Source organism: Ovis aries, chromosome 15 (genome assembly GCF_016772045.2).
Source record: "Ovis aries strain OAR_USU_Benz2616 breed Rambouillet chromosome 15, ARS-UI_Ramb_v3.0, whole genome shotgun sequence".
Taxonomy (NCBI): domain Eukaryota; kingdom Metazoa; phylum Chordata; class Mammalia; order Artiodactyla; family Bovidae; genus Ovis; species Ovis aries.
The window spans coordinates 3,796,730-4,373,445 of NC_056068.1; the positions used below are offsets into that span (position 1 = coordinate 3,796,730).

Here is a 576,716-nt window from a genome sequence, read left to right on the forward strand (position 1 = left end):
CAAATTGAAGAAAGCAGGGAAAACCGCTAGACCATTCAGGTATGACCTAAGATACTGATGAAAGAAACCAAAAATGACATAAACAGATGGAGAGATATTCTATGTTCCTCTGTTAGAAGAATTCATATTGTGAAAATGATTACACTACACTACAAAATGTAATCTACAGATTCAATGCAATCCCTATCAAATTACCAATGACATTTTTCACAAAACTAGAACAAAAAGTCTCACAGTTCATATGGAAAATACCCAGAAGAGACAAAGCAGTATTGAGAAAAAAGAATGGAGCTGGAAAAATCAATTTTCCTGACTTCACACTATACTACAAAGCTATAGACATCAAGACAACGTGGTACTGATACAAAAACAGAAATATAGACCAATGGAACAAAATAGAAAGCCTAGAAATAAACCCACACACCTATGGGTACCTTATTTTTGACAAAGGAGGCAAAAATATATAATAGAGCAAAGACAATCTCTTCAATAAGTACTGTTGGGAAAACTGGACAGCTATGTGTAAAAGAATGAAGTTAGAATACTTCTTAACACAATACACAAAGATAAACTCAAAATGCATTAAAGACCTAAATGTAAGACCAAAAACTATACAACTCTTAGAGGAAAACATAGGCAGAACACTCTCTGACATAAATCACAGCAAGTTTCTCTATGACCCACCTTCTAAAGTAATAGAATTAAAAACAAAAATAACCAAATGGGACCTAATTAAGCGTCAAATATTTTGCACAGCAAAGGAAACTCAAAAGAAGGTAAAAAGACAGCCCATGGACTTCTCTAGGCAGAATACTAGAGCGGGTAGCCTTTCCTTTCTCCACGGAATCTTCCCAACACAAGGATCAAACCCAGGTCTCCTGCATGCTGACAGATTCTTTACCAGCTGAACCACAAGGAAAGTCCAAGAATACTGGAGTGGGTAGCCTATCCTTTCTCCAGAGTATCTTCTTGACCCAGGAATTGAACCAGCGTCTCATGCATTGCAGGCAGATTCTTTACTAAGTGAGCTTATCAGGAAGCCCTCAGAATGGGAGAAAATAATAGCAAATGCCACAACTGACAAAGGATAAATTTCCAAAATATACAAGTAGCGCATACAAGTCAATACCAGAAAAACAAACACCAAAAAAATGGGCAAAAGACCTAAATAAACAGTTGTCCTAAGAAGACATACAGATGGCTAATAAACACAGGAAAAGATGCTCAACGTTGCTCATCACTAGAGAAATGCAAATCAAAGCTACAGTGAGGTGTCACCTCACACATGTCAAAATGGCCATCTTCAAAAATCTACAAACAATAAATTCTGGGAGGGTGAGGAGAAAAGAAACCCTCTTGCATTGTTGGTGGGAATGTAAATTGTTACAGTCTTTATGGAGATTCCTTAAAAAAAATAAAATAAAATAAATAAAACTAGGAATAAAACCACCTATTGACCTGGGGAGCTCATCTTTCAGTATCATATCTTTTCGCCTTCATGGGTCTCTCAAGGCAAGAATGCTGATGTGACCCAGCAACCCCACTACTAGGATATACCCTGAGGAAAGCAAAATTGGAAAAGATAAATGCACTCCAATTTTAACTGCAGCCCTATTTACAATACCTAGGATATGGAAGCACCCTAGATGTCCATCAACAGATGAATGGATAAAGAATTTGTACTAGATATACACAACGGAATATTGCTCAACCATATGAAAGAACACATTTTTGTCAGTTCTAATGAGGCGGAAAACTAGCCAAACTGACCACTGAAAATATCAACCATACTGTGTAGGGCCACCCAAGATGGATAGGTCATGGTGAAGAGTTCTGACAAAACATGGTCCACTGGAGAGGGAAAAGGCAAACCACTTGAGCATTCTTAACCTGAGAACCTCATGAATAGTATGAAAAGGCAAAAGATATGACACTGAAAAATGAACTCCCCAGGTCAGTACGTGCCCAATATACTACAGGAGAAGAGCAAAGAAATAGCTCCAGAAGGAGTGAAGAGGCTGAGCCGAAGTGGAAACAGTGACCAGTTTTGGATGTGTCTAGCAGTCAAAGTGTAAGGAACAATACTGCTTAAGAAACTACAATGTTAGGTCGATGAATCAAGGTAAATTGGAAGTGGACAAGCAGGAAATGGCAAGAGTGAACATGGATATTTTAGGAATCAGTGAACTAAAATGGACTGGAATGGGCAAATTTAATTCAGATGACCATTATATCTACTGCTGTGATCAAGAATCCCTTAGAAGAAATGGAGTAGCCATCATAGTAAACAAAAAAGTCCAAAATGCAGTATTTGGGTTCAATCTCAGAAACAACAGAATAATCTCTATTCAGTTCCAAGGCAAACCATTCAATATCACAGTAATCCAAGTTGATGCCCAAACCACTAATGCCAAAGAAACTGATTTTGAACAGTTCTAATATGACCTACAAGACCTTCTAGAACTAACACCAAAAACGATGTCCTTTTCATCATAGGGGACTGGAATGGAAAAGTAGGAAATCAGAGATACCTGGAGAAACAGGCAAGTTTGACCTTGTTGCCAAGAAAACACACTGGTCATAGCAAACACCTTCTTCCAGCAACACAAGAGATGACTCTATACGTGGAGATCACCAGATGGTCAATAGTGGAATCAGATTGATTATATTCTTTGCAGCCAAAGATGGAGAAGCTCCATACAGTCAGCAAAAACAAGACCAGGAGCTGACTGTGGCTCAGATCATGAACTCCTTATTTTGCCAAATTGATATTTAAATTGAAGAAAGTAGGGAACAAGACCATTCAGGTATGACCTAAATCAAATCCCTTAGGACTATATAGCAGAAGTACAAATAGATTCAAGGGATTAGATCTAAAAATACTGTGCCTGAAGAACTATGGACTGACGTTTGTAACATTGTGTAGGAGGCAGTGGGCAAAACCACCCCCAAGAATGAGTAATGCAAAAAGGCCAAATGGCTTTCTGAGGACGCCTATACAAATAGCTGAGAAATGAAGAGAAGTAAAAAGCAAAGGAGAAAAGGAAAGATATATCCATCTGAATGCAGAGTTCTAAAGAAAAGAAAGGAGAGATAAGAAAGCCTTCCTAAGTGAACAATGTGAAGAAACAAAGGAAAACAACAGGATGGGAAAGACCAGAGAATTCTTCAAGAAAATTAGAGATACCAAGGAAATTTTTCATGCAAAGATGGGTACAATAAAGGACAAAAACATCAAGGACATAACAGAAGCAGAAGATATTAACAAGAGGTGGCACAGAAGAACTATACAAAAAATAACTTAATGACTCAAATAACCATGATGATGTGATCACTCATCTAGAGCCAGGCACCTTGGAATGCAAAGTCAAGTGGGCCTTAGGAAGTATCACTAAGAACAAAGCTAGTGGAGGTGGATGCATTTAAACTGAGCTATTTCAAATGCTATAGATGATTCTGTTAAAAAGTCACACTCAATATACCAGCAAATTTGAAAAACCCATCAGTGGCCACAAGACTGGAAAAGGTCAATTTTCATTCCAGTCCCAAAGAAAGACAACACCAAAGAATGTTCAAACCACCACACAGATGCAGTCATTTCACATGCTAGCAAAGTAATGCTCAAAATTCTGCAAATTAGGCTTCAATAGTATATGATCTGAGAAATTCCAGATTTTCAAGATGGATTTAGAAAAGACAGAGGAAACAGAAATCAAATCATCACCATCCATTGGATCATAGAAAAAGCAAGAGAATTCCAGAAAAAAAAAAAAAAACAAATCTATTTCTGCTTCATTGGCTAAGCTAAAGTCTTTGTCTGTGTGAATCATAACAAATTGTGGAAAATTCTTAAAGAGACACAAATACTAGACCACCTTATCTGCCTCCTGCAAAATCTGTATGCAGGTCAAGAAGCAACAGTTTGAATCAGACATGGAATGATGGACCAGTTCCAAATTGGGAAAGGAGTACGTCAAGGCTGTATATTACCCTAATTATTTAGCTTGTATGTGACAGTACCTCATGTGAAATGCTGGGCTGGATAAAGCACAAGCTGGAATTAAAATTGCCTGGAGAAATACCAATAAACTCAGATATGCAGATCGCACCAACCTTATGTCAGAAAGCGAAGAGAAACTAAAGGGGAAATTGAAAATGCTGACTTAAAATGCAACATTCAAAAAATGAAGATCATAGCATCAGGTCCCATCACTTTATGGCAAATAGATGGGGAAACAATGGAAACAGTGAAAGACTTTATTTTCTTGGGCTCCAGTATCACTGTAGATGTTGACTCCAGCCATGAAACTGAGAGCCTTGCTTCTTGGAAGAAAAGCTATGACAAACCTAGACAGAATTAAAAGGCAGAGACATTACTTTGCCAACAAAGGTCCATAAAATCAAAGCTATGGTTTTTCCACTAGTCATGTATGGATGTGAGAGTTGGCCCATAAAGAAGGTTGATTGCCAAAGGACTATCCTTTGAACTGTGGTGTTGGGAGAAGACTCCTGAGTGTCCCTTGGGCTGCAAGAAGATCCCAACCAGTCAATCCTAAAAGAAATCGTCCTGAATATTTGTTGGAAGGACTGATGCTGAAGTGCCAATCCTTTGCCCATCTGATGTGATGAACTGACTCATTAAAAAAGATCCTGATCCTGGGAAAGATTGAAGGCAAGAGAAGGGGATGACAGAGGATGAGATGGTTGGATGGCATCAGTGACTCAATGGACATGAGTTTGAGCAAGCTCTGGGAGACAGTGAATGACAGGGAAGTCTGGTGTGCTGCAGTCCATGTGTCACAAAGAGTCGGAGACGACTGAATGACAGAATATCATCAACACTGAAGTGGATGAACCTAGAGCCTATTGTACAGAGTGAAGTAAGTCAGAAAGAGAAAAAAGTATCATATACCAACACATATATATGGAATCTAGAAAGATGGTACTGATGAATGTATCTGCAGAGCAGCAATGGAGACACAGACAGTGAGGATAAACTTATGGGCACAGCTTGAGGGGGAGGAAGGAGTGGGTGGGGTGCATGGAGAGAGTCACATGGAAACATATATTACCATATGTAAAATAGACAGTCAATGGGAATTTGCTGTATGACACAGGGAACTGAAACCAGGGCTCAATAACAACATTGAGGGGTGGGATGGGGAGGAAATTGGGGGGATGTTCAAGTGGGAGGGGACATGGGTAAACCTATGGTTGATTCATGTTGACATTGGGTAGAAGCCCACACAATATTGTAAAGCAATTATCCTTCAATTAATACCAAATAAAGTTTAAAAAACTCTGTCTCAATTTTACAGTTATCATTTGTCAAAGTCATCTAATTATGTCATGAAAAGGGCACATATTTTTTAAGTTTGCACAGGACACCATATGAGTTAGCATGTTTCCATGTTATTCATGTTTCCAGTAGCATGCTACAGAACTTTTTAATTAACATTTTGTTTAAAATATTAATAACAGTATTCACAGGTGAAAAGAGCTGGTAGAAGGAGGTAAATACTTTCAACCTGAGAAGACTTGGCAGGGTGGAACAGCCTATTAAGACTTAACCTAAGATGTACATAAAGTACGATTCTTTTTGAGAATTCAACCTCACATAAAAGATGGGTATGAGATAACATAACAGAAGTGAATGTTAAAGAGAGGTTTTAGTTGAGAATAAGTTTGGAGTTTACATATGGAGTTTAGAGTGGGAACTCTGTAAATGTATGATATGCCATCATTTAGAAAAGAGATTAGATTAGCCTTTAGAGTAACCAAGAAAAGAAACAAGGCCAAAGGACTGAAGTGAAAGGAAATCAAATTTCAGCTCAGCATGTTTTAATGATTATAAGTCCCTGAAGTCTTAGATGATATAAAATGAGCTCTGAGATATTTTTAAAACCCCATTCAACATCTGTTATTGTATAATTCTATGACAGTGAATGGTATAGTAACTCAAGTTGCTAATCACTCAGATCAAAATTCACAAGTTAAAATCTGTTTTTTCTACTTTAAACTCATTGTAGATCATTCCTTAGTTAAGGGGATTTGTCTAAGTATGTAATTGATATTGGACATTTTCTTTTTTCTCTCTTATGCTTCTTTCCTAGTATTCTATTCCACCCGTAAAAAAGGAGGAGGAATTGAGGAATCAACAGCCAAATACATCAGTTAGGCAGTTGCTGTTCCTGCCCAGTTAGTCAGCCACAAGGTGTATGGGGTCATTGCCTCTCCATGTCCAAGAAAAAGGAGGCATTTTTAATGCATTCTTTCTGAATTACCCATATTTCTTCTAAGCATAAACAATACAATGAAAGCTGATGAAGATTTAACATATGTATGTATATACACTTATCCATATACAACAAAATTTCATTATTTGTATTTGTAAAGTCAATTACTCCTTAATATTTATTTGTAGCCCCAAAGTCAACATGTATGATGTTTTCATGGTTATTTGTGGATATGCACAGAGTCACCTGATGTGTATGTAATCAGAAATTGAGGTTGAACAGCACTCAGCCTTCCTTTTTCAGCTTTCTTACTGTAAATAGGTATCCTTTATATTTTTCACATTTTTGTGATTTTTTTAGTGAACTTACTTTTTAAAATTGCCACCAAGCATAGTGCTGAAGTGCTGTTCAACGTCCCTAAGTGCAAGAAGGCTGTGATGTGCTTTACGGAGAAGATCTGTGTGCTAGACAACCTCATCAAGTCATGAATGATGGTGCTGCTGACTTTGATGTCAATGTTAGTGAGTCAGGAATATATATTAAATAAGGTGTCCTTGATCAGAAACACATAAATCTAGGACATGTACTGATCAGTTGATGAAATATTGTGAGCAGAAGTGTACGGGATCATAACTCTATTTTTCCTAGGATCAATGGTTCAGTATCAGTATTCACTAATTCAGGCTTCATAGCCACTTTGCAGAATAAACTACTATGAATAATGAGAAGCAAGTGGTTGCTCATGTGGGTGTGTCCGTATGTGTAGAAAGAGAGAGACAAAGACAGAGTGGTTCTTTAAAAGTAAGCTGGGAGTGGGAGAAATGGAAGGGTAGTGTACACTGAGAGAAATGTCTGTGATAGAATATAAGGGGTGACAGAAAATGAGATGGTTAGATGGCATCACTAACTCAATAGACATGAGTTTGAGCAGATTCCCCAGGGATAGTGAAAGATGGGAAAGTCTGGTGTACTATATAGTTCATGGGGTCGCAAGGGATCAAACACAACTTAGCAACTGAGCAACACAGCATGCTTGATGAGGAAGCTGATGTTTATAGGAGTTAAAATAATGAGGAATACTGTTAGTAACAAATTCTCTAAAAATAGAATTCCTTATCTGGCATATAAAAGTATGATTCTAACATGCTGCTGCTGCGGCGGCGAAGTTGTTTCAATAGTGTCTGACTCCGTGTGACCCCATAGACGGCAGCCCACCAGGCTCCCCCATCCCTGGGATTCTCCAGGCAAGAACACTGGAGTGGGTATTACTAATTCTAAACTAATCTTACTTCTTCTTCTATGCTCCCGTGTTTCCAGTTACTTGACACTAAATTCGCTGAAAGTTTCACTAAACAGTCAAGCTTGTTTCTAGCCAGATCTAGGGACAGCCTGCACCAATTGTTCAGACTTAATGACAAGATGGGCTTCCCCGTTGCCTCAGCAGTAAAGAATCCAACTGAGAAGCAGAAGAGGCAGGAGATGTGGGTTCAATTGTCAAATCAGGAAGATCCCCTGGAGGAGGAAATGGCAACCCACTGCAATACTCTTGCCTAAAGAATCCCATGGACAGAGGAGCCTGGCAGGCTGTAGTCCACAGGGTCACAAAGAGTTGGACATGACTGAGCAGGCAGGCACATGTACCATAATAAGAAGACAATATGTACACCTTAATTTAGTTTATGAGTCTATTTAATGAAGAAAATGTTATTGCTTATAACTTTGATTTTCTAGTCAATGGGTATCTTAGAACCACAGAAAATATAGTGTTTTAAAGATCACATGCATGAAGAAATTTTTCTTTTAATAAATAAGTGAAAGTGAAAGTCCCACTGTTGTGTCCAACTCTTTGCAATTCCATGTACTGTAACTTGCCTCACTCCTCTATCTATGGAATTCTCCAGTCAAGTACTAGAGTGGGTTGCCATTTCCTTCTGCAGGAGATATTCCCCACCCAGGGATCAAATCCAGGTCTCTTGCATTGCAAGCAGATTCTTTAAAAGCTGAGCCCACTAGGAAAGTCTTAGTGGGCTCAGTTTAATAAGTACACTGATGTGTAAATTGTTCAGAATTCTTTTCTGAGGTTGCTTAGTGGCAGAACATTTTCTGCGAATATATACCTTCTAAGAATCAATGTTTTATGAAAACTGTCTGGGAAAATAGTTTATATGAGTGAAAGCATCTCATATTAATGAAGGGATTTAAAGCATAACAAGACAACACAGTGTGGGGAGAGAGCAAATTGTGCAGGGTGGCGTGTTCAGGCTCTCGTGCCCAACGTTGTGTAAATAGTGACTATGTAATACCTGAGATCATTTGTAGCACTGTGCATGCACGTCACGAGGCACTTGCTTGGTCATGGGCTTCTTTGTGTGGTACACATATAAGAGCTCTCCCTAGGAAACAGTGACATCACTGCTGAGCCATGGCTGTGTCTGTTGGATCAGCCACAAGAGGGGCTACTGCTGTGGCTGCTGCATCAGCCAGGAGAGAATAAACACACCTGCAGTTCCTACAGCTCCTCGAGTCTCCTTCCAGCCTCATAGCTCACATCTTGCCTATTCTAGGTTCAGTGAAGGGTACAAACAGTGTGAACAGCAAGACAACTGCTGTCACAAACAGGATGAGCGATACACATGATTATCAGCTTATTGTCAACTGGATGCAAAAAGCTTCCTAAATCACACTCAGCACCCTTTCAAAAAAACCATTACCTAATATTCTGTGCATATAACATTTATCATGAGGAATTATAGATCTCAGGAAAAGGTGAGCTAAAACCGAAGTTCAGTTCAGTCGCTCAGTCGTGTCCGACTCTTTGCGACCCCATGAATCCCAGCACGCCGGACCTCCCTGTCCATCACCATCTCCCGGAGTTCAGACTCATGTCCATCGAGTCCGTGATGCCATCCAGCCATCTTATCCTCTGTCGTCCACTTCTCCTCCTGCCCCCCAATCCCTCCCAGCATCAGAGTCTTTTCCAATTAGTCAACTCATCGCAGGAGGTGGCCAAATTACTGGAGTTTCAGCTTTAGCATCATTCCTTCCAAAGAAATCCCAGGGCTGATCTCCTTCAGAATGGACTGGTTGGATCTCCTTGGAGTCCAAGGGACTCTCAAGAGTCTTCTCCAACATCACGCTTCAGAAGTATCAATTCTTCAGCGCTCAGCTTTCTTCACAGTCCAACTCTCACATCCATACATGACTACTGGAAAAACCATAGCCTTGACTAGATGGGCTTTAGTCGAGAAAGTAATGTCTCTGCTTTTGAATATGCTATCTAGATTGATCATAACTTTTCTTCCAAGGAGTAAGCGTCTTTTAATTTCATGGCTGCAGTCAAAATCTGCAGTGATTTTGGAACCCAAAAAAATAAAGTCTGACACTGTTTCCACTGTTTCCCCATCTATTTGCCATGAAGTGATGGGACCAGATGCCATGATCTTCGTTTTCTGAATGTTGAGCTTTAAGCCCACTTTTCACTCTCCTCTTTCACTTTTATCAAGAGGCTTTTTAGTTCCTCTTCACTTTCGGCCATAACGGTGGTGTCATCTGCATATCTGAGGTTATTGATATTTCTCCCAGCAGTCTTGATTCCAGCTTGTGTTTCTTGCAGCCCAGCGTTTCTCATGATGTACTCTGCATATAAGTTAAATAAGCAGGGTGGCAATATACAGCCTTGACGACTCCCTTTCCTATTTAGAACCAGTCTGTTGTTCCATGTCCAGGTCTAACTCTTGCTTCCTGACCTGCATACAGGTCAGGTGGTCTGGTATTCCCATCTCTCTCAGAATTTTCCACAGTTTATTGTGATCCACACAGTCAGAGGCTTTGGCATAGTCAAGAAAGTAGAAATAGATGTTTTTCTGGAACTCTCTTGCTTTTTCCATGATCCAGAGGATGTTGGCAATTTGATCTCTGTTTCCTCTGCCTTTTCCAAAACCAGCTTGAACATCAAAAAGTTCACGTTTCATGTATTGCTGAAGCCTGGCTGGGAGAATTTTGAGCATTACTTTACTAGCATGTGAGATGAGTGAAATTGTGTGGTACTTTGAGCATTCTTTTGCATTGTCTTTCTTTGGGATTGGAATGAAAACTGACCTTTTCCAGTCCTGTGGCCACTGCTGAGTTTTCCAAATTTGCTGGCATATTGAGTGCAGCACTTTGACAGCACCATCTTTCAGGATTTGAAATAGCTCAACTGGAATGCCATCACCTCTGCTAGCTTTGTTCGTAGTGATGCTTTCTAAGGTCCACTTGACTTCACATTCCAGGATGTCTGGCTCTAGATGAGTGATCACACCATTGTGATTATCCAGGTCTTGAAGATCTTTTTTGTACAGTTCTTCTGTGTATTCTTGCCACCTCTTCTTAATATGTTCTGCTTCTGTTAGGTCCATACCATTTCTGTCGTTTATCAAGCCCATCTTTGCATGAAATGTTCCCTTGGTATCTCTATTTTTCTTGAAGAGATCTCTAGCCTTTCCCTTTCTGTTCTTCCAGGAGGAGCTACCCCACCTCCGAGGCCAGGGACAGCAGCCTGGAGGAGCCACCCCGCATCTGAGGCCAGGGGTGGCACCCGAGGCCAGGGACAGTGGCCAGGAGGAGCAACCTCACGTCCAAGGAAGAGTGGCTGCACATGCACAGGAGAGCCTAGAGGAGCCGTCCCACGTTGAAGGTCAGGAAGGGCAGTGGTGAGGAGATACCCCTCATACAAGGTAAGGAGGAGCGGCTGCGCTTTGCTGGAGCAGCTGTGAAGAGATACCCCACGCCCAAGGTAAGAGAAACCCAAGTAAGATGGTAGGTGTTGCAAGAGGGCATCAGAAAACATACTCACAGAAAACTAGTTAATCTAATCACACTAGGACCACAGCCTTGTCTAACTCAATGAAACTAAGCCATGCCCGCTGGGCAATGCAAGATAGGCAGATCATGGTAGACAGGTCTGACAGAATGTGGTCCACTGGAGAAGGGAATGGCAAGCCACTTCAGTATTCTTGCCTTGGAAACCCCATGAACAGTAGGAAAAGGCAAAATGATAGGATACTGAAAGAGGAGCTCCCCAGGTCAGTAGGTGCCCAATATGTTACTGGAGATCAGGGGAGAAATAACTCCAGAAAGAAGGAAGGGATGGAGCCAAAGCAAAAACAATACCCAGTTGTGGATGTGACTGGCAATAGAAGCAAGGTCCGACACTGTAAAATGTTCCAATATTGCATAGGAACCTGGAATGTCAGGTCCATGAGTCAAGGCAAATTGGACGTGGTCAAACAAGAGATGGCAAGAGTGAACGTCAACATTCTAGGAATCAGCCAACTAAAATGGACTGGAATGGGTGAATTTAACTCAGATGACCATTATACCTACTACTGTGGGCAGGAATCCCTCAGAAGAAATGGAGTAGCCATCATGGTCAACAAAAGAGTCCAAAATGCAGTACTTGGATGCAATCTCAAAAATGACAGAATTATCTCTGTTCGTCTCTGAGGCAAACCATTCAATATCACAGTAATCCAAGTCTATGCCCCAGCCAGTAAGGCTGAAGAAGCTGAAGTTGAATGGTTCTATGAAGACCTACAAGATGTTTTAGAACTAACACCCAAAAAAGATGTCCTTTTCATTATAGGGGACTGGAATGCAAAAGTAGGAAGTCAAGAAACACCTGGAGTAACAGGCAAATTTGGCCTTGGAATGCGGAATGAAGCAGGGCAAAGACTAATAGAGTTTTGTCAAGAAAAATGCACTGGTCATAGCAAACACCCTTTTCCAACAACACAAGAGAAGACTCTACACATGGACATCACCAGATGGTCAACACCAAAATCAGATTGATTATATTCTTTGTAGCCAAAGATGGAGAAGCTCTATACAGTCAACAAAAACAAGACCGGGAGTTGACTGTGGCTCAGATCATGAACTCCTTATTGCCAAATTCAGACTCAAATTGAAGAAAGTAGGGAAAACCGCTAGACCATTCAGGTATGACCTAAATCAAATCCCTTATGATTATACAGGGGAAATCAGAAATAGATTTAAGGAAATGGATCTGATAGATAGAGTGCCTGATGAACTATGGAATGAGGTTCGTGACATTGTACAGGAGACAGGGATCAAGACCATCCCCATGGAAAAGAAATGCAAAAAAGCAAAATGGCTGTCTGAGGAGGCCTTACAAATAGCTGTGAAAAGAAGAGAAGTGAAAAGCAAAGGAGAAAAGGAAAGATATAAGCATCTGAATGCAGAATTTCAAAGAATAGCAAGAAGAGAAAAGAAAGCCTTCTTCAGCGATCAATGCTAAAACTGATGGAGGTCCTTAAATATCATTGCATTAATTTTAAGGACTCAGTATAGTTATGCCACCAGAGATCACATAAAGTATTTTGCCTCATCTGCATTGACGCCAGTGAAACAAAATGCTCACTTAACATTTTTTAAGTTATTCAATATTTCACTTAGTTGTTAGTTACACATAGACCTGAAATATACTCTTCCAATCTGGAGAATTTCTTTATATTACTGTAGGTGAAACTTCACAATTCATAAATTAACTCACAGTTGACTGAAGGCCGCTTTTATAAAGGCCTAGGATATTCAAACTAGACATTTGGTGCTTTTTTTTTTTTTTTTCCCCGCTAGTCATCCTAACAATCAGACTGAGCCAGAAAATTGCAGCTTTATTTATTGATTAACTTCTATGTGCCAAGAACAGTCCTACATTTCATATTCACTATCTCATATAATTTCTGTCAGGTATTATTTTCCCCAATTTTACAGATGAGAACACAGGCTCATAAAAATTAAATAACTAGGCCAAGGTCATATAACCAATATCTAACAGGGCCAGAATTCAAGATAAAGCTTGCTCTTTCAGTTCAGTTCGGTCGCTCAGTCGTGTCTGACTCTTTGCGACCCCATGAATCGCAGCACGCCAGGCTTCCCTGCCCATCTCCAACTCCCAGAGTCCACCAAAATCCATGTCCATTGAGTCGGTGATGACATCCAATCATCTCATGTTCTGTCGTCCCCTTCTCCTCCCACCCTCAATCTTTCCCAGCATCAGAGTCTTTTCAAATGAGTCAGCTCTTCACATCAGGGGGTCAAAGTATTGGAGTTTCAGGCTCAGCATCAGTCATTCCAATGAGCACCCAGGACTGATCTCCTTTAGGATGTACTGGTTGGATCTCCTTGCAGTCCAAGGCACTCTCATGATTATTCTCCAACACCACAGTTCAAAAGCATCAATTCTTCAGTGCTCAGCTTTCTTTTTTTTTTTTTTACTTTATTTTACTTTTCAATACTGTATTGGTTTTGCCATACATTGACATGAATCCACCGCGGGTATACATGCGTTCCCAAACATGAACCCCCTCCCACCTCCCTCCCCATAACATCTCTCTGGGTCATCCCCGTATCCCCAAGCTTGCTGTATCCTGCATTGGACATAGACTGGTGATTCGATTCTTACACGATAGTATACATGTTAGAATGCCATTCTCCCAAATCATGCCACCCTCTCCCTCTCCCTCTGAGTCCAAAAGTCTGCTATACACATCTGTGTCTTTTTTGCTGTCTTGCATACAGGGTCATCATTGCCATCTTTCTAAATTCCATATATATGTGTTAGTATACTGTATTGGTGTTTTTCTTTCTGGCTTACTTCACTCTGTATAATCAGCTCCAGTTTCATCCATCTCATCAGAACTGATTCAAATGTATTCTTTTTAATGGCTGAGTAATACTCCATTGTGCATATGTACCACAGCTTTCTTATCCATTCATCTGCTGATGGACATCTAGGTTGTTTCCATGTCCTGGCTATGATAAACAGTGCTGTGATGAACATTGGGGTACATGTGTCTTTTTCTATTCTGGTTTCCTCGGTGTGTATGCCCAGCAGTGGGATTGCTGGGTCATAAGGCAGTTCTATTTGCAATTTTTTAAGGAATCTCTAAATAGACATTTCTCCAAAGAAGACATATGGATGGCTAACACATGAAAAGATGCTCAACATCACTCATTATTAGAGAAATGCAAATCAAAACCACAGTGAGGTACCACTTCACACCAGTCAGAATGTCTGTGATCCAAAAATCTGCAAGCAATAAATGCTGGAGAGGGTGTGGAGAAAAGGGAACCCTCCTACACTGTTGGTGGGAATGCAAACTAGTACAACCTCTATGGAGATCAGCTTTCTTTATAGTCCAGCTCTCACATCCATACATGTCCACTGGTAAAACCATAGCCTTGACTAGACAGACCTTTGTTGACAAAGTAATGTTTCTGCTTTTTAATATGCTGTCTAGTTTGGTCATAACTTTACTTCCAAGGAGTAAGCATCTTTTAATTTCATGGCTGCAGTCACCATCTTCAGTGATTTTGGAGCCCAGAAAAATAAATTTAGGCACTGTTTCCATTGTTTACCCATCTGTTTGCCATGAAGTGATGGGACCAGATGCCATGATCTTCGTTTTCTGAATGTTGAGCTTTAAGCCAACTTTTTCACTCTCTTCTTTCACTTTCATCAAGAAGCTCTTTGGTTCCTGTTCACTTTCTGCCATAAGGGTGGTGTCATCTGCATATCTGAGGTTACTGATATTTTTCCAGCAATCTTGATTCCAGCTTGTGCCTCCTCTAGCTTACATTTTAGAGCAGCAGCAATATGATGACTCCATCTTTGGCCTCAAAGAGAAGTTAAATCAACAAAGTAGCTGGACTTGAGCTTGGGTTCAGCCTGTCATTAGTATTTGATATAGCCTTTCATAGAATCATTGTGACATTGAATGGAAAGAAGGAAAGTAAAAATGTCTGTCTAGTCAAGGCTATGGTTTTCCCTGTGGTCATGTATGGATGTGAAAGTTGGACTGTGAAGAAGGCTGAGTGCCAAAGAAGTGATGCTTTTAAACTGTGGTGTTGGAGAAGGCTCTTGAGAGTCCCTTGGACTGCAAGGAGATCCAACCAGTCCATTCTGAAGGAGATCAGCCCTGCGATTTCTTTGGAAGGAATGATACTAAAGCTGAAACTCCAGTACTTTGGCCACCTCATGTGAAGAGTTGACTCATTGGAAAAGACTTTGATGCTGGGAGGGATTGGGGGCAGGAGAAGAAGGGGACGACCGAGGATGAGATGGCTGGATGGCATCACTGACTTGATGGGTGTGAGTCTGAGTGAACTCCAGGAGTTGGTGATGGATAGGGAGGCCTGGCGCGCTGTGGTTCATGGGGTTGCAACGAGTTAGACACGACTGAGCGACTGAACTGAATGAATAGACAAAAGTTACTATATATTTCTTAACTTTTTAAAATTGTTTTAAAAAGTCACATAATATAAAACATACTGTTTTAACCATATTCTACTGTACTGTTTGGGCTTTCTAGGCGGTACCAGTGGTAAAGAATCAACTGCCAATGCAGGAGACACAAGAGACATGGATTCGATCCCTAGGTTGGGAAAAACCTCTGGAGTAGGAAATGGCAACCCACTCCAGTATTCTTGTCTGGAAAATTCCATCGACCGAGGAACCTAGTGGGCCAAAGTCCATGGGGTCACAAAGAGTTGAATATGACTAAAGGACTTAGCACAGCAACTGTACAGTTCAGTGGCACCAAGCACATTCACACTGTTTTGCAACTCTTGCCATCATCCGTGTCCTGAACTTTTTACCTTCTTAAACTGAAACTCTGTCACCACGAAACACTGATTCCCCACCCTCACTCCCCATTTCCCACGTCTCCCCCCGGCCCCTGGCACCTACCAATGTAGCTTCTGACTCTCTGAATTTGACTATTCTATTCTAGGTACCTCATATAAGTAAAATTGAACAGTATTTAAAAAACATCTAAATAATGTACCATATTCATGCAGGTCATCAGCTTCAAACAGCCCTACATCAGTGACAACCCAGAGAAGAGAACCAGCTGCCTCACCCAAGTTGGTGACACTGAGTGAAGGTTCTGAAAGCTAAGGCTCCCCTCCTGTTTCCCATCTTTTTTTTTCAATTTCCTTCCAGATGCTTTCATCTAAATAGTCCAAAGCAACAGTCTTTTACATAATTTATTAATTCCATAAACACTGTTTTAGGACTAGTCCATACAAATCCATGTATGCCTCATATTGGAGCAAGTGCATGTTTATACCAACTACCATAAATAGGATGTTCATAAAAATATTAAATCCTTAAAGTAACCTTTATCATGACTTACCTGTTTTCATCAAAAGTTAAAAATACATGCATTTCTGGATATACATCTTGTATTTAAGTGTCAAATCTGACTCTTCCCTCCTGTACAACAATGACTGCAATGCCATTCCCACTGCCCATGTTCTTTTATAATCTTATTATACCCCTCGGGGTGGAGCATAATTTCCCTCCTCTTAAATATGGGAAAGTTTAGAACTCACGTGTAATGAGCAGAAGGCAGCAAAAGGGATTCCGAGTGTACTTTGGCAAGATTAGAAAAGGTGGTACAGGTTATATGTTGTTTACGAAACATGGTTTTGGAGCCCTATGCCACCATGGAAGCAGTGAACTGCCCTGAAGCTGCCATTCTGTGAGGAGGCCCAAACTAACCTGCCACAAAGGAACAGCAGGTGGTTTATAGAAGCAATATATAGAAACTGTAGAGAAGTTTAGTTCCTGCAACCACAAGGAACAAGACTCTGCCAACAAACCAAATGAGCTTGGATGTGGGTTCTTCCCCAGGACAGCCTCCAGATGAGACTGCCACCCAGCTGGCACACAGGTAAGCTATGTCCAGATTTCTAACCCTCAGAATCTGTGAAATAAATGTGTGTGGATTTAAGCCAGTAAATTTGTGATAGTTTGTTACCTGGTAATAAAAAACTAATACAGGAACCAAGAAGGGGATTAGTTTACAAACCTCATGCCATGAAGTGCTGTAGTGGTACAGCAGGATTTTGGATCTAAGCAATTAGTATTAGGATTAGAAAGATCATGTGTGAGACCTATAAGCTCCATGAAGTTAAAAGGAAATCATGAAAAACACGATTCTTCTGACTTGCAGTTGGAGGAGCAAGTACCTATTAGAGGCCACCCTCTCTCAGGATCTTATTTCAGGCAATCTCTTAAGGCTCTGGCTTCGGGCTTCAGTCTTAGCCTCTTCCCTGTTCCTTGTCTTAGATTCTCTCTGTTGCATTTGGCCTCAGCTTTACTATCAGCACCCCCCCCCCCGCCCCCACACACACAAACCCTCTGGAGTCTCAGAGTTGGCCACAACTGAGCGACTAACATACATACACACACACCCTTCTGTAACCCCATTTCAACTGCACCTCTGAGTTTTCCCTGACTTCCTGGTCTCAGGTTTTATTATTATTATTATTTTACTGGGTGTAGTCCTGCCGTGTCTTTGTCAACACCTAGCACTATTTAGCAGTCCCTGGCCAAGTTCTGTCCTCCCAGACAGGAGACCAATATAGCTAAAGTGTCTGAATTGGTCTTTTCGTCTCCTGCTTGATAGAACTATAATTTTCTAAAGGCATACATTGTGCTAACATGAGGGGGAAGAAAATGATAGCATTGATTCAATTCACCACTGAGCTGTGCAAGTGTTCAGACCCTTTGCTATGGAGCCAGAGTCATGGTCAGGATGGAAAGTGTCCCCCCAGAACTCATCCAGGCCTTCTTGTAGGCTAATTTTGCTTTATATTAAATTGTTCAGTCACTTTATGATGGGATCAAATGGCTTCTTTAAAAAGTGGACAGGTGCTATATTACAAGCCAGTGAAATCCATCCCCATGAATTATGGTAATAGACAAGCTTCAATGTCATTCCAAAACTAGTAATATAATAAAGCTTGCAGGGAAATAGGCTTTTCTTGTCTCTCAAAGCTAGATGAATAGGTAAAATAAATTAGTCTGTACCACCCCTACATCCGCAAGAATAGAGAGTGCCTCTGTGCCTGCAAATAGATCAGACATTAGGGTCAAAGTAGAAAATTAGCTTGAGTACTTTAGAGCAATGCATATCTATTGAAACATACATTTTTTAAAGTGTGACTTTCTTTATAGATGAGAAACAAAAAATCCTTGGGCAGAACCCCAAACAGGCCATATGCCATGAACAGAAAGTTTATATTTTTGTAAAAGCTACATTTTACATCTTTATTTCCTATGATTTTAAATGCCTGCTTCCATTATTATTTAGGAAAGCATTTCTAGTGCAGTCTTTTCATAAATCTCCCCTGACTTATTTCCAGTCATCTTCATGAGCAGGGGAATCTCAATTAGCTAATACAAGTAATCCAATTTGCATATTTTAATACATACCAGTAAATTAAGGGTACATCATTTCTGTGCTAAACCCTTAGGATACAAAGATGAGTCAACATTTCTGGTCCACAATGAGTAATAGCCTCATGGAAAGGACAACTAAAAATGCCAGTGTGTTAAATGCCTTTAAGTGCTGGCTCTCATCCTTAAATTCACACTTGAGCAAACTGAGGAACTTTTAAGTAATACTTTTGCTCTGTCACGCCTCTTAAATAGTCAGTCTAGAACAAGAGGCAGATAATAGAAATGTTTAAAAGTTCTCCACATGACTTGAATATGTATCTAGGATTGAAATTCACTGTCTTAAAGGATTCACTTGCCAGGTGCTACAATAATAATCCACCAACCCTGCCTGTGGGAGAAAAATCATCAAAATGCACATAGCACTTGAGTTTAAAGAATGCAGAAAATCTCTCCAGGGCTTTGGATTCAGGAGGTTTGGGGGGCTTTTGAAGTAGGATAAGCCTGCTGGGCACAATCCTGTTGAGACTAACTTTTAACTACCTTCCTATTTTATCTAAGTGTTCATCTCCACTGCCACCACCCTAATGCAAATCAAGGCTATAACAGCCTTGCATGAATCTACCAGTTTCTTAGCTTTTTCTGCATGAGCACTCTTTCCTCTTCAAACATATTCGTCCCACATGAGGAGAAAAAGATTTTCTTACACTACAAATCAGTTGCATTGCAATAATTCAAAATTTTCAGTGATTTCATTTTTCTCCAAAAATTAAAAATATTTAACATAGCAGATTAGATCCTATGTTATTTAATTCTGGTCTCCATTCAGCCTCATCTTAAATGTCCTGTCCACCTTCTCTCCACCTTCTCCACCATTTCATGAACTAAATTTCACTCATGTCTGCTCTGTTTCAGTCTGTGTAAATAAACCAAATGAATGAATACTACATACATCAAAAATACAATCTTACCTACTTTTTCTCTCCAATAGTTTGTATTTCCACCCAGATTTGGGCCATGAAATGTGTCTTACCTATCTTTATTGTATTTTTTTTCCTCTCTGCTGTCTCTTTGTATGGACCTCTGCATTTAAACAGAGAAACAAATAAACAATTATCATTAATAAGAAAATTATTACCTTAGTATATGCATGTATGGATTGCCATGATGAAAAGGGAAAGGGAAGCTAAGTAATATTTTATGAGCAGCTACAATGTTTATCATATTCAGTTAACATTCAGTTAAATATTCTTCCATGAATAATATTTTTCAGATGAAGGAACTGATATTAGGGAAGTCATTCTTTCCCAATAATCTCACAGCTAATAATAGAACTACCAGGCTAATGACCAGTGCCTATACAATTCCTTATCCTTTCCTCTCTCCACTACTCCAATGAAACTATAACAAGAGGTAAATCATTACCAGGGATTCAAGCACTACATGGGAAGCTATCTAACATATCTTAACTTTATATAGCTTCTTACACTATAGATTTCAGGTGTCTGTATTATGTTTCACTCTATTATGTTTATAAGGCTACAAGATTATACACATTACCAATTCCTGCCTCATCTCATAACCTTTTTAAAATTGCATTCATTCATCCATTCAATAACGTATGGTACTGAGAATATAATTCTGATTTACTTTCAGAAAATGTATATTATTAATCATAAAGACTTTTTTTTAAGATTCTGAATTTGGTTCTACTCCATTTCTTTCTAAGCTTTAAAGTTAAATTCCATTATGCAATACCTACAATATAGTTGATAATTCTTGCATGTGTATGAAGTGAAAAAAAAAAAAAAAACCTGCTGGCATCTGGGCTATGTGGAATGAAGAAATAAACTTGCAAAGTGTTTCCTGACTCTTAAAACACATATGCTGTTTCAGACCACATCATGATGGAAATCCCAGGCTAAGTGCAAACTCCTTTAATAATCAGTTCAATTAAATCCATGTGGCCCAAGATAATATTACAAGCAAACTGATCTAACATTAACTACATGCAGATTCATAAATTTTACAGATAAGATCATTAAATATTCCAGAAATTTCGTGGTTTACAATTTCCTATCAATCCCTGCCAAGACCATCCTATGACTAACTCTAGCCCACCTCTCCCCTCTTTCCTAGCCCTCCCTGAAAATCCCATAAATGGGTCTAATAATAGTTCTTAAGACCATCCCAAATTGGACTACTTATTATCTCTTACCATGACAAGGTCTTATCTAGAAAGGAAAGGCTGCAAAGACAATATCTATCTGAATGACCATGTCTATCTGAAAGGTAACATCTTTCAAAGACAGTATCTAACTAGACAAATTTACCTGACATCAGTTTTCATCTGTTACATTCTAGGCCCTAACCTGATGGGGGTGTCACCTGTAGAAATTGCTTAAACAAAAGTAAAAAATTTAAAAAAAAAAAGATTTATTCAGGGTAGCTATTGGCCACATAGCAACTTGATTAAAGAGAAATGAAATAAATAGTCAAATTCATAAAATAACTATACTAGGATTGAAAAAAATACTGTAAGAAGAGGGTAATAGGGAACAGAATAGATGAGACAAGTGAAAGGATACTCAGAGAATTTGGTTTAAGATAGAAGAAACCAAGCAATTTGATTGTTTTAAAACTTGATTTTTACCTGCTGTTAGCCACAATGAAGTTGTGGCTCCCCCAACTGTAAACAGCTGTAAAATGGACCAAATATGTGAAGTAAATATTTCTAGAGGTTTTAAAGCATGGCGCATAGAATGGCAAATCTGGACAGAAGAAATAAAGACTTAAATTTCATTAACCCCTGCTTTCTTCCTGAAGCCACTTTCCAGGCTAAAGTGCAAGGAAGTTCATATATAGCATAGTTGTCTCACTGAGTTCAGTAGATAGAAATTAGAGTTCTGTTCTTCTGGAGAGGCTGGCATTTATGGAACAGAGAACCACAGAGAAGCGAATTGTGCAGAAAATGAGTTCCAGACTCTTCATAGAATGTCTCCTTGAATTTTCAGCTAAACACTAAAATACACATACTTAGGGCAGGTCTCAGTAAGGATGAGCAAGACATAACTACCAGGGAAAGAATACAACAGAGGCTATACGTGGGAGTCTGCACAAGATAGGAATAAGAGGCTTCATTAAATAATCCAAGATTTAGTAAAGATCACAAAAAGCCCCTATGGTAGAAGAGCTAATCTAGACTTACAGCAAATTCTGCTCTAGATCCATCCCACCAAAAGATATGAACAACTTATCTGCAAATAAATGAAAAAGCCAGAACCTTGTCAATAAAACAACAAAGTCCCAAAATAGAAGTAAGAAAACTTCAAAGGCTGCACTATAATACTGCAAGATAAAATATTTAAGATAAATGAGAAAGAAATAGATATCTCTGTGTTAAAAATAAAAGTCAATTCATAACTCACATCATGTAGGAACTAATGCAAAATGGATCATAGATTCAATTTTAAATAAAAGTTAAATTTCATATAAAATTATTTAAATTCTAGAATGAATTATAGGAGATTATGTTTATGACCTAGATCTTACCTACAACAGCAAAACCATGATCCAAAAGAGAAAAATAATTGATAAATTTTGATTAATTAAAATCAAAAATTTCTGCTCTTTAAAGACACTAGTGAGGAAAGTCATACACTGAGAGAAAATACTTGGGAGTCACATATTGATACACTATTTGTATCCAGAATATGTAAAGAGCTCTTAAAAGTCAATAATTAGAGAAACAAACACTCCAGTAAAAAATGGGGAAAAGAAATTAAAATCACTTCACCAGATAGTGTAAATAGAAAGTTATCACAGTCTGACTTCATCAGCAAAGAAACCTGAACACATTTCTAAGACAAAAGTTAGTTACTTTACACTTATGAGTGACTCGCATTGTTTTATGGCAGAAACAAATTAAGCATTGTAAAGCAATTATCCTCCAAGCAAAAGCAAAAAATAAATAAATAAAAGACATTTATAACATTAAATAATTTAAATACATAAATTATTGAAGAAATAATGAAAATATTTCAAACTGAAGGACAGTGAATATTGTTGTTATTGTTTATTCTCAGTCACGTCTGACTCTTCTGCAAATCCATGGACTGTAGCCTGCCAGACTTCTCTGTCCGTGGAATTTCCCAGGCAAGAAGACTGGAATGATTTACCATTTCCTTCTCCAGAGAATCTTTGTGATCTACATATCAAGCCCTTGTCTCCTGCACTGGCAGACTAGCTCTTTATCATTGAGCCGTCAGGGAAGCCCAACAGTGACTATACAGCATATCAACATATCTTTTCAATGCAGTACTTAGAATGGAGTTTAGAGTTCCATGCTTACTGTAGGTTGAATTCTGCTTCTCCAAATTTGTATGTGGAAGTCCTAAGCTGCAGTACTTAGAATGTGACTTTATTTAGAAATAAAGTCTCTGCATATGGAATTAAGATCATACTGGAAGAGGGTGAACTCCTAATCAAATTTAACTGGTGACTTTACAGAAAAAAAAAAAAAAAGGAATGTTGGACACAAGCACACACACAGGAAGAAAGCCACATGAAGACAAAGGCAGAGACTGGGATAATGTTGGTACAAGAAACGGAATATCAAAATTTGCCAGAAAACCACCAGAAGCTAGGAGAGAGACCTAAAACAGATTATACCTCATAGCTCTCCGAAAGAATTCATTTTGCCAAAACATTGATCTCAGATTTCTAGACTCCACTAAAAACCGTAAGACAAAATTTCTGTTCTTTAAGCTGCCCAGTTTCGGGTACATTTTTTATGGTAGCGATAGAAAATTAATGCAATGTTTCTAATAAAACAAGAAGAATGGTTTAATATCAATGATCCTTGCATCTACATTAAGATACTAGAAAAAGAGCAAATGAAAAAATAAAAATAAACAAAATGAAAGAAAGTCAAAAGAATAGTGAAAATTAATTTTTAAAAATGAATAAACAAATGAGGAAAAACAATGAAATCTAATTGACAAAACTCTGGATAGACTAATCAAGAAATAAAGACAGAAAAGTGAAAATACCAACACAGAAATATAACACGCCAATGAATTACAATAATATCATTCCAATGTTAATTCTCTCTTTATATGTATGCATTGTACTCTTTGTGTGAATAATATATGTACTGTTCTTGTTCAGTCTCTGAGTCATGTCTGACTCTTTGCAAACCCTTGGATACCAGTTGCCCTTCACTATCTCCTGGAGTTTGCTCAAAGTTACATCCATTGAGTTGATGATGCCATCCAAGTGTCTAAACCTCTTTCGACCTCCATCTCCTCTTGCCCTCAATCGTTCCTAGAATCAGCATCTTTTCCAATGACTCAGCTCTTCACATCAGGTGGCCAAAGTATTGGAGCTTCAGCTTCAGCATCAGTCCTTCCAATGAATATTCAAGGTTGATTTCTTCAGGATTGACTGGTTTGATCTCACTGCTGTCCAAGGATTCTTAAGAGTCTTCTCTAGCACCACAGTTCAAAAGGGTCAATTCATCAGTGCTCAGCCTTCTTCATGGGCCAACTCTCACATCCATACAATACTGGAAAAATCATACCTTTGACTAAACAGACCACTGTTAGCAAAGTAATGTCTCTGCTTTTTAATACTCTGTCTAAGTTTGTCATAGCATTTCTTACAAGGAGCAAGCATCTTTGAATTACAAGGCTGCAATCATCCTCTGCAGTGATTTTGCAGCCCAAGAAAATTGTATCACTGTTTCCATTTTTTCTCCATTTATTTGCTGTAAAGTGATGGGACCAAATGCCACTATCTTCACTTTTTGAATGTTGAGATTTAAGCCAGATCTTTCATTCTGCTCTTTCACCTTCATGAAGAGGCTCTTTAATTCCTCTCTGCTTTCTGCCATAAGGGTGGTGTCATCTGCATATCTGAGGTTATTGATATTTCTCCTGTCCATCTTGACTCCAGTTTAAGCTTTATCCAGCCTGGCATTTCGCATGATGTACTCTGCATATAATTTAAATAAGCAGGGTGACAATATACTGCCTTGATGTACTCCTTTCACAGTTTTTAAACAATCCACTGTTCCTTGTCTGATTCTGCTGTTTCTTGACCTTTATACATGTCTCTCAGGAGGCAGGTCATGTGGCCTGGTATTCCCATCTCTTTAAGAATTTTCCACAGTTTGTTGTGATCACACAAGTGCTTTAGCATAGTCAATAAAACAGAAGGCTTTCTGGAATTTTCTAGAGTGCTACATTAATCAAGAAAATGCATTATTCAACTTAATGAAATAAAGAATTTAATTAAAAAGACTAACACGGTTGCAAACCATTCATTTTCAATAAGATATCAAAGCAGTAAAGTGGAGAAAGGCCATTCTTTGTAATAAATTTTGGAACAAATTGTGCTGGAAGACTGGTACTACATATGAGAAAAAGATAGACCTTAACCCATATCTCACACCATCATAGAAAGTTCAACATGAGATAGAGTAAAGATCTAAATGAAAAACCTTGCATTGTAAAGCTTATATTTTTCATTGAAGTGGACAAAAATGTTTATAAATAAGACATAAAAAACTCTAAATAAACAAAAAAGAATGTTATCTAAATTAAAACATTTTGTTCACATTGCTAAAAATATGAACATACAAACTGCAGACTGGGTAAAATAAGCCATAAATATAAGTTGCAAAATACTTTAATCAAGAATATATAAACAACTTCTAGAGCTGTATGGTAAAAAAGAAAAGCAATCCAAATAAAAAATGGGTATTTCACCAAGGTTTATATACCAGCAACAGGGCTAGTAAGCCATAAGGGTATTCCATATCATTAGTCATCAGTAAAATGTCAATTAAAGCCACAATGTGATGATGCTGCTATCATCTATCCAACTATAATGGCTAAATGTAGAAAAAAATAACACCAAGTTACAACAAATGTGTGGAGTGACTGAAACTCCCTCCTACAGCTGCTGGTAAGAATGTGAAAGTGATGAAATAAATTTGGAAATCAGTCTAGTAGCTTCTCACAAATGTCATTGTTTATCCAACAGCATGGATGAATCTCAAAAGCATTTTTACATTTAATTATGGTGAAATATTTTGAAGTAATGGCTGTCTCTGGCTGAGGTAGGATTGACTGAGATAGGGCACATGTGTTCTTTCTGGGGTAATGGAAATTACATACCATTTTTTAAATAAATTCTCTGATGTGTGCCATTTTTAAAGTCTTCATTGAATTTGTTACAATAGTACTTATGCTTTATGTTTTGGTATTTTGGTCTCCAGGCATGAGGGATTTTAATTCTTTAACCAGGATTGAACTTGTAACCCCTACATTAGAAGATAAAATTTTAACCACTGAACCACCAGAAAAGTCCCTGAAATCACCTATATCTTAACATATGGGTGACAAATTCATGCAGTTGTCAAAATTCATCAAATATGAACTTAATATTTGTGCATTTCCTTGAATGGAAGTTATGATTCAAATTTTTTTTAATTGAAAAAGAAGCCTTTTTTATGTCATACTAACCCTATGATGCAGAACTGTCTGCTCAGCAAATTAGTCCAACTATATAATCAGTATATAAACCATTCTACGTTTTGAATATAATTGGTTTCTCATTCTGGAAGATACACTTATTCATCATCATTTATCATGTAAGTGGTGATAAGAAAGTCTGCTTCCAGAAGAATTTTCAGTTTTCCAGAAGTATATCCAGTTTTCTAGGTTTGGTCTGGTATGTTCATCTTCCAGGAAGATTAAGAGTATTCTGTTAAGCACATTACTTTCTAATTTCAAACTTATGTAGTAGTGAAAATCTAATGCAGATTAATCTAATTCCTCTCAAATTTATTAATGTTTTCTGTTCTCTTCATTTCTATCTCTCACTTCACGGTTTTTCTTCTGTGAAACAGATCATCACATTGAACAATAGAGGAATACCTTCTATAAACCTGCAAATGGAAATGCAACAGTTTTGTTAAGATGTAATTCATATCCCATGTAATTCACCCATCTAAAGTATATAACTCAGGGCTCTTAAAAATACTCATGCAGTTGTGTACCATCACCATGAGCCATTTTAGAACACTTTTATCACCATCATATCACCTTGTTATAGTTTCCATTTCTTTAATTTTGTATTTGTTTTGTTTTAATATTGTGCCAGGTTAATTATTATTTCTCTTGTCTTACACATACTCTTAAATTCCTCTTTTACTTATAATATTAAATATATGATTATATAGTCTATCCAAACATTCCACAATCTCAAGTATTTGTAGATCTCATTTTAGCTGTTTTCTTTTTTCCTAATTCTTTCAGGTCTCAAGTCAGCAAAAGGACCAGCTTGTGGTTGAACATTTTCAGGGATAGTTTTATGGTATTAACGTGTGCCATCACCATCTCCTGGAGCTTGCACAAACTCACAGAGTTGGTGATGCCATCCAACCACCTCATCCTGTCATTCCCTTCTCCTCCTGCCCTCAATCTTTCCCCACATCAGAGTCTTTTCCAATGAGTCAGTACTTGACATCAGGTAACCAAAGTATTGGAGTTTTAGCTTCAGCATCAGTCCTTCCAACGAACATTCAGGACCTATTTCCTTTAGGATTGACTGGTTTGATCTCCTTGCTGTTGAAAGGACTCTCAAAACTCTTCTCCAACACCACAGTTCAAAAGCATCAATTTTTCAGCACTCAGCTTTCTTTATGGACCAACTCTCACATCTGTACATGACTACTGGCAAAACCATAGCATTGACTAGATAGACCTTTGTCACCAAAATGATGTTTCTGCTTTTTAATATACTGTCTAGGATTGTCATAGCTTTTCTTCCAAGAAGCAAGCATCTTTTAATTTCATGGCTTCAGTCAGCATCTTCAGTGATTTTGGAGCTCTTCAAGAAAATAAAGTCTCTCACTGTTTCCACTGTTTCCCTATCTATTTTTCATGAAGTGGTGGGACTGGATGCCATAGTCTTCGTTTTCTGAAAGTTGAGTTTTAAGCCAACTGTTTCACTCTCCTCTTTCACTTTCATCAAGAGTCTCTTTAGTTCTTCTCTGCTTTCTGCCATTAGGGTGGTGTCATCTGTATATCTGAGGTTATTGATATTTCTCCTGGCAGTCTTGATTCCTGCTTGTGCTTCATCCAGCCCAGCATTTTGCATGATATACTCTGCATTTAAGTTAAATAAGCAGGGTGGTGTACTCCTTTCCCAATTTGGAACCAGTTCGTTGTTCCATGTCCAATTCTAACTTTTATTTCTTGGCCTGCATACAGGTTTCTCAGGAGGCAGGTAAGGAGGCCTGGGATTCTCATCTCTTTAAGAATTTTCCATAGTTTGTTTTGATCCACGTAGTCAAAGGTTTTAGCGTATTCAATGAAGCAGGAGTAGATGTTTTCCTGGAATTCTCTTTATTTTTCTATGATTCAGTGGGTGTTGAAAAGTTGATCTCTAATTCCTCTGCCTTTTCTAAATCCACCTTGAACGTTTTGGATTTATCTGTTCACATAGTGTTGAAGTCTAGTTTGGAGAATTTTGATGATTACTTTGGCAGCATGTGAAATGAGTGCAATTGTGCAGTAGTTTGAACATTCTTTGACATTGCCTTTCTTTGGGATTGGAATGAAAACTGACCTTTTTCAGCTGAGTTTTTCATATTTGCTGATATATTGAGTGTGGCACTTTAACAGCATCACCTTCTAGGATTTGAAACAGCCCAGCTAGGATTCCATCAACTCTACTAGCCTTGTTTATAGTGATGCTCCTTAAGGCCCACTTACTTGACTTCACACTCCAAAATGTCTGGCTCCAGGTGAATAAAAGTAGATAGTATAAACAAAATGTATAATATGGAGGAAAATTCACACATAGTCATTCTCCAAATGCAAAACATTAAAAAACAAGTAGATTATTATAAATATGAGCCTGAAAATCCATGTCAAGTCCTTTCTATTAATAGCCCCAAAGAGGGTTCACAGATCTTTGTTACCCATGAATCTTTTCAATTTCATTGATCATTTTCTAAGCATTAAGAACTGTCCTTATGTTCTATGTGTATTTCATGGTATTTACTCTACAGCAAGAAAGACACATATCAATTGCTAATCATTGTTTATTGTTGTATTATGGTAGTATACAAAAGGAGTAGATAAAAGTACCTTCTGGTATCTATCTGGACAAAAAAATTACTTGATAGAGAAGCTGATGTTTCAATAGGTGTTTAATGAATTAATGATTAAGAGTGAGAATCCAGGCAGTAGTGCTTGAAGGTTTTTTGCCTCTTTCAAAGCCACTGGAGAAGCATTAGTTGGTGAGGTTGATGATTTTCATATTCTGCTTTTTGTTTGTACCTCTGATTTCTTTAAATTCACCTTCTAAAAAAAATCTTCATAGAAATCATAAGAAAAAAGTTTTAATCCCATAGACTCGGAGAAGAATGTACATTTAGAAAAATAAAATTTGCTAGGAAGTTTCTTCCAACAACATGGGAACATTCATATTGAAAATACTCCATGACTATGGAGTTTGTGTGTGTGTGTGTGTGTGGTTTTTTTTTTTTTTTTGGTTTGTTTGTTTGTTTTGCCACTTCACACTACAGATGAACGTTTTCCAAATTCTGTAATCCTCTAAATTTTTGCAATTCACATAACCTCCCACTTACCCTCTGTCTCCATTCTCTGTTTCTGATTTTTATCTTAAATGTTTGCTGACTTCCATTGAAATGTATGGAGTCTCAGAATGATCCCGAAAGAGATTATTTAGTCTACCAGAAACCGAGAAAGATGATGAATACGATGATCGGAATGGAAAGAGAATGGCCTGTGATCTGCCCAGTACTTGCTACATGGTGTTACTTGCACAGATAAAGTAACAGGACAGTTTTCTTAGTTTAAATCTCAAATTAAAATTCCCCAGTGATGTGGTTAATTATTTCACTCCAATAAATTCTGATTGATAGATTATGTTTTCTGTATACTCACATGCGCTATATATCTTATGGCTGACTAAGAGATGGAAGACAAATTAAAAGCTATCTCCTAAATGCAATTTTCTTATTGAAGAAAGTATTTGAAAAAATGGAATATGTATATGGAAAGTATAAAAATATACATGAACTGTTAGTCTAGTCTATAATATTTATTTTCTTAACTAAAAGCTTGAGATACAAAAGGGCAAAATTAGTGCCTCAGGATCCAACAAGTTAACACCAACATCCACTGGATCACAGACAAAGGAAGAAAATTCCAGAAAAACATTTACTTCTGCTTCATTGACTATGACAAAGTCTTTGAATGTGGATCATGACAAACTGAAAAATTCTTAGAGATGAGAATATCAGACCAGCTTGCCCACCTCCTGAGAAACCTGTATGCAGTGCAAGAACTGGACGTGGGACGTGAATGGTTTACTCATGGAATGAGAGAAAAATGGAAGCAAGCAGTTTATGCAAGGAACTGAAGTTCAGCTTTGAATTATTTTAATTCCAAAATTGATTTAGCATGATCTTGGAGTGTGTGGGGGAGAGAGTAAATTACAAAAGATGATGTGTTCAGGCTCTCTTACATCATGTTTTGCAAATAATAACTAGCTAACAGCTGAGATCATTTATAACACTGCACATGTGCCTCTGGAGATACTGGCTTGATTGTGTATGGTATGGCACATACGTATGTGGTACGGCTTCTCTTGTGGTTCAGCTGGTAAAGAATCTGCCTGTAGTGCAGGATATCTAGATTCAATCCTTGGGTTGGGAAGGTTCCCTGGAGAAGGAAAAGGCTACCCACCCCAGTATTCTGGCCTGGAGAATTCCATGGACTGTATAGTCCATGGGGTCGCAAAGAGTCGGACAGGACTGAGTGACTTACACTTTCATCTAAAAATCGGTGGCATTGCTGCTGTGTCACGGCTGTGTCTGTTGGGTCAGCCACGAATGAAGAGAAGATAGCGTGTCTACTGCTATGGCTGCTGAGGAGTGAATAAAACGAGTCTGCAGTTCCTACAGCTCCTTGAGTCTCCTTCCAGCCTCTTAGCTTGCACCTTGCCTATTCTCGCTTCAAGGAACAATGCGTACAGTGAGATACAGTGAGGCAATTCATGTCAGGAGCAGGATTAGCAACATAGTTAATGTTTCCAGGCACAGTTCAAGAAAAATAGACAGACAGAGATAGAGACAGACATAAAGAGAGCCATTCCATACTTCAGGTTAATTTTATAAGTAACCTTCAAAATACATTTGACACAATAAAAAAAAAGAATGGAAACCATGAAACAATATGAAAAATAACCAAAGGTGTTAAAGTAGTGTTCAAACAAAGAAGGACATGTAATTGTGGGGACAGTATAAAGAGTCTTGGCAAGATGGTTATCTTTGTGACTGTTGTTGAAACTTGAAATGCATAGGTCTGGCAATAGGGAAGAAAAGATAGATATAAAGTAGGGGAGAACAAAACAATCTGGAAACCACAATAGAAAGGAAATCAACAGCTTATTGAAAAAACACTATCAATCAATCTGATCAAATTGACATCTATAGACCACTCTGCACATTAATAGAAATGTACATATTACTTTCAAGTATACATAAATAAAACAGCCAAGTAGAAAATACATTATATGCTATAACCAAGTTTAAATAAATTTTAAAAGATTGAAGTCATACATATTTCTCTAACCACAAAAGAATTGAATCTGAAACTGATACACAAAGATATCTGGAAAAACTTAAACAGTAGGACAATAAATATAAACTTAGGTTTGAATTACCCTTATGTCAAAGTGGAGTACACAAAGAACATTTTGAACTGAATAAAAATAGATAATATATCAAAATTTGCAGCATGCAGATAGAGCCATAATTGGAGGAAAATTTATAGCTAAAATATTTGTATTCAGATAATTAAATGTTCCAAAGGCAATGAACCACTTAAGTATGCACCTTAAGGACCTATAAAAAGAAAAACAACGTAAGCTCACTGTAGGGAGAACAAGGAAGTGAAAAAGATATGGGCATAAAATTCTTAAATAAAAAATTATAGAAACATATAGAGAAAATTAAGCCAGAAGTTTTCTTTTAGCTAATAAAAAAAGTCTAGTTAGAGGGATCAATAAAAAGATAAAGAACAGATTATCAATATCATTAATTTAAAAAAAGATTGTCATTAGAAATCAAACAATTGAAGAACAATGAGTGAATGGTATGAATGCTGCTGCTGCTGCTGCTAAGTTGCTTAGTCGTGTCTGATTCTGTGCAACCCCATAGAGAGCAGCCCACCAGGCTCCTCCCTCTCTGGAATTCCCCAGGCAAGAACACTGGAGTGAGTTGCCATTTGTGAATATTTGTTATGAATACTCTACACCAACAAATTGAATAACTAAGACAAATTTCTTGAATAATAAAATCTACCAAAATGTACTCAAGAAGAAATGAATAATTACAGTAAATGTAAGAAAAAAGAAATATCAACTATATGTCCACATGCACTAAATTGAATTTAGACTCCTAACTCACACATACACACAGATTAACTCAAAGTGGAACAAAAGCCTAAAGATATAAGTTGAAACTGTAAATTTCTTAAAAGAAAATACAGGATAAATCTCTGTGACCCTGGATTAGTCAATGATTTCTCAGATAAAACACATAAAGCACAATTGATATAAGAGAAGACTGTGAAACTGGACTTTGTCAAATTTAAAACTTTCATATTTTAACAAACATCATCAAGAAACTGCAAAGATAAACTCACAAAGAAAATAATTTCAAATCATATAACCAGTAAAAATTTTGTATACAAATATCTGTGAAGTATTCTTCTGACTCAATAACATTTTAAACAATCCTATTTTAGAATGAGTAGAGGATTTGGATACTTACACAAAGATATTTAATAAGAGCACAATTTTTATTATTTAATATTCTATTTAAGTATTTAAATTAATATTTATTTTTGTATTTAATTATTTATAAAACATTTAATAAACACACAAAAAGTTGGTCAATGTTATCAGTCTTTATAGAAATACAAAGCAAAGCCACAATGAGTTGCCACTGCAAACCCACTAAGATGGATATAGTAAAACAATAGTCACTAACAAGAATTGGTGGAGAAATTGGAATCTCATATGTTGCTGCTGGAAATGTAAGTGAACACAACACTTTGGAAAACAATCTAGATGTACTTCAAAAGATTAAGCATAAAATTAACAAATGACCTAGCAATTTTACACTTAGGTATCTACCAAAGATGAATGGAAAAATAGTTTCACCCAAAAGTTGCATAAATGTCAAAGTGGCATTATTCATAACAGTTGGAAGACTGAGGCAACACAATATCCAACCGATGAATGAAAGAAATAAAAGGTGGTATTTGATGGAACAGCATTTTGCATCCTGATACATGCTGCAACATGGATGAACCTCAAAAACACCATGTTAAGTGCAAGCAGTCAAAAACAGACCACATTTTATGAAATGTCCAAAGGAGACAAGTCTACATAGAAGGTAAGTAGGTTACTGGTTTCCTGGAACTGAAAGTGGAGAAGGGAAGTGGGTAGTGACTGCGAAAGATTTCATTGAGACATGGTGAGATTGTTCTCAGTTCAGTCACTTTGTCATATCACTCACACACTTTGCGACTCCATGGACTGCAGCAACCAGGCTTTGCTGTCCATCACCAATTCACAGAGCTTACTTAAACTCATGTCGATATAGTCAGTGATGCCATCCAACCATCTCATCCTACCTTGTCCCTTTTTTCTCCTGTCTTTAATCCTTCCCTGCATCAGGGTCTTTTCCAATGAGTGAGTTCTTCGCATCAGGTGGCCAAAGTACTGGAGCTTCAGCTTCTGCATCAGACTTTCCAATGAATATTCAGGACTGATTTCCTTTAGGATTGATTGGTTTGATCTCTTTGTAGTCCAAGAGACTCTCCAGAGTCTTCTCCAACACCACAGTTCAAAAGCATAATCCTTTGGCGATCAACCTTCTTTATGGTTCAACTCTCACATCTACACATGACTACTGCAAAAACCATAGCTTTGATTTTATGGATCTTTGTTGGCAAAGCAATGTCTCTGTTTTTTAATATGCTGTTTAGGATTGTCATAGCTTTTCTTCCAAGGAGCAAGCATCTTTTAATTTCATGGCTGCAGTCACCATCTGCAGTGATTTTGGAGCCCAAGAAAATAAAGACTGTCACTGCTTCCATTGTTTCCCCATCTACTTGCCATGAAGTGATGGGACTGGATGCCATGATCTTAGTTTTCTGAATGTTGGGTTCTAAGCCAACTTTTTCACTCTCCTCTTTCACTTTCATCAAGAGGCTCTTTAGTTCTTCTTCTTCATTTTCTGCCATAAGGGTGGTATCATCTGCACATCTGAGGTTATTGATATTTCTCCAGCAATCTTGATTCCAGCTTGTGCTTCATCTGCATATAAGTTAAATAAGCAGGGCAACAATATATAGCCTTGACTTACTCTTTTCCCAACTTGGAACCAGTCTGTTGTTCCATGTCCAGTTTTAACTGTTGTTCCTTGACCTGCATACATATTTCTCAGGAGGCAGGTAGGGTGGTCTGGTATTCCCATCTCTTTAAGAATTTTCCACAGTTTGTTGTGATCCACACAGTCAAAGGCATTGGCATAGTCAATAAAGCAGAAATAGATGCTTCTCTGGAACTCTTTTGCTTTTTCTATGATCCAACAGATCATGAAATTGTTCTAAAATTATACAATGGTGATGTTGCACATTATGTTAACATGCTAAAAACCATGGAATTGTATATTTTATAAATAGATGAACTCTATGCCATGTAAATTACAACTCAATGAGAAAAAAGTAAATCATATAACTGAGAAATTAAAATCAAAATATTTAATTTGAAACTTCCCACAAACAAAATGCCAGGCTGTGATTGCATTAATAGAGACATATGTACAATATTTAAGGAAGAAATAGTATCAATTTTACTTAATTTCTTGTAGAAAATGGACGAGAAATGTGGAAGACAATTTTCTCTTATTTCTTAGTAAAGGATCCCAACATCCTGAATAATGGAAATTGACAAATTATAAAAGGAGACTGCTTCCTTTTTCTCCCAGAAACACTATCATTTTAAGAGTATTAAGTCTAAAACTAAGCACTTAACTTAGGTTGAAAACTACCTAAACTAAAGTTTCAGAGGGAAATGAGATGCCGAGGTACTCTTTTATATTCAAACTACTGGTAAAGAAGGAAATGTTTCATTAGTTTTCCAGGGATTTGTTTACATTATGTAAATTAGTTGTCTCTAGTTCTCATAGGAGGAGCAGGTAAACTGTGCAGTATATATATATTTAAACTCAAAGATTCAAAATTCAGAGTTTCTCTCTTGTAGTGTAAAATATCCCTTTCTGTGTATTCAGGTCTAGTCATCTGTTATAAGCAATTTGCTTTCAGAACAATAAAAATACCTTTAGATATTAAATTGCAAGAAAGTTTCTCAAATCATTTTATGTGACCATGGGACTGGAAGATGTCAGTTTTTATTCCAATCCCAGGAAAGGCAATGCTCAAACTACTGCACAATTGCACACATCTCACATGCTAGAAAAGTAATGTTCAAAATTCTCCAAATAAGATTTCAAGAGTACATGAGCAGAGAACTTCCAGATTTTAAAGCTGAACTTAGAGAAGGCAGAGTAAACAGAAATCAAATTGCCAACATCTGTTGGATCACTGAAAAAGCAATAGAGGTAAAGAAAATTTTCTACTCTGTTTTATGGACTGTGCCATAGCCTTTGACTCTGGATCACAACAAACTGTGGAAAATTCTTAAAGATGAGAATACCATACCACCTTCCCTGCCTCCTGAAAAAACTGTACACACGTCAAGAAGCAATAGTTATAACCAGATATGAAACAACAGACTGGTTCCAAATTGGGAAGGGAGTACATCAAGGCTTTATATTGTTACCATGCTTATTTAACTTATACACAGAAATACAAAATCATGCAAAATTCTGGGCTTGATGAAGCACAAGATGGAATCAGATAGCCAAGAGAAATATCAATAACCTCAGATATAAAGATGAGCAGTCATGAAATTAAAAGACACTTGCTCCTTGAAAGAAAAGCTATGACAAACCTAGACAGCATATTAAAAAGCAGAGACAATACTTGGCCTACAACGGTCCATCTTGTCAAAGTTATGGTTTTTCCAGTATTCGTGTATGGATGTGAGAGTTGGTCCATAAAGAAAGCTGAGTGGTGAATAATTGATGCTTTGAAACTGTGGTGTTGGAGAACGCTCTTGAGAGTCCCTTGGTCAGCAAGGAGATCCAACCAGTCCAGCCTAAAGGAGATCAGTCCTGAATATACATTGGAAGGACTGATGCTGAAGCTGAAACGCCAATACTTTGGCCACCTGATGCGAAGAACTGACTCATTGGAAAAGATCCTGATGCTGGGAAAGATTGAATGCAGGAGGAGATGGAGACAATAGAGGATAAAATCATGAGATGCTGTGAACGCTCACATACTATTAGTATAAATATTGACAGTTTTTCTCTTGGCTAAATTGCAAGCCCAAGGAAGAGCCTGTTGGACTGAAGCAGCCATAGGTAAAGATGCTGCCTCAACAACATCAAAAGGAGCTGCAATATCGTACCAACACAATACTTCCTATTGTCTTCTTTTAAACAAGAGCCATCATTGAACCAAGAGAAATCACTGTTTTCCACAGGAATTTCTTGTAGATCATTACAATGAGTTGAGATGCTCCATTAGTCTTAAGCAGTTATGAAGGCCTGGTGATGTAGTGGAGGAAAGTAGCAAAGTTAAGGCTCTTACAACATAAAAGAGCCATTTGAAGAGCCATTAACAAAAAGAATTTATAGTAGGTGAGATAGTGGGCTGAGAAGTGTTGAGTGTGATAAGAATTCAGAAGAGTTTCTACTGCATGAGGTACAAAACATGATTAAAGGAGATTTCACAATATTTTCTTGGGGTCCTTAACGAAAAGGGCTGTGGGCGTAATGTCTCTAAGGCAAGGGGGTACCCACACATAGTCCAGTCTCTGGCTATAATATCCTAGTTGATGGCTGTCCCCATGTTTTGGGATGTTTGGGGGTGAGAAGCCCAACAGTATTCCCTTCCTTTTCATACACAAAAAGGAAAAAAGTATCTGACAGTTAAGATACCCAAAGGCAAGTGGTTTCATCAAACTCTCCTTTGTTTTTCTCTGTAAAATTGGGTTAAGCTTGTTATTTTTAAGCAAAACTTATAGAGATTTGGCCATGAGAGAGATATTGGCAATCTGGTTTTGGCAATAACCAAAAAGAAAACCTCAACAGCTGACACTTAAGTTTGGATTTGGGGAAACTTATGACACTTTGAAGCCTATCTGAATGTAGGATATCTGAATCCCCTTGTTTGGATATTAGATGTTCTAAGTGTCCAACCTGGGTTTACTGTAATTTGTTTTTGGAGACTTTATGTCCCTTTAAGGCTAAAAGCTTTAGCAAATGGATGGTGTCTTTCTGTGAGGAAGCTTGAGAAGGAAAGCAAAAAAGCAAATAATCCACGTACTGCAGGAAAGTAGAACCTCTAGGGATCTTTATGTCCTCCCAGATCAGCCTTCAGGATTTTTGAAAAATAAGGACTCTCATTAAAACCCTCAGATGCTATTGTCCAGGTGAATTGTTTTTCTTCCCAAGTGAAAGCAAATGGATATTAACTAGCTTCACCAACTGGAATACTAAAGACTCTACTGCATAAACAAATTACAATAAACAATTTACTTCCAGTTGATAAAAAATGAGGGTCAAGAGCAACACAGAGTCCACTGGGAACAATAGAGTTTACTGCTTAGAGGTGCTAAACAAACCTCCACATTTGTCCCTTAGATTTTCTCACGTTTAAATTCAAGTGTCACAGGGCTAGTACAAGAGATAATGGGTCTTGAGGCTTGTAATAATCTATTGTATGTTTCATGCTTTGAGTGTCTTCTTTAGTATTGATTAATTCTAGGAAGAGGTTTTGAGGAGTCTATCTGAATCTTGATGGAAAGTGCACTGTGAATTTTGCCATCTTAAGTTGCAGATCATGTCTGTAAGGAAAGTGATAGCTGATTCAACAGAGACAAATTATTGGTGTTTCTGAAATCAGCTCTAGCACCATCAGAGATGGAACAAATAAAAGATGTCAAATGGTCATTTAATTCAACTGGTGGGTTACTTTGATAATTATTGTCAGTTTCTAGGATTATCCCTCCCCCTTTTTGGGAGAAGTAAATTCTTCCAAGATACTTCTCTAAAAATCTTGGCCAAAGAACTGGATGGGCCTAAACTAAAGGGAATACATTTAGAAATAGGAATTTTTTTAGATTCATTAGAGAGCACCACTGTTTGATCTCTTTTAGTACTCCAAGGCAGAACCGTTTTACAGTAGTGAGGTTAAGTACCAGGAGTGATGCTCCAGACTCAAGAGGGCTAGAAAATATTCATTCCCAATCCAAAGAACGTTTATCTAAGCATAGAAACTACAAGAGGGCAGCTTGAAAAGAGCCTCTGTAGCTCCTTGTTGCTCTATCATCAACAATTGAGATGACAATGGAAAGGCTGGTGAGAGGGTGAATTCACCTAAAGCTCTAGTTTTAAAAGTCTATTCCTTGGGTCTTTGCAATAATAGAAGAAACTAGGAGGGAGTTGAAGTTTAAAGATTTTGGTGCTTTTTTTTTTTTTTTTCCTTTGGAGATAACTCATCTAGAATGCAAGAGAGCTGGTGTGCCAGAATAACTGAATCTGGAATGGACATATTTTCTAATTCCATCCTGGTCTTTTTTTTTTTTTCCTGGAAGGGAAAGTTTCTGGTTCAGTCTACCAAAAAGCATAGTGTCAAAAGCTACTTGGATGAAATCAACATTTGAAGAACAAAATTTTCTTTAAAACAAATCTGAAATCTACTATAGTAGTCTTGAACAGATCTGTCAGATTTTTGTGTACAAGCCTGAATTTTGTCCCAATTATCAGACTCTGGAAAATCCTAGATATTGCTTGATGAAGCAACCTAACAATTAGCTGAGCCTGATTGTATAGTAAGTTAGTAGGCTGGATTTCTTCTTGTAATTCTAGATATCTTTCAGGATTTTCCCAATTAGTATTTTTCTTCTAATTGTTGGCCTGATCTTCACTGATCAACACATGAACTGGCTAATATATCAGAGACACCATGTTGTTAAGTTTAAATGTTTATATTTTGTTAAGTAAAATAAAAAATAAAAATAAATACATAATAAAAAAATCTATAAGGAAGATATTTGGTTACTTTATGGAAATCTTTGACTGTGGTTCATAGTTAAGCCTTAGTCCAGGGAGTATAAGAAATTAAGGGGTTAACCTCTGAATCCTCAGAAAGTTTAATTTTAGAGGGACAGGTTCTGACAAGTTCTAAGGAAGGGAATGAGAGAGTTTCAGGAAAAAAAAAAAATTAAGTTTGATGATAGATTTAGTACAGAGGATCTGAGGGTACAGAGGAGGCATAGGAGGTTTAGAAGAGAAGGAAGAACATAGCATCAGAGGCAGAGTCTATTCACAAGATGCTGAGGGAGAGAGAGACAAGATAATGTCAGAGGTGAACCTGAGACAAAGAAGCCAGTTTGGAAGCCACTTTATCTTTCTGCATTGCATGAGACCCAGGTTTAATCCCCAGGTTGGGAAGATCCCCTGAAGAAGATAATGGCCATCCGCTCCAGTATTCTTGCCTGGAGAATCCCATGGACAGAGGAGCTTGGTGGACTACAGTCCATGAGGTCACGAAAGTCAGACACTACTGAGTGGCTAACACTTTCACTTACCTTTTTGCTTTCAGTTCAGTTCAGTTCAGTCGCTCAGTCGCGTCCGACTCTTTGCAGCCCCATGTATTGCAGCATGCCAGGCCTCCCGGTCCATCATCAACTCCCAGAGTTCACTCAAACTCACGTCCATGGAGTCGGTGATGCCATCCAGCCATCTCATCCTCTGTCGTCCCCTTCTCCTCCTGTCCCCAATCCCTCCCAGTATCAGAGTCTTTTCCAGTGAGTCAACTCTTCGCATGAGGTGACCAAAGTACTAGAGTTAGAAGAAAAAAAACAGCTTTAGCATCCTTCCTTCCAAAGAACACCCAGGACTGATCTCCTTTAGAATGGACTGGTTGGATCTCCTTGCAGTCCGAGGGATGCTCATGAGTCTTCAACACCACAGTTCAAAAGCATCAATTCTTTGGCACTCAGCTTTCTTCACAGTCCGGCTCTCACATCCATACACGACCACTGGAAAAAACATAGCCTTGACTAGACGGACCTTTGTTGTCAAAGTAATATCTCTGGTTTTGAATATGTTATCTAGGTTGGTCATAACTTTCCTTCCAAGGAGTAAGCGTCTTTTAATTTCATGGCTGCAATCACCATCTGCAGTGATTTTGGAGCCCCCCCAAAATAAAGTCTTACACTGTTTCCACTGTTTCCCCATCTATTTCCCATGAAGTGATGGGACCAGATGCCATGATCTTAGTTTTCTGAATGTAAATCTTATTTTGCAGAGAGGCAAGTTTAGATTCCTGATAATGCTGGGGAGCCTCAAAATACCAATCAAAATAAGCATTTCACTTGGTTCTGTGTCAGGGAACATTTAAGGAATCCTATATGTGGTTTTCTGTTTCTCAAGGGCCCTCTGCTCCTTATCAGTTCCTGGAAAACAGGAACAAGCAGAGCTGCTCTCAGTTCTCAAGACTAAGGTCATGAGGCGCAATGCATACAGGGATTCCTTTCAGTAACCTTTTTCACTTTTCTTTTAAACTACTTAGTCATGTTCCTATTTCCAATACATGGATTGTCTTCTGGCCCTGTGACAATTGTTATTCCCCTAGTTACTGTTGTTATAGACCTATGACTATTGTTATTCCCTTAGTTACTGTTGTTATGAGACTGGTTTTGGTGTTTCTTACCCAACTTTCTTTTTCTGCCTGAAGCTTCATTGTATAACAAAATATAAGCACACACTGCCAAGAATAAACCACCCTTGTTCCACTAGAAACTTGGGTTCCCCGTGTCCTTTCTCACTTCCTTTTCGTCGACTCTTGTCCCCAGGTCCTGGTTTGTCAAGAAGACCATAACAGTTCTAAAATTTTTTGAGCTATTGTAGGCCAATTAGGTTTTAAGAAAATGAAGGTTGGTAATTTCAGACGTTTCCCATAATGATCACTGATAATCTAAACGACCTTTGCTCAATTTGGTTCATTTAGTTGGAAATGAACTTGAGGACGAACTAAGATTTTTAAAGATAAAATCAGTCAGAATCTCTGTAGGGTGGGGACATCCTCAAAATGCTGAAATAACTGTAATCCTATTTCCTAGAGGTTTTTCTTCTAGAGTTAAAAAAAAATTTTTTTTTTTCAAATAGCTTAAGCAGCTTATAGTACAAACAGCTCAATTCAAACAGCTTTCAAACCAATCCCAGCCTGCCATAAGAAGACAGCTTAGTTCCAGAGGATCTGCCCTGACATTTTACTCAGGATCAGCTGAGAATTACAATTTGGGATCTTCAATCATAGAGCCATGTTCAAGTTCCTGCACTGCAAGGGAAGGAGAATATTTTTTAAGTATTGAGTCCTTGCCAGCAAAGAAGAGGAGTTTTTCTTCTTCTCCCTGGGCTCTATTGTCACAGGCTATGAGCGCTCTCCCATCTGGTCTCCCAATTCTATTTAATGAAGTTGCTGCTTATTAATTTTTTACATATATGTTACAGAAAAGGGGACACCTTCCAGGACCTGAAAGGGGGCACTTGTCTAACACTCAGCAGTGAATTATCTGAGGAGATCCATGGGCTGACAAAGCAAGAGATTGTACTGGGAAAGGGCACCGAGGTGAAGAGCAGCAGGGTGAGGGACCCAGGAGAACCCCTCTGCCACGTGGCTTGCAGTCCTAGGCTTTATGGTGATGGAGTTAGTTTCCTGGTTGTCTCTGGTCAATCATTCTGACACCGGGTCATTCCTGGTAGTGCTTACACTGCTCAGCCAGGATGGATTCCATTGAGCAGGATTCTGGGAGGTTAGTAGGACATATGGCTGGCATTTCCTTTATCCTTTTGACCCTTCCCAAATTCTTCTGGTTGGTGGTAGCTTGTTAATTCCACATTCCAGTGTAACCTCCTGTTGCAAGATAACTCTTGCAAGTGGTTATTATTTTGCCTGGCCAGGGTGGGCAGTTTTGGTCAGCATTTCCCCTAACACATGCATACTCTCAAAGTTTAATTATCATCTTATCTTCTCTTTTTTTTAACAGTTTTTCTTTAATAATCTGAAAGGCTGCGGTGAATTTAGTCAATTATTCTGTACTGAAGACCCCTCCTCCAACCTTACTGACTGCTCCCCAAGCCCCGGATATAAATTTCTAGCCTCTTGTTAAAATTTCTACAATAGTGTTTCAAATTTAATGTGTCACTAACAAAGCTCATCAACTTCTCTCTCTCAATATGTTCCTCCATCTCTTTAAATAGATGTTCTTTTTAAAACTTTCCTGTTATTTAAGTCAGTCTGCTCTTAATTACACAACTCAAGAATCCTGTAGGTATCTTCCCTAAATATCAGGGTACATTTTTTATTTGCTATCCATGTTTGTTTAACCTTCCTCAGTCTACAAAGAATTTTCTATACATTACTACATGTTCATTTAGTGAATAGAATATGGGTTGAAGCCAGATAGAACTACATACTAATATCTTCTCCAATGAGTGGGTGTACCCTTGAGTATAGAAGAGAAAATCTCAGTTAAAGGGAAGCATACAGATCAAACTTTAGTCCCATGAATATTCATGCAGTTCTGTTTCCACCACATTTCAATAGCTTTATCTCATCCTTTTTCCTCCACTGCAGACTCTTACTCGAATCATGTACAACTGAAACTTACAAATAGCTGAAATTTTAAATAAAAATAAAAATTTATTTTGATACTGGGAAATGGCTACCTTAAATGAAGTTCTTTAAACATTCTTTTGATAATATGCTCAAGAACATGGACCTGAGAACCTACTTGAGAAGGCAGTTTTTGTATGATTCCCTAAAATGGGTTTAAATACATTTGCATTTGGATACCATTAGGCCAAGACTATGCACTCTATGCATAGTCCTATCTTATTCACATCTCCCAGTCACTCTGGTTTATTCCCAGCCTCTTTCAGCCATTTATCTGCCCTGGCCCAATGGTCATGTTGTCTTTTAATGTTTGATCTATATTAAAGTTAAAAAAAAAATCAAAGAGAATGCCAGAAAAATAAATAAAACAAGTTCATAAATTTGAAGAAAAGGATAACAAGGCTGGTTTCAAATAAGTTTTCAATTTCTTAGAAGAATATATTCAAGAGCTTAAAAATATCAGCACTCCAGTTTCAGAGCCATCTTCCTCATAAAGGACTTTCTCTCTTCCTAATTTGTACCCTGACAACACTCTGTGTGCTTCTTTAATGTGAAAAATTGATCTCTGAGCTTCAGTTTCCTTATCCATAAGTGTTTTTAATAATTTGACCTACCTCATTTTAGTTTTCAAGACTAAAGTGAAATCGTTCAGTCATGTCTGACTCTTTGTGACCTCATGGACTGTGGCCTACCAGGCTCCTCCATTCTTGGGATTCTCCAGGCAATAGTACTGGAGTGGGTTGCCATTTCCTTCTCCAGGGGATCTTCCCAACCCAGGGATTGAAACCAGGTTTCCTGCCAAATGGAGATATATAAGTAAAATGCATAGCTCAATGTCTTACAAAGAGTTGAAGGAGTTTTATATTAGTTAATCAGTTTGTATTAGCTATTTCTTTGTTTTCCAGCGAACAACAAATTCCTTCAGCATAAGCTTTTGTTTGTGCAAGTTTGGTTCACCCTTCAGTGGCACCATACTAGGATGAGGAGGTATATAAGGAAATCATAGGCCAATTCCCAACCCCAGACATATTGATTCATTCAAACAGGGTTAAGATTTGGACAAAGTTCTTATTCAAATATTCACCAGATAATAAATTCAACTACCATGGTTTGGGAACTATCAATCTAAATCAATTGGCCTGATTCCCAAGCAAAATAGACTTTGCTCTAAGCTCATACATCTCAGTTTTTAAATTCATTTCTGTCTGTTCTTCCCTTGGGTCTTGGGTCACATTACTCCCTTTAATACAACAAAAATAACCTATATGTGCAGCAGGTATTGACTTCCTGAGGAATATGCATAAGGCACACTTCTCTAAGGGGGAAAAAAAAATGGGGTATATTCCACTAAATTTCATCAAGTGTCAGAGCTAAAAATAGAACAACATAGTAGACCCATTCCAGTCCCCTTCTTAAGGTTAGAGTCCAGACAACATTGGAAAGACTACACCGTGCTCTTTTGATAGTTGGGATATTTGCAGAGGTGTTTCACTGGTGAATTTTCCTGATGATATGCCCTCTGGAGTCCAGGATATCTTCTACTGGAAGATTTCCTATACTCTACCCTCAAGGAGCCTGCTAACAGGAAACACACCCCAGAAACAGAAAAAATATTGATTCCCTTCCTATTCCAATGTCCTTCTAGTACTCTGTACTAGATCTTGTTTATAGGACAATCAAGGGTAAATGTAGAAATTCTTTTCAACTTTGGCAAAATAAAGCATATGTGTGACTGGTTAAAGTCATCATTGAATGCATTTCTCTCAGTATTTCCCATGATTTGAAACTAATAATGAATGCATTGATTCATGTTCTCTTAATAAAATGAATTATTAAAATATTAATACTGACTAGAATGTTAAAAGAAACTGAAATCTAGAACTTTTTAACAGTCAAATGCAAAGTGCTGAGCACTCCGTTGGGAATGTAGGGACCATACAGTGGCTATAGTCTGCATCATTAAGCCTGGACCTGAGCTAATAGTGCATAAGAATGTATCATTTCTATGTCACTGGTCCCTCATGTATCCAGGATGAACACTGTACCATTAATGGCTGGTTTAAATGAATTCAGCAAGATTTGTAATGGCACAGGATTATGTATTTAAGCTGTCTCTCACGTGGTTTAACTTATATGAAGCAATTTGACCTGTAAAAAAGAAAATTATATCTTAAAATAGAGAATGCTAATTCTCTCCAAATTTGAGTGCTCATATAAAGGAAGGAATCCACTCAATACTTTAAGATGTTGAGGATGCTTTAAACTCTCCATGAAACCTTCAGTGATTAAACCAGCCATCATTGATTTCTCTTTCCCTGAACTCTCTCTTAAACTTAAGAGACCTCTGCATCTCCATAACTCAAGTACCTGGAATGTACTCAATAAATACCACTAATGTTTGATTTGCTTCTTTCAGAGGATAGAAAGGTATATATACTCCCAAATGGCAATTATAAGTTATCATATTCATTCATTTTATAACTCTTGATTCATTTCTGTCCCTTGCACTAGTGAAACTGTATGCTGACAGATAAAAAATAATTAACAAGTAATGAAAGAGAGATTACCTGGGGTGGGATAGGAGGGACATTTGGAATAGTGCAATTCAGTAAAGGCTTCTAAGAGAAAACACATTTGAATAAAAAACTGAAGGAAGAGAATGAGCCCATCAACTGAAGGGCTGAGGGAAGAATATCCCAGGCAGGCAGGACAGTGCAAAGGTCAGAAAGCAGAAGGGCTGGTGTAGAAAAATGCTTTAAAATATACGACTTGAAATATCTGTGGAATCTCACTATTTCATGGCTGATAGTCATGTTGTCAGAAATTTTCTATTTTATATTCTGTCACATAACTTAAAATTGCAGTTCCAGAACACACATGCAAATGTACAGTGGAAGTAATTTTTGAGCTCAAGTATCATCATCTAATGTTCAAACTTTGCTCTTTGTTTATAGTTGCTGATTCTGTTATTAATATTAATAGATATTTGAATATTCCAATTTCAAAGATACTGTATATTTCTTTAAATTTATTTTAAATTAGATGAATTAATCACACTAAGTATGTTAATAGCTGGGAAATAGTCAGCAAGCATTTATTGAGATCATAATAATATAAGCAAAGGATGTTACTTATTTTTCCTAACATCTTTGATTTCACATGAGCGATAATAACAAATGTAAGGAGACATTTCATTGGCCCAAAGGTTTCCTTATTTCATGATCAACTCCTTGTTTGCTATGACTCAAAATAAAGTTTCTAAACGTTTGGAAACAAATTAAACTGTGCTTATTATTTTACTTTATTTTTAAAGCGTAATTGCATCACTAAAAAAAATTGGTTTTTTACTCTGCTCAAGTTAAATTAAGTGTGCTTGACTGGTTATATTTTCAGAAAAGCAAAACAAACTTGAAAATTGTTGCCATGGTGATGAGAAAACTTCCTAATTTGTTTTGTCAGAGCTTTCAACATTGTCTTAAAAATATGGAGTATAATTAGCCTTCAGTTCTCTGATAATTGTTGCCAATTTCCTGTCCAATTCACTTTCAATTTCCTGTATTATAAGAATATCAATTTAGATAATTAAATTTTAGAAATGGGAAAATGATTGTCAGAACAGGATTAGATTAAATAATAAATGTATTTGTACTTTGTCCAAATTGCCTTAAGTAATAGCTAAGTTTTTAAATTTATATTACTACTAATAATAGAATAATCTTTATTTTATAATTTGCAAAGTGTTTCTATTGTTAGATTCAACACCTCATCCACACAAGAATTCTAAAACATAATACTTATTATTTTTATTTCACAGAAGCTAATATGAACCAACAAGAAACATACATGGATAGGTCTTTCATTCCATGATCATCCATGAATTTCACAGTATTTTCCAGCAACATTTTTATCAACAAGATCATTCAAAGGTATAAATCTGATAGTATAACTTATTTTGAAAATCAAGATTATTTCTAACTTCCTTGTTATGGGTAAAGAAAGCAAATTAAAAATTCAAGATATTAATAAATTTTCATTCAATTATTTTAGAATATTTACTGAGACTGATATGGTGATACAGAATTAATGTATATATACATGTATATATACATAATACATTTTCTCAGCAATATAGTTGCAATAAGAGCAATCACATACATAATGACAATATAGGGGTAAGTGCTGTGATAGATGTATGCCTGGTTAGTATGAGACAATCAGGATTGAATCAGTCCAATTCAGCATTCTGGGACAAATTGAGTATGTTCTTCCTTCATAGGTTGATAATGTAAGCACAACCTTGAATGACTATTAGTAGTTATATAGGTAAAGACAAGGAGAAGGAATTCCTAAGATATTATACTGAAGTAGCAAAAGCAAAAAGGCATGGGATTATAGGATTTGTTCCAGTATTTGCAAGTATCCTAGATGCCTGGAAAGTCAGATTCAAGTGAGGATTTGGCAGGACGCGATTAAGGTCATATCATTAGGTCCAAGGTACCAGACTCTAGAGTATGAATTTTAATCTGGCCACTTCTTGAAGTTTTATGATTAAATATAATATAGTCTGGGGTTTCCAAGGTGGCACTAGTGGTTAACAAAGAAAAAAAAAAAGGTAAGGAAGATCCCCTGAAGGAGGGTGTGGTGACCCTCTCCAGTATTCTTGCCTGGAGAACTTCATGGACAGAGGAACCTGGCAGGCAACAGTCCATGGAGTTGCAGTCAGACATGACTGGAGCAATTTAGCATGCACACACAGAGTATAGTTTCAGAATTTGAGAGTCACATTTTTAATTGGTTATTGACAATGTTTTTGTTTAAAAACGTATAACATTTACATTGTAAATTCTAACCACACACATTTTAATGATAAAAGTGAAATATTTCACCACACTTCCATTTCCCACAGCTAACTGCTAAAGTTGTCTCTTCTCCAATTTTTCTGTACATGGAAAATTCTATTTATCCACCTATCTATCATCAGCGTAAATGAAAGGGATCATGTGTATTTTGGGTTCCACATTTTTAAACTAAATTGATCGTAGATACTTTTGTCATTCTACTCTAAAAAGTGCTAGAATTACATAATATGACTATATTACAATAATTTAGTTCAGTTCAGTCGCTCAGTCTGTCCGACTCTTTGCGACCCCACGAATCGCAGCACCCCAGGCCTCCCTGTCCATCACCATCTTCCGGAGTTCACTCAGACTCACGTCCATCGAGTCAGTGATGCCATCCAGCCATCTCATCCTCTGGCGTCCCCTTCTCCTCCTGCCCTCAATCCCTCCCAGCATCAGAGTATTTTCCAATGAGTCAATTCTTCGCATGAGGTGGCCAAAGTACTGGAGTTTCAGCTTTAGCATCATTCCTTCCAAAGAAATCCCAGGGTTGATCTCCTTCAGAATGGACTGGTTGGATCTCCTTGCAGTCCAAGGCACTTTCAAGAGTCTTCTCCAACACTCTAAACCTGAACACTTGATGGTTTCCATCTTTGCTATTATAGAAATTATTTCAATAAACAGTCACATATGTTGACATGATCTATACATGTTACATTTTATGTAGAATAAGTTCCTAACTTTTGCAGTGCTACACTGAAAGTTCTATGCATTATTAGTTTTGATTTAAATAACTGAATCACTTTCTAATTCTTTGTGTGAATTTTTACTCTTTATTGGCATTTTAAATTATAAATAAATTTATTCAAACCCAGATCTAATTCAAACCATCAAATATTTCATAATAAATATAATAAAATAGATGGAATTTATAGCACTTTTCTGCTTTCAGATGTTTTTATACATATTAATAATATGTATTTATATTCAAACAAAAAAAAACGAAGCAAAAGATATTTGCAAGTTTTTACCTCTTCCATTTTTCTTTTGACAGAGTAGACAATAGGCCTTCTCAATTGAAATAAAGTCTGGCTACTAGTCTACAATATTATTTCCATGATACCCCCTCAAATACAAATATGATTGTCACATTTATTTTGCTCTTTTATAGCATTATGGAAAAATTGCTGTGAATCACTATTTAAAACTACTCTGTAAGTATAGACTCAAAATGTTGAATATTATAAAAGGAAAAAAATAAAAGCTAGATTTAAATATCAACTTTCAGCCGGTAAAAGTTTAATCTGATCTTGAAGCAGTGACTTATAAAACCTCATGCATAGCTGTGTTGTTTTAGGAAAAGATCATTATTTCTATTGTAAGTGAAAGTGTTAGTTAGTCATGTGTGACTCTCTATAACCCCATGGACTGTAGCCTGCCAGGCTCCTCTGTCCATGGGATTCTCTAGGCAAGAATACTGGGGTGGGTAGCCATTTCCTTGTCCAGGGGATCTTCCTGACCCAGGGATCGAGCCTTGGTCTCCTGCTTTGCAGGCAGATTCTTTACTGTCCGAGCTACTAGGGAAGCAAAAGTAACAATTATTAAATAGCAAGTCGGAGAGTAGACTTTCTAATGAGTGCCACTGTGCTGTGCTTAGTCGCCCAGTCTTGTCCGACTCTTTGTGACCCCATGGACTGTAGCCTGCCAGGCTCCTCTGTCCATGGGATTCTCCAGGCAAGAATACTGGAGTGGGTGCCCATGCCCTCCTCCAGGAGATCCTCCCAACCCAGGGATCAAACTGAGGACTTCTGTGGATTCTTTACTGTCTGAGCCACCAGGGGAGTCCAAGAATACTGAAGCTGATACCCTAACCATTCTCCAGGGGAGCTTGCCAGCCCAGGAATTGAACCAGGGTCTCCTGCTTTGCAGGCAGGAGCTACCCAGGAAATCCCCTTTCTAATGAGTACATTCAACTAAAGAAATTTTGCTTTCAATTAGTCATAAAGTATCTAGTAAGTAGAGTGAGATGCCTGCTGCCAAGTTCTATGAAGCTCAGGGGAAAGAAGAATGGGAGATGAGATCAAGTGTCAGAAACACTTCTCAGCAAATGATTTGTTTTCAGTCTATGAATAAACTCAGAGTCCTTAGTGAAATTAGTGCCCAGAACCAGGTAAGTTTCCCAGGTGGCTCAGTGGTAAGGAATCTGCCTGCCAATGCAAAAAATGGAAGTTCAAACTCTAGATCGAGAAGATCCCCTGGAGAAGGAAATGGCAACCCATTCCTATATTCTTGTCTGGGAAATCCCTCAGACAGAGGAGACTGATGGGCTACAGTTCCGTGGGGATCACAAGGAATTAGACATGACCTAATGACTGAACACCAAGTAAGCAATTAAAAGTGTAAACGTGGTGATAGGTAAGTGCACCTGGCAACAGTGTCAATTGAATCATGTTCGATATGCAGACCCAGACACCAAGGAACTTAAAGGATCTCAAGTGTTACTTTTAAGAGTTTCTTGATTCTAAAGTTGGAGGTTAGTGTTAGAAAAAGGGAAGTAGAGATACCTGCAGGGATAAAGAGGTGTTGAAAATCTAGAATTGCAGTTCAAAGGAAATTCTCTAAGGATAAAAGGGCTTTATTATTTGGACCAGTCTGTACTCCAAAATTAAAATACTAGGTCAGGAATCATCCACAGATCAAGGAAAGGTTTTCAGTGTAGTTTTTTTCCAGTGTCTGCAACAAGTGGGGGGAGCTGAGATATGAGACTAATGGGAGCAAGGTGAGGACCAAATTCAAGAACTGATGCTGAGAGATAAAACAAAAATTAAGACAAAGCATAACAAGACAGGAGCAAGTCCAGAAGCAGAGTGCAAAGTTGCAATCTAAGGAGAAGAGTTTATCTGATAGCAAATATAATGGATTTCAATTGAGTTATATAAACTATCACTATTTATATTTCACACATGAGGGAGTAAAACTTAGATTAAAACTGTAAATGAGACTTTACTTTTATTTTCCTAAGGGAAAACAGGACATCTATAGGAAAACTGGGAAAGTCTCTGACCCCAGGAGGTTATTACTGAAACTTAAGACAATTCAAGAACTTAAAAATGGGGGGTGAAGATTAAAAGAAAAACAAAATGTGTGCCTAGGCATAGTATTTTATACCATCAGACTTCATCTGTGTTTATTCTGAAGGATAGGTTATTTCTCTCTCCCAGTCTCTTTATCTTTTTTTATATTTTTAAGTTCTCCAAAAGAACAATGAATATGTATAAATTATATAACAAAAATAGTTGCTAGTATGGTTTGAAATAAGCTTTATTGAGGTACAATATGTATATAATAAAATGCATCTATTTTATCTGAGCATTTCAGTAACTTTGATGAATTCATTATACAGTCTTATGATCACCACCACAGTTCAAATATAGAACATTTCCATCACCCCAAAAGTTCCCTTGTGCCTCTTTCCAGACAATAACTCTACCCTCAACCTCAAGCAACCTTCACATTACTTTTCATCATTAGAGACTGTTCTCCTAACAGTCTCCTTACAATTGTTCTCCTGTAAGTTTCAAAGGTTTTTCTTTTCTAAGTTGCTGGTTGGTTGATTGGTTGGTTTCACTCAGCATGTCTGTAAAGTTCGTTTATGCCATTATGGCTCTCAATAGTTCATTTATTCTTATTTCTGAAGAGTACTTCACTATGAGAATAAACCATATTGAGTTCATCCATCCTCCTTTGCTGTTGTTGTTGTTCAGTCACTGCCATGTCCAACTCTATGCAACCCCATGGACTGCAGCATGCCAGGCTTCCGTGTCCTTCATGCCTCCTGTAATTTGCTCAAACTCATGTCCATTGATTCGGTGATGCCATCCAACCATCTCATCCTCTGTTGGCCCTTTCTCTTCCCACCTTCAATCTTTCCCAGCATCAGGGTCTTTTCAACTGAGTCAGCTCTTCACATCAGGTGGCCAAACTATTGGATTTTCAGCTGCAACATCAGTCCTTCCAATGCATATTCAGGACTGATTTCCTTTAGGATGGACTGGTTGGGTCTCCTTGCAGGCCAAGGGACTATCAAGTGTCTTCTCCAACACCTCAGTTCAAAAGCATCAATTCTTCAGTGCTCAGCTTTCTTCACAGTTCAACTCTCACATCCATACATGACCACTGGAAAAACCATAGCCTTGACTAGACGGACCTTTGTTGGTAAAGTAATGTCTCTGCTTTTTAATATGCTGTCAAGGTTGGTCATAACTTTTCTTCCAAGGAGCAAGCGTCTTTTAATTTCATAGCTAGAGTCACAATCTGCAGTGATTTTGGAGCCCAAAAAAATAATGTCGGACACTGTTTCCACTGTTTCCCCATCTATTTGCCATGAAATGATGGGACCAGATGCCATGATCTTAGTTTACTGAATGTTGAGCTTTAAGCCAACTTTTTCACTCTCCTCTTTCATTTTAATCAAGAGGTTCTTCAGTTCTTCTTCACCTTCTGTAATAAGGGTGGTGTCATCTGTGTAGCAGACATTATTGATGTTTCTCCTGGAAATCTTGATTGCAGCATGTGCTTCTCCCAGTCCAGCGTTTCCCATGATGTACTCTGCACATAAGTTAAACAAGCATGGTAACAATATACAGCCTTGACGTGTTCCTTTCCTGATTTGAAACCAGTCAATTGTTCCACATCCAGTTCCAACTATTGCTTTCTGACCTGCAAACAGATTTCTCAAGATACAGATCAGGTGACCTGGTTTTCCCATCTCTTTAAGAATTTACCACAGTTTGTGGTGATGCACACAGTCAAAGGCTTTAGCATAGTCAATAAAGCAGAAATTGATGCTTTTTTCTGGAACTCTCCTGATTTTTCCATGATCCAGCGAATTTTGGCAATTTGATCTCTGGTTCCTCTGCCTTTTCTAAAGCCACTTTGAACATCTGGAAGTTCACGGTTTACCTACTGTTGAAGCATGGCTTGGATAATTATGAACATTACTGTACTAGTGTGGGAGATGAGTGCAATTGTGTGGTAGTTTTGTCACCCTGCTTATTTAACTTATATGCAGAGTACATCATGAGAAACGCTGGGATGGATGAAGCACAAGCTGGAATCAAGATTCCCAGGAGAAATATCAGTAACCCCAGATATGCAGATCACACCACCCTTATGGCAGAAAGTGAAGAAGAGCGAAAGAGCTTCTTGATGACAGTGAAAGAGGAGAGTGAAAAAACTGACTTAAAACTAAGCACTCAAAAAGCTAAGATCATGGCATCTGATCCCATCACTTCACAGGAAATAGATGGGGAAACAATGAAAACAGTGACAGACTTTATTTTCCTGGGCTCCAAAATCATTGCAGATGGTGAGTGCAGCCATGAAATTATAAGACACTTGCTCCTGGGATGAAAGTCTATGACCAACCTAGACAGCACCTTAAAAAGCAGAGATATTACTTTGCCAACAAAAGTCCATCTAGTTGAAGCTATGGTTTTTTCAGTAGTCATGTATGGATGTGAGAGTTGGACCATAAAGAAGGCTGAGTGCTGAACAATTGATGCTTTGAACTATGGTGTTGGAGAAGACTCTTGCAAGTCCCTTGGACTGCAAGGAGATCAAACTATTCATTCTAAAGGAAATCAGTCCTGAATATCTATTGGAAGGACTCATGCTGAAGCTGAAGCTCCAATAATTAGGCCACCTGATGGGAAGAATTGACTAACTGGAAAAGACACTGATGTTGGGAAAGATTGAAGGCAGGAGGAGAAGGGGATGACAGAGGATGTAGTGGTTGGATGGCATCATGACTCAATAGATATAAGTTTGAGTAATTCTGGGAGTTGGTGATGGACAGGGAGGCCTGGCGTTCTGCAGTCCATGGGGTCACAGAGAGTGGGACACGACTGAGTGACTGAACTGGACTGAACTGAACTGAACTAAGATGAGTAGAATTGTGTGATAGTTTGAGAATTCTTTGTCATTGCCTTTCTTTGGGATTGGAATGAAAACTGACATTTTCCAGTCCTGTGGCCACCGCTGAGTTTTCCAAATTTGCTGGCATATTGAGTGTGACACTTTCACAGCATCATCTTTTAGGATCTGAAATAGCTCACTAGGAATTCCATCACCTCCATTAGCTTTATTTGTAGTGATGCTTCCTAAGTCCCACTTGACTTTTCATTCCAGGATGTCTGGCTCTAGGTGAATGATCACACCATCATGATTATCTGGGTCGTGAAGATTTTTTTTGTACCGTTCTTCTGTGTATTCTTGCCACCTCTTAGTATCTTCTGCTTCTGTTAGGTCCATACCATTTCTCTCTTTTATTGAGCCCATCTTTGTATGAAATATTCGCTTGGTATCTTTAGTTTTCTTGAAGAGATCTCTAGTCTTTCCCATTCTATTGTTTTCCTCTATTTCTTTGCACTGATCACTGAAGAAGGCTTTCTAATCTCTCCTTGCTACTTTTTTGAACTCTGCATTCAAATGGCTATATCTTTCCTTTTCTCCTTTGCTTTTCAATTCTCTTATTTTAACAGATATTTGTGAGGTCTCCTCAGACAGCTATTTTGCTTTTTTGCATTTCTTTCTCTTTGGGATGGTCTACAATGTCATGAACCTCCGTCCATGGTTCTTTGTGCACTCTGTCTATCAGATCTAGTCCCTTGAATCTATTTCTCACTTTCCCTGTATAATCAATGGATTTGATTTAGGTCGTACCTGAATGGTCTAGTGCTTTTCCCTACTTTCTTCAATTTAAATGTGTATTTGGCAATAAGGAGTTCATGGTCTGAGCCACAGTCAGCTACCAGTCTTGTTTTTGTTGACTGTATAGAGATTCTCCATCTTTGGCTGCAAAGAATATGATCAATCGGATTTCACTATTGAGCATCTGGTGATGTCCATGTGTAGGGTGGTCTCTTGTGTTTGGAAGAGGGTGTTTGCTATGACAGGTGTGTTCTTTTGGCAAAACTATTAGCCTTTGCCCTGCTTCATTCTGCACTCCAAGGCCAAATTTGCCTGTTATTCCAGGTGTTTCTTGACTTCCTACTTTTGCATTATAGTCCCCTATAATAAAAAGGACTTCTTTTTTGTGTGTTACCTCTAGAAAGTCTTAAAGGCCTTCATAGACTCATTCAACTTTAGCTTCTTCAGCAATACTGGTCTGGGCATAGGCTTGAATTATGGTGATATTTAATGGTTTGCCTTGGCAATGAAGAGATAATTCTGTAGTTTTTGAGACTGCATCCAAGGACTGCATTTCAGACTCTTTTGTTGACCATGATGGCTACTCCATTTCTTCTAAGGGATTCCTTCCCACAGTAGTAGATATAATGGTCATTTAATTTAAATTCACCCATTCTAGTCCGTTTTAGTTTGCTGATTCCTAAAATGTCTATGTTCACTCTTGCCATGTCCTGTTTGACCACTTCCAATTTGCCTTGATTCATGGACCTAATATTCCAGGTTCCTATGCAATGTTGCTGTTTATAGCACTGGACTTTGCTTCTATCGCCAGTCACATCCACAACTGGGTATTATTTTTGCTTTGGCTTTTTCTCTTCATTGTTTCTGGAGTTATTTCTGCACTGATCACCTAGAGCCAGTCAGTAGCATTTTGGGAACCTACCCACCTGGGGTGTTTATCTTTCAGTGTCCTATTTTTTCCCTTTTTCGTACTGTTCTTGGGGTTCTCAAGGCAAGAATAGTGAAACGGTTTGCCATTCCCTTCTCTAATGGACTACATTTTGTCAGAACTCTCCACCATAACCCATCTGTCTTGGGAGTCCTTACATGGCATGGCTCATTGTTTCACTGAGTTAGACAAGGTTGTGGTCCATGTGATAAGATTGGTTAGTTTTCTGTGATTGTGGTTTTCAGTCTGTCTACCCTCTGATGGAGAAGGATAAGAGGCTTATGGAAGCTCCCTGATGGGAGAGACTGACTGAGCCGGAAACTGGATCTTGTTCTCCTGGTCAGGACCTTGCTCAGTAAATCTTTAATCCAATTTTCTCTTGATGGGTGGAGCTGTGTTCCCTCTCTGCTCTTTACCTGAGGCCAAACTGTGGTTTCATTATAGGGGACTGGAATGCAAACGTAGGAAGTCAAGAAACACCTGGAATAACAGGCAAATTTGGCCTTGGAATACAGAATAAAGCAGGGCAAAGACTAATAGAGTTTTGCCAAGAAAATGCACTGGTCATACATAGCAAACACCCTCTTCCAACAACACAAGAGAAGACTCTACACATGGACATCACCAGATGGTCAACACTGAAATCAGATTGATTATATTCTTTACAGCCAAAGATGGAGAAGCTCTATACAGTCAACAAAAACAAGACCAAGAGCCGACTGTGGTTCAGATCATGAACTCCTTATTGCCAAATTCAGACTTAAATTGAAGAAAGTAGGGAAAACCACTAGACCATTCAGGTATGACTTAAATCAAATCACTTATGACCATAGAGTGGAAGTGAGAAATAGATTTAAGGGCCTAGATCTGATCGAATGCCTGATGAACTATGGAATGAAGTTCATGACATTGTACAGGAGACAGGTATCAAGACCACCCCCATGGAAAAGAAATGCAAAATGGCTGTCTGGAGAGGCTTTACAAATAGGTGTGAAAAGAAGAGAGGCGAAAAGCAAAGGAGAAAAGGAAAGATATAAGTATCTGAATGCAGAGTTCCAAAGAATAGCAAGAATGGATAAGAAAGCCTTCTTCAGCGATTAGTGCAAAGAAGTAGAGAAAGACAACAGAATGGGAAAGACTAGAGATCTCTTCAAGAAAATTAGAGATACCTAGGGAACATTTCATGCAAAGATGGGCTCGATAAAGGACAGAAATGGTATGGGCCTAACAGAAGCAGAAGATATTAAGAATGTTGGCAAGAATACACAGAAAAACTGTACAAAAAATATCTTCAAATCCAAGATAATCACGATGGTGTGATCACTCACCTAGAGCCAGGCATCCTGGAATGTGAAGTCAAGTGGGCCTTAGAAAGTATCACTACGAACAAAGCTAGTGGAGGTGATGGAATTCCAAGTGAGCTATTTCAGATCCTAAAAGATGATGCTGTGAAAGTGTTGCACTCAATATGCCAGCAAATTTGGAAAACTCAGCAGTGGCCACAGGACTGGAAAATGTGTTTTCATTTCAATCCCAAAGAAAGGCAATCCCAAAGAATGCTCAAACTCCATATATATGCGTTAGTGTACTGTATTGGTGTTTTCCTTTCTGGCTTACTTCATTCTGTATAATAAACTCCAGTTTCATCCACCTCATTAGAACTACAAGACAGCAAAAGAGACACAGATGTATAGAAACAGTCTTTTGAACTCTGTGGGAGAGGGAGAAGGTGGGATGATTTGGGAGAATGGCACTGAAACTTGTATAATATCATATATGAAATTAATCTCCAGTCCAGCTTCGATGCATGATACTGGATGTTTGTGGCTGGTACACTGAGACGACCCAGATGGATGGTACGGGGCGGGGGGGTGAGGGGAGGGGGGGTTCAGGATGGGGAGCACGTGTATACCTGTGGAGGATTCATGTTGATGTGTGGCAGAACCAATCCAATATTGTAAAGTAATTAAGCTCTAATTAAAATAAATAAATTTATATTTTTAAAAAAAGAACACTCAAAGTACCACACAACTGCACTCATCTCACACTCTAGTAAAGTAATGCTCAAAGTTCTCAAAGCCAGGTTTCAGCAATACGTGAACCGTGAACTTCCAGATGTTCCAGCTGGTTTTAGAAAAGGCAGAGGAACCAGAGATCAAATTGCCAACATCTGCTGGATCATGGAAAAAGCAAGAGAGTTCCAGAAAAACATCTATTTCTGCTTTATTGACTATGCCAAAGCCTTTGACTATGTGGATCACAATAAACTGTGGAAAATTCTGAAATAGATGGGAAATACCAGACCACCTGACCTGCCTCTTGAGAAACCTATATGCAGGTCAGAGAGCAACAGTTAGAACTGGACATGGAACAACAGACTGATTCCAAATAGGAAAATGAGTATGTCAAGGCTGTATATCATGTCCCTGCTTATTAAAATTATATGCAGAGTACATCATGAGAAACGCTGGACTGGAAGAAGCACAAGCTGGAATCAGGATTGCTGGGAGAAATATCAATAACCTCAGATATGCAGATGACACCAACCTTATGGCAGAAAGTGAAGAGGAACGACAAAGCCTCTTGATGAAAGTGAAAGAGGAGAGTGAAAAAGTTGGCTTAAAGCTCAACATTCAGAAAATGAAGATCATGGCATCTGGCCCTATCACTTCATGGGAAATAGATGGGGAAACAGTGGAAAGTGTCAGACTTTATTTTGGGGGGCTCCAAAATCACTGCAGGTGGTGACTGCAGCCATGAAATTAAAAGATGCTTACTCCTTGGAAGAAAAGTTATGAACAACCTAGATAGCATATTCAAAAACAGAGACATTACTTTGCTAACAAAGGTCCATCTAGTCAAGGCTATGGTTTTCCAGTAGTCATGTATGGATGTGAGATTTGGACTGTGAAGAAGGCTAAAGCCGAAGAATTGATGCTTTTGAACTATGGTGTTGGAGAAGACTCTTGAGAGTCCCTTGGACTGCAGGGAGATCCAACCAGTCCATTCTGAAGGAGATCAGCCCTGGGATTTCTTTGGAGGAAATGATTCTAAAGCTGAAACTCCAGTACTTTGGCCACCTCATGCAAAGAGTTGACTCACTGGAAAACACTCTGATGCTGGGAGGGATTGGGGGCAGGAGGAGAAGGGGATGACAGAGGATGAGATGGCTGGATGGCATCACTGACTCGATGGACGTGAGTCTGCATGAATTCCTGGAGTTGGTTATGGACAGGGAGGCCTGGCGTGCTGCGATTCATGGGGTCGCAAAGAGTTGGACACAATGAGAGACTGTACTGAACGGAACTGAACTGAAACTAAGGTGGAGGTAATGAAGATAACGGCGAATTCCTTCAGAAGACCTTGTGCATGCGCTGTTTCACACACTGTCCCCATCCCTGCGTCAGGCCACCGCCTACCCACGCCTCCACTGGAAACTCCTTGACACTCCAGGGCAAGTGTGGGTCAGTCTCTTATGGGGTCACTGCTCCTTTCTCCTGGGTCCTGGTGCACACAAGGTTCTGTTTGTGCCCTCTAAGTGTCTATTTCCCAGTTCTGTGTAAGTTATGGCAGTTCTATGGTGGGGTTAATGGCAACCTCCTCCGAGAGGGCTCAGGCCATACGCAAGTCTGCTGCACCTAGAGCACCTGTCCTTGTCGCAGGCTATTGCTGACCTGTACCTCCACAGGAGATGCTCAAACACAGTTCTGTGTGGTCCCTCGGTCCTGGTGGGTGCAAGGTTTGCTTGTGCCCTCTGAGCATCTTTGGCAGGAATAAGCTTTGATTCTAAACGTGAATTCGCCCCCTCCTACCATCTTGCTGGGACTTCTCCTTTGCCACTCCAGTGCCTACCATCTTGCTGGGGTTTCTCTGACCTTGGACATGGAGTATCTGTTCACGGCCGCTGCAGCAAAGTGCAGCCGCCATTTCTGACCTTGGACATGGGGTATATACTAACAGGTGTTAGCTCTTCCCTAAATTTTTGGTAGTATTTACCTGTGAAGAAATATGTTCCTGGGCTCTTGTTTGTTGGAAGATTTTTGCTTAGAGCTTCGATTTCTGTGCTTGTAATGGGTCTATTAAGATTTTCAGTTTATTCCTGGTTCAGTTTTGGAAAGTTATACTTTTCTAAGAATTTGTCCATTTCTTCCAAGTTTTCCATTTTATTAGCATATAATTGTCCATAGTAGTCTCTTATGATCTTTTGTATTTTTATGTTGTCTCTTGTGATTTTTTCATTTCTAGTTTTATTGATTTGATTCTTCTCCCTTTTTTCCTTGATGAGTTTGGTTGTTTGTCTATTTTATTTATTTTCTCAAAGAGCCAGCTTTTAATTTTGTTGGTTTTTTCCATAGAATCTCCTTCATTTTTTAAATTTACAGTTAGTCCTTTAAAAATATCATGCAATTATTCCTTGCTAAGTATGCCAAAGAACAAAGAATGAGAGAGCAAAATGTTTTTTCTAATCATATTCCTTCTTGCCACCAATGATTACAGTGATTAGAGTCTTTGGAGATAAGGCACCTATATAATTTGTCTACTACTGTCCTGGTGTAAGTTTATTATCCTATAATAATTATCAAGGTTTCCTCTTTAACTCTTAAAACTATCCTGTTTTGGATGGTAAAGATAGATAATCTTCCCTGGCTTTTCTGCCTTTAATATGTTTCATGAAAATGATACCAAATAGCCCCTTGGAAAAATGTACTGAGTACCATCTAAAGATCTGAACACAGATTTTTGGAAGTAAGTATTCCTAACTTTCGAAATAAGAACGGATCATGTCAAGGGCATCTTAAATATGATTTTAAGGGTTTTCTTAAAGGGACTGTGTTGGAATATTCTGCCACACTTTTCAGAGATAGGCCTATCTTTGTGTCATTTCAAAGTCAGCTCAGCTGAGTTTGTATTTAAAAGAATAAGAGAAGATATGAAAAGACTGTTCACAATAGATTAGACAATGACCCAGAAAAGATTCATCCTAAAACACAGTTACCACAAATGTTACTTGTGCAGCAAAGGGGACTTTGATGATGTGATTAAGTTAAGGATCATAAGATGAGAATATTATCAAGTCCTACTTGTGTTGATCTTAAATATAATCGCAATTACTCTTGTAAGAGAAAAGTGGAAGGAGATTTGACTATAGAACAGAAAGTAAAAGATGCGAAAATGGTAGCAAAATGTTGGATTGGTACAAAGAAGGAGTAACAAGTCAAGGAATGCAGGTGACCCCCATAAACTAAAAAGGACAAGGAAATATACTGAACTCTGGAGCCTCCAGAAGGAACCAACCCTGCTGATGATCTGCACAGTGAAACTGATTTTTGACTTCTGCCCTCCAGAAGAGAGTTAATTTGTGTTTTTTTAGGCCTTTGCATCTGAGGTAATTGTTACAGTTTCCACAGGCAACTAACACACTGATGTAGCATTGTCTTATTTATAGCGAATATTTTAAATATTGGATCAAACAAATCTTGCAGAAGCTCTATGAAGTAAATGGGATTATCTTTCATAAAGGAAGAGTCAGAAGTTCAAAATTAAAACTATTTTAATAACCCTCAGTTCCTTTTTGGGATGCTGCTGCTGCTGCTAAGTTGCTTTAGTCATGTCTGACTCTGTGTGACCCCATAGACGGCAGCCCACCAGGCTCCCCCATCCCTGGGAGTCTCCAGGCAAGAACACTGGAGTGGGTTGCCATTTCCTTCTCCAATGCATGAAAGTGAAAAGTGAAAGTGAAGTCACTCAGTCGTGTCCAACTCTTAGTGACCCCATGGACTGCAGCCTACCAGGCTCCTCCATCCATGGGATTTTCCAGGCAAGAGTACTGGAGTGGGGTGCCATTTCCTTCTCCACTTTTTTGGCATACAATAGCCAAAAAAAAAAAAAAAAATCAAAGGAGGTGAAAAAAAAAAAAAACCCTAAAACCAAAAGGACTAGAAATAACTAAATAATCAAAATAAAATTGGCATGCTACAGGATATTTGACCTTAAATAATCAAAATAAAGTTGGCATGCTACAGGATATTTGACCTAAAATGAGATATGATTCTAGAGCTAAAGGCTTAGAAAAAAAAAAGCTGAGTGAAAACCTGAAAACTAGTAAGGACTAGTATGCTTCTGAAAGAACACTGATAGAAGTGCATTATTTAACAATTAATAAAGATGCTTTGATGAGGATATATAATCAAAGCATATGAGCCACAAAATTTGATCAGGAAAGGTAATTCCTTTGGTCATGTTGCTGTTTAGTCGCTAAATCATGTCTAACTCTTCATGACCCCATGGACTGCAGCCAAGCTTCTCTATCCTACCCTATTTCCTGGAGTTTGCTCAAACTCATGCCCATTGCATTAGTGATGGCATTGAATTATCTCGTTTTCTATCTCCCTCTTCTCCTTTTGCCTTCAATCTTTCCAGCATCAGGGTCTTTTCTAATGAGTGGGCTCTTTCCATCAAGTGGCCAAAGTTTCAGCTTCAGCATCAGCCTTTCTGATGGATATTCAGGGTTGATTACCTTTAGGATTGACAGGCTTGATCTCCTTCCAGTCTAACGGACTCTCAAGAGTCTTCTCCAGCACCACAGTTCATAAGCATCAATTTTTCAACACCCAGAATTCTTTATGTTCCAACTCTCACACTGAACATGACCACTGAAAAAATCAAAGCTTTGACTACCTGGATGTTTTTCAGCTAAGTGAGGACTCTGCTTTTTAATCACTGTCTAGGTTTGTCATAGATTTTTTCCAAGGATCAAGTGTCTTTAATTCCATGTCTGTAATCACCATTCACAGTGATTTTGGAACCCAAGAAAATAAAATCTGTCACTATTTCCACTTTTCCCCTTCTATTTGCCATGAGGTGATGGGACTGAATGCCATGGTCTTAGTTTTTTAACTATTGAGTTTTAAGCCAGAATTTTCACTCTCCTCTTTCACCCTTATCAAGAGGTTCTTTAGTTCCTCTTTTTCCTCTGTCACTAGAGTGGTATCATCTGCTTATCTGAGGTTATTGATACTTCTCCCAGAAATCTTGATTCCAGCTTGTGCTTCATCCAGACTGGCATTTCACATTATGTACACTGCATATAAGTTAAATAAACAGGTGACAATATACAGGCTTGAGGTACTCCTTTCCCAATTTGGAGCCAGTCATTTTTCCATATTAGGTTCTAACTGTTGCTTTTTAACCTGCATACAGATTTCTCAGGAGGCAGGCAAGGGGGTCTGGTATTCCCATCTCTTTAAGAATTTTCCTGTTTGTTGTGTTCCACACAGTCAAAACTTTAACTTAGCTAATGAAGCAGAAGTGGATTTTCTTTTTCTGGATTTTCCTTGTTTTCTCTATGATCTAATGAATGTTGGCATTTTGATCTCTGGTTCCTTTGCCTTTTCTAAGTCCTGCTTGTACATCTGGAATTTCTTGGTTTATGTACTGCTGAAGCCCAGCTTAAAGGATTTTGAGCATTACCTGGCTAGCATGTGAAAAGTGCTCAACTGTATGGTAGTTTGTTCATTCTTTGGTATTTCTTTGGTATTGTAAAGAAAACTGACCTTTTCTAGTTCTATGGCCACTGCTGAGTTTTCTAAATGCGCCACAATATTGAGTGCAGTACTTTAACAACATCGTCTTTTAGGATTTCAATCAGGTCAGCTGGAATTACCTCCTTGTTCATTGTAATGCTTTCTAATGCCCACTTGACTTCACACTCCAGGATATATGGCTCTAGGTGAGTGACCACACAATCATGGTTATCCAAGTCATTAAAACCTTTTCATATACTTATGTGTATTCTTGTCACTTATTCTTCTTTTAGGTCATTCATTTTTGTTTGTTCATATACTTTTCCCAAAACAATACAGTAATGCCTAGGTTCATAAGAGGATAATTGAATTTCAGAGGTGAGTCTTTTCCTTTCTATGTGAAACCTATATTGAAAAGTAAATCATAATCATTTTCTAAACAACAGCAATAATATATATTCTGTGTGGAATATAAAAGGAACACATTTCCTTTAAAAATATTCTTAAAAATATTTGATACTCTAGGTCATACTTGAAAGTGTGTACAAGTTGACAGTTTGAAGAAATCTACACCATAATTTGAAAGTCAGCTCGATTATTTATAGTCATATCCTGTGCATGTCACCAAATAACTGCGTTTCCTCATGTCAGACACTTTGGGGGTGGAAATTATTTGTTATTTATAAGAAAAATTGGGAAGTCTGATGTGGGTCCTAGAACCTTTGCAGAGAACTTCTTTAGTATAATTGTTTTCCAGTTTGTGAGTCACCCACCCAGCAGCTCTATGTTAAGGTTACAGGTTTCATGGTGGAGCTAGTGGCAACCTTCTCCAAAAGGACTTATGTCAACATGCCATGCCTTCCAGAACTGCTACTGTCAGTGTCCCTGTCCCTGCAGTAGGCCATTGCTGGCCCATGCCTCCACAGGAGACTCTCAAAAACACACAGGCAGATCTGACTCAGTATCATGAAGAGGTCATTTTTCCTTTCTTTTTCCCTGGGTTTGGGTGTGCATGAAGAAGGTCCCATCACTTCATGGCATATGAATGAGGGAAAAATGGAAGGAATGGGAGATTTCATTTTCTTGGGTTCCAAAATCATTGCAGACAGTGATTGCAGCTGTGAAATTAAAAGATCCTTGCTCCTTGGAAGAAAAGCTCTGACAAACCTAGATAGCATATTAAAAAGTAGAGACATCACTTTGATGACAAAGGTCTGTATAGTCAAAGCTATGTTTTTCCAGTAGTCATGTACAGATGTGAGAGTTGGACCATGAAGAAGGCTGAGCACTAAAGACTTAATGCTTTCATTAATTCTGGAGAAAATTCTTAAGAGTCCCATGGACTGCAAGGATATCAAGTCAATCCTAAAGGGAATCAGTCTTGAATATTCGTTGAAAGGACTGATGCTGAAGCTGAACCTTCAATACTCTGGGTGCCAGATGTGAAGAGCTGACTCACTGAAAGCACCCTGATGTTAGAAAAGTTTGAGGTAAGGAGGAGAAAGGGCCAACAGAAGATGAGATGGTTGGATGGCATCCCTGACTCAATGGACATGAGTTTGAGCAAACCATGGGATCTAGGAAAGGACAGGGGAGCCTGGCATGCTGCAGTCTATAGGGTCGCAAAGAGTAGGACACAACTTAGTGACTGAACAACAACAAGAAAACTTTTGAGATATCAAATAAATTTTGGAGGCTTGTCCCATAATGTTTTTAAAAGTAATATGCTATAAGCAGTAATTTCATTGATTTTCAACTATTGACAAATCATTCATAAAAGGCAGCCTAATGTACATGTTAAAAGCATGTAATTTGAATTTTGTGTCCAGTGTTTCCATATTACTATTGGCCCCTACTTCTGTCTGGTGCAGTCTATGCCACCCTATATTGTAGCCCTTTGCCTGGTTCCTCTTAAGCAAAGTATGAAAACTCTCTGTGTCATAGATTCCTCCATAAAATGGGGATAAAGATAGCACCTCCATCATAGGGATGCAATACAAAAAATAAATTATTTATCTATTTAAGCACTTAAAACAGTATCTGGAACACAGTAAGCATTCAGTTCAGTTCAGTCACTCAGTTGTGTCTGACTCTTTGCGACCCCATGAACCGCAACACATCAGGCCTCCCTGTCCATCACCAATTCCCGGAGTCCACCCAAACCCATGTCCATGTGTCACTGATGCCATCCAACCATCTCATCCTCTGTCGTCCCCTTCTCTTCCTGCCCTCAATCTTTCCCAGCATCAGCGTCTTTTCAAATGAGTCAGCTCTTCACAAAAGGTGACCAAAGTATTGCAGTTTCAGCTTCGACCTCAGTTCTTCCAATAAACACTCAGGGCTGATCTCCTTCAGAATGGACTGGTTGGATTTCCTTGCAGTCCAAGGGACTCTCCAGAGTCTTCTCCAACACCACAGTTCAAAAGCACCAATTCTTCTGTGTTCAGCTTTCTTTATAGTCCAACTCTCACATCCATACATAACTACTGGAAAAACCATAGCCTTGACTAGACGGACCTTTGTTGGCAAAGTAAGCCTTAGGTATGTGTTTTCTATTATTAGGGGCTTCACTGATAGCTCAGTTGGTAAAGAATCCTCCTGCAATGTGTGAGTCCTGGGTTCTATCCCTGGATTAGAAAGATCCCCTGGAGAAGGAAAAGGGTACCCACTCCAGTATTCTGGCCTAGAGAATTCTTTGGACTGTATAGTCCACAGGGTTGCAAAGAGTCAGACACGAAGGAGCAACTTTCACTTCATTTCACTTTCTGTTATTTGGTTGAATGAAATAATATCAAACAACATATTTAATATTCTATAAATTGCAGCTTCCAACTTTCCTGAATTCTGAAATGTTAATATTAAATCCTCTACAACTTCAACTTAAATGGTATTTAACTCTTAAAACCTTATAGGCTTTCATTGCCTTTTTAAAATAATGTGTTTCTTTCATACTCAATATATTAATATATCTTAAGTATTTGATGTTTTATTAACACTATTTCATTATAAAACTCATTTCATATTAAACTACTTATAACTAGGGCTAAATAGCTGTAATTTATTGAACTAGGACACCATATGTATATATATGTGGTGAGGGTGAGAGTGATTTATTTTCTTTATTTCAAAGTGTTAAATGGGAAAAAAAAGATTTTATTCTTCTTTTGGGGATTATTCTCCTCTTAAAAATAGCAAATATCTATTTTAGATTGATAGTATCAGATCAATTGAATTTTTAGAATAAAATGAGTTTGATTCTTTTCACACCTACATATTTCAATGTTAATCAAAGCTACACAGGATGATTGGTCTGGGAGTGAAATATAATATTTGAAGAATTCAAATAAGTATTCTTAGAAATTTTTAGGAATGTTCATATACTGAAAGTCATTTTTTAAATAGAGACCTAACAAAAACAAAAGGGAAAAACCTTAGGAATGAAATTGTAACATTAATAAAATTGAACTGTTTGCTCCTGCTATTGAACTCAGTCAAGCATTTCTGGTTCAGATCACTTGTCAGTAGGCCAATTTTCTCATGGAACCTACTCCTTAAGTCCAAAATTATTTCCTGAGGGGAACAGTTAAAGTTAGCTTTTACTATAAATGTATCACATGTGCAAGCGCCTTACGAAAGAAAATAAAAGGTGAAACAGAAGAATACACACAAAAATGAAATGAAAAGTTAAAACCTATTGTTGACTCCCATTTCCTACTAACCTAACTCTTCTGACCCATAAAGATTAACATAGAAAAACAAGAATATCCACTTGACATTTTACCTCCTGACTGTTACATGTGTTATGCTAATTATTCTAATCCTTGCTATTCTTCACTGCTCTAACAATATATTGGCTCATAAGAATAGAAAACGTATTACTTGAATACTATAACTTTGTCTAAAGAACTATAAAGTGTATTCTGGGAATATTAAGAAAATTTCAATATGCATTATTGCTTAAATTTTTGGCAAAGAACAACACATCAAAAAGAAAAAAAGATTGCATTTCAGTAAAATGTTTACGTATACTCTAGGCAAAAACGCAATTTTCTCTATAACTCCTTAATATGCAAAATAGTGTGTTCATATTTATACTTTCTAAAAACAACTCAAGGAAGTAGTTCTTTTTTTATTTTTAAATAAATAAGAAGGCTCATGATTTTGAGTTTTATTTATTTATCAGTAGGAAACAATAGCTTTAAGTACCCTTCCAATAAATGCAATCACAATACCAAATGTTTTCCGATTTGTTCTACTTCTGGAAAAAACTACAATATAAACTTAGTCACAAACACACACACACACACATATGGCCTTTTAATAAAAGAGCAAGTGATGGAGTCCTCCACCTGACCTAAAATCAAAATATCAACTATGTAAGCTATCAGTTATTTACTTCTATATGAAAATGAAGGAAAAGATTCAGTAAATTAAGCCCCTCTAGGTCAAAAATAGATATGACTGAAATGACTTTGCACACACACTCAAATTTCTAGAAATGTCAGTCTTCATAATATTCACATATGTATGTCTTTCCAGAACACAAACAATGTAAAGATGTGACGTCAAAAGAATTTTAATTGTTTTCTTCTTCATCATATTAAATACTATCAAAGAAGAAAATATATGATTAAATCAAGGCACATTTTGGGTATAAGCACAAAAGAGTGTAGTAAAGCTTATATAAATGAAATAATTTTCCTTTTAATAATTTTATCTTAGAAAAACACTTTAGCAACAAAAATTGATAAAAAATAAATTAAAATATATAAAAATTAATGATATAGTTTAAAGTAAAGTTGGACTATATAAAAGTTTTTTAAATTTGTCATTACAGAACACTATTAACAGAATGAGAAGACAACCATTGAAATCAGAAATAAGATAATATTACAAAACATATATCTGAGAAGGGATTAATATCTAAAATATATAAACATTGCCTACGAGTCAATAATATAAACACCAATAACTCAATTTATAAATGGCAAAGAACTTTAACAGAAATTTCTCAAAAAAAGTTTACAAATGACTAAATAATCACATTAAAAGGTGATCAACCTTATTGATCAGTAGGGAAATACAAATCAAAACAACAATCAGAAACCACTTTTACTGATTTAGATAGCTATTATAAAAAATATTAAGTGTTTTTGAGGATGGGAAGAGATTGATATCCTTGTCAGTTGCTAGTGGGAATGTAAGATAGTGCAGCTACTATGGGGAACAGTGTGGAGTTTCCTTAACAGAATTACAAATAGAATTATCATGTGATCTAGCAATTCTACTTACCAAAGGGTTGAGAGCAGAGACTGGAATAGCTATTTGTAAACCTATTTTCACAACAGCCGTATTCACAATAATCAAAAGGTAAAGGCAGCTCAATTCAAGCAACAGTAATTTATCTGTCATCAGATGAAAGGATAAACAAAACGTGGGATATATATATATATATATATATATATATATATAATATTCATTATGTATTATATGTATATATAATTACATTATATATAAATAAAAATATAATATATTTTTGTATAAATAAAATATATACATTGTATTATATATATTATATACATATATAATACATAATGGAATATTATTCAGCCTTTAAAAAGAACACATTTTTTACACATGCTACAGCATAGATCACCCTTGAAGACATTTTGATAGGTGAAACAAGTATCTCAAAAGGACAAATATTATGGGTATTCATTTATATAATTTACATATGTTTATATTATTTATATGATTCCACTTATATGAGATACTTAGGGTGCTCAAATTCAGAAATGAGAATGGCCTAGCAAAAGAGGAGTTACTGTTTAATGTGTTCATAGATTCAGTTTTGCAAGATGAAAAATACTCTGAAAATGGAAGGTGATGATAGGTGAACAGTAATGTCAATATAACCAAGGCACTTACCTGTACACTTAAAATGGCTAAAATGTTAAACTGTATACCATTTATATTTTACCACAAATTTTAAAACTATCTAGAGTGATAAAATCACTATTTTTTTTTTTCTTTTGAGTAATATGACAAATTTGGCTGTTTGGACCAGATCTGCTTTTGAATCAACAGCAAATGTTAAATTAAAAAAAAAAAAAACATAATAATAGTTCTAGAAAAGTGTCACAAAGTGATAGTGTTAACATTAACCAATTCTCCATGTGAGGTTACACTAAGCCTTGCTATCTTAATGATAGGCAAATCCATTTGACTTGATTTGGCCAATGAAAGATGATCAGAAGTGGACAAATTTGAATAGTTCTTCTATCTCTTCTATAGCTCTTTTACTAGAATTCCAATTTCTATATAAGAGCCCCACCTTAATTATCTGCTTCAGAATGCAGAATACATTTGAAACAGCAGTGTAGTTTATCTGCAGCTGATCTGTAATATAAATGAAAACTAAAACTGTTATCAATGTAAGATAAGAACATGTGGGTTCGTTTGTTACTTTAGGATAAATTAATAAAAGTTGACTTGCTGAGTAACTCACTACACACTATAAAGAAAATCCAAAATTCAGAGGAATTTCCAGTATGGGAGTTCTAACAAGATAACCTCTTCCCTTACATCTCAGACTATAAAGAGATACAAATTAAGATAAATCAAAATCAAACTACCCAATCATCATCTCCATTCACTACAAGAAGAGTTGCCTTAAAACTGAGAAAAGCAAGACCTCAGGGACCCGCTCGTGGGGCCTCAGGGAGGTCCAGTCTCCACGCGAGTTGCAAGGGGCCCCTCAGGATTTCTCTGCAGTTGCTGCTGGGGCCGAGGTCCTCATCTGGAGTTGAGGCTGGAACCTCAGGGTTCCTATCCAGGGCTGACATGGATCTCGGGGTTCCTCTGGGGCATCCACAGGGGAGTCAGGCCTCGTCTCGTTTGGAGCCATGCAAGTCCGCTCTCCTCTCAAGCCGGAAAAGCAGTGTCAGGTTTCCTGTCGGGTTGACCATAGGGATCGGTGGCTTTCTCTCGAGGGGCCACAGGGCTGTCGCACCTGCCATCGTGTTTTGAGTCAGCCCTCGGGGTGACCGTCAAGTCAGTGCAGGGGAGTCAAGTGTGTCTGGAGTGCACTGGGACATTGGGGGTCTTTTGAAATGGTGGCATGACAATTGAAACTGTAATTTTTTAAAAAAATCTTCCAACAAACAGAAGCCCTGGCTTCACAGGCGATTTCTACCTAAAGTTGTGGTTGTTGTTCAGTTGCCAAGTCTTGTCCAATTCTCAATGAATCCATGGACTACAGCACTCCAGGCTTCCCTGTCCTTTATTATCTCCCACAGATTGCTCAAACTCATGTCCATTGAGTCAGTGATGCTATCCAACCAGTGATCTCACCCAAAGTTTACAGAAGAGCTAACATCTATCCTTCTTAAAATCTTCCAGAAAATTGCAGAGAAGGAAAAACTCCAAAACTCGTTCTAGAAGGCCACCACCACCTTGATACCAAAACCAGTCGAAGATACCACAAAAAAAGAAAATGACAGTCCAGTATCACTGACAGAAATATATGAAAAAAATCCTCAATGAGATTCTAGCAAACAAAATCCAACAAAACATTGAAAAGATCATATATATTTATCAAGTGGTCTTTATCCCAGGGATGTAAGGATTATTCAATGTATGCAATTCAATCAATGTGACACACTGTATTAACAAACTGAAAGATAAAAACAATATGATCATCTCAATAGATGTAGAGAAAGCTTTTAACAAAATTCAATACCCATTTATGATAAAAACTTTCCAGAAAATAAGCATAGAAGGAAATGACTTCAAGGTATTAAAGGCCATATACAACAAACCCACAGTGGACATTTTTGTCAATGGTGTTAACTGAAATCATTTCCTCTAAGTTCAGGAACAAGTCAAGCATGCACATTATCACAAATAATATTCAACATAATTTTGGAAGACTAAGCCACAGCAATCAGAGAGGTGAGAGAAATAAAAGAATCCAGATTGGAGAAGAAGTAAAACTCTCACTGTTTGCAGATGATATAACTCTCTACATAGAAAATCATAACAATGCCACCAGAAAATTACTAGAGATAATCAATGAATATAGTAAAAATCCAAGATATCAAATTAATACATAGGAATCCTTTTCATTCCTATACATTAGCAATGAAAAATCAGAAAGGGAAATTAAGGAAATAATCCCATTCACCATTGCAACAAAAAGAACAAAATGCCTAGGAATAAGTCAACTTAAAGAGACAAAAGACATGTATGCACAAAACTGTAAGACACCAATGAAAGAAATAAAGGGTCAAAAAAAAAAAAAAAATGAAGGGATACACCATGTTCTTGGATTGGGAGAATCAATACTGGGAAAATGACTACTGTACCCAAAGCAAACCGTAGACTCACTGCAATCCTTACCAAACTACCAGTGGTATTCTTCACACAACTGCTGCTGCTGCTAAGTCACTTCAGTCATGTCCGACTTTATATAACCCCATAGATGGCAGTCCATCATGCTCCCCTGTCTCTGGAATTCTCTAGGCAAGAACACTGGAGTGGGTTGCCATTTCCTTCTCCAATGCATGAAAGTGAAACATGAAAGTGAAGTCACTCAGTTGTGTCCAACTCTTCACGACCCCATGGACCACAGCCTACCAGGCTCCTCCATCCATGGGATTTTCCAGGCAAGAGTACTGGAGTGAGTTGCCATTGCCTTCCCTTTCTTCACAGAACTAGAACAAAACAATTCACAGTTTTTATGGAAACATAAAAGATAAGACATAAAAACCAAACAAAACATAATAGCCAAATCAATCTTGAGAAAGAAGAGCAGAACTGGAAGAATCAACGTGCCTGACTTCAGACTATACTACAAAGCTACAGCCATCAAGATAACATGGCACTGGCACAAAAGCAGAAATATAGACCAATGGAACAAGGTAGAAATCCTCAAGATAAACCCATGCAACTATGGGCACTTTATGTTTAATAAAGGAGACAAGCATATACAATGGATAAAAGACAATCTCTTCAATAAGTGGGCTGTGAAAACTGATAGATACATGTAAAAAATGAAACTGGGATACTTCCTAATACCATATACAAAAATAAAATCAAAATGGATTAAAGGCAAATATAAGGCCAGAAACTACAAAACTATTAGAGGAAAACACAGGCAGAACACTCTTTGACATAAATGAGAGAAGATCATCTTTGACCCACCTCCTAGAGAAGTAGAAATAAAACCAAAAATAAACAAATGGACCGAATTAAAATTAAGAGTTTTTGCACAACAAAGTAAACAAAAATAGGTGAAACTGAGCAGTCGTGTCTGACTTTTCGAAACCTCAAGGATTATAGTACACCAGGCTCCTCCAGTCATGGGATTTTCCAGGCAAGAATGCTGGAGTGTGTTACCATTTCCTTCTCCAGGGAATCTTTCTGAGCCAGGGACCAAACCCTGGTCTCCCACATTGCAGGCAGACTCTTTGCCATCTGAGCCACCAGAGAATCCCAAAGTAAACAACAAACAAGATTAAAAGACAACCTTCATAATGGGAAAAAAAAAAACCACAAATGAAATAACAGACAAAGAATTGATCCCCAAAGTATATAAGCATCTCATACAGCTCAATATAGAAAAACAAACAGCCCAATCAAAAAATGGGCTGAAGACCTAAACAGATACTTCTCCAAAGAAGACATGCAGATGGTCAATAAACACATGAAAAGATACTCAACATTGCTATTTCTTATAGAAATGCCAGTCAAAACTACAATGAGGTATCACCTCACACAATCACAATGGCCATCATGAAAAAAGTCTACAAACAATAAATGCTGAAGAAGATGTAAAGAAAAGGGAACCCTCTTGCAATGTTGGTAAGAAATGTAAATTAATTCAACCACTATACAGAACAGTATGGAAATTTCTTAACAAGCTAGGAATAAAATTATATGACTCAGCAATATCACTACTACCCTGAGAAAACCATAATTGAAAAAGACATACATACCCCCAATGTTCATAGCAGCATTATTTATAATAGGGACATGAAAGCAACCTAAATGCCCATGTACAGATGAATGGATAAAGAAGATGTGATACATATATACAATGGAATATTAGCCATAAAAGGACAAATTTGAGTCAGTTGTAATGAGGTGGATGAACTTCTTACAGAGAGGAGCCTGTTATAAAGACTGAAGTAAGTCAGAAAAAGAGAAGCAAATTTTATATATTAATGCATCAGAGCAACCCACTCCAGTATTCTTGCCTGGAGAATCCTATGGGCAGAGGAGCCTGGTGGGCTAGAGCTGACAGGGTGGCAAAGAGCTGGAAACATCTGAAGCTACTGAAGTGAAATGATAGAATCTAGAAAAATGATATTAATAAACCTTATTTGCTGGAAAGGAATGGAGACGCTGATAGAGAAAGATGGACTTTTGGACAGCAGGGGTAGGAAAGAGGGAGACGAAGGGAGAACGTAGCATCAGACTACGTAGTATACGTAGTATACGTAGGCAGTATATACACTCTGCGTGTGTGTATGTGCTCAGTTGTGTCTGCCTCTGAGCCCATGGACTGCAGTCTGCCAGGATTCTCTGTCCATGGGATGTTCTAGATAAGATTATTGGAATGGGTTGCCACTTCCTCATCAAGGGGATAGTCCCAACCCAGGGACAGAACACTAGTCTCTTAAGCCTGCTGCATTGCAGGCAGATTCTTTACCACTGCACAACCTGGGAACCATATATGCATATATATATATATATATATATATATATATGTGTGTGTGTGTGTGTGTGTGTGTGTGTGTGTGTGTGTGTGTGTATACACTACCCTAGTGTACATATATACATAGAACTGTACAAAAAAGATCTTCAAGACCAAGATAATCATGATGGTGTGATCACTTACCTAGAGCCAGACATCCTGGAATGTGAAGTCAAGTGGGCCTTAGAAAGCATCACTATGAACAAAGCTAGTGGAGGTGATGGAATTCCAGTTGAGCTCTTTCAAATCCTGAAAGATGATGCTGTGAAAGTGCCGTATTCAATATGCCAGCAAATTTGGAAAACTCAGCAGTGGCCACAGGACTGGATAAGGTCAGTTTTCATTCCAATCCCAAACAAAGGCAATGCCAAAGAATGCTCAAACTACCGCACAATTGCACTCATCTCACATGTTACTATAGTAATGCTCAAAATGCTCCAAGCCAGGCTTCAGCAATACGTGAATTTCCAGATGTTCAAGCTTGTTTTAGAAAAGGCAGAGGAACCAGAGATCAAATTGCCAATATCCACTGGACCATCAAAAAGGCAAGAAAGTTCCAGAAAAACATCTATTTCTGCTTTATTGACTATGCCAAAGCATTTGACTATATGGATCACAATAAACTGTGGAAAATTCTGAAAGAGATGGGAATACCAGACCACCTGACCTGCCTCTTGAGAAACCTATATGCAGGTCAGAGAGCAACAGTGAGAACTGGACATGGAACTACAGACTGGTTCCAAACAGGAAATGGAGTACATCAAGGCTGTATATTGTCACCCAGCTTATTTAACTTATATGCAGACTAAATCATGAGAAACACTGAACTGAAAGAAACACAAGCTGGAATCAAGATTGCTGGGAGAAATATCAATAACCTTAGATATGCAGATGACACCACCCTTATGGCAGAAAGTGAAGAGGAGCTAAAAAGCCTCTTGATGCAAGTGAAAGAGGAGAGTGAAAAAGTTGGCTTAAAGCTCAACATTCAGATAACGAAGATCATGGCATCTGGTCCCATCACTTCATGGGAAATAGATGGGAAAACAGTGGAAACAGTGTCAGACTTTATTTTGGGGGGCTCCAAAATCACTGCAGATGGTGACTGCAGCCATGAAATTAAAAGATTCTTACTCCTTGGAAGAAAAGTTATGACCAACCTAGATAGCATATTCAGAAGCAGAGACATTACTTTGCCAATAAAGGTCTCTCTAGTCAAGGCTATGGTTTTTCCGGTGATCATGTATAGATATGAGAGTCAAACTGTGAAGAAAGCTGAGCGCTGAAGAATTGATGTTTTTGAACTGTGGTGTTGGAGAAGACTCTTGTAAGTCCCTTGGACTGCAAGGAGATCCAACCAATCCATTCTGAAGGAGATCAGCCCTGGGATTTCTTTGGAGGGAATGATGCTGAAGCTGAAACTCCAGTACTTTGGCCACCTCATGCAAAGAGTTGACTCATTGGAAAAGACTCTGATGCTGCGAAGGATTGGGAGCAGGAGGAGAAGGGGACGACAGAGGGTGAGATGGCTGGATGGCATCACTGACTCGATGGATGTGAGTCTGAGAGAACTCTGGGAGTGGTGATGGACAGGGAGGCCTGGCGTGCTGCGTTTCATGGAGTTGCAAAGAGCCAGACACGACTGAGCGACTGAACTGAACTGTGATATATATACACACTACTATGTGTAAAATAGAGCTGGTGAGGCGTTGCTGTGTCACACAGGGTTCCCAGCCTGGGACTTTGTGATGACCTAGAGGGGTGGGATGATGGGAAGGGAATGAAGCTGATAAACCTATGTTGTTTAGTTGCTGAATCTGATTCTTTGGCAGTCCCGTGAACTATATCCTGCCAAACAGAATCATCCAAGCAGGAATACTGGTATGGATTATTACCTCCTTCTCCAGGGGATCTTTCTGCTCCAGGGGTCAAACCTGTGTCTTCTCCTTGACAGGAGGATTATTTATCAGTGAGCCATCTGGAAAGCCCTTCATAAATGTTTGGACAACTTAAAATATATAAATATATTTCTAATTGGAATCCCTTAAGGTTTGACCTTGTAGGATAGGGAAAAAATATTTGAATAAATAATATACAAAGTAATTTTGATAAAACTATAAACATACAGATCCAAGAAACTCAGCAAGCCCTAGGATCAGAAACATAAAGAAAACAACACTAAGATTCATAATGAAAAGGCTTAAAACCAGGGTAAGAAACTATAAAACTCCTAAAGAGAAACATAGGCTGCACACTCCTTGACTTAAATCACAAGACTCTCGATAACCTATCTCCTAGAATAAAGAAAATAAAAACAATAACATGTGGGACCTAATTAAACTTAAAAACTTTTGCACAACAAAGGAAACTACAAACAAGGTGAAAAGATAACCCTCAGAATGGGAGAAAAATAATAGCAAATGAAGCAACTGGCAAAGGATTAATCTTCAAAATATACAAGCAACACTTGCAGCTCAATATCAGAGAAATAACCCAATGAAAAAGCAGGCAGAAGACCTGAACAGACTTTTTTTTCCAAAGAAGACACACAGATGGGCAATAAATACATGAAAAGATGCTCAACATAGCTCATTATTAGAGAAATGCAAATCAAACTACAATGAGGTATCACCTCACACCAGTCAGGATGGCCATCATAAAACAGTCTACCAATACTAGAAACAAGAGTGAAGTAAGTCAGAGAAATGCAGTATTTGTATATTAATGCATGTACCAATAAACTGATTTGCAGGGCAACAATTGAGATGCAGACATAGAGAACAGACTGTGGACATGGTGAGAGAAGGAGATGGAGGGATGATTTAAAAGAGTCTCATTGAAACATATATACTACCATATGTGAAATAAATAGCCAGTGGGAATTTGCTGTAAAATGCAGGAAGTTCAAACCCGGTGCTCTGTGACAACCTAGAGGGATAGGATGGGATGAGAGGTGGGAGGAAGGTCAACAGGAAGGGGACAAATGTACACCTATGGCTGATTCATGTTGATGTATGGCAGAAACAAGTACAATATTGTAAAACAATTATTCTACAATGAAAAATAAAATTTAAAATGTCAACTGACCCTTTGTGATATTATACTGTCGTTTTGAAAATGTTACTCTTGAATCATCCCACCCTCTCCCTCTCCCTCTGAGTCCAAAAGTCCGTTATACACATGCCATTCTAACATGTATACTATCATGTGAATTGAATCGCCAGTCTATGTCTGACGCAGGATGCAGCATGCTTGGGGCTGGTGCATGGGGATGACCCAGAAAGATGTTATGGGGAGGGAGGTGGGAGGGGGGTTCATGTTTGGGAATGCATGTAAGAATTAAAGATTTTAAAATTTAAAAAAAAAATATATATATATAAATGCAAAAAAAAAAGATAATGAATGGTTGACAATAAAGCAAAACACAGGAAAATGCCAATCAAATGTCAAGGATATGATGGAACCAAATGTGGAACATTATATGAATAAAAAGTACAACTTATGAAGAAAAAAAAAAAAGAAAATGTTACTCTTGAAGGAAACTGGGTAGAGAGTACAAAGGATGATTAGTATTACTTAAAAATTCGTGCAAATTTACAATTATCCCAGTAAGAAATTTCACTTAAAGGGGAAAAAAAAAATACAGACAAGAGAAAATCTGAAAAGCAACCATGGAAAGAAGATACATTACATAAAGAGTAGCAAAGATAATACCTCAACCAAGATGACGGAATAGAAGGATATGTGCTCATCTTCTCTTGCAATAACTCCAAAATTACAACTAACTTCTAAACAACCATCCATGGGCGAAGGTTGCATCCCATCAAAAAAAGATACCCCATGTCCAAAGACAAAGGAAAGCCAAGGAAGTTGGTAGGAGGAGTGAAATCGTGTTTAGAATCAAACCTCATATCTACTGGAGACACTCAGAGAAATCAAACAAAACCTTGTGTGCACTAGGAGCCAGGAGAAAGGAGGAGTGACCCCACAAGAGACTGACCACACTTGCCTGTGAGTGTGTTCAGGAGTCTCCGGTGGAGACATGGGTTGGTGGTGACCTGCTGCAGGGTTGGGGGCACTGAGAGTGGCCATGTGTGCACAGGATCTTTTGAAAGAGGTTGCCACTATTTACATTATCTCCACCATAGTTTTGTCTCAGGTCAAACAACAGGGAGGGAACACAGCACTGCCCACCAAGAGAAAAACAGATTAAAGATTTACTGAGCATTGTCTTGCGCATTAGAACAAGATCCAGTTTCCCCCACAGACATTCTCTCCCATCAAGAAGATTTCATAAGCCACTTATTCTTATCCATCAGAGGGCAGATAGAATGAAAACCACAATCACAGAAAACTAATCAAATGTGGTACTTGGACCACAGCCTTGTATAACTCAATGAAACTATGAGCCACGCTGTGTAGGGCCACCCAAGAAGGACAGGTCATGGTGGAGAGTTCTGACAAAACATGGCCCACTGGAGAAGGGAATGGCAAACCACTTCAGTATTCTTGCCTTGAGAACCCCATAAACAGTATGAAAAGGCAAAAAATACGACATTGAAAGATGAACTTCCCAGGTTGGTAGGTGCCCAATATGAATAGAGAAATAACCCCAGAAAGAATGAAGAGACAGAGTCAAAGCAAAAACAACACTCAGTTGTGGATACGACTGGTGATGGAAGTAAAGTCTAATGCTGTAAGTAACAATATTGCATAGGAACCTGAAAAGTTAGGTCCATGAATCAAGGTAAATTGGAAGTGGTCAAGCAGGAGAGGCAAGAGTGAACATCAACATTTTAGGAATCAGTGAACTAAAATGGACTGGGATGGGTGAATTTAATTCAGATGACTGTTATATCTACTACTGTGGGCAAGAATCCCATTGAAGAAATGGAGTGGCCATCATAGTCAACAAAAGTCTCTGAAATCCAGTTCTTGGGGGCAATCTCAAAAATGACAGAATGATCTCTATCTGTTTCCAAGGCAAACCATTCAAAAGCAAAGTAATCCAAGTCTATATCCCAATTAGTAATGCTGAAGAAGCTGAAGTTGAACAGTTCTATGAAGACCTGAAAGACCTTCTAGAACTAACACACAGAAAAGATGTCTTTTTCATCATAGGGGACTCGAATGTGAAAATAGAAAGTCAAGAGATACCAGGAGTAACAGGCAAATTTGGTCTTGGAGTAAAAAAATGAAGCAGGACAAAGGCTGACAGAGTTTTGCCAAGCAAACGCACTAGTCATAGCAAGCACTCTCTCCCAACAACACAAGAGAAGATGCTACACATAGACATCGCCAGCTGGTCAATACCAAAATCAGACTGATTATATTATTTGCAGCCAAAGATGGAGAAGCTCTATACAGTCAGCAAAAACAAGACAGGAAGCTGACTGTAGCACAGATCATGAACTCCTTATTGCCAAATTCAGATTTAAATTGAAGAAAGTGGGAAAAATCAGTAGACCATTCAGGTATAACCTAAATCAAATCCCTTACCACTGAGCAGTGGAAGTGACAAATAGATTCAAAGGATTGGATCTGATAGACAGAGTGCCTGAAGAACCATGGAGAGAGGTTCATGATATTGTACACAGGCAATAATCAAGACCATCCCCAAGAAAAAGAAATGCAAAAAAGGCAAAATGGTTGTCTGAGGAGGCCTTAAAAATAGCTGAGAAAAGAAGAGAAACTAAGGGCAAAGGAGAAAAGGAAATATATATCTATCTGAATGCAGTTTCAAAGACTAGCAAGGAGAGACAAGAAAGCATTCCTCAGTGTTTAGTGCAAAGAAATAGAGGAAATCAGTAGAATGGGAAAGACTAGAGATCTTATCAAGAAAATTACAGATACCAAGAGAACATTTCATGCAAAGATGGGCACATTAAAGGATATAAATGGTATGAACCTAACAGAAGCAGAAGATACTAAGAAGAGGTGGCAAGAATACACAGAAAAACTATATCAAAAAATCAAGACCCAGAAAGCACGATGTTATGCTCACCTAGAGTCAAACATCCTGGAATGCAAAGTCAGTCGGCCCTTAGGAAGCATCACTATGAGCAAAGCTAATGGAGGTGATGGATTTCCAGTTCAGCTGTTCAAATCCTAAAAGGTGTTGTTGTTAAAGTGCTGCACTCAATATGCCAGCAAATTGAGAAAACTCAGCTGTGGCCACAGAACTGAAAAAGATCAGTTTTCATTCTAATCCCAAAGAAAGACAATGCCAAAGATATGTTCAAACTACTGAACATTTGCACTCATCTCTCACGCTTACTCCTTGGAAGGAAAGTTATGATCAACCTAGATAGCATATTCAAAAGCAGAGACATTACTTTGCCAACAAAGGTCCGTCTAGTCAAGGCTATGGTTTCTCCAGTAGTCATGTATGGATGTGAGAGTTGGACTGTGAAGAAATCTGAGCGCCGAAGAATTGATGCTTTTGAACTGTGGTGTTGGAGAAGACTCTTGAGAGTCCTTTGGACTGCAAGGAGATCCTACCTGTCCATCCTAAAGGAGATCAGCCCTGGGTGTTCATTGGAAGGACTGATGCTAAAGCTGAAACTCCAATATTTTGTCCACCTCATGTGAAGAGTTGACTCATTGGAAAAGACCCTGATGCTGGGAGGGATTGGGGGCAGGAGGAGAAGGGGATGAGAGAGGATGAGATGGCTGGATGGCATCACTGACTCGATGGACCTGAGTTTGAGTGAACTCGGGGAGTTGGTGATGGACAGGGAGGCCTGGCCTGCCATGACTCATGGGATCACAGAGTCAGACACGACTGAGTGACTGAACTGACTGACTGACTCATGCTAGCAAAGTAATGCTCAAAATTCTCCAAATCAGGCTTCAACAGTACATGAACCATGAAATTCCAAATGTTCAGGCTGGATTTAGAAAAGGCAGTGGAATAAGAGATCAAATTGTCAACATACATTGAATCACTGAAAAAGCAAGGGAGTTCCAGAAAAACATCTACTTTTGCTTTATTGACAAAGCCTGATTATTTTACTGTGGTCACAACCAACTGGAAAATTCTTAAAGAGATGGGAGTACCAGACCACCTTACTAGCCTCCTGAGAAATCTCTATGTAAGTCAAGGAACAACAGTTAAAACCAGACATGGAACTATGGATTGGTTCGAAATTGGGAAAGGAGTACATCAAGACTGTATATTCACCTTGCTTATTTAATTTATATGCAAAGTATATCATACAAAATACCAGGCTGGATGAAGCACAAGCTGGAATCAAGATTGCCAGGAGAAATATCAATAGCCTCAGATATACAGATGACACTACCCTTATGGCAGAAAGTGAAGAAGAACTGAAGCGCTCTTGATGAAAATAAAAGAGGAAAGTGAAAAGGTTGACTTAAAAATCAACATTCAGAAAACTAAGATCATGGCATTTGGTCCCACCATTTCATCGCAAATAAATGGGAAAACAATGGAAACAGTGAGAGACTATTTTTTTTTTGGCTCCAAAATCACTGCAGATGTTGACTGCAGCCATGAAATTAAAAGATGCTTGCTCCTTGGAAGAAAAGCTATAACCAACCTAGACAGCACATTAAAAAGCAGAGACATTACTTTGCCAACAAAGTTCTGTATAGTCAAAGCTATGGTTTTTCCAGTAGTCATGCATGGATGTGAGACTTGGAACATTGAGAAAGCTGAGCTTGGAAGAATCGATGCTTTTGACCTGTGTTGTTGGAGAAGGCTCTTGAGAGTCCCTGCACTGCAAGGAGAGCAAGCCAGTCAATCCCAAAACAAATCAGTCCTAAATATTTATTGGAAGGACTTTTGGTGAAGCTGAAACTTTAATGCTTTAGGCACCTAATGTGAAGAACTCACTCATTGGGAAAGACCTTGATTCTGGGAACGATTGAAGGCAGGAGGAGAAGGGGATGATAGAAGATGAGATGGTTGGATGGTATCATTGACTCAATGGACAAGACTTTGAGTAAACCTTGGGAGTAGGTGATGGACAGGGAAGCCTGGTGTACTGCAGTCTGTGGGGACACAAAACGTCAGACACAACTTAGCGACTGTACTGAACTGAACTGAATGATAAGCAGTTTTTAACATCTTTTTGTGTACCTCTTGGTCATCTGTATGTCTTCTTTGGAGAAATGTCTATTTAAATTTTCTACCTATTTGTCGATTAGTTTGTTTATTTTGATGCTGTTAAGCGTCATGAGCTGTTTGTAAATTTTAGAGATTATTCCTTTGTGGGTCACATCATTTGCAAATATTTTCTCCCAATCTGTGAGTTGCTTTTAGTTTTGTTTATTGTTTCCTTTGCTGTGAGAAAAACTTTTCAGTTTAAGTGAGTCCCATTTGTGCATTTTTGTTTTTATTTCTATTATTCTAGGAGAGAGATCAAAAAAGATTGCTGTGGTTTATGCCAAAGAATGTTCTGTCTATGTTTTCTTCTAGGAGTTTTATAGTGCCCAGTCACACATGCAGGTCTTTAATCCATTTTCACCTATTTTACATGTGTGTGCTCAGTCACTCAGCTGTGTCTGATCCTTTGCAGCCATATGGACTGTAGCCCACTAGGCTCCTATGTTCATAGGATATTTTTAAGCAAGAATACTGGAGTGGGTTACCATTTCCTCTTCCAAGGAATCTTCCTGACCCAGGGATAGTATCCACATCTCTTGCTCCTCCTGCATTGCAGGCAGATTATTTTTATCACTGCCCACACAGCTGGGACATCTATCCAATTTTCCCAGCACGATTTGTTGACTGTTTCTCCAATATTTGGTAGTCTTGCCTCCTTTGTCATAGAATAATTAGCCATAGGGCTTCCCTGGTGGTTCAGATGGTAAAGAATTCGTTTGCAATGCAGAAGACCTGGGTTCAATCCAGGGATAACATCCCCCGAAGAAGAGAGCATTTTATTTCCCTTCCCTTCACCTGGGGAACAGAGAGGTGCATGGGTTTATTTCTGGGTTTTCTGTCTTGTTCCATGGACCTATATTTCTGTTTTTGTGACAATATCATACTGTTTGATGACTCTAACTTTGTGGTATAGTCTGAACCTGATTCTTCCAGCTCTGTTTTTTTCTTTCTCAAGATTGCTTTGAATATCCAGAGTCTTTTGTGTCTCCATACAAATTTGAGAGTATTTTGTTCTAGTTCTATTAAAAATGCCATTGGTGATAGGGTTTGTGTCGCATCTGTAGATTGCCTTAGGCTGTTATTGTCATTCAGTCACTCAGTCGTGTCCAATGGCTGACTCTTTGTGACCTCATGGACTGCTGCATGCAAGGCTTCCCTGTCCTTCACCATATCCCAGAGCTTGCTCAAAGTCTTATAGTCATTTTGACATGCTGGTTTTCTATAGTAATTAATGAATATAAGATTCTCTATTATTTCAAGGATATTGTATCTGTTTACTATAGCCTGCCTTCAGTTTTTATGCAGATGGGATGGAATCGGAAAAGGAAATTGTAATCCTCTCCAATACTGTTGCCTGGAGAATCCCATGGACAGATGAGCCTCATGGGCTACAGTCCATAGGGTCACAAAGAGTCAGACACGACTGAAGTGACTGAGCAATCATGCCCTGCAACTAGCTTATCTTCCCTAAGGATTTCTCATTCTTCCTTCAGTGCCAAGAATTATGCCACTGTTTCTGTATGAATGTAAATGAAGCTCACCATTTGACTCAAGCATGGAAGGTGACATTGGTGATTCAGAAAAAGAGATAAAAAGGCCCAGTGGTACCATCAACTCTGAATTGAATTCTTCAATAAGTCATCATATAGATTGTTGCTGGACCTTCTTCTTTCCTTTTTTTTTTTTTTTTTTTTGCCTTTGAACAGAATCTCCCTGCCTTTTTCAACAATTCACTAGTTATCATTCTGTAAATTTCAAGCTATCCGCCTAGAGTCTTTCAACAATTTCTCAAATAGTATTGATGCCTCTGTTTTCTTATTTTTCCACATTAATATAGATCCATTCTGTTTTAAAATGCCTCTTTGTTATTTCTAAGAAGGAAAGGTAAGAGAGGCAAATGTGTTCAATTCACATAAAGGAAATATAGAGTAACACTAGCCAATGAAATATTCTGATTTTGAGAGATTCCTGGCATAGATCCAGACATTTTGGCATCATCAAAATATAAATGGAAACTAATTAATGAGAACTCATTAAATAAATTATATACAGGAAGAAGAATATGAGACACTGAACCTGAATATTAATGTTTCATGTGTGGATAGAGAGAGAAAGGACTGAAGACTTAAAAGGAAACCATCTAAGAGATGAGTAGTCCTTGGGAAGAGTGGGTCTACACAAGCTAAATTTTAAAATTTTATTATCCTTTTTGCCTTCCAGCACCACTTCAATTTGTACCTATTAAAATAAATTATCTCCAAAGTTTACATTTTAATTATCTTTCTGTAAACTAATATTGGATTTTCAGATAATAGGTCTATTAGCATAACAAAGAACAACAACATATTGCTTCAATTATTAGATGCTAATTAATTATGATAATGATAATGATGATCATGGTCATAATACTGGACAATTATTAACATATATTTTGACCAATATTGCTAATATGTTGCTCTCTGAAACTATCTTACAGCCAACTGACCTCTGTAATTTTGAGAGTGAGTAGATAACCAGACTTACATTTTATGTTTCACATCAAAAGTATTTAAAACTTTAGCTCAGATTGATAAAAGCTGGTTTTCACAAATGACCTAGCACAGATTATTGCAGAACTAAACAAAGCTTATCCCGCTCATTTTACCGGTAGAGTTGCATTTTGAGGGGTTCATTACTGAATAATATCTGAAATTTATCCATGGTATGCATAGCACATCATATGCATGAACACTTAAAAGTGTTTTGTTTTGTTTTGTTTTGGAAAATGAGGACAGTGAGGAATAACAAATATTTGCATTGATTTGTCTGTATTTAAGGCTGTCTTGAGAGTTCGCTGTGCCTAATTGCTTCATTTTTTTGTTGTTGCTCAGCTAACTGAAAAATCAATAGCTTCTTTTGTACTTCGTATTAGATTTCCTGTGGCTCTATAGTGTTGCAACTTTAAACTTGTTCTGCCTTTCATGAAAGATGCTTATTAATTTCCTATTGTATACTCAGTGCTATCCTTACGATACTAAAGTCAAATCTTTGTACTAGCAGACTTTGAATTCTCTTTCTTCTATCTTCTCTGTTTCAATTGCAAGAGACTAATTTGAATATTAATCCACATGAAAACTTTTAAATTTAACCAGACTAAAAAGTATTTCCATGTCAACTTCCTTATCGGGACCTGTGCATGAACTACTTCAGACAATTTTATCTGTATAAACATGACTCCTAAATATGGGAAATTCTCATTATACAGACGGGTTGTTTTCTCAAGTTTATTTGCATAAATGCTATTTAGAACTTGGAAGCCTTTCCCCCACAAAAACAATGGTATGTATAATAATAATCCCTTAAGTTTGTCCAACATGTCAGTTTTCAGAGTATCTTTGCAACTATTTTCCCACCCATCTTGGAAGAACTTCTTTAGGAATTTATGTGGGTGTTGTGCTTCCCTTTATATAAATTATCAAAACCAGGCTCAAAGATTAAAAAGAAATGTCTGTTTTCCTCTACCCACAGAGCACTTCTGACACCAAAAGTGGGAATTTTCCCATTCTGACTAGTTCTGCAACCTTACCAACAACAACTGGATGGCTTATAATTACATTTTGACATTATGTGAAATTAGCACAAACTCCACAGATTAAGGGCATAATCCAATAATACTACCCTTCCCTCCTGGCACCCTCTTTATTTCAGACACCACCAGCAAGTCCCAGGTATCAGCTGTACATCTCACCAACTGGCTACAAATCTGAAGTTCCCATAATTCATCCTCAGATTTAAGTCTTTGCTATAATAGCTCACAGAATTTAGAGAAAAAAGTTTATTATGAAGAATATAGATGAACAGCCAGGTGAAGACTGACATATTTGAGGTCCAAAAGGGTCTTGAAGGCAAGAATTTCTGGCAAGAGCACATGGTTATGTTTGCCAACCCAGAAGATCTCCAAACCTCATAGTTTAGGGGTTTTCTTATGAATGCTTCTTCACAGACAAGATAGATTTCAAACTCAATCTCATGTTCCTCTGCTCTCCCCAGGGGATGTATGATGGGGCTGAAAGTTTCAAACTCTAATCTTGGCTTTGTCTTTCTGCTGACCAGCCACCATCTGAAGTTCTCTAAAGCCATCAGACACCACTGACCTCATTAGCATGTGAAAATACACTCATCACTCTGGAAACTCCAAAGTTCTTAAAAGCTCCTACAGCAGAAATCAGCTTCAGAGAATGCATATTAGAAAAAAAGATTAAAAAAAAGATTTAAAAAAAAAAGAAAAAGAAAAAAAGATGTTTTTAGCACCCTATCACTCAGGAAACTACAAGCATTTTAGGAAGTCTATGTCAGGAAACAGGGGCAACCACTCTATCTAATACGTAATATTGTGTATATCATATTTTTGTTATATATATAATTATAGTGTTGTTGTTTAGTCACTAAGTCATGTCCAACTCTCACAACCCCATTGACCCACCAGAATCCTCTGTCCATGGGATTTCCCAAGCAGGATGCGGGAGTGAGTATCTATTTCCTTCCACAGGGGATCTTCCCAACCCAGAGATCAAACCTGTGTCTCCTGCATTGCAGGCAGGTTCTTTTAACACTGAACCACCAGGGAAGTCCATATATAATAATAATATACATTATGCTTAACACCACAAAACTTCATGTCTTGCTCAAGGTAACATGACCAGTGAGTGAATCAGCAATAAGAAGCATTGGAGTAGAACTCTAGATTTTGGCTGATAGTGTAGTACTTATTCCACCACAATATATCTCATCTGTGTTTATTAAGTTACTCAGGAAATCCAAAGTTCTTTTCAAAAGAGCTTTAAAAAAAAAAAACAAAGCTTTTTAAAAGAGCTCTCAAGGAAAATATCACACATTTTCCTTGAAAGATTTGATGAAATATTGAAATAGCAGCAACTAAGCAGAACAAATAAAACATAAATGAAATGTTGATATCTATTTCTTTTCTAAAATTGATTTATTTTTTAATGAAAGGATAATTACTTTACAGAATTTTGTTGTTTTCTGTCAAACTTCAGCAGGAATCAGCCATAGGTATACATATGTCCCTTCCCTCTTGAACCTCCCTCTCATCTCCCTCCCCATCCCACCCCTCTAAGTTGATACAGAGCCCCTGATTGAGTTTCCTGAGTCATACAGCAAATTCCTGTTGGCTATCTATTTTACATATGGCAATGTAAATTTCCAAGTTACTCTTTCCATACATCTCACCCGTTCCTCCCTTCTCCCATGATATTCTTGTCTCTCCATGATATTCATAAGTCTGTTCTCTGTGTCCGCTTCTCCATTGCTACACTGCAAATAAACTCATTGGTACCACCTTTCTAGATTCCATATATATGTATTAGTATATGATATTTATCTTTCTCTTTATGACTTAGTTTGCTATGTCATAGTAGGCTCTAGGTTCATCCACCTCATTCAAACTGACTCAAATGAGTTCCTTTCTATGGTTGAGTAATATTCCATTGCATATATGTACCATAGCTTCTTTATTCATCATCTGTTGAAGGACATCTAGGTTGCTTCCATGTGCTAACAATTGTAAATAATGCTGCAAAGAAAATTGGGATACATGGATATTTTTCAATTTTGGTTTCCTCAGGTTAATGTCTAGGAGTAGGATTGCAGGATCATATGGTGGGTTTATTCCTAGTTTTTTAAGGAATCTCCATATTGTCTTTCACAGTGGCTGTATCAATTTATATTCCCATCATCAGTGCAAGAGGGTTCCCTTTTCTCCACATCCTTTCCAGCGTTTATTGTTTGTAGACATTTTGATGATAGCCATTCTGGCCACCCTTATGACAGAAAGTGAAGAAGAACTAAAAGCCTATTGTGGAAAGTGAAAGAGGAGAGTGAGAAAGTTGTCTTAAAACTAAACATTCAGAAAACAGATCATGACATCTGGTCCTATCACTTCATGGCAAATAGGTAAACAATGGAAACAGTGACAGATTTTATTTGGGGGGCTCCAAAATCACTCCAGATGGTGACTGCAGCCATGAAATTAAGATGCTTGCTCCTTGGAAGAAAAGTTATGACCAATCTAGACAGCATATTAAGAAGCAGAGACATTACTTTGCCAACAAAGTTCTGTCTAGTCAAAGCTATGGTTTTCCAGTAGTCATGTATGGATATGAGAGTTGGACTAAAGAAAGCTGAGTGCCAAAGAATTGATGCTTTTGAACTGTGGTGTTGGAGAAGACTCTTGAGAGTCCCTTGGATTGCAAGGAGATCCAACCAGCCAATCCTAAAGGAAATCAGTCCTGAATGTTCATTGGAAGGACTGATGCTGAAGCTGAAACTCCAATAGTTTGGTCATTTGATATGAAGAACTGACTCATTGGAAAAGACCCTGATGTTGGCAAGATTGAAGGCAGGAGGTGGAGGGGAAAACAGAGGATGAGGTGGTTGGATGGCATCACCAATTTGATGAACATGAATTTGAGCAGGCTCTGGGAGTTGGTGATGGACAAGGAAGCCTGGCATGCTGTAGTCCTTGGGGGTGCGAAGAGTCAGATACAACTGAGCAATTGAACTGAACTGATTTTGAGTAGTGTGAGGTGATATCTCATTGCAGTTTCCATCTTTCCCACTTGATTGAGTTGTTTGTTTTTCTGGTATGGGGTGCTTGTATGTTTTGGAAACTAATATATTGGTAAGTTGTTTCCTTTGTTATTATTTTCACCCATTTTGAAGTTTGTGTTTTTACCTTGTTTATGGTTTCCTTTGCTGTACAAAAAAACCTTTTAAGCTTAACTAGGTCCCATTTTGTTATTTTTGTTTTTGTTTCTATTATTCTGGAAGTGGGTTATAGAGGATCTTTCTGTGATTTATGTCATCGAGTGTTCTGCCTATGCTTTCCTCCTAAGAGTTTTATTGTTTCTGGTCTTAGATTTAGGCCTTTAATCCATTTTAAGTTTATATTTTGGTATGGTGTTAAGAAGTATTCTAACTTCATTCTTTTACATGTAGCTGTCCAGTTTTCCTAGCACCACTTTTTGAAGACACTATCTTTGGCCCATTGTATATTATTTCCTCCTTTCATAAAAATAAGTTACCCAAAGGTGCATGGGTATATTTCTGGGCACTTTATCTTGTTCCATTTGTCTATATTTCTATTTTTGTGCCAGTACCATGGAAAAGAAATGCAAAAAAGCAAAATGGCTGTCCAGAAAGGCCTTACAAATAGCTGTGAAGAGAGGTGAAAAATAAAGGAGAAAAGGAAAAATATAAGCATCTATAAGTTTCAAAGAATGGCAAGAAGAGATAGGAAAGCCTTCTTCAGTGATCAATGCAAAGAAATAGAGGAAAAGAACAGAATGGGAAAGACTAGAGATCACTTCAAGAAAATTAGAGATCCCAAGGGAATATTTCATACAAAGATGGGCTCGATAAAGGACAGAAATGGTATGGACCTAACAGAAGCAGAACATATTAAGAACAGGTGGCAAGAATACACAGAGGAACTGTACAAAAAAGATTTTCATGACCCAGATAATCATGATGGTGTGATCACTCATCTAGAGTCAGACATCCTGGAATGTGAAGTCAAGTGGGCCTTAGAAAGCATCATTACGAACAAAGCTAGTGGAGGTGATGGAATTCCAGCTGAGCTATTTCAAATACTGAAAGATGATGCTGTGAAAGTGCTGCACTCAATATGCCAGCAAATTTGGAAAACTCAGCAGTGGCCACAGGACTGGAAAAGGTCAGTTTTCATTCCAATCCCAAAGAAGTTCAGTTCAGTTCAGTCGCTCAGTCGTGTCCGACTCTTTGCGACCTCATGAATCGCAGCACACCAGGCCTCCCTGTCCATCACCAACTCCCAGAGTTCACTCAGACTCATGTCCATCGAGTCAGTGATGCCATCCAGCCATCTCATCCTCTGTCGAACCCTTCTCCTCCTGCCCCCAATCCCTCCCAGCAACAGAGTCTTTTCCAATGAGTCAACTCTTCACATGAGGTGGCCAAAGTACTGGAGTTTCAGCTTTAGCATCATTCCTCCCAAAGAAAGGCAATGCCAAAGAATGCTCAAACTACCGCACAACTGCACTCATCTCATATGCTAGTAAAATAATGCTCAAATTTCTCCAAGCCAGGCTTCAGCAATACCTTAACCATGAACTTCCTGATCTTCAAGATGGTTTTAGAAAAGGCAAAGGAACCAGAGATCAAATTGCCAGCATCCGCTGGATCATGGAAAAAGCAAGAGAGTTCCAGAAAAACATCTATTTCTGCTTTATTGACTATGCCAAAGCTTTTGACTGTGTGGATCACAATAAACTGTGGAAAATTCTAAAATAGATGGGAATACCAGATCACCTGACCTGCCTCTTGAGAAACCTATATGCAGGTCAGAAAGCAACAGTTAGAACTGGACATGGAGTTACAGACTGGTTTCAAATAGGAAAAGGAGTACGTCAAGGCTGTATATTGTCACCCTGCCTATTTAACTTCAATGCAGAGTACATCATGGGAAAAGCTGGAATGGAAGAAACACAAGCTGGAATCAAGATTGCTGGGAGAAATATCAATAACCTCAGATATGCAGATGACACCACCCTTACGGCAGAAAGTGAAGAGGAGCTAAAAGCCTCTTGATGAAAGTGAAAGAGGAGAGTGAAAAAGTTGGCTTAAAGTTCAACATTCAGAAAATGAAGATCATGGCATCTGGTCCCATCACTTCATGGGAAATAGATGGGGAAACAGTGGAAACAGTGCCAGAGTTTATTTTGGGGGGTTCCAAAATCACTGCAGATGGTGACTGCAGCCATGAAATTAAAAGACACTTACTGCTTGGAGGGAAAGTTATGACCAACCTAGATAGCATATTCAAAAGCAGAGACATTACTTTGCTGACTAAGGTCTGTCTAGTCAAGGCTATGGATTTTCCAGTAGTCATGTATGGATGTGATAGTTGCACTGTGAAGAAGGCTGAGCACCGAAGAATTGATGCTTTTGAAGTGTGGTGTTGGAGAAGACTCTTGAGAGTCCCTTGGACTGCAAGGAGATCCAACAAATCCATTCTGAAGGAGATCAGCCCTGGGATTTCTTTGGAAGGAATGATGCTAAAGCTGACACTCCAGTATTTTGGCCACCTCATGTGAAGACTTGACTCATTGGAAAAGACTCTGATGCTGGGAGGGATTGGGGGCAGAACAGAAGGGGACACCAGAGGGTGAGATTGTTGGATGGCATCACCGACTTAATGGACACGATTTTGGGTAAGCTCTAAGAGTTGATGATGGACAGGTAGGCCTGGCGTGCTGTGGTTCATGGGGTCGAAAAGAGTCGGACAGGACTGAGTGACTGAACTGAACTGAATTGGGAAAAGTGCCATTGGTAATTTGATAGGAATTGTATTGAATCTGTTGATTGCCTTTAGTAGTACAGTCATTTTCACAATGTTGAATCTTCCAACCCAGGAACATGGAATATCTTTCCATCTGTTCAGTTCATTTTGATTTCTTTCATCAATGTCTTAAAATTTTCTGTATACAGTTCTTTTGTCTCCTTGGGTAGGTTTATTCCTAGATATTTTATCTTTATGTTGCAATGGTGAATGGGATTGTTTCCTTAATTTTTCTTTCTGATTTTTCATTGTTAGTATATAGGAATACAAGTGATTTCTGTGTATGGATTTTGTATCTGCGACTTTGCTATATTCACTGATTAGCTCTAGTAATTTTCTGATAGTATCTTTATGGCTTTCTATGTACAGTATCATGTAATCTGCAAACAGTGAAAGCTTTATTTTTTTCTTTTCCAATCTGGATTCCTTTATTTTTTTCTTCTTCTTCTTTGATTGCCATATCTAGGACTTCCAAAACTATGTTGAATAATAGTAGTGAGAATAGAAATCATTGTCTTGTTCCTGATCTTTGATGGAATGGTTTCAGTTTTTCATCATTGAGAATAATGTTTTCTCTGGGCTTATCATATATGGATTTTCTATGTTGAGATAGGTTCCTTCTGTGGCCATTTTTAATGGTTTTAATCATAAATGTGTGCTGAAATTTGTCAAAGGCTTTTTCTGCATCTATTGAGATTATCATATTGATTTTATCTTTTAGTTTGCTACTGTGGTGTACCACATTGGTTGATTTGCCTATACTGAAGAATCCTTGCATCCCTGAAGTAAACCCAAGTTAATCACGGTGTATGAATTTTTAATAGGTTGTTGAATTCTCTTTGCTAGAATTTTTTTTTGAAGATTTTTGCATCTATGTTCATCAGTGATATTGGCCTGTGTTTTCTTTTTGTGCGTTGTGTTTGTCTGGTTTTGGTGTCAGGGTGATGGTGACCTCATAGAGTGAGTTTGAAGTGTTCCTTCCTCTGCAATTTTTGAAAGAGCCTTGGAAGGATAGGTATTAGCTCCTCTCCGAATGTTTGAAAGATTTCACCTGTGAAGACATTTGGTACTGGGTTTTTGTTTTGGGGGAGATATTTTTTTACCATAGTTTCAATTTCAGTGCCTGTAAATTGTCTTGTTCATAATTTCTATTTCTCCCTGCTTCAGTCTTCGGAGATTGAACTTTACTATAAATCTGTCCATTTCTTCCAAGTTATGCTTTTTATTTATTTATTTATTTTGTCAAATAGTTGCTCATAATGATCCCTTATAATCTTTTGTATTTCTGCATTGTCTGATGTCATCTCTGTTTTTTCATTTTTAATTCTGCTGATTTGATTCTTCTCTATTTTTTCTTTTTTTTTTTTTAGTTTTTATTTTTTAAATTTTAAAATCTTTTTTTTTTTTTTAGTTTTTTATTTTTTAAATTTTAAAATCTTTAATTCTTACATGCATTCCCAAACATGAACCCCCCTCCCACCTCCCTTCCCATAACATCTTTCTGGGTCATCCCCATGCACCAGCCCCAAGCATGCTGCATCCTGCGTCAGACATAGACTGGCGATTCAATCCACATGATAGTACACATGTTAGAATGTCATTCTCCCAAATCATCCCACCCCTCCCTCTCCCTCTGAGTCCAAAAGTCCGTTATACACATCTGTGTCTCCTTCCCTGTCTTGCATACAGGGTCGTCATTGCCATCTTCCTAAATTCCATATATATGTGTTAGTATACTGTATTGGTGTTTTTCTTTCTGGCTTACTTCACTCTGTATAATCGGCTCCAGTTTCACCCATCTCATCAGAACTGATTCAAATGAATTCTTTTTAACAGCTGAGTAATACTCCATTGTGTATATGTACCACAGCTTTCTTATCCATTCATCTGCTGATGGACATCTAGGTTGTTTCCATGTCCTGGCTATTATAAACAGTGCTGCGATGAACATTGGGGTACATGTGTCTCTTTCAATTCTGGTTTCCTCGGTGTGTATGCCCAGAAGTGGGATTGCTGGGTCATAAGGTAGTTCTATTTGCAATTTTTAAGGAATCTCCACACTGTTCTCCATAGTGGCTGTACTAGTTTGCATTCCCACCAACAGTGTAGAAGGGTTCCCTTTTCTCCACACCCTCTCCAGCATTTATTGCTTGCAGATTTTTGGATCGCAGCCATTCTGACTGGTGTGAAGTGGTACCTCATTGTGGTTTTGATTTGCATTTCTCTAATAATGAGTGATGTTGAGCATCTTTTCATGTGTTTGTTAGCCATCTGTATGTCTTCTTTGGAGAAATGTCTATTTAGTTCTTTGGCCCATTTTTTGATAGGGTCGTTTATTTTTCTGGAGTTGAGCTGCAGAAGTTGCTTGTATATTTTTGAGATTAGTTGTTTGTCAGTTGCTTCATTTGCTATTATTTTCTCCCATTCAGAAGGCTGTCTTTTCACCTTGCTTATATTTTCCTTTGTTGTGCAGAAGCTTTTAATTTTAATTAGATCCCATTTGTTTATTTTTGCTTTTATTTCCAGCATTCTGGGAGGTGGATCATAGAGGATCCTGCTGTGATTTATGTCTGAGAGTGTTTTGCCTATGTTCTCCTCTAGGAGTTTTATAGTTTCTGATCTTACATTTAGATCTTTAATCCATTTTGAGTTTATTTTTGTGTGCGGTGTTAGAAAGTGATCTAGTTTCATTCTTTTACAAGTGGTTGACCAGTTTTCCCAGCACCACTTGTTAAAGAGATTGTCTTTACTCCAGCTAACAAAAGCCCAGGTCCAGATGGCTTCACAGCTGAATTCTACCAAAAATTTCGAGAAGAGCTAACACCTATCCTCCTCAAACTCTTCCAGAAAATTGCAGAGGAAGGTAAACTTCCAAACTCATTCTATGAGGCCACCATCACCCTAATACCAAAACCTGACAAAGATGTCACAAAAAAAGAAAACTACAGGCCAATATCTCTGATAAACATAGATGCAAAAATCCTCAACAAAATTCTAGCAATCAGAATCCAACAACACATTAAAAAGATCATACACCATGACCAAGTGGGCTTTATCCCAGGGATGCAAGGATTCTTCAATATCCGCAAATCAATCAATGTAATTCACCACATTAACAAATTGAAAAATAAAAACCATATGATTATCTCAATAGATGCAGAGAAGGCCCTTGACAAAATTCAACATCCATTTATGATAAAAACTCTCCAGAAAGCAGGAATAGAAGGAACATACCTCAACATAATAAAAGCTATCTATGACAAACCCACAGCAAACATTATCCTCAATGGTGAAAAATTGAAAGCATTTCCCTAAAGTCAGGAACAAGACAAGGGTGTCCACTTTCACCGCTACTATTCAACATAGTTCTGGAAGTTTTGGCCACAGCAATCAGAGCAGAAAAAGAAATAAAAGGAATCCAAATTGGAAAAGAAGAAGTAAAACTCTCACTGTTTGCAGATGACATGATCCTCTACATGGAAAACCCTAAAGACTCCACCAGAAAATTACTAGAGCTCATCAATGAATATAGTAAAGTTGCAGGATATAAAATCAACACACAGAAATCCCTTGCATTCCTATACACGAATAATGAGAAAGTAGAAAAAGAAATTAAGGAAACAATTCCATTCACCATTGCAACAAAAAGAATAAAATACTTAGGAATATATCTACCTAAAGAAACTAAAGACCTATATATAGAAAACTATAAAACACTGATGAAAGAAATCAAAGAGGACACTAATAGATGGAGAAATATACCATGTTCATGGATCAGAAGAATCAATATAGTGAAAATGAGTATACTACCCAAAGCAATTTACAAATTCAATGCAATCCCTATCAAGCTACCAGCCACATTTTTCACAGAACTAGAACAAATAATTTCAAGATTTGTATGGAAATACAAAAAAACTCAAATAGCCAAAGCAATCTTGAGAAAGAAGAATGGAACTGGAGGAATCAACTTGCCTGACTTCAGGCTCTACTACAAAGCCACAGTCATCAAGACAGTATGGTACTGGCACAAAGACAGACATATAGATCAATGGAACAAAATAGAAAGCCCAGAGATAAATCCACACACATATGGATACCTTATCTTTGACAAAGGAGGCAAGAATATACAATGGAGTAAAGACAATCTCTATTTTTTCTTGATGAGTCTGGCTAAAAGTTTGTCATTTTTGCTTGTCTCCTCAAAGAAACAGCTTTTAGTTTTGTTAACCTTTACTAATATTTCTTTCCTTTCTTTTCCATTTATTTCTGCTCTGATTTTTATGATTTATTTCCTTCTGCTAACTTTCATAATTTTTGTTCTTCTTTTCCAGTTCTTTTAGGTGTAAAACTATATGGTCTATTCGATGGTTTTATTATTTCTTGATGTAGGATTGTATTGCTATAAAGTTCCCTCTTAGAACTGTTTTTGTTGCATCCCATAGGTTTGAGTTGTCAAGTTTTCATTGTCATTTGTTTCTAGAAAAATTTTTTTTTATTTCCCTTTTGATTTCTTCAGTAAACCTGTTCATTATTTAGAAATGCAGTATTTAATTTCCGTGTGTTTTTGGTTTTTCAGCTTAGTTCAGTTCAGTTCAGTCACTCAGTTGTGTCTGGCTCTTTGTGACCCCATGAACCCCAGCACACCTGGCCTCCCTGTCCATCGCCAACTCCCGGAGTTCACCCAGACTCACGTCCATCAAGTTGGTGATACCATCCAGCCATCTCATCCTCTGTTGTACGCTTCTCCTCCTGCCCCCAATCCCTCCCAGCATCAGAGTCTTTTCCAATGAGTCAACTCTCTGCATGAGGTGGCCAAAGTACTGGAGTTTCAGCTTCAACATCATCCCTTCCAATGAACACCCAGGACTGGTCTCCTTTAGAATGGACTGGTTGGATCTCCTTGCAGTCCAAGTGACCCTCAAGAGTCTTCTCCAACACCACGGTTCAAAAACATCAATTTTTCGGTGCTCAGCTTTCTTCACAGTCCAACTCTCACATCCATACCTGAACACTGGAAAAACCATAGCCTTGACTAGACGGATCTTTGTTGGCAATATGCTACCCAGGTTGGTCATAACTTTCCTTCCAAGGAATAAGAGTCTTTTAATTTCATGGCTGCAATCACCATCTGCAGTGATTTTGGAGCCCCCAAAAAAGTCTGACACTGTTTCCACTGTTTCCCATCTATTTCCCATGAAGCGATGGGACCAGATGCCATGATCTTCGTTTTCTGCATGTTGAGCTTTAAGCCAACTTTTTCACTCTCCACTTTCACTTTCATCAAGAGGCTTTTAGTTCCTCTTCACTTTCTGCCATAAGGGTGATTTCATCTGCATATTTGAGGTTATTGATATTTCTCCCAGCAATCTTGATTCCAGCTTGTGCTTCTTCCAGCCCAGCGTTTCTCATGATGTACTCTGCATAGAAGTTAAATAAGCAGGGTGACAATATACAGCCTTGACAAACTCCTTTTCCTATTTGGAACCAGTCTGTTGTTCCATGTCCAGTTTTAATTGTTGCTTCCTGACCTGCATACAGTTTTCTCAAGAGGCAGGTCAGGTGGTCTGGTATTCCCACCTCTTTCAGAATTTTCCACAGTGATCCACACAGTCCTTTTATTGTGATCCACACAGTCAAAGGCTTTGGCATAGTCAATAAAACAGAAATAGATGTTTTTCTGGAACTCTCTTGCTTTTTCGATGATCCAGCAGATGTTGGCAATTTGATCTGTGGTTCCTCTGCCTTTTCCAAAACCAGCTTGAACATCTGGAAGTTCACCAGGTTTGGTTTTGTTTTGTTTTTTCTTGCAATTGATATCTAAGACTCATGGCTTTGTCATCAGAGAAGATGCTTGATACAATTTCAATTTTATTAAATTTATTGAGGTTTGATTTGTGACCCAAGATGTGGTCTATCCTGGAGAATGTTCCATGTACACTTGAAATGAAGATGTATTCTTCTGAATTTGAATAGAATATCCTGAGGATATCAGCGAGATCCATCTGATCTAATGCATCATTTAAGACTTGTGCTTCCTTATTAACTCTCTGTTTAGATGATCTCTCCAGTGGTGTGGTGGGGTGTTAAGTCTCCTACTATTATTGCGTTACTGTAAATTTCTCCTTTTATGCCCGTTAGTGTTTGTCTTATGTGTTTAGGGGCTCCTGTGTTGGGTGCACAGATATTTACAATTGTTGCATCTTCCTCTTGGACTGACACCTTGCTCATTATGTAATGTCCTTCCTTTATCCTGTAATATTCTTTATTTTATGGTCTATTTTGTCTGATATAAGGATTGCCATTCCAGCCTTCTTTTGATTTCCCACTTGATGGAATATATTTTTCAACCTCTCACTTTCAGTCTTTATGTGTCTTTAGGTCTGAAGCAGGTGTCTTGTAGACAGCATACATATGGGTTTTGTTTTTGTATCCATTCAGCCAGTCTGTATCTTTTGGTTGTAGCATTTAATCCATTTGGATTTAAAGTAATTATTAATATATATATATATATTCCTATTGCCATTTTATTAATTGTTTGGGGTCTGCTTTTGTAGATCTTTTTCTTCTCTTGTATTTCCTGGCTATATAAGTCCCATGAACGTTTGTGATAAAGCTGGTTTGATGGTATTCTATTCTCTTTTGCTTCTCTGTAAAGCTTTCAATTTTTCCATCAATTCTGAATGATATTCTTGCTGGGTAGAGTAATCTTGGTTGTAGAATTTTCCCTTTAAGTACTTTAAATATATCCTGTCATTCCCGTTTGGCCTGCAGAGTTTCTGCTGAAAGATCAGCGGTTAAACATATGGCATTTCCCTTGTATTTTACTTGCTTTTCTTTGCTGCTTTTAAATCTTTGTTAGTTTGATTAGTATGTGCTTTGGTCTGTTTCTCCTTGGGTTTGTCTTGTATGGGACTCTGTACTTCTTGGATGTGATTGACTATTTCCTTTCCCATATTAGGGAAATTTTCAACTATAATCTCTTCAAAAAATTGCAAATATATTTTCTTTTTCTCTTCTTCATCTAGGACCCCTGGAATTTGAATATTGATGCATTTAATATTGTCCCAGAGGGCTCTGGGACTGTCTTCAGTTATTTTCATTCTTTTTACTTTATTCTGCTCTTCAGCAATTATTTCTACCATTTTATCTTCCAGCTCACTGATCTATTCTGCTTCAGATATTCTTGTATTGATTTCTTCTAGAGTATTTTTTATTTCAGTAATTGTGTTGATTGTCTCTGTATGTTTATTCTTTAATACTTCTAGGTCTTTTTAAATTGATCTTGCTTTTTCTCCATTCTGTTTTCAAGCTATTAGATAATCTTTACTGTCATTATTCTGAATTCCTTTTCCAGATAGTTTGCCTATATCCTTTTCATGTATTTGGACTTGTGTGTTTCTAAATTTTTCCTTCATTTTTACAGTATGTCTCTCCCCTTTCATTATTTACTATTTTAACTTGTGTTTGAGATCTTCTTTTCCTGGGCTTCAGGGTTGAACTCTTTCTTCATTTAGGTTTGTGCCCTCATAAGGTTTGTCCATTGGTTTGTGTAAGCTTCATGTACAGTGTGACTTGTGCTTGTGTTCTGGTGGAAGAAGGTGAAGTTTGCTTGTTTGTTTTCTTCTGATTGGCTTGGCTGAGTGAGGTGGCAATCCTGTATGCTGAATATTGGGTTTGCATTTTTACCTTCTTTGCTGTTTGTATGAGGCATCTTGTACAGGGTGCTTCTGGCAGTTAGGTGATGCCCGATCTTGTATATAAGTGGTTGCCTTTGTGGGGGTTCTCACCCTTTGATACTCCATAGGGTTAGGAGTTCTCTGGTAGTTTAGGGTCTTGGAGTCAGCATTCCCACTCCAAATTCTCAGGACTTTATTTTGGGCCAGAAACAGAGATTACACAGATGGTTTGTTGGGCATTAAATAGGATTAAAGCAAATACCCAAAAACAAGAAGCAAAAGACACACTCCCAGACAAATGGCAATTACAAAATCAGGCAATAACCAAAATAATGAAATATACATGCATACATATATATCCATAAGTAAAACTCAAAACAGTTGAAAAATGAACAAATAAATAAAGAATAATAGATTAGATTGACCTGGTGAACAAAGGAAACCAAAAATGACATCCAGCAGTTAAGAACAAAACTAACTAAATCAGAGACTGGAAAACAAAACTAAAACAAGGTGACAGCTTGTTTTTGTTTAGAAAAAAGCAAAGAAAACATGACAAACTAACAAATTCAGTGAGAAAAACAAAGAAAAGAAAGAACAGAAGTGCAGAGTTAAATAGACATAGATAAAGAAGATTTATATATATTAAAGATTTACTGAAAGAGGAAAAGGACAGAAGGAAAAGCACAGAAAATAATTAATGTAGAAAAATTCTTAATGACTTTAAAAATTTTAAATTAAAAAAAAAGAGAGAAAAAAGGAAAATAAATATGAAAGAAATCACCAGAAGTATAAAAAGGTCAAAATAGAGGCCGTAGTTTATAAAAAAAAATAAAAACTGTAATTGAAAAGAATTTTCTCCAAAGCTTAAATAGATTTCCATCCCCTCCACTAGCTTTGTTTGTGCTAATGCTTCCTAAGGCCCACTTGACTTTGTATTCCAAGATGTCTGGCTCTAGGTGAGCGATCATAACATCGTGGTTATCTGGGTTATGATGATCATTTTTGTAGTTATTCTGTGTATTCTTACCACCTCTTTTTAATGCCTTCTGCATCTATTAGGTCTATATATTTTCTGCCCTTTATTGTGCCCATTTTGCATAAAATGTTCCCTTGGTATCTCTAACTTTTTGAAGAGATCTCTAATCTTTCTGTTCTATTGTTTTCCTCTTTTTTTTTTTTTTTTTTTTCACTGATCACTGAGGAAGGCTTTCTTACCTCTCTATGCTATTCTTTGGAACTCTGAATTCAGATAGGTATATCTTTCCTTTTCTCCTTTACCTTTGGCTTCTCTTCTTTTCTCAGCTGTTTGTAAGGACTCCTAAGGAAGGAAGAGGATCATCTGTTGGACCATCAAAAAAGCAAGAGAATTCAGAAAAAACTTCTACTTTTGCTTTGTTGAGTACACCAAAGCCTTTGACTTTATAGATCACAGTAAACTGTGGAAATTTCTTAAATAGATGGAAATACCAGATCACCTTACCTACCTCCTGAGAAATTTCTATTCAGGTCAAGAAGCAATGGTTAGAACTGGACATGGATCAACAGACTGGCTGTAAATATGGAAAGGAGTATGTCAAGTTTGTATATTGTCACCTTACTAATTTAAATTGTCTGCAGAATATATCATGTGAAATGCCAGGCTGGATGAAGCACAAGCTGGAATCAAGATTTCTGGGAGAAGTATCAGTAACCTCAAATATGCATATGACACTGCCCTTATGGCAGAAAGCAAAGAGGAACTAAAGAGCCTCTTGTTGAAAGTGAAAGAGGAGAGTGAAAAAGTTGGCTTAAAACTTTAACATTCAGAAAACAAAGATCATGGCATGTGGTCCCATCACTTCATGGCAAATAGATGGGGAAACAATGAAAACAGTGACAGACTTTAATTTGGGGGGCTCCAAAATCACTGAAGATGGTCACTGCAGCCATGAAATAAAGTAAAAGATGCTTGCTCCTTGGAAGAAAAGCTATGATCAAACTGGACAGCATATTAAAAAGCAAAGGCATTATTTTTCCAACAAAGATCCATCTAGTCAAACCTATGGTTTCTCCAGTGGTCATGTACGGATGTGAGAGTTGGACTAAAAAAAAAGAAAGAAATCTGAATGCCAAAGCATTGATCCTTTTGAATCGTGGTGTTGGAGAAGACTCTTGAGAATCCCTTGGACTGCAAGGAGATCCAGCCCTAAAGGAAATCAGTCCTGAATATTCATTGGAAGGATGGATGTTGAAGCTGAAACTCCAATACTTTGGCCACCCAATGTGAAGAACTAACTCATTTTAAAAGACCCTGATGCTGGGAAAGATTGAAAGCAGGAGGAGAAGGGGTGACAGAGGATAAAATGGTTGGATGGCATCACTGTCTCGATGGACGTGAGACTGAGTAAACTCTAGGAGTTGGTGATGGACAGGGAGGCCTGGTGTGCTGCAGTCCACGAGGTTGCAAAGACTCAGACACTACTGAGTGACTGAACTGAACTGAACTGAAAATGCCTGAATGTGTGACTTCAAAAGCAGATTGCTGCAGTCTCATTGCCTTCTCAAATACTATGAGTAATATTTTCACTGGTGGTGTAATTTTCTGAAATAAGGTAAAACACAAACTTTATTTTTTAATATAAATTTATTTATTTTAATTGGAGGTTAATTACTTTACAATATTGTACTTTCTTTAAAATCCAGGAATTTATGTGTATATCATTATATTGTTTTGAAAATGTTGCTTGTAGATAGGTTATTATTTATTAATTACATTTCACAATTTTAAAGCAGAAATAAAAAGTAATTATTATTAAAAGAGAACATTAAGTTTAATAGTAATGAGTGCTAGTGTAGAGAATTTTTATTAAAAAAGAGAACATTAAGTCCAATTGGACTGATCAGTGGTCTAGAAATAAAAACAAATTTAGTGAGAATGTTGAATCAACTTGGTAGCAAATGAAAAATTGTCTTGGTAATTCACTGTTAAAAGTGGTAATTTTTTTGTCTGTAACTCAAAGGATTTCTGGACAACAATTTATGGCTCCTCCTAGTATATTCATCATAAACATGTACCTTTTAAGATATTGATTCACTGTACTCTTTGCCATTACAACTTCTACTATTGTTCTTTACTGTCTTTCTCTACTACTTCTTTTATTAGTCTAGCTCTACTTCATTTTACAATAAATTTTCTTCTTACATTCTTTCTTTTCATGTCAACCAGATAATTTGATAATCCGTATCAAAAAAAAAAAAAAAACCAGCAAACTGCATGACATTATCCTTAAGAAATTCTGGATTATTTCTAAAGTGTGCCAAACACAGAAACAGCATTAAATTTAGACTGTCCTTTGATGAAAACATAGCAATGTTCACAATCACAATAAGATTGGCTTGATACTGTCATGTATACTTCTGTACTTTAATATATGCCTTGCTTTTCCTTCAATTTTTATTTTATGATTTTTTATGGTTTATGAATATTGCTGTCTGGAGATAGTATTTAATATCCAGAAGTGAAGCCATGTGAGTATTTTGTGATAGTAAAATAATCCTGTAAGCATTACCAAATTGAGAAATTATAACCTCCACAATAGTGACCACAGCATAACAAAAATGTATAAAGAATCTTATATTAGCAGCAGCAAAAAGACAGTTAGGAAGGATAAATGAAAGAAACTGGCAAAAGAAGAAGATGTGGTATTTAATGCAAAGGAAATTGCTCTTATACTGTGATGACTCCAGTGGTTTTTACCTAGTCAATAGTGCTGAGTATTGGAAACTCTGGGGCATCTGTAAAAAAAAAAATCCTAGTTTTCAGAACCACATAATGTTGATATAAAACTTCACAATTCAAATCTATAAAACCTACACTCGATATTCAGAAGCAGAAAAGTCAAAGCCATCCCCTCTTACACACCATTGACTCTCCAAAGTGATAAAACATTATATTATTTTTGCTTCTAAGTTACTTTCCCTTTGCCTGCAGCTCTTTAGAACGATAAAAATATTTCCTTGCCTAACCACCCCATGCTTCTGCACATACTAACAAGTCATCAGGTTTTGTTTTCTTTCAATTATCTTTGTAGTCCATGTGGTATTCAGGAAACTTTGTGTGAGTTCTTCATATCTGCCCTTAGTTGTGAAGCTGGGCCCAAAATAAGTCTCAGCGGTTAATTCTATCATAATTTACTGAGACCCTATTTCAGCCTCCAGAGCAATTATTATAAAGTCTCCTCAGACTCTGATTCTATCCCTTCATTTTACAGTTTCAGCAAATGAGCTAACTTCTTTTGTAAATAAATAAATACACACAAAACAACAAAATGCAGCAAAATTTCTCATATCCTTAAGCGTAATTTTACTGTCTTTACCATCTTCATCTCCAACTCAGTAAAGGAATTCCCTTACCTTGTTCCAAAGTGAAACATTCTATCTGTTCAATCCTAAATGTTAAATCTGCAATCTTATATTTATTCATTGCTATCTCCTATAAAAGTGTCCTCTGAGTCATTCTCATCTTATTTATTCAGTTTCTGTCATCTACACTTCTCTTATTTCTCAGTCTTTTTCCTCTTACAAACACACTCAAAATCCTTATGCCTCTCCATTCTTTCCCTTTAGTCTGTTCAATCTGCTGTCCTGACACTATAATTTCCATCATTACTGATTTTTAAAGAAAACATCATGTCATTGTCTCCGTTTAGTCTCTTTAGTCTTCTAAAATTTTGTTTTTGTTCTTAACAATTGAAATAAAGTTACTCCAATAAAGTCTCCCCTTGCTTAACAGTTTTATTCACTAATTCATTCTTAATGTCTTATACTTATCAGATGCTCAATAAAACGCTCCTGTATGATCAAGAATAAAATTACTTTTAGAATTCTTATCTAACAACTCAAAGGCCTCAAAAATAAATCTCAAAAGTGTTTTTAATTTCATCTCTTGTTATTTCAAATCATCTCATTCATATCCATCAAATTGCACATACTCTGTGATTTGTGTATGTGTCTTCATTGATCTGTTCTGTTCCTGGAGGAAATTGCTCTTCCCTTCTGCCTATTAAATAATACACAGAGACATTCGAAAATAGTGGTTAAGAGCTTGGCATAGGATGTCAGGTCATCTGAATTCAAATATCACTGCATTACATACCATCTACATTAACTATTGCTCTTACCTACTTAATTTTCAAAGACCATTTAAAATATCTTCCTTCATAATTACCACTGAAGGAGAAAGGAATACTTTCCTCTTTACCCCATCAAATATTTCAGAATATTTTGTCCTCTTAGGTTTTCATTAAATTGAAAGATCCTTGGTGTTGGGACTGTGACACATGGATCTTTATCTTTCCCCCTCTCCTTTGTCAAGGACAAAGCTTTCTATTTTAAAAGTATTTGCTTATTTATTCATGTATTTGTGTTTGTTCTGGCTCTTCCTTGCTATGTGTGGGCTTTCTCTGTGGCAAGGAGGACTACGCTTTGTTGCAGTGTATGCTTTCTCATTGCAGTGGCTTCTCTCATTGTGGTGCACAGGATCTAGATGCCTAAGTTTCAGCAGCTGCAGCATGCAGGATCAGTAGTTATGACATGACGCTCTAGGGTGAGTTGGCTTCTGTAGTTAAGGGACAGTGTGCTCAGGAGCTTTGGCACGTGGGCTTTAGTTGCTCTATGACATGTGGGAGCCCTCCCTGACCAAGGATCATCCCCTATATTGGCAGGCAGATTCTTTTCCCACTGTACTACCAGGAAATTCCACAACATTTCCCATTGACAGTCACCAAAGTCTTCCCTAAAGCACATTAGCTTAGTCTCAGCTGGATACTAGCCCAGCAGATGGAGGAAAGATCAGAGGCTAGAGGTTGATATCAAACTAGTGAAAGCGGTAGTCACTCAGTTGTGTCAGACTCTGCAACCCCATGGACTCTAGCCTGCCATGTTCCTCTGTTCATGAAATGCACAGATAAGAATACTCAAGTGAGTAGCTCTTCCCTTCTCCAGGAGATCTTCCTGACCCAGGGATCCAACCCAAGTCTCTTGAATTACAGGCAGTCTCCTGCATTACAGGTGGATTCTTTACCATCTAAGTCACCAAGGAAGCTGGTAGAGGTTGATATGGTTCCTTTCAATTCTAGAGAAGAATAGAGAAAAACTGTAAGCAATGATCTGGATCAAATATAATACTTTGGGAAGTATCATTTGCTCTTCAAATGCATACCGTGATTGGTTGATTAGATGAAACAAAGTATGTATCTGCCTCAAGTAGGGGGAGAAGGGGTTAGAGAAACTGTAACTAAATGATACCATTAGCGTGTGAGGAAATTTTAAAAGTCCAAGTCATCTGATCTAAGAGGTTAATTGGATATCAGAATACAGCAGAAGGAGAGTAGGGAACCTAACATCTAGTTGCCAAATTCATGGCTTATATCGAGTAATAAGAGTCAAGGAACTAAGGCAAAAACGAATGAAGAGCTAGAGAGGTTACTGAGTGAGGGGTGTTGATAAAAGCAAAAACCAGATTTGTGGACTGAATAACTAGACCAGTTCATGATGCACAGTCGTATATAATAATAGCAACAACAGTGATAGTTGTTATTATCCTGGAAGTCTGGATTGCAATAGTGGATAAAATTTGGGAGGCTGATAGGGGAGCAGCAGTTTACTTGAGATATGCACAAAAAATGCAAGCATTCAGTCCAAACAAGAAGTTAATATGAAAGCCTTTGGGGCTTAAAATAAAAGGACCGAGAGGGGCAACCAGATGAAAACAAAGACCAAACTTTCTAAGTTAAGCCTTAGAGAAACACCCTAAGGCAAAGAAAACATAGCTGTCTTAATTTTGTATGTGATTCTTATGACTATTGCTTGGGGTGTGTCCAGAAATTGACTGTGTTCTGTTCAGTTCAGTCACTCAATTGTGTCTGACTCTGCGACTCCATGAATTGCAACACGCCAGGCCTCCCTGTCCATCACCAACTCCCGGAGTTCACACAAACTCACATCCATCGAGTCGGTGATGCCATCCAGCAATCTCATCCTTTGTTGTCCCCTTCTCCTCCTGCCCCCAATCCTTCCCAGCATCAGAGTCTTTTCCAATGAGTAAACTCTTCTCATGAGGTGGCCAAAGTACTGGAGTTTCAGCTTCAACATCATCCCTTCCAAATAACACCCAGGACTGAACTCCTTTATATGGACTGGATGGATCTCCTTGCAGTCCAAGGGACTCTCAAGAGTCTTCTCCAACACCACACTTCAAAAGCATCAATTCTTCAGCACTCAGCTTTCTTCACAGTCCAACTCTCGCATCCATACATGACCACTGGAAAAACCATAGCCTTGACTAGACGGACCTTTGTTGGCAAAGTAATGTCTCTGCTTTTGAATATGCTACCTAGGTTGGTCATAACTTTTCTTCCAAGGAGTAAGCGTCTTTTAATTTCATGGCTGCAATCACCATCTGTAGTGATTTTGGAGCCCCCCAAAATAAAGTCTGATGCTGTTTCCACTGTTTCCCCGTCTATTTCCCATGAAGTGATGGGACCAGATGCCATGATCTTCGTTTCCTGAATGGTGAGCTTTAAGCCAACTTTTTCACTCTCTTCTTTCACTTTAATCAAAAGGCTTATTAGTTCCTCTTCACTTTCTGCCATAAGGATGGTGTCATCTGCATATTTGAGGTTATTGATATTTCTCCTGGCAGTCTTGATTCTAGCTTGTGCTTCTTCCAGTCCAGCGTTTCTCATGATGTAGTCTGCATATAAGTTAAACAAGCAGCGTGACAATATACAGCCTTGATGTACTCCTTTTCCTATTTGGAACCAGTCTGTTGTTCCATGTCCAGTTCTAGCTGTTGCTTCCTGACCTGCATATAGGTTTCTCTAAGATTAAAGATTCCAGATTTTGTAAGAATTTCTACCTTAAATAGAAACAGATTCTAGTGTCTAAGGACTTCCCTGATAGCTCAGTCTTAGAAAAATTCTCCTGCAATACAGGAGACCTGGTTTTGATCCCTGGGTAGGGAAGATCCCATGGAGGAGAAAACGGAACCCACTCCAGAATTCTTGCCTGGAGAATACTATGGACAGAGAAGAATTGCAGATTATAAGCCATGGGATTGCAAGAGCTGGGCACAACTTAGCAATTAAACTACCACCTTATCCTAGGATTCACTTTGGCTTCTGGAGAGTTCTGGAGTCCTGGGTCATGTTCTTTTTGAATCTAATATTTAATCTTGGGAAGCATCATCATCATTATAAGGAAATGTAGAATCAATGTATGCAACAAATAGCTTAGAGAAAGGGGGATGTATGTAAAGACTGAAAATCAGTATAGAAGAGAATTGTTACTCTAATCTGAATAGTGTCAAGAGAACACAGAAACAGTAAGGACCCAGCAGAAGCTGAATAGATAAGAAGAGGTGGCAAGAATGCAAAAAACTGTACAAAAACTGTCTTAAAGTTACAGATAACCATGAAGGTGTGATCACTCACCTAGAGCCAGACATTTTAGAGTGTGAAGTCAAGTGGGCCTTAGGAAGCATTACTATGAACAACTGGCAGAGGTGATGGAATTCTAGCCGCGCTATTTCAAATCCTAAAGTGTGATGCTGTTAAAGTGCTGCACTCAAATGCCAGCAAATTTGGAAAACTCAACAGTAGCCACAGGATTGGAAAAGGTCAGTTTTCATTCCAATTCCAAAGAAAGGCAATGCTAAAGAACATTCAACCACCACACAATTGTGCTCATTTCACATACTAGCAAGGTAATGCTCAAAATCCTTCAAGCAAGGCTTCAACAATATGTGAACCAAGAAGTAGAAGCTGGATTTAGAAAAGGCCAAGGAACCGGTTACCAAATTGCCAAAATCAGTGGGATCATAGGAAAAGCAAAAGAACTCCAGAAAAAACATCTACTTCTGCTTCACTGATTACCCTAAAGCTTTTGACTATGTGGTCACAACAAACTGGGAAATTCTTAAGACAGATGGGACTACCAGACCACCTTACCTGCCTCTTGAGAAACCTATATGCAGGTCAAGAAGCAACAGTTAGAACCAGACATGGAACTATGGCTTAGTTCAAAATTGGGAAAGGAGTATGTCAAGGCTGTATATCACCATGCTGTTTATTTAACTTATACGGGGAGTACATCATGTGAAATGCCAGGCTGGAATCATGAGCTGGAATCAAGATTGGCAGCAGAAATATCAACAACCTCAGATATGTGGTGATACCACCCTAATGGGAAAAAGTGAAGAGGAACTAAAAAGCCATTGTTGAAGGTCAAGTAGAGAGTGAAAAGGCTAGCTTAAAGCTCAGTATTCAAAAAAGTAAGATTATGACATCCAGTTCCATCATTTCATGGCAATTAGATGGGGAAAACATGGAAATAATGACAAACTATATTTTTTTGGACTCCAAAATCACTGCGGATGGTGACAGCAGCCATGAAACTAAAAGACACTTGCTCCTTACTTAGCGAGTAAATTACCAACACCACCTTGGAAGGAAAAGTATAACAAACCTAGACAGCATATTAAAAAGCAGACATCACTTTGCTGACAAAGGTCCATCTAGCTAAAGCTATGGTTTTTCCAGTTGTCATGTACGGATGTGAAAATTGGACCATAAAGAAGACTGAGGGCTGAAAAAAAAATATGCTTTCAAGCTGTGGTGCTGGAGAACACTATTGGCAGTCGCTTCCTTGGACAGTAAGAGAACAAACCAGTCCATCCCAAAGGAAATCAACCTTGAATATTCATTGGAAGTACTGATACTGAAGCACCAATATTTTGGCCACTTGATGCAAAGAGCCAATTCATTGGAAAAGACCCTGATTCTAGGAAAGATTGAGGCCCTTAGGAGTAGAAGACAGCAGAGGATGAAATGGTTGGATGGCACGGTTTTGAGAAAATGGGCATTGGTTTGAGCAAACTCTGGGAAATAACCAAGGATGGGGAAGCCTTGCATGCTGCAGTTCATGTGGCGGCAAAGAATAAACACAACAGAGTGGCTGAGCAACAACAAAAACAAAGAGAAGATATTGCTGGAAAGAACAGGAGCACAGCAGAAGAAGTGGCTTGATTTGAGAGTAGGAGTCTAGCATGGCTAACAGAAACTGGGTCTTAGAGGGAATAAACAGAGTCTCTGAGGTGAGTCTTTACATTATGTTGCTGGAGGTAAGTCCTGCATCATTACAACTGTCAAGCAGGTGGTGTTGAGAGACGAGAGTTCTGATTCTATGAGTCATACTGGACTTTGAATCCTGGCTCTGCCACATTTGATTGTTATATAAAAGGAGTTAGGAAGTGTGATTTTGGAGAAATGAGTGGGAGTGGCAGTAATGGATGGTATATATAGACCCATGATGTTGGACCTCTATTAACCATGCCAACTCGAGAGAAGAAGAGTTCTTTACATTCTCACGGTGACTGTCATTTTCTGAGCACTTAGGAATATTATCAGATTTACAGAGTATCTGATAGATACTCAGAGTATCTGAGGTCAGAGGTAGCTGTGCAAGCACTCTGATTACTCATGCCACAGAGCTCATTTTCTCCACAGCCTCCATGTTGATACATGCCATACAATCGTCTTACTCAAGTTTTCAAGTTAATACAGAAGCTCTCGTCAGGTGTCATCGAGCAAGTGGTCATACACATTAGAAAAATGCACATACCTTATAGTTATATCTGATTTTGAATCCTTATTTTCAAGGTTCAAGGCTCAGTGACCTCAGGCAAACCAATGGCTGTCTAAATTCCAACTTCTTTATCTGCATAATATTTATTGTTGCTGTTCAGTCAGTAAATCATGTCCAACTCTTTGTGACCCATGGACTGCAGCATGCCAGGCACTTTTGTCTTTCACTATCTTCTGGAGTTGGCTCAAATTCATATCTATTGAGTCTGTGATGACATCTAGCCATCTTATCCTCTGCCAGCCCTTTTTTCTTTTGATTTCAATCTTTCCCAGCACTTGGGCCTTTTCCAATGAGTCAGCTCTTTGTATCAGTTGGCCAAATTATCAGGGCTTCAGCTTCAGCATCAGTCCTTCCAATGAACTTTTGGGCTTGATTTCCTTGTAGATTAACTGGATTGATCTCCTTACTGTCCAAGAGACTCTCAAGAGTCTTCTCCAGCACCTCAATTTGAAAGCATCAATTCTTTGTCCCTCAGCCTTTGTTATGGTCCAATTTTCATATCCGTACATACTAATACCTGTCTCATAGGGTGATTGTGAGGGCTAAGAGATATACAATTCCCATCCAGAGGAAAGTATTTAAAATGTCCCTCTTCCCTATCCCTTCAGACAGAGTCATCAATCACCATAAAGGACTTCTTGACAAAAATATTCCCTTCTACTGACCTGAAATTCTAAAGACAGAAAAGTCTGGAGGGAAGACAATACATTAAATCATACCATTTGTTACACCTTAGTCGGAATGAATTTGTCCAAACATTTTTGCTATGACAAATAACCTGAAAGTACCTCCCTATAAAATAAACCATATATGTGTTTTGATAGAAGGAACAGTAGACATTTGTGTTGGCCTCTGGGCTTCCCTGGTGGCTCAGACGGTAAAGCGTCTGTCTGCAGTGCTGGAGACAGGGGTTAGATCCCTGGGTGAGGAAGATCCCCTCAAGAAGGAAATGGCAACCTACTCCAGTACTCTTGCCTGGAAAATCCCATGGACAGAGGAGCATGGTGGGTTACAGTCCATGGGGTTGCAAAGAGTTGGACACAACTGAGCGACTTTACTTTTAGAATAACAGAGAGAATCTAGCAAAAGGACAAATAAAGGGACAATCAACTTAGGAGAGGAGAAATATGAGAGTCAGGGATCATTTCCTTGCTAAGTGAGGGCACAAGGGAGGATCTTAAGAATAACAGCAGATTAAACAGAAAAACATCCATTTCTATTTATTGACTATGCCAAAGCCTTTGACTGTGTGGATCACAGTAACCTGGAAAATTCTGAAAGAGATGGGAATACCAGACCACCTGACCTGCCTCTTGAGAAACCTGTATGCAGGTCAGGAAGCAACAGTTAGAACTGGACATGGAACAACAGACTGATTCTAAATAGGAAAAGGAGTACGTCAAGGCTGTATATTGTCACCCTGCTTATTTAACTTATATGCAGACTACATCATGAGAAACGCTGGGCTGGGAAAAGCACAAGCTGGAATCAAGATGCTGGGAGAAATATCAATAACCTCAGATATGCAGATGACACCACCCTTATGGCAGAAAGTGAAGAGGAACTAAAAAGCTTCTTGATGAAAGTGAAAGTGGAGAGTGAAAAAGTTGGCTTAAAGCTCACCATTCAGAGAACGAAGATCATGGCATCTGGTCCCATCACTTCATGGGCTAAATGGGGAAACAGTGGAAACAGTTTCAGACTTTATCTTTTTGGGCTCCAAAATCACTACAGATGGTGATTGCAGCCATGAAATTAAAAGATGCTTACTCCTTGGAAGAAAAGTTATGAGCAACCTAGATAGCATATTCAAAAGCAGAGACATTACTTTGCCAACAAAGGTTTGTTTAGTCAAGGCTATGGTTTTTCCATTGGTCATGTATGGATGTGAGAGTTGGACTGTGAAGAAGGCTGAGCACCGAAGAATTGATGCTTTTGAACTGTGGTATTGGAGCAGACTCTTGGACTGCAAGGAGATTCAACCAGTCCTTTCTGAAGGAGATCAGCCCAGGGTGTTCTTTGGAAGGAATGATGCTAAAGCTGCAACTCCAGTACTTTGGCCACCTCATGCGAAGAGTTAACTCATTGGAAAAGACTCTGATGCTGGGAGGGATTGGGGGCAGGAGGAAAAGGGGATGACAGAGGATGAGAGGGCTGAATGGCATCATGGACTCGATGAACGTGAGTTTGAGTGAACTCCAAGAGTTGGTGATGGACAGGGAGGCCTGGGGTGCTGCGATTCATGGGGCTGCAAAGAGTCGGATACGACTGAGCGACTAAACTGAACTGAAAACACTTCTGTGTGTTTATTCGTTAGGTCTCTCCTGATAGAACATAGCTATAGGAGCTGTTACATTTGCTTTATTCATCTCTATGTCTCTCATCTACCGCAGGTTGGCACATAGTACATACTTAATAAACATTTACTGAATGAATAAATAAACAACAAATTTCTAGTCATTAGGCACTAATAAGTGCCTAACTCTATGTGAACTTTTATATCTTTAGTCCCATTTAATCTTTATGCTTAGTCGCTTCAGTCATGTGTGACTGTCTGCGACCCTATTGACCACGGCTCTTTTGGGATACTCCAGGCAAGAATACTGGAGTAGGTTGCCTTTTCCTTCTCCATCAATGCTTATATCTGCTCTTTAATATAGATGTTGTCTATGTTTACAAATAGACGCACTGAGTCCACAAAATTTTAAGAATTTTCACCGAGGTCACATAGCTGATTACCAAATAAATAAAGATTTAAACCCAGCTCTATCCAGCTCTAATCCATCCTTTTCCTGTTATACTTTACCAGACAAAAATATTTCAGCTCTGTGCATTCATAGTAACTACTGTGATATCACTGCTCAAATCCCTCAGAAATCACCTCAAAATGAAGATGTTTTCTTGCTGCAGTTACTAAAGTCCTATTTTTATTTGTTGGCCAAGGGAGTTGGCTTCGTCTATATGCAGAGTAGGCCAGAAGGGCCAGAAAATTAATTAAGTCCTAGCAAGCAGCCATCAAATCAATGACAAATGGGAAGTTGGAAAAACTTTTTCACCCCTTTCACCCTTTAGTTGGATGATTCTGATGCATATTCTGTAATGCTGCCTATGAATCCCCAGTGGGATTGAACCTAGGTGCTCACAGGAGCACGTACAAAAGAATAGATGCTTTTCTGATTTTGTCCCCTTATCTGATGCTCTAGCCCGCTCTCCTTCTTGTACTTACTAGAATCACCTCTCAAACTTCTTGTTTTCAAACTCTTTTTTCAGGGAAACCTCAGGAAAGCTATTCTTCCAAACAGTTCCCTCACCTAACTCAGGGGTTCCAAGGACTTCTCCTGGTCTTAATTCTGTAACAGGCTCTTGGGGGATAGCTGAGCTTAGGCCATTCACAGTCCAAAATATGAAATAAGGTTAACAGGCTTATACCACTCTACATGTCCCATCTGGATACACCCATCTCTTCATTGTCTCAGTCTGAATATCCCATTTATATGTGGAGAGCTCTTTGATGCTTTGGGTATTTTTTAGGACCTATCTATTCTTAGGATGCAACAATGGTATTCAGTTAAAGGCAAAAGTATGCTTGTGCTTGATGATTGTGTCTATATATTCTGTTTGGTAACAGTAAATAGGCTGGCAGAATATTTCTAAGTGAACTGATGTTGAATGCTATCTGACAACACCTGGAATTTATAATGATAACTCAAAGATGCAATCTATCAGTTCCTCTCACTGATGTTTCACGACAAAATATGTTGCTTTTATTCACATATACAACATTACTGAGGTTTCCAGAATGAGGTTTCAGCTTCATTAATGTCCCTCTTTTTTGAACTTTGTTACTGATCCATAAGTAAGTTATTCTGCCTTTGAGCAGAGCTTATATATTAGCCTGAGAAATAAACTGAGGAATACAATTTAGGGGATATTCAGTTTAATTTTCCTTTGATGTTTGGAAAATGCAACCATACCTATGAGTTTTGTTTTATGAGTAGTCTGTGTGTTTTCCTAAAGAAAAAATGTTAAGCAAATTTGTTGACTGACAAGCAACAGTAAAATAGATTATATAAAGTTCAGATTTACTTGGAGAGAACTTTAACTTGATGGAGAGAAAATAGATGTACATTATGGTCCTGGGAGTAACACAAGATAAGAATGCTTAATCAAGATTCATTAGCTGACTTGAGTTCCAGGAGAATGGCCTTGCCCACACCCAATTTCAAGGACCCTTCAACTCCTGTCTCAGAGAAGGCACTGAAGTATTTGTTAAACTAACTAATGGAGAATGAGAAAACATACATTTTTAATTTAAAACCGTTGGCCCATTCTCAAGGTGTTCAAGGTTCAAAGGAAATTCACTGTTAATGTCGGACTACCTAAATTTCATTTCTGAAAAGATTTCAGGAAGAAACACGTTACCACCAATTTCAGCACAAGATATTCATAGGGAAAAGTAGCAATACAGGGTCCAATTGTCTTTAAATGAGGCCTGGACTTCTGAAACACTAAAAGGAAGATCCACTATAAGATTAAATTCATTAAATTCAGGTTCCAGGGTAATTAACTTGAACCACCTTTTTTGCCCTATTTTTGTGTTTTGTTTCCCATTCATTTCTATCAGGCTTTTAACCTTCTTGACTTGTCCACTAGTCATTGCAATGGAGTCATCCGGATTTTCAATACCTACTAATGCAACAAAGTGCATCCTAAACCACAAACATAATGCTCCAGCAAAGAGATTGTATTAACTAATGAGAGAAAGAAAGTGGTTTATACCAGGGCATTTTGTTTCAATGACAGACTCAATATCCTTTAAGATTTTGTGTTTCTTTGATGCATAAATATTCAGGTGAGTTTACCAAGTCTACAGTAATTAGTTTCATAAGAATAAAATACTATATCACTAACAAGTTCCAATTTATATCATTCTTATTGTCATCATCATCATTTCTATTATATTTTTTCTGTTATTTGGTATAGTTGTTCACAATTATTTTGAGTTTCTCCATTACTTTAAACAGTAAATTCAGCCTCTCCACATCTCTTCTGCTTTTGTAAGGCTGTGGAGAAGTTTAAAACCAAACCATCTAAGTAAAGGACAGATAAAAATACTGACATGAGCTCAGTGCTGAGCACATAACACATAATTAACATATCATTTAAATTCAGTTGGATTAATGTATTTAAAGTTCTGTCCTCTGGATTTGCATTTTTTGAAACTTCTTTGACTTGAAAGATAATAACTCTTAACAACTGCAGCTAAATCATTTATATATTCTTATTTCTGGAAAAAATTGTTTTGACACTCTTATACTTTAGATGGGTCTGCTTTGCATACATGACTTTTGGTCATTTTTTAAAGAAATATCATTTAGAAATAAATTTTCTCTTGTTTAATTATAAGACCAAGATTATTAGAGCTTATGATTCATGTATAAACACTGGTATAATCATTTGAATATTTTGTACCATTTGCCCATTATTAATGAGTTATGCAGCATTACAAATAATTAGGGTACAAAAGCAAAATAGCTTTGCATGCATTACTGGTATCTGATATTTCTTATTACTATAAACAACTTGACTGGAACAAATAATAATGTTGCTTTCATGATATTTATTTTTATTCTTGCATTTTCTGTTTCATATTGTCTCTTTTCAAGACCAAGAACTAATTTTTAAGCAGAGTAGTATGTGTTTCTCTGACATATGGATTGATTACTATATGTGATAGCAATCAAATGTGATATGTAATTCTTATCTGCTACAACTTCAAATTCATAAATACTGTTCTGTGGACAATGTATACAGACAAAATATAGACCAATTTAGTGTAAGCAGTGGTTCACCAATGTTTGTGTTATAATTCCTGCGTGTTTTCATGTTCTTGTCATGCTCCATATTGTTACTACAAAAATTCAAACTAAATCACAACTCAGGTGAAGAATACAGAAGGAAGAGGAAAAGTGAGAAGCAGCAGGTAAGGATCTTTCCAGCTCACCTGTAGCTCACCGCTGTCCACAGCTCCTCGCGGCAGAACTTAAAGATCTTCTAAGGATGTGCAAAGGCAGTAGGTTGCCTTCTGCTTCAAACTGGTGACATGCTGGTCAGAAAAATAAGGCTATTATTAACTCATGAATACACAGATTTCTCTATTTCCATACAAAGGTATCAAAAATGATAGCTTATTTTTCTACCCAAAGCATCCAATTCTTATCACATTGATCCTAAAATATCCTTGTCTCCCATGTCCATTCCATCTGCTCGGAGTTAGATGCCTTACTTGTGCTGGATGTCCAACTTATATGTTGACTTTTCTGTTTCCTTATCCATATTTCTTGGTATGCAGTAAACCCTGAGACCAAAACCTGTGTCTTTCTCACAATTGTATTTACTAAAACTTTAAAATCATGGAAGTTCTAAGTTTCTATACTTCTAGAAAGAAGCAAATGTATTTTAAAAATGCCATGTGTGTTCCTACATAAGTACCTACTAACCTCTGAGGCTGTATAAGGTTATTAAGATGTTATCAAGGAATAATTATTTTCTATTAAGCAAATATTGCAATAGTTGCCATACTAGAAAAATACCAGAATGCTTTAAGGGAAATACGACTAACAAGTTTATCCACTTAAGTAACAACGTTTTGTGGTAGTGCATTTATATTTGCAAACATGTAAAAACACTTCTTTATAAATATTGTAGTATTGTGCAAACACATAAAAAACTTTATTTAATTATTGCATATGAGAAAGTTATATTGTATGTTAGTATAGTACTGCATATTCAGTAATATTTTATTTAAAACTGTTTCAAGGTATGGAATATTATTTTCCAGGGCATTTCTACCAGGTCTGTGTTTTTCTTCAGCTTCAGATCTCATATGAAATTAAAGTTGAACTCATTGTTCTCTTAAACAGTTATTAGCTCAGCTAAATAATATTGCAGTACACAAATGGGCTAGTATTTCCCTCATTTACTTTGAAATCTGCTGTGATGTAGAATTTTTGATGTTCTGATTATTGTTCTGCTGCCAGACTGACTTCAGACTCTAAAATATTTTCCTAATGACAAATTTCCCTTAAAAAAAGTTCTTTTCTGAATCATGTTGTCCTTAAAGCCTTTACACTCTTTCAAATTGGTCAGAAATGGTGGAGTCCTGAGTGCACTGTTTTATTTTTTTAATATAAATTTATTTATTTTAATTAGAGGTTAATTACTTTAAAATATTGTATTGGTTTGCCATACATCAACATGAATCCGCCACAGGTATACATGTGTTCCCCATCCTGAACCCCCCTCCCTCCTCCCTCCCCGTAACATCCCTCTGAGTGCACTGTTTTAAATTGCTTTGCTATATAGAACCATCATACTACATGATGTCCAGGCAAATGGAACTTAGGAAATAGCACAAGAGAAGTGTTCACCGAATGAGCTTCCTTTGCACACACAACCAGGTTGCCATGATTCAGCAAGCCTGGGAGTCCAGGTTGTCCATCTCCTAGCTCAGGCTCTTGAGTCTATCCTGCTGGACTCTGCTCTATCCCAAGCCACAGCTGTCCTTTTAGTATGACCGTGGTGACTCAGTGTGCTATCTTCCAATGTGTCATTATTAGTATCCTCTTACTAATTAAGCAGTTCTACAATTTGGAAAGCTGTTGCTTCAGACCCACAGAAACAGAGAGCAGAATTTTAAAACCCCCATCTTGCTAGGCTCTACCGGCTTCTGACGACTGCTGTTTTCCCAGCATTCCGTTGCTATCTCATCTCCATGTTCACTGTGCCCCTCCTCTCAGACCTCACATTTCACCTTGCTGACATCACTCTGTTTCAGAGTGTCATACAATTGCTGTTGTGGAATTCCACTAGAATACTGTACTTTGCTCCCATCCAGGCCATCAGTTTATTTGATTTACTGTGGCTTCTTTTATTTGATGAGTTCTAAATTCTCAAAGCTTCATGGCCGTAAAGACAGCCAGCCTATTTAGGTCCCCCTCTCAAGAGATACTGAATCTAGATTGAATGACTGTAGAAGTTAATAAGTCTTATGCCTATAAGGGGAGCCTGAAGAGGGACTTAAATAAGTGAGTGGAACTTTGAACAGCATCTTAACTCATGAAAGCAGGATATTGTCAGTATCAGCATTTGGTTTCATTACCTGGGGTTGAGCACCAGTGTAACTCTATCTTAGTTATATGACCCTGGTAAACACATTTGAACTACCTGGGCCTCAATACCCTCTGTAAAATGAGCGCGATCACAGTATTTATCTCACCTGCCTGAGGTCAGAAGTGAATATGTTTGTGGGTGTCAAACTCTCTGGAGAGTGCTGGTACATAGAAACACTACCAAAAGGTGCCAGTTATGATTACCTGAAGATGCTCTGTGCTCCAATCATCAGCTCTGCACTGAGCACCGTTGAGTTAACCCCTGCATAGTTCTCCAGGCCACTGATACTGACTTTATAGAACAGAAACAAATAGAAGACTACCTTATCTAAAGAAATAAATGCAACATTGATAGGGACTTAAAACAAAAAGAAGGACAAGTATACAAAAATGGAAAAACCCCTCACACCATGGAAATTATGAGATTATGGTGAACAACTAACTTTGTTTGTTAGTAAATCCTGATATGTCAGTGACAATTTAGGGGCAAAGGAGCTGGATTTTCTTTCTTTCTTTCTTTCTTTATTTATTTATTTTAATTTTTTTTAAATTTTAAAATCTTTCATTCTTACATGCGTTCCCAGACATGACCCCCCCTCCCACCTCGCTCCCCACAACATCTCTCTGGGTCATCCCCATGCACCAGCCCCAAGCATGCTGCACCCTACGTCAGACATGGACTGGCGATTCAATTCTTACATAATAGTATACATGTTAGAATTCCCATTCTCCCAAATCATCCCACCCTCTCCCTCTCCCTCTGAGTCCAAAAGTCCGTTATACACATCTGTGTCTTTTTTCCTGTCTTGCATACAGGGTCGTCCTTGCCATCTTCCTAAATTCCATATATATGTGTTAGTATACTGTATTGGTGTTTTTCTTTCTGGCTTACTTCACTCTGTATAATTGGCTCCAGTTTCATCCATCTCATCAGAACTGATTCAAATGAATTCTTTTTAACGGCTGAGTAATACTCCATTGTGTATATGTACCACAGCTTTCTTATCCATTCATCTGCTGATGGACATCTAGGTTGTTTCCATGTCCTGGCTATTATAAACAGTGCTGCGATGAACATTGGGGTACATGTGTCTCTTTCAATTCTGGTTTCCTCGGTGTGTATGCCCAGCAGTGGGATTGCTGGGTCATAAGGTAGTTCTATTTGCAATTTTTTAAGGAATCTCCACACTGTTCTCCATAGTGGCTGTACTAGTTTGCATTCCCACCAACAGTGTAGGAGGGTTCCCTTTCTCCACACCCTCTCCAACATTTATTGCTTGCAGATTTTTGGATCGCAGCCATTCTGACTGGTGTGAAGTGATACCTCATTGTGGTTTTGATTTGCATTTCTCTGGAACATGTGCTGTCTTGAGGGATGACTTTTTTGATATTAGCATCCCTTAAAGTGCCAGACCATCAGAGAATACCGTCACTTATCCTATACTTATTTGTCAAGTATGGACACTGAGCTTTTGAGGAATTTGTGCATTTTGAGTCAAACATTTTTTATTAGAATTATATCCAGTTCCATTTTAATTATCTCCCTGCATTTGTCCACATGAGTGCGTTAGAAAGAAGCTACTCCAGTTATTTCTGGAAGCACAGTCCATCTCATCCTTCAGGATCCACATCCAATGCCTTCAACTTCATGAATTCCTCCTTGATTTCCCCAAAGTCTCCAGTTGATATAACCATTTCCTCAGTTATAATTCCATAGCACTTGCCATATTCATACCTCTGGATAAATAATAATTTTAACTTTATAAACCACTGATTCATATACTTGCTATAATTGCCTGTCATATGTTATCTGAAGACTGTTATGTATATGTGCTAGATTCAATTTTAGATTTTCAAGCATTTAGAAACATATCTAGAAGCTCATCAAATATTTGTTGAAAACATAAATTTACCACTATATATCCTTTACATTCTGTACTCCATTTGGGAAAGATCATGCTAATTTTGTCAATGATAGGGTCTTGTGCAAGATAGCACTCAAAGTAGGTACTCAATAGATATTTGCTTGGTGAATAAATGGGTAGGACATCCACTGACCCTTGGAGATGCTTAAATTAGACAAAGTCTCATTTAGATTTAGAGAGAAGGACAAGAAGCAGCTCTGTGATGCATCATAACAGGATTTTAAATATCAGGAGAACCAGCTGCAAGCATCCATGTGCTGAAGTCTCATAACAACACTGAAACATAAAGAAATGTGTAATAAAAATGTTTCTTTCTTAATTCAACAACTTTGATTTTTCCTCTCTGCTCATTAGGCATTTCCCATCTTAATGAACTATAATTTGTGTGTATATACTACTGAAGTTTTAGATAAAAGTGATTATTCAAAATCATTTCAAATTTTACATGCCTTAAAATGCACCATAAATGTTTATAAGACAGTGCATCTAATTTATAAGGAAGTGGATATCTCAGAGAACACATGTGAGATGTTCACAAGTCTGACCTAATTATGTGAAGGTGTTTATGGTTAGTGTGCCTGAGGGCCTTCAATAATCAAAAAGGAATATACGGTATGATAAATGTGATGTATATGCACAATAAAACTGCAATTACTCCATTGCTTAGAAAATGTGTTATTCTCATTAGCTGAATTAATGGGAAACTAAGAATTAAGCATTTTCCCCTCTAGAATCATTGAGTGTTGCATTAGAACTTACTACATCAGTAGCCTCCTAACTGGACCACTAATCTTTCACTCTTGCCCCTCTACCATCTACATACCTCACAACAACAACCTATCGTTTTAAGACATGAAAATCATGTTGATTCCCATTTCATTAGAGTTAAAATTCACACTTTTTACCATGAAAAATAACTAGGGGTGAAAACCTTAACTATAGTTCATGTTCTGTGATTCTCAACCTGGGCTATATATTGGAATCACCTAAGGAGAGTCAAACTATTCTGATGCTTCTCTTCTCCTCCCAGAGATCTTGATTTGATTGGTCCAGATTGGAACCCAAGCATGGGCATCTTGTAATGGCTCCCTAATTTATACCAATGTGCAGCCTTTTGAGAATCTCTGTTGAGAACCTTGGTGCTAAAAGGTCTGATTCTCATTTGGTGAGAGAATGAAAAACCATTGATGGAATCTAAGCAATGAATGAAGCAACAGAATTTGAATTGGATTAGAAAATTATTTTTTGTTGTTCAGTCACTCAGTCATGTCCAACTCTTTGCAACTGCACGGACTGCAGCACGCCAGGCTTCCCTGTCCTTCAACATCTCCAGGAGCTTGCTCAAACTCATGTCCATTAAGTCTGTGATGCCATCCAACCATCTCATCCTCTGTTATCTCCTTCTCCTCTTGCCTTCAATTTTTCCCAGCATCAGGGTCTTTTCTAATGAGTTGGCTTTTCACATCAGGTGGTCAAAGTATTGGAGCTTAATCTTCAGCATCAGTCCTTCCAATGAATATTTCAGGAGTGATTTCCTTTAGGAGTGACTGGTTTGTTCTCCTTGCAGTCCAAGGGACTCTTAAGAGTCTTCAACACCACAATTCAAAAGCATCAATTCTTCAGAACTTAGCCTTTTTAATGGTTCAACTTTCACATCAGTACATGACTACTGGAAAAACAATAGCTTTGACTATAACAACTTTTGTCAGCAAAGTAATGTCTCTTCTTTTAATTATGCTGTCTAGGTTTGTCATAGCTTTTCTTCCAAGAAGCAAACATCTGTTAATTCCATGGCTACAGTCACCATCTGCAATGATTATGTTCAAAATTTATCCTTTTTGTGTAACTTTTCTTTGCAAACAGAAAGAGAGTAGTGTTCATCTATTAATTTTTGAGTCACTTTAACTCCTTTTAGTAGAAAATAACAGCACATCTAGAATTCATAAGATCGATGAAGTTGTTTAACAAGTGTTTATCAATTACCTCTGCATCTATGTCACTAAGACATCACAGTCTATTGCTAAGTATGATCATTTATTTTTCCATAGCATATGCTGTGTTTTCACTATATGCCAGGTATTGTCCTAGATGTAAGGGACATGAAAATGAACAATCACAGCTCTGCTTGTCAAGATGCCACTCTTCATCAGAAGGACAGAAAAATGTAGAGCTAATTCACTGATAGGGTAAGAATCCGTAGGAGTAAAGAAAAGGAAAACATAATCTGTTGAAGGTAGAAGGAGGAACAATCACAGAAGTTTCAAAGAGGAGGTATCATCATTTCCCCCAGACCTTAATGATGAATAGGGATTGATCAAGGAGAGAAGAGAGAAAGAATATCCTAATTGGGAGCCATGATGGTAGCAGTGGCCAGGAGGAAGTGTGAGACATTAGTCTGCTGAAGACCTATTGGGCAATCGAGCACACTATGTGAGCTGAGAAGGATGGTGCCCATAAAAAGAGAAAGTAATTCACATTATCTCAGTCTCTTAGTAGGCTTAATTTCTTACAGTAATTTATTGATATTTACAGGTTTTACTTGATAATGTTTCAAATATAGAAATTAAGTTTAAAATTTGGGAGTCAAACTCTTCTGTACAAAGTAGAATGGCTCAGGGCAACAGCTTTGATGCCAGCCTGCAGCTCCTATTTCCCTATGAGTTAGCAGTAAATCCATATGGTGGTACATGTAGATAAAAGTCATTCTCATTGTACACAAGAAGTGCCCAAAATAGCCTGCTCTAATTCATTCTGCATTGGCCTACAATTTCTATCTAATCTTTGGATTATAAACCATATTTCCTGTGAGTCAACTTTGGTCCAGTGCCTGCTGTTGAAAATAAAGTTTTACTGGAATACAGCCATTCTCATTCATTTACATGTTGTCTATGGATGTTTTCACACTATAATGATAGAGTTGGGTATCTGTGACAGAGACCATATGGGCTGCAAATCTAAAATATTTACTATCCAGACCTTTATAGAAAAAAATTGCCAACCACTGATCTAAACTTTGAGTGAGAATTTTCTTCTAACAAAGCCTAAATAAAATGAAAATCAGTTAGCTGACAGGGGTGAGGCATTCAGTCATTGTCACTACCTAACAAGCTAACATACAGTTTTGTGAGGCAAGTAAGGGCGCAAGATCTGGAGCCATCCATGCACTTTCAAATCTCACTTCTGCCACTTACCAGCTGTGTAAATAACTTGGGAAGGTTCGTAAACTTCCCTAAGTCCTAGACAGGGCCACAGGGCTCATCTGTGATGACCATTCATTACATAACTCCAGAGGCGACATTCATTCCACAGTCTGTAGAATAGATAACCATGAAATTACACTGTATGCAAATTGAGTGCCCCTATATGTTTTACTCATCCTTTAGATATGATCAAAATCACATCTTTCTCATAGAAGAGTTGGGAGGAATAAATGAGTAATATAATAAAACAATTAATACAGGGCGTAGTGTAGAGAATGCACTCAAAAAATAAAGTTATTGTGCAGATGACTAGTTGTCTTGCCAAATCCCACTTCAAGTTCTTTCTTTCTTTCTATTACAGTTTAAGTCAGACACAAAGCCATATGACAGGGGTCCATATTTCCTAGTTTCTTTGCAGATAGATGTGGCTATATGATTAAATTTGGGGAAAGAAGTATGTGTACAAGGGTTAAGTGCAAATTCCATATAATCTCTCATTTAAGATTACTCACTTTCTCTGGAGTGTTGTCTTTTATTCTTCTCATGATGTACATCAGAAGATATAGCAGAAAACCAACACTGACCATACAGATGAAGACAACACCCTAAGGAGATGAAGAAACAGGAAGATGAAATGAATCTGGGGCTTCGATGATCTGAGAAGTAGAATTCCCCTGATAGTCTATACAGAGCAAACATATGTGAGAGGGAAATAAATATGTATTTATGCTACAAGCTTTAACAGTTTTATTGACATAAAATTGACATACAAAAATGTATACATAAACTATACAGTTTGGTATGTTTCAATCTATGTATATGCCTGTGAAACTGTCACTGCAGTCACAATAATGAATAAACTCATAATCCTAGAGTTTCCTTGTGCCCCTGGGAATCTTTCCCTGCTGTCCCTCCCCTAAGCCTCCCACTCATAACTAAGCAGCCACTATACTTTATAGCATTTTTGTCGGATTACCTTAGCCTTTATCTAAACAAATGCACATGTTATTACCATGTGCTCTAATCAGTCCCCATGGAAAGTTTTGGCAAATGTTTCAGGTGATGGATATATATGTGTGTGTAAAGCATAAAGCTGGCGCAGAATAAAGAAGCATTTTAGGGTGAGTGATATAAGTGGTCAAGCACAATTTTGTTTGATCATAAACTCATTGCTGGTAGGGTTTATGTCTCATTCATCTCTGAATTCCTAGCACCTACAACAGTGTTTTGCCTTCAAGAGTCAATGCAAGTTAGAGTGAATGAGCATATGGTAGCACAAAAAAAGAGGGGGGAACTTCAACATTTTAAGTAATTTCATGATTACTCACTGAGCTTGGCATGGTTGTCAATGCATTAGGAGACCAAGAACAGCAGCATATTTTTAGACAATTTTGCTTCAAAGCAAAGAAAGTAATAATAATAATAATAAAAAGTTAGACACAGCAGTTTGGGGAGAAATATCTTTGATCTTCTAAAATATTTGGCAAAGGAGAACAATAAAATATGAAAATAAAACATTCGGTGTTATGAAAACTCTCAAGAGAGAAATATTTTAATTTGACATTTAAGAGCTATTTCTGACTATCTCTTTCAACTTCTGGCCTCCAGCTTAAGAGAAAACAACAAAAAATGGAATGATGCAGAATGAATAGGATGAGTCATGTGTCAGAGTAGAGGTGAAGGGCAAGAAAATGGATAGGCAGAAACAGAAAATTTCATCAGCCTGATTCACAGTATGCTTGGGCCCTGTACTTCCTTTTCCTTTGATTGTGTTTACAGACTCAACCTTCATTTAATTGTGCACTCAACTGACAGGGACTAGATGCCAGGTTCTACACTAGGAATTGGGGGAAAAATATAAATATGGAGCTGTCAATGAGGGTCTTGGTAGGAGAAGACCACACATGCCAATTTTCTCAGCACAGTCTCAATTTAACCCGGAATAATGTACCTTTTGCAAGTATTCTTTTACTTTCCAAAGTGTCCCAGGTTGGATGATAAATTCAGTGCTATGATAAAAATGTTAATAGCTTCTCAAAGGAGAGAACAATTAAGTCTACTTTAGGAGGTCAGAAAATATGTCATAAATAGGAAACATTTAAAGTGAACATGAAATGAAAGTGGCTAAGAGTCGGAGAAGGAAGAACAGGGCTGCATATCTTAGGCAGAGGGAGCATTAGTCTGAGTTTCAGGGTTACAAGCAAGCATAGCACTTTTAGCAAACAAGAAGATAGCAGAGAGGAGTTGTCTTTAAGAGGCTAGAAATGCTTTGAATTAAAAATTACTGGAGCCGAGTAGGTTAAGGATGCAAATTTTTTTTTTTTTTCTGATAATACATCTTCATTGGTGAGCATGGTTTATTAGTGAGTTCTATTCTCCCAACTGGCAATTTCTCAAACAAAATCCATGAGATCAGGTGACTGAGCAAGGCAAGGCTGCTGATATTGGTATAACACTTATTGTAGGATGAAACAGAAGGACAAAGGACAAAATGTTGAATGCATGTAGTGGCAAGAGAGCTTTTAATACAAAAAAAAAATCTCTTTAAAGCTGGGTAAAGTGGGAAGTAGAGTCAGGCTGAATGGGATTGGGAAAGGTAGGGAAAAATAAAATAAGAGACTAGAGACTCAAATTATAGGATCTCAAATTATAGTGTAAGAACCATGTAATGTGTTTACTGAAATTACATTCTCGGGTGCTTCAGTTCTAACGTTCTGATATAGAAAATCTGGCATGAGTCTCAAGAATCATCTGCAAGGATGAGTATGGACAAAGTGAAGTGAAGATAGGGAGTTTAGACAGTTATTGAACTCCATGCAGATAGATGCTCTGCCTTTCTTTGAAAATTCACTTTCATCAACTGCTGTCCTTAAAGTAAGTTCTTTATTTAGTCGGTTTCTTCCTTGCTATCATTTCTCATTCATTTTTTCTCATTCTAAACCATATATTCTATTTAACCAAGGAGGTGAAAGATCTGTATACTGAAAATTATGACAGTGTTTTAAAAAACTAAAGACACAAATAAATGGAAAAACAGCAGATGCTTTTTAACTGGAAGAACTAATATTGTTTAAATGCTCATATTGACCAAAGTAATCTACAGATTGATGCAATCCCTATTAAAAGTTCCATGGCATTTTTTATAGAAACAGAAAAAGAATCCTAATAATTGTACAGAAAACAAATACTTTTAGAGAAATCTTAAGAATAAAAGGGCTTGAATCAAGGCAAATTGGAAGTGGTCAAACAAGAGATGGCAAGAGTGAACATTGACATTTTAGGAATCAGTGAACTAAAATGAACTGGAATGGCTGAATTTAACTCAGATGACCATTATATCCACTACTGTGGGCAACAATCCCTTAGAAGAAATGGAGTAGCCATCATAGTCAACAAAAGAGTCTGAAATGCAGTATGTGGATACAATCTCAAAAAAGACAGAATGAGCTCTGTTCATTTCCAAGTCAAATAATTCAATATCATGGTAATACACGGCTATGCCCCGACCAGTAATGCTGAAGAAGTTGAAGTGAACGGTTCTATGAAGAACTACAAGACCTTCTAGAACTAACACCCCCAAAACGATGTCCTTTTCATTAGAGAAGATTAGAATGCAAAAGTAGGAAGTCAAGAAACACCTGGAGTAATAGGCAAATTGGGTCTTGCAGTACAGAATGAAGCAGGGCAAAGGCTAATTGAGTTTTCCCGAGAGAACACACTGGTCAGAGAAAACACCCTCTTCCAACAACACAAAAGAAGACTCTGCACATGGACCTCACCAGATGCTCAATACCAAAATCAGATTGATTGTATTGTTTGCAGCCAAAGATGGAGAAGCTCTAACAGTCAGCAAAAACAAGACCAGGAGCAGACAAACAAGACCAGGAGCTGACTATGACTCAATTCAGATTTAAATTGAAGAAAGTAGGGAAAACCACCAGGCCATTCAGGTATGACCTAAATTAAATCCCTTATGATTATACAGTGGAAGAGAGAAATAGATTGAAGGGATTAGATCTGATAGACAGAGTGCTTGATGAACTATGGATAGATATTTGGAGACAGGAATCAAGACCATCCCCAAGAAAAAGAAATGCAAAAAAAGCAAAATGGCTATCTGAAGAGGCCTTACAAATAGCTGTGGAAAGAAGAGAAGTGAAAAGCAAAGGACAAAAGGAAAGATATATCCATTTGAATGCAGAGCTTCAAAGAATAGCAAGGAGAGATAAGGAAAATCTAAAAAATAAAAAAAAGAAATAGGAAACCTTCCTTAGTGATAAGTGCAAAGAAATAGAGAAAAACAATAGAATGGGAAAGACTAGAGATCTCTTCAAGAAAATTAGAGATACGATGGGAACATTTTATGCAATGATGTGCTGAATAAAGGACAGAAATGGTATGGAATTAACAGAAGCAGATGATATTAAGAAGAGGTGGCAAAATACACAGAAGAACTATACATAAAGATCTTCATGATCTGGATAATCACGATGGTGTGATCACTCACCTAGAGCCAGACATCCTGGAATGAGAAGTCAACTGGGCCTTAGAAAGCATCACTAAGAACAAAGCTAGAGGAGGTAATGGAATTCCAGTTGAGTTATTTCATATCTTGAAAGATGATGCTGTGAAAGTGCTGCACTCAACATGCCAGCAAATTTGGAAAACTCAGCAGTGGCCACAGGACTGGAAAAGGTCAGTTTTCACTCCAATCCCAAAGAAAGGCAATGCCAAAGAATACTCAAACTACCACACAATTTCACTCATCTCACACACTAGTAAAGTAATGTTCAAAGATGTTTGTATTTTTGCAATTTAATTTATAAATATACCATGTGAACTTATAATTTAATGTCAATTTTAATGCTATAATAAAAACTAAAAACAATTAGTATGGAAGAATATTAGGGTGATTATTATTATTATTATCCCCAACTTACAGATGAAGAAACTGAGGCCAGAAGAATTTAAAAAACTTTCCTGAGATCACATGTCTGGTACATGATAAAACTAGGATTTGAATCTAACCAGCACTATTAACTACTACACTGTACAACCTCTCAGAGGGAAAAAACATGCAACAAAGTAGGAAAACAAATAGTGAATGTGAATAGTGACAGTGCTATCATATGCAGAGGACACCACCCTTATGGCAGAAAGTGAAGAGGAACTAAAAAGCCTTTTTATGAAAGTGAAAGTGGAGAGTGAAAAAGTTAGCTTACAGCTCAACATTCAGAACATGAAGATCATGGCATCCAGTCCCATCACTTCATGGGAAATAGATGGGGAAACAGTGGAAACAGTGTCAGACTTCATTTTGGGGGGCTCCAAAATCACTGCAGATGGTGACTGCAGCCATGAAATTAAAAGACGCTTACTCCTTGGAAGGAAAGTTATGACCAACCTAGATAGCATATTCAAAAGCAGAGACATTACTTTGCCAACTAAGGTCCATCTAGTCAAGGCTATGGTTTTTCCTGTGGTCATGTATGGATGTGAGAGTTGGACTGTGAAGAAAGCTGAGTGCCGAAGAATTGATGCTTTTGAACTGTGGTGTTGGAGAAGACTCTTGAGGGTCCCTTGGACTGCAAGGAGATTCATCCAGTCCATTCTGAAGGAGATCAACCCTGGGATTTCTTTGGAAGGAATGCTGCTAAAGCTGAAACTCCAGTACTTTGGCCACCTCATGCAAAGAGTTGACTTATTGGAAAAGACTCTGATGCTGGGAGGGATTGGGGGCAGGAGGAGAAGGGGACGACCGAGGATGAGATGGCTGGATGGCATCACTGACTTGATGGACATGAGTCTGAGTGAACTCCGGGAGATGGTGATGGACAGGGAGGCCTGGCGTGCTGCAAATCATGGGGTCGCAAAGAGTCGGACACGACTGAGAGACTGAACTCACCTGAAGAGAAAAGGAAAGAGTTGGAATCTTTTCAGATTCTGGTCAGGGAACTTTTTCATATTACAGTAAGGCTAAGATGAAAAAGATTAGAAGCCAGATAAACAAAGAGCAGGGAAATAATGGTCCACACAAAACAAACAGCATGTGAGAAGCCCTAGGTGTATAAGAGACTGGCATGCTTGTGCAAAGAAAAGGCGGCCAGTGCAACTGAAGTGTTGAGAGCATGAAAGAGAAGAGATGTCACTGGAGAGAAAGGTTGGGTCCGGATGGTGCAGGGCCTTGGGCCACATTAAGAAATTTTGATTTGAAGTGCAAAGGGAAGTCACTGAAGCATTTTAAACTGAGAGTGGTTTAAGGGGTTTCTGTTCTTTTTATATCTTCTCTTCAGCCTTTTTCAAAAGCTATTGCACTATACACATTGGATTGTGAATAAAGGTTAGAGTCTTACATTACCAATAGAAAAGGCAGGGTTTCTTTTTTTTTTTTTCCCCACTTCTTTATTGTTACAGAGGGGACCCAGGCTACATAGAAATAATAAGCAGCAACATAGAGTTAAACATATCTCAGAAGTTTGTCAGTTTTCAAGCCAATAAAAATATTACCCTATCGCCCACATAATCCACATATTTGAATAAATAAGTAACAAAGACACTATTCAAAAGGAAAAGGTCAGCCACGGGTCCATATTTTTAGAAATTCTCAGCTTAAATGAAGTAAAGTATCCCGATAATTTCTTTCTCAGCCCATAGTTTCCTTGATCATGCTTTACAAAACTGAATTATGTCTGCCTTTAAGAAAAATATGTTCTTTAAAAAAATACATACTTTGTTCATGACCCATTTGAACCAGAAAATGTATATCATAATAAAAACAAAAAATATAAATTTGCCTGGGACATGTAGAATAGCTGAGAGCAGGAGAGGGATGGGAATCGGGGAAAATATTTCCAGGAATTCTTCCTCTGCCTCCTTTATAGGAATACACTCAAAATATTTAAAAACTGTAGTAGACAAAATCAGAATGTGATTTCAGGACCAAAAAAGAGTAAAAATCACAACTTGAGCTCAGTTCAGTTTACTCCCAATGAGGCTATTAACTTACAGAAAGGAAAGTAATGATACCCTAACAAGGGTGGGAGAATGTGGTCTCTGTTGCCTTGTATCTTTCAGACCAGCACCCCAAGCTCAGGGTCTATGGCAGCTCTCACAGAGAAGATGCCCACCAACACAAAGACCGACAGGAGACTGAGCTTTCTATCGGACACATCCGCAAGTAGCATTAGTACCAGAGACTGTCTCTTGAAATGAATGAGACCTTATATTTACAACTCAAAAAGCCATTTCCCTATTGGCTAAATGTTTGAATCATAGGTCTCACATTTTTTTTAAATTTAAAAACCACTTCATAGCAATCAGAATGGCTGCGATCCAAAAGTCTGCAAGCAATAAATGCTGGAGAGGGTGTGGAGAAAAAGGAACTCTCTTGCACTGTTGGTGGGAATGCAAACTAGTACAGCCACTACGGAGAACAGTGTGGAGATTCCTTAAAAAACTGCAAATAGAACTGCCTTATGACCCAGCAATCCCACTGCTGGGCATACACACCGAGGAAACCAGAATTGAAAGAGACACATGTACCCCAATGCTCATCGCAGCACTGTTTATAATAGCCAGGACATGGAAACAACCTCGATGTCCATCAGCAGATGAATGGATAAGAAAGCTGTGGTACATATACACAATGGAGTATTACTCAGCCATTAAAAAGAATTCATTTGAATCAGTTCTAATGAGATGGATGAACCTGGAGCCGATTATAGAGTGAAGTAAGCCAGAAAGAAAAACACCAATACAGTATACTAACACATATATATGGAATTTAGAAAGATGGTAATGATGACTCTGTATGTGAGACAGCAAAAAAGACACAGATGTGTAGAGTGGACTTTTGGCTCTGAGGAAGAGGGTGAGATGATTTGGGAGAATGGCATTGAAACATGTATACTATCATGTAAGAAACGAATCACCAGTCTATGTTTGATGCAGGTTACAGGATGCTTGGGGCTGGTGCACAGGGATGATCCAGAGAGATGATATGGGGTGGGAGGTGGGAGGGGGTTCATGTTTGGGAACTCATGTACACCCGTGGTAGATTCATGTCAATGTATGGCAAAACCAATACAGTATTGTAAAGTAAAATAAAGTAAAAATAAAAATTAAAAAAATAAATAAATAAATTTATTATTTTAATTGGAGTCTTTTTAATTGACTTTATTTTATTATTTACTATTTTAATTTACTTTACAATATTGTATTGGTTTTGCCATACATCAACATGAATCTACCACGGGTGTACACGTGTTCCTCATCCTGAAACCCCCTCCCACCTCCCTCCCCGTACCATCCCTCTGGGTCATCCCAGTACACCAGCCCCAAGCATCCTGTATCCTGCATCGAACTTGTTGGAGGATAATTGCTTTACTGTGTTATGTTGGTTTCTGTCATACAACATGAATCAGCCATAATTACACATAGGCTCCTCTTTCTGGGAACTCTCTCCCACCTCCCACCAAATCCCACTCCTCTAGGTTGTTCCAGAGTACCAAGTAGAGCTTCCTATGTTATACTGCAGCTTCCCACTATATATCTGTTTTGCATATGGTAATATATGTTTCAACACTACTCTTTCAGTTCGTCCCACCCTCTCCTTCCGTCACTGTGTCTACAAGTCTGTTCTCTGGGTCTGCATTTCTATTCCTGCCCTGCAAATAGGCTCAGCAGTACCATTCTTCTAGATGCCATATATATGAATTAATAAATGATTTTTGTCTTTCTCTTTCTAACTTACTTCACTCTGTATAACAGGCTCTAGGTTCATCCACCTCACTAGAATGGACTCAAACTCACTCTTTTTTATGGTTGACTAATATCCCGTTGTATGCATATGCAACTTCTTTAGCCATTCACCTGTCAATAGACATCTTGGTTGCTTCTATGTCCTGGATATTGTAAAGAGTGCTGCAAAGAACATTGGGGTATAATTTAGAATTATGGTTTTCTTAGGGTATATAACCTGTAGTGGGATTGCTGAGTCATATGGTAGTTTGATTCCTAGTTTTTTAAGGAAACTCAATGCTGTTCTCCATAGTGGCTGTATCAATTTACATCCCCACCAATAGTACAAGAGAGTTCTCTTTTCTCCATAACCCCTCCAGTATTCACTCTTTGTAGGTTTTTTTGATGATGTCCATTCTGACCAGTGTGAGGTGATACCTCATTGTAGTTTTGATTTGCATGAGTGATGTTGAGCATCTTTTCATGTGTTTATAGGCCATCTGTATGTCTTCCTTGGAAAAATGTCTGTTTAGGTGTTCTGCCATTTTGTGACAAGGTCTTAACATTTTTACCCTCCTCTGAACGAGGCAATCTCTCTATCTAAGCTTTCACTGCAAAATCTAAGAATTCCACTATGTTTGTTTAGAGAGTTACCATGGCCAACTAGGCATAGCCCACCACAGTAGCTCATACTAAGTTAAAACAGTGATTAATTCCTCACACCTGGCACCCTATGTTTTATTGTTCACAGAAATGACATTTTAAACAAATCATGAAGAATGAACTAGCACTTGTATAGTCTTATGTCATGAATTACATCCTTAAAAATAACAAATGATGGTTATCTCAACTAGTAAAACAAAGGGAAAGTAATAGTGTTAAGACAGGAATATTATACTCTCTAGTATTAGTTAAAATAGAATTCTAGAATTCTGAAAAGTGTTCTCATAATCATTTTATAAATGATGGTTTTCATGTATATATGTGAAATTTATGAATAAAGCCATGTATTTGAACAATTTCAGTTTCTGTAGAAACAAGATTAAATCTGGGCTAATCAAGCAAAGCACTGTGTGTCTAACAGTTACCTGATCCCCCTAATCTAGCAAGGAACACTGCTGCCTTTTAGAGCATGAGGTGCTAGACATTTTTTTTTTTCTCTCCCTGTTAGATGCTCTTTTTTCTCAAAAAACTTTGTGGGAACAATTGCATCAACTTTGGAAAATTACCTCAAGATACCTTAAATCCCTCTGCTGAGCAAAACAAGATTAAATAAGTGCTACAATAACTGAGTTCACAACAACTCACAGGTATAATTATGGTATTTGACCTCTAACAACTTTACGCCATTAAGTTATCCATTTGCAGATGATGTCTATACAAGAACATTGAAACTGACCTAGACAGAAAGAGGCTCTTTCGCCACTATCCCTCCGTATACAACCTGGAAAGGAGTAAAAGTATTTCATATTTAAGTAGTGCTTTATAGTTTATACACCAATTTATTTAACAAATTATTTGAAACATTTTGTAAATATAGAAGCTTATGTCCGGAATACTTAATTGATTGTCCAACATCATACTGCTGGTAAGTTAAAAATCAAAACTCAACCTTGAATTTTTTTACAATTCCAAGTATAAGCCATTATTTGCATACCTAAGATATATAGGAGTCAATTGCATTCTGTGGGCTGGTGCAGCATGCTAGTACTTGAATTAGTACAGACCTTGACATTGTTTTTTTCAAAGCAATGTTGGTACATGTTATCAAATAAATATTTAATTTCATCCTGCCTTGACTGCCTTCTTATGCTCTATCATCAAGATATATAAAATATATGTTTTTCAAGATTAGCAAGCATAGGAATAGATTTTATCTTATTATTTTTTCAGACAGATACCAGTTGATCTATGTATTATATTTTTGTAAATATTGGCAAATGCTCTGACATCATGTGCCCAGATCAACATTATTCTTGATGAAAACTAGGGAAAATTGTAGTTTTCCATTACCACTTCCCAAAAATATATTCATGGATATGGATTAGGCTTACCCCATGAATGAGGACATCAAGAGATGAATTTAAATTTATATTATGAAATATAAAAAATGTCAAAATTGTCATAAGATGCATTTTTGAGTGCATAAGATTTAAAACTTAAATTTAGTTATAAATGCCACCTATTACTTGTTCTGACCTCATCTTTCTGAAATATTCCAGACCACTGTCCCAGGGGAGCAAACAAGAGGCCAAATATCCACATCACTCCTCAACCCCACACTCACCGTACTCCCCACCAGCACCCCCCAGTACCTCTTCTGCGGCTGACTAGACCAATACAGGGGCTTTAACAATAGGTCTCATCTAAATAGGCCCCACCTGTAACCTGTAAGATATTCAGTTCCAAAAGGTAAAGTGCACCAATCAGACTGTCACTGAGCAAACTTTGATGAGAAGGGAAAATCTAGTCAGTGATGAATATTTGCTCTGAAAAGTTTATAGAACTGAGTCTAGGGGGACAATGAAAAGACTGCAATCCTTAGAAAGCTATATAAGAGGAGTATCTCAGAGGGAGATGATTGGGACGTGAGGGCGGGAACCTGACACCCAGGCAGATGCAGGCTGGTGGCCTCAGGCCCCAGGTCAGGCAGCCTCAGGCCTCACTCCCGAGGTCCAGCCTCTGTCTAGGGAGGCCCTACCACAATTCACTTTCAACTTTATATAGGCGTGGGACTCTCTAGATGCTTTCTAAAAAATCTCCTTTTCCATGAGCAAGCCTGAATGAGTCTCTAGAACTTGAAACTGAAAATAATACCTTAACTAGGACATGACAGTTACCTAAGAGTTGAGATCTGTATATGTGGATAGGAGCGGGTATTTTCTCTGGTTATCTTTTACTTCCATTAAAAAAAAAAAAAAGGCAAATGGTTTTAATTTTGTAAATAGCAGTTCATCACAATTTCTAAAGATGAGAGGGCAACGTTAGGAAATAAGAGAAGTGTGAGACGTTATTTACTGTCTGTTAAGATGTCAGCAATTTATTTTAACCAAAATATCATGACCATGAAGTCTGTATACTCAATCAGGAGAAATATGTGCCCTAAAATGTGAACAAGGATAATGTAGTCTAACCCCATGTGCACATTCAGTTCATGGGGGGACTGAGAAGTCAGGACATGGCATGCTGTTTCCTCTGGTAGATGTTGTCCACTGTTAATACTCCTGCTGAGCTTGAGAAAAAGTAGAAAGACACACCAAATCCAAAACAGCATATTATTGATGACAGGAGAAAAATACCAAGAGGAGCAGGAAAACTGGGACTGCCAGTTTTGTATTTCAATCAGAAAACTGCAGTTTTTCTTATCAAGCCATCTGTGGGAGGATGTCCACAGAAATTTCCCTGAAGCAGGCATTTATATTCACACCAGGAATGATTGCATAAATTGCAGGCCTCCTCCTACATTAGGCAGGTCTAGAATTGCCAGTTCTACTCTCAACTTTAGAACTGTCATGATAAATTACTTTGCCCAGCGCTGATGTTTTCTTAGTCACATCAGCCTAGAATGAGATGAGGACAATTCTGAGAATGCTTTCACTTGTTATGAAATTGATTCTGTTGAATATACTAATCATCAACTGTAGTTTATTTTTCTAATTTTAAAATATCTTTATTTATTTATTTTTATGTTTTTAATTTTTATTTTATTATTATGATTTTTTTTTACTTTATAATATTGTATTGGTTTTGCCATACATCAACATGAATCCGCCATGGGTGTAAACGTGTTCCCAATCCTGAATCCCCCTCCTCTCTCCTTCCCTGTACCATCCCTCTGGGTCATCCCAGTGCACCAGCCCCAAGCATCCTGTATCCTGCATTGAACCTAGACTAGCAACTGTAATTTTAATTGTTGTCTTCTGGGACCCTATTGGAAAAGGCAATGGCACCCCACTCCAGTACTGTTGCCTGGAAAATCCCATGGACGGAGGAGCCTGGTGGGCTGCAGTCCATGGGGTCGCGAAGAGTCAGACACGACTGAGCGACTTCACTTTCACATTTCACTTTCATGCATTGGAGAAGGAAATGGCAACCCACTCCAGTGTTCTTGCCTGGAGAATCCAGGGGATGGGGGAGCCTGTTGGGCTGCCGTCTGTGGGGTCACGCAGAATTGGACACGACTAAAGCGACATAGCAGCAGCAGGGACCCTACTAGCAAGAAGTATTTCACACACACATCCCAGGGATTCCTAGGACTTCACAAGTGGTACAGTGATAAAGAATCTGCCTACTATTGCAGGAAACACAAGAGATGCGGGTTCAATCTCTGAGTCCAGAAGATCCCCTGGAGAAGGAAATGGCAACCCACTCCAATATTTGCCTGGAAAATTTCATTGACAGAGGGGCTCATGGGCTACAGGCCATGAGACCACAGAGAATCTGACACAACTGAGCGAATGAGCACACAGGGACTCTTAGGTGCTTTTATGGGACATTGTTGATTCTGCAACCCTGGATCTGTTCACCCCCAAATCTTCCTAATTTGAAAAGAAATTTAAGCAAAAGAATAAAATCACAGGAAAGCATTTGCTATTATATTTAGATAATATCCTTTATGATAATCCATGTAGATATTTTATGAACTTTAGTTAGTTAATTCAGTTGCTCAGTCATATCCAACTCTTTGTGATCCTGTGAATTGCAGCACGCCAGGCCTCCCTGTCCATCACCAACTCCCAGAGTTCACTCAGACTCACATCCATCGAGTCAGTGATGCCATCCAGCAATCTCATCCTCTGTCGTCCCCTTTTCCTCCTGCCCCCAATCCCTCCCAGCCTCAGAGTCTTTACCAATGAGTCAACTCTTTGCATGAGGCGGCCAAAGTACTGGAGTTGCAGCTTTAGCATCATTCTTTCCAAAGAAATCCCAGGGCTGATCTCTTTCAGAATGGACTGGTTGGATCTCCTTGCAGTCCAAGGGACTCTCAAGAGTCTTCTACAACATCACAGTTCAAAAGCATCAATCCCTTGGTGCTCAGCTTTCTTCACAGTCCAACTCTCATATCCATACATGGTCACTGGAAAAACCATAGCCTTGACTAGATGGACCTTTGTTGACAAAGTAATGTCTCTGCTTTTGAATATGCTATCTAGGTTGCTCATAACTTTTCTTCCAAGGAGTAAGCGTCTTTTAATTTCATGGCTGTAGTGATTTTGGAGCCCCTCAAAATAAAGTCTGACACTGTTTCCACTGTTTCCCCATCTATTCCGCATGAAGTGATGGGACCAGATGCCATGATCTTCGTTTTCTGAACTTTAATGGTTTATATTTATGATAGATTCTAAACTTACTAAAAGTAAGATAGTTACTTAATAGTATCATTACTCCCAAGAGAAGCACTTGAGTTTACAATTTGATATAGAATAAACTTTTCTGAAATAAATAGCAATTGCCAAGCTTCATGGCTAGAAACCTAATAGTAAATCTGGAAAACCAAAGAGTTACCCGAGGGTAAAAACTTTCACTGCTTATAGAAAACGAAGACATGGAAGTCTATTCAAACACATTAAGAGCTGCATAGCTTTGAAGCCAACGCATTTTTTCCCCCCACTAAGAAACTACAGTTTTAAAGATGAAGCCTGTAGTGGGAAGACTGTAACTGAGTTAGGCATAAATGATTTATTTTCATCTAAATTGAATGCTTGATTCTCTGGCATGTTAAGTGCTACAATTATCTGGACCAGACAAATGCTTTGTTTTCATTTTCTGAGGTGATTTTTTTTATGGTTGAATATATCTGGCTATTTTTGCATAGTCACTTACAATGGGCTTTCTCATTTCCCATTTAAAATTGCTAAAATAAGTTAGTTTGATGTTTTGCTATGTTTAAATTTATATTAATCCTGAAGGGTCAAATTGAATAATGTTAGTGTGCTTAAGATTGTTTTTCCATAGTAGGGAGGAGAATTCAGGTCACAGGGAAATTCTATTCCATATAAGTAAGTACATTTTGTTCCCTTTTGCCCACTCATACTCAATTATCATTGTATTTATTTGAGCACTGAAACATTTCTTTTAAGAGGGGGAAATCTTAGCATATGAATTTGTTTTGAGGAAAACAGCATGCCCACAAATATGCAGCAAAAGGCAAGGATTCTACTTTTCAAGTTTTGTGGGACTTGAATGTTCTTCATTTAAAGCCACTTTTCTTCTTTTGACAAATGTGGAATCATATGGAAAACTGGTAGAATGCGAAAATCATGAACACTTGCAATTATTTTTCCCTGTATATTTCTTCATCATATATTCAGAGGAGTTCTTTTTCTCCTTCAATAGTGTAATATCAAAAAGATGGCGGGGAAAGAATTTTGCTAGAATAGCATAATCTTTTAGGTTTTGACACAGACTTAGAGTTAGAAGCATAATTTTTAAGTCAGAGCAAATCTGAGAACTACTGCATTTTTACCTTCTGTATTTTTAACTTCAGGTGAAGAGGGTTGATGAATTCACACTCCACTGTACCTGGCACTGACATTATTATCTTTAGAAGGGCCCATCCTTTTTTTTCTTAAATCCCTTTTATATCCTTTATATTTATTGCCCAGTGTCCTCATTCTTCACAGGAAACAGAAGGGGAAGAAAAATCAAACATTTGACCCCAGAAGCTTCTAAGGATGCTTAATAGGTAAGGGGAAATAAAAGGGAAGAGCAGAAGGGGAATTACTCAGAAAAGAAAAACAACCATCAGATTAATCAGGTCTTCATTTATGAGAAAACAGTTTTAATATATGATTTTGATGTAACTACCTCTTAAAATGTACTATCTACTATAATTTCACATTGATCAAGTAAAAAGGCTAGTAGACATCCTTGACTTATCTCTTTCTTTCAGCTCTCACATGCAATAGCCCCCAAACATGTTCCTATAACAACATCTCCTCTTGCCTGGACTGGAAGAGCCGTCTCTTTTCTCATCTCTCTGCTTCCACGCTGGTAAATACGTTTCTACCACATCAGCATTTTCCTTCCAACCTCAACATCACAGTGACTCTTTTTCCTGCCTGGAGAACCCTTCCTCTGAATTTCACTTACTTTAATCCTTTACATCATTCAGCTTTCAGATCAAATGTCTCTTCCTTAAAGGTGATTTCTATCACTTTCCTATGGAAAGTAGCTCTAGTCTACCCCAAGGCATTCTTCCTTTTATTGCTTGGTTTATTTTCTTGTCATTACTAACTGCTAATGTGTCTTATAAAAAGTTTATTATTTATTTGTTTGTATATTTGCTTATTTTTCTATATTCCAGCTTCTCTCAATTACGAATAGGAGGTAAACGCCATGAAAGACAAGGACATTATGCTTCAGTATTTTCACCCAAACACCCAGAACAGTAGTCACATCACAGACAATTGATGATTATTTATTAAATGGGTGAAAGCACCAGGCTCATTATTAGGTGACATACCTCCATCCTAAGAATAAGTATAACATAAGTCACTACAGACAGTGACTGCAGCCTTGAAATTAAAAGATGCTTGCTCCTTGGAAGAAAAGCTATGGCAAACCTAGGCAACACATTAAAAAACAGAGATATCACTTTGCTGAAAAAAGTCCATATAGTCAAAGCTATGGTTTGTAGTACAGTACAGTACATGTACAGATGTGAAAGTTGGACCATAAACAAAGTTAAAATGCTGAAGAGTTGATATTTTTCAACTGCGGCACTGGAGAAGACTCTTGAGAGTCCCTTAGACTGCAAGGAGATCAAACCATTCAATCCTAAAGGAAATCAATCCTGAATATTCATTGGAAGAACTGATGCTGAAGCTGAAGCTCTAAGACTTTGGCCACCTGATGCAAAGAGCCAAACCACTGGTAAAGACCGTGATGCTGGGAAAATTTGAGGGCAGGAGGAGAAGGGATGACAGAAAATGGGATGTTTGGATGGCATCAGTGACTCAAGAGACCTGAGTATGAACAAATTCCGGGAGACAGTGAAGAAGCCTATGGGATCACTAAGAGTCAGACACAACTGATCGACTGAACAACAGCAAAGAATAGGTATACCATATTGTTGTTATTTCTGTTTTGTAATCATGAAACTGAAATTCTATTAGAAAGATTAGACAATTCTTCCAAGACTGTATGCAATATAAATGGTACATCCAGCATGAAGACCTTCATTTATTCTAATTCCAAAATTCTTGGTCTTTTTATTGAGTTTAAAATTAATAAAAGTGACTTCCTTTAATTTATACGACAGTCCTATGAGGTAAGTATTATTATCTCCATTTGTATAGATGATGAAGTTTAGGCTCAAGATAATCACTTTGCCCAAATCACACAGGTGAAACATGGTGGAGTCAGAACTTGAGTACTATTTTCTATGACCTAACCTCATGTTCTTTCTATCATGTCACATTGTTTCCCAAATCATAGTATTAAGGTGAAGGTCCATCTAGTCAAAGCTATGGTTCTTCCAGTAGTCATGTATGGACGTGAGAGCTGAAAGAAAGCTGAGAACTGAAGAATTGATGCTTTTGAACTGTGGTATTTGAGAAGACTCTTGAGAGTCCCTTGGACTGCAAGGAGATCCAACCAGTCCATCCTAAAGGAAAGCAGTCCTGACTATTCCTCTAAAATTCTAGTAGCCACTAACATGTCTACTGTTGCTACAGTTTTTCCCTTTCAGGATGTCATATGGCTGGAAACACATCTTTTTGAAAGTACTAGAATTTTTCTTGATCTTTTAGGGTTCTGGTTTAGAAAGCTTCATGGGTTTGAAAGGTCTTCCCCAACTCTATTGTTTGAGAAGTTCTGTTACTCTTGGAGTTCAATTTTGTAGAAAGAGTGATATATATATTTAAATGGATACACTGAGTTTTCATAGAGACAACTTTAGTTTGAGCCACTATAAATTTGGAGGCCTCAATGTTGCAAGAATTAGCCTACTCTGGTTTATATAGATATTTAACTAAAAATCACTTTTATAGGGCATTTTGAAAAAGTACTATTAGAAGAAGTGCAGCATAGTGGCTGAGTGAACTTGAGAAAGTCTCTAAATGTTAATCACCTTATCTGTCAAATAGATGTAGTAGGTTTCTGTGAGTATCGAACAAAACAATTTGAGTAATACATTTAGTTCAGTACTGACTCACAGTAGGAATTCACACATATCAGTCACAATTTGTACCATTGGCTTTGATGTCAGATATATCACAATTCTGCCATATACTATCTGTATAGCCTTAACAATACTAGTTAAACTTGTAAAGCATCAATTTCTTTATTTGTAAAATGAAATTAATAACTTATTGTTCCTGGGAAAGTGTTTGAATATTATTCTGTCTGCTTATATGTAATCCAATATGTGTTATTAGTTTTGCATATATTAGCTTACCTAGAAAAAATGATATTCAAACACTTTCACAGGAATAGCAGACACATTAAAAACAAAATAGGCTTTGGCTTGTCTTAGAGATTTAAATTGGAGAAGGCAATGGCAACCCACTCCAATACTCTTGCCTGGAAAATCCCATGGGCAGAAGAGCCTGGTAGGCTACAGTCCCTGGGGTCGCTAAGAGTCAGACACGATTGAGTGACTTCACTTTCACTTTTCACTTTCATGCATTGGAGAAGGAAACGGCATCCCACTCCAGTGTTTTTGCCTGGAGAATCCCAGGGACTAGGGAGCCTGGTGGGCGGCCATCTATGGGGTCGCACAGGGTCGGACATGACTGAAGCAACTTAGCAGCAGCAGCAGCAGAGATTTAAATTATGTCTTATAGGTAAATCTATGCTTGCATATATATCAGCGTGGTTCCAGAGGTTACTAATGAGAAGGGGATATGTCTGTAATCAATAGCAGATATGCTAAGGTTAAGAAAAATAACATTCCCAACTGCAGTGCTTCCCTCTAATTTTTGCAGCAATATATTCACAGTGAGAAACTCTAGATTGGTAAATGGTTTATTAAAATATTTTTTCTTAATTTCACTGTATTCAATATAATGTTAGTGTCAGATGTATAGCAAAATGATCCATAGATAGATAGATAGATTATTCTCCATTATAATTTCCTCACAAATGTTTAATTCATCCACTCATCACCCTCCACCAAAGATGAATAACTAGAAAATTATGACTATCAGAGGTATTAGACAAAGGAGTGACAAGCCTGGTGGTCTTACTCTAATGCCATCATTCTCTAAGGAAAAGAGAAACATCCAAAGAGAAAAATAGTGTAAAAATGATTTGTTTTTGTGCCCCTGAAAATTCATATGTTGAGATCCTAAGACCCAATGTGATGGTATTAAGAGGTGAAGCCTTTAGGAGGTGACTAAGGAGCACTCAAGGATGGGATTAGTGTCTTTATAAAAGAGACCCCAGAGTGCTCACTCACCTCCTGGCATGTGCAGATGCAATGAGGACAAGATGACTGTATGAGAACCATAAAAGTACTCTGAATAGACACTGAATCTGCCTGAGATTTGATCTTGGAATTCCCAATCTCTGGAGCTGTAAGAAGTAGGTCTCTGTTGTTTGTAAGCCACCCAGTCTATGGCATTTCCATTATAGCAACCCTAACAGACTAAGACAGATGGGTAAGTGTAAAATTCAGGTAACTCATTGCCTAAGTATTCATTAACTAATATATACTAGATAAGGCTCTGAGTCATAGGAATTAATAATGAATGAATGATAGCCACACTCTCACCCCTCAGAAAGCTTTTATCTAATGAGAAGATGAGCACTAAAAACGTAAATAGGAGGCAATTCCATAAACAAACAACATAAGGGCTTCCCTGGTGGCTCAGTGGTAAAGAACCCACCTGCCAAAGCAGAAGACGTGGTTTCAATACCTGAGTCAGGAAGATTCTGTATAGAAGGAAATGGCAACCCAATCCAGTAGTCTTCCCTTGAACAGAGGAACAGAGGAACCTGGTGACCTACAGTCCAGGAAGTCACAAAGAGTCAGACATGACTTGGCAACTGAGCATGCATGCATCCAAAAAAAAAAAAAATACATGAATCTAAGGGAAGTAGCCATAAAATAATGTGAGGAGAGGCTATTTTGGATGTTGGCACATAACAGCCTTCTCTGAGGAGGTGGCCTTTGAACAGAACAGAATGGATGGAGACAGGTGAGACTTGGAAGGGTTTAGGTACAAGGATGCATTGCAGGTAGAGAAAATCAAGTCCAAGTTCAAGGTTCCAAGATGGAAACAAACATGGCATAGTCTAAGAATGGCAAGATCAGTGTAGCTAGACAGAGTAATACAGGGAAATGTGGTTGGAAGAAATAAGACCAAGTGTGATCTCAAGGCAATTGAAGCAACAAATATATTTTCAATATAAACTCATGAATAATAATGTATGTAAGTTAAAATATAGTAAAAACAAGTTTACTATCAAATAAGTGGTTATTTAATGATGATGCACATTGCTGGAGAGGAAAATGGAGAACTGAAGGATAGGATTCTCTATTCTCCTAGCAAGAATGAAAATGCCTATCATCTTTCTGGAGAGCAATTTGATAACTGTATCTAGATACTTAATACATACTTACAATTTTGACCAGATAATTAATTCTAGGAATTTAAGTTGGTGAACATACATACATACACAGTTATTCTTACATTATTATTCAAGATAATGCAATATTGAAAATACACTGGTATATAAGATATAATAATAATAAGGAATGTTATGCAGAAATAAAAAATTTCCAAAGACTATTTAGTGAAACATGACTCAGGATGATATGTTGATAGGGGAAAAGTAGTGCACTGAAATATAAGACTCCAATTTTAGTGAAAAAAAAAAAAAACAAAATAGAATCAAGCAAGCAAGAACATTGAAATATAAGCAGTGATAGTTATTGTGTTGAAGAACTATGTGTGATTTCGATCTTCCTTTTTATATACTCTCTTTTCCAATTTTTGTTCAATGGTAATATACAAATTTTATAATTAGAAAAACAGACAGATGTTATTAAGAAAGTTTCCCTCCAACATGCCTTGCATTTATGAAATATCCTAAGATGGGTTATCCTCACAGTGAAGTGTTTGGCGATACATAGAAGAAGACCAAAGAAAATGCATGGTTTTTTGAAAAGAATGATCATAATTTGATGAGGTATTATATTTAAAAAGAACCATGAAGATAACTTAGTTAAAATACATTGCATCACTGATAAGCAAATTCAGGAAAGATATGCTATCTGCTAAGGACTCAGAACTGAGTTAATGGTGGGAATTAGACTAAAATCTTTTTTCATGTTTAAAAATTGATTTTCATGCATGGAAGAATGGAGGGGTTTGTTTTTCATATATTTTAAACTAATAGCTCTTATATATGTTTATTACAGTGTATATGTATAAAATATATGTAATTTATTAATCTTTAAAATACAGGTGGGAGGGAGGTTCCAGAGGGAGGTGATATACATGTAATTATGACTGATTCACATTGATGTATGTGGAGACCACCACGACTGTGTAAAGGAATTATCCTCCAATTAAAAAAAATAAAATTCACAGACTATTCTAGCAATTTTTCATGATACAAACTATGTAGCATATTATATATTAATATTTCACTACAATGTAAAGCATTGATGAGCACTTTGTTATAAATAATTGATTTTTCTTCCCCTCAGGTACTCTTTTTTTTTTTTTACTCCCTTTGGCTTTTATATATATATATATATATATATATATATATATATATATATATATATATATAAAACACAAAACCAAGGAAAATGCATAGCTGAATAATCACAGTGTGATAAGATATTCTATCTAAAAAGAACCATGAAGATAACTTAGTTAAAATGCAGTGTTTCACTGATAAGGATAAGGATAAGGATAGTGAAAGTCAGGAAAGATATGTTGTCTGCCAAGGACTTAGGAAATATATATATATTTTGCTTCTCAGTCCATTTTCCTGTATCCCGGAACACCTCTTCAAACCTAACAGCAGCATTTCCCATGTTCCCAGTAAAGAAGGTATATCAGAAAAATAGGGAACCTATGGCTGAGGAAACCTCTAATGTGTAGGCAAAAAGCTACCTATAGTGAGTGAGCAATGAGGAGGACAAAATGACCCCTTTTAACAACTCAACCTTTTGTAGATAGAATTAAGAGCAGAGAAGAAAGAAAATAGTCACTGGGAGTGGAGAGACAGTGACCAGTGAGCAGACTAGTAATCTGTCAGAGTATCTATTTTTATGCCAACAATTCAGCCAGGTTTGTCACCTGGAGCAACTTAACTAGGGATTATCTACTCTTCAGAAAAGCAAGACTGTACAACCTAGAACCTGGAGGCAAGGATAGTGGTCAGACAATGTGCCTAGAGGTGGTAAGCTGAAGAAAGTCTATCCGTAAGGACACTGCCCTTCATTTCCTTGTGGTTTTATAAACTGAAATTCCTTACACGGGTAAGTTATTCTTATACCTTAAGGCTCTATAGATTGGTAGCTCACCATAGTTACTTACTTACTCTGTGATATACCTCATAGATATTTCCTACATGCTTGGGATCTAAACAGTGCGCTAAGTGTCATGCATAATCCAGTAGTGACATTAAATTCCAAAAGATGGCACGCGGAAATACCAGAGATACCATCTGACAGACCCACGTACAATTCTAATTTTTTCACTTATTAACTTGAGGTAAGTAAGCTTCAGTTTCTTAATCTATTTTACCAAATAGAACTGAAAGGATAAAATGAGACAATGAATGTAAAACACAGGGAGAATATTTGGACAGTAAAAGGCACAAGGTAAATATTAGAGGCTCTTCCACAGTTTTTGCTTCTGTCTGTGTACCCTCCTCCCCTTCACCCCTTCCACTCTCTCCAAGCATAAGAGTTCACTGAGCTGTAAGCCCAGTTTATGTTTTTAATGATGTTTCTGCAAAGCTGTTCCTCTCATGGACATTTAGTACTTGCTGGCCAAGTCTATAATAGTTTGAGATCTTCCATGACCCTAAAGGGACTTCCCAAGTGGCTCAGTGGTAAAACAAAATCCACGTTCCAAAGCAGGAGATGCAAGAGACTTGGGTTCGATTCCTGGGTCAGGGAGATTCCCCTGGAGAAGAAAATGGCAACCCACTTCAGTATTCTGGCCTAGGAAATCCCGTGGACAGAGGAGCTTGGTGAACTATCGTCCATGTAGTCACAAAGAGTCAGACATGACAGAGCAACTGAGCATGCACATTTGCATAATCCTAAAAATGAGGGTAAAAGCTTGATCTGACATTGGGAGAAACTGAAATTGCCCAGGAAGCTCTGAAATGAATTTTCACAAACTCAACATAAAATTCTCTCACAGGATTTTGCAGCATATCTGCTTGTATATCAGATGTGTGTGTGTGTGTGTGTGTGTGTGTGTGTGTGTGTGTGTGTGTGTGTGAGTGATGTGCTTATGTATGAAAAGCAGAATCCTTTTGGACATGCAAAAAGACTGAATCAAAGAAATAATGAGCAATGTAATGGTGAGTTCTATTGCACACATTGTAGAGTGTGCCTTAGAGGCAGAGGCAAACCCATGGGAAGCCTTGCAAATTTCAATTTTCGATTCCTCCCATGAGCATGAAGTGGAGCATGAAGTGAAATGAAAAAATAAATGTTGTTGATTTGAACTTTCTAAGACATTTGGTGAAAAGGGAATATTAACTGTAAAAGCAAGGCAATATATTTCTTCTCCGGGTAGCTATCAGCTAATTCTATTCCTGGATGAAAATATACGTCATGAATGTGGAAGCCACAGACTGGGGACCACATTTCTGTATTCAAAACCATACGTGCACTTACCTGTAGTTTTGACTCTTAATGGAAATCTATTTCTCCATTTTAATGTTTTAATCTTAGTTATGTGTTAAGTGTATATAAGAAACACAGGTAGGACTTGTTGAAAATGCCTCATCAGTTATGAAAAATTTTAATTCGGGAATCTGCATGTCTTAACGAAGATCTCAGGGGATCTGGTGCAGATGGTTATCCCAAGTACGTTATGAAAAACTTCTACAGGTCCCCTGCTCTTTCTTCTTAATTCTTTCTGATGGGGCCCTCAGCCAGTGCTTTATCCTTCCCGCTATTATTTTCTATGGAGGGACACACCTTTTTCCTTCAATTTTTTCCAAAAGCTCTGATATGTCTTATCTACTTTTACCACTGTTTTGCTTTTCTAATTCATAGAGTTAATATGAAATATCTTCTTCACTTGGCTTCTAGAGCACTTATTTATCTGCTTTTTCTCTAACACTCTTGGCCACTCCTTCTCAGTAGCCTTTTTTGGGAAGTCCCTACTTTGTTTCCCAGCCCCTTAATGTCAATATTCACAGGGCTCAGTCCTTGAATATATTCTTTCCTTTGTTTTTTTCAAAATCACTCCCTGAGTGATCTTATCCTTCTTGTGGCTTGTGTATTCAATTGTCTTTTGATATTTTCACTTGGATGTCTAAAACAAACTCAAAAACATGACCATCATGTCTCTTCAAACCTGATTCTCCTTCAGTCTCCTCCATCTTTCCAGTTGCCAGAATTCTTGAAATCATGTTTGACTCTTCCCTTTCTCTCATACTAGAAACTAATTTCATTAACAAACCCCATTGGTTCTATATAAAAATTTACTATCTGAACAATTCCTGAAACCCCCATCTTTACCACTCTAGTCTGAGTCCTTGCCATTTCTCACCTGTATGACTCATAGCTTCCCCACTGATCTTCCTTTCACATATATCTCCCTTTGTTGAACTGTTCTTATGAAGCTAGAAGGGCCTTGTTAAAATATAACTTGAGCATGTCACTCCTCAAAATCCAAACATTTCTCATCTCACTAAAGTAAAGCCCAAAATCTACTCTATGTCTCAAAGGCCCTACAATAATCTGGACATAAGACTGCTAATTCACTTTCAACCATCTTATTTATTCCTTCTGGCCTCCTCACTGTGCTTGGAATAGGTCGCCACACTCCTACCATAGGGTCTTTGCAACTGCTGTTTCCTGTCTGGAAAGTGCTTTTCTCAGGTATGTGCTTGGCTTGCTCTCTCTTTTCCTTTAGCTTCTTACAAAGTCACTTTCTAGACAACCCTCAGAATGGAAGGAAACAATGGATAACAAAACAATTGACAAAAGATTAATCTCCAAAGTAGATAAGCAGCTCATACAACTCAATACCAGAAAAACAAACAGCCCAGCCAAAAAGTGGACAGAAGACCCAAAACAGATATTTTTTTAGACATACAAATGGCCAATAAACACATGAAAAGAGGCTCAGCATTGCTCACTATTAGGGAAATGCAGATCAAAACTACAATGTGGTATCACCTCACACCAGTCAGAATGACCATCATCAAAAAAAGTTACAAAACAATAAATGCTGAAGAGGATGTGGAGAAAAGGGAACCTTACTTCACTGTTGGTGAGAGTAAATTGATACAGCCACTATAGATACAGTATGGAGATTCCTTTAAAATTAGGAATAAAACGATCATATGACCCAGCATTTGGGATTTCTGGGATTTCAATTCCAACCATAATTGAAAAAGACACATATATCCCAATATTCATTGCAGCACTATTTACAATAGCCAGCGGATGGATGCAATCTAGACGTCCATCAACAGTAGAAAGGATAAAGAAGATGGTATACGTACATACAATGGAATATTACTAGAATATGCCGTAAAAAGGAATGGATTTGAGTCGGTTTTAGTGAGGTGAGTGAACTTAGAGCCTGTTATACAGAGCGAACTAATTTAGAAAGAGAAAAATAAATATTTTATATTAATGTATACATATATGGAATCTAGAAAAATGGTACAGATGAACCTACTTATAGGGAAGGAATGGAAACGTAGATATAGAGAACAGACTTATGGAGGCATTGAGGGGAAGGATGAATCGAGACAGTAGCATTGACATATGCACACTCTCATGTGTAAAATAATTAGTGGGAAGTTGCTGTATAAGACAGGAAGCTCAGCCTGGTGCTCTGTGATGACCTAAAGGGTGGGTTGGGTGGGGGGCAGGGAGGCTCAATGGGGAGGGGATATACATATCATGTTGCTGTATGGCAGAAACAAAGACAAAAGCGTAAAGCAATTATCTTCCAATTAAAAAAAAAAACATCACTTTCTCAGATAAAACTTTCTTGGCTAGTAATCTATCTAAAGGTTGACACTCCCCTACCCCTCTGCTGTTTTACTTGCTAAGTCATGTCCAGCTCTTTTGTGACTCCATAGACCATAGCCTGCTAGGCTCCTCTGTTTATCGAAATTCCCAGACAAGAAAAATGGAGTGGTTACCATTTCCTTTTCCAGGAGATCTTCCCAATCTAGGGATCGAACCCCCGTGTCTTCTGCATTGGCAGGCAGTTTCTTTACTATTGAGCCACCTAGGAAGCTCTCCCTCACCTATTAACACATCATAATTCCATTTTCTCCTTTATCTTTTACTCTTAGCTTTTACTATAACTTATTAGATAGATTACTTGAAAAGAGTGAAAGTGTTATTCACTCTGTTTTCTCCAACTCTTTGCAATCCCATGGACTGTAGCCTGCCAGGCTTCTCTCTCCATGGAATTCTCCAAGCAAGAATAACAGAGTAGGTAGCCATTCTCTTCTCCAGAGGATCTTGCCAACCTAGGAATTGAACCTGGGTCTCTTGCATTACAGGCACCAGGGAAGCCCAGATAGATTACTTATATCCCCTATATTTAGATGCTTCTTCTTTGAGTATTTGTTTATTGCTATAGCCCTAGTACCTACAGTGACTAATATACAGGAGGCATTCAGTAAATACTGGTTGAATGATTTAATGAATACATGTTTAATTCCTTGGGCCCTGCAATCCTTCCAATCCACTTTTAAAATTTTCTCTAGTTCTCTAAAGAACATATTCCAAATACACTTATGTGACCAAAATAAAACGCTCTGTATGCTACACTGTATTGTTTAACTTATTTTACTTTTAAAATGGTAGCCTTAATTTCTATAGTGCTTATAGTGTGAAATTATAATCAACTAACATATAATGCTATTCTCCCATTTTACAGATGAGGATACCATACTTTGAGTAAATAGCCTGAGATCACAGTTAGTGATCTTAGGATTTTTCCATAAATCATGTTCTTCCCTCTCACACCAAGGTCATATCATATCGTTCCATGTAAATATTCCACTTCTGAAACATTCCCAATTCTTTTTTTTTTTATGATGCACTATCCTCCCCAAATTTATTTCATAAACATCCAACTTGCAGTTGTAGCTTAAAACTGACCCTACCTTTGCAATTAATTCTCCTAAAGCTTTCCTGATGCAGGGAAGATTTTATCTACCTATATAGTTTTCATGCCATTTGATTTAAAAAGTCTCTTCCTTTTTCATTCATTCTATATATATTTTCTTTCCTCAGCTCTCTCAATAGTTAAACAAATCTCAAATTTCAACCCCAATTTTAAAATGTGGCATTATGCCAGTGTTAATAATTGTAGCCAATGTCAGCAAAAAAATTGGATAACTCATTGTTTCAAAATGGAATTATTGGCTCATTAATCTGGCAAAGTTATTTGCAAAGTGAAATTAGCATACGTGCCAAGCATCTCTTCTTAAATTTTGCTGGGTAAGAGTACCCATGCAAATGATAACAATTAAGATAAAATTTTATTTTATTTTATTTTATTTTATTTTATTTTTATTTTTACTTTATTTTACTTTACAATACTGTAAACAATGCAAATTTTAGATGACACTGACATCTGTATTTGTATAATGATAACTGTCTCATTTTTAATCATAAAGGCTTAAGATAAGGTACCTGATATTAATGGAAAAACTGCCAGAAAAAAAAAAAATAAAAGATTTTTTTAAACAAATTAATCACGTTCTTTCTGCTAAAACTGACTTTATTCGGACATTGCTCATGAAGACAGTAGCACCTCAGCAAAACAAAATTCTAATATTTTAATTAAGATTTAATCTTCTTATTTTAATGATCATGATTCTCAAAATGAATGCTTTCATTCCTTCCTAATGCACCAATAGTCTGTTGAGGTTATATTCTGTAAAGCCCTACTTTCTATAGAGCAAGCTTGAACTTTACAATATCCCCTGTGCATTTTTATTAAAAAGGTGGGGAGAGTGAAAGACTGGATTATGAAGGCATTTATATTAATTCATTTACCTTCTCCAGGGATGAAGATGGATTTGTATAGTCATATTGCACTGAAATGTAACTGCTTTAATATATGGTAGGTTTTACATTTTTTAAGAACTCCTTGCAAAAAGGAAAAAGGTTAGAAATGCTAATTTATGAGAAGAAAATATATATAATAAATAAGAATGTATACAATTTTGAGATCATAATTTTTCTACTATTGAATATCAAATCTACTAAACTGTAACAAAAATGATAGTAGATAAAGAGAAATAATGACAAAATAAAAAATCTGGAAGCAGATGCAGTCATTCAACACTTCAGTGTAGACAAAAATCTCTTCCCAGGTTTTAGGAAGGAAACTCATGCAGCAGATTTTAAGCCAAGATCTTATCAGTTAATTGCAGATTCATATGACAATAATTAATTAATGCATTTTTGGTCAACTTTATTATTTTTGTGATCATCATACATGTCAAACAAAATATTGTAAAAAAATCAATAGTTTATACAAAGTATCGTCACTTTAGCCATTGTGTAGACATCTTTCAGGGTGATTAGTTTTCTATGACTTCCTGAAAACAGTTTGAGAACATGTAGAAGTTCAACTTGTGCGGGAAAAAAAAAAAAAAACAACTAATCTGGTAGAAAATAAGAACTATTTAGTAAAACATAGTATTGAAAGAGTTTGAGAAATTTTATACCAATATGAAGATTTTAAAGTTCTAGCAACCAGTGGAGAATTAACATAGTTAAACATAGCTATGTTAGAGTCTTAAGACATCATTATTTGTGTCCTGTTGAAAAAAGAACAAGAAAATCTGCCCAATACTACTAATTGAATTAATCAATGCTTTGGTAGCTTTAGAAATGTTTATTCAAAGAACTCTTTTGAACTGATTAATGTGTATATATTTTTACAATGAATATATTAGCAAAACACATTGGTTTAAGTATACCTGAAACAACTTCCAACCAGAGTTATTAAACTCTGTGTTTAATGTTATTTTCTGGGCAATCAAGAGTGTTGATGATACAGCATTTATTAAAAGAGGGCTCCACAGATATCTTCGAGGTTTTCTCTTTATCCATCAACAATCATTCTGTAACATTTGATGCCTGGGCTTTCTTACTCTTACCAGAGGTACCAAGTGATGTCAACCATGTTATGACTGCCACTAGGCCAAGAATGTTTGAGAGAAGCAAACGATTTATCCTGATGTTAGATCTGTTTAAAATGAGAAAAGGAAATGCATCTTAGAGCTGATGATATACTGTATGTATGTGTGTGTGTCCTCAGTAGGTCAGACATGTCCAACTCTCTGTGACCACACAGACTGTAGCCCACCAGGCTCCTCTGTCCATGGCATTTTCCAATCAAGAATACTGGAGTGGATTGCCATTTCCTCCTGAGGGGATCTTCCTGACCCCTGAGATCAAACCCACACCTCCTCATTGGCAGGTGGATTTTTTACGATCACCTATGAAACCCAGGATATATTGTATGCTATTGTTGTTCAGTTGCTAAGTGTGTGTGACTCTTTGTGACCCCATGGACTGCAGCACTCCAGGCACCATTGTCTTCCACTGTCTCTTGGAGTTTACTCAAACTTATGTCCATTGTGTCAATGATGCTATCTAATCATCTCATTCTCTGCCACCCCTTTCTCCTTTTGCCTTCAATCTTTCCTAATATCAGGATATTTTCCATGAGTCAGCTCTTTGCATCAGGTGGCCAATGGATTTTCAACTTCACCATCAGTCCTTCCAAAGAATCAGTATCAGTTCATTCAGTATTAGTTCATTCACTCAGTTGTGTCCGACTCTTTGCAACCCCATGGACTGCAGTACACCAGGCTTCCCTGTCCAGAACCAATGCCTGGAGCCTGCCCAAACTCATGTCCATTGAGTTGGTGATGCCATCCAACCATCTCATTCTCTGTCATCCCCTTCTCCTCCCACCTGCAATCTTCCCCAGCATCACGGTCCTTTCCAATAAGTCAGTTCTTCACATACTTCACGAGGTTTTGGAGCTTCAATGAATATTGAAGCCGTCAATAAATATTCAGGACTGATCTCTTTTAGGATGGACTGGTTGGATCTCCTTGCAGTCCAAGGGATTCTAGAGTCTTTTCCAATCAATTCTTAACTGCTCAGCTTTCTTTATGTCCAACTTTCACATCCATACATGACTACTGGAAAAACCATAGCTTTGACTAGAAGGACTTTTGTTGGCAAAGTAATGTCTCTGCTTTTAAATATGCTGTCTAGGTAGGTCATAATTTTTCTTCCAAGGAGCAAATGTCTTTTAATTTCATGGCTGTAGTCACCATCTTCACTGATTTTGGAGCCCCCAAAATAAAGTTTCCATTATATCCCTATCTATTTGCCATGAAATGATGGGACCAGATACCATGATCTTAGTTTTTTGAATGTTGAGTTTCAAGCCATTTTTTTCACCCTCCTCTTTCACTTTCATCAAGAGGTTCTTTAGCTCTTCTTCACTTTCTGCCATAAGGGTGATGTCATCTGCATATCTGAGGTTATTCATATTTCGCCCAGAAATCTTAATTCCAGCTTGTGTTTCATACAGTGCAGCATTTCTCATGATGTACTCTGCATATAATTTAAACAAGCAGGGTAACAATATACAGCCTTGACATACCCCTTTCCCAATTTGGAAGTAGTTCCATGTCCAGTTCTAACTGTTGCTTCTTGACATGCATACAGATTTCTCAGGAGGCAGGTAAAATGGTCTGGTATTCCCATCTCATTAAGAATTTTCCACAGTTTATTGTGATTCACAGTCATAGGCTTTGGCATAGTCAATAAAGCAAAAGTAGATATCTTTTCTGGAACTCTTTTGCTTTTTCTATGATCCAAAGAATGTTGGCAATTTGATCTCTGGCTCCTCTGCCTTTTCTAAATACAGCTTGAACATCTGAAAGCTCATGGTTCACATACTGTTAAGCCTCATGTAGAGAATTTTGGGCATTGTTTTGCGGACGTGTGAGATGAGTGCAATTGTGCAGTAGCTTGAACATTCTTTGGCATTGCCTTTCTTTGGGATTGGATTGAAAAGTGACCTTTTCCAGTCCTGTGGCCACTGATGAATTTTCCAAATTTGCTGGCATATTGAGTGCAGCACTTTCACAGCATCATCTTTAAGGATTTGAAATAGTTTAACTGGAATTCCATCACCTCCACTACCTTTGTTTGTAGTGAAGCTTCCTAAGGCCCACTTGACTTCACATTCCAGGATGTCTGGCTCTAGGTGTGTTATCACACCATCATGGTTATCTGGGTCATGAAACCTTTTTTGTATAGTTTTTCTGTGTATTTTTGCCACCTCTATTCCAATGAATATTCAGGGTTAATTTCCTTTAGGATCAACTAGTTTGATCTCTTTGCTGTCCAGGAGCGTCTCAAGAGTTCTCCAACACCTCAACTCAAAAACATCAATTCTCACGGCTCAATCTTCTTTATGGTCCAGCTCTCACATCTGTACATGAATACTTGAAAAACTTTAGCTTTGCCTATATGGACCTTTGTCAGCAAGATGTCTCTGTTTCTTAAAATGCCATTTATATTTGTCATAGCTTTCCTTACAAGGTGCAAGCATCTTTCAATTACATGGCTGCAGTCATCATCTGCAGTGATTTTGGAGCCCAAGAAGATAAAACCTGTCACTGCTTCTACTTTTCCCCCTTCTATTTGCCATGAAGTGACTGGAGTGGCTTACTATAATCTCAGTTTTTTGAATGTTGAATTTCAAGCCAGCTTTTTCACTCTCTTTCACCCTCAGTGATATCATCTGCATAGCTAATGTTGTTGATATTTCTCCTGGCAATCCTGAATCTTGAATCTTGGCAAGCACAATTCAGCTTGTGCTTCATCCAGCCTAGCATTTCACATAATGTAGTCTGTATATAAGTTAAATAAGCACGGTAACTGGCTTCCCAGGTGGTGCCAGTGGTAAAGAACCCACGTCGGTTTGATCTCTGGGTTGAGAAGATCCCCTGGAGGAGGGCCTGGCAACCCACTCCAGTATTCTTGCCTGAAGAATCCCATGGACAGAGGACTCTAGTGGGCTATGGTCCTAAGGGTGAAAAGAGTTGGACACAACTGAAGCAACTTAGCACACATGCCAGCAGGGTGACAATATACAGACTTGTGCTCCTTTTTCAATTTTGAACCAATCAGTTGTTGGATGTCTGGTTCTAACTGTTGCTTCTTGACCTGCATACAGGTTTCTCAGGAGGGACTCTCAAGAGTCTTCTCCAACATCACAGTTCAAAATCCACCAATTCTTCAGCGCTCAGCTTTCTTATAGTCCAACTCTCATACCCACCCCACTCCAGTACTCTTGCCTGGAAAATCCCATGGACTGAGGAGCCTGGTGGGCTGCAGTCCATTGGGTCCCTAAGAACTGGACACGACCAAGCAACTTCACTTTCACTTTTCACTTTCATGCATTGGAGAAGGAAATGGCAACCCACTCCAGTGTTCTTGCCTGGAGAATCCCAGGGAAGGGGAGCCTGGTGGGCTGCTGTCTATGGGGTCACATAGAGTAGGACATGACTGAAGCGACTTAGCAGCAGCAGCAGCAGCAGCAGCAGCACCCTCACCCCACCTTAATTCTTCCTACACTCCCACTTGTTTCAAGTCTTTATTTTTATAATTCTTAAGAAATGATTTCTACATAGATACTTCACTATTCTTGTACCTTCATCAGTACAAATATTAATTTTTCTGCACTTACGTAATATATAGCACACAGATTATAATTGGACAGACTCTTTTTTCACTTTCACTTCTTTCCTCATTTCCCACATCCTTTTTTGTCACATTTTTATTTTTCTTCATTTTATCCGGTCCATTCTTGAAACTGCCTCTCATTGATTATTGTACATGAATACACTGAGCTTCCTTGTTTCTTCAAAGATTCCTGAAAGGTTTTAAACTTTCAATATGGGCACCCCACTCCAGCACTCTTGCCTGGAAAATCCCATGGACGGAGGAGCCTGGTGGGCTGCAGTCCATGGGGTCGCTAAGAGTCGGACACGGCTGATGACTTCACTTTCACTTTTTGCTTTCATGCATTGGAGAAGGAAATGGCAACCCATTCCAGTGTTCTTGCCTGGAGAATCCCAGGGACGGGGGAGCCTGGTGGGGTGCCGTCTATGGGGTCGCACAGAGTTGGACGTGACTGAAGCAACTTAGCAGCAGCAGCAGCAGTAGCCTACTTAAAACAGGAAAATACAATATATATTTTGGACCACAGATAACTTTTCATTACTTTCAAAATGGCCTATGCTCAAGCAAATATAATCATGGAACATACGGCATGACTTTTCAAAGATGCCATATTATATTACACTTTAGGGTAACTTGAGGATTCTTTAATTAGTCAGTCAGTATACAGTACTGAAATACAAGATTATGCTGATGAAACTAGAGAATATTGTCTATCCTTTATCAAAACAGTCTCTTTTTGTAGAAGTTTAAATTTTTCAAATGAGGGAGTCTGCCAGTCTTTCTTCAGGAAACAAATCTCTTGTGCCTGCAAAAAAAAAGGAACAATCATGGTCAGTGTCTAGTGATATGATTTATTTCACTATAAGTTATTTATTCAAAGTATTCATTTTGCACAGCACTTTCAACACTTATTTCTCTTCTACTGTGCAATTTATTTTCTTTGGTAGACTAAACATAAGGAGGGGATTCTGATAGCTAAGATTTTAGGAAACAAAAGTTGAAGTTGGGAATTCCCTAGTGGTCTGGTGGTTGGAACTCTGTGCTTCCAGTGCAGACAGCCTGGGTTCAGTTCCTGGTGAGGGAACTAAGATCCTACAAGCAAGTCAGGTGGCAGGACCAATAAATAAACAAATGCAGATGGAGCTTAAACAAAGAAGCAAATACTAGCTGAAATTTAAAGGCTTTAAAAAAGAAAAAAAAGGGTGACCTTGATCTCAAACTCTTAAAAGCAATTTCATCAGATAAATTAAAGTAGTTGAAAAGAAAAAAAAAGAAAGAAAGAAACAGAAAGAAAAGAATCTCATCATTAATAAGAGCTAAATAGTTATTCAAATTTTAAATATCATCTTATTAATAAATTCAATATTGCATCCACTGAAAAGAAGAAGAAATGTATAATATGGAATCCCAAGAGACATAAATATTAAAAAAATATATATTTTTCTTGATTGAATTAAGCTCTCAGTCAACCAAGGGAACATTTAAAGACCTGAATGCCAATTTCTTGCTCAAGAATAACAAGGTAAGAGGAAAACTTAAAGAATAACAATGCACTGGCTATAAGCCAATCTCATAAAGATAAAAGCGCAGGATTCTGAAGGCGACTGGCAGACATCCCAGATCAATTAAGGAAGAAATCCTGCTGTATAGATAACATATTTATCTTTGAAAACTTAAATTTAGATAATGTAGCCCAAGAAAGGATAAATGGACATAAAAATATAACTAAACTGAAAAAGAATTATAGATTTGTGGGGACTCTTTCATATGATAAATGTGTAACTGAGTGACTCATTCTATTAAACTGTATCTCTGGTTAATTCACTGAAGTAAAGGTAAACTAATATTTGGCAGAACAGAACACCAACCCTACCTGACTGAATGAATGGTTTTCAAAAAGTCAAGTTGACAGTCTGACCAACCACTAATGTTAAAATATCAAACCTGGAAACTAGTGCTCAAAATGTATCAGCCTTATGTCAAATGACATTGTTATTTAGAAAACTAGAACAATATGTAGTTCATATATATATATATAGTAAATTATAAAGTGTAGTGTAAAATGAGCACGTCTGAGGATTGAATCACCATGTCTTGATACCATGATTTTCCTAACTTAGGATGCAGAAAATGGAAACAGGCCAACAGTTGAGTCTATCTAGTAGAAAGAAATATGGCTACCGGTTGCCATGTGTTTTTATGGTATACAGTTAGTATGTGTCATTGAAGTCAGAGCTGTAAAGATGAATAGTTAACAAAAAGCATCTCAGTGCCATGGCCTGTTGTGGAAAGACTGTGTTCAGGACACGGGATCCCTCATCAGTAATTAGGAAGAGTAGCTTAATGCTGCTTTGAAGCAAATTAAATAAACCCACAAGTTTCAGTCCTCCAAACAGCCCTTTATTTCCTCTTTAATCCTTATTTAAAGGAAATACACTTAAATGTCTATATATAAGTTATTTCTCATAACAATGGGAATAAAAAGATAAACGTGATACACATGACAAATAAGTTGGTTAAGAATATGAGTTTAACAGATAACTTTATTGTTAAGAGAATCGTTCAATTAGTTTAAAATGGTGTTCTATTTGTTGATGAGTCAATAAAATTTAACAATATAATTTGCACACACTTGGTATAAAATATTACATAACCATCCCTGTATTCCAGATCTTTAAAAACAGCAGAACTATTTTAAAATGTACCAAAATTTGGATCGCAGACATTCTGACTGGTGTGAAGTGCCATATGACCCAGCACTGCTGGGCTTACACACTGAGGAAACCAGAATTGAAAGAGACACATGTACCCCAATGTTCATCGCAGCACTGTTTATAATAGCCAGGACATGGAAACAACCTAGATGTCCATCAGCAGATGAATGGATAAGAAAGCTGTGGTACATATACGCAATGGAGTATTACTCAGCCGTTAAAAAGAATACATTTGAATCAGTTCTGATGAGATGGATGAAACTGGAGCCGATTATACAGAGTGAAGTAAGCCAGAAAGAAAAACACCAATACAGTATACTAACACATATATATGGAATTTAGAAAGATGGCAATGATGACCCTGTATGCAAGACAGCAAAAAAGACACAGATGTGTATAGTGGACTTTTGGACTCAGAGGGAGAGGGAGAGGGTGGGATGATTTGGAAGAATGGCATTGAAACATGTATACTATCATGTAAGAATTGAATCTCCAGTCTATGTCCGATGCAGGATACAGCATGCTTGGGGCTGGTGCCCGGGGATGACCCAGAGGGATGTTGTGGGGAGGGAGGTGGGAGGGGGGTTCATGTATGGGAATGCATGTACACCCATGGTGGATTCATGTCAATGTATGGCAAAACCAATACAGTATTGTAAAATAAAATAAAGCAAAAATAAAAATTAAAAAAAATAAAAATAAAATGTACCAAAATTTATCAACTTATAAATATTTAATTTCATTGTTTGGCACCTAAAATATTCACTTTTTTTTTTTGAATAGAGAGTTTGACCCGTTACTTTGAGGCAAATCATAGGTCAAAGTCATTCTGTTATATATCTTAAAGTGTCAGGGTTAATTACATCTGTTTTCTAAATTTGTCATAATTTTAGTCAACGGTATTTCTTCTATTTTGTTCCTTCTACCATTAAAACATTTTATCCTTACCTATGCTTTTATAGAACTGAACCATTGATTTCCTTAATGAAAGTAAAATTTTGAAAATAAACGTAAGCATTCATGATAGATAATGAACCAAACTTTGAGTTATCCTTTTATTATAGTTACTGAAATATCAAAACATGAGCTTATTTAAAATTTATAGAAAACTTCTATTCTTGTATATAACAAAATTTTCTACAACTATTTAAAATTCATTTGAGCTTGACAAAGCTACATATATATACCACGTGGTGAAAAATTATAAGAGAAGGCAAAATTTTAAAAATAAAACAAAACATTCAGATTTCTGAAAGTTGCATTTAATAACCTAGTATAATACTCTCATTTCATAGGAAAGGATATAATCCCTTAAAATTCAATATTGACCAAGTTCAGTAGTCTAGGAGCAGAGGAGAAATTAGGATGCTATGTTGAACTGTTTCACTTTTTCTGAGATTTAGTGAATAGAAGATAAACAACAAAAGGATATGCTCTTTGAATAAAGTAGGCTTCATCTAAAGTCGGTAGATGTTTTGTTTTTAAAGGCAGCACTGGTGTGATTCACTTGAAATGAAAGGCTTCAGAAAGGTCATACCGCTTTTCATAACTTTTCCACCATGGTTTGTTATGAGTTAGTGAAAGCAGCCAAGAGTATTTGAAAATGTAATAGGAAACACCATTCTTGTGTCTGTTAATCAAAGGAAGAGTAGATGATAAAAATAGTGTCATATTCTAACCTACCCTTTTAGCAAATCATCACTGCCAGAATATTTGAGATAAATGTCACTTTATAGTGAAAGGTAAATACATTTTACCTATCACTAGTTGGTTTTCCCTGGTGGCTCAGCGGTAAAGAATCTGCCTGCCAATGCAGGAGACACAGGTTCAATCCCTGAATTGTGAAGAAGCCCTGGGAAGGAAATGGCAACCCACTCCAGCGTTCTTATCTGGGAAATTCCATGGGCAGAGGAGCCTGGTGGGCTACAGTTCATGGGATCACAACGAATCAGACACGACTTAGCAACTAAAACAATAACATTGTTAGCTGCCTTCATTTGAAAAATTTTTCGAAATAATATAGGTTTATTTTATACTTAAATGCCATCCAAAGTCAAATAAACATAAAAAATAGATGATTTATATTATTATAAACACTATAGGAGTAAATTTTATAAATCTGTTTTCCCTGAGGGGCCTCGTATTCTTCCAATTGACCCATAGACATTTGAAACATGGTGACATTCAATATTTTGGTAAGTTAGTTTAGGATACCTGTGAAAAGTAAGTTGGTACAATTTTAATCTTGATGCCAGACCTTCCCCATTCTCTCAATACATTTTTATTCAGTTCTATTCTGTGTACAGTGATACCTTAGTTGATATAATCAACATAATTTATAAGGGTTTTTAAAATGTATTTGTTTATTTTTGGCTGCCTCGTCTTAGCTGGGACTGCCAGGATCTTTTTGTTACTGTTGCAGCTTGCAGGCTTCTCTCTAGCTGTGGCGCACGCCCATGTGAGTTCCAGAACACATGGGCTCAGCAGCTGTGGTTCCTGGGTCTAGATGCCCAGGGCACTTGTGATCTTAGTTCCCTGATCAGGGATTGAACCTTCATCCCCTGCATCAGAAAACAGATTCTCAACCACTGGACCACCAAGGAAGAATTAATTGCTATGTAATACTGAAAACCAGATTCAGAATAATTGGTTCGTCTCCAGTGCCTAATTTTTGGTTTTATATTTGATTGGGGGTATTTATCGACATTAGAAATGAAGAATATGTTAATCATGCGTGATGTCCTTTACTATTCTCAGGTAATTATCTGACATTATAAATTAATAATGCCTTGAGACAGCACAGTATTAGTATCTTGGAAAAAACTACTTTGAATATTTTAAATTCAATGTTTCATATAAGATATTTAGATAAGTAAACACTTTTTACACTTGTCATAAAAATATAAGCCACTTGTACATTTTCTCATGTTTCCTATATTCTCATGTCAGGAGCTACAGGTGAAATTTAATGAGTATTTCCAACCACATTTTAAAAGTAGTATCATATGTTTTAATTACCCCCAGCCTATCAATCTCCAATCCTCTTCTCTTATTAATACACATATGTATCTGTTTATGATCTGTCATCCATTAGAATGTACGCTCAAAGAAAGCAGACAGTTTCTCTCTCATGATCACTATTTTATCCCAAGAGTTTTTAGACTAGAGCATGGAAAAATGGAATAGCTAATGCTTAAACAAAACTTGCTGGGTGAATAAATGACTGAATGCCAGCCTAGGTTTTAAGTCCCTCCTTGGTCCCTCTTCCAGGGGTTGTTTATATTTTGAGACCTCTTTTCCCAGTGACTTATTAAATACAAACTTTTTGATTATGCCCCACAGAAATGCCTTTTATATCCCTATATGTTTGTGTATCTATAAAGCAACAGTCATGAAACAACGCAACATTAATATCTGTAATGAACCTTGATAATTAAATTTCTACACTGTTGTATGCCATTCTATTTATTAAAAAAAATAATGCTGTAGCAGAGGCTTTTCAGAGCAGTGAAAATACTCTGTATGATACCATAATGATGAATGTGGTATGAACATTGGCAAATACGCAATATTTAATGGCAAATATTCTATGATGTATCTGCCCAAACCCACAGAATGTGCAACACCAAATGTGAGCCATGATGTAAACTTATGTGTACCATATGTAACCAACCAAGAACACACCAAGTTCATTAATTGTAGCAGATGTGCCTCTCTGGTGGGTAGATCTGCTGGTCTGGGAGGCTATGCTTCTGTGGTGGCACAGGGGAAATCTCTGTCTCATCCTCTCAATTTTGCTGTGAACCTAAAATTCCTCTTTAAAAAAAAGAAATGTCAATTAAAAAAAATAATGCTGGTCTTGAAATTTATTTCACAATGCACAAACCCACAGTTTGGAACACTGTTTAGAAAAAATGCAAAGAGATGAACCCGCATTAATTTCTGAGTATGTAGAAAGAACACATATGTTCTAGTCAGCCTTGGATGGTGTAATCTCGAGTTTAATTTTCCTGAACTTCCTAGGCGTTTTAGTGCTTCTGGCTCTCTCTATACACGAATGTCATATATAGAGATATTTTCATATCCCAAACTTTCAGGAGCTGAAAGGCCAGAAAGAGAATGGAAAATGTCTCTTCTAGATCTCATCCTTGAGCAGCAGAGAAATTAAGCAAATTTGGATTTGGATTCAGTTACAGCAAAGCAAAATACTAAAGTTCTTTCATATAACTATCACCACAACCATGACTACTCTCCTTTTGTGTTTTTGTTTGTTTGTTTGTTTTTTAATAGGAGCATAGTGATTTTTAAAATTTTATTATTGTTATTATTTTTTTTTTACTATGGTGTTGGGGGTGGGGGAGGCGGGAGGGGGGTTCGGGGTGGGGAACATGTGTACACTCGGGGCGGATTCATGTTGATGCGTGGCAAAACCAATACAATATTGTTCGTTTGTTTTTAAAGTAAAGAAACTGAGGTTCAGGAGCTCAAATGACTTAAGGTGACAAACCCAGTGACCAGCGGAGTCTTGATTCGCTGTTCCTTTTCCAAATATAGTCCCCTACCCCTGGGCTATAGATATGATTTACAAGTTCCTGGACTCTAAGGGCTTTTCCTCTGCACCTCTGAGCTTCCACATACTCAGAGTAGGGGGGCCCCAAGGCCTGGATGTCCCCGCTTCTCTGTGTGGACCATGAAGACAATGCCCCCTCAACTTCTTCACCTTGCCAGTCTCAACTGGCCAAACCCCATCCAATTTCTAGATCCTTCTACAGTGCAGGAGGTGGGCGGTGGGACACACACCCTTGACGGTTTACCGTTACACTTCATCGCATGCAACCCTCACACCGAGGACACGCTGAGCCTCACTCTGAAAATTCACCTTGACCTGGATAAGGCCACACCTATTGGAGCTGAAGGGCTTCCTTTGTGGCTCGGTTGGTAAAGAATCCTCCTGCAATGCGGGAGACCTAGGTTTGATCCCTGGGTTGGGAAGATTGCCTGGAGAAGGGAAAGGCTGCCCACTCCAGTATTCTGGCCTGGAGAATTCATGGACTGTATGGTCCATGGGCTCTCAAAGAGTCGGATACGACTGAGTGACTTTCACCGCACTGGGGTTCAAAGTAAAGATCAGAATCAAGTTCCTTGCTATTGAGTTTTTCCTTTTTTTTCCACTTAGCAAAATCTTGACTGAGCAGAATCTGACCTTGGTTATTGTAAACGACAACTTTCGAACTGCAGCGGTTCTCCTCAGATCGCGCCCCACGCCCCACGCTCGCCCCCGTCACTAGGCGGGAGCCACGTCTTGGGGTGGCTGAGCCCGTCCCCTCCGGAGAAGTTTGGGGATTCCGCGGTCTCGCACTTCTCCCAGCCCCCCACTCCCCGGTGCCCCTCGCCCGTCTGGTCTGATGTCTAGGGCTGAGGCCCGAGAGGTGGGGGAGTCGCGTCCCAGGTCGCCCGGCCAGGCCCGGCGGCGGCGCGGGGCTCGGCCCGGGAGCCTGGCGCGCCGCGGGGGGAGCCCGAGTGCGCGCAGCCCGGGGCGCCGCCGCCGGGCGGGGGCCGCTGCTGCTCCGCTCGGCGCCCGGGCGCCTGTGCTGCAGCTGTCGGCCACCGGAGGGGGCGAACAAACGTCAACCTGTTGTTTGTCCCGTCACCATTGATCAACTCTCCGCGCCACGAGGAAGTGCGGCCGCCCCCCGCGCGGAGAGCGCGGCATGCAGGAAGTTTGCGGAGAGCTCGGCGACTAGCGCGGAGGCCAGGGCCAGCGAGTGCGGGCTCGCGTCCCGGGAGCCTGTCCCGGCTTTTTCTTGGAGTGACGCTGTCCCCGGGTCTCTGATCCCAATGCACCGGCTCATCCTTGTCTACACGCTAGTCTGCGCAAACTTTTGCAGCTACCGGGACACCTCTGCCACCCCGCAGAGCGCATCTATCAAAGCTTTGCGTAACGCCAACCTCAGGCGAGATGGTAAGAGACTCAGATTTTATTTTATTTTTTTCAATTAAATACTTACTTTTTTGATTGTCATCACTGTGGTTCCCCCTACCCCCCGCCCCTTCGGTTTCTTTCCTAAGAACCTTGGTGGTGTGTGTGTGGGAGAGGGTGCAGAAAAAGAAGAGGGGTCCGGTGCCTGCCTCCATCCCTGAGAGCCCCTTCCTGGGAATGGGACTGAGGGTGTGGAAAGCGATGTGCGGGAGAGGACCGGAGAGCCCCGGTGACTCATCTCCTGAACCCCAGAGAAGTCATTTCGGTGTCCATCCGTCCACTGATAGCAGGACCTCGGAGCTGGAGAAAGTCGCAGGCTGCGCCTCCCCATGCTCAGGTTCTTAATCTTGTGGACTTGAAACAGATGGGGCATTTATCATAGGTGGCTAGACTCAAGAGTGGCCTTCTCTGGGTGATTTATTTTTATTTTTTAAGTGGGAGGAGAGGGAATGATTAGTTTCAGAGGCAATGGTAGCTGGAGCATAGGGACAGTTTATTTATATATTATTTATCTTGAGGCCCGGTGTGCAGCCTGTTGCCCTGTTCATCCCCAGAGTGACTTCCCCAGTGGAGTTCAAGAGCATGGCTCAGAAACTCAGAATTTGGGAGAAAATGTTTTTTGGAGTTTCATCTGTATTCCAGGGAGACCTGACTCCTGCTATTAGCTTTCTTTCACAGAAGTCTTTCCAACTGTTTGCAAGAAGCAAATCTCCTTCAACAGCCAAGTCTTAAGCAAAGTCCCAGAAAAGCTTGTTTGTTTTCCTTTTATGGAAGACACCTGGGCCAGTGGATGCCAGTGATTTTAATTGAGTTTGTTTGCTATCTGGGCCTCCACCAAGATCTGAAGTTAATGCATTTCTCAGTTCTCAACTACAGTTTATGTTGCCAATAATTTGCAGCTGCTTCCACCACCTACCTGAACTGACCCATAGGGTTTTTGTTTTGTTTTGTTATCCCTTCCTCAGATATATCTTTCCTTCTGCTTACTGAAAGTTCTGACACATCCCCTGAGGAGCTTACCAAGCTATTCTTAAAGGTTTCACTCTTTGAGCTGGCAACATTTGACTGCTGCTAAATTCATATTAGCTTTGTTATTATCAGCTTCTCTCTTGGCTTGTCCTTAGTTTGGATATCACTGAAAAGCTTCTGAGCTTTGAAACAAGCAAAGAAAAACTTTGTTATATTTCCTGATGGCAAGGAGACTGTGGATTTCAGTGTGCTGAAGTCATCTGAAGTGGAGGGAATATAGGGAAACCACAGAGTCATCTCCAGGCAGAAGGTCACCCTGTATTTCAGTTACCTTATTATAGTATTTTATGTAAAATATGCTAGCAGTGCACTTTTGATAAGCCTTCATTTTGAACACGTTTTTTTAATAAAAAATTTTAAATGTTTAGGCTCAAGACTAAATTTTTATAGTTTTGTTTCACTCATTAATGTTTCCCCCAGGGACACTCTTCTACTCATTGAGTTTTTAGATTTGTTAATGTTTGCGCTTTATGTGCCCTTTCAGCTTCATAGAGTAAAATGCCATTTATAATTTGCATGACTTCATAGCCATAGTTTTGTAATCCTTAACTTCCCAAGTATCAGTTACAAGAAGTCAAGGACAGAAAATGAAAAATATGTAACCGTTGCCCATTAACCCAAGATTCTGACTTTTAAAACCAAGTCTCACAGCTCATGTCTCTTTGTTTTTATTGTTGTTGTTGTTAAAACTCTGTACATCTATCTTGTCTATATGAAAAGTGCTAATGCTTTAATTTATTAAAGTTTGAAAACTACTCTGGATTTATTCCATCATATTTGAGCTAGAACTGTTGTGTAGTTACAACAGACACACACATACACACACATTTTGATTAGTTCAGACTGCTCAATACTTTTCTCACTGTCAATCTCATTTATAAAGAAGGCTAGGAAAGGGGGAAAGATAGTTGGGTTAGAAAAATGTTGTGTACAGAGTAAAAATAATTAACACTATAATGGGCTCTTAGATCGGGGAATTTTCAAAAGGCAGCTTAAGTGTTATAGACCCACATTCTCAGAAAATGATAATAATGATAATATTGCCCCAAGGGAATGTAATTGGATTTTAGATGGTGAAAAAAGTTTTATATGTTACAGTGGTTTGTGGCCAAAGGCCAGTGCATATAAACAGATATACAGTATATGTGTAGTATTAACAATTCATAGAGAGTATATGTGGAAACATGTCTAAAAAGACTCATTAATGAAGGGAGGGGCAGTAATGAAGAAAAGGTTGACAGACACTTCGTAGTATTTTGGTGAGAGCAATAATGAAGGGTTTTGATATAGTCTAGATGGGCTGCTGTCTAAGGGGTCGCACAAAGTCGGACACGACTGAAGCAACTTAGCAGCAGACATCATCTGAGAGATTTTATGTGGTAACAGCTGAGCTGACCAGAGAAGTTAATAACTGATTTAATTAAATCCTTATTCTGATCTGAGACATTTTAAACTTGCTCTCTCAAAGTTCCCTAGTGGCTCATTACAGAGGACAGTGTTCTTGATCCAGTTCAAACAGGGTGTAAGTTTGGGGAGGACACACAAAGGATACAATAAGGGGAAAGATGAAGATAAGTGTTTCCAAGTATTAATTTAGGGCCCGGAGAATATTTGACCCTCAGATTACAAGTAGGAAATCACAAAAAAGATTAGATATGGTCTTTGATAGGGGTTTGAAACCACTGTCCAATGATGAAACTGTCTTTATACTTGGGCGCCGTGGTTTTGTCCCTGCTGACCCTGTCAACTGCCACCTAATGTTGGGACTAAGAAGGGAATCAAGAGGACAGGTCTCCCCAGTCCTTGGCATGAGGCGTGTTGGATGCTGTCCAGCCTGATACAAAAATCTTGTTTTTTGGTCTCCCTGTACCTAGTAGCTCCAGATAACTGGAGTAGTTAATAAATGAATTGGAGATACAGTGTGAAGGTTGGTAAGTGGTCATCTCCATCTACTCAGTGTAGGAGACCTCTCTGCTGAAGTAGCCTGGCCTCCCAGAACTCTTTATCACTCTATATTCTTGCTCTAAAAGGGGTGTCTGGAGAGCCCTTGCCAGTGCTTCCAGAATGACTAAAGGTAACCCAAGGAGGCCGGTGGTTGAATTTGGTCTCTGTCCCTAGGAGAAAACTAGGTTCTGCGGCTGGAAAGAATTAAACTGTAATAGTTGGCAGTGCTTGATTGAATATCTATGCTTCTTTATATCATATTTGTTATTCTTTCTCAAAATGACTTACTTTTGATACCCATTCCTGATCCACCTCTTGGCACAAAGAAAACCTGCCTTTAGCAATAGCACCCACATATTCTTATTTTAGTGTCTGTGCAGTTGGTGCTTTTGTTATAATAACTGGCCACAACTGGTGCTTCTCAGAGCGTGAACCAAGAAGTGTGAAGGTAGCAATTAACTGACAGTATTGCTTACTTATTTTTAAATCTAACTAGATAGAGCTTCCTGCTTAGGCAGTTAAGATTACAGATGTAGTCTTCATTTTCTTGACCTTGTTTTCCTTTCAGAAAGTACAGATGTTGGTGGCACATGATTCTGCTTGGTTAGTTCTGCTTGGTTAATATGCCAGGTCTTGAATTGTGTATTATCTATTATCATTATCCAGCGAGAAGCCTACAATTTTAGCAGTTGTAGTCTTAGATTATTTTTTTTAAGTAGTCAAGCTTATTTCTTAAATAATATCAGTTTCTGTTGTCCTCATTAATGATAGCACATTGACTTTGATTCAAAGATCAGAGCTTAAAGGAAAGGTGAAAAAACAGAGGATAATATAAACAAATTGGGCTTCCCAGGTGGCATGGGGTAAAGACTCTGCCTGCCAATGCAGGAGAAGCAAGAAATGAAGGTTCAGTCTTTGGGTTGGGAAAATCTCCTGGAGTAGGCCATGGCAACCCATTCTAGTATTCTTGCTTGGAATATTCCAGGGACAGAGGAGCCTGGCAGGCTACCATCCATGGAGTAGCAAAGAGTGGGACACAACTGAGCAACTGAGCACAAGCATGAGAATATAACCAAATTACTTTTAAAGCTGAGAATTGGATTAGTGATAAATCTGATATTCTTCTGTATTTATATCTTCACTCTAAGTATATTAAAAACTCATAATTTTACAGAAAATAATGGAGATTACATATTTTAAATGCAACACGACTTTGACTTGTCACCATAGGTCATATTACTTAATAGAGTTTTTTTTTTTTAAAGGTGAGTTTAGCCAGATATATATATATATATATATATATATATATATATATATATATATATATATATATAGAGAGAGAGAGAGAGAGAGAGAGAGAGAGAGAAATGAAAGATGCCATTAGGCTGTGAGTTATAGTAATTCATTAAATGACAGTGATTTTGGAATACAGGGTTTTTCCCTTTTAGCAAATGAAAGCAAGATGTTATTGTTTTAGTGCAATAGGGTCAAACAGTGAAGCAATGTCCCCAGAGTCACTTACATGGGATTCCTGAGTACATGTGGTCTCAGAGAATCCCCTCATTCTGAGGGTCTGGAGGATGTGGAAATTTGTGTGTCTGTCCTTGAGAGCTGAGTCACAATGACAATCATCTTCCTTCTAGAACTTACTCTTGAGCTTTCTTTGCTGAAGTGATATGATTAGTGTAAAAAGGCATTAGCTGAACATTTAAATAAAATTCCGCCCATATTAAAATAGGAGTCTAGTCTGAAATTTCTAAATTTATAGTTCCCAGAACCTGAGTATCACTGAGGTCTCATCACCCTGGAAGCCCCTCTGTAGCTAAGCACACTAGATATTAGATTTTATTAACTGGATCTGAGATCTCATTGCTGCTGCTGCTATTGCTGCTAAGTTGCTTCAGTTGTGTCCAACTCTGTATGACCCCATAGACGGCAGCCCACCAGGTTTCCCCGTCCCTGGGATTCTCCACGCAAGAACACTGGAGTGGGTTGCCATTTCCTCCTCCAATGCATGAAAGTAAAAAGTGAAAGTGAAGTCTGACTCTTAGCGACCCCACGGACTGCAGCCTACCCGGCTCCTCCATCCATGGATTTTCCAGGCAAGAGTACTGGGGTGGGGTGCCATTGCCTTCTCTGGAGGTCTCATTAGGGTAATGTAAATCACAAAAGTGACCTGGTTAGTGTTTGACAACATTTTAAGTTACTTCCAACTTCTACATTTCAGAATTTATGCAATTTTATAAGGGAAAATTTTATATAACTTTTACGTGAAGGACCATTTCAACAAAATGCTGCAAGAGGATGATACATAATAGTAAAAGCAAAGAATCCAAGACAAATGCTGCAGCAGAAATATTCTGGCTCCCTGTACAGTATTTCAGGACCAAATGTAAGTCCTAAATAAAGAAATAAGCCCATGAGACACTGAAGTGCACAAGTGCACAGACGGGAAGAAATATTTTCTTCCAAGAATTTCTTTTTCAGGAAAAGAATGAAGCATGCCTTATTTCTTATAAGCATTGATGATGCATATAGTAATATATCTTTGCTGTTCACCCAGATATGCTGACATTCATATATTCACTTTAATTTTGATGGATTAATACTGTTTTTCTGTGATTGTGCCATGTGCAGACCGGGAGGTCATAGCACATGAACTGTCTTTCGTTATGAAAAGTGATCTTTTACCAAGTTTGGAAGTTTTTACTTGAACACTTTTTGTGAAGTGCAGTGCTTTCCTTATAAATATAAGCCAAACATGATTTGAAACCTTGTATATTAGGACTCTTGATTTTTTTAATTTAGCAGGCCTCCTTTAGACTAAAGGAGCTCAATGACACAGTGCCTAAGTGTGGGCTCTGAGAATGGGTTGAAGTGCCATGTTAGTTTTAAGCGAGTCATTTCAGACCCAGTGTGAGAAGCTGCTGATAAGTTCAGCATTTTTGCTGAGACATTTAATAAGCAATACAGCAACAGCTTGCTTTTACAGAATTCACTATTCAGCAGCTTCAGCTATATAAAATGAAACCAAATGAACTAACAAATGTGCAACAAATCCACTTAAAAACCAAATTCATGTTGATGTTTGGTAGAAACTGACACAATTCTGTAAAGCAGTCATCCTTCAATTAAAAAAAAAAAGTTAAAAAGAATCCTAATCTGTATCACAACGTGTGTAAATGAGCTCACAAAGTTCCATGGTGGAAACTTAAATGCTCTTTTCCTTTGCTTCTGTGCAGCGTGCAGCTCTATCTCTACTTTTCCTGTGTGGCTTCCATGTCCACAGCACAGCCAGAGTGTAGAGTTAGGAGAGGGAACAGGACTGGCTCAAACTACTCATACTGTTAGCATTGAGAAGGGACAGCTAGTAGCTTTCCTGCCTCCTCTTACTTTTTTCGGGCTTTGAAAAGCGTTCATAAGACGTGAGCTTGCACAGCTGGCTTAGGTTTCTAACAAGTCAGATAAGAGCAGTTCCAGCCTGAACAGGACTGAAGGTATGTGTCTCCTCCAAATTTGTATATTGAAAGCCCAGCCCTCAATATGATGATATCAGGAGGTGGAGTCCTTGGGATTTGATTAAATTACAAGAGCAGAGTCCTCATGAATGAGATTAGTACACTGATAAAAGAGATCCCGGACACATCCTTTCCCTTTATGCCACATGAGGAGGCAGCAAAAAGACATGGAATCTGCTGGACTTTCCAGCTTCTCAAACTGTAAGAAAAATATTTCTGTAGTTTTAAGTCACTCAGTCTGTAGAAAATGTTTATAGCAGCCCAAATGGTCTCTAACCTATCTCTGTATGTCACCAGGGATATACTATATTATAACCTAGTAACGCTGATGAATTTTAGAGAATGTTTTTGAATCACAAAGGAAATTTTAGATTGTATGTTTGGTAGGTTTATCAGATTCATAAACTGGACATGGTATTAGCTGAGGTATATATGGATTTCATCCAGAAGATTGACAACACTCACTATGACAGCTTTGTGGAAAAGAATAATTGTCGTCTGGGTAATAATGAACTGTTCTTATTCTTTTAGTGATAACTAATAGATTTGTGTTAAACAAGAGGAAGGTGAACAAGAATTTTTAATCTGCATTGTGGATTAGACCCTGTTGCATTCGGAATTCTTAATAACTTGAATGAAGACACAGAAAACACATCTACTTGCATATTTTACTTGGAAAAAATAGTTTATAGATTGGATTAGAAGCAGAGTTTGGCTGATCCTTTTCTACAAAGGGCCAGATAGTAAATATTTTAGGCTTTCCTAAAGTCATGCGGTTTCTGTTGCAACTACTCAACAACTCTGCCATTATGAGCAGCCATAGGAATTGCATAAATGAATGTGTGTGGCTGTGTTCCAGTAAAACTTTATTTACAAGGATAGGCAGTGAGCCTTCAGGCTGTAGTTTCCTGAATTAGAGAATCTACATGCCTCTTAGGTTGAAATGATGAACTAATCGTATAGAAACACAATTTAGGGATAAATGCAAAATTTAGCTCTTTGGCTGAAAAATAAAAACAACTGCATTATTATGGGTTGGAATACCTTGAATTAACTTCAGTTTATTCTAGATAGATAGAGATATGTCTATATCTTTGTCTTCTTACTGATTTAGTTGAACACAGCTGATGCTTCAGCAAATGGTGTAGTTGCTAAGCAACAGCAGTGTGAACCTGGGAATAGTGCTGACACCCTGTTGGGGTCAGGGAGGCAGCAGAGCTCTTACAAGGCAGACTCTGTCCAGCTGGGTTTGAGGGTGTTGTGCTCTTGTCCTCTGTAGGATTCTGCCTCCTTCTGACTCCTTCAAACTCATGCCCTAAACTCAGAATTGGCTGCTCTCCTGTATTTAAACTTTCCGTTCTTACTGGCTTCCTCCTGTTAGCCAGCACACATGTTTAAGTGTCTTTGCATTCTCCCACAGCATATAAAAGCTATTTTAATATTCCTTATGTAAAAAAGTTTTTTTTTTTTCATTTTATCACCATATAAACTTCTTCAGCCTCACCATGCCTCATTGTGTCTACTTCATGTCTCCCTTACTCACTGCAATTTGAAGTCATCCCTACCCCTCTGGGTGAGGTCACTATGATCTGTACTCTCCTCTGTGATTGGCAGGTCTCTTCTAGAAATGATTTCTTCCTTTGGTTTCACACACGAGCCCCTTTTGCCTTAACTACTCCTAAATGTAAGTTTGAAATAATGATAGAAATACAGCCAAAATTGACACAGTACTTATTTTGGATTCTTTGGAGAAGCAAGATTAGAGAAGGTTTTCAAAGTGTATCTTATGTTTTGTCACTGTAACTATTATGAACAGTAAAAGAAGTGGGAACAATCTTAGACTAAAATAGGGATCTTATTAATAAAAAAAGAACATTTAAAATTAAAAAATAATTTCATAGTACAACCTATCTAGCTCTACAGTTGCAGTTTTTGGAGGTAGATATGCAAATATATGGGAGAAGGAAATGGCGCCCCACTCCAGAACTCTTGCCTGGAGAATCCCATGGACAGACAAGCCTGGTGAGCTACAGTCCATGGGGACACAACTGAGCGACTAACACACAGACACACACACACACGTGCACATATACATGTGATAAACATAATATCTTAAAAGGCAAAATACTTCTAACTATAGAAATATGACATTGAATAACCACATAGATACTTTCCTTCATATCCCTGAGTGCTCTTTACGTACTTATGTTTTTTTGTCTCCTTGGCTTGGTCTTCATCTACCTGTCTGCCCTTTAAATTCTGGTATGTTTTCAAGGCTCTGACCTTCATTTTTCTCCCTGTTAGTCTCTAGAGGATCTTAGTTTTTGTCCAAAGTGTCAGTTGCTACTTATGTGTGAATGACCTGTAAATCTATTTTTACTGCTTCTGCCTCTTTTCTGAGCTCTCAATCTGTCTTTTTACTTTACTTCTTGAGGTCAGTAAATGGGTGATCCCACTGGCACCTAAAGTAAATGCTCCAATTCCGTAGGCCTCAGAATAAAAGGATTCAGTTTAAAATATTGGGTTATACATCCAATAGTGAATTCCTTAACAGTATTAATCCTTTTGTTGTTTTTCCTTCCAGACGCATCATGATTATTTTTGAGTGAACTGTTGAGTGACTGTGCTAACCAGGCATCCCATTTTAGACAGGAACTGTACACCCTTTATAGCCTTTTCTGACTTCTCATCTCCTCTCCAGGTAGAACTGACTACTTTATTTCCCCCATATTTCTGTGGTATCTGTTTATTTCCATATCTGCCATCTGCTGATGTAAGCATACTCACTGCATTTAATGAAGCTGTGTGTACTCACTGTGCATTCCATTACTTGGTGTGCAGGACTTCTCCTCAACAAGATTTGAAGAGTCAGTAAATCAGCCAATCACTGTCTTCTTTTTACGACTGATCTTTAGGCCATGTGAGCCCTATCAGACTGTAAATTAATGGGAGCAAGGATGTTTAAATTATGTAAAGTTTCTGTTAATTGTCTGGATGGCTGTTTGTATTATTGAACAGGATGAGGACTAGAAGAGGAAGAACAGATGAGGGAAGGTCATGGAAATAGAAAATTAATTTGTGGACACTTTAAGCTTAGGAGCTTGTGCAGTATTTGTGGGGATGAAATCTAGAGGAATGAGATAAAAGAGATGCACTTATTTGCATGACATGCATTCACAGTGAGCATGAAGTAATCAGCTCTGTACTGTCATGTTTCAAAATGAGTGGTATGTGGGTGCAGCATCATCGTCATCATCATCGTCTGGGCTGGTGGCCAGTGGTATAGGATCCACCTGCAACGCAGGATACCTGGAGTCAATCCCTGGGTTGGGAAGATCCCATGGAGAAGGAAGTGGCAACCCACTGCAGTACTCTTGCCTGGAGAATCCCATGGACACAGGGCTACAGTCCCTGGAGTTGCAAAGAGTTGGACAGACTGAGCAATTAGCACTAACTAGCTAATAATAATACCTGATATTTCCAGAGTTCTTGTAACATGACAAAGTGCTTTCATAGCCATGGTAGACAGTGGTCTGGTGTGAAGAATTGGTCATTTCCAAATGACTGTATGGAAAATTTCAAGATCACATATTCTTTTAGACTGCTGCCTTAGACATAAACATGACATTAGAGATTAATTTTGGACTAATATCAGTGAAATGGGGAGGGTCTTCAACTGTTTCCCCTGCACCCCGAGCCTGCCTTCCCCTACCAAAAAGCCTCACGCATACTCTGACTAGAATCAATCCTTTTTGGTATACATTTCCTTTCCAAAATTAGTATTTGAGCACTGCCACAAGAATTTCCCAGTACTTAATAAAAGTTCAAAAGAAAGGATAGAAATAAATTAAGGATCATGAAACAAGTCTTGCGGTTCAGTCAGGATGATTGATTATGGAAAGCTGATGAAAAAGTAATGCATCTCCATTCTGTTTAAGGATTTATCTATAGAGAGCAAGTTCACACTATTTTACTGAGGATTTAACAAGAGAGTTGCTATTGAATAGAATTTTTAAAAAGTACACATTTCCTATGAAAGCAAAAAGTCTACTTTTGGACTCAGAGGGAGAGGGAGAGGGTGGGATGATTTGGGAGAATGCCATTCTAACATGTATACTATCATGTGAATTGAATCGCCAGTCTATGTCTGACGCAGGATGCAGCATGCTTGGGGCTGGTGCATGGGGATGACCCAGAAAGATGTTATGGGGAGGGAGGTGGGAGGGGGGTTCATGTTTGGGAATGCATGTAAGAATTAAAGATTTTAAAATTTAAAAAAAATAAAATAAATAAATAAATTAATTAATTAATTTAAAAAAAAGTCCATAGTTGGGGTTGGAATATGGAATTAAAGGATTTTTTTTTAGACAATTGCTAATTTAAAAAAAAGAGGATGATATAAGGCTTATTTGTAATTTAAAGTGCAGCGTATTTGAATACTCTGGGAAGAGCCACTGTGATTTCATATTGTTTTGATTCAATTCTTTAGTTTACTACTTTTCACCAAACTCAACTGCAGCAACATAAACACTACTTATTTGTTCAACAAATATTTACTGAACACTGATATGCATGCAAATCTCTGGATTAACCACTGAGGCAGAAACAGTTAAGCCTAAGGTACACTCTCTGCTTTGCTAAAATTTATACTTTAGTTGATGAGATAAAATATGCATGGGAATAAACAAAGGGCAAGACAGGCCCATCTGTGTGCTGCCCTCATGTGACATATTTTTTAAGACTCTGTCCTGTTGACCAAATTGTGACTCTAAGTCATCTAATGTTTAATTCAGAAAAACATGATATTGATTAGGCTGTTGTTGAGCATAGTACTATGTGAAGACTGAAAGACAAATCCTTTATTGATTATTAATATTACTATTATTATATCAAGGATTTGAGCAGAAAAGTAATTTTAATTGTAGGACTGGGAGTCATGTGTTCTTCATTTTAGATGTTAGGCTAAATATTTTTGAACCATAAAAGCAAATATACAGGGTCACTTTCCAACCCAGTATGACTTATTTTTTTAAATCAGAGTATAATTGCTTTACAAAGTTACATTAATTTCTGCTTTACAGTGAAGCAAATCAGCTTACAATGGCACCCCACTCCAGTACTCTTGCCTGGAAAATCCCATGGATGGAGGAGCCTGGTAGGCGGCAGTCCATGGGGTCGCTAAGTCAGACATGACTGAGCAGTTTCTCTTTCACCTTTCGCTTTCACGCATTGGAGAAGGAAATGGCAACCCACTCCAGTGTTCTTGCCTGGAGAATCCCAGGGACGGAGGAGCCTCATGGGCTGCCGTATATGGGGTCGCACAGAGTCGGACACGACTGAAGTGACTTAGCAAAAAAAAAAAAAAAAAACCATCAGCTTTACGATGTATACATATGTCACCTCCCTTTTGGACCTGCCGCTCAACACAGCACCAGCTCAGCTCCCGGTACTTTGCAGCAGGTTCCCACTATCTATCTATCTTACAGTATATAAATGTCAATCCTAATTTCCCAGTTCACCCCACCCTCCCCTCCCCACCCCCATTTCCACATGTCCATTCTGTATGTCTGCACCTCTTTTCCTGTCCTACAAATAGGTTCATCTGTATCATATTTCTGGATTCTACATATGTGCGTTAATATACGATATTTGTTTTTCCCTTTCTCACTTACAATAGCCAGCACATGGAAACAACCTAAATGTCCAATGACGGATGAATAATCAAGAAGATGTGGTTCTTATATACAGTGGAGTGTTGCTCAGCCATAAAAAGGAATGAAATTTGGTCATTTGTAGAGATGGGGATGGACCTAGAGTCTGTCATACAGAGTGAAGTCACAAAAAGAAAAACAATATCAAGTTAACTTTTTAACATGTGATATGTACTGTGATTATTTGACCACTGGATGGCAGCAGAAAAAGGACTGGTTTGTGCATCTTATTATTTTTTTAACCCCTTTTCTTGGTTGAGCATGTCAGCTCAACTAGGGAAATTTTCTATTTCCCAAATACATTGAAGACAGCAAATTACAAATCTTGGTAATCTGTCATTAGTGTGTAACTATTGCATATGAGCTCAATAAATTTTAGGTAAAAATAGAATATGTTGAAAATATGTGACTATTTTACTGCCTTGTATCCTTTGCACTGGTGGCTCTGTGGGAAAGAACCTGCCTGCCAGTGCAGATGTGGGTTTCATCTTCAACCTGGGAAGATCCGCTGGAGAAGGAAATGGCAACCCACTCCAGTTTTCTTACCTGGAGAATCCCATGGACAGAGGAGACTGGCAGGCTACAGTCCATGGGGTTGCAAAGAGTTGGGCACAGCTGAGTAAACAGCAGCAACCCTTACTCATCCAGTTTGTGTGCATTTACAAAATTCCTGAAAGTCCAATTTAGAAACATTAGTTGCAAGTCATTTTCTGAATAATAGTTGCAGCTGCACAGCCAACTGGTTGACAAATTTCCTTGGAGCACATGACCAGCTTGTTGATAACTCTAGACTTGCAGTGGACTCCTCATTACTTGGCAGATGAATAAGTGACTCTGGGGGACAAAAAATATTATGATATCAGAAGTGAGAAATCATCTGTAAATGCTGCAGTTTCTGAAGTCCTAAGGAGACCCAGGGCAGAGTGGTGAGCATGTAACAGTGTAGGACCGTGAAACCTGCAGCTCTCTGTCCAGATGCAGAACAGTAATCAGTCACATATAGTCATATTATTGCATTAAGGAAATGTACAGTTAATCCAGATTTAGTAAAAATTGCAAAAAACATTGTTGTTTTTTAGTCACTAAGTTGCATCTGACTCTTTTATGATCCCAGGGACTGTAAAGCTCCTTTGTCCATGGGATTTTCCAGGCAAGAATACTGGAGTGGGTTGCAGTTTCCTTCTCCAGGGGATATTCCTGACCCAGGGATCTAACCTGTGTCTCCTGCATTCTCAGGCAGATTCTTCACCACTAAGCTACCAGGGAAGCCCCAAAATTGCAAAGTGGTATGCAAAAATGATTATTTTTAGTAAATGCTTTAGAGCATATTGGAAAACTATTTATTGTGGTCTGTATGAGGCTGAATGATGATCCTCAGGTCACAATTTTAGCACGCCTAAGTAGTACAGTATGTGGGAAAGACTTTCCAAGTGTGATTTTGCTTTGGATCTTGAATGGTGAGGTTATCCTGAATTATCTGGCTGGGCCATGATGCAATCACAAATGTCCTTACAGGGGAGAGATGTAGGGAGGTTTGAGACAGGCAGAGGAGGGGGCAGTGTGACCACAGAAACAGAGATTTCAGTGATGTGGCCACAAGCCAAGGACTGCCAACAGCCACCAGAGGCTGGAAGATGCAAGAAAGAGATTCCCCCCTAAAGCATCAGAAGGAGCAAGACCTTGCTGGCACCTTGATTTTGGCTCTCTGAACTGACTTCACACTCCTGATTTCCAGACTCAAACAGAATAACTGTAGGTGTTTTAAGCCAGTAAATCTGTGGGAATTTGTTACAGCAATCACAGGAAACTAACCAAGGGCCTTTGAGCTGAAAGATGAATGGCTGAACTGCCTATTTGTTGAGTCCAGTTTTCTGTTGATGAAGTTTCATTGACCAATGTAGCTCTATTGACAAATGATGAATCTAGATCCCTGCCCTTGAGAATTCTCTAGTAAGGCAAGCCTTACTTCCACTCTAGTTCCATATCAGAATATTTAGGAAATTCTGGTTCCAAATCTTACCTGTTTTTCAGAGAAGATTAAGTCCTGACATGATGGGAAAGCACAATGATCCTATTTTATCAGACTTTCATTGATTCTTGAATATTCCCTTTACCCAAACATGCCATTTATGCATTTTTAGCTCATAGTTTACTCATTTGCTTTTGCCACAGACTTTTGTCGTGAGACTGTCATGTGTCACTTTCTGTACTGGGGAACAGTGTTGAAAGTGATGTGGGGGAAAGTGGTGAAAGTGATATGATAATAATTACTTTGTTAATTAATTATCTGTTAATTATGTGATAGTAGCTGCCATCCACAGAGTACTTACTGGTATAGATAGTATGCTGATAATAATACTATATGTGTTACAGTCACGATATTATGTTAGGTGATGGGACATGGATCTTTCTAGATGACATATTGGCATATGTTAGGTTTATTAGAAATTTGGAGCTTAGGACAGAATCAGAGAATTCCAGTTCAATACCTGTGCCCAGTTCCCTTAACTCAAACTGAACCCAACTCTTACCACTTACTCTCTTAAGCCATCACTGTCCAATAGAAATATAATGCAAATCAATGTTATTTTAAAAATTAGTAACTGCAGAAGAAACTAAAAAGCAGAAGTTAATTTGAATAATATATTTTATTCAATCCAGTCTGTATCCAAATATTGTTATTTCACTGTTTAATAAATATTTTAAAAATACTGGGATTTCTTTTTGTATCCTTATTATCATATTGAACCTTCAAATATGATATGCATTTTATATATACATATAACACATCCTATTTCAGACTAGTGCGTTTCAAATACTCAGTAACCACATGATGCCAGACGTTACTGATTTGAACAGCACAGTTATCTTAAGATCACTTATTTAAACCAACACAAGTTATCATTTTTTTAACTTAAAAAATGTTGAGTTTCTGAAAACTATATCCTCCCTCTTTGTTGCAACATGTTTAAATTGATGATGTCAGTTTTTAGGGGGATTAATAACCTAGCATAGGCAAGTTTTATGTGGCTTATATATTGTTTTCTTATTGTATCAACATTGTTATAGTTGATGTTCCTGGTTATTTTCATGTAATCTCTTTTTAAAAATATTGCAGTTATCTCATAAACTTGCAGTCAACCAAGCTACTCAGTTTATATGCAGGTGCAAATTTTTCTGATTTTTGAGAAGCTTCTTTTGAAAATCGCAGCTGGCTCTTCATTTCTGTCATGAATGTGAAAAAAAAAAAAAAAAGCTGTGTTTAACCAGCACCAGTTGTCTCTTTCATTTACACCTTAATTTGACTTAGGTAATGACACCATTCTCCTTTATCACTTGACCATTAAAAAAAAAAAAAGTACTCTTTTTATCTGATCAGTGAAAGATTTTTGGAAAAAAAAAATACTGCTATATGTGTGGGAGGAGGTTAACCTATTATATATTTGGTTCAGATTTTTATTAAATTACTGATATCTCCTTGGTTTTAGAAGCTTAGACAGCATACATACATTTGGTGTATGCTATTTTGGGGAAAATTAAATATTATGAAACAATTGTTTTGTGTTTTAAAATCTCAGATCTATAATTTATTTACTTCATGGCCCAGAAGTGAAAGGTGATTAATAAAAGTTGTTGCAGAAACAAAAATAATTTCTACTTTTGCTAAGCAATGTATTTTTACCAGTCTTTTGGTTGGCAGTTGATTGGCATGGCCTTTTAATCTTTTGTAATTTGGGCAAGCAAAAGTATTCTACCAAGTAAAATGACTTGTAAAGGTGTCTTGTTTTTCTGTTATTGATTTAGAAACATCTCATTGAATTGTGTTCTTGTGAGAAGCTTATAAGTAATGTTGTCATGTAAAACTCTTTTTGCTGTAAAATGTCTTTCTTTTACTGGGAATCTCAACCTGAATATCCAGTTTTGACGTCTCATACCAGGAAGTCTTCAGCATGGTGTGCTTCGTTTTCAGAACAAACACCCAAGATTGGAAAGGCTAAGGAAGGCTGAGAAAGGCACTGGCTCACGAGCTCAGAGTCTCTTCAGCAACCCTTTATGTCAGGACATAGCATAACTCTGTTGTTACGGAAAACCTTTCATTCATAAGGCTCTTTTTGTTTTTAGTGATGGAGTGGTTTTGAAAATAGTGACTTTTTTTTAGTATGCCCTAGTGCTTGGTGTTGGAGAAGGCAATGGCACCCCAGTCCAGTACTCTTGCCTGGAAGATCCCATGGATGGAGGAGCCTGGTAGGCTGCAGTCCATGGGGCTGCTAGGAGTTGGACACAACTGAGCAACTTCACTTTCACTTTTCACTTTCATGCATTGGAGAAGGAAATGGCAACCCACTCCAGTGTTCTCGCCTGGAGAATCCCAGGGACAGCGGAGCCTGGTGGGCTGCTGTCTATGGGGTCGCACAGAGTCAGACACAACTGAAGCGACTTAGCAGCAGCAGCAGCAGCAGCAGCAGCAGCAGTGTTTAGTGTTCATCCTTCTCGCTTACCTCTACCTGAAATTGTATCATTCATTTTTACTTGTGTATGTTCTGCCTTCTCCCAAGAATCTAATCTCTGTTAGGATAGATACTTTATCTCTTTTATTCCATACTGTATCCCTGTATGCTGCTGCTGCTACTGCTAAGTAGCTTCAGTCGTGTCCGACTCTGTGCGACCCCATAGACGGCAGCCCACCAGGCTCTCCCATCCCTGGGATTCTCCAGGCAAGAACACTGGAGTGGGTTGCCATTTCCTTCTCCAATGCATGAAAGTGAAAAGTGAAAGTGAAGTCGTTCAGTCATGTCCGACTCTTCGCGACCCCATGGACTGCAGCCTACCAGGCTTCTCCATCCGTGGGATTTTCCAGGCAAGAGTACTGGAGTGGGGTGCCATTGCCTTCTCCGGTATCCCTGTATACTATGTGGTTAATACCAGCTACATAGGAGATCCTCAGTAAATACTTGCTGAATGATTGAATGAATATCAGCAGAGTGCAGTTCAGATGAAGCTCAGTCTTGAAGAGCATGGTGTCTGTGGGTAGCAGTGGTAGGCTGATGGTGAAGCTAATAAAGCTTAAACTTCAGAGTCCTTCCCTTACTAGGTCCCTTCCAAGGCTCTGTACCTAATTTTATATTTATAACATAATTGTTACTTTTCTTAAAGAGAGCATCCCAAATAGTTTAAGTATCAGGCTCGACAAAATCTGGATGATTCCCTGGTGTTAAGGTACCTATCTTGTCATTTGAGGTTTGCTCTGAAGAAATGTAAAAATATCTTCTACCAGTTGAGCAAATTAATTCTGTTCATTGAAAGGGACTGTTACCCCAAGAACTGGCTTAGCCACATGGTCTAGTCTTAATTTAAAACAGTCTGGCAGACTAATGAACACAGTTATTGCAGTTCTTTTGTATTACTTACCTTGTATGCATTTCTGCTTACACACACACACATACATATACATATATATGTATATATATACGTACACATATATACACACTTATACACACACACATCACAGGTCTGTTGTACAGTGTTACCCCATTATCTATTATTTTTCTTTCCATGGTTTCAGTTGTACACAGTCAACTGCAGTGAGAATATATTATTAAATGGAAAATTCCAAAAATTTAAAAAAAAAACACAAGTTTTAAATTGTGTGCATTTTGAGTAGCATGATGAAATCTCACACTATCCCACTGGAGTCCACTGACAAAGTGAATCATCTTTTTGTCCAACATGCCCTGCCCAGTCACTCAGTAGCTGTCATAGGTTATGTTGAGATATCACAGTGCTGTGTTCGAGTCACCCTCATTTTGCTCAACAATGGCCCCAAAGCCCAAGGATATTGATGCTGGCAATTCAGATATGCCAGAGCAGCCTTGAAGTACTTCCTGTAAGTGAAAAGTTGAAATGTTTCAATGTAAGAAAAATAAATCAAATCATGTGCTGAAGTTTCTAAGATCTATGGTAAGGACATGACTTGTCTATGAACTTGTAAAGAAGGAAAGTGAAATTTTGCTGCCTTTACTGTTGTATCTTAAACTGTGAATGTTAAGGCCACAGCACATGCTAAGTGCTTAGTTAAAATGGAAAAGACATTCTACGTGTACAGTAAGATATCAAGATAGAGCTAGAGACCACATTCACATAATCTTTATTATAGTATATTGCTATGATTATTCTATTTTATCATTAGTTATTGTTGTCAGTCTCTTGAAAACAAAGTGAAAGTCACTCAGTTGTGCAACCCCATGGACTTAGGCCATGGAATTCTCCAGGCCAGAATACTGGAGTGGGTAGCCTTTCCCATCTCCAGGGGATCTTTGCAACCCAGGAACTGAACCCAGGTCTCCTGCATTGCAGGTGGATTCTTTACCAGCTGAGCCACCGGAAAAGCCCGAGAATACTGGAGTGGGTAGCCTATCGATTCTCCAGCAGATCTTCCTGTCCCAGGAATCAAACTGGGCTCTCCTGCATTGCAGGCAGATTCTCTAGCCACTGAAAGAAGTTCTTAGGCCTTAGATTTTTCTAAAGCATGGTAAACCATATCTCAAACTCTCATTTAATTGCATCAAGAACTTGGAGATTTGGTGGTAAGAGAACTCACAGGAGATTTGAAAACTTGATTAATTTGACAACTATTTCCTGAACATCTGTTGTTAGGCACTGTGTTAAGTAGATAAGGTAGACTTTTAAACAATCCATTAGATCAACTATGCACTTATATACTATGTATATATTATGTATATATTCATACATGTATACATATACCCAATGCTATAATAACATTTTATGTATGTGTTCAATATAAACACAAGTATGCACATACCTGTACATTCATTTATCTGTTCAAATGCATTCTATATTTTGCATATCATAAATATTCTCATGCATGACCTAAATATATGTGGTATCATTAATGTGACAGTGTTAAAACATGAAGCTGTAACAGCTCTAATTAGAGATAGTTACCAACCACATAGAGTCAGGAATCCTTTTATGGAATTGAAAATGGTGAAAAAGTGACAAATAGATAAAAGGAATTAGGTCTGATAGACAGAGTGCCTGAAGAACTGTGGACAGAGGTTCATTACACTGTACAGGAGATGGTGATCGAAATCATCCCCAAGAAAAAGAAATGCAAAGGGCGAAATGGTTGTCTGAGAAGGCCTTACAAATAACTGAGAATATAAGAATAGTGAAAAGCAAAGGAGAAAATGAAAGATATATCCATCTGAATGTGGAGTTTCAAAGAATAGCAAGGAGAGATAAGTAAACCTTCCTAAGGGATCAATGCAAAGAAACAGAGGAAAACAATAGAATGGGAAAGACTAGAGATCTCTTCAAGAAAATTAGAGACCAAGGGAATATTTCATGCAATGATGGGCTCAATAAACGACAGAAATGGTATGGACCTAACAAAAGCAGAAGAAATTAAGAAGAGGTGGAAAGAATACACAGAAGAACTATACAAAAAAGATTCATGACCCAGATAACCTCAATGGTGTGATCACTCACCTAGAGCCAGACATCCTGGAATGCAAAGTCAACTGGGCCTTAGGAAGCATCACTGTGGACAAAGCTAATGGAGGTGATGCAATCCAGATGAGCTCTTTCAAATCCTAAAAAATGATGCTGTTAAAGTGGTTCACTCAACATGCCAGCAAATTTGGAAAAGTCAGCAGTGGCCACAGGACTGAAAAAGGTCAGTTTTCATTTCAATCCCCCAAGAAAGACAATGCCAAAGAATGTTCAAACTACTGCACAATTGCACTCACCTCACATGTTAGCAAATCAAAATTCTCCAAGCTACGCTTCAATAGTCCATGAACTGAGAACTTCCAGATGTTCAAGCTGGATTTAGGAAAGGCAGAGGAATCAGAGATCAAATTACCAACATCTGTTGGATCATAAAAAAAGCAAGACAGTTCAAGAAAAACATCTACTTCTGTTTAATTGACTGCTCTAAAATGTCTGACTATGTGGATCACTACAAACTGGAAAATTCTTAAAGAGATGGGAATACCAGACTAACTTACGTGCTTCCTAAGACATCAGTATGCAGGTCAAGAAGCAACAGTTAGACCTGGACATGGAAAAGACTGGTTCCATATTGGGAAAGGAGTATGCTAAGGCTATCGCAAAGTGTCGGACATGACTGAGCGACTGAACTGAACTGAAGGCTGTATATTGTCATCCTGCTTATTTAACTTATATGCAAAGTACATCATGCAAAATGCTGGTCTGGATGAAGCACAAGCTGGAATCAAGATTGCTGGGAGAAATATCAATAAACTCAGATATGCAGATGACACCACCCTTATGGCAGAAAGTGAAGAAGAACTAAAGAGCTTCTTGATGAAAGTGAAAGAAGAGAGTGACAAAGCTGGCTTAAAACTCAACATTCAAAAAGCAAAGATCATGGCATCTGGTCCCATCATTTCATGGCAAATGCTAAACTAAGTCACTTCAGTCGTGTCCGACTCTGTGCGACCCCATAGATGGCAGCCCACCAGTCTCCCCCGTCCAGGCAAGAACACTGGAGTGGGTTGCCATTTCCTTCTCCAATGTATGAAAGTAAAAAGTGAAAGGGAAGTCACTCAATCGTGTCTGACCCTTAGCATGGACTGCAGCCTACCAGGCTCCTCCATCCATGGGATTTTCCAGGGAAGAGTACTGGAGTGGGGTGCCATTGCCTTCTCCTCATGGCAAATAGATGGGGGAAAAATGGAAACAGTAACAGGCTTTATTTCCTTGGGCTCCAAAATCATTGCAGATGGTGACTTCAGCCATGAAATTAAAAGATGCTTGCTCCTTGGAAGAAAAGCTATGACCAACATAGACAGCATATTAAAAAGCAAAGACATTACTTTGCTGACGAAGGTCCGTCTAGTCAAAGCTATGGTTTTCCCAGTAGTCATGTGAGAGTTGGACCATTAAGAAAGCTGAGCACCAAAGAATTGAGGCTTTTGAACTGTGGTGTTGGAGAAGACTTTTGAGAGTCCCTTGGACTGCAAGCAGATCAAACCAGTCAATCCTAAAGGAAATCAGTCCTGAATATTCATTGGAAGCACTGATGCTGAAGCTCCAATACTTTGGCCATCTGATGCGAAGAACTGACTCACTGGAAAAGACCCTGATGCTGGGAGAGATTGAAGGCAGGAGGAGAAGGGGATGACAGAAGATGAGATGGTTGGATGGCATCACCAACAAGATGGACGTGAGTTTGAGCAAGCTCCAGAAGACAGTGAAGCACAGGAAAGCCTTGTGTGCTGCAGTCCATGGGGTCACAAAGAGTCAGGCACGACTGAGCAACTCAACTGAACTGAACCAACCCCAGAGAGTCATGAATCCTTTTATGGAATAGAAAATGATGTTTGAACCAGACTGTAGGTGTGGTATATTCTAAGGCTATTGTGTTAAGTTTCTACATCTTTCTTGACTAAAGCAACAGTAATTGTTTCTTTCACAGTTCTGCAAGCCAGAAGCCCAACAGTGAGATGTCAGCAAGGTGGTACTGTTCCTTGCCTTCTTTTGGCTGTTGGCTGTCCTTGGCTTTGCACACATCACTCCAAGTTCTGCCTGCCTGGCCACTCTGCCTTTTCCTATGTATCCACTACCTCTTGGCTTCTAAGGACAGTTGAGTTTTTATAGGATTACATGAATAATGCAGGAAAATTCCTCAAGATCTTACACTTAATTGTACAGGTCTCAAGTTTGGGGTCAGATATTATCTTTGGGCATATTTTAAGAGGCCACCATTTAACTACCTATAGGTCAGACCCTTCAAAGGCTGAGTTTGAGGAGAGCATCACAGGCTGAGAAACTAGACTAAGCAGAGATGTAGGGGTCCGACAAAGGTATGTTGGGTACAAGAAGGAGCATTGGGGAGCAGCAGCATGTAAAAAGAGGAGAGGGAGGTGAACGAGGGTCAGGGAACTGTGGGAGCCCTTGGCCCCTGGGCAGCCACGTTAAAATGAGTGGAGAACCAGAGAGGATCCTGTTAACATAGCGTACATGAGCCCTTGCCAAAGCCTGCATGAAGATGTTGGCCATGAGACTAGAAAGCATTGAACCTTCAAATGCCTGTTTAATTGGGAGGAGGTTGGGACATTAACAACAATAGGGAAATTAGAAGACAGAAATGATGTTTGGATTTGGATGTGTTGCTTCAGTTTCCAGCATGACATCTGGAGGAAGGTGCACTTAGAAATGTGGAGTTGATCTCCAGAGTGTTCGGCATGGGAGTTATCCACAGTGAAGGGTGAGACTCCAGAAGAAAGACAGGGAAAGGGAAGAAGAGACTGTCTCTAACATTACCATCTTGGAGACCTCCTTCCTTCAGAGGTTAGGGGAACTAAGCTTCCTTTTTTCATTATGTTTTTAAATGTACACTTTTGACGCAGTGGGTTCTTTAATGTACAGGATTTTTCACACACTGATTGTAGGTGAACTTGTTCTCTCTTTGTTGTGTCTACTGAAATACTTTTATGTGAACTGTGCTATGATTCTTATAAAGTAATTTACTCTAATTATGACCTTATTAAAGAAACATGGTTATATTTGCTCTTTGTTTTATGGTAATGACTGATCAACAAAATGCTAATTGATGTTACAATTTTGTGCTATATTTGTTCTGATATTCAAATGCTTTAATTAGTATTTAATTTGCTTACCAGCCTGAGTTATCTATCCTGATATTACTTTTGCTTTTTTGGTTCAGGGAAGTTATTTATTAAGACATGGCAAGGGTCCAAAACTTTGTTACTGTGTGTTGTGTTAACACTGGTTTTCAGGGAAGAGAGTTTTTTTTTATTAATCAATATTAATATATATTTATTCTTTATTAATTTAGCCTTTATTAATCTATATTAATATATATATAAGTTTATACCATTTGTGGATTCAGATGCATTCATGATAATACACATAGATCTGTGAGAAAACATAAGAAAATTTTTAACCTCACTGGAGAATAAAAAAGCATTTAAAAACTGGAAAAGAAATTAATCTAACTGGGGATTTTGCTGTAAAAAAAAAACAACTTTGTAGTGATACCTCTTGTAATGTAAGTTTCTATCTCACATAATTGCTTTGTAAACATGGATTTCCTCATTGATTTTTCTTAATGTGGATTTTTTTTAAAAGAAGAGTTAATATATAAGTTAGAATCTGTTGTCTATTTTTCTCTGTTCAATAAATAAGATAACTTTGATAGTTATATCATTTCATTTTTTTTCCTTTAACACATAGAATTATTATACTAGATTAGGTATCATGGATTTATATTATTTGCTCTTAATAAGAAAATTTTCAGAAAATATGAATCTCTGTAATGTAGGCCAGGTTATGGGAGGAAGGAGATCAGCCCTGGGATTTCTCTGGAAGGAATGATGCTAAAGCTGAAACTCCAGTACTTTGGCCACCTCATGCGAAGAGTTGACTCATTGGAAAAGACTGATGCTGGGAGGGGGTGGGGGCAGGAGGAGAAGGGGACGACAGAGGATGAGATGGCTGGATGGCATCAATGACTCGATGTACGTGAGTCTGGGTGAACTCTGGGAGTTGGTGATGGACAGGGAGGCCTGGTGTGCTGCGATTCATGGGGTCGCAAAGAGTCAGACACGACTGAGCGACTGAACTGAACTGTGTGTCAAGAATTAGCTAAATGTGGCAGATATAATATGAATGAGCCTGGTTTTTGATTTCACAAGCTCATTTTCTTCTGGGGAGACCCAAGCATTTGTGTACCAGCACAGACAAAACCCTGGCACCTGTCTGCAAAACGGAAGCTATGTGCTCTGGACAAGGATGGATGTCAGGAGGGAGTTTGGTTTTGGCAGACAGCATCTTGAGCTAGGTATGAAGTGGGCCTATTTGGAAGGGCAGGAAAGGAAGGCAGAATTCCAGACAGAGACTTCTAGACAACCAGTAAGTAAGAAAGCACAAAAAGATAATGTTCGTTGCTAGCTGAATAATTTTAGGTACAGTGGAAGATCATAACCAGTCATTACAGAATTCGTTGCATGGAAGTCAGCCAGTCAGTCTGTGACCAAGTCAACAAGTCAAGATGGTCTATGGCAACAAAGTGAGATTACTAAATTGACTGTAACTTTCAAATATGGAGTACTAAAAAGGCTCAGAACTGTCTGGAACACTATAGCTTTTCTTTCTGCTGTTGATAAAATTTGTCAAATAAGCTTTGCTTTTATTCTAGAAACGATGCTATAAATTTTGTATCTGTTGGCATATTTGTGATTTCAGATTTTAGCAGAATGTTCCAGTTCCCATGAAGATCACCCTGTGTTGGCCATCACACTTCATTGCATTTTTTGGCTTAATCCCATTTTCTCCTGCTAGAGTGTATGTTGACGAGTTATAGGGCAAGGATCGACTCTCTCACTCACAGCTATATAATGAGGAGAGTGCTGGAGCATATTATTCACTAGGGATGCAATCCTGTGTTAGTCCATGTTTAAAGGTCCTTTTAGTTACTGAAATTCTAAACAGACAAATTTTAAAATGTACTTAATATCTACAATAGTGTTAATATTTTGTGCAGGCCCTTTGGTATAATAGGCTCTGGTGCACGGAAGACAGAGCTGGAGAAATGCTAGGCAGTGGAGCAAAGAATGGAAGGACGGAGCTCTAAGGGTGGCTCTGCTGAACTGTTTGGCCTCTGGTGAATTCCTTAGTATGGCGCCTAGCTTTTCCATATGCAAAATGAGGACCTTGGGCTAATTATACTGTAAGTCTCTTTTGGTTCTAAAACTTTATGGTGTGTGCAAGTGAAAGATCACTGTAAAGTATTTTAGGAGGGTGACCCCAATGTTTGAGTGTTTCTTAAAAGCGCTTGGTCTGGCAGACTGGATAATGCTTTATATTTTATCTGCAATAAAGCATAAAAGTGATGACGGATAGCTGTTGGTGCAGGCTGAGTGTGCCTGACAGAGCAAATGTTGACATAGGCCTAGTGTGACATAATCATGCTTTTCATGTGATTTATTACTGGAAGAGGTGTATTTGTGAAAAGTTACACGCCAGCTGAATGTCATTCTCGCGTCACTGATGTTATAATTTATAAAATGTTTACTTTTGCCAGTGGGTACATATATATAATTAAATAATTAAATGGAAATCCCTCAGGGTTTACGATAATGAATAGTGGTCTTTCCAATCCCTTCTTACGCACAAATCCCAATTCCCCAAGCACTCTGGTTTTTTCTTCAATCGACTTTTGTTTGGTTATTTCTTTGCATATATTTCTGTTTCTAGATTTGTCAATTTTAGGCATCATTTTCTGTCTTTTTATACTGAGAGGGGATGATTCATAAGTTTTGAGAGGAAGTGAAAGTAAACAGGCTTGTTCAATCTGTTGTGCTTAATGGGAATACTGCTCATTTGCCTTTGTGTGCGTGCGTGCTAAGTCGCTTTAGTCGTCCCACCAGGCTCCTCTGTCCATGGGATTCTCCAGGCAAGAATACTGGAGTGGGTTGCCATGCCTTCAGAGATGTTTTATTTTTGTTTCTGTAGAATCATTATGGACAGTAGCAAGATCATTAAGTCATAGACAGCCTTGGCCCTCTTGGATGTCTAGTCTTCAAAAACTGAACTGTGTAGACAGTTCTAGGTCTTCTCCTGGGTGCATGAGAGCTGAGTGGTACCTGATCTCCTCTTCCTTCAGATTCCAAAGAGGAGGCTTATGGAGTTGCCTCTGCATTTACCTCCCTTCTCTTGGGAATGCCTCTCTCTCCCTTACCATCCCATTTGCACTCCATTGCCTGGAGACCCTTCTTCTTCCAATTCAAATCCAATGTTAGCTCACCTTCTCTGTCTGAGAGCACTGCCCAGCCTTTCTGAAGGTTTATGGCTCCATCTTTAATTCACACAACTCTTGGTGTGAGTATTTTTGCCTGTTTTATGTACTTTCTGTTTAGTATTCCATGCATCTTTTAGACCACTCTCTTGGGTGCACACCTTTAATTCTCTTACAGACACCTTATATACATCTCTCAGGTACCTCAAATTCATTGGGGACAGAGCTAAGCTCATTCTAGCCTTTCCTGAAGTCACTTTCCCTTCAGCACTCTGTATCTTGGTGAATGACACTCCTGCTAAGGAGAGCTCCACTCCTTTCCTGCTCTCATCTAATCTGAAGTCCTCCAACTCTGCAAGGAGAAATCAGAGTAGGTCCCTCCCTTTTGAAAATACTCATTTACGCAACACTCATTTATGCAATAAATAAATAGCCTTGAGTAAGGCTTATGTGTTGACTCACTCAAACCCTTCAAGCCTTTGCACAGATATACACCCTGTCTTTGGCATATTGAACCACTCAGGATTGCTGGAAGATAGCATTTCTCTCTTATCTGGGATTTTATGTTTACTGCACCATTTTGGAAAACCCCTTTCCCTTCACTTCCTAGACAAATTCCCATCACCACCTTTATAGTTCCTCCTCCGCTTTCACCCGTTCATCTCACAAGCCTTTCTGAGATCCCTCAAACTGAGATGGGTCCCCTGTAGTGGGCTGCCTCGGGTCTTGGGCTTACTTTATGCATAACACCTGGCACTGTGTGATGCACTAGACACTAAGAAGCGTAGCCAATGTTTATTTAGGATTATTTTGATCAAGGAATTGTAAGAAGAATTATGGAGAGCAGGCCGTCTAAATGTGGTTGTTTTATTACTAATATAACAGACATAGTTGTCAGTTTACCTGCCTTATGCATGACCCTCCTTGGAGACTAGCCTTGTTCCTGCTGAGAGAGCAGTGGATCCCTTGCCTGCCCCACTGGCCTCAGTGCATTGGGGTAGGACAGACACTTGATTCAGTCTGGGTCAACCGAATTCTCTATTATTGAAATCTTGAATATGGACTCTGAATGATATAGGAGGTCACTGAAAGCTCAGCTGAGAGAAATGACTACTTTTCATCCTGTGGGTGAGAATAAGGCCAAGCAGAAAGGAGACTGGAGCTCTGCAGCCCATGGGTCCTGGGGAGGCAGAGAGCAGACCTCTGGTTCTGACTTCGAGCTCATGGTTTCAGCCCCTCATGAGGCCTGAGTAAACATACTGCCTTGGGGTCCAGGAGATCTCTGTGTGTCTGCCCCTAGATTCTCCTTCTTACATAAGCTAAATGACTGAGTTCTACTGCTTGAAATCAAGGTGTTCCTAATTAAGGTATTGATGTTTACTGCAGTATGGACTATGAGCCTTTTAAGGACATGGAGTGTGGACTGGGCACCTTCAGATAGTTAAGCCAGTGTGGCTTCTTATAGCTGGTGTTCCTGGGGTTGTACCACCTGAAGCAGGCTTTTTGTGAAGCTTATTACTCCAATTTAGAATTGCAGTTTGTATATGTGATAAATTTTCTAATCTAACGCAATCATTTCTTTTTAATAGTATACTTAGGATGTTCTAACTATGATTAATGGGCTGTATCTCCTAGAGCTGCTTAGCATCTGTAAAAATTAAGGCTAATGTTTAATGTGTGCAATCCATTGTTGGTTTTGCAGTAGTTACCTGGAATCTAGTATTCCAAAGATGGTATTAAATGTGTGTGTGTAATCTCTAAACACCCATTTATGTACACGCATTTGAATTTCTACTTACAAAGGGTAACAGAAAGAGAATTCTTAAGACCTTTAATTGGTACTTTCATGCTCCCTATATACTTCACTAGTGAGTGATCAAGATGATTAATATTACAGAAATGCATGTGGTTGTCAGAGATTCAAGAAGTAAGAAGAATAAAGATGTAAGCATATGTGTGATTTGCACAGATGTCTGTTCTAACACAAGGCCCTGTCAATAATTAAGAAGTACCCATTTTGGTGGCTACTATGTCTCTTCAGGTTTTCCCAGATCCTGTCCCTGGTGAACAGCATGCACAGATGGACTCTGGTTACAGGATATACCAGGCCTTAGGCTACGTAATAATAGGTTGCGTAGCCTCTTTAAGCCTCAGTTTCCTTCTTGTTTTGTTTTCTTTTTTAAACAAATTGCATGGAATTCATGACACTGATCTTGCAATCGTACATCAAATGATTCATCTATATAGTCTTGTGCATTACATTATACATAGTAGCATCTCAATAAATGCTAATGATTATTATTGCTGTTTAACTCAAAGTTAATTTGTTACTCTGAATTAAAACTTGAATAACATAGTGAAACATGTCAGTCAGGATAGTATTTGCAGACTACTAGAGAAGGCAATGGTAACCCACTCCAGTACTCTTGCCTAGAAAATCCCATGGACAAAGGAGCCTGGTAGGCTGCAGTCCATGGGGTTGCTAAGAGTTGGGCACGACTGAATGACTTCACTTTCAGTTTTCACTTTCATGCATTGGAGAAGGAAATGGCAACCCACTCCAGTGTTCTTGCCTGGAGAATCCCAGGGACGGCGGAGCCTGGTGGGCTGCCGTCTGTGGGGTCGCACAGAGTCGGACACGACTGAAGTGACTTAGCAGCAGCAGCAGAGCATCTGTAGTGGATAGCACCATCACACTTGAACATGCAGAATGTCTCCTTTGCATGCAGGACAACTCTTAATTGTGTAAATGTATTTGGGCATCCTTGCTTGGTTCTCTTCAGTGCAGAGACTGAAAGAATGCTGAGAACTTCAAAACTTCACTTACACCTCATAAAGCCTTAGCTTATAAAATCCTACTAAAATCTTGTTGATAAGGTTATTCACAATTCCTATTTCATTGTTAGTGAGTTATAGCAATTCAAATTAATCAAAAGTAGACAAATGAACTTTGTTGCATGCCATTTATTAGATGCTGGCAATGACTTAATCTTCTATTTATTTAACAAGTATTTGAGTGTTTACCATAGTGCTAAGCACTATTCTAAGTCCTGGAAATATAATAATGACCAATAAATGCAGATCCCTTCTCTCATGGAATTAGGGAAGAGGCAAAGTATTATTAGGTAAACAGGATGGTCTCCAAAGTTTAGAAGCACCTTGGAAAAAAATAAATAGGGAGCTGTGACAGTGAATGGTGTAGATAGGTGGCAATATTAGGTGGGTTGTAGAAAAATAAGCTCTCAGGAAGTGATGTTTAAGTAACATCAAAAAAATAGGCTTTGTGATAACTGGGAGAAGGAGCATCCCAGGCAGGAGGAACAGGTACAAACACCTCTAGGCAGGCGGACAGAAGGGGATCCAGCGAGTGCACGGTATCTCGATAGACAAAGAGCTCCCACCCAGAGACGGCAGGCCCTAATCCCTAGAACCTATGGGTATTACCTGATGTAGTGATGTTTGGATAGATGTGATTAAGGATTTTTAGATGAAGAGATTATTTTGTATTGTCCAAGTAGGCCCCTAAATGCATCATAAAATGTTCTTATAAGAGAGAGGCAGCAGGATATTAGACGCAGACCTATGGAAGAGGAGGAAGCGATGTGAAAATGGATGCAGAGGTCAAAGTGGTACAACCACAAGCAGAGGAATGCTGGAGACCACAGCAGCTGGAACAGCAAATAGTGAATTTCCCACCAGAGCCTCTGGAAGGAGTATGGCCTTCTATCACCTTGACGTTGGCCTTCTGGCCTCCAAAGCTGTGAGACATAAATTCCTATTATTTTGAACCACTCAATTTGAAATCATGCATTACAGCAAACTTAGGAAACTAATATACATGCTGAGTGAGAACTAGAGTGATAAGGGGCTTGTAAACTGAATTTGATTGTTTTCTATGTGCAGAGAAACGGTTCTGCGTTGCGTAATGTTAAGCGTATCAGTTTGGCTCCTGGCGGTCAAAGTAAAATAGATCATGGTGGGGAAAGGTTGTGGGAAGGAACAGAGTGGAAACTCAGTAGTTAGGATTCAGTTGCAGTCATCTAAGCAGTGTCTTGGTTTAGGATAGAAGCAGTGGGAACAGAGAGTAGATGAATTCAGATAATGTTTCAGAATTAGAGAACAAAACTCACTAAGGGATTGGTTGTACAACCTAAAGACAGAGGTACCTTGATCTGAATAAAAGTAAAATTATAAAGTTAAGGACAAAATAACTATTCATCCTGTTGATAGTAAATGTAATCTGATAAATTTTGACAGTTCTGTCTTCTATTTTTAAATAAACTAAATTATGTATGAAATGGGTAGCCTAAGGACTTATCCTAAGCTATCTTAGCAGTCTTCATAATTAGAAGACAAGATTGCTTGTGTATGAGAGTGATGAGCAAAGTAAGTGCCTCTTCTGGTACATTTTGAGGAAACGTGTTAGAGAATACTGTGGAATGTACCAGTTTTTGCACTCTTCCCCTGAAGACACTAACATGACTGCTTGTTTTGAAGCTTTTAGAATCTCTGTGTCCCTGCATGATTTAAAGTATGTGTGGTGCAGATATTACAAGGACAATTAGAGCACAATTTCATCTCACATTTTGCCATTATTTGGTGATAACCCAGCATTGTGCTGGGAGTGGCTGACTGACAGAAAGAGTTGATCAATGTTTACTACTCAATATTACTATTTAAAAGCACTTATTTTTCTCTGTTGTAGTTCGCTAACAAATGGTAAAACTGAAGAACCTATATGTTTTATTATCCAAATACAATGTATTATTGATGTCCAGAAAAATTTTATCTGCAATAGTCAATTTCCATTACTTAGGAAAATAATGTGTAAAATGACAAGGGTTCAAATTCAATCTATGAAATCAAATTGTTTAATAATAATAATAAAATGGTAATATTTAGGTATTAATATAATAATAATGAATTCAATTAGTAAAACCTAAATATAATATGAATTTAGTAGCTCAATATCAGTGAATGTTACTGTAGGCTAAGAATTACTTTATGAGTTATTCTTTATTTAATCTTCATAACTAATTCTAGCTAATTTGCAGTAGTTGAAGTAGCATTTGTCAAATCCGGGCTGAGGCAGTTAAAAGTCAGGTGTGTCTTTTGCATCAAGCTCTTCTGCCTGCTTTAGTAACTGTGGAGTTCCAAATGGGGCATCTACAAGAGGATCACCAGAACTGCTTTGTATATGTACGAGAAACAAGTTTAAGTTAAGCTACTGAGATATCAAGGTTATTGTGTTATACAGTATGATCTTTTCTATCTTGCATTTAATAATAGTATGTTATGCAGTCACATTGTTCATTTGGTATCCTCTTGGAACATAATGGAATGGTGAGTTTGGTAGTAAAGAAATATGTTTTATTTTTGTGACAAATCTTAAAGTCTCCACGTAAGACTAATTGTTGGTTACACAAAACGATAATGGTTTCAACAAGACCATAATATTCAGCATAAATAATTCTTTTTTTTTTTACTTTATTTTACTTTACAATACTGTATTGGTTTTGCCATACATTGACATGAATCCACCACAGGTGTACATGCATTCCCAAACATGAACCCCCTCCCACCTCCCTCCCCATAACATCTCTCTGGGCCATGCACCAGCCCCAAGCATGCTGTATCCTGCATCGGATATAGACTGGCGATTCGATTCTTACATGATAGTTTACATGTTTCAATTCCATTCTCCCAAATCATCCCACCCTCTCCCTCTCCCTGAGTTCAAAAGTCCGCTATGCACGTCTGTGTCTTTTTTGCTGTCTTGCATACAGGGTCATCATTGCCATCTTTCTAAATTCCATATATATGTGTTAGTATACTGTATTGGTGTTTTTCTTTCTGGCTTACTTCACTCTGTATAATCGGCTCCAGTTTCATCCATCTCATCAGAACTGATTCAAATGTATTCTTTTTAATGGCTGAGTAATACTCCATTGTGTATATGTACCACAGCTTTCTTATCCATTCATCTGCTGATGGACATCTAGGTAAATAATTCTTTAAAATAATGTAACATAGAATTATATTATCTATACTAAATGACTCATTAGATAACTTTCCTTATAAAAGGGTTCTATAACACTGCTTTACTTCATGTTACAGAGTATAAAGAGAACAAAGGATAATAGAGATATGTGATACTAGGGAAGAAATCTACCATGGAAGAGGAACCTCTGTATAAAGAGGTTGCAAAAAAGGTTAGTGGAAACCCAAACTGAGGCCAGAGTGTTTTATGTCTAGCTGTAGGAAAGTAGCTAAGTGTATTATTTCATTTCAGTACAAAGAAAGGAAAAAAGAAAAAGAAAGCATGAAGTTCTTGTACTAATACCTGAATTCATTTGGGATGTTACCTGTCAAGATTATGTTATTTGTGCAGAATTTTGAAAAAAGATGCATAGTTTTCATTGAATTTTATTGAAACTCTTATCTATTCCATATATCACAATGAGGGAACTACAGAGAGAGAGCAACAGAGAAAGCAACAAGAATTTGACCTAAGAATAAAAGATTTTAATTAAATTATTCAAGTGAATAAAAGGATGAGAATTTTGTCTAGGACTGCCGGAATTTCTGACAATTTCCTGTCCTTTGGCATGCTTACAATGTCAGATGGTATTTAGACCTTCATATTTCCTGTACCAGAAGAGGATGCTATATTTTTAAGGGAGTTTCTGTGGTATGTACATCCAAAGATTCATCCTGGTATCACTTGTTGATTTTATCTCTACTAAGCTTCTGCAGAAGTAGATGTTTTTCTGAATTCTCTTGTATTTTCCATGATCTAGCAAATGTCAGCTATTTGATCTCTGGTTCCTCTGCCTTTTCTAAGTCCAGCTTGAACATTTGGTAGTTCTCAGTTCATGTACTGTTGAATTCTGGCTTGGAGAATTTTGAGCATTATTTTGCTACCATGTGAGATGAGTGCAATTGTGTGGTAGTTTGAACATTCTTTGGCATTGCCTTTCTTTGCAGGTAGAGTGAAAACACCTTTTTCAGTCTTGTGGCCACTGCTACATTTTCCAAATTTGCTGGCATATTGAGTGCAGCATTTTCACAGCATCATCTTTTAGGATTTGAAATAGCTTAGCTAGACTTCCATCACCTCCACTAGATTTGTTTGTAGTGATGTTTCCTAAGGCCCACTTGAGGTCACATATGATGACGTCTGGCTCTAGGGAGTGATTATATCATTTCACTCCTGAGAAATCTGTATGTCGGTCAAGAAGCAACAGTTAAAACTGGACATGGAACAACATATTGGTTCCAAATTGGGAAAGGAATATATCAAGACTGTTTATTGTCACCTTGCTTATTTAACTTCTATGCAGAGTACATCATGTGAAATGCCAGAGTGGATCAAGCACAAGCTGGAATCAAGATTGCAGGGAGAAATATCAATAGCCTCAGATATGCAGATGACACCACCCTTATGACAGAATGTGAAGAGGAACTAAAGAGCCTCTCGATGAAAGTGAAAGACGAGCATGAAAAGGCTGGCTTACAATTCTACATTGAAAAAGCTAAGATCATGGCATCTGGTCCCATCACTTCATGGCAAATAGATGGGGAAACAATGGAAACAGTGTCAGACTTTATTTTCTTGGGCTCCAAAATCAGAAGATGGTGCCTTTAGCCATGAAATTAAGACTCTTGCTCATTGGAAGAAAAGCTATGACCAACCTAGACAGCATATTAAAAAGCAGAGGCATTACTTTGCCAACAATGGTCCGTCTAGTCAAAGCAGTAGTTTTTCCAGTAATCATGTACGGATGTGAGACTTGGACCATAAAGAAAGCTGAGCACCAAAGAATTGATGCTTTTGAACTGTGGTGTTGGAGAAGACTCTTGAAAGTCCCTTGGACTGCAAGGAGATCAAACCAGTCAATCCTAAAGGAGATCAGTCCTGAATATTCATTGGAAGAACCGATGCTGAAGCTGAAGCTCCAATACTTTGGCCACCTGATGTGAAGAACTGACTCATTGGAAAAGAACCTGATTCTGGGAAAGATTGAAGGCAGGAGAAGGGGACGACAGAGGATGAGATGATCAGATGGCATCACTGACTCAATGGACATGAGTTTGAGCAAGTTCCGGGAGTTGGTGATGGGTAGGACAGCCTAGCATGCTGCAGTCCATTGGGTCGCAAAGTGTAGGACATGACTGAGCAACTGAACTGAATTGAACTGAAGCTTCTGCAAATGAGAATTGCAGCCTGTCGGTTATCTCATCAGATGGTTTAATCACAAAGAAGCCCATTTTTTAAAAAAAGTTCATTGCAGTCTAATATACTTAATGGGAGACAATGGGACAGTTTCTCTGTCTATGGAGATTATAGAACATTTCTCTCGGTGGTAACAGCAAACCAGGACAAATGCCAACTGTTGTTCTAAGTTGATAGAGAAATTGAATTTTTAGTGGTTATCTTGTCCTACATCATACTGGATGGTGAAACGGCAGTATATCTCATTCTTTGAATAAATATTTTTGAATACTTATTATTTTCCGGGTTTTAGAGGTATATAGGCAAGCTTCCATTTTCTTTTAAAGACAAAGAGGCTATGTGAGAGATGGTAAATTATCAGTTAGGTTGTTGTGGTAAGATACCCATTATGTTCCACATTTTAGCAGTTTTGAAGTCAGATGCAACTCACAATTCAATATGTCTTCCCTACCATTGGCTAGAAAGCAGTCTGACATATCTGTCATTTCCTGCTTATGCCCAAACTTGTTAAAATATGGACACATTGTTGCCAATTGAGTTGGGTCATTATATTGTTAGTATTACACAGGTATAGTTTGATATTGCCATTTAAAATGTCTTTGGCTATTAGAAACAGTGCTGCGATGAACACTGGGGTACATGTGTCTCTTTCAATTCTGGTTTCCTCCGTGTATAATAGCCAGGACATGGAAGCAACCTAGATGTCCATCAGCAGGCGAATGGATAAGAAAGCTGTGGTACATATACACAATGGAGTATTACTCGGCCATTAAAAAGAATACATTTGAATCAGTTCTGATGAGGTGGATGAAACTGGAGCCGATTATACAGAGTGAAGTAAGCCAGAAAGAAAAACACCAATATAGTATACCAACACATATATATGGGATTTAGAAAGATGGTCATGATAACCCTGTATGCGAGACAGCAAAAGAGACACAGATGTATAGAATACACTTTTGGACTCTGTGGGAGAGGGAGAGGGTGGGATGATTTGGGAGAATGGCATTGAAACATGTATACTATCATGTAAGAAATGAATTGTCAGTCTAAGTTCAATACAGGATATAGGATGCTTGGGGCTGGTACACTGGGAAGATCCAGAGAGATGATATGGGGTGGGAGGTGGGAGGGGGGTTCAGGATTGGGAACTCATGTACACCCATGGCGGATTCATGTCAATGTATGGCAAAACCAATACAGTATTGTAAAGTAAAATAAAATAAAATTTTAAAAAATAAAAAAATAAAATGTCTTTGAGATTACATTGTGATTTGACATTAAAACAGAAAGTTGTTATAGAAAACCTAGAAAAGAGCACTTAAATTTAATATTAATGAAGCTTTTTTGAAAGAGTGACTACAATTTAATATTTTACTGAAAACAATAAACAACAGATCTCATTTACATTTTCCTGTTTAAGTAGAAGAGTGATAGATGGCTAAATATGTCTATAAGAACCTTTTTTTAAATCATCTCTACATTCAGAATTCAAAATGGTAAAAATATATTGTGTCTTACTTTAATTGACAGCATTTTGCTTTGTTAGGAATACACATAATAATAGTGCATCTTATGACTGATGGCTTCTGAGTCAATGAAATACAATTTTAGTAAACCAGAAAATATTTAGTGGTTATAAGGATTATGAAAATAGGATGAGGTGCTAGAAAATGGCTGAACCCAGAGGAGGTGAGGTACTTCAGAGAGGTGATCTGAGGTCTTTCTGCGGATGTGTAAGCCAAAACCTGGATGACAGAAATGAGTCATGTTCCAAGAAGAGCATTCCAAGGAGAGAGACAGCAAGTTCAAAGGCCCTGAGGATGATTACACGTGGCATCTTCAGCCGGCAGAGAAGGCTAGTGTTCTTGAGTACAGCAAAGGCTGATGTAATGATATTTTTATCTCCTGTTTGTTTCAGCACTGGAGAGTTACTTATGCAATTCCGATGTTGCCCTTCTCCTAGTAATTGAGGTCACCTCTCTGTGCATTTGGAAAACAGTGATCTCATCACATATCCTCTTCCAGTTAGTTCCACTTTGTGTCGTATCACCACACAGAGGCCCACCGACATTCCTGCTGTGATCTGGTGATGTCTCTGTCCCCTCCACAGCCCAGTCTCTGGAGGACATATGACTGACCACATTCAATTTTACTTAATATTTTTGTAGAGAAAACGGGGAGTGAAAGAGGCTCTAGGATTTCGATGGTCTTTCTGCCTCATCTTATATGCCTGTGAGCCCCCATCCACCTGCATTTCTGCAGACTGCAGCCTCCTGTTAGGCTTCTCAGGCCCCACCTGTCTCTTTCTTTCTCTGTTACCCCGCCCACAGTCCCCCTTTATTTTCCTGTGCTGAGTGGTTTAGCTATTTCTTATTTTTTTGTTATGTCCCTTCAGCTTTTGCCTTCATGTCTCACCTTCCACCTCTTAAGAAATTGATCAAAGTATTTTACGTGAGGTTTCTTCTCAAGAAGAACTCTGGTACCGACCTTTAAGATGGTAAATTCCATACCTTGCTGCTCCAAGGATGCATCTGATAGTGGTATGCAAGATTCCTTGCCATCATGATAGCAATGTTTTATTCTACTCCTTTTCCCTTTCCCTGTGTAAGTAAAAAAGAAAAATAGTGTTTCTAGGAGACATGACTGAGAAAATATGTATTTATAAGCATGTATTTACTTCCATGTATCTGCTCATGATTCAGAATGATAGCAGGAGGAAGTGTTGCAGGTTAGGGGGAAAGTTGACAAGAAATGCTTTAAAATTTTCATGCCTATTATTTCAGGAGATGGAAAGTAAATGTGTCTGGGATTCCTCATCTTTAAACCACTCTCCAGGATGCCTAAATTGCTGTCACACAATGCTCCCTGGAAAGATAAACACAATTATTTGAAGTTACCAAAAGGATAAAGAAAAAAAAAAAAAAGACGACAATGCCTGAGATCCTCTTTGTCAGGAAAATATAGTTTGAATTGGAGGCAGCTCTCTGCCAAGTTTCTTGCATTTTTTTTTCAAGATTTATGTAGATTTCCAGTTTAATTTCAAACATTTCAAGATACACCTGAAGAACATTTCAATGTTGGCTGTAAAACTGGTAGTGACAGAGTTTATTTGAAAACTGCTGAATCACTGGATGTTTGGACTTTGCATTTCTAGGTCACCATGAGGATAATTTAATTTCTGAATGCAGTATTGTCATTAAGAATTATGAGGAACAATATAGCAGCAACATCAAAAATAATAATTCTTGTCATTTATTGAGCATTTTTCATGTGGTAGGACAGTGCCAAAGACCTCATGTGCATTATCTCATTAAATCCACACAGTAAATCTTCTCAATAATGTGCGATTTTTGCCCTCATTTTAGAGTTCAATAAATGAAATTTCCCCAAAGAGAAGCCGCACTTTCAAAACAGATTTTCCTTATAACAGAACACTATAGTGTCTCTTCTAAACTGGCATTTTTCTAACAGCAAACGCCTCTTTTTGATTGTTTATGGCAGACTTACAAAAGAAAGGAGAAGTACATTCTTAATCATTCAAGGAGTTAGCCATTTGTGACAGCCTTTCCATGTACCAAGAGAGTCTCAACTGGGAGTGACACTATTATGCTAGAGATGTTGTGGTTGCTATGATGAATATAGGCATTTAGTGGACGTGGACCAAGGAAAAGGGCATCTGTTTTCCATAGGGATGGGTTTGGGCACGAATTTTAAGTGAAACTCTGTAGCACATTTTGATAAATTAAGCCATTTCCTTCTAGACCAGCATTCAATCTCTCTCCTTCCCCTTTATTCAGGATGTCAGAGGCTTGACTGAGGTATGATCAACCTAAACCATGTTTTAAGGGACTTCCCAGGTGGCTCAGGGGTAAAGAATCTGTCTGTCAATGCAGGAGGCACAAGAGATGTGGGTTTGATCCCTGGGTCTGGAGGATCCCTGGGAGGAGGAAATGACAACCCAGGCTAGTATTCTTGCTGGGAAAATTCCATGGACAGAGTGGCCTTGTTACAGTCCATGGGATCTCACAGAATGGGACCCGACTGAGGGCACACACACCATGCTTTATCAGTGAGCACAGGCAGCCTCCCCGTGTCCTTCTTACATTCTTCTCAGGCGTGCCAGGGTGGATTTAACACCAAAGGAGTTGTAATGGACAGAAACTGCGGAGTGGAATGTTGGGAGGTTGGTTGTTACTCAGCTAATGATAGCAGTTCCTGGTCATGAGTGAATTCACGTGAATTCCTAAGAACCCAGATGAGCTATCATCTTCCTCCTCAGAATTCGTAACAGAAATCGATAGAGAGGCACATTGACCGAATATACTAGAATACTATAGTGCTGATGCAAATACTGAAACTAAATAACTAATAAATAGCAGTGCTGCTCACTGGGAGAAAGTCCATGCATTTTTGTGCCAAAGTTCTCAGAGCTTCCCTGGGTCCTGGTCTTGCCAGCAGTGGCTAGTTGTTCATATTCTTCTTTCAGTTTTGGAGCTTTGTGTGTGCATGTGTGCATTCCATATATGCATACACATATTTTTAAATCGAGCCATAATCATTGCTTGAAAAACCAGCAAACAGAACTGACTAGCACACAATTGTCCCAGGACTGGAACATGATATTAAAAGCTGTTCTTTGTTGTTACCTTTGCATAGATAATTTAAAATTTAATGAATGTTTAATGTTACATACTTGTTAGAACCAATTTTGAATCTAGGCTTCTACCCAGCATAACTGTGATGTCTTTGACAAGTGAACCTGGTTTTGTGACTTCATTACCCTTGACTTGCTACATATTAAAACCACCTAGAAACTGATATCTCAAAGGCCACGTTGTACCCGTATTAATTAAATTAGAAAGTCTGAAGGTGCCACGTAGGCATCAGTAGTTTTCAAAGATGCCCAAGCAACTCCAAATTGCAGCAGAATTTGGGAGTTACTTGCCTAAAAGACAAACCTTTGGTTTCCTTCTCTGGCTTCTGTCTCCCATTCCAGCATCAGCTCTGGCCCTTTCCTTCCTCATACTTCAGTTCTTATACAATGCTTTTCTATCGTTCTTCAGCTTTTTGTGTGTGTGTGTGTGTGTGTGTGTGTGTGTGTGTCAGAATAACTTTTTTTTTGAATCACAGTATATAAAATAGGAAAGAAAACAGAGCTCGTGAAGTGACGACAGCATTGGTGCTGTCAGAGGGTCTTGAGCCTGTGAAGATCTGTAAAGCTCCCCCTTTTCCACCAAAGTAAAACAAACAACAACAACAAACTCCAGAGTTCAAACACCATTGCTTTAGCACTTTCAGTTTCAAATAAAGCTTCCTGCGCAGTTGGGAGAGCTCCTGTCATTTCTTACTCCAAGGATTCTATAGTTTGCAATTTTTTTTTTTCTTCTCAATTAGAGTTCTTTCACAGTTCTGTAAGTCCTTTCATTTGCATTGCAGAGTTCCTTACTGGGTGGGAGGGAGAGGGGAGGAGTTGTAGCAGGTGCCTGTAACTGAGCAGACTCACAGCCTGTTAGACTGTTCTAAGGGTTGGCACAGTGTGGCAGACGTACAGCACTTGCCACACTGCATTGATACGCTTTGTGTACGTGTGCCCCTTTGCTGGACCTTAACTTCCTTAAGAACACGAATTGCCTTTGATTGTTTCTTTCACATCTCACATCATGCCTGGAGGTAGGAAGGCTGTTTTTCTCCTTACAAATTAGCTGAATTAACAACTGAGTTTATTTGAGTTTAAAGAAGCCCATGTAAAACACTTGCCCGTCCCACCTGGTTTTTGATAAAACTGATATTGAAGCATGTCTTCTAGTGTGGGTTTCTTGCTGCCTGTGGCACCCCAGTCGCACACCGCAGCTCTGCAGGGCTGGGTGAGGGGCACCTCTCCAGCGCTGCTCCCGTGAACTCTAGGCAGTAGGAATACGTGCTGCAGGCCCAGCTTTCCATTCTTAACTTGCGAAGTGTTGACCCAGTTTCTCTTTGAGAATCAGCGAGGGAGATGCACAAAGAATTAGCCAATTGAAGGAGACTCGGATTCGATCCCTGGGTCGGGAGGATCCCCTGGAGAAGGAAATGGCAACCCACAGAAGTGTTCTTGCCTGGAAAATCCCAGGGACAGAGGAGCCTGGAAGTCTACAGCCCATGGGGTTGCAAAGAGTCAAGACATGACTCAGCACGCATGCACTCAAGAGAGGTGCTAGAGGCTAGAAGTATCCTCCTGGAGCTCTCTCCACTTGGAAGGAAAAACTCAGAGTCAGGTGGAAAAGGGCCCCTCCTGCGAAGCCTCAGCACCACCGTGACCGTACTCTGCCACTCTGAAGTGCCATACCCTCAGCCATTGAGCTTTAGGCTTCATTCTACAACATGTATGAGATTATGAGTACTGCTCTCTGTTATTCTAGGTCCGGAAATGAACATGTTGCACCTTAATTATACAGCGACAGCGCCACCTGTGGCCATAATATGAACAGCCTTACCACTGCCTAACTCAAAATCAAGAGTACTCATTCTATGCATTTACTAACAAAATTATAGGAAATTTTATATTTTTGCAGATAAAATTATGAGAATATTTTCACTGTTATGGCGAGTTGTTGGTAAATACACAGCAGTATAATAACATGTAATTTGATTCTTAAAGTGTTCCTAATAGTGGGATATTCTTGAAGTCTGTAAATAAGATCCATTTGGGAATAAAATCATATGGTTTTAACTGAACCCAGGTCTGAATACATGTAATCTTTAGTTACTATCTTAAATTAACTGTGTCCCTGATAATTTTCATGTGAACAAGTTAAAAAGTCTGAAATTGAGAACTCTCATAAACACTTTATTTAAGGTAGAAATTTTCTCAGTATAATTTAATAATAATTACAGAGTACATGAATAAAAAGAGTACATGAGTATCTTCTTGATATGTGCTACCCTTTATATGTATTATTTTATTTGATCCAGAAAACAACCCTATGAAGTGCACATTTAGCCCTATTATCAAAGTAATAAATTTAGGTAGTTATTCAAGGTCAATTAATGTTAAGCAGAAAATTCAGATACCAAAGCAGGTGCTTCTTTATGTTTAAGCCAGGTTGTGAAGAAGACATGTTTCTAACCCTCCCTGAGGCTTGTAAGCAACCAGTAGGTTGGTTTATACCAATCATTCTCCTCCACTAACTTTAAAAGTCCTGGCTACTCCTGAAACTTAGGACTGCCCATGGAAGAAGCTAGAATGTGTTTAATAATGAAGATCATCAGAGTACTTCTTTGCTGTAGCAATTTTAATAGTAAAAGGGAATTATCAGTCTAAAATTAGTGTTTCTGTTTCATCTGCTTTAAAAGAAATGCAGCTAAATGATTGTTTTTATTGTTTTCTGCTTGACAGTGTATATGTTATTTTACTGACTCATCTGTTTTCTTCAAGATCCTTTATTTTAAATTTTTAAATAGTTTATGTGAGGAGGAAATCCTGCATATAGTGCATCTTTTCTGAAGAATGGGAAACTCTCATATTTTTAACCCTCATTTTTTGTAGAGGTTTTAGGAAAGGGTATGGTTTGGATAGAAGACAATACTGAAAAGGATTCATTACATCATTAATACAGGTATATTTGCCTATCAAAACTTTGCTTCATTATAAACCACTACAAAGCTCTAAACTTTTTCTAGCCACTTTGGTAAAATTCATAATTTTATGAATCTTTCTGAATAAATGAGAAACAAATGAACACAAACACACTAGATTTGATGAATATACACATTTATACTAATAATTAGTGACAGTGAGGGTCTTAAAGATTATCTGCTGGTCTTCCAATCATGGAGGTCTCGTCTGTGACCTCTCTGATGGATGTTGATTCAGAACTTTAAGTGCAGGAGGGGATATATTTCAAAAGGGAGGGGATATATGTATACCTATGGCTGATTCATGCTGAGGTTAGACAGAAAACAGCAAAATTCTGTAAAGCAGTTATCCCTCAATAAAAATTAATTAATTAAAAAATCCAGCTTTTAATTAAAAAGAAAAAAAGTGCAGGAGACTCACCACCACACACGCCCATTCACAGCTATTGACTTCAGAGGAAGAAAGTCTTTTCATGCCTTAAAGTGGAATCTACTTCCTAGAAATACACCCAGTTTGTTCCGATTTAACAGATGAATATGCAAGATAACCCTTTCCTCCATCCTGACAGCTCCTAAAATATACTGGTGTCTATTTTGTTCTTTGCCTTTTACACTTGTTATGTTTGTGCTCAAGAGCGAAGCACAGAGGTTCTCTGTGGCTGAGGTGGGAGGGGAGAAGGAAGGTAAGGATTTTTGTTAGCTTGAGCCTGAAAACAAAATACCTGGGAAAACAAAGCGTTTGGAACTTGATAAGGTCCACTTCAAAGCACTCTTGACATCATATGGAAAAAGGTTTGATAAATTCAATATCGCTTTTCTCCAGGAGTCTAAGCCCTCTTCTCTTCCACTCTGCATACTTTGTTTAGGGGTAATCTTGTTAAATCCCATCCCTGTAATTACCCTCTATCGATTACTGATTCTTAGGTCTTCCTCCATCGCTGAACTGTTATGTCTGACTGCTTACTGGGCACCCCTATTTGCGTATTTCACCAGCATCATGTGAACGCCATATCATATAAATTGATAACAGAAAAAACCAATCATCTTTTCCTGCCAAATATGCTTCTCCTCCTTTTTTTTTTTTTTTCCTATCTTATCGAGCAGCTGTGACTCAGACAGTAAATAATCTTCCTGCAATGCAGGAGACCTGGGTTTGATTCCTGGGTTGGGAAGATCCTCTGGAGAAGGAATGGCTATCCACTCCAGTATTCTTGCCTGGAAAATTCCATGGACAGAGGAGCCTGGTGGTCTACAGTCCATGGGGTCACCAAGAGTCGGACACTGAATGACTAACACATTCACTTTTTCACCGTTCTCTCAACCACTTGAGACAGACATTTGAGAAGGCTGCTTGCTTCTTCCTTCTACTTCACTCTCTTATCTTATCTATCAATAAACTGGTTTTCACCTCCTAAAGAGCTCTCAAAGCTTTCTCTCTGCATTCCCACTGTAGCCACCCTGGCCTAGGCTCCTATCACCTCTAGCCTGCATCACTGCAGAACCTGCATGATGTTTCTGCATGCCCTCTTCTCGAATGTTCCCTGCATATTTCTAACTTAGGTCTTTTATACACACTTTCCTCTGCAGAAACCCTCTGTCTGGCCTTGACTGGCACTAGTGGCCCCTCACCGCTCCCACAGTTGCAATCTCAATTCAGTGGCTGGTTTCTTAGATTTAAGCTGTCAGCTCCATGAGTGAAGGACAACCTTTTCTCCACTGTTTCCCAGCAGGGAGTTTGAGATAGACTAGGCAGTCACTGACTCTTTGTGAGCAAATAAAGGGTCAGTCTTCGAACTGAGAGCCTTGATGGATAGGTTTGGCCTTACCAAGCAGAGGTAAAGACTGCAAAGTCTGATGCAAAGAATAATTACAGAAGATCTGTGCTAGTTGGACTTTTACCAAATATAAGCAAATTTTTAATTATTTTTCTTTTTCATCTGGAGTCAGCACCCAGTGACTTTATAGATACTAAGATAAAAGGAAATATATTTTAGAAAAATTTCAAATCTCAGGAGGAATGGGGTTTGAATATAACAAAAAGGAATATGGGCATGTATAAAACAAAGGACATTTAAAAATTTTTTCAAAGTCTACATTAAAATTGCAAGCTTTGCTAGCAAGTTCTTTATTTTTCCTTTGAATTCATGAATTCAGAATAAAGACAAATGAATACCACTTCAAATGTACTTAATTAGTTGAATTCATGACTTCAGGATATTACTGACTCAGAGTTTACTAGGTTTTAAGAATTGATAGAAGACTTATTAATAATAGATACTTGTATGCATTATTTAACATTCACTAAACAACCGTAGTTCTGTCTCCATAGACAAATAAAGCTGTGGTTTGAGGCAATTAACTAGACATTTCGAGAACTTTTTACTTGAATTGTCTAGATAATTGCCCTGGTGTCTTATTTGCTTTTCATGAGCAGGTAAAGAGATAGAATGTCAAGTTTTCTTTCTCTTTTAAAGAGCATTTTATAGAGGAAAAAAAAAATCTTCATTTTCAAAACTGGCACTCAGGCTAATAATAAGGACCTCAGCATTCTTTCCCAGGCATCACACAATCACTGTTACAGTCAGAAGTCTTAAACGTGCTATGCTGCTAGTCTCACACTTACTTTATGTTTGTATTTTTTAAAGTGAATTTTCAAATACAATACCACTTTTAATAAATATTGACTACCGTGGAAGTTCCCAGGAAAACATTCTTTTAAAAAGAAGAAAAATAAAGCTTACCAAACTTTGCAGTGGTTTATATTATTGAGATTAACATTAGAAGAAAAAAAATTGAAACACAGCTGTGTGGAGTTTGTAGCAGATCTAGGGTCCCCAGCTGGTACTAAGAGTAATTTTTCCTTTTTGTATCAGGTTGTTTGGTCCGTGTAATCTTTTGTTCCGTGTTCCCCTATGTAGACAAAATCATCAACCAAGGTATAGTTCTAAGCAATGTAAATTTTAATATTAAAAAGTCTGAAAGCTGAAATTAAGGGCAACTCTATTTTTTATTTCACAGCCTTGTAAATTAGCTAAAGTAAAAAATTGTTTAGTGAAGATTGTGTTTTATATCACATAGGACACAAATAAAGTTACACGGATACCCCTGGTTTTGCTGCTAACTATGTTATTCGGTTCAGTTCAGTTGCTCAATCATGTTCAACTCTTTGCAACCCCGTGGACTGCAGCATGCCAGTCTGTCCTGTCCATCATCAATTCCTGGAGCTTGCTCAAACTCATGTCCACTGAGTTGGTGATGCCATCCAATCATCTCATCTGTTGCCCTCTTCTCCTGCCTTCAATCTTTCCCAGCATCAGAGTCTTTTCCAGTGAGTCAGTTCTTCTCATCAGGTGGCCAAAGTGTTGGAATTTCAGCTTCAGCATCAGTCCTTCCAATGAATATTCAGGACTGATTTCCTTTAGGATGGACTGGTTGGATCTCCTTGCAGGCCAAGGGACTCTCAGGAGTCTTCTCCAACACCACAGTTCACAAGCATCATTCTTCCATGCTCAGCTTTCTTTATAGTCCAACTCTCACATCCATACACGACCACTGGAAAAACCATAGCCTTGACTAGACGGACCTTTGTTGGCAAAGTAATGTCTCTGCTTTTTAATATGTTGTCTAGGTTGGTCATAGCTTTTCTTCCAAGGAACAAGTGTATTTTAATTTCATGGCTTCAACCACCATCTGCAGTGATTTTGGAGCCCAAAAAGATAAAGTCTGTTACTGTATCCCTTGTTTCGCTATTTCCCATGAAGTGATGGGACTGGATGCCACGATCTTCATTTTTTGAATGTTGGATTTTAAGCCAACTTTTTCATTCTCCTCTTTCACTTTCATTAAGAGGTTCTTCAGTTCTTCTTCACTTTCTGCCATGAGGGTATGGCAGTATATGCAATAACCTCTGCATATGTGAGGTTATTGATATTTCTCCTGGCAATCTTGATTCTAGTTTGCTTTTCATCCAGCCCAGCATTTAATTAGATCAACTCTGCATTCAAGTTAAATGAGCAGGGTGACAATATATATTCTTGACCTACTATTTTCCCAATTTGGATTCAGTCCGTTGCTCTAAGTTCAGTTCTGTTGCTTCTTGACCTGCATACAGGTTTCTCAAGGGGCAGGTAGGTGGTCTGGTATTCCCGTCTCTTCAAGAATTTTTCACAGTTTGTTGTGATCCACACAGTCAAAGGCTTTGGTGTAGTCAATGAAGCAGAATTTTTTTTTTTTCCTCTGGAATCCTCTTGCTTTTTCTATGATCCAGTGGATGTTGGCAATTTGATCTCTGGTTCCTTTGCCTTTTCTAAATCTAGCTTAAACATCTGGAAGTTCTCAGTTCATTTACTGTTGAAGCCTGGCTTGGAGAATTTTGAGCATTATTTTGCTGATGTGTGAGATGAGTGCAATTATGTAGTAGTTTGAACATTCTTTGGCATTGCCTTTCTTTGAGATTGGAATGGAAACTGACATTTTCCAGTCCTGTGGCCACTGCTGAGTTTTCCAAATTGGCTGACATATTGAGTGCAGCTCTTTCACAGCATCATCTTTTAGAATTTGAAATAGCTCAACTGGAATTCTATCACCTCCACTAGGTTTGTTCTTAGTGATGTTTCCTAAGGCCACGTGAGTTCACATCCCAGGATGTCTGGCTCTAGGTGAGAGATTGCACCATCATCATTATCTGGGTCATGAAGACCTTTTTTATGTATTTCTTCTGTGTATTCTTTCCACCTCTTCTTAATATCTTCTGCTTCTGTTAGGTCTGTACCATTTCTGTCCTTTATTGTGGCCATCTTTGCATAAAATGTTCTCCTGTTATCTCTAATTTTCTTGAAGAGATCTCTAGTCTTTCCCATTCTATTGTTTTCTTCTATTTCTTTGCATTGATCACATAGGAAAGGTTTCTTATCTCTCCTTTTTATTTTTTGAAATTCTTCTTTCAGATGGGCATATCTTTCCTTTCTTCCTTTGCCTTCAGCTTTGCTTCTTTGCTTAGCTATTTTTAAAGCCTCTCAGACAACCATTTTGCCTTTTTTGGATTTCTTTTTCTTGGTGATAGTCTTGATCAGTGCCACTTATAGAATGCCATGGACCTCCATCCATAGTTCTTCAGGCACTATTTCTGTCAAATCTAATCTCTTCAATCTATTTGTCATTTATACTGTATAATCCTGAGGTATTTGATTTAGGTCATACCTGAATAGTCTAGTGGTTTACCCTACTTTCTTCAATTTAAGTCTGAATTTTGCAATAAGAAGTTCATGATCTGAGCCACAGTCAGCTCCCAGTTTTGTTTTTGCTGACTGTGTAGAGCTTCTCCATCTTTGGCTGCCAAGAATATAATCAATCTGATTTCAGAATTGACCATCTGGTGAAGTCCATATGTAGAGTCATCTCTTGTGCTGTTGGAAGATGGTGTTTACTATGACCAGTCCATTCTCTTTGCAAAACTCTATTAGCCTTTGCCCTGCTTCATTTTGAACTCCAGTGCCAAACTTGCCTGTTACTGCGGGTATCTCTTGACTTCCTACTTTTGAATTCCAGTCCCCTATGATAAATAGGACATGAAGGTCTTATAGGTCATCATAGAATCATTCAGCTTCAGCTTCTTTGGCATTAGTAGTTGGGGAGAAGACTTGGATTACTGTAATATTGAGTAGTTTGCCTTGGAAATTGACAGAGATCTTTGTATCATTTTTGAGATTTTACCCAAGTACTGCATTTCGGACTCTTATTTACTCTGAGGGCTACTCCATTTCTTCCCAGGGATTCCTGCCCGCAGTAGTAGATATAATTGTCTTCTAAATTAAATTCACCCATTCTTGTCCATTTAAGTTTGCTGATTCCTTAAATGTTGATGTTCACCCTTGCCATCTCCTGTTTGACCACTTCCAATTTACCTTGATTCATGGACCTAACATTCCACGTTCCTATGCAATATTGCTCTTTACAGCCTTGGACTTTACTTGCATCTCCAGTCACATCTACAATTAGGTGTTATTTTTGTTTTGGCTTCGTCTCTTCATTCTTTCTGGAGTCATTTCTCCACTCTTCTTCAGTAGCATATTGCGCACCTACTGACCTGGGGAGTTCATCTTTCTGTGTCCTATCTTTTTGCCTTTTCATACTGTTCATGGGATTCTCAAGGCACGAATACTGACGTGGTTTGCCATGCCCTTCTCCAGTGGATCACATTTTGTTAGAACACTCCACCATGACCCACCCATCTTGGGGACCCTACAGGGCATGGCTCATAGTTTCATTGGGTTAGACAAGGCTGTGATCCAGGTGATCAGTTTGGTTAGTTTTCTGTGATAGTTTTTTTTTTTTTTTCTTTTTTATCCTGTCTGACCTCTGATGGATAAGGTTAAGAGGCTTGTGGAATCTTCCTGATGGGACAGGCAGACTGTAGGGGAATCTGGATCTTGTTCTGATGGGCGAGGCCGTGGTCAGTACATCTTTTATCCAGTTTCCTCTTGTGGATGGGACTGTGTTCCCTCTCTGTTGTTTGGCCTGAGGCAAACTATGGTTGGGGTAATGGCGTGATGGCAGCCTCCTTCCAAACGACTTGTACCTGCACTGTTACACTCAGTGCTCCTGGCCCCGCAGCAGGCCGCTGTCAATCACGCCTCTTCTGGGAACTCCTGGACACTCACAGGCAAGTTGGGGTCAGTCTCTGATGGGGTCACTGCTCCTTTCTCCTGGGTCCTGGTGCATACAAGGTTTTGTTTGTGCCCTCCAAGTATCTGTTGCCCTGTAGTCAAATCCCAAACCCAAAGTCAAATTCCCAGGGGGTTCTCAGTCCCTTTGCCAGACCCACAGGTTGGGAAATCTGTTGTGGGTCCTAGAACTTTTTTTAACAGTGAAAGAGTTTCTTTGGTGTAATAGTTATGCAGTTTGTGGGTCTGCTTGATGGTTCTATGACCTCCTCCAAGAGGGCTTATGCCACATGCCGCATGTCCCAGGTTTGCTGCAGCCAGAGCCCCCGCTCCTGCGGCAGGCCACTGCTGACCTGTACCTCACAGGAGACCCTCAGACACTCAAAGGCAGATCTGGCCCAGTCTCTGTGGGGCCTCTGGGACTGGTGGACACAAGGTTTTGTTTGAGCCCTCTAAGCATCTTTGACAGGTATGGGGTTTGACTCTAAATGCAATTTCGCCACACCTGCCATCTTGTTGGGGCTTCTCCTTTGCCCTTCAACATGGGGCATCTTTTTTTGCTGGGATCCAACATTCTCCTGTTGATGGTTGTTCATCAGCGAGCACATGTCCTTCAAATTGGGTTTTGACCAACATCCAGACTTAATCAGCGCTATGAAGTACCATGTCACAGCACATCTGGAGTCCCATTGGGGAAAGGTCTCAGGCAGCATGTCTGCTCCATTGGTAAGACTTCGTTATAGATGTGTTAGATATTATTAGATGTGTCTTTTTTATGGGCATTAGTATCTTCAGCTATGTAAGGATGATATTAAACAGGTAAAGATTTTTTTGAGGACTAAATAAATTATGTGAAGAATCTAGATTATTGTTATGCAGTCAGTTTTTAAAAAGGGAAAGAAATTTTTATGGTTCTCACTTCATTCATCTATAAAATAAAGGGACTTTACAAGTGACACTCCAAGTATAATTTGCTAACCAGTGATGACCCAGAGTGGAGAAGGAAATGGCAAACCATGCCAGTATTCTTGCCTGGAAAATCCCAGGGACATAGGAGTGTGGCAGGCTATAGTCCATGGAGTCCGAAGAATTGCACATGACTTAATAACTAGAAACAAATAACAATGACCAATGAGCTATCTCATTTAAATAAGTACAGATTGAGAATGTTTGTTACAAATTTTATATAATTTGCCAGAGTAATCTTATGTCTGTTGCAACTAATGATTACAAATGGAAACATCTCTTCTTTTTATTATTTTATATATTAGTGATTCATATTTATTATATTTTATAAAATCAGTGGCAGATAGAAAAACAATGCAAGGCATAGAGGTAGTTTGAGTACCAGTGGATTAGATAGCCTCTGAGATAATCTCTCTAGCTCTAAATTTCTAATATTCTGGATATATTATACAATTTTTTTCAAAGTACTATGAAATATATTCACAATGAATATAAATGTTTTTAAAGACATTTCATTTAGTGAAAATAGGTCCACTAAATTAAATTCAAACAGGTACTACTTAATATTTATTCACATTGTCACTTGGATTTAAAAAGATGTTATAGATGGCCTGAGGGAAAGAGCAATGTGTCTGCTTTGTTGGCAATCAAATTAAACTTTCAATTTGTTCTTTAATTTATTCGGATTCAAAAACTTGTTTTTAATGAAAAGCAGAGGGGATTACAAAGTGATGGTGACATGTGCTGTCGTGTTGTGTCACCCAATGCTTCTGTTAGACTGGAGTGTTACAAACCGCTGCTTATAATTTAAATGCGCTTCCCTGGTGGCTCAGATGGTGAGGCGTCTGCCTGCAATGTCGGAGACCTGGGTTTGATCCCTGGGTCAGAAAGATCCCCTCGAGAAGGAAATGGCAACCCACTCCAGTACTCTTGCCTGGAGAATTCCATGGATGGAGGAGCCTAGACGGCTACAGTCCATGGGATCGCAAAGAAAATGTTCTGCTCCAGCTAGTTAGTTTGGAAGGAAGTAAGGTTCCAGATGGAATTAAGGTTGCTAATCAGCTGCCTTTCAAACAGGGAGCTTTACGCAGAGTCTCTCATGGGCCCGGTGTAGTAACAGGGGGCCTTGTAAGTAGAAGGAGGAGTTAGAAGTGTGAGAACCACAGGGACAACCATGTGACCTTTTTGCCCAGCATCCATCGCTGGCTTTGAGGTTGGAGGATGAGATTTGGCAGCCAAGGAACGTAGGAGGCCTCTAGCTGTTGGAGAACGTTCCCCCAGAGCCCCCAGGAGAATGCAGCTCTGTTGTCGCTTAGAGTTTAGGCAGGAGGCCTACTTGAACTTCCAGCCTCTAGAACTGCTGCTGCTGCTAAGTCACTTCAGTTGTGTCCGACTCTGTGCGACCCCAGAGGTGGCAGCCCACCAGGCTCCCCCATCCCTGGGATTCTCCAGGCAAGAGCACTGGAGTGGGTTGCCATTTCCTTCTCCAATGCATGAAAGTGAAAACTGAAAGGGAACTCGCTCAGTTGTATCTGACTCTTTGCGACCCTATGGACTGCAGCCCACCAGGCTCCTCCGTCCATGGGATTTTCCTGGCAAGAGTGCTGGAGTGGGGTGCCATCGCCTTCTCCGAGCCTCTAGAACTGTAAGATAATAAATGATGTTCTTTTAAGGCACAGAGTTAGTGGTAGTGTGTTACAGTAGCCATAGAAAACGAATGCAGCCTGGTATTTTCCAGAGACACGGCTGCCGGCTCCACCATTCTGGCTTTGCGTGGGGCTACCAGCTCAGCAGGAGGAGACGTACCACTCTGAGTGCAAGGACAATGCTGTCTTTCCAAAATGTTTGTTACTTGGTAAGTCACAGAGCAAAGAGCTGCAGAAATGAACTAATCTCTCCCTTTCTGCCATCCTTCTACAGTTTACTTGTGAACTAAATATTATCCTTAAAATTACCCATCAGGTTTTTTATATGAAGTCATTATGAGAAATATGAACCTTAAATTGACACAATGTAATCCAGGATTTGTGTAGCTGTAAGCTTATACAATTTAGAGTGGGGTGTTAATTAAAAGAAAAAAATAGAAAGTTAAGTATGAAAGTGAATATGTATTTGGGGTGAGAACAAATGAAAAATGAAAATGCTAACAAGTACCACTGACATTTAAAAATTAGAAAAATAATATGCAATTTTTGAATTAAATGTTTGATGTCTTTATAATCTTTTAATGTATATTTTGACTGTGTGTTCTGGATTATTTTTTCATATGACTATGATTTTTGTCATTCCTTTTCTGTAAAGAGTACTGAAAGGTCAAGCAGTCTATCTTCTAGCATGGCTAATTAATTTTTTTTTCCTTTTATTGATAATTTGTAAAATTTCCTCTCAGTGTCATAACTTGTAGTTAGCAATGACATGCAAATTATGAGAGTGTTTCAAACATCCATCAAGTGTCTTTCATATATGAGCTTAAAGATTTAGAAGCTTTTTTTTGTAGTTCAGTTGCTGGCTCCATGTATTTCAAGCGGTACTTCTCCACTACCTCTGTTCTTCCGGTTACAGGCATGAGAAGTACCTCTAGCTTGGCAGTTCTGTGTCCTGACAGTCATGTGGGGCGAGTCAACGCAGTAGGTGGTAGGATATTTCTGGAAGCCATTCCTGCATTAGGACAGCAGGACAGTTATCAATGATTTGACTATACAAGGTCATGGTTGTGGATGGACCACATAAGTGTAGCTGTTAAACCCAAACTAAATTTATTACCAGCTCAACTTTCCTTAACAGCACTTGCAGTGCCTCCTCACACTCCATCACCACCCAACCTGAGAGGGAGCCTACTGGAGCTTAAGGAAGAATGGAAAGAAACAATGATCTTAATTGATTGCATTCAATGTATATTTCTTTGCAAATTTTGCTAAAACATATGCTTTGGTAAACAAACTACTAGGACTCCCCAGGGCCTTGGAAAGAGCCCTTCCATGGGAGGGATCCTGAAGCTTAATTGGCTTCCCAGTAAACATATCTCTGATAGGACATAGCCCCATACACTGGCTGGATTCTGTAATTCTTTTATTTTTGACATTTTCCAATCCATGATTCTGAAATTCCAAATATAGAAGTAACTGAGAAGCACAGGCCATATCCCGTTAAAATATTTATCCCCATAGGCTTCTTTGTTGACCTTGAGAGACCCAGCTTTACACTAGGATTAAGCTTTTAGACCTGTTTATACTTGAAGAAGCTTCCTTATGTGCCTTCTGTGGAGTCAACTAAAATAGATATCCTTAAAGCATGTATCTCCCTTTGTTTGTTGGGTTTTGTTTTTCATTAATTTTATTGTAGCTAGGTTTGATTTAAAATTGGTCATTTTGCAGATTCCTACTTATTTGTCATTTAGCTAAAGATAATAAGCATTCGAAATTCTGAAACTATGAAGGAAAATGGGGGAAAAAATGATGTACCAAGGTTTCTAGTTAGAGCAGAAAGAATGGATTAGCGCTTTCATTTAGCCATGGGAAGGAGATTCACAAAACTGGTGGCTTACGTAGCTGAGTGAACATCAAGAGTAGTTCTTACTTTTCACTGCTAAGGAAGATGAGCCCAGAAAGAGAAAATGTTCCATCATTTCTGAATAGGTATTTCCCCTCTGGATTGATAGAGCTTGCATCATTATTTTTAAATGTTCCTACTTTCATCTGTTGATAGTATGTGTAAGGAAGTAACTAATTTGCTGAAATTTTTAATCCTAGGAGATAGACTCTCCCAAGATTGATGGCGTCACTTAGAGTATTTAATGTTTTTTGTTTTCATTGGTGGAAGGGTGATGTGGAACATGGAAAAGTCATGGAAATATTTGTCAGTCTCAGGGTATGATGTTTCTGCAACCGTTAAATGGGAGCAAGATATGAAATAAATCACTTAGATGTTTTCTAGGCTATGTCGTACCTTTAACACAAAAGAGATGGGCTCTTTTAATGTGAAGTATGCACCTGTCCTCCTCTAGTTTGCTTCTGCTAAAGTTGGTGTGTTCTGAAATACAGTCTGTGAGATGCCAGTGTTAAATATATATTTGATGCCACGTTGAACTGAGAACTTGCTCTTGCCAAACTTCTGAAGAAACAGCTCAGGTTTAGAATTCTCTGGATCTCAACCTCAGATTACCCAAGACCTCCATAGCACATTCCCTCCTCCTCACGTATAAAATTCATACAATCATAGCTGACTACTTGTTCCTCCCTAAATAGGCCTTGCAAATTCTTTTCTCTGTGCTTTTTTACAGCATGCTTGGGGCTGGTGCATGGGGATGACCCAGAGAGATGTTATGGGGAGGGAGGTGGGAGGGGGGTTCATGTTTGGGAACACATGTAAGAATTAAAGATTTTAAAATTTAAAAAATAAAAAACTAAAAAAAAGTGAAAGTAAAAATAAAATAAAATAAAATGTCTTTATTTTTAATTGGAGGATAGTTGCTTTATAATATTGTGTTGGTTTCTGCCACTCTTCAGCATGAATCAGCCATAGGTATACGTGTGTCCCCTGCCACTTGAACCTCCCGCCACCTCCCACGCCGTCCCACCCCTCTGGGTTGTCATGGATTACCAGGTTTGAGCTCCCTGTGTCTACAGCAAATTCCTCTCTGTGTTTTTAAATTCCTGTTCTATTTGGTATACTAATACTTGGTAAAGAAAAAATCGTTTGCTCAAGGGAAAGGGTTTTTATCATACCTTTTGTTCTTTCCACAATGCTTTCCCAAATCCTGCCATTTCCAAATTACTGAAGAGCTATCTCCCTTTTGAAGTGATTCTTGATTTTCACTGTTAGAATCAACCAGTAAATGCACTTTGTTCCTCCCTTTTGTTTATTCTCTTCCCTATGCTTGAAGAAACACGCTTACTTCATTCTGCCATGTTTTATAAATAGTTACTGCTTCTCCTGACTGGCCTGTATGCTACACAATGAAAGAAATGGTTTCCTGGATTTTTTTTTTTTTTGCTTTATCCTTCCTTAGTGACTGGAATACATAAAAGGTCAAATTTTTTGCTTGTTTTGTTATTCAACAAGTATTAATCAAGGACCTACTATTTGCCAGGTACAACTCTAAGCATTTGAGACATAGCAGTGAACCACACAGACAGAAATGTACACCATAATAAAACATATTAATTGATTGGATTCTGCATTAATTAGATTATGCTCATATTTTATCCTTAAATCTGTGGTATGTTCCTTGATTTGTAAAATTGTAGTCTTGTTCTGTAAACTTTAGCAACTCCTCACATTAATGTGATTCTTGGTATATATCATTAGTAGGCCTAATCCTGTAAGATAAATTTTTTTCTATATTGACAAAAGTAAAGTTGTACGTGTATACTATCATGTGAATTGAATCGCCAGTCTATGTCTGACGCAGGATGCAGCATGCTTGGGGCTGGTGCATGGGGATGACCCAGAAAGATGTTATGGGGAGGGACGTGGGAGGGGGGTTCATGTTTGGGAATGCATGTAAGAATGAAAGATTTTAAATTTAAAAAATAAAAAAATAAAAAAATAAAACTTCAGTGCAAAAAAAAATAAAAAATAAAATATCACATCCACAGTAATGTGTGGAAGAGATGTGCAAAAAAAAAAAAAAATCTATTTAAATTAAGTCAGACAGTGGTTTAGTTGACTGATCTGTAAGGTTGCATATTATTTATTTACTCACAGATTTTAGTACTTTCTTAGACAGGTCTTGCTCAACCACCATTTTCTTACCTAATTTTTGTGCAATCTCTTTACTCTCCACCCTCTTATTCTCTGTTATTTTTCCAAATTACATGTATCCCTCTCTGTATTCTGTCATTGGGCTATAGATTCATTATCTGTCTCCTTCAGTGGAGCATAAGCTTTATGTGGTTAGGAGCTTTGTCTTAGGCATGGTCTACATCCCCAGTACTCATTGTATTATAATAATGTCAGGCAAAAAGGAAATGCTCAGTCAGTTTTCTTTCAATGATTGAAAAATAAGTCTGGGAAAGTTATGTAACCTTTGGTATAGACACTCTCCCTTGTAAAATTAATTTTGGTAACTTGCCCCTTCTGACAGACTATGTTAGTACCAGCCAAACATTTCAACTGAACAGGGCCTCTTTCAGTTATAGGTTCTATTCTTAATTTTTTAAGTCTCATGATTGGCTCTCATCCTTCTAATTGTAATCCTGCTCTATATTTTTTCTTTAATTTAATTAATTACAAAGTATAATAAATACCTTTACATTTATAATTTTATGAAATGACAGCTATCATGCAAATGACAAAGACTGTTTGAAAAAGGATGTAAGTTCTTATTTGAGATTCAAATGTAATTAGCATTTTAGCAATAAAAGCATTAGTCTGAAGACCTGAAATTTATGGAGGTGTTTTTTTTCTGTAGCAAGTTATAGCAGATGACAAGCTGCTTTTGGAGAAGACTCAGATGTGGTAATAATAGATGTATACAAATGTGAGATGTTTTACCCTGACATACCATACTTAATTTTATAATTCCTACTTACTTATGAATTCTTTATTTTATGAAGTCATTTATTACTTATCCTGCTTCCCTATGAAATGGATAATTTACCTAAACTGTAAAATGAGCATATGTCTACAATTTGCCTTTTCCTTATCATCATCAGTATTTCCTGACTTTTTCCCCAACCTTATTAGTTTCTTTCAGTAGATTATTGCCTAAGTTATCCAGAACCTAGGTTTGTAGAGAATGGGATTTAATTGTTCATGGAAAAGTAATTAATATACAGAGCTTATAGAATGGATTTGTTACTAATGCTGTTTCTGTGTAGAATTTTATTTTCTCCTGCATGAGAATTATAAGAAGGAGAAAGGTAGGAAATAAACATTGAGTGTATTAGGAATTATGCTGTGTGTACGGTTATAGTCATTGTTACTGTTATATGAATAGGTACTTAGAATGCTTCTACTTCTAAATAATAACCACTAAACATTTTCCTCCCATAGAGTTTCACTCAATAAACAGAAGGAATATATTTCTTAAGTTGAAACTGTTCATACTAGGATAAAATAAAGCATTTTTTGTGATGTATGTAATAGTTAAAGAGGATTTATTTTGCCTTTATACCTTCTTCCATTCCAGTTGTTTTCAAAATATCTTATCCTGAGTTCCTAGTTATCCCTAGAATCCTTCCTAAAACTTTCATAATCTTCTTACCATTGATAAGGAAGACAAAAACACAAATAGACCACACAGTTAACCTCATTGATGCTGCCATTGCAACACCACTTATGTAAATTTTAGTTTATTTTTCTTTCCATATTTGTTGCGGCATAATTGAAAATAACATCATGGAGATTTAAGGTGTAAATATTGATTTGTATGCTTACATATTGCTAGATCATTAGCACTGTGGTACATGGTTAACATCACCATCATGTCACCTAATTACTGTTTTTGTGTGTGTGTGTGTGTGGTAAGAACATTTAAGAATTACTTTCAGTTATATAATAGAGTGTTATTAACTGTAATCACCATCCTATACATTTGATGCCCAAAATTTATTCAGCTTAGAGCTGAAAGTTTTTATACTCAGACCAACATCTCTCATATCCTCCTCCCCACCTCTCAGCCCCTGGGAGGGGCTTTTACCATAAGTCTGACTTATTTGGATTTCACATATAAATGATTTCACGCAGTATTTGTCTCTCTCTGATTGATTTTTTAGTGTAATACCCTCAAGGTCCATACATGTTGTCGCAAGTGGCAGTTTCCCTATTTCTCATGGTTTGTGTATATGGGCTTCCCTGATAGCTCAGTTGGTAAATAATCCACCTGCAATGCAGGAGACCCTGGTTCAATTCCTGGGTCGGGAAAATAGGCTGGTGAAGGGACAGGCTACCCACTCCAGTATTTTTGGGCTTCCCTTATGGCTGGTAAAAAAATTCATCTGCAATGCATGAGACCTGGGTTTGATCCCTGGGTTGGGAAGATCCCCTGGAGAAAGGAAATGCTACCCACTCCCATATTCTGGATTGGAGAATGCCATGGATTGTATAAACCATGGAGTCTCAAAGAGTCAGATACCACTGAGTGACTTTCACTTTCATATGTATATGCATATATATCTTATTATTTAATATATGCATATATATGCATATGTATACAATTTATGTATCTTTATATATATGTATGTGTATGTATATATGTATATTCAGGAAACATTTAGGTTGTTTCCATATCTTGGTTATTGTGGTTAATGCTTCATTAAACTCAGAAGGGCAGATATCTCTTCAAAATCCTGTTTGTTTCCCTTTGGCTATATATCTATAAGTGAGATTCCTAGATCACATGATAATTCTTGTTTTTAACTTTTTGAAGAGGCTCCATGGTGTTCTCCACAGTGACTACAAATTTGCACTCCTGCCAACAGTGCACAAGGGACCCTTTTTATCCACAGTTTCCACAATACTTGTTGTACTCGAATCTTTTTGAAAAGAAAGATCTGCTGTTAATCTTATGAGAGCTCCCTTGTACATAACAAGTTGCTTTTCTTTTACTCCTTTTAAGGTTCTCTCCTTGTCTTCAACTTTTGACATTTTAATTAAACTGTGTCTTGGCATGGGTCTCTTTGGAATCTTCTTTTTTTGGAACTCTCTGTGCCTCTTGGTTCTAGATACCTATTTCTTTCCCCTGGTTATAAACGTTTTCAGCCATTGTTTTTTTCAAATAAGCTTTCTGTCCCTTTATGTCTCTCATCTCCTTCTGGGATCATGGTAATGCGCACATTGATCCATTTTATGATGTACTCGTAAGTTCCTTAGCTTTCTTCACTCCTTTTCATTCTGTTTCTTTCTTTCTTTTCGTTTGCACCTCTGGATGAATTCTATTGCCTTGTCTTCAAATTTGCTGATCCTTCCTTACACTTGATCTACTCCACTATCAGTCCCCTGGTAGAATTTTTCAAATAATTTATTGTATTCTTCAGTTGTGTGATTTCTCTTTGTAACTGTCTTGTATTTTCTTGCTTTCTATCAATTTTCTCACTGTGTTGTTTTCCTGACCTCTGTAAGTGTCTTTATAACTTATTCTTAAACTCTTTATCAGGTCATTCATTATCTCTATTTCATTGAAACCTGTGTCTGGAGTTTTGTCTTGTTCTTTTGCTTGTCATATATGGCTCTGTTTCTTCATTTTCCTTAACTCTCCGTGTTTATTTCTGCATATTAGATAAAACAGGTGCCTCTCCTGTCTTGGCCTAGTGGTTTTGTATGGGAAACAGACTGTCAATCAGTCCAACCTGTGCTCCTCCTTGTTTCTCAAATCTTTTGGATCACCTAAGCTGACTTTTCGTTCTTAGTGGCTCTCAGTAGTTCAGAGTGTGCCAAGACCCACTGGTGTCTCAAAGGGGAGGTTTACTCTCAGCATCGAGATGCAGGCTGGTTGGAATCTGGACTTTCAGGTAGCACCTAGGACAGTATGTAGTCAGGCCACTTCTAGGGAGAAGATGGGAGATGAGCATTTTTGTCTATTCCCTCTGAGCTGAGTCTGGCTGTGTGTGTGTGTGTGTGTGTGTGTGTGTGTGTGTATGGAGAGGAGGACGCTTCTGAGCCCATTAAGAATTTGCTTATTTGCTGCAGTCCTACGGAACTCCTGAATGCAAGTCCTGTTGGCAGAGCCAGGTGACCCAGCATCCTGTTTCTCAAGTGGCAGCCACAACAGCTGGGGTGCCAGATGTGTGAACAAGCTTTTCCCAGGGAGACACTAGTAACTTGGAATGAGCTAGAGGGAGCCTTCCGGCTTTCCTGACCTCCAGTAATCCCTAAATGCATGCTAAATTAGAAGCCTGATCCTCAGGAAGCAAGTTGTAAAAGAACTACAGTGAATTTTAGGAAGTAACAGGTAAGGGCTTGGGAAATAGAGGTAGTGTGGATGGCTTGGTTCACAAAGAATAGGACACAACAGAAGTGACTAAGTGCACAGCACAGGGATGGCTTGGTTCACAGTTTTCTTTGCCCATAAAACACAAACCAAGCTGTTGTTGGGCTCTTCAAATGTTTTGAGGCTTTCCTAGGCTTCCTATCTCAGTCTGGTCTCTAGTTCCAGCATGATATCTCAGTTTCATCTCAAATGCCAAGAGCAAATACCTGCCCAGAGCATTGTGATGAAAAGAATTGTGAAGGGCTCAGTAATTTTTTATTTATTTTTATTTATTTTTAATTTTTTTTGCTTTATTTTACTTTACAGTACTGTATTGGTTTTGCCATACATTGACATGAATCCACCACAGGTGTACATGAGTTCCCAACCCTGAACCCCCCTCCCACCTCCCACCTTCCACCCCATATCATCTCTCTGGATCATCCCTGTGCACCAGCCCCAAGCATCCTGTATCCTGTATTGAACATAGACTGGTGATTCGTTTCTTACATGATAGTATACATGTTTCAATGTCATTCTCCCAAATCATCCCACCCTCTCCCTCTCCCACAGAGTCCAAAAGTCTGTTCTATACATCTGTGTCTCTTTTGCTGTCTCGCATACAGGGTTATCATTACCGTCTTTCTAAATTCCATATATATGTGTTAGTATACTATATTGGTGTTTTTCTTTCTGGCTTACTTCACTCTGTATAATCGGCTCCAGTTTCAGCCACCTCATTAGAACTAATTCAAATGTATTCTTTTTAATGGCTGAGTAATACTCCATTGTGTATATGTACCACAGCTTTCTTATCCATTCATCTGCTGATGGACATCTAGGTTTTTTCCATGTCCTGGCTATTATAAACAATGCTGCGATGAACATTGGGGTACATGTGTCTCTTTCAATTCTGGTTTCCTTGGTGTGTATGCCCAGCAGTGGGATTGCTGGGTCATAAGGCAGTAATTTTGTTTTAATGAATAAATGATTTAAAAGCATGGCTTAGAATTCTGGATACAATTACTTATATAATAAGGAAGACTTCTTTTCATTTCTGCTTCTCTGTGTAAAGCTTGTGAAAGGCCTAGAACTAGCAGTTTTTATTTTGCCTGCTACACACAGCAAAATGCCTTGCAGGGAATAGGCAATCAATATCAACTGAATTCACTGAATGAGTGAAATTTTTATCTTATGCATGTCAATTCCAGTAACTCACCCAGAGTCTTATTGGTATATTAACTTTATTAATATAAATTATGCCTACTTTTAGAAACAGAGGTCTTTGCCAACACTGTTTGAAAGTTATGCTAATGCAGAGATAGTTATTTTGTCCCTTAAAAAAAAAAGCGTGTGTTATGATGTAATTCTGGCTGTGTTTCCTGGTGGTACGCTGACATTGTTCAGAGGTGAAAAATGTAAGCATATGCCATCAGTTAGTGGACTCATGAGGAAAAATCAGAATTACGTCATCTTGTTTACAACTGGGCTTCATGGAAGTTTGAGATTCCACAATTTGCTAAGTCACATTGTCTGAATGCTTTAAGTTATCTATCAAGGATTTATTCTTCTCAGAGCAAAAACTGTTATGTTTTTAATATATGCGTAATTTTTAAACTTCTATATTGCTGTGTCATTTTTAAGCAAATATTATAACAAAATTTCTAAAATAACTTTTATAATCCTTATACATTTTTTTAAACAATCATTATATCAGGAATTTCTGACAACTACACATGTTATTCAGGATTTCTTTGTAGCCTTGTCACAAAGTTACGTTTTTTCCCCCAATTCATGATGTTATAAACATCTACTTATATATACCAAACTTAGAAGTTTACTTTTTCTTTGAAAGAGTATGAATTTTCCATCAAGACCCAAGAAACATTTCCAAGAATTCTTTTATGTGAATACTTTGTATTTCATCTTTTTTACTGTCCCTCTCCTTTGTCTTATTGTGACATTATTTTCGTTATGTCATTTTGGAAATTACAAGCTTGCACAGTTGAATATGAGCCATCAATTCTATATAGAATATCACTGACTCCACATGTCAATAACATGTAAAGCTGAATAAGCATTTGAAAAACATGAAAATATTTACAAGACAGTTTACTTAACTGGAGACACATCCCTCTTCTTTCTTTTATAAGAATGATCTTATGTGGGTTGAGAGAAAACGGATGAATGGACAGGGTTTACTTTTCTCTTTCCCATAGTTTATTCTCAACTCTGATTCCTTGGTTTAAGTGAAGTCACTCTACCCAGCAGGCATTTCATCAGGGCCTATGACTTGTTAGATAACTCAGGTGATTTGAGAATGCTAGTTGCCAACAGATACTGCGTAATGAACAGTGGATCATATGAGAACCAGAACTTACGGACCTAATTTTAGCACTCTGTCCTCCCTGCTTTACCTTTGTCTTGGGGAGCAAAAGCTTCTAGTGAGAGACCTGGCTTCAATATGAGCCCAGCTATTAACTCTCTGTGTGATCTCAGATGAGTTACCCTTAGGTGATCCTTATCTCTGTTTCTTCATTTTATAAAATGATGATCCTGGAGCCCCTCCACTTGCAGGATTTCTGCATGCATGTCAAGTGTATAAATGATGCATGTCAAGTGCGTAACACAGTGATGGGCTTATAAGTTGTTTCACTTAAATGTAGACTGTTATTATTGTTACATTTTAACTTTTATGATGAACAGCATGAAGGAAGTCCTTACTGGTGAAGAATTAGAGTTTCTGTATAGTGTTCTTGTAGATATATGTAAATCTGCATGTGGTATCAGTGTTTGAGGTAACAAACAACTGATTTACATGGTGCTTTTGAATATCGCCACCTGCTTTCAGTGAGGCATAGCACTCAGAGACTTAGAACATTTCTTTGAAGAAGTTTTTATATAGTTCAGTTCAGTTCGGTTCAGTTACTTAGTTGTGTCCAACTCTTTGCAACTCCATGGACTGCAGCACTCCAGGCTTCCCTGTCCTTCACCAACTCCCGGAGCATCCTCAAACTCATGTACATAGAGGTGCTGAAGCCATCCAACCATCTCACCCTCTGCTGTTCCTTTCTCTTCCTGCCTTAAATCTTGCCCAGCATCAGGGTCTTTTCCAAAGTCAATTCTTCACATCTGGTGGCCAAAGTATTGGAGCTTCAGCTTAAGCATCAGTTCTTCCAATGATTATTCATGACTGATTTCCTTTAGGATGAACTGGTTGGATCTCCTTGCAGTCTAAGGGACTCTCAAGAGTTTTCTAGAACACCACAGTTCAAAAGCATGAATTTTTCGATGCTCAGTTTTCCTTATGGTCCAACTCTCACATCCATACATGACTACTGGAAAAACCATAGCTTTGACTAGACAGACGTTTGTTGGCAAAGTAATGTCTCTACTTTTTAATATGCTGTCTAGGTTGGTCATAGCCTTTCTTTCAAGGAGCGAGTATCTTTGAATTTCATGGCTGCAGTCACCATCTTCAGTGATTGAGCCTAAGAAAATAAAGTCTGTCACTATTTCCCTTTTTTCCCCATCTATTTGCCCTGAAGTGATGGGACCAGATGCCATGATCTTTGTTTTTTGAATATTGAGTTGTAAACCAGCTTTTTCACTCTCTTCTTTCACTTTCATCAAGAGACTCCTTAGTTCCTCTTCACTTTCTGTCATAAGGGTGGTTTCAAATGCATAAATGAGGTTATCGATATTTCTCCCAGCAATCTTGATTCCAGCTTGTGCTTCAGCCAGCCCAGCATTTCTCATGATGTACTCTGCATATTAGTTAAATAAGCAGGGTAACAATATACAGCCTTGATGTACTCCTTTCCCAGTAAGGAACCAGTCTGTTGTTCCATGTCCATAAGTGTTGCTTCTTGACCTGCATACAGATTTCTCAGGAGGCAGTTAAGGTATTCCCATCTCTTTCAGAATTTTCCACAGTTTATTGTGTTCCACACAGTCAAAGGCTTTGGCATAGTCAATAAAGCAGAAGTAGATGTTTTCTGGAAATTTCTTGCTTTTTCCATGATCCAGAAGATGTTGGCAATTTGATCTCTGGTTCCTCTGCCTTTTCTAAAACCAGCTTGAACATCTGGAAGTTCTTGGTTCATGTACTGTTGAAGCCTGGCTTGGAGAATTTTGAGCATTACTTTAATAGCTTATGAGATGAGTGCAATTGTGTGGTAGTTTGAGCGTTCTTTGGCATTGCCTTTCTTTAGGATTGCAATGAAAACTGACATTCCCAGTCCTGTGCCCTCTGCTGAGTTTTCTAAATTTGCTGGCATATTGACTGCAGCACTTTCACAGCATCATCTTTTAGGACTTGAAATAGCTCAAGTGGAATTCCATCAGCTCCACTAGCTTTGTTTGTAACAATGCTTCCTAAGGCCCACTTGAATTCACATCCCAGGATGTCCGGCTCTAGGTGAGTGATTGCACCATCGTGGTTATCTGGGTCATGGAGATCTTTTTTGTATAGTTCTTCTGTGTATTCTTGCCACCATTTTGTAATATCTTCTGCTTCTGTTAGGTGCAGTCCTTTTCTGTCCTTTATTGTGCACATCTTTGCATGAAATATTCCCTTGGTATCTCTAATTTTCTTGAAAAATCACCTTGTGATTATTCAAGTTCTAACCATATAATGCATCTCCTTTTAAGCTGTCTGATCACATCACTACTCCTTCACACAACTGGAGTTTTATGCTTTTTGGAGGATTTTAAGTCATTGGAAAACTGTACCATGGATTTTTTTTCTTCCATAATTACATCTGACACCAGTCCCATATGCTAACGTGCCTAGTTACAAAAGATAGCTTGAATTGTTGTCCAAGTTATTAAACACTGACCACTCTTGAATGAGGCAGCTTGATCAGTGATCCCAGAATCCTCTACAGAATAAGACACTGCAGCCATGAAATTAAAAGACGCTTACTCCTTGGAAGGAAAGTTATGACCAACCTAGACAGCATATTCAAAAGCAGAGACATTACTTTGCTGACTAAGGTCCGTCTAATCAAGGCTATGGTTTTTCCAGTAGTCGTGTATGGATGTGAGAGTTGGACTGTGAAGAAGGCTGAGCACTGAAGAATTGATGCTTGTGAACTGTGGTGTTGGAGAAGACTCTTGAGAGTCCCTTGGACTTCAAGGAGATCTAACCAGTCCATTCTGAAGGAGATCAGCCCTGGGATTTCTCTGGAAGGAATGATGCTAAAGCTGCAACTCCAGTACTTTGGCCACCTCATGCGAAGAGTTGACTCATTGGAAAAGACTCTGATGCTGGGAGGGATTGGGGGCAGGAGGAGAAGGGGACAACAGAGAATGAGATGGCTGGATGGCATCACGGACTCGATGGGCATGAGTCTGAGTGAACTCTGGGAGTTGGTGATGGACAGGGAGGCCTGGTGTGCTGCGATTCATGGGGTCGCAAAGAGTCGGACACGACTGAGCGAATGAACTGAACTGAACTGAACAGAAGAGATGCTTTTTGAATGGCTGCTTGCATGATATGTATTGAATGAAAGAACATATGTACCTTCTATGTATCCTCTTTCATTCCAAGCCGAGTGCCTTGTGTTTTGTGGAGTCTGAAAATGTCTATTGAATGAGCAGATGGATTTTGAAGGCTTATTAGTGACTATAATTGCCAGTGCTTCTTCTTTTTTTAAAGGCAACTTTTTTTTATCTTTCCTGAAATTATTTATTTACTTATTTATTTGTGGCTGTGCTAGGTCTTTGTTGCTATGAGGGCTCTTCTTTAGTTGTGTGCACAGATTTCTTTCTGCAGTGGTTTCTCTTGTTGCAGAGCATGGGCTGTAGGGCATGAGGCTTCAAGTTGTGGCCCATAGGCTCAGTAGTTCTGGATTCTAGAGCATAGGCTTAACAGTCTTGTCTGTCCGGCTTTGTTGCTCTAGGACATGTGGGATCTTCGTGGATCAGGGATCAAATCCATGTCTCTTTTATTGTCAGAGGATTCTTTACCACTGAGCCACCCTGCCCATTGTTTCTTTGTCATTCTCGGATGAAATCAAGTTGAATAAATACATCACTCCCATTTTTTATTATTCATCACCATTTGCTTTTAAGTTACACAATAAATTCAGTGTATTCCATTTGCAGTTTTCCCATCACTCCTAATATTTTGACCAATACCAATATTATAGTAGCTATAGATAAGAGAACTTCTTTTGTCTTTTCTTTTTTTTTTTTTTTTGCTTTTACAACCATATAGCCTTCTTTTTTTTTTTTTTTTGCAGGAAAAACAAGATAGTTATTGAACATTTAGATTCTTGAACAAGTACTTAGGGAAAACTGAAATTGTGACTCATTTTATAACTTCAATTAGTAATCTTAGGTTGAAATTATTATTTTTCAAGGTACCTATCATAAAAACTTAACTGTAGTAATAACGAGTTTTAGAACTTAATGTTAGATTCTTTAAGTGTCTTAGTAATTCTTTTGGAAACTGCTTTGGCACATCTGAAGATTGTATTACTTTTTCCATGCCACTGGGAGAGTACTGAATGAGTTATTGTTTCAAAGTATGGGTTGTGAAATAATCTGCTTCAGAGCTAATAGAGCTAACTTACATTTTTATCTTTTCATATATCAGTAAGCAGGATTTCATTTCTCGTGCAAAATACATGAGGAGATAAATATGATACTAGAGTTTGTAGGATGCTTCCTTCTAAAGATTGGAGCTATATATCTGGTCTTTTTAAACATTACCAGTAATGGAGATTGCATGTACAAGTATTCATTATAGAGACAATAGGCTTTTCTATGGAGTGTGTTTTTATAGGCAGAATCTTAAAAGAAAATGGTGAGAATATTTCTTACATATCAAATCTGCTTCAGCTATGAAAATTAAATCATTTTCTCTTTATCCTCCTCTCATTTTCTTTGTCTTTTTTTCATCTCCAAGCGGTCAGTGATGATGTGACAAAAATAGATACTGTAATAGGAATGGTAGGTGTGGATGGAAAAGTCTTGCTGTGAATGAAAACAGGAGCTTGTAAGTCTCCCACCAGCCTCCTTTTTATAGGGCCCATATTAGAGTTGAGGGGGTGGCCACTGCAATGGGAAGAGTTATTTTAAATAGTCAAAATCTTTTCGGTTCCTAACTTACATGTAATTCTCTATCACCTCCTACATGCACTGTCATGCATGCATGCATGCTAAGTCGCTTCAGTCGTGTGCGACTCTGTGCGACTCTGTGGACAGTAGCCCTCCAGGCTCCACTGTCCACAGGATTCTCCAGATAAGAATATTGGAGTAGGTTGCCGTTTTCCTTCTGTGCACTGTCATAGGTGCTGGATATACTGCATTTCAGAAATATCTACTTCTTGCAATCATGGAGATTGTAGTTTAGTTAGGTGACAAAAAGCAAACAAAAAATAAATATACTGAAATAAAAGAGTAGTGGGATTAACTGAGGTTATGTGGGTTGTCAGACAAGATATTTGAGGATGTAATATTTGAACTGAGATCTGAAGCATAAGACGAGGTGAGTGAGGTTAACAAGAGAGGGAAGATATTTCAAGGTAGAGGAATCTACAAGAAAAAGAAATATTAGCTAGGAATAATCTTGATGCATTTGAGTAACTGACAGGGCACGAGTCTGACTGGTGTGCTGTGAGCTTGGAAGAGAATTAGAAACCTAGTTCAGTTCAGTCACTCAGTCATGTCTGGCTCTTTGCCCCATGCACTGCAGCATGCCAGACTTCCCTGTCCATCACCAACTCCCAGAGGAAGATAGATCATGCAACATTTTGTGGGCATGTTTAGGAATTCTAACTTTGTTTTCCATTTAGTAGAATGTCTTATTGAACTTTAAAAAAGAGAGTGACATAATCTGATGTACTTTTTAAGACTGTTACTCAACAGTGTGAATTGGAAGGGGGGAGGTGCATGGCGAAAGCAGCCAGGAGACTCTTGCCTTTATCCATGTAAAGGAAAATGTCACAGCTGAAGCTTTGCTAGTACAGATGGAGAAAGTAAGACTGAAAAAAAATAACGTATGGATATAGGTGTAGGTAACAGACTGGATGAGATATGGCAAACAATTGGATGAGGAAGATGAGAGAGAAGGGAGCTCTCAATGTTGAAGATTAGATTCATGCCATTTACTGAGCAGGAAGACATGCTTTGAGGGGGAAGTTGAGTTCAATTTAGAAAAAGGTATATCTGAGATGCTTGCATCTCAAGTAGGTTTTGGGATATATTATCCTGGTCCTCAGGTATAAATTTTGGCATTCTTGGCACAGAAGTTATGTTGTATGGATGAGGCAACCTAAGAAGGCTATATGCAGAGAGAGAGATAGAAGGAGCCAGGACTGATGACCAAGGAATTCCTATATCGAGAGCTGGGTTAGAGGAAGAAGAGACAGCAGGCGCTACTGTAGAATGGCTACGGGAAGCCAAGAGAGGTGAGTGGGTGGTCAAGAAGCTGAGCTGAGTCAGTGACCAAGATGGCGTCCAGATAGGGGGTTGGCTGGTGTGCCAAATGCTGCTGGGAAGGCTGGGGACCCAGGAATCAAAGCAGGTCCAGTCATGTCTAACAACATAAAGGTCACTTTGTGTATAACATAAGCAGAACTGGTGAAGTTACATAGACTGATGCAAGGCTGGCGGGAAGCCAAAGATGAACAAGGTGGGAGAGAGCTGACAACATGCATAGATAACTCTTCAAAGGTTTTTTGTTTGTTTGTTTGTTTTGTTTTTGTTTTTTTTTCTCTGAAAAGCAGTTGACGAATTGAGATGTGGCAGTAGCTGAAGGAGATGGTGAGACTAAGAGGACTATTTTTAAAATATGGGAGATGTTGGAATGAAAAGAGGGAGGTAAACCCATACAGCAAAGGCCTGACAAAGAGAATTAAATAATGAGAGTCAGAGGCACATGAAGGCTTGGACTTTATTAAGAAAGGAGAAAGAGAAGATGGGTGGAGACCCATAACATTTTGTAATTTGGTGATGTAATTAGGTAAGGGGTAAAGGGTTTGGGAGGTTTGAGGAAGAAAAAAGCAAGCTTTCTAAGAGAATATTCTGAAAAGTGTACCCATATAAGAGCCTTCACTTTACCCATTTGAGAACTGCTCCACAGAATCTTGATCTGTAAAGCTGGTAAAAGAAGAGACGTTTTGTTTCACGGTGAGGAGGAGGAACATTGTTTTGCCCTTTCAGTTTTCTTGGCACTACTGGGGTAGCCCCAGAGGAACTCTCGGGCTTCAGAGCTCTTGATTTGAGAACACTGACATTGGGGAAAATGTTCCTGGCAAGGCAAACAGAATTCTCAGTGAAAATCAAATTCTGGAAGAGCCGCTGGCTTGTGAAACTCAGAAGCATTTAGGTTTCAGCTGACAGAAAGCAAGGTGAATGCCTGTACTGGGACGTGGGCGACCACAGAGTGGGGAAGAGAGACAGAAAGCACTGGGAAAGGAACCGAGACAAACTCCCTCTATTTTATAATTCTGTAGTAGGCTGAATTCAGAGAAGATGTTGGCCCTGGCATGTTCTCAGCCCACCTGTGGAGTGACTCATTCTCTCCTTGGGTCAACCTTAAAAACATAAAAGGGGATGAGAATGCAGGACATATTTTTTAAATCCCAAGATGATCTTGTCTTGTTTTTTCCCATAACCAGTATTGATTTTCTACTACTTACGTAAGTCAAGACATTTATCTTGTCAGAAAAACCCAACGCCAGCGAAGCACCTTTTATATAAAGTGGATTATGTTTCTCAAATTTTTTTACAGTAATTACTTATGCATGTACCAGTGATATGATTTTCTTTCAGGAAGATTAGACTTAGTGTTTTGTTTTTTGTTTTTTTTTTTCTGAAGAAATGTTTAGTTATAAGAAAAGGTATTAGTTTTATTTTTACTTATGGTAAAGCTCTAAGTATTAATTATAAAAAATATGTCCTTTGGCAGTGATGATTTCTAATCTGTGAGGAAAGCTATTTTTTATGGTTTATCATTCTAACTGATTTTAAAATGGTGAAAATAATAAGTTTGACATCTGTTTTGCTGTTTTTGTACTTAGTGGTTCAGGAAAGTACACCATCCCCAGGGCTCTGATGGGTGTGAGCACAGGCAATTTTCTCTTTGGTAAAATGTGAGTTATAAAATCTCCTTTCTCACAAGGTTGTTCTATGAATTTAATGAGTTGATATACCCCAAACAGCTAGCTATTGCCTGATAAACAGTAACCATACGCTGAATAGTTTAGACACATGAGGAAGCTACAGAACCCACCAGGAGGCCACATGATATTGATGAAAACTCTGCCTTTGAGTCAGACTTGTAGGGATTCAAATTCTGGTGCTGTCACGTATCAGCTGAGTGATCTTGGGAACATCACCTTGCTGTCTGAGCCTTGGGTTAATCTTACTAACTTGGCGACCGCCTGTTTTTCTCTAAGCTGTAGCTTTTTTCATCTCTAAATTAGCAATAGTCATTCTTCTTTCATTGGACTGATGTGATGGTTATGTGGGATATTGTGTAGAAAATATATGGGAAAACATCACATGTAAGGTTTGCTTGACAGTTGCTGGGGATGCTTATATAAGTCAGCCTCTCCTTTACTGCCGGCCAGATTTGCTTCCATCCTGACAGATATGACTGTAGTTATTTCTGACAGCTTATTCATTTCTCACAGTCTGTTGCACCTACAAGTCTCTAAATATTAGATCATTTTTGCAACAGGGTATAGATTTTAGAACAAGTCAAAATCAAAATTATGAAGCCATTAGTTATATAATGGTGATTGTCATCTTGTTTTATACAAGCAGCATAGGCTTTATTCTAAAGTACATAAAACGTAACTCCTAAGGAGTAAGTCTTAGCTTACTTCTCATTCAAGGGCAATCTTGGGACCCTTTCAGCAGCTGTGAAAACTGACTCATTTCAGACAATTTGGTAGCCTACCTCCAGCAATTGTATAGTACCATCTCCCTGAGCGTTGTTGTGGAAGTGAATCAAATACGAATCAGTTTAGGATACATACCCTAGAGGCTATAAGCTCAGTCACACTGGGCAAAGTCTTCCCTGTGACTAGCTCTATCTGGGTCATGTAAAAATAGAGAAGGGCTGAATTTGGAAATGTATGGAATAGAGGACATGTCTCTTCTTTAGATACCAATTAAGGATGTTATGGTATCTATGTCTTAAAAGGAATTCATAGTTGAATCTATAGTTTAATACTCTCTATATGTCTATATATCTATATATTTTATATACTATGTATATCCTTTTTTAAGACAGTAAAAGCAATTAACGTGATTTTAATTTTTAAATGTGTTCAACTGAAAAACCATTTATAAAACTATTTCTACGCCATGCTTACACACATATAAGCAAGCTTGATTTTGGCTAAAGACTGTCGAGAATCTATTTTAATTTACAGTGCTCTTTTCTTTCCACACCTGAGGCATCAGCTCTGTATCTGTGGAAATTACACTGTTTCAGCTGGGTTAGAGGCCCTAGGGAAAGCTTTAGGATTTTAACATTAGACCTGCTATTTTACCCAAGGGGTTTCTGAGAGACTAGTCATGGGCCAAGTTACTACATCTGTTTTCAAGTCTTGATATAAGCTCTGTCACGGTCACAGTGACTGCTGCAACTGCCACAAGCATAGTTCTGGGTGAGACCCAGCAGATCAATAAAGTGCACATTCCAGGCAGTTGGAGGAAGGCTCTGGCTTAGCCTTGGGCCTGCCTCAGAAATGTGACACAAGCAGCAAGAGTCATTAATTCCATTTAGATGTCTTTGTCCATTGCGGGAAAATGTTCTTGAAACATTATATTTTTAAAAATAGTGCTGTGGGTTTTTTCTTTTCAATTAATGCAAAATTTTCCACAACGGTTTGTTCTGCTATACCTATGTCTTAAAAGGAATTCATAGTTGAATCTAAAGTTTAATATATTGTGTATATATATATATATATATATATATATATATATATATACACACACACACCCTTTTTTAAGAAGGGAAGGGCATTGACTGAGTACTAAAAGTTATCTAACTAGTGTTGAATTTTAACTGAAAATTTGGAAAGCCACAAACCCAAATGTGAAAATGGAAAAATCAATTTTTGTGAGATTCATAGCTGGTTACTTTGTTACTGTTGTTGTTGTAATGGTTCCAAATATGGTTGAAATGGTTCCACATATGGTTCCAAATGTTTAGAGGGGAAAGAAGAGAGGAAATATAATTTAAGATGTCTTTTCCTTTTCTACCGTCCACACTGTCTTTTGAAGAAGAGATGACACTGCAATCAATCTAAAATTATAGTTTTGATTGATAAAACATTAGTAGCGTGTCAATATTGATCTTAACTAATTTGGGGCAAAGACTTGTATTAAGATGTTCTCTCTATTGTCTAGATCTCAGGCAGGGAAACTGCCTCTTAAATCTCTGTATCTGGAGAGCGCCTGTACTAGTTTTGCGTCCCTTGCTATGATAAGTATGTTGCTGATAATGTGTATTGATTTTGTTGTAACAGCTGGATTATGCATCAACTATGTCAGGGAGGCTTTGTTAGAGCATTCTTTGTTAGACTTTTACAGTTAAGAGGCCTGCGTCTTGTGGTAGGAAGTAAATACGAAGTCAAGTCTTGGTGCTCTCATTGGCTGGCCAGTCACCGATGTCATCCTCACCTTGCCAAGACTCACTTCTACACAGGGTTTCTCCATGAGGATTCCTGAGGATCGATTGATGTGATTTTTGAAGCTGCTTCTGCTACTGCTAAGTTGCTTCAGTCATGTCTGACTCTGTGCAACCCCATAGACAGCAGCCCACCAGGCTCCCCCATCCCTGGGATTCTCCAGGCAAGAATACTGGAGTGAGTTGCCATTTCCTTCTCCAGTGCATGAAAGTGAAAAGTGAAAGTGAAGTCGCTCAGTCGTGTCTGACCCTCAGCAACCCCATGGACTGCAACCCTCCAGGCTCTTCTGTCCATGGGCTTTTCCAGGCAAGAGTACTGGAGTGGGGTGCCATTGCCTTCTCTGGATTTTTGCAGCAGCACTTTGTAAACTCTAAATTCTGAGCTGATATGACTATGCGATTTTATTTTATTCTTTCAGTTGAATTTTTACTTTGTATAAACTTGGGATTTCCAACTCAAAACTGCTTAGACAAAGGCATAATCTCCTGCACTTAGAATGCTGTGTGTGTGTGTGTGTGTGTGTGTGTGTCGCTCAGTCATGTCCAACTGTTTGCAACCCGCCAGGCTCCTCTGTCCTTGGGATTCTCCAGGAAAGAAAACTGGAGTGGGGATCTTCCCAACCCAGGGATCAAACCCAGGTCTCCTTCATTGCAAGTGGATTCTTTACCATCTGAGCCAACAGGAAAGTCAAGAATGCTGTGGTCATCTCTTAACCATTGCTTAACAGTGTTGCTTTCAATTATTTTAGCTTTGACAGTGCAAAGGCTGCCTCCTAGGGATTCAAGCTCTGAATCCTTCTGATTCAAGCTCAGAGGAGAAAAGACCTTCTTTTAACTTTTCTTTTTCTAGTCCTTGGGGTTCCAAATCCATTGTAAATTAATTCCTTGATGCTCAAGCTCATTTTTTATCACCTATTCACATTGTTCCTATATTTCAGGGTCCTGTTCAAAACCTCATCTTTCATGAAATACTCTCAGTGACTCCAAAGTCTATCACCTACTTCATGTTTGAAGACAGTCTTGCATTCCCGGTTCATGACTTGGGTATGCATATGTTTTTTACTCTCCAATATTAGCTTTTGGATTTCCTTAAATACAGTTCATGGAGTTGCAAAGAGTTGGACACAAGTGAGCACGCACAAACAAAGATAGAGGTAACTGTAATTCTTTTATGTCTCTTCTCAATGGATTTTTTCCCTATAGTTCTTTATTCTGCTTTGATGCTCATGCTTTGAATGTGATGTAGCTAATGGGCAGCTGCACTTTTAGCACTTTCCTGGATGTAGATGGTGGACCTTGCATCAGTGAGTACTAGGAGTGCTTTCCTGGCTGAGAGAGTGATCTGACTGCTCTGATATGTAGCCTCACTCTTCCTCAATGCCGATGTGGCTGACTCAGTTGTTCATCCAAGAAAATCTAAACATTCTCTGTCACTATTCCCTGTGAGTGCTTCTAACAGTTGCCACTTCATTGGCGCAGTCTGCCTTCCCTTCTCCCAGAGAGAAGGCATCTGTTATTCAGGCAACCCTGAATAGTAAGTTATATTAATAGCATCCAGACAAAGAGTCCAAACTCAAGAGTTTTAATTGGGAATGTCATTTAAAAAACATGACATCCCTTAAATTTCAGAAATCTTTTTTTATTTTATTTTTATTTATTTTACTTTACAATACTGTATTAGTTTTGCCATACATTGACATGAATCCGCCACGGGTGTATACGAGCTCCCAATCCTGAATACCCCTCCCACCTCCCACCCCATATCATCTCTCTGGATCCTCCCCGTGCAACAGCCCCAAGCATCCTGTATCTTGTATCGAACATAGACTGGTGATTCGTTTCTTACATGATAGTATACATGTTTCAATGCCATTCTCCCAAATCATCCCACCCTCTCTCTCTCCCTCACAGTCCAAAAGTCCGTTCTACACATCTGTGTCTCTTTTGCTGTTTCGCATACAGGGTCATCATTACCATCTTTCTAAATTCCATATATATGTGTCAGTATACTATATTGGTGTTTTTCTTTCTGGCTTACTTCACTCTGTATAATCGGCTCCAGTTTCATCCACCTCATTAGAACTAATTCAAATGTATTCTTTTTAATGGCTGAGTAATACTCCATTGTGTATATATACCACAGCTTTCTTATCCATTCATCTGCTGATGGACATCTAGGTTGTTTCCATGTCCTGGCTATTATAAACAGTGCTGTGATGAACATTGGGGTACATGTGTCTCTTTCAATTCTGGTTTCCTTGGTGTGTATGCCCAGAAGTGGGATTGCTGGGTCATAAGGCAGTTCTATTTGCAATTTTTTAAGGAATCTCTACACTGTTTTCCATATGTAATGCATCTATGTGTCCATGCATTTACACTTTGTGTTATTCTAGATGAAGGAGGTTTTAAATATGAAGAAATGAATCAAGTACTTGGAACTAATTGTTAAGCAGTAAACAGATAAGTGAAATTGACCCCCATTGTGATGTGGTTTATTTAATTCTCACCTTTGGAAAACTTTCAGTATGACAGAATAAACATTATTATTTAATGAAATGTAGCTATACATTTATAAAATTACCTGTGCACGTGTGTGCACAAGAATGCACCTGCCAGTGCAGGAAATGGAAGAGACATGGGTTCAATTCCTGGGTCAAGAAGATGCCCTGGAGAAGGGCACGGCAACTGACTCCAGTATTCTTTCCTGGAGAATCCCATGGACAGGGGAGCCTGGCGAGCTTCAGTCCATAGGATTGCAAAGAGTTAGACACAACTGAAGTGACTTAGCATGTATGAGTGTATGTATATGTGTGAAGGCAAACTGAGCACCCGCCATGCACGAGTGTTTGCACGAGCTGCAAGTAGCACAGACGCAAACTAGACACAGGCTCTGCCGTAAAGGAACCCAGTCTACTCACTTGCTTATTTGAATATAGCCAAGAGGCACTTGTTAGCACAATGTGAGGGAAGCACAGGAAAAAAAAAAAAAAAAAACTGACTAATTCTGTGGAGGAAAGAGATGTCTTCACAAAGAAAGTGAAGCTTCAGTTTCCTTTAGGTGGATAAATAAGATTTCACTTTTTTTTTCAAGAGTAATGTGTGAAAAGCTATAAACATTTTCAGGGAATAATTTCTTCAGTCTAACTGAACCAGGGAGTATGTAAGAAGCCCCATCATAGAATTTAATTATTAAGTAGCCCAGGCCTCCCTGCCTTTTTTTCCAAATAAAAACAGTGTAGGTCTCTTTTTAACAGGTAACTAATCATCTACCTCCTTGAAGCATAACACCAAGGTATTAGCCAAACACTCAAATGGAAGCAAAGTTTGTGTTGGGGATAAAATATTTTAAAAATATACCTGGACATCCTGAACCAAAGACTGTACTGAATCGTTGTTCAGGAAAAGATGTGGAAGTGATGGTGAGCAAATAGTAATCTGCAGGAAAATGGATTTGCCTTTGGATTCTGTGTGGCCATAATCTGATAATCTAGGCATAGATTTTGTTTTCTAATACCATGTGTTAGATCTGAGGTATATTGAAAAGACGAAGGGAAAAAAGAACCTTAATAGTTGAGATGCAAAAAGAAAATTGCTTTCTCTCTTTCTGTCTGTCTTTCTCCCAACTGAATGATAGTCACTGCATAATAAGATGAAGCCTACCATTCTCACTTTGTGTTTATAATTTATTCTTGAAGGATTTAGACAGTACCTCTCCCATGACTTGGAATCTGTTATAGGAACATTCCTTGGCACTCAAGGAACACTCTAATTATCTGTTGCTGATACTGAGGCATCTCTGTTTATATCTGGGTCTAAATATATACCTCAGTTTTTACTTCAATAAAATTATTTTGTTTACATAGTATCCTCTGGTGGAATTGAGCAAGATAAGTATCTGAAAAAAGTGAGTATTATTACACTACTTGAGTGATATGTTGGCCTAGAGTTAACATCCTTTGTTCTGACTCTGCCGTGTTTATTTCTAACTAAAGTTATCAACAACATGGAAAGGAAAATGGAATCATTAAATATTTGTGCATTCTTACTTATAAAACTTGTTATAAAACTGCTTTAAAAATCTATACTTAGTTAATGCTGGCTCAAGCTATTGTACTTTATTTTGGAGGCTATGATCAAAAATCTCCCAAAAAACAAAAAGCCCAGTACCAGATGGCTTCACAGGAGAATTCTCTCAAACATTTAGAGAAGAGCCAATGCCTATCCTTCTAAAACTGTTTCAAAAAATTGCAGAGGAAGGAGCACTTCCAAACTCATTCTATGAGGCCACTGTTACTCTGATACCAAAACTAGACAAAGACACCACACAAACAGAAAACTATAGGCCAGTATCACTGATGAGCATAGATGCAAAAATCCTCAACAAAATTTTAGCAAACAGAATTTAGCAACACATCCAAAAGCTCATGCACCATGATCAACTTGGGTTTATTCCAGAAATGCAAGCATTCTTCAATATACACAAATTAATCAATGTGATACACCATATTATCAAATTAAAAGATAAAAAATCATATGATAATCTCATGAGATGCAGAAAAAGCCTGTGACAAAATTCAGCACCTATTTATGATTAAAATTCTTCAACAAATAGGCATAGAAGGAACCTGCCTCAACATAATAAAGGCCATATATGCTAAGCCTACAACAAACATTATTCTCAATGGTGAAAAACTGAAAACATTCCCACTAAGGTCAGGAACAAGACAAGGGTGTCCACTTTCACAATTATTCAACATAGTTTTGGAAGTCCTAGCTACAGCAATCAGAGAAGAAAAATAAATAAAAGGAATTCGATGGAAAAAGAAGTAAATCTCTCACTGTTTGCAGATTACAAGATGCTGTACATAGAAAACTCTAAAGATAGTATCAGAAAATTGCTAGAGCTAATCAGTGAATTTAGCAAAGTTGCAAGATACAGAATCAACACAGAATCACTTGCATTTCTATATACTAACAACGAAAAAATCATAAAGAGAAATTAAGAAATCAATCCCATTCACCATTGCAACATAAATAATTAAATACCTAGGAATAAACATGTAACGAGACAAAAGAACTGTACACAGAAAATTATAAGACAGTAATGAAAGAAAGAGATAGAGAAGACCCTTGAGAGTCCCTTGGACTGCAAGGGGATCCAACCAGTCTGTTGTAAAGGAGATCAGCCCTGGGTGTTCTTTGGAAGGAATGATGCTAAAGCTGAAACTCCAGTACTTTGGCTACCTCATGCAAAGAGTTGACTCATTGGAAAAGACTCTGATGCTGGGAGGGATTGGGGCAGGAGGAGAAGGGGATGACAGAGGATGAGATGGCTGGATGGCATCACTGACTCGATGGACGTGAGTCTGAGTGAACTCCAGGAGTTGGTGATGGACAGGAAGGCCTGGCATGCTGCAATTCATGGGGTCGCAAAGAGTCGGACACAACTGAGCGACTGAACTGAACTGAACTGAATGAAATAAATCAAAGATGACATAAGCAGATGGAGAGATATTCCATGTTCCTGGGTAGGAAGAATCAGTATTGTGAAAATGACTATACTACCAAATGCAATGTACAGATTCAGTACAATACCTATCAAATTACCAATGACATTTTTCACAGAACTGGAACAAAAATTTTCACAATTCATATGGAAACACAAAAGACCCCATAGATAAAGCAGTCTTGAGAAAGAAGAAAGGAGCTGGAAGAATCAACCTTCTTGACTTCAGGATGCTACAAAGTTACAGTCCTCAAGACAGTATGGTACTGGCACAGAAATTTGGACCAGTGGAACAAGATAAAAAGCCAAGAAATAAACCCATGCACCTATGGGTGCCTTATTTTTGACAAAGGAGGCAAGAATATACCATGGGGCAAAGACAGCCTCTTCATTAAATGGTGCTGGTAAAACTGGACAGCTACATGTAAAAGAATGAAGTTAGAACACTTCCTAACACCATGCTACTGCTGCTGCTGCTGCTAAGTCGCTTCAGTAGTGTCCGACTCTGTGCCACCCCATAGACTGCAGCCTACCAGGCTCCCCTGTCCCTGGGATTCTCCAGGCAGGAACACTAGAGTGGGTTGCCATTTCCTTCTCCAATGCATGAAAGTGAAAAGTGAAAGTGAAGTCGCTCAGTCGTGTACGACTCTTTGCAACCCCATGGACAGCAGCCCACCAGGCTCCTCCATCCATGGGATTTTCCAGGCAAGAGTACTGGAGTGGGGTGCCATCGCCTTCTCCATCCTAACGCCATAAACAAAGGTAAAATAAAAATGGATTAAAGACCTAAATTTAAGACCAGAAAGTATAAAACTCTCAGAGGAAAACTTAGGCAGAACACTCAATGACATAAATCAAAGCAAGATCCTCTATGACCCACCTCCTAGAGTAATGGAAATAAAAACCAAAGTAAACAAGTGGGACCTGATTAAACTCAAAAGCTTTTGGACAGCAAAGGAAACTATAAGCAAGGAGGAAAGACAGCCCTCAGAATGGGAGATAATAATAGCAAATGAAACAACTGACAAAGGATTAATTTTCAAAATATACAAGCAGCTCATACAACTCAATGCCAGAAAAACAAGCAACCTAATCAAAAAGTGCAGAAAAGACCTGAACAGACATTTATCCAAAGAAGACATACAGATGGCTAACACCTGAAAAGATGCTCAACATCACTCATTATTAGAGAAGTGCAAGTCAAAACTACATTGAAATATCACCTCACACCAGTCAGAATGGCCATTATCAAGAAGTCTACAAACAATAAATGCTGGAGAGGATGTGGGCAAAAGAGAACGCTCTTGCACTATTGGTGGAAATGTAAATTGATACAGCTACTATGGAAGACAGTATGGAGAGTCCTTAAAAAACCTAGGAATAAAAGCACCATATGACCCAGCAATCCCACTCCTAGGCATGTACTTTAAGGAAACCAAAATTGAAAAAGACATATGTACCCCAATGTTCATTGCAGTGCTATTTACAATAGCTAGAACATGGAAGCAAACTAGATGCCCATTGACAGATGAATGGATAAAGAAGTTGCGGTACATATATACAGTGGAACAATGGACTGTTACTCAGCCATTCAAAGGAATGCATTTGAGTCAGTTCTGATGAGATGGATGAACCTAGAACCCATTATACAGAGTGAAGTGAGTCAGAAAGAGAAAGATAAATTTCGTTTTCTAATACATATACACAGAATCTAGATGAATGATAGTGAAGAACTTATTTACAGGGCAACAGTGGAGAAATAGACATTTATGGACATGGAGAGAGGTGAGGAGAGTGTGAGATATATGGAAAGAGTAACATGGAAACTTACATTACCATATGTAAAATTGATAGCCAATGGGAATTTGCTGTATGGCTCAGGAAACTCAAACAGGGGCTCTGTATCAACCTAGAAGGGTGGGATGGGGAGGGAGATTGGAGGAAGGTTCAAAAGGGAGGGTATATATGTGTATCTATGGCTTATTCACGTTGAGGTTTGACAGAAAAGAGCAAAATTCTATAAAGCAATTATCCTTCAATAAAGAGAGATAAAAAGAAAATGCGGGTGGGGGAAATCTATACTTAGTTCTAATCTGTAAACAATATTAAAATAGAGAAGATGCGTAGTTCCTTATATATGAGATGTCATTGAATTTAAGATGCACCCCCCAATTTAATACCAGCTTTGGAAGAGGGAGGAAAAAAAAACAAAATTATATGGCTCATTAGATGCACACACTTTTATCTTTTGCCAAATTCACCCTAAAACTTGTTGCTCCTCCTGGTTTTATCTAACACACTCTTACACACTAGTGATTAGGTGCAAAATATGTGAGGGATTCCTGTTTCCTCTCTGTTTCATCTTCCATATCTGCTTCATGATCAAGACCTTAAAGACACACTCCATTACTGTTGCTTTCACTGCCACCCTCTTCTAGAGTACTGTGGTGTCTTACCAGGAGCCTCCTAGTCAATCCCTCCATAAGCCCTCCCATGTTCTTTGCTGTCACTAGCCACCCCAGTGACATGAGAGGATGAAATGGTTGGATGGCATCACCGACTCAATGGACATGAGTTTGAGTAAACTCTGGGAGTTGGTGATGAACAGGGAGGCCTGGCATGCAGCATGTCCTGCTGCTGCTGCTGCTGCTGCTGCTGCTGCTGCTGCTGCTGCTGCTGCTGCTAAGTTGCCTTACCCATAAGGTCACAAAGAGTCGGACACAACTGAGTGACTGAACGGAACTGAGCCACCCCAGGTATTTATTATGCACAGAGACACCAGAGGAGTGATATATCAAAAAAGTATAAATCAAATAAAGCCACTGCATGTTTAAACTCTACAGGGAACTTCTTTTCCCTTAAAATCCAGCTTCTATGTTACCCAAGATATTAACATGGTGATTCAGCAAGTCTTGAGAATTCTGGAGACCTTTCCAGGTGGTCCACAAGGTCAAAAGCACTTGATCATTAAACCACGACGATATTGACTTGTTCCCTCTCATTCTCTCATGTATGTTTTGAGGAGAATTCAAGAGGTCACATGGCATGTGATATCACAACACATTGAATGGAGAAAATGCATATGAGAATCCAGCAGTCTTCTATTAAGCCAGATAATAAATGAGTTTGCAAAAATATAAAACAGTGCCATTCTTCTCACTGATTTTTTTGTAGGAAAAATTTCTCATAAAATAATATCTTTCTATGAACCTATAATAGATTTCTTACTGATATTTTAAGTTAATTAATAGATAAATATTTTGAAATGCCTCTGTTTGAACCCCTAACATGGTATATATCACTGTATGTAACATGCATAAACAAAAACTATTAGGTATCTTCAGTAATTTTTAGTAGGAGTGTAAACAACTCTCGTGTCCTTCAGTGAGTAAATTGTAAAACAGGCTGTGGTCGCCATACCTGGAAAACTGCTCAGAATTAAAAGGAATGAACTATTGAAACATGCCAGCAATTTGGATGCATCACAAGGACATTATGCTGAGTTAAATCAAAAAGTCTGTCGCACAGAGTGAAGTAAGTCAGAAAGGGAAAAACAAATATCAATTATTGATGCATATATGTGGAATCTAGAAAAACAGCATAATTTTACAAGAATAGAGATGCAAACTTAGAGAACAGTTGGGTGGACATGGTCGGGGTGAAATGAATTGAGAGATTGGGATTGATGTATTTGCACTGCTGGGTATAAAAAAATAGCCAGTGGAAATATGCTGTGTACCACAGGGTGCTCAGCTCAGTGCTCTGTGGGGACGCAGATGGGTGGGAAGGGGGAGGGGAGGGAAGCCCATCAGGGAGGGGATGTGTATACATACAGACGATTCACCTCATCTACAGCAGACATTAACGCAACATTATAAAGCAACTATACCCCAGTGAAAAAGAAACAACTTATGTGACATTATAGAAAACATGTCCCTGGCTTCCAGGGAGCTTTGTGTGTGTGTGTGTTGGCAGTGGAGGGTGACAGAACAGTCCTGTAATGACAGTGATGGTGGTTACACGAATCTGCACCTGTGATAAAACCTAATAGAAATACATACCAAAAAAACCCACAAAATTCAAACTGGTGAAATCTGAGCAAGGTTTGCATTTAAGTTAATAGTATTCTACAAACATAGATTTCTTTGTTTGGAAATGTGCTATGGTATGTAAGTAAGCAAGAGGAAAGGGTACCATATGGCTCAGATGGTAAAGAATCTGCCTGAAATGCAGGACACCTGGGTTTGATCCCTGGGTTGGGAAGATCCTCTGGAGAAGGGAGTGGCAACTGACTCCAGTATTCTTACTGGGAGAATCCCATGTACAGAGAAGCCTGGTGGGCTACAGTCCATGGAGTCACAAAGAGTCAGACATGACTGAGTGACTAACACACACACTATATATTTTGTATATATGTAATCAGTATTACGTATTATTTAACATGTTATATGATATAAAATACATTGTTTGTATTATATTTTTTTTCTTTTTTAAATAGTGTGAAGGAACTCATAGAAAAAAAAAAATGGAGAAACGTTATCATGAATAAATCTAAGACCTCCCTGACTTCTAGACCTGTCTTCCTTCTAATGATTACATTTCAATTGCACTCCTCTTTCTTCTGTTCCTTCAATATCTGGAGCTCAGGGTCTTTGTATCAGCCCTTGCTTCTCCCGGGAAATCACATCCCAGATCTCTTCAGTGCTGCTTCTGTCTGTAATTGAGCTTCAGCATACACATCATTTCAGTGGAAAGAGCTTCCCTGACTGTGCAGCATGGAGCAGCTGCTCAGTCAGGCTCTGTGCCCTCCACTCTGATTTTCACCCTAATGCTTTCCATCCCCTGACATTTCTTGTTTACATATCGGTTTGTTGCCCATGAGCTGCGCTGTGAGCTCATGAGTGCAAGCATCTTCTCTGAGCTTTCACTGGTGTACCCAGCACATTAAATACTTGAAATAGCATAGGAACCTAATACATACTTGCTAAGTGAATGCACTGATACATACAGGTTCTTCTTCACTGTCACATCAGAGTTTGAAGCTGCAGTTTGTTCACATGCAGCTCCAAGTCTGAAGGGTTCATTTAGTCAGTTTTCAGGTATTTGACTGCTTTTCATAACCTGAATGTGAAATCTTGACCTCTTTGGCATCTTCAGAATTTTCAGTGTACTTTTGAGACACAGTAAAGAATTCTAGAAATACAACCCAAATGCCTGTCAAGCAGTCTCTATAAATTGAGAATACTTCGAAGGATGGATTCCAGGAGAGTAGGACCAAAGTCACCATAGGGAGATAATCATAATGGTTAGATTCCTCATCACGGTCAAGAACCTAGAATTCTGTAGAAATATATTAATTTTAGAATATTGTCAAATAAATTTTTAGAAAAAGCTATGTGGGGAGAATAACATGTATCTATGTATCAGATATGGATGTGAGAGTCGGACTGTGAAGAAGGCTGAGCGCTGAAGAATTGATGCTTTTGAACTGTGGTGTTGGAGAAGACTCTTGAGAGTCCCTTGGACTGCAAGCAGATCTAACCAGTCCATTCTGAAGGAGATCAGCCCTGGGATTTCTTTGGAAGGAATGCTGCTAAAGCTGAAACTCCAGTACTTTGGCCACATGATGCAAAGAGTTGACTCACTGGAAAACACTCTGATGCTGGGAGGGATTGGGGGCAGGAGGAGAAGGGGACGACAGAGGATGAGATGGCTGGATGGCATCACTGACTCAATGGACGTGAGTCTGAGTGAACTCCGGGAGTTAGTTGGTGATGGACAGGGAGGCCTGGCGTGCTGCAATTCATGGGGTCGCAAAGAGTCGGACACGACTGAGTGACTGAACTGAACTGATGTATCAGATTTTATGGTTGCTTCAATTATAGTCTGTATTAAATTTGTGGGTTTTGTTTTCTGCATTGTGACTGTAGCTATGTATACCTGTCAGAAAACACAAGTACTTTGAAAATAATCTTGAAATTTTTCATTAAAAGAATCTGGTGGTTGAATAATACATTTTTTTCTTTGATGTATAAGTCATTTGGTCCTACTTCTAGTTTCAGGATCCCGTGACTAATTATAAGAGATGGCATATTCTGTTGCTGTCAATGAATTTGTCATTACAGTGCTAGTTTAGTGAGCAATGAATTTGAAATATTATGCATTAATTAATGATCTTAACTTATGTGACACTCCTAATGGAAATAATTTAATATTTTCCATGCAACAATAAGTTTATATAGTTAAATCCACATCTGTCTAGTCAGTCTCTACTGGGTCACAACTCACATGCCTGGTATCAGGCAAGTTTGTTTTGATGTTGACTGCAACAAGCACTGTGACTTTGGAAGCTGAGACCAAGTGCAGCTTAGAATTGAGTTAGTGTGGTCATTGTTAGTGGAGCTGTGTTGAATTAGAACTGAATTGCGGCCATTCAGGATATTCCCTGACTAGATCCTTTTCTTTAAATTTTTATACCTTGCAAGATGACTAGATCCTTTTCTTTAAATTTTTATACCTTGCAAGATGTTGGGAAAGTTACCTTTCTCCATCCCAAACTATCTGTTGGTAATACTCAAATTTGAGTACCATGGAGGAGTACCATAGAGCTCTACGATTTTCTACTTTTATGGGTACATTTTTTTTACATCCTACATCTGGAGTCCAGGATTAAAAAAAGAATGTACCCTTAAAATTAGAAAATAGTAGACCTCCATGCTACTCAAATTCGATAATTGGAGTTCAGGGCTTCCCAGGTGGCTCAGTGGTAAAGAATACACTTGCCAATTCAGGAGATTCAGGAGATGTGGGTTTGATCTCTGAGTCAGAAAGCTCCCCTGGAGGAGGAAATGGCAACCCACTCCACTGCTCTTGCCTGAAAAATCCGATGGACAGAGAAGTCCATGGAGTTGCAGAGAGTTAGACAGGACGGAGCATATAAGTGACTGTGAGCTGGAGTTCAAGTATTCATGAACATGTAGCTTAGTAAAGTAAAGGTCATATAGCAAAACATTTTTCCTAGAGCAACTGAATAAAATAATTCATTCAGTTCAGTTCAGTTCATTTCATTCACTCAGTCGTGTCCGACTCTGTGCAACCCCATGAATCGCAGCACGCCAGGCCTCGCTGTCCATCACCAGCTCCTGGAGTTCACTCAGACTCACGTCCATTGAGTCAGTGATGCCATCCAGCCATCTCATCCTCTGTCGTCCCCTTCTCCTCCTGCCCCCAATCCCTCCCAGCATCAGAGTCTTTCCAATGAGTCAACTCTTTGCATCAGGTGGCCAAAGTACTGGAGTTTAAGCTTTAACATCATTCCTTCCAAAGAACACCCAGGGCTGATCTCCTTCAGAATGGACTGGTTGGATCTCCTTGAAGTCCAAGGAACTCTCAAGAGTCTTCTCCAACACCACAGTTCAAAAGCATCAATTAGAGTATATGAATATATTATTGGTTTCTGAAAAAGAAAAGCAACTTCAATTTTATTATTAGTAGAAGTATCAATATTATTAATATTAGTACTATTCTGAATCTTAGAACTACTAAAGAAAGTGCAAATCCAGAGACAGGGGCACAAAATTTAGCAAATAAAAATACAAGACATTCAGATGGTATTAGTCAAGGTTTCCCAGAAGAACAGAACCAACAGGGTACAATACAGATAAAGAAAGTTGTGAAGAACTGGCTTATATGATTATGAAAGCTAAGACATCCCAAGAATTATAGACAGTTGGCAAGCTGGAGACCCAGGAGAACCAACGGTGTGATCCCAGTGTCAGTGTGAAAGCTTGATGTATAAAAAGAGCCTGTGTTTCAGTTTACATTTGAAAAGACCAATGTCTTCAGACCCAAAACAACTGAATAGCAGTGCCTTCAGCACCAAGACAGGCTCCCACTCACTAGCTGGAGTACCAGCATTTATGCTTTCTTTAGGCCTTCAACTGATTGGATGGGGCTACCCACATTAGGGCAGGCAGCTGCTTTGTTCATTCTACACAGTAAGTTGTAATCTCATTCAAAAACACCCTCACACAAACACACACACCTAGAAAAATATTTGATTACATATCTGGATACCCCAGGGCCTACTCAATTTGATACAAAATTGAACATCACACAGACTGATGTAAATTTCAAATAAGTAGTAATTTTTAGTATAAATATATCCCATGTAATATTCAGAATACAATTAAACTAAATAATTATTATCTGGAATTCCAATTTAACTGTCCTGTATTTTATCTAAAACTGCTGGATACTAGATTACATTGTGTTCCTTCTTCTCAAAGTGGATGGACTGATTCGTATGAGTGGCAGAATGTCAGCTAATGTATGTAACTCAGAACAATATGATACACTTCCTGTACTGTCAGTGTTTCGTTTGAGGATGCATTTGAAGATTTTGCAGTGTTCCAAGATTTTGTCATATGCATACTCTAATTAAACACAATCCAGTTTTTCTACGTTGAAACAATACCATATTTTGTTTGTTTATGTGTTTGCTTTTGGTTGTGTGAAAGCCTAGAGAATAGACAAAATTTCTGTTCAGTTCAATTTTCAGTCGTTCAGTCATGCCTGACTCGTAGCGACCCCATGAACAACAGTACACCAGGCCTCCCTTTCCATCACCAACACCCAGAGTTCACCCAATCTCATGTTCATTGAGTCAGTGATGCCATCCAACCATCTCATCCTCTGTCGTCCCCTTCTCCTCCTGCCTTCAATCTTTCCCAGCATCAAGGTCTTTTCAAATGAGTCAGCTCTTCCCATCAGGTGGCCAAACTATTGGAGTTTCAGCTTCAACATCAGTCCCTCCAATGAACACCCAGGACTGATTTCTCTTAGGATGGACTGGTTGGATCTCTTTGCAGTCCAAGGGACTCTCAAGAGTATTCTCCAACACCACAGTTCAAAAGCATCAATTCTTTGGCACTCAGCTTTCTTTATAGTCCAACACTCACATCCATGCATGACTACTGGAAAAACCATAGCCTTGACTAGGCTGACTTTTGTTGGCAAAGTAATGTCTCTGCTTTCTAGGTTGGTCATAACTTTCCTTCCAAGGAGTAAGTGTCTTTTAATTTATTGGCTGCAATCACCATCTGCAGTGATTTTTTTGGAGCTCCCCAAAAATAAAGTCAGCCACTTCTTCCACTGTTTCCCAATCTAGTTGCCATGAAGTGATGGGACTGGATGCCATGATCTTAGTTTTCTGAACGTTGAGCTTTAAGCCAACTTTTTCACTCTCCTCTTTCACTTTCATCAAGAGGCTCCTTAGTTCTTCTTCACTTTCTGCCATAAGGCTGGTGTCATCTGCATATCTGGTTATTGATATTTCTCCCAGCAATCTTGATTCCAGCTTGTGCTTCTTCCAGTCCAGTGTTTCTCATGATGTACTCTGCATATAAGGTAAATAAGCAGGGTGACAATATACAGTCTTGACGTACTCCTTTTCCTATTTGGAACTGGTCTGTAGTTCTATGTCCAGTTCTAACTGTTGATTCCTGACCTGCATATAGGTTTCTCAAAAGGCAGGTCAGGTGGTCTGGTATTCCCAACTCGTTCAGAATTTTCCACAGTTTATTGTGATCCACATAGTCAAAGGCTTTGGCATAGTCAAGAAAGCAGAAATAGATGTTTTTCTGGAACTCTCTTGCTTTTTTGATGATCCAGTGTATGTTCACAATTTGATCTCTTGTTCCTCTGCCTTTTCTAAAACCAGCTTGAACATCAGGAAGTTCATAATTCACATATTGCTGAAGCCTGGCTTGGAGAATTTTGAGCTTTAGTTTACTAGCATGTGAGATGAGTGGAATTATGTGGTAGGTTGAGCATTCTTTGGCATTGCCTTTCATTGGGATTGGAATGAAAACTGACCTTTTCCAGTCCTATGGCTTCTGCTGAGTTTTCCAAATTTGCTGGCATATTGAGTGCAGCACTTTCACAGCAGCATCTTTTAGGATTTGAAACAGCTGAACTGGAATTCCATCACCTCCACTAGCTTTGTTTTTACTGATGCTTCTTAAGGCCCACTTAACTTCACATTCCAGGATGACTGGCTCTAGGTGAGTGATCACACCATCATGATTATCTTGATCTGAAGATCTTTTTGTGTACAGTTCTTCTGTGTATTCTTGCCACCTCTTCCAAATGTCTTCTGCTTCTTTTAGGTCCATACCATGTCTGTCCTTTATTGTGCCTATCTTTGCATTAAATGTTCCCTTGGTATCTCTAATTTTCTTGAAGAGATCTCTAGTCTTTCCCATTCTGTTCTTTTCCTCTATTTCTTTGTGTTGTTTGCTGAGGAAGACTTTTTTTACCTCTCCTTGCTATTCTTTGGAACTCTGCATTCAAACTCTGCAAACAACTCCATCTCAAAGATGAAGTTGATCCTATGGAATATTATATACTTTGTGACTCTTAGTTCATTTGGATTTGACAGAAATAGATTTCTTTGTGAAAGAAAAATAGCTTTTCATGACTTACTTTTCTAAGACATTAAAAAACAAACTGAATAGCGATTCAGAGAATATTTCAGTGTGTCACATAAAACAAGCAGTTTTACCTGTTACCAAGAAAATGAACTCAATAAGTTTTCTATAAGCTGTAACTTGAAAATTTAACTCTACCAAATTATTGTTAGGACCATGCACGTGCTTTTTTAGGTTTTTTTCTTCACATAGTTCATGAAGAAGTAAAAATAATTCATTGCCTATATCCACTTGCATGTTATTAATTTATCATGTATAACAAAATATCCCAAAACTTAGTGCCTTAGAAAAAAAAAGAAATATACATTTTTATCCTAGACATCTTTTAAATTAAAAATTAGGAGTAACTTGGCTGGACATTACTGACTCTGATTCTTTTATGAAGTTGCGGTTAAGATATCATCTAGGGCTACAGTCACCTGCAAATTTACCTGAGGCTATAGGAATTGTTTCTCTGTGACTCTCTCACAAAACCATTGTTATGGTTGTTGCTGGTTGTTGTTTGGAGGCCTCAGTCTTTCCCCATGTAGACTGTGACTCACTCACATAACCATTGTTATGGTTGTTGCTGATTGTTGTTTGGAGGCCCCAGTCTTTCCCCATGTGGACTGTGACTCACTCACATAACCATTGTTATGGTTGTTGCTGATTGTTGTTTGGAGGCCCCAGTCTTTCCCTTTGTGGACTGTGACTCACTCACATAACCATTGTTATGGTTGTTGCTGATTGTTGTTTGGAGGCCCCAGTCTTTCCCCATGTGGACTGTGACTCACTCACATAACCATTGTTATGGTTGTTGCTGATTGTTGTTTGGAGGCCCCAGTCTTTCCCCATGTGGACTGTGACTCACTCACATAACCATTGTTATGGTTGTTGCTGATTGTTGTTTGGAGGCCCCAGTCTTTCCCTTTGTGGACTGTGACTCACTCACATAACCATTGTTATGGTTGTTGCTGATTGTTGTTTGGAGGCCCCAGTCTTTCCCCATGTGGACTGTGACTCACTCGTATAACCATTGTTATGGTCATTGCTGGTTGTTGATTGGAGGCCTCAGTCTTTCCCCATGTGGACTGTGACTCACTCACATAACCATTGTTATGGTTGTTGCTGATTGTTGTTTGGAGGCCTCAATCTTTCCCCATGTAGACTGTGACTCACTCACATAACCATTGTTATGGTCATTGCTGGTTGTTGATTGGAGGCCTCAGTCTTTCCCCATGTAGACTGTGACTCACTCACATAACTATTGTTAGGGCTGTTGCTTGTCATTGATTGGAGGCCTCAGTTTTTCCCCATGTGGACTTTTCTGCAGTGGGCACCTCATGATAGGACAGCTGGTTTCTTAAAGAGTGAGCAGTCCAAGAGGCCAGCATGAAAATGGCAGTGTCCTTTTAGGCATATTTTGTGAGGTCACACACCATTGCTTCCTCAGTATGTGTTTGTCATGCAGATTACCCTTTTGCAATGTATGAAGGTGCTACCCAAGAGTTTCAAGCAAGGATCACATTGGAGGGGCCAAGTGGAAGCTGTCTATTCCCATCCATATCAAAGTATCATCATGAAACTTTGTGATGCCAATATGGAGACAAGAAATTGTCTAGAGGCTGAAACTAATGCACAGTGAATGTCCTACCTATTTAGTTCAGTTCAATTTTTAGACCTTTGAGACTCAGTACAAGTTTATCTTGCATTTTAACCCAAATGATATCAAAATTTCTATTGTTTCCCAGAAGGTATTTTAAGCCATCATATCAATATTAAAACATGATTGATATATTATGGAGTTGAATTCAAATTTTAAATGAAATTTCTAGGAAATTTTAAAACTAGATCATATTTAGGTCAAGCTGGCTAGATATTTTTTGTTGTTCTTCAGTAGCTCAGTTGTGACCAACTCTTTGTGACCCCATGGACTGTAGCACACCAGGTTTCCCTGTCCTTCACTATCTCCTAGAGCTTGCTCAAACTCATGTCCATTGAGTTGATGATGCCATCAACCATCTCAGCCTCTAATGCCCACTTCTCCTCCTGCCTTCAGTTTTTCCCAGCATCAGGGTCTTTTCCAATGAGTCAACTCATCGCATCAGGTGGCCATAATATTGGAGCTTCAGTTTCAACATCAGTCTTTTTGATGAATATTCAGGGCTGATTTCCTGTAGGATTGACTGGTTTGATCTCCTTGGTTTGATCAAGACTCTCGATCTCAAGAGTCTTCTCCAGCACCAGAATTCAGAAGTATCAATTCTTCAGTGCTCATGGACAATGGAGCCTGGCAGGCTATAGTCCATGGAGTCACAAAAAATTAGACATGAGTTCGTGACTAAACAATAAAAACTAACTTTCTTTAGTAGGGAAGTTTGAGAAGCATTTTCCTTTAGGGAATTCGTAAGACAGGTTGGCCTGCATAACTAATTCTAAATGTCTGAGATAAAAAGGTGCAGTGTCGGCCTGTTTTTTGTTAGTGCTTAAGTTCTTGAACATGTTCTCTATAAAATGCCTTTTTTTTTTTTTTGCGTTTTTATGTAACCTAAGCTATTTTCAATCAGCTCTCATCTATAGATGCCTAAATCCTTCCATATTTCAAAACCAATATTAAATGCTTTGTGTTCCATAGAGACTTTCCATTTGGCCTCCATAACCCTCTCTAGCCTACTGACTCCTGTCCACCGTGGGTGGGGTGAAGGCCATAGAGTGTATGGAGTTGTGAAGAGAGAAGGAGTTTGGTGATAAGGTAGAAGTAACAACAGTGTTGTCTGAGATTACTCCCATACTAGCTTTTACTATGGTACTTTCATGTCAGTTATGAATATCTGTCTTGTAATATCATAGTCAAAATAAGAGACTCAATAATGATTTGTTGAATTATGTTTCTTGAAATAAATCTGTGCTCAATAAATAACTTTACACTGGTTATCATGATGTGAAAGTCAGGGCTTTCATGTGATGTTTTTATATTCTCTTTGAGAAAGAAAATTCACCAATTAAAAAGCTCAGATCGGCTATTTATCATTCATTGATCTTAGTTTAGAATGTCATTGGTTTTAATACACTGAAGATTTTCTGCTTTGGTTCTGCATTCTCATATGATTCTCAGCATTATTGTTTTCATTGACAAAAATATTAGTCATACTGCTGTACTTATGAAAAAGGAACACTGATGATTACTCACTTATTTTTGTAGAACATGCCACTCGTATCACCCATTTTAAAAGTTAAATTGAATAGTGCCTTGATTAATTCTTATTTTCCTAATTAAACAATAAAGTATTATAAGACATAGTTATTCTTTAGACATCCTGAAGCACCAAAACATATTACATTTTAGATGCTTCGTTTGATTGCACAAGTTGTGAATTACCAAAACAGTTTAATTCTCTTACTAAAAACCTTTTATATATATATTTTTTAAATGACCTTATTCAATCAACTTCTCTCCCTGCTTTCTCTCTCCCCCTTCTGTCCTCTCTCCTTTACCTTTTTTCTCCCTCCCCACTTCCTTCCTTCCTTTTTTCCTCTCATCTTTTCTTCCTATTCAAGCTAAATAATTTAGGGTCACAATTGGCCCTTTTTGCTTCAGTTATGGAAATTTATTGGTTTGTAAGCTTCTTTAGAACAAAACTGTGCTTTAAAGTGTTAGTCGCTAAGTTGTGTCTGACTCTTTGTGACCCCATGGACTGTAGCCCACCAAGATCCTCTGTCCATGGAATTCTCCAGGCAAGAATACTGGAGTGGGTTGCCATTTCCTTCTCCAGGGGATTTTCCTGACCTAGGGATAAAACCTGTGTCACCTGCATTGCAGGCAGATTCTCTACTATCTGAGCCACAGCTGCTCAAACTGTGTTTAGTACAATATTATATTCCTAACATCGTGCCTGAATAAAGCAGACATTTATAAATATTTGCTCAATGAATGAATTAGGTGAGTCATACATAATAATTGAGTGTCATATGTGATTTTAAAGCTCTTGAATTTCTGGCCTTATAGTTGATGGTTGATATTATGTGAAAGGTGTTTTGTTTGGCTTAAGCATTATTTATTTACCATTGATAAGCATATATCTCATCTTATTCCCTTGCTGGTAGTATCAAAAGGAAGCAGTGTTGAAAGACCAAAGGGGCCATGAACCTCATTCTTTGAAAATTGTGCTTTCAAGTCAGGGCAGTACTAGCTAACAACAGATTTTATTGATTCAGACCTAGAAAATCCTCTTTTCTCTTGGTAAAAGATATATATACCAATGCTCTCTTCACTTTATTTAATCCCAATTACTGTAGAATTTGTGGAGAAAATGAGTAATTTAGCAGGTTTTCAGCTATGTATATGCATAGACAATAATACTGTCAATACCATTACCTTTTAAATCAAAGAGTATGACATATACCTCAGAACATGTACAAAACATATAAATTTAAAGAGATTCATCACAGAGCAATTAATTTAGTATAAATAAATATTATAAATGTACATTTATATTATACATAAATATTATTAAATAATATGTTCAGCCTTTTTCTTTATATTCTTGCCATTAATAATTCACTTATGAATGTGATATATATTTATGTACATAATATGTATGTATGTATTTATGTAAAGATTAAGGTTTATATTACAACTACTCTATCACTATGCACATGTTGGGAAAACTGGAAGAGCATTCACAAAAGGAATTGTCAATGGAAATTGAAAGTGGACCTTAGGCCAAAATCAGCAATCTAGTTGAAAGTGTTTAGGATACCAACCTGATAATCATTTTAGGAGAGTGGGGTGACAGGCATATTTCAATTCCACAGATCTTTCTTTAGTAAATGCAATACTATCACCTAAAAATTGTGCTAAAGTGATTAAAGATAGAAAAATAGTAAAGCAAACTACTTATTTCATTTGCCTGGGTAATGGATCCTGATTTATTGAATGAGTGGATCTACATTAGTTTAAATTAACTGGATGAGTTGTTGTTTTTCCAAATCTTCAGATCTGTGCTTGTTATTGTCAGAAATGAGAAAATTAAATTATTACTATCTGTTAAAGTAAAAAGAGCAATTTAATCAGTTATTTTTAGCAATATCCAAAGTAGATATTAAGATACTTCAGATGGAAAAATATTTCCTAATCTACCAAACTGCTAAATAAAAGCTTTTTTAAAGAACAAGTAAACCTAGATAATGTTCAGTCTTATACTTATTTAGGAAATATATATAAAATATCATGTATGGATGTGAGAGTTGGACTGTGAAGAAAGCTGAGCACCAAAGAATTGATACTTTTGAACTGTGGTATTGGAAAAGACTCTTGAGAGTCCCTTGGACTGCACGGAGATCCAACCAGTCCATTCTGAAGGAGATCAGCCCTGGGTGTTCTTTGGAAGGAATGATGCTAAAGCTGGAACTCTAGTACTTTGGCCATCTCATGCAAAGAGTTGACTCATTGGAAAAGATTATGATGCTGGGAGGGATTGAGGGCAGGAGGAGAAGGGGACGACCGAGGATGAGATGGCTGGATGGCATCACTGGCTCGATAGATGTGAGTTTGAGTGAACTCCAGGAGATGGAGGGACAGGGAGGCCTGGCGTGCTGCGATTCATGGGATTGCAGAGTCGGACATGACTGAGTGACTGAACTGATATAAAATATGTAAAGAAAACAATGTAACTTGTCATAATATTTCTGTACTCATTGGTAAACAGCTAACTGCTTAACATTAAATGCTTTATGGGAGCAATTAGTTTAAAGTCCATGTTTGTCAAAATATGGTCAATTTATTAAAATGAAATACTATATTGCTGGACTGCTTCCAAAAGTAGCATGGATTACCTATTGATTACCTGATATTTACATACTCAACAGCATTTTTGAATGACTTTTGTTGAACTTTCAGTTTGTGGAAATAAACTACATGGAATACACAATGAATACATTACCTATTAAAAAAAAGAAAGAAGAGATAGATACTTTCAAAGTAGTGCAACAGTCCAAAGAAAGAAAAGATGTTCACTAACATGCTAGGGCCACAAAGGCCTCCTTATCCTGCAGATGCAGCAGTTGGTCATGTAAGAGGAGCAGTGGCAAGTGCTGTAATAAAGTCCTTTTGAAGCTGTGCTGTTTCCTTCTCCGTGTCATCAAGCTGGAGCAACACAGCCAGCCATGTCCTCCTTCAGTGGCCCAGCAGACTCAGCATGAAGCAGGGGAATGAGTCACATTTGCCATCTCCCGTGTCTCGTTTCATCTCTGAAACTTCTGCTCTCAGAATGCGGGATGTTCCTTCATCGTGTGAAGTCTCATTTGCTTCATTTGTAGAAGAGAACTAAAATACTTAACTTTATAAATTTATTGTGAGGATGGTAAGGATATTTTTATATCCTTGATGAATGTTTGTTTTTCCTCCTGTACCTCATATGCATTATGGTCCTGGAGAGGGAGCAGAGAAAACACCACCCTGGGAAGGAAGTCGGGAGAGCACCTAATAAGATATAAGTGGGAAGTGGAAGGAAGTCTGGTCAGGGAAAGTGATAGGATAGGGGAATGAGCAAGAAGGAAAACGTAGGGAGGACCCATCAGATTAGAAACAGGCTCCTTAGTAAAGGCAGAATCTGAGAATTTGGTCCTTAGTGGCTGGCTTCCTGAAGCATCGTGTTGGTGGATGTCTCATCCTTTTAAAACAAATATATCAGATTATCTGGGTTCAAACCTTGGATTGAAATTTTTTCAAACTTTCCTTAGAGATTCCAGTGTAATGTAAGGTTAAGGGGGAAAAAAGGATCTAATAATTCATAACATGTATTTTTTAAAAGATGGATCTGATGTGAAAATACAACATTTTAAAAGTTGACATACAACTTAAAGACCCAAGACCTGTTTTGAACAAGGAACTGGAGAGATGCTTTTGTATCCTTGGATGGAAAACATTTGAAGATTTTTAAGCCAAAGAGTGATATGGTCATACTAAATAATGATAGTGATAGTAGTAGCAGTAGTAGGAATTCTAGGAGTAATTGTAATGGTGGATACAGAGAACCCAGAGCTCTTAGGAGGATATCCATCAATAATCCAGGTGCGAAATCCTGTTGATGTGAAGATATTGTTACATTGTTTGGTTGCTCAGTCATGTCTGACTTCTTGCAACCCAATGGTTTGTAGCATGCCATGTTTTCATCATCTCTCAGAGCTTGCTCAAACTCACGTCCATTGAGTTGGTGATATCATCCAACCATCTCATCCTCTGTCATCCCCTTCTCCTCCTGACTTCAATTTTTCCATTATCAGGTTCTTTTCCAGTGTGTTGGTTGTTTGTATCAGGTGGCCAAAGTATTGGAGCTTCAGCTTCAATATCAGTCCTTCCAGTGAGAATTTAGGACTGATTTCCTTTAAGATTGACTGGTTTGATCTCCTCCCAATCCAAGGGACTCTCAAGTGTCTCCTCCAACACGACAGTTCAAAATCATCAATTATTCGTTGCTCAGCCTTCTTTATGGTCGAACACTCACATCCATACACAACTACTGGAAAAACCGTAGCTTTGACTATACAGACCTTTTTTGTAGGCAAAGTGATACCTCTGCTTTTCAATACACTAAGTTTGTCATAGCTTTTCTTCTAAGGAGCAAATGTCTTTTAATTTCATGTCTGCAATCACTATCTGCAGTGATTTTGGAGCCCAAGCTGTGGACGAGTCTGGAGGTGAAAATAAAGTTGGATGCTGTAAAGAACAATATTGCATAGGAACATGGAATGTTAGGTCCATGAATCAAAGTAAATGGGAAGTGGTCAAACAGGAGACTGGAGAAGGAAATGGCAACCCACTCCAGTATTCTTGCTTGGAGAATCCCATGGAGAGAGGAAGCTGGTGGGCTACAGTCCATAGCGTCACAGAGACATACATGACTGAGCAACTAACACCCAAACAGGAGACGGTAAGAGTGAATATCAACCTTTTAGGAATCAGTGAACTAAATGGACTAGAATGGGTGAATTTATTTCAGATGACCATTGTATCTATCTAGTAGGCTTCCTGGGTTGCTCAGCTGGTAATGAATCTGCCTGCAATGCAGGAGACCCTGGTTCGATTCCTGGGTTAGGAAGTTCCCCTGGAGAAGGAAATGGGAACTCACTCTGGTATACTTGCCTGGAGAATCCCTGTGGACAGAGGAGCCTGACGGGCTACAGGTCATGAGGTTGCAGAGTCGGACACAACTGAGTGACTGAGCAGAGCACAACACATTATATCTACCACCGTGGGCAAGTATCCCTTAAAAGAACTGGGATAGTCCTCATAGTCAGCCAAAGAGTCCAAAATGTAGTACTTGGGTGCAATCTCAACAACTCTGTTCAAATCATGAAGAGAATGATCTCTGTTCATTTCCAAGGAAAACCATTCAATATCACAGTAATCCAAGTCTATGCCCCAATCACTAATGCCAAACAAGCTAAATTAGAGTGGTTCTATGAAGACCTACAAGACCTTCTAGAACTAACACACACACACACACACACACACACACACAAGATGTCCTTTCATCATAGGGAACTGGAGTGCACAAGTAGGGAGTCAAGAGATTCCTGAAGTAGCAGGCAAGTTTGGCCTTGAAGTACAAAATGAAGCAGGGCAAAGGCTAACAGAGTTTTGACAAGAGAACACACTGGTCATAGTAAACACCCTTTCCCAACAACACAAGAGAAGACTCTACATATGGATATCACCAGATGGTCAATACTGAAATCAGATTAATTAAGATTTAATTTGAAGATAGATAAACATGCAGAAATCACCGTGGAGATAGTCTAGTAGAGTGAGAACATCATGGTACTTGGGCAGTGAGTGTGGGGAAAACATATAGTGGGTATAATGACAGCAAAATAGAGGGGCAGGTGGTAGACAACTCAGACTATGGATATACAGCAATATTTTTTAAGTGTCAAAATTATTCTATTACATAATCACTATCTCATATGAAGTAACTGGGAAAAAATGACTTACTGTGGATTAAAATTGAAAAGCTTGAAAATGGAAAGTGAATTATAATAAGCTTATTATGTATTTTTCCAGAAGCATCTGTTTATAAAGCCAACTACAAAAAAAAAAAGAGCCAAATGCAGCTAATGATTCATCAGAGCAAAAAGTTTTGCAAATTCATCAGTAGCATACTTCGCTTTGTGTATGAGAAAGAAGTGATCAAGATGTATGAACTCTTTAAAGAGAGCAAATTACAGCACCCTTAATTATGTGACCATTGGCCATTTTTATCCCAGCCATGTTTGAAAACTGTATTTTTATGTTGTATCTGAGTCTTTATGATCCCATGGACTGCAGCATGCCAGGCTTCTCTGTCTTTCACTGTCTCCTGGAGCTTGCTCAAACCCATGTACATTAAGTCTTTCATGCCATCCAACCATCTCATCCTCTGTCACCATCTTCTCCTTCTGTCTTCAATCTTTCCCAGTATCAGGGTCTTTTCCAGTGTGTTGGCTGTTCGTATCAGGTGGCCAAGTATTGGAGCTTCATCTTCAGCATCAGTCTTTCCAATGAATATTTAGGCTTGATTTACTTTAGGATTGACTGGTTTAATCTCTGCTGACCAATGGATTCTTAAGAGTCTTCTCCACTTTGGCCACCTGATGTCAAGAGTTGACTCAATGGAAAAGACCATGATGCTGGGAAGGATTGAAGATGGGAGGAGAAGGGGATGACAGAGGATGAGAAGGTTGGATAGCATCACCAACTCAATGGACGTGACTTTGAGTAAACTCACTCTGGGAGTTGGTGATGGACAGGGAAGCCTGGAGTGCTGCAGTCCATGGGGTCGCAAAGAGTTGGATATGACTGAACAACTGAACTGAACTGAATTGAATTGAATTTAGGTAGCACCCAGATCTTGGCCATTTTCTATTTTTGGAGTGAAGTGACTTTGGTCATTCCCCAGAATCCCTTCCTGCTAAAACTACTTGTTTTATGATTATAAAATGACTACTAGTCATTGCTAGAATATGCACAGAAGCACAGATTTTTGAAGGTCAAACACTTGAGTAAATCATAATCTGTGTATAGGTAATGGCTTATCTATGAATATCCCAAGATGTTTATGTTATCGTTATACTGGAAACTTAAGAGAGATACTAAGTCGTACTATAGATTCATCCCCACTTTGGAAATAAAGCATGGCTGTATGCAATGAAATCTTAAGACCATTTTTAATCCTAAATTATAAAACTACTTGGGAAAGAGGTAGGAGCAGTAAAAGAAGAAAATAATTATTAGCATTTGATTATACTTTAATGAAAATATATATTCGCTTTCATTCGGGCTTAAATATGTGTCTACTACCTATAGAAAATAGTCAGATACAAAGCAGTTTGTTGTTTGATTACAACAACTCTGGAGCCAGATAGATTTGGGTTCAATTCCAATTCTGTTCTTAACCTGTGAAATGGTGACTTTGATTTCTACCACATGGGGGGTAGGTTTGGATTAACAAGATAACCTAAAAGCTGCAGTGTCGTCACTGGTGCTACTGCTCCAGTTTTCTGAATAGTGAAGTGATCCAATCCAGCTAGCTGTTTTGTCTCCTCGGTTAAAAATAATTATGTGCGGAAAAAACCTTACCCTTTAATGTGTTAACATTTAAGTGTGATAACACATGGTTCCTTTCACCTAACTGAAATTTTTGTGTCCGTCTCACGTTTATAATTCTCTTTCCCCTGCAATCTTATTAGCATTATTCCCGTGAAACAACCAAAGCGTTTTAATTAACTCAGGTTTAATGTGTTTTCCTTATCTGCCATTACTGCAGATACCAGTTGCGCAGAACTGCTCAGTGTATTCAAAATCTTTTAGTTGATCAAAGAAAAGGAAATTCAAGGCGAGAAATTCATTTAGTTCTGGCTAGGTTACAGGCATGAACAGAGGCCATTTATCCTTCAAAACATCTTGAAATATATGCTTTGCTATTTGAATCTAATGTTCTCTAGAATGATTCTGGCCTACTAAAGAAGACAGCACACCTGGCTGACCTCCTTGTGTTCTTCTAGCCTCATATCTTATTAATAGGAAAACGGGAGATTTCTTATGATACGTTTGGCAATACTTTGAATAGAATTTTAAGATTCTTGCATGTATGTGTGTATATTTGATTGAATTTCAATTTTGAAGTACCTTTTATCTCCTAATATGTATGAAACAAGATTTACTTGTATACTTTTCAACTGGCTGTCTCGGTATGGTTAGAACAATTATTCTGTCTTAAATATTTAGCAAGTATCTACTATTTTCAAAGAAATGAGTAACTGAGAACCACAAGGACCTTTTTGGTTCTGCTTCAAAAATCAAATAAACAGCCAAAAATCAATTACATTTCCCACACTGTTCATACAGGGAAATAACACTCTTATTTTAAGAAATTTTTGTCTCTAGAGAAATGTCTGCACTTCTGTATATCATAGGAGCAGAAATGGCACTAATATACACATTTCATTTCACTTACTATATATATGTGTGTGTGTGTAAGTTGCTCGGTCATGTCTGACTTTTTGCGAACCCACAGACTATAGCTGGCCAGGTTCGTCTGTCCATGGGATTCTCCAGGCAAGAGTACTGGAGTGGCTTACCATTTCCTCCAGACCCAGGGATCAAACCTGCATCTCCTAAGTTTCCTTCATTGGCAGGCAGGTTCTTTACTATAGTGCCTCCTGTGACTATATATATTCTATGAGTGAGTGAGTGAGTGAAAGTCGCTCAGTCGTGTCTGACTCATTGTGACTCCATGGACTGTATAGGCCAAAATACTAGAGTGGGTAGCCTTTCCCTTCTCCAGGGAATCTTCCCAACCCAGGGATCAAACCCAGGTCTCCCACATTACAGGTGGATTCTTTACCATCTGAGTTACAAGGAAATCCCAAGAATAATGGAGTGGTAGCCTGTCCCTCCTCCAGGGGATCTTCCCAACCCAGGAATCAAACTGGGGCCTCCTGCATTGCAGGCAGACTCTTTACCAACTGAACTATGGTGAAGACTAAATAAACAGCATAATCCTTGCCTTCTAAGTCTTGAGATGAGATATGTCATCTTTGTACTTTTTTCACCTTTACCCATAAGTGCCTCACATGATGCTGGGCCCATCTTCGATGTTCAATAACCCAAAAAGGATTAGAGTATAACTTATGAAGAAAGAGAAAGTATTTGGAGAGCCTTCATATTCTCCTGGTATTTAGTAGTGTAAGTACTTTTATTTCAATACTTCAGTGAAGGGGCATATTGGAGCTAATCCTCCACTCACCAAAGGGTGAGTAGAATTTAATCATATGATTTGTCCCTATGCATTGCCCCATCTGGGATCAGTCAGTGATGGTCACTGAGCCCAGAATTTTATACTACGGCACCAGGAATTTTATATCATTTCCTTCTGATATATGCTTAACAATGTGCTCCAAATACCTTCAGCATCCTTTACGAACTGTCAAGTCTATAACATGTAATAGTTTATCCAAATGCTTAATGTTGTGTTATCTCTGAATATTAGTTAAAGGACCATAAACTGTGTAAAGAGATATTTCTATTTAGTTCTGCAAGCTACTAAGACAGTGTTTGTGTCATCTCACTTAGAGGTTTTACAAGTGTGCATTCTTCAGGTTTTACAAGACTCAGCCTATATTCCTGAAGGTAACGCATAGCTAGTACTTCTCTATCACTGAAGAATCTGGTTATTTCTAACCTCTATAACTATATTTGGCATACAGTACCATCTGATTCTATTCAACTGGTTCTTTTTCCAGTATTTTTAAAACTTATTTTGTGGTTTTATTATAGAACTCCAGAAAAAGGATTGTTGGTGATTTTAACAAATCATAGCTTATAATTCCTATTCAAGTATATCAAAAGTTCTAGAAGATGAGGAAGGTACAGCATTCTTCTACAAAAGTTAATCATTTCCCCACATTTGCAGGAGACAATGCTGCTGTTGCTTCTTTACCTTTCAACAATAAACATGATTTGTATCTTATCAGTTTGTTAGTTTGTATATATGATGCCATATTTTCCAAATAAAACTGAAATATTTCAGCTCACCAGACAGTTGTTTCATTTAGAATGTCGGAACAATTTCTGTTTTTGAATTTCTACACTCTTATTTACTGGTCATAGTGACTTGCTTTTCCCATGTCTTCAGTAATTATTAAATATATGCTGCAGTTCCTTCAGGATGGAATAAAACATCTCCAGAACTATTAATAAAATTTTGTTGTAGCAAATATACTAATATGTGGAGTAGTTTGTGTTTTATGCTTTCACATGATTTGAGGGTCATTCTCCACGGACCCTCGATATAGAAGGTGGAACAAAAAATTACACAAACATTAACCATGTCTTCATGGTTAATTCATGAAGAGGTTGATTTTGAATAATCACTACCATATTGAACTTGACTTAAGAATTTTCCATTGCCAGTTAATTTTGGATACAATTTTAAGAGCCAATTTTATTTTAAGGAGTTTTATGTTCATTCTTATTTTATATTTACCTTTGATCAGTTCTTTGTGAGAAATAGACAGTTATAAGTAATTTAAAACCTCATGCTCCATGATAAGAATTTTTTAATACTAAAAAACTTGCTAAAAACTCTAAAACTTTTGTAAGGTGTGATGTGAGAACAGTAGTTTGTTAAAGCTAAGTTAAAGAAATGCACATTTGAGGTCTAGAAATAGTGCCCCAGTAATTGTACTTTTATTAAATTTAGGTGTTGTTAATTTGCAGAATGAATAAGTTTTATATTATGTCAGTTTCAAGTCAAAATCAGAATATGAAATGTGATAAGAGGTAACATTTACAGAATTAAGTATGAAAATGGAGAGTGACCGGAACATGACTGTTGGGGCAGAGTGACGTCTCCAATGGCAACACCTCATTTTCACCTTCTTTTTCTCTATTTCATGTTAATTTATATATAACAATTTTATAAACATTAAAAGCCAAGATACTTCCTTGGAAATGTTTAGGAAAAGAGCAAATTAGCCAAGATGGTGTGGTCAGGCTGTCTGGCTCCACATCCTCTTGCTCCTGTCCCACGTTTTGTAAATAATGATTAGGTAACCGTCGAGGTCACTTATAGCACTGTGCGTGCATGTCAGGAGGTTCTTGCTTGGTCACAGGCTGCTTGTGTTCTGTAAGCATGTATAGGCTTCACCTGGAAAGCCGTGGGCTGTGTTGCTGAGGCTGCATCATGGCTGCATTGCCTCCGCCCACTGGGTCAACCAGGAGAGAACGCAGCGTGTCTGTTGCTATGGCTGCCGTGCCAGCCAGGAGAGGATAAAAATGTGTGCACCCCTCTGGCTCCTTTCCCTTCCAGCTCCCCCACTCACACTTCACCTACCCAGGGTTCAGCGAACAGTGTGAAGAGCGAGACAAAATGAAACCCCTCCTTTGTAGACAGTGTTTGGCCCGCTTCTTTTCCGTATGGTGCTGACCTCATAGGCGTCTTAAGTAACTCTGTGTCTGAGGGTAGTATGAGTATATCTAGTGGCCTTGAAGAAAGGATGGTCAACATGTGCTTCTTAGGTGCAGCAGGCATCTGTCTAAGGTACGTTCAGCAGCACTTCCACTGGGTCGCCTCGTAGCTCCTGTCAGGGTATTTCTCATATAACATTTTGATGAGTCACCCTAACACATTAACATAGTTTTAGGTGATCTCTCTGAACTGTTTGAGCTCAGTGAGAAAGGACATGTTGTAAAGACAACACTGACTCTATTTTCTGTCTTATAAACACATAGTCAAATTCATCATGAAGGTTGTATTGTGATGTTATGAATGTACATGTACTTTTATCACTGACTTTATGCTGAAAGTCACAAACTATGGCCTTAATGGAGTAGGTTCAGAGTTAAGTCTTTGAAGCCTAGCAGCTAGACTCAAATCTAGACTCTCCACTGACCATAAGGCCCCAAGCAAGTTATGTACATTTTCTAAACTCGTCTGCTTCATTCTTCTTCCTCCCACCTCTAGTCTCCTCATCCTCTGCTCTTTGAGGCAACAAATAATTTTTGATAGGATTGGGCTTAGTGATTAGAAAAAAAAACAACTTAAATTTTAAGGATGAAGAGCGTGATTTACTAATGTCCCCAAGGATCCTGCATCTAATTATTGCAGAACTCAGAGTCATTACTCTTCTTCCTCTGCTTCTTTTATCAAAGTCTCTCTCTCTCTCCCACACACACACACAGATCTAAAACATCATAGAAGGCTCGAAGACAAATCATTACAGGAAGCATCCTGGAAGCATCCCATGTTTCTTAATGCTGGTGATGATGTTGGAGTCTGTCTCCTGAGTATGTGTACTTATAGAACGGCCTCAAGATCTTTTGCTTTAGGAGAAAAATACCTTCATTACTGGTTGTTCCCCTTCACTCTCATTCCGTAATATTTAGCAGCATAATTGAGTGGATGTCTGTTAGTCTTTTTCTGGAGTCTGGAGTCTGGGGTAGTTGCCCTAGTTTGCTGGATCTCAGGGGAAGCTCCTCATAAAGTATTTATATAACCCACAATCATGGAGCTTTGAAAGAAGAGGATTTTGTTTTGTTTTTTGTTCAGAGATGATAAATGTTCACAAAATTTGGTGAGCATATGTGGGAGAAAAAATTAATAGCCCTGACAGATAGTCTGTATCTCTAGAGAAAGCTGTATATCTGATCAGCAAGTTCATTAGCATGTCTGTTGTGGACACCAGTGATTAATCTGATTGAAGGAATTTTTATTTTCTCCCCTTAACATGCTTTTTCAAACATGCTCCCTTGTCCCCAGGAAATAGGTTTGAATTGACTATTTTATTGCAGTTATTTAAAGGATATTTGTAGCAACACAAAAATCTATTCATTTTTAAAATGTCAATTCTCAGCTGACTTGGATGGATAAGCATATTTACTTAACATAGGTAATTATTTCTAAGCTATTCTGAAGTGTTGAGCTGCCACCTGGATATATTTTTCGATCTAACCAGAAAAACATAACTTAATTCAAAGCATAAATGGACTGTTACATATGTTGATAACACTGATTATTTTCACATACTTTATATGAATTCAGAAAAGTCTTTTGTACTAGATGGAGTCAGTGAGCAACAGTGCACAGGGCCAGAGCCGATGACACATTAGGGAAGAGCAGGAGGAGAGCTTTTGCCTCTTCTGTGGCCAAGAAGAGCAACAGAGATGAGAAACATCCCAGGGAGAACTGGCCCAAGATTCTAAGTGGAATGCTGGTTGAAGGTATTTGTTTACGAGTGACAGGGAGAACACAGGGAACTTCTGGGGAGGGAGTCAGCAGTTGCTAGCTCGTTTTCTTACAGGTCCAACAAAATGTTACTGAAAAACTTCCCCATCCCCTCCTCCTCTGCATTAGAAAAGCTTAGCTTTGATTTTTTTAATTGATTATTTATCTTTTTATTAATTTATTTTAATTGGAGGATAATTACTTTACATACTGTTTTTGCCATACATCGACATGAGTGAGCCGTGGGTGCACATGTGTCCGCCCATCCCTCTGGGTTGTCCCAGAGCACCAGCTTTGAGCACCCTGCTTCATGCATTGAACTTGCACCGGTCATCTGTTTTACACATGGTAATATATATGTTTCAGTGCTGATCTCTCAGATCATGCCACTCTGTTGGCCTTCTCCCACAGAGCCCAAAAGTCCGTTCTTTACATCTGTGGCTCTTTTGCCATCTTGCATATAGGATCATCATTCCCATCTTTCTAAATTCTCTATATATGCATTAACCATTTAAAGGCATTTTAAATATAGTACTATGTACATGTGAGGACTTCCCCAAAGGCTGAGCAGGTGAAGAATCTGCCTGTCATGCAGGAGACATGGGTTCAATACCTCAGTGAGAAAGATCCCCTGGAGGAGAAAATAGCAACCTACTCCAGTATTCTTGCCTGGCAAAATCCCACGGACAGAGGAGCCTGGTGGGCTACAGTCCAAAGGGTTGCAGAGAGTCAGACATGACTGAGTGGCTGAGCACAGACACACATCACAGCATGTACATGTCAATCCCAAACTCCCAGTCTGTCCTTCCTCCACACTCTTCCTCCTGGAATCCATAAATTCATTCTCCAACTCTGTGAATCTATTTCAGTTTTATAAATAAGTTCACCTGTATCTTTTTTTTTTAAGATTCTACATATAATCAATATCCTGTGATGTTTATCTTTCTCTGTCTGACTTACCACTGTAGAATTACCCATAGCAGCCAACAGTCACGGGCAGTATACTTAGGTCTGAGTTAGCGACTCAGAGGCCGTCTTTCAGCTCGTCCCACCCTGCTGGGAAGAGGAGTAAGTAATGAGAGAGTAGCGATGCCTCTCCCCCTTCATCGCAGGTAGATGGGGACCGAGGCCCAGTCTAACAGGACTGCGCTTGTCCAGGCTCCTAGGCCAGCCCTGTGGCCCATACCTACCTGGTCTATAGAAGCTGATGAAACCTGGCATACAGAGGAAGAAGCCACATGGGTCAGAATGCTGTCACTCTACGTGTGCAGGGGCAGAAAAGTCAAGTTACACCCAAGTGCACCTGATACCTGGGGCCGTGCTGGTTGCTGACCTGGACAAAACCCAGATCTAGAAGTGAGATGCCAGAACATGGTCAGAATGTTATTCATAACATAGCAGATCTGTATAATCATTTGCAGTTCTAGCACTGCACATTTCTGATACAACCCCCTATTAATAAGTCTCTGGGGATGACACAGTGTCTTTATGAAAAAGAAAAAATAGCCAGCAAGCAAAATCAAATTAGGATTTAGTTTATGGGCCTTCAAATGCCATTTCATTATGAAATCCATTCTTGGGCTATGGTCCATTTAGGCCAGTCTCCTGCAGGGGCTGTCTCCCATACAGTGAAATGACAGCTGATGTTCAAGATATGATGTATTTTCAAAGCTAGACTTGTATTTAGCACCTTCTAGGTCTTAGAAACATTGCTAAGAGTTGGGCAAATAAAGATATATAAATTAGAATTCCTAGTTCTCATTTTAGCAGAAGAGACAAATAAATGTCAAAGGAGTGCTATCCTGGAAACAGATTAGATGCCCTGGAGCTCAGCGAGAAACGGGTGAATCAGCCTGACACAGCAGCAGTGTTCGGGGAGGAAGGCTGCTGGAGCCGTCTTGAGGGATTAGTTGTTCCTTAGGCAGAGGTCTCAGAAGAAAAAACAAAAACTCAATAGCATGTGACAGACTGCTCTAACGTGGGAATTTTTACAACATAAATTAGAAAAGCTCAGTAAATTAGAGAACTAGATTTGAATTAACATATAATAACCATAACAATGTAGAGCTAAAACTATGGGCTATTTTCACCTTGGAGCCATTATTTCACTTGTAAAGAGGTGCTTTGTGCTTAGTTTATCAAAACAGGACATTTAAGGATCGTGTGGTATTGGAAATGCTGACGGTTATTTTTAACGGCTTTTTTAGGAGAAGATACATATATAGATTGTATTTGTTTGGGAATGTTTCAAGTTTGTATTTGCTTAGAAATATTAGCATTTTTGAAGAACATACCCATGTTAATATAGCTCCAGAAGAACAAATGCTGTTGTAAAGCTACTCTGAAACTCCCTAGTTTAAATCCTCCTCTTTGCCACTGAAATACTTTTTTAAGTTAGATTCATTGAGGTATAATTTGCACATAGTAGAATCCACCTTTTTAGGTATATGGGTTGCGTTTTAACAAATATAAACAGTTCTGTAGCCATCACAACCATCAAGATACGGAACTTTGTTGTTACCTGAAAGCATTTTCTGATGCTTCTCTGTAGTCAGTCCTCTCGCCATGACCCCACGTTCTGTCAATTTCTGATGTGCTTTCTGTGCCTTTCCTGAATCTCATATAAATGGAATCATGCAGCATTTAGACTTGTGTGTCTGGATTCTTCCACGTAGCAGATGCTTTGCAGATTATCCATGTTCTTGCATGTATCCATAATTCATTTTTATTGTTGAGTGGTTCCATTGTTTGGAAATTCTGTAATCGGTGTGTCCATCTAAATGCCCAGGCATTTGAGTATTTCTGGCTTTTGGCTGCTATAGGTAAAACTACTGTGAACATTTGTGTAGAGGTCTGTAATGTTATTTCATTGGTACAAGTATCTGTCAGTGTGGTTAGTATTTGCTTAACTGTATGAAACTCCAAACCATTTTCCACAGTAGCTGCCCCTTTGTGTATCAGAGTTCTAGATGTTCTGCACCTTTGCCAACACGCAGTATTGTTGCTGTTGACATTGTTATATAATCTTAGCCATTTTAGTAGATGTGTCTTGATATCTTGTGGTTTTTGTTTTCATTTCCCTAATGACTAATAATATTGAACATCTTTTTTAAAGCCCTTGTGTACCACTCATACCTCTGTGGTGAACTGTCTCTCAAATCTAGTGCTCATTTTGTATTGGGTTGTATTTCCTATTATTAAATTGTAAAAGTTTAAATATATATATATATGTATAATTGAATATTTATCAGATATACATTTTACAAATAATTTCTCCCTGTCTGAAGTTTATCTTTTTGGTTTCTTAAAGTATTTTTTTTTAAGTTTTTTAACTCTGATGAGGCCAAATTTTATTTTATTTTTTTATGGTTCATGCGTTTTGTGTTCTACCTAAGAAATCTTTGCCTAATCTTCACCAAGAAAATTTTCTCCTATGTTTTCTTCTAGAAGTTTTAAGGCTCTACATTAACTTCTGTGATCCACGTGTGTGTTTGTGTGTGTGTGTGTGTATATGGATGCATTACTGTTTTAGTATCATTTGTTGAAAAGATAGGTCTTTCTGTACTGGATAACTTTGGCATCTTTGTTGAAAATTAGCTGACCACATATGTAAGGATTTGTTTCTGGACCCTATCTGTGAATCCCTATGTATGGATGTATATGATGGTCTGACTGTGTGCTAAATCAAATCACCTTGATTACTGCAGCTTTGCAGTAAGTATTGAATTCAAGTATTGTGAGATTTCCAACAATCTTTTTTTTAAATTCATTTTAACTATTTTAAGTCCTTTGTTTTACATATAAATTATAAAATCAGATTGCTAATTTTTACCCACAAAAGTTTTTTACTGGCTTTGAATTGGAATTACTTTGGCTCCATGTATTAAATTATGAGGAACTGACATTTTAACAATATTGAATCTTCTAGTATTTTTCTTATCAATGTTATATAGTTTTTTGCATACACATCTTACACATATTTTGTTAGATTTATCCATGTGAACTTTGTGTTTTTGATAATATTAAACAATTTAAAATATAATTGATAATATTAAAATATAATTTTAAATATTAATTTAAAATATAATTGATAATATTAAATAATTTGATTTCCAAATGTTTATTAGTAGTACAGAAATATGAAGTTGACTTTTGTATCAAATAATAGTTTTAAACTTTTTATTAAAATGTAAATATGGAAAGAAATCCCCTTAAAATTCAATTTTGCTGAGTTTTCTTGGAAGTTCCTGTCATGGTATAGAGGAAAAACATTTTTACTAAAGTGTATAGTAGTTACTGGCTTCCCCAATGGCTTTTGGCAGTAAAGAATCCTCCTGCAGTGCAGGAAGATCCCCTGGAGAAGAAAATGGTTACCCACTCTAGTATTCATGCCTGGAGAATTCCCTGGACAGAGGAGCCTGGCAGGGTACAGTCCATGGAGTTATTAAAGGGTCCGACATGACTGAGCGACTAACACTTTTGCATAGTAGTTATAATGTCAGTGAACAATGTCTTACTTTAAACCATAATTATTTAGAATTAGTGTGCTAATTAGAATCTAATTTGCTGCTTAGAATCTAAGAGTGGTAATAATATTAGAGAAAGTTACTTCCCTGGGCCTTAAATTCTTCCCCTGGGAATAATTTTTTTTTTCTTCAGAATTTTGTGAGATTAAATGAGATGAAATGCAAAACAATGTGGATTTTGGTGCATAGTCAGTGCTCAACCAAAGTCAGTTTCCTTCACTTTCTTTCCCTTGTTGAAGGCTGTGTTAGTTTCCTAGGTCTGCTGTAACAAATTACCGTAAACTCGTTGGCTTAAAACAAAATAAATTTACTCTCTGTGGAAGGCAGAAGTCTGAAAGCAAGGTGTCATCAGGGTGGTTCCTTCCAGAGACTGTGAGGGAGCATCTATCTCACGGCCCTGTCACAGCGGCTTGCACAGTCCGTGGTGGTCCTGAGCTTGTGGCTGCATCATTCCAGGAGGTAGTGACTGCCTGTGTTCTCACGTGGACATCCCCCGTGTATCTGTGTACCAGGTCTTCCCCTCCTTACTCTTGTAAGGATGCCAGTTGTTAATCTCAGGGCTCACCCTGAATTCAAAGATCATTAAGTTAATTATATCTGAAAGGACCCTATTTCCAAATAAGGTCGCATTGACAGCCCCTGAGGGGTTGGACTTGAACATATCTGTTCTGGGGATACTACGCAACTCACTACGAATGTGCAGATAAAAATTAATGGTGCAAAGAAATATTTAATCTTGTTATGTACAACATAAGTGAAGGATATAGAAAAGTGATGCGCACAAAGCACCAGCTGGGAAGCCACAGTGGGCCAGGCGTGGCTAAGCTCTGCCACCAGAGCTCTACCAGTTGCTGCCTTGCATCCTCTAGGCCGGTCAGGATGGCCCAGGACAGGGCGAAAAATAAAGGAGTATGGAAAAGACACAGATGGGGTATGTGAGGGATTCATATTTGTAGATAATCTGACATGTACATGGATTACTTTCTCCCTCTTTTCCATCTACATTTGAAAAATCTTTACTTTTTAATAGATTTATATATGTAAAAACCGCAGTCAGCTTTTGGATAAGTGTGTTTTTAACAATTTTATATCATGTTATAATCTATTAACTTGGAGGTTGTGGTGAATAATCTGGCTCTGCTTGTTGATTTTTGTTTTTTATTAGGCATATTGTTTTAAAAGGCAAAAGTAAATTAATAAAAAATAGAAATTACTCTCAGTGTTATGTGTGTGTGAGTGAATATGTGTTTTCTCTGTTGAAGGAAGCACATTCAGACTCAAAGGAGAGAAATGTCATTTCTATGGCAACGGTGCTATTATACTTGTGCTTCGGTAGAATTTCTGTAGCACGTTGCATCACTGTAGTTGGCACCTTCAAAGGACTTAAAGTGAGGAAATAATACATCAATATTGTCACTTTAGTAAAAATTGGAAAAATTTCTTCAAGTAAAAAATATTTTCAAGTAATCACATTAATGGTATACTTTAGATTTTAATAATAAAGTTCTGATTCATTAAACCTTTCTGTTAATCCCTCAAATTATTTTTTATTTTTACTAAAGATTGATATTTGCCTCATAGCTCCAGTTATGGCCCAGACACAGTACGACTTTAATATGTTATTTCTATTCCTTGTAGCACACTTGACTTAGAAGTAGTATTGGGCTTTGTAGGTGGCTCTAGTGGTGAAGAACCTACCTGCCAATGAAGGAGACATAGGAGATGTGGGTTTGATCTCTGGGTTGGGAAGATCCCCTGAAGGAGGGCACAGCAACCCGATCCAGCATTCTTGCCTGGAGAATCCCACAAACAGAAGAGCCTGATGGGCTACTGTCCATGGGACCTCAAGGAGTTGGACATGACTGAAGTGATTTAGTATGCACAGATAAAAAGTTAAGAAAACTTTATGCATGTATTCCTTCAACGATATTTATTGCCAGCCACTATTCTAAATGTCAGACATAGAGCAGTGAATGAATAAGGAAGAGCTAGAAACTGAGAGTGGAGAAGGCACCGGCACCCCACTCCAGTACTCTTGCCTGGAAAATCCCACGGATGGAGGAGCCTGGTGGGCTGCAGTCCATGGGATCGCGAAGGGTAGGACACGACTGAGTGACTTCACTTTGACTTTTCACTTTCATGCAGTGGAAAAGAAAATGGCAACCCACTCCAGTGTTCTTGCCTGGAGAATCCCACAGACAGAGGAGCCCGGTGGGCTGCAGTCCATGGGGTCGCACAGAGTCGGACACAACTGAAGCGACCTAGCAGCAGCAGCAGCAGCAGAAACTGAGAGGGCCAGAATTCAAACCCACATTCTAACATCTACATTCTTCCTGATAAATACCTGCTGCTGAGTCTGCTCCACTTTCCAGACTGTTTATATGTGTGTGTATGCGTGTGTGTGTGTGTGTGTATATATATATATATTTGTGCTATGTATATATAAATATAAATGTTACTTCTATTAAATAACATGGCATATATATTCAGTTCAGTTCAGTAGCTCAGTCGTGTCTGACTCTTTGTGACGGCATGGACTGCAACACGCCAGGCCTCCCTGTCCATTGCCATCTCCCGGAGTTTACTCAAACTCATGTCCATTGAGTTTTTTTTCTACTTGCTATCTTTTTTTTAAATAAAAATTTATTTATTTTAATTGGAGGCTAATTACTTTACAATATTGTATTGGTTTTGCCATACATCAACATGAATCCGCCATGGGTGTACACGTGTTCCCCATCCTGAACCCCCCTCCTACCTCCCTCCCCATACCATCCCTCTGGGTCATCCCAGTGCACCATCCCCAAGCATCCAGTTCCTTATAATTAATTCTTTAAATGAATTGCTACCAGAAAATTTGCTTTTGAATATATATATAATATTTGTATAAAAGCTTCTGGTAGTGACAGGTGTGTGCATGTGTGATTCAGTTGTGTTCAGCTCTTTGTGACCACATGGACTACAAACCACCAGGCTCCTCCATGGAATTTCCCAGGCAAGACTACTGGTGTGGGTCACCATTTCTACTGTGTAGTAACAGGTTATGTTTGTGTTAGATTTTTTTTTTTTTTTTTAGTTTTTTATTTTTTAAATTTTAAAATCCTTAATTCTTACATGCATTCCCAAACATGAACCCCCTCCCACCTCCCTCCCCATAACATCTTTCTGGGTCATCCCCATGCACCAGCCCCAAGCATGCTGCATCCTGCATCAGACATAGATTGGCGATTCAATTCACATGATAGTATACATGTTAGAATGTCATTCTCCCAAATCATCCCACCCTCTCCCTCTCCCTCTGAGTCCAAAAGTCCGTTATACACATCTGTGTCTCTTTCCCTGTCTTGCATACAGGGTCGTCATTGCCATCTTCCTAAATTCCATATATATGTGTTAGTATACTGTATTGGTGTTTTTCTTTCTGGCTTACTTCACTCGGTATAATCGGCTCCAGTTTCATCTATCTCATCAGAACTGATTCAAATGAATTCTTTTTAGCGGCTGAGTAATACTCCATTGTGTATATGTACCACAGCTTTCTTATCCATTCATCTGCTGATGGACATCTAGGTTGTTTCCATGTCCTGGCTATTATAAACAGTGCTGCGATGAACATTGGGGTACATGTGTCTCTTTCAATTCTGGTTTCCTCGGTGTGTATGCCCAGAAGTGGGATTGCTGGGTCATAAGGTAGTTCTATTTGCAATTTTTTAAGGAATCTCCACACTGTTCTCCATAGTGGCTGTACTAGTTTGCATTCCCACCAGCAGTGTAGGAGGGTTCCCTTTTCTCCACACCCTCTCCAGCATTTATTGCTTGCAGATTTTTGGATCGCAGCCATTCTGACTGGTGTGAAGTGGTACCTCATTGTGGTTTTGATTTGCATTTCTCTAATAATGAGTGATGTTGAGCATCTTTTCATGTGTTTGTTAGCCATTCGTATGTCTTCTTTGGAGAAATGTCTATTTAGTTCTTTGGCCCATTTTTTGATTGGGTCGTTTATTTTTCTGGAGTTGAGCTGCAGAAGTTGCTTGTATATTTTTGAGATTAGTTGTTTGTCAGTTGCTTCATTTGCTATTATTTTCTCCCATTCAGAAGGCTGTATTTTCACCTTGCTTATATTTTCCTTTGTTGTGCAGAAGCTTTTAATTTTAATTAGATCCCATTTGTTTATTTTTGCTTTTATTTCCAGCATTCTGGGAGGTGGATCATAGAGGATCCTGCTGTGATTTATGTCTGAGAGTGTTTTGCCTATGTTCTCCTCTAGGAGTTTTATAGTTTCTGATCTTACATTTAGATCTTTAATCCATTTTGAGTTTATTTTTGTGTGCGGTGTTAGAAAGTGATCTAGTTTCATTCTTTTACAAGTGGTTGACCAGTTTTCCCAGCACCACTTGTTAAAGAGATTGTCTTTACTCCATTGTATATTCTTGCCTCCTTTGTCAAAGATAAGGTGTCCATATGTGTGTGGATTTATCTCTGGGCTTTCTATTTTGTTCCATTGATCTATATGTCTGTCTTTGTGCCAGTACCATACTGTCTTGATGACTGTGGCTTTGTAGTAGAGCCTGAAGTCAGGCAAGTTGATTCCTCCAGTTCCATTCTTCTTTCTCAAGATTGCTTTGGCTATTCGAGGTTTTTGTATTTCCATACAAATCTTGAAATTATTTGTTCTAGTTCTGTGAAAAATGTGGCTGGTAGCTTGATAGGGATTGCATTGAATTTGTAAATTGCTTTGGGTAGTATACTCATTTTCACTATATTGATTCTTCCAATCCATGAACATGGTATATTTCTCCATCTATTAGTGTCCTCTTTGATTTCTTTCATCAGTGTTTTATAGTTTTCTATATATAGGTCTTTAGTTTCTTTAGGTAGATATATTCCTAAGTATTTTATTCTTTTCGTTGCAATGGTGAATGGAATTGTTTCCTTAATTTCTTTTCTACTTTCTCATTATTCGTGTATAGGAATGCAAGGGATTTCTGTGTGTTGATTTTATATCCTGCAACTTTACTATATTCATTGATGAGCTCTAGTAATTTTCTGGTGGAGTCTTTAGGGTTTTCCATGTAGAGGATCATGTCATCTGCAAACAGTGAGAGTTTTACTTCTTCTTTTCCAATTTGGATTCCTTTTATTTCTTTTTCTGCTCTGATTGCTGTGGCCAAAACTTCCAGAACTATGTTGAATAGTAGCGGTGAAAGTGGGCACCCTTGTCTTGTTCCTGACTTTAGGGGAAATGCTTTCAATTTTTCACCATTGAGGATAATGTTTGCTGTGGGTTTGTCATAGATAGCTTTTATTATGTTGAGATATGTTCCTTCTATTCCTGCTTTCTGGAGAGTTTTTATCATAAATGGATGTTGAATTTTGTCAAAGGCCTTCTCTGCATCTATTGAGATAATCATATGGTTTTTATTTTTCAATTTGTTAATGTGGTGAATTACATTGATTGATTTGCGGATATTGAAGAATCCTTGCATCCCTGGGATAAAGCCCACTTGGTCATGGTGTATGATCTTTTTAATGTGTTGTTGGATTCTGATTGCTAGAATTTTGTTGAGGATTTTTGCATCTATGTTCATCAGAGATATTGGCCTGTAGTTTTCTTTTTTTGTGACATCTTTGTCAGGTTTTGGTATTAGGGTGATGGTGGCCTCATAGAATGAGTTTGGAAGTTTACCTTCCTCTGCAATTTCTGGAAGAGTTTGAGTAGGATAGGTGTTAGCTCTTCTCGAAATTTTTGGTAGAATTCAGCTGTGAAGCCATCTGGACCTGGGCTTTTGTTTCCATAGCAAAAATCAACAAAGCCAAAAGCTGGTTCTTTGAAAGGATAAATAAAATTGACAAACCATTAGCCAGACTCATCAAGAAGCAAAGAGAGAAAAATCAAATCAATAAAATTAGAAATGAAAATGGAGAGATCACAACAGACAACACAGAAATACAAAGGATCATAAGAGACTACTATCAGCAGTTGTATGCCAATAAAATGGACAATGTGGAAGAAATGGACAAATTCTTAGAAAAGTACAATTTTCCAAAACTGAACCAGGAAGAAATCGAAAATCTTAACAGACCCATCACAAGCACGGAAATTGATACTGTAATCAGAAATCTTCCAGCAAACAAAAGCCCAGGTCCAGATGGCTTCACAGCTGTGTTAGATTTTTTAATTGAAATGAACTTTTATATGTCAGATGCTCTTTGTATATTTTTTCTAAATTACAGATATTGTTGTTCTTAATTTAAAGGTAAGAAATTGGGCTTTGGAATGTTAAGGTACTTGCTCTTCCTGAGGCCTGGCTGCCTAAGGCCTTCTTTGTCATCTCCGCCGAGATGCTCACCACATCAGAATCCTTTGTCTCTCAAAGTTACTGGTCGCTTCCGTCTGCATTTTAACTTATTCTGGTGTCTCCCATCTGAAAGCAGATAAATACTCTTCCTCTGCCCATCTGTTCCTCTCCAGGAGCTACTCTTCCTTTGAATCTGAACAACCTGAAAACATTCTCTACATTTGCTGCCATTGCTTTCTCATTGCCTCTTTAGTCTTCACCATCTTAATCTTATTTCTCCATAAGACTTTGCCAGCCTAATGTTGCAACTGATACCTCATTGCTCATATGTCTAAATTATTCCTAACATGATTGAATATGTTTTTTATCCATTTCTCACATATGTGTTTGAATTGTCTGCTCAAAGCATATGCTTATTTTCTTACGATTGCCCTATTGCTTTTAAATTACCACATATTTAATAGGGGAAAATAGATCATTTAATCACTTTTGACCAACATCAGGTAGAATTAAGAAGCTGAAACAACATCACTGATTAAAGGTCAACAGTATATATATGGTTAAGAACATTGGACAAAAAGACTTGTCCAATGTTCTTAACCATATATATACTGTTGACCTTTAATCAGTGCAGGATGCAGCATGCTTGGGGCTGGTGCATGGGGATGACCCAGAAAGATGTTATGGGGAGGGAGGTGGGAGGGGGGTTCATGTTTGGGAATGCATGTAAGAATTAAAGATTTTAAAATTTAAAAAATAAAAAACTAAAAAAAAAAAAAGACTATGAAGGATATTATGCAAATAAACAGCTTTATTTCCCAGCAACATAAAGCTTTCTTCCTCCTTCTCGGTAACCATTTCCCATTAGTCAGAGTCCATTCGTGAAATAAACATGTAACCCATGTATGGCAGTGTTTGCCGCTGCAGTATTTGATATAGTGCTCCCTGGAGACTACCTGTTTGCCTCGCTGTGTTGTGTTGGAGTGGTGAACGTGTGGGTTTCCAGCAAGTTGATCTCATGAAAAGCACCATGACTCCTCTTTTGCTGGCCTCTTTTGCTCCTTTCATAATTTGTGTATCATTTACCTTGATAAATGTAGAGACATTACATGCTCTGACTCGTGCTATATTGTAGATGTCTTTTACTTCTGTTACGGGGCAAAGTACTATCACAACCAAGACTGCCCTGCAATTTAGAAACTTCCAAAGAGTTTGGCATTGTTCCAAACAATTTTATAGATTCATCAAATTTTACACTGACCTGTGTTGTTTTGTATCTCAGAATCATATCTGGTTTGATTTCTCTGGATCATGCAAGTGTTTATAGAATCCTGATAGATTGAATATACGTGCTTCTTGTTCTGTATTGTCCATTACGAACTATATTCCAAATAACTGATGTGGTTCAAAAGTTCATTTTTTGTGGCTGAAATTGGTTTTACAGATGACTGCAATTACATTAAAAGATGCAAATAATTTATCTTCAGCTTGTACCTATTACAGCTATTTAACATATTTCCATAGGAACAGTATACCAAACCTGGACCATTTTTGTAGTAAGTTAATTATATTCTTACAAGATTTTCAAGTACCTATTAATTTCTGCAGGAAATTACCATCTCGCTTAAGTGAGTAAAGTGAGTAAAGTGGTCACAGTTTTAAAAACAGGTATGTCACGCGAGTGTATGTTCCTCAGTTCTTTGTCTCATCACAACAAAGATTTGGAGTGACGGGCATTAAAGCCCCCTCGGCGGGTCACAGCTCTCAGGTCTTGGATAGACCATGTTATAGCTCTCAGGTCTCGAATGGACCATGTTATGGCTCTTAGACAAATCAGTGTTACAGCTCTATTTTATTTAGAAGATAGCAGGAAAATCCTTCTTCAAGGCGTGAGGGCACGTCGATCAGACATGAGGAGAAGAGCGCCCCAGTGCCTGGGAGAGAGAGAGAGAGAGAGCTAGCTTTGGCTCCTCTATTTATATGTTTCTCTCTCCCTGGGCCTGTCCTGTGTAAACTGGGCCAGCCAGGAGTGTTGCTTGTTTTACTGGAGGTCCTCACTCGGGTCCTTGGACCTTCTTTGGTTCTATTTTCGCGGGCTTTTCCCTTCCTTGTTTTTTAGCCACTGCCATTTTGGACCCCTTTTCCCTATGCTACCTACCTAACAGATATTTGAAAGGCAGACACAAAGAGTTAAATTTCAGTTATTTTGCATAGTGTTTTTCCCTAACTGAAATACAAGAGAGAACAAAATAATGTCTCCTTGGAGGAAAATTTATACATTGTAAATGGACTCTCAACTTCTTAGTATTCTTTCTGAAACCCTTGCAATACAAAAGGGGCTCTTTTTATCCCTCAAACTTATCATTAAGAACTAAAGTTAGATTACTATCTTACCTGAGCTTCTTAAGAGCAGGTCACCATTCCACACTTCATAGTTAAGTATTCATTCAACTAAATCAAAAGCATATAAACCAAATAATCGGAAATGTTTGATTTAAAATAATAGTGTGGAAAATCACAGTTAAGAACAATATTCTATCTCATAAATTACCTCACTGTGGCTGACAGTGAATAAAAAAATATAGAAATTCTGTGCTAGATATGGGTTGAATGGAGATCCCACAGGATATGGATGGAGATTTTTTAAAAGAAGAAGAAAAATCCTTTCTGACTTTTTCTATAGCATACTCAGGACATTTCATACAAAAGCAACTTGTTCCATCAGTCCCTGTGTGGATCAGGCTACCAGTTTAGAAACAGGGTCATCTTTAAGAATCAATCTGATCAACTTTGAGAATCAATCTGATCAACGCCAGAAAGACATGCTTGCTCATGTCAGCCACCTTGCATTAGCCCTAGTTGGATAGAAAAGAACAAATAAAAAAATACCAAAAGACCCACAAACTCTCTTTGATTCTTATTGCAATTTACTCAACAACCATTTACTGAGCATCTTCTGCATCCTAGCTAGGGAATTCCAAAGCTTTCAGCTCATCAATAATTAATGCATGTTTACTATGTCTTATTTGGAGAAGGCAATGGCGACCCACTCCAGTACTCTTGCCTGGAAAATCCCATGGATGGAGGAGCCTGGTAGGCTGAAGTCCATGGGGTCGCGAACAGTTGGACATGACTGAGCGACTTTGAGAGGGTAACAGGCAGGAAGGCCAGGGGTCTCCAAACGGAGGAAATAGCCTGCAAGTGTCAGACATTTTTATCTCTCTTAAGTGGCAAGAGGAAACAAACTAGGGATATTTTTTCCTTCTCTATACAAATTTAAAAAGCGGTTTCTCTTAAAATTCTGTGTTGCCATAATGACACCTGGTTTCACCTGAAGTTAACTATTCTCAAACCTAGAGATAACCAATGCCTTTTTCTCATGAAAATGCTTATCTTAAGCTATGCTAATGTACCACGCATTTACCCCAAATTCTGTCTTCAAATTGGTTCCACCTCTTGGCTCAGAACCTACTTGACAAGCCAGCATGCTATACTCAGATATTGTTCCTCTAATCTATGTAAATGAAACTATTTGTATGGTGATCTGCCCTTCTTCAAGATTCAAGTTAATCATTTTATGGCCCAGGATGAATCATTTGGTGCCAAGATTATCCCAAAATGCATCTTATGGGTGAGGGCCTGGTGCCATTCTGAGTTTTAAGACATTCCTTTCATTAACACACTGCTAGTGACTATATAACATCCAGCTGAAGCCTAGCAGGGGGGCACTCCTTCTGTCCCCTTCTGATGCCTATGTCAGAAGCTTTCTCTATCTCCTTTATACTTTAATAAAACTTTATTACACGAAAGCTCTGAGTGATCAAGCCTCGTCTCTGGGCCCGGATTAAATTCTTCTCCTTCAGGGCCAAGAATCCTGGCATCTTTGCGTGATTCAACAACCACCTTTCAACTTCACTTTCACTTTTCACTTTCATGCATTGGAGAAGGAACGGACAACCCACTCCCGTGTTCTTCCCTGGAGAATCTCAGGGACGGGGGAGTCTGGTGCGCTGCCATCCATGGGGTCACACAGAGTCGGACACGACTGAAGCAACTTAGCAGCACTATGTCTTATTAGTAAAGATCTAAGTGTCACTTAAGAAAAGACTTTCTAACAGTACCATCTTCTGTTTCATGAATTCCTAATAGTAAAATTAATCAAATAAGCTCTTTTTCCTTTCTCTTCTATCCTTAAGACTTACAGTAATTAAGATAAGGTAGGTTTTGCTGGATTTCTGCTGGGTTCTGCTTATTGTTGGCACTCAGAACTGAGAGGTAGCTCCATGCCATGTTTTGAATTAACATTGTAATTATAAGCATAGACTTCTGCCATAAAAAGAAATGAAGTACTGATATATGCTTCAAGGTGGATGAGCCTTGGGAACATTATGCTAAGTGAATGAAGCCAGACAGGAAAGGTTGCATATTGTATGATTCTATTTAACTGAAATATTCAGAATGGAGTAGTCCATAGAGACAAAACATGGATTGGTGGTTACCAGAGGCTAGGAAAGGGGGGACAGGCTTTCTTTCATATATATTAGGCTTTCTTTTTGGAGCTGGAGCTGGGTAAAGCTGGTGGTTGCACCACATTGTGGCTGTATTAACTGCTACTGAATAATTCTACTAAAATGGTTAATTTATGCTATATGAATTTTATATGAGTTGCACTAAAAGTTTTTTTTTTACATTTTTGAAAGATCAAACAAAGCACATTGGCTATTTGTATTCTTTTACTATATTGATTACATTCTATAGATGAAGCAGTAGTTATAATATCTGGCAGGCATTCTTATGACAAATGTCAGTGATAAAACTATTTGAGAAACTGTGTAATCACTGATTTTTTCCCCCCAAGGAATCGCCATCACACTACTTAAGGTTTTCACCTAGAATGTTCCCTATCTATCTGTTATCTGACTGCATAATTGCCTGCCTTGAATTTTGAATCCTACTGAGGACACTCTATTCTTTTCTACTTAAGTTATTACTGTGATGCTGGAGGCTTGCACTTGGAAAGACTCCCGAGGTAGAATCAGTTTGCAAATCCATCTACATGCTGGTTTTCCTCTTACAAATCAGTAACGAAGGTGTCAACCAGGAAGGTCACTAGCAGCCATGTCTGCAGCACCCCATTGATCATCTGAGTAGAATTTGATATATTACCTTTAGTAATACTGCCTTGTCCTTGTCAACTAATTCTCAGTTCATGTTGGGGCCTTAATGGTCAATACAAACAAAATCACTTTTTCTCATTTAATGGTAGTGAGATGCTACTGCCAAACTGGCATGATGTGGGTATCAAGCTTTCTTTGCTACTATTGGACACTGTCACTGGCAGAACTTTTAATTATTGTGACAGCTAATGACACTGCTTTCTGTAATTACAGAGCGCTGATTTTCATTTCTGGATCACCCTGTACTGGCTCTTGCTTTCTCTGGCTGTAATCTGTAGATTCTGTCAGTGCTCATTAGTACCTTAAAAAGGCCTAAGTAACAAGGGTAAATTCAACATGTTTTCATTTTGTCTGGCTAGCAGCCTGTTTTCAGTCTAGAAACACCTCAAGGGTAAGAGCGATGATTGTTGGTGGTAAATTAACTGGATATATGTGTGGCTCAGTGGTAAAAAATCCACCTGCCAATTCAGGAAACACAGGAGAAACAGGTTTGATCCTTGGGTTGGGAAGATCCCCTGAAGTAGGAAATGACAACCCACCCCATTATTTTGGCCTGGAGAATTCCACGGACAGAGGAGCTCAGCGGACCACAGTCTACTGCAGAGACAGCCACGACTGAGCACACACGTGGTGTCCTCCATCCCTGTGAGCTGGCTCTCTCTGACATCAACACCTAAAGTTACAGTCAGTGTCTTAGACCTGGCACAACACCTGGTGTGATCCTTGGCCCCCCATGTTTCTCACCAGGGGCGGGCATCGCTGGAGATTTGGGAGGGAGAGTCATTTTTCTTACAGGATTGTTCCATGCACCAAGGAACTTGGAGCATTCTGGACATGGAGTTCTAAATGGCAGTAGTCACCAGGACAACCCAAAGTACCCCACACGTTTGTGGGTGCCTCCGAGTGGTGCTCATCTAGACCTTGTCGCTTATGAGCAAACTGAGACCCAGAGAGGGATTTGATGTTTTGCATACAAGTGCATATCCAATAAGAGGCAAAAGTGGTGTTGGAATCAAAATGTCCACTTTCCTTGTCCAGTTTGCCTGCTAAGGAACTCTGTCATGCCATAAAATGACTATTTCATACCCTCTCCCAACTTCATCCTTTGACACTCCCTACCTTCATCTCACCCTTAACCAAGGCCCTTAATTCACTGTGAAACTGGAAGATAGAGGAGAAACAGATCATCTTCACACCCTCAAGTCTGCCAGCCCATGTTGCACGTGTGTGCTCTGCTCAGCTTCCTGTCACAAACAGTGGACTCTCTGCTCTAAGGCTCACTTCCTCCCTGAACCTGAGGACTGTGCTCCTTGTGTTACCCTTGTTCTCTCTAGCTTCCTCAGTTTCCCGCCCACTGGTCATTCTCACTATATCCAGAGGTGCAGTTACCTTCACAGGGAAAGGAATGCTCTTGCGGCCCCTTCATCTACTGGCATGTTTCTTTGCTTCCATGAAAGGGTTGTTTCCTAAGAGACCTGGCAGCGCTTGCTCTCTCCACTTCCCCTGGTCTGGCGGGCTGGCCAGCCTCCTCAGACTAGGCTTTCTTTACCTACCACACCCACACACACACTCTGGTTACCTACAAGCTCCCCTTGCCAGATCCAGTCATGAGTTCCCAGCCCTCTTCCTAACCTTCCAGCAGTGTTGGACACAGTGACTACACCACTCTTCAGGAAGCAGTTTCTTCATCTGGCTTCTTAGATGTGATTTCTGTATTTTCCTCCTACCTTTACTGTTTTGGGGCTTCCCTGGTGGCTCAGAGGGTAAAGCATCTGCCTGCAATGCAGGAGACCTGGGTTCGATCCCCAGGTCGGGAAGATCCCCTGGAGAAGGAAATGGCCACCCACTGTGGTACTCTTGCCTGGAGAATCTCATGGATGGAGGAGCCTGGTGTCTCCTCCATCCATGGGGTCTCAAAGAGTCAGACATGACTGAGTGACTTCACTCTCACTTTCTTTCTTTCCCTTGGCCCCTTTGCTGACTCAACCTCAGCTCTGCCTGCACAACCTCAGCTCTGCCTCAGCTCCGCCTGCACAACCTCAGCTCTGCCTCCTGGCCTCCACAAGGGCCCAGTCCTCAGCTCTTCTATTTTTAACAGAGCAACCAAAGAAGAGTTAACAAATAAACCAAGAGTCTTCCCTTGGTTAAAAGCCTGTAAGTATCCTCGAATTAACTCCAAACCCTTCATTTAGACCACAAGGCCTTGCATACCAACCCCTTCAGGTTATTCCCTGTCCCCCCAGCCACTGACCTCCTTGCCCTTCCTTGACACTCCTAGTTCACTTCTGTGTTGGGGCCTTTGTTTTGGGTGTTTCATCTTGGAATGCTCTCTGCCCAGATCTTCTTAACAGTTCCTCTCTCTCATCACTCAGGTTCCCTCTCAAATATTAGCATCATCTCCTTGGAAAGATCTTCCTTGACACTTTTATCTAAAGTAGAACCCTCTCCTCTTCCATTGCTTTCTATTCTTTTTGATACTTTAATCTTATGTTCATATAATATATCTTTGCTACACTTTATATATATTTTACTTGCTGTCATTGAGAGGTAATATGGTAGAATGATTAAATATATAGATTATGAATCACTAATTCCTAGATGCAGGGACTTTATATCTCTGTGACCTTGGAAAACTTAACCTTCCTTTTCCTCTGAGTCTTACCCTTTAAGATGGAGATATTGTTTGGTACTTATATACTGTTTTAAAGATAAAATGAGCTAAACCATATGCTTAGGATAAATCAGTCACCTAGTACTATGTAAATTATAGGTACTAACATTGTTATGTTTTATTGTTGTTTGAAACTTCCAATGGAAAATAAGCTTCAGGAAGACAGCTACTTTGTAATTCTTGTGTACCACTATTTTCCTAACTCTTGGAGCAGTGACAATACCTGGTGCATTTATGGCTCTTAATATCTAGTTACTGAATGCACAAATGAATGACTTGAAGCTAATTAGATTTGGGTCTCAGTATCCTCTCAAGTGAGTTTTATATGGTCTGAAAACGAGGTAACTTTAAGAACGGTCTATATCAGTAGCAAAGGATAGTCTTTCAGGAGCTAGAAGTGAGTTAGAATACTTACATAAAGTAAGACACCCACATCTTCCTAGCTATCAGTTAAGGTTTTGATGACCTTCCATTTAGTATGGTTTCCATTTACGTGGACACCATAGGAGGAACAAGGAGGTAGAAAATGTTTGAGGTGAAGTAGGAGACAGAACAACTAGTGATACATTAAAAGCATAAGCTTTGCTTATTTAAGGTAGAAGAGCAGAAAAATAAATGCATGACAGAATAAGAATCAGAGTTCCAACGTTTGACTTTACCCGTTTTGCTGCTATATTATTTTAAATGTTCTCTTAACAATCTGTCCCTTGATATTTCCTATTTAGAGTTGTATTTTTCTTTCGGTCTAATTGAACAGATTCCTCTGAGTAAGTCACCCTCAAGATAAAGACAGAGTCTCCTAGAAACAGAGCTGTTGAATGCCTATGTAAAAGATCAAGTGAGATTACTAAAATACAGCTACATCAAATTCTGAAAGTGTTCTTTTAAGAGAAATACTCCCAGAATTTCACTGATGAGAAATTATACATGGAGTTCAGGAGCCACTATAGTCCTCTCAGAAATAGTGCTAAATTTGTTCATTTGTATCTTGGTAGGCTGAAATAACTCAGTGCTTCCGAAGCACTATCAAACCTAAGGTAAACTTACCTTGGCCATGCAGTAGAACACTTGGGGCCAACTGTCCATGAACATAGTGAGCATACTGTATTCAATCTGACCGCCTCAGCTGTTCCCCACAGCATCTCATCCAAGGAGACTGATCACTAACCTATTCTCTGAACTTCCTGCCAGACTTAAAGCCATTCATTTTGTTGACTGCCAAGTTTTTTTTAAATCTCACAAACTATGGAAAGTTATAGTGCATATGGGAATCTTAAGACTTCCACATGTGTCTTTATAGCACTTAGCTACAACCTGAAATATGTTTAGAATGCTTTTCAAAAGGAAAAAGCATATAATAGTGTATACTCACGGTGCTTTTGCATTTTTTCTAAATCACTTTTTAAAAATTAATTAACCTAAATAACAAAATATTTATATAACATTAGTTAGATAGCGTGAAATGTTTTGCACTTTTCATAAAACTTAGGTTTGCTAGTGATTGAGCACTTAGAGAAGAGCAAACACTGTTTTAGTTTCTTGAATTAATGAAGACACTTTCAGATCAGATCCTCAAGAGTCATTGTATAATGAGGCTTTGACAGTAGAAACCTTGCCATATGGGCACATAAACTCCTATCGCTTATGGAATGTCAATGACATTGCTTTGTGTCAGTTACTGCTCTGGAGACAAAGTGACGGCAGTTGGCAGTTTTTGAACAGAGAATATCTTTGTTTCTGTCTTACTCTAACTGCCCATCTGTTGCTTTCACTTTATGCGATCATTTCTGACAGAATGAAGCTTAAAACACTGGTTTCAGTGTACTTATGTTATTTTTTTTTATTGTTGTTCATTTCTAAATTCTTGATAATATAGGTAAGAGGGAAGTTATTAACCATCAAAATTATTAAACAAATGAATTGATTCAACTGATAGCAAAAGTTGCCTTCTCTATATTTCTGATGTTCATTGATGCCATCAACTTCTCTGATTCTGCAAAAGCTACCCTCATCATGGGTTGTATTGTCCTTTCTGGTGGCGCTTCACCATTTTACTTTTCCTCAAATAATTTGGTGTACCTGCTGTCAGTGGCCAACTTGTTTCTCCTTGGAAACTCCTCCGACGTCTGCTTCCACGGCAGCATGACAATCTGGCCATCTCGCACTCCTTCCCAGCCCCTCAACACTGCACAGCTTTCTACCTGAGAATCCTGGGCTCTCCGTCTCGGCCTCAACCAGGTACCCAGCAAAGCTGCTTCTTCTAGGCCTCATCTAGTTTATAAGGACAACTCTTTATCAAAAACCTGCTCATCTTTTACTGTTCCCCATCGTACAGACCTGTTTGACATGCTGTTCATTGTATTTTGACAGTTTAAAGTAAACTTTAAACTGGATGTCACATGGAGGTGATGTCATTATGTGAGCATCTTGCTGAAGTTTTTTTTTCTGTGCCTTTGTTCAAATATTCCCTTAAAAATTCAAAACCTAGGATTTACTTTGAAACTTAGATTTAATCTATCTCTATCTTCACTCTAAGTGTAAAAACTGGTGTAGTTTATTTTATCAGTGCTTTTTCAGGATACTCTAAGTTCCCAGATAATTTAAATATTTTATCTCATGCCCCCATATTCTAATGTCAGTCTCCACTCATTTTACTTTTTTAGTTGCATAAATATATACCACTTCCAAGAAATCTTGAAAATTGAAAAAGTTTCATGGACTTCAGTTATATTGTACACTTTCTTGAAAGAAATTATAAGGTTTTCCTCATTAAATTCTTTTAATATTTATTTTAAAAAAGATTTTCATATACTTTTAAGTGGTTAACATTCCAGTGTAGAAATACTTAATGAATGAGTTTAAATAAAGTTATTTCTCCTATACAAAATAGATTAAGAAATTCTACTTTCAACATTTGAGCATATAACCTGGAATAGTGATTATTCAGGCCTATTAAAAGTACAGCTTGTTTTGCAGTGCCAACTGCGCCACTTCATGGGCTAGAAATGAAAAATCCACTTCCAACATTTATAGGGCAACCAGCTTTTCTGATTTTCCTGAGATTGAGGGAGTTGCCAGCATGCTGAGCTAGTTTTAAAACGAAGGCAGTCCCAGACAAACCAGGGTGATCTCGCTACTGCAAGAACTGGTCAAACCACTCTTGTGTGTCACGTGCTCAGTCGGGCCTGAGTCTGCAACTCCATGGACTGCAGCCTGCCTGGCTCCTCTGTCCATGGAATTTTCCAGGCAAGAATATTGGAGTGGGTTCCCATTTTCTATTCCAGGGGATCTTCCCAACTCAGGGATTGAACTCAAGTCTCTTGTGTCTCTGGTATTGGCAGGCAGAATTTTTACCACTGCCCAACCTGGAAAGCCCACCTTACCCGGTTAAGGGTTTGTTTCTCGATTCACCTACACTTAAATCTATACACAAAAATATCAGCTATGCAGTTAACCCAAACCTATTTTTTCTAATTTATAGAAAGATAATATAGATATGATTTAGTTTTACTTTACATATTTTAATATAAAAACTCAGCTAAATAAAAAGTCACACCTTCTCTTTATCAGCTTATTAATAACAATGGAACTTTGTCTCTTTTTTCATTCAAATAATCTGTAATTTATTAAGCAAATCCTGTTTGCCTCACATAAAATACTAAAAACTAAAGATATAATTATGCACAAGATTATAATCACTCCAAAGAATCCCAGCACTTTAGTAGATTATTGTTAATAATTTGGGGCTCCATTCTAGGTTTTTTAAATGCCCAAACATGAATTTTTTTTTAATTTATTTTTATTTTTTTATTATTATTTTTTTTAGTTTTTTATTTTTTAAATTTTAGAATCTTTAATTCTTACATGCGTTCCCAAACATGAACCCCCCTCCCACCTCCCTCCCCATAACATCTCTCTGGGTCATCCCCATGCACCAGCCCCAAGCATGCTGCATCCTGCAACAGACATAGACTGGCGATTCAATTCTTACATGATAGTATACATGTTAGACTGTCATTCTCCCAAATCATCCCACCCTCTCCCTCTCCCTCTCCCTCTGAGTCCAAAAGTCCATTATACACATCTGTGTCTCTTTCCCTGTCTTGCATACAGGGTCGTCATTGCCATCTTCCTAAATTCCATATATATGTGTTAGTATACTGTATTGGTGTTTTTCTTTCTGGCTTACTTCACTCTGTATAATCGGCTCCAGTTTCATCCATCTCATCAGAACTGATTCCAATGAATTCTTTTTAACGGCTGAGTAATACTCCATTGTGTATATGTACCACAGCTTTCTTATATCTCATTGTTTTTGAGATCCCCTGTTCTTTCATGCCCTGGAGTTAAAGTATGTGACAATGCTCCACCACGTTAACTCATCTCTGGGTGTTAGTTTCTTCTCCCTGTGTCACGAGTTGTTCATCTGTTGTGTAAGCCCTCAACCTTTTTGAGAGAAGTGTTTGTTTACAGTGGCCAAACCATGTTCCAAGACTAAGCCCCTAATAGGAAGCAAGGGGGGCTCAGTGCCACCGTGAGTTAAGGCAGAAACAGACCACACATCTCACCTTCAGGTTCAGCTTGAGAACTGGGCTACCTTTGGTTGTGTTACTTGGGTCAAAGATGGGAGGTGACAGATTTTCCTGTATGTCTGACTGCATCTCAGAGTACCAGGTGAGCATCAGAAGACTCTTCCTGCATCGAGAAAATCCAGTCTCTAAAATGGTGCCTTTCCTAGAGTAGCTGCTCAATAAAACTGTGTCCAATAGCTCCTGCCCTGTTATAGTCGGCATCTCAAATGAGAAGCGGTCCATTCCCCTGAACTCACACTCTGTATCTCATGATGCAGCACTAAATTAAGTATTTCTGCATTACTTACTTTGTACTTTTTTTCCAGTTCCTCTAACAGGACTTTAACAATAATTTAAAGGCTAAGGCTATAATTTACATTCCCTTTGTCTCTCTGAATGATAGAGGACAATGGCAAGACTCTTGAAAAACTATATCAGATTTTTAATGACAACAGTAAATGCAAAGAATGATACTTTTTGAATGATAAGCCAATCAAATCCCTAAACATGACATGAGTTTGGAAGAGAGAATAAGTGAATTAATGTAATTTTAAATTATTTTTTCTCTTCATCTGAATGGGTCTCTGTAGCAAAGTACCAGTAGAATAAGCTTTTAGAGTGGTGACTGATGTTGTTGAGTAAGACTCTGATGGATTTAAGTGATTATTTTACTTAGAATATGCTTCTGCTGGTAATTATCATCTATTTTATTTGGACAGAGCATCAATATATCAACAGTAGGAAAATATACACTTCACTCTTGTGTGGAGCAAAACCCATGTTGCCTCCTGTGGACTTTAACATAGGAAGAAATTGCCTTGTGATATGTCTAATGATATTCTTAAAATAAACCTTACTCATTAGAATAAATAAAAGCTGGATTCATACAAGTCTTTCTCTAAAGGAGGAGGGGGAAGGATGGGGATGAAGAAGCAGCATCCAGTGCAGGAATAAGAGGTAAAACCACACCCGGTGTGCCCATCTCGACAGGCTGCTAAGTACACAGAGGGCACAGCAGGACCTGGAACCCCATTTTTCTGAAAATAGACCCTAGAAACTCTAAGATTCTAACAGATAGACCTAAATATGCAAACAAGGTGGAGTTCAAAAGCAAGTTTGACTCAAGCTCTAATGTGAAAATATTTTCATTTTTAGATAACCTGCCAATGATAGATGAAGAATTCTGGAAATGTAACCAATCCTTAATCTCAGCCCAGTCCCCACCTACTTTATGAAAGAATACTTAAACCAAGAAAGAATTGTTTAAAAGCAGCCTAGATTTCTATGTGTTTTCCCCTTCATCCTCCTTTATTTCTCTTTACCTTTGTTCCTCTTCTTTGGTTTTCCAGGCTCTTGTTTATCTCAAAGAATCACTATAAATGTTAGCATTGATTAATATCTTCATCAGCAGTTTTCTGGTGTGAATCCCAGATGGCTTTCTCATCCTTTACTCAAGTGTTTCTTTATGGAATGTTGGATGTCAGCAAATGACCTCTGAAAGAAGTGCAATGTTCTCTTTAAAAAGGCAACATTTAACACCCGCAGTTAAGATGAAGTCATACATGCAGATATTCGTTTGCCTTTCTCTCTTGGGGGAGTGGACTTTCTTCCAGAAGCAAGAGAAATTTTATGACTTGATACTTTAAGAGAGAAGTTAGAATTTTGTTAATATATACGCTCTACTAATATCAAATATTGTCAGTCTTCCAGTTTAACTGCAGCAGAATACATTGCTGTAATTTCAAATGCATGCTTATTAACAAGAGGGATTTTCTTTTAGGTAAGATGAGTGTTTGGGCATTGAGAAAGCAAGAGCTTGATGGAATTTTAAAATGGCTTGTTATTTTAAAGGCATTATGTCTGATTCATCATGTGGTCTAGTTTATCATGATTTCTAATGGGAAGAAAGAAAATGAAGAACTGTTCATTATTTTTGGGGTAGCAAATTCCCAAGACTAAATATTTATAAGTTGTATATTATAGCAATCTGAACTTTGGGAGGGAAGTTATGTTTGTGTTTTCCAGCATCGGTTTTGGCCATTTAGACACATTAAAAGTACATTTCACTGGCTTGCTTAGTTATATTAAAAATAACTCCCCAATTAAAATGTATTCCTTCATTGACACCAAAATAGTACTGATTACATGCCTACCTTTTTTGTTCTTAGTGGATTACAAGATTGTCTCTCCTACTCATACCAAGTTGTAATCACCTTGAAGTCTGAAACTACCTATTCATTTTCACGCTTATAAAAGCCTAGCGCAGGGCTTATTTCATGCATATTCAGTAAATATTGCTGAGTGTATTCTGATTACTACTACTGTGTTGCCATTTTTACTTGTAGTGTTTTGGTAGTCTTTATAAAATGAAACTCTTAACAGTTTGCACCAGTATCTAGAATTAAAATGGATCATGTGAACAAGGTCACATTTTAGAAAGAACATGACATTTGAAATTAGACTTGAATCAGGCAGTCTAGGAGGTGAGTGTGTTTCAAATTGCAGATCAGGATACCTTGGGTATAGTTAGTGGGACATTTCCAAAATGTTTTTAAAATAATAAAATACAACTTTTTAAAGAAATTGACTAAGGAAGGACTAAACATTTCATACTACTTTGAGTCTCTTTGTTTCAAAGATAGATGTGTGTGTGCTTTTGCATATGTGTATATGTGTGTGTGTAATATGAAACAGGATCACAATTTAAAATGTAGATTGCTGCCAAAAAAACTTTAAAAAAGGTAAGCTTTAGGTATTTGAATATTTCACAATAATTCTGAGGCTTTAATTTCTTATCTGTAAAATACAGTCAATGATAACCCTTTTGAAGGTCAGTTCTAGGGGCTAAGAATACTAGTATATGTAAAGTACCTTACGTAGCTCCTGATTTGCATAGGAGACATGCAAAACGTGTTGCTCTTTACTAAAACTAGTCCATTTAAAATTTAACTGACTGGGATTTATTCCCATGTACACAGGATTGAGTCAAGATTTTAAATCCATAAAACTAATTTTCAAAATACTTTCTGACTTAAAAGGTAATGATCTTAAAAAATGTACCAGCAAGGACATTGCTTAATTAATTAACTCTTTATTGATTTTTCCTTGAGATAATTTATTTTCAGTTCAATGAAAGTATTTTTAATTTACCAGTCCACCTAGTCAAGTAATATTTTTAAAAGCTGGAATATGTCCAAAGGAATGCAACAGAAATTTTTAAGTGGTTCCAAACTTATCCAGTGAGGAACAGTTAAGGAATCTGGTAAAAGCCTATAAAAGAGATTATTTCAGATGACATTTATTTCCATATTAAAAAGGTTGTCTCATGCCAGAGAAATGTGTTCTTGACAAAGGGAAGAATGAAGACCAACTTATTGGAAGTTATGGATTAATAGAGTTCAATTCAAACCAAAACTCTAAACAAAAAACAAAGACTTGAGTCTGGTCCTAAAAAACCATCATAGTTACATTAGAACTGACCTTGCTCTGAGAAAGGCAAGTGTGTGTGATGGAATTTGATATCATGCAAAGTGTCTTTTTAATTTAAATAGTGATTTTTGATTGACTTTCATGGGTTAGATATCCTGATACACAGTATACTCAACCTTGGTCACCCCCATGTGACATGTGCAAATGAGATATGTTTTTCGTATAAATGGATCTGAAAGCTGAGTCTTGAAGAAAATACTGAGGAGTTTGCAAATTTTTATCCATGAAGGAATCCAAGCATTTATCAGGTCAGTTCCCATGTTTCATTGGCACTTAACTGCTGATCCCTGGCTGTACTCTGATTTTTTTCCTTTACTTTGTCACCTACTTTTGTCTTTAGTACTTAATTAGAAAGAAAAGTAGAAAAGAAGTCTACTCATTGGTCATTTTTAGTAACTCTAGTGGATATAAAGTGAAAGTGAAAATTAGTCAGATAGCTGTGCCCGACTCATGCAATCTCATTAACTGCCCAGCTCTGTCCCTGGAATTCTCCAGGCAAGAATACTGCAGTGGGTTGCCATTTCCTTTTCCAGGGGATCTTACCAACCCAGGGATCAAACCTGGGTCTCCTGCATTGCAGGGAGATTCTTTACCAACTGAGACACTAGGGAAGCCCAGATGTAGATCCTTGGTGCAAATGTAGACAAGGTTGGGAAAATGATATGAGCATAGGAATTCTATAAGGAAGAATGAAAAGTGAAAGTGAGGTCGCTCAGTTGCGTCTGACTCTTTGTGACCCCATGGACTGTAGTCTACCAGGATCCTCCATCTGTGAGATTTTCCAAGCAAGAGTACTGGAGTAGGGTGCCGTTGCCTTCTCCAGGGGATAAGGAAGAATACTGGGAGGCAAATTGATGATAGCTGGAAGGAAAGAGGAGACTCTATAAAAATATAATGAAGAAGCCAATCAAGAAAGGGAGAATTCCAGGGTAGGAATTTTTTCCATAGCCTTTGGAAGGGCTTGGGGTGGCTTTAGATCTTGTTGGGAAAACAAATAAAGGATATCCTAGTTCATAATGTAGTCTTAGTAGTTGAAAATGACTCTTCCATCTGAAAGAGCTTATAGATGAGAAATCTGAGGTATATTATATGTGAACTGATTTGCCTAATATAGAGCTAAGATCAGAGTATATTTTTTACTTTGAACCCTGTGTTCTGTTAATAATACTAGTCTTAATGAATTGTTCTTGTTCAGTTGTTAAGTCATGTCTGTGTTGACCCAATGGACTGTAGTATGCCAGGCTTCCCTGTCCTACACTATCTCCTGGAGATTACTCAGATTCATGTCCATTGAGTCAGGGATGCCATCCAACGATCTTATCCTCTGTCATTCCCTTCTTCCCCTTGGCCTCAATCTTTCCATAATGGATTACTGCCCTCATACATTTTCTGTGAGTCTGATGGCCTCAGGCAGCTGAAGCTTTTCTCTGAGGTGTTATAGCCATGGATTGTAATTTAGTCTGGAATATTCCATTTCCCACTATCACCCATAATGGAGAGTAGCTTTGTCAGAATGGCCCATATTGCTTAATGAGGCCTTAGAGATCTCATTCAGAAATTTTCAGATGTTATTTTAAAAGTGAAGCCCTTTGTTCAAACCATACTTATGTTGTAACAGCTTAATATATAAAGCCAGAAAGATAATCCAGGGACCTAGACACTGCCTGCCCTTGACTCTCATTCCCACCACAATTTAACCACTAGGTTCCCAAGAAGCATAATTTAAAAAAAAAAAAAAAAAAACTACTTGATTGTCTTCCTTTTATGACCAGAATTTCTTGGAATGTAGAGGAGAGAGGAAATTATTTTAGGACATCCTGGGAGAAAAATTCACGCTCTCAAGTATGGCAGAAATAGCCTTTTAGAATGAATTGCAGTGAGCACTCCTCCACATGTGAGAATGTGGAGAAATGAGAAGTGAGAAATACCCCAAACAGACATTTATATGTATTAATCAACTTGAGTACAACTGACCAACCATATCTAGTACCTTTCCTAAAAAAAAAGAGGGGGGGTGGAGAGGGGAGGTCTATGAAAATCAATGTATTCCCCTAAATATACAATTGTTACTGCTGATTTAAAATAATTTTGCATAGGTGCATTGTAGCATCTGCAGAAATGGCTTTTTCCAGGGAGTTATTCAAAAGAGTAACAGTTTTGGACAAGCCATCCTATAATATCCTTGGACAGCATCTCCGAAGAGGATGGTTTTCCTTTCATAGATTATCTGATAATCATTCTGAGCCTCCAGAGGCTTCTCAGGATAAGGTTCAGTGATTTTTGGATAAGGGAAATGGATGGACCAGGATCAATCACAGTTTACATAGTGATGGTTCTGAGAACTTAGTCCCAAGGCCAGGTTTAGTGGTTACTGATGTTTTTAATGATTGCATTGCCAGTGAGCTCATGTCTTATAATTTCCGGAGACCTGAGACTCCCTCACGGTGACAGCATATATAGAGCCTGTTTCAGTGCTTTCTCCGCCCCGAATCCATGACTGAATGTTTAACAGCATTTGCTATTTCCTTATCTGAAGACTCCTCTGGTCCCATCCCACTTACCAACTTAGCACATGGAGGTAACTCTCCCTCAGGAAGGAAGGAAGTCTGTGTGCCAGTTGTGCCGATCACCAGCACGTTTCTCTTAAGGTCAATGGAACACTGATGTCTCCTGAGCATATCCAGCCCGAGAAGCATGTCCATGGGCTGCTCCTCCAGTATAGAGAAAGAGCACTGTAGGAAGTCGCCTTCGATCTGAATCTGCGCTAGGTGGACTCGGCCGAGAATTCGCTGCGTGCCCACGCCTTTAGCGACCCCAGCCCACCGCCGATCCACCAGCCGTATGATGTTGCATCTCTCGGCACAGACTTGGTTCATGATGGTCATCTGGGCCCCCGAGTCGACAAAGGCCTTCAGAGGATGCCCGTTGACTCTGCAGTTGATGTAGAGCATGGCCACCTGGCCGAAGCTCTCCGGCGCCTCTTCTATGGCTATGGTCATGTTCTCCTCGATGTTCTGCTGCCGGATCTCCTCCTCGATCTTGGCCTGGGCCTCCAGATCGAACGGGTCAGCCGAGAAGAGGCGCAGTCGCTCTTGCTCTCTCAGCGCCCTCTCCCTTCGCTGCTCCATCAGGACCTGGGAGAAACTCTCCAGGTTTCCACTGAGCAGCGCTTCGGCCAGGGCAGGGTTGCGCTCCTTCAGCAGGGACAGGTCATGCGGGCTGGACAGCAGCATGCTCCGGACCAGCGCCGGACTGTCCAGCCCTTGACCCGGGCCTGCCTTCTCCCCAGAGCCGTGGCGCCTGGAGTGCTGGGCCGACTGGGCACGCTGATGCGGCCGGGAGCTGGACGTCCCAGGCAGGGCAGGCCCCGCTGGCTCCGTGCGGCAGAGGCCAGCCACCCGCTCGGGGGAGCACGGCCGTACGGCCTCCTTCTGCAGTAAAATGACCATGTCGCCGTCCTTGAGGCCGAAGGAGCCCAGGGAGCAGTGATCTTCGACGAGGAGCCGCTCCATGTAGACGATTTGGGTCTCCTCGGCGGGGATGCCAGACTCCAGCTCACAGAGCACACGGAAGTTGTGAAGCTCAAAGTCGGGCCTGACCTGCAGGGAGAAGGTGGCCTCGGAGAGGTCCCTCCGCACGCAATAGACTGTGAGCAGCATGGCCTGGGCCCGGGAGGGCCGAATGGACAGAGGGCATCGGGCAGCTAGCTGGCTTGACTGGAGCTGGTCTCCGTGGATGGCTGGGCTGCTTCTGGTGACGTAGTGTCTTGCGCATTCACCTCCCCGGGAGATGCAGCCACTCACCGGTCTGGGGGTAGTCTGCCAGCCTCGGTGCCTGCTGCTTGGCTTCATGGAACCCTGCAGGGGCATTTGTGTTCCAAAGTCCATTCATATGTGTGCTGCTTGGAACGTATACCTATTGTTCCCATAGAAACAGTCACTCCAGCCCATTTAGTTCTAAGACTAGTCCTTCAAAGCCTATTTGACCCACAGTCTGAAAAAGATTGTTTCAGCTTTCCCTAAACAACATATTAGCAATCTGTTCATTTAAGAATTGTATTCTGTACTTTTACTTAACCCCCAAACAATGAGTACTTGTTTCCTACACAGCAAATATCAGGCTAAGTGGTTGGTATAAAAAATGATGGATGAGACATGGTGCCTTTCCTTGAGGATCTCATATTCTAGGGGTAGACTGATGGGAAATGACTAAATCACAATTCTGGAGGTCAGTACTTTCAGACGTGTTCAGCATACTGAGGGATTCAGTGGAACAGAGGATGTCTCTCTAAAGAGGAGACAGGTGGATGTTGAAGGATGAGTATTTCCCACGTGAAAAGTGGGGAGAGTCACTCTAGACAAAAAGAACTGTATGCATAAAAGCAACAATTCATAATAAGGTCTGTTCTTTCCAGAGAAATGTGATACATCAAATGTAATAGGAGAAAAGTGTCCGTGAATTTGAATGGCAGGCTGTGAAGCTGGAAAAAATTCATTGTAGCCAGTTTATAAACAGCCATATATGAACCCAAGGAATTTAAGCATTACCAATAAACAAGAATCCTCCCCTCCCCAACCCCACTCCAAAAAAAGATGGGGAAAAAAGAGAAAAGAAAGGAAATGGAAAGGATTTGAAGCAGGTCTTTGTGATGTTTATTTGTTTTATTAATTGATTTAAGCAAGAGTTTTCTCACAACAAATCAAAGATATAATTTGGCAGGAGAGTCAGCTAGAGGTTTTCTCAATGGCTCAAGGAAGGAGCTGTTGCTGAAATGTGAAAATGTAGGAGACAGTGAATAATTGTAGTGTTTCCTGAGTAGAATGTGTTTACCCGTTGGATGTGGGAGCAGAATTGTGTGGAAAATCCAGAAGTTCTCTAAAGCGAGAGACTGGTTAGAAATGTCATTGCTTTGAACAGATCAGTGAGGTGAACCTAGAGGAGACCAATTTGACATCAGTTCTATAGGAAAGAACTTCTCTGGTGGCTCAGACGGTAAAGCACCTGCCTATAACATGGGACACCTGGGTTCGATCCCTGGGTTGGGAAGATCCCCTGCAGAAGGAAATGGCAACCCACTCCAGTATTCTTGCCTGGAGAATCCCATAGATGGAGGAGCCTGGTGGGCTACAGCCCATGGGGTTGCAAAGAGTCAGACACAACTGAGCCACTTCTCTTTCTTTCTTTCTTTTCTTTCTTTCTTCTTTCTATAGGAAAAGGCAGGGTAAATGCCATACTGCTTCACACTCTGACCTGAGGGCACAGCCTCACTCCATGCTGGGCTCCAGACCCAAAGGCAGGGGTAACATGGTCCTTCAAGGCAATGGAGATCAGGTAGAAAGCCTAGAGTGCCAGTTGTTTTTCTTTGTTTCACTGTGTGTTTCCACTGTAGAGAGGTCATGTCTTCCTAGCTTGGTCTTCCCAAGTGTACTTTTTTATGAGCCAAAAGATAGTCGACGTCGTCTGCCTCATCCTCTCTCCTTATTTCAAGTCTTGTCAGAAGACCTGCACGGTTACTTAGAGAAAGGCATTATATCAGTCTGAAGAATTTGGAGAGGGGTTCTGTTTCCATGTGTCTGTTTCAGGTGGAAGACTATATCTGCACTCATTGCTCTAATCATCCTAAGGTCTCATGCTCACATTCATTTACATTTAGAATGTTGGCTGAATGCCTACTGTGTGTGGAAAACATGCAAAGTTTTGGGGGTGCACATAAATAATGTTAAATACAAGCTGTGTTCTTAAAGGACATACACACATATACCTACACATTGGGAGTTAAAAATACCACAGAATCTGGCAGAATGTAAGAGATATTAGTAGTATCTGTAGAACAAATGCAGAATATGGATAGGACTATTGGGCATGGAAGGCTTCCTGAAAGAGCTGAGTTTATGACAATGACAAGTTGGTCATGTGGGAGTAGGCTAGCAGGGAGAACAAGGCCAAGAAACCTGCCTGACTTTAGCTGGAAAGGCAGCACCTCATGACAAGGAGGACTTTACAGAATTTTAGGGGAAAAAACCTAGTGTCATAATGTTCTTGTAGAAAATCATGAATTATTTAGAATTATCTTTCACTCTTTATGGAGATGGATGGCCCTTTGGCCAAATAATAATAAGTTAATAAATGTCTTCTGTGGTTCTTAGTGTCCAGATAAGCCCATCAGAGATCAGTAATGGTTTCTCCTAAGTTTGGGAACAACTGTAATGAAGATCCCCTAGAGAAGGGATAGGCTACCCACTCCAGCATTCATGGTTTTTCCTGGTGGCACAGAAGGCAAAGAATCTGCCTACAAAGTGGGAGACCTGGTTTCAGTCCCTAGGTTGGGAAGATCTCCTGGAGGAGGGCATGGCAACCCACTCCAGTATTCTTGCCTGGAGAATCCCCATGGACGGAGGAGCCTGGTGGGCTACAGTCCATGGTGTTACAGAGTCAGACACGACTGAGCTACTAAGTACACACACATGCATAATGTGAGACATGTTCATATGCAAATTACTCTGCTAAGGAGCAGATGAAAAGTTAGTAGGGCTCACATTCCATATTCCTTTCCCCTACCCAACCAGCTTTGAACCGTGGTTCTTAAAATATTGATAAGTCACGAAGGTAATACTAGGACTTTTTTTTTTAAGCAGTAGATAAAATTATTTTCACAGAATAAGTCTTTTTTTTTTTTAAGCAAAACAAGTATTCAGAATTCATGTCAAAATCAGCCAGTATCTTTTTTCATGTTACCCTGCCTTGATACTGAATGCCATTAAATTTTATGTAGTATCTTTTATTATCTTGTAATTCTTTACCTTTGGTGGCATTTTGAATTTATGTGCTTTTTTACCTTTTACTGAGAACACACAGTGGAAAACAGAGAGACTCAAAGTCTGGCCAATTAACTGTCATCATTCTATAGATCACAGGATGTCAGGATTGGCAGGGAGCCTTCAGATTCTGTGGTCCAGTCACTCATTCAGATCTTAAACCTCAATTGCCAAATAGTCTGGAATCTGAAAAGATAAATGCAACCTCCTGTTTAGTACTTCAGTTTGTATATTCTTTGATTTTTCTTTTCATTTTACTCAGTATTACTGGTGATTCAAATATTATATGTATAATTTTTTTGCCTCAAAATTTTAAATAAAAACCTCTTCTAATTATGTAATAAACTGGGGAATAATCTGGAATATATAAAAATACTCATAAATGTAAAATATTTTAAAATCTATAATCCTTATTGCACAGATCACTTGGAAATGGGAGCTCTGAACTATCTAGGTGTGCTTATCTTGGTAACTGAAGGTTATTGCAACTTTTCTTTAGGAAATTTTGTGAAGTATAGTCCCTTACTTTTCTTCCCTGGTAAGTACAATGTAGGAACATAATTGAATCTTTCTTTGATAAGTGAGACTCCTGCAAGGTCTTAGGGCTATCACTCAGAAAATCAATTCTCATTGTATAGCCTAAATACCCATAAAATAGAAAAGATGACACTCATTTCATACTGGCCAGTAAATAACCCCAAAATTATTTTTTGAAGTAAATCCATAATAGTACGTTTTGTAATTTGCTTCTTTTAAAAAACATAATGTGGCAAAAATCCAGATGATTAATTGTTCCACTTAGTATAGTGAGTTGATGTTTAAAGTATCATCTCTTGCTTTACAGAGCAAAATAAATGTTTTCTGTCTGAAACAATAACAGAGCAACATGAGTGTTATTATGTAGTATATGTAATAATTAAGCTGCATTAAGCAAATATATTAGCTTGTTATATTTTGTTTCCTTTAAATATATGCCCGGTGTTACTTTTAAAATACGGTATAACTGAGACTTATTAAAACAGTTATATCATCACTTGAGATTTTCAATGCCATTTGAGGGAAGATACAGAATTTTTAAAGCTGTATTCATAGGCTGAGCAACTGAGTTTCCCACTGTTTTCATAGGTTAAACAACTAATTTTCCCATTTTCCTGTTTGCAATACAATATTATGCCCGAACTGCCAGTAATGAATATCATTGATTTCTGCAGGAAGCAAATCATTTAATAGATACATTAAAATGCTGCTCTGATGGAAGTTCAAGTTTTATTAGTTTGTTTGGAGGTTTTCCCTAATAAAAAGGCTTAGCATTACCCATTTTTGAGACCTAAAGACCACAAGATCTCTTAAATATATAAACAGATATATAACTAAAGAAACTGAGAAATTAGTATGTCTCAACCTGCTGGGAACTCAGCTAGTGGTTTTTCTTTATTGTAAGAAAAATCAAGAGTATGAACAGAAGACCTACATGCATTTGCACACATAGTACACACATATGCACATGCTTGGAGAGAGAGAGAAGTATACACACAGTGAGAACATGTTTTCAATTATTTTGAGAATGTAGTAAAGATGATGTCACTTTCCAACAGGGAATACTTTATCATGCCTTTATCTATTACTTTATTTTATAGCATAACATTTTAACATTTTATCATATAAAGAGATACATTTTAAGGTATATACTGCATATTGAAGGTAATATAATCTCTTGTTAACTTTTAGTGTTTTCAATACATATACTTTCCAAGTCTATATATACATGTGTATATTTTCATTTTTAAGAAAATTTGCTGCTACAATTTTGTACTTTATGGTCCCTTTCAATGTGTTAAGAATAAGAAAAAATATTCTGATCTATGGGATGCCCACCTTGTTCATTGAAGGTTTGAAGATTGCTTATATTTTGTGATTGTGTATAGATGAAATAAAGTTAGTATAATAAGTTAAAAACAGAATAAAAACCATTTATAAATGCAACTTTGTGGGTTGATAGTTACTTGTCTTGGGACTTCCCAGGTGGCCCAGTGGTAAAGAATCTGTCTGCCAATGCAGGAGATGTGGGTTCCAGTCCTGGGTTGAGAATATCCCCTAGAGAAGAACATGGAAACCCACTTCAGTATTCTTGCCTGGAAAATTCCATGGACAGGGGAGCCTGGTGGGCTACAATTCATGGTGCTGTGAAGAGTCAGATACAACTGAGCACACACACTTACTTTTCTTAAATTTCAGTGTACCTTAGACAAGGAATGTTTCATTTTCCTGTTTCTGCTGTGAGAATAATCATGTAAAACAAAATGTAACAGTAATGACAAATAGGGTCTTATGTTTTGATTTCAGCTGTGATTGTGGAAAATTATTCAAACTGTTGTTATTGTTTATTCTTTTACAGTAACTTGTAATCAACTTATCTCAAAAGCAATGTCACTGTAGTTTAGAAATACCATTGGGATCTATTTATAAGTTCAAATACATTTTAATAGTTGTAATTTCTATACTTTTCTAGTTTGTCCTTCCTCTGCAGTTAGTCCTGATTGGAAACCATGGAAGTGTCTTGACTCAGTCCAATTAGTTACAAAAAATACATGTTTAGAAAGTTATAGATTTGTTTAGTTTTCTGCCATTTGAAAATGAGCTCAGAAACATGTTAATAATTTCTCATAGTAAATATTTAATGACTGCATTCTATGAGCATGTCAGTGGACTTGGGGCTTTGAGGACAAAAATGAATAGGACTCACTTTTCTCCAAAGAACAAGGTAGCTAGTAGGCCAGATAAGACTCATGCACTTTGGATCATTTTATATAACAGACTGTATTAGAAGTTGTAATAGCTGTATGAATAAAATGCTGTGCTTGCCCAGAGAAGACAAAGGTTACTTGTTTGGGTGAGGGGTACAAGGGGTGAGTAGGAATATGTAGAAAGCCCACTGGTGAAATTGCTCCTGAATTCACCTTGAAACATGACTTGGTCACAGCCATAGTTCAATTTTATCCAGCTGACTTTGGAGGAATAATGGTTTGCTCAATGTGTCATAGCATGAAAGTGAAAAGAAAGTGAAGTCACTCAGTCATGTCTGACTCTTTGTGACCCCATGGACTGTAGCCTGTGAGGCTCCTCCATCCATGAAATTTCCCAGGCAAGAATACTGAAGTGAGTTTCCCTTTCCTTCTCCAGGAGTATCATAGCATACACTTGACTTTTGTCTCCTCTAACACACTTGCATTTTGCTGTCCATTGTTTCCCCTTGTAGATGGTATTAATGGAAGGATACAGCAGGATGTTAGGACTGGTGCAGGGAAGGAATAATAGTCTAGCTTTCTCCCCAGCCCTATCATTCACAAAGGCATCCGTACAAACGTAATGGATGTCCATGTTTGTTTCTGTACAGAGCCTGACTGGTTGAGCTAACAGTCAGTCTTTATCATGAGGAAAAGCCAATTCAGTTCCTGGGGTGACATCTGCATAGATCCTTTTCTTCCTCTGCTTTAGAGTTAGTGAAGATTCTTTCAATATTTTGACGTGTATTGCCTGTCAGTCTTAGTTTATGTTACTCTCTAGCCTGTAGAGATATTTCATTAGGAAATGTGTAGCGGCTGCATTAGGAATTTCCAAATGTCCTTGTAAGTGCTTTTAATGTGGATGCATATAATTAGTTAATATTATAGTTTAATTTTTTAAATGTCTTGATACTATACACATATGTGGATAATACAGTGCAAACTGTTCTGAAAGTAGCCAGTTTCTGCATTGTCCACAAATATACACTGACGCATGAAACATCTAACTCCCCAGTACATGCATGCAGTCCCAGTAGGAGAGATCTGAAGATGCCTCCAGTCAACAGCCATGCCACCCCCAAAGCTAGCTGTGTAGCAGGTCTCTTCATTTATCATAACCTTTTGGGCCAGATTGACTGGATGCATGCTTCCTGCTAGGACAGAGGTATATGGTAAAGATCTCAAATAAATAAAGAAGCCCATTGTACCACAACAACATGGCCATTTGGATATTTTATTAGTTATATGCTTGATAGCTTTCTACAACTGTCTTAGAGAAAATTTCTAGGTTGTTGTTTATGTAGCTTTCTCTGTTCTAAACAGCAACTGAGTTAATTGATCACCATGGTAATTAGCACAGCTGAAGCCCATCTGTCTATAGAATTTAATTGTATTCCAACCATGAAAATGAGAAAGTCTGACAAACAAAAGCTTCAATTTAAAAAAAAAAAAGGCAAATAAAAGAGAAATCAGCTCACCTATTTTTCCCAGATAAATTAAATTTAGCAATTTAGCTATAAGAAGACTTCTTTCTTAGGCCATCTAAATGATGTCAGGCTCAGAGAATCTCCCTCCTTATTATCAGAATGGTTTGGAGGTGTTACTGTCCCCCTGGACTCTTTCTCTGTTTTGAGAGACATGAAGCTCCCAGCCCTATCCTCTATTCCATTGTCATTTCCATTCCACTTAAGAATATTCTGTTTTGCTCAGCTCATAAAATGCATTTAACTGCTGATATGCTTTTGTTTACTCATATGTTGGTAAAGTATGTTGGTGCTGCTTATTCACAGAGCATGAACAGTCTCTCTTTGGAACCCTCCAAAGGACGTGAACCGATCAGAGAAACCACATACCCTGGCTTTGCAAATAAGAGACCCAAATTCAGATGCTGAAGGGGAAAAAGATCAGCTCACCGATTTTTCTTTTTCTTTACAAACTGTACATGAAGTGAAACAGAAAGATCTGTGGCAACCCTAACTAAATTGTTTTTCAGGCTCATTTTTCTGTATTTCCTTATTTTTCTTCAAAATAACTTAAATTACTATTAATCTTGAACAAAGACATGGTTTGATTTCATGTTCTTACTGTAGTATGTTTCATCTGGAATGTAGAATTGTGGTGGGCCCTTCATGCCTGTGGCTAAGAGACACTAGACCAAATGTTCCAAGGATAACTCGTAAATTACTGCTTACACAACATGAAATATACTGACATTAGATTGACATCAAAGAGTGGATCCCCACTGAAATCATGGTTGCTGATATTAAAGTTGAACTCTCAGATTATGTCTTTGTAGAAAAATTTAAATCAAGGAGGATCATAAAATCCTGAATTTGCAGTAAACCAGTCTCAATAAACAAGCAATGACAATTTCAGGTAGGAGGTACACTTTGTGTTTGTTGGGATGGATATGTAGCCAATTTATCTAGGAGTTAGCATCAGGTCTCTATGTTCTTTTTTATAGTCTTAAGTAGATCATTTCTTTATGATATTGAATTCTTCATCTAAAATATCTGAGATCATCCTAGATATGATACCTCAGTAAAAGAAAAAGAATTTATCTTATAATAAAATAGGCTCTCAGTGAATCACTTCTTACAAACAAGGCTGCAAGCTCTTTTCTTTGAAAGTATCAACTCATTCTTCCTCTGTGACCAAAAAACATCAAAACACAAGCGTTTAAAAAAAACTAGTATCAAAAATTTAATCAAGTCATGTTATTCTATCCTTTTATAAAGCAACAGTATTCTATGTCTCTGGTAGTAGACAGTCACACACACACACTCACAAACTGGGTTGGATACACAGTAAGATAGAAAGCCTTTACTTTCTTTGAAGTAAAGAAAGCAGGGCTTATGCTCATTGGGTTTGTCACATTCTCTGAATGTCCTTGGACAAAGCATCTATTTCTCTGAGCCTCATTATCCTCTTATATAAAATGAGGATGATGGCAATGATCTCTTTTCCATAGGATTTTGGTGTGGGCTTAATGGATAACTTGAATTTGTCCTATAAATAGAAAAACTCTACCAAGGTTATCTTTCCCTCAATGAGTAGAAGCAATACTTAACAACCCAGAGAAGTCAAGGAGAATGGGATGTATATACCCTGAAGATGATATGCAGATTAATTTTAACTGCTGCTTGACTCAAACTGGGTGCTGTTGTGCTTATAGAACCATCCCTCCTCTCTTCATTCTGCACTTTAGGCTTCCCACGGTAGTAGCAAGAGTCTGTCACTAGCCTGTTTAAAAACCCCAAGAAGTAACCTTTAAGAGTTGAAAATAAATCCATTCATAGCTCTTTATTTCAACAACTTATTCACTGTCGTTTTGAACCAAAGCAGTCTGTGAGCTGTTAAAGGGAGTAGACAACAAGCGTCTACTTGTAAGGTGCTTACAGAATTATTGAGCAGACAGAACAGATGAAAAGACAGTCCATTCACCATTATTGAAAGGGTTGCAAATTAAGTCTAGTTAGTAGGCAACCGAATTGTTGAGATGGATGCCAAGAGTATGGTTTTTCCCATAAATTATGACTTGGAATTATTATTGTGGAAGGTCATGTGTTAGATGGAACAGTAAAGAGAGCTTCATTCCACATACCTTCTTTAAAGGCCTTTTTTAAAAAACCAAACCCTCAATGCAGTTTACAGAGCTAAGCAAATCAACACTCAGGGTGAATGCCCAGAGTCATTTGGACTGAAGCGTATGACCACGAGGCCATGAGGTTTGCAAATCTAGGTGTCTCCTCAGGACAATTGATTGCAGTCTTCTAAAAGTTCCCCTGAAGAACCTGCTGTTTGACAGTGGTTATTGGCCCTCTCGGAGAAGGCAATGGCACCCTACTCCAGTACTCTTGTCTGGAAAATCCCATGGACAGAGGAGCCTGGTGGGCTGCAGTCCATGGGGTCGCTAAGAGTCGGACACGACTGAGCGACTTCACTTTCACTTTTCACTTTCATGCATTGGAGAAGGAAATGGCAACCCACTCCAGTGTTCTCGCCTGGAGAATCCCAGGGACGGGGGAGCCTGGTGGGCTGCCATCTATGGGGTCACACAGAGTCAGTCACGACTGAAGCAACTTAGCAGCATTGGCCCTCTGGCCATGAAACAGCAGATGCAATCTCTCAGAGCAAATCATTTTGATGGTGCACCTCATTAGTTAAAAAGAATCAGCAAGAAACTTTTATCACATTCTCAATATGTGTATATATATATTTATAAACTATATATAGTACTATATAACTTTATAAAACATTAAAGGGATAGATATTTTGAATTGATCTTCTACTTTTTGTCTACACTCACCGATGCATCTTGAAGTGTAAGAACCTTACTTCTGAGACTTTCAGAAAACAATTAAGTCTCTGATACTTTGAATATACCCAAGGAGCAGGCTTCCTTTCAGGTTGGCATAGGTTAGGAGCAAAACAGGAAGGCAAGAACGCAAAGAAAGCCTAGTCTTAAGAGAAACTGCAGAGAATCACGTATGTAATGCCACTCCATGGGCTGAGACCAACCTTTCCTAACACAGTGACTAGCGGGTAGAGGTCAGGAGAAAACAGTGTGGCAGCCACAGCCCCTGAGTCAGGAGCAACTGGAACACAGCTCTGTCTGTTCTAGTTTTCCCACCTCCGCTACTGACTTTGGGGACAAAAATGCAAAGGACACTTGAAAGCCACTCTAGAGAGTCCATGTGGGAAATGACAGACAGATAATGATTCAAGAGAAAAGAGAAAGATGAGGAGGGAAGATTCTGAAAGTCTTTACCTTTGCTGCTCAGTGGCTGGGAAAGTTTATCAGTGCTTTAGAAAGAACTGAGTTCAGTCCCTGGGCTGGGAAGATTCCCTGAAGGAGGACACAGCAACCCACTCCAGTATTCTTGCCTGGAGAATTCCTTGGACAGAGGGGACTGGCGGACTACAGTCCACAGGATCACAAAGAGTCAGACACAACTGAAGCAATTTAGCAGGCTTGTACACACGGCTGAATAAACAAAAGCTGTGATTTTGTGACGCTTGTCCTTTTGAACATACTGCTGTGACTCCAGCTCATGGGATTTGGTGGATAAATGCCCCAGATTCTCCATCTTTCTGTGGGGCAATTCTGAAGTATGTTCCTCAGGCTTCCTCAGAGGGTGTGAACTGCCGTGGTCCATGGCAATGATGTGTTCACTAGATTTTCTCCCTTCCTTGTCTGAGTATAACCAATTCTCACTTGTGCCTCCTGGAATACCCTCCCAGATAAAGACTGTCTGCACCCATAACCTTCAGTTCAGTTCAGTCGCTCAGTTGTGTCTGACTCTTTGTGACCCCATGAATCTCAGCACGCCAGGCCTCCCTGTCCATCACCATCTCCCGGAGTTCACTTAGACTCATGTCCATCGAGTCAGTGATGCCATCCAGCCATCTCATTCTCTGTTGTCCCCTTCTCCTCCTGCCCCCAATCCCTCCCAGCATCAGAGTCTTTTCCAATGAGTCAACTCTCCTCCTGCCTCCAGCTCCCATGGGCTCTCAAGCATCTTCTCCAACACTACAGTTATCTCAGTGTTAACGTCCAAGGAGAAACAACCATAAACGAATTTGAGCTGGGGTATTGGTGGTGGTTAAATATTTATCTGTTACATTCCCTGTGGTTTTATTTCAGCCATTTCTTCTGGATTATCAAAAAAATCCAAGTACACTTTACAAAAATATAAACACCATGGACTTACACCTTACATCATCAGGTCAAAATCTTGCTGGCTGGACCTGGGTTCAATGTGGACGTGGAGTTTTTACTATTTCTACATATTCTGTAATGGTGTTATCAATTGTTGCCCTAAATTGTCTGATTCAGATTCAGAAGTACTCTGTCAGTTTTATCTATTTGTTAATTACAATATATAATAAAATGTAGACAGTTTGACATAAGTCTTAAGGACATGCACTGCCCATGTACTGAGATTCAGTTTGCCACTTTGAGGTTTTTACTTCTGTGCATAAATTTATTTATATTTTAAACAAGAGTTTTAGTGTTGATATCTTGTTGACTCCTGAGAAGCACACCTAGCATTGGTTTGCGGGCTTATTTTTAAGCATCAATCATATTATGATACTTGACTAAGGATGTGTTCCATATTCTACTTGCAAATCCTTGAGATCAGTTCTTCAGTAGAGATTATACAGATTTGATACTTATGTTTGCAAATTGGTAATTTGTATGCACATTGGAAGGAATGATGCTAAAGCTGAAACTCCAGTACTTTGGCCACCTCATGCAAAGAGTTGACTCATCGGAAAAGACTCTGATGCTGGGAGGGATTGTGGGCGGGAGGAGAAGGGGACGACAGAGGATGAGATGGCTGGATGGCATCGCTGACTCAACGGACATGAGTCTGAGTGAACTCTGGGAGTTGGTGATGGACAGGGAGGCCTGGCATGCTGCGATTCATGGGGTCGCAAAGAGTCGGACACGGCTGAGCGAATGAACTGAACTGAACTGAACTGAACTGAACTGATGCACATTTCTGACAGAGGTCTTCAGGGTTTTTCTCATTGTTTTGACAATATTAGCAAACATTAGAGACACTGATTGCTGCTGCTGCTAAGTCGCTTCAGTCTTGTCTGACTCTGTGCAACCCCATAGATGGCAGCCCACCAGGCTCCCTAGTCCCTGGGATTCTCCAGGCAAGAACACTGGACTGCGTTGCCATTTCCTTCTCCAATGCAGGAAAGTGAAAAGTTAAAGTGAAGTCACTGAGTCGTGTCCAACTCTCAGCGACCCCATGGACTGCAGCCTACCAGGCTCCTCCGTCCATGGGATTTTCCAGGCAAGAGTACTGGAGTGGGGTGCCATTGCCTTCTCCGAGAGACACTGATTAAGTATCCGTTATTTGTATGCAATCCAGGAGACTTCCTGCGGTTCTTTGAAGAAAATTCATATTCTCTGACCAATTTGTTCTACATTTGAAATATGGATACAATAGCAGCATAATACGTAATGAATAAAAAAGTTGTTTCTTTTGTGTTTGTATAATATTATCATGTTCAAATGTATTCCTAAAGCAAGTACTTGAAACTATTCTCTTTTTTTTAAAAATTTTTATTTTTACTTTATTTTACTTTACAATACTGTATTGGTCTTGGCATACATTGACATGAATCCGCCACGGGCGTACATGAGCTCCCAAAGATGAACCCCCCCTCCCACCTCCCACCCCACATCATCCCTCCGGATCATCCCTGTGCACCAGCCCCAAGCATCCTGCATCGAACATAGACTGACGATTCGTTTCTTACATGATAGTATACATGTTTCAATGCCATTCTCCCAAATCATCCCACCCTCTCCCTCTCCCTCTGAGTCCAAAAGTCCGCTCTACACATCTGTGTCTCTTTTGCTGTCTTGCATACAGGGTCATCATTACCATCTTTCTAAATTCCATATATATGTGTTAGTATACTATATTGGTTGGAGAAGGCAATGGCAACCCACTCCAGTACTCTTGCCTGGAAAATCCCATGGATGGAAGAGCCTGGTAGGCTGCAGTCCATGGGGTCGCTAAGAGTCGGGCACGACTGAGTGACTTCACTTTCGTTTTTCACTTTCATGCATTGGAGAAGGAAATGGCAACCCACTCCAGTGTTCTTGCCTGGAGAATCCCAGGGACGGCGGAGCCTGGTGGGCTGCTGTCTATGGCATCGTACAGAGTCAGACACAACTGGAGCAACTTAGCAGCAGCATCATCAGCAGCATACTGTATTGGTGTTTTTCTTTCTGGCTTACTTCACTCTGTATAATCGGCTCCAGTTTCATCCATCTCATTAGAACTGATTCAAATGTATTCTTTTTAATGGCTGAGTAATACTGCATTGTGTATATGTACCACAGCTTTCTTATCCATTCATCTGCTGATGGACATCTAGGTTGTTTCTGGCTATTATAAACAGTGCTGTGATGAACATTGGGGTACATGTGTCTCTTTCAATTCTGGTTTCCTTGGTGTGTATGCCCAGCAGTGGGATTGCTGGGTCATAAGGCAGTTCTATTTGCAATTTTTTAAGGAATCTCCACACTGTTCTCCATAGTGGCTGTACTAGTTTGCATTCCCACCAACAGTGTAAGAGGGTTCCCTTTTCTCCACACCCTCTCCAGCATTTATTGCTTGCAGATTTTTGGATCGCAGCCATTCTGACTGGTGTGAAGTAGTACCTCATTGTGGTCTTGATTTGCATTTCTCTAATAATGAGTGATGTTGAGCATCTTTTCATGTGTTTGTTAGCCATCCATATGTCTTCTTTGGAGAAATGTCTATTTAGTTCTTTGGCCCATTTTTTGATTGGGTCGTTTATTTTTCTGGAGTGACGTTGCTTGTATATTTTTGAGATTAGTTGTTTGTCAGTTGCTTCATTTTCTATTATTTTCTCCCATTCAGAAGGCTGTCTTTTCACCTTGCTTATATTTTCCTTTGTTGTGCAGAAACTTTTACTTTTAATTAGATCCCATTTGTTTATTTTTGCTTTTATTTCCAGAATTCTGGGAGGTGGATCATAGAGGATCCTGCTGTGATTTATGTAGGAAAGTGTTTTGCCTATGTTCTCCTCTAGGTGTTTTATAGTTTCTGGTCTTACATTTAGATCTTTAATCCATTTTGAGCTTATTTTTGTGTGCGGTGTTAGAAAGTGATCTAGTTTCATTCTTTTACAAGTGGTTGGCCAGTTTTCCCCGCACCACTTGTTAAAGAGATTGTCTTTACTCCATTGTGTATAAGGAGTCCATAAACCCCAAAAATATTCTTTTGATTTAGCTATTTTATCATCAAAATGCATACCCCAAGAGGAAAGTTCCCTGACACTAAATATCAAATTCTGTATTTTGTGAAAACTTTTTGTTCACAAGAATCATAGTGGAAAGTATCTCTTTACTCAAGTAATTTTTATTCCTCATAGCCTTAGTTAACGTTATAGTATTATACATGTGTTCCAGTTTATGAGGTTGTCAAAAGCAAAGATCGTTGGAGGTACATTTGAGATAATATTAACACTTGTCACAAGTTTGTACAATCTTCTTTTCTTAGGTTAGCAATATTTGTACAAATCACGGCCAGTGTGGTAATTTTACTCTGAATATGGCTATTAGATATAATAGGAAAATCATTTCAAAGAGGATGTCTGCATTAAATATATAAGTTGTAATAGGCATTTAGCCAACATATAAAGTTTCATTTGAATGTCCATGGTGGCTCTACTCATTCGTTGTTGAAAAAGAAATGCTGAGCGTCTGTTTAGCACATCTCTAGATCATTTTATATAATCTCTGGTCTATGGCTACATAATGTGTTTCAAGGAAAAGATAGGTAACATTTCTTACCGGTGAATTGTCTTTGCATAATATTAAGACTAGACATTAGGAGAAAATGTGAAATTTACCAAGAACGAATCAGTAGTGTGCTTTTTTGTTTTTTAAAAAAATTGAAACTGTTGATTAAAGAACAGTTAGTGTCATCTTTTTCCCCTTGTACTCAAATTCAACACTTCTTAAATATTACCCAAGAGGTAGGAGCATTTCTAGAACTATTATATATCTATCTTAGGTGAGTTGAGTGAGATGAAAGAAACTTTGCCTTAATTGAAAAAGAATGATTGGATATGTTGAGATCAAGAGTTTCCTGAAAAGACAGGATTCTGTTTGAAATGCATTAGAGCGAAGAAGTTTGTAGTTCAGAAAGATGTAAATAAAACACTGCTCTGAAGACATTTTTGTTGCTTACTTGCAGCTGTTATTTACTTGAGATTTTGGTTATTTAACTATACTTTATTCCAGAAGATATTCAAGATCATAGTTGCGGCAGATTTTTAATTATATACAAAGCTATACAAACTGGAACATTTCACCCTGGGGAACACCCCAGAATGGCTGAAGCCACTTTAGTAAGTGAGCTGCTGTAGTTTGCTCTGGTTGCTAAATCAAAGGTTTTATTTATTTACTTATGTTTTATTCCTTTGGGCAATAGTTGTTCCATAGTTTTCATTTTTGACTAACTGGAAGTACAAACAAATAAACCTTTGAAGAAATAAAAACAGTTTTTACTTTTTTATATAGTTATTACCCAAATAGTATTGAATAGTATATAGGAAACTTTAACAACAAAAATGGCCTGTAAATTTAGTGTGTGTGTACAGACCTAAATTTAACTAAATACTTGATAAGGTTCAGATATATACACTAAATTTTAGCTTAAAACATTATAAAAACAAAAACCTAGATAAAATATTGTTTCACATTTTTAAAAATCTTAAGGTCATATTTTTCTTTACTTGTAGAGTAGTTGGAACCATCTGTTTTGGAAATTGACTTAGGAAATTGGAGGGGTAAAATCTATTTCATTCTTAGTGCTACAGAAAGTATATGTTATTATAATATCACACTCTAAATAATAATTATGAAAGCAGTTTCTATAAGCAGTCCTATTGTTCAGTCTATTTAAAGAAGCTACATAAATTAATGCAGTTGTCTCTCTCAGCTGTTGAGTCCAGCTATCCATTTTGGACATGGGATCCATTTAAGTTAGAACTTGAAAGAAAAATACAAAGAACAGTAGTAAGTCAGTTGAATCTGATTTAGAGTGGCTATTTTAAGGAAGCAAACTGAAGATGACTGTAACTTTATATATGTCTATTATTAGCTGAAATTTTTTCTTTAGTAAGTGATTGAGGTCTATTATATTTCAGTTCAAAACATTCTTTTATTAACAGATTTCTGGTCTTTGTGCATTACATTCTGTTTTGTTTCTTGCTATACTCACCGGGGAAGAAAATAAGGAAGAATGGTCCTTCCTTATATCAGAGACTTGATGAGGATCCTCAGAACTTATGAAATCAGGAATTTTTAGAATCTGTTGAATGAGCTACTCATAAACATAGTCATTAAGATTTTTTCTACTCACACTGTGAGTATATCCTTTCCAACACTGTTCATCTCAGCAGCCCTCCTCCACTTTGACTCTTAAAAGTTTCCCTCTGTATAGATATTAAATAGCTATTTGCAGAATAATCTGTGTAATAACTGACCCAACACTCAGCGGCTTAAAACAAAAATTATTTATTTTCGTTTGTGTGTGGGGGGTTAGATGTATCTTGACATACATAGACTAAGCTTGTATGGTGTTTACCCCCTAAGTTCGGGTTGGATCTATATCTGTCTCTCAGCCTTGGTAGCCTAACAGGCTACCCAGTACACGTGTTTCTTCAGGAAGTAGCAGAAGCAGAGATGGCTGAATAGAAACAAAATCAAAAGTAAAAGTGAAGTCGTGTCCAGTAGGCTCCCCGATCCATGGAATTTTCTGAGCAAGAGTACTGGAGTGGGTTGCCATTTCCTTCTCCATGGGATCTTCCCCACCCAGGGATCGAACCTGGGTCTCCTGCATTGCAAGCAGATGTTTTTACCATCTGATGCATGAGGGAAACGCCCAAATGGAAACAAAGGATGACTCCTAAGGCCTAGGCTCAGAATCAGTACACCAGTATGTCTTCCTGAATTCTACCATCTCAGCTCAGTTCAGTCGCTCAGTCGTGTCCGACTCTTTGTGAACCCACGAACCGCAGCACGCCAGGCCTCCCTGTCCATCACCATCTCCTGGAGTTCATTCAAACTCACGTCCATCGAGTCGGTGATGCCATCCATCCATCCCATCCTCTGTCATCCCCTTCTCCTCCTGCCTTCAATCTTTCCCAGCATCAAGGTCTTTTCAAATGAGTCAGCTCTTCCCATCAGGTGGCCAAACTATTAGAGTTTCAGCTTCAACATCAGTCCCTCCAATGAACACCCAGGACTGATTTCCCTTAGGATGGACTGGTTGGATCTCCTTGCAGTCCAAGGGACTCTCAAGAGTCTTCTCCAGCACCACAGTTCAAAAACATCAATTCTTCGGTGCTCAGCTTTCTTCACAGTCCAACTCTCGCATCCATACAGACGGACCTTTGTCAAGTCATATTACCAAGTGTAGTAAAAACAGGACAGTAAAATGAAGTGGTTGACTGAAGATCAGGGATCCCCAACCAGTTGGTCCTCAACCTGTTGGGAATCAGGCCACACAGTAGGAAGTCAGTGGCAGGCTAGTGAGTGAAGGTTCATCAGTTGCTGCCATCACTTGCATTACCCCCTGAACCACCCCCCAGCCCGCACTTCCATCAGTAGAAAAAGTGTCTTCCGTGAAACCAGCCCCTGGTGCCAAAGGGTTGGGACTGTTGCAGAACACTCCAACTAATTTAGGCTAGTGATTCTATACGTCAGACTTCAGAGAATCAATCCAGTTTTAAGTTTCCCTGGACCAGTGCAGCTCAAATGTGATCCATGGACCTGCTGCCATTCGAGGAACCCTTTGTTCATAGTCTACACTTGGTGTAGATTAACTATGGCCCTGAGTGCATTGTTTAGTTTGGTAAAATTGTTTTTTTTAAATAGCAAGACATTTTTGACAAAGGAAGCAGTATGTTGATTTTCAACCCAGTTCAGGCTCCTCATCACATAGCAGACAAGCACTTTGAATAGCCTTGCCTTAAACTTGTTTAGAAAAATGAATCCCTTAATCTGAGATTTTGATTCTTCCACTAATTATAGATCCAGAACCGAAGTTAAAACATAATAAATTCATCACCTATATATTGGCATTGATGGTCGTATCTTTTTAAAACTATTCCATTAATAGTACAAATGCATGCATGAAATAATATAATATTAGGATAGATATGAAACTTGACAGTTATGTAAAGGCATAAGAAAAAGTGACTTTAAAATATGACTGTATCCTAAGCTCCGTACTCTTAAAATATAGTCATTTCTCTAGATCTAAATCGAAAAATATGCTTTCAATTGCCTTTTCAACATATTCTAGAAACATTTATTGTGTTTCCTGATTTTGTATAAGGTACCTATCAGAATACAGCTGTGATATAATAAAATGTGAAGTGAAAGTCGTTCAGTTATGTCTGACCCTTTGTGACTCCATGGACTGTACAGTCCATGGAATTCTCCAGGTCAGAGCCACTCCCTTCTCCAGGGGATCTCCCCAGCCCAGGGATTGAACCCAGGTCTCCCACATTGCAGGCAGATTCTTTTCTTATATTCTTTGTTGTAGATATGATCTCATTCATATTATTGAAATATTTTCCATTTTTTAATTTTAATTTAGGAGCTATCAATAAATCATTTGTAATATCTTTGGGAGATTAAATGGATAAAGTAAGTTCATACTTTATGAGGTTTATATTTTCAGTGTTATGTCGACAGTCACAGTTATCTCAGACTTGTTAGGAAAAAAATTAATGAAATACCTCTAGGGCCTAACATTCCCAGATATTGTATCAAGAAAAACCAGATTTAAAATATGAAGTGTATATCCCCATCTCTACATTTTATTACATATGTTATTTCTTCTCTTTGAAATAATAAATTGGACTGTGGTTCACCATCCAAATTCCTAAAATGTTTGCTGCCTAGAAATCGTTGTTTATTTACTTCTTTATATTATTACTCTGTGCTTCAGTTTAAGTGGCATTTCTTTCATTTCTGGTTTAGATTTCATAAAGCATTGCTATGTGTCTTTTTGCTTATTTGTTTTTAGTCCTTGGAATCCTGTAGACAACTTAATGGCCTCACTGTTTGCAGACAAAGAAACTGTCACTTTAGGTAATCTCCTCAAAGACACACAGCTAGAAAGTAGTACAGAACACTCCCTTCAAACACACTTATTTTTAAGAAAGCTCATTCACTTTATCCCTTTTACAGTTCAGTTCAGTCGCTCGTGTCTGAATCTTTGTGACCCCATGGACTGTAGCACACCAGGACTCCCTGTCCATCACCAACTCCCAGATTTTACCCAAACTCATGTCCATTGAGTCAGTGATACCATCCAACCATCTCATCCTCTGTCATACCCTTCTCCTTCTGCCTTCAATCTTTCCCACCATCAGGGTCTTTTCCAGTGAGTCAGCTCTTCATAAAGTATTGGAGTTTTAGCTTCAACATCAGTCCTTCCAGTGAACATTCAGGACTGATCTCCTTTAGGATGGACTGGTTGGATCTCCCGGTACACAGAAGTGGCAACTATAACATGTGTATGACTATTTATCCCCCTTTCATACTCAGGGTAGGTGCTAGTAATTATAGTCTCTCCCCTAGAGCATACCTGCAGTCTTAGAAACCTTCTCAAAGCTCATAAAGAAAAGACTCATAAGTGTTTTGGAGTTGGCATTCAAGATTAAAGATATTTGATTTCCATCTCTGTGTCTTACTTTGTTAGGATTTATGTCTTGTGTGTTTGTGCCCTATAATATCTACTATTGTACTTTACACAGAATAATAAAGATTAAATAACTATGCTGGAAGAAACGTTATCACCAACCTAGATAGCATATTTAACGGCAGAGACATTACTTTGCCAATAAAGGTCCGTCTAGTCAAAGCTATGGTTTTCCAGTACTCATGTATGGATGTGAGAGTTGGTCTATAAAGAAAGCTGAGCACCAAAGAATTGATGCTTTTGAACTGTGGTGTTGGAGAAGACTCTTGAGAGTCCCTTGGATTGCAAGGAGATCCAACCAGTCCATCCTAAAGGAAATCAGTCCTGAATATTCATTGGAAGAACTGATGTTGAAGCTGAAACTCCAATAGTTTGGCCACCTGATGCAAAGAACTGACTCATTGGAAAAACCCTGGTGCTAGGAAAGATTGAAGTGAAGGAGAAGAGGATGACAGAGGATGAGATGGTTGGATGGCATCACCGACTTGATGGACATGAGTTTGAGGAAGCCCTGGGAGTTGGTGATGGACAGGGAGGACTGGCGTGCTGCAGTCCATGGGGTTGCAAGGAGTCAGACTTGACTGAGTGACTGAACTGAACTGAATAATTTATGGTTAAATGGGTATAAGTCATAATGTGGTAGAATTTGATTTACTCTAAGGAAGGATCTTTTCTTTTACTATCATTGAATAATTTATTTCTAGATATTACTCGACCTCATCTTGTGCCAGGCACTGTGTTATGCATTTGAGACTCAAGGATTAATTCATTCGCTGGGGCCTGAAGTGGAGACAGAAAAGGACATCTCATAGCAGACAGGATGTCTGCACAATGATGGGTTATAAATGTTTCTGGATGTAGCTCACCACTGGGGAGTGGGGCTGCCTGGGCACCTACTGAATTGCTGTTCACAAAGAAAAGGGTATCATGAGTAGCTGGACCCCCAAAATACATCTTAGTATGCAGAAGCAGACTAGCAGGAGTACATGTTATATCTTTGACTGCAGGTTTTGAAATTCTTGTTTCAAATTTGCAAATGAACGTACTCAGTCATCAGATGGATTAACTGCTTGTCTTCTCTTGTACTGCTTCTTCATATGTAAATGTGCATAAATATCTTGTCATTCATTCAAAAAATATTTATTGAAAGCCTCCTATTAGCTTTCATTGTGTCCTGATATAGCAACGAATAAGACGCAGTCATTATTTTCCAGAAGCTGTCACTTTGGGAAATGGAGGACAGGAAACAAATGAATATTTTAGGCAAAGGCAGTAAGGCAACACATGCTGTTTTTTGTCACAGTGCTTGACCCAAGAAATTCTATTTCCCTTCCCCATTCCCACCCACCATATCATCATGAGGCGCTCGATGCATTTTTCAAACTCTCAAAACCTCTCTGTTCCATAATTGCTAGTGAGAACACCAGTTGTCATTGTAGCTTTTAAATCTTTCTGGAGTTATAAATGACAGTGATGCACCTGTACCAAATGGCCCACCAGCAGATGCCAGGGATCCTGTCTGTAATACCCATAACAATGAAATATTTGGTACTTACTTTCTGTAAGGCTCTCATGAGTAGCTCTATAAGACTTCGGCTCTTCTTCACCAAAGTTAGTATCCTGATAAATATAATAAGATAAAGATGTAGGCAATGTTAGCTGAATAAGTCTTTGTAAGACATATGTCAGGCACCGCCCCCCGCCCCCCGCAAAAAAAAAAAAAAAAGAAAAATCCTGCAGGTGAGAGAAAAGATCAAAGCTTCTGAACTTCAGTTATTGTTTATTGAATACTTAGGTGATTAAACAGTTGGAGTTTATGAAAATTCCTAAGTTTAGGTGAGGGGTTGGACAGGACAGTGATGAAGGCTATGCTGAATGCTAGGCTAGAAACTTGAACTGAGACAGTATTAATAGTAGATGAAGGCTAATATTTGGCTACATGGACTGAGACAGTTTCCATTGAATAGAGTCAATCTTATCTGATGTTCCTCGCATTTGTTTCCATATACTAAATAATAAAATAGATAGGAAAAAACACCCAAGGAATGTGAACAAATTGTTTTAAGGTGAGAGAGATTGCTGAGAGCTGAAAATGTCAGAGATTTCCTTTCAAAATTTAGTTTAATATGACCTACATTCTTGGGTAGAATTACATGCTATGTGTGGAAGGGAAGGTTTTTCTACAAACATCCCTTCCCAGCAAACAGATTATAAACATTTTTCAGAGCAGGAACTGTGTCATAGTAATTTCTTTATTGCAACAGTGGTTCTGATTCCCTGTCCACATTGAAATAGCATGCACTCAGGAAGTGCTGGTTGAATGTGTATTAGCAGTGGCCTTGTATACGTTGTTAAAAACACAGACAAGCATACTGATTCTCAGATCACTGGCATCAGTGGCCACTCCAGCTGCTTTCCTGCCCCCTTTTGGTTACTCACTGAACCATGATGGGTGGACATGGGCTTCAGGGGAGGGAGGCTCAGCTGCCGCCCAGGCTCCCCTGGTGGCTCAGAGGGTAAAGAATCTGCCTGCAATTCAGGAGACCTGAGTACGATCCCTGGGTCAGGAAGCTCCCCTGGGGAAGGAAATGACAACCTACTCCAGTATTCTGGCCTGGATAATCCCATGGACAGAGGAGCCTGGTGGGCTACAGTCCACGGGGGTCACAAAAGAGTTCAACACAACTGAGCAACTAACACTCTCTGTCAGCTGCCTCCAGCCCAGGGAGTGTGTTGTGTGCATGTGAGCCAGTCATGGGAACTCCACTGGGGATGGAGTAGGCCTGAGAATGTGCCCAGTAAGACGGAGGGAAGGAGGGAATGCCAGCTTGGGGGTGGGCATCGGGGTTCCAGAAAGGCTTCTGGTTTCTTAAAAAGAGATGCCCATGGAGAGAAGTCCCCACTTTGGCCTCTGAATCCCACCCTGTGAGGAGGAGAAGATAGCTGGCAGAGAATATTTTGAGAACAGACGACACAATGAGGATGGCACCTCAGAAAAGTAGATGCCCATGACTACATTGCCGGAGAAGGCACTGGCACCCCACTCCAGTACTCTTGCCTGGAAAATCCCATGGATGGAGGAGCCTGGTGGGCTGCAGTCCATGGGGTCGCGAAGAGTCAGACAAGACTGAGCGACTTCACTTTCACTTTTCACTTGCATGCATTGGAAAAGGAAATGGCAACCACTCCAGTGTTCTTACCTGGAGAATCCCAGGGACGGGGGAGCCTGGTGAGCTGCCGTCTGTGGGGTCACACATAGTTGGACACTACTGAAGCGATTTAGCAGCAGCAGCAGCAGTGTGACTACATTGCAGAACATTGAATTAACCAACCCCGAATATATTCTAACTCTTCATTGCCTTTGTGACAGGATACAGTTTCTTTTTTCTTACCTTTTTAAAGGTGTTTTATGTTTTATTGGAATATGATAGCTTAATGTGTTGTGTGAGTTTCTGGTCTACAATGTCAAGAATCAGCCATATATATCATATATGTCCTCTTCCTGAGCCTCCCTCTGAACCCATCATTCCACCCTTCTAGGTCATCACAGAGCATAAGTGTGTTCTCTGTGATACACGGAGCTTCCCATTAGCCATTTTACATATGGTGATGTGTATATATCAATGCTACGTCCTCAGTTAATCCTCCATCTATTAATGCATATATAGGAAATCTGTAAAAGTGATCCTAATAAACCTGTTTGTAGGGCAAGAATAGAGATGCAGACATAGAGAATGAACTTGTCAGTGCAGAGGGGGAATGACACTTTATTTATTAAGTCATTTTTCAGTGTGGTCATCTGTTACTTGCAGCCTAGATTAGCCTGTAAGATCAGTGGATTAATTAAACATATGGTACTGTGGTGCAAATGAAGTAAAAGACCTCTCCCTGTGTGCAGAATCTCAGAAGGATTTATTCAGCAAATATTTCTTCAGAGCTTACTGATTTTCACAAACTGATAAATGAAGAGATAAATTGATTCTATTGAGGTTTTGGACTCTAGCACAAACATGAAATGGAGAGTAAAAGAACAGTATTCACTGTATTTTCCATGCAAGTTCTTTATATGCATGAGAGGCTTGTCTTTGAGACTCTTTTGTAAGCCAAAAGTGAAAAATAGAAATAGCTAAATTAGATAACCATGCAGATTTCTCGCATGATATTGCAGTTTTATGAGACATGCCATTTTCATGGTTTAATGAATACTATTACTCTGATACTTTTTAATTTATTCAGTTTTTGCACTTCCCAAACCCTATTTGATATATATATATATATATATATATATATATATATATATATATATATATATGTCTGATGTAGAGAATTTAGAAAGTCATGCTTTTGAATATGCTATTTAGTTTAAGGAAATGTTACACATAGGGTTCTACTGTCTAAACGGCCGCTTTTGAGCTCCATTTATCATTCATTAAGATCTCAGCCAGTGCTTGTATAATGATGGACCACTGTGAGTCTTGACCCAGAAAATAATTTCAGGTTTCTTTTCCTCTTCATGTAAGAGATTAGCTGATTATTATTAATACGTGTGTTGCCAGGGAAGCCAGACAGATGCTGGTATACCATTAGTCCTTGTTTGCCATATCAGCTCAGTTCAGTCACACAGTCGTGTCCAACCCTTTGAGGTCGCATGGACTGCAGCACGTCAGGCTTCCCTCTCCATCACCAACTCCTGGAGCTTGCTTAAACTCTAGTTTGAGTAAACTCTGGGAGTTGGTGATGCACAGGGAGGCCTGATGTGCTGCAGTCCATTGGGTCGCAAAGAGTCAGACACGACTGAGCGACTGAACTGAACTGAATTGAGTCGGTGATGCCATCCAACTCTCTTATCCTCTGCTGTGCCCGTCTCCTCCCACTTTCAATCTTTCCCAGCATCAAGGTCCTTTCTAATGAGTCAGTTCTTTGCATCAGGTGACCAAATATTGGAGTTGCAGCTTTAGTATCAGTCCTTTCAATGAATAATCAGGATTGATTTCCTTTAGAATTGACTGGCTTGATCTCCTTGCTGTCCAAGGGACTTTCAAGAGTCTTCTTCAACATGCTTTTCTTGTTCAGAAGCATCAATTCTTCAGCACTCAGCCTTCTTTATGGTCCAACTCTCACATCCATCCATGGCTACTCAAAAAACCATAGCTTTGACTATACAGACCTTTGTTGGTGCAGTAATGTCTCTGCTTTTTAATATGCTATCTAGGTTGGTCATAGCTTTTCTTCCAAGGAGCAAGCATCTTTTAATTTCATGGCTGCAGTCATCATTGGCAGTGATTTGGAGCCCAAGAAAATAAAGTCTGTCGCTGTTTGCCATACAGTCTTCTAGTTTTCTAGCATAAATTAGAGATGGACTCTGACAATGCCTATTTGGGTTCACAGATAGATTTATATAAACACAATTGTGTCATTCTCAATATTCATTAGATATCAGTATGAATTGTTCTTTATTAAAAGCCACACTTTTTCTTCTATTTCATCTAAAAAAAGATTCTAGATTACAACAGGAGTGGTCTGACAAGAAAACAAGCTCAAATTATATTGACATATGTTCTTTAAGCCAAAATATATTGCCATCATTTTTATTGAGAAATAGTTGATGTATAACATTATATTAGTTTCAGGTCTACAACACAATGATTTGATATTTGTATATACTGCAGAATGATCACTACCATGTCTCATTAACATTCATCACCACACAGAGTTACAATTTTTTTGTGTGGTGAACACTTTTAACACCTACTTTCTTAGAAACTTCCAAATGTACAAGTATTATAAACTATACTGAAAGATGATGCTGTGAAATTCCTGCACTCAATATGCCAGCAAATTTGGAAAACTCAGCAGTGGCCACAGGACTGGAAAAGGTCAGTTTTCATTCCAATCCCAAAGAAAAGCAATGCCAAAGAATGCTCATACTACCACACAATTGCACTCATCTCACATGCTAGTAAAGTAATGCTCAAAATTCTCCGAGCCAGGCTTCAGCAGTAGGTGAACCGTGAACTTCCTAATGTTCAAGCTGGTTTTAGAAAAGGTAGAGGAACCAGAGACCAAATTGCCAACATCCACTGGATCATCAAAAAAGCAAGAGAGTTCCAGAAAAACATCTACTTTTGCTTTGTTGGCTATGCCAAAGCCTTTGACTGTGTGGATCACAATAAACTGTGGAAAATTCTGAGAGAGATGGGAATACCAGACAACCTCCCCTGCCTCTTGAGAAATCTGTATGCAGGTCAGGAAGCAACAGTTAGAACTGGACAAGGAACAACAGACTGGTTCCAAATAGGGAAAGGAGTACATCAAGGCTGTATATTGTCACCCTGCTTATTTAACTTAATGCAGAGTACATCATGAGAAACGCTGGGCTGGAAGAAACACAAGCTGGAATCAAGATTGCCGGGAGAAATATCAATAACCTCAGATATGCTGATGACACCACCCTTATGGCAGAAAGTGAAGAGGAACTAAAAAGCCTCTTGATGAAAGTGAAAGAGGAAAGTGAAACAGTTGGCTTAAAGCTCAACATTCAGAAAACGAAGACCATGGCATCCGGTCCCGTCACTTCATGAGAAATAGATGGGAAACAGTGGAAACAGTGTCAGACTTTATTTTTTTGGGCTCCAAAATCACTGCAAATGGTGACTGCAGCCATGAAATTAAAAGACGCTTACTCCTTGGAAGGAAAGTTATGAGCAACCTAGATAGCATATTCAAAAGCAGAGACATTACTTTGCCGACTAAGGTCCGTCTAGTCAAGGCTATGGTTTTTCCTGTGGTCATGTATGGATGTGAGAGTTGGACTGTGAAGAAGGCTGAACTCCGAAGAATTGATGCTTTTGAACTGTGGTGTTGGAGAAGACTCTTGAGAGTCCCTTGGACTGCAAGGAGATCCAACCATTCCATTCTGAAGGAGATCAGCCCTGGGATTTCTTTGGAAGGAATGATGCTAAAGCTGAAACTCCAGTACTTTGGCCACCTCATGCGAAGAGTTGACTCATTGGAAAAGACTCTGATGCTGGGAAGGATTGGGGACAGGAGGAGAAGGGGATGACAGAGGATGAGATGGCTGGATGGCATCATGGACTCGATGGATGTGAGTCTGAGTGAACTCCAGGAGATGGTGATGGACAGGGAGGCCTGGCGTGCTGCAGTTCATGGGGTCACAAAGAGGGGGACACGACTGAGCGACTGAACTGAACTGAACTGCTATACATTACTATTTTATAACTGGAAGTTTGTACTTTTTCACTACCTTTACAGGTTTTACAAGCATTTTCAATGGTGGGAAACAGTATCTTGTGAAGTACTATCTATCAGCTCATACAATGTCTTTATCCATTTAACATCTGCTAAATGTTAGGGATAGTGGCTCAGATGGTTAAAAAATCTGCCTGCAAGGCAGGACCCCTGGGGTTTGATCCCTGTGTTGGGAAGATCCCCTGAACAAAGGAATGGCAACCCACTCTAATATTCTTGCATGGGGAATTCCATGGAGAGAGGAACCTGGTGGGCTACAGTCAGTGGGTTCACAAAGGGTCAGATACAACTGAGCAACTAACACTTCCAAATATTAGGGGCTATGCATGGTGCTAGCACTAAAGAGAAGCTTGCCTATGATGGTGACCAGCACCGGAACAACTGGATGTATAAAAGGTTGACCTGAGAAAAAGATCCCCTGACTATTAACCTCATTTGTTCATTTCATTTCTTCCCTCTTGATCTAAATAACTGTTTAGATAAACCTGAATGTCTGCTATTAAAGTTACAGTAGGTGATACAAGTAAGTCATGATGCCGTAAATAAAGAATAAAATTTATCTCTGCTACAAATAAGCAAGTAACTTCCTCCTTTGGAAGAAGTGGTAATAATGACAATGAATACATAAAGTTCCCTTGACTTTTAAACACTAATAAACATTAAGTATTTATTTAATATTGTTGCTGTTGGAGGCTAAGTCATGTTCAATTCTTTGCAACCTCATGAACCGCAGCACACGAGGCTTCCCTGTCCTTCACTATCTTGCTGAGTTTGCTGAAACTCATGTCCTTTGAGTCAGTGATACCGCTTAAACATCTAATCCTGTTGCCCGCTTCTCCTCCTTCCCTCAATCTTTCCCTGCATCAGGGTCTTTCCCAATGAGATAGTTCTTCACATCAGGTGGTCAAAATATTGGAGCTTCAGATTCAGCACCAGTCCTTCCAATGAATATTCAGGGCTGATCTCCTTTAGGATGGAATGGTTTGATCTCCTTGCTATTGAAAGGACCCTCAAGAGTTCTCTAGCATCACAGTTTGAAAGCTTCTGTTCTTTGGTGCTCAGCCTTCTTTATGGTCCAACTCTCACATCCATATATGACTACTGGAAAAACCATAGTTTGACTATAAGGACCTTTGTTGGCAAAGAGATGTCTCTGCTTTTGTATTAAACTGTCTAGGTCTGTCATAGGTTTTCTTCCAAGGAGCAAGCCTCTTTTAATTTCTTGGCTGCAGTCACCATCCACAGTGATTTTTGGAGTCCAAGAAAATGAAATCTGACACTGTTTCTACTTTTTCCCCATCTATTTGCCATGAAGTGATGGGACCAGATTTCATAATCTTAAGTTTTTGGAATGTTGAGTTTTAAGCCAGCTTTTTCGGTCTCTTCTTTCACCTTCATCAAGAGGCTCTTTAGTTCCTCTTCACTTTCTGCCATTAAATACCATTAAAGTGGTTTCATCTGTGTATCTGAGGTTGTTGCTGTTTCTCTCAACAATCTTGATTCCAGCTTGTGAGTCATCTAACCAGTATTTCACATGATGTACTGTGCATATAAGTTAAATAAGCAAGAGTGACAATATACAGCATAACACGCCTTTCCCAATGTTGAACCAGTTGATTGTTCCATGTTTAATTTTAACTGTTGCTTCTTGACCTGCATACAGGTTTCTCAGGAGGCAGGTAAGGTGGTCTGATAGTCCCTCTCTTCAAGAATATTCCACAGTTTGTTGTGCTCCTCACAGGTCTTTAGCATAGTCAATGAAACAGAAATGGATGATTTTTGGAATTCCCTTGCTTTTTGTATGATCCATTGGATGTTAGCAATTTCATATCCAGTTCCTCTGCCTTTTCTAAATCCACCTTGTACATCTAGAGGTTCTCAGTTCACGTCCTGCTGAAGCCTAGCTTGAAGGATTTTGAATATAATCTTGCTAGCATGTGAAATGAGTGCAAATGTACAGTAACTTTTCCATTCCTTAGCATTGTCTTTCTATGAGATTGGATTGAAAACTGACCTTTTCCAGTCCTGTGGACACTGCTGAGTTTTCCAAAGTTGCTGGCATATTGAGTATGGCACTTTGACAGCATCATCTTTTAGGATCTGAAATAGCTCAGCTAGAATTCTATCACCTCTGTTAGCTTTATTCATAGCAATGCTTCCAAAGGCTCACTTGACTTCACACTCCAGGATGTCTGGCTCTAGGTGAATGACGATACCATCATGGTTTTCTGGGTCATTAAGAGCTCTTTTGTACAAGTTTGTGTATTCTTACCACCTCTTCTTAATCTTTACTGCTTCTATTAGGTCCTTGTCATTTTTGTCCTTTATTGTGCCTATCTTTGCATGAAATATTCTCTTGGTATCTCCAGTTTTCTTTTCTTTTTTTTAATTTTTTTTAATTTTTTTTATTTTTATTATTATTATTTTTTATCTTTAATTCTTACATGCGTTTTCTTGAAGAGATCTCTAGTCATTTCCATTCTGTTGTTTTCCTGTATTCCTTTGCATTGATCACCGAGAAAGGCTTTCTTATCTCTCCTTGCTATTCTTTGGAACTCTGCATTCAAATGGGTATATCTTTCCTTTTCTCCTTTGCCTTTCACTTCTCTTCTTTTCTCAGCTACTTGTAAGGCCTCATCAGACAACCACCTTGCCTTTTTGAATTTTTTTTCCTTGGGGATGATTTTTGTCACTACCTCCCGTTCAGTGTTATGAACCTCCATCCATAGTTATCTGGCACTGTCTGTCCGATCTAGTCCTTTGAATCTATTTGTCACCTCGACTCTCTGGGGATGTATTTAGTAAATGCTAGCTTTGTGAAAAACATTATTTTAACCTAACATTCATTGATGTTCTGAATAATATGTAAATGATGTGCTATATAACTTTAATTTGCCCAGAGATTTCTTGGCTTCTGGACAGGTAAACCACACACTTTTCCTACATTATTCCCAAGCAAATATTCGTTCAAGTAGTATTTATCAGGTCCCCACTATGAATGATAGTGCTATGCAGAAATTCATAATCTTTTTAAATAAGCAAGAGAAAAGCTAAATATAGGGTAACAAGGAGACTTAAAATATGATTCAGTGTTAAAGCGAATGGTATAAACAAGAGCAGCTTCCCTGTTGGCTCATACAGTAAAGAATCCACCTGTAATGCAAGAGATGTGGGTTCAAACTTTGGGTTGGGAAGATCCCCTGGAGGAGGGCATGGAAACCCACTCTGGTATTCTTGCCTAGAGGATCCCATGGACTGAGGAGCCTGGCAGGCTATAGTCCATAGGGTCGCAAAGAGTCAGTCATGACTGAGTGACTCAGCACACATGCACAGAAGTGAGGGATGCCATTCTGTCCCTGTCCCTATACTAGACTCTGTTCATCATTTCCATTTTTTCCCATTTACTACAGAAACAAGTTCAGAACCCTTTTTAAGATAGTGCTGCAGGAAGCAATTACCTTTTAGTTTACCTACTGGGGAAACTATTTGCCATCTCTAACAGGCACTTTCTAAAGAAAATCAAGACTGCTTACTCAAATTTGTTTCCTGGTGCCTCACAACAATTTTTCTTCCTTTGTAGTAATAAAGTTGTCCTCTATGAATCATCTACTCATCTTTCACGACTGACCATGTCTCCCACCATCACTGCAATGGTTTAGAGTAAAATAACAATGAGATATTATTTAGGACATGCATAGATAGTGCTCCCAGCTGGAAAACAAGGTGAGTCAAGCCATCATATCAGTGTATGGGCAGCAAGTAAACACTGCGGTGGTGACTGGCATTGTTCATTGATTTCCAGTTCTCCTTTTCTTTCAGTTACCCACTCTGGTAGAAGTTAAGGTCTGGCCATGTGATTAGCTTTAGTCCATGATATGTAAACAGAAGTATTTAAAAAACCAATGGGCAATTCTTCATGTCCTGATTTCTCCCTGCTATAACTGTTGATTTTATAATGAGCCTCATTAGCTCTGGTCCCAGAGTAAGAACACGGGAACAGGGCTGCACTGACCCAAAGTGAATGTGAAGTATGAGCAAAGAATAAAATTTTATTGTTAAAACCACTGAGATCTACACCGGCATGATTTCACCTCTCGAGACAAATACTACTCAATTACTATGTGTAGGTCAAGGGAAGAATCCATGGTGAGCCTTCTCAGTAGTAACAATATTAAAGGGAATCTATAGTATGAGATTTGATTAGGAAACCAAAGTTTCAACCACTCTAAAATCTGTCCATTGTAAGACCCAACATTGATCTAGTAATAGGTTTTGTGGAGACAAGAGATTCACATTGAAAGTAGACAAAACCCTTTAAAAAAAAAAATGATAATAGCATGAATTTATCCATTAAAGTAAAAGATCTATTTTACTTATCAGCTTAGCACAAGGCTTTCTTTTAATTGTCTCAAAAGTCTTCAAATTATTAGTCCTTCCTCATAGACATATAGTTTCAAGGTAACCTGTGTGTGTGTAATAGAGAGAAAGAGAGGTCTTGACATGCTTAGCTTACTACTTTTAGGGAACAAAAGAATTTTAAAAATATTGAATACTGGGCATTCATCTGCATTTTTTGTTTAATAAATCATGTCATTTTTCATGTGAGTTTTTGTTGTTGTTGTTCACTTACTAAATCCCATCTGACTCTTTCAGACCCCATGGGCTGCATCACACTAGACTCCCCTTTCCTTCACTGTCTCCTGGAGTTTGCTCAAATTCATGTCCATTGAGTCAGTGATACTATCCAACCATCTCTCCTCTGCTGCCCCCTTCTTTTGCCTTCAATCTTTTCCAACATCAGGGTTTTTTCCAATGAGTCATCTATTTGTATCAGGTGGCCAAGTTATTGGAGCTTCAGATTCAACACCAGTCCTTCCAATGAATATTCAGAGTTGATTTCCTTTAGGATTTACTGGTTTTATCTCCTTGCAGTCCAAGGGACTCTCAAGAGTCTTCTCCAGGACCATAATTCAAAAGCATCAATTCTTCAGCACTCAGCCTTCTTTATGGTCCAACTCTCACATCTGTACATAACTACTGGAAAAACTATAGCTTTGATTATATGGATGTTTGTTGGCAAAGTGATGTCTCTGCTTTTCAACATGCTATCTAGCTTTGTCATAGCTTTACTTCCAAGGAGCAAGCATCTTCTGATTTCATGGCTGCAGTAATCGTCTGCAGTGATTTGGGGGAAAAAAATATGTCACTGCTTCCTCTTTCCCCTTCTATTTGCCATGAAGTGGTAGGACCAGAAGCCATGATCTTAGTTTTTTGAATGTTGAGTTTTAAGCCAGCTTTTTCACTCTCCTCTTTCACCTTCATCAAGAGGCTCTTTCCCCTTTGCTTTCTGCTGTTAACATGGATCTGCATATCTGAGGTTGTTGATATTTCTCCCAGCAATTTTGATTCCAGCTTTGATTCATTCAGCCTGGCATTTTACATAATGTACTCTGCAAAGAAGTTAAATAAGCAGGGTGGCAATATAGAGCCTTGACATACTCCTTTCCCAATTTCTAACCAATTAGTAGTTCCATGTCCGGTTCTAACCATTGCTTGTTGACCCACATATAGGTTTCTCAGGAGACAGATAAGGTGGTCTGGTATTCCCATATCTTTAAAAATTTTGCACAATTTGTTGTGATCCACACAACCAAAGGCTTTAGTGTACTCAATGAAGCATAAGTAGATTTTTTTTTCTGGAATTCCCTTGTTTTCTCTATGATCCAATGGATATTGGCAATTTACACTCTTTTCTCTGAAATTTCAAACCCATTTTGTACATCTGGAAGTTTCTGGTTCACATACTGCTGAAGCCTAGCTTGAAAGACTTTTAATATAAATGATTTATGTATGTTAAACAATTATCTTAAAAGCTACCAGCTTTTGACATATAGGTGTTTATCAACATCAGAGTGCATGAATTGTTTGCATTAATATCTCATAGCTTTGACAATTATTTGACCTATTCTGAGATATATAGTAATTCGTGCCTTTATTTTCATTGTCTGAAGTGAGAAGAGAATTTGTTTCCTTGAATCTCAATGACAAATCAAAATTCAGCTTTATTTACTTGCATATATCTTCTCAGCTTTGGTTCTCTAAAGCACTTGATTATTCTTTAAAAGAGAATGAGGACGAGATATCATTACTTTATTGTATTTACATTTAATATCTTTTTTGTACTCAGTTATATGCATAAAAACTTTATTTTAGTGATGCATCATAGTGCAATGTTGATAAAGGCTTTTTGAATGACAATGAGATATCCAAATATAAGCTGTAATTCATCTCTACATATGGTGCTACCAGTGAAAATATCTGAGATTGAAATCAGATTAACAGTTATCTCCTAAATGTTGCTAGATTTGCACACACAAAAGCTATGACAGTTGTGTCCCAGTTTGCTCTATGTTCTAATACCTGGACATGTTAGATGTTCTAATACCTTCAACAGTATTCATACGTTAATCTCCAATTTGAAATATTAATATGTGAATTAAGTGTTCTGGAATTCAGTGAACTTTGATATTGAAAAATGACTGAAGCTATAAATAATATGACAGTCATATAGTTTAATAAGCATTTAAGTTCAGCAGCAGCAGAGAAGCTTCCAAGGTGACGTTCATGGTCAAGAACCTGCCTACCAGTGCAGGAGACTTAAGAGAGGAAGATTCGACCCCTGGGTTGGGAAGATCCCCTGGAGGAGGGCATGGCATCCCACTGCAGTACTCTTGCCTGAGTAATCCCATGGACAGAGGAGCCTGGCAGGCTACAGCCCATAGGGTTGCCGAGTCAGACACGACTGAAGAGACTTAGTACACATGCATACATTGATGTGTATATTTTTAATATGTATATATTATATTAGTGGTCCACTGGAGAAGGGAATGGCAAGCCACTTCAGTATTCTTGCCTTGAGAACCCCATGAACAGTATGAAAAGGCAAAATGATAGGATACCAAAAGAGGAACTCCTCAGGTCATTAGGTGCCCAATATGCTACTGGAGAGCAGTGGAGAAATAACTCCAGAAAGAATGAAGGGATGGAGCCAAAGCAAAAACAATACGCAGTGTGGATGTCACTGGTGATAGAAGCAAGATCCGATGCTGTAAGAGCAATATTGCATAGGAACCTGGAATGTCAGGTCCGTGAATCAAGGCAAATTGGAAGTGGTCAAACAAGAGTTGGCAAGGTTGAACGTCAACATTCTAGGAATCAGCAAACTAAAATGGACTGGAATGGGTGAATTTAACTCAGATGACCATTATATCTACTACTGCAGACAGGAATCCCTTAGAAGAAATGAGTAGCCATCATGGTCAACAAAAGAGTCCGAAATGCAGTATTTCGATGCAATCTCAAAAATGACAGAATGATCTCTGTCTGTCTCCAAGGCAAACCATTCAGTATCACAGTTATCCAAGTCTATGCCCCAACCAGTAATGCTGAAGAATCTGAAGTTGAACGGTTTTATGAAGACCTACAAGACCTTTTAGAACTAACACCCAAAAAAGATGTCCTTGTCATTATAGGGGACTGGAATGCAAAAGTAGGAAGTCAAGAAACACCTGCAGTAACTGGCAAATTTGGCCTTGGAATGCAGAATGAAGCAGGACAAAGACTAATAGAGTTTTGCCAAAAAAATGCACTGATCGTGGCAAACACCCTCTTCCAATGACACAAGAGAAGACTCCACACATGGACATCACCAGATGGTCAACACTGAAATCAGATTGATTATATTCTTTGCAGCCAAAGATGGAGAAGCTCTATACAGTCAACAAAAACAAGACCAGGAGCTGACTGTGGCTCAGATCATGAACTCCTTATTACCAAACTCAGACCCAAATTGAAGAAAGTAGGGAAAACCGCTAGACCATTCAGGTATGACATAAATCAAGTCCCTTATGACTATACAGTGGAAGTGAGAAATAGATTTAAGGGCCTAGATCTGATAGATAGAGTGCCTGATGACCTATGGAATGAGGTTCATGACATTGTAGAGGAGACAGGGATCAAGACCATCCCCATGGAAAATGAATGCAAAAAAGCAAAATGGCTGTCTGGGGAGGCTTTACAAATAGCTATGAAAAGAAGAGAGGTGAAAAGCAAAGGAGAAAAGGAAAGATATAAGCATCTGAATGCAGAGTTCCAAAGAATAGCAAGAAGAGATTAAAAAAAAAAAAAAGCCTTCTTCAGTGATCAATGCAAAGAAATAGAGGAAAAGACAGAATGGGAAAGACTAGAGATCTCTTCAAGAAAATTAGATATACCAAGAGAACATTTCATGCAAAGATGGGCTCGATAAAGGACAGAAGTGGTCTGGACCTAACAGAAGCAGAAGATATTAAGAAGAGGTAGCAAGAATACACAGAAGAACTGTACAAAAAAAATCTTCACGACCCAGATAATCATGATGATGTGATCACTAATCTAGAGCCAAACATCTTGGAATGTGAAATCAAGTGGGCCTTAGAAAGCATCACTAAGAACAAAGCTAGTGGAGGTGATAGAATTCCACTTGAGCTGTTTCAAATCCTGAAAGATGATGCTGTGAAAGTGCTGCACTCAATTTGCCAGCAACTTTGGAAAACTCAGCAGTGGCCAGAGGACTAGAAAAGTCAGTTTTCATTCCAATTCCAAAGAAAAGCAATGCCAAAGAAGGCTCAGACTACCACACGATTGCACTCATCTCACATTCTAGTAAAGTAATGCTCAAAATTCTCCAAGCCAGGCTTCAGCAATACATGAACCGTGAACTTCCAGATGTTCAAACTGGTTTTAGAAAAGACAGAGGAACCAGAGATCAAATTGCCAACATCTGCTGGATCATGGAAAAAGCAAGGGAGTTCCAGAAAAACATCTATTTCTGCTTTCTTGACTATGCCAAAGCCTTTGACTGTGTGGATCACAATAAACTGTGGTAAATTCTGAAAGAGACAGGAATATCAGACCACCTAACCTGCCTCTTGAGAAATCTGTATGCAGGCCAGGAGGCAACAGTTAGAACTGGACATGGAACAACAGACTGGTTCCAAATAGGAAAAGGAGTACGTCAAGGCTGTATATTGTCACCCTACTTATTTAACTTATATGCAGAGTACATCATGAGAAACACTGGGCTGGAAGAAGCACAAGCTAGAATCAAGATTGCCGGGAGAAATATCAATAACCTCAGATATGCAGATGACACCACCCTTATGGCAGAAAGTGAAGAGGAACTCAAAAGCCTCTTCATGAAAGTGAAAGAAGAGAGGGAAAAAGTTGGCTTAAAGCTCAACGCTCAGAAAATGAAGATCATGGCATCTGGTCCCATCACTTCATGGGAAATAGATGGGGAAACAGTGGAAACAGTGTCAGACTTTATTTTTTGGGGCTCCAAAATCACTGCATATGGGGACTGCAGCCATGAAATTAAAAGATGCTTACTCCTTGGAAGGAAAGTTATGACCAACCTAGATAGCATATTCAAAAGCAGAGACATTACTTTGCCAACTAAGGTCCATCTAGTCAAGGCTATGGTTTTTCCTGTGGTCATGTATGGATGTGAGAGTTGGACTGTGAAGAAGGCTGAGCACTGCAGAACTGATGCTTTTGAAGTGTGGTGTTGGAGAAGACTCTTGAAAGTCCTTTGGACTACAAGGAGATCCAACCAGTCCATTCTGAAGGAGATCAACCCTGGGATTTCTTGGGAAGGAATGCTGCTAAAGGTGAAGCTCCAGTACTTTGGCCACCTCATGCGAAGAGTTGACTCATTGGAAAAGACTCTGATGCTGGGAGGGATATGGGGCAGGAGGAGAAGGGGACGACCCAGGATGAGATGGCTGGATGGCATCACGGACTCAATGGACGTGGGTCTGAGTGGACTCTGGGAGATGGTGATGGATAGGGAGGCCTGGCGTGCTGCGATTCATGGGGTTGCAAAGAGTCAGACATGACTGAGCGACTCAACTGAACTGAACTGAATGTACATGTTAAGTAATATGTTAATTTATATTTTGATAATATAACTTTATATACATACATATATAAACCACAGATAATAAACCATGTGATTCTTATATTAATTCTCAATTAGTTTTCTCTTAAGAACTGATGAGCTCTTTAGTCAGGTGTGATTAGCAAACTGTTTTGTCTTTGAATATAAATTAACTTTCTAATTATTATGGTATTGCAAGATCATCTCTTTCACACACTATTCCATTCCATATCCGCTTTGTTGAACTAATTACTTCCTCCAGAAACTTACCCTGTAAAATAATTTCAGAAAATGCTCACTTTTTATAAATAAACAGAGGTCATACTTTAAGTAGCTTTCCTTTACAATGTTTATAAAAGTGTTGGTTTTCCTATAATAACTGTTTTCTCGAAAAAAATACTAAATCTACTTTCTGGGAACATTTTTTTTTTAATTTTGCCTGTTACTTTTCTATGTATCAGATCTATGTTCAATTCAGTTCAGTCGCTCAGTCATGTCCGACTCTCTGTTATGTTGGCGCTGGGAAAAGCAGATATTTTTGTCATTAAGGTTGTCTTGTTTTCTGGGTGTTAACTTGGTGTGGTTGAAAAGATCTTGCTCTTCACAGCCTCATCTATAGTGTTTTCTGTCATCCTGACAGTCCCTGCCCCCTCTGCCACAGTTTTGAACGTTATTGTCTCATTTTTTTCACATCCTTTACATGGTAAACAACATCCCAACACAGAGACCATAGCATAAGAAGAATTACCAGAGAATTAATTAATTTGGATTATCCTAAAGTGGTAAAAATGGCTTCCCTTGTGCTTCAGTGGTGAGGAATCCACCCGCCAATGCAGGACGTGCAGAAGATGCAGGTTCAGTCCCTGGGTCTGGAAGATGCCCTGGAGTAGCAAATGGCAACCCTCTGCAGTATGTTTGCTGGGAAATCCCGTGGGCAGAGGAACCTGGCAGGCTACAGGCCATGGGGTCACAAAGAGTCAGACATGACTTAGCAGTTGAACCACAGTGTGATAAAATAGAGCATGTTTATTTTACTGCAATCATTTTCACTGACTTCAATTTTCAGAAAACTTAGACCAAAAATAATTTCCATTTTAATATAATTTAATAATCACTTCTGCATGTGTGTGTGCTAGTCGCTCAGTTGTGTCCGACTCTTTGCAACCCATAGACTGTAGCCCACTGGGCTCCTCTGTCCATGGAATTCTCCAGGCAAGAATGCTGGAGTGCGTTGCCATGTCCTTCTTTCCTGGGATCAAACCCAGGTCTTCAGCATTGCAGGGAGATTTTTTGCCATCTGAGCTACCAAGAAAGCCTCAACCACTTCTCTAGCCTACCTATAAAATACAAGTGGTTTTGAAAGAAAGCGTGTAATTGCTCACTGATATACAATAATAACACAAACCCTTATTCATTAAGAGATCTTGTGAGGTGAGGAATAATAAGCACCAATGTGAGCATTACTACCCCCTGGTAATTATACCTGGAAAATGTTCAAAAAGACATTGTGATACTCTTTTTTTTTTTTGTCTTTTTTTATAGACTCAGATTTTTAAAGAAGAATAATTTTGAGTTCAGGGAATTTTCAATTGATTACAAAAATATTGTCTCCACATTGTTACTCTAAGGAATGTTGTTTATATAACACTAATACTTTGTGTGAAAAGGAATTACAATTTTTAAAAAAAGATATATAAGTGAGAAACAACCAACTCCCTCCTGCTCAAATCTTTATAAACAGAAAGGTTTTGTATTACTACTGAGTTCTTAGAAAAATCTCTGCTAGAGAATTCTAAATAAATCCTGATGCTTAATCGGCTTTGCCCTTGAGTTGCTTAAAAGCAGAGTGATCATGGGGGATGATTGTTTTTAGAGCTGTTATATAGGCTTTTGGAAGACTGGTTCTTTCCAAGATGATGTGTCAGATGTTAACCCCAAATTCCTTAATGAAAATTGGCCCACTAGCAGTCCCTGGAGGAAATTAGTTCATTGATTGCAAGCTTCAATGCCTTAAGAAACATTGAGGAAAAAGAATGTTGAAAATGCTTTCACGCTGATTTTTAAACTAACATTGTTAACAAAGTCTAATTTTCACCTTTAGCAGTTCACAGGGTGAGCCAACCCTGTGCTTTTTAAGTTAGGAGTTAATTTATGAAAAAGTATCTAATTAAATTCACTTTAATCCCAGTTGGCCTTTTCTAATAATTATGTTTCATGGCCTGATCTATTAATTGACATTCATTTTAAAATTAGGGACTCCTGCCCTAGTCTTTTATGTTCTCCATCACTCCCTTGCTTCTTTTTCCCTTTTCAGCAATACATTGTGTGCTGTCTCTCTGATGAAGGTACTAATTTGCATTCTAAGATACTTTTGTATAAAAGATGATGTGATTGTTGAGGGATAGTACAAAGATTAGAGGTAGTTAGTAGTAATAATAAACATGCATTAGTCAGTCACAGGTCTCACTGTTGATTAGCCTTGCTGAACTTTCTATTCTAAATTAGATGGCTGCATAAGACGAGAACTTTGGGAGACTTGTCAGTCACCCGATTTTCATCCACCACTTGCTCGATCCGAGAGTAGATCCCAACTATAGCAACAAACTCTCCCGCTTTAGTCCAGCGTTGTTCTTTCTTGGTCACAGATTTTTAAAGACCGGTGTGGACTGACTCTGCTGAGCTTGGTGGTGCATGTCTTGCTGGAAATAGTGCAGAAAAAGAGGCAGTTCTTGCAAAATTAATGTCTGAACTGGACGGCAAGCAGGATCATTTCAATGTAACTCTTTCCAAAATAGTCCTTTAATGTTCGTGCAAGACGTGTTCCCACAAACCTCAGGCACACTTAGAAACAAACTATTTGGGCATTTTAAACTGCCTTTCATTTATTATCTTACTCAAAATGCTTTTCAGTGTTTAGGAATTCTGGCTGTTCATTATTTGCAGTAACCTTTCATCCATATATGTATTTAACAGCTCTGTTTCGAAAGTCTCCTTATGCCCAGACTGGTGAGGTTCTGAAGTTATCTTGGTAAACAAGACATTGTCCTTTCCCGCAAGATATATAATATTCTGCACGTGATTTTTTTTTAACTTTTCTGTGAAACTTTCAAAGAAATTATAAACCATCTTTCAGTAACTTTAAGTCCCTGTACCCAACCAGCTTCAGGCAGAAACCTTTACTTAATTTTTTAAAAAAGCAAGATAGAATACATTGCTTACTTTACATTGTCTACTTTAAAGGATCTATTTACATTCCTCCATAATGTGTTCAGCACAAGTGGATGGGCTAAGTGGCCGGTTACTTGCCTGGGGCACTTTTCTTGTTAATAAGAAAGATTTTCATACATATGTTTGAACAACAATTGATTAAATATCCATTGTACACCTATTCTAGATGATAGCATACAACTATATATACAATCACTGATAGATGGGAAAAGTGTTTATCCTGCTAAAGATTTTGGATTTCAGATTCCTTGGTCTCCTTATTAGCTCACATCTGTCAGTCAAACCACTGGTAGTTCTGCCTTCCTGAAGGAAAATCGTCGAGGTGTCCAGTCATTTGGACCTGAAAAGAATCTTAAATATCATATTTTTCAGCCCCTAAACTATTAGTTTAGGAAACAGAAGCCAGAAAGATGACATGGTGTGTCTGATGCTGCTGTTGATTGTAGTGAAGAAAGTCACCTACCTGATGTCGTTGCATTCAAAACTTCTCTTTTCCATATACCAGCCAGCCTTCCATTATCTTCACTTACAACAAATTACTTTAACTTCTGTGTGTTGGTTTCACTACCTGTTAAAGTAATATAACAAAATTAAATTTAAAAGAAGAAACAGAATGAAAGCAGTGGTAATTACTGCAATATTTACTTTTTATCAACTTATGGTAGACTTACAAAATTGGATGCTTGTAAAATATATTGCATCCCACAAAAATTAAGTGGTTGTAACGTGGCTGTTTGGCAGCAGCAGTTTGGTTTATATAACACTTAACTGCATGCTCATCAAACATTGTTCATATTATATATTGTATGATTGTGAAATAACCATTTTATAAATGAAATTTTATAATAAATCCCTTTGCAAATTGGGAATTTCCTGAACCAATGACCATTCTTTTCTTTTGGCTTATAGCTGTTAACACTCATGATACTGGCTCCTGGATGTCTTAGAGAGACAGTGGAGCAAATGAGTATCCCTGTATGTTCTACTGAATTTGTGTGAGGTGCCACAGTCTGCAGAGATCACCGTTTATTCCTATGGAATCACTGATGAAATATTTTAATTCTTTAATAACTGAGCATTTACCATATGGATCACATGCTATCATAGACAATATTATGATCTGAGAAGAAAAAATAAACCATTATTTGTGATTTCATTCCTCCTTAAATATAACTTGAAGCAGTAGGTTACCAGATGTGTCTGCTGGGGCCAAGAATGACTATTCCATGAAATGGGGAATGTTAGATAGATAATTTCCAAAATAGATAGTTCTTACCCTAGTTCATTCTGTATATAATATGATGTCCTCAAGAATGTTTCAAGGTCAAAGACAGGAAAATGAGCCCAAGACAGGTCATCAGGCAGGGAGGTAAGATGAAAATTCAGATATGAGATATAGAGTCAAGCAAGGCAGTGAAGGAGCGTGGGAAATTAAGAATGTTCCCCAGAAGAGTAGACACAGAAGGATATGGTCAGGGTTCTCACAGTTTAGGGAGCTCAGAATCACCTGGAGGGCTTTTATTAAAATAATAGTGCTGGGCTCCACCACCAGCATTTCTGCTTCAGTAGGTCTGGGATAAGGTCTGATAATTTACATTTCTGACAAATTCCCAGCTGATGACGCTGATCTGGGGACCACACTCTGAGAACAACAGTTGTTCAAGACGAATCCCAAAGTAAGTGATAGTGCCTCCAGGGATTTAAGGAGCTCCTGGGATACTTGGTTGGGCGAACTCAGTTTGCCAAAGAGTTAGGGACAGAATGAAAACATTTTGACTTTTCCTTTCATTTTAATTCACTTTTTTCAAAGCATCAAATTCATAACCCAAAGTAATGACTATGTGAAACTCTTTCTGTATTAAAAGGTAAAATGAGAACTTATATTCTTGGCGTGTGAAACAGAAATCAAAATTATTCCCTCTCTATGAAAAATGATATATTCCATATTTTTGTAGTTTAACAACTCATACAGTGTTCTGGTTAAGAATGTGTGCTCTGAAGATAGCCTAGGGTCAGATATTGATTTCACCACCTGCTTTGTGCCCTGAGGTCATAAGTTTCTTGAGCTCTCTGAGCCTTCTTCTTAAGGGGGATGTTACTAATTGCATACAGTTGTGAGGAGTAAATGAAGTAACGAATTTAAACAACTTACTGGAGTTCCTGGCATGCAGTGTTAGTCATTATTGGAACACCGATGTAAATGCCTTCATTGAGGAATGTGACTTTGTATATAACACTTCAGAGTTATCTCAGGTTTAACCTGATAGGTGGCTCTCTGTTTCTATAATTCATTACAGCTCTTCTGCCAAGAATAGCCCTGAGTTTGGCATGAGGTTATAAATTATATATAAACAATGTGATTCAGAAGTCAAAGTGATTATAGATAGCAGAGGATCTAAAATTGCCTCTAGCAAATTTCAGGCTAAGAAGGAAAACTACCTTCTGGTACAGACAGTTAAGAGCATCAAACCTGGGACCAGAGCATGGGACACTACTGCAGAGCCGGTGCTCTGAGCTCCTGGTCGAGTGGGAGCTGGGACGTTCGCTCCTCTAGCTACCTTTGCTCTTCCTAAGGCTGTCTCCCACACAAAAGCTAGCCGGGCAAGCACAACACACTCAACACTGAATTAGTCAAAAAAGAAACAAAAATTGAAATTCCCATCCACATCAGAACGTTTGTAAAAGGAGAGAAGCCTTTGCATCTCACGTGCTGACTCCTTGTTCATCCCCCTTGTCTTATTTTGGAAGCTTTAACAATCACTCTCTGCAACCCAATCTTTCAGTGGTTTCCACCAGCAATTTAGGCCTCCCTGACCAGGCTCACTGAATTATAGGCTTCGGAGTCAACTCTCTGTGGGAGGACGCAAATAGACTGCGGCTGCAGTTCTGCATACAGAGGGGCCTAAAATGTCAAAATCTAAAATGCAAAGAACTCTGGACACTGGGAGATAGGCAAAATGGGCCCGCTGAGCAGCGCAGTTCTCATACAGACCACCTGCAGTTAGGTCAGATATCACTGGTTAAGAGCCCAGGTCCCAAGACTGATCTTCAGTCACCTGCTGAAAGTTGTGAGGCACCCAGGTTACCCATACTCCTTACCAATTCACAGTAAACGAGGGCTTCCCATAACCCCCTGAGATTTTATAATTTGCTAGGGAAACACAGAATTCAAGAAAACACTGTAGTTATAATTACAGTTTTATGATAAAGGATACAAATCAGGACCAGCCAAACAAACAGACACTTAAGGAGAGGTCTGGGAAGGTTCAAGCATGAAGCTTCATGTCCTCAGGACATGTCACCTCCCAGCATATGTGTGTGTCATGAACAAGGAAACTCCCTCAAGCCACAGTGACCAGAGTTTTTATAAGAGTTTCATTCTATAGATATGATTGATTGGATCACTGGCAATAGGCTAAGACTCCAAGACACCTTACGTCCAGGGAGGTTGGAAAGTCAGACTGGTGTCCGAGCTGAAAGTCACGTGTTTAGTCTTTCTCTCACAACCAGTCCCCATCCTGAAACTACTTAGGGGCCCACAGTGAATCACCCCATCAGCATAAAATCAGGTTTGGCCCCAAGGGCCTACTATAAATAATAAAGACACTTCGGAATTCTAAGGGATTAGAAGTTCCCTTTTAGGAACCAAGACAAAGATCAGACAAGTTCTTTATTATACAATATACAGAAAATAGAATTGGAACTATTTTAGGTCAGCAACAATGAAGGCCCAAAATTATGATCTTTTATGATGGAGAAACAACTAGAAAATGCCATTTGATTAAAAAATACATGGTCATTAAATATCATTAGAGTCTTTAATTTGCTTTTCACTCACTTGTTTCACTCATTTGTTCTTTCATTCAGCAATATTTATTGAGCACCTCCTATGCTAATCATTGAAGATCTACTGTTACTCTGTCAATGGAAAAAAAAAAAAGTATTTGTATAATTGATCTGTGAACAAAGTGAGGTTTAGGGATGCCAGTACCTTACCGGGGCTTCCCCCTGGCTCAGCAGTGAAGAATCCTCCTGTAGCGCAGGAGGTTTGATCCCTGGGTCAGAAAGGTCCCCAGGAAAAGGGCATGGCAACTGTTGACTAAAAGGATGCAAAGTGAGAGTTGCAAGTTAAATTTTAATGGGGCAAAATGAAGACTGCAGCCCAGGAGACAGGACCTCAGATACCTCTAAGGAATGGTTCAAAAAAGGCAGTGGGGAAGGTCAGTATATAAGATGTTTTGAAGGGGGAATTCAGAGCAGTCAAGTACTTACTTTACAAAAGGTTTTCTGTTAGTCACGAGAATCTGATGTCACCATGAATGGATTCAGTGCTTTTCTAGATGTGAGGAGATGCCTGGATTGGGATCATGAAACCAGTTTCTGAAAATATCTGACTATCTAAAGACCTGTTCCCCAGTTTCCCTGGAGCACAGTGTGCCTCACTCTCCACGCGGAACTGCCTTCAGGGCATGTTGAGGGTCACCAGCTGCAGCAGCACAGGATTCAGGCTCTGCAGAGGCAGGTGGCAAAGGCTCTTGGCAAACGCCATTGTAGTTGACACAACCCGCTCCAGTATTCTTGCCAGGAGAGGAGCCTGGTGGGCTACAGTCCATGCGATGGCAAAGAGTCAGACACCACTGTGCAACTAAGAGCATGTGTGCACACACACACACACACACACACACACACACACACCCTACAGTCAAAAATCCACATATAACTTTTGTCTCCGCACCCCCAACCAAACTTTACTCATACTTCACTGTTGGCCAAAACATTACTTTTTCCCACCTCTTTGGCTTTTGTTTGTTTGTTTGTTTGGGGCTGTGTTAGGTCTTCACTGTGCCACGTATGCCTCTCTAGTTGTTGCATGGGCTTAGTTACTGTGGCCCGTGGTATCTGAGTTCCCTGACCAGGGATTGAACCCATGTCTCCTGCGTTGGAAGGTGGATTCTTTATCACTGGCCCACAACAAAAGTCCCCAGAAGCCTTACTGCTAAACAGATGATTCACATATTTTGTATGTTATATGTATTATATATTCTGCAATAAAGTGAACTAGAAAAGAGAAAGAAAGTCAAACGAGAAAATGCATTTATAATGTTGCTGATGAATTTTCGGTTCTTGCTTTGTCATGAAAGGATTCAGAGATGAAGTAATAGTAACTGGATGTCTTTAAAGGCAAACACACTTCGCAGAGTGTGGGCCATCTCAGAAAGCGAGAAGAGAGCCTTGGTATACAGTGTGGATACTCTTTATGGACTGGGTAATTTCATAGGCTACTTAGTGGGAGGATTATTCCAATTATTTGGGGGAAGGGGCAGGGATTTTTAGGAATTTGTTCACAGCGCAATATTTGACCTTTTATGGTTGGCCTCAGAACTGTCATGGTGCCAATGGGCGTGTCATTTAACATGCTAACAAGCGTAAGATGAAACACTAGGGCTACTGCAAGTTGACACTTCCGACATCTTGGACAAAGTTAGTTCTAACCCGTCTTCATCATGGTTATATCATGCCCTGCCTGCTTCCCTGCTTTCCTCCTGTTTCAACTGTATGTGTGTGTGTATATATATATATATAAAAATTCACAGACCCACACAGTTCAAACCTGTGTTGCTCAAGGGTCAGCTATGTTACATGGAAAAAAGGAAAGATGAACTATTTGAAATTACTTGCTCATTTTAATTCCAATTGAAATGAGTCTGAGTTCTGAGATAACTGTTAATTTTGCTTGTCAAAAACAATCTTAAGAGCACTCCCAAAATATAAAATATTAGAAGTCAAGTCTAGATTTATGAAGAATTGAGGAGACAGGGGTAGTAGAAAAAAACATGGATGTTGTTTGTTTAACCGCAAAGCTGCTATTTGGCCTTAATGTTTTTAAACAAAATCAAGAAGTGTTTTGCAATGTGATGTGTTTTAAACTGTTCTTTTTTTGCTTTCCTGTAATTGGAGCAACATACTAATTTCTACAAGTTGTGACTACTAACAGAGAGCAATCACCTCACAGACTTGTACCGAAGAGACGAGACCATCCAGGTGACAGGACACGGCCACGTGCAGAGTCCCCGCTTCCCAAACAGCTACCCTCGCAACCTGCTTCTGACCTGGCGGCTCCACTCCCAGGAGAAAACAAGGATACAGCTAGCCTTTGACAATCAGTTTGGATTAGAGGAAGCGGAAAATGATATCTGTAGGTGAGTGTGAAATAAAATCCATATTAGGGTAAATTCCAAGGTGAAGAAAAGACTTAAAACATTGCATCAAAATTCTCATTTGGGCCCTATCCAAAATACATAACTTCTTTTTCAAAAGCCTTTATGTCCGTCCAAATGTACAATGTAAATTGAAGCACAGTCTGTGTGGAGGCCTGGTAACCTGGCATGACTCACAAAAGCTCACTCCTGCAGCTCGCACAGCCAGGCTGTGTGATTTCCAGAGAAGGGGGATCTGGGTGATTCTTTTTTCTGGGCCAGGCCTAGAACCACCTCTGTGAGCAGCTGGGCATATCCAGTGTCCCGGGTCACCAGCAACCATGTCCCGTGGCTCAGGTGCGAGCTTCCTAGGACTTGAGGAGTGTACCCACTGCTGGGCTCCAGGAACTGACCCAGCCCTGGGAGAGGGTGATGGCAAGGACCCTGCCAGGCCTTTACCTGAAATTGTAATTTTAAGGCCTCAGATACATGTAAAAAGAAAGAGAAGGCAAGCTCCCAAGGAGAGTGTGCTCCTCCTCAGAGGTCTGTTCCTTCCTGCAGTTTTGGGGTCAGCAGAAAATGAAAGCTGCACTGAGATAGTCTTCTCCCTTTTGAGCATATTTTTCAGAGCAAGTCTTGGCTGCTGTTCTTCAAATTGTCCACTCACAGCATCTTGTTCCCTTAATTAGCATGCGCAAGATGCGGAGGGTGTTTTCTTCCTTCCTGTACTTCACGCATGCACTTGTTCTGCATTGCCAATGAACTACTGCTAAACTGCTAAATCCTTTCAGCAGGTTTATTTTACTTTGAATAACAAAAATCAGGTGCCTCAAATTTGGCTGTCCTTTGTTGCATGTTTATTACACTGACAGTTTCTATTGTGTTGCTATTTTTTTCAAGAATACTAGCACTCACTATTACTTTCTAGGACCATAGAGGGTAATGTATGCCGGAAAATAAAGATGAATACATGCAGAAAGAGCCAGTTAATATTTACAGAGAGAATAAGCTTGAGGAGATCTTGTGTCTTTTCAACCTTGAAAGGGAGAATTCATTTCCTGTGCTTAAAAAAAGGGAGAGAGAGAGAGAGAGATCATGTAAACAGACACCAAGGCCAGTGTTAAAAGATTATTAAAGATGATGTCATTGAAGAGATACTGGTCTCCACTCCCGTGCAGGGTTTTGATCTGGTAGTGACTAAACCCTTTGGGAGTCCTGACCTTAAAAATAGGAGAGGAAATTAAGGACTTAGGAAATTTCCCTAAGTGGTGTCCAACTCTTTGCAACCCCATGGACTGCAGCACACCAGGCCTCCCTGTCCCTAACCATCTCCCGGGATTTGCTCAAATTCATGTCCATTGAGTTGGTGATGCTATCTAACCATCTCATCCTCTGTCGCCTCCTTCTCCTCCTGCCTTCAATCTTTCCCAACATCAGGGTCTTTTCCAATGAGTCAGCTCTTCACATAGGTAGCCAAAGTATTGGAGCTTCAGTTTCATTATCAGTCCTTCCAATGAGTATTCAGGGTTGATTTCCTTTAGGATTGACTAAAGGATCCCCAGACCATTCATCAAATCAAGTTGCTCCTAAAAATTTGTAGAGGGAGGTAGTGAAGTAAGAGGTAGAAGAGAAAGGAAGAAGGGGAAGAGTTCAGGACCCTCCCTGAAAACCAAAATGGAGCTTTGAGAATGAAAATTGTACTAATAGGTTATCTAAAAAACAAAAGTGACCTCTTATGTGTTATTAAAGTTTCAAGTATACTTTTGCTTAGTGTAGTGAATATGATTCACATACATTATATATAAAATGTAATGAAGTTGTTTCTTCCCATCTGTTGCAAAACTTCCTTGATGTCTACATTGCAATATTTATTGCTCTAATGATGATTCTATCTTAGTACTTTTCACTTTCCAACCACTGTATATCAAGTAGTTAATTTGCATAGCACTCAAGAGATAGTCAGCCGGTAAAATTACATAAACCTTCTTATTTTGTTCATTAGGAAACTGAGGCAAAAGAGATAAAAGTCCCACAGACTATTTTCAGTGAAACTGAGTCACCATTTTATTATGCTCACCTGCTTCTTAGATCACCCTGCCCCATCCAGTAAGAGCTCTGAGGTGTATAGAGACTAGTTAAACCATAATGGGTTTTCTTCATATTCAGATGTGGTAGTTCTCATGCTGACTCCTTTTGGCAATCATGACAGGAAAATATAAAGTAAATATGAGACTTCTGCCACTGTTCACCCTGAGTGTGTGCCCTGAGTATTCATCGTGTGCACTGTGACTTTAGCATCTAAAGTCATATGGGGAAGAGGTGACTAAAGGGTGGGGTACTGATGACCAGAACTGAAAGGCACACAGTTCAGCTCTCAAGTAGAATGTTTGAAGATGTGGGGTATCTCAGAAGAAGTGATTCTGTCTCTGAATGTGTTTTACTCTACAACGAAAGAGTGGAATATTGTGCAGGGACTTTGAGGATATAATGGCTCCATGGAATATCTAAAATGCCTCTCCTATCTTTTTCAATCCTGCAATTCTCTGTTTCTCTGACCAGTGTCAATGATGAACCCATGGTCTTACCCTCATTCACACACAGACCAGATATGTTCAGTACTGGCTAGGGGACATCACTGCTAAAGGCATGTGCTTTTGATTATGATAAATGTCATTATTTATGATACAATCCTTCCAAAAGATAGGTTCCACAAAGAGAAAATAGTTGTTCATTTTCTAATTTTACCATTTATTTTCTACAATGAAATTGCTGATTTTTTTATGCTGTGTAGGTATAGATGATTTCCTTTCCTACAGAAATGCTGGATGTGGTAAATTAATTCCAAGTGGGAATTTGTTTAAAAATTTGATATAGTAAACATGTGGGTATATAATTTAAGCTACAGGCTTCCCCAGGGGCTCAGCAGTAAAGTATCCGCCTGTAATGCAGGAGATGCTTGTTCAATACCTGAGTTGGGAAGATCCCCTGGAGGAGGTCCTGGCAACCCACTCCAGTGTTCTTGCCTGGAGAATCCCATGGACAGAGGTGCCTGGAGGGCTACAGTCCATAGGGTCACAAAGGGGGACATGACTGAAGCAACTGAGCATGCACGCACACAGCTGGAGCTACATCTCCCAAAATATGACAAGAGATTCTATTTATTGGCTTCTCCAGGAAAACCTTTATAATCTAGATGCTCAGAAAGTATCCTATTTTGATTTTTGACAATTTAGGAAGCGTTATGAGGCTTCCCTGTTAGCTCAACTGGTAAAGAATCCGCCTGCAATGCAGAAGACCCCTGATCAATCCCTAGGTTAGGAAGATCCCCTAGAGAAGGGATAGGCTACCCATTCCAGTATTCTTGGGCTTCCCTGTTGGCTCGGATGGTAAAAAAAATCTCCCCGCACACTGTTTACAATAGCTAGGATATGGAAGCAACCTAGATGTCCATCAGGAGACAAATGGATAAGAAAGCTGTGGTACATATACACAATGGAATATTACTCAGCTATTTAAAAGAATGCATTTGAATCAGTTCTAATGAGATGGGTGACTGGAGCCTATTATACTGAGTGAAGTAAGTAAGAAAGAAAAATACCAATACAGTATACTTAAGCATATGTTGGAATTTAGGAAGATGGCAATGATGATCCTATATATGAGATAACAGAGACACAGATATAAAGAACAGTCTTTTGGACTCTGTAGGGGAAGGCAAAGGTGGGATGATTTGTGAGAATAGCATTGAAACATGTATATTATCATATGTGAAACAGATCGCCAGTCCAGGTTCGATGCATGAGACAGGGTGCTCAGGGCTGGTGCACTGAGATGACCCTGAGGGATGGGGTGGGGAGGCAGGTAGGAGGGGGTTCACGATGGGGAATGTATGTACACACATGGCTGATTCATGTCAGTGTATGGCAAAAACCACTACAATCTTGTAAAGTAATTAGCCTCCAATGAAAATAATAAAAAATAAAAAAGAATCTCCCTGCAATGCAGAAGACCTGGGTTTTGATCCCTAGGTTGAGAAGATCCCCTGGAGGAGGGCATGGAAACCCACTCTAGTAGTCTGGCCTGGGGAATCCCATGGACAGAGGAGCCTGGTGGGCTACAGTCCATAGGGTCACAAAGAGTTAGACATATCTGAGCAACTTTCACTCACTCAAGGAGGATAGGCTGAAAGCGTATAAAAGTTTTTCCTCAGAATAGACTGTTGAAGTTTGAATTTGAGAAATCTAATCCAAGAACTGGTTTTTCTTCTAAATTTCATTTCAGATAATAGGTCATGAGAAATCACATATGTTAGTTTTAATTTCTCAGTGAAAGTATGAATTTCAAAGTGCATTTTAATCAAAATGTATTTATGTTAAATTGGTACCAGGTATGATTTTGTAGAAGTTGAAGACATATCTGAAACCAGTACTGTTATTAGAGGACGATGGTGTGGACACAAGGAAGTTCCTCCAAGGATAACATCAAGAACAAACCAGATTAAAATAACGTTCAAGTCTGATGACTACTTTGTGGCTAAACCTGGATTCAAGATTTATTATTCTTTTGTGGTAAGTAGCTTAACCACCCTATGATTAAAAGCAGACACTGGTTAAATGAAGTTTAGAGATCATTTTCTGTGATTAAATTCAGTGGTGTGAAATTGAACGAACTGCGTTAATTGTGGTATGGTTTGTCCCTGCCTTGTGGCCAAAATGTTAAAACTTTCTTTAGTGAGGAATGCCATTTTAGATCTGTTAAATCAATGCTTGGGTCCCAAGCATTTTGAAAGAAAGCACAGTGAATAGAAAAAGTAAAATCGTTTACAGTAAAGCATATACCATTTTCCCTTTGATTCAGCAAAATAAATGTATAGCCAAAGAGAAGGTATGTGATATTTGAGAAATTTTCTATGTAATTTCAATTGCAGAAGAGTTCCAATGATTTTAGTTTAAATTATGACCCAAATTTGTGAATGACCTATGTTATAATCACAGAACCTCAGAGTTAGCAAGCATCTTAAAGATTGGAATATACTTCAGGACCCAAAGATTGATTGATTTTTGCCTACTCTACCCATGTTTATTTTTCCTCTTATGTCTGCTTAAGCACCTCGGCAGTCATTTTAAACTTTAAATGCTTCTGTTAGAAGATGTTCAACCTCATATTGAGGTATAACCTGCCTTGTAGTTAATTCTAGTTGTTGAGTCATACATGGTCATGGATCTCCTTTACTCAGTCATTTATTAGTAAAACAATATAAAGTTCCTTGGAGGAGGAAATGCCAACCCACGCCAATATTCTTGCCTGAAAAGTTCCATGGACAGAGGAGCCTGGCGGGCTACAGTCCATGGGGTCACAAAGCAACTAAGCACATGCACACACGTAAAGTTCCTGCTTATTATCAGACACTCCGATCGGCATAGTAGATAAAAGGCAAGCAAGAGGTCAGGGTCCTTGGACCTCCTGAAGTTGATAGTCTGGTGGAAATGACAGATAAAAAGCAGTAACAACTAATGATGAGTAATGAGACAGAGCCTGGGTGTTGCAGATGAAGCGCAGGGAGAAACTGGGATAATTTTTCTATGTGTTACCTTTAGGATAGATTAAATATCTCTGAATCCTTGAGTCGTCCATAGCATATTGCCTCTTGCTCACCTGGCAGCATCACTAACTCTCATTCAGTTTATTGCTACCCCTTTTCAAAATGTGGCTGCCAAAATAGAACACAGTACTACAAATGGAGTCAGTTTGTGCGGTTTTTCCTCTTATGAGTTAAATTTAGAGTAGGAAAAAAATCTTGATTTTTTCAAATCAAAAGTGGTTTCTTCTCTTTTTTTTCTTTTTGCATTATGATAAGTTATTAAATACTAAGTGAATTCTACATCAGAATAATATGAATGAAAAAATGGCATGTGGTGATCTTGGTTCTACTTTAACTTGGCAATAATCCATCAAGCATGATATACATCATTGCATACTCATGCGGTGCTACTCAGCATTAAAATGGAAGTATGAACCTTTGGTTTCTGCATTTCTTTGCTTTTAATGTGTTCAGTGATGCATCTGTTCTCAAGTTTTCATGGACAAAGCGGCCTCAGCATGTCGGAATGGTGATGTGGCAGAATGGCTTAGTTAAGGACCTGTTTTATTCCCTCAACGTATCAAGGCCTGTTAGTGCTCATGTTTATGCTTTTTGTGAAACTTTGGTTATGACCAAGTTAAATGATCCATAAGTCAGAAACACACTAACTCTAACATCATGCCTTTAAGGCAAAATAACTCCTTTTCGTTGAAGAAGGCAGTGCAGATGTGGATGTGAGGAGAAGGGAGTATTTTTGTTTGAGATGTTCTGGCTTACAGTGCCGGCTTGTCGCTCATTTCCTGGCTGTTGTTAAGTGGAGTATTGGACAGACTGTAGTTTGGATGTAAACTCTGTGGCGTGACTCCACTCACTTACTTATTCACCTCCACCAGTACATTCAGTTGTGTTTTTTAGAAATGATGGCTGTCGTACATTTTTTTGTTATACCAGCCTCTTGGTCTGCATTCATTGCAAATAGCTCCAGGCTCTCTTTTCGCTCCTAATAGGCTTCTGGCACTAAATATGATCAATTAGGGCCAAAGTGCTTTGGTGGCTGAATTCCAAGAGGTAGAGTGAGCATAACCTTCAGGTGTATATAAACTCTAGATCTGTGTGACTTTTTGATAAACTCTTCTATTTGAACCTTGTTCAACAGGGATCATTTATGGCTTGTCCAATGCTTTGGAAATGTCATTTTATTGATGCTTAAATTTTTCTTGGAGAAACTTTAAAGCAGAGTTTATGAAATCAAATGCTACAGAGACCAGACTTAAAAGTCTTAGTGAGCCCTATATAAAATTAGAGGGAGACAGTGGGATTAAAAATAGTGAGCCCTGATGTATATAAGTCATATCATTATGCTTCCCGCATTATACAGTGCTGTAGGTCAATTATATCTCATGAAACTAGAAAAAATGACAAGCTTCCTTTAGGTGTATTTAAATAATGAATTTTAAAATGTTGTACAGACCTAGAAAGCCTCTCGAATTTGGAGGCAGCTGTTTTGCAATTGCTGCTTTAAGGAATGGCAGGTGCTGGGGAAATTTGGACTGATAATAGTTCCTGAGCAATCACTGTGCTCTTAGAAAATGGAACATAGCTATTTGGATAAGTCAAAACCACCTCCCTTCTCATCTCCACCTTTCCACTTCTCAGCCTTCCATCAAACACCTTTTTCCTACCTCAAGACTCTCCTGTTGTACAGGGCCTCCCTTGAGGCTATAAGTTACGGGTGCCCAGGACCATGAGAGCCCACTGCACTAGAATCACATCTACATGATTCTCATGCTTATAGCATTTTTAGAATAAGTCTGGTATACATTTTTAGTCTATTTTTCACTCCAACAAAGTAAGGGAGACTGACTAATGGGATAACATCATGAACATTTAGTTTTGGTTAGCCATTATTCTTATAATTGCTACAATTTTGTCTGATGTGCTAATTCAATCATTTACTTTTTTTTTTTTTTTATTTTCAACACCTATCACAGTCTTTCCTAGGGCCAGGCAGCACAGCCATAGGGGACCACATTGCTATAAAGCGAATTTTGATTCAAAGAATGTTTCTCCAATTATTAATGTGTGATATAGAATGAGCCTCTTACCTTTTGGTTTTATATCCATAAAATGGGGATAATAATTGAAGTTGGTGTGAGATTTTAAATTAATAGCAAATACTTGTAATAGCATCTAGGATATAGTGGAAGTGCTCAATAAATAATGGTGATAATGATCCTATCTTTGCCATCACTAAGTGTGTGTGTGTGTGTGTGTCTCCTCCAGATGTGATCAATAGCAATGAACTATTTGAAGGCAGGACAAGTGTCCTGTGTGTATTCTACACAGTGCCCTATACATGGCTAGTTATGATCTTTGTTGAATTGACTCCTACTGAGAAAATGATTCAATTTCATATTTCAATTTTTTGTCTCCTACTGAGTTTTCTTTCCTAATTTCACTCAGTTGAGGAGGATAGATGACCATCAGTGCTTCCCAGGTGGCATAGTAGTAAAGAGTCTGCCCATCAATGCAGGAGGTGCAAGAGACATGTGTTCAGTCTCTGGGTTGGGAAGATCCCCTGGAGTAGGTCATGGCAACCCACTCCAGGATTCTTGCCTGGCAAATTCCATGGACAGAGGAGCCGGGTGGGCTACAGTCCATGGGGTCACAAAGAGTCGGACACGACAGACCACACAACACAGTAAAAACAACAGACACCCTCAGAGAGCATAATGAAGCAGAATGGATAATGTTATCCAATTGTTAGCAAAATGTGTTTGTCTAAATAAATTAGGCTCTGCCATCGCAAATTTAGTTTACTGGGGAATGAATGGATTGATTGGATTGTTAGGAATCTTTTTGAAGACCATTAAGTAGATTATTGGAAAGGTGTCACTTATTAGACTCCAAGCGTGTGGTGTGCAAAGAAGTCTGCACGCATGTGTGTGAATTTCAGCTCTGCTTCTCACTGACTAAAGGCTCAGTTTTGTCATCTGTAAGACTGTGATCATGCTGCCTGATATGCAATTAACTAGTTATTGGGTTAAGTAAAGTTTGTAAAGCACCCTGCCTGGAACTTGGTAAAATTACACAAATATCTACTGCTCTTATTGTTATCATTATCACTGGTTTAATTATTAATGTATCATCAGGTGATAAGTGAACTTGGCGGACCTATACAAACAGCCCAGTTGTCATTGTGTGTGTGTATGTATGCACATATACACATATTTCTGACCATAATTTACTTCTGACCTCCAAAGTAAAAGCATTTGATTTCATATTGTGACAAGCATTAAAGAGCCTTTTATTTATATATATGTGTTTAGTCAAAGTGAAATTGAAGTTGCTCAGTCGTGTCTGACTCTCTGCGCCTCCATGGGACTGTAGCCCCCCAGGCTCCTCTATCCATGGAATTTCCCAGGCAAGAATACTGGAGTGGATTGCCATTTCCTTCTCCAGGGGATCTTCCTGACTCAGGGATCAAACCCAGGTCTCCCACATGGCAGGTAGACCCTTTTACTGTCTGAGCCACCAGGGAAGCCCATGTTTAATGAAAAGTATATTTTAATTCAAAAAATTATTTTTAAAACTTGTATTGAAATATAGATGATTTACAACATTAAAATATTAAATATTAAAGTAAAAATTAAATTCCTGAAAGCTAGCCCAAACATTTTTGTTTTATTAACAAATTAGTTTATTTTTTAAATTGAATTTAATAATACATTATAAATATTTTCTAAGATTAAAAAAGCAATTTTATCTGTTACTTAACTGTGTACCTCTGTAGTTTGAATCAACTTCAAGCAGCACAGTTAAAATTTCCATTGAGGTTTAAACTCCACATGAATCATGGTTTTGCATTATAAATAATTATTTAAAATAGATGCAGAAAGGGAAGGGGATGGAAAAGAAGAAGATGAGGTTGCAAAGGAAAAAGAAGAATAAGGCCAATGAATTAATAACAAAGATTCTGATTTGTAACAGCTTTCACAGATTCTAATTTTACTCACCTAAAACTTGCCAGTTGGTGAAACAAACACAAAATAATGATGGGCAATTCATTATTATTCCCATAAACTAAATTCTCAAAGCTAGAAACTAAAGGACCTTATTCACTTTCTCTACAAAATGTGGAAATTCCATGTTTAATTCCATTGTCAGATCAAAATTGTTGAAGGTTTTTGAACATCCCTGGTTGTTCTGACCACGTCAGCCAGGACTATATATACAGCCAAGGATTGTCAAGATGAGGATGGTCATCACATGGCAGATCCTGTTTCCCTCGACTTCATTCCAGTATATCCTACTGAAGGTTTGGCAATATGAGAGAGGCAGTATTATTTATTAAATGCCTACCGTATGCTAGACCAAGCTCAGACTAGGGTCCTGGAGATACAGCTGTGAGAAAGATAGGCAGATCTCTGTCCTCAGGATCTCATGTAGTTGTTCAGTCACTCAGTCATGTCTAACTCTTTGTGACCCCATGGCCTGCAGCATGCCAGGGCTCCCTGTCCATCACCAACTCCTGGAGCTTACTCAAACTCATGTCCATTGAGTTGGTGATGCCATCCAACCATCTCATCCTTTATCGTCCCCTTCTCCTCCTGCCTTCAATCTTTCTTAGCATCAGGGTCTATTCTAATGAGTTAGAATATGAGTTAGCTCTATGCAGCAGGTGGCCAAAGTATTGGAGTTTCAGCTTCAGCATCTGTCCTTCCAATGAATATTCAGGGTTTATTTCCTTTCGGATGGACTGGCTTGATCTCCTTGCAGTCCAAGGGATTCTCCAGAGTCTTCTCCAACACCACAGTTCAAAAACAGCAATTTTTCATCGCTCAGACTTCTTTATGGTCCAGCTCTCACATCCATCCATGACTACCAGAAAAACCATAGCTTTGACTATACTTCACTGGCAATATCTCTGCTTTTTAATATGCTGTCTGTTTGTCATAGCTTTTCTTACAAGGAGCAAACATTTTAATTTCTTGGCTGCAGTCACCATCTGTAATGATTTTGGAGCCCAAGAAAATAAAATCTGTCACTGTTTCCATTGTTTCCCCATCTGTCTGCCATGATTTTAGTTTTTTTTTTTTTTTTTTGAATGTTGAGTTTTAAGCAACTTTTTCATTTTCCTCTTTCACCTTCATCAAGAGACTCTTTACTTCCTCTTAGCATTCTGCCATAAAGGTGGTGTCATCTGCATATCTGAGGTTATCGCTGTTTCTCCCTGCAGTCTTGATTCCAGCTTGTGCTTCATCCAACTTGGCATTCCACATGATGTATTCTGCATATAAGTTAAGTAAGCAGGGTGACAATATATAGCCTTGTTGTACTCCTTTCCCAATTTTGAACCAGTCCATTGTTCCATGTCCGGTTCGAACTGTTGCTTCTTGACCTGCATACAGGTTTCTCAGCAGGCAGGTAAGGCTGGTGGAAACAAACAATAAACATTTACGTAAACAAGAAAGTAAGTATATATATACAAACATAAATTTTTTGAGGTTCAGTAGTAACTAGAGAGAGGATAAAAGAGAATATTGTAACAGAGGATGACTGGAAAAAGGCCACTTAAAGAGTCAAAGGAGATCTGTGTGTGTAAAATTTGAGTTGATACCAGAAGAGGAGCCAGCAGCACCAACACCATGTGGAAGTACGGGAGAAATGCTTTAAGGAAAAAAGACAGCAAATGCTAAACCTTGAAACAGAAAAAAGAAGACTCTTTTCTTTGATAGCAGTGAATCTCTTGGCATCGTGGGAATCCAGCCACTGTAAGGAGGCGAATATGAGAGAGGGAAGTAAAACAAACATTAGCTGATTCCTCTCTCAGCCGAGTGTCAGGAGGTTTTCTTATCCTCATCTGAGCCCATCCTATATTGTCTGTTTCTCAAATCTTTTAGTACTTAGACCAGGTGAGGTAGCTAAAATCAGAGGGTTCGCTCAGGGCAGATACTAAGAAATTATCAACAAGATGACAAAGTGTGGAGCAGAAAGAAAACCCAGGGTCATGGTCTGTGTCAGACAGGAGGATAGTACACGCATATCCCCAAGGCCCCAAGTGAGAGTCAGAGCGGTAAGATGCCAAGTTGGCAAGCCCAGGGGCATCAAAGGATACTGGTTGAAGCAATCATTCCTAAGGCCAGAGTCTTGTTGCAACATTTCTTAGGCAAATGTAGATAAGTACTCTTATTTAAAGTTTTACAGATGTTCTAAAATTTCACCAATTACAGAGAACATTTTTCGATAAACTAGGAGTCTCACTGGGAAGGTTAAGTAAATCAGTTATTTTAATCAACTTGCGTTCAGAAAACCTGAATACATAATGAGAAATTTGATTGAGTTTTTAAGAAAGTAAAAAGCAAAATTCAATATAGTCCTGGGGCAAAGGATAATTTAACAAGGAGTATCGCTAGGATAATTTAACAAGCAGTATGTTGGCTTAAAGCTCAACATTCAGAAAATGAAGATCATGGCATCTGGTCCCATCACTTCATGGGAAATAGATGAGGAAACAGTGGAAACAGTGTCAGACTTTATCTTTTTGGGGCTCCAAAATCACTGCAGATGGTAACTGCAGCCATGAAATTAAAAGACGCTTACTCCTTGGAAGGAAAGTTATGACCAACCTAGGTAGCATATTCAAAAGCAGAGATATTACTTTGCCAACAAAGGTCCGTTTAGTGAAGGCTATGGTTTTTCCAGTGGTAATGAATGTATGTGAGAGTTGGACTGTGAAGAAAGCTGAGCACCGAAGAATTGATGCTTTTGAACTGTGGTGTTGGAGAAGATTCTTGAGAGTCCCTTGGACTGCAAGGAGATCCAGCCAGTCCATTCTAAAGGAGATCAGCCCTGGGTGTTCTTTGGAAGGAATGCTGCTAAAGCTGAAACTCCAGTACTTTGGCCACCTCATGTGAAGTGTTGACTCACTGGAAAAGACTCTGCTGCTGGGAGGGATTGTGGGCAGGAGGAGAAAGAGATTGCAGAGAGGATGAGATGGCTGGATGGCATCACCGACTCGATGGACGTGAGTTTGAGTGAACTCCGGGAGACAGTGATGGACAGGGAGGCCTGGTGTGCTGTGATTCATGGGGTCGCAGAGTTGGACACGACTGAGCGACTGAACTGAACTGATTGATGCCTAGGTCTAGAAGCAAATGATAGTGATTGAGGAGAATAAAGGGAAATCGGCTCTTGCAGATGGAGTGGGGAGCAAAAGAGGAGGGGGTAGGTAAAAATAGGATTAAGGAAGCAAGAGAAGACAAGAAAGTGAGGTAGAATAAAATCCTGACAGTATTTTCCCCTGTGGAATTCAGGACATTTTTGCTAGTTGTATATTCGTTTCAATGGATTATTTAAGGACTTTTTATTGGGCACCTATTATTTTTCATGCACTTTGATCAGTACTGGGTAGTGAACAAAACACAACAAGGTTCCTATCCTTGTAGAACTTACAGTTTGGTAGACACACTCCTGATGATGATAAAAATATATTATAAAATAATAATAAATAAAAGCATATAACTCTGGGTTATTGTGAGGAGTAAATATACAGACCAATGTATGTGAAGTGTTTAATGCAGCATGTGGCATATTATAATCTGCTTCTATTAAACCATGCATTGCTTGAAGACTGATTGTAAGAAAAATACAGAATCTTGGAGAACCAGTGCTTAGACCAACCCTCTTCTATTATAAGTGAGGCAGTGAACTCAGGTTGGGTAACTTTACTAGTGAAACAGTGAACACAGCTTGTGAGTTTGTGATCACAGAGCTCACATATATTTGTTATCCAAGAGATATGAAAGCTGTGGACCCTATCCAAAGAAAAATAAATATATCTAAAGTTTGCACAGAGTACCAGGGAAACCCCCTATATCTTATCTGTGATGGCCCTTAGATGCAGTTAAAAACCCCACACATATTGCCTCTGCATGTTCTCTGATTTGGGGAATGTTTTCTTCCATTTTAGCTAGTCCTCCCCAACATAAGCAGTGTTTGAAATAGTACTTTATTACTGTAATTAATTTTCCTCATAAAACCCATGCACTAATCACATGAGCAGATGACTCCCCAGGTGCTAAGTAAACACATTTCCAACCTTGCAAGGGATGCTGTGTAATGACACCTGGACAGTCCAGCATCCTGTTTATCTAGTATTAAGTTATACAGACTTGCCACAAGTAAATTTTTTATCCCTAAAAATCATAAAGATGCACTGATATTAAATAACTGGACCTCTTTATATACATATCATTTTTTCTCTATAACTGTGCTTTTTGATGTACTAATTTTGGTAGATGAAGAAAGTGAGAAAGTTGAAGAAGGAAAAAGCTATTCAATTATATTAGAAAGTGATTTGCATATTAAAAATATGCTTAAAGCAAGAGCAGTATTTATTCCTTAAAAAGCTTTGAAGAAGTGTATCTCAGTAAGAAAATATCTCTACCTAATGTTCACTTATCAATTCAACAGATAATTCTGAGAACTCACTGTGGATAATAAGAAGAAAATTATATTCCTTTGAGGGAGAAAGACATATTAATTATAAAACACTATGAATTGCAGTGATGAAATGTGCATGGAATATTCTGGGCACACAAGGAAGAAGAACGCTTAATCTCACAAAAATGGGACTTGCTGCTCTAAGGAAAGAAAAAAAAAGTATTTTTTCCCCTCTACCCGCCTTGGTTCTGTTTTCAACTGTGTAAATTAGACTGACAGAAACCAAGTCAACAAGAAATAAGCAAACAGATTTTTCACACATACATATCACATACACATGGGAGTTACTCAGTGTTGAGTAACTCAGAGTGGTGGATAGAACATGGGCTTATATAACATTTTAACCAAAGGATAATACATTTTCAGAGAAGTGACAAGACAATGGAAAAGGACTTTGAAGATTCTAGGGCAGAAAATTTTGGAAAGGTAAATATATGGGAGAACAAATGGAAGCAAAGGACTAGTAAGAAAAGTTTGTTATGTGGACTCTTCTGGTGCCTCAGTAGGCTGCTAAGGGTGCAGTCCTCTCTGATGAGGGGAAAAGTGTAACCTTTATGAACTTATATGCTTCTAGGGACATAGAGGGAGAACAGAGACCTTTCCTGAGCCTGCTTCTCAGTTGCCTTCAGCTCAATATAATTCTTAGGCCGAAGTGGCATATTTGAGGGTGGTGTATTCCACTATGCTTCTCTGGACTGGGTCAAGGAAGGGAGCAGACCCTAAGAAGAGAATGCTGCCTAAACAAGAGCATGAAGTCAGAGAAGCCAGACATTTCAGAGTATTCTGATGAGTTAATTCAAAGGATTTCAGTTTGAGACTGCTAAGCATTTACTATCTTTCTTTACTCTTGCCAATAGAAAGGAGATGCATGCATGCATGCTAAGTTGCTTCACTCATGTCTGACTTTTTGCGACTGTATAGACTCATCTGTCCACGGGATTCTCTAGGCAAGAATACTGGAATGGGTTGTCATGGCTTGCTTCAACAAATCTTCCCGTTGCAGGGGTCAAAGCCGCATCTCTTACTTCTCCTGCATTGGCAGGTGGGTTTTGTTTTGTTTTGTTTTGTTTTTTTAACTACTAGAGTCACCTGGGAAGCCCAGAAAACAGAAGAAGCCAAAAGATGATCAAAGAGGCAACTTTATTAATGGTGGTCCATAAAATGCCAAAGCTCAAGACTTCCTTGTATAACTTAAGTGGAGAATTAGGCTGTGACCCAAGGCCAAAGTTTGGGTGCATCAATACTGTGATACAAATTCAGGATCAAGGATTCTTTCCAGGGCTCTAGGGGGTATACTTATGTACCCCTCCAACTGCGTGGAAGATCATAGGCCTGGTTACAGATACTCTCCAGCAGTGGGGAGAAGGCACTGAGGACAGGACAGCTGACTCCAGGCCCAGCCATGCTTGGCAGATGGAGTGGAGGAGAGCTGAGACCCTTTCCAGGGGCTGACATCAGAAACAGGCCACCCAAGAGAGCAAAGGGGAGAGGGGATGGGGATGGGAGTGAAGATAAAAGAAGTGATAAAGGGAAGGAATCCATTTAGGAGAAAAACAAAAATGTCTGCTAACGTCTTTATGTCGGTGGGCTGAGGCAGGAACATGGAGAGAAGCGTTTCTCCTCCAGAAGAGCAGACAAAGCTCTTTGTGCTCCTGAAGGGTCCAAACCCTCAGTGATTTTTGTGGGTTTTTTTTTTTTTTTCAATCAGTCATCTTTGGTAGCAGTCCTGGGGACTCAATCCTACCCACCTCTGGTCCTAAGGATAACTGGGTGACCTCGTTCCTCTATATAATAATCAGCCATTCTGTCTGGGAGATTGAAGATTTCTGGAACATTTGGGAGACGCCAGTCTTCTCTCCCAGGTGAACCAAAGAATGATTAATCAATCATACAGACAGGACTCATTTAGCCTTGAAAATAATCACTCTTAACATCCCTTTATCTGTGGGAACGTGGTGGATTAAGGCTGACCTCCATTCAACATTGCTTCTTTCACCTGTGAGAAAATTGCGTTATGTATTCAAAGTGACTCTTCCCTTATTTTGCAATTGAAAATAGGAGCCAGGCAGGAAAAAAACAAAACAAAACAAAACAAAACAACAAGTAGAGATTGAAAAGGCATGGAGAAAGAGAGACATGAATACCTAATCAGGTGATCAGTGCTCCTTGGCTGGGCCCTGCTCGCCACTTCCTGACTGGCCTCCCGTCTCCCTGCCTTCCGTCTCTCCTGCACGTGACTGCCAGAGGAAGAAGCAAAGCTGTAATCAGGGCACTTTCAGCTGAAAACTTGTGAATGCGTTTCAGTTTCCTGTGGAGTTCTGTGCAGCTGCCTCACTCAGACACCAAGCCTTCTGTGTTCTGATCCACCTCGCATTCTGGCTTCAGTTCTGCCCGCTCCTTCCTCGGATTGCTCAGTCAAGACCTGCAGCCGTATGACCAGGCGGTCCATTCTTCATGATTGTCCTCCCCTAATCTCTGCAGTTAACTTTCCCACAGATACTTCCTCAAGAATCCAAGCCCTCCTCTGTCTGTCAGACATATTCATGTCAAAGATACCACTTGTCAGCTGCTGCTGCTGCTGCTAAGTCACTTCAGTTGTCTCCTTAGCTCCTTACCCACAAATATGCCTTCCCTTTGTCAGGCACCCATCTTGCTAGTCTTTATCAACATTATGGTTTTTGAAAGAAGTAATGTGTAGATATCCCAGCTGTTTTTGAAAATACATAGAAAAGTAAAACAGAAAATTGAAACCCACCAATAGCTCCCATCAAGTACAACCACTGTAAATATTGTGGATCTTTCTTTCCAGCTGTTTTCTTAACCCATAGAAACCTATGCACAGGTCTCAGGGTCTTCATTGGAGTGAAAGCTCCTGGAGGGTTGGGAGCACCTTATTCCTGTAGGTGTATTACAGGTCATTGTACTAAGTAGCTCTTAACATGTTTCATTGAGCTGAACCAACAAGTATTCATTGAGTACCTGTGATCCATGTGATCGTTTGGAGTAGAAGCAATATATGGGGCTGGCCAAAAAGTTTGTTTGAGTTTTTGTATAGGCTGCTAAGGAAAAGCCTAAATGAACTTTTTGGCCAACCCAATATAAAAGCAATCCCCAGTGATCTATACAGAGACAATTGATTATCTTTTTTCAGACTTAGGGCCAGAAAACCTCGCTTGCTCTCACTTTATTATTATAGTCATATCAGTTTACCAGCAAACCGCAGCAGTTTGGTCCAAGATTCACTGGGCATTGGAAGGAGTGGGGGTGTGAATGGAGGAGTAGTGGCCACTAGAGGGGTCAAATGTTAGGGGAATTGTGGAATGGAACCAGGTATCCTTATTCTGAAATCTGCCTTCACTACATTTAATTGCATGTTTAACAGTCTGCATTCCAGGATGTCTGGCTCTAGGTGAGTGATCATAACATTGTGATTATCTTGGTCATGAAGAATCACTACAAACAAAGCTAGTGGAGGTAATCGAATTCCAGTTGAGCTTTTTCAAATCCTGAAAGATGATGCTGTGAAAGTGCTGCACTCAATATGCCAGCGAATTTGGAATACTCAGCGGTGGCCACAGGTCTGAAAAGGTCAGTTTTCATTCCAATCCCAAAGAAAGGCAATACCAAAGAATGCTCAAACTACCGCACAATTGCACTCATCTCACACGCTAGTAAAGTAATGCTCAAAATTCTCCAAGCTAGGCTTCAGCAATACATGAACCGTGAACTTCCTGATGTTCAAGCTGGTTTTAGAAAAGACAGAGGAACCAGAGATCAAATTGCCAACATCCACTGGATCATGAAAAAAGCAAGAGAGTTCCAGAAAAACATCTATTTCTACTTTATTGACTATGCCAAAGCCTTTGACTGTGTGGATCACAATCAAATGTGGAAAATTCTGAGAGAGATGGGAATACTAGACCACCTGACCTGCCTCTTGAGAAACCTGTATGTAGGTCAGGAAGCACCAGTTAGAACTGGACATGGAACAACAGACTGGTTCCTAATAGGAAAAAGAGTACATCAAGGCTGTCTATTGTCACCCTGCTTATTTAACTTCTATGCAGAGTACATCATGAGAAATGCTGGACTGGAAGAAACACAAGCTGGAATCAGGATTGCCAGGAGAAATATCAATAACCTCAGATATGCAGATGACACCACCTGTATGGCAGAAAGTGAAGAGGAGCTAAAAAGCCTCTTGATGAAAGTGAAAGAGGAGAGTGAAGAAGTTGGCTTAAAGCTCAATATTCAGAAAATGAAGATCATGGCATCCATCCCATCACTTCATGAGAAATAGATGGGGAAACAGTGGAAACAGTGTCAGACTTTATTTTTTGGGGCTCCAAAATCACTGCAGATGGTGATTGCAGCCATGAAATTAAAAGACCCTTACTCCTTGGAAGGAACGTTATGACCAACTTAGATAGCATATTGAAAAACAGAAACATTACTTTGCCAACAAAGGTCCATCTAGTCAAGGCTATTTTTTTTTCCAGTGGTCATATATGGATGTTGAGAGTTGAACTGTGAAGAAAGCTGAGCAACGAAGAATTAATGCTTTTGAACTGTGGTGTTAGAGAAGACTCTTGAGAGTTCCTTGGACTGCAAGGAGATCCAACCAGTCCATTCTGAAGGAGATCAGCCCTGGGTGTTCCTTGGAAGGAATGATGCTAAAGCTGAAACTCCAGTACTTTGGACACCTCATGCGAAGAGTTGACTCATTGGAAAAGACTCTGATGCTGGGAGGGATTGGGGGCAGGAGGAGAAGGGGACGACCCAGGATGAGATGGCTGGATGGCATCACTGACTCGATGGACGTGAGTTTGAGTGTACTCTGGGAGTTGGTGATGGACAGGGAGGCCTGGAGTGCTGCAATTCATGGGGTTGGGAAGAGTTGGACACGACTGAGCAACTGAACTGAACTGAACTGCCTGCATGTGTAACAGCCTGACCTCAGCATTTCTTATATCAGACTATGCAATAGTGATATCGTTGCAGATGTGGTTCAGATCCTCTATTGATGCAGCTTCTGAGCTGTCCTACCTCATGAAGAAAGTCAGCAGCCTTGAAAAACTCAGGACTGCTTGTGTGCTCTACTGCTCTCAGCTACTCAGTCATGTCTGACCCTTGGTGACCCCGTGGATTATCATCCACCAGGCTCCTCTTCATGGGATTTCCCAAGCAAGTACACTGTTGTGGGTTGCCATTTTCACCTCCAGGGATCTTCCTGACCCTGGAGAGATTAAACCAGCATCGCCTGCATTGGCAGGTGAGTTATTTACTGCTAAGCCCACCTGGAAAGCCCATCAGGACTTCTTATTAATTGTGAAAGGTCTTTGAGGTCCTGATGTCTGTCCCACCATGGGTCTTTGCTGAGGCCTCAGGAGCTTTCTAGGTTTTTAAAATATTCCACAACTATTTATTTGGTTTTTTTTTGAGTTTTTTTTTTTTTTGTACAGGTTTGAGGATATATGAGTCAGAAACACTCAAATTCAAATCTATGAACTGATGTATCTATGAGACCTAGGACCCATCATTCAAACTGTCCAAGCTGCTGTTTTTAAATTCATAAAATGAAAAGGAACCACATGCATCATAGAGCTGCCTGAGGATTACCTTTCAAATATATGGGTTTGATAAACTATGTACAACAGATGGAACTATTATTACTGTTACCATCTAAATGTCTTTGGAGAATTAGAATCCAATTAAGTATATCCCAGGTTCTTAAAGAGATTCTGTGCTTAGTTCATCTGGGTTCTCATAACAGAATATTATAGTCTGGGTGGCTTATAAGAAACAAATTTATTTTTCACAGCTTTGGAGGCTGGGATGTCCAAGTTCATGATACCAGGAGACTCAGTGTCTGGTGAGAGCCTGCTTCCTGGTTCAGAGACAGTCTTCTTTCTGCTATGACCTCACATTGCAAAAGTGGGCAGGGAGCTCTCTGGGGCCTCTTTTATTAATATAAGAACACTAATCCCATTCATGAGATCTCCCCCTTCATGACCTACTCACCTCCTAAAGGCCCCACTTCCTGAAACTATCACACTGAGGTTTAAGTTGCAACATATCAATTTTGGGGAGACACACCAGTCAGTCTCTATAGCATGTTGGAACCTGGGGACTTGGAGTAAGGTCAGGCCTAGGAACCGTTCTGCTGTGTGATTCTGATTCCGAGTAAACCCACACACTGAGGCAGAGTTGAGAGGAGAGAAAACCAAGACCTAATAGCTCTGTTCTGCTAAACTACTTTAAATGTATATTCTTTTCATCCCTTTTGAACTGCTCAGCAAAATATCTTGAGCTATACCTTTAATGTGAAGATTCTAGTTTTAGTAGTATATTTGGAGTTTAAAAGTTCCTTGATGTCACCCTTGTAGAAAGATATCCGTTCCTCACCTACAAAATACTGTACAACAGCCCCTTTGGCTCAAAGACAAGCTAGGTCTCTGAAGTCTATAGTTTTTCAGGCTATGAGTACTCAGTGTCATATTCTGGCTTTTATTTTTCTTGAAGTGTTAAAAACAGTTATTTCTACAAGGAGAAAAAGACACTAAAATGTCCTAGTATTTTAATCTCTGTGATATATCTCTCTACAACAGATAACAAAGAAATATGAATTTGATATAGAAGCATTTCTTTTAGCCATGCAAGACAACCTAGACAGGGAAGGTATTTTTAAATCAATAAAGAACAGAAATGTGGATATAAAATCTTAACCAGAAAATCAGTCCCAGAGGAAAATCTGTTATAACGGTAGAGCTCTAAACTAAAATTTAAGACCAGTACCTCATTTTTGTTTAATGATACAATTAGTTAGAATAAACAACTATCAGTTTTCTTCTGTTCCTTTTGTAGGAACTTCCCTTGGGTATCAAAAATATATGTTATTTCTGAATATGAAAAGAAAATGATTGTTTCTAAGTCCTGTTGTAGGCAGAATGGCAAAGCATATCTGATTTTATGTGTCCTCAGTTTCCTTTTGGAACCTTCTAAATTCAGTCTCTCATTCATTCTGCTACTGCTGCTGCTGCTAAGTCGCTTAAGTCGTGTCCGACTCTGTGCGAACCCATAGACGGCAGCCCACCAGGCTCCCCTGTCCCTGGGATTCTCCAGGCAAGAACAATGGAGTGGGTTGCCATTTCCTTCACCAATGCATGAAAGTGAAAAGTGAAAGTGAAGTCGCTCAGTTGTGTCCGACTCTTTGCCACCCCATGGACAGCAGCCCACCAGGCTCCTCCATCCATGGGATTTTCCAGGCAAGAGTGCTGGAAAGTGGGGTGCCATTGCCTTCTCCACATTCATTCTACATATATATATATATACATATATATATTAAATAAATATATATTTATTTTTTATTGAAGGGAAGAGGGAAGGAGGGGGTGAGATGTATGGAAAGAGTAACATGGAAACTTACATTCAGTTCAGTTCAGTTCAGTTCAGTTCAGTCGCTCAGTCTTGTCCGACTCTTTGCGACCCCATGAATCGCAGCACGCCAGGCCTCCCTGTCCATCACCATCTCCTGGAGTTCGCTCAGACTCACATCCATCGAGTCTGTGATGCCATCCAGCCATCTCATCCTGGGTCGTCCCCTTCTCCTCCTGCCCCCAATCCCTCCCAGCATCAGAGTCTTTTCCAATGAGTCAACACTTCTCATGAGGTGGCCAAAGTACTGGAGTTTCAGCTTTAGCATCATTCCTTCCAAAGAAATCCCAGGGCTGAGTTCCTTCAGAATGGACTGGTTGGGTCTCCTTGCAGTCCAAGGAACTCTCAAGAGTCTTCTCCAACACCACAGTTCAAAAGCATCAATTCTTCAGCGCTCAGTGTTCTTCACAGTCCAACTCTCATATCTATACATGACCATAGGAAAAACCATAGCCTTGACTAGACGGACCTTAGTTGGCAAAGTAATGTCTCTGCTTTTGAATACACTATCTAGGTTGGTCATAGCTTTTCTTCCAACGAGTAAGCGTCTTTTAATTTCATGGCTGCAGTCACCATCTGCAGTGATTTTGGAGCCCAAAAAAATAAAGTCTAACACTGTTTCTACTGTTTCCCATCTATTTCCCATGAAGTGGTGGGACCAGATACCGTGATCTTCATTTTCTGAACGTTGAGCTTTAAGCCAACTTTTTCACTCTCCTCTTACATTACCATATGTAAAATGGATAGTCCATGGGAGTTTGCTGTATGGCTCAGGAAACTCAAACAGGGGCTCTGTATCAACGTAGAGGGGTGGGCTGGGGAGGGAGGGAGAAGGGAATTTTGAAAGGGAGGGGATATATGTATATCTATGGCAGATTCATGGTGAGGTTTGACAGAAAACAACAAAATTCTGTAAAGCAATGATCCTTCTACATGTTTTGTGTCTGTGTGTGTGTATCTCCATCTCTATGTCAAGTTCCAGTTCCTGAAACTACAAATGAGATGGGACACCTACCCTCAAGAGCATAAAATTAAACAGACCTGCAGTGATCAGCGATAGCAAAAACATACCCTACCCGAGAAGTGCTGGGAGGGGAGACAGGAGAGAGTTGATAACTGTGTCTCAGGGGAAGAGAAGGTAGTCAGAAAGTGATTCACAGAGGAAACAGGGACTGACCCAAGGAAGAGGTGGGGAATCACTCAATCCAGGCTGAGGGAACAACATGAGTCACTGACTGATAACCACTAAAGCCTTACCCATCCCAAGTTATTTGCATTTAAAAGTAATAAATCCTAAAGCTAAAAGGAAGAAAATTGGACAAAAGCAATTCAGGCTTAAACCATAGAATATAATTTAGACAGCATGAAGCATCACAGTTCAAAGTTTTATCAATAGTGCTGTATAGAAGGAGAAGTCTTGAGACTACTGTAAAAATAAGACTGAAAACCAGAAGCAAGAGACTTAAGTCCAAATCCTGAGAACATCAGAGAACTCTTGGCTCCAGGGAACATTAATCAATAGGAGCTCATCAAATGCCTCATTCAGTCACTCAGTCGTGTCCGACTCTTTGCGACCCCATGAATTACAGCACGCCAGGCCTCTCTGTTCATCACCGTCTCCCAGAATTCACTGAGACTCAAGTCCATCAAGTCCGTGATGCCATCCAGCCATCTCATCCTCGGTCGTTGCCTTCTCCTCCTGCCCCCAATCCCTCACAGTATCAGAGTCGTTTCCAGTGAGTCAACTCTTCTCATGAGGTGGCCAAAGTACTGGAGTTTCAGCTTCAGCATCATTCCTTCCAAAAGAAATCCCAGGGCTGATCTCCTTCAGAATGGACTGGTTGGATCTCCTTGCAGTCCAAGGGACTCTCAAGAGTCTTCTCCAACACCACAGTTCAAAAGCATCAATTCTTCGGCGCTCAGTGTTCTTCACAGTCCAGCTCTCACATCCATACATGACCACAGGAAAAACCATAGCCTTGACTAGATGGACCTTAGTTGGCAAGGTAATGTCTCTGCCTTTGAATATGCTATCTAGGTTGGTCATAAGTTTTCTTCCAAAGAGTAAGCGTCTTTTAATTTCATGGCTGCGGTCACCATCTGCAGTGATTTTGGAGTCCCAAAAAATAAAGTCTGACACTGTTTCCACTGTTTCCTCATCTATTTTCCCATGAAGTGATGGGACCGGATGCCATGATCTTCGTTTTCTGAATGTTCAGCTTTAGGCCAGCTTTTTCGCTCTCCTCTTTCAATTTCATCAAGAAGCTCTTTAGCTTCTCTTCAGTTTCTGCCATAAGGGCGGTGTCATCTGCATATCTGAGGTTATTGAAATTTCTCCCGGCAGTCTTGATTCCAGCTTGTGTTTCTTCCAGTCCAGCGTTTCTGATCATATATTCTGCATATAAGTTAAATAAGCAGGGTGACAATATACAGCCTTGATGTACTGTTTTTCCTATTTGGAACCAGTCTGTTGTTCCATGTCCAGTTCTAACTGTTGCTTCCTGACCTACATACAGGTTTCTCAAGAGGCAGGTCAGGTGGTCTGGTATTCCCATCTCTTTCAGAATTTTCCACAGTTTATTGTGATCCACACAGTCAAAAGCTTTGGCATAGTCAATAAAGCAGAAATAGACGTTTTTCTGGAACTCCTGCTTTTTCCATGATCCAGTGGATGTTGGCAATTTGATCTCTGGTTCCTCTGTCTTTTCTAAAACCAGCTTGAACATCAGGAAGTTCACAGTTCACATATTGCTGAAGCCTAGCTTGGAGAATTTTGAGTATTACTTTACTAGCATGTGAGATGAGTGCAGTTGTGCAGTAGTTTGAGCATTCTTTTGCATTGCCTTTCTTGGGAATTGGAATGAAAACTGACATTTTTCAGTCTTGTGGCCACTGCTGAGTTTTCCAAATTTGCTGGCAAATTGAGTGCAGCACTTTCACTGCATCATCTTTCAGGATTTGAAACAGCTCAACTGGAGTTCCATCACCTCCACTAGCTTTGTTCGTAGTGATGCTTTCTAAGGCCCAATTCACTTCACTTTCTAAGATGTCTGGCTCTAGATTAGTGATCACATCATCATGATTATCTGTCTCGTGAAGATCTTTTTTATGCAGTTCTTCTGTGTATTCTTGCCACCTCTTCTTAATATCTTCTGCTTCTGTTAGGTCCAGACCACTTCTGTCCTTTATTGAGCCCATCTTTGCATGAAATGTTCCCTTGGTATATCTAATTTTCTTGAAGAGATCTCTAGTCTTTCCCATTCTGTTCTTTTCCTCTATTTCTTTGCATTGATAGCTGAAGAAGGCTTTCTTATCTCTTCTTGCTATTCTTTGGAACTCTGCATTCAGATGCTTATATCTTTCCTTTTCTCCTTTGCTTTTTGCCTCTCTTCTTTTCATAGCTATTTGTAAGGCCTCCCCAGACAGCCATTTTGCTTTTTTGCATTTCTTTTTCATGGGGATGGTCTTGATCCCTGTCTCCTCTACAATGTCACGAACCTCATTCCATAGTTCATCAGGCACTCTATCAGATCTAGACCCATAAATCTATTTCTCACTTCCACTGTATAATCATAACGGATTTGATTTAGGTCATCCCTGAATGGTCTAGCGGTTTTCCCTGCTTTCTTTAATTTGAGTCTGAATTTGGTAATAAGGAGTTCATGATCTGAGCCACAGTCAGCTCCTGGTCTTGTTTTTGTTGACTGTATAGAGCTTCTCCATCTTTGGCTGCAAAGAATATAATCAGTCTGATTTCGGTGTTGACCATCTGGTAATGTCCATGTGTAGAGTCTTCTCATGTGTTGTTGGAAGAGGGTGTTTGCTATGACCAGTGCATTTTCTTGGCAAAACTCTATTAGTCTTTGCCCTGCTTCATTCCGCATTCCAAGGCCAAATTTGCCTGCTACTCGAGGTGTTTCTTGACTTCCTACTTTTGCATTCCAGTCCCCTATAATGAAAAGGACATCTTTTTTTGGGTGTTAGTTCATTAGGTGCCCAATATGCTACTGGACATGAGTGGAGAAATAACTCCAGAAAGAATGAAGGGATGGAACCAAAGCAAAAACAATACCCAGTTGTGGATGTGACTGGTGATAGAAGCAAGATCCAATGCTGTAAAGAGCAATATTGCATAGGAACCTGGAATGTCAGGTCCATGAATCAAGGCAAATTGGAAGTGGTCAAACAAGTGATGGCAAGGGTGATCGTTGATATTCTAGGAATCAGCGAACTAAAATAGACTGGAATGGGTGAATTTAACTCAGATGACCATTATATCTACTACTGTGGGCAGGAATCCCTCAGAAGAAATGAGTAGCCATCATGGTCAACAAAAGAGTCCGAAATGCAGTACTTGGATGCAGTCTCAAAAATGACAGAATGATCTCTGTTCATCTCCAAGGCAAACCATTCAATATCACTGTTATCCAAGTCTATGCCCCAACCAGTAACGCTGAAGAAGCTGAAGTTGAATGATTTTATGAAGACCTACAAGATCTTTTAGAACTAACACCCAAAAAAATGCCTCCATACCTACACTGAAACCAGGACCACCCAAGGGCCGACAAGTTCCAGAGCAAGGCATACCACACAAATTCTCCAGCAACACAGGAACACAGCCATGAACTTCAATATACAGGCTGCCCAAAGTTACTCCAAAACCATTGACATCTCATAACTCATTACTGGACACTTATTGCTCTCCAGAGAGAAGAAACCCAGCTCCACTCACCAGAAGACCAACACAAGCTTCCCTAACCAAGAAACCTTGACAAGCCACCGGTACAACCCCACCCACAGCAAGGAAACTCCACAATAAAGAGAACTTCATAAACTTCCAGAATATAGAAAGGCCACCCCAAACACAGCAATATAAACAAAATGAAGGGACACAGGAATACCCAGCAGGTAAAGGAACAGGATAAATGCCCACCAAACCAAACCAAAGAGGAAGAGATAGGGAATCTACCTGATAAAGAATTCCGAATAATGATAGTGAAAATGATCCAAAATTTTGAAATAAAAATGGAATCACAGATAAATAGCTTGGAGACAAGGACTGAGAAGATGCAAGAAAGGGTTAACAAGGACCTAGAAGAAATAAAAAGTGTCAATATATAATCAATAATGCAATAAATGAGATCAAAAACATCTGGAGGCAACGAATAGGAGAATAACGGAGGCAGAAGATAGGATTAGTGAAGTAGAAGATAGAATGGTAGAAATAAATGAATCAGAGAGGAAAAAAGAAAAATGAATTAAAAGAAATGAGGACAATCTCAGAGACCTCCAGGACAATATTAAATGCTCCAACATTCAAATTATAGGAGTTCGAGAAGAAGAAGACAAAAAGAAAGACCATGAGAAAATCCTTGAGGAGGTAATAGTTGAAAACTTCCCTAAACTGGCGAAGGAAATAATCACCCAAGTCCAAGAAACCCAGAGAGTTCCATACAGGATAAACCCAAGGTGAAACACCCCAAGACACATATTAATCAAATTAACAAAGATCAAACACAAAGAACAAATATTAAAAGCAGCAAGGGAAAAACAACAAATAACACACAAGGGGATTCCCATAAGGATAACAGCTGATCTTTCAATAGAAACTCTTCAGGCCAGGAGGGAATGGCAAGGCACACTTAAAGTGATGAAAGAAAATAACCCACAGCCCAGATTACTGTACCCAGCAAGGATCTCATTCAAATTTGAAGGAGAAATCAAAAGCTTTACAGAAAAAGCTGAGAGAATTCAGCACCACCAAACCAGCTCTCCAACAAATGCTAAAGGATATTCTCTAGACAGGAAACACAAAAACGGTATATAAACCTGAACCCAAAACAATGAACTAAATGGCAACGGAGTCATACTTATCAATAATTACCTTAAACTTAAATGGGTTGAATGCCCCAACCAAAAGACAAAGACTGGCTGAATGGATTAAAAAACAACACCCCTGTATATGTCGTCTATAAGAGACCCACCTCAAAACAAGGGACACATACAGGCTGAAAGTGAAGGGCTGGGAAAAGATATTCCATACAAATAGAGACCAAAAGAAAGCGGGAGTAGCAATACTCATATCAGATAAAATAGACTTTAAAACAAAGGCTGTGAAAAGAGACAAAGAAGGACACCACATAATGATCGAAGGATCAATCCAAGAAGAAGATATAACAATTATAAATATATATGCACCCAACATAGGAGCACTGCAATGTGTAAGACAAATGCTAACAAGTATGAAAGAGGAAATTAACAATAATGCAATAATACTGGCAGACTGTAATACCCCACTCATACCTATGGATAGATCAACTAAACAGAAAATTAACAAAGAAACACAAACTTTAAAAGATACAATAGACCAGTTAGACCTAACTGATATTTATAGGACAATTCACCCCAAAACAATGAATTTCACCTTTTTCTCAAGCACACACGGAACCTTCTCCAGGATAGATCACATCCTGGGCCATAAATCTAGCCTTGGTAAAATCAGAAAAATTGAAATTATTCCAAGCATCTTTTCTGACCATAAATGCAGTAAGATTAGATCTCAATTACAGGAGAAAAACTACTAAAAATCCCAACATATGGAGGCTGAACAACACTCTGCTGAATAACCAACAAATCACAGAAGAAACCAAAAAAGAAATAAAAATGTGCATAGAAATGAAAGAAAATGAAAACACAACAACCCAAAACCTGTGGGACACTGTAAAAGCAGTGCTAAGGGGAAAGTTCATAGCAATACAGGCATACCTCAAGAAATAAGAAAAAAGTCAAATAAATAACCTAACTCTACACCTAAAGCAACTAGAAAAGGAAGAAATGGAGAACCCCAGGGTTAGTAGAAGGAAAGAAATCTTAAAAATTAGGGCAGAAATAAATGCAAAAGAAACAAAAGAGATCATAGCAAAAATCAACAAAGCCAAAAGCTGGTTCTTTGAAAGGATAAATAAAATTGACAAACCACTAGCCAGACTCATCAAAAAACAGAGGGAGAAAAATAAAATCAATAAAATTAGAAATGAAAATGGAGAGATCACAACAGACAACACAGAAATACAAAGGATCATAAGAGATTACTATCAGCAATTATATGGCAATAAAATAGACAACGTGGACAAAATGGACAAATTCTTAGAAAAGTACAACTTTCCAAAACTGAACCAGAAAGAAATAGAAAATCTTAACAGACCCATCACGAGCATGGAAATTGAAACTGTAATCAGAAATCTTCCAGCAAACAAAAGCCCAGGTCCAGATGGCTTCACAGCTAAATTCGATCCTACTCAAACTCTTCCAGAAAATTGCAGAGGAAGGTAAACTTCCAAACTCATTCTATGAGGCCACCATCACCCTAATACTAAAACCTGACAAAGATGCCACAAAAAAAGAAAACTACAGGCCAATATCACTGATGAACATAGATGCAAAAATCCTCAACAAAATTCTAGCAATCAGAATCCAACAACACATTAAAAAGATCATACACCATGACCAAGTGGGCTTTATCCAAAGGATGCAAGGATTCTTCAATATCTGCAAATCAATCAATGTAATACACCACATTAACAAATTGAAAAATAAAAGCCTTATGATTATCTCAATAGATGCAGAGAAAGCCTTTGACAAAATTCAACATCCATTTATGATAAAAACTCTCCAGAAAGCAGGAATAGAAAGAACATGCCTCAACATGATAAAAGCTATATATGACAAACCCACAGCAAACATTATCCTCAATGGTGAAAAATTGAAAGCATTTCCCCTAAAGTCAGGAATCAGACAATGGTGCCCACTTTCACCACTACTATTCAACATAGTTGTGGAAGTTTTGGCCACAGCAATCAGAGCAGAAAAAGAAATAAAAGGAATCAAAATTGGAAAAGAAGAAGTAAAACTCTCACTGTTTGCAGATGACATGATCTTCTATATAGAAAACCCTAAAGACTCCACCAGAAAATTACCAGAGCTAATCAATGAGTATAGTAAAGTTGCAGGATATAAAATCAATACACAGAAATCCCTTGCATTCCTATACACTAACAATGAGAAAACAGAAAGAGAAATTAAGGAAACAATTCCATTCATCATTGCAATGAAAAGAATAAAATACTTAAGAATATATCTACCTAAAGAAACTAAAGACCTATACAGAGAAAGCTATAAAACACTTGTGAAAGAAATCAAAGAGGACACTACTAGATGGAAAAATATACCATGTTCATGGATTGGAAGAATCAATATAGTGAAAATGAGTATACTACCCAAAGTACTTTATAGATTCAATGCAATGCCTATTAAGCTACCAGCAGTATTTTTCACAGAGCTAGAACAAATAATTTCACAGTTTGTATGGAAATACAAGAAACTTCAAATATCCAAAGCAATCTTGAGAAAGAAGAATGGAACTGGAGGAATCAACCTGCCTGACTTCAGGCTCTACTACTAAGCCATAGTCATCAAGTCAGTATGGTACTGGCACAAAGACAGAAATATAGATCAATGGAACAAAACAGAAAGCCCAGAGATAAATCTATGCACCTATGGACACCTTATCTTTGACAAAGGGGGCAAGAATATACAATGGATTAAAGACAATCTCTTTAACAAGAGGTGCTCGGAAAACTGGTCAACCACTTGGAAAAGAAAGAAACTAGAACACTTTCTAACACCATACACAAAAATAAACTCAAAATGGATTAAAGATCTAAACAGAAGACCATAAACTATAAAACTCCTAGAGGAGAACATAGGCAAAACACTCTCCGACATACATCACAGCAGAATCCTCTATTACCCACCTCCGAGAATATTGGAAATAAAAACAAAAATAAACAAATGGGACCTAATTAAAAATAAAAGCTTCTGCACAACAAAGGAAACTATAAGCAAGATGAAAAGATAGCCTTCAGAATGGGAGAAAATAATAGCAAATGAAGCAACTGACAAACAACTAAACTCAAAAATATACAAGCAACTCCTGCAGCTCAATTCCAGAAAAATAAACGACCCAATCAAAAAAATGGGCCAAAGAACTAAATAGACATTTCCCCAAAGAAGACATACAGATGGCCAACAAACACATGAAAAGATGCTCAACATCACTCATTATCAGAGAAATGCAAATCAAAACCACAATGAGGTACCATTTCATGCCAGCCAGAATGGCTGTGATCCAAAATTCTACAAGCAATAAATGCTGGAGAGGGTGTGGAGAAAAGGGAACCTCTTACACTGTTGGTGGGAATGCAAACTAGTACAGCCACTATGGAGAACAGTGTGGAGATTCCTTAAAAAACTAGAAATAGAACTGCCTTATGACCCAGCAATCCCACTGCTAGGCATACACACTGAGGAAACCAGAATTGAAAGAGACACGTGTACCCCAATGTTCATTGCAGCACTGTTTATAATAGCCAGGACATGGAAGCAACCTTGATGCCCATCAGCAGAAGAATGGATAAGAAAGCTGTGGTACATATACACAATGGAGTATTACTCAGCCATTAAAAAGAATACATTTGAATCAGTTCTAATGAGGTGGATGAAACTGGAGCCGATTATAGAGTGAAGTAAGCCAGAAAGAAAAACATCAATACAGTATACTAACGCATATATATGGAATTTAGAAAGATGGTAATGATAACCTTGTATGTGAGACAGCAAAAGAGACACAGATGTATAGAATGGACTTTTGAACTCTGTGGGAGAGGGAGAGGGTGGGATGATTTGGAAAATGGCATTGAAACATGTATAATATCATATAAGAAATGAATCACCAGTCTAGGTTCGATGCAGGATACAGGATTCTTGGGGCTGGTGCACTGAGACAACCCAGAGGGATGGTATGGGAACGGAGGTAGGAGCGAGGTTCAGGATTGGGAACACGTGTACACTCGTGGTGGATTCATGTTGATGTATGGCAAAACCAATATAATATTGTAAAGTTAAAAATAATAATAATAAATAAAACACCAGATGCCTGAAAATAAATAAATAAATAAAAATTGAAAATATTTTAAAAAATAAAAAAACAAAGAAAATGATTCTGAATCAAGTGTTTGCAGTTCAACAGTCTCAGGCTTTTTCTTTAACATAGGTGCCCAGAATTTACCCCAGACTTAGTGAATCAGAATCTCAAAAAAAGGGCCTGCAAAACTATTTTTTAAATGTGCTTCAATTGATTTGAATGTGCTGCTGTGATAAGAACTATTTCCTTTGATAAGAATTCTTAATTTATAAGCAGAGCCCCAGTCTATACTATTCTTTAAGGATACTGTCCTCAACTTCATATTTGCTACTCAATTCACCACTTCAGTAGCACTTTTACCACAGCTTTTTTTTTTAATTTAAATTTATTTATTTTAATTGGAGGCTAATTACTTTACAATATTGTATTGGTTTTGCCATACATCAACATGAATCCGCCACAAGTGTACACGTGTTCCCCATCCTGAACCCCCTCCCACCTCCCTCCCCGTACCATCCTTCTGGGTCATCCCAGTGCACCAGCCCCAAGCATCCTGTATCATGCATCGAACCTGGACTGGTGTGTTGACATTTCTTGTTCTGGTTTTGACTGGACTAGGAGCACTTTAGAGAAAGCAATGGCACCCCACTCTAGTACTCTTGCCTGGAAAATCCCATGGACGGAGGAGCCTGCTAGGCTGCAGTCCATGGCATTGAGAAGAGTCGGACACAACTTCACTTTCACTTTTCACTTTCATGCATTGGAGAAGTAAATGACAACCCACTCCAGTGTTCTTGCCCGGAGGATCCCAGGGACGCTGGAGCCTGATGGGTTGCTGTCTGTGGGGTCACACAGAGTCGGACATGAGACTTAGGAGCAGCAGCAGCAGTAGGAGCACTTTTAAAGAGACAACTACAAGCCTTAATTATATGGTCTGTTGCCTAACCATGTCACTTAGTAGTATGGCACTTACTCACTAAGTATTCCTGGATAAATTAACATTCTGTAAACTTCCAGAAGTCATTACAAACATATCTAAAGCACCTACTATGTAGCAAGGACATAGTAGGACTGACTGAGATAAGATGTGAGAAAGTCTTTTGTAAAATGTAAATGCATCGTAGTTTCCAAATATTGTAACAGACCACCAAGTATGCATCTTAATTTCATTAACAACTCAATAGGCTGAATTCACACTTTTACATCAATGTAAATATATTTAGGCCCCATGAAAAGAGACCTCTAAATTAATTAGTTTTCTTAATTCCTCACATCAACAGCCTGCTAGTTCGCATCTTCCTTTAGTCCGTGTTCTGTGTGGAGATGATAGGAGAGGTGTGCACAGAGGCCCATTTCAAAGACAGTGTTCATGTTGTGATCTATTCATGGAAAAAGAAAGCAAAGTGACTTCCTTACCTCACGCATAGCATCTCACACATAGCCCATCTCTTCTCTCAGTAAACCAGATTGCATTTTGAAGGCACTATTGTTTCAACCTTCTGTTAAGGAAAAATGTCTTCAATTTCTGTTTTGAAAAAAATAGTTTTCTATGACAGAGAAAATACACCTAACAGGGTCTGTTTGCTCAGCTGTTAACAATGAGAATGACAATTTTTGTGATGAGAATACTGTTAGTGCCTGCAGCTTTTGCGTCTCTCACCCTCCCCTGGGCTGCAGAGTGCCTTGACTTTGTTTTCAGTGACTTGCTATACAGTACCAGCCTTCTTTCCCCATGTGCTAATAATTCTATAACCTCTACTTAAAATTCAACAAACTCTGCTTCCCAATGCATTCCAGTTTGAATGATTACTGCCTCACTTTACTATTTAGACTGCTGGTCTCAGTAACCATATTTTTCATGGAAAATAAAATTTTCTGACCACAATTCTTTTAGGTATATTGAAACCCAGTTTCCAACATGAAATGGAGGATTCTCCAAACTGGGAAACAGTTCTTGCACACCAACAAAGTATCCAAGAATTCAACTCCATTCTGATACTCTCTACTTGGGGGAAGCATTAGATTTCACAGGTTAAAGGCTCATTCCACATGATTCCCCCATCCTCCTCCCTCATAAACGTCAAACTGTTATAAAAGGATGTAACTCTGGAACAGCCAAATGGAGAAGATGCCTAGGGCAAGGTACTTGGGAAGGGGCAAAGAAGTTCCATGTCCTCCTCCAATGCACCACTCTCCCTAACTCTCACTAACCCAGAAGCTCTTTGACCCCTGTCCTTTTGAGTTTTTATAGAGGCTTCATTGCATAGTTATGATTCATTGAATCTTTGGCTGTTAGCAACTGATTCTACCTCCAGCCCCTGTTTGATCCCTGGGTCGGGAAGATCCCCTGGAGAAGGATATGGCAGCCCACTCCAGTATTCTAGCCTGGAAGATCCCATGGGCAGAGGAGCCTGGTGGTCTACAGTCCAGGGCGTTGCAAAAGAGTCAGACATGACTTAGCAACTAAACCACAACAACCAGACTTTTTCCTTCCCTGGAGGTCAGGGGTGGGACTGAATATCCCAACTCTATTGGTTCTCCAGGTGACTAGCCTCCATTAGGTGTGGTTTAAAAAAAAAAGTCAGATTTTTAATGTAACAGAAGAATTACTACTTTATAACTGTCCACATTAGGAGACTCTGGGGTTTGGCAAGCTGTGAGTCAAGAACTGTGGACAAAGAGCATATGAGAAATGTATTTTGCTCATCTGAATGCTCAAGTATATGCTTCTTATAAGAAAATCACAATAATGTATTCCATTATCTTCAAATATATTTGTTGTTGTTCAGTTGCTCAGTCATGTCTGACGCTTTGTGACCCCATGGACTGCAGCATGACAGGCTTCCCTGTCCTTCACTATCTCCCAGAGGTTGCTGAAACTCATGCCCATTGAGTCAGTGATGCCATGCAACCATCTCATCCTCTGTCATCCCCTTCTCCTCAAACTTTCTTAGCTCTTTTCAAGTGAGTTGGCTCTTCGTATCAGGTGGCCAACGTATTGGAGCTAAGCTTCAGCTTCAGTCTTTCCAATGAATATTCAAGGTTAATTTCCATTATGATTGACTGGTTGGATCTCCTTGCAGTCCAAGGGACTCTCAAGAGTCTTCTCTAACACCACATTTCAAAAGAATCAATCCTTTGGTTCTCAGTTCTTTATGGTCCAACTCTCACATCCATACATGACTACAGGAAAAAATAGCTTTGACTATACAGACCTTTGCTGGCAAAGTAATGTCTCTGCTTTTAATGCGGTTTAGGTTTGTCATAGCTTTTCTTCCAAGGAGCAAGTGTCTTTCAATTTCATGGCTGCAGTCACCATCTGCAGTGATTTTGAAACCCAAGAAAAGAAAGTCTGTCACTGTTTCCATTGTTTCCACATCTATTTGCCATGAAGTGATGGGACCAGGTGCCATGATTTTAGTTTTTTGAATGTTGAGTCAGTTTTCACACTCTCCTCTTTCACTTTCATCAAGAGGCTCTTTAGTTTCTCTCTGCTTTCTGTGATAAGGGTGATGTTATCTACATATCTGAGGTTATTGATATTTCTCCAGCAATACTGATTCTAGCTTGTGCTTCATCCAGCCTGCCATTTCACATGACATATTCTGCATATAAGCTAAATAAGCAGGGTGACAATATACAGCCTTGATGCACTCCTTTCCCAATTTGGAACCAGTCCATTTTTTCATGTCTGGTTCTAACTGTTGCTTCCTGACCTGTATACAAGTTTCTCTGGAGGCAGGTAAGGTGGTCTAGTATTCCCATCCCTTTAAGAATTTTCCATGGTTTGTTGTGAATCACACAGTCACAGGTTTTAGTGTAGTCAATGAAGCAGAAGTAGATGTTTTTCTGGATTTCTCTTGCTTTTTCTCTGATCCAACTGGTGTTGGCAATTTGCCTTTTCTAAATCCAGCTTGAACATCTGAAATTTCTTGGTTCATGTACTGTTGAAGTCTCAGTTGGAAAATTTTGAGCATTGCTTTGCTAGCATGTGAAATGAGAGCAATTGTGCAAATGTGTATATTTTTTGCTATTGACCTTCTTTGGAATTGGAATGAAAAATGATGTTTTCCAGTTCTGTGTTCACTGCTGAGTTTTCCAAATTTGCTGGCATATTGAGTGCAGCACTTTAATAGCATCACCTTTTAAGATTTGGAATAGCTCAGCTGGAATTCCATTACCTCCACTAGCTTTGTTCATAGTGATGCTTCCTAGAGCCCTCTTGACTTCATCCTCCAACCTTCACCTGGTTCTAGGTGAGTGATCACACTGTCATGGATATCCAGGCCTTTAAGAGCTTTTTTGTATATTTCTTCTATGTATTCTTGCCACCTCTTCTTAATATCTTCTGTTTCTGTTAGGTCCATACCATTTCTGTCCTTTATTGTACCCATCTTTGCATGAAATGTTCCCTTGGTATCTCTAATTTTCTTGAAGAGATCTCTAGTCTTTCCCATTCTATTGTTTTCCCTCTTTATTTGCATTGATCACTGAGGAAGTCTTTCTTATCTCTCTTTGCTCTTCTTTGGAACTCTGCATTCAGATGAATTTATCTTTCCTTTTCTCCTTTGCCTTTAGCTTCTCTTTTCTCAGCTACTTGTAAGGCCTCATCAGGCAGCCATTTTGATTTTTTACATTTCTTTTTCTTGAGGATGGTCTTGATCCCTGCCTCCTGTACAATGTTATGAACCCCCATCCATAGTTCTTCAGGCACTCTGTCTATCAGATCTAATGCCTTGAATCTATTTGTCACTTCCACTGTATAGTCATAAGGGATTTGATTTAGGTTAAAATTAGATTTAAATCCTCAAATATATAATCACTAACAGTTGGCCCTCCCATTCTTGCTCTGATTCTGTAAGTGAAGAAGGACTGACAATAAGATTCACGTCTATACACACTTGGCATACTTGAGTGAAAACGTAATCAAAATAGAACAAAGTAATACATATATCATTTGATTTGTCTAGGTATACTCACTCATATACTATGATTACCAGGAAGGAATTGAAGCAGCTGATTCAGAAAATATAATTATGAAAAAAAAGAAAAAAAAAGAAAATATAGTTATGGGGAACCTGTTGTATGCTTGATACTGTGGGGGATTCAGTGGACCTAGTCCAGCTTTTGAAGAAAAAACACTTGTCAGGGTCAACACTAGGAGTAGAATAAAGGTTGTGAAAGAAACATGGCAAAGCGCTAAATGGTCAATCACTTTGTTGCTGGAGGTGACAATCAGTCAGGAAAGGGGAACAATGCTTCAGAGAGCTCAGATGTCCCATTTTTAGCCTCATCCACCCTGGTGGTTGGATGTGAGAGTTGGACTGAGAAGAAGGCTGAGCGCCGAAGAATTGATGCTTTTGAACTGTGGTGTTGGAGAAGTCTCTTGAGAGTCCCTTGGACTGAAAGGAGATCCAACCAGTCCATTCTGAAGATCAGCCTTGGGATTTCTTTGGAAGGAATGATGCTAAAGCTGAAACTCCAGTACTTTGGCCACCTCAAACGAAGAGTTGACTCATTGGAAAAGACTGATGTTGGGAGGGGTTGGGGGCAGGAGGAGAAGGGGACAACAGAGGATGAGATGTCTGGATGGCATCACTGACTCGATGGACGTGAGTGTGAGTGAACTCCAGGAGTTGGTGAGGGACAGGGAGGCCTGGCATGCTGTGATTCATGGGGTCACAAAGAGTCGGACATGACTGAGCGACTAAACTGAACTGAACCCTGGTGCAGTTTGGGCAGGAAGGAAACCCTGGGAGAGTGTAGACATTTTTCTCTTTCCAATTGGTAAGTGCTAAGACTTTTCTTCATTCACAAGCACTCCCCATTTACCTCCCTAATGCCTCAATATCTTTTTCTATGAGCCCCTTTTTTCCTCCCTGTTCACATTAGTCTGGATATACCTACCAGAATCTCTTCCCTGGGCAATATACAAGAATCTCTTTCCTCCCTTGTTTCTCTGCCTGTAGGATGGTCACTGAACCTCTTTTCCCCAGAGCAGCCAAGAGACCTTTCTGAAGCTCATACCCAAACAAATCTGCCATTCCTCTTTTTATAAACCTTCAGTGGTTCTCCATGACATGTGATGAAATCCAAATCCCAGCATGGCGATAGAGCACTCTGTGGTTTGTCTCTGTCTGTTCATTTGCTTTATCCTTTGCCCTGGCTTATCTCTCATCCTGCCTCCAGCCACACTGAGTATAATAGAGTTCTAGGAATAGTTGTGGCATGTTCGTAGACTCTGCTAGTTAATTTGTGCTTCCTTTCTTAGAGGAGGATCCATCAAGCTTCTGGAATTTGAATGCAGACTCTGCTGCTTATTGTAGACCATCAGTGAGGCTTTCAGCTCTCCAAGCCTAAAGATTCTCCTAAAATGCAAATAGTGAGTTGTGGAATCCTTGGTAAGACTGGAGATAATATGTCCTGGTGCAGAGGTTTACACTTAGTAGGAGTGCAGGATTATCACCTGCTGCTGACCTTTCAGAGCTCCTTTCTAAGCATCACTCACCTCTTAAGTTGGGCTTATTTCTATCTGTGTGTACAATGCTTTTGTTCTTTTGAAATGCATCTATAACAATGTGTGATTCTTGTTTACATGTTAGTCTAACCCCTAAATTCCATGAAAGCAAGGGTCCTGTCTTAGTGACTTTTTTAGGCCAAACCCCAGCCAAAATTCCTTGCATATAATTGGCACTCACAGTACATCTTGGACTTCGCTGGTGGTTCACAGTAAAGAATCTACCTGCAGTGCAGCAGACCCAGGTTCGATCACTGAATCTGGAAGATCCATGGAGAAGAAAATGGTAACCCACCCTAGTATTCTTGCCTGGAGAATTCCAAGGACAGAGGAGCCTAGCGGGATACAGTCCATGGGGCTGCAGAGTCAGACACAACTGAGAGGCTAACACTTTCACAGTATATCTGTATTGGGCACATAAATGAAACGTTGGTGCCAGACTTTTGTAAAAGTTTCTTTTGATATTGGCCAGTTCACTAAAGCTCAACAGATAAAAACTAGAAGCAGTCTCTAGAATTCTCCATACCACATCCCCATGTTGCAATTGAAAACCACTGTATCCATGAAATAGAAGTATATCCTCATTTATACTGTTAGGTGGTAAATTTCTCTATATATGTTTTAATGTGCATTAACATTTGCACCATTTCACTCCAGCTTCCATTATTGGCTCATAGGATTAGATGTGAACTTATCACTTGTTGTTTAGTTGATGAGTCATTTCTTTTTTGTGACTCCATACTCCATTGCCTGCCAGGATCCTCTGTCCATGGGATTTCCCAGACAAAAATACTGAAGTGGGTTCCCATTTCTTTCTGCAGGGGATCTTCCAACCCAGGGATCAAACCTGTATCTCCTGCATTGCAATCTCACTTCTCCTGCATTGCAGGTAGATTCTTTTCTGCTGAGTGTCCAAACTTAACACTAGCACACTCTCAATAAGAGGGGGTGAGATTAGTATAAATGACTAAACAATTATTTTCAATATGCAACAACTATCAAATATTTCTACTCAATATTCATTGTCTTTAATCCACTCCTCATCAATTAAATGCCCATGAGCAAAAGAATTGGGGTTTAATAAAATATGGAAAAGTTATGTATTTAATTTATGAATGGTTAAAAGCAAAAATTTCTAACATGGGATTTGTAGCAATAAATAAAATAGAAAAATTTCGTTTTGCTGTCTAATCATTTTTTAGAGGCTGCAAGTTTGGGATTGGATGTATATTTAAAGATACATTATAAAATGGATTAAAATTTCCACTGTCTTTGTTGCTTTTTCCTCAGAGCAATTTCCTTACAGAGACTCAGGATATTAATGACAAACATGACTTTCACAACAGATAGTCCAGGCAAACCAAAGATTTACAAACTATAGGCCTTTTAGGAAAATAAAATTAAAAAGATATTGAAATAATGAGCATAAAACTGAAGCTATGAAGATAGAAGATAGATGCTCAGTGAAAAAGTTGTAATGCTCCTAAAAGCAGAAATGGAAAACTCTTGTGGGTCATTCATTATGCCCTCCATCACAGCAGTGGGGTAGATTTCTTTCCAAAGGTATATCTTTGAATACTTTGTCCACTGTGGTGTGAAATGACTTACAGGATGGCTTTTCTGCTACTTCTATTGTGAGGCCATTTCACAATTTAATAGATATCACTACTGGGGAAACTTTGTAGATTCAGAGGCTACATTTTCTGTTATTCAGTTTCATGCCCTGACTTTTAGTTATTGCCCTCAGGGAACATGGTAAATAATTCTTTCCCTTCATGGTGACACATTTTGGATTCTTAGAAATTTGTATCATACCCCTAGGTCATTCTCTAAAATACTTTTATGTAGTATACATCAAAGTACTTAATTCTTCTGTCAATAAACAATATACTTAGGTTTTATAATCTTGTCTCATAAGTCATTTTTCTCAGCCTGTTAATCAATCAGCTCTTCTGTAAATCCCCATAGAAATTTGTCAAATCTTCTATGAAAATACTTGCAAAATGATTTGGTAATCTCTCTCCATCTCACCACTGCACGGCAGAGATCAACAATTGATTCCTAGTTCAGATTGGAGTGCTCTTGTGTTTTGACCTCTTTGCAATATCTTAACAGCTCCCTCTGTAGCTTTTTATCACTTGCTGTATTTCATAGGCATTTCTCCACTGAATTCTTAGGTAAAGTAATTCCAATATTAGATCCGTGATATTAAAGGAGTTCTAACAACTTTTTTTAAAATATTAAAACTCATTTAATCTGTACTACATGTGATATAGTAGCCATGTGATAGAATAGCTTTGCAACAATTGTTGATAAAGAGATAGATTTAGTAATTTCCATGTTCTTTTGGCTCTGAGATAATCTGTATCTAAATGCAATATCAACATTTCCCCATAAAGAAGTCTAAAATATGCTGCAAAATCAGCCCCCCCAAAGACCCTATACATGTACATTATACAAGTTATTGGAGTTACTGAGGGACCATTGTCAGGTTAATAATTTAATTCCTCTGAAATGTATAGTACATATAGTTAGCACAGCCATCTTTTCTGTTTCTTTCAGACTGATTCTGCATGATCATCTCTGTTGGGAAGACTCTACTTTCTTTTAAATTTCTAAGGTTTTCTTTTTAATATTAAGTGTTACATATCTTATAAGATGATCTTCCCTTTTCACATCATTCAACTTTAAGAGTTCTCCAGATATACCCTGAGGAAAACAAAATTGAAAAAGACACATGAATCCCATTGTTCATTGCAGCACTATTTACAGTAGCTAGAACATGGAAGCAACCTAGATATCCATCAACAGATGAATGGATAAAGAAGTTGTGGTACATATACACAATGGAATATTATCAGCCAAACAGGAACACATTTGAGTTAGTTCTAATGAGGTGGATGAACCTAGAACCTATTATACAGAGTGAAGTAAGTCAGAAAGAGAAAGATCAATATCATATTCTAATGCATATATCTAGAAAAAAATGGTACTGAAGAACTTATTTGCAGGGCAGCGATGGAGACGCAGACATAGAGAATAGACTCATGGACATAGGGAGGGGAAGAGAGGGTGAGATGCATGGAGAGAGTAACATGGAACTTACATTCCCATATGTAAAATAGATAGCCAACGGGAATTTGCTGCATGGTTCAGGAAACTCAAACAGGGGCTCTGTATCAACCTAGAGGGGTGGGTTGGGGAGGGAGATGGGAGGGAGGTTCAAAACGGAGGGGATATATGTGTACCTATGGCTGACTCATGTTGAAGTTTGACAGAAAATAGCAAAATCCTGTAAAGGAATTATCCTTCAATAAAAAATTAACAACAACAACAAAAAGAGTTCTCTACTTCCAGAATTTACATTACTATGAAAGTTACTATTGTTGTTTTGTCTGAGTATTTTATTGTTATCAGAATCTGCATTTTTTAATCTTAAATCAAATATGGGTAATTGGTAAATTTTAAAAGATTTTGAGCCTATTACCAGTGAAATCTTCAAGACTCTTGGAAGTATCTTGAATTTCAGTACTAAAATCCCTGAATAAATAGTTCTGATATCCAAGGACAGAAATAGAGAGAATTTTTTTTTTTTTCACAGTGGCCTTAAAATAATTGAATTAATCACCTGCTGCCCAACCTTCATAGTATTTATGTTAAGGATAGTTTACCAAGAAGAAACCACTTTTGGAGATAAAACTAAATGTCAACAGTTCTCTCACTGCCAAAAAAGTGGCTTTAGAGAATCTTTAATTGTTACACATTTTAAAATGTTTGAGAACAGAAATAGTCATTAACTCATAAGCAATCTTTAAGTCACTAGTGTGAATAAAGATAGCTTAAAAACGAATTGGTCACCTGAATATATGGTCTTTAAACTTAAAAATTAAATCCCCCACTGATAGATAATTGATCTTCATTAAGAATCTGACCCATGGAGGATTCATGTTGATGTGTGGCAAAACCAATACAAGATTGTAAAGTAAAAATAATAATAAAGGAATCTGAGAAGGACATTGTCACATTATGTCCTAGAAGCCTAATTAGTTTTTGAGTCTTTATTGAGAGCCTAATATGTCCCAGGCACCATACTGGCTCCTGTGGAAGCATTAAAGTCAGCAAAAGTACATTGTAAAAATATTCGTATATTCTGGAAACACAGAAGTGGGAGCATCTGCATCAGACCTAACGATGCCTCTCAAAGGGAGTGATTCAATTTGTGTTCTAAGCGATGAGGTAGAGTTAGCTAAATGGGAAAGAGATGGGAGAATTTTCCAAGCAAATGGAACAGCCCCTTCAAATTTGAGACAGCTGATAAAGCATGAAATAATTCTGAATTTTGGGGGGGAAAATGAGTGACTGGCTAGAAAAGTTGTTGGAGAGGACCACAGTAGTCAGATCATAAAGGTTTTGTTGTACTTGTCAAAGGACTGCAAGTTGTTCAGAGACTCAGAGATTTGGAGCTTGGAAGTCACATAGATAGCACAGTCCATTTTGTTTTGATTTTACGTTTCAAGACCAATATGGAGGTCAGTGGAGGACAGATAGCAGTCGGGAAAGAATGGAGAAAGACTAATTAGGAGGGTAACACAGTCATCCAAGAGAGAGATGACAAACTCCTAAAGCACAGAATAGAAGACATAGTTTTGAAAAATTTAGAAAGTGCAATCTGAAGGATTTAGTGACTAATTGGGGACTATTTCAACATGGCTCCTAAATACATGATGCACACAATGAAGTGAAGGTGGTTTTATTTTTCTAGGAAAGGAAACACAGGAAGATGAGCGGGTTTTGTGGAAAAACTGATGAGTACCATTATGTACATGTTGAGTTTGTGGAGATTATGGGATATCCAATAGGAAGTGACCAGAAGGAATTGAGCAAAACGATTTCAACAGAGATTTCTTGGCCTGGTATATGGAGTCAGGCATCGTTCATGTATGAGAAGTGAAAGTGTTACTTGTTCAATCTTGTTCAACTCTTTGTGACCCCATGGATTGTAGCTCACCAGGCTCCTCTGTCCATGGGATTCTCCAGGCAAGAATATTGGAGTGGGCTGCCATCCCCTTTTCCGGAGGATCTTCCCAAGGTTTGATCTTTCTCCAGGGTTCGATCCACAGGTCCCCCATATTGTAGGCAGATTCTTTACCACCTGAGCCACCAGGGATCTGAGCCATCATTCATGTATAAATTATTGTTAAAGTCAAGTCAAGGCTAGAAAGAATACATTAGCTTTGGCAACCCAGGAGCTATTAAAAATGTTAATAGTCTTTTCATTAGAGTGGTGGAGCAAGAATCGGGCTGCCATGAGATGAAGAGTGAATCAAATTTTCAATTAACAACAAATGTAAACAACTCTTTCAGGAAGCTTCAGTGTAAAGGGACACAGATTTTAAGAAATGATACCTAGAGAGGTTAAATGAAGAAAATACCTCTTTTTTTTAAAATTTTATGTAGCTATGTTATATTTTATCTCATTTAGATTTTTTTTATTTTATTTTTACTTTATTTTACTTTACAATACTGTATTGGTTTTGCCATACATTGACATGAATCTGCCACGGGTGTATATGAGCTCCCAGTCCTGAATACCCCTCCCACCTCCCACCCCATATCATCTCTCTGGATCATCCCCATGCAACGCAAACATTTTTTATAGGTTACATGGGACTGGCAAGTAGAGGAAAGGTTAAAGATACATGAGAAAGAAAGCTAACATGGTGTGATGGGTTTGTAATTTTACTCAAGCAGAAATCCAGGTAAAGAATGATTGGACTGCTCTAGAACAGGGCTTTTGTAGGATGGGCAGCAGAGGACAGCTGGGTGGGAATAGACTATTGATAAGAGAGGACTTGAAGTGATAGATTGTGATGTCTCTAACATCTAAAGGAGACTAGTATGTTGGAGGAACATGTAATATTAAGCAGAAGTCTAAGTGAATGAAGAGAGAGACAGCAGCAGGTAATTCAAGGGTATCCAAGGATATGGAAGGCATGGCATGCATTGTCCATTTCAGATTCCAGACGGAGTGGCTAAAGTGAGGGTAGGTTAAAAGGGACACTTGAGTTGAGAGTCAAGGGTAGTTTCTGTGCTATTTGACATCATCCAGGATGGTGGTGATGAAGTAGGAAGAAATATCAGAAGACGGATGCTGTGGCCCTTGTTAAATATGGGGACTGGCCAGGACTTCAGTAGCAGTAACAATGCATAGAGAGAAAGCAGAGACTAATAGGTGAGTGACTTGTGTTTCAAAGGGGCTGATTGTAAGTTTGCTTACCTATGCCTACCTTGTCTTTAAAAGAATATGTAAGAAACATAATGTTGATTGCCTCTGAGTGGCATCTCTTTTCTGTTAGATCGGGGTCCGTATGAATGTTTTGTATTAAAACTATCAATGACAAATGATACAAAGTCATACTGATGAATGATAAAATGAAAAATGATAAAACTATCATTCTGAAAGTTTCAGAATGGAGTCAGAAGAAAGGCAACCCACAGCCACGTGCCCAGCCTAGCAGGGTTTCAGAGTGGGGGCTCTCGTTAGTCAGGCCTGGCCTGGAGGGAAGTACTGTCTTGAGGGTAGAAAGGGAGAGAGTGATCAGTGAGGGCTTTGAAGGTGTTGAGGTTGTTGGTCCACAGTGACTCATGACTCTAAACGACATTGCAAAACAGAAGTCTATCAGAAGTGACGCTGTGTTTATGGTGCCCCATCTTAAGATGAATCTACTCAATAGTTTTTAGACTAAAACCATTCAACCAGTGTCAGAGATCCAATTTAAAGTTTCCTTTTTAATTTTTGAAGAGAATATGGAGTACAGGCTAGCACAGCTCCCAAAAGCAATATTCTTTACTGTGCACAATAAATCATCGGCTTTCTATCCCATCAGTAAACTAAAGAAGCTGGCAGAAGACAATGTAGTGTTCTCATGAGAGAAGAGATTCTTGTTAACCTATGTTCTTATCTTCTATAAAAGTTTGTGGCTTTCTTTGGTTATTGCTGCTCTTGAAAGGATAGTATCTTCCACTTAACACAAGAGATTTGGTGGTGTTTTTGTCTTCTTTATCCTGATGAAATCTGATGTATGCATTGACTAAACAGTGACTGTAGAGGCTGACTCGCCCTAGTGAGGATGAGCAAAATTAAATGGAGCTGTAGAAAGCAGTAAAGCAAATATCTAGTGTCCACCAGGTAGCTTAATTTGACACTGTGGTTCAATTCAAAATTGCTTTGCTCTGAGCAGTGTTTCTTCCTGGCTTCTCCACCTCCCTTTTACCCTCCATTCTCAATAGGAAGCATCCCAGACATAGCTGGGAATAAAGCGATTCTAATTAGATGGTACTTCCCCAACCCAAATCATTTTTGGCTTTTGTATAGGAAATGTTATTGCACAGTTCTCTCTTCACATCACAAGGAAATATGAACAAGTCCCCTCCCTTTTCTTGTTCTCTGAGAATAGCTATATGCTAAAGACAGAAGTGCTCAGTACTGTCAGCTTGCTGAATCAGGTTCTGTGAGAGTCTGTGGCCAGCCACACACACTGCCTCTATTTCCTTCCTAGTCTGCTGGGAGAGAGGCCAGGAGGCTTTTCTTTCTCCCAACCTGAATATCAAGCAGTTGTTGAAGTGTCAGGGTTTTCCTCTGTTCAGCAGAGATGTTCCTATTATTGAGAAGCCTCCTCTAAACCTGCCAGTCAGAATGACAGTTCACCAGAGTCCTCTGAAAGGCGGACTTCACATTGGGGTTAAGACTACTATGGTCAGCATTTGAGCACCATAGATGCTGGGAGCAGGACCATTAATTATACACAATTCCCAACCCACCTTCCCCCACAGGCACTGGGTTCTTTCCTGCCTGTAGATGAAGGTGTCAATTTCAGCTGTATTATTTCTAGCCGTAAAGTGAAAGAAAGTGAAGTTGCTCAGTCATGTCTGACTCTCTGCGACCCTGTGGACTATAGCCTACTAGGCTCCTCTGTCCATGGAATTTCCCAGGCAAGAGTACTGAAGTGGGTTGCCATTTCCTTCTCCAGGGGATCTTCCTGACCCAGGGGTCGAACCCGGGTCTCCCACATTGCAGGCAGACACTTTACTATCTGAGCCACCTGCAAAGCAGCCTAAATATTTAGCCACAAATATCCTATTAAATAGCAGTATACATAGCATTGTGCAAAACACTGTATCCAATTCAAATAAAATTGGGGAACTTTACAGTAGTTGTATTTATTTTAAAATAGAGCTTTCATAACTTTAATAAAGGCCGCTGGCTACTGCTTTTGATGATTACAAACATTGTTGCATTTTGTAGACTGTGAACTAAATGACCCATAATATCCCCCATAACTTATTACTTTATGTAAAAGGAAATATTATATGCTAATAATATAGGATGTGTTTATTGCATCTGCAAAACATTACTTAAAGGATGATTGTCAGAGAGACAAGCTAAACTGCACAAAATTCCCCCTGGCTTCTCACGTGTCAAATGCAGAAGTAGCAGTGTGACTGCCGCTCAGTATCTGTGTATCTAGGTATGCGAATCATTTTACACAAAATCAAGTTTTCCTATACAGAGGAATTAGCTTAAATGCCCATTTTGTTTTCCCCTTGAGAGAACTTACACATATACTGTTAATAAAATATTGGAAGAAGACAGTGTTTTTCAAATGCATCTAGTATGGGATGAACCACTTCCCAATGTACCGGCCACCCTTGGGAAAATTTCTGTCTTTTCAAAATATAAATGTAAGTATCACCTGAGAGAATATTGGCCAAAATACTATGAGAAGTATACACTGTACTGCAACAATAATGGGATCAGAGCACAAAGACCAGGATAAGGCTTTCAGTAGATCCCAGCCTCAAACAAGAGTGCCGCTGCCACCAGCCGTCCGCATGGGAGCCTTGCCTGCTCCCGGCATATGTCAGAAAGGACAGCCAATGCTCCCTCCAAAATTATCAATTGCCCCTGAAAACAGCAAATTTTTCATGTCTTTCTTCAATAGTAATAGACTGGGGATAAAGCTGAGTAGAATTTGGGAGAGAATTATAGAGTGATACAGAGTGCATGGGTTGCCACTGGAGGATTCGGGGAAGAAAAAAATGTGTGACTACAAGTTACTCTAGAGGTCTGCAGAACTACTTAGAGAAGGACTAACTTTTCTTGATGCTTTTGAACTATGGTGTTGGAGAAGATTCTTGAGAGTTCCTTGGATAGCAAGGAGATCAACCGTAAATATTCACTGGAAGGACCGGTGCTGAAGCTAAAGCTCCAATACTTTGGCTGCCTGATGGGAAGAGCCAACTCATCAGAAAAGATCCTGGTGCTGGGCAAGACTGAAGGCAAAGGAGGAGAGGGCAGCAGAGGATGAGATGGTTGGATGTCATTGCTGATTCAATGGACATGAATTGGAAAACTCCTGGAGACAGTAAGAGACAGGGAGGCCTGGAGTGATACAGTTCATGGGGTTGCAAAGAGTCAGACATGACTTAGTGACTGAACAACAACACCAAGCTTTTCTTGAAGCATGTACTAGTGTGGAAAAATCTCTGATCTAGGAGTCAGGAGACATGGGATCTACTTCCAGCTTTCTCCTGAATTAGATGTGTCTCCGTTGAAAAGTAATAGTTCTGGACATTGATTCCTGAAAATAGTCGTGTGTGTGTGTGTTAGTTGCTTGGTCATGCCTGACTCTTTGCAACACCAAAGACGGTAGTCCACCAGACTCCTCTGTCCATGGGATTCTCCAGGCAAGAATCCTGGAGTGGGTTGCCATTTCCTCCTCCAGGGGATCTTCATGACACGGGGATTGAAAATAGTCATAGTTTACTAAGTTATGCTGCAGTAACAAACAACCCCAAAATTTCAGTGGCTAATCCTGTTAGCTACTCATTACCTGAAGCGATGCTCTGCTTAAGGTTCGAGGCCTGAAGGATCAGCCTCACATGGGACATGCAGCAGAGGGAAAGGAACAGTGGAAAAACAGCATAATGTGGTTTAAAGCTTTGCCTCAACATTCCATTGGTCAAAGGCAGTCACATGGCCTAACCTCCCTTAAGAGGAAGGAAGTACACTCCCCCTACAAGCAGAGGACCCGGGAGAAGCTCTGAGAAGGCAGACCCAGGGGAGAGGGACAGCACAGTGCCTACAAGTTGAAAGCATTGGTCGATGACTTGTAAAGCCTCTTCCAGCTCCAAAATTACACATTTTAATTCATGAATTAGAAATAGCAACAATTCGTTTGGTTGTACGAATATTTTACCAGGAAATAAGAGACTAATTTTTAAAATGGCCCAATCCAAGAATGGGCAGAGCACCTGCATGAATCAGTAGTTTATATATGCATATAGAGGTTTTTATATTGAAATAATTTCAACTATTTTGAAAGCAAGTTCCTGACCTTTCAAAATTTTTGTTTGATATTTTGATGAATACATAAATAACACTCACTTACATATGTGAAATGCCAGGCTGGATGAAGCACAAGATGGGATCAAGATTGCATGAAGAAATATCAATAACCTCAGATATGCAGATGACACCACCCTTATGACAGAAAGCAAAGAGGAAATAAAGAACCTCTTGATGAAAGTGAAGGAGGACAGTGAAAAATCTGGCTTAAAATTCAGTATTCAAAAACTGAAAATCATGGCATCCGGTACCATTACTTCATGACAAATAGATGGGGAAACAATGGAAACAGTGAGAGATTTTATTTTCTTGGGCTCCAAAATCACTGCAGATGGCGACTGCAGACATGAAATTAAAAGATGCTTACTCCTTAGAAGAAAAACTATTACCAACCTAGACAGCATATTAAAAAGCAGAGACGTTACTTAGCTGACAAAGGCCCACCTAGTCAAAGCTATGGTTTTCCAGTGGTCATGTACGGATGTGAGAGTTGGACTATAAAAAAAAGCTGAGCACCAAAGAATTGATGCTTTTAAACTGTGGTGTTGGAGAAGACTCCTGAGAGTCCCTTGAACTCAAGGAGATCAAACCAGTCAATCCTAAAGGAAATCCGTTGTGAATACTCATTGGAAGGACTGATGCTGAAGCTGAAACTCCAATACTTTGGCCACCAGATGTGAAGAACTGACTCCTTGCAAAAACCCTGATGTTGGGAAAGATTGAAGGCAGGAGGAGAAGGGGATAACAGAGGATGAGATGGTTGGATATCATCACCGATTCAATGGGCATGAGTTTGAGCAAGCACCAGTATTTGGTGATGGACAGGGAGGCCTGGCATGCTGCAGTCCATGGGGTTGCAAAGAGTCAGACAAGACTGAGTGACTGAACTGAGCAGAATGTATCTGCACTCAGTTCACATGGTGGTGCATGAGTGCTAAGTCACTGCAGTCGTGTCCAACTCTTAGCGACCCTATGGACTGGAGCCCATCAGGCTCCTCTGTCCATGGGATTCTCCAGACAAGGATCCTGGAGTGGGTTGCCATGCCCTCCTCCATAGGATCTTCCCAACACAGGGATCAAACCCAGATCTCTTATGTCTCCTGCTTTGGCAGGTGGATTCTTTATGACTAGCACACCTGGGAAGCCCTCATGTTGTGGTGGAGAGAGTGAATTGAGAGGAGATGTTTTTGAAAATTACAAAATTCTAATGTACCTTTTAGGCAATAATATATTGGACCATTATAGGTTGTTGTGTAGACGAATCAGCATTTCTTCCAAGGGAAAAAATGAGTTAAGGATACAGATTTTCTTCTATGTGTCAGGCACTTTCATGATTTTACTTATAGTGATCTGTTTAATCCTCAGAGCATCCCTTTGAGATAGGAATTACAATGACTCTGCTTTCAGATAAGAATATCAAGGCACAGAGAAACTTAGTAGGTGGTGCAAGGACTCTAGCCAGTACATGGTAGAGTTGAAATTGAATCCAGAGTCAGACTCCAAAATTTGTAACAATTAGTTGATTTCCATTTTTACGGAGGTTTATAGAGCCATCTTTCCAGTACAAAGATAATATATTGGAAAGGCTGTACTAGTTTCAGAAAGTGTGCAGTTAAGAGTCAACCTGTGCCATATTCACACGGGTCATCTCATTGAATCCTCAACTAAGCCTGTGGGGGTGGGGGAGGTATTTTTCCATTTTACAAATCAGGGCTCTCAAGCACAGAGAGTTTACCTTGCCCAAGGTCACACAGTCAATGCTCCACGTAGAATCTGATTGTGAGTGCTCTGTCTCCAAAGCAACATTTTAAGAAATGATTATCAAATCCCTTCTACCAACCAAAAATGTGGCAATCCTTATTCAGCAAGGTGAATAGCAAAGGAACATCTCAACCTCCTTGCTCTTCACTTAAAGGCATGTGGTTTGCTTTTCTTTTGTTTGCACTTACAGGCCTTCTGGTGAAACCCATCCATGCTTATTTGTGTTCTAGTATCTCTATGATCCCAACTGGGTTTAGACCTAGCTCTTACTAATCCCACCAATTCAATCCCTGCTGACCAGCCCCAGGGGTCATCATAAAATATTTACAGTGTTCTCAGCTACTGAATCCTCTCATCAGGCAAACATTCTAACTCTTCTTTGAAAAAAAGAAAGGTAATTTTGCATCCTGCTGCAGGATAAGATAGACCTAAATTGTATTTGAGTAGAAAATGTTATCATTTTAGGGGTTTGATTACCAAAACAAGGAATGCCTCCTGATTCTAAGATAAGCTTAGAAGATTATCAACATTCCAAAATTTTTTTTAAACCAACAGCACTGGATTTCTGATCTTCAATTTTCTCCACTACTCTCATCTCTCAGAATAGCCATCTACCGTTTACTATTCATCCTCTAGGAATGTTATTATGTTGCTTAAGATCACTTTAATCCAGAGGAATTTTTCTTTTTTTCGTATACACAGAAAGCAATGCATGTAAGCAGGAGCAAGGGAGACATGGCTGTATTAGTAACCAGCTTCCTACGAGTTAGTGCTTTGCACTACAGTATGTCCAGAGACCCCTGCTGCAGGCTTCAGATCTGCTGATGTTGTTGACACTTGAGCTTTTGAGGGGTTGATATGCTCACATGTAGGCTCCAAAATCACTGCAGATGGTGACTGCAGCCATGAAATTAAAAGACACTTACTCCTCGGAAGAAAAGTTATGACCAACCTAGATAACATATTCAAAAGCAGAGACATTACTTTGCCAACTAAGGTCCGTCTAGTTAAGGCTATGGTTTTCCAGTAGTCATGTATGGATGTGAGAGTTGGACTGTGAAGAAGGCTGAGCACCGAAGAATTGATGCTTTTGAACTGTGGTGTTGGAGAAGACTCTTGAGAGTTCCTTGGACTGCAAGGAGATCCAACCAGTCCATTCTGAAGGAGATCAGCCCTGGTAGTTCTTTGGAAGGAATGATGCTAAAGCTGAAACTCTAGTACTTTGGCCACCTCATGCGAAGAGTTGACTCATTGGAAAAGACCCTGATGCTGGGAGGGATTGGGGGCAGGAGGAGAAGGGGACAACAGAGGATGAGATGGCTGGATGGCATCACTGACTCGATGGACGTGAGTCTGAGTGAACTCCAGAAGTTGGTGAGGGACAGGGAGGCCTGGTGTGCTGTGATTCATGGGGCTGCAAAGAGTCGAACACGACTGAGCAACTGAACTGAACTGAACTGAACTGAGGCAGAGGATGGTCAGATTGAAAACTCTCTGAGAACGGTGACCTTGATGCTTTTTTCATTTCTGTATCTGCCATAACTTAAGTCATGTAGTCGCTAATAGTGGAAGTCCACAAGTACCTGTTGAATGAATGGTTAAATGCCCTATCTCCCACCACCTCCCAGAAAACAAAGAAAGAAAATGGAAAAGAAAGAGGCACGTCTGTCATTTAAGACTCTCTGATTTGTCTTACTTTTTCAACCTCATTTTCTGCCTGGTTCTTTGGACACATGGCACGCTCACAGGTCCAAGATCACACCACTCTGTTCAAGCCCTTTTTCCCACCTGCCTACTCCCCTTACTGTCAGAAGCCCTGATCATTATCTGAAGGTCAACTCCAAGGCTACTTCTTCTGAGACATTTATTTTTATAGATTTTGTGTTATTCATTTATTCATTCCACAGATATTTATTAACATTCAACTGTGTAGCAGCCTTTCTGATAGGGCTTTACATGGATCGCTTCATTTGATCTTCACAGTAATCCAGTATCTATTTATTCTTTCCTTTAACCAGCATTTATTGAACACATGCTAGTTAGCAGACCCTGCTGTAAATGCTAAAGGTTGAGTAGTGAGAACATTAGAAAACATCACACCTTCCAGGGCTTATATTCTAATGGAGAGATGCACACTTGGGAAACACGTATAGCAATCAATGAACAAGATAATGTCACATAGTGGTAAGCCATTATGCAGCTAAAAGCTGCTGATGTGAAAGGGAGTGACAAGAGAGGGGAATTAGTATTAATCCAGGTGATATTAAATAAAGTTCCTCAAGGGCAGTTTTCCATCTTATGCAGCTATGCATTATCCAGTGCCCACCATGGTGAGTTACATGCTCTGGCCATTCAAAATAGAGAACTTTGAACCTAGTGACCGGTAAGGTTCCTTTTAGCTCTAAAACTGTGCTACTGAGAGTAAGAAATACGTAGAAGGTTTATGTGTACAACATGAAATCTCCCTTAAAAAAAATATATATATATATATATATCCAGGGGATATCTCAGCTAATCCTTGGGCCTGGGCAACAAACAGCAACATAGTCTGCTCTGACTTCTTCCAATCCTGTAGAGGAGAAGCAATAGTTTATCCAACCCCTCGAGTATTTTCCCTTGACTTTGGAATGCACTGTATTTTTTTTGTCCTTTGGAAACAAAAATACCTTTATAATTATATTTGGCTTAGATGAATGCAGCAGTGAATTCTTAAAATACACAGCATGTGATAATACCAAAGAAAGTATAGCAGGAAGCCAAGGAGAGCCAATCTGGGATTAAGACTTCGCTTGCAAAGCCTAGTGTTTTCACTCATGGAAACTGCTGATGAATATTGCTAATGTAATGATAGGCAAAAGTTAACTGGTGACAACCAAAAGTGAAAAAGAATTGTTAAACCCCATGAACACTAACTAATAGGGTTCCAGTTGCAGACTCTCTCACCTAAATACCATTTATCCTATTCAGAATGATTTCCCCAACCAGTATGAGAAGACTTGGCATTGTCTGCTCAGGAGTGATGATGAAGTTATATGGATTGAGGCACACATCTGTTCCTAGGACGGCTCCTTCACTGGCTTTAGCTGGAGTCTGGCCACAGCGTTTAGTTTTTCTCGGAGTGAAGCTTTATCAGCGTCAACATGATGGAGTCCGCAATGCGTGCTTGGCGCTCTGCTCCAAGGAGCTCAGCTAATGAACCCAGACAGTAAGCCTGCTCTCTTTAGAGATGTGAAACCTGCAAACCACTTTGATTAATTTCTAGTTAGGTGCAGAGTGGAAAGAGGAACTGCAAGGTCAAGAATTTGCTAATCTCAGCCTTTTTTGCAAAGTGTGATTTGCAGTAGAATGGGTGCGACATTCTGCTTCAGACTTGACTGTAATGAGTTCTCTAGTTTAACCACATAAATGAGTGTGGAAACCCCCTTACAGTCAGCTCAAGAAAAAGCATGTCCTTTGAATTAACTGTTATTTAATTACATAGTACTATGATATAAACATGTCTATTAAATATTTTATATTCAGTGTAACTTGTAGTGCCAAATGATAATTATGATGGTTTGCAGCTCTAGTGAAAGCATGCAGGCCCAATGTAAGGATGAAGATTAATATATACAGGATAAAATGTGTCACAAAAGCACAATCACCTCCTTAGGCAATATTTACATTTTTAAAAAGAATGAACAGCTTTTTAAATGCTTCATGCTTATATTGCCCCCTGAGCTTTTAATAAGGTGTTCCCCTTTATAAACCTATCACTCGCTGAATAACATTTAATGAGTGATTTTTTTTTCCTTGTAGTATGACAAGCTATGTTGACTGTTGGACTTTAAATGGTATTTTCTCCCTAAAGTAAAATATTAGGAGTTTTAATTAGCAATGCAATAATTTTAGTTCAGAGAGGAAATGATTTTAGCTAAAGGATTTTGGTGACATGGCCTTAATCTTCATAGTGTTTGTAATTACCATTTTTTCCAACTTTTTTTTAAAATAATATAACTAGATTTTGACCACCATGAGGACAATCTATTTATATAATGCCATTAAAGTAGAGAGGGCCTTCCCTGGTGGTTCAAACAGTAAAGAATCTGCCTGCAATGCAGAAGACCAGAGTTCAGTCCCTGGGTTGGGAAGATCCCCTGGAGAAAGGAACGGCAATCCACTCCAGTATTCTTGCCTAGAGAATTCCATGGATAGACGAGCCTGGCAGGCTACAGTCCATGGGGTCGCAAAGAGTCAGATAAGACTAAACGGCTAACACTTTCACGTTTCACTTTCAGAGTAGAGAGAAGTTTTGTAGTTCTTAGGGGTGTGGATTTCAGCACAGAGTCATCCAGACAAAGTGAAATGGTTTGTTGAATTTTGAGTATGAAGTGTTACTTGCCCCATCAACAAAAACAAACCAAAAAACAGAGTGCTTGCTATGTACCAGGAGTTGTGCTAAATGAGGAGAAGAAAACATGAATAATTCAGGTCGATATTTCTCTTCTTCATTTCAAATTTGTAATTTTCCTAACGTAGCAAAGTAATTTCCTCAGCCATCCATTTTAGCTTGGTAGTGTAAATAATCTTTAAGATTAACTTACTATCAAAAACACAATCTTTAATAATATTCAGGCTAAAAAAAATAGTATTCAGGCTACTGATGATCTAAGCCAAATATTTTTTTGAAATGTATTTAAGAAATGTATGAAAACCTATACTTAGTATAAATCAAGGGTATTTGTTTAGGTTATAAAAGGATTCTTTATAAATGAAAAGAGGACTAGTTCAGCAGAGATGAAAGAACAGGAAGAGTCAGCCTCTGGTTCAGGTGTTTGTGAAGCCTCTTAAAACCATGCTTGATTCCACAGGCAGATTCCTTTCAAGCGTCTTTTCTCCCTATTTTCTCATCTCTTAAAGCTACAGAAATGGTGAATGGGATGCAAGAATACTGGAGTGGGTTGCCATTTCCTCCTGCAGGGGATCTTCCCTATCCAGGGATCGAACCTGCGTCTCTTAAGTCTCTGGCACTGGCAGGTGGGTTCTTTACCACTAGCTCCACCTGGGAAGCCCCTCGTGTGTGGAAGGGTTTCCTATAATGCTGGTCACATATTCTACGCTCCAGAAAAAGCACCTGTTGCTGCCAGACAATTAATCATAGAGTTTTCTTAATACTAAACAATTTTATTGTGTTTATAAAAGCTAATCACAAAATTTAAACCTGCACTAGCTTTTCAGCAACACATTGTAGAGAGACCTCTGGCAGTACTTTTCGAGATGTAAATTAAATGTTCATGTATCTTTGTATGTATCAAACACAATGAAAGCTACTACCAAGGTTGTGTTTTGCAATTTTCAATTTTCTGTTCAGCCCTTTGCTGAGATGTCCTTGCTTGGCAAACAAAGGCTTTAACCACTTCTTCATTCATCCGTCTCTCCTCTCCAGGATCCTCATGTTTTCCTCAACTTAATTATCGTATACAGATGATAATTGCTTGTTGTTCATCCTTTTTCTATTTGAATAGACCTTTTCTCTCTGTCTGTCTGCAAACACAGATCAGACTTTCTTTAATTCTCAAGACGACTCTCGTGACAACCTCTAAACTGATGATCTCTTTTCTGCTTGTCAGAGGAACTTTCTTCTTTGCCCATTGGACTGATGTTTGCTCAGTCATTGCTTATCCTGTTGAGAACAGCTTCCCAGACTAAATTCCATCTGAAGAAATCAGAAACTGACAAGTATAAAAAGTTTCTTATCTTATAAGAATAAAAGTGAACTTAACAAAAAATCTTGACATTAGCATTAAGAATTCATGGATGACAGAAAACCACAAAAGTCTGTAAAGCAATTATCCTTCAGTAAAAAATAAATTAATTAAAAAATAAAAAGCTAAAAAAAATACATGGATGAATCCTAGGAGTTTTAAATTAAAACATTGTACATACTTTATCATCAATAATGATAAGTGAAAAGGTGATAAAATTAATTCTTTAGCCAGTGGAAATCTGCAAGTGTGTCTTATCTACAAGGACTATTTTTTTTTACTAAAGATATATTTATTTTATTAAATACATAGCTTATATTTCCAATAATAGATGATTCATGCCCATGGCTTCTTATAGCTCTAAGAACATATGTTATTAACTTTCATAGGAAAATTCTCTAACTTTGAAACATGCTCTTTGATTCTTATTAATTATTGATCCTTGAACTCTTGATATCCTTATATTACATGTTTTTGCCAATAAAAGCTTGCCTCAAGTCAAGGCTTTTCACTTAATACTTGTAAAGGGGCTGGTTTGATGATGATCACATAATGAATGATACTTATAAAGATTTGGTTGGACCACAGAGTTTGATTGAACCTAAGAGTTTTCAATACTTGCTTCATTCTATTCCTATCGACATTAAGATATCAATGTATCATTTTCACATATGTCACTTGGATTACATGCCAGAAATCCATGTACTGGAGTATCAAGGTCTTTGTTTTAAATGATCTCACCTGTAGAGTGATCCTAAGACTCAGGGCTCCAAGTTTAGCATTATTTGCATTTCCCTCAGTGGGTCATGATGGAGAAGGTAATGGCACCCCACTCCAGTACTCTTGCCTGGAAAATCCCATGGACAGAGGAGCCTGGTAGGCTGTGGTCCATGGGGTCACGAAGAGTCGGACACGACTGAGCGACTTCCCTTTCACTTTTCACTTTCATGCATTGGAGAAGGAAATGGCAACCCACTCCAGTGTTCTTGCCTGGAGAATCCCAGGGACCAGGGAGCCTGGTGGGCTGCCGTCTGTGGGGTCGCACAGAGTCAGACACGACTGAAGTGACTTAGCAGCAGCAGCAGTGGATCATGAACTGAGCAGAGTGTCATGAAATGAAGAATACACTGAAGAGATAAATGTTGTAGTATGTTTTCTCATTATGGTTTTCTGAATCACGTCAAATCCCTCTGTGTTTCTTTTCCATTTCAAAAGAAACACCTTTAAGCGTTAGTTCAGTCCAAAAGCACAGAGAGATATTTCTTTATTTTTTGCTTGTGCGGAGTGAATATAAAACAGCAAACAGAAGAAACATTTATTTTTAATTAGGGAAATGTCTTTGAAAGCTTTTCTAAAATAAATCAGCCTTGGTAAATTAAAGGTTGTTTTGGTTGAATGCTTTTTAAAAACCCCACATAACAGCATATATTTTAAGAGATGGTGGAGTACAACCTCTGAGCAATGAACAGTTCACGGCTCATCTGCTCACGTACAGCATAATCACCTGGGATAAAAATGAACAGCCATCCTCTGAGAGTTCCAGAAACAGGTGGTACAAATAATTATCCCAAATGTTTGGAACACTGTCGTAGCAACCAGATTCAAAAGACAAGTGTCCTAGCTCCACTATAAAGGAACAGGAGAAAGATTCTTTTGCACATCCGGTGTAGGCATTCAATGAATAAATGTGTGCCGGCTTGCCTTGGTAGAGGAACTAGTAGGTTATTTACTTTTTCACTTGTGATACACCATATGCCCTGTGGGATGAGCTCAAGGTGACTGATGGCAAGTAAGGGTTATCTGGAGATATCTTTTCTGAAAATGGAAATTTCCATTCATATTGCAGTCTTTAAATATAGGGGATTAATATTGAAACTATTCATTACTTATAATGCTATTTTGTCCCCAGCTGTATTTGCTTTCAGCCTGTGCATAAACTATCTGCAAATAGAGCCAGAAAAATGCCTGTCTGACCCTGAACTGATTTCATATTTCTGTGGCTGTTTTTAAACACTGCATGTTTCTGAGAAACAACAAGGTCCTATTGTATAGCATAGGGTGCTATATTCAATATCCTGTAATAAAACATAATGGAAAGGGAAATAATGAATAAAAAAGAAAAAACAACCAAAAAATGAGATAAAATAAAATGGTACTGATTGAAAAAAAAAACCTACATAATTCTGTGACTGTTTTTAAAAACATTGAAGTTTATGTTGCATCAGCCATGTTTTGGGTGCAACCAAATATCATTCTAGAACAGCCTTTATTGTTTCATCTTTGAACAATTGTGTATTTAGTAATTTGTGAGAAACATTTCTATAAAATAGGCTTTTATTTTCCACTAGGGGATACACAGGTGATACCATCAGTCCAGGTAAATGGAGGCACCGACCCTCCAATCCACGTTTTCTTCCCCATTGCTGCTTCTGTCCTGGTGCAGATAGTCTGTACAGGTTTCTAGCAAACTGTATTATATAGAACATGCTGTTTTTTAACCTTTTGATTTATGAGTTTGTATTATTTTAAGGATATTAACTTTTTATCTGTTGCATCTGCTACCGGTATATTTGCTGGTTGTCAGTATGCTTTCCATTCTGTCTTTGGTATTTTGGGGATTTATACAATGATTTGTGTATGTGAGGTGTATCAGGTTTTACATTTTCTGACTTTAGAATTCATACTTAGAAACAACTCTTCCACACTACAATTATATAAATATCTACCTGCCTTTTATGTGGTACTTTAAGATTTTACTTTCATATACCTTTCCAGCATTCTTATCTGTAATGCTTTTCTCATCCAAACCAAACCTTACATACTAAGCTGTTTAAAAAGTGAACATCTGAGAATCATATCTATGTTATTAGAATTACTCCAAATAGTATAATGCAGAGAGTGAGGGAGTTTCATTTCAAAATGCCAAATAATGAGTTTCACTGCCAAAATATAATTAGGAACTATTTTAATGTGAGAACATGAACTGAGAGTAATTTGTTATAATTTTAATGACATAAATTAATTCTCATTAGATTAAGACAATGCAGATTAAAATGCCTATAATAACAGAATGATACATGTCATTATTTGGTGAATTGGAAAAAAAAAAAACTGACTGAGAGATAGAGTAGCTTCTTGGGTTCTAGTCCTGACTTCAGTAATACTCGATTTGGGGTGATGGCCAGTTCCTTCTCTCTTTGAGCATCAGTTTTCTTATCTTTCAGGTGAGGGCACTAGACTTCTAGATGACCTCAATAAGGTACCCACAGAACCTGAGATTCCTACTTGGACTAACGGAGTAACAAAGCCAAAATATCAGCTTCTTTCTTCTAGGATGGAACATACCACCTTTCAGGAGCATGCACTAAAGAAATCAAGGACTAAGTTTGTCCTAACTTCTTGGAACAGTTCTCTCTCCCTAGATGAATAGGACATGTCTTTTAAAGCACTTATCTGACTTTACTGTAACAAAGAACAGAAATGTGTTTTTGTAAGATGGACTGTTTTAATACATTTTCAATGATTGATCACTGTTCCATTTTAGCATTTCTTAAAGTAATGCTAAGGGCACTGCTCTGCTGAGAACACCCATAAACAAAGGAGTTTGTCTTTAATTAGCCTGCAGTTTGGAAAACTAGCTGTCTCCCCAGGATGATATTAAAAACATGTAAGACACTTGCTCCTTGGAAGTTATGACCAACCTAGACAGCATATTAAAAAGCAGAGACATTACTTTGCCGACAAAGGTCCATCTGGTCAAAGCTATGGTTTTTCCAGTAGTTGTGTATGGATGTGAAAGTTGGACTTTAAAGAAAGCTGAGCGCCAAAGAATTGATGCTTTTGAACTGTGGTGTTGGAGAAGATGCTTGAGAGTCCGTTGGACAGCAAGGAGATTAAAGCCACTCAATCCTAAAGGAAATCAGTCCTGAATATTCATTGGAAGGACTGATGCTTGAGCTGAAACTTTGGCCACCTGATGTGAACAACCGACTCCTTGGAAAAGACCTTGAAGTGGGAAAGATGAAAGGCAGGAGGAGAAGGGGCTTACAGAGGATGAGATGGTTGGATGGCATCAGACTCAATGGACATGAATTTGAGTAAACTCCGGGAGTTGGTGATGGACAGGGAGGCCTGGTGTGCTGCAGTCCATGGGGTCACAAAGAGTCGGACACGACTGAACTGAACTGAGCAAATAGAATGACACAGGCACCAACTGTTCAGAAAGGACCTTGACTATTAAACTATAGATCTTCCTCAGCTTATGGCAAGATTACATCCCAATAAACCTATTGAAAATATTATACTGAAAATGTATTTAATACATCTCATCTACCAAACATCATAGCTTATCCTAGCCTGCCTTAAACATGTTCCAGAACACACATAAACTTATGCTTGAGCAAAATCACCTAATACCAAGCCTATTCTCTAATAATAAACTGTTTACTGTCTCATGAAATTTATTGAATACTGAACGTGAAAAACAGAATAACTGTTCGGGTCCAGAATGGTTGTGGTATATCAGTTGTTTACCGTCATGATCCTGTGCATGACTGGGAGAAAGTATCCTACCACACATTGCTAGCTAGAGAAAAGATCAAAATTCAAAATTTAAAGTGCAGTTTTTTGTTTTTTGTTTTTTTTACTGAATGTGTATCACTTTTGCAGCATCTTACAGTCAAACCATCTTAAGAACTATCTGTCTTGCTTACCTATACTGGGCGGCGGAGAGGGTTAGGTAGCAGCTGAACATCTTTCCTGAATATGCACTAGAGACCAGAGAAATTGGAGTGTGTACCAAAACTAGCTAAGAACTTGGGATAGAGAAGAGAGCAATCAACAAGATCCCTGTCATTCGGTAGCATACTTTCTACTTGAGGAAAAAAGATAGTTAGCAGTAAACAAATATAAAATCACTTCTGTTCATCCTAAATGCTTTGAAGAAAATTAAGCAAGATAAGTGAACAGAGCAACCAAGAGTGGAAGTATTTTAAATAGTGTTCAGAAGAGGTTCTCAAAATATTTGATACTTGAACAGAGAACTAAGACTTGGAGAAAGAGCATCCCAGCCAACAACAAATTTCGATTCAAGGGGAGAAGAAGCTTGGAGGTGTTATTTGAAAGACTGTGAGAAGGCCGGTGTAGGAGGGGAGGGGGATTGGTAAGAACAGTAGAACATCAAATCAGAGAAGACACCAGGAGCTGTGGTAAGCAGTGGTCAGCTTTTATGAAACCAGATTCTCTGAGTGCAAAGAGTCCAAAGCTGTTGCTTCTTTTTTAAACAGAAAACAGAGTGACTTGATCTACAGTTTAAAAAGATATCAATGAAATAGAATTGAGAACAAAGAAACAAATCAATATTTGACAGTGGAATCAAGAATACTCAATACAAGAGAGATAGTATTTTCAATAAATGGTGTTGGGAAAACTAGATACTCAAATGCAAAAGAATGAAATTAGACCCCTATTATACTACTCACATCACAAAAGCTAACTAAAAATAGATTAAATACTTAAATGTAAGATCTGAAAATATAAAACTCCTGGAAGAAAACATAGGGAAAATGCTTCTGACATTGGTGTTAGCAGTGATTTTTTTAATATGACACCAAAAACAAAGGCATTATAAAAATAAGCAGTTAGACTGTATCAAAATAAAAAGATTCTACCCTGCAAAAGAAACAGCCAACAGAATGAAAAGGCAGCCTGCAGAATGGAAGAAAATATTTGCCTAACTACGTGTCTGATAAGCAGTTAATATAAAAAATATATAAACAACTCATATAACTCAATAGCAAAAAAGAAAATAAAAAGAATAATAATCAAATAATCTGATTTAAAATGAGAATGGGACCTGAGTAAACTTTTTTCCAAAGGGATATAAATGGTCAATAGGTACATGAAAAGATGCTTATTATCACTAGTCATCAGAAAAATGAAAATCAAAACCATGGTGAGATAGTGTCTGCCACCTGGTAGAATGGCTATTATTAAAAAGATAAAAACTAACAACTGTCATTGAGGATGTGGAAAAAAGAAAGCCCTAATGCACTTTTGATGGGAATGTAAATTTGTGCAGCCAGTATGGAAAACAGTATGGAAGTTCCTGAAAATTTAAAAATAGAACTACCATATGATCCAGGAATCCCACTTCTGGATATACGTCCAAAGGAAATGAAATCTCTATACTGAAGAAATATCTGCACTCCCACAGTCATTGCGTTGTTCACAATAGCCAACATAAGTGTCCATTGATAGATGAATGAATAAAGAAAATATGATATATATTTTACATTATATTTATGCATTTTTTCAATCACAATAAAGAAGGAAATCCTGCATTTCTGACAACATGGATGAACCTTGAGGACATTATCCTGTGTGAACTAAGTAATCAGACAGAAAAACGACAAAACCTGTATGATCTCACTTATATGTGGAATCATTTAGACAAAAAACAAACAGAATTTATGCAGAAACAAAGTAGAATGGTGGTTGCTGGAGGCAGAAGAATTGGGGGAAATGTGAGATATTGATAACACACTTCTAGTAATAAGATTAGTAGGTTCTGGGGAACTAATACACAGCATGATGACTGCTGTATTATCTACTTGAAAGTTACTAAGAGAATATCTTAAATATTCTCACCACACACTCTCTTTCACACACACACACACACACACACACACACACACACACACACTTGTAATTATGTGAATGATGGATGTGTTAACCTTACTGTGGTAATTATTTCACAATATATACATATCAAATTGTCACACTATATACTTTAAACTTATACAGCATTTTATGTCAACTATTTCTCAGTTGAGCTGGAAAAAAGGATAATTCCAGATACCTTGTGTAATGCAGACTCTAAGGAAGAAGAAAGAAGCATGGAGAAAGTTAACAGGAAGTTGGGAGATTTACTGGTATCTTGGATTTGGGAGATTATGATGGAAGAAATGAGATTTATCCTAGGAGTATAGACTTAGAGAGTAAAATTGCCATATTATTTTCCATGCCATGATTCTCTTTTCAGGGAGGTTCTGTATTTTATTTTTATAAGGGATGTCATTCCCTTTTATAAGCTCATTTTAAATGTCATTCTTCTTATTTTAATTTAATACCAGAAGCAGTTTGTATTGGGGTATAGACAATTAACAGGGTTTCCCTGGTGGCTCAGACGGTTAAAAAAATCCATCTGCAATGCAGAAGACCTGGGTTCGACCCCTGGGTTGGAAGATCCCCTGGAGGAGGGCATGGCAACCCACTCCAGTATTCTTGCTGGAGAATCCCCAAGGACAGAGGAGTCTGGTGGGCTATATTCCATGGGGTCACAAAGAGTTGGACACAATTGAGCAACTAAGCACACAGCCATTTAACAATGATGTGGTATTCCAGGTGATCAGCAGAGGGACTCAGCCATTCGCATACATGTATCCATTCTCCCAAATGCCATTTATAAATAATGGCATACTTTTGAAATAACATAAAAGAAAGTTGTTTTCTTTTAAATGTCTAATATTCATATTGCTGAAAGGAGATAAATTTATTGATACATTTTATATAGGTCTTCATGAAGTGCTTTATCATTTGTTCCTATTCAAATTTCTGACTGGAATTCTGTAGCCCAAATAGTAAAGAAGATAGTCTCCAATAAATAGTGCTGGGAAAACTAGATATTTAAATGCAAAAGAATGAAATTAGATTCCTATCTTACTCTGTTTATAGAACCTCTGTGTGTGTGTGTGTGTGTGTGTGTGTGTGTGTGTGTGTGTGTGTGTGTGTGTGTGTGTTTGGTCATGTCCAACTCTTTGTGGCCCCATGGACTGTAGCCCAGCAGGTTCCTCTGCCCATGGAATTTTCCAGCCAGGAATACTGGAGTAGGTTGCCGTTTCCTACTCCAGGGGCTCTTCCTGACCCAGGGATCGAACCCACATCTCTTTTGTCTCCTGTATTGGCAGGCAGATTCTTTACCACTAGAGCCACTATATAGAACCTCCAATAGAAGACTCTCCTTTTGGACTCTCTTCCATTTTCCTCCCCCAGGCATACAATTACCCATGCTAGCTGCAATGATGTGAAAAATCACCACACAGTTTTTTACAGAGGAATGGGCTCTGATGGTCCAATCATTCCCAGAAGATGTCTGTGTAATATAGAGCACACTGTCTCTCTGAGAATTGGTCTTCTAATATTGTAATTAAAATAAAGAGATTATCCTTCATATCCTTTTAGCATTTTAGATAATCCTAAGAGTTCTTTCCACTTCCAAAATTTTAAGACGGTTCCTCTTCTGATTTCCAATGCCATTGACACAATCCAATGCTTATTTAGTTAATTACACAATGCTATATATGTCAGCCATTTTTATGCTGATAATTTCCCAGTTTTATATCTCAAGTTCAGGATTTATTTTATATCTCAAGTTCATGAGGTTTATTCTCATATAATAAATGGCTTCCTGAACATATCTTCCTGGATGTTATATCAGCACTACAAATACTTAATGTCCAGCATGCCTGATTCATTAACGTTCCCCATCAACTTGCTCCTTTTGCTGTATACTCTCCTCATATTGCTTAGGTTACTCTCTCTTTGATTGGCTTCTACTATACCATTCTAGCAAATAACCACCTGCTTACTTGTCTACTTATCTGAGTCTACAATACTCAGTTCGAGTTACCTTCTTATGCAAAATTTTCCTAAGCCCACTTCCTAGGCAAGAAGAATTTCTCACCACCTGTGGTATCTTGAGTAATATCAGAGCACCTGCCTGAGTCTGTTCACCTATTTATTTGTCTACATTTTGAACTCCTTGAGAGGAATTATAGTTTCTTATTTCCTTGTGATTCTATGCTCAGCTTAAAATATATCACATTAGATGATTAACAAATATATCATGAGTGAGTAAAACTGAAAATTCTCTGATCTGAGAATGGCTCATGTCCCATTTTTTAATCTGAAATGTATTCTCACATTAATAGCATCTCCAAGACAGGGAGAAGCCATTGGCTTTCTTGCTTATTTTGACTTGTTTGCCAGTTTATGAAGACTCGTATAAATGTTTACCTTCGTTTGTTTGCACTCATCGTTTCATGAGATATCAGTGTTCTTTCCATGTACATTCTGTCTTGCAGAGTGCAGAGACTTTTCTTTTTCCTCTCTTCCTTGAGATTGAGATTAGAATAATGATGCCCAGCCAGTTTTTAATGAATGTTCATTCCTGTACCCCACATTTGCCTTAGTTCCCTCTGGGAAACAATTGAAGTTTCTTATATGTAGGCATTTATATATAAACCAATTTTATCATCAGCAGTTAACAAATACACTTCCAACTCTTCAAAATGTTAATGAAATTTAGACATGATTCTTAGCTCTCATTCAGTAAGCATACTTGGGTGAATAAGCTGTCAAATTTGAGTGGCTGAATTTTTCTCAGCATCATCTTAAAATACCTCCTACTCTCTGATCAGGCTAGAAGAAATTAACCAAAGTGATTTATTTTAACAGTGTCAAGAAATAATGTGTGACTAGTGAAAAATGATAGAGTCAGCTTTCCTTCCCATTATGTTTTTAAAACTTACAGGTACTGGAATAATTAACAGCAAATCAGAACGAACTTTGCCTTATAAGAAAAGTTTCTTTCTCTGAGGTCACAAACCCTTTAAGACATTGAGTCTGCTCTTCACTTTCTTTCCTTGAGTGGGTAGTGCTTTGTCACTCCCACAGCTATTTCCTTCTTCCTGCCAGTCTTCCTGACATTTCTTGATAGAGTCAGGAATAGCATTTTGTCAGTTAATTTATCTTTAAAAGGTCACAGATTATCATAGACTAGCTTGGCAGAAATGAATGTATTACAGAACATAGTTCAAACCAAGTAAACATTAACACTGATAATAATTATTATTAATCTTTATTAGGTTCTAGTTATAATTACATAATTAATGCAGTCAATCCTCAAAATGGCCCTGTAATGTAAGCATCCCATGTCAGCCTTTTACAGGGCTCAGTGGTAAAGAATACACTTGCCAGTGCAGGAGGTGTGAGCTTGATCCCTGGGTTAGGAAGATCCCCTGGAGGAGGAAATGGCAACCCACTCTAGTACTCTTGCTGGAGAATCCCCATGGACAGAGGAGCCTGGTGGGTTACAGTCCACGGGGTCACAAAGAGTCAGACATGACTGAGCGTAGCATGGCACGTCACAATGTGAAAGCGCATTCCTTTTGCAGAGAGGAAGAGAAGGATTGGCGAGGAGAGGCCACGTGGCCAATGGATGACTGAGTTAAAATCTGAACTCCTGTCCTCACATTTTTTGCATTTCACCAGTGTTTATAAGAATATGTGAATGCGATTGTCCATGTCTTGAATGACAAGGGCTCTTGAGGAGAGGTGCTTAAGGCAGATGCTGATCTGTTCAGCAGGCGTGTAGCCTGTATTCCCGTTGTCACATAGTTGGAAGCAGATTCAGATGGCTGAGATGAAACTGTGCATGTAATGAGTTGAACAGGGGTTTGCCTGACTCGCATGAATGTTTCTTTGCCTTCTAGGAAGATTTCCAACCTGCAGCAGCCTCAGAGACCAACTGGGAGTCAGTCACAAGCTCTATCTCAGTAAGTAATTTATTTTTCTGTTGCCTGCAAAAACAACTGATGGAGTAGTAGCTAAGGTCAATCCTGGGATGACTTCAGCATCATAAAGGATCTATAGCTTGATCCAAAGCCAAATCTCAAGCATGATGTGTTCTTCCATTTCTTTTGAGTTACAGTGGGCTATGTGCAATGCCCTTTTGCCTTCTCTTTCAGAAAGGTTTTCAGGAAATGTCAGTACCCATTGTAGGAACACAGGGGACAATGACTTAAGTATTTATGAGTTTCAAAGCAGAACACTCCAACTAAAAGACTATCCAGCCATATAAAATATATGAAACAGGTCCAAGGCCCAAGCTCAAGTGGGGAATTTTGAAATAGCTTTTTGAATATTCCAGGGGAAGCTGTTAACCTTTGCATTTTCAATGGTCTTTTCATATGTGAAAAAGCCCCAGTGTTAATCATAAGATAAAACTTAAGTACAAGCCAGACTTGTATTCTGTGTGTCTTAGAAATAAAACATAACTCACCCTGAAACTTAAAATGGTTCATGCTCCATTTGTTTTCCTCCAAATTTAGTCATTTCTCAGTATTCGGTCTACTTATCTACTTTGTTCAGAAAGAGCAGGTTTTGTTTTCACCAATCCTGTGGGTAGCACTTGCGGAGCAATAAACTAAAATATGATAAATGCAGTTGTTCATTATAAGATTAAGAGCATGGAGAAAACTTGGCTATGGTTCTAAAGTATGTTAGCGTGGCTGAGTTAATGTTGATTATTTTTTTTCCCCCTGAAGTGATAGTCTATCTTTTGTTCTTGGGGGAAGTTTTAAACAATATCCTGAGATGCCAGGATTTCCTCATCTATAGACTCTGTGACTCTTTAATTCACCAAGTGCAGCTGCTGGACTAGAATATGATCTGCTGGAGATCAGTGAGGCCTCTAATGGTGATTTTACAGAAACTTTGTTCATCTCTGACAGTTGGCAATGCATGCTCTGAAATTAGCTGGGTATAGGCAATTATTGTCAGGTAGGAGACAATTCAAATAATGCTAGGGTACTGGGGAGCTAAGAGGCTAGGCAGGAAGTGTGGGCAGTTAGCAGCTGACTGACAATTTAAGGTACGTGCCAGTGGCAGGTTTTCCACCAGGACCAAGAGTTCTGTTCTGTCAGGAGATCCTCTGGCTGCTCAAATATCTTACGTGTGATCGCTCAAGGTTGTCTCATCAGTCCTTGCCCCAAGGGCAGAAATTAATGAGCTTGAAGTCCCCCTCTAATTCAGGATAGCCCAGGTCCTCTGAAATAGAAGGATTGTCCCGTCCATTTGGTGCGTCTGTGCAAGCTCAGCCTTATGTCTGAATCCACTGGAAACTCTTCTAGATTGAGTTCTAAGTCCAGGTTCTGCTGAGTCCTCTTGGAAGGTGAGGGAGACCTCGCTTCTTTTCTCAGCATTCTGATTTTCAAAAACCTTCTGAATCAGGAGCAAAAGCCCTTGGCTCTCCCATTAACTTCTTTTTTTTTTTTTTTTTTTTGTTTTTAAACCATTTATCATTTATTATTATTATTTTTTTTTTTTACTTTACAATATGTAAACCATTCTTTGCTTCTGTTGAGACTGGTTTACAGTTTTCAGAACATTTTTTAAAACAAATTTTTATCATTTTAAAGTAATTCACTTAGCTTTTAGTTTGATTTTTATGAACATATAACAGAATCTGAATGAGATCAAATTTATAGTCCCATTGAAAGAAGCACAATCAAATAGTATTTCCCTCAAAAAATAGTTTTGAAATAATTACTCAGAAACAAAAATGTCCTCCATTGTTGATTAGGTCACCTAGTCAGTCATAAATATTTTCTTAACCATTACTAGTGTGTTAGTCGCTCAGTCATGTCTGACTCTTTGTGGCCCCATGGACTGTAGCCCATCAGGCTCCTCTGTCCATGGAATTCTCCAGTCAACAATGCTGGAGCGTGTAGCCATTCTCTTCTCCAGCGAATCTTCCCAACCCAGGGATCAAACTCAGGTCTCCTCCATTGCAGATTCTTTACCATCTGAGCCACCAGAGAATCCCCAACCATCATTAGTATTTCAAGTCAAAACTTGAAAAGAGCAGCAAAACTCATACCTAAGTTCTCTTTTACATTGCACCTATAATTTGTATTTGCCCTTCAAACTAATATTAGAAGAGCTTGGATCCCCTCCTCATCCTCAGGGACTAAGAGCACCTCCACAGCTTTCTCTTGGAGGGACATCTGAATACACCCCCTACACCTTAGGTACTGTTAAGACGAAGCCCAGGAAGCTCCTTGCCAGGAGGTCCCCAGAATCATTTAGTTAGCTTTGCTTGTGGTTGAATGGCTTGATTGATGTACCTGCTTTTGTCTCAAAAAAGAGGGAAAAATGTAATTTCAAAGCTTTCATATGGTGTCATGCACCTAACTTTGGCCAGTTAATTTTGATTTTGTGGATCTTAGACCACATTCTTGTGATACAAAGCTAATTGTAAATCATGTGGTCAGTAAGAGCCAAGTAGACTGCAGACCCAGACAATACAAAGTTGAGTGGGAATTTGGACTTGTGTTACTGAATCGTAAATTTAGCTGCCTTAAGCATAGTGTACCAAAAGGGTTGTGAAAGACAGAAGTAATGTACCTTAATCAGGGTTCAGCTTCTATGAGTCATGCACACACAAACACAAACACAAATACACTCCTAGATTAAATAGCCGGACTGGTACCTTCACCAGTCTATCTCACATCTCTCACTTTACACCCCAAACCCCATCTGCCACTTATTCCCTTTCCATATAGGGTGTATTTGAATTACAGCAAATTATCCAATAGTAGCTATTTGTGCTCTTATAAAACCTCTTAACAATATTGCATAGGACAATATTACATAGGAACCTGGAATGTTAGGTCCATGAATCAAGGTAAATTGGAAGTGGTCAAACAGGAACAAAGTGAACATCAACATTTAGGAAGCAGTGAGCTAAAATGGCCTGGAATGGATGAATTTAACTCAGATGACCATTATATCTACCACTGTGGACAGGAATCCCTTAGAAGAAATGGAGTAGCCCTCATAGTCAACAGGAGTCTGAAATGCAGTACTTGGATTCAATCTCAAAAATGACAGAATGACCTCTGTTGGTTTCCAAGGCAAACCATTCAATATCACAGTAATCCAAGTCTATGCCCCAAACAGTAATGCTGAAAAACCTGATGTTGAATGGTTCTATGAAGACCTACAAGACCTTCTAGAACTAACACCCAAAAAAGATGTCCTTTTCATTATAGGGGACTGGAATACAAATATAGGTAGTCAAGAGATACCTGGAGTAACAGACAAATTTAGCCTTGGAGTAAAAAAATGAAGCAGGGCAAAGGCTAATAGAGTTTTGCCAAGAGAACTCACTGATAATATCAAGCACCATTTCCAATAACACAAGAGAAGACTCTACACATGGATATTACCAGGTTGTCAATACTGAAATCAGATTGATTATATTCTTTGCAGCTGAAGATGGAGAAGCTCTATACAGTCAGCAAAAACATGACCAGGTGCTGACTGTGGATCAGATCATGAATTCCTTATTGCCAAATTGAGACTTAAATGGAAGAAAGTAGGGAAAACCACTAGTACATTCAGGGATGACCTAAGTCAAATCCTTTATGATTATAAAGTAGAAGTGACAAACAGATTCAAGGGATTTGATCTGATAGACATACTGTCTGAAGAACTATGAACAGAGGTTCGTGACATTGTATAGGAGACAGGGATCAAGACTATCCCCAAGAAAAAGAAATGCAAAAAGGCAACATAGTTGCCTGAGGAGGCCTTGCAAATAGCTGAGAAACAAAGAGAAGCTAAAGGCAAAGGAGAAAAGGAAAGATATACCCACTTGAATGCAGAATTCCAAAGAATAGCAAGGAGAAATAAGAAAGCCTTCCTCAGTGAACAATGCAAAGACATTGAGGAAAACAATAGAATGGGAAAGACTAGAGATCTCTTCAAGAAAATCAGAGATACAAAGGGAATATTTCATGCAAAGATGGGCGCAATAAAGGGCAGAAATAGTATGAACCTAAAAGAATCAGAAGATATTAAGAAGAGGTGGTAAGATTAAACAGAAGATTACAAAGAAGATCTTCATGACCCAGATAATCATGATGGTGTGATCCCTCACCTAGAACCAGACATCCTGGAATGTGAAGTAAGTCGGCCTTAGGAAGCATCACTATGAACAAAGCTAGTGGAGGTGATGGAATTCCAGTTGAGCTATTTCAGATCCTAAAAGATGATGCTGTGAAAGTGCTGCACTCAATTTGCCAGCAAGTTTGGAAAACTCAGCGGTGGCCACAAGACTGGAAAAGGTCAGTTTTCATTCCAATCCCAAAGAAAGGCAATGCCAAAGAATGCTCAAACTACCACACAATTGCACTCATCTCACATGCTAGCAAAGTAATGCTCAAAATTCTCCAAGGCAGGCTTCAGCAATATGTAAACTATGAACTTTCAAATGTTCCAGATGGATTTAGAAAAGGCAGAGGAACCAGAGATCAAATTGCCAACATCCACTGGATCATCAAAAAAGCAAAGGAGTTTCATAATAATATCTACTTATGCTTTATTGACTATGCCTAAGCCTTTGACTGTGTGGATCACAATAAACTGTAGAGAATTCTGAAAGAGATGGGAATACCAGACTACCTTATCTGCCTCCTGAGAAATCTGTATGCAGGCCAAGAAGCAACAGTTAGAATTGGACATGGAACAACAGCCTGGTTTCAAATTGGGAAAGGAGTATATCAAAGCTGTATATTGTCACCCTCCTTATTTAACTTAGATGCAGAGTACATCATGAGAAATGCTGGGCTGGATGAAGCATAAGCTAGAATCAAGATTGCCAGGAGAAATATCAGTAATCTCAGATATGCAGATGACACCACCGTTATGGCAGAAAGTGAAGAAGAACTAAAGAGCCTCCTGATGAAAGTGAATGAGGAGAGTGAAAAAATTGGCTTAAAACTCAACATTCAGAAAACTAAGATCATGATGTCTAGTCCCATCACTTCATGGCAAATAGATGGGGAAACAATGGAAACAGTGACAGACTTTATTTTGGGGGGCTCCAAAATCACTGCACATGATGACTGCACCCATGAGATAAAAAAAGACACTTGCTCCTTGGAAGAAAAGCTATGACAAACCTAGACAGCATATTAAAAAGCAGAGACATTACTTTGTTAACAAATGTCCATCTAGTCAAAGCTATAGTTTTTCCAGTAGTCATATATGGATGTGAGAGTTAGGCTATAAAGAAAGATCAACGCCAAAGAATTGATGCTCTTGAATTGTGATGTTGGAGAAGACTCTTTAGAGTCTCTTGGACTGCAAGGAGATCCAACCAGTCCATCCTAAAGGAAATCAGTCCTGCATAGTCATTGGAAGGACTGATGGTGAAGCTGAAATAGTTGGCTACCTGATGCGAAGAACTGACTGATTGGAAAAGACCCTGATGCTGGGAAAGATTGAAGGTGGGATGAGCCAGGGTCGACAAAAGATGAAATGGTTGGATGGCCTCACCGACTCAATGGACCTGAGTTTGAGTAAGCTCCTGAAGTTGGTGATGGACAGGGAGGCCTGGCATGCTGCAGTCCATGGGGTTGCAAAGAGTTAGACATGACTGAGCAACTGAACTAAACTGAAAACCTCTTAATTTTCCCCAAGAGTAAGTGTCATTTGGGTATCTTTGGATCTTGATTTGTTAAAAATCATTCACCTGAAAGTCTGAAAATAATTGTGGGCTTTGCTGTCTGGGACTCTATAAGGCATATGCATATTATTTCTCTTTAGGAATACAGCTAAGTTTCAGAAATGTAAGTTTTCATTAATTTTTATTTTCCTATAGAGAGATGAGATACTTGCCCTTGGGAGATATTATTTGTTTAGCAGTTTCTTTAAAGACATTTAGAAAACATTGGAGACTATACTTTCCATTCCCTTATTAATGGGTCATGAATTTTTACAGAGATGTTTGACTCATGGCTCATTTACCTCTAGATTGTACAAGGGTTAGTGAAGTAAGTGCTTAGAAATTTATATGGGAATATATTCCGTGACAAAATGCATAATCCCTTCCAGACTTTCTATGATGTTGCATTCCCCACTTAAGGAGTATTCCTGAGAATGTTTTAATGGCAACAGGGATCCCTAGCAAGTATAGCACTTAAAATGCATACACACACACACACATACACACACACACACACACACACACACACAGTGCATTTACACACATACACACCCAAGTGAATCTTCCAGTCAAGGGAGCCAGTTTCATGGCTTATTATTCTTGTTGACAATAAGCTGCTTAAAGTACCAAATTTTATCAAGATATTTGCAGAGTAAATATAAACACTGCTCAGAGGACATCTATTGTGCTAGGTGAGCTATAAAGAGGGGGCATTGAGGCTAAGCAAGGGAGATGAAATAGATTACTCACAGTTTGCATAGAGGATGAAAGGAGTTCATAATTTACCTATTACCATTATTTGTTGATATGGATATGATGATTTGGGTCTTTGAACCAAGAAATTTAATGACTTATTTTGATATCTCCATTTATCTGGTATCATTTTTAACGATTACAGTTCAGATGCTGGGTATTTTATGATCTTCCTGTTTTTGATTTGCAGTAAAGCAAATGACTATGATTTACCAAGTAATTATTTAGGAATATGGCAAGACTATGGCATAGGGGCTTAGCATGATATTTATATACGTGATGTCTTATAATCGGAAGTCTGTGTTCCTTCCATAAGGTTGTGTGACTTGTATTTCATAGCAATGCACTTTTTCTGAGTACACTGAGCTGTATGTCACTCTTAGGGGGTATCCTATCACTCTCCATCAGTAACGGACCCCACTCTCACTGCGGATGCTCTGGACAAAACGATTGCAGAATTTGATACTGTGGAAGAGCTGCTCAAGCACTTCAATCCCGAATCATGGCAAGACGATCTTGAGAATCTGTATTTGGATACCCCTCATCATCGAGGCAGATCGTATCATGACAGGAAGTCAAAAGGTAAGAAACAGATACAGTTCTTCATAAGCAGTTACAAGTGCTAATCATAGTAACAAGTAAAAATTTGCAATGAATATATTTAATACACTTAAATCAGATTATTATATATCTTTTCATAACACTTTCAAATGATATTCTGTGTTTTGCCCAAACTGTGTTGTTTGTATGGGACTAAGAAAGACTTGAGTCATTCAAAGTTTGGAGCTAGAAAAGACCTTATAAAATCAGCTGGACCAACTTTGTGCTTCTTGGCAAACAGGGTATTTTTAGTCCCACCATAAATAGTAGAGGTGACCAATGTCAGGGGAGCTGGATAACTCTTCAAAGGCTGCATGGCAATGGAGAGGAAAGGAGAATCACGGTCTCTTGCCTCCAATATCAGTGCATATGTAACAGTCTCTGTGTCTCTCTGATGGATGTGAGTGTTTAATTAGCCCAGGACTCATTCAGTGTTCGCAGGAGAGGCTCCCGGTAAAGCAGTGGTCAAAATTCTGGAGGATTACAACTCTACTCATTCAGTGTCCTTTCCAAAAAATTTCGTAAGGTCCTACCATAGGCTTGGCGTCCTTGGTAGTTCATAGGATGGAAAGGTCCCAAGAAAGAAACAAAGATGTGGGATATTTTGCACAAGTGTGAGGGCACACATTCAGTTGAAAGGTTCAGAAAAACACAGTGAAGGGACGAGAAAAGAATATTCAGCAGAGTTAAAACATCAAGAGTTAAAATCATAGTTCTTAAACTCTTAAAAAATAGGATGCTGCATCTAGGTAATATGATTTTAGGATGTGAATGTTTATTTGAATGTTTAACTCAAACTAATAGAGAAATAATTTGCAATTACCTCTTATTGAATAAAAGTATAATTTCTAGTCTGTTATATTCTTGCTTCATTTGTTAAGAATTGTTATTATTAACATTTTCTTTGGAAGTCTTATAAGGCTGACTTGCATCACAGATGTAAAGATATTTAATACAGTACAGCCTGTTTCTTTGTAGTAACAGAGGTCCTTTTAAAGAGAAGGGATAGGTTGCCCACTCCAGTATTCTTGGGCTTCTCTGGCAGCTCCGATGGTAAAGAATCCACCTACAGTGTGGGAGACCTGGACTCCATCCCTGGGTTGGAAGATCCCCTGCAGAAGGGAAAGGCTACCCACTCCAGTATTCTATCCTGGAAAATTCCATGTACAGAGGAGCCTAGCAAGCCACAGTCCATGGGGTTGCAAAGAGTGGGACATGACTGAGTGACTTTCACTTTCAGTAATTGTGAACCTGGGCCCTTTTACAGATAATGTTTGTGTTGGTGAGGGCAATATGTTAGAATATGTAGGCTGAAGTGACTAATTAGTTAACTCCTGCCTAAATATGCTACTTATGGCTTAGGTCATAATCTTATATACGTAAACTGCACAGCTAAGTGGGAACGACAGAGTCACTGGTGGCCCTGATGTTATGGAGACACGGCTCATGCCTGTGTGAGTGCTAAGTCACTTTAGTCGTGTCCGACTCTTTGTGACGCTATGGACTGTAGCCCACCAGGCTCCTCTGCCCATGGGATTCTCCAGGCAAGAATACTGCAATGAGTTGCCATTTCCTTCTCCAGGGGATCTTCCCGACCCAGGGATGGAACCCAAGTCTCCTGCATCTCCTTCATTGGCAGGCAGGTTCTTTACCACTAGCACCACCTAGGATGTCACATGCAGGACAGTGCCACTCTCAAATCAAATTTCCTCAGTGCTCACTTTGTATCCAACACAAAAAAGAAAATGCTTTTTTATAAGCCATTGCTGTCTTTGGATCTCTACTAGGTCAACTTGAAAGAAAATAAAATATTCATGATGCTTTGAGAACCCCAGAAAAAAATATTAAAATGGCATTGGACAAAGAAATGATAAAACATGACTATGTCTTCAAGTATCTTAACCATGACAGCTATTTGAGAGTTAGCCCTACTTGACATCTATTTTTATGAAATACTAAAATTTAAAAATCACCTAAATTCATTACTTATTTTCCCCCAGATATTATGTTGAGTTAGAGGCATCTTGGTTCAAATCCTAACCCTGCCACTTACAAGTTCAGTGATTATTTTCAGCTAATCATTGATTGTTTCTGATCCTCAGTTTCCTCACTAGCAAGTATGATAATACCTACTTTCAGGAATTGTTAGAGGTTGTCTCCAAAGCACCTGACACATAGTACTGCTCAAGAGATGTTAGCCAGTTGTAATTACTGAGATTTCTGAAATGACTGCTTCACTTCCTTGATGGAGCCTTTATTGCCCCTGTTTTCTCTCTGTGAAGCCCACCACTCCATACTTCTCAAGTCTGGAGTACTCTTGAGATGCTACAGCACTTATTTGTCCTACTACTGCATTGCTGTTGTATCTCTGTATTTTGTCTAAGGGGTTTCCCTGTTGACTCAGATGGTAAAAAAAAAAAATTTAAAAAAAAAAATCTGCCTGCAATGCAGACCTGGTTTGATCCCTCAGTTGGGATGGTTCCCTGGAGAAGCAAATGGCAACTTATTCCAGTATTCTTGCCTGGAGAATCCCATGGACAGAGGAGCCTGGCTGGCTACAGTCCAAAGAGTTAGATATGACTGAGCAATGTGAGATCCTAGGACCTAAGTGTTTCAACTGTGGCTGAATGTTAAGTCGCCTGGGGAGCTTTAACAAAATACAGGTGCCTAGTGCTGTCCCAGTCACACGGACTCAGAAACTCTGAAGGCGAGCCTGGGGCATTGATATTATTTTATGGCTCCTAGGAGATTGAGTAGATCCCCTCTGGCCTAGAGAATTCCATGAACTATAGTCCATGGGGTCACAAAGAGTCAGACACAACTGAGAGACTTACATTTTCAGGAGATTGAGAGGGATCCTCAGAGGTACTCAGTGTTGAAGAATTGTTCATCCTCTATCTTCAGTAAATTGATATAATCTCTGACACATTGGAAAAGACCCTGATGCTGGGAAAGACTGAGAGCAGGAGAAGAAGGGGGTGACAGAGGACAAGATGGTTGGATGGCATCACTGATCAATGGACATGAGTTTGAGCAAGCTCTGGGAGATAGTTGTGAAGGACAGGGAAGCTAATGTGCTACAGTCCATGGACTTGCAAAGAGTCAGACATGACTTAATGACCGAACAGCTGTAACAACTGACACATTTTAGCTGCTCAATTGGTGTCTGTGAAATTGGAGATATTAATAATTTAGTATATTTCTAAAGTTTATAGAAACCCACTCCATAGAGTTAGGCTTGTGCCTTTATTAAGAATGCCTTTGGTTACTGAAATAACCTTGCTAGAGTATTCAAGGGAACATTCTGCTGATTTCTGATAGAATAAACATTTATCTCCCCTATTGGCTTAGATTCCATTTCTCAATCTCTTATTTAAAACGGCTCTAAGGCAGATCTGTACCCTTTCATTGAACACTGGCAAGTCACCGTTGTCTACACTTGTGTAACTGTGCTGATTTAATTATCACTCCCTGATGCTGAACCACCTGCGTGTATCACAGAAGCAAAGGAAGTCACATTTAATATTTCAGCTGTCATTGTCAGCTTTTGCAACTTAAAAATATAAATCCATGGTTTTTATCCTGATGTATAAGAAATGGGATAGTGAATAAAAGAGTGAAAACCGAAAAATAGTTATAGATGATGGAGGTCCATTAGATGTCAAATAAAATATGAACTCCATAGGATTTCTAAAACGTTTTCTACTACCAGTATTTGTTGCTGTTGTTTAATCCCTGAGTCATGTCTGACTCTGTGATCCCCTGAACTTTAGCCTTTTAGCCTGCCTGGCTCCTCTAACCATGGGATTTCCCAGGCAAGCATACTGGAGTGGGTTGCCATTCCTTTCTCCACGGGCTCTTCCTGACCCAGGGATTGAACCTGCATCTGCTGTGTTGGCAGGCTGATTCTTTACCACTGAGCCACCTGGGAAGCCCCTATAATAATCTTTTAATGATGCTGTATAGAAACAAACTTGTCATTTGTGAATATCTATTGAGCATCCTTTTTTCTGATTTCCCCAGACTGATCAAAAGTGGAATTTTTCATGATATCAAATCTAAATTTTTCATGATATCAAAGAACAAGATTCTAAAATTGAATGTGAATATATAGATCACAAAATTTTATAAACACTAAAATAAAATACAAATACACTAGGTGAGGAGCTTGTAAACTAGGAAAGAGTTAATATATTTAAATTAAAATTTATGCTTTGCTTCTCCTGTTATTTGAAGGAAGATTAGGTGACAGTGAGGTTTTACTTCGCCTTAAGAAGAGACTTGAAAATGGGAAGTATGAGGATATTAAAAGTTTAGAGAGAAGAGGGAGGGAAAGGAGACGTAACACTGCCAAGTACTGAAGCCAGAATTTCAGTGCATAAGGTCCACTTTTTTTCAAATTCACAAGCAATAGATAAGAAAAAACTTGTCTGTAAAAGCTTCTGGACTGATGATATTAGGACAAGTTAATATATCCAACTTTCAGTTTCCTAGAGGATAATGGAGAAAAGGGTAGCATGGATAATTGAAATCTGTAAATAACTGCAGTTCCAAAACCCAATTTTGCCAATAATTTCAACCTTAAAGCTGCTCAAAGTTTTAAAATAAGTCATTTTAAATTCAAGTTGCATTTATTTCTTCTGATGAGCATGCTAATAACATAGCAAATTTGCACATAATTAGGTAAAAAACTATATGGATGTTCTACAAACCATGCGATTACTCTCTGAATCCTTGCATGGCCGCTATACCTGTATTTGGTTATGAAGTCATGTTCAACTCCTTTTGACCCCATGGGCTAGAGCCAGCCAGGCTCCTTTGTCCATGGGATTTCCCAGTCAAGAATACTGGAGTGAGCTGCCATTTTCTTCTCCAGGAGACCTTCCCAAACCAGGGATCAACCCATATCTCCTACATTGGCAGGTGGATTCTTTACCACTGAGCCACCAGGGAAGTCAAGGAAGCATGACCACTGAAGTTAACAGAAATTATACTATGATTCCTTGAAAAAAAAAAAAGTCCTTTGAATTTATGGGCAGTGTGTATTTAGTCAAGTAGATAGCACAAAATCTGACATCTCAACATGGAAAAGCTGTTGGTTTTAAACTCTTCTAGACTGGGCATTGAGAAGGGACTTATGGGAATTAACAACGTGAGATCCATTTTTTTTTTTTTTTTTTTTTTTACTTATTCCGGGAGAGCACGACTTTCCTGAATGATGGTGTGTTTGTGTGGCTGAGCTGGTAAAGAATCCGCCTGCAGTGTGGGAGACCTGGGTTCAATCCCTATGTTGGGAAGATCCTCTGGAGGAGGGAAAGGCTACCCACTCCAGTATTTTGGCCTGGAGAATTCCATGGACTGTGTAGTCCATGAGGTCGCAAAGAGTCGGATACGACTGAGCAAATTTCTCTTTTACTTTTGCCATAGAAAACCCAATAATAAGAGGGAAACCTGTTTTCATAGCTTGTATTGTGATTAAAATATGGATATAATTGTTGAGGCATTCCAACTTAGTAGTTCTGAACAACAATAATGCTTGACAAAAATATATTTTCCCCAAAGATTTGCTATTTATTGATACATGAGCTGAATTTGACCTGCACTCCTCTTTAAAAATCAGTAAATTAATATTGAGTGAATCAAGCATACTAATATTAAGTTGATTCCAGATGACAGAGTTAGACTCTAAATAGTTAGATGTTGTAACTCTGGGACAGTTACCAACCCATTCCGCAGGATCTTATATCAATTCTGTGATTTCTTACATGATGTTATTTTTCTATAAGATATAAAACACTCTTTAATATTAAAACAATTTATTGGTAAATACCTGGAATAAGAAGCTGAGGATTAAATTAAATAGATATGTCTCATATAAAATGTTAGAACTGGCTCTGAATTCTTTTATATGCAAATATCTTTTATTTTTAAATTAGTCACTTAGTGTTGTTTTTCGTCATGCCCTTGCAGACTAACTAGAAAGAGGTAACTTGCTCTTCCAAAAATGATTTAGAATGTATGAAATAATTTCAGTGTATTAAGATATGAATATCTTTTTTAAATGAGCTAGTCAATGTAAATCAAATGCTTACAACTTTCTCTTGCCTGTTTGATATCTGAGTAAGAATTTGCAGAAAAGTCCTTGACTCTACGGATGAATTGGGTATGGCAGTCTTGAGATGTCATCTGCTTGCGACTATCTATAGGTGAATTAAACAGGGGTACAAGAGACATTAAATCAAATGGATTTTTCTAATTTCTTATGTTCAGTAAGCGCTAACTTCTTTGATTTTCCTGAACAATGTGGTATGTACCAAGTAAAAGCTTCTTTTTATCAATATTAAAATTGCTTACCATAAATTTGATAGAAATAGAGCAAAAAGAAAGAATGTGATAGTGGGAAGAGGACAGAGTTTGGAGTCAAGTGAACTTACAATAAGATTCTAAATCAGTTCCTGATAGTGGCCTTGGAGAAGTTATATGCAGACCTCGGCATTTAGTAAAATAGCTAATTACAACCCTTTTGCAAAGCTGTATTAGGCTTAGTAATAGCAGCGCATCCAACTCCTAGTAGCCCCTCAATAAATGATGGCTACTATTATTATCTGAATACAAAACTCTTTGGGGTCAAGTAAACTTATAATAAAATTCTAAATCAGTTCCTGATAGTAGCCTTGGAGAAGTTATATGCAGACCTCGGCATTTAGTAAAATAGCTAATTACAACCCCTTTGCAAAGCTGTATTAGGCTTAGTAAAAGCAGCGTATCCAACTCCTGGTAGCCCCTCAATAAATGATGGCTACTATTATTATCTGAATACAAAACTCTTTGGGGTCAAGTAAACTTATAATAAAATTCTAAATCAGTTCCTGATAGCAGCCTTGGAGAAGTTATATGCAGACCTCGGCATTTAGTAAAATAGCTAACTACAACCCCTTTGTGAAGTTGTATTAGGCTTAGTAAAAGCAGCGTATCCAACTCCTGGTAGCCCCTCAATAAATGATGGCTACTATTATTATCTGAATACAAAACTTTGCATAGAACCCAGACATTTCTGTGGACCCTGTTCTCTTCCCTGTATGGTTTTAAAAGTCTGGAGAGCCTCCTATGGACTACCCAAATATTGTCATATTTAAGTATCTGTATAATCAGTACACTCATTAAAATTTTACAAAATAAATTCCAACTACTCAACTTTTCCAATATACTATTTATTAAGAAATTTCTGGCCCCATTTTGCTTTTTAGACGTTTTCTTTTTAAAGCTTAGTTTTTAGGCTTTAGCCACTGTTTATAACCCATATGATTTGAAAGTATCTAGATGCCCCACTCACTCGGTTTGCCTGCAACCATTAATAAAAACCATATTGTCATATATAGTGCTGCATGCATCTACGAGGGCACACACATAAAAGTTTGAAGAAAATCTCAGCACACGATCAAGGACTTTTTTGGCTCGTTTATTCTCATAGTGCCAGCACAGCCTCTGCTTCTCTCCAATAATGGTTGTCTATCTTTGTGAATATCCTAAGCCCACTTTCATTATCAAACATTCCTCAGGTCTAGGCATATGACTTAAGTGCAAATTGATTGGAAAATCCATTTCACAGTAGAAAACCATAAGTAACTTTTAACCTCTTGGTAGACAAATGTGCCTTTTCCACAACGGTCACTCTTGTTACTCTGAGTGGGTTTGCCCTGTGGTTCCTATACCAGTTTTTACCTGTGTGGCATTGAGGAACCCAGCAGCATCCTGTGCTCAGTGCACTGATGGACTTAAGGAGACGGCACACCCTTCCTAGAACTCATGCTCATGCCGAAACTGCTGGTGCTGGGAGATCTGGCTCGCTAAGTGTCTTTACTTGCAAGGGACTGTGCTTTGGTGCTATGTCTCATTGAATTAAACCAAACACACATCATCATTGCTTTCTGACATTTCGATCAAAGTGAGCATGATCTTCCTTTCCTTAGCGATTACCAATTGCACAATCTTGACTACTTCTGATTTTAGGTGATTCTGTTCTTAACTTTATTTCATTGATCTGTTTTACTCATTTCGACATTAATGTGAAGCATACCTACTGGGAGCTGAGGGTTTGGACCACACTTCAGACACTTTTAACTTGTTCAAGCTTAATGAGTTTCTTGGCAGGAGAGTGCTGTTATTCCCATTTTATCTAATAAAAGAAAGAAATGCAGAAAGGTTTCCTGACAGTTGTAAAATAGAGAGTCATGACATGAACCTGGGTGTGTTGACTGCGAGGTCAATGCTGAGAGGGACCCAGTGGTACGTAAAACTCAGAGATTCATAGTCTAGTAAATGAGAGAAAGACAAACAATTAAAGGACTCCTTGATTCTTATTCATCTCCTAACCTTGTTCTTCTTTTCCATTTTATAGATATATTTTTACACCCCCTCTAGAGTTCAGAGAATTGCATTATGACAGTGTCAGTTGCTTTCATTTCTAATCCAATACCTTGTAGATATCCATGTATTCACCCATTCATTTTCTAGCCTGTATTTGTCAAATGTCAAATTGCCCAGTGGCTGTAGGCAAGTCACTCAACTCCTCTGCATCTCAGTTTCCATATCCATCAGATGGGAAAAGTAGTCTCTAAGACGAAGTTTTGTTATGAGAATTCCACGACACTTATCTTTGTAAAAGCATCTCACATAGTACCTGGCACATAGTAGCTGCTCAGTAAATTTCCATTCACTTACTGCTTAACAATGTTTTTAAACCCTGACAATTAGGAATTGTCTCACTGGGAATATTTTACTATGATTTAGGTTAATTTCTATATATGCAAGTGGTGAATGTTTCCATTCTTGAGAAGTTAAACCAGGAAATAGAGTCATGAGATTCATGATTTTAAGTTTAAAATTCCCTGATATTCCCTCATTAAAAGTTATAAAATAATTGTTCTTTCCAGACTCATTTGCACTTGAAAACTGGGTTGAAATGTGGAAACAGTCTTCACAATTAAGTGCTAATTTATAGAAGTGGGAATCTGAAAATCACAGTGAGATTGTAATGCTCATAAAGATGAATAGATGCCTCCTGGGAAATTTATGAACCTTAAAGAAGGCTGAGAGCCCCTAGTTTCTTGGTATAAAAATACTACAATTATTCATACACTCCCCTTACCTCCCACCCCTACCTAAAGCACTATAAATCTTGTCTTGTAATATCAAAGTCAAGTTTATAGCACTTTATATAGCAGGCTGTGGGACTATCACCCATTTGGCATAAGACATATTCCTGAGCACCTTGAGATGTATATCAGAGAGCCAGCCTCCTGGATGCCATCCTTCACCCCATGTAAAAGATGTGGAAAAGCTTCTAGAGCCCATGGGTCTTGGTGCCAATCTTCATGCATCACAGTTCATCTGTCAACGAGCTGGTTCCAGAATCCTAGCTTTTCAATTCTAACCCAACAACAATCAGTAATTTGATTCATTTCATCATTACGGAGTACCTATGCCTTATAAAGAAAACTTGGATTGATTAGTAGGTCTATAAATGGCCTAAACATTTTCTAATTTTGGTTTTAAGTTGCTTGGTATCCCACAAAAGATAGGTGTTTAAAAAAAAAATCAGAAATGTTTGCCTAGGTAAGCCATAGTGATTCCTGTTTTTTTTTATTGGATTTAATTAATTATTTCAAATATCCTGAAATGGCACATATTCTGAGACTACCAAAAATGTATTTTTCTCAGCACTATGCAGCTTCTAATTGTAGAAACTAAATGGTTTTAGGAGTGATACACTTAATTGACCTACATATACTTCTTCCACTAGTGGTAAAGAACTATGAGAGGGAAGATTAAAAGATGATTAACTCAGATTCCAAGAACCTTATGGTTTAGTGGATGAGAAACACCTACATAAAGAAAAAAGTATCCATTCATCTGACACTGGACATCTAGATTGCTTCCATGTCCTAGCTATTGTAAACAGGGCTGCAGTGAACATATAAGGAAGTTGTGGTACATATACACAATAGAATATTACTCAGCTATAAAAAGGAACACATTTGAGTCAGTTCTGATGAGGCAGATGAAACTGGAGCCTATTATGCAGACTGAAGTAAGTCAAAAAGAAAAACATAAATACTGTATATTAACACATATGTATGAAATTTAGAAAGACAGTAAAAATGATCCTCTATTCAAGGCAGCAAAAGAAACACAGATGTAAAGAACAGACTTTTGGACTATGTGGGTGAAGGCGAGGGTGGGATGATTTGAGAGAATAGCACTGAAATGTGTATTACCATATGTAAAATAGATGCCCCGTGCAAGTTTGATGCATGAGGAAGGGCACTCAAAGCAGTCCTCTGGGACACCCCAGAGGGATGGGGTGGGGAGGGAGGTGGAAGGGGGTTCAGGATGGGGGAAACATGTGCACCTGTGGCTGATTCATGTCCATGTGTGACAAAACCCATCCCAATATTGTAAAGTAATTAGTCTCCAATTAAAATGAATTAATTTTAAAAAGAAAAGGATAAAGCAAGTTCTACAAAGTAAGTGCTACAATAGAAGGCAGGGAATGTGAGGTGAGTATTTAGTGAAGGGGCTAGAGAAGATGTTGGGTGAATGTGCCTCTTGACTTAGAAGATTAAAGCGACACAGTGGCCTGAGATGCCCGAGAAGGTAAATTAGATTGACAAAAGCTTGAAGTTAGAAAATCATGGCCCTCCTTCAGGCACTTGCTCTTCGAGCACTAGTGCCATGTGCTGAATCTGCACGAACAGAGGCTGCCTGCTAGGAGAATCCTTAAAAGATTTCAGCACTGCAAAGGCCTTAACTGGATTATACTAAAGTGATTACTTGCAGAAGAGCATGACAACCCCCTCCAATATTCTTGCTTGGAGAATCCCATGGACAGAGGAGCCTGGTGGGCTACAGTCCATAGGGTTGCAAAGAGTTGGTCACAACTGAACTGACTTAGCATGCATGCATACAAAATGATTACTGGCTAACTCCAAGAATATGTAGAAGTTTAACTGGAGAATAGCAAGAAGATTCAAGACTGGTGACGCATGTGACAGGGTAAAGACTGATGGATTGATGAGGAAATAGCATAATGAACTTGGAACCCAGAAGAGACTGAGAGACTGACTCAAGGAAGTTCAATCACTCCAGTTGTGCCCGACTCTCTGTGACCCCATGGACTGCAGCACGCCAGGCTTCCCTGTCCATCACCAACTCCCTGAGCTTGCTCAAACTCATGTCCATTGAGTTGGTGATGCCATCCAACCATCTCATCCTCAGTCTCCCTCTTCTCCTTCTGGCTTCAATCTTCCCACCATCAGGGTCTTTTCCAGTGAGTCACCTGGTCTCATCAGGTGGTATTTTTCAATACCAAAGGAAAACACTAGGTTCTGCGCAGTTGCCTGCTTTATTAGCAAGACTATGATCAGTGTGTACTCTTTTGGTAGAATCTGATAGATGAATATTTGCGCACAGGTGTACATGCTTGGATACATACATAATTGACAACATCTTATAAGTGACAGGTCAGTGCCTGGCAACGCACCTAGGAAGCCAGGTCATTGACAGGAAGTCGACCTCTAGTAGGAAAGCTCCAGCAGGGCTCATAGCATCTGCTCGCTGTACCCTTCTTCAAATCTTCAGACTGGAGCTTCAAAGTGCAAGAGTGATGAAAAGGTTAGATTCAGACTCTGGCTCTTCTACTGACTGCGTGTGTGGTTGTAGACAAGCTTTTTCCCTTTCCTCTCAGAGGCTCTGTTGTCTCAAGTGTAAATGTAAGGGTAACGATAGTATGTGATTTGTAGCATTGATGGGGATTTCATGCAATCATATTCATGAAGAACTTCTATATTACCTGATACTTGGGATGGCCAGTATCAAAAAGACCAGGCTGACTCTCCTTCCTCCCAAATCTGAGCCTTCGTAGACTAGAAACTGATGAGGGTGTGCATTCAACAACGTCCCGTTGCTTTACACATCCCCACCCCAGGGCTCAGATCGCAGAGCTCATCCCACAGCCCAGGGGCCTCTGTGACTAGGCTGCACTCTGAGGCCAGCACTGAGGAAAAATGGTGCTTCCCGTGACTGGGTGCAATGGCCCACACTGGATTCCTGAGTCCAGAGGAAGGCTTTGACAACACCTCAGCCCTGTCAGCCTTTGCAGCAGACTGTCGGTGCAGAACACAAAAATGGAAATGACGTCAAATTTCCATGAGAAAGCAGGACTCAAATTCAAAAGGACAGCGAAAGAGGGATGATGACATGATGTACAGCTGAGTGAAATAAGGGCAATTAGATGAAATTAATGGGCCTTTGAATTAAATTTGGTACATCCTCACTCTCAGTAATATTCCACTGTGGAGGCTGAATCGGGAATGGGAAGGGTCGCTCTTCTCCCCAGGTCTGTATCACGTGGCCTGCACCCCTCCCCCAACAGGAGCTCACACCAGAGGCCCCCTCAGACCAGGACTCCAGAAGCCTTAATTGCCACTCAGTCCCCTGTCTGGCTCCCCGCTCTGCTGCACTGCCTAATCAGTCTTCTTTGACTTGAAAGTCAATATCCCCTGCAGAAAGTCTGCAATGGAGCTTTAAAGTTATTTGCATCCACTCTGAGGAATGTTTTTAGTTCAAGTTCTAAAGTGAGTGCCTTCATAGTTTCAATCCCTCAATAAGCAGGGCAGCTGGATTCTACAGCAGTCACACAGGGCCACATAAATAACTGACAGCATCGTAAATCTCTTCATGGCCAGTAGGAAACGGAAGTAACCAGTGTGAGTCAGTAAAACAGTCATACAACGTGAAGAGTTTTGTTCCAAGACAAGTAAGGCATGCATGCCTATCCTGATTTGTGGAGGGCCCTCTAGGCAATCAGCTGAGTTCCCACTGGAAAGCACGCTATGGTTTGGCTTGGACATACTCTGGACATAAAGGAGGGGCCATTCACCACCCCAGTCGTAGTACACTGCCATACAGGACAGCTTAATATCATGCCAGGGAGATCAGTCTTATCCCTTCAACCCCAGGTTGCCTGCCAGCCCCCCATTCTGCCTGATGTGGCAGAGACTGGGCAGCAAGAGGGAGAATGACTTCAAGCGCAGTTTTCCTACTTCGTATTCACTTTGAGTAAGTAACACACATCTCAAAAGGTTAGGGAGCAGCAATAAGTAGCCCTGTGTGTCATATGCCTGGCAGAGGACTGGCTGAACCCACCTAGGCTCAGTCTGTCGCTTCCTTCCCATCCCTCTTGGCCTACCACACTTTACAGAACAGACTGTGTTCAGTGGCTCAGTCATATCCAACTCTTTGCAACCCTATGGACTGTAGCCCACCAGGCTCCTCTATCCGTGGGATTCTCCAGGCAAGAATACTAGAGTGGGTTTCCAGGTCCTCCTCCAGGTTACCTTCCCAACCCAGGAGTTAAACCTGAGTCCCTCAATGTCTTCTTGCATTGACAGGCAGATTCTTTACCACTGAGCCACCTGGGAAACCTCGCACGTTACAATCCCTTCCTGCAAATAGAGCCTCTTGCTCCTAGATGGTGGACAAAATATATTCCCAGCATCACAATCAGCAGCTTTGGCCCTCTGCATTAGCCCTGTCTGTAGCCCAGTAATGCACAGCCAGCATCAGTATTTATCTCAAGGTGACACTTGTAATGGATGATTGCAGCACTTCTAAATCCATTTATGTAATCCTCTCTGCTTTGCTTGCAGTTATTTTTCAGGGTTTTAGCAGCAATGAAATGGTTCCTTTCCCAAGACAGAGTTCATTTAATTTAAAACTGGATTGATTATAGCTAAACTTATGATATGTCTTTGCAAAGGAAGAAAAAAACAGCCATCAATTATGCGCAATAATTATTTAGCATTTATGCAGCTCCCACAGTGTCCTGGGCTCAGCATCTAAGAGTTGGGGTAAAACCCATGCCCTTGAGAATCAAAGGCATGCAGGGCAGAGCATGAGTCCACTTGCCATTTAATTCTTTATTCAAGGGGGTCATCGACCATATGGCCAGCATTTTAGCTGACTTCATGGGGTTAAGTGGAATCTTCATCCATTTGTGCCTTCTTTCATTTCTGTCTCATTCAGATGCATTCTACTGACAGCATCCTTAGCCTTTGACCTCTATCCCAAAAGAGTACTCCTTACTACTCCTCAAGCAGTTTTGGTTTAGGACTAAGACATTTAATGGGGCTAAAATCAGAGTAAATCTGATGACAATTGCCTGGCATCTGTGGGATTCCTCCTGCAGTCGCCTGACTGGTGACAAGGGAAGTGCATTCAGAAATGGGATGGAACCCAGGAAAGGACAGAGGACTTTCCTCTAACTGCATTCTTGTGAGAAGATAGTCATGTACGTGCTCACCTGCCAGAGGATCTGAATGCCAAATAGATGGTTGATTAGATGGATTTCGAGACCACAAGTTAAGATATAATTTATATAGTACAATGATACAAATTTAACTCAAGTAAAATATTAGTAACTAAATTCTGAAAATTTAGTGTAATGCTCTTAATTCAAAGAAGTCCTGATAGACAATCCCCCAGATAATTATTTATATAGAATAACGGCCAAAAGAGAAATAGAAGAGACAGATCTGAAAAAAAATTCTTTTTTAAGTATTGACCATTTGACTTTAGAGGGAAAAACTGGAGAAACTCAATCAAGATAAATGATAATAACCAGACTGAATACCAGGCACACTGCATTCAATACTTCAAATACTGCTGAAATAGTAAAGTTACACTACTTACATTGTATAGATGAAGAAACAGAATATAGAGGAGTCAAGTAACTTACCAACTAAAAGGAGACATAGCTGTGATTTAAATGCTGTTGTAGATTAACTGCAGAGCCCAAGCACTTAACCACTGTGCTATACTGCCATCTAGGATGCAATGCACAAATGTGCATCATATTCACAACCTCCAAATTCCTTGTCCTTTGACATTTTGCTTAACCTTGGAGTTACAATGAAGCTAAAACTTTTTATTCATCACATTTACTTGTACAATTTCACTGTCAGATCAGTAAATCAGAATAATTCTCCCTAACGTATCCCTGATATAATTCAAATTATATTAAGTAATGGCTTAGAGTCAGGAGTTGTTTAAAGTCAAGAAGATATATATATACATTTGCATGTGTGCACACACACACACACATATGTTTTTTAAGGTAAAGACAATTATTTTAAATTGCTGAATGTTTCATTTTCTTTCATTGGAACTTATTTTATTGCATTAGAAAGGTGCAAGAAAAATTGAACCAAGATTTAGCTAAGTTTTTGAAGGTCTTTTTGTTTTCTCTTTGCTGTTGTTGATTTCTTTCTTTTTTGAAGGGGAAGATAGGATCAAAAGAGAAGTTAGATTTTCCACCTTTGGTATTAGAAAAGGAAATGGCAACCCACTCCAGTATTCTTGCCTGGAAAATCCCATGGACAGAGGAGCCTGGTGGGTTACAGTCAACAGGGTTGCAAAGAGTTGGACATGACTGAGCATGTGACACTCACACTCACCTTTGGTATTTGGGGTAATAGTTGAGGTCCCATGAATAGGGTCAATCCCTGGGTTAAGGCTGTCCTCACAGAAACTCCCCACCCTGTTCCCAAAATGCATGCTGAGTGTTTATGCCACAGTCGTGAACTTGGTTACCCAATACATGTGTTTCTTACAGTTGACCTGGACAGGCTCAACGATGATGTCAAGCGTTACAGTTGCACTCCCAGGAATTACTCCGTCAACTTGAGAGAAGAGCTGAAGCTTACCAATGTGGTCTTCTTTCCACGCTGCCTCCTTGTGCAGCGCTGCGGAGGAAACTGTGGCTGTGGAACTGTCAACTGGAAGTCCTGTGCGTGCAATTCAGGGAAAACTGTGAAAAAGTATCACGAGGTATGCCGTTTTCAGAATTTTTTTGTTGCCGTGCTGCACTTGGTCCTTTAGCAGCTACAAAAGTCCTGTAATTTCTAGGGTGCTGGGAAACTGGGCCACTGCATTGTTTGTTCAGGTTTTTCACTGCACAGGGCCACCTCCCAGGGAGATGACTGCAAAATTGTACTTAAGCTTAACTTGCAAAGGCAGGTCCCTGGGAAGGGTGTAGGTCCATCCTGAAGTAAGGATTCCTTTTTCTAACCCTTATTCGTAATATATATGCGGGTTGACAACAGTCTTGTTAGTATACACAATCAAATACATGATGTAATAATTTGAGAGCTTACTTACAGAAATATAATGGGATTCATTAACAGCATATGACTGCAAATCTAGGTTACTTTAAGAGAATACTAAGAGCTAATCTTCAATTCAGTCAACTCATTGAAAAATGAATCAGGGTAAAAATAGCAAAGTATAAATTGTCAGAAAAGATACTTTGTCAGAGACTTTTTCAATCTCTAAATATGGGGATATTATTCTTCCAGAACTACTAATTTTTCCTAAATATAACTGAGTGCTCTGGGGAATCAGCTCTGAAATTATGCAAAAGTAAACAAAAGTAAACATAGAGATGTAAGAGAAATGAAAATTTAAGGAGAGCAGCAACTTTTAATGATAATAACAGGAAATACACGTAAGCCTTTACAGTGTACCAGACATTATTGTAAGCAATCATTAGCTCACTTGGCAGTTTCTCCACATGTTGTCAGGGGAGTGCTATTTGTATTCCCTTTTTATAGATGAATAAACTGAAGCCTAAGAGAGCAGTGGATTAACCAGTATGACTTGGTCAGTAACTCAGAGAGATGGGACCTTAACTGACCCACTGTTTCTAAAGTCTATATACTTAGCAACGGTAACACTGAGCGCTCTCATTTTAAATATTTAGCACATTATTGAAGATTAAAGAAAGAGTGGACTTAAGGGGAGTTAGAGCTGCTCTTGACATTGACAGCAACTTTATCACTTCCTGGTTGGGCAAGTCACTAAAGTTTAGAGAGCCAGTTTTCATGTATGTGAAATAGGACTTAAGAAATTATATGATAACCCATACGGGGTGGCTCTGGGTAATCAATCCAGTGCATATGAAGTGCATTTTGTAAGAGGTAAAATACCATATTGCAATATGTTTAAAATATACAATATGAGCCAAACACTATTGTTAGGAATTATTATTTGAGCTGCTTTTCACCAGTATCCATCAAAACAAAAGAATAGATGGGGCTCCCTAAATAAGATCTCCCACTTTACACAACCACTTTGTTACCCTGAAAACAATAAAACAATAATCAGTTAAGAGGTAATTACTGAGCTAAATGAAAAGGGATTCGTCATAAGTGATATTTTCAACGTGGGAAAAGTAGGAGCTTGGAGGCCACGATAACCCTGCTTACCTCAAATAGATGCAGACCCGATTTGAGACCTACATAGAGCATGTTTTCTTAGTAACAAGAATTTCTTACTCCACCTCACATTTTTCAAAGGAAAAAAAAAAAAAAAAAAAAACCTGTTCTCATATCCAGAGAATGCTGTTGTCTGTGTTCATTGTGTTTTATTTTTGTATGACCTGATGAACTCTAGATTGGACTTTGTCCTTTGTGTCTAAGAACCTGAATTTTGTAATGTTGAATCATACACTGAGAACAAACGCAGAATGCAATAATTTGGTTTGCGTTAAAATAAGCCAAGAAGTGACAAGATCTTTACCCAGTCTTTACTGTGAGGAAAACATGTAAATTCGGGTCTTTGATGCTTTATTTTCATCTTGACTCTCCTCTCAGAGAGAAGTTGTAGTTTGATTTTTTTTTTTAATTGCTAATTGTGGAAACACAGAGTTAAACACACACCCAAAAGGGCCCTTACCTCCCAGACAGTTAACGCTGAAAGAATCTAAATGGTCTTTTTCTTAGGTCTATTGTCTCTCTACACAGAGGCTGTTACCTATATATTTCTATTCACAATTAATATCTAGGAGGCAAAGCCCTTGATCTCTTTGTTCAGTCACATGAGTAGGTCTAAAATGTGGAATCTTTTTGAAACTGCTATCTAAAGCATCTCTGTGAAACATGTCATGATATTTTTACTTCTCGGAGTCTGCTGAGCTCTGTGCCAAATCACTCTGCTGAGCTGTGGACAAAAGGACAAAAGAGCATCAATCACTCCATCAGTTACTGCACACCTAGAACACACACGTTTAGGAGGCTGGCACATTTTCCCCAGCCTCCTAAAATATCCCTGAAGTATGTCCCAGGCGTCACTCTGTCCAGTTCCCTGGAAAAGAGCAGGAGACTCATTCCAGCTCCAGAAATAGGGGTTGCTTGGGCACAGTCTTGTGAGGGAAGAATCCTTATCCTCTCTTCTGTTAGTTTTGTGCCTGTAGTCTTAACTCAGAAAAATGCAAAACTGGTCTCCCCACCTCCTGGTTGTAACTGATGAGATGGGAAATGAGTTTTTATGAGAGATGAGCACCCTTAAGGGGGTGACTAGAACTTGCCACCTAAGCAGGACTCTATGACTCTGCACAGATATTTCAAGGCTCAACATTTAAGGAATAAAATCCAAGAAATTAAATGTATAAATATAAAATTATCAATAATTAGAAATTATAAATAAAAGGAAGTTTCGTTGCTCTTTCCCCAGGTCGCATGACTTCTCCTTGTAGAGATCTGAGCATTTTGCACTATGCAATAAAATGCTCCATCTGTACAATTCCCTCTTCTGCAAAGTTTGTAGGTATCCTGCTAAAGTATTTTTCCTCTTTCCTAGCAACCATTTCTTCTTTTGGAATATATAGAATATAAAAAATACTTTCGGTGGGGATTTTTAAAAAGAGAAAATTCCAGAAAACATACTCTGTAGACAGTTAGAGGATGCTATTATTTTAGTTCTTATCTTTGCTTGTTAATGTATAATGAAGGGATGTTCCCTAGAAATATACTGACCTTTTAGATTAATACTTACTATTGTATTTTTTTTAAGCATTTGGTCTCCTGGCTATGTCCATTCAGTCAACAGCCAAAAGCTTAGGAGGCAACAGAGAAAGAAAAGTTAATGTTCACTGTCCTACCTCTCATGATTTTGTCCCAGTGCTGGCAAAACTGCATTATCTGTTAGGACTTTCTGCAGTGATGAGAAAGTTCCATATCGGTACTATCAAATCTGGTAGTCACTAGCAACATGTGGTTACAGAGCACTTGAAATGTGTGTAATGCAAATGAGAAACTGAAGTTTAAAATTTTATTTAATTTACACTAATTTGAGTGTAAATAGCTACACGTGGTCAGGGGCTCCCATAGTGAACAGCATAAGCTGAGACACAACTCTGTCTCTGGCATCTACAGCATCTAACCATTCCAGTCACTTGAACAATGGAAAAAATTACTGTGAATGACTTTTTTAACTTTACGTTAAATATAAGAATTTTGTATTAAAAATGTGTTGCCCATTAAACATAACAGGTAGAAGATATAAGCAGATATTTATATATGAAACAAAAGATTGACTGGAGATAATACAATATTGAGATTTAGACTTGAGATAAAAGAATGATACTTTTAATTTTTACTTGTTTTAAGCATCTGTCATTGAAACAAATTTAGCTAAAATCGCAAACTGAGACCAAGAAGACAGGAAAACAATATTTTTCTAAAAGTTTCTACTCTATGGCAAAGGCAACGTATTTAAGGGTTATAACAAAAGTCACGAAAATCTTTATTCTTTTTCTGGAAACAGCATTTATAGAGCTTATGTAGAGTCTCCCTACTTCTTTCTCCCTCTTTGAGTGAGACCTTGAGAAGATTCCCTTGCAGCCCTTTCCTGTTCCTATAAGAGACAAGACAATAGAGACAAAGCAAATCACGCAACTGAAGAGAGAATATGTGGATTCACATGAAAGGCCACCTCGGACCAGCCACCAAGAACTCCCCAGGGCCTTGGGTTTCCTCTTTTACTCCCTATGATAACCTACAATTTTGAGTTCCCAGACAGATCTGAAATTATATGATATCTGTTCACCACTCCCTAAATCTTATCTTGCTGAGATTGTGTTAGGAATATAACAAGTTGGTGGTTGAAATGCTAAGAGAATACAAAAGAACAAAGATATGATCTGGAACATTTAATGTGTATAGACTATGTATAAAACAGTTATCCACTCATCATTAGTAACACCTGTGCTGCTTATCTCTTGGGGATCTTGGGACAATGAAAGCCTCTGAAGGCTGTAAAGCACTCGACAGATGTGGGTGGAATATCCTGAGAGTGTGGTCAGGCTTGCTCCCTTCTGACTCCCTTAGAGCCTTGATGACTTACTGGTGCCGGGACCCTCTAAGTACAGCAAAGTGTATACATCCTTTTCCTTGTAGATCTGGATTCATATTAGGCCTTCTTGCCAAAGTTGAGCAAAGCTGCCTTCAGGCATGATACTCCCCAACTAGACAAAGACCCATTTGTGACACGAATGATACTCAGTGTTAATGCTGTGCTCTGAAACTTGGTGCCCAGCTCAGCTTCCATCATGTTTTCTGAAATTGGGCTAAACATGTAGTCATTAATCCTCTAAAATGCTGTCAAAATCATTTACCTAGTTACGTCCTCTAAAGGAAAATCTGCGGCTGAATACACCTCAGAGTGCTCACAAGAAAATTTCGGTTGGAAGTAAATGTTCACAGATATCAAGATTGCATTTTCAAAATTCATGAGGGTTGTATAGATCCACATTATAAGCCCAGCCTTTAGTCACCTTCATACCTAGCTTGTCAGAGAAGCATTGCTGAACTCTGTTATTTGTGTCTTTCTTATTGAGGACTGTATCTCAGGACTTGGTATCACTCCTTCCCTTACAACTCTCAATCTCTCTAGAAACTATTACTTTCAAGTTGTGCAATTACCCAGGTAGAAAATAATATGTTTTCTCATCTCAAAATATTTTTGTTTGTAGTCACTTTAGGTTTCAGAAAGGTTGACCACAAGACCTTAAAAATCTTAACTGTATGTACATTTTTATAGTCTATAAGCATGAAAGAAATCATAAAGTAAGGAAAAATATGAAGCTTTCTTTTCTTAAGAAAGTGTTTATACTGAATGCTGCCTGCTTTAGAAGTTGGGTGAATCTTAAGTAAACCCTTAATGATTTGAGTTTATACGGTGCACATGTCCTAAAATATGTATTTGTGATCCTACATCAGCCATTAATTTGAAAACTATTACAAGGCCTTAACGACCTTTCTTTAATATTTCCAATAAACAAGAGCCCAACTCAGCATGTAGCATTTCTGTCTAGTACTGTTTTATTACTGTAATAACTTCATGGCAATGATTCATTCAGTGCTTTATTGGCAACAAAGAGAGTAATTGTAGTAAATATCTTTTGTGATATGGTAATTTGCAAACTGAGCATCTTTGATTCTGTGTAGTGGTATGAAAGCCACCAACTGCTTCAGTCATTCACCATTTAATAAAAATCAACTTTCCCTGGCTTCATGTGGTTTTCCAGATGGTGGAGAAAGGTCAAGAATGCCATTTTCACCCATAGGTGATAAGAAATGACTGGCTGCTCCTCCATGGATTTTTATTTCAGTGTGTATGCTTACAGCAGTGAATCATAGAGCAGAAAATAGGAAAGCATTTTGTGAAGGTACCTATTAGTGAGTGTCCTACAGCGACTGTAATTAATTCAGTGGTTCCTTCCCTTTAAAGGTGAAACGATAACCCAGAGACAGTTTGCTTTCTCAGATAAAGGCTTTTCATTTTCCTTTTAACTTTTTATGCTCTCTCAAATCAGCTTTGCTTTCTTTCTCCTTTCAATGCTGTGTACCTGAACCTAAGACTATTACATGGTCTGAAAGCTTTGAACATCAGTGCTGTGATCAGCCAGTAAAGCAGTCCAATTTCCACGTTGTTCAAATAGTGCTTTCCTGTCTTGTCTGGAAAAGTGTCTGCCAATTCATTTTTCTCCTCTTATCAGCAAAACACATATATACTGGGCTAACGTGGCTTAATATAAAACACAGGGAAAATCCCTGAACAATCAGGAGACCAGTTAGAGAAAACTGGCCAGGCGCGGCTTTTACCCCAAAGCACACACTTTCATTTCTCATTAAATGAGGAAGCAAATCAACGGAGCACTGATTTTATAGATGTCAGTCATGGCAACTTATTAGGCTTTGATAATGGTCTTTTTATTTATTTGTTTAAATATAAATTTATTTATTTTAATTGGAGGTTAATTACTTTACAATACTGTATTGGTTTTGCCATACATCAACATGTATCCGCCACAGGTATACACGTGTTCCCTATTCTGAACCCCCATCCCTCCTCCCTCCCCATACTATCCCTCTGGGTCGTCTCAATGCACCAGCCCCAAGTATTCAGTATCATGCATCAAACCTGGACTGGCGATTCGTTTCATATATGATATTATACATGTTTCAATGCCATTCTCCCAGATCATCCCAGCGTCTCCCTCTCCCACAGAGTCCAAAAGACTGTTCTATACATCTGTGCCTCTTTTGCTGTTTCACATACAGGGTTATCATTACCATCTTTCTAAATCCCATATATATGTGTTAGTATACTGTATTGTTGCTTTTCTTTCTGGCTTACTTCATTCTGTATAATCGGCTCCAGTTTCATCCATCTCATCAGAACTGATTCAAGTGTATTCTTTTTCATGGCTGAGTAATACTCCATTGTGTATATGTACCACAGCTTTCTTATCCATTCATCTGCTGATGGACATCTAGGTTGCTTCCACATCCTGGCTATTAGAAACAATGCTTTGATGAACATTGGGGTACATGTGTCTCTTTCAGTTCTGGTTTCCTCGGTGTGTATGCCCAGCAGTGGGATTGCTGATTCATAAGACAGTTCTATTTCCAGTTTTTTGAGGAATCTCCATACTGTTCTCCATAGTGGCTGTACTAGTTTGCATTCCCACCAACAGTGTAAGAAGGTTCCTTTTTCTTCACACCCTCTCCAGCATTTATTGCTTGTAGACTTTTGGATCACAGCCTTTCTGACTGGCGTGAAATGGTACCTCATTGTGGTTTTGATTTGCATTTCTCTGCTAATGAGTGATGCTGAGCATCTTTTCATGTGTTTGTTAGCCATCTGTATGTCTTCTTTGGAGAAATGTCTATTTAGTTCTTTAGCCCATTTTTGATTGGGTCGTTTATTTTTCTGGAATTGAGCTGCAGGAGTTGCTTGTATATTTTTGAGATTTTGTTTGTCAGTTGCTTCATTTGCTATTATTTTCTCCCATTCAGAAGGCTGTCTTTTCACCTTGCTTATAGTTTCCTTTGTTGTGCAGAAGCTTTTAATTTTAATTAGGTCCCATTTGTTTATTTTTGTTCCTATTTCTAGTTTCCTTTGTTGTGCAGAAGCTTTTAATTTTAGTTAGGTCCCATTTGTTTATTTTTGTTCTTATTTCTAGTTTCTGGTCTTACATTTAGATTTTTAATCCCTTTCGAGTTTATTTTTGTGTGTGGTGTTAGAAAGTGTTCTAGTTTCATTTTTTTATAAGTGGTTGACCAGTTTTCCCAGCACCACTTGTTAAAGAGATTGTCTTTTCTCCATTGCATATTTTTGCCTCCTTTGGCAAAGATAAGGTATCCATAAGTGTGCGGATTTATCTCTGGGCTTTCTATTTTGTTCCATTGATCTATACTTCTGCCTTTGTGCCAGTACCATACTGTCTTGATGACTGTGGCTTTGTAGTAGAGCCTGAAGTCAATCAGGTTGATTCCTCCAGTTCCATTCTTCTTTCTCAAGATTGCTTTGGCTATTCGAAGTTTTTTGTATTTCCATACAAATTGTGAAATTATTTGTTCTAGCTCTGTGAAAAATACCATTGATAGCTTGATAGGGATTGCATTGAATCTGTAAATTGCTTTGGGTAATATACTCATTTTCACTATATTGATTCTTCTGTTCCATGAACATGGTATATTTCTCCATCTATTAGTGTCTTCTTTGACTTCTTTCACCAGTGTTTTATAGTTTTCTATATATAAGTCTTTAGTTTCTTTAGGTAGATATATTCCTAAGTATTTTATTCTTTTTGTTGCAATGGTGAATGGAATTGTTTTCTTAATTTCTCTTTCTATTTTCTCATTGTTAGTGTATAGGAATAAAGAGAATATTTATCATCTGCTCGGCTTCTTGGGAATCATTTTCTTCCCCTGAATAGTTCAACCTCCAGATCTGGTTTATTAGGGTTGGAAAATAATGACTAATATTAGAGAAATTGTTGGCAAAGTTGCAGGAACCCGAGCTTTAAGCTCTTCCAGGGTGTTCTGACCAAGTGTGGCACTGGAGGGCTTTCCTATCTATTGTAGCAGGGTATTTAATATCCCAAAATACAATATACACTGCATCCATGCTTTGGTTACTTAGTTTTTCATGGAGAAGCAACAGTTTTTATTTTCTTTAGAGGTGAAGCAGGAGTGAACATGGGAGCAACAAAAGGAAAATATCATGATCACTCTGCTCTCAGTACTTGAAATTCTGTTTCAAAATCATAAAAGACTTGCAAGTGATGCAAAGCATAGGCCACCTCATTTTGGCCTCTGGTTTGGTTTGTTTTGCGCCCCTCCCCTTGTTGGAGGTTGGGGTAGAAGCGATGTAGGGAGGAGACAGGAAAGAGGCCATGAATATAGGTCCCCATATTGTGATGTGGCAGCGTTACCCACCATAGCCGCCGGAGTGCATCCCACTGGAAACCTATTGTGTTCCCAATGCTGCTGACCAGAACAGACAAAACTCTACCTTCCAGGTAAGGGCATGCAGTGTGCCACGTGGAGACAAACACTGGTGACACAAGTCACTGGCTCTGCAACCTTAGTCTCTCTCTTCCCTTTTCTGAAACAGTATTAGAAAAGTACCTATATCATAGCATTACAGTGATACGCAAAATGTTTAATACTTCCAGTCATAACAGTGTGTGGCATCTAACAAATACTCACAAATGTTAGTCATTATTATTGCTATCCTTGCCCTCAAAGCATTTGTTAATAGAGAGAAAGCATATGTCATATGAAACTATGTGATTCTAGTGTATGTTCAGTGGAATTTAGGTAATGAGGATAATATAATTATCAAAACTGGTACTATCAAACTATCAAAACTGGCACTGGGACTAGCTTTACCATAATCTGGTATTTTTGTGCCTCCCTCATGAACTCTTCTAGGCCATCTCTTCCCACCCTATCCCCCAACCCCAGTTTGTACTCACAAAAGTACAAATATCCTTTTGAAGCTCTTCTCCAAATGGGACAAGGTATTTCACACTGTGTTATCAGAGCCCAGGTTCCTTACTTTACTGAACATTGAACAAATGACCTGCTCCACAGAACTCTTACAGAAAAACAGGCTGAATGTTGGGACTTACCTGGTGGTCCAGTGGTTAAGAATATGTCTTGCAATGCAGGGGACATAGGTTCAGTCCCTGGTCAGAGAACTAAGTTCCCACATGCTGTGGAGTAATTAAACTTGCATGCCACAACCGGTGAGTCTGTGCACTCTGGAGGCCATGTGCCACACCTAGAGTGTCTGTGCACCCCAGTGAAAACTCCTGCAAGACCCAGTGAAGATCCCATGCACCACAACTAAGATGCAATGTAGCCAAATAAAGAAATATCACCCCCTCAATGTTTTGAAAAGGCAAACGCTAAAGTAAAGTGGATGCATGGGGACTGAGGGCTCTAGGCCTGTTTTCCTAGTAGATGGTTTAGATTTGCTTATAACTTGAAACATAAGGTAACACAAGGATGAGGACATTGCTAGGAAGACAATCCAGTAGAAAAATCTGGGCAAGGGGAGTGCCATGAAAAGTTATCCAGCCTAGAAAATAAGATTTCCTCGCATCTAATCTTTATCTTGGAGCAAAATATACCAAGCATCAGGGCCCCATTTCAGTTCATACGTGTGCCTGCCACACCTTTGAGATACAGAAGGAAGCTGCAGCTGCATTAGAGATGAGTTGGTCCTTGGGTCCTAGTGTGCTGGAAGCCTAGAGAACACACTGCTCTCAGGTCCCTGCTGACAGAAGGCCGGGCACCTGGCCTGCTCAGTTCTCCAGCCTATACACTGTGAGTAAAGACGCCTTCTCTATGACAAGCTTTGTCTTGGGACAGACGGAATAGTGCATATGTGCAAATTTTTTTAAAACTACAAAATGCTACATAGTTGTATGCTAGAATCACGCAGAGTTTAAAGTTGAAAAGGGAAAATAGAATAGAATCAAAAATCAAAGCTAGCAGGAGCCTAAGAATATAAATAAAGAAGCAATTAAGTTGACTGTATATGGAAAACAAGTATTTATGTATATTGACTTCAAGTGAAGCAAATATTGAAGCAAATATTCAAATGAAAAAATTCAAGTGAAGCAAAATTTGAAGCAAATATTGACTTCCGTGAAGGCCACACTAGGGAAGAAGGGTTAGCTTCTATTTAAACTTTAAAAAAATCACATTTACACTTATTAATGTAAACATTTAAGGATGTGATTTATTCAAGAAATGTTGGATTGTTTTAAAGGTATTAATATACAAACATTTCAGTGGAACATGATGTTTTGAATTGTAAAGGGTATTATTTGATATAGCTTAACAGATATGTAAGAACATACACACATTTTCAGTTATTTATGACCACTGAGGAGGCAAAATGTCTAACCTCACCAACATGTTTAGCCACACCAGCATTTTCATGGGGCAGGGCAGGGGTGGCGCACTGGGCCCTTGCTGCTTTCTCCAGCTGTGAGCAGGGGCTGCTTTGCAGCGGTGCAAGGGCTTCTCACTGTGGTGGCCTCTTGTTTACAGAGCTCTGGCTTCAGGCACAGGCTCCATGGTTGGGGCACAACGTTTAGTTGCCCTGTGGAACGGGGGATCTTCCCAGACCACTGGCTGGCAGATTCTTAACCACTCTCCAGGGAAGTCCCCATACCAACATATTAGGTCGCAACTGTATTCGTTGTCCTGTCTGCAGAGTATTGTCTCAGCATTGTATTTATCCATAATACATGCTTTAGTCAGAAGACTCTTTGTGATATTAATAATATTTGGGACAGTACTTGGCACAAAGCAGGGCCTTAGAAAGTTATCAGTAAACACGTGCTCAGACACCTGTGCTCCTCATGACCGTGCATGTAGGTAATGCAGGAGGCATTACTCTGTGATCAGTGGATTCCATTACTTTAAGGAGTCGGTGATTGTCTATAACAATATTTATACTTGTGCATTCTAATAGTGAGCCCATAGATTTCATTGGATCCTCAAAGGCTTAAGAACCAGTTTTCATAAAGAGAATAAGTGGTATGTATTTGAGTTAAATCCCAGGTACTTTCTAACAGGAAATGCTTCTTGTCCTAGGTGTTAAAGTTTGAACCTGGCCATTTCAAGAGGAGGGGCAGAGCGAAGCACATGGCTCTCGTTGACATCCAGTTGGATCATCATGAGCGGTGCGACTGTATCTGCAGCTCAAGACCACCTCGATAAGAGACTGTGCATGTACTTTCGTTAAACACGAAAGAACCTTTATTTTAAGGAGGGTGTGGTAAGACACCCCTTTCCCACCAGCAACCGAACTTACTATTAGCCTGAAAAGCAATGAATACAAGTGGTTGCTGACTTTCAATCTAGCTTTGTTAGTGCCATGACAAGTAGAAAGGCATATCATCAACCTCTATATCCAAGAATATAGGATTGCATTTAACAATAGTGTCTGAGGATATATGTCATCTCCATGTCTCTGTGTAAATAGACCAAATGGTTTACTCAGTATATATAACCAGGTACACCAGAGCTTACATATGGTTTAATTATTTAGACTCTTAAAATCTGACAAAATAAGGGACATAGTAAATACATTAAACATGTCTTTGGAAGATTTGGAGGATTCATTTGTTAATTTTTAAGTTTTGAATCACAAAACAATTTTGGATCTTGCTCTTTTAAAGAAAGCACCTTTTATGTTAAAAATCCAATAAATGAGCATTTCTTGTGCATACATCTTAATTATAAAAAGAGGGAAATATGGTTTCTGGGAAAAGATACATTCCTAGCTGTTTTTCTCATGAGATGTACTACATACTTACCTATATAGACAATAATTATCTGTCTCCAAAAGCATGTCATCACAATATAGGTGCTTTAGAAATAAAGCCCTTAAGTCTTCTCTTAGTGTATGAGGCATGCAAACTCATTAACACCTGTCTTCAAAAAATTCTCACAAGGTTTATTATTGTTATCCTATGAGAAAAAATGTATAAGCCGAAGCAGAATTTTGAATTGTTTCTTCTCAAAACCTCTCCACAAAAGTAATGTCATGGGGACTCTGTATGAGCCTTTGGAGAATGTCATGGGGACTCTGTATGAGCCTTTCAAAATAATGCTCACTGAAAAGTTAAGAAGTTGAAAGTAAAAAAATGTGAGCATTGAAATATTAACATAACTGGGAGTGGGATGGACTATTTGATTGGGATCCATTTTTGATAATGATTCATACTTTCCAGATTATGCCAATTAATTTTATATATCTTGCTTTTGTGTTCCTATCTCTTCCATATCTCTTCCTATCTCTTCCATATATATATCTGTTTATGAGTCATTATGAGCTTTCCTGGTGGCTCAGATGGTAAAGCGTCTGCCCGCAATGCGGGAGATGGTGGGTTCAATTCCTGGGTCGGGAAGATCCCCTGGAGAAGGAAATGGCAATCCACTCCAGCACTCTTGCCTGGAAAATCCCGTGGATGGAGGAGGCTACAGTCCATGGGGTCGCAAAGGGTCGGACACGACTGAGCGACATGTTCAGTCTTCAGCATGAGTCATTATTAAATGAGACAATGTGTATATATATATATATATATATATACAAAAAATGGCATTTTATATTTGGCAAGCCATCATGGATTACTTATAGCCCAGAAGCTTTTTTTGCATTAAAGCAACCCAATTTCATTGACGTAAATTCCTAACTGTGTACTCACTATTCATTTCAGTTGAATTCCTGTTTCTGAACCAAGTGAAAGGAGACCTGGGGTCTCTGGTTCTTTCCAAATCTATGGCACTTGTTCTAAGAAGCCTCACTGCAATTTGTGAGAGCACAAGTTTGGCCCTGCTCTACCCTAGGAAATGGTTTTTGCATTGGTAGTTATTATTGGTACTTAGAGTAATTTTTCCTCCTTGGCTCCTTAATGTCTGTTAAGGCCTCAGGGACTGACTACAGGCGTAGGAAGTGATTCATCATTCTCCAAAACAAGACTCTAAGAGAGCAATATTGACATCAAGATAGCTCTGGAGCCGCTCAGAGAGAAGGACATTTTTCTTCTCACCTTGAAAGAAAAAAGGAGAGCTGGTTTCTTCCCTGAGTCCAGGGCCCTACTGAACACAGACAAGTCGAATGAGGGATGTGTAATTGGGACTCATTAAGTCTCAGTGTCAGATGAGCAGCCTATATATATTTGGATTTCTGAGCATGATGCTTTCAGGACCAAGTTCTCAAGTATCTTTAGGAGCTCATTTCTGATAAGCTCTTTAAAAGGTCAATGCTTATTGAAGATATTCCTTCAAAATTTCCCTGAAAGTGTCCTGTGTTTTTACCTCAAAGGATGACTGGTAAAAATAAATACTCTATTGTTGAGTTGTCTGAAATCCAGAGTGCAGTCAGAAAGAGCACAACCAGACCCTTTAATAATCAGTAACCATTCTTTCCCTGCAAGCCTCTTGAAAGCTTCCTGTGAAAACATAGAATTGCTGGACCAAAACCAAAATTTGAGTTATATCACTAACTTGCTCAACTGTTAAGTATGAAAAATTAGAGTGTTCTACCCAATTTTCAATAAACCTTCCAAGCTGCAATAACCAGGATGGTTTTCAGTTAAAGCCCTGTCTCGACTTTTTATTTATTAGCTGCCATGTAAGCATGCAGTCTCACTCACTTCTTTTTTTTCTTTCCTGAGTGTTTTATGAAAACTTCTCCCTTGGTTGTCTGTTATCTATTGCACTTCCAACATGTAGCCAATAAATCTGCTTCATTGCCATCAAAGGAATAAAAAGCTCACCGTACAAATTACATTTCAAAACAAATCCTAATAAATCCTCATTTCTATGTGGCTCACTCACCTGGAATAATGCCTTCTGTTCAATATGTTATAGGGCACAGCACTTTCATAAGTAGAACTTTTTCTGGTTGGTTTTTTTTTTTCTTTTTTTTTTTGGTTATATTGGTAACATGCAGCTTTTCCTCTCATAGTGTTTTCTGTAACAAATGTAATTTGCCTCTTATCTTCATGAAAAATAAATATTGCTTACAAACAAAGCTACTCCATTACTTAGTACTCAACTGCAGTTTTAAAAGGTGCACAATGATACAGACTTACTTCCCCAAATACATGCAGCTGTCTGACAAGGTTGGGGGCGTTCTGCGGGCCTGGTTTTAGAACACTGTTCCTTGAAAACTGGCTTTTACCCTGTCCCTTCTAGAAGCCACCGGAAACCGGAAATGGAGTGGCACTTCACTTGTGTGTTTATTTTTTTGTTTTGTTTTGTTTTGTTTTGCTGCTCTTGGTGCTTCTTTGTTTGGCTGTCTCCCTGCAGGCTTTTGGTAGAAGATATCCTCCTCTGACATTTTTGCTTTGGAGTGTCCACAGGCTGTCTCCTTTGGGGCCTGAAATCAATAACGTTATGTTCACCCTCATACCTTCACCCATCTCGATGAACACCACAGTCGGTGGGTCAGTGTTAACCAGATTTTTTTTTTTTCCCAATATGAGTTTATTTCATTATTTAGAACCAACGCCCTCAACAGAATGCCTAAACCTGCAAGATACTTTAAAATGATCCCAAATAGTTCAAAATACTAGATTTGAAGATCATATATAGTTTTCCCTCATAACATAAGTGCTTTCAGTAAATTACAAACCAAACCATGTAAAATTATGTGAAGGCAGATGATCAATCTGGTAGCATTTGTAAGGATTCCTGGGAAGTGATCTGTGGGAGCTGGGGGCTTTTCCTCCCAGCAGGTGGAGACTGAAATTGTCTTAGTGCATCAGAGAGAAAGCTAGAAGGCCTTGGATATAGTGACAAATCTGACACTTTCTGGACCTGCTTAGGGGCTACTCTGCTATAGAGTTTGGAGTGTGCCTTGTTGGTGGGGGAGGCAGAGAGACAAAGCCTAAAGAGAGCTCATCTTGCTGTAAGAATTTTTGCTTTTGCTTGTAGTCTTGGTCTTCACCATCCCACTGAAGACAGGATGGCAAGTGTACAGTGTTGGGTGAAACTCTGCCACTTTATTTAGTTCAATAGTGTTGGGTTTTGGGGAAAAGGGAGTAGAGACATGTATTTTGTGGCAAGAATCAATTTTACCACTGGAAATATCAGCTAACGTGGAGTCAAAGTATGGGGGAAAAATGGGCAAGGATAGGTAGAGTAGTTTATTTATATAACTTGGATTTTTATGACAAAAATCATACTAGTCATAGATATACAAGCAATATTTTAATGCAAATACATTAATGTTATTTTATTTCCTGAAATGCACACATGTCCAGTTTTCTATTAAGAGTAACTCAATAGATGTCCAAATTGTTCATATTCTCCTAGGGTCCTCTGGTAGAACATTATGTTAATAGATTAGTATTCATGCCTGAAATCCTAGGAAACACAATTTTGTTTATTGATAGCTCTGATCAAATATGCTGGAAGAGAGACTATTTATAATTCACTGGTTTTATTGGCAGTCACTTAAATTCTATTGTTTTTGATGATCAACTTAAAAACTACATAGGCCTTTAAAACTTAACACACTGAGATATCTCCTGAATATTGTAGTTAAACATCAGCAATGGATAAGCAGCTAACCACTTAATTTAAGATTTTGAGCTTTCTGTTCTTCTTACAGTTCAGAATTTACAAGTTAATTTTTATCTTTTTAAGTAAATTGTATTTGTATAGACATCTCTAATAATTCTTTAGCAGAACACATTAGAAGAGAGTATGGAGCTGAGTCCATAATAAATGCTAATATACTCAGTGCAGCAAGTCATGGGCCAAGAAATCTTCATTTTCTAATAAAGGCGTTTGATTTTCTAATTATTTTAAACTGCTAAGTGCTGGTTTCCAGGCTTAGTGGCCAGGAACAAAACGTTAAAATCACCCTTGGGTTCAATTTATATTTTAAATAATCCCTGGTATGCAAATTCTCTTGTAAGAACTAAAGTCTTCAGGTAGTATTCCTTAATCTCCATTTTTGGTTGAGGAAGTATTACAAATTCATTCTCCTCTGGTATCTTCTAGCCTTTCCATTTTTCTTTGTGACTTCCACATCTCTCCTCTTCTGACCAATTTCTATCCCCCAGGCTTCAACTCAGAGAAAGTCAGGATGGGTGTGCACTTTAGTATGCGAGACAGCATAAGAGACACAGATGTATAGAACAGACTTTTGGACTCTGTGGGAGAGGGAGAGGGTGGGGTGATTTGGGAGAATGGCATTGAAACATGTACACTATCACGTAAGAAACGAATCACCAGTCTAGGTTCGATACAGGATACAGGATGCTTGGGGCTGGTGCACTGGGATGACCCAGAGAGATGATATGGGGAGGGTGGTGGGAGAGGGGTTCAGGGTTGGGAACTCATGTACACCCGTAGCAGATTCATGTCAATGTATGGCAAAACCAATACAGTATTGTAAAGTAAAAAAAATGAATGAATTAATTAAAATTTAAAATAAATAAATAAATAAAAAACAAAAGACACAGGAGGTGGGGTCATTTGAGGCGATCAGATCCGATGCATGGTTTACCAAGTGAGAAATTAATAGGCTAAAATTGCCAGCTGTTAAGAAATCACTGTTGTGGGAGTTGAATACATTAAGTGAATATTTCCCAATATTTTCCATTTTTATATAAACTTGAGAATATGGTGTAGATATTTATGACTTCTATCAAAAGAAATTTGGCCATAGTCAATATGGGGGAAACTGGTTAAATGTTTCACGTATTCATATGAGGCATGCTTTAGACAAGATCCACAGCAGGGGATAAAACTAGAGCAAGATATTCTAGGTGAAATCAATAAAAAAACTAAAGATTCTCCAGCAAAAGTACATGTGGAGGTAAATGTGGATGGTTCAAAGACTAGTGAATAACGTATCAGAAAGGAAAGGAATCTCTATACAGGAACAATGGGTTATATGTTTGAAAAGGTAGATAAGTACCTGATTCTGCAAAGTCTATGGATGGTTGGCAAAAGCTGTCTTTTACATGTGGGCGAGGAAGCCAGGGAGGCTTCTGGGCATGGTGTGGGCTTCAAGTGCCATATGCATCAGAGACAGAGGCCTTGGGTATAGAAGGCCTTGGGTATAGTAACAAGTCTGCCACTTTCTGGGTGTGTTTTCTTATTTACAAATTGGCAGGATACGATGTTTCCTAGGTCTTTCCCATAGATCAGTTCTGAAGTTCTGTATTTTGGAAAGTGGCAATTTGCAGGAAGGACAGAGGTGGATACAATTGATAAACCTCTTAAAGTTGTAGTGAAACCAAGTCCCCCTAAAACTGAAGTCCTCTGCCACCCCTCAAGATGGACAAGTATCAGAGAAAATGGGGGTTTGAAACTGTGCAGGATCCTGTGTTTTCCCTTCCACCCCAGGTACAGACACCTTTCTTTGTCCCCCATTTCCTGTTTATAGGAAAAAGGCTTCCATCTCCTAGACCTTCCCTGTGTTCCAAAGGGCAGATTCAAACAGTTTACTATTTAGGTGAGTGAGGAATGCTGGAAGAATGGCAGTGCAGGATGGGACTTGAGCCTGGTTCCTCCTGGGGGGAATTTGTGTAACAATTTGATACATAACTCTGAGCTCTGCTAGAACTGAGGCTACCCCCCTCCAAGTGGAGGATGATTACATCAGGCTTAAAATAAGCACTTAGACCTAAGACTGGTTGGAACCAGAAGGCTGATGACTGAGACCCTGTTACCTCACCACCACCAAATCAGAGGAGGGTTCCACACCCTGCAGTGCTCCCTCTCCCCAAATTTTGCTTATTAAAACTTTTTCCCTAAAACCTATCAGTGAGTTCAGATCTTTGAGTGAGAGCGGCCCCATATTCCTTGCATGGTTCTATAACAAATGTTTTCTTGGCTCCATACTCGTCTATTTTGGCTTGTTTGGTCTTAGTTTATGTCAGGCACACGAACTTGGGCATGACAACATTAGGAGTGAGACAGGACAAAAGTGAGACCTCAGACACTAGAAGGTGTGTAGGACCTTGTGGTTATCTAGAATGTGTATTAAAAATCTCTGTCGTTGTTGCTGTTCAGTTACTCAGTCCTGTCTGGCTCTTTGCAACCCCTTAGGCTGGCACAGCATGCCTGTCCTTCACATCTCCTGGAGTTTGCTCAAATGCACGTGCATTGAGTCAGTGATGCCACCCAACCATCTCACCCACAGTCACCCCTTCTCCTCCTACCTTCAATTTTTCCCAGCATCAGGGCTTTTTCCAGTGAGTCAGCTATTCACATCATTTGGCCAAAGTATTGGAGCTTCAACTTCAGCATCAGTCCTTCCAAAGAATATTCAGGGTTGATTTACTTTAAGATTGATTGGTTTGATCTCCTTACAGTCCAAGGGAGTCTCAAGAGTCTTCTCCAACACCAGAGTTCAAAACCATCAATCTTCGGCATTCAGCCTTCTTTATGCTGACATGCTCACATCTCTTCATGACTAAGGGCTTCCCTGGAAGCTGAATTGGTAAAGAATCTGCTTGCAGTGCAGGAGACCCAGGTTCAATCCCTAGGTCAGGAAGATCCCCTGGAGGAGGGCATGGCAACCCACTCCAGCATTCTTGCCTGGAAAATCCCGTGCACAGAGAAGCCTGGAGGGCTACGGTCCATGGGTTGCAAGAGTCGAACATGACTGAGCAACTAAACCACCACCATACATGCCTGCTTGGAAAACCATAGCATTGATTAAATGGACTTTAGTCACCAAAGTAATGTCTCTGCTTTTGAATATGCTTTCTAGGTGGGTCATAGCTTTTCTTCCAAGGAGCAAGCATCTTTTAATTTCATGGCTTCAGTCACTGATTTTGGAGCCTGAGAAAATAATCTGTCACTGTTTCTATTGTTTCCCCTTCTATTTGCCATGAAGTGATAGGACCAGATGCCGTGATCTCCATTTTTTGAATGTTGAGATTAAAGCCAGATTCTTCACTCTCCTCTTTCACTTTCATCAAGAGGCTCTTTAGTTCACCTTTACTTTCTGCCATAAGGGTGGTGTTATCTGCATATCTGAGGTTATTGATATTTCTCAATTTTGAATTCAGCTTGTGCTTCATCCAGCCTGGCATTTTGCATGATGTACTCTGCATATAAGTTAAATAAGCAGGGTGACAATATACAGCCTTGATATACCTCAGGAGGCAGGTGAGGTGGTCTGATAATCCCATCTTTTTAAGAATTTTCCAGTTTGTTGTGATCCCTACAGTCAAAGGATTTAGCATGGTCAATGAGCCAGAAGTATATTTTTTTTTCTGGAATTCTCTTGTTTTTTTCTATGATCCAATGCATGTTGGCAATTTGATCTCTGCTTCCTCTGCCTTTTCTAAATCCAGCTTGAACATCTGGAAGTTCTCAGTTCACATACTGTTGAAGCCTGGCTTGGAGGATTTTGAGCCTGACCTTGCTAGCGTGTGAAAATAGCTCAACTGTGTGGTAGTTTGAGCATTCTTTGTCATTTCCCTTCTTTGGGATTGGAATGAAAACTGACCTTTTCCAATGCTGGGACCACTGCTGATTTTTCCAAATTTGCTGGCATATTGAATGCAGCACTTTCACAGCATCATCTTTTAGGATTTGAAATAGCTCAGCTGGGATTGTATCACCTCCATTAGCTTTGTTCATAGTGATGCTTTCTAAGGCCCGCTGGACTTTGCACTCCAGGATGTTTGGCTCTAGGTGAAAGATCACACCGTCATGGTTATCCCAGTCATTAAGATCTTTTTTTTGTATAGTTCTTCTGTATATTCTTGCCACCACTTCTTAATATCTTCTGCTTCCATACTGTTTATATCCTTTATCGAGCCCATCTTTGCATGAAATATTCCTTGGTATCTCTAATTTTCTTGAAGAGATCTCTAGTCTTTCCCATTCTGTTCTTGTCCTCTATTTCTTTGCATTGTTCACTTAGGTAGGCTTCTTATCCCTCCTTGCTATTCTTTGGAACTCTGCACTCAGATAAGTATATCTTTCCTTTTCTCCTTTGCCTTTCACTTCTTTTCTCAGCTATTTGTAAAGCCTCCTCAGACAATCATTTTGCCTTTTTCCACTTCTTTTTCTTGGAGATAGTTTTGGTCAGCACCTTCTGTACATTGTTATGAACTTCCATCCATAGTTCTTCAGGCACTCTATCAGATCTAATCCCCTGAAGTTATTTCTCACTTCCACTGTATAATCATATGGGATTTGATTTAGGTCATACCTGAATGATCTAGTGGTTTTCCCTACTTTCTTCAATTTAAGTCTGAATTTTGCAATAAATTGTTCCTGATCTGAGCCACAGTCAGCCCTCAGTCTTTTTTTCTGCTGACTGTATAGAGCTTTTCATCTTTGGCTGCAAAGAATATAATCAGTCTGATTTCAGTGTTGACCATCTGGTCATGTCCATGTATAGAGCTGTCTCTTGTGTTGTTGGATGAGGATGTCTGCTATGACCAATGTGTTCTCTTAGCAAAACTCTGTTAGTCTTTATGCTGTTTCATTTTGTACTTCAAGGCCAAAGGTGCCTGTTACTCCTGGTATCTCTTGACTTCCTACTTTTGCATTGCATTTTGCAAAAGTAGGAAGCAATGATAAGGCCATTTCTAGGAGGTGCTATTTCCATAGAGTAGGATTAACAAACTACAAGAGAAATTAACAAGAGCATTCAAGGGTCTTAGTTGCTGAATGAGAATGGCAGTGCAGGCTAGGTGGTATCCTGAAGGAAAGAATCACGTGGGTTAGAATTTTCACAGTATTCTGAGAAAGCTAGGAAAGCAGGAAAGAGGCTAATTTTGAGAGAAGAAATGTCTCCCAGAAGAGCCAGGTCTTATAATGTTGACTGGGAGTCATCCTTAAAATGCCAAACCTGAATTCATAAGATAAAGAGCAGAATTCAAAGGACATCCATGACCACAGAGAAGAAGAAAATAGGAATTCACAAAGCTCACAATATATGTTCCAAAAATTTGATAAATACTAACCAAGGCTAGCTCTCCCTCATTAAGTGCCAGACACAAAAGATTTAAAGTATAATAAAACAGCTATGTTTCTTGTGCTTATCAAGCTAGATAAGAAAGGGTAGATATTGAACAGGTAAGTAAATGATCCACTGTATTTGTGAAAATAAAATGTAATGTGAGATGATATTAAAAGGTGGAATTTAGATCAGGTGCACAAAAGGATTCCTTAAGAAAATGACATTGAAGCAGAAACAGAAAGCTGAAAAATGTTAAATAATATTAACTAGGGGGAAAGTAGAAGGAGATTGTGGTATTAGAAATGTAAAGAAGTGTGGCTAGATTAGAGAAATATTTTGAATGTTTAATTCAGCAGTTGGTGATGGATTGGGTGTTGAGAGAGAAGTGAAAGAGGATGTCATGAATTTTTCCAAGGCTTCTGGCATAACAAACTAGGCAGATAGAGAGGCCATTTTTTGAGTCTGGAGATAGGGAAAGAGAAGAAGGCTTGTATATCAAGAACTCAACGTCAGATATTAATGCCAAATGGTCTTTGACATGTCCAGTTGAAGATATGAAGTAGGCAGTTAGGTCTGTGGGTCTGGAGCTCAGAAGAGGTGTTGGGAATAAGACGTAAATTTAGGAATCATCAACGTGTAGCTATTAAAAGCCATGGGCATGGTTGAGTCACTTAGAGGAACGTGAAGATTGAGGAGAAAAAGGATCACAGGGCAATTGAAAGAGTATAAAAATATCCTTCCTGAGTGCCAGAGGGAGAGATTGTTCCAAGGGACAAGTTTTATCAAGTATTACAGAAAAGATGTTGGAGAAACCTACTGATACATCTGCCCAGAAACACTCCTCCCTACTCCCGCCTCCACCCTCTTTCTGGGAAAAGCCAGTTTATCTGTAGTGGCACTGTATAATAGAAATTTGTGGTGATGGAAGTGCTCTAATTCTGCACCGTTCAGGGCTGTAGCCACAAGCTATACGTGCTTGTTAAGCACATGAAATGTGACTGTATAACTGAAGACTTTTTAATTGTATTTAATTTTAATTAATTTACAGTTAAATGTAAACAGCCACATAGGACTAGTAGCTATTGTATCAGACAGTGCAGCTCTAGACTCCAGACATCACCTACAAAGTTGCAGCTGCAATAACACTTCATAACAACACACACACACGCACGCACGCACACACGCACGTGCACGCACATGCCTCAGCTGAATATCTAGGATTGTGGCACCTGATCCAGGCAGGAATCTAAGTGTTTCTCAGTATGCATGAAGCTGAAAAGAGATTTGGACCGTGTTTATTCGGTTATTTGGAAGATAGGATTTAAAAATAATCGGCTATTGGCAGCCACACTCCTTCCAAATAGACCAAAAAGACCAGAAAAAGTCATATTGCAAATGGAGACAGGGAAGAGTGACACCAGCAGAGACAAGAAAGCTGAGGGTCCTGCGAGAGTCCTTCATTCCTGTGGGTCTTGATTCTGGACAATTCCCTCTTTTGGATTCTCTCAGAATACCTAGTGATGGATGTGTGAATCAGATGGAGAAATATTGTAGAGGGAAGAGCTGCGATGAAATGGAAGAAGTTTCAGAATGAAAACTACTTGCTGGAGAAGTTGATTAGTGATTAGAGGGAGAGAAACAGTCAGTTCTTGTCACCATGAAGACTGAGTTAGCAAATACTGAATCATGGCTCCTGGCGAACATATAAGCTTAGGTTCCCAGGAGCCTCTCTGATCACTACTTTTTCATCAACAGATAAATGCATAACCTTATTTTATGTGTGTTTATGATTAAGGACTTTATTTTAACAAATATTATTGACTCATTAAATTGAACTCACAGCCAACAGCACCATTATTCATGCCTAGATGAAGCTTAGTTTACACATTTATTTGCCTTATTATACTTGGGAACACCAGAAAGCACTTTAGCTACACTTCAGGGCCATTTCAGATGACAAAACCAACAGCACAAAAATGTGAAAACTGTGTCACTAAAAGGATGCTTGTTTATAGGCTGAGAGCTGGAACAAGAGGGCAGAGTGTTCCCTTGTTCACCCTCTTACATGTGTTAGACAGCTCAAAATTTTCACCACTCTGCATGTGTCTGCAACTGACCACAAAAATACTTCATGTATTAAGTTTGGAGTTACATTTAAGTTTTAGGGAGTGGGTAAATTTGCAAACACAGAAGCTACAAATGTTGGATATTGATGTAATATGTCCACTTATGGAATGTTTACAATGTGCTATTTTTCTGATGCTTATATGTATGTGCTTAATTCTCATAATAATCTAGTGATCAATGAGTTTTATAAAATTAAAAATGAATACATTTAACATTTTTATTGTAAAACAATGTTATCATGTCTATTATGTTTCATAAAGACAAAAAAAAATGTGAAGCATAGAGAGTTTTAATATTATTACCCAAGGTCAGTGGGCTTCCCTGGTGGCTTAGCTGGTAAAGAATCCTCCTACAATGCGGGAGACCTGGGTTTGATCCCTGGGTTGGGAAGATCCCTGGAGAAGGGAACCATTACCCATTCCAGTATTCTGGCCTTGAGAATTCCATGGACCATATAGTCCATGGGATTGCAAAGAATCAGACACGACTGAGCAACTTTCACTTTCACCCAAGGTCAACAAGTGGTAAACTCCAGGCAGCTCCTCTGCAACTCACATCCTTAATCACACTGCAACACTATTTGTCCAACTCAGGAAATACTTAATACTTTCTTCATAAAGTCTTCCCAATTATAATCCCAAACATGGACCTTGAAGTCATCATTGAACATTCTGGTCCACCTCCATTCATTTAATTAATCATAATTGAGCATATGGTAGGTACAATTCTGGGCTTCATTGGTGGCTCAGAGGGTAAAGCATCTGCCTGTGATGCGGAAGACCCAGGTTCAATCCCTGGGTCTGGAAGATCCCCTGGAGAAGGAAATGGCAACTCACTCCAGTATTCTTGCCTGGAAAATCCCATGGACAGAGGAGCCTGGAGGGCTACAGTCCCTGGGGTCACAAAGAGTTGGACACGACTGAGCGACTACACTTAGGTACAATTCTAGGCACCAGGTATAATGAACAACAAAATGTTCTAGCTTTCAGGAAACTTGTACCAAGTTAGAAACAGAAAATAAAACAACTAACAAAGAATTAATCTTCAAAATATACAAGCAGCTCATGTAGCTCAATACCAGAAAAAAAGAAAAACCCAATCAAAAAGTGGGCAAAAGATCTAAACAGACATGTCTCCAAAGACATACAGGTGGCTAATAAACACATGAAAAGATACTCAACATCACTCATTATTAGAGAAAAGCAAATACCACAATAAGGTATCATTTCAGGCCAGTCAGAATTGTTGTTCAGTCGCTTAGTTGTATCCAACACTTTGCAACCACATGGGCTACGGCACACCAGGCTTCCCTGTCCTTCACCGTCTCCCAGAGCTTGCTCAAAACTCATGTCCATTGAGTCAGTGATACCATCCAACCATCTTGTCCTCTGTTGTCCCCTTCTCCTCCTGCCTTCAATCTTTCCCAGCATCAGGGTCTTTCCTAATGAGTACACTCTATCAACAGCTGGCCAAAGTATTGGAGCTTCAGCTTCAGCATCAGTCTGTCCAATGAATATTCAGGATTGATATCCTTTAGTACGGACTGGTTTGATCTCCTTGCAGTCCAAGGGACTCTCAAGAGTCTTCTCCAACACCATAGTTCAAAAGCATCAATTCTTCAGCACTCAGCCTTTTTTATGATCCAACTCTCACATCCATGCATGACTACTGGAAAAATAATGCTGCTACTGCTAAGTCACTTCAGTCATCTCCAACTCTGTGCGACCCCATAGATGACAGCCCACCAGGCTCCCCCATCCCTGGGATTCTCCAGGCAAGAACACTGCAGTGGGTTGCCGTTTCCTTCTCCAGTGAAGGAAAAACCATAGCTTTGATTATACGGACCTTTGTTGGCAAAGTATTGTCTCTACTTTTTAATGTGCCTTCTAGGTTTGTCATACCTTTTCTTCCCAAGAGCAAGTGTCTTTCAATTTCATGGCTGCAATCACCATCTTTAGTGATTTCGGAGCCCAAGAAAATAAAGTCTGTCACTACTTCCATTGTTTCCCCATCTCTTTGCCTAAAGTGATGGGACTGGATGCCATGATCTTAGTTTTTCAAATGTTGAATTTTAAGCCAGTATGTTCACTCTCCTCTTTCACTTTCATCCAGAGGCTCTTTAGTTCCTCTTCACTTGCTGCCATAAGGGTGGTGTCATCTGCATATCAGAGGTTATTTATATTTCTCTCTGCAATCTTGATTTTAGCTTGTGCCTCATCCAGCCCAGCATTTCTCATGATGTACTCTGCATATAAGTTAGCTAAGCAGGGTGACAATATACAGACTTTACCTATTCCTTTCCTAATTTTGAACTAATCCATTGTTCCATGTCCAGTTGTAACTGTTGCTTCTTAACCTGCATACAGGTTTCTCAGGAGGCAGATAAGGTGGTCTGGTATTCCCAGTCAAAATAGCCATCATCAAAAAGTCTACAAATAATAAATGCTGGAGAGGGTGTGGAGAAAAGGGGACACTCTTACACTGTTGGTGGGAATGCAAACTGGTACAGCCACTATGTAGAATAGTGTGAAGATTCCTTAAAAAACTTGAAATAGAATGCCATATGACCCAGCGATCCCACTGCTGGGCATACACACCTAGGAAACCAGAACTGAAAGAGACACATGTACCCCAGTGTTCATTGCAGCACCGTTTACAATAGCCAGGACATGGGAGCAACCCAGATCTCCAAATACAGATGAATAGATAAGGAAGCCATGGTACATATACACAATGAAATATTACTCAATTATAAAAAGGAACACGTTTGAGTCAGTGCTAATGAGATGGATGGACATGAAGCCTATTATACAGAGTGAAGTAAATCAGAAAGAAAAAGACAAATACCATATATTAACACATATATATGGAATTTAGAAAGATGGAAGCAATGATCCTACATACAGGGCAGCAAAGAAGACACAGATGTAAAGAACAGATTTTTGGACTCAGCAGGAGAAGGTGCGGGTGGGGTGATTTGAGAGAATATCATTGAAACATGTATATTACCATATGTAAAATAGACGACCAGTGCAAGTTCGATGCATGAAGCAGGGCACCCAAAGCTGCTGTTCTGGGACAACCCACTGGGATGGGGTGGGAAGGAGGTGGGGAGGGTCCAGGATGAGGGGACACATGCATACCTGTGGCCAATTCATGTTGATGTATGGCAAAAGGCACCACAGTATTGTAATTATTCTCCAATCAAAATAAATAAACTTTTAAAAATTTATATAGTAAGTGCTGTAAGGAAAAAAAGCACGTTAGACAAGGAAAATCTCTATCCTAAGGAGGTGAAATATTTGCTGAGCTCTAGACTTCCCTGGTGGCTCAGAGGATAAAGCGTCTGCATGCAATACAGGAGACCCGGGTTTGATCCCTGGGTTGGGAAGATCCCCTGGAGAAGAAAATGGCAACCCACTCCAGTATTCTTGCCTGGAGAACCCCATGGACAGAGGAGCCTGGTGGGCTACAGTCCACGGGGTCGCAAAGAGTCGGACACGACTGAGCGACTTCACACACACAAAGGAGGTGAAGAAATAATAGGATAGAAGTAACAGGGAAGAATATTCTAGGCAAAGGGAATAGCACTTCCAACACCAAGGCAGAGACACTCTAGAGAAAATGTGAGGAACAGCAAAAGGGCGAGAGTGGAAAGAAAACAGAAGTGAAAGAAGTAATCAGGGAAATTTCATGTGGGGTCCTGAAGGTCATTGTAACGAGTTTCAGTTCTGAGTATACTGGAAAGCCCTTAGAGGGTTTCACGCAAGGAAATGAAATAATATGACAAGCTATGAAAAGATCTCTCTCTATGTAGAAAGTTGATCTTAGGAAAGCAAGAGTTGAAGGTAATAGACCATTATTTAAGGAAACAGACTCAGGAGGGGTAGGAGGCTCCATCTAGGGAGGCTGACATAGAGATATGAGAAGCAGACAGTTTCAGGCCATATTTGAAAAGTGAAGCTTGAAATATAGAGCATATGGGAAAGAGAGGATGTTTCCAGGGATCCAGAACTTCCAGGTGGATATTAGAATCTTTCGCCTCAATAGGGAAGGTTGGGGTTGGAGGATGGGAGGATGGGAGGAAAGAGGGTTGGGGGATGGGAGACCTAGTATTTTCCTTCAAACTCACAATCTTTTACTAAATTCTAGATTTCAGGATTGAGATTATTTTTTAAGTTCATTTCTGTGTCTCTGGACAAAAGGTGCTCTCAATATGTAGGAGTCAATCACCTTGGTTACGCTGTGAAATCCTCATTTTCTTTAAAAAAAAAAAAAAAAACTGATTTTTTTTCCCCCAAGCAGACCTTATCTGAACACCAAATAGATCTTGGTTGTTACATAACTAAAATGAAGGTTGGTGTGATAAACTAACTCACCCTGTACATGCACATGCCTAAGTAGAGACACTTGAGCATAAAGCTCTGACAGGAAATGGCACGCAGACTGAGAAACTGGTTTTGCTGAGAAATCCATCTGGCATGCATCTGAAGCCTGCAGTAGAGAAAAGCATGGGCCAAATCAGCAAGTGTATAAACTGAAAAAAAAAAAAAAAAAGAAGGAAATATTTTGGTCAACTATTTATCCAAACTAAAAATAATTCTCTGAATTCTAATACCTCAAGCTCACCTCTAATTTCCACAGTAACTAAACTCATTTCCTGTTTCATCTGTAGGAACAAACATTTCTTCAGCAGACATTTTAACAAAATATATAAACGTTTTCACAAGGCTGGGACTAATACGACTTTCCTTTATCCTTTCATGGATATTGAAAGTAGACCAAAAGCCACAGAGCTGTGAATAGTATAGGGCTAAATCTGAACATAAACTGGAATAAAGGGAGCCAGGCATAGCTTAATCATCATCATAGTACTTACTGGGTCTAAAATATATCTAGCACTTTAATATGACACCTTTTTCACATTAACCCATTCAACAATTAATGTTCAAGAACCTACTATATTTCAGACACTGTATAAAAGTGCTAGGAATATACCAGTGAATAATACCATTTCAACTGTTATCCTTGTGTTTCTTCTAGTCTAATACTGATATGTAGTCAAACACTGATTATCTGAAGCAATTTTCAGAACAAATGTGATCAGTCACTCCACTTCCCTTAAGACAAGGTTTCTCAAGTTTAGGGCTATTGACACTTGGGGCCTGGTAATCTTTGTTGGGAGGGAGTTGCAGCTACTGCTGCTAAGTTGCTTCAATTATGTCCAACTCTATGTGACCCCATAGACTGCAGCCCACCAGGCTCCCCCGTCCCTGGGATTCTCCAGGCAAGAACACTGGAATGGGTTGCCATTTCCTTCTCCTATGCACGAAAGTGAAAAGTGAAAGTGAAAAGTGAAAGTGAAGTTGCTCAGTCGTGTCCAACTCCTAGCGACCCCATGGACTGCAGCCCACCAGGTTCCTCCATCCATGGGATTTTCCAGGCAAGAGTACTGGAGTGGGGTGCCATTGCCTTCTCCCGGGAGTTGCAGGATGGGTGGCTATCCCAGGCATTGCAGGCTGTAGTGTGTGTTAGTCGCTCAGTCAGGTCTGATTCTTTGCAACACCATGGATTGTAGCCCTCTAGGCACCTGTCCATGGGATTCTCCAGGCAAGGATACTGGAGAGGGTTGCTATGCCCTCCTCCAGAGGAGCTTCCTGACCCAGAGATTAACCTGGGTTTCCAGGTTAATCTGAAGAAGAATCTACAGGCAGATTCTTCACCGTCTAAGCTACCAGGGAAGTATTGCAGGTTATTTAGCAGCATTCTTGGTCTCTGCTTACTAGATAACAGCAGCACTTTTCCCCTGTTAGTGGAAATCCAAAGAAAGTCTCCAGATACTGCCGAATGTCCTTTGGAGGAAATACTCATACCTGTTGGAGAACTGTAACAAGATCCTGGCTTTCTGTGAAGTGTCCCACTTGTTCTATAAACTTGCCTTTGCCAAATGATATTGCCTGGAGAAGAGAGTGTGCTTAATGCAGAGTGGCCAGTCCATCAGACTGGGCTGAATGAAACCACAAAGGCAGCAGGACCCCTCAGTCAACTTTTAAAATACAAAGGCAATGACAGTTTCTGATGACAAAAATATCAGCTTCCAAGATAGTCATTCATTTACTTAATAAAAAGCTATTAAATACATACATGTCTATATGCCAGATTAAATTATAGATTTTAGGCAAAGTGAACAAAACAGATCAAAACCCCTGTCCTTATGGAGCCAGGCGAGACAAGTAAAATGTATATATGTGCATGAGAAGGACATAAGGGTTATGACTACAGATAAATAAACGCAAGGAAAGGGGATCAGTAGCATAGGGAATCTCAGTTTTAGATAATGCAGTCATCTAAATTAAAGGTCAAAAGGACGTAAGGGAGAAAGTCATGCAAACATCTAATAGATGAATATCCCTGGCAGAATAAACTGTTAAGTGTGAGGGCCCTGAGGTAAGAGCTTGCTTGGTGTAGGACTGGAATGCCATAAGCTCGACTGAGTAATGGAGATGAAGTTAGGAAGCTGGTAGAAGCCAGATTCTATCCAATTTATGGCCATTGTAGGGACTTTGACTCACACCACTGATGATTTTTAGTGATGTTTAACAAATGTTTCAATCATCCTTCTAGGCACCCAAGGAGGATTATATTCCCTTGTTTCTTTAAAGCCAGGTGTGGCGACGTGTGATATTTTCTGTTGTTTGGCCCAAGCCTGCAACTTCTTTGCACCCAGGCGCATCCCCTGGCTTCTCTGTAGACGGACTATACGTCTCTACTTATTGGCTGTGGATTTTGGTCACATGATTTGCTTTGGCCAATAGGATATAAGTAGATATGATGCAGGTGAGAGCGTGTGATGGGCTTCGCGTCTTGCCCTTCTGCCATCACCATGAGAAAAACCTGTCATGCCTGCCCATCACCTTAGAAGGAGGATGGGAAACGTATCCAACAGAGCTGTCCCAAATGAACTGTAACTTAAAACAGGCCACCCAGACTAGCGAAGGCTGCAGCAGCTGACAGCATTTATTTACATCAGCCAGTCTGCATTTATGCCTTGTTTGGTACATGCCACTGAGATCTTGTAGTGATATGTTACAAAGCAAGACACCTTTTTTGGCCAAAGAAATGGGAGTGGAAGTGGAATGTGTCATTTCTGGGTAGGAGTGGAATCCTTGAAAGACACTGCCAATGTTCTCGTTGCTGCAGGGACGATGAAGTGCACGTCAAGTCACAGCCTCGGTACCCTGAGTATTGCGCTGGTACCCTGAGTGACTGTGTTTAGCAGAGCCCCTGTGGCCCACACTAGATTTATACCCTAAGAAAGAAAGAAAAATCTGTGCTATTAGCTGTTTTTGTTTCAGTTTCTGATACTAAACTATAACCTCGCTTGGCTGATACATGAAGTCACTATAGGATTTTGAGGTGAGAAATGACAAGTTTTGAGTTAGATGCAAACAATTCTGGCTATGCTAAGACTAGATTGAAGGGGTAGGGACAGAACCAGGAGACAAATTTGGAGGTGGTAGTTGTTGTCCTATAGTCGCTCAGTAATGTCCCATTCTTTGCAGCCCCATTGACTGTAGCATCCCAGGTCTCCCTGTCCTGCAACATCTCCTGGAGCTTGCTCAAACTCATGTCCTTTGAGTCTGTGATGCCATCCAACCATCTCATCCTCTGTCCTCCACTTCTCCTCCTTCTTTCAATCTTTCCCAGCATCAGGGTTTTTTCCAATGAGACAGCTCTTCACATCAGGTGGCCAAAGCACTGGAGCTTCAGCTTCGGCCTCAGTCCTTCCAACGAATATTCAGGGTTGATTTCCTTTAGGATGGACTGGTTTGATCTCCTTGCAGTCCAAGGGGCTCTTACGAGTCTTCTCCAACAGCGCAGTTCGAAAGCATCAATTCTTCAGCGCTCAGCACTCAGCACTTCTTTATGGCCCAACTCTCCCATCTCTACAGGAGTACTGGAAAAACCATAGCTTTGACTATATGGACCTTTGTTGTCAAAGTAATGTCTCTGCTTTTTAATATACTGTCTAGGGTGGTCATAGCTTTTCTTCCAAAGAGCAAGTGTCTTTTAACTTCATAGCTGTAGTCACCATCTGCAGTGATTTAGGGGCCCAGAAAATAGAGTCTCTCACTGTTTCCATTGTTTCACCATCTATTTGCCAAGAAGCAGTCAGACCAGATGCCATGATCTTCATTTTTTGAATGCAGAGTTTTACACCAGCTTTTTCACTCCCTTCTTTCACATTTATCAAGAGGTTCTTTAGATACTCTTTGCTTTCTGCTATAAAGGTTATTGGTTATTGAGATTTCTCCAAGGAATCTTGATTCCAGCTTGTGCTTCATCCAGCCTGGTATTTCACATGATGCATTCTGAATATAAGTTAATTAAGAAGGGTGACAAAAAACAGCTTTGATGTACTCATTTCCCAATTTTGAACCAAGTGATTCAGTTTTGCGGCTGGTTAAGGCAATGATGGAAATACCAGACCACCTAACCTGCCTCTTGAGAAATCCGTATGCAGGTCTGGAAGCAGCAGTTAGAACTGGACATGGAACAACAGACTGGTTCCAAATAGGAAAAGGAGTACGTCAAGGCTGTATATCATCACCCTGCTTATTTAACTTATATGCAGAGTACATCATGAGAAACACTGGACTGGGAGAAACACAAGCTGGAATCAAGATTGCTGGGAGAAATATCAATATCCTCAGATATGCAGATGACACCACCCTTATGGCAGAAAGTGAAGAGGAACTCAAAAGCCTTTTGATGAAAGTGAAAGAGGAGAGTGAAAAAGTTGGTTTAAAGCTCAACATTCAGAAAACGAAGATCATGGCATCTGGTCCCATGACTTCATGGGAAATAGAAGGGGAAACAGTGGAAACAGTGTCAGACTTTATTTCTTTGGGCTCCAAAATCACTGCAGATAGTGATTGCAGCCATGAAATTAAAAGACGCATACTCCTTGGAAGTAAAGTTATGACCAACCTAGATAGCATATTCAAAAGCAGAGACATTACTTTGCCAACAAAGTCTGTCTAGTCAAGGCTATGGTTTTTCCAGTAGTCATGTATGGATGTGAGAGTTGGACTGTGAAGAAAGCTGAGCGCCAAAGAATTGATGCTTTTGAACTGTGGTGTTGGAGAAGACTCTTGAGAGTCCCTTGGACTACAAGGAGATCCAACCAATCCATTCTAAAGGAGATCAATTCTGGGTGTTCTTTGGAAGGACTGATGTTGAAGCTGAAACACCAATACTTTGGCCACCTCATGCAAAGAGCTGACTCATTGGAAAAGACTCTGATGCTGGGAGGGATTGGGGAAGGAGGAGAAGGGGATGACAAAGGAGGAGATGGCTGGATGGCATCACCAACTCAATGGACAAGAGTTTGGGTGAACTCTGGGAGTTGGTGATGGACAGGGAGGCCTGGCATGTGGCAATTCATGGGGTCGCAAAGAGTCGGACACGACTGAGCAACTGAACTGAACTGAACTGAATGCAACAATTTTGATTTAATGAAATTAATTTCATTTATTTAATTTAATGAAATTAAATTTCATTTAGTCAATTTAATGATTTAATGAAATTAAAAGATGCTTACTCCTTGGAAGTAAAGCAATGACAAGCTAAGATCTCATGAGTACTTCAACTTTAAGGATGCATGAAATCACTTGCAAGGATTCATATACTGAGTGCTGGACCCCATCCTCAGAGTTTCTGATTCTTATCTGATTCTTGGGTGAGATAAGTATTTGCATTTTCACATTCCTAGGAGATGCTCCTGCTGCTGGTCTGGGAACCACACTTTGAGAATCACTAGGTTAGAATCACTAGGTTAGGTATTCCTCTGAATTCTTCCCTGAAAGATTTCATCATCCTGGGTAACCCTGAACGTAAGATCCCTCCCCTGATGTCCTGTACTATATGATTTTATTATCTCTGAAGTTGTAATAATTTTTTTTTCCTGCCTTCAACTTTTCAAAGATCTATAACAGTTCCATTTTTGATGGCCTCAAGTTTCTATTCTTTCCTATACCCTACTCAGATCTTGGTAATTAGTCTGTTTGCAAATACACTCTCCTTGAATTATCCTGAAATGAGTGAGTCACCAGTATCACTGATATAGGGTCATGGAGATGAATGAATAGTACTTTTCAAAGGCACATGTGATCAACTGAGTCAAATGACGCAAAAGAGACAAATAGGAGAAAGATTTAGAAATGACCATTGCATCCAGCATTTGGAGGTCATTATGTAATGTTGTCCTGGGAAATCCCATGGACAGAGGAGCCTCAGGGGCTGCAGCACATGGGGTCGCAAGAGTAGGACTCAACTGAACGACTAAACAACAATAGAATGTTGTAGACAAAGGCTGATTGGTGCATTTGAGAAAGAGTGGTGGAGGTATATATTGCAAATTAAGCCAGCTCTCATAAAGATCCTAACTAACATTGAAGACAATGACTATGAGGCCCTGTGTCATCCATGTTTGAATTTGCTAAGCATTCAATCAGTTGCTCAGATATCCATGAGGCACCCTATACCCCTCTTCTCCTTAAGTCAAATCAATTAGCCGTGGTTATTCTTTAAATCCAGAGAAGGCAATGGCACCCCACTCCAGTACTCTTGCCTGGAAAATCCCATGGATGGAGGAGCCTGGTAGGCTGCAGTCCATGGGGTCGCTGAGGGTCAGACACGACTGAGCGACTTCACTTCTACTTTTCACTTTCATGCGTTGGAGAAGGAAATGGCAACCCACTCCAGTGTTCTTGCCTGGAGAATCCCAGGGACAGGGGAGCCTGGTGGGCTGCCATCTGTGGGGTTGCACAGAGTCGGACACGACTGAAGCGACTTAGCTTAGCTTAGCTTTAGCTTATTCTATAAATCATTCCTCCCTTGTGGCTCGGCTGGTAAAGAATCTACCTGCAATGCGGGAGACCTGGGCTCGATCCCTGGGTTGGGAAGATCCCCTGAAGAAGAGAAAGGCTACCCACTCCAGTATTCTCACCTGGAGAATTCCATGTACTGTCTAGTCCAATGGGTCACAGAGTTGGACATGACTGAGCAACTTTCACATCACATGACATGACATCTTATATATCAGGGCTTTCCAGATGATGCTAGTGGTAAAGAAGCCACATGCCAATGTAGGAGACACAAGAGACATGGGTTCAGTCCCTGGGTGGAGAACATCCCCTGGAGGAGGGCATGGTAACCCACTCCAGTGTTCTTCCTGAAGAATTCCGTGACAGAGGAGCCTGGCAGGTTACAGTCTATAGGGTCACAGAGTCAGACACAACTGAAGCAACTTAGCACTCACGCAGGCACACATCCTGTAAATCAATCTGGTTCTTAAACTATGGGATACATCAGGATCACCTGGCATGATTGTTAAGCCTGAGCGATGAACCCTCCCTCAGAGTTCTGATTCAGTAGGTCTGAGATGAAACCCAGCCATTTTTGTTTTTAGCAAACTCCCAGGTGAGGGTAATGTGGCTGGTGATGGGGCCCACACGAGAAATCACTCCTCTGTTGGAGATCATTCCTATCCGACTTTTTCTTTCCATCCACAGCCAGTCTAGTCTTTGATGACATTTGCCTGTATTACTACCCACACTCCAAGCCATCCTTCTGTTTCTGGTGTGCGTCTGTTCTATGTTAAGAGACCTAAGACATAAATTTGATTATATCACTTCCTTGCCCATAATGCAGGGTTCCATAGCCACCGTCTTTGGGAAAAATGGCAGACCCCTTAGCCTAACCCTTCACTCCCGCCTCTTACCATCTCCCACTCTTATCACACTCCGAAGATGCTGAATTATTCCCTGAAAACAATTCTACCTCATACATGACATTTTCCAGTCTTTGGATGTTTCCTATCTTCTTTCCCAAGAGTCTCACCTGTTCCAGTTCCCTGAGCAAATACCTCCCTCTCCTGGGCCATCCCCTGACAGGCCCTAGAGGCCCCCACCTCTCAGTGACAAGTTGTTAGGTCTCCTGGGTCTGTGTCTCCAGGGCTCAGCACTTGCCTGGCCCAGGAGATCAAGCCCTCAAACACACTGTGTTAAATAATGAGTAGAAGATCCTGTATTATGTCAAAATAGGGGCATTTTAGTAAGAATTTCAATAAGCAAAAAATAGTTTTTAGTTATTAACCAGAAAAATCAAAAGAACTATAGCAATATGTTCCCTGGTTAATTGATATTTTAAGGCTTCCCTGGTGGCTCAGATAGCAAAGAGCCTGCCTATAATGCAGGAGATATAAGAGACGCAGGTTTGATCCCAGGGTCAGGAAGATCCCCTGGAGAAGGGAATGGCTACCCATTCCAGTATTCTTGCCTGGGAATCCCATGGACAGTGGGGTCACAAAGAGTTGGACAAGACTGATTGACTAACACTTTCAGTTTCAATTGATATTTCAGTGACCTAACAATGTCACTAGGAATGGTGAATCTTGCATTCAGGATTCAATTGTGTTAAACCATAAATCCTGTAATAGAATTCCTTGCTTTTATTTTTTTTTTCTTTTCATGGTACAAGAACTTTTATCGAGATAAATAAAATCAAGACTTTAACATATTTTTCTGAAGTTTATAAACTCATCCAAAAATGTGCATCTCTGCATGAGTATATAGAGCATACCATGTCCCAACATGAGGACATATATTTAACAACATACCAGGGTTCTCACTAATCACTTTGTGGCAGAACTGGTGGAACATTGAATTTTTCTCTCCTTTGCTATGGAAAAAAAAATCACATCTAAGAAAGGAATTAGTTGAACAGCTCACAGGTGGACAGGAAGTAAAGGCCAGAGTGGGATCAGGTCTCAGAAGATCTGAGTGTAGGTCTGCTATGGGACCCACCCAGAACTGCCCTTCCTGGGTGGGTATTGTACCAACTTTAAAAGGTATAAGTTGGATTAATTGCCTGAACACATGCATTAACTATAATTTTACATCAGAACTGGAAATCACAAAAGCCTGAGAGCTTCTGCAAAATTATGTGCCAGGAACATAAAGTGATGGGTCTGAACAGCAGGAAATAAGACTTGTAAGTCATAGGAAAGAAAGTTGGGAAAGTCAGGTCCTGGGAATCTGAGGGCCTATGTGCTAGAGTTCTTTGTCTGTTTTTGGTTTGTTTTGTGCATTGTGTATATGTGAGTGAGAAAGAGAGAGATCTGACTTCACGGGCCTGGGTGAGGCTCCTCATCTACTTGGGAAAAGCTATTAAGGTAAATGTTCAAAGTCACCCTTGGAAATGTTAACAATAACACTGAATGCTGAAGCTGTTTATTTGTTTGACAAAACAAACCTCTCTTGAAAACTACTAGGCTTAAGGAGTTTTAAAATTATTTTTGAGTCCTTTAACCATTTTTCTCACCAGTTATATGATTCATCACTGCTGTAAAGATGTTCTGTCTTCAAAACTCATCTTGTACAGTGTTGCAATCTTTCTGTGAGATAGTACTCATAATTTTTAAGGAAAATAAACTGGTCAACTTTCTATAAAACACAAAGCAAGGTTATCTCTCCTGGCAGACTGTATGTACAGGATTAGAGTGTGTTTTTCTGTATTACTGATTAAATGCAGTTGTGTTAAACTGTCAGTATTTCACAGTCAACCAATCTTTTTTGTATTGCTGCTAAGTCGCTTCAGTCGTGTCCGACTCTATGTGACCCCGTAGATGGCAGCCCACCAGGCTCCCCTGTCCCTGGGATTCTCCACGCAAGAATGCTGGAGTGGGTTGCCATTTCCTTCTCCAATGCATGAAAGTGAAAAGTGAAAGTGAAATCGCTCAGTCTTGTCCGACTCAGCGACCCCATGGACTGCAGCCCTCCAGGCTCCTCCACCCATGGAATTTGCCAGGCGAGAGTACTGGAGTGGGTTGCCATTGCCAGGTTTAAAATGCTCTAAAAGGACAAATATTTAATTTTCAAAAATTTTGAGTTATCCCCCAAATGGCCAAAACCAAGCATTTAATTTATAGAAGGGCTAATGGTTATATTAAAACTTAATCCGAGAAGGGCAGGAGCCAATGGCTAGGGACCAAAGGCACAGAGGAGTGGGCAACCCATTAAGGAGAGTTGGGTTGCCAGGTTTTAGGTGTCCTGTCCAAAGAAGGAAATTATTGCTGTGAATTTTCTTTCTTTTAAAACATAGTTTGTTCTTCTTTGGTAATAGATGGGTTTATGAAAATCTTAAATTGAGTAAGGAGAAGCAGCTTTTCTATGTGACAGTGATGAGATGCAGGGAGATGATTGTCAATGTAATTTTCATAGGATGCCGCGTTTCTGGTCAGGTGAAAATTTGGGTCGGCGCAGTGAATGGTGATGTAGGGAAGAAGGAGCAAAGGAGCTCTGAGGAAAGGAGAGAAAACGGGAGCTGAGAGAGGAGCCTGAGCAAGAGGCGGGTGAGGAGACGGACCTGAAGGAGGCTCTGTATGGACGCTGTGCGGACACTTTTGTTCTGGAGTCAGGGAGGAATCCAGGGTTTTGACAGATGGGAAAACAGAATCTTATCTCTCATGGGCCGAAGACAGTCAGAGGTGGGATAAGAATGCCATAGGACCAAACAAAACAAAACCTTATTCTGGAGAGGTTGGCAGGGCAAGAAGAGGAAGGGGACCCTCATCCCCTCCTGAAGCTGAGCAGAGCCAACAGTGGCCACGTAGGGCCTGTCGCTTCCCAAGGTCCCTCTGAGCAGCCCACAGGTCTTAGTCGGATCTCTGACATGTTGTAAACAGACGTTGATAAGGAAATGAGTTAAAATAGAGGTGGGGAAGAGGAGAAACACATTCCCACATCTTCTCCCCCAACCCCAGGTGGTAGCAGCAAGTTGCAAGCAGCAAGGAGCCTTTCTCCCCTTCCCCCACAGAGGGCATTGGCTGATCCACCATCTCAACGACAGTGCCTTGTCTTTCGGGGCCCTGGGAGAGGAGACCACAGCACACATCTGTGAACAGGAGCCAGAAGTGTTTACTACTAGTAATTCTCGCACAGCCCAAACATTGATCGCTAACCTGCATGGAGGGTGTGCTAGCAACTGTCTTAATAAGCACTTCACATCACGCCGCCACTTAACTCTTACAAAAATCTCGTTCTTGCATACAGGGTTGTAATTGCCATCTTTCTAAATTCCATATATATGTGTTAGCATACTATATTGGTGTTTTTCTTTCTGGCTTACTTCACTCTGTATAATCAGCTCCAGTTTCATCCATCTCATCAGAACTGAGGTTCATGTTTGGGATCGCATGTACACCCATGGTAGATTCATGTCAATGTATGGCAAAACCAATACAGTATTGTAAAGTAAAATAAAGTAAAAATAAAAATTAAAAAACAAATCTCGTTCTTTCACCATGCACATTCTAAAGATGAGAAAAATGAGAGGCAGATATTCCATCACAAGCCAAAAATCTTCACGGAATTTAAATGCTAGAAGTCTGGCTTCTTCCAGGCTTGTGACCAACATGCTTTCCTGCCACACACACCTTTGAGAAAACACTGTTTCTCCTGCTTCTTCTCCTTACTTAGGAATATGCACAGGTGGATTTAGAACAGCAGAATTCATAGAAAACTTGAGAGCCATGAGCAAACCCCACACATTATACTTTGTGAGTGCTGTCTCTTGCTTTGAAGTCCAGCTCATGTCCATTAACCCTTCTCTGTTTGGTGAGAGCATTTCCCATCTTTCAAAGCCCTCCTGAATGCCAGTACCTTACAAAGTCCTTTTTGTCTCCTCTGTCCCTACCTCTTGAATTGATCTTTCATTCACGCTGCCATCGCATTTTCTTTCAACCTTTCATTCCTATAGCTTTCATGGCATTTCATCCATTCATTTATGACTTGCTAGGCTCTGTGCCCCCTAAGCTAGAGATCCTGTCTTTCTTGTCCTTGAGTTCCTAACGCCTAATACAGTGTGTGACAAATAAAAAAGTGTCCAATAAGCTGAATTAATTAAACAATCAATTAAATGTCCTGAAACTCATTGTCTTTCTTGGCACTCGAGTCCCAGGATTATATTTCATTCACTGCATGCTTACTTTAGACGTCTGTGAGAAAAATAACTGCAGAGGGATTTTCCATTTTTTACTTGGAAGTAAGAGGATTAAAAACATCAACTCATTTCAGTTGTGATAACACTCTCTACCACTGACTGAAACTGCCTGTGACCAGCGTCTGTATCTGCCGCTGGAGTGTCAGCTCTCTAACAGCAGAGCTCCTTTCCTCCCTTTCTTGGCCAGTTCGGTGTCTCCAGACCTGGGGTAGCAACTGGAACATGGTAAGGACTGGCGGCTACTTTATATGGAGCGGGGAGTGCGCTCTGAACTAAGGAGTAGAGGCCTGGATTGCCATCTTTACTGCTAACTTTCTATGAAACTTTGGGGAGGCCTGACCCATCCTGGCCTCAGTTTTCTTCCCTTTATAATAGCAATGGAGTTCAAGAAAAGTGTGCTTTATGCATGTGGAAATAAAGACAGGAGATTTCTGTCTCATAGAGATGTAGGATTTCATGTCTCTAAAGCTGTACATTCACAAGGCAAGTGATGGTGGTGGACTGATCAAAAGTACTTACTGGCTGCTGAGCCCATGTCCGTGAGACAGGCTCCTAGCCGACAGCTGTCTCAGTCCAGCTGTCACTGCAGACAAAGGTCAACAAGGGCACTTCAGAGAGAAAACAGATGGCAGCAGCAACCATTCAGGTGATCTCAAAAGAAGACGGACCAGCCACTGCAGATGAGCTACGTTAGAATATTTGAAAATCCTTCCTGGTTCTCAACATCTCTCCATCATAGCTAGAATGAGAGATTTAAAAAAAAAAAGAAACAGATTGGATGTATAATAATTATTATTATATTATTAATAGGATAAATATTCCTATTATTTATTAGGATTATTAATATTGGAAGTTATCAGAAGCCAAGGACTAAAAGGTTACAAAGTGGTGATGGATGAACATAAAACCATTTCTGCTTATTCCAAACTGAGTTTATCATTTGAAGTTACAATCAGCTTGGGGCAAAAGAAGAACTTCCCACTTCTCTTGTGTGCATATCAGAGGTGGGACTTACACAGAGCTGGAAAAGCGGAAGAGCACATCAGCCTTCTTTTTATTCTGCCCAAAGCAGCAGACTCAGGAGAACTGAGGCTAGAAAAGCCTTCTGGGAGTGATATGCAAATGAGAACACCAGGCTTCACACTTGGCAGCTTCACATTCCTGTGAAGTGGAAATTTTTTGCTTTGAAAGCAGTGCTGAAAGATTGCCGGAGATGTAAGTGTGATATCAAGTATTTGTATTCCCCTCATATTTCCTCAAAAGACTCAGGACGCGAAGCCCCATAACGTTTTGGAAAACCATCGTCAAGAGTTTCAGCAGCCTCGTTTCCAGCTGCTCGGCCCTGCAGCTGGGAGGCAGCCTCTGACACAGCAGCACCATGAAGTGCGTCCTCTTCGCTCCAGAGACAGGGCAGCTGCAGCTCCTTCCTACAGTTCACCCTCCTGGGAGGGGGAAAGAAAGCCGAAGAGAAGTGACGAACCCGTCAGGAGCTACTGAACACCAACACTTAGCTGCAAACCCTGCAGCCTAAGCCATATCAGGGGCCATCTTCATAAAGCAAACACACTTCCCCAGGGATTGTTGACAGAAACTTACATAAGAAATTTAGTGACTATGTTTTATTTAAGACCTGTTCCTTAAGTCCCACGCTTTGGACCTATACTATAGAGTTTAAGATGCACAACAGCCTTGCAAAAGAGAATGGCATGTGAATAGAGAAATACAGCTGTAACTGGGGTTATTATAATTTGCCTGTTGACTGTGGGGAAACTTGAGATGTTTGCTGGTTTTCCAAGCAGCTAAATGTGCATGGTTTGTGACCTGTGGGAAGTATTAGAGGAGAAATATGCTGCTTGCTGTCTCGGCCGGCAGTTCCTACAGATGTCAAGGATTTGCTTCTGCCTTACCAGCGCCCAGCAGCCTGATGCTGAAGAGACAGCCCGGAATGTGAGAACCCCTGTGGTATAACACAGGATGGATTCCATAGGAAAATGATAGAAGTTTAGCAGAATTTCATTATTTGAAAGCTGTGCAGCCCTGCAACTCTCCCCAAGAATTCTTTAGAGATACTGCTTTTGAGAGAGTGAGACTTCAGGCTAATTACAAATGAGTCATTGCTAAAAAGAGACCTTCTAAGACCAGATGGTAAGAGGAATGTTGGGACTATTTAGAACTCTAAGTGAGCTTGGGTCCTGTGATAGAGCAGTCAAAAAATGTAGCAAGAGCCATCTCCTCCAGGCAAGCATGCTGGAATGGGTTGCCATTCCCTTCTCCAGGGGATCTTTCTGAGCCAGGGATCAAACCCAAGTCTCCTGTGTTGCAGGCAAATTCTTTAGCATCTGAGCCACCAAGGAAGCCCTCGAAAGAGCCAAGTTCAAGACATTAAAGGGCATCCAAGGAAAAATGGCACACTTTAAGAACACCTGGACCTCATCTGCTTAGGGGCTTTCCAGAGTGGGCGCCAGACTTAGAGGACCCCATTCTTAAGAGGAAAATACACATCAGCTCTTCCTGATTGTGGTCAACCAGGAGGAGGGTAGAAGTTGCACCACCATGAAGTGGTGGATGGTGCTCAGGAGTGTTGGGAATCCAAAAATCTGGGGGAGGTGCAATGGATGTGAACTGGTGCAGCCCCATAAAGTCCTGGGTGGAGAAAGTGTGAAGTTGATAAAGTGTCAGAATGATTTGGAGGTAGACAAATGAGTCTTTTTTGTTATTGTTATTGAAGGAAGTATTTCAAAACAGACCAAGACTTCAGAAACTGTCTGGATACTATTAATGAATCCTATGCTTAATAATATCTAAGAATGAATGCAGAATGAACTTTTGAGAATGAGAGTAATAGTATGTGAGAATGACTAGCGCAATGCCTGCACATGGTAAGCTCTTCTCCTACCCTCCAAAAAGTACTCTCCAGAATCATTTATGCCTGTGAATGGAACCAAACCAAGATTTTACACTAACCTGCACTAGGAAAACTCCACCAATGACCAGAAGTATCGTCAGTCAACTACCTAAAGTATCATGATCTTTTAGTACTTGCCAAAGTAAGTATTTAAAAATGTCTAATTAGCAAGTCTGCTCTCAAAGCATTTATAATTTCATCAGTGTAGATCAGTGACTTTTAGCCCTGGATCTAAACTAAAGAGCCTCTTGATGAAAGTGAAAGAGGAGAGTGAAAAGGTTGGCTTAAAGCTCAACATTGAGAAAACTAAGATTATGGCATCTGGTCCCATCACTTCATAGGAAATAGAGGGGGAAACAGTGGAAACAGTGTCAGACTTTATTTTGGGGGGCTCCAAAATCACTCAAGATGGTGACTGCAGCCGTTAAATTAAAAGATGCTTACTCTTTGGAGGGCTTCCCTTGTGGCTCAGATGGTAAAGCGTCTGCCTACAATGTGGGAGAACTGGGTTCGATCCCTGGGTTGGGAAGTTCCCCTGGAGAAGGAAATGGCAACCCAATCCAGTATGCTTGCCTGGAAAATCCCATGGACAGAGGAGCCCGGTAGGCTACAGTCCATGGGGTCGCAAAGATTCAGACACGACTGAGTGATTCACTTCAATTCACTTCACCTACTCTTTGGAAGGAAAGCTATGACCAACCTAGATAGCATATTCAAAAGCAGAGACATTACTTTGCCAACAAAAGTCCATCTAGTCAAGACTATGGTTTTTCCAGTGGTCATGTATGGATGTGACAGTTGGACTATGAAGAAAGCCAGTGCTGAAGAATTGATGCTTTTGAACTGTGGTTTTGGAGAAGACTCTTGAGAGTCTTGGATGGCAAGGAGATGAAAACCAGTCCATCCTAAAGGAGATCAGTCCTGGGTGTTCATTGGAAGGACTGATGCTGAAGCTGAAACTCCAATACTTTGGCCAGCTCATGTGAACAGTTGACTCATTGAAAAAGACCCTGATGCTGGGAGGGATTGGGGACAGGAGGAGAAGGGGACGACAAAGGATGAGATGGCTGGATGGCATCACTGACTCGATGGACATGAATTTGGGTGGACTCTGGGAGTTGGTGATGGACAGGGAGGCCTGGCGTGCTACAATTCATGGGGTCGCAAAGAGTCAGACATGACTGAGCAACTGAACTGAACTGAACTGAACTAGGCAGCTTTGAAAAATACTACACTTCCCCCAGAAATGCTGATTAAATTGGTCCAGTGAGGAGACCATGAAAGTGAAAGTGAAGTAGCTCAGTTGTGTCCAACTCTTTGCAACCCTATGGACTGTAGCCTACCAGGCTCCTGCATCCATGGGATTTTCCAGGCAAGAATACTGGAGTGGGTTGCTATTTCCTTCTCCAGGAGATCTTCCCGACCCAGGGATTGAACCCAGGTCTCCTGCATTGTAGGCACACTTTACTGTCTGAGCCACCAGGGAAGATTGAACGATGGAAGAGACCATACATCTGTGTTTTTAAAACCTCTCAAGAAATTCTAGTGTGTCACTTGGCTTATAAACAGTCAGTATTGCTTACCTTTTAATCAGTCTTCCACACTGTAATTTCCCCTGAACTCTGCCATCAGAGGACGTTTTCTTTCAACTTATGTCAAAGTTTCTCATTAAAAATCTTTAATAGCTTCCCCTAGTAGGGTAAAATAAATTCTAACCTGACAGTCAAGGACCTTAGAAATCTACTTTCAACCTGTCTTTCCCATTTTATTTTTTCCTGTATTCTATGAAGCTATGCAATTCAACTTAAGTCTTCTGTTCTCCCAAAACACATGCATCTCCGCACCTCAGCAATGGCCCCACACTATTCCCCTGTGACAGGCAGTGTCCCTCCACTTTGCTCAGCTAGCAAAGCACACTCATTGTTCAAGGCTCCACCTTAATGTCAATGTCCCCAACTCCTTGGCAGACTGAAGTGACTGCACCATTTCTAATTCCTTGACCCTATGCAGACACCATAGCCAATTATCATATTTTATTAGATGATCATATGGCAGAGACGATGCTAAGTAGTCAGCACATCCTATCAGTTTTCATTTCCTGGACACACAGGAAAATATATTTCCCAACTTCCTTTATTGCTGTATTGGGGTCAAATGCTGACTCCTAGTCAATATGGTAGTAATGGAAGCAATGAAAGTCTCAGACATGGTCCTTGAGGATATCCCAATAAGCCTCCTATTTTTCTTTCTCTTACTGGCCAACCTGAGAGTGACTATCAATTTAAGCTCAAAGACTGCGCCTTAGTCATCTTTGGACTCCCAAGAACCAGTAAAGTATTCAACACATATGGTAGATGCTCAATAAACATTTACACATTGATGCTAATATATGGTAAAAGAAAAGTAAGTGGAATTAGAAGTTTACAAACAAAGTTGAAATCAGATTACTGCTGAGAAGGCAGGACATAGGCCAACAAACAGGGCCTGCTGTGGACCAAGAAATAGAAAACTATTTCAAAAAGGTCAGTGTATTCTTTGGACAAGTATCTGGTATATGTGGAGGTCAACATGACATTTGTCTTCAGAGAAAATAAAAGGCTATGGAATTGGCTTAAAATGATGGTGATGATCAACCTTGTAATTCCTTGTATTTGCTTAATATGCCACATGCTTTCCAAAATATGTTATTACCTATTATTTAAATTTTATTCAGGAGATGACACAGAGATAGTTGGAGCAGTTATTACCATTTCTAATCCAGATAATGAAATCAAAGTCCGTGAGATTAAGCACTTGCTCAAGGCCACACCTTCAGTGACTGTAGAGATGGAGCCCACTTGCCCGTGGGCTGTGGGCTGTCTGTTCCTCGGAACCACCTCATGCTTAGACCTGTCCCCTCTCAGTCATCTCTGGGCCGCACGATGTTCTGTTATCAACTGCAAAAGTTAAAACAGTGAAAGTGACTGGTTCATCCTCTTCAGCTATGAGGATTAATCAATCCCTAGGGCTCTTGCTGTTCTCGCAGTGTTCCTGTCTCTGTGGTTAGTGGAAATGACCAGGTCGATTGAGAGGTAAGAAAGCTAGATTTAGAATTCTGAGCAGCAGACACAGCACCATAGAAAACAAGAAGTTACGCAGTGGTAACTTCTAGGATTGCCTGATACAGGACAATCAGAGGTTTTATTTCTGTGAGAGATTTGATAAGCCTGTAAGAAAAAGAAGCCAAATCGAAAATTCAGTGAGGATAAATACAGCGTGTAGACAGCAGATGTGGGCAGCACTCCAGGAGGTCAACAGTGGAGGTGAGATCATGTCGAGGATAAATGAGACAGGGTCATGGATTCACACCTTCATTTCACAAGTGACCTTAGACAGGCCACCTCACAGAGATGGAAAGTTCTGGTCAACCCAACCTCCTAATGGAGGAACAACTCAGAACCTGTATTCCAACTAGGACAGTCTCTTTCATTTGGAGAGGTTGTTCATCATGAGCAACATAGCAGGGTTGTCCTCAGTAAGGCTACTTCAATGCGCCCATTTGTATTCCAAGTGAGTGTGCCCTTTTCTCTCCAAGGCTGCCAGTGTATTACTTTAGTAACCAATACATCAACCTTAAAGAAATACTACACTAGTGAAGCTGCCTGCCTGTGAAAGCTGCTTAGGTTTAAAACATTCTTAGGTAATTTCGTAGATAAACATAATTTTAATAATGCTAGCCACTATGTTTTAAAAGACTGCTATGAGCTAACTAAATTTTTTATAACTTGCCATATGAGGAAACACAAGCACCAAAGTGGTAACCAAGGTCACCCCACTAGAAAGGGAAGATTTCAAAGTCTGTTCTTTCAGGAAAACAAAAATAACATGGAAAGATAGGAAAAAAGGATTGGAGATTCCTTTCCATTGTGCAACTTGAAGTATCTGTCGTATGCAAGAGAAATCATGGACATTTTACCAGATCCTCCGAGCAGCCAAATTTGTTTTGGGCTTTTACTCTGCCTGCCTTGAGATCTAGCTGAGGGACACCCCCAGCCTGTTTCCAATCTTATCCTCCTTAGAACTCAAGGGTCAGGAACAGGAGTTTAGAGGCAGGGTTCCAAGCATTCATCTTCAGTTCTAAGGCTGGGCCTAGCACTACTCTAGGTGTAGGGTGTGAAACCTGTTAGAATGCTACATCATGGGTTAAAGAGGCTACTGTGGGCTTGCCTGGGACCTGAATACCATGAGTTACATTGTTGCTATAAGGAAATAGTTCCACATTCCAAAGTGACTTCCAAGTAAATTCTGGAGACACCTCCATTCATAATTTGGGAGAGCCTATATAGATATTATATGTTCCCTGGGTATTTCTAATTTTCTTGAAGAGATCTCTAGTCTTTCGCATTCTGTTGTCTTCCTCTATTTCTTTGCATTGATCACTGAGGAAGGCTTTCTTATCTCTCCTTGCTATTCTTTGAATCTCTGCATTCAGATGCTTATATCTTTCCTTTTCTGCTTTGCTTTTCACTTCTCTTCTTTTCACAGCTATTTGTAAGGCCTCCTCAGACAACCATTTTGCTTTTTTGCATTTCTTTTCCATGGGGATGGTCTTGATCCCCGTCTCCTGTACAATGTCACGAACCTCCGTCCATAGTTCATCAGGCACTCTATCTATCAGATCTAATCCCTTAAATTTATTTCTCACTTCCACTGTATAATCATAAAGGATTTGATTTAGGTCATCCCTGAATGGTCTAGTGGTTTTTCCTGCTTTCTTCAATTTAAGTCTGAATTTGGCAATAAGGAGTTCAGGATCTGAGCCACAGTCAGCTCCTGGTCTTGTTTTAGCTGACTGTATAGAGCTTCTCCAGCTTTGGCTGCAAAGAATATAATCAATCTAATTTCGGTGTTGACCATCTGGTGATGTCCATGTGTAGAGTCTCCTCTATTGTTGTTAGAAGAGGGCGTTTAGTATGACCAATGCATTCTCTCGGAAAAACTCTATTAGCCTTTTCCCTGCTTCATTGCATATTTCAAGGCCAAATTTGCCTGTTACTCCAGGTGTTTCTTGACTTCCTACTTTTGCATTCCAGTCCCCTATAATGAAAAGGTCATCTTTTTTGGATGTTAGCTCTAAAAGGTCTTGTAGGTCTTCATAGAACCATTCAACTTCAGCTTCTTCAGCGTTACTGGTTGGGTCATAGGCTTGGATAATTGTGATATTGAATGGTTTGCCTGGGAAACGAACAGAGATCATTCTGTCATTTTTGAGACTGCATCCAAGTACTGCATTTCGGACTTTTTTGTTGACCATGATGGCTACTCCATTTCTTCTAAGGGATTCCTGCCCACAGTAGTAGATATGGTGGTCATCTGAGTTAAATTCACCCATTCCAGTCCGTTTTAGTTCTCTGATTCCTAGAATGTTGACGTTCACTCTTGCCATCCCCTGTTTGACCACTTGCAATTTGCCTTGATTCATGGACCTAACATTCCAGGTTCCTATGAAATATTGCTCTTTACAGCATCGGACCTTGCTTCTATCACCAGTCACATCCACAACTGGGTATTGTTTTTGCTTTGGCTCCATCCCTTCATTCTTTCTGGAGTTATTTCTCCCCTGATCTCCAGTAGCATATTGGGCACCTACCGACCTGGGGAGTTCCTCTTTCAGTGTCCTGTCATTTTGCCTTTTCATACTAACAGAAGCAGAAGATATTAAGAAAAGATGGCAAGAATACACAGAAGAACTGTATTAAAAATATCTTAATAACCCAGATAACCATGATGGTGTGATCACTCACCTAGAGCCAGACATCCTGGAATATGAAGTCAAGTGGGCTTTAGAAAGCATCACTATGAATAAAGCTAGTGGCGGTGATGGAATTCCAGCTGAGCTATTTCAAATCCTGAAAGATGATGCTCTGTAAGTGCTGCACTCAATATGCCAGCAAACTTGGAAAACTCAGCAGTGGCCACAGGACTGGAAAAGGTCAGTTTTCATTCCAATCCCAAAGAAAGGCAATGCCAAAGAATGCTCAAACTACCACACAATTGCACTCATCTCACATGCTAGTAAAGCAATGCTCAAAATTCTCCAAGCCAGACTTCACCAATACATGAACCGTGAACTTCCAGATGTTCAAGCTGGTTTTAGAAAAGGCAGAGGAACCAGAGATCAAATTGCCAACATCTGCTCGATCATGGAAAAAGCAAGAGAGTTCCAGAAAAACATCTATTTTTGCTTCATTGACTATGCCAAAGCCTTTGACTATGTGGATCACAAGAAACTGTGGAAAATTCTGAAAGAGATGGGAATACCAGACCACCTGACCTGGCTCTTGAGAAACCTATATTCAGGTCAGGAAGCAGCAGGTAGAACTGGACATTGAACAACAGACTGGTTCCAAATATGAAAAGTAGTACATCAAGGCTGTATATTGTCACCCTGCTTATTTAACTTCTATGCAGAGTACATCATGAGAAATGCTGGGCTGGAAGAAGCACAGGCTGGAATTATGATTGCCAGGAGAAATATCAATAACCTCAGATATGCATATGAGACCACCCTTATGGCAGAAAGTGAAGAGGAACTAAAAAGCCTCTTGATGAAAGTTAAAGAGGAGAGTGTAAAAGTTACTTTAAACCTCAACATTCTGAAAACGAAGATCATGACATCTGGTTCCATCACTTCATGGAAATTAGATGAGGAAACAGACTTTTATTTTGGGGGGCTCCAAAAGCACTGCAGACTTTATTTTTCTGGGCTCCAAAAGTACTGCAGATGGTGACTGCAGCCATGAAATTTAAAGACGCTTTCTCCTTGGAAGGAAAGTTTTGAGCAACCTAGACAGCATATTCAAAAGCAGAGACACTACATTGCCAACAAATGTCTGTCTAGTCAAGGCCGTGGTATTTCCTGTGGTCATGTATGGATGTGAGGTTTGGACTGTGAAGAAAGCTGAGTGCTGAAGAATTGATGCTTTTGAACTGTGGTGTTGGAGAAGACACTTGAGAGCCCCTTGCAAGGAGATCCAACCAGTCCACCCAAAGGAGATCAGTCCTGAGTGCTCATTGGAAGGACTGATGCTGAAGCTGAAACTCCAATACTTTGGCCAGCTCATGTGAACAGTTGACTCATTGGAAAAGACCCTGATGCTGGGAGGGATTGGGGGCAGGAGGAGAAGGGGATGACAGAGGATGAGATGGCTGGATGGCATCACTGACTCAATGGACATGAGTTTGAGTGAACTCCAGGAGTTGGTAATAGACAGGGAGGCCTGACATGCTGCAGTCCATGGGGTCGCAAAGAGTCTGACAGCACTGAGCAACTGAACTGAACTGAACTGAACTGGGCTTTTGTTACTCACATGAGGGTAATGTGCTTTTTCTAAGATCCACACACTAGCGATACTATTGAAGAGTTCTCTTCTTAGTAAGCACTTTCTGACAGAGTCTAATTGGGCGAGCCTTCTTTTTTCTGCCTTTGAATGAAGAAAATGAGTGCAAATGTCCCTGTCACCTCAGACCACAGAGGAAATACTCATGCCTGACATGGGGCCCAAGTCCTCTGCATTGCCGTGAAGGTTGCGGCAATGAAGGTCTCTACTGCCCTCAGGTGCATGAGGGTGCAAAGTGGGAAATGGAGGAGGGGAGGAGGAGAGACTGAGAAGGGATCTAATTTCTCAAATGCAAGGGTGCCACTAAAGAATTTAATCACAGGCATTTACTGAGTACCTGCTGTGTGACCTACATGGGGCTTTGGGAGAAGGAAAATGAATTTATGCTCCAAAACAAATGTAAATCTGTTCTTCCCAAGGCCAATATCACTGCTCATGTAATTTCCATAATGTAGCATTTTGCTGAGCTGAATATTGCAAGTTATTTCAAGTTGCAATTTTTTTTCTACAACATGTGTCCTAAACTCAAGCCAACTACTTTATCTAGTTGCCAGTTTAAAAAAAAAAGAAGGAAAAAATAGCCATGAGGGACTGCATGTCAGTCCAACATTCTCTAAGGAATGTTCTACATAGTTTCCACCTTACATGCTGTCTCTAAAACCCAACCCTTGAGTGAAACGTGACTCTGCTCTGCTAGGTTTGAGGATTCAGTTCTTGAGCCAACTGTCAATTCTGACATTTTAAAATTGAGCTATCCGAAAACATACATAAAATAAAAGCTCTGACACCTCTTTCTCTGTGCTGTTATGTTGCATTGTCATCTTCCCCTATGGTTTGCAATTATTTTTGTCTTTGAATTACAAGCAACAAACACACAACTGCAATCCTGCTTGAAACATGAGAGTGTCTTAATCAATTTGGACTGCTAATAACAAAACTGGGTGGTTTGTCACAACAAAAGGAACATCTCTCTCAGTTCCAGAAGCCAGGAAGTCCCAGATCATGGTCCCATCAGGTTCCCGTGTCTCGGGAGAGACTGTCCTCCCCAGTAGATATCTTCTTTGCTGTATTCTTGTGTGATGGAAGGGGAGGGGGATATCCAGGGCCTTTCTTTTATAATTGAGTGAGCTTCATGGAAATGAGTGAAAGATATACCTCAAGAAAAGGAGCACGTTGTAGAAATGTAGGGAGTAGGATTTAGGAAATCATTAGTCACATTATGTCAGGTAACATCAAGCTGTCCAGACCGAGGCGCCTTCTGGGCCCTGAAGACTTGTGAGCAAGATGCTCCCCAAGAGGGACCGATAGTGAGAGCCAGTCTGTGGAAACTGAATCCAGCCGTTTGCACAGATAATAAGTGTTTCCAGTTCAGGGCAAAAAGAAGTCATTAGGAATCAGAAAAATTATAGAGTCTTCTAGGAAGATAGGGAAAGCAGCTTGAGCTTCCAGGATGAGTGTGAGTTTAATAGGTAGAAAGAAACTGAGAAGGCTTTTCAAACTAAGGATGGACTATATGAACAGTGGTCCAGAAATTGGCAAAAAAGCTATCCAATGCGGCAATTTATAGATAAACTTTTCAGGTGAAAAGTTCCTAAGAAAGAGGAAAAGAATACAAGATTTCTGGGCGAGTTTGGGCTGTAGTAATGGCAGACAGGGTCTTGGCAAGGGAGAATCTGATTGTTGGAGATCCTGTGAGTGCTGAGGCAGACGTGGGCCTCAGCAGGGGAGTCGGCTGAAACAGGCAGGGCTGTGAGGGCAGAAAACACCAGACTTGGCCCCCTCAGGTCCAGGTTCCAATTTGGACCTGCCAAGTGTTGGGTGTTTGACCGTGGGTGTTCTACACAATTAAACTTGCTGAGTCTTACTCTTTTTTCTCAGTTAAATGGGCACGTAACACACAAATCTCAAGGCACAGGAGAAAATGCCTGGTACAAAGCAGGCCTGCGATGGTGAATTAAATGAATGGATTGGAAAAAGGAATGTGTTAAACTGGGATTCTTTAAACAAGTTATTTCAATAATCCAAGTGTAATTGTAGATAATTATTTCATCAGAAAGAAAAGAAAAATAGAGAGAGATGGGAGGGATGTTTTGAAAAGGAAACAGCAAGTGATAGAAACTGGCAGTCTGTTGGACTAAGGGAAGCATGGAGATGAAGCCCCAAGTGACTCTAGGTGCCCTACTGTAAGGACACTGTCTATTGTCAGAAATCAGGGTGTTGAAGGAACTGAAGTGTATTGAATTTGGCTTTAGGCTGAATCCATGACATGTATGAGGGCAGCTTGAAATAGCATTACTTTCTGTATTTCTAAGTTCAGTTTAACCTCTGTTACAGTTTTTTTTTTTTTTTTTTTTTTTTTTTATGACAGCCCTTTTGCTTGACTTCTCCATTATCAGAGGTTTGGATTCCATCATTCCTCCTTTTAATTTGGCCAGGAGCATAGGGTAGGACAGAGAAATAAATTTATCCAAGGCCGCTAGAAGTACGTTTACATGCACTGCTGCAGAAAAGCAACTGCAATTGTTTTGTGACCTTTGGTAACAGTTGCTCTGCTTTCTGGAAATCAAGATTGATTTTCCACATCAGCGTAGGTGGGAGCCAATCGCCTGAGAGCTGAGATTGATGGTCTATCAAAATGCGACAGCTTCTCTAGAGAGTCTGTGGCAGAGCATCCCAAATACCAGTAAAATGGTTGCTCATTCTTTGCCTCTAACGTGACAGTGTAAAGGCACTCCGTTTTTACCCACTGCAAAGTAATAATGAAGCTCTGTGTTCAGATGGCAGCTTCTGGCCAAAGAGTTCATAGCATTTATTAACAATGTCACCTTGCTCCCTACCCTCTCTAGGACTCAACAGGAAATGATGGTCTTCTGTCTCCTAAAGACTGACTTAAGGGGCACAGACAAAACTTTGCAGAGACAATGAATAGGTTATATCACAGGGACAGACTGGCCATTCTTGGTGCCTTTATTTTGAGTCTGAAATAATTATAACATCACAGTTTGAAGAATACTCTGGAATTCATAAATACATTCAAATATGTAATCTTAGAGTTTAGAGGTGGATTTTGGTACCTAAATCCTATCACTGATCCCATCTCTCTCAAGGAACAACAAGGAACAATCACCAAACAGAAAGGAAAGTGCCATTTTATTAGCAATATCTGTGCTGAAGCATGTGACCAAAACCAGGAAGTCTGACTGCTCAGCTCTTTCCTCCTCCCTTGACTTTCAAACAGTTAGGCTTGAAGAGCGTGTGCTGTGCTGACCTCACGGGCCTGCCCAGTTTCAAAGGGAGAAGCAGCAATAGATAGCTCTGACTCTTTCCAGAAAATAATATGAGGGTTTGAATTCTCTTCAATATATTTCATGAAATTTTATGTGGCTTTGAATGACAAGTTTACTTAAAATATAATCTTAAACTTTAATATATTTGAACTACTGCAGCACTTTGATCACTCACACAATGCCACATCCTACTTAGTCTTAGACAAGAAATCCATCAGCTCCATCATTTCATGAGGGATGGAGCTGGCAAAGGCAGTGCTTGTCCTGCAGACTAACGGTACTATCAAGTGGGGCGAAATAGGAGTTAAAATGTCCCGAGGCGCTAAATAAACAAACAGCTTCACCCAGACCAACATCATTATCCAAGCGTGGCTCCAGTCAGGAACCAGGCATGGAGCGGGCGTCACAGTGTGGAGACTTGGGTGTTCTCCTCAGCTTTGAGCAGAGTCCAGCCTGTGAGGAAGGGAACTGGAGAGAGCTAGGCTGTGAGTCGGGCCCCAGGTAAGTGGCCCTCACTCAGGGCAGAGCTGCCGTCTCAAGGAAGAAACTGGAGAGCTCCTCAGCAACTCAAGGCCAAGCTGCACTGGGTGTCCGTGGGAGGAGGGGGGAGAAGTTCCAGACTGTCCGTCAAGCTGTACTGAGGGCAGCAAGGCGGACTCTGATGGTGGGTCTGAGCTCTAGACTCACAATTAAAACAGCTCAGCTCTAAAGCAAAGACAGGAAAATATATATGAAAACATGGGAGGACAAACCCATTCATCATACACTGTAGAGAATTATGGTATTTAAGTGGGCTGGGAGTTGCCACCAGGGTGTAAGCCTTTTCCCCACTGGGATTCAGAAACATCTGGTCATTTTGGATAAACTAGTAGCAAAGGCCCATCAGGAAGTTACTTGTATCAGGAGCCAAGGAATCTAGGAGCAATCTCATCTTATAAAAAGAGAATCAAGGCATTCAGTTCTGCTCATCCATGTAGCATGAGACAGGTTGGATGGAAGTGGGTAGGGATTCTGCTTTCAGAATATTTTCTGTCACTTGCGTTTTCCTCCCTTCCTGGTCCTTCTGAGAATTTATGTCTGAGGTTTACATTTTAAGTAAAAGGTCAAAAGATGGTTTTACTGAACATTCTGTAAAATATTGAAGCAAAAGAAGCACTACATTTTACCATTAATATGTTACAAAATGATAGCCAAGTGAGGAAAGAGATGGTCAGTGAGCCCCTGATGGGTCTGCCTCCTGAGAAAGCTGCCCCGCCCTTGAACCCTGAAAGGCTGGAGGCACATGAGCAGAATCCCTCACAGGAGTCAAGCCCATCTACGAAGCTCAGCCTGCTCTGAGTGCCCTTCTGTTCACTCCACACTCCACTGCCAGAGTTGTCTTTCTAGAATAATGCTACTCAACGTGTGACCCTCAGAACAGCTGTGTAAGAATCATTAGATGCTTGTTCATAATCTCTTCAATGGCCAGACCACGAACAGGACCTATAGACTAGTATCATCTGGGTGAACATCCTGAGAACTGACATTGTGATCTACTGTTAAGTGATTCTTGTATGTGTTTCACTGAGAGTCATTATTCTAGACCTTAGATCATCGTGTGGTGCTCTCATACTTAAAGACTATAAATGATGTTTGGTTGTGTGTGAAACAAATTCTTACTGGTAAAAATGGCCTTCCACGTCACTCACAATTGCAGATGTTATACAATCTCTCTGACATCTTCTTGCCCCACCTCACAGGCGTACTGCTCAGACACATTGAGAAATTGCCTTTGGCTTCAGCACAATCTCTTGGTCATGTCTGTGGATTTGTGGCTCCTTCTGACAAGACTTTTTTGCTTTCTTTGTTTTCTTAGTGATTTAGTTGATGAAGAATCTGCCTGCAATGCAGGAGACTGGGGTTTGATCCCTGGGTCGGGAAGATCTCCTGGAGAAGGAAATGGCAACCCACCCCAGTACGCTTGCCTGGAGAATTGCATGGACGGAGGAGCCTGGCGGGCTACATTGCATGGGATCACAAAGTGTTGGACATGACTGTGTAACTTTTTTGTTTTGTTTTCTTACAGAAAAAACTTTGATTACCTGTTGATGTATCATTCTGTGAGATTTCTTAAACACAGCAAGCAATGTTAGTCACTGTTTTTCCCTGGATAATGGTTAATTCTGCATGTCCATTTGATTAGGATATAGTTGTTTGGTCAAACATTAGTGTAGATGTTGCTATGAAGGTATTTCTGGATGCGATTAGCTTTTACAATTAGTTGACCTTAAGCAGATTAGCCTTTACAGTGTCAGTAGGCCTCACCCAATCAGTTGAAGGCCTAAAAGCAAAGACAGGTTTCCTAGAAAAGGAATTCTGACTCAGAATTGCAGCGTGGAAATCTTATCTGAGTTTCCAGCCTGGAGGTTCCTCCTGCAGATTTCAGATGCAAGACTGAAATATCAATGTTTACCTGAATTTTCAGCCTTGCCAGCCTGCCTTCAGTTCATCTCAGTCGCTCAGTCATGTCCAACTATTTGTGACCCCATGGACTGCAGCACGCCATGCTTCCCTGTCCATAACCAACCCCCGAATCTTGCTCAAACTCATGTCCATTGAGTCAGTGGTGCCATCTCATCCTCTGATGTCCCTTTCTCCTCCCTGCTTCAATCTTTCCCAGCATCAGGGTCTTTTACAATGAGACAGCTCTTCGCATCAGGTGGCCAAAGTATTGGAGTATTCAACTTCAGCCTCAGTTCTTCCAGGGGATATTCAGGACTGATCTCCTTTAGGATGGACTGGTTGGATCTCCTTGCTGCCCAAGGGACTCTCAAGAGTCTTCTCCAACACCACAACTCAAAAGCATCAGTTCTTCAGCACTCAGCTTTCTTTATGGTCCAACTCTCTCACATCCATACATGACTACTAGAAAAACTATAGCTCTGACTAGATGGACATTTGTTGGCAAAGTAATGCCTCTGCTTTTTAAAATGCTGTCTAAGTTGGTCATAGCTTTTCTTCCAAGGAGCAAGCATCTTTTAATTTCATGGCTGCAGTCACCATCTGCAGTGATTTTGGAGCCCAAGGAAAGAAAGTCTGTTGCTGTTTCCATTGCTTTCCCATTTACTTGCCATGAAGTGATGGAACCAGATGCCACGATGTTAGTGTTTTGAATGCTGAGTTTTGAACCAGCTTTCTCACTCTTCACTTTCACCTACATCAAGAGACTCTTAAGTTTCTCTTTGCTTTCTGCCATAAGGGTAGTGTCAGCTGCATATCTGAAGTTATTGATATTTCTCCCAGCAATCTTTTTTTAATTAATTTATTTAAATTGGAGGTTAATTACTTTACAATATTGTAGTGGGTTTTGCCATACACTGACATGAATCAGCCATGGTGTACATGTGTTCCCCATCCTGAACCCCTCTCCCACCTTCCTCCCCATCCCATCCCTCTGGGTCATCCCAGTGCACCAGCCTTGAGTGCCCTGTCTCATGCATCGCCTGGACTGGTGATCTGTTTCACATATGGTAATATACATGTTTCAATGCTATTCTCCCAAATCATCCCACCCGTGCCTTCCCCCCCAGAGTCCAAAAGTCTGTTCTTTACATCTATATTTCTTTTGCTGTCTCACATATAGGGTCATCATTACCATCTTTCTAAATTCCATATATATGCATTAATATACTGTATTGCTGTTTTTCTCTGTATAATAGGCTCCAGTTTCATTCACCTCATTAGAACTGATTCAAATGCATTCTTTTTAATAGCTGAATAATATTCCATTGTGTATATGTACCAAAGCTTTCTTATCTATTCATCTGCTGATGGACATCCAGGTTGCTTCCATGTCCTGGCTATTGTAAACAGTGCTGTGATGAACATTGTCTCCCAGCAATCTTGATTCCAGCTTGAGCTTCATCCAGCCCGGCATTTTGCATGATGTACTCTGCATATAATTTAAATAAGCAAGGTGACAATATACAGCCTTGATGTTCTCCTTTCCCAATTTGGAACCACATCGTGTTCTATGTCTGGTTTAACTGTTGCTTCTTGATCTGCATACAGGTTTCTCAGGAGGCAGGTGATGTGGTCTGGTATTTCCATCTCTTTAAGAATTTCCCACAGTTTATTGTGATGCACAAGGCTCTGGCTCAGCCAATAAAGCAGAAATAGATGGTTTTCTGGAACTCTCTTGCTTTTTCGATAATCCAGTGGATGTTGGCAATTTGATCTCTGGTTCCTCTGCCTTTTCTAAATCCAGCTTGAACATCTAGAAGTTCACGGTTCAGGTACTGTTGAAGTCTGGCTTGAGGATTTTGAGTGTTATTTTGCTAGGGTGTGAGATGAGTGCAATTGTGCAGTAGTTTGAGCATTCTTTGGCATTGCCTTTCTTTGGGATTGGAATGAAGACTAACCTTTTCTAGGCCTGTGGCCACTGCTGAGTTTTCCAAATTTGCTGGCATATTGAGTGCAGCATTTTCACAGCATCATCTTTTAGGATTTTAAATAGCTCAACAGGAATTCCATCCCTCCACTAGCTCTGTTCATAGTTATGCTTTCTAAGGCCCACTTGACTTCACACTCCAGGGTTTCTGGCTCTAGGTGAGTGATCATACCGTCATGGTTATCTGGGTTATTAAGATCTTTTTTATACAGTTCTTCTGTGTATTCTTGCCACCTCTTCTTAATCTCTTCTGTATCTATTAGGTCCATATCATTTCTGTCCTTTATCGTGTCCATCTTTGCATGAAATATTTCCTTGGTATCTCCAGTTCTCTTGAAGAGATCTCTAGTCTTTCCCATTCTATTGCTTCCCTGTTTCCTGACATTGATCACTAAGGAAGTCTTTCTTATCTTTCCTTGCTATTCTTTGGAACTCTGCATTCAGATGGGTATATCTTTCCTTTTCTCCTTTGCCTTTAGTGTCTCTTCTTTTGTCAGCTATTTGTAAGGCCTCCTCAAACAACCATTTTGCCTTTTTGCATTTCTTTTTCTTGGGGATGGTATTGGTCACAGCCTGCCTTACAGAGTCAAATTTTCCAGCCCCCATAATTGTATGAGAATATTTCTTAAAATAAATCCTCCACCATACACATATACACCCTTATTTATACATATATATGATGGTTGGTGGTTTGCTCACAAAGTCATGTATGACTCTTGCAACCAGATGGACTGTGGCCCGCCAGGCTCCTCTGTCCCTGGGATTTCCCAGGCAGAATACTGGAGTGGGTTACCATTTCCTTCTCCAGAGGATCTTCCCAACCCAGGGATGGAACCCATGTCTCCTGCATTGGCAGGTGGTTTCTTTACCAACTGAGCCACCAGGGAAGTCCACATATATGTGTTTGTGTATATATATGTATATGTGTACATGGTAGATAGATACACTGTTGGTTCTGTTTCTTTGGAGAACCCTGACTTACGCACTTGAGTTTTATTTAGCTTAGAGTTAAGATCAGGAACAACTTGGAAGAGAGAAAGGTCTATAAGTGAGTACGGCATCTCCTTTATCCCTGGAGTGAAGAGTGGGAAGCAACTCCTCAGTCCCCTGGCCTTCTCCACAGGATGGAGAGGAGGACCATCTAGGCAAGCAAGAGGCATGTCCTTTCCCTAACACCTTTAAGTGAAAGGGGAAGATGGCTTTCTCTGCAAACACAGCAATGTTTCTGGATTTCTCCCAGCACCTGTGGCCTGCTTATTCTTTGTACAGTCACTGCATAGTTCTCCTAATAGCAGATCTAATCCATAGTTTCCATGAACAGCCCCTGTATCTGACCCCCTCTCCCACCTCCCCCAGTCCCAAGGCCCAGCTCGGTGACCTGGCATATAACACAGTGCTTCATGACTGTTGAGTTACTGGATTAAAGACTTTATTTTCTTTCAGGATCTTTCTGCCAGGCCCACTGTGACCTGTGCACTGCTCCTGAGTGGTGTTGGGTCCGCTGCCACCTGTAGGGAGAGTTCAGCATGCCAGATTTCACAGCAATGTTCCACAAAAAACATCTTTTGAACAAGGTGAACTTCATTTCAGGGTATTGTCACTGCTCCCTCTCTTTCTTCATAAATACAGGTTGACAGATTGATCTTACACTTGATTGTGAAGTCAGAGTGATGACTTGCTATTTAACCTTTTGTTTGGAACGTGGATCACTTCACATAAAAGGTCTGTACTTCCCAAGTGCCATTTTAATCAGAGGTGATTGTAAAATGAATGTGAATTTCATTCTTCTGTTGAGACTTCTATAACCAGCTGCTAAGCACAATAATATTTTCTACCTTCTAGCACTTTGTATTGTGTGACTCTCTTTCATATACAGTAGTTCAACAAACATTAGCTACCCTTTTCTTTAATTTTTACAACAAACCTGAGAGGTAGATATGAATGTCAAATTGAAAAGGCAGCTCAGAAAAGTTAAGAGAATTGTTTAATGTTAGAACTTAGTAATTCAAGGATACATATATAAATATGTATGTAATAATATATACTGTTTTTGCTGAGTGCTTATTATATGCTAAGCGATTACTAAGAGCTTCACACGCATTATATCTTGTAATTCTTGAAATGTCTTCATGAAAAAGGTGTTGCAATTATTCCCATTTTAGATCTGCAGAAAATAAAGGTAAGTAACTTGCCCGGAGTTGCATAGCCTTGGATCCATCCAAATTCAGATCCCACAAGCTTAGCTGCTACCCTCTACTGCTTTTGAACCAAAATAAGCATGCGCATGACTGTTAGTCTGTGCACATCATACTTTATTGTCTTTCTGAAGGCAATAAAACACCTCATGTAGTTAGTAAGAGGCACAGCAAGAGTTGAATTAGGCCTCATATTCTTCATTACATTAAGGCTGCCTTCCTGAGTGCTGCAGCTGCCTCTTTAACCAACAGGCTGTGTGTCAACACTAGCTTTCAATTAGCTCATGATTGGGGTCAGGGAGAACACAGATCACTGAAATTCAAAAATAACCCCTCAAAACTATTTCTTGCAATGTGCTGTGTAAAAATACCCTGCTCAAACTGTTTAAAATAGTCCTGTGGATGTGTCTGGCTTCACTCCCTTCCCGTCCTTCCTGGAACAGAGGTTCAAACCAACTCCCAAATGACCAAATCTGGACAACACGGGGGAGGCTGAGGAGGCTGCTGGGGAACAGAGGGAGTTTAATTATATCCACGAGAGGTTGAGTAACTGAGTGTTTGGCACCATTATATGAGTTTGTGAAAGTCTAAGAGCAGGAATGAGAAGAATGAAGGGAGAGGGGCAGGCACGTGTGTAAACGTGTGCAAACGTGTGCCTCGGGGCTCAGTTAACCCAGGACAGGATCTGACCTTGTGTCCATGTTGACTGCACGCGTGTTCAATGGATAACTGACTGACTCAATGGACAAACCACAAGAAATCGTTTCACCTCAGCTGACCTTCACATGGATACCACACCTCTGCTTCGAAGAACATAACCCTGTCACCTGAAAGGGAGGATAGTGAACGGAAACTGCCTGAGGAGCCTAGTCATTCTTTGACAATTTCACATCCAATCCTTCATTCCTGTTAGCACCTGAAATCTCCCAGAAACCCCACATGGGCTACAGTCTGAGTGAGTAAGTGCCTTTGTCTTAGGAAGACAGTGGGTCCCCTTGCTCTCTCCACTCCCTGAATCAGTGGCAGGCTTGTGGGTTAAGTTCAGCCCACCAGCCTCACTCTCCTGGAATGCAAGTCTGAAGTGAGTGACCTGGGATCTTTAACTGGGAGGCTGGGGCGGGGGAGGGTATCGTCTTCCCGGTAGCACCAGACCAGCTTGCGTCTGCTGCGTGATCTTAGCTGCAGGCCCCAGAGCACTGTGGTGTCCACCCACATTCCCGCTCTGGGTTTCCAGTCTCAGTTCTGTGAGTCCCTGTTACTCTTCCAACATATTTTCGGCTTAAGATTGCCAGACATTTTCTGCAGATTGCAATCAAGAACTCTGACACACATAAGTTGAGTGAGTCCCTTGAAATAAAAAGACCAGTGAAAGAAAATGGCTATGCATTTAACCCTCACTGGTACCACAACCATAAAAGGCAAAACACAGCACCCAGAGTCCAATTTTTTTTTTTTTCCACCTTCTAGCGCAACTCTATCAGATAGCATCTACTGAAGTAAGCATGGCTTCAAAATCACTGCCCAATTTTCTCACATAGAAATAGCAAGAGTTCAGCTAGGCATCTGAGAGAATGGCTTCTATTGCTAGAAAACCAGTTTGCTTATTGACTCAGAATTGAAAATTGCTTACTTGTAGTTCAAATTGAATACCGTTTAACAGAAAAGACCTGTCACAGAAATTTTCTGCAAACTTTTCTCAATCACGACCTCCCAGAAATAATTCTTATGAGGTTTATGAGTAATTTGTGTTAGGGAAGATTCAAGTGTAGATTTTGCAGGGTGAACATTCCTCCCAGTCCTCTGGGACTTACTTAAACAGGCAACCAGAATTAGGAGAATTCCTCTTGTTAAACTGATAACACCTCCACAGGACAGCCTGAACCAGGTAACTGTAACAGTGTGTGTGTATGTTGGTCGCTCAGTCACGTCTGACTCTTTGCGACCCCATGGGCTGTAGTTCTCCAAGCTCCTCTGTCCATGGAATTTTCCAGGTAAGAATACTGGAATGGGTTGTCATTCTCTGTTCTCAAGGGCATCTTCCTGACTGATTGAACGTGAGTCTCCTGCATTGCAGGCAGATTCTCTACTGTCTGAGTCACCAGGAAAGCTCAATTGTAACAGTATTTTGGGCTAAAACCCAATCATTTCTGCTGCAAATCAGAAAGAATGGAAAAGACATCGTCAGGGTTTTAGATTTTTATTATCTGTGGTAGAGGAAAGTTGTAGAAAGAGATAATCAAGATTGCAATCAATTTTTTACTACTGGATTTAGCTTCAGTGGGCTTCCCTTGCGGCTCATCTGGTAAAGAATCCCCCTGCAATGAGGGAGACCTGGGTTTGATCCTTGGGTTGGGAAGATCCCCTGGGGAAGGGAAAGGCTACCCACTCCAGTACTCTGGTCACAGAATTCTATAGACTGTATAGTCCATGAGGTCACAAAGAGTTGGATACAACTGAGCGACTTTCACTTTCACTTTAGCTTCGGTATCGCTGAATGAAATTATATATTAATATTTTTTTAAAGTAATATGTTTAGCCTCCCTCCTCCAACTTCCTGTCTCCTTTCAGGTGATGGGCTTATTGAACTCAGAAAACTAGATCATTGATAACTTTGTATGTGTGGCTGGACTAGAGTCACAGTGGAGTGGACTAGGGGAAGAGGGAAGCAAAGGAAGGTTTGAAAGGTCAAGTTCAAAGCTGGAAAAGAGACTCAAAGATGGAGATCTGCCCTAGTTATCAATTTATTGCTTCTCGGCTCTAAGTCCATCATTTATTACCTGCTTCTGTAGAAATGGAACTAGACCTTCATTAAGCATGTCCCTTTTGCAGACAGCACAATTAGATTTTATTGAGAGAGCACGGGTGTGTGATGGTATGGCAGAAGGCAAGGCTTCTCCTTCTGGGTCTGGAGTGCTGCTGTTTTGTTTCTTTCTTGTTTGTATCACTTAGCCGCTAGTGATATGTGTGAGGAAAATTCAGTGGCATTCTTTCCCAGCCACTTTCCTGGAGCTCTTGGGTCCCTGTCCAGTTGGCAGCACCTACCCTGACTCTGGCCGGGTGACTACCTCTCCGTGCCCCTTTCAGTGCAGACAACATGAACCCCGACATGGGCTCCTCTTCTAGACTTTTGTTTGCCTATCCCCACCATCATCCCTCAGTACCCCCAAAGAGTTGTCTGCTGCTTGCCTGGTACTGGAGCAACTCAGAAAACTTCTCTATCAAATAGGGAAACCACCCCTCAACCTCCAACAAGGTTTAAATCTCAGCCTGGAAGAAGGGACCTCGCTCCTAGGTTCATTTTTCTTTAGGCCTTCTTTCTCAGCCCTAGGGAATTGTTTAAATTTCTCTTTACCATAACGATAGTCACTCCTCTATTATAGTGAGTAATGCTTTGCATTAAACTTTCCTCGTGTGTTTTCTGCCTCCTAACCAGAATCTGATTGATAAAGAACTTGCAGAGGTAGTAGTCTCACAAAGATGGGATTTGGAGATGGGATTCCCTGGTGGCTCAGACGGCAAAGCATCTGCCTGCAATGCAGGAGACCTGGGTTCAATTCCCTGGTCAGGAAGATCCCCTCGAGAAGGAAATGGCAACCCACTCTAGTACTCTTGCCTAAAACATTCCATGGATGGAGGAGCCTGGTGATCTACAGTCCATGGGGTCACAGGGAGTTGGACACGACTGAGTGACTTCACTTGGTCATGCCCTTACGCTGAAGTGTAGTGTGGAGCTCCTTGAGAATAGGGGATAGGATACTAATAATCTGTGCCATACGGTGACACGGTAATTACTCAAGTCATAACCTGTGTTTGAGTTTGACAAAGTGCCAGCTGAAACAAGTGCCTTAGGATCCCAAATGGCTGCTGCATTTGACTTTTATGGCAGTAATGATGACTACAAAGACTGTGGTTTAGGATTGACTCTTTTTCAATGCGCTTTAGCACTTGTCAAAGGAAAATAGCATGCTCGGTTCCTTTGACTTTTAGCTTAAGTTATTGTCTGAGCACATCTATGACAGCCTTGAAAAGGTTCCCTTTTCTTTTCTTTTTATAAATTGTTTATTTTAATTGGAGGTTAATTACAATATTGTATTGGTTTTGCCATACATCAACATGAATCCACCACAGGTATACACGTGTTCCCCATCCTGAACCCCCCTCCTTCCTCCCTCCCCGTACCATCCCTCTGGGTCGTCTCAGTGCACCAGCCCCAAGCATCCAGTATCATAGCTACAGGGATGTTATAGCTGAAAATAAAATGCAACACTTCATTATGTGAGCTGTTGAATTACAACAATAGTTAAATTCAATCATGTCAAGTTTCTCATGTGAAATTTAAGACATTGATTAGGAAAGAATGGAATCATGAAACTCAGAACGGGGACTACTGGTTGGATCCAGATAAAGTTGGCAATCATTAATCCTCATGTCATCCTGAGTCTCATTTCCCAAGGGAATTAATTTCCTCTTTCATATCTGAGAAGAATAACCTACCTTTGCCTGAAAACCCTGTGATAACCTCACCTGGTACAGAAACCTTAAAAAATGAACTCTTATTCCCCTTAAAACACACCACAACCACACTCTATTGCCACCATATCCTTGGTCTAATCTCTCCATATTCTTAAGGCCCAGGACATATTACAAGCCAGGAGGAAATACCAAAGAATTGCAAGCCTTTGTTATAACTATGTGTAGAAACTGAAGGGAAGATGTACAAGAGTGAATTCTAAGTGTATTAGACCAAGTGCAGCATTTAGCTGCAAAGACAAGGTGGAAATATTTACCTTAAAGTCTATCATGAATGTACTGGTAATCAAAATGCTTTGATCCACAGGATATTCAGATAATTTGGATAATTGATTTGAGTATGCCTAGGAGGTAAATGCACTGGTGAACTATTAGCATACTTATTGACTGATATAGAAAAGATTATTGCTCTGGAGTCAAAACCCTGAACTGAGTAACCACAGTGAATAATCTTGGCCTCTCACTGTACCCAGTGAGTCACAGACTCAGAGTACTTTGATTGAAAGAGAGGCTGATAAACTTGAGGAGGAATCCTATGCCATTGCTGAAAGCATCTACTGTATAAAGAATCCTACAGCTGTGCATTAGAGTGAGAGCCCTGGGGAATTGGCCCCTGATCTTTTAGGGGTTATCATACAATAGTCCCATATTGATGCTAATTCCTGGGGACTCAAAATACCTTTATGGTCCAACAATCTAAGTTGAGACTTACAGTGGTCAAATAATAGATGGGGCTTTATTTCATATTTGACTTATAGTGGGTTTAGCTTAATCTCTAAATTCATTCTCTGACCATATGGTGAGGATCATCTTCACAGGATGATGAAGTAAAACCCCCTGGAACACCCCCTATCTTGATAAAGATTGTCAGCTAGAAGCAATATCTCTACTGAGAGACTTTGAGCTCTGTGAATTTAGAGGTCTTTGATATCTAAAGGGACAATATTTCTGTCAGAGGACGGAACGGTGCTTCCATTGAATTGGAAGATGAGACCTGACTACTTTGGGCTCCTTATGCCGCTTGAACAAACAGGCAGAAGTGATTCTACTTGTTCAAGTTACAAATCCTGAATGTCAAGGGGAAATTGGGTTGTTACTACACAATGAAGTCAAAGAGGATTTTATTTTCAATCCAGTGGGCTTTGGGGAGTGCCTTTTACTATTTCCACATCCAATAGAAAAAGTTAATGAAAACTATAATAACAAAAAAAGGCAGATCTCTTGATAACTTAGACCCTTTGGAAATTAAGGTTTACCTGGTAAAGCCCAACTGGCTGACATTCTGAAGTAGGAGGAAATACAGAACTCACAGTGAGAAAAGGTATAACTAAATATCAAGTGAAGCCCTATAACCAATTACAAGAATAAGAACTGTAGTACCTGTCATATTTTCTATTTGATTTTATTTTGTTTATGCAGAAATTAATTATTTTCCTCTCTCTTGCCCATTTTTATTTTATATACCAGTTGTGGTTAATTTTAAATGTTGCTCTATAAATTTTAAAATTACAGAATATTAGGTGGTACTGTGACAGAATTTGGGGGTTATTAACATAGCCACATAGAAATACAATGACTATTGAAACAGTGCATCTCCTCCCATTTAGGAAAGGATGAGTGTCGGGAGCCACGTTAGGCATTACTGACAAAATGGAGGCATGGTCCCCAGCCACCTCTCCTCATTCTGCAGGCACAGATCCCGGGATGAAGGAGTTAGGCCTTGTAATTCTGACTTGTCTTTTCCTCTCCTCAGCTTAGTTGACTGAAAAAGAATATTGAGGTGCTTATTGTTCTTGAGAGGAGCATGAGAAGGCACAAAGCCTTCTGCAGCATTGCTCAGAAAATAATTCATAAAATTAAGCATTGACGTTTGTTCAAGGACTTTTACAAAAGAGTGTTCCAGGATGAGCACCTAGGCTGTAGCTTGAGGCCATGGGAGGGATTTATACTTGAAGCCTCATTTCAGTTCAGTTCAGTCGCTCAGTCATGTCCAACTTTTTTCGATCCCATGAATCGCACCACGCCAGGCCTCCCTGTCCATCACCAACTCCTGGAGTTCACTCAGACTCACGTAACATCGAGTCAGTGATGCCATCCAGCCATCTCATCCTCTGTCGTCCCCTGATCCTCCTGCCCCCAATCCCTCCCAGCATCAGAGTCTTTTCCAATGAGTCAACTCTTCGCATAAGGTGGCCAAAGTACTGGAGTTGCAGCTTTAGCATCATTCCTTCCAAAGAAATCCCAGGGCTGATCTCCTTCAGAATGGACTGGTTGGATTTCTTGCAGTCCAAGGGACTCTCAAGAGTCTTCTCCAACACCACAGTTCAAAAGCATCAATTCTTCAGGGCTCAGCCTTCTTCACAGTCCAACTCTCACATCCATGCATGACCACAGAAAAAACCATACCCTTGACTAGATGGACATTAGTCAGCAAAGTAATGTCTCTGCTTTTAAATATGCTATCTAGGTTGGTCATAACTTTTCTTCCAAAGAGTAAGTGTCTTTTAATTTCATGGCTGCAATCACTATCTGCAGTGATTTTGGAGACCAGAAAAATAAAGTCTGACACTGTTTCCACTGTTTCCCCATCTATTTCCCATGAAGTGATGGGACCAGATACCATGATCTTTGTTTTCTGAATGTTGAGCTTTAAGCCAACTGTTTTGCTCTCCTCTTTCACTTTCATCAAGAGGCTTTTTAGTTCCTCTTCACTTTCTGATGTCATTCCCCATCTGAGTTTACTGATATTTCTCCCGGCAATCTTGATTCCAGCTTGTGTTTCTTCCAGTCCAGAGTTTCTCATAATGTACTCTGCATAGAAGTTACATAAGCAGGGTGACAATATACAGCCTTGACGTACTCCTTTTCCTATTTGAAACCAGTCTGTAGTTCCATGTCCAGTTCTAAGTGTTGCTTCCTGACCTGCATACAGATTTCTCAAGAGGCAGGTTAGGTTCTCTGGTATTCCCATCTCTTTCAGAATTTTCCACAGTTTATTCTGATCCACACAGTCAAAGACTTTGGCATAGTCAATAAAACAGAAGTAGATGTTTTTCTGGAACTCTCTTGCTTTTTCTATGATCCAGCAGATGTTGGCAATTTGATCTCTGGTTCCTCTGCCTTTTCTAAAACCAGCTTGAACATCAGGAAGTTCACAGTTCACGTATTGCTGGAGCCTGGCTTGGAGAATTTTGAGCATTACTTTACTAGTGTGTGAGATGAGTGCAATTGTGTGGTAGTTTGAGCATTCTTTGACATTGCCTTTCTTTGGGATTGGAATGAAAACTGACCTTTTCCAGTCCTGTGGCCACTGCTGAGTTTTCCAAATTTGCTGGCAAATTGAATGCAGCACTTTCACAGCATCATCTTTCAGGATTTGAAACAGCTCAACTGGAATTCCATCACCTCTACTAGCTTTGTTCATAGTGATGCTTTCTAAGACCCACTTGACTTCACATTCCAAGATGTCTGGCTCTAGATGAGTGATCACACCATCGTGATTATCTGGATCATGAAGATCTTTTTTGTACAGTTCTTCTGTGTATTCTTGCCACCTCTTCTTAATATCTTCTGCTTCTTTTAGGTCCAGACCATTTCTGTCCTTTATTGAGCCCATCTCTGCATGAAATGTTCCCTTGGTATCTCTAATTTTCTTGAAGAGATCTCTAGTCTTTCCCACTCTTTTCGTTTCCTCTATTTCTTTGCATTGATCACAAAGGGACTTCTCTGGTGGCAGGGACTTCTCTGGGGGCTTAGAGAGTAAAGCGTCTGCCTGGGGTGCTGGAGACCTGAGTTCAATCCCTGCATCGGGAAGATCCCCTGGAGAAGGAAATGGCAACCCACTCCAGTACTCTTGCCTGGAAAATTTCATGGACAGAGGATCCTGGTAGGATATAGTCCATGGGGTCTTGAAGAGTCGGACAGGACTGAGCGACTTCACTTTCACTATCTGAAGCCTATTTGTGAGGAAAACGTTTATGGCAAAGGAGTTTACTGAATTTAGGGCTTAGAAATAATTAAAACAGTTAGAAGTTAAAAATTTAAGGAATGTTGTAAAGTTAGCATATTTTACTATAGCTTATAGAAGTTAGGAATTTTTAGAGACACTATAGCTAGAAGACTTTTTAAGAGATGGTGAGCTCAGGATGTTAGGGGCAAACAGGATTTAGGAAGATAAGTAGTAAACTGAGGAATGTAGCATGAGTTACAATGTAATCACAAATAACGATAGGACACATTAGAAGAGGTAGATAATAGATGATAAGGCTGATTCGGAGAGAATCACTAAAGCAGGAATTCTGTTTGAAGAGCAACGATGATTTATGGAGATAATAAATCTGGGAGAGGGGGAACTGAAAATGTCAAACCTCTGGCCTAATGTTTTTGTAAAAGTATAAAAGAGAATCTTAAACTTGGAATAAACAGGCAGTCCAAAAGAAAACTGGGAGAGGCTGCCTCATCGCCGATACCGTTCATCTCTTCAGATTGAATCCCTGGTTGCTGGAGTTGGACTCTGGCAGATGAGAATTTTTCACCTTTAAGAAGGATAGGTGTGGCATTTTTCAGGTTGAAATATGGAGTTGTTTACATGTTGCATGGAATTTCAAATGTGTGGAGAAGTGTAGCTATGGAATCTGAGTTATTGAAAGGTGGGTTGTGACTTCAGTGAACTTATTGCTTTTTAATAGATTTATTCTCTCAGGGCTCCCCTAGTGGCTCAGTGGTAAAAAAAAACCCATCTGCCAATGCAGGAGATGCAGGTTTGATCCTTGGGTTGGGAAGATCCCCTGGAGAACGAAATGGCGGCCCTCTCCATTAATCTTACTGGTAAATCCCTTGGACAGAGGAGCTTGGCAGGCTACAGTCCAAAAGACTGCAAAAGAGTCAGATAGGACTAAACAAGAACAATAGATTCTATCATCCAGTATCTGCTCTGTGATAATGCAGTTGAACCCTTTAAGCATTTCTCCTTTGGAGCAAGCATGATGTTAAATTTTGTCAGTAGAGGGTGAAGGAGGAATATTGAAAGACGAAGGAGGAATATTGAAAGGCAAAGGAGTCTTCTTGGTTCTGGGATGTTGTATCTTCTTGCTTCTACCATTAGGCTTCCAACAGTCCCCAAGGTAAAAATCCGGTGGCACTGCACTGTGCCTGCTTGCCCAGAGCAGGCATTCCTTACACGTTCACTGCTCATGACCAGCTCACCTTAACCCTCCCCACAGACACAACACACCTCCAGCTTCCCACCATCCTGCTGGAAAGTGAGCTCCATATAATCAGACTCAATAAGCTGAATTTTGCCTAGATAAATGGAATGTCCTCTGAACCACTCTGAGGCACTTATCTGGCCAGAGGGTGTTTCAACTTTACACAGTAAACCCACTCTCGAATGTTCTCTAAGCCTTTTATTCGCTTACTCTATAGTCAACCATATCAGTTCTGGCATTTCTGCTTCATTTAGTGTGTGCTGTCACTTTTTCTAAGTTTTCAAGAGCCATTCTAGGAGTGTATTAGCACCTTTTCCTAGGGTCCTTGCTAGGATGTTGTAATACTAATAAACTCTAGTTTAACCAGCCTTGTATTTTATTTCCCTTGACCTAGAACCCTCAAGATCCAGTTCCATATATTTTTCCACTTCCTGACAGAATGTATTGGTCAAACTCTGCAGCTCCTTCAGAGTATAATTCCTCCCTTCCTTCAGCAGACCCAGCACAGGCTTAGTCTTAGACTCTTGTTCTAGATCTGGTTTCTGGGAGGATGCATGTGAACTTTGTCTTCTAAGACATCTTCCTCATTTGAGGGTTCTGTACTGTCTCTAAGGAAAACGTGAGTCACTTCTGCACACCCAGAACACTCAGAGAAATCTGGGAATTCAAAGTTCTCAAATGAATCTATCCAGATGTCTTTGTCCCAAAGCTCGGGTCCCACTTCTTCCCTGTTAGAGCCCTAATTATGGCCCGGGAAGCCTGCTGTGGTAGAGTTTGCTTTTCTCTGATTTCCACTACCTCCGTGACTAAGTCCTCAGCCTGATCTTCAACCCACTCTTCTGGTCACAGCAGATGACTTAAGTGCTGCCACGGAGTCCTCTCCTGCCTTCAGTCTGTCTTGAATTGGTGATTTATCACCCTGAGCCTGACATGTCTCTTCAATTAACTATTGGTGCTTAATATCAACGCCCAACTCCATGGTTCTTTCTCATGGTTATCATTTCCTTCATCTTCCTTCACCATCAGAAATATTATACTACCTTATGAATCCTCTTAGACCACAATCTTATCCCAAATTACCACTAGTGAGACTTTTAACAACTGCCCTGTTACATTTCAGGAGCTGTTCATTCTCTGCCTACCACTAGTGATGGACTCCTCATTGCCAGTCTGCCAGATCCATCTCCATAGTCCCTTTACAATCTTCCCAGATTCCCAGGTTCTTCCCCTTCCCAGAACCGCTTCCTAGAATCTGCTTCTGGATTCTCTGGCAACAGATACTGAGACAGTGAGATGGACAGTCAGTCAGGGATGCTGGGGGCAGGAAAGATGGGGGCTCTCAGGAGACAGATTTTAAGAAAGTGAGAAAGGTGAGATGGGCAGAAAGAGAGTTTCTTATTTGCAACCAAGGCCTTGGCCGATTCTGTTGATTTCTGGAGATGAGATGTGTTTCAGAGTGTCTCAGATTGAGTTTCCAGAAGGTTGTCTCCCTACCTCAACATATTTTTGGCTGTAGAATGCTTCCTGGGTAAGAGGTGAAGCTTTGGGACAAGTCTGAACTTGGATACTGAGGGTTCCAATGAGGAGTACAGCTGAAGCCATTAACAGCTGATAGTCCCAGAATTCAGGGACTGCATGACTCAGATCTAAACAAGGGATCTGGGAGGAGCACCACCATATTTACTGCTCCAATAGCTGCTGAGTCAGATCCTACTAAATTTGCTGCTAGTCTGGATCAGAAATTGTTCCAGAATAAGCCCGTAGGTTTCATGCCCTTGGGGAAGCAGATGAGCTTAACTGGGTAACAGTGTGGCTGGGGGGTGGGGGCATACTGACAGCTTGAATCTATTCCAAGCTAAAAGCCTCTTTAGAAAAGATCATTTAATTCATTTAATTAAACCATAGTTTTTACATGCATGGCTTTTATATTCTTTTTGCTCCTGCTGTTTGGAATGAAAAAAGAATGAAAAAAAGAAGACAGAAGGAAGGTGGTTGGCTTATTGAGCGTAGGACTATCAAGCCCTATCTTTGGCAACTCTGTTCTTTTGCAGGTAAAATACAGATGGATGTGAGTTCCAGGCCCACAGCATGAATTGCCTCCCTCTTGTCACAGTTCAGTGATAAATCAGCTGTAACTGCAGAAGAAAATGGGAAGTAACTATGGGCACACCCCTGGAAGAGGAAATGGCAACCTACTCCATTATTCTCGCCTGGAAAAATCCCATGGACAGAGGAGCCTGGTGGGCTACAGCCCATATGGTCGCAAAGAGTCAGACATGACAGAGCAACTGAGCATGAGCATATGGGCCCACATGACACAGTAAATCAAGTTAGTTCACCCTGATTAGCATTGGTTCACTCAGAAGCAAATGAATTAGCATTCACCCACCTCTGCCTAAAACTGTGCTCATAAGCAAGGTGGTCTGAGAGATGTCATGACCACATTTGAAAGTACTGTCTAGATGAAAAGAACAGACTTTTGGACCCTGTGGGAGAAGATGAGGGTGGGATGATCTGAGAGATTAGCACTGAAACATGTACATTACCATGTGTGAAATAGATGACCAGTACAAGTTCAGTGCATGAAGCAGAGCACTCAAAGCTGGTGCACTGGGACAACCTAGAGGGATGGGGTGGGGAGAGAGGTGGGAGGGGGGTTCAGGATGGAGGGACACATGTATACCCATGGCTGATTCATGTCTATGTATGGCAAAAACCAGCACAATACTGTAAAGTAATTATCCTCCTATTAAAATAATTTTTTAAAAACATTAAAAAGAAATAGAAAGTACTGTTTAAGTACCTGGAAAAATATATCTCCGAAGCTTGCAATTCTACCAAAGTTCCAACCTGAGTGCTTGCAGTCAGGGCCTTCTGAGGTTTGTGTCCACAAGAGTCTCTGCTATGTAGTCAGGTGCAAGGCCTCCAAACCCACTCCCAGAACCACTGTCTTGCTCTCCTCTGCAATCCAGGGCCACATCAAGTTGACTGCCTTGAAGGTCTGTTCTCTCTCCCAGCTGAAACTGTCTTCTCACAGTGCCGGGCCAGGATATACGACTTAGGCATTTACTTCAGGGACAGAATTTATAGGGTCACCGAGAAAACTCAGTAATCAAAACTAATATTTTTAAAAATCAAAGCTAAGGTAAAAAATTTATGGTGAACAAAATAACTAAAATTTAAATAAAGGCTGAGTCAGTTTATTGATTTTAAGTTTTGCCTGAAGCTATCTAAAACTATAGTTCATCATTGCATTACTAAGGAGGAAGCGTAGCATTTAACTTCCTGCTTGAAATTGATGGTCTCCAGAGCATGCACTGGTTCCCCTACTTCAGTGGGTATCAAGATTGCCCAAAGGGCTTGTTGAAACACAGATTACTCAACCCCAAACCCAGAATTTCTGAGATGGGCCCCATAAATTGTATTTCTAACAAATTCCAGACAATGGGACTACTTCTAAAATAGGAAAACACGTTAAGAACGACTATAAGACACTTATACAAACAACAAGCCAATGGTGCCTATAGCAAGTGCTCATAGAAAAACAAAACTATTTTGATGAGTGAGTGAATGAGGTGTCATAAGGCCAAATCAGCTAGTGGGTACATGCTGAGTGGAGTTTTACAGGTGAGTGTCCTCTCCTGTGTCTTTTTAAGGAGTGTTTCACTATCCACACAAGTAGGCTCAGGCTTCTCCTGCCTGGTGCAAGGAGACACATCTCAGACGGATGTGGGCAACAGAGCAGGGCATGACTGTGACAGAGCTTGGATCTCAACTTGGCTCCAGAGGCCTCTTTTCTTTAGCTCTCCTCCTCTCCTCCCATCCCCTAGTTTTCCTGCCATCCTTTATCCACATGCTACTCAGTCCCTTCCAGCACGGAACCACCCAGATCTAGTCTCCTAGGCCACTCTCAGAGGTAGGATGGGAATGGAGGTGGCAAAACAGAGATAAGGGAGACAGTTCACTTCCAGTCAGGCGAGAGGACGTTTCAACACCTAGCCGTGGGTTAAGTAGCAAATTTCCAGACTCCATTAACATGTCAGCGCTGCCAATTGCAGACCCATTCTCCAGGCATTATTGACAGACATTTCCAAGCCACATCAGACAGGGGACTCAGAAAGGAATTATTTACAATTGTGCAGACTTTAAATAACGTTCGATTCAGTCTGGCAGTCCGTGATTTTAAGACATGGTTCAGTTCAGTTCAGTTCAGTTGCTCAGTCGTGTCCGACTCTTTGCGACCCCATGAACTGCAGCACTCCAGGCCTCCCTGTCCATCACCAACTCCCGGAGTTCATTCAGACTCACGTCCATCGAGTCAGTGATGCCATCCAGCCATCTCATCCTCTGTCGCCCCCTTCTCCTCCTGCCCCCAATCCCTCCCAGCATCAGAGTCTTTTCCAATGAGTCAACTCTTATGAGACATGGTTGGACACAATCTAAAAATGTAAAGGATTGAGTCAATTAACTAGAAAGGTCAAAGCATAAATTTGGAAATGTGAGAAAATATTAGCATTAATCGCTATTTTAAAATTTCCACTCTTTCTGCTCATATGCCCACCTGCAAATCAATTAGGCTGTGGGTTTATGTTGTTACTACTATTACAATACTGCAAGGAATAGATATAATTCTGTGGCAGTCATCCCGGAAAAGAGACAAGAAATAATGTTCATCAGGAAGAAATGAATTAAAAGAAGCCCCTTGGAAAAAGAAAAAGAAAAATACTCAGTTCCTTTCCCTCATCTCTTCTTCTACCCAACACCAATTGGAAGAAGAGTGGGATAAGTCACACTCTACAGCCAAAGAGTTTCAGGAGGAAAGAATAAAAAGCTGTGGGAGATGGTGGAAGAAAATCTAGTGACATCTGTCACCAGAGATTTTCAAGCGTAGACTGGAGATATGAATGGAGATACTAATTAGACACAAATGCAGACGTTCAGGCAAGGGTTGTAACCAGTAAACAAAAACTGATGGGGATTTCAGGGAGTGCTTTTCTCTCCCTATTACAGCTCTACCTTGTTGAACTTCTGCCTCATTTTTTACTTCTGTAGATTGGCTCACAGAAGAAGGCAAATGTACTACCACTTCCAAGATTATCAACCCCATTCAAGAAAACAGTCAGACTGAGGCTGTAGTAGCTTCCTGCCCATTTTTTGTTAAGGAGGAGGGTACTCTGGCTCAGTTTGCTGGAGGTATTCAACTAAAGTCCAATCAACATCAACTAGATAAGGAGTCACGGGGTACTTACTGAGCTACTTGGGTTCTACTTGGTTTGGATGCCAATTTATAGAAAGAGGGGGAAATTCTTGGTCCTTGTGCTGAGAAGACATCCCCAGATTATCCAATACACTGCACGAGCACTTGGCAAGAATGAGTATTTGAAAGAATCAAGCATCAGATGTGATTTTCAACTAAATGATCTCTCGGGTACCCCCTGATGCCATCACTCCAAGAATATGATTGACAAGAGAGCATGACAGGGATGCAAGAGAAACACTTGGAATGTGCCTACCTTAGTGACATTTTGAAGATGAATTAGTTGTTTTAGTAAGAGCTTTGAAGATGATAGAGGCTGGAAAAAGCAATAAGTCTTTACTACCAATTCCTAGGTGTCAGTTGAGAAATGAATTAATTTCAGGGCTGTAATTTGTAATGACATTCACTGAAGAATTGCCTTCACTTTGTTTTACAAGGTATCTTTCACCTCAGAGAGAAGACTTATATAAGGCCTAAGAAACTGGAGTTCTGAAAGGAAAAAATGAGGATTTTAGGACTACCAAATAACTCTAAGATTGGTTCCCTATATTCATTTAATATGCAATCAAGCCTTCAAAAACAGTGTTAGGGATGGAACAATCCCTGTAGGTGATCTAGTCTCTGTCTTCATTTTACAGATGAGACACTCAAAGCCTGGAGCTAGGTAATAGCATGACTGGTGCTACCATTTGAGTCACTTAATCCCCGTTTCAGTCACAGAAAGTGCAGAAAATTTCTCTGCATGGACTGGTTTGTGATTTGGGAGATTCTGGAAAGCCCTTTCTCAGCAATTTGAAAATATTTTCCGCACTAGCTATTACTCATGCTAGAAGCCACACCGATTCTAATTCTTAACTTTCTATTAAACACCACTTTCTACTGCTGTTGTGATGTGCTTAGTCGCTCAATCGTGTCCGACTCTGCTACCCCATGGACTGTAGCCTGCCAGGCTCCTCTCTCCATGGGAATTCTCCAAGCAAGAGGGCTGGAGTGGATTGTCATGCCCTCCTCCAGGGGATCTTCCCAACCCTGGGATGGAACCCAGGTCTCCCGCATTGCAGGCAGATTCTTTACCATCTGAGCCACCAGGGAAGTTCTCTTTTAAAATGAAAGCTTTGCAAAGAGAGGTAACTGGTTTAGCAGCCTATTATTACATTCATTAGAATAAGAAATGAAATGGACTGAGGAGTTGCATAAATAGGAGACTGAATCGCAGCTCACCACTCATGAGCTGTGGGACATTTTATGTATAGTTTCCATCTGGCAGTGTCAGTTTTATCATCTGTAAAATGGAAAAATGAAATATTGATCTCATAGGGTAGTTAAGAGTAAATGAAATTGTGCAGGTAAAGCCTGACCTTGCTTGTAAGTTTTAAGGAGATAATATGCCAATGGTAAGCACTAAATAAATAGTAGTTGTTACCATTATCATTACTTCTGTGCATGAGTTTAATTGGAATAGTTTCTTCCCAGGGAGGATGGTCCTGCAGTAATGGACAAGGGAAATAAGAAGGCAAGTGGGCTGTAAAAAAGGGAGGTTTGGATCCCCAAAGAAAATCTTCATCCTTTATAGTTTGGCAGATGAGTAGTATGGCTTATGTTAACCAAACCAAAACTCTCAGAGATGCATGGGTCAAAATTTTTATAAAATCATTTGAATTTAAGAAGCTCTCAATGACAGTTATGTTTATATCAAAGTTGCCATCAATCACTTTTCAATCATTTAATTCTTAGTAAATCTCTCAAAAGGAAAACAATACATAGCCTATGTTTTTATACAAACCATGGAAGCTAAAGTGGCTATATATTCTTTTCATTGAGTTTTTCACAAGCAGATGAAATACTTTTTAGACCTTGTTTCTTGATTTGGGCATAGAAGGTTTTTGAGGACCTCTTGATTTTGTTTTTAGCTGAGGATCTAAGAGCCTACAAAGTGGCCCTGAGCCAGTCACATCAAGAGCTACAGATACTTCGGGAGGTCTGCCCAAGGCCAGTTCCTCCACTTGCCATGGAACCCAGCTGACCAAATCTGGTTTTCTTAGGAACTAGGCAAAAGAAGCTGAAGCTAGTGCATTTTATTTATTTGTTGATTCATATACCCAACATTTATGAGTCACACAAATATCAGATTTGGAGTTTATTCTGGGACCCCCATCAAAGCACTGGGTGTCTGGAGTCATAAACACTCCATGAACCAAAGCTACTGAGTATTTCTTTGCTATGTTTTTTAAAAATCCAAATGCCTCTGTATTTTCCATTTATGCACACAGGACATTGGAAAATGGAAATTTGTTCTATGTCTAGCCTAACATTTGCCCTTACTGCCCTCTTTGGTTTCCAAACCTCATGAGCTCTTCTGTTTGCAAACATCTGGACTCCTTTTGGCCCTTTAGCAGAGTATATAACTAGAACAGGACTGAACGACCTCAACTGGGGCTCTTCCTTTGGGGCTTACACCCTGAGCTTGGTCCTTTGGATCTCACCTCTCTTTGTGTGAGAGAAGAAAAGTCAAAGGAATGGAGAAAGAAAAGCGTATTCATATATGTTTTCTGTGAGGCCTAGAAAAAGCTAGCTTAAGATATATTCTCCATGCCTTCTCTCTGAGATCCTCTTCTGATTCTAGTAGGCCATCCAGGTGTCCACTCTAGGCAGCAGGCATCTGAGGCATATCTTACCACCTTAGTCAAATGTGAACAAAAAAATAAATGAGCAGGTAAGGCAATCCACAAGAATCAAGAAGCATGGCCCTCAATTGTAATAGTAAAATTCTTACTCTTCCTACTAGAAGACCTCTCTGAAAACATGGTATCCAGTGTTCTACCTGGAAATCTATTCAATTCTTGACATATAAAGAGGCCTCTTTCCTAGGTGGTTGAGCTGAGGAGTTTGACAGGATATATAGAGGAAGCCTTGAGTTTTCCTTGAGAGTTAGAATGTGTGATTGGCCCACTGAAGACCGTGAGTTGAGGATAAGAACAAACTTGACAATGATGATAGTCAGATGATAAAGGGCTTTGTAAACTTTGCTGAGGGGGTTGAACTCTAGCATTTGTGTGATGGGAGGCTGTAGAAGGTATCTACATATCTGAGAAGAATAATTTTGGCAAGAGAAATTCACTTTTATAATTTGCATCTATAAAAACAGCAGGTTTGTTTCTCCATTATGGACATGGGGAGAGGGTGAGATGTATGGAAAGAGTAACATGGAAACTTACACTATCATATGTAAAATAGATAGCCAATGGGAATTTGCTGTATGGCTCAAGAAACTCAATCAGGGGCTCTGTATCAACCTAGAGGGGTGGGATGGGGGAGGGAACTGGGAGGGAGGTTCAAAAGGGAGGAGATATATGTATACCTGTGGCTGATTCATGTTGAGGCTTGACAGAAAAAAAAAAAATCTGTAAAGCAATTATCCTTCAATTTAAAAATATATTAAGTTCTAAAAAAATGGCAGATTTGATCTAAAGAGGCCAAAATTGCTCCAGTTGGCAGCTACTCTAAGGTTAAATAGTTGAGTGATTAGACCCTCCAGGAGAAGATACTTTTTCCATCTATGATGCCATCAAGGAATCTGAAGTCATCCATCAGGAGAGTCTGTGGCAAAGTGAAAAGTATACTGGACTAGGAGGGTGAATCTGAGTTTTAAACCCTACCTCTACCATTCATTCCCTGTGTGACTGGGATGATGTCACTGAAAATCTCTAGGTCTCAGGTTTCTTATCTGGAAACTGAAGATAAACCTGTCCTTAGCTGATGTGTGGATAAATGAGATCATCAAGTGAAAATACCTGATAGGCATTCTGTAGATGAAGGTGACGAAGGCTGAGCATCAGCTCTACCTTCTGGCTGTTACTCTACCAGCTAAATCTGCCTCTCAGCTTTCGAGGGATTCTCTAAACAACAAAAGGTTTACTGAGAGTTGAAGACTGAATTTTTTTTTTTTTTTTAATGTGCAAGGTTTACGGAAGTTTCCCAAAGCATTTCTCTGCAAAATAATTTGGCAGCTCACTAATAACTGTAAACTCTCTTGATTTCTGTAGAGTGCACAATTTTTCACTATTTTTCTTCCTATTCTATCCACCTCTCAATTTTCTAGTATTGATTGTTCCACCCACATGACTCAACTAGGGCCTGTCATTGAACTAGTGTGTACATGTGACCAAAACTGAATTCCTGAATCATGCTCTAAAATATTTCAAATTTGAACCAAGGAGCAGGAGCCCCTTCCTTCTGGCTGGTACTAGGAGTATTATGAAGATAATGGTCTGCAGAGCTTGACAAACAGCCAACATGCACAGAGAAGCCAATGTAGTTTAAGGATAAAACTCCCACAGTGGTACTGAGTAGCACTCTTAACTAAAGCCAAAGTCATCGTGCTTTTCCTGTGATCTGATTCACCGACCTTTATGTTATTTTAGTCTCACCTTTAGTAGCAATAAATTTCTATTATTTGAAAATTTAAAGAATCTCGTTATACACTCACCCTGAGTTGCAATCAGAAGTTTTATTTTTTATAACAACTTTTAGTGGATCCTTTCTGTTTTTGAATGAGTATGGCAATTTTAAACCATGGCCCTCACATATTTTGACATTTCTTTCAACAAGATGTAGGCTTTATGTCCCCTTCTCTGGAGTCTTGGTGGGCTTCTGACTGCTTCAACCAACAGGATAAGGCAGAAGCGATGCTAGTGTTTCTCAAGGCTTGTCAGAAAGAGCCATGTATTGTAGCTTCTACCTAGCCCTGTGGCGCGCTTGTTCCATGGGAAGCCAGTCATCGTGGCAGAAGGCCAGTTATACTGAGACCACCATGATTAAAGAGTTTATATGCAGGTATTTTGGTCATTGGTCCCCTCTGAGCTCTCAGCTTTTCCATGGGGATAGTCTTGGTCCCTGTCTCCTCTACAATGTCATGAACCTCCGTCCATAGTTCATCAGGCACTCTGTCTATCAGATCTAGTCCCTTAAATCTATTACTCACTTCCACTGTAACTATGCAACTATGTATGGTGATAAGTGTTAATTAGACTTATTTTGGTGATTGTTTTACAATATATGCAAGTTTTGAATCATAAGGGATTTGATTGAGGTCATACCTGAATGGTCTAGTGGTTTTCCCTACTTTCTTCAATTTAAGTCTGAATTTGGCAATAAGGAGTTCATGATTTGAGCCACAGTCAGCTCCCAGTCTTGTTTTCGCTGACTGTATATAGCTTCTCCACATTTGGCTGCAAAGAATATAATCAATCTGATTTCAGTGTTGACCATCTGGCGATGTCCATGTGTAGAGTCTTCTCTTGTGTTGTTGGAAGAAGGTGTTTGCTATGACCAGTGCATTCTCTTGGCAAAACCCTATTAGTCTTTGCCCTGCTTCATTCCACATTCCAAGGCCAAATTTGCCTGTTACTCCAGGTGTTTCTTGACTTCCTACTTTTGCATTCCAGTCCCCCATAATGAAAAGGACTTCTTCGGACTGTGAAGAAAGCTGAGTGCTGAAGAATTGATGCTTTTGAACTGTGGTGTTGGAGAAGACCCTTGAGAGTCCCTTGGACTGCAAGGAGATCCAACCAGTCCATCCTAAAGGAGATCAGTCCTGGGTGTTCATTGGAAGGACTGATGTTGAAGCTGAAACTCCAATACCTTGGCCACCTCATATGAAGAGTTGACCCACTGGAAAAGACCCTGATGCTGGGAGGGATTGGAGGCAGGAGGAGAAGGGGACAACAGAGGATGAGATGGCTGGACGGCATCACCGACTCAATGGACATGGGTTTGGGTAAACTCCGGGAGTTGGTGATGGACAGGGAGGCCTGGCGTGCTGCAGTTCATGGGGTCTCAAAGAGTCAGACACGACTGAGCGACTGAACTGAACTGAACTGAACTCTCAGCTTAGAGCCAGCAGCCTCTGCCAGTCCTACAGGTGAGCCACCAGGGCAGCCCAGGACTGAAGCCAAAGGACCTCAGCCCCACTGCCATCTGGCTGCTACCACCTCAGAGACCATGAGAAATGCTAGCCATTGTCTTCTAAGTTCCTGACCAACAAATCTGAAGAGAGAGAGAGAGAGTTGTTTTAAACTCCTACATTTGGGGGCAAATTCTTATACAGCAGTAATAATCAGAGCCAATAAGTCACTTAAAGACTCTGAGGCTCTGAGAGATTATCAAAGCCAAAGACACTTCAGGATTATTCTGAGACATTGGTGACACCTTAGGTGGTACCTGGACGGTGCTCACAATGTGTCTGTACATCCCTGACTCTCAATAAGCATTCTTTCTCTCTACCATTTTTCAATTAAGTGAGATGGTCTAAGTAAAAGAGATTTTTCAAGCTGTAGATATTTAACCAATGTTAGTTATTTTTCCTTTGGAACCCATTGTCCCCAATATTGTATTCCGAGAATACAATAGTGTATTCCCAGTCAATCATTAGTCTGAGGTACATTCATAATCCTTCTTTTGTTATTGGATCTTTATCCAATGAACACGATAGTCAGTAAGAATTTGTGAACACTTAAGAGAAAAACTCATTTATCCAGAGTCTTTATCCTAAGTGTTCACAAACTCTTACTATCATGTTCACATTAACGTTCCATTTTCTTTAATGGAATGTTAAAATGTTCCTTTTTCTTTTTTGGTGGGTTAATTAAAAGCAGAGATAATATGTGCCAGAATATTCTTTTACCTTTGTAAGTAGTTCAAGAAGTTATAAATGCTTGCTGAAATTTATGACGAGATATTTGAATTTTCAATGGTAGGAGAAAATCATTAAAATCAAGAACATAGAGAAACAGGATCTCACTTAGATGTGGCATATAAAAAACAACAAACAAGCTTGACACGGAGCACAGACGGGCGGTTGCCGGAGTCGGGGGTGGGGGATGAGTGAAATGGATGAAGGAGGGCAGAAGTTTTAAACTTCCTGTTATAAAATAAATGTGGCATGGAGATGTAATGTACAGCATGGTGTCTGTAGTTAATGATACTGTACTGCATATTTGAAAATTGCTGAGAAATTTGATCTTAAAAAATTCTTTCACAAGATAAAATGTTTTGTAACTATGTATGGTGATGTGTTAATTAGACTTATTTTGGTGATTGTTTTACACTATACGCAAGTACTGAATCATTATGTTGTATATCTGAAACAAATGTAATATGTCACCATGTTTATTATTGTTATTTTTTTACTTTACAATATTGTATTGGTTTGGCCACACATCAACATATATAATATACACTTTCATCTTTGCAAACATCTTATTTATAAAACAACTATAAAATTTTCCCTTTAAAGATGATTCTCAATATCCATTTAAGAGTTGCCATTCATTTTCCAAATACTAAAAATTCTCAGGAGGAACAAATTAATTTTTTTGTCTTCTACCTGAGGAAAAAAAAAAACAAAAAAGCATAGTTCTTCCTTTCACCCAGTGTCTTCTTGTTCTCCTACTTTATGGATTTTGTTCAAGTCATGTTAAAGGAAACTATATTTCTCTTTGTTAACAAGTTTCAAAGAAAAACATTCAAGGCTTCTCCTGGTGAAAAAACCACATTATCCAGAGTCACTGACAGTAATCAGAACAACAACTCTTTCTCAGGTCAGAATCCAAGATACAGGAAAGAAAAGAATATATATAAGTAGACTAAGGTAATGATACATTCCCCAGTTCTCTCTAGTTCTTGGACACTTTAAGAAGTTTAGAGATATTTCATGATGGGTGAAAGTATTCGACATTTATTTGTTGAATTTACTTCTCATGGTTCAGTGTTGAAAATAACAATAAATTCCACAAATAGATTTCAAGTTGGTCAAGCATGTTGGCTTTGGAAAGTTAATCTCCTGAAGACAAGCTCTGCACATGCCTGGAAGGGCTCAATACAACAGTGACATGTGAGAGAAAAACATCCCAGTCCTGCGCAATTCTGACCCTCATATCACCAAATGGAATTTGAGGGGCAGGGGGAAGACAGGCTCAGAAGTGATTTTCCTTCTTATTCTTTTAAAGCTTTTCTTTCTGTTTTTGCTTCCAAAATCTGTGTTGGTAGTACTTGGGCTTTTCAGTGTTTGCATTAACTAGTTTTAGTCAGGGAATCCTGACTTAACCTCCTTCTTTTTCACAGACACAATCCAATGTTAGGATGGATCCTGGGGAGTGTGCTGATTCAATAGGTGCGTTGCTCCCTTAGGTGCAGAGTCCTGGAGGAATGAATTCCGCACTTAGTCCCCGTCTCAGCTTCAGGTAACACCTTACCCAAACCGCCTCAAATACTGGACAAGTTGGCCTAGTTTAGAAGATTTCCAGACTCAGAGACTGAACAGCCCCCATTGACATCTAAATTTAGTTTTATAGTCTTTATACCTGACTTTATCTCCCCCTCCAGCGTGCTTCAGATAATACCTGTGTGCTCTAGTTTACGTTTTCTCCTTTCCTGCCCACAGCGGATTTGAAGCCAAATATGATTTACGGTTGGTTGTGGGTTCAGCATTAAGTCACTCCTCAGACCTCTAAGTTAAGAAGTGCTAATCCCCTTAAATTTTCCAGGCATCCTTACTTAGGAGAATCTGTTATACACATGTTTTACTTCTATGGAATACCTCCTCGTCCAATATGGAATTTTTATCAATTGGAAACACTGTTGCCACCTAGGGAGTTTACTTAATAAATACCTTGGCAACAAACAACAGTAACAATCCTTTAAGGGGCAATGCTGTAGGCAGACTTCTAAAATGACTGCCCACTGCCAGCTCCTCCCTCATACTTGCCTATATAATCTCTTTTCCTTGAGTGTGGGTGAACCTGTGAACATGATTAAATGGCACTTTTGTGATTAGGTTACTACTTAGCTGGCTCTGAGATACCCAAAATGGAGATTATTCTAGTGGTTCACCTAATCAGGTGAGCCTTCTCTGAAGACACAGAGCTTGAACGTATGAGAGAGATTCTATATGAGAAATATTCTCTGATTTGGGCTTTGAATTTGAAAGGGACTAAGCCATCCTTATCCTTGAGTGTGGCCTCTAGTTCTGAGAACAAGTCCCAGGTGAAACTAGCAAGGACCTGAGTTATTTTCTAGACAAGTCTCTAGAGGCCAATGCAGCTGGTCAACACCTTGATTTTAGCTTCATGGGACCCTGAACAGAAATCAGCCACATGGTGTCTGGATTTCTGATTGACAGAATAGTGAGATAATAAATGCCTGTGATTTTAAAGCACTAGGTTTATGGCAATTAGTTGTAGAAAACTGATACAGGCACTCAACCATGTGCTAGACATTATAGTGAAGGCATTCCTAGACTATCTCATCTAATTCCTATAGCAGCTCCTGACATATTAATAATTACTATGTCCATCATTAGAACAAGGAAACTGAAGCTTGGCTCAGTGAACAGAAGACTGGTTCCTTAAATATTGCAGTTTTCACTCTCACTTATTCCGTATTTCTAAGACCTATCCCCAAGGACTGATGCTAAAGCTGAAACTCCAGTACTTTGGCCACCTCATGCGAAGAGTTGACTCATTGGAAAAGACCCTGATCCTGGGAGGGATTGGGGGCAGGAGGAGAAGGGAACGACAGAGGATGAGATGGCTGGATGGCATCACCGACTCAATGGACATGAGTTTGAGTGAACTCCGGGAGTTGGTGATGGACAGGGAGGCCTGGTGAGCTGCAATTCATGGGATCTCAAAGAGTCAGACACAACTGAGTGACTTAACTGAACTGAACTGATCCCCAAGCTATGCTCTTTCCTCTGAATTTCTCCTCCTCTCCTTATCATTTTACTGATATGGGCTGTTGCTGGGGCATTGATAAAAGTATTTTTATCCAAACCACTTGGCTTCTTGTAGATACCAGCTACAGAAAAGGTTAATTTCCATTTAATTGTGCTTTTGAAAGGCAAATGAAGACTTGAGATTAAAAATTATTAAGCTTAAACTCTTTCACAAAATATAAATGGAATGAGATAGATCTGTCCCTCCTATTAAAACAAGAAAAGGATAATGAGTGGACACACTGGCTTACTGCTGCCACTGTTATTGAACCAAACTGGGATCCGTCTGCCCAACATGCAGTAAAGCCAATCTGCTGACACCGGGCTGTGGTGAAGTAAAGTACAGCATTTAATACAAGGCATTAAGCAGGGAGAATGGGACGCTTATGCTCAAGCAGCTGAACTCCCCAGTGCTTTCAGGGAAGGGGTTTTAAAGCAAGGTGAGGGGTGTGGTTTGCAAGTTGCTTGGTCAGTTCATGAGCAAGTCTTTAGTTGAGTGATGGTGAGGTAACTGGGTGATGTCACGGAGGTCAGCTTATTCAGTCTTCAGGATTGAGACGGTCTGAGGGCTATGTGCTCATGATCATAATGCAGTTAGCATCTTCCATCTGGTGGAGGTTTCAGCATCTGTAAAGTAACTTAAGGATATGGCTCAGGATATTGTCAATAGCCTTTGAGGATGAACTTAAGTCCTTGACTTTGTTTCGTGGATAAACTATTATTGCCTTGCTTAATTTTTTCTTTTGTGTTTTTCTCTTATTTTATTTTACTTTTCCATGTTATATTTTATTTTTATTGTTTCTTCTTTTATTTTTTTCACTTCTCTGATTAAATTTACCATTTGGAAGTCCTGGGAGACTGAAGCTCTTTTCGTAACCAAGAGGTGGAGAATATCGGGGATCTGTCCCTGAGAAGGCCTCACAAGGTCCTGCCCAGTTTCACCGCCTTGCCCCTGCCAGCACTCACTGCCTTTCCCAGTCCTGCCTATCCCACTTTGGGATGCTTCAGGGCCACCTGGAGTTTTTGTTCCTACCTGATTCCAGTCTCCATCCCCGGCTGAGAAAACATAACAGATGGACCCATGGTTTGAAGCTTATAATCTAGTCAGTCTGGCTGCTGGAGTTATTCTAACCCAGAATCCTGAACCAGGGGGTGAGTCTTTGTTTTCCTTGTGACCACATCTTTACCTTGCATTCAAATTTCATTTATCAGATTATAATCTGGCCCCATCATTCTTTCCTTCAAGGAATTACTCTATTTTTAACATGGCCAGAAAATCAGTCTTTTTCTATCAAAATACAAGATTTCCAGAGAGTCTAAATGAATGGGCCCTTGCTCCCATGTGAGACAGTAAGAAGGTATAGTGAAAATTGTGGGAAAAAATTGAAGACAGAGAGTGGAAGGCAAGGTGCAAAATGTGGGAGAAACTGGGTTATAAATATGAAGGCAAAATGGAAAATGGCATTGAACAGAACTAGAGAGAAAAAAAATACAAGAGAAAATAGAAAAGAAAAAAAATAAAAACCTTTTTCCAATGAACAAAGAAAAGGGAATTCAGGGAAAACTATGAGCACATAAGACACAGCAGAAAGAGTTAGGCCAGGAAAACTTTATTGTATTTAAGTTTCTGAGTTGTATTTACCTGTAATGGAGGCTAAAAGATGCTACATATGAATAAGCAGCAAGGTAATATGATCCTTTCAGAGATTATTGTCAGTTCAGGAGTTAAATAATTAGATACTCTGAAAAAAAATCAGATGAAGGTAACAAAAATTACAATACTGAATATTTTAAATACTATGTGCAACCATTGTTTTAGGTATTTTAACTAACTTAACTAACCTAACAATGATCCCCTGAAGTTCGTACTATTATTAAGCCCATTTTAAAGATGAGGAAACTGAGGAACTGAGAACTTAAGTCATTGATCCAGGGGAAACATGGAGACAAAAAGCAGAGAGGAGGTCAATGTGTCAGGGATGTAGGAAGCAAGTGGGAGATAATGGAATATCAACGCAGACAAGTGGTGAGGGATAAGATTCTGAAGAATCTTATAGGACTTGTGAGAAATGTGACTTTTATGCTGAGTGAATTGGTCACCCATTGGCAGGTTTTGAGTAGAAAAATGATGCATTTTGACTCACGTTTAAAAATCATTCTTTTGGCTGCAAGACTGAAAGGAAATTGTAAGCAGAGGCAGAGACTGGGGTGTGGGGAGAGGAGGCGTGTGTGTCAAGAGTGTGGCCAGGTGGACTGGGTAGAAGGCCATTGCAATAACACACGCAGGGTCGGTGGCTTGGTCACTGAACTGACTGGGTATAGATCGACTATACTTGATTGGGCCCATTTCTATCTCTACTGACTAAATAGAGAGAGGAGGTGGTGAGTGATGGTATTTAAAACTACAATACATTCATTGCAACTACAGGTGTTCCTTAACTACAGCTTACTTCATATAGATAAATCTACGTGAGCATTTCCTGTGTATGACTTAGTGACTTCAAGGTCATCCCACGACAGTGAATAAAGCCATGTGTAATTTATAAAGCAACTTCATGTGAACTGCTTTGGAAACAACCTGATGAGGTATGTGTGTCAGGAACATATTATTCCTGTCTCTTAACATAAAAGAAAACAGACACAGTGAACCTAGAGGTTACTTTGTCCAGTATCACATGAACTGTGAGTCAGAAGTCTGTGGTTTCTCCCCCGAAGCCAGCTTCCTAACTAAGCTTGTGCTAAGGATGGCCTCAAGATGAAAATGAAAAAGGAAGCCACCACTCCCAGAATGAAGTCTTAGTTTGAAAGTAAGCTCACAGTAATCCTATAGCCTGGCATTTAGGAGGAATAGCTACCACCTCACTTGGTTCTCAGCTTCTAAATCATGGGCATTAAAAGTCACCTTTGATACAAGCTGTGAATTACTATATAGAAGACGTATTAAAACAAAATCCAGTTAAACTAATAATGTTGAATTGTAGCAAAGGCTTTTCTTTTACAAGGTGATTTTAAGAAAGAGAAGAAACTTTTGAGAAAGCTCACAGCATTCCTCCTGCTCCCTGAAGCTTCAAGAGTCAGCACCACATCCACATCCTATTAGCTTTGATTTCCAATTCATGAAAATCCAACCTGTCACTTTTTTCCCCTTTTTCTCAAAACACAGTGGCATCAACTCAGTCTTTTCTTTATAAGTGGTCTTCTTTTCTTAGCTGTTAAATAGATTATCACCTCTCTAATGACAGGGCCAAGCCTAGGGTAAGGTCCTAGCCTTGGCACAAAATTTAAGTGGATGTTAAGAAACTAGCAATCAAGATAAATAATATTTTAATATGATATCTTTAAAAATTAAATTAATGCCAAACCCTTGCAAAAGGGAATAAAGTAGCAACCTTTTAAGCAGAAACAATATCAGTACTGTTGAGTTCTTCTGCCTTGGGCTTCTCTGTGGCTCAACACGACACTGGTAAACAATACTGCCTTCTGATGTTTTATGGTTCAATTTTTTTTTTTAATATAGTATTCACTATAAGCCAGACGTGATTTCTCTTGTGTGAAGCTAAAATATAGGAAGCATAAGAACAAGGACAGAGAAAGTGCTGTGTTTTGTAGAATACATTGAGCAACTCTTGATTTCCCGTTGTTACATTTTTCTAAGGCATCACAAAAGGGAACCTTTCATCATCTTAATCTCCATCACACAGAGTAATACTGAGTAGGCACAACCTCCTTGCCGTGGAGGTTAAACAGAATCACTGGCCAGCATGCCACTGCCTTGCTTATGCTCTGAGGAAGTAAATGCTAATTATCTGCAGATGATAATAACATGACTTTTGAATAAACAAAGCATGAACCACAATTGTACAGTTAACACAAAACTATGACTGTCAGGCAATTGTGTTTAGCATAATTCTTGAGCCATTAATTACAGTATAGCATTTCCTCTTGAGATAATGCTGATTAAATGTATATACACTCTGCTGGAAAATAACTTCAGGATTGATGTGAAAATAGCAAAGAGAAATTTCAAGTAAATACCTTTGAAGGAAGGGGCTTTCTTGTGAAGAGAATACTTGGCTCTTGTCCTGCTGGGACCTGTATCTCCCAGAGCCATTTTGTGGTTGGCTGGGCAAGTTTTGCCAAAAGGAGAAAAGGAATGAAGTGAGTCAGCTAAATTCTTGGTAGCTGACAAACAGAATTTTCTTTGGAAATGGCTTTCTTCTCGATCTTTTGTAATCACAGAAACAAAATGTGCTTTCGTACAATATGCATGTCATTTTCTCTGTAAACAGTTATAAGGGCAGACCTTCCCAATTAATAAAATCCACATACTCACTACTTTAATCAGTGTGCATCTAGAAGTCTCTGCAGCATGAGTTAGCCGGGCCTTTAAATATTGGCTAAGCAGCATGGCAGCACGGCTAGGAAGAACTCTGGGGAAGGTGGTGATGGGGCTTTGCTGAGCTGCTCACAAATGACATAAAATCAAGAAGCAGGAAGCAGTCGACGAGCCAGCCTGGCTCAGCCTGCCTTCTCCGAGTCTAGAGCCTTACTCTTCATTGAGCGCTCTGTAGACCCACAGCTTCAGCAGCGCCTGGGTGCCTGTTAGAATCAGAGACTCTCGGGTCCCCAGATCTCCTGAGTCACATCTGCATTTCAGCTGGAGCTCATGGAATCCTTATGTGCACTGGGAAGTTTGACAAGGACTTGCCTAAGAATGTTGTGCCCACAAGCCCGGGCTTTCAAGACCATCTTTGTGACCAGGGTAAAATATCAAGGGAGTGGCATAATGACCTGTAACTGGAAGCAAATGCAAAGCGCAGGTGAGTCATCAAAAGTTTCATACCCCTTCTCGGCAAGAAGGAGTTCACAGGGATTATATAACTTCATAGGCAGGTAACTTTAGTAAAAGGGAAACTTTATCTGTAGTTAAAACTATTCTTAGATTTTGGAACTTTTAAAAAAGAACATCTCTATCACTGAGGTTCAGAGGAGGCGATTGCTGGAAGGCACTTGAGGGCTGAAAGTCTAAGAAAAAAAAGAGAAGGAATTATCTTCTGGTTTACTTGTGGCTACACACTAGACTGCTTCCTTGGCGGCTCAGACAGTAAAGCGTCTGCCTGCGATACGGGAGACCTGGGTTCGATTCCTGGGTTGGGAAGATCCCCTAGAGAAGGAAATGGCAATCCACTCCAGCACTCTTGCCTAGAAAATCCCAAGGACAGAGGAGCCTGATAGGCCACAGTCCATGGAGTTGCAAAGAGTGGGACACGACTGAGTGACTTCACTTTCACTTTTCACACACTGGACTATAAAGAAAGCTGAGTGCTGAAGAATTGATGCTTTTGAACTGTGGTGTTGGAGAAGACTCTTGAGAGTCCTTGGACTGCAAGGAGATCCAACCAGTCCATCCTAAAGGAGATTAATCCTGGAGGTACATTGGAAGGACTGACGCTGACGCTGAAACTCCAATACTTTGGTCACCTCATGCGAAGAGTTGACTCATTGGAAAAGACCCTGATGCTGGGAGGGATTGGGGGCAGGGGGAGAAGGGGATGACAGAGGATGAGATGTCTGGATGGCATCACCAACTTGATGGACATGAGTTTGAGTAGACTCCGGGCGTTGGTGACGGACAGGGAGGCCTGGTATGCTGTGGTTCTTGGGTTGCAAAGAGTCAGACACGACTGAGCGACTGAACTGAACTGAACTGAACACACTGGGCTACACCAGACGTGTAAGTGAACAGTCCCTGTTGCATCTTACAGAGCCCTCCTGGTGGCTCAGCTGGTACCTTACTGGCGGTTTTCACACATTTCTACATACATCATTAAAATCTTGGGTTTATTTCACCACAGGGAAGTCAATGTAGGTTTCATACAAGTAAATATCAATGACAACGAGAGTAGTTTCCGTTTATGGAGTGCTTAATACCAGACACTATCCCAAATGATTTAAATTGTCTCTTTAAATCACATGGCCCTGAACTGCGATATTATTCTATCTCATAAATGAGGAAGTTAAAACATGGAGAGCACTACTTCATATTGTGCCCCAAACCTTGTCATTCATCCTAAATAATTTGTTTGAACAAACAGGCAGTTGTCCTTCTTTTTCAGGCACTGCTTCTTCTCTAAGTCTGTTTTGTCTGTCAGTTCATCCTCTTGGCTCATGTGTGACATCTCTTTCCTGACCCTGACCAATGACAGGTGGCATCTTGCTATTCCCTGCCATACGACAACCCCATTTTCTTCCAAATACATAGTTTTTTCCTCCACGGGACTAATGCCAATCACCCCCCTCTCCACATAAAATGTGTCATGGGTCGCCTTGCCTTGCCTGAAAGGTGTACTGTCTCTCTACCCTCTGTCTTTCAATTCACTTCCTAAGAAAAGTTGTTGTGACAACTTCAATTAATTAAAAAAAAAGAAGTCTTCATTCTCTCTATGCCTTCTGTTGAGGTAAAAATTGTCTCTAACCTCCTGCTAATTATTAATCAGTCCAGGTATACAGAATTTTGGAAGCACAATGATTCTTAGTGCAAGGGGTGGGGGAGGTATTTCATAGTAGTAAGTCAAGTGAAGAGGAATTAAAAAGCCTCTTGATGAAAGTGAAAGAGGAGAGCAAAAAAGTTGGCTTAAAGCTCAACATTCAGAAAACAAAGATCATGGCATCTGGTCCCATCACTTCATGGCAAATAGATGGGGAAACAGTGGAAACAGTGTCAGACTTTATTTTGAGGGGCTCCAAAATCACTGTAGATGGTGACTGCAGCCATGAAATTAAAAGACGCTTACTCCTTGGAAGGAAAGTTATGACCAACCTACATAGCATATTCAAAAGCAGAGACATTACTTTGACAACAAAAGTCCGTCTAGTCAAGGCTATGGTTTTTCCTGCGGTCATGCATGGATGTGAGAGTTGGACTGTGAAAAAAGCTGAGCACCGAAGAATTGATGCTTTTGAACTGTGGTGCTGGAGAAGACTCTTGAGTGTCCCTTGGACTGCAAGGAGATCCAACCAGTCCATTCTAAAGGAGATCAATCCTGGGTGTTCTTTGGAAGGAATGATGCTAAAGCTGAAACTCCAATATTTCGGCCACCTCATGCGAAGAATTGACTCATTGGAAAAGACTCTGATGCTGGGAGGAATTGGGGCAGGAGGAAAAGGGGACGACAGAGGATGAGATGGCTGGTTGGCATCACCGACTTGATGGATGTGGGTTTGGGTGAACTCCGGGAGTTGGTGATGGACAGGGAGGCCTGGCGTGCTGTAATTCATGGGATCGCAGAGTCAGACATGACTGAGCGACTGAACTGAACTTAACTGACTGAAGTCAATTTCCAAGTAGGATCAACACTTTGGAGTACCTTGGCTTGTCTCGTTCCACACTAACACAGATTCTTCCTTTAAAAAATATCTAGTTTTGTCTAATCCTGGAATAACTCAGGGTAGCGTATCTCAAACTTACCCCATCAAAGCAGAGGAAAGGACATGCATGACCACAGGAGATTGCTTAAGGGCATCTGAAAACATAATCTCTAAAGGGATTTGATAAAACAGAAAATTTTTTGAAGCCAGAAGCTTTATCTTTAAAATAGAATGCAAATTGTGACTACCCTCCCGTAACAAGTCTTTATCTGTTTCACTGTAAAAATGATTTTAATTTCACACCAGATTAAATTACCCAAAGTTTCACCTCTAAGTTTTTGGGTGAAGTTAAACAATATATAATGTGCTGTGTTTATTCTGTGGCTTTTTATCCCTGTACACTGCCATGTAAGTCCCTCAAAAGCCAAAAGTGAGGATGTTATGATCCCCTGATGACTTTGTTAAATAACTACCACAGAAAATGGAATAGTCATTCAAAGAAGGACAAGCTTCTGTTTCAGAAAACTTAAGAGTGGTAGTGAATGTATCTTCTGCTGGACTCCTGCAGTCTTAGCCTGTTTCCCAATTGGAGAGCCAGCGAGTAAGTTGAATAAATGTAACTGAGGCAAGTGAGCCACAGAGGGTCGAAGTGCCCAGTCTTCAGAACAGACCTCTTGTGACAGCTTCCTTCCCCCAATCCTTGAGAAACCTTGTATGAATATTACTTTAAGAGCAATTTTTCCTGCCTTCTGCAGCAATGAGGGAAAACCACTGAGGCAACTCAACATGTGTATATGTCCTATTCAGTAATCTTAGAGCAAAAAATAAATGCATCCGTGTGATTTTAACACTTCAGCACAGTCTCCCTTGACAAAGAAGTAAATCCTGTTGCGGAGGAGAAAGTTTGAAAATAGTGCTCAAGGAACACCCACTGTCTCATTGTTAAATGCCTTGCCACTTGGGAGGACAGGTAATGATAGCCAAAATCTTATTAGTTTTATCTTTGAGCCTTGGAAACTTTGTGATTCTTCCTGTTGATGAAGCTATCTTTAGTTATGAAATATTTGCCAAAAAATGCCTTTGATTTAAGTCACTTAAATAACTCTAGCTTAAAAAATAGTGAAAAGATGGTTGAAAATATCCTCTAAGTAATTTGTAGGACATTGTGCACATGTATTTATATTTGGAAAAATAGCCATTTTAAAACTAACTCTATCTTAGCAAAAATTTAAAGTGTCAGAATATGAAAAGATTGCTTGTTGCATATGAGAAAGAAAAATAAAACAAAATCTCAAAAAATATGTCAGAAAGTCTTGATGGTACAAAATAAATGAGACAATAGAAACATAGACAGAAATTTCCCTAATTCATGATGTATTTCCTTGTTCTGGAGATGTATTCGTTATTGAGAAAAGTAGCCATATTTAATTTCCAGGGAATCTTTCCAACCCAGGGATTGAATCCAGGTCTCTCGCATTGTAGACAGACACTTTTACCGTCTGAGCCACCAGGGAAGTCCAAAAAGTTAAAGTGACATTGCTCAGTCGTGTCCGACTCTTCACAACCCGTAGACTGTAGCCTATCACGCTCCTCCATCCGTGGGATTTTCCAGGAAAGAATACTGGAGTGGGTTGCCATTTCTTTCAGGAGATCTTCCCCTCGCAGGGATCAAACCAGGGTCTCCCATATTGTAGACAGATGCTTTACCATCTGAGCCATCAAGGAAGTCTCAGCTGGCATAGCCATTTTATGCATAGTATCAACAGTCTATATATGTCATGTTAATCCCAATCTCTTTTAATGGCTGTTATGAGAATACTTTCCTTCATTTGTTTTGAAATATATCCTACTAAAATAAGTATATGTAAACACATGTACAGACTGGAAAACAACTTTAAAACAAACATATGTACTCACCAACCACCAAAAAGAAAAGAACACAAGCTGTTACCTTGCTGTCTTCTGCCAGATAATTCTACTCCTTGCCCTGGCATCCATTATCTTGTGCATACATCAATTCTTTCCTTTAAAAAATGTTTACCTGCATGTGTTTTAAAGTCTAAACAGTATGCCATTTATTTTTGCTTGTTTTGAGCTTCATATTTGCTTGTAGTCTTCAGGAAATTGATTTTTTTTCCACTAAAATTAACTTTATATGAATCAGCCATGTGAGTTGGGTTTAGCTGTATAACATTCTATTGTGCAATATTGCAAACAAGAAATCCACTTATATATCTACTTTCTAATAAATGGATATTTGGTTTGATTCTAGGTTTTGCTATTAATATTATGAACAGTAAACCAACAAAAACTCATGTAAATGATTCCTAAACCCATATTCAAAATTTTCTCTAGTGTATGTAACTAATAATGGAATGGTAGAGTCATAGAGTACATAAAAGTTCAATTTCACATTTTATTGTGAGACTGTTCTCCAACGTGGCTGTCCTTGCCTCTCCACCAAAAATGCAGTCCAATTGATCTGTATCTTCTAAGGAACCTAATATTTTAGACAACTTAATTTTTGCCAATCTCTTTGGAATGAAATGACATCTCATTATCTCATGGGTTTCTCTGGTTAATAGTGAGATTGGTCATATATTCATAGGTTCATTGTGAAATTTCTGTTGTTATGTAGTGGGATGTTATCTTCTTTTTACTGATATTTTGACTATCGAGGTAAAACTGAAAAATAAAATTATAATATACTTAAAGTGTACAATGTGATTACTTGATATATGTGTACATTGTGAAAAGATTTCCTCAGCCAGATCAATTAACACATTCATAACCCTCTCATATTTATTTATTTTGTAAGCTTGCTTAAGATCTACACTCTTAGCAAATCTCAATTATATGTTACAGGGCTAAAAACTATCATCACCATGAACTACACTGGATTCTCAGAACTTACTCATGTTATAGTTGGAAGTTTTTACTCTTTTACCAACCTCTCCCCATTTCAACCCCACCCCTACCCCAGCCCCTGGCCGTGACTGTTCTATTGCTCCTATGAATTTGACTTATTTCACATATGATGCAGTAACTGTGTTTCTCTGGCTGGCTTATTTCACGTAGCATAATGCTCTCTGGATTCAATGATGTGGTCACAAATGTCATGATTTCCTTCTTTTTTTAAAGGCTGAATAATATTCATACATGTGTATGTCATATTTTATTTTTTTAATTATTTATTTTTAATTTTTGGTTGTGCTCATTCATTGCTGCACATGGGTTTTCTCTAATTGCAGTGAGCAGGAGCTACTCTTCATATCCCTTGAATCCATTTGCCATTTCCACTATAAGGGATTGGATTTAGGTCATATCTGAATGGTCTAGTGTTTTACCCTACTTTCTTCAATTTAAGTCTGAATTTTGCAATAAGGAGTTCATGATCTGAGCCACAGTCAGCTCCCAGTCTTGTTTTTGCTGACTGTATAGAGCTTCTCCATCTTTGGCTGCAAAGAATATAGTCAATCTGATTTCGGTATTGACCATCTGGTGATGTCCATGTGTAGAGTCATCTCTTGTATTTTTGGAAGAGAGTGTTTGCTGTGATCAGTGTGTTGTCTTGGCAAAACTCTGTTAGCCTTTGCCCTGCTTCATTTTGTACTCCAAGGCCATACTTGCTTGTTACTCCAGGTATCTCTTGACTTCTTACTGTGCATTTCAATGAAAACAGAAAAGGACATCTTTTTTCTTTTTTTGATTTATTTATTTTAATTGGAGGTTAATTACTTTACAGTATTGTGTTGGTTTTGCCATACATCAACATGAATCTGCCACGGGTATACAAGTGTTCCCCATCCTGAACCCCTGTCCCACCTCCCTCCCCGTACCATCCCTCTGGGTCATCCCAGTCCACCAACCCCAAGCATCCTGTATCATGCATTGACATCTTTTTTCTTGGGTTAGTTCTAGAAGGTCTTGTAGGTCTTCATAGAACTGTCCAGCTTCAGCTTCTTCGGCATTAGTGGTTGGAGCATAGACCTGGATTACTGTGATACTGAACGGTTTGCCTTGGAAATGAACAGAGATCATTCAGTCATTTTTGAGATGGCATGCTAGTAATGCATTTTGGAATCTTTTGTTGACTATGAGAGCTACTATATTTCTTCTAAGGGACTTGCCCACTGTAGTAGATATAAAGTCATCCATTGCAGTCCATTTTATTTCACCAATTCCTAAAATGTCAATATTCACTGTTGCCATCCCCTGTTTGACCACTTCAAATTTATCTTGTTATCCTTATTCCATTCTATTCTTTTATTCTATTATTATTTGCTCTTCTATTCTTCACAGTACATGAACCATGAACTGCAAGACGTACAAGCTGGATTTAGAAAAGGCAGAGGAACCAGAGATGAAATTCCCAACATCCATTGCATCATAGAAAAAGCAAGAGAATTCCAGAAAAACATCTACTTCTGTTTTACTGACTATGCCAAAGTCTTTCACAAACTGGGAATACCGGACCACCCTATCTGCCTCCTGAGATATTTGGATGCAGGTCAAGATGTAACAATTAGAATGGGACATGGAACAACAGACTGGTTCCAAATTGCAAATGGAGTACATCAAGGCTGTATATTGTCACCCTGCTTATTTAACTTATATGCAGAGTACATTATGAAAAACGCTGGGCTGGATGAAACACAAGCTGGAATCAAGATTACGGGGAGAAAGATCAACAACTTCAGATATGTAGATGACACCACCCTTATGGCAGAAAGTGAAGAGGAACTAACTAGCCTCTTGATGAAAGTGAAAAGGCTGGCTTAAAACTCACCATTCAAAAAACTAAGATCATGGCTACCAGTCCATCTCTTCATGGCAAATAGATGAGGAAACCGTGGAAATAGTGGCAGACTTTATTTTCTTGCATTCCAAAATCACTGCAGATGGTGACTACACCATGAAATTGAAAGAAACTTTCTCAGGAAAAGCGAAGTGGAGTCAATGATGCTCCAAGAGTCTCTCAGATGGAGACAGAGGCCTCCCAGGATAGGAATTATGTAGTCTCAGCCTGGATGGACTCTGAGCCCATTACTCAGTAAAGTTACCCAGAACATCTCCAGAACCTGGTGACAGTCTGTCTACTCACCAGGCCCTGGCCTTAAAACGACTCGTGGTCCCTTTTGGTTGGGTTCGGTCGCTCAGTCCTGTCTGGCTCTTTGCAGCCCCATGGGCTGTAATGCACCTGGTCTCCCTGTCCATCGCCAACTCCCGGATTTCGCTCGGATTTGCATCCGTCGAGTCGGTGCTGCTGTCCGGCCATCTCGTCCTCTGTCATCCCCTTCTCCTCCTGCCCCCGGTCCCTCCCAGCATCAGGGTCTTTTCTGGTGAGTCAGCTCTTCGCATGGGGTGGCCAGGGTGCTGGAGTTTCAGCTTTGGCGTCATTCCTTCTGGTGGGTATCCAGGGCTGATTTCCTTTGGAGTGGACTGGTTGGGTCCCCTTGCGGTCTGGGGGACTCTCAGGAGTCTTCTCCAACACCACGGTTTAGGGGCGTCGATACTTCGGCGATCAGCTCTCTTCGCGGTTCAACTCTCATGTCCGTGCATGGCCGCTAGAGGGGCCATGGCCTTGACTGGACAGACCTCTGTTGGCAGAGTGGTGTCTCTTCTTTTGGGTGTGCTGTCTGGGTTGGTCATGGCTTTTCTTCCAAGGAGCAGACGTCTTTTGATTTCGTGGCTGCGGTTGCCATCTGCAGTGACTTGGGGGCCCAAGAAAATAGGATCTGACGCTGTTTCCACTGTTTCCCCATCTGTTTCCCGTGGAGTGGTGGGACCGGATGCCATGTTCTTGGCTTTCTGAATGTTGAGCTTTAAGCCAATTTTCTCTCTCTCCTCTTTCACTTTCATCAAGAGGCTTTTTAGTTCCTTTCACTTTCTGCCATAAGGGTGGTGTCGTGGTCCCTTTAGGACAAGTGTATTCCAGCTCCTATCAGCGTCAGGCCAGGCAACTTTGAACAAAAAGGCCTCATGGCTTTTTGTCTTCAGCGGTCCCTGACTCTCTTCCCTGAACACCCTTCCCAGGTTCCCTGAATCTGGGTCTTCTAGACTGCAGTTTTTAAGACCCCAAGTAAACTCCTATCTTTTGTGCTGCCACTTGATTATTTTGGTTGATAAAATCTGGGATATGGACTATTCCTCAAGATACTTGTCCTGGAGTCAAAGTTACAGAATTCCACACGAACCACCAAAAAGGATGAATTCTGCATGAACCGCTACCCCAGCCTGACACCAACCCCAGAGCTGCAGCCTTGCTGCAGAGACTCAAACAGAAGAGCAAAAGCTTTGGAAGCTGAGCTGACACTGGATTCACCACACAGCAGGGGGATCGGGACTCCATCAGGTCATGGGGCAGAGTGCATCCATCCCAGCTGGACAAGTGCAAGCCCTCAGTGGTCGCTGGCTCCACTTGAGAGACTCTTGGAGCATCACTGATTACTTCTTTCTTCCATCAAAATCAAACACTTGAGATGAATGGAATTAAATGAATGGAAAGACAGAAGCTCTTAGCAGAGAAAGAAAAAGTATAAAAAGAACCTAACGGAAATTCTAAAATTCGAAAATACAATATCTGAAAAAGATTTGCAAATCACATATCTGACAAAAGACTTGTATCTGGAATATACAAAGAACTCTTCACACTCAACAATAAGAAAACAAACAGCCCAATGAAAAATGATCACATATCTGACAAAAGACTTGTATCTGGAATATACAAAGAACTCTTCACACTCAACAATAAGAAAATAAACAGCCCAATGAAAAATGATCACCAAAGAAGGTGCATTGATGACAAGTGAGCACAGGAAAAGACGCTCATCAGTAGTCAATAAGCGTTTGCAAATTAAATGTTAAGCTATGCTAGGAATCTTCTAGAATGCTGCACACAAAGCCTGCAGCTGCTGACCCGGGTGTTGGGTCCCCTGCAGTGTTGCGAGAACCCGCACAGCCGCTCCAAACATCCTCCCATAATTTCTTTAAAAATTGAATCTATGCCTACCGTATGCCCAAAATCATTCCCTGGGCATTTCCCCAAAAGAAGTGAAAACTTACCTGCACACAAAACCCGCATGTGGATACTTGTAGCATCTTCATTTGTATGACCAAAGGCTAGAAACAACCCACTGTCCTTTAGGGGGTGAATATTGGAACAGACTGGTCCAAATTGAAAGATCAAACTGTGAACAAGTGCAGCAGCTCTGACGGATCTCAGTGATTTCAAGCTGAGAAAGAAACCTTTTGAGATCACCTGTTGTTTGGCTCCGCACCTCCCTTCACTGTACTTGTCTTCACCCCACTTCCCAGACACTGCTTTAAAAAAAAAATTGTGCTCAGATGATGGTTTGCATTTTTAGCAATAAAGTATTTATTTCATAAAAAAAAAAAGAACAAAAACAAAAACAACACTTTCTCCTTGGAAAAAAAGCTATGACCACCATGGACAGCATAGTAAAAAGCAGAGACATTACTCTGCCAAGAAACATCCATAATGTCAAAGCTATGGTTTATCCAGTGGTCATGCATGGATGTGAGTTAGACCATAAAGAAGGTTGAACACCAAAGAATTTATGCTTTTGAACTGTTGTGTTGGAGAAGACTCTGGAGCGTCCCTTGGACTTCATGGAGATCAATTCAGTCAATCTTAAAGGAAATCAATCCCGAATATTCATTGGAAGGGCTAATGCTGAAGTTGAAGCTTCAATGCTTTGGCCACATGATGAGAAGAATTGATTCATTGGAAAAGACCCTGATGCTGGGAAAGATTGAAGGTGGAGGAGAAGGGGATGACAGAGGATAAGATGGTTGGGTGGCATCCAGACTCAATGGACATGACTTTGAGCAAGTCCTGGGAGATGGTGAAGTACAGGGAACCCTGGAATGTGACAGTCCGTGGGGTCGCAAAGAGCAGGACATGACTGAGTGACTGAACAACAACAAAAAAATGTCATTGAGATTTTGGTAGAGATTACATTGAATATGCAGATTGTTTTGAGTAGCACACACATTTTTGATAATTATTATTTTAGTCCTTGAAGATGAACAATCTTATCTATTTTTGTCTTTTTCAATTTCTTTTGTCTGTATTTTATAGTTTTCAGTGACAGATACTTCACCTCCTTGGTCAAACTTATTTCTAAATATATTATTATTTTTGATGCAATTGTAAATAGGGTTGCTTTCTTAATTTCTTAAATAATTCATTATTAGCATATAGAAATGCAACTGATTTTTGTATATTGATATTTCATCCTACAAAATTATTGAAGTTATTGAAGTCCTTATAGATTCTTGGTGGATTCTTTAGGTATTTTTACATTTAAGATTATGTTATCTACAAGCAGAACCAATTTTGCTTCTTCCTTTCTGATTTGGTTGTCTTTATTTCTTTTTCTTGACCAGTTTTTCTGACTAGAATTTCCAGTACTATGAGCAAAAAAAATGGCAAGAGTGGATAACCTTGTTTTGTTCTACTTATGGAGGAAAAGATTTCAGTTTTTCACCATTGAGTCTGATGTTTGCAGTGAACTTGGCAAGCTAATTTTGGTCAGTTTTTGAAAATATCAGCTCTTAGCTTTAGTGATCTTTTCTACTGTCTTTCTAGTCTTTATTTCATTTATTTATGCTCTGATTTTGGTTTACTTCCTTCAACTAACTTTGAACCTAGTTTTTCCTTCATTTTCTAGTTCCTTGAGATATAGATTTAAGTAATTTATTGCAATTTTTCTTTCTTTCTTTTGACTGTTTTGATGTTTATGCATTAGATAAAACATCCATCTTTCTTACACTTGACACTCTCCTCATATAAGAGATGAATCTCTTCAATCAACACAATCTATGCTCATGGATTTCCCTCAAGCCTTTGTGATTCTTCAAGCCACCATCCTCATTCTTACTGGCTCCCAGTAGATGATGGTGTGCCAAGACACTTCAGTGTCCTAAAGTGAAAGAAAAGTGAAATTGCTCAGTCTTGTCCAACTCTGTGCAACTCCACGGGCTATAGCCTATCACACTCTTCTGTCCATTGGATTTTCCAGGCAAGAGTACTGGAGTGGGTTGCCATTTCCTTCTCCAGAGGATCTTCCTGACCCAGGAATTGAACCCGGATCTCCTGCATTGTACGCAGACGCTTTACCATCTGAGCCACCAGGGAAGTCCTTTGGTGTCCTAACAGCATGGGCAAATACCCGTATACCTGTTTGGCTCCTGAAGGACTATTGATTGCCTGACCCTTCCTCTCCTGAGTGAAAGCTAATTTGAAGATCAACGTCAATATGAAATAGGAATGTCAGGGGATTAGATAGGCAGTGTAACTCCTATCAGGAAAAAAATTGGTGATGGTTGTTTTTACCTTCTTACTCTGTTTTAAGCCAGAAGGAATAGATGCTAGAAGTGCTTGTGTGCCCAAATAGAACCACTACTGTTTTGTGTGGTCTTGAGGAACTCATCAATGCTTGGCCTCATCATCTCCCAGAGCTGTGTGATCTGGGAGCCAGTCTCTAAGGTAGCAGCTTTAACAGTAATGTACTAGATGTATGGACAAGCTCCTTCCACGGAGAAGCTGAAGGTATGCTTTTATTGCTGGAGTGAACCAGGGGAGATAGTGTTTTCAGGCCCTTGAGAGAATCCCAGTCAGCAAGTTGATTAGGAGCCAGAAACTCAGGCAGTAGTTGGGAAAGTACAGAGTCCTATTTCCTCCAGGGATGAATTAGGAGACAGTGATGGACATTCTGCCTGCTACTTTTGTGCTGAGTTCAGGAGGAGAGCTTCAGTATGTGCTTGTGTGCTGATTTGAAGATTATTTTCATTCGTTTTTTGTTTAATAAGCTTATGTGGTGTTTGTAAATGCTGAACTCCATTTCCCATCAGATCTAGATAATTTAGGATGCTGTTGCTTGGGTAGCAGTCATAAAAGTTAAATGTGTGAACAAGCTCCTTCTAAGAAGATAGCAACCTGGTTTTATTGTTGGAGCAAGACTGAGGGAGAAAGATCATGGGTGAAGTGTCCACAGAGGTATTGTTTGGCTTTACTCAGAACCTAGCTGCAGGCTGATTAGAAGCCAGATACTAGGGCTGTAGCTTAGTATATATGTAGCCAAACCGCTTCCAGGGAAAAGTAGGTATTTTCATCTCCTTCCTTTGCACTGAGCCTGGGGAAGATAGCCTCATAGAATTTTTGTGCGCCTGTTTAGTAATTGATTCTTGCTTGCTATAGCCCTGTAGTGAGGGCTAATATGATTTGAGGGGCCATTCCTAGAATGGCATCCTTAAATGATGGGTCACTAGATGTATGTTCCAAACCCTTTACTCCTCAAGAAGAAGCTAGATATTGGGAGTTCCTTCCCAGTTGTAAGGCTCTGTGCTGGGTATGGGATTATGGCAATAGGATTTATGGCAAATACATACCCAAGTCAATGTGGTATTTTCTCACTTGCCTGATATGTAGAAGTAACTCAAGTAGTTGCTGGATTTCTCTCAGATGGAATCGATCCACATTTAGTTGTATATCAGATATATCTGTGGGAAGCGGGAAAGTCTCCCATGTCACCATCTTGATAGAGTCCTCTCATTGATTTCTAATAGTTCTAGTAGTTTTGTGTATGTTCTTGACACTAGTCTTTTCTTGATCATGTGTTTGGCAATATGGCTCACATTTTCACTTCCTCTATAATTTGTTTTGATGGACACAAGCTCTTCATTGTCATGAAGTAGACCTATCAATACTCTCTTTTGTGAATTGTGTTTATTATTTTAATTTAGGAACCCTTTCATACAAAGCCTAAAAAAATATTCTCCAATGTTTTCTTCTAAAAATTTAGAAGTTTTGTCATATACTTTGAATTATTAATCAGATGAGAAGTAACAGCTTCACATGTGAGTTTTCTATTCTTGCTCCTTTGGTCAATTAGATTATCCTTGAATCACAACCTCCCAGTCCTAATTGATATAAATTTATAACTCTATTTTGGTGTGTCAATTTCCCCCAATGTGTTTATCCTTCTGGACATTCTCAACCCTTTGCTTTTGCACATAAAACTCCAAATCATCAATTTTGTTTAAAAATCTTTTGGAATTTAGATCAGAATTCCACCATGACTATTGATAATTCTTCAAAATTTTATGACATCCTTATGACTGAATTTTCTTATTCATGAGGTGAAACATCTTTAAACTTAATTAAATATTGTTCAATGTTTTTCTTTAAAGTTTTATAATTTTATGTGTAGAGGTATTGAACATCTTAAATTTCTTCCTTGATTTATTAGATTTGTTGGTGTGTTAATGGTCTTCAAGACCTCCCTCATGTTTTGAAGGACTTCAAATTCTTAGAAGTTATTGTACTCACAGTTATAATGTATTATAGCAAAAGAACACAGATCAAAGCCAGCAAAGAGAAGGGGCACATGGGAAGGTCCGGGAGAAACCAGGCCCAAGCTTCCAGATTTTCCCTCCCAGTAGAAAATATTTACACTGAAGGACAAAGGAAAGGGAAAAAAAGCACACAAAAAAGCATTAAAGACACTTAAGACTTAGTAAAAACATGTAACATCTAGGTGGTTGGTGATCCAAGAAGGAATAGAGGGAGAAAATGGGGAAGAATTAACATTTGAAGATAAAGTAACCAAAAACTTTCCAAAGCAAATTTACAAAAGTTACTTACCCAATCAAACTGCTCTAAAGACCCTAAACAACATAAATACAAAGTATTTCCACTTTGACTTGTCACAGTAAACCACAAACCTCCAAAAATAAGTACAAAATTTTAAAACCATGGGGGGGGGGGGGGTTGGTGAGACATACTTTCAAAGTAGCAAGGAAAGACTGAGTTGACTTATTCACAAAAAATGAAGGAATTCAGAAGACATAAAATCATAAAGGATGCATTCTGCTATTGGAATTAATACATACTTATCATAAAGTCTTTTTTAAAAACGAAAGCCTAAAATCAGTCTCCAAATATATTTTAAAATTTTTGCATGTATGCTTGTGACTGTTATTGGTCTACTTATTTTTGATATGCTCCTTTCTGCTATAGCTATTAAGATTAAAAATAGCTTTTTCAGAAGAATTGAAAATTTCTTACTTTTTCTTATTTACAGAAAAAAAATTCTGTACAATTTTTATTAGCTACTTGATGAATAGTTGATAGACTTTTCTGTATAACTGTATCTGGTGTTCTATTTACAGGAGACTTTTAAACTATGTTTATGTGTCTTTAATAGTCATAAAGTGTAATAATCACTGGCATTTTCTCTTACTGCAACAATAGCCCACATATCTTATATTTTATTTCCATTATCATTTTGTTCTAACCATTTTCCACTATAATTTATTCTTTGATTTGGAGATTTTTAGTTTTCTTTTAAACTTCCAAGTATATGGAATTTTCTTAGTTTTATTTTTATTACTGATAGCTAAATTAATTTCATAGTCAAGAATGTACTATTCGATACTGATTAGAATGTTTAAAAATTGTTTTTGGCTTGCTGCTATTGTTTAGTCACTAAGTTATGTCCAGCTCTTTGTGACTCCATGAACTGCAGTACATCAGGCTTCAGCACATTCACTACCTCCCTGAGTTTGCTCAGACTCAAGTCCATTGAGTTACTGATGCCTCCAACCATCTCATCCTCTGTCATCCCCTTCTCCTCTTGCCTTCAGTCTTTCTCAGCATCAGGATCTTTTCCAATGAGTTGGCTCTTTGCATCAGGTGGCCAAAGTATTGGAGCTTCAGCATCAGACCTTCCAGTGAACATTCAGGACTGATTTCCTTTAGGATGTACTGGTTGGATCTTCTTACAGTCCAAGGGACTCTTAAGAGTCTTCTCTAGCACCACAATTTGAAAGCATCAGTTCTTGGGTGATCAACCTCCTTTATAGTTCAACTCTCCCATCAATACATGACTACTGGAAAAACCATAGATTTGGCTATACAGACCTTCATTGGCAAAGTGATGTCTCCACTTTTTAATATACTGTCTAGGTTGGTTATAGCTTTTCTTTCAAGGAGCAAGCATCTTTTAATTTCATGGCTGCAGTTGCTGTCTACATTGCTTTTTTAATACATGATAAATTTGAGCAAAAGTTTTTTGTGTACCAGAAAGAATTGTACAACAAATAGGTATTTTTATGTGCCCATTAGGTCATTTGTGTTGCTTGCATTTTTTAATATTTTCTGTAGCATTGCTGAGTTTTGATCAGCTTCATGTATTGATAACTGAGATAGCTTGAACCTTTGTACCACAATAGTGAATTTACCACATTTTTATGGAGTCAGTCAATTTTTACTTTATACATTTATTTTAAAGAAAAATTTTAGGTATCCATAAGCTCCAATATTGAAATAGTTACATTTTCCTGGAAAATTCCACTTTTTCCCAATACATGCTCACTCTTGTTTTCTAGCAATTATTTTTGCTTTAAAGTCTATGGTCAGTCATACCAGTCTTCTTTACTTTAATAATTTTGTTGTGTATCCTTTTTCATTCTTTCAGCTTTTCTTTGTTCTGATTTAGATGTACCTCTCAGAAAGAACACATAGTGAGATTTTTTTATCTTTTTGTCTAGACTGACAAGTTTTGCCTTTCACCAAAACAGTTATTCTCTTTTATTTGCTGTAATTATTTGCATTCATTGATGTAATTTTATTTGTGTCTATTAAACTACTTTTTTTGGATTGTTTGCTTTTTATCCTTAATTCTTTACAATTTGAATATTAAACTATTTCTCTTCTTTTATTGTTTATCCTAAAACATTCTGGTGCTCATTTAACTTTACATGATCTAAAATTAGTCCTCTTTCAGAAAACCAAAAGAACTTTAGATTGCTTTAACTCCTATCATCTTCTTCCCATATTTAATACTATTGCTATCAAATAATTCAGTGGTGTTTTTGTTTTTCTGTGTAAATCAAAATTGTTTTTGCACAGTTCATACTTGTTTTGATTTATCACAGGATTGTATTTTTAAGCTCTATATTCTTATTTTATTTCAGACCTTTTTATTTTTTCTCCTCATCACTCACCCAAAAGTGCATGTCTACATGTCTATAGTGCATGACACTGTCTTCCTTTCAATTCAGTGGACTGGTGAACTCTTTGAAAGTCAATATATAGATTAGGTTTAGAGCTGTTGAGATAACTAAACACTGTCTTTAATGGTATAATTTTGGTATCTTAAATTTAAATAAATATTGTATTGGTTTTGCCATAAAAGTAAAAAAAATATAATAATAAGTAATAGAAGAGAAAAATAAAATAAAATAATTTAAATAAATAAAAGGCTCTTTTTTTTTTTTTTTTTTTTTTGTCTATGGAGCTGCTGTTTGCAGAATCAGCCAATTAAAAATTCAATGGATGGATTAGGTTGTTGCACAACTCTCTTGAAAGGAAGACCCACCAAAGGAATGCTGGACCCCACCATAGGGTAGGGAGATTCCTGGAGATTCCTCTGCACCACCAAGAGTTGTTCTTTTCCATTCCTGCTTTTGCTATTGACAGTACTTGAATATGACGATGAGACTAAGTAATGGTTTCTGAGTTCCCACTATACAGTTTAAACAGAGTCTCATGGTCCAGACTTCCATGGCTAGGGAAGTAGCCTGTGGCAATGACTCGTGTTCTCGCTTAGTAGGCCATTCAACCTACCCCATGTCTTTCTAGGGTGTTGCAAGTCAGAGCCCACGCTAACTCTTGATCAGATGAGCCCATATGCATCCAGATACTGTATAGACATGAATTGTCAATGAGACAGTTTAGTATTCTGAGAGAACAATCATATCCACCATCCAAATAGCTGAGTATATTTTTCTAAGTAAAGGAACAAACAGTCTTGCAGCTGATTTCATAATTGAAGAAAACAGGAAAAAGACTGTGAAAAGGGAAGAAACTTCCGGGAGAGAAGAATGCAAGCTACAAGTGTGGCATAGGAGGGCCAAAAGGGATGCTTATGTATTCACGTATTATTATCATTCAGTGAAGTGCTGAGCTGAATATCAAGGCTTTGACTATTAGCACTTCTAGAGCTAGCAGGGTGGTAGACTGGTGACAGCTGCGCAGGGTACTGAAGACACGTGGGCTCTGAAAGCGCGTGAGCTTAGTCTCACACGGTGGCTCGAGTATTCATTGGCTTTGCAACCGCTAGTAGTTCCTGTAGCATTTCTTGATCTTAGCTTCCAATTTGTAAAAGAGGGAAAAGCCACTACTGTGGCAGTGTTATGAGGATTAACTGTAATGAAAGTAAATGTCTTTCAACACCTACCCTACGAAACACCCTCAGTAAAAGGCAGCAATTATCATTATGAGACAGACTCAGCACTGAATCTCTATCTCTCTACAGTTTTCTAATTCGTAAAATGGAAACTAAAGAACAAAAAAACTCTATCTTACAAAAAGTCTGTGGAGGTATAAATAAACGAGCACTTTGTTGACATTTTGGACAATTCCATTAGAGTTCTTTCAGAATCCTGTCCCCAGGCCCCACCCCTCAAAAGAAAATCAAGCTAGTTATAAATAAATAAGCTGGTTTTCTTTAAGTAATCATTCATTTTATCCAAACTTTAAAATATTTCCAAACTGTGACTATTTCTTTGCTATTTTTCTCATATTTTTTATGTTTACAGTATCCACATTTTTTCATAATATTTCCAGTTCAAATCAGAAAATATAACAAAGGAAACATTTGGGGGAAGAATCTTCCTGTATAATAGTTGGCTTCCTTGTACCTTTTGAAAGCTGTGAATATTTGAATGTATCAGTGAGCTACCCGCACCCCACGATTTTCCTCTCTGCCTCTCACAGCCATTCTAAACTACCCAGTCTGGAGTCAGTTTCCCTCGATACAGTTGCCCAGTCACTTCCAGTTTTTGTTTTCATTTCTGCTCAATTGAGTGTTCCTGTTTCTTCCGTTTAGCTGCTATGGCCAGACTTATCTTTTGAAATAAAATGAAAGGACATTATAGTCAAGTAAGTTTTATCATGAGGAGGGCTTGTGTCCAAATCCCTTTCTCCTCTTTACCCTGGTGAACAGAGCTACAAAACACAGCAGCCTTGTGATCCCTGCCATTCTCCCCACTGAGGCTGAGAACACACCCAGTTCTGAGAAGCCAGCCCCCAGCCTCTGGTTCTGCGGGACTGTCCCAGCCTGTCCTCCTTCTTAGAGACAAAGGCACTTCGTGCAGAAGGCACACTCAGCTCCAAATCGTACTACCCCAAATCCTGCTTCCAAAGTAGAATAAAGAATAAAAAAAGAAGAAGAAAAGAAATAAGAGAAAAAGAATCCAAATTGCTTTCTCCACGTTTTTATCTTGTTCGTTTTGGGAACCAAGGAATGGTGTCTAAAACATAGCAGTCATTCAACAAATATAGTTGACTAAGTAGTCTATGTAAAGTAGAGGTTGAAGTAGTGGCTTTTCTAAATGCCGTTATGGCGGCCTCTGTGCACTGGTTTGTTTGGTATCCATTCTAATCTCTTTCTTCTGTGTCTTCATCAAATCTATTGCCTGAAAGGCTGACAACTTTTTTCCCAGATTTCCTTGCAACTGATATTATAGATATCACTTAGGTTCCACCAACCTGGTGAAATCATTATGGATTTGAATTTGAAACTCTGTCAAGTGGAGAGTTAAGAGGCCTCCGTTTTGCTGATGTAAACTGTGAGAGGCAGGGTAAAGCTGTGGCTAGCAGCTTCCTAATTTGATGGCTTGTTACAGTTCAAGCGGAAGCTTTCCCATCGCTGGTAGGAGTTCCTGGAAGCTCAATCCAGAGCCTGCTGCTACAGCCTCCCGTGATTTTGGAAGTCACCCAGCCCATTACAACACGCCTATTTTTGTACAAACTACTGTCTGCAGTGTAGCTCTACTGTGGCATACCCACTGAAATGCATGGCCTCTTTCGCCACCTTACACCAACAGCTAAGGACAGCTGAACTTGAACATGCACTGTTTACTCTTTCATTACTTCAGTCTATTTAATGCAGGACCTTGCACCCCACCCACCCACCCTGCACCACCCATTAAAACTTCCTCTAATATATTCATTTGTGTTTTGAATTCTCAGGCTTTATTTTCTACCTCGTCATGAACAATCCTCTTGTATTCTCTCAATATGCTGATTTTATAGACTCCTGTCTTCCATGCTACTTGAGGACAGCACCTTCCCCATGACCACTGCTGCCTACACGTGAACACTGATCCCTGCCAAGGCTGGGGTTTCTGTGGGTTTGCAAAGAACCCAGTCCTTAAAGTGCTATAATCCCTTTAATTGTCACACTATTGGAAAAATAACTGCTCTAAGAATAAAGGAGAGAAGGACTTTCTCCTTTAACCTGTGACATGATGTATGACCAAAGCAAAATGACTTAAGCCCCATGTCTCACCATAGCTTCCTGAAGACAGCCCCTTCTCTGTAAAAGGCTGAAATTTATGCATGGTGTTTGACAAGGGAATATATACCAGCTATGCTCTGATGCCTTTTGTCTTCTCTTCTTCTGAGCTTGTGCTGCAACCTTCTCCTGCAGCCCCAAAATAAAGCCCCTGAGACAAAAGTAAATGTTAACTCAGGCCCATCTCTCATTCATGAAAGTGAAAGTCGCTCAGTCCTGTCTGACTTTTTGTGACCCCATGGACTGTAGCATACCAGGCTTCTCTGTGCTTAGAATTCTCCAGGCAAGAATACTGGAGTGGGTAGCTATTCCCTTCTCTAGGGGATCTTCCCAACCTAGGGATCAAAACCAGGTCTCCTGCATTGAAGGCGATTCTTTACCCTCTGAGCCACCAGGGAAGCCCAAGAATACTGGAGTGGGTAGCCTATCCCTACTCCAGGAGATCTTCATGACCCAGGAATTAAACTGGAGTCTCCTGCATCGCGGGCAGATTCTTTACCAAACTCCAGCAAATGACAAGGCCAAAAACTTATATCAACACCACTCGCTTATTTGAGCACCTACATTGTGATAGGTGTACATTCACACTGATCTGCAGGTGAGTTATTCATGGCCTTTACCCGTAAGGAATTTGTCACATAGTGGAAATAAAGAACCACCTTTAAGATAGAAAAACCTTACATACAGGAAGTGCCTGTCAGATTTGAACCCCCAAAGAAAATCAAAGAAATTTAAATTTTCTATACCCTATTATTACTTACAAAATAAACATATCTAGCAATGAAAAACAGGTGTTAGGCACAGAACTTGAGAAAATAGATTTAAAGCAACCCTACCTTTTAATGCAAGGGGTTAGGTTGTCAGAGATAACATAGGTGATTATTTGTCAGGTCAGACTCTCGTGAATTTGAGACCTCATGCAGATTCAAGCTTTAGTGATAATTTCAAGGATATGAGTAACCACACAGCAGAGTCAAAGCAGAGAGAGTCCAGGACCACCACTGCAGGACCACCACTGCAGGACCACCACTGCAGGCCCCCAGGCCCTTTCTCCCAGCATCAAGACACACTTCAGTTCAGCTTATTTTAGGAGGGCTCTGAGTTGTGTATGCAGAGATATTACTTACATAGAAAGCTGTTGTTTCAGTCATGAAACATCTCCATTGTAGATTCAGATAGACATTTAGACTGATGCGGAAGCTGGAGCTCCGATACTTTGGCCACCTAATTCGAAAAACTCACTCATTGAAAAAGACCCAGATGCTGGGGGACTGAAGCAAAAGGGTGAAGTGGGTGATAGAGGATGAGGTGGTTAGACAGCATCACCCACTCAATGGACATGAATTTGAGTAAACTCCGGGAGAGAGTGGAACAGGGGAGCCTGGTGTGATGCAGCCCATGGGGTCACAAAGAGTCAGACAGGAACTGACAGAACTTTATGTACAAGACTTTCAATGGTCATGGTCCTAAAAATCCACCCATCTAAGAGGAAGGGTCCAAAAACTAATTTGGCCCAAATACTAATTGGTTGTGTTCAGAGGGCTCCAGAGTCAGATGCACAGCTGTCCCAGGGAGATACAGTCCTCTCCAGCCCTTCCCCCCATCCTCCAGAGACAGCGGGATGGACGGGGAGCTGGGAGAGCAGGATCTGGGAAGGAGACTGCCACTCCGCCTTCCTCAGCAGGCCAGGGGCCTTCTGAGCTCAGGGAACTTTAAATCCATGAAACTCTGGTGGTAGATATTAGAATGATTGGGTTTTTTACATGATTAGTAGATATCCAATTAGGACTGCAAGTGCGGTGGGAACTGTCTAAGATTTTACCCAGACAAAGATAGGGAAGAGCCTACCAAGTGAGCTTAAAGCAAAAGGTTTGAAAATATGGTGAAGCTCTCTGTTTTCATCTGAGCAAGTTTTGATTATCCAATAAATGGGTTATACAGGCACACTGCTATGTGTGTCCAAGGGTGTGTGTGTGTGTGTGTGTGTGTGTGTGTGTAATCTGTGTGTGTACATAAATTTTCTTTGTTTATTCCCCTTGCTGGTAGTGAGTCATCCACACCATGCTTGAGAAACTATACAGTCCCTTAGCCAAGGAGGAGGCGTTTGGGAGGGAAGCAGCATTTATTAATGCTATATGCAATTTGTTCTCTACTTTTGAGAGAACGATTCTTTAAAGAGAAAATAAAGTGATCCTTGGTTAAATAATTTGACCTTTAGTTGAGGAAACTTTATAGAGTTCAAAAAGCATTAAGACCCTTTCTGATGGGCGAGCATTATCTGTTTTCACAGGTAGAAAAGAGCAGAAAGGATTCAGTCTGAAGACGCTTTGCCCCAAATCCTCACTGATCTTCAAGAGACATAAATTCCACGGTCTCTCCGATTCTAAAAAGTGTGCTTCAGATAGATATACAAACATTTTCCTTTCAATGCAAGGTTGGTAAAAGGTTTACGTTTAGGTTTGCTTTTCAGTTGTCAGCTCCTCCTGGGCTCCTCTGCTAAAGGGCATCGACGCCCTCTCCACAGCAGTCAGCCATCTGCATGCAGGTGTCCCACCCTGGAGCAGGCTCCTGCCTCTTCCCTTTTGCCGTCACACTTCTGTAAGTTCTCAGAGAATTTCAGCATAAAATGAGCCCCCTGGATTCTCCAGGAAACTAGGAAAATCTATGCAGAAAGTGACAAAAGAAGCTCTTATTATTCCTGCAGAAATTTACCAAAAAAGCAAGCCCAAGTAATAGAAAAAAAGAAAAAACAGACACCTGATTTGCTAAATCTGGAAATTGATGATTGATAAAGGGCTGATGGCTATTGATGTTTTAATAGAATACTGTCATCTGGGTTAACCATGAGACCCCATCACTATCAATATTGACTAGTAAGCAAGGATGGAAATTCAACATTAAGATACTGACAATTTATTTTCTCCAAAACAGCATAAAATGAAAACTTTCAAAGCATATAGACTTAAAGAAAATACTTTTGATATAAGAAAAAATTAGAAAGAAAGAGATGAAGAGTGGATGTATTCTGCTTATTTTTATCCAGTAGTTCTTATCACATAATTTAGAATTTCATTTTTAATATTTAAACAAGAGGGAAAGAGTAATTATATAATAACTATCAGCTTTTCATTTCTTCCATTTTTTAGGTTACTTTTGGCAATGATTAATACCTTTTAATCCATGTTTTAGACATTTCACAACAGAAGCTTTCATAAGGACTTATCACCCAGCAATTATTAAGTATTAAGTATTTTTCAAAGTATGAATACACTGAAAACTATTGTGCAAGGCAGAATTTTGGGGTTTTGATTAATGGTAAAACATGTGATTGAAGCAGATTATAATATTTAATCACATATCGGCTGAACAGATGCTTACGAATGTAGCATCTAAAGCTCCCTACTTACCATTCACAATGCAAATTTAATAACATAAAAAAATCTCTAAAGAAAAACACATTTTCATGATGTTATAATCTCTGTATCTATCATATACACTGGAAGTTCCTTAAAAAGTGGAAAATGTCTAAATGACTTGTTAAATAAGAGGTGATATCTTAATAAAGTAGGACATTGGCTAGATAACTACATCTAGCTTAGGCTGAAAACCACTTTTACATCTCCTGCTATGTGGATCCTTTTATTTGCTGATATCGTTGCATTCACTCTGCCTCATCCACCAAAAAAAAAAAAAAAAAAGGCATCTCATGCATTTCACATCCTGTTGACTCATGGGAACACCCTATATGTTCCTCACAGTCAGGTACACTTTAGTATGTCTATATATTAGCATATGTACTAGTTGGTTCTTCTCCAAAACAAAGTTGCGCGAATGTTTGAATTTTGAGAATATAGATTACAGTTCCTGTGTTTGAAAAGGAGAATGAGTAAAGATATACATAAAAAGAAAAACAAGCTTAAAATTATTTTGTCTTCCCTAGAGCATTGCATGTGAACTGGATTACAACCTATGACTCTTTGCTGTGTGGGGGAGACAGCATAACAAGGATGAATGTCACACTGTCCTAGTCCTCCACTTAGATGAAGTACGTACACTGGACTTCAGTATTCTTGCCTTGAGAACCCCATGAACTGTATGAAAAGGCAAAAAGATAGGACACTGGAAGATGAACTCCCCAGGTCGGTAGGTGCCCAATATGCTACTGGAGATCAGTAGAGAAATAATTCCAAAAAGAATGAAGAGATGGAGCCAAAGCAAAAACAACACCCATTGGTGGATGTGACTGGTGATGGAAGCAAGGTCCGATGCTGTAAAAAGCAATATTGCATAGGAACCTGGAATGTTAGGTCCATGAATCAAGACAAATTGGAAGTGGTCAAACAGGAGATGGCAAGAGTGAACGTGACATTCTAGGCATCAGTGAACTAAGATGGACTGGACAGGCATGCGTACGTTCACTAAAGCCCCATGCTCAGTTTACTGTCTGTGCATCACAGTATTAATGAGCTTGTGTTGTATTCAACGGTTGTTACAGATCTGTTTGTCAAACTTTCCTGATACCGCAGCCACCAGGCCTTCTCCATTTCTACAATGCTCAGAAAACCTTTAGGCTAGGCCTATGATTATGGAAGGCCTATGTATGGTTCAGTTCAGTTCAGTTCAGTTCAGTCACTCAGTCGTGTCCAACTCTTTGCAACCCCATGAATCGCAGCATGCCAGGCCTCCCTGTCCATCACCAACTCCCGGAGTTCACTCAAACTCATGTCCATCGAGTTGGTGATGTTACTAGAGGATTAAGTGTCACAAGAAAAGAACATTCATTTACTCTTTCAGTATTATTTCTTGAGTGTTCCCTTCATGCCAGATACTGATTGAGGCCCAATATGAGTGTGGGGACAGGCAAGGCTGCAGAGGTGGCACCTGACTGAAATCATAATACCTAAGCCCTGAGTTATTAGAGGAAGTCAGTAAGCCCAGGAACTGCACAGAAAAACACCAAATAAAGGTTACAGCAGATCAGAAGAGCAGTACTGAAGTAGTTTTCTGATCATCCTTGATTACAGGCTATGAAATAGAAGTGTCAATGGTCAAAATTAAATTTGTTCTTATATATTCATAATTAGTTTTAATGTGGTTTTCTTTTCTTTCACAATGTTATATGTCAATTACATCTCAATTAAAATATATATATATATATATATATATATATATATATATATATATATATCTGAATCCCCAGAAGTAATGAGCCAGAATTAAAAGCAAGTATCTCACAATAAGAATGTGTTCACCATCCCCATAATGTCTCCTGCACTGTCAGATTATCACTGAGCCACCTGGGAAGCCAAGGAAGCTCTCTGAGGCTTCTTTATTTAATTTTTAAGATATTATATATTCCTTACTTCCCACAGTAAGTGTTTGAAATTTGATGTGTATTTTACTCTTACAGCACATCTCCATTTATTTTTTAATCTCACTTTTATACCTGAAACTATCACAACATAATTATTTGGGTAAACCCCAATACAAAATGTTTTTGGTGTTAAAAAAAAAAAAATTTGTAACGTTTTATTTAGCTATTCGGTAAAAGAGTTGGGCACAACTTAGCCACAAAATGACAGCCAATTCAGTTCATGTGTCAGCGTGATGAAGTTATCTCCAGCAAACTCCTTTTTGCCTGGAGCATTTGAGGAAAGACTATGAAGCAGGTTTAGGTTTAAATCCACACAGATTTAATAATCATTGTCACTAGTCTAGCCTTGGGCAAAGACTGGATCTACGTTTACTCTGACTATTGGTAGAAAGAAGAAAATGGTTAAACTTTTGGCTTCCTTGAAAAGAATGGTCATCGAGGAGTCAGTCCCTAATACAAGAAATCAATAAACTGCTGGTGTGGATGAGGATAATAACAGTTTACAGATGCTTGGAAGCCCATGAGTCATCATCATTAATTTAGCCTCACATGTGTGTAGGCAGAATAATAGGATTCAGACAGGCCTCTGAGGGGCAGATCTATCACATTGATCGAGAGCAGCCAGCAGAAAGATGGGCTTTCCGTCACATCTGAGAGTGCTATGATGCAGCAGAAGGCAATCGATGGAGTCCTGTTGTCTGGCTGGACTGCCCTTTGCTTTGAACACAGCCTCACATGATGGCCTCCCCAGCCTCTGGTCCATGTTTAGCCTGGAACTTGGCATAAGTCATCCGCAGCGTCTCCTGCCCTGAAGGTGGGCTTCTGCCTGCAGAGCAACAGACCACTTGTGTGCCCTATGCCAATGCACGGAACCCCACTTTGCTCTTCGAATTGGGTTTCTCAAATGTCTTAGCAGATTAAATGCCCATATCTTCTAGAAATGTAGCTTTGCTGTTGGTGTTTGGCATTTCTGTTTCCTGCCAGGGCTGGAAAGCTGGCCTCGGAACCCCGGGTGGCTGGGCACCTGCTTAAAGACTGTCCTGCCTGCCCGCCTGCACATCCCAGCATCACCTAGTGCTAATTCTCCATCACTAAACTCTGCCACTAAACTTTTGATGCTTTTGAACTGTGGTGCTGGAGAAGACTCCTGAGAGTCCCTTGGACTGCAAGGAGATCCAACCAGTCCATCCTAAAGGAGATCAGTCCTAGGTGTTCCTTGGAAGGACTGATGCTGAAGCTGAAACTCCAATACTTTGGCCACCTGATGTGAAGAACTGACTCATTGGAAAAGACCCTGAGGCTGGGAAAGGTTGAAGGTGGGAGAAGGGGACGACAGAGAATGAGATGGTTGGATGGTATTGCTGACTTGATGGACGTGAGTTTGAGTAAGATCTGGGAGTTGGTGATAGACAGGGAAGCCTGGCGTGCTGCAGTCCATGGGGCTGCAAAGAGTTGGACACGACTGAGCGACTGAAGTGAACTGAACTGTCCTGAAATTGCCACTGGTTTGCTTCAAGTCAGAATACAGATGTTAATTGTTTACTGAGCACCACTTGTGATTCCGAGCTGTTCTCACCAAATGTTGAATTCTGTGTGGTGTTGTAGGTGGTTTCTCAGCTTCCACAAATAAGTTGTTTTTCCCTTTTCATCTTTCAATCTACCTAGTGCAGTTAACTCAGCCAAGGCTAGTTCTGTCGTGGAATGTAAGGTGGGTAGGAGATGCAAGCTGTCCTTGACCTTAAGAAGGATTAATAGCAGCAACCATAATTTAATACATTCATTTATTCAATTATTATCTTTTCTTGGCTACTACACATTAAATGTTGGAATCAGAGCAACAACAACAAAAAAGACAGACTTCCCATTCTCACGGAGCTTATATTTTCAGGCAAGCATGCACATATTCACGTGTATGTTGTTGTTAAAAAGAAGGACAATAAAAACCAGCGTCATGTTATAAATAGCACAGTGTAACACAATGTAGAGAGTTTAAAGAGCTAGTTCAAACTGGGAGGTAGGAAGTCTCTCTGTGGAGGTGACATTTGAAGTGACATAAAGGAGCCAGCCATTGGCTGATCAAAGAGGACACGTTTCTAAGGGAGGAAAAACTGGGCAAAGGTTCAAAACAGGAATGTGCCTGAGGGTCTGTGAGTCAGATCAGAGTGGTTGGAGGCAGTGGACAGGAAAGCAGTGATTAGAACAAGGCTGGCAACTTTGTCAGAAGCTGCATCTTGAGTGGCTTTATGAATCGTGACAGAGTTTGAGTTTAAACACAATACAAAGGCATTTGAGGATTTTTAGGAAGAGAGTACCTTGATTGAGTTATATTTGTAAACGAACAGAGTGCATCTGGGAGGATCATGGATGTGTATGAAGGTCCTGAGAAGCAGCTGAGACTCCTTAGGAGTCTACCAGGTGGTCAAGCAAGAGGGAGGGTGCTCTGCATGAGGCTGTGTAAACACATGTGGAAAACTGGAGATGTGGAAAGCGGAGGAAAGTGGAGAATCTGCAGGACCTACAGAAGGATGTGATGTGGGATCATAAATCTTAGATTTTTATAAGGAGTGAAAGGATCCGTGACAGTGCCATCTTCTGAGGATGGGAGAAAAGCCAAGTGTGATTTTCTGGCTTGTACACTTGAGTTGCCTGTTAAACATGATGTAACTACAGAGAGTAGGCAGTCGGGCAGGTGAATCCGAAGGGCTGGGAGATATAAGGATTGGAGACGAAGCACTGGAAGCCATGAACTAAGAAAATATATGTTAGGCTTTGACCCTGGTTCCTGACCTAGAGCTCCTAAATCCCCTGGAATTTCCTGGATGATAGAGGTGTCCTTTGTTTTAATACGGCGACCCTTGGCAGAGTCCTGGATAGTTTCTGGATGGGAGCTGAACATCAGAAAGACCAAACCATGATTTGTTGTTTAGTGACCAAGTCATGTCCGACTCTTTGGCAACCCTATAGCCCACCAGGCTCCTCTGTCCATAGGATTTTTCAGACAAGAATACTGGTGTGGGTTGCCATTTCTTCCTCCAGAGGATCTTCCTTCCTGCATTGACAAGCAGGTTTTTGTTTGTTTGTTTTTTACCACCCAGCCACCGTGGAAGCCGAAACCATGATCAGATGTTCGGAATTTTCAGCCTCATCACCCATCCTTCTGAAAGGCGAGACGGACTAGAAACTGAGTTAATGATCAGTCATGGAGGTGATGAGGCTTACATGAAAATCCCAAAATTGCGGAATCCTGAGAGTTTATGGGCTGATGAATATAGCTGCATGCCAGGAGGGTGGTTATCCTCAGCTTCACGGGGTAAGAAGCCCCTGTGCACAGGACCTTTCCAGGTCTCACCCTATGTATCTCTTTATCTGGATGTTTATCTGCATTGTGTAGTATAGTCTTCATTATAAAACAGACTGGTAAGTATAAGTAGATGTTTCTCTGCATTCTGTGAGCTGCTCTAGCAAATTGTCAAGCACAGGGATGAGGCTGTGGGAATGCCAGTTTACGTCCTTTGGGTCAGAAGCACCGGTGACAAACTGGAACTCGCTACTGGCATCTGAAGGGGGAGGAGGGGAGAGGCCGCCTTCCAAGACTGAGCCCCTAACCTGTGGGTAATGGTGCTTCTCCAGCAGCAGGCAGTGCTTGAATTGAGTTAAGCTGCAGGACATCCAGCTGCTGTCACAAATCTGCTTGATGAGTGGAGAACCCACTCATCTGGAATCAGAAGTACTACGAGTAGAGAAAAAACAGAGAAGGAGTATGCTTTGTTTGTTGCTTCTGTTTGGTTGGTTGGCTGGTTTTTCACAGGAGTCATCTGCACAGAGCTGGTATTTGCATGCTTGGAGTGGAGGAGGCTCCAAGGAGACGGTGTGGGCGGGAAGAGATGAGAAGGAACCGGGAGAGAGCTTTGAGACACCCTAACATGTTAAAGCCAGGAAGAGGAAAAGAAACATGAGAAGTGAGCAGAAATGTGAAGCAACTGCATTTAATAAGCCCTTATCATATGCAAGCTCGTGTGATAATTTTAAAAAAAATTAATGTATTGAGGTAACATTACAGAAGTTTCACATGTATGACACTATATTTCAGTTTCTGTATACACTACAGCATGTTTGACACCAAAAGCTTAGCTTCGGACAGTCACCATACAGTTGACCCCCCTTATGCATTTCTCTCTCCTCCCCAGTCCCCTTCCCTTCTGGTAGCCGCTACTCTGTTCTCTGCATCTGTGTCTGTTTTTGTTTGGCTTGGTTCGGTCGTTTTAAAAAGTATTCCACATGGTGAAATTGTTATGTAGGCTAATCACTTTAACCTTAAACTTTCAGAGCTAGTTCGAAAGTGAAATCTGTCTAAGCCCCTCCACTGGCCAGCTGTGTGACCTAGGCAAGTTAGCTAGCCTCTCCATAACTCAGTTACCTCATCTGTAAAATCGATTTATAAAAATATTTACCTCACAGGCTTGCTAGTTGGATTAAATGGATGAATATGTATAAAACCCCTAGAACAGCGCCTGTTATGTATTAAGCACCCAATAAGCATGATGTAGCAATTGGTAAACAGCAACTATTGTCTGCCTTTCACATTTAAGTGAGAGTCAGACAAGTCTGAATCGTGAAATATTGAGTTAGAAATGGTGGAATAAAGGCTGAAATAACTGTTTGATACCAAACACAGGGTATAATAATTCTACATTCCTTTAATTAAGGATCTTTAAAATAAACTGACTTATGACCTAGTTATTGTTTCTAATCAACCATGGTGCCACAGTGTGGAAACTGAAATATTAATATTTCACTTCAGATACGGAGAAGGCACTGGCAACCCACTGCAGTACTCTTGCCTGGAAAATCCCATGGGTGGAGGAGCCTGGTAGGCTGCAGTCCATGGGGTCGCTAAGAATTGGGCATGACTGAGCAACTTCATGCTCACTTTTCACTTTCATGCATTGGAGAAGGAAATGGCAACCCACTCCAGTGTTCTTGCCTGGAGGGTCCCAGGGACAGGGGAGCCTAGTAGGCTGCAGTCTATGGGGTCACACAGAGTTGGACATGACTGAAGTGACTTAGCAGCAGCAGCAGGAGCATTTCAGATAGCATTTCAACCTTCATTCCCTCCAAGTGAATTTTTTTATGGGATGCTGAATATCAAGCAAACCCAATTTACTTTTTGTCTTATCTATGGAGTGATTAAGTATACTACTTTCCCCCTCAAAAAAAAAAAAAAAAAAAAAAAGGTCAGAGTTGGGATGAGGCAAAAACAGTAAAAAAAACTAGCTAACCAAATAATCAGCCATCATGTAAATATGAGCTTCCCAGGTGGCTCAGTAGGTAAAGCACCAGCCTGCAGTCCAAGAGACACAGGAGATGCGGGTTTGACCCCTGGGTCAGGAAGATCCCCTGGAGGAGGGCATGCCAAACCACTTCAGTGTCCTTGCCTAGAGAATCCCTCAGACAGAGGAGCCTGACATGCTACAGTCCATAGGGTTGCAAAGAGTCAGACACAACTAAAGCTAGTGAACAGAAACACATGTAAGAATGTAATGTATTGACCATTATTATTAATTTACAAAATAAAATAATTGTTTAAAAAGCATGTTTACTAATTTTAACTATGTATACCAAATTCTGTATACCAAATAACATCACTGACTCAATGGACATGAGTTTGAGCAAATTCCAGGAGATAGTGAAGGACAGGGAAGCCAAGAGTGCTGCAGTCCACGGGGTTGCAGAGTTGGACACAACTTAGCAATTGAACAACAAATACCAAATATGGGAACCAGTCTCAATAAAATGATAATTTTAAAAGGAGACATTATCTATTGATTTCAAGTAAATAAAGCAATTCAAGTGAGGCTAGTTAAGTATTGTCAAGAAAAGGAGTTGGAAAGCTACTTCCAAATAGAGAAGAATGGTTTGTATTTAGCATACTTGTTGTTCATCCATAAATTGGTGCTTTTATTTGTTTTAAAGCAATTTGTCCTCTTCAACAAATTAAATGTTCCCCTATGCGAGTGTGAGGCTATTTTATTTGCAACTCTTTTATGAAACAAAGTTAACTTCTGCTTAATTCCTATCCAGATTAATGAAGGTTTCTTTTATTTATGATATTCTAAATCTTTTCTACTGGTGCTAATTAGGTTCTATTACTAAAGCTGAGGAAGGCAGAGAATTTCTCTGTACATAATTCCATTATCCAGCTCCATAAGTTATGTGAAAAGATTGTTGTTACTTTGGAAGAAACTGTGGGGAACATCTGCCAACACTAACAGGTGACAGGTCTGACTATAATTTTGTCCAGATTATACTACAGGGCATTACCCATCACAGACAACCTTTAAATGTCAGAAATAAGAAGAGAAGGAAAGAAAGAAAGGGAAGGAGAAAAGGAGGGAAACCAGGAAGGAAATAGGGAAGGAGGGATGCGGAAAGGAGGGGAAAAATATCTCCTCCTTTGGTCTGGAAAAGTATTCCCTCCTTCCAATTCGGTTTGGAAGCACGAGTTTCTGAACAAAGTCAATCACCAGGGACCCGCTCAATTCTGAAATTTTTCCAAAGTGAGGCTTATGTGTTCTGTTGAAATTCACCCAAGAATTGCACACCTTGCTGCTAGGAAGTCACACCAGATGTCCTGTCCAAGGACTAATAACATTTGATCCTGTCGGCTACATCCATATGTGAAGAAGCAGAAGAAAGCGTTTCAAAGCTGGTTAGTCAACTTTAAGTTACGCTTAGCGCACTGTATCGGGAATACAAAAGCATTTTCCAGATGGCATCATAAAGTCAATTCATTTTTGCAAAGCACCATCTCATTTTTGAGAAACAGATCCTTGTGTTTCATTCCCCTTGGTTGCTTCAGAATTGCTTTTTCTTGCCATAAATATAACACTTAAACTGGAGGGCTGGGTAAGATATCTGGAGTGTAGTATGAAAAATGTCTAACAGACTATAAGCTTTCAGATATGAATTGACGAGGAAGATGATAAGGTTTTGTCTTAACCACTGGCCAGGCCATCAAGGAGACAGAGCGCCAGATGGATGTTTGGGATTCTACTTCCACTTCTAATGACATAACCTTGTGTAATTCATTTAATCATTCTGTGTTTTGATGTCTACGTATGTATGAGAGCTATTCTAACCCTCAGAAATTCCTTTGCGAGTCATCCAAGGCCCATCTATCATATGAGTTGTTTCCCTACCTGCTTATCTGCATGAACTCTGCTGTAGCCAAATTGTTCAACTCACTTTCTTCTAAATAAGCCTTGCACTTTTCCAAATTCATGTCTTTCATCAAGCCCTTTCCTTGGCCTAGAATGCATTTGCTCTTCTTCTCTGTCTGGCCAAATACTACTGGTTCTTTTGAGGCAAGCCTCCTCCTCAATGAAGGCATATACATATTCATGTAGTAAATTAGGATTTACACATGTAATTTTAGTTAGTAGCCAGAACCATATTAAGTCATTATTTTATGCTTATTTACAGATGAGAATATGAGACTCTAAGTAAATGCTTATTGTCCCTAGGTCCCAAAGTGTTATCAGAACCTGGATTAAATTTAGGTTTCTCGGACACCGTAAGTTCCTTTACTGCTCCACACAGTCTCCTAGTAACATTTTTGTTTCCTTTGTTATAGTTGTTGTTATTACTTTTATACTTTTTTAATGTAAAAATTCATGTTTCCGTAAATAAATAGTAAATGCCTTGAAGAAAGGAATGGTATTTGTATATTTCTTACACTAGAATATAAACTCCATGGAAGCAGAGAATCTGACTCTGTTATTCACTGTTCTTACTCCAGCTGGCAGGTAGTAAACAAAGCAAATAATTAGTGAATTTCCATCTGTCTCTTACAGCATCTGGCCTTGCATGTAGACGGTCCCAATAAATACTTGTTCTTCTGGTTCTATGAGACTGTCCTCCATAAAGATTTTTAGATTAAAATCTTCTTGGATATTTACAAAATGCTTCCCCCTCCCCCCTCTCCATGCCTGTTATTTGCCTTCTGATACTGACCTTGTCTACCTAACATGACTGTTCTGAAATCATTTACACCACTCTTGGCTTCTCATGCTAACACCAAACCCTGTCTTGTTTGTCTCCAGTGATGTGGAATGAGAGGTATATCATGAGATTAAACATTGCTTTCTAAATATCACTTATTGAATGATAAATTATCCCCATGCTGAGCAGTTCATTTATATTATTTTACTTAATTCTCAGAGAGGAACAAAGAGTCTTTTTACAGGTTAGGAAACTAGAGCTCAAAGAGATTAAGCAGCTTGCTCATGACCACAAAGCCAATAAAATGATGAGCTAGGATTAAAGCTCAAGCTCAAACCACTGAGCTCAGGTTCATCCATGCATCTTGCAATGTTTTGGGAAAGGAGACTAAATATTCCCATAAGCTAGCATGATCAGATTAGACAAGTCCTAAGAATAAAGTTCAGTAGAGTGAATGGCACTGCACTTTAGGGGTTTGAATGCTGGGAAAATGTCCAAATTGTTGACACAAAAATACCGATTGCATTGACTGTTTTGTTGACATAGTCTGAGAAATTATTAAACACTGAAACTAAAATTTCAGTCCTTAGTAATGTTATGTTATTTGGTGAGCATTAGGTTCAATTCATTAGTGGAAGAAAATCATTAATATTTAAACTTATTTTCTCTAACTTCAACCTAGTAAAGGCCAGTTGGTATTTACTAATATTTTGAATGTGGATAATATTTCACCAACATTATTAGTAAGATTTCATCAGCTAAGTTGACTATAGTTTTGGTTTGGCATTGAGTCACATCTTTTGGTTATTTTCAGGAAGTCAAAATGAGTGACTCAGTGGTGTTCAGTGACTATTTAAATGTGAAAATAAAAACACAATGAAAAACACAACTTCTAAGCATTTGCAATAGATTTTACAGTTGTTGTAACTTTGGAGCTGGTGAGAGTTAGTTGTTCTGGCTTCTGAAATGAACTACATTTGGAAACTTGGCTTAGCCATTTTTAACCCCTTCTGGTAAGTACTTGTAAAGCTTTTTTCATTGTTACAACATAAATCAGACAAAGAGGATTCTAGATTGCAAATTTTAGATTTTTAGAATTTAGATGCTATTTCTTTCTCAACTACCTACCATATGTAACACTGGACAAATTTCTCATAAAACAGGTGTTATTTTATTCAACTCTAAGTGTAAGGTAAAATGTAACTCCAGGAATTCAAAAGGGATCTATAAACACACAAAGTACTTCAGTTCAGTTCAGTCACTCAGTCGTGTCCGACTCTGCGACCCCATGAATCGCAGCACGCCAGGCCTCCCTGTCCATCACCAACTCCTGGAGTTCAGTCAAACTCATGTCTGTCAAGTTGGTGATGCCATCCAGCCGTCTCATCCTCGGTCATCCCCTTCTCCTCCTGCCCCCAATCCCTCCCAGCATCAGGGTCTTTCAGAATGAGTCAACTCTTCGCATGAGGTGGCAAAAATTTTGGAGTTTTAGCTTTAGCATCAGTCCTTCCAATGAACAGCCAGGACTAATCTCCTTTAGGATGGACTGGTTGGATCTCCTTGCAGTCCAAGGGACTCGCAAGAGTCTTCTTCAGCACCACAGTTCAAAAACATCAATTCTTCAGCGCTCAGCTTTCTTCACATCCTTTAATCAAATCACAATGCAAATATTAGGTAGAAGATTGTGACATTCTGATATTTTATCCATTTGATTTCTCATTTTGATATCTGTGTAGTATGCATAGCAAGCAGTGAAATTAGTTTATACCTGTTACGTATTCCAGATGATGGGGAACAAACTGGAGTATAACTTGGGAAACAGAATCGTTGGTGTGGCTGTTGTGATATTAATAAATTGGTAGCTTCTGACAGACTCGAGCAGGAAGCTGGGTCTTATCTTATTGTAGAAGTCTAAGATCTCTTGATCTGCAGGCTTTGAAACTTTGCTTGGAAGAAGATTAAACAATGCCTCATTTTACAGTAAATCAGTAATTAATGATAAATTATTTTAATGACTGCAGATTTGCCTTTGGCTTTCTCCTTGAGTATATGTACCGTAAGCAGATGAGTCTTTAAAAAGAAAATCTGACATCCTTTATTAGCAAAATGATACATTCATTACGTATTCACTAAATATGTGTTGGATACCTGCTACACGTTAGGCACTGCATCAGGTACTGGCTCCTGTCTTTGAGGCACTCACCGAGTGGAGGAGAAAGATGCATCCGCAGCTAATTTCAGTATTCATCCCAACGCCACATTCTTTGTTGGAGGCATCATAACCACAATAAATAATGTGGAAAATACGGTAATATACACAAAGTTAGATAAGAAGGGTTATAGAATAAAAATCTATCGTATAATAATAAGCCAGAGAATACCGAATTTATACCTGATAATCTTGATGCAAAAGGAAATGCAGCAAAGAATTGGACAGAGCAGAGGAGATGAGCAGAGAGCTGGCAAGGGAAGACACAGGCGGCAAGGAGCTACAGGGGAGGAAGTCTGGGAGGGAAACTGCCTTCCGGTGCTTTTAAGAGAAAGCACATTTCACATCCCCGAGAAATCTGGGGTCAAGAGAACACAGACTCTCCTGTCCATAGACACCTCTGGGAGAGTCCCAGTCTCTTCCCCAAGGAATCAGCAGAGAAGTGGGGAGACTTAAGGGAAGCTGCAGGAAAGGCCACAGACACGTCTAACATAATAATATAATAGCCTTGCTCACTCATCCCCATGTCAGCTTCATAAGCCTTGACCAAGCTTAAATGATGAGGTAAACGCAGACACAACAAAAATATGGAATTCCTTAATGCTGCAGCATTCTCCACTTCCTGCCCCCTTTTCCTTAGCTGGGAGATGTAAGGCTGATGCTATCCAATGGTAGAGGGAAAGGGAACCAAAATCCCCAAGCCCCAAAATTTATAGTCTCAATTTGAAGCTTAAATGCTTTGGTTTAAGTGAGAGATATAAATATTTTTAGAGCAAATTGCTTGGTAAACTGGTTATTTCCTCTTCTCACCAATGCTGCGGTGTTTCTGTTTGGATCTGCTGCTGGGACAAGATAGAATTCGTAAATTTGCCTGAACCTGCATTTTAAATGGTAAAGAAATCACTGAGCAACTTGAGTCATCCTAGAGAAACCTACAGAAATAGGGCTCAAGGTAGAAATTTAGGAAAACAGAGAAAAGCATGTTTTGCCTTTTTTTTTTTTTTTTTTTGCACACCAGAATTTGTAACTTGAGGAAGTTATATGAGCTAAATCTACTTTCAAAGGTCAGTTGGGGACTATATGTGATTTCATGGACATCCAGAGCCCCCATTTTTTTCCATCTCTTTTCTGATGCCCTCAAATTTTTTTTAGTATAATATGTGTTTCATTCTACTAACAGGGTCTTGAGTTCACTCTAGGCCAGAATACTGGCATGAGTAGCCTTTCCCTTCTCCATGAGATCTCCCCAATCCAGAGATCAAACCCAGGTCTCCCACATGGCAGGCAGATTCTTTAGCAGCTGAGCCACCAGGGAAGCCCTGAGTTCACTGGATAACAGGAATTTCTATTAATATTTGATTAATTTGTCAATCAATCAGAAAGGCCCAGTGATTGATTATCAGGGTCTCTCCTATGTGAACCTGTAAAAGAGGATTATATATCAATACTTGGAGATCTGGGGTCCCCAGTAATGAAAGAGTTGCAGGAAGAAGAGGCAAATGTACCCTCTAAAGGGGAACTATGTCCTGAGGCGGTGGTGTTGCAAATGGCTCTTCATTCATGATTTATGAAGATGTGTACTTTTAACAAACTAATTTCTAGGGACTTGTATGTGAGAAAAATTACTCTATCTTCATTCTAAGTGCTGAAAAGTGCTTTAGGATCCTTGTATAATTTGACTTGACATTTCTCTCTTTGCAAATTTTATTTGCTAAAACTTAAAGTCCCTCTTTAGGAGGTGTTCTTTTTCTTTGCTTTTTAATAATTTATAACTGAAATCCTGATGTCTTGCAGATGCAGTGCTGTGGCTATGGTAAATGACACTATGCTAAAAATCGTGTCTAGGAAGGACTAGGCAGGTGAAAATAGGACTCCCACCTTGACGTCTCACTATTTCCTCCAGGAAGCAGGCATGCCCAGAGAACTCTCGAGGAGGATGGACCAACTATCTGTTGAATATGGAGCTACCCCAGGGGGTCCAGAGAAAGTACTCACTCTAAGGGAAAACAGTCCATTGGCGCTTTCAGAGCTTTGGCCCAGGTTTGGCCCCTGGTCAGTGAGCTAAGATTCTGCAAGCCACGTGGCTCAGCTTAAAAAAAAAAAAAAAAGAATGGTCCAGATTCACAAGGTGGCTCTCCAGACTCATCTAGTCACACGGTGAGGGACTATGACAATAGTGGATAAAATCTCAAAGAATCAGCTCACTAAAATCTTTGTTAGACATCAACAATTCAATGAAGAAATACTCTGTGGCTTGAAAGTCAAAGTCGCTCAGAGGTGTCTGACTCTTTGTGACCCCATGGACTATAGCCTTCCAGGTTCCTCTGTCCATGGAATTCTCCAGGCCAGAAGACTGGAGCGGATAGCTGATCCCTTCTCCAGGGGATCTTCCCAACCCAGGGATTGAACTCAGGCCCCGCACACTGCAGGCAGATTCTTAACCAGCTAAGCTACCAGGGAAGCCCATGTTGTGGCTTATGTAATGACAACTAGGTGAAAGGCACTTGCCCTTCCTGAAGGTAGACTGTTGGAACCCAGAGAAATTATGGAATAGACATGGCAGCCTGGGCAGCAAGCTGAGGCAATCTGTGCTTGGAGAAGAGAAGCTGTGGAAGCTATCTTGCTCCCATTGTTCCCCTTTGGTTGCGATAGAAGATGGCAGAAACAGTAGTCATCTCTCAGGGAGCTGGAGTGCAGAGGAAAACCAGCAACAAGCCTAGGGCAGCAGATGTGGTGAATTAACGTCTCCTTCTTGAGCTCCAGTGAGCCAGTCCTTTGCTTCTCTGTCTCCTCTAAGAGGAATGTGAAAAGGCGGAGTTGGGGAGTGGGGAGTGGGGACAAAGTCAAGGAAAGTTTACTTCAGATCTGGGCAGTGCACACAAGTAAATTTTTGAGTTACACCCTGTTTGAGATCCCTTTCAACTGGGGAGTCATCTGAGGTGATCCTGGGCTTTCCTGGTGGCTCAGTGGTAAAGAATCTACCTGCAATGCAGGAGAATCAGGAGTCATGGATTCAATCCTTGAGTTGAGAAGATCCCCTGGAGGAGGAAATGGCAACCCACTCCAGTATTCTTGCCAGGGAAAATTCCATGCTCAGAAGAGCCAGGAGGGCTACAGCCCATGGAGTTTGAAAAGAGTTGGACTGAGCAATTCAACACTGAGGTGGTCCTGGCACTTTCATTAACTTCATCACCTTAAAGAGTTCTTTTAAGGTACAGGTCTACCATGGAGAGACCTAGCTTCTTAATTCTGATTGTCTTCCAGGTAATGGGTATTCAATGTAAAGGCAAGTTCACTCAGTGAAATAAAAACAACACAGGGCAATCAAGAGGCTTTAGTGAGCCTGTCTTGGATTCATTTTCTTTATCTGTAAAAACAAGGTACTTCTTAACATGGAGTGTGCAATAGAATCATCTGAGGAACATAAAAATGAAAACAACAACTATCTGAGCCTCGTAAATACATACCAAGTTACATAAAATGTATGTGCATGTTAAAAAAACTCGATAGGTGTGTCCACCCATTGATTAAGGACCACCAAACCTGATATTTTTGCAGGTTCCCATTCAACTTCAAAATACTATTTGTCTTCACATATTTGTATATATTGCTTGTGAGAGATTAAACTAGCACAATATATATTTAAAGCCTTATGAATTTGCCTGTCTTCTAACTGAACAAGTCCCTTTATATAAATTTATCCCTCAGAAATTAGGTCATGCATACAAACACATATATTCAAAAATAATCATTCTTGATTATAAAATCAAACTGTTGAAACAAAGAAGCAAGTAACAACAAGATCTTAATTATGAGATAAATTATGGTATATCCCTAAAACAAATTAATGTATAGTCATGGGAAATTAAATTTTAAGGGAATAATTAGTGATGTGGAAAATGCTTATGATATGAAATGAAGAAAAGCAAATTTTAAAGTACATGTGAGTATAATCATATGTGATTATTACCATGTGTGAGAAATATGCTGAGGGAAAGGAGCTAGACACAAAGGAGTGCATACTGTGATTCCATTTATACGAAAGTCTGGAAACAGCACGGCTAGTTGATAGTGACATAAAGCAGTGTCTGCCTGCAGCAGGGAGCAGGGATGGAGGTGGACTGCAGTGGGGTGGCTCAAAGCACCTTGTTGAAGTGACTGGGATGCTTTCATCTTGGCTGTGATGGTTACACAAGTGAATGCGTTTGAACGCTGGGAACTGGTACATTTTATTGTATGAAAATACTACTTTATTCAAAACTACAGAATGAAACTTTGCATAGTATTTTCCATAAAATGTTTTTTCTAAGTAGCTAAAATGTTAACTTTTAAAACAAGTAAACTTCCAAAACAAAACCATGAAAAGTTTCTCCCTCTTTACTAAGGTGCCTGCCTGTGCCTTAAAAACAAATTAGAAATATTTAAGTATAGAGATATGATAGTTACTATATTCAGATGCTGGAATCAAAGGGAATTTTTTTTTTCTTTATACTCCTACTTCTTCAAAATTTCTATAATGAACATTTTTATATTAAGAAAGGGATCATTTTAAAATTGATGTTTAAAAGACATTAAGCTGAACACCCGAAACAGGAAGAATGGGTGAACTAAGATTTAGAAAACCTAGTTATTCTTGTCTTAATAAAACGTGACCTTAAAAAACAAACAGCGATAACAATGTGGGTGTGAAGTGGCCCAGTGGGAACGTGCACTTGAGTAGTGAGGGCACCAAACACGTAAACACAGCGTGCAGGCCTGTGTGGCGTCTGCTTCCGTTCCCTGAGCCGGGCAGTGCCTCGGCGGCTGCAGCAGGAACTCGGGCCTATTTTTACTCAGGAACTGAGCTCCTGCTGCCTTCCTGAGCTCAGCTGGTGCCCCACTGCTGGCAGCACGCCTGCTCGCTGGCGTCCCCAGCCCTCTGATCGCTGGCCTGCACATCCCCTCATCACAGGCCCTTAGAGCACCGCAGGTCGTAAAAAGGCAAAGTACAAGCCAAGGATGAAGGAAATGACACAGGGAGTTGCTCTCATACAAATAAGCACAGGGGGAAAAATACGGCTGGGAACCTAAACAAGAATGCAGCAGAGGAAATAAACAAGCAAACAAAGCTCAAGGCTGAGATTGCCCAAAACAAAAGCCCTGCACCGAAGCCATTTCTAGGGGAAAATAGGAGACCAGAGGAAACAGAGACCTTCCTTACTAGCAGTGGTTTGACAAATACCTTATCAACCCATTGATTCTGAAGTCCTGATTAGCTTTCTGGGTCTGTTAGCCCAGACGAACCAGGTGGCTTAGATCCAGACAGATCTCAGCCACTTAATAGGGTAAACTTGGAATACAAATCTAGACCTCCCAGCTATGCTCTTGAGGGCAAGGCACCGTTCTCAATAGAATACAGTGAAAGGTGCCCCTGGAGCGATGCAATAATCACTTGTCAACCCTCATCTGTAAAATGGAATTCATTGTTCTTGCTTCAGATTCTGTGGTATAGCTTAATGACGTGATTATATACTTCAGTTTCCCTGGGGCTCTGGTACAAATGAGATTATAATAATTGTTATATTGCTTCTTTTTTCAGCTTCTGCTTACATTTAGGGCTGCTTACATTTAAATTCTTAGAGATTTTTGTACAGACTTAACCATTTAGAGTTGTATTTACTGATCTCTCTTTTCCTAGAATATAGATATGATTCCGTCAGATAAGACTAGAAATAGCTTCAGATCAGAGACAACCCTTTGGTGTTTTAATTACTGCCCCCTTCAGTTCTGATGGAGAAGGAATGGCAACCCACTCCAGTATTCTTGCCTGGAAAATTCCATGGACAGAGGAGCCTGGCAGGCTCCATGGGCTTGCGAAGAGTCAGACATGACTGAGTGATTAACACTTTCTTCAGTTTTGATTCTTGGTTACCAGATCAAAACGCTTGTGTCGGACTTCATCTTCCCTTAGAATGAGTTCCTGACTAAGAGAATCCTCAGTCCTTCATGTAATTGGACTTCCACTGAGCATTAACCTTGGTTGTAGATGCAAAGTCACAGTGCCTCCCTATGTCAGGCTCTGTGGGAAAGAAACCTGTGGATCTCGTTGTCCACTCGGAAACATGGCTCGTGTGAATGGAAGACCAGAAAAAATGCCCTTCTCTGAGAATTGTCCAAAGTCTCTTCTCATATGTCTGAACTTACTAGGATCCAGAGAGATGGTGAGGATTAAGGGAATAAAAGGAAAGGTCACATTTTGATTTTCTTTTTTAGTACCAGTTAATAGTCATGTAGAGGCTCTAGGATTTATTCCTAGCATATTTCAACTATCCACCCCAGCATTAACCTCCTATTTATTAAACACTGATATTATGAGACAATTAGTTTAGCTTATTATTAAATCATAGCTAATAGACTGGTATTCATTGGAAGGACTGATGCTGAAGTTCCAATACTTTGGCCACCTATGTGAAGAGCTGGCTCATTGGAAAATAACCTGATGCTGGGAAAGACTGAAGGCAAAAGGAGAAGGGTGGTGGCAGAGGATGGGATGGTTAGATAGCATCATTGGCTCAAGGGACATGAATTTGAGCAAACTCCGAGAGATAGTAAAGGGAAGGGAACCATGGCGTGTTGCAGTCCACGAGGTCACAAAGAGTCAGACACAATTTAGTCACTGAACAACAACAATAGCAAACAATAGACTTGAAAGGAGGCATGCATTTGAACCTCTCGGAAGGAACAATCAGTGGAAACCTAACATTTTCTTGATCTGCAAATAACTTCAAGAATAATACCATTTTTCACATAATCACCTAGAGTTCAAACTTCTGAGATATTTTGTTGCATCTAGTCCCTGTGAAGAATGTGCCAGAGAAGTCCCTCCACCCAGGGCCCAGAACCCCCAGAGAGCAGGGCAGGATGACTCACAGTTGTCCCTGGGCCCACCTCAGAGTCTGGCCCAAAGGGAGCGCTCAGTCAGCGTCCGTACTCAACCTTCAGCGCTTCTTTCAGTGAGTGTGTAGGGCAGGCAGGGGAAGAGCACACAGCAAAGGCCTCCACTTTCTTGGAGAAGCCTGGTAAAAGGGAAGTTTGTGATACTTTCAAAAGAGCAAGGAGCTGTAAAATCTTTAAAAGTTAGGAGATGCAGAAATCTGAGCTATTTCTGACTGCTACTTGAGGAAAATAAATAATAATTGTCAAGCAATGCCAAAGAAGGGGAAAATGCCAGAAATGGAAAAAAAAATCAAATTCAATGGCAAGGAGCAGAGAGATTCAAAGAAATGAAACAAATTACTACTGCAATTTAAAAAAAAGTTAGAATTTACAAACATAAATGAGAAGATTGACTCAGTACAAGTTTACCAAAAGTATGTGGAATCCTAGTGGTTGGGATGTCAGTAAGTAACAAGCTGAGGCTGTTTTGTCTTGCTCTTTTAATGTAACATGATATTCAATTATTACAGAATCAGAGGTCCCAGAATAAATGCTTCCATATGGAATGTATAGTTGGAATATATAAATATGTAATTGGAAATAATTATGCATTTGTTGAAGACTCTCATCTTATTTGTGGTTGAACATCTAAGTGGGATGAGAAAAAGCTGGTCACTATAGGAAAACAAAGATACAGATTTAGAATAGCAAACCTAAGAGTAAGACTGATAGAGAGTTCCTATTGTTTTAACTCAGGAAAGCGAGGGCTGAGAGATGATTTAATATGTGTCTCCAGTCTATAAAGGGTCATTATCTGGTGGTTTATGACCATCTGTTCTTTACCTCCCCTAAGGATGGAAAAGAGGAAATGAGCTTAAACTACAGGAAAATAAATTTAGGCTAGACCAAAGGGACTTCCACACTAAGGTCTGTGCAACATTGCAAGCCTGAATGGTTGTGGCATTTCCTCCCCTAACCTCGTCTGGGAACAGACAGGAGGCATTTACCCATCTGGGATGAATTCTACATAGCTCAGAGGGAGAAATCTGTGAATATTTTCAGACTGTAAATATTATTGGATGTCACTTTGATGTAACTTTTTCTCTTCTGCCTTAAAGCTTTGGTCTGGATAGAAGTCCTTCTTACATCTTAAGTAAAGGGTTTATCTGTTGATCTCACTGACACATGAACTTTCCATTGACTCACCAACATGTGGGCTTGTCCATTCACATCCTTCTGTTCTGTTACCCAAACTCTTCCTATGATAAAACCTGAAGCATCCCCTTGCTTGGCACCTCCCCATATCTGCAGGCCTTGTAAAACCCCCAAGTCTTGGCAGGTTGTGCCAGGCTGGCATTCACTCACTCCTGCCCTAGCTGTGCAGAGCCACAGTCTTCAAGCCTGACCTGGCTCCTCCCCACCCTGCTTCTGTTTACACGAACCTACTTCTCTCCAGGATGCTGTTACCTTCCTTGTCTGGGTGGACAACTAGAAAAATTTCAATTCTCTACTCAAATGTTTCAGCATTTCAAAAGGTCTTCTGTCCTTCCTACCGAAACCTACATTTTCCTCCCCCAAATTACAGTCTTTTCAGCACTTAGAGGCCCAGGGAGAATTTAACATGTGTTATGGTGAGCTTCAGTACACATTTCCATCAACCTATACAAGTAGACGTAAGAGCAAAAATAAAGATAATTTTGATCCCCTGTGTATGCCCTATTGACCAATAAATGTTTATTAAATAGCAAAAAGAAAGAATAAGTGAATGATAGTTAAACAACTGTGAAGCTGTTCTCTAACATTACGGATAGAAATTATTACCATTGGTGAAAACTAAAACTGTAGTAGTGCAATAGATAAAAATTTGAAGATTGCTTTCATTTTATTTCTTTTTTTAATATACATTTATTTATTTTAATTGCAGGCTAATTACTTTACAATATTATATTGGTTTTGCCAGACATCATCAAGAATCTGCCACGGGTGTACATGTGTTCATTCTATTACCAAGTCAAGCATTGATTTACATTTGATACCCTACTTGGGTTAGTGCTGTTAACAAATAAGCATTTGCTGATGATACAAGTTAATACTTGCATTTGTAATGTTTTCCTGTCCTTTGCTGATATTACTGATATCTGAGCTTTAGCCAACTTTCATACATGTATATATATATACACACACACACATACATATAAATGAGATTCTGTGGTGGCTCAGACAGTAAAAGCGTTTGCTTGCAATGCAGGAGACCCGGGTTCAATCCCTGGGTCAGGAAGATCCCCTGGAGAAGAAAATGGCAACCCACTCCAGTATTCTAGCCTGGAAAATTCCATAGATAGAGGAGCCTCATAAGCTACAGTCTATGGGGTCGCAAAGAGTCAGACACGATTGAATGACTTCACCTTCACTTTCAAGCATAAAAATCTTTCATGGAAACTAAAATATGTTTTTGTTAAGCAGCACTTTTTGAAGCAATGTTTGAAAGCTGGGTAAGGGAAAAGTAATTTCATCAAATAAACTTAACAACAAAAATATTCAATTCTACTTTCATTTAAATTCATTTTATTACTACTTCAGTTAAATAAATATATACTCTCCACTTCACTGAATTCTTAGGCCTGGTTATTTGGAAAATTTGATGATAAATTAAAGATTCTGTCCTCAGAAAGCTTACAATCCAGGACAGGAAAGACACCTGCACAAATGCCAGTAATATGAAGGAAGGTACGGTTAGAGAAAAACTCACATGGCGTGACAGGGACCAAATGATGGGCAGGAGAGGGTTTTTTGAGAATGTGGCATTTGAAACAGGTGTCTAAGAATGAAGTGGATTTCAACAGGAGTTGGGTTTGGTAGGTTAAACCACAAAAAGAGCAGAAGCCAGCAGGATGATTAGGGTGTCTTCAGAAAAGTCAAGGCAGCAAGGCTGGGATACACATAACTCAGTCTGAAGGAAAAATAAACCAGCATACTGATGATGAAGATGAGGATTTGGGGCTTAACTCAGTAGCTGATGGAGAGATGCTGAAGGTATTGATTAGGGGAGTGATCAACAGCATGTGGATGTCCTGAAACAGGAGGAAAAAAGTAGAGGAGACTGATGACCACAATCTATTTGACCTGGATGATAGCAGGTAACATTGGAATGACAAAGAGAAAAGCAACCAAGATATTTTGTAGAGAAAGAATAAAATCTGCAGAATTAGCCCATTACTGGATGAAATGTGAGAGAGAACTCCCAGAGAGAGTCCAAGAAGGATCTGAGCGTCCCATCTGGGTCCCAGGGAGAAAGATACCACAAATTAACACAATATGGAAACCACAGGAGAAGAGATATTAACTGAGTTTAAGTACATGGGTCAAATGCAAATGGAACATGCCTCTCCTAGGCAGCTTAGGGTAGAAACCTGAGAGTCATCTTCATGGAAACAATGCCTGCATTTCTGGATTTTCCTCCTTGGAGGTCCCTACACTTTGCAGTAGGCACGATTTACTTCATTTCTCTTTTACTGACATCCAGAAACTAGATCATCAGCATTTTCAGCTCTAAGACATGTGCTAAAAACAAACAATAAAATACATTTATGAAGCCTTTAAAATATATGAAATTCTCTGTAAATGTACAGCATAAATTGATAATTATAGCTCTGTTCTAGATCATAGGCAAGTAGGAAATAGGAGATTAGAATGGTAATTAAAAAGAGATTAAATTATTCACAGTGGGGTGTGTGTGTGTGTGTGTGTGTAACAGAGAGACAGAGAATGAGGGAATGTGAATTTATTTTTCAGTACTCAGGGTGAAAATGCATCAATCTTCCTTTATTCTGAGGGTTGGAAAAAGTTCATGTTTTGAGAAGGTTACTTTTATATGCTATAGTCTTTGTAATCTGACACCTACAAGACAGTGTTCAGATGTATGCAATTAAATTGCACTTTTTGAGAAGCGGTTTCTTTGCTTTCTTCTGATAGTTCTTCAGCTTGACATAAAGCTTAATACCCAGGTGAGAAACGATAAAGTACATTTTACAAGCCTAAAGACACTCAAGAAAAAAGACTTTTCTTCCTATTATTTCTCTGTTCTGTGTGGTTTTATTTTTTCCAATTCTGAAAATCTGAAGGTCAACTTTCTTTCATAAACCAAAGTGGAGTCATGGCTACATTGAATGTTAGTCAGATGTCTGACCATGTTGTTTTTCACAACAGTTAAATAAAACATGTATATCGTTTATTTTCTTTTACTACAGGCAAGATGTTACTTTTCTCAAATGTAAAAATCAACTTCTTCATTTAATTTAATCCCCCTGTTAATGATTATAACTAAAAAATACTTCTTTTCTACATACAACATATGAAAAATCTCTTGGCTATGAACCTGTCTGACAAGCTCATTAAAAGATACTTACATTGTAGTGGGGATGCCCAGCTGGCCTTCTTAATAAGCTCTTCTATTTGTGAGTATGTCCCTTTAATAAGGTAAACAAGTACTTCATGAATAAATGAAATTAAGAATTCCTGGTGTGAATAGAGTTGCTGGCCTTTTAAGGATTTCTGGTATTGCTGTGAAAGCCACAAAGACTGTGAACTTTCCCATACGTATTTGATGATGAAAACGATGGCAATGATGATTGGCCTGGAAAAATCATTTTTAAATGTGTTTAATAAGGATCCATCAGTGACATTGAATGACCCAGAATGAGTTTCCAGTTCTCAGATGATTTAAAAACACTGTTCTAGCACCATCATCTGGACAACCTCAGGCTTTCCAAAAATAAACACCCCTGCACTCATTTTCTTTAAAAACACAGACTATACTTTGGTTTTACAAGTATTTTTTTTTTTTTTTAGGTTTAAGTATCATATCATTATTATTCTTTCAAAATATCTGACAATTTTCTCAGAGTATGATACCAAAAATGAAACATCAATAAAAATGAGGTCAAGAATTTCTAAATAAAATGAGCAGTTGTTTCACATTTTCCCTCAGTTTTTAGCAAAGTTATCATAATGTTGTAGTGCAAAATTGTATCTCACAATGGCTGATGTGGCCTTTGAAGTTTAAGGCAATAAATAGTTGTGGAGGAACTGCAGTAGAGAAGCATCTCAAAGTAAACTGAATCTGTTTTGCGTATAGATTCATTTGTATTTTTTTTTAAATTTCCACATATAAGTGACAAAATGCAGTATCTGTCTTTGATTTATTTCACTAAGTATAGTAATTCCTAGGTCCATGCATGTTGCTGTAAATGACAGAATTGTGTATGTGTGTACGGTGGTAGATTTGTTGCTAGGTCATGTTCAGTTCTTGTGACCCCTTGGCTCCTCTGTCCATGGGATTCTCTAAGCAAGAATACTGGGGTGGGTTGTCATTTTCTCTTCTCTTGAGTTCCTGCATTGGCAGATGGGTTCTTTGCCATTAGTGCCACCTGGGAAGCCCATAAGTGATACAATTTCATATGTAATTTTACACTGTCTACCTTATTTCACCTAGCATAATGCCCTTGTTCCATCACTGCTGTCATAAAAGGCAGGATTTCCTTCCCTTTTTAAGGCTGCATAGTACGCCTATGTATGTGTGTCTCTGTAATCTACACGTCTATATCTATGCATGTGCATGCCTAATAAGTTGCTTTAGTTATGTCCAACTCTGTGTGACCCTTTGGACTGTAGCTGGCCACACTCCTCTGTCCATGGAATTTTCCAGGCAAGGAAACAAGAGTGGGTTGCCATGCCCTCGTCCAGGGTATCTTCCTGATCCAAGGCTCAAGCTTGAGTTTCCTGCATTGTAGGTGGATTCTTTACCATCTAAGCTACCAGGGAGGTTTTGTGTGTGTGTGTGTGTGTGTGTGTGTGTGTGTGTGTGTGTGTGTGTGTGTGTGTGTATCTTCCATATCCATTCATTTGTTAATAGACAATTGGTTAGCAACCACGTCTTGGTTACATAGAAAACAAATTATGGTCACCAAAGAGGAGATGGAAGGGAGGAGAGACAAAACTATCAGTGTGGTATTAACAGATATGAACTACTATATATTATATAAAATAGATAAGAAACAAGGATATACTATAAGGCACAGAGCATTATACCCATTATCTCATAATAAGTTATAACGGAGTATAATCTGCAGAAACACTATGCTATACACCTGAAACTGACATAATATTGTAAATCAACTATATCTCATTGTAAAAAAATAATAAGATAAATGGTAGGTCAGATATAGCAGAGGATTGTGGAGCAGGGAACTCTTTACCTAATCACTCTGCTAAACAGAAGGCATGCCAATATATCCATACGTTAACATGAAGATCAATACTTTTAAAAAATTTAAACTTTTTATTTTGAAATCATTGGAGACTCACATGTAGTTGTAAGAAATAATACAAAGAGATCTCAGGAATCCTTTACCTGGTTTCCACAGTGGTGACACCTTCACAGCTATAGAACAGTAACACAACCAGGATGTTGACATTGATACTGTCAAGATATGATACATTTACACCACCACACGGATTCCTCATGCAAGCTTTTGACACTGGCTTTTTAGAAAAGATCAACATTTTAATGTATTTAATCTTGATGTACATTTTTAAAGAAATTCTATTCAGTTTTTCCTTAAACCAATCATGGCATCAAATACAATTTATACTTATATTAACATTCTGCATAATTTTTTACTAGTTTATACAGGGATAAAACACACATAGAATGAAGCCTTCTGGATTATGTTAAACAACATTATACTTCACCTTCATCAGAGTATAGACACCAGAAGGGGAAGAAGTTATGGGAGGACGGAGGGGAAGGGCAGGCACAGGCAGCAGTTATGTTACTGATCTAAACAAAATTTTCTAAACCAGATTATGCCATCAATCAAAATGGTCAAACCAATTTAGATTTCTCAAAATCCCCAATGGGGAGAGTTATCCTATCATAACTTATATATATATGTGTGTGTGTGTGTGTGTGTGTGTGTGTGTGTGTGTGTGTGTGTGTGTGTGTGTGTATACTCTGTAAAAATCTTTTGGGCTTATGTGAAATAGATCTCCAGTTCAGGTTCAATGCATGAGACAGGGTGCTCAGGGCTGGTGTACTGGGATGACCCAGAGGGATGGGATGGGGAGGCAGGTGGGAGGGGGGTTCAGGATGGGGAACACATGTACACCCATGGCTGATTCATGTCAGTGTATGGCAAAAACCACTACAATATTGTCAAGTAATTAGTCTCCAATTAAAATAAATAAATAAAATTTTAGAATAAAAATAAATAAATAAAAAACCTTTTGGGCTTTTCTGTGTGCCAGGTGCACCTCAGGCCATAGTTGAAGGGTGATGGGACAGAGATCTTCATCATTACGTGCAACAGTCCCAAGTACAGACAGAAGTTGAGGACAGATGTTGTGGAAAACAGCTGCACTCCTTATCTGCAGTATATACTCCAGGAATTTCAAAACAGCCGTTCAGAAGCAATCAGTTAAAAACCTGGGATTGTTAGAAGGGTTCTGTGTGTTCTTCCCCAAGTCTATTACCCACAGAGGATTTCAACCTCTGGAAGCTATGAAGGGAACAGAAAGCTCTAGTGTCAAAAGCTTTCTTTACTCTCTTCAACCCAATCAAGTATATTGGCAAGGAAGAAAGCAACCTGCTGCTATAGACATGCCACAGAGATGACATCTCCACGTTTTGGAGGACAGCTTGGGCTTATCAGACTATTCATGGAAATGAAGAAATAAATGTCTTACGTTTTTCTGTCCTTCTTTCCATTGAAAATCCTATGAAACTAAATTAGATAAAAGGAGAAAGGTTTGCACTTATCCCTGTTCCCTGGGGTGCTCCTCTCTGCTCACCTCTGCCCATGCCTCCACAACTAAATCCCCCTCTTCTCCTGCCTGGGTTATTGAGGTCTGGTTCTCTTCTAATTCAGAAAATCCTCCAGACTCTTGACCATAAACACCCTTGCTCCTGGGGTGGTCCCGTGGGTATGAACTCTGCCATCCCTAGCGCCGCTCAGTAGGCTATACTGACTTGGAGTCTGACTACGGGATCCCATTTGGGGCTGCCCCGGAGCTCCTTTGTCACCATAGTAGCTACAGCGCAGTCCATCACTTCTCCTTTGCCCCTGGGTGTTCTGCTGGAACTGCTCTGATCCTAAGTAGTCAGCTGTGCAGAGGACTAGCTGGTGGGAGGATAGGATGGTGGGGATGGGACTGGCATCATGAGATAGCTCCCAGTTACCTGGGGAAGGCTGGGCTCTTTGTTAACCCTTCGTGCTGGATTGAGGTTGATTTATCTCAGGGGGTTTGTTACCATCCTACAGTCCTGCAGGCCCCGTGGTTGCCAGCTGTTGCCCATAGGCTGGGTGAGCAGACTGCGTGCCATATGCAGACTGAGTTGGGTAAGAGGCCTGGGGGGCGGGGGGCGGGGTAGTAACTGTAGCCGTGGTGGCATCACAAGTCCCGGTTCTGGGCCCCTGGATGGGCGGACAACATACCTGTGGGGACAGGCTGACACTGCGCCTGCGGGGACGGGCTGACAACGCACCTGCGCGACCAGGGAGAGTCTGTCCATGAGAAGTCGCATAGGTGGTCTGCAGGTAGGGCGCAGTGGTCTGATCCTGAATATAGGTGACATCAGGGGGCTGTTCAAAGGGCACATAGCTTCATTGCCCATATGCCCGGGTGGTCTGGTCACATCCTTGAGTGGAGTGGCTGGTGGAAGCTCTGTAGTCCTGCTGGGCTGTGGCTGGGTTGTGGCTACTGTAATGCATGGACTCTGTCTCCCCTTCCTTCTCTTTTCAGCGTCCCTCTTCCTCTCTCATTTCCTCCTGGTGCTGCAGGCACAGGCGTGAAACCCGCAATCCTGAGCACTACTACTGCTCCAGCCTGCAGCGGTGGAGGAAGGAGGGGTGAACCACAGCGTTCTCTGATGTTCTCTGGAGATCCGTCCAGGTTGTTGTGTGTGCTGTTGGTGAATAGCATTCCACCACTTATCCAACGAATTCCCCATTTAAGGACAAATGAGTTGTTTCCAGTTCAGTTCAGTTCAGTCGCTCAGTCATGTCAGACTCTTTATGACCCCATGAATCGCAGCACGCCAGACCTCCCTGTTCATCACCATCTCCGGAGTTCACTCAGACTCACGTCCATCGAGTCCGTGATGCCATCCAGCCATCTCATCCTCTGTCGTTCCCTTCTCCTCCTGCCCCCAATCCCTCCCAGCATTAGAGTTTTTTCCAATGAGCCAACTCTTCTCATGAGGTGGCCAAAGTACTGGAGTTTCAGCTTTAGCATCATTCCTTCCAAAGAAATCCCAGGGCTGATCGCCTTCAGAATGGACTGGTTGGATCTCCTTGCAGTCCAAGGGACTCTCAAGTGTCTTCTCCAACACCACAGTTCAAAAGCATCAATTCTTCGGTGCTCAGCCTTCTTCACAGTCCAACTCCCGCATCCATACATGACCACAGGGAAAACCATAGCTTGACTAGACGGATCTTAGTTGGCAAAGTAATGTCTCTGCTTTCGAATATACTATCTAGGTTGGTCATAACTTTTCTTCCAAGGGGTAAGTGTCTTTTAATTTCATGGCTGCAGTCACCATCTGTAGTGGTTCTGAAGTCCCCAAAAATAAAATCTGACACTGTTTCCACTGTTTCTGCATCTATTTCCCATGAAGTGATGGGACTGGATGCCATAATCTTCATTTTCTGAATGTTGAGCTTTAAGCCAACTTTTTCACTCTCCTCTTTCACTTTCATCAAGAGGCTTTTAGTTCCTCTTCACTTTCTGCCATAAGGGTGGTGTCATCTGCATATTGAGGTTATTGATATTTCTCCTGGCAATCTTGATTCCAGCTTGTGTTTCTTCCAGTCCAGCATTTCTCATGATGTACTCGGCATACAAGTTAAATAAGCAGGGTGACAATATACAGCCTTGACGTACTCCTTTTCCTATTTGGAACCAGTCCGTTGTTCCATGTCCAGTTCTAACTGTTGCTTCCTGATCTGCATACAGATTTCTCAAGAGGCAGGTCAGGTGGTCTGGTATTCCCATCTCTTGAAGAATTTTCCACAGTTTATTGTGATCCACACAGTCAAAGGCTTTGGCATAGTCAATAAAGCAGAAATAGATGTTTTTCTGGAACTCTCTTGCTTTTTCGATGACCCAGCGGATGTTGTCAATTTGATCTCTGGTTCCTCTGCCTTTTCTAAAACCAGCTTGAATGTCAGGGA

General features: G+C 39.2%; 2 protein-coding genes and 1 long non-coding RNA gene across 8 annotated transcripts; 1 reads left to right on the forward strand and 2 right to left on the reverse strand.

Annotated features, from left to right (window-relative positions):
* Positions 1-163,362: 163,362 nt before the first annotated feature.
* On the forward strand, positions 163,363-449,162 carry PDGFD (platelet derived growth factor D). 4 transcript variants are annotated; one of them, XM_042232831.2, is made up of 8 exons: positions 163,363-163,675; positions 214,919-215,035; positions 345,073-345,277; positions 349,662-349,842; positions 411,760-411,822; positions 418,697-418,895; positions 434,587-434,801; positions 446,216-449,162. In XM_042232831.2, the coding sequence occupies exons 1-8, from the start codon at positions 163,552-163,554 to the stop codon at positions 446,339-446,341; spliced, it is 1,230 nt and encodes a 409-aa protein (XP_042088765.1). In that variant the 5' UTR covers positions 163,363-163,551; the 3' UTR covers positions 446,342-449,162. The 4 variants fall into 4 exon arrangements, with proteins under 4 accessions (XP_042088765.1, XP_060255616.1, XP_004016014.1 ...); XM_060399633.1 differs by having other exon boundaries at positions 345,091-345,277; XM_004015965.6 differs by lacking the exon at positions 214,919-215,035.
* On the reverse strand, positions 292,167-308,192 carry DDI1 (DNA damage inducible 1 homolog 1). The gene has a single exon (XM_012095299.5). The coding sequence runs from the start codon at positions 298,606-298,608 to the stop codon at positions 297,190-297,192; it is 1,419 nt and encodes a 472-aa protein (XP_011950689.2). The 5' UTR covers positions 298,609-308,192; the 3' UTR covers positions 292,167-297,189.
* Positions 449,163-558,517: 109,355 nt separating the features above from the next.
* On the reverse strand, positions 558,518-575,428 carry LOC121816661 (uncharacterized). 3 transcript variants are annotated; one of them, XR_006056304.2, is made up of 6 exons: positions 574,980-575,428; positions 572,897-573,027; positions 570,894-571,120; positions 566,482-566,627; positions 559,132-559,309; positions 558,518-559,008 (listed from the first exon to the last, which is right to left on the reverse strand). It is a non-coding gene; the product is annotated as an uncharacterized LOC121816661 (long non-coding RNA). The 3 variants fall into 3 exon arrangements; XR_006056306.2 differs by having other exon boundaries at positions 559,132-561,661; XR_006056305.2 differs by lacking the exons at positions 570,894-571,120; positions 572,897-573,027.
* Between the last annotated feature and the right edge of the window lie 1,288 nt (positions 575,429-576,716).

What these genes read in the sequence shown, in the direction of transcription:
- PDGFD (XM_042232831.2), top strand. Translation starts at nt 163,552, where the DNA reads ATGCACCGGCTCATCCTTGTCTACACGCTAGTCTGCGCAAACTTTTGC. An exon ending in CGCCAACCTCAGGCGAGATG is followed by an intron (nt 163,676 to 214,918) that starts GTAAGAGACTCA and finishes GGTATTTTCCAG; the next exon opens with AGACACGGCTGCCGGCTCCA. An exon ending in AGATTTATTATTCTTTTGTG is followed by an intron (nt 349,843 to 411,759) that starts GTAAGTAGCTTA and finishes TTTGCCTTCTAG; the next exon opens with GAAGATTTCCAACCTGCAGC.
- DDI1 (XM_012095299.5), bottom strand. Translation starts at nt 298,608, where the DNA reads ATGGACTTTGGAACACAAATGCCCCTGCAGGGTTCCATGAAGCCAAGC.